This window comes from Myotis yumanensis, unplaced genomic scaffold, assembly GCF_028538775.1.
Source record: "Myotis yumanensis isolate MYYU_CA2020_CCGP unplaced genomic scaffold, mMyoYum1.0.hap1 SCAF_20, whole genome shotgun sequence".
Lineage (NCBI taxonomy): Eukaryota > Metazoa > Chordata > Mammalia > Chiroptera > Vespertilionidae > Myotis > Myotis yumanensis.
Genome location: NW_027223771.1, coordinates 5,481,885 through 5,937,981, shown reverse-complemented (window position 1 = coordinate 5,937,981; position 456,097 = coordinate 5,481,885). Strand labels below are relative to the sequence as shown.

Genomic DNA, 456,097 nt, shown 5'->3' with positions numbered 1-456,097 from the left:
TTATGGTTGGGGCACAACATGAGGAACCATATTGAAAGGGCCAGAAGGTTGAGAACCGCTGGATTAGCGGAAGGCGCGCTCCTAAAAGGCTGCTGGCTGTGCGGGCGCCGTGCTCCTGGCCTGTGAACGTTCCAGAGAGCACGGGGTCGGGAGTCAGAACAGACCTGGGTCTGCATCCTCCCTGGGCCCGTGCTCCTGGCGTGGCGCCCAGCGAGTGATCGGCCTGCTCCGAGCCGTCTGTCAGATGCGCACACCGACCCCTGGGCTACACGGGGTGACAAGCCATCACCGGGTGTTCCTTTCCGATTGGCCCCGTCTCCAACCCCAGGAGCGCAGGGGCCACTGTACCTCGGGCGAGGCCCACAGTGCAACGCATGGCGTCCAGTGGGCGCTCACACACTCTGAATGAATGAATGAATGAATGAGGAACAAGGAGCCGCAGACCCATCAGCCTGTGGGTGGAGTCCCGGCCACTCCCAGTCCTCACCAGGCCTCTCCCCAATCACCTCGCTTCCCCACATCACCAGGTCCCAGGACCCCCCACCTCCTCCTGTGGACAAGCCGGTCAGGGAGACGCCCGGCCCCCACATGCTGGGCAGACCGGAGCCCAGGACTCATGTCTTCTGGGCCTAAGACCTCAGTCGGCCCCTCCTCTTACTGGGCAGCCCTGGCCTCGGGCCCCCTCACTGCCCGGCCCCTCCAGCCTGGACCTGGCTCCCGACAGCCCCGCAACCTTGGCAGCTGAGCTCATCTGAGATCAAAGCGTGTCCAGCGACCATCACGTGAACATGGCACCCGCCAGCCGACATGCCTCTCAGCTCCGGGGCGGGTGGGGTCAGGGGTCAGGGGTCAGCGGTCAGGGAGAGGTGGGCTTGGGCCAGATACCTGTTTTAAGCCCTATTACCTGCCTGTCGGGATCTCGGGGACTTTTTTTTTTCCAGCCTGGCCCTGTTATTTATGTGTTTGTTTACTTTTCTTGCAAAGCAACATGATTTATTCTCTCCGGCGTAACACCCCCAAGAAAACGCAATTTCAACACTTGCCATCCTAATGGGGAAGATGCTGAAGCAGCAGGAAGACCTGGCGGCTCCTGGGGGCGCGGGGGGTGGGGGGGAGCGGGCCTCACTGGCCTGGAGATCCAGGGGGAGGCGGAGGAGGAGGGAGGAAGGGCTGTCGCTTAGGGCGCTGGTGCTTGGGGTCCCCACTGCCCCCCGGCTTCTCATCCACAGTCTCATTTCCTTTCTCTCGCAACCTCTTCCCTCACGAAGGTGGTCCATTTATCAACAACTGACTCCATTTTACCTTCGCTTCGCAAAGACGTGCGCTTTCTTATTTGGAGTCAACAGATTCGTCCTTGGGTATTTAAGCGGGTCCCTGGGAGCCGATCACACAGGCTGTTCGCCCAACGCGGGGGGAGCAGGCTGCTGAGGTTAAACTCCAGACACCCCGTCCCCAACACCCTCTCGGCGGCCACGCCCACAGGCTTGGATCCCGACCTAGACACCCTGCTTGACCCTCTCCTCAGTCTGTGAAGGGGCTGGTCACGCGGCCCCGCATGTGGCTGCACCCCAATACGAACAGCCTGTGTCTGTGGCCGTGGAGGTGAGTGAAACCACCGCCCCTCCCACCTCGCAGGCGCCTGCTGCTTTTTCTCTTCAGCCTCTGCGACCAGGGAGCTGCTGCCAGACGCCGGTTTCTAACCCTCAGAGAAATGCCCGCAGTCAGCTCACATGGCGGAGACGGACTCCCTGTCCAGAGGGCACATCAGGTCCCTTCACCTTTGCGAGTCCCACGGGGCCAGGAACAGAACGCACGAGCCTGTGTCTCCTGGGCCCCCGAGGAGGGCTTCCCGGGTTCCAGGAGTATCTCCATGGCTCCCCGCTTCTTTGGATTAAGGATGAAATAAACCCGCCCATCCACCCGAACACAAAGGCAGGGGCAGAGGCATGGATCTGTGTGACCAGCAATGAAGAGAACAGCCGCGGACACTCGCCATGACAGGACAGAAGCCACGGCCTCTGGAAAAGCACGTTTCCCATGAGGCTCCTCCACGTCCCCTGTCGCTGAGAGCTCGGCCACCGTCTGCAGGTGCGACGACAGGATGGACAGCCCGCCCGCAGGTGTGTACCCGGCTCAGCAGCGGCACCTCATCGCTCCCCACGTGCTCAACTGGCCCCCAAGACGACCCTTCAGGTTCTTTGGGGAGATGTTCTGTCTTGAGGCAACTGTATTTTCAGAGTAAAATCATGCTCATTACAGGTTGGAAAAAAAAAAAAAAAAAGAGCCCCGAGCCCAGCCCACGTGGCTCAGTGGGTGAGCGTCGACCTATGAACCAGGAGGTCACAGTTGGATTCCCGGTCAGGGCACATGCCCAGGTTGTGGGCTTGATCCCCAGTAGGGGACGTGCAGGAGGCAGCCGATCCGTGATTCTCTCTCATCCTTAATGTTTCTATCTCTCGCTCCCTCTCCCTTCTGCTCTGAAGTCAATTAAATTATATCTTTTTAAAAAGCGACAGGAGGATAGTAACAGCGTCCCGGGCACCAGGCCACACTATTGACACATGCAGCTCCTCATTCCAGCCTTGCAGACACCCCGGGAAACAGGAGCCATTTCACACCAGCCTGCTGGCCTGGGGCTGACTCCGGTCCCGGCTGCCCATCTCAACCACCACGCTTCCCACGTCAACAGGGTGAAGGGAAGCACGCCCACTCCCCAGAGAGAGTAAGGACTGGGGTCCCAGAAGCATAAGGCCCAGCAAGCACGTTGCCAGGTCACCCAAAGGAGAACTAAACGTGTCACCGAGCGAACACGCGTGGGCAAGTCATCATCTCTGCCATCGTCTCCCGGGACAAGGAGATGTGCCGTCCCATTTGCACCCCCTGAAAGTACACGCGGGAGAAGCAGTCACCCGTCGGCAGATCACCAGAATTAAGCTGGAAGAATGGCGTCCAATGGCTGATTGGATTCACAGGAGACATTTATTCCCCGGAGCTATTTCAGAAACGCTTCTCCAAGCCGAATCCTATTTTTTAAAAGCTTGTACTCTGAATTCACGTTATATGTTAATTCCCTTAGAAAACCATCATGCGTCCCATCATGCGCCCCAGCCCTCTAGACGCCAGGGACCCCTCTCCGAGAAGCAGCCACGACGGCGGTTTTAGGAAACCACCCAGGGACACAGGCCTCTTGAACTCTGCGTAAGAACAGATCTACTTGGGAAATGTCTCAGCTATGTTTCCTGGTCTGAGAATTTTATTTTAAATAGGAGCAAAGAATGTGATATAATGTGGTCACTTCACAAATTTAAATAACCTAGGAACCAGGAGGTCACGGTTCGATTCCCGGTCAGGGCACATGCCCGGGTTGCAGGCTCGATCCCCAGTGTGGAGCGGCAGCCGATCCATGATTCTCTCTCATCATGGATGTTTCTCTCTCTCTCTCTCTCTCTCTCTCTCTCCCTCCCTCTCTGAAATCAATAAAAATATTTTAAAAAAAAATAAAATAAAACTTGAGTTGACAAACTCTCATTCTCATGAATTCCACACAACTAATAAGGATCCCTGGGGTCTAACTATATGGGCCCTGCGGGATAAAGGATTTTTTTCGTCTTTGGAGGGCGCCCAGTATGCTAACTGTCGTTATACTTATGGATGAGGCTTAAGTCTTCATTTCCAAGCCTTTGCCTGCTGCTTGCCCCTCCCACAGCCTCGGGACACCTGGGGTCTGCGAGTCACACAGCTCTTCACTTGCGAGTGGTGGCCGTCTACCTCGGCGAGCGCAGCGCGTGCGTCGCCTGAAATCCTTCTGTGCGGGAGAGATAAGGGAGGCATAAAACTTCATTCCACCCGCGGAGAAGCCCGAGGACAAGAGGCATCTCTCCCAGTCGTGGCCCCTTCACTCCTGCCTCCGAGGAAGTAAAACCATCTGGTTGGTGAGATCCAAGACGGTTGCCCGACTGAGAGGGAGACAAGCTTGCACCAACCCATCATGGCCACACGTTCACATGCGTGGAGAGAAATCACGCCAAGCTCCTGCGTGAATGCGGAGGCCCAGTGTCGGCGGCACATGTGAAAGGCCCTGAGAGTGTAGACCGAGGTTAACTTTGAGCATTTCCAGCCACATACAGATGGCCCAAGCAAGTTCATCCATCACCTAATCTGTTAAGACTAAAGCTGAAAAGTACAACCAATTAGTACTATGCTCAACTCTTTGGAAGATCATTTTCTGATCTTTCTAAATATTTACCTGAAATGAACTTTGGGTATTAGATTCTTATCTGTATTTTTTTAAATAAATAAATAAGGTGACCAATTCTGCAGACTAGTGTAAACGGCCCATCTTGGTGACTACGCCAGGAGTAGTTGTGTGTACGTATCAACAATGGGTGAGTTGAAACCTTCAATAAAACCTTCACCTCACACCCGTCAGAATGACTGTCAATGAATCAACAAACAAGTGTTGGCAAAGATGTAAAGAAAAGGGAACCATCTGTTCATGGGATTGTACGTTGGCACGGCCACTACGGAAAACAGTATGGAGGATACTCAAAAAATATATGTTAATAGAAGTAACACACGACCCAGCATTCCTCTTCTGGGTATGTAGCTCAAGAAATCCAAAATAATTCAAAAAGATGTACCATCCCTATGTTCACTACAGGATTATTTGCAGTAGCCAAAATATGTAAGCAACCTAAGTGTCCATGGGTAGACCATTGGATTAAGAAGATGTGGTACAGCTATACAATGGAATATCACTTGGCCATAAAAAAAGGAATGAAATCCTACCACTCAGGACAATATGAATGAACCTAGAGGGTACTGTGCTAAGTGAAATAAGTCAGACAGGGAGAGACAAATACCATATGATTTCACTTACAGTTGGAATCTAAAAAACAAAACAGATGGCCCTAGCAAGTTTGGCTCAGTGGATCGAGCGTGGGCCTGCAGACCAAAGGGTCCCAGGTTCCATTCTGTTCAAGGGCACAGACCTCGGTTGCAGGCTCCTCCCTGGCCCGGGCCCTGGTCAGGGCTCCTGCAGGAGGCAACCAACCGATGTGTTTCTCTCACATCGATGTTTCTCTCTGTTGTCTTTCCTTCTCTCTTCCACTCTCTCTCTCTAAAAATCAATGGGAAATATCCTCAGGTGAGGATTAAAAAAATAATACTAATAGTAAATAAAAAAATAAAAAACAAAATTAATGAACAAAACAGAAACTGAGTCACAGATGAGAGAACACAGTGCCAGAGGAAAGGGGCTTTGGGAATTTCAAGCCACATACAAATGTACCCTTGGAATACGGCAAAACTCTGAAACCGTGAAGGGATTAAGAAGCAGAAATTGGTGGTTACAGAACAGCCCCTGGATATAAAGTACAGGATAGGGAACGGAGTCAATAATATCATCATAACCGTGCATGGTGTCAGGTGGGTACTAGACTTAGGACCACTTCCTAAGTTACCCAATGTCTAACCACTCTGCTGTACACCTGAAACTAGTATAATATTGACTGTCAACTGTAAGCAAAACATTTTTAAATGAAAAAAAACAACAACAACACAAACACACTTGTGACACCATCTTCAAAGACAAAGGCAATCACTTGAAAAAGAAAGAGTATAGCCGAAACCGGTTTGGCTCAGTGGATAGAGCGTCAGCTTGCGGACTGAAAGGTCCCAGGTTCGATTCTGGTCAAGGGCATGTACCTGAGTTGCGGGCACATCCCCAATAGGAGATGTGCAGGAGGCAGCTGATCGATGTTTCTCTCTCATCGATGTTTCTAACTCTCTATCCCTCTCCCTTCCTCTCTGTAAAAAAATCAATAGAATATATTAAAAAAAAAAAAAAGAAAGAAAAAGAAAGAGTATTGGCATATTCCAAGACTGGTTGACTAAACGCTTGAAAAATATGATTCTCCCCCAGTGATTTCAATGATCCAAGAAAACATCAGTAGAGCTTTCTATGGAATTTCACAAACTGGTTATAAAATTCAAATGAAAGAGTTTGAGAAAAGCCACGGTGATCCAGAACATGAAAATAAGAACGAATCACGGAGGAGGAGTTCTCCAAGTGACCGCATTGGCGAAGCTCTGGTGTTTGGACCAGAGAGACGGGGGCTCAGAGCAGCACCCGGGGACAGACGCTCACTTGGGAACTTAGAATTTATTCAAGGAAAGCCTTTCAAATCACCGGGAAACACTGGACCGGAAGTTGCGCCAATGCAGTGACGGCGAACCTTTTGAGCTCGGCGTGTCAGCATTTTGAAAAACCCTAACTTAACTCTGGTGCCGTGTCACATAGAGAAATATTTTTGATATTTGCAACCATAGTAAAACAAAGACTTATAGTTTTGATATTTATTTTATATCTTTAAATGACATTTAACAAAGAAAAATCAACCAAAAAAATGAGTTTGCGTGTCACCTCGGACACGCGTGTCATAGGTTTGCCATCACTGGTTTGGAGAGATGAACTGAAAATTACTGGCTCGCTGCCTCTCACCAATGAGAAATACAAATCCCACGTGGTATACGTGGCTAAATGTGTTTAAAAACGATCAAGATTCAGGAAAAACAGAACACATTTGTGGTTTGGGGATTTTTCTACCAAGTTCCAAAATACAGGAATCCCTGAGTCAAAGGATTGATAGATTTGACAACTTCAAAACTGAAATATCAATATAACCTAGAACAGCACACATGCCTGCCTTCTCCCAATTACCCTCAGGGCTCACCCCACAGATCGCCTGGAACGCACCCCTCCAAGCACAGGAGACCACGGCCCCGCCTGCGAACAGCCCCGCACCCACAGGCTCACCGGGCGCAGCTTCCACAAGTGAAGTGGAACCATGTGTCATGCCAGGTGGCGGGAGGGGGCGCCCTGGGGTGCAGGAGCCTCTGTTCTTCCTGTCGCACTGCCCTTCCCTCACAACGCAGAGGCCCCCAGAGGGCAGCGCAGACATCGCAACAGCAGCTGTCACTTCCTGAGGCTCAGTCATGCCACAGCTGCCTTCCTGGGGGTTTCAGATCTAATCCCACAGCCACTCACCTTTTCCAGAAAAGGACAGGCCCTCTCTGTCCCTGGGAAGAAAGGGTGGCGCTGGAGTCCCAGCCTCCACGCTGTGACTTCTGTCTCCACCAGAGGGCGCTGGCCTCCCCTTTTCTGGTCTTAGTTGGGAGAATGGCCTCAGTAGCTGGTTTTAATGATTATAGGTTGTGGTTGTGGGATCGGTAACACCCGTGAGGTTCTTCCCGGATACTGTCCATTCCAGTATGACCAGGACGGCCAGCTCCTGAGAAGGTCCTACAGCGCCGGCCACAGCAGCACCTGTCCCTCCTGCTATGGGCTCTGCTGGGCACAGGTACCTGGTGAGTCCCGGGACGTCCTTGTCACGAAGGGATAAGCTTTCCCAGAGATTGTGGCATCTGGGGGAGCTGCCAGAGGCACAGATAAACCCCCTGGTGGAGGCTTCCTGAGACTGGCTCACACTCGGTGTCAAAGGGTCAGAAATGGTGGTGGCAGCAACAGCAGCGTGGAGAGCAGGAAGTGTCAGCCGGAACACCACTCATTAAATGTCCCGGGTCTAGGGCAATGCCAGCTCAGAGACGGAACTTCAGAGTCTCAGGTTGGATTCCCACTCAAAGCACGTACCTGGGTTGCAGGTTCGATCCCCAGCCCCGGTCGGAGCACATTCAGGGGGCAACCAATATATGTCTCTCACACAGATGTATGTATCTCTCTCTCTCTCTCTCTCTCTCTCTCTCTCTCTCTCTCCCTCCCTCTCTCTCTCTCTCTCTCTCTCTCTCTCTCTCTCTCTCTCTCTCTCTCGTCCCTCCCTCCCTCCCACTCTGTCTAAAAAAACATCAATGGAAAAAAATACCCTCAGGTGAGGATTAACAAACCAAAAGAAAGAATAAAGCACTGATACAAGTTACAACATGGATGAGCCTTGAAAACATTATGTTACATGAAAAAAGGCAGACACAAAAGGCCACATTAATATGATTCCGTTTATGTGAAATATCAAGAAGAGGAAAATCCAGAGACAAGATGCACGTGAGTGGCTGCCAGGGACTGGGAAGCGGGCGAGCACTGGGCAGGTGACAGCTATGGATGTGGAGTTTCTTTTGGGAATGTTTTATGATGTTTGTTATGGATGTACAACTGCAAACATGCCAAGTGTCATCGAACTGCATACTTTAAACGGATGAACTGCAATATGTGGATTAAAGCCATTTAAAAAATTCCGGGATGCAACCTCCATAAATATTTGCTAAATTTATATACATGCACACTGACACACTATGCATTAACATTTTAAATACATTCTTTTTTTAAATTATGATTGATTTTAGAGAGGAAGGGAGAGGGAACGAAAGAGAAAAACATAAATGATGAGAGAATCATGGATCAGCTGCCTCCTGCACGCCCCACACTGGGGATGGGCCCACAACCCGGGCATGTGCCCTTGATCACAATCGAACTCGGGACCCTTCAGTCCGCAGGCCGACGCTCTATCCACTGAGCCACACCAGCTAGGGCCATATGAAGTACATTCTAACAAACACAGACACTAAGTTTTTATGGGCTGAGTTGAAAATAAAGTTTTGATATTTTGTGTCTGTGAGCAGCGGCGGCGCACAAGGCTGTGGAGCCGAGCCAGGCTGTGCACAGCGCCTCTGCTCCTCCCCGCGCAGCAAGCAGATTCCCAGGCTGCGGGGGTGGGGAGAGGCCCACGCGAGCCCCAGGGTTTTCTGACAGTTACCATCTATCGAAAAAAAAAAAAAAAAAAAAAAAGAAATGCCCCAGCCGGTTAAACGATCAAGAACTGTTAGCACTGTTTACCTTTGAAAACTTCAGGCTTTGGACCTAAAAAATAGACTGCAATGTTAACTGCTATTCACAAGATAATTAGAGCAGTTCTAGAAAAATATCAATTTCCCAGCGCAGCGAGGCGTGGAAGGGGGTGCGTGCACTTTGCACGTTTTGCTCAGGGCGGGGAAGGTGTGTGCACAGCCTCGCTGGGCCCGTGGCATTGGGGGTTGAGGCCTTGGGGAGAGCGTGGGGCCCTGGGCGCCTGAAGGGACGGCCCGCGGACGGAGGCCAGAGAGCGGGGAGGGAAGAGGCCTGCGGACCCTCTTTTTGGCCTGGAGGTTCTGCAGGATCGCTGACCCTTCACCAAAGACAGTCACTGGGGAGCAGAGAGCAGAGGAGGAAGGCTGTGGGAGGAGCTACCAGTTCAACTGGGAGCGGGGTTATCAAACCTCTTGGAGGGAAGACAACTCCGTCATCCATAGCTGCCAGGGTCTCTTCTGTCAACGGCTGATTTTTTTAAAAAGCATCTTTCTTTTTAGCAACAACACAAGAGCAGTAAAGAAGTCACAGTCCCTCCTTTATTCCCTCCTTGGCGCCCAGCGTTCCCAAAGGCACGAAAAGCTCTGGGAAAAGGCAGGGTCACCACCTCCCTCAGGTCTCAGGCCTTGGAAATTGAGTCCCTACTTCACTTGGAGCCGCCCACTGGTTGCCATGGTGACACAACATCTGGTACCCAACTCTGCTCCCGCGGTCACTGGGCCTGTGCTTTGCCCGATGCTCGGCCCTGCTCCCCGAGGACGCATCACACCTTGTCGGCAAAGGAGACTCGCTCAGAGGCAGGGTTCCGGGGAGATGGGGGGTTCAGGCTGCGCAAACGGCAGTTCTGAGAAAGCACACGCTCCGGTGTGGGGGCCATTAGCTCTGCCAATCTTTGGATTAATGTCCTGTAACTGCGCATCTCAAATCCTGCTGCAAACCATCCTGCTAGATTTATTGGATTAGCATTTGTTTAGAAGGAGCACGCGTTATTTATTAAAACGCCTATAAACATTTAACACAGATCTAAATTCCATGCTCATCTCCTGAGTTGAATACATTTCAACTTTAATTGCTTGTCTGCTGTTCTTTCCACGCACCAATTATTTTTGTAAACAGCAGTATAGAATATCAATGTCGGTTCCTTGCCTGTGACTTTCTCCTGGCTCTCTAACGCCGTCTCTTTATTCCCACTTCCCCTTGAAAACTCGTGATTGGCCTCGAGTGCTAAATAATTACAACTCTTGCCCGGCCGGCATGGCTCAGTGGATGAGCGTCAACCTATGAACCAGGAGGTCATAGTTCGATTCCCAGTCAGGGCACGTGCCCGGGTTCTGCCAGCTCGATCCCCGGTGTGGGGCGTGCAGGAGGCAGCTGATCAATGAGTCTCTCTCATCATTGATGCTTTTCTTTCCCTCTCCCTTCCTCTCTGAAATCAGTAAGAATATATTTTAAATAATAATAAGAATTACAACTCTTCTGGGGTCTCTAAGAAGCTGAGCCGAGTTGTGGCACAGCAGAAAATACAGATTCTGGAATCCAAGGATTAAAGATAGGCTCCCAGCAGCCGTGACCAGCTCGCCCCATCTGGCCAGGGCCGTGCCTGGGTGTAGCACTGGGTGTCCCCCATCTGGGAAACCCATCAGCCTTGGCCAAGCTGGCCTGACTGCTCGCCCCCTTCCCAGCTCTCTCTCCCTCCCGCTGTGTGTTCTCAGGAAATTTCCTCTGCCTTTCGGACACTCCCTTTTCTCATTTGTCAAACGGGAATGACAACAAGATGTTCCCCGAAAGATCTTGGTGACGATTAAACAAGTTCATGGATGAGATGCTGAATGGTGAGACCGAAATCCATGCCCGTAGCTATTATTGCTAATCGTAGAACTCCCTAAACATCATCTTGAATCGCTCATCCAATTGATAGCTGAGAAACTGGTTTGTTCCGGGCATCTGGCTGTCAAAGGTTGGAAGCAGGGCCGGGACTGGGATGGAGCAGGTCAGACCCAGGACTCAACACTCAAGAAAAAACCCACTTGTCCGGGCCACGCAAACGCAGACTTTACTTAGCGAACAAGCAAGGGACCAGCCGGCCCAGGGCCAGGTAGGTCCTGCTGTCGGGCCAGACTGGACCTCAGGGTTGTCTGATTAAGTATGGACATCACCCTCTCTACTGGACAGATTCTCCGCGTTATCTCTGGTGACAATTCGTATCTAACAGCAACAGTGTTGCTAAACCATCCGGACCCATTATTGCTGCAAAATACTTTCATTCTGAGCATCATTAAAACAACGCAAGACAAAATCCCTCGGTTCTCAAGAGACCCTGAGAAGTGAGTTTTGATAGCCAGGCATTTCCCAAACAGCGTTCAATTTCCCTCTGTTGTTGACAATATTCTATGGAAATCTTTCTAAAGACATCACGCATTCCCATGCCTTTTTCTTTCCTTTATTCTTCCTATTTTGAAATAATCAGAGGCTCACGTTCGGTTGTAAGAAATAATACAGAGAGGTAACATATACTCTTAGTCTCGCCAATAGTGACATCTCATAAAACTCTAGCATAGCCGAAACCGGTTTGGCTCAGTGGATAGAGCGTCGGCCTGCGGACTGAAAGGTCCCAGGTTCGATTCCGGTCAAGGGCATGTACCCAGGTTGCAGGCACATCCCCAGTGGGAGATGTGCAGGAGGCGGCTGGTCGATGTTTCTCTCTCATCGATGTTTCTAACTCTCTATCTCTCTCCCTTCCTCTCTGTAAAAAATTAACAAAATATATTTTAAAAAAAAACCAAAACTCTAGCGTAGAGATTTTCAACCTGTTTCATCTCATGGCACACATAAAGTAATTACTAAAATTCTGCAGCACACCAAAAAGGGACCTTTTTTTTTAATCCTCATCCAAGGATATTTATTCCATTGATTTTTTTGCGGGGGGAGAGTAGAGAGGAAAGAGAGAAAGAGAGATCGAGATCCATTGGCTGCCTCCTGCATTCGCCCCAACTGGGGCTGGGAATTGAACCTGCAACCAAGTATGTGCCCTTGACCGGGAATCAAACCTGTAATCCTTTGGGTCTGTGGGCCGGTGCTCTAACCACTGAACTAAATGGCCAGGGCAAAAAGAGAACTTTTTAACCTGATGAAGCATATTTACAAAATACCTGTAGCAAATATATTTAATAGTGGAAATGTTTGTGCTTTTCTTGTAAGATTGGGAACAAAAAAATGATGTTCACTGTCAGCACTCCTATCTAATGTTTTACTGGAATTTCTCATCAGTGCAGTAAAGCAAGAAAAAGGAATTGAATAAATATAGATAGAAAGGAAGAAGTGTAACACTCTCGTCACAGGTAACATAATTGTCTATATGGAAAATTTTAACAAATCTACAAACAAGCTTCTAGAACTAGCAAGTGAGTTTAGAAAGTCTCAGGATACAGATCAACAAAAATCTATCATAATTCTATATATGACCAACTAGGCAACTGGAAATAAAAAAATTCTGAAGTACTTGCTTACACAAAAATGCATGAAATTCTTAGATGTCATTCTAACAAAACGTGTGTGAGATCTGTATTTTGAAGCTGCACAACGCTGAGGAAAGAAATCTGCGAAGACCTAAATAAGTAGAGATATACCATGTTCGTGGATTAAATAAGCAATATCGTTTAATATGCTCATTCTCCCCAATTGATCATAAATTCAACACATTCCTATCAAAATACAAGCAGAATTTTCATAGATATTTCAAAATAAATCTATTACTTATATGGAAAGGCAAAATTAAAAAAAAAACACACAAACACTAGAATAGCCAAAACACTTTTGCAAAAGAAAAAAAAAATCAGAGAACTCTAAACACCTATGTTAAGGCTACTTTAAAGCTACAATAATCAAAAGTGTAGTATTGGTGAAGGAGAGATGCATAAATTAAAAAAAAAAAACACAAAAACACAGAATAAAGAACCCAGAAATAGACCCACACAAACAGAGTCAATTGATTTCTTAACAAAGACACAAAAGCAACTCAGTGGAGAAAGGATAATGTTTTCAAATGTTTTGGGAACAAGTGGATACTGTGTGCCAAAAAAAAAAAAAAAAAATCTCAAACTATACTTCACACCATACAATAAATTGACTAGAAGCGGATTATGGAGTTAATTGTACAACTTACAACTGTAAAGTTTTTTAGACAAAAAACAAATGAGATCATCACGGCCATGTGTGTTAAAGAATTCTAAGATACAACTCCAAAGGTGTGCTCCATTAAATAAAAACAATACACGATATTCCTCCGACATTAAAAACATCTGCTTGGCAAGACATGCTGTGAGAGAGAATGAAAATGCTTGCCACAAACTGGGGGGAAATATTTGTGTCACATCAAAAAGCAGCTGTACCCAGAATAAATACATTCTCAAAACAACAAGCCAATAACCGAGCCAATAAAAATGGACAAAAGATACCAATACCCTTCAACAAAGACAATGTAGATGGGAAATAAATTCCTATAACAATCCTCAACACCACTCGTCATTAGGGAAATGCACATTAAAACCACAATGAGACACCACTGTGCACCTTTCAGAATGTCCAAAATAATTTTTTTTTTAAATCGCAAACCAGTCAGGATATAAAACAACTGGAACTTTCACACATTGCTGTTAGGAATGCAAAACTGTACAGTCACATTGGAAAACCAAAAATTATGTAAAATCAGAAAGAGGAAAATATATTGCCAAGCACTTCATAAAAAAATGAAGTAAATGGTCCATAAACAAGTGGGTGGAAATGCAGGCCCAGTTTTATAAAAAGTGAAAAGTTAAAATATCAGGGAGATATGACTCTTCACAATTCACCACTGACAAGAATTTAAAAAAAAAAAAAAGACTATTCCACGTTTGTGAGGATTCAGTAGGACATATATTCTCATAAACTATTGGTGGCAATGTAATTTGCTAAAGCCCTCTAGAACATGATTTGCAAATATTTGTCATGAGCTATAAAAAAATGTCATCCTCTTTGTAATAGCAACTTTACTTCTATGAATGGATCCCAAGGAAGTAATCATAAATGAAGACAAAGACATATATAAAGAAGCTCATCATGACATTAGTTTCAACATTGGAGCAACGGAAGCAACCTTAATACACAATGTAGCCGTTAAAAAGAATTATGAAGCATTTATGATGACATCGGCAAGTATACCTAAGGCAGAGATTTAAAAAGGATAGAAAACTCTACATAGTATGATGCTGATAGTGTATACACGAATATGTATATATGTATGACTTTAAGAAGGTTAAGATTATTTTATATGGATATAGATATATATATATATATATATGGAGAGAGAGATATATATAGATATATATCTATATATCTATATATCTATATATCTATATGTCTATATATCTATATGTCTATGTCTATATGTCTATATATCTATATATCTATATATCTATATATCTATATATATATATATATATATATATATATAGAGCCGAAACAGGTTTGGCCCAGTGGATAGAGCGTCGGCCTGCGGACTGAAAGGTCCCAGGTTCGATTCCGGTCAAGGGCATGTACCTGGGTTGTGGGCACATCCCCGGTAGGAGATGTGCAGGAGGCAGCTGATCGATGTCTCTTTCATCGATGTTTCTAACTCTCTATCTCTCTCCCTTCCTCTCTGTAAAAAATCAATACAATATATTTAAAAAATAAAAATAAAAATAAAAAAGATATATATATATATAGATATAGATATAGATATATAAAGAAATGCAACCATTACGACTATCAGGCTAGCCTGGCCAGTGTTGCTCAATGGTTGAACATCATCCCATGAACCAAGAGGTCACTGGTTAGATGCCCAGTCAGGGCACATGCCTGGGTTTCAGGCTCGATCCCCAGTAGGGAGCATGCAGGAGGCAGCCGATCGATGATTCTCTCTCATCACTGGTGATTCTATCTCTCTCTCCCTCTCCCTTCCTCTCTGAAATCAGTAAAAAATAAATATTTTTTAAAAAGACTACCGAAGTAGACTTTGCTATTCTATTTTTAAAAGATGGTTTTCTTAAATCTTCTGGCATTTTCACATTTTAAAAAATTATGCTACTTTTATAATCAGAAAGAGAATGACATTAGTTTAAAGTGATGTTTTCTTTATAGGGCATGATAAAATCTGGTTTTTATGTCCGCTTCAGCCGCAGGCCATTTTCATGACATAATTATGCCTAAAGAGAAAATGTCAAGGCTGTCATTTCCTCAGGGTTATACGACACCAGGGTCCCCACTCCCTAGACAGTAGTGCAAAGATCTGTTCGTAGAATCTCAGATTTTTATTGACCACATGACATCCATCAGTATCACAAGAAGAAGTTGTGTTCCATCCAGCCTGACTCAAAACATTTCACGAATCATTATAGGTTACGATATCTTAGTTTCTTCTAAATATTTCCATCGCCACATAACTCATACCTCAGAAGGAACACATCAATATGAACAGGACCAGGTGTCATTTCATTTTACCGGTGCAATGACGTCATTAAGTCAGTTTTTCCAATAATCCTCGATTTCTTGGTGCCTCAAAGAACAAGCTTTTGTACTTGTCAAGTCCCCTAAATTTTAACCAATCAGACTCCTCTATAGGAAAGTTATAAAATGTTTTAAGTTAGGAAAATGCAAAATTTAGGGACGTTTAAAAAAAAGAAAAAGAAACCTTAACTGGGAAAAAGAATAAAGAGAATAAACAAGTGACTGGATAAAAAGAACACGAGCTAAAATAACATTACGTTCCGTGCATTCAGGCACATTCAGGGGAAGAAATAACGGCGGTTAACTGGTTCCACTTCCTACAAAGGCGGTGGGAGTCCGCTCAGCAAACCTGAACTTGCAGGTGCCGTCTACGTCCTGACAGTATGTGCAATAGATGTAGCTCAGACGGGCCCTAACGTGGAATGGAGGTACCTGGTCGTATGGCTGTTACCCTTTTGCAACGTGCAACCTGGGCGCTTACGTAAGTAGAGCTGGTTCCAGGCTAGCGAGGGGGGTAGGGGTGGGCGCGTTTCCCGTCGTGTTCAGGCAGCAGTAAATCCGAGGGGCCCCCAACAAATCTCAGCACCCATGTGGCTTCAAATAGACATCCCTTGTGTTGGGCGCCTCCAAGGATTCTGCTTAAACTGAGCAAACAGGAAAGATAAAGAAGCTTGATTTTTTTTAAAAATAAAATTTACTTTTATTGATTTCAGAGAGGAAGGGAGAGCGAGAGAGAACTAGAAACATTCACGATGAGAGAGAATCATGGATCGGTTGCCTCCTGCACGCCCCTTACAGGGGAAGGAGCCCACAACCTGGGCATGTGCCCTTGACCGGAATCGAGCCTGGGACCCTTCAGTCCACAGGCCGATGCTCTATCCACTGAGCCAAACCAGCCAGAACAGGAAGCTTGATTTTTTTTGAAATTTCAAGGGAAGATTGAATTATCTTTATAGAAACCAGGAAAAAACTAAAAGAGGTCACACCCAAGAGCCTATCCTACTTTTGGTTTCCCACCTGACAGAGCAGGATCGCATCCCCTAGCGCCCCCTGCTGTCCCGCACAATCAAACCCCAGCCGGGCCAGGCGTGATGTTCAGAGGGTTCCTGCAGGGAGCCTGGTTTTTTTTTTAGGACATGATTCAGAGCTGTGAGAGATTTTACCTAAAAAAAAAAAACACAACCCAACATTTTAAGCTAATGCCTGTTCTGGCTCCTGTGCAGCCAATGTCATTTGCAGGGTCAGGCAGTGGAATAAAAAGGAAAATGACAGGTTTTGAGGCGACACATGGCTGGCATTTAACCACCAAAAAGCACAGAAATGGAGGCATTTTTTTGTAAGAGGCCCAGAGTGCTGACCGTGACGAGAGAAGGAAGAGAAAATGTGTCGTGATTTAGGGGGGAAGCGGGAGGGCCTCGGGGAGCTGGGGTGGCCTGGGAGAGGAGGAGGAACTTACAGGGAGAGAGAAAAGGGCCGGTTTCTTCACGGCTCCGCAAACTTTGTGAAATACCGAGTCTCCACATGGAGACGTGAGAATCGGCTCACACCCGTCAGAATGGCTGCCATCAACAAGTCCACAGACGATAAGTGGGGGTGAGGGTGTGGGGACAGGGGACCCGCACGTGTTGTTGCTGGGACTGCAAACCGGGGCAGCCCCTGTGGAAAACAGCATGAAGATTCCTCCAATCACCAAAATGGAACTATCTGACGACCCAGCGATCCCACTTCCGGCTTCTTATCTGAATAAATCCAAAACACGAATTCAAAGAGAGATGTGGAGTCAGATACATATCATACGATCGCCCTCATGCGTGGGCTATAATGATCAACATAATCTGATGAACAAGAATAGATCCAGAGGCAAATGGCAGGGGACGGGGGTGGTTAGAGAGCAACTAAAGGACTTATATGCATGCAAATCAGCATAACCAATGGACACAGACACTGGGGCGGTGGGGGCTTGCATGGGTGGGAATGGCTGGGGGGGGGCAGTCAATTGGGGAAAAGGGAGACTTATATAAAACTTTAGACAATAAAAAAAGAGATGTGTATCCCTGGGTTCACTGCGGCATTATTTCCAACAGCCAAAATATGGCAACCACCTGAGTGTCCAACGATAGACCACTGGGTGAAGAAGATGCAGGATGTCTATACAAGGGGATATTATTTGGCCATAAAAAGAATGGAATCTTACCATGTGCGACGGGCCTAGACATGGATGGGCCTAGAGCAGTGATGGCGAACCTATGACACCCGTGTCAGAGGTGACACGCGAACTCATTTTTTTGGTTGATTTTTCTTTGTTAAATGGCATTTAAACATATAAAATAAATATCAAAAATGTAAGTCTTTGTTTTACTGTGGTTGCAAATGTCAAAAAATTTCTATAGGTGACACGGCACCGGAATTAAGTTAGGGTTTTTCAAAATGCTGGCACGCCGAGCTCAAAAGGTTCGCCATCACTGGCCTAGAGGGAATTATGCCGAGCGAAATAAGTCAGACCAAAAAAGACGAATACACCAGGATTGCACTCATATGTGGAACCTAAAGAATAGAAGTGAACAAATGGAACAGAAACAGCCTCCTAGGTACAGAGAACACACTGCAGGCTGAGGTGGGGGTGGGCAAAATAGACGATGCCTACCCTAGGGCCCCATAATCCAGTGGAAGCTTCACAAACATAATGGGGAGGGGACAGGCTAAAGCAACAAGGCGACAGTCCTCCAGCTTACCCGGCCGGTGTGGCTCAGTGGCTGAGTATCAAGCCAGGAACCAACAGGCCCCCGGTTCGATTCCCAATCAGGGCACATGCCTGGGTTGGGGGCTCCATCCCCAGTGGGGGGCGTGCAGGAGGCAGCCGATCCATGATTCTCTCTCGTCATTGATGCTTCTATCTCTCCCTCTCCCTTCCTCTTTCTCTCTCAAAAAAAAAAAATCAAGAAAGAAAAGAAACGGTTCTTTAGAGCATGGTTTGCTTATTTAGTTAGAATCTGTGTGCATAACCAGAAGGGTCCAAATTAACGTACAAAGACTAATGGTCTGGCCTTGCTCAGCACACTACAAGCTGGAGTGGCAATTAGGTAGAAAGAAATGCTAGGAGAGCTCATTACCAGCTCTCGGAAAACACACCTTCTCTGCCACAGGAATCCCCAGTGGCTACGTGTCCCCGAGGCCCACGGACCCTGGTCTGTAAGGTACCGACCGGGGATCTGTGCCGCGCATGGCCTGTGGTTATGGATTTGCCTTCACGGGGCAGTAAGCTCCAAGGATCCTCCCTCCCCCTCCCTCCCCCTCCAGACAGCGGCGGGTTATCCATGCAGAGTGCGCCAGGCGGAATTCTCTCTGCACCCCCTGGCTTGATCTTCAAATCGCCTGTGCTGTGAAGCCCCTCATCCATCAGTCTGCACAAATGCGCCGGCCGCCGCGGGCGGGCAAGGCCACCTATTCACGTTCATCACTGAATATTGACCGAGGTGTTGAGGACGGGAAGCAAACGGGCCTCTCTCTCCCTCTCCACGGAGCCATCACCCCCGAGCACCAACACACCCCACCGAGCAGGACGGGGCTGCTGAGACAGGTGCTAAAATCACGTAGTGTTCCATCTCACTCTGGGAGCAATGAGGTCGTTCAATGTGAAATGTGATTTGAAAGTGGAATGGGGCTGTTTGGGGTTTTTTTTTCCTTTCTTTTTCCCTCCCCTCGTAGTAGCTTCAGACTCCATGTGCGGCTGACGGACAGGTCGGTAACAGGTGCGGAATGAAACCCATTCCTTTCATGCCGAACCGGTGTGGCTCAGTGGATAGAGCATCGGCCTTCGGACTGAAGGGTCCCAGGTTCGATTCCGGTCAAGGGCATGTACCTTGGTTGCGGGCACATCCCCAGGAGGGGATGTGCAGGAGGCAGCTGATTAATCTCTCTCATCGATGTTTCTAACTCTCTATCCCTCTCCCTTCTTCTCTGTAAAAAATCAATAAAATATATATTTAAAAAAAAAAGAAGAAACCCATTCCTTTCAGAAAAGGAGTGTCCCCCCCCACCCCCACCCCCGAGAGAGTTGGACAGACGTGGTGATGACGCGGGTCCTGGAAGCCTGTGCCCGCGCCCCAAGCTCATCGCCCTGCAGGCTCGGGGTACACTGCTCCGGGCGCCACAAAAACCACTGCGAGTGGAGACACGCCTCCGAACACACGCACAGGAGGCGAACGGCAAACGCCAAGAACGGCTCAAGCCACACTCCTTCCCTGTTGTCGCTTTACAGAATGACATGCTTTCTTTTTAGGACATAGAAATACAATGGCTAGTCCTGCTCCAAAGATACCAGCCCTAGCCGGTGTGGTTCGATGGATAGAGCATCAGCCTGCAGACCAAAGGGTCCCAGGTTCGATTCCAGTCAAGGGCACGTACCTCGGTTACAGGCTCCTCCCCAGCCCGGGCCCTGGTTAGGGCATGTGCAGGAGACAACCGATCGATGTGTTTCTCTCACATCGATGTTTCTCTCTGTCTTTCCCTCTCTCCCACTCTCTCTAAAAGATCAATGGAAAAATATCCTCAGGTGAAGATTAACCAAAAAACAAACAAACAAAAAGATACCAGCTACATGAACAGTATCAGGTATATTACCCCTCAGAGGGATGTAACACGGAGAATTGACAGGACTGGGTGAGGCTGGGAATGGAACTTACTGGAAAAGTTTCGTATTAAAGATGGAATCAAATCTCATAAGGCAGCCAATAGCCTCAGACCTATGTATTCAAGAAGGAAATGGTAGTTTGTATGGTAAAATATTAGCAAAGCTTAGAACATAGAGCTGGGGCATCTTAGTCTCTGGCAGGAATGACACCGGACACGTGCCGTGCCATAAATGCATCTGGAGACACCAGTGATGACATCCTCTGTGGCGATCATTTAAACATGTGGTCAATATAAAGATTAACCCAGTCCCAAAATAGAGCTAGCGATCCGAACGCTAAGTGGGTTAAGAGAAAGCGATGACCTCCAGGCTGGATTCCGGCAGGCCTCATGATTATTACTCTTGAGGGTGTTGTATTCAACACTCAGAGCTGAAACCGGACAACCCATGGGTCCGGGCTGCCCGTCACTGCCGGAGCCAGTTAAGGGTCGAATCCTAGATGAGCATTGATCAAACATCTGCTCTGCCCCCCACCATAAGCAGGGCCGGCGCAGTGGAGGAACTTAACACCCTAGTCCACTGCAGTGGTTTTCAAACTTGGGGAGTTTGAGAAGTCACCTAAAGGGCTTATTAGACCACAGCCGGCCAGGCACCACCCCCAGAGCTTCTGATTCCATAGATCCGGGTGGGAGCCACGATTGGCATTTCTAACAAGTTCCCAAGCAACAGCGAGGCGGCTCTCCCGGGGACCACGTTTTCAGCATCACTGGTTTCCAGACCTGAGTGACAAATGACCAAAGATGAACTATGACAGGATAAGGGGAAAGCAAGGTGAGAAATGAGCCCAGAACGATTTTTACTTATAAATAATCTACGTGTGCAAGTCCAGAAGGAAATGTACAACAGAAAGTGTCCTGAGGATTTGGGACGACGGGGGCGTTTGGGGGAGCCGTTGCCAAATCTCAGTGACAGCAAAGATCATCCCCGCGTCAAATCATTTCTTCCTTCCTGGCCCCCAGTTCTAGAAGCCACAGCTCTCCCGAGCTCCTGGCCTTTCTCAGCTGCACAAAGAGCCGATTGGCTTTGAGGGAGAAACAGGTTGATTGGGATTGAAAGAGGGAGGAGACTGAGAAGCACAGGAGGCCATGATGAGAAAGGAGCGAAATGGGTGAGCGTGTGGAGGGCTGGGCAGCCTCACAGATCAGCGGTTCTCAACCGGTGGGTCGCGACCCTTTGGCGGTCGAGCAACCCTTTCACAGAGGTCGCCTAAGACCATCCTGCATATCAGATATTGACATGACGATTCATCACAGTAGCAACATGACAGTGATGAAGCAGCCACGAAAATAATTTTATGGTTGGGGGTCACCACATGAGGAACTGTATTTAAAGGGCCAGGAGGTTGAGAACCACTGCTCACAGATGCAGCGCGGTGGACGTGTCCATAGTATTCCTGTTTTTTTGCCGTGTTATGCATGCACCTCTGTGTTCCTGAAAGGTTTTAGGACATTTTGAAAATGCTCCCCGGCTTTATCAACCTCCCCGTGGGGAGTCTGGGAACGTTAGGTTTCCATGGTGAAGGATGCACAGAACCAGAGTCCGGGCACGGCCCTTGATCAGCTATGCAGCCGGGAGCCAGGCGGCTGTCTCCACGGGGCACGGGTTGTGCGGGGCCTGGCAGGACCTGTCCCAGGGGCCCGAGCACTTCAATGCAATCTTCCCCTCAGATGTAAGGCCCTCACACCCCCTGACTTCAACCCAGCGATGTCCAATAAGGGCTGTACTTCCAAGCATAGCTACCCTTTCTCCCGAAAGAAGAGCTGATGCCTGAGAAGTGGGGCATCAGACAAATGCAAATCATCATCATCATTATTTCAATACCTTGTATAGGATATTGGAATCCATCCTACGAAAACAAGCGAGATGCTCATGGTAGTTATACTTAGAAAAGTGACACGTCGTCAACTCAATGCCCAGAATTTAGTCAATAGAATATTATGTAGCTATTTAAAATGATGTTGGTGATAATGAGAGGATTATGGCAGCGAACATTTTCTAGGTTAACTAAAAATAAAAAAAAGAAAGAAAGAAAGAAAAGGCCCAGCTGGTGTAGTTCAAGGGTTGAGCGTCAACCCATGAACCAGGGGGTCACTGGTTTGATTCCCGGTCAGGGCACAGGCCCAGGTTGCAGGCTCGATCCCCAGTGTGGGGCGTGCAGGAGGCAGCCAGTAGTTGATTCTTGCTCATCAATGTTTCTATCTCTCTCTCTTCCTCTCTAATAAAAACATATTAGTATATTTTTAAAAAATTAAGAAAAGGGTAGAGTATTGCATGTAAAATGTAATTACTGCTGTATTTTTAATATTCTGTGCTCAAGAAGGACCTAATAGAAAACACTGCAAAATGTAGGCGTTAGCTGTGTTCGCAGCCCTAGTGCTTTTCCAAATTGTGCCCTTTCCCCTCATTCCTGTTGAATAAGTATGCACTAAATTTGTAATGAAAAAAATGAACCATTTTTAAATTATGACTGAAAATTATTTTAACACTGATAACATTAAGAGTAAAAGGGGAAGATAAAAATTATTACTCTACAATTACAGTTATGCTAACACATCTCCATGCTAAAAGGAGAGCCAATGCCTTAAATGACTGCGTTTCCTGGGACTTAGGGCAGTTGAGGGGGGCGGGGGGCCTCTAATTGCCAAGTTTATTCAGTGTGGTTTTTAATGGAAACAAATGGAAAATATAAGGGGGAAATGAATGCCACCCCAATGCCTGAGCCCCCCACCCCCGTGGGCCGTGCAGGCTGAGGGTTCACTGCTTCTCCCACTCGGATGTGAGCCGAGCGCACATTCCCACTGCTGAGCGTTGGGTGTGGTCACACGCCCTGGAACCAAAGTGCTTCCCCCAACTCAGAGGCCGGGCGGGCTCCCTGGCAACCTCACCCCACAGCCTCTGGCACCCATAGCTTTGTGCCCAATGGCTGTGTCACATCCCAAGTTCACGTGACCATGAGTGAATGTGTTTTGGGGCTCAGATAGGTGTAGGGAGAGAACAGTGGGCATCACTGTGTTTAACCAATTTAGCCATAGTAGGTCCCTTGCCTCTCATCAGGTTCAAAAACGCCACTGCCACACGCCCTAGGGTTGACCCACCCCAGCAACGTGGTCAAACCCAAAAGATCCAGGACACAGGCTTCAGAGCAGGCCCGGGATGACTAACTACAAAAGCGCCTGCACCCCCGGCCTCCACAGGTAGAGTCAGGCGCCAGCACAGAAAAGGAACACCCCTGCCGGCCGGTGTGGCTCAGTGGGCGAGTGTCGACCTATGAATCAGGAGGTCACAGTTCGATTCCCGGGCAGGGCACATGCCCGGGGTCGCGGGCTCGATCCCTGCCAAGCAATGATTCTCTCACCATTGATGTTTCTCTCTCTCTCTCCATCTCTGAAATCAATACAAATATATTTTAAAAAAGGAACACCTCCATATCTGCATCTTTTTAAAAAAATATATTTTATTGATTTTTTACAGAGAGGAAGGGAGAGGAATAGAGAGTTAGAAACATCGATGAGAGAGAAACATCGATCAGCTGCCTCCTGCACACCCCCTACTGGGGATGTGCCCGCAACCAAGGTACATGCCCTTGACCGGAATCGAACCTGGGACCCTTGAGTCCTCAGGCCGATGCTCTATCCACTGAGCCAAACCGGTTAGGGCCATATCTACATTTTTTTATGTGCCCCCCAAGTTCCCACTTCTGCCGAGAAGTGAGCCAAGTATCTCATGGGTTCCTCCCATGAACAAGCCATGTTCCAGATATTGCTTTTCCCAAAGGACCCTGTATTCCACTCAGCAAGTTTCCACGTCTCCATGTTTACTGCGCTCCCTTCCCAACTAGCCCGTAGCCGACAGCCGTAACCTTCATCTATTTAGACAGACCCAGCGTATCCCTGCTTCTCCCCCAACCCCCCAGTCCTGACTGGTGGCCCTTACATCTGCCCTGTCGATCCTATTCCTGTCTGCATTCCATCTGATGAAAGGAACGTCCCCCATCAGGCGCAGTGATCGGTACTGAAAATCAGCATTGTTATTATTTCGTCGCAGCCGATTTAAACTGTGCTCGCGAAAGACGCAACGATTTTTTGAAAGCCCTGATTTCTGGAGAGATTTTCACTTGAAAGTGCATTGTGTAAAAAAAATAAAAATAGAACATTTCCTTTTAGTAGAAACAGTGATGGTTAAGGTCCCAGGCAACTCAATAAAATCCTACTAACCCATAATTACACAAAAGAGCACTTCTGCCCAACAGAGCCACTCGCTGTTCTCAAACACAGACTGCTTCCCCATCCGTCTCCACTGGATGCCCTTCCCTCGTGCCCACCCGCCAAATCCTAACTCATCATCGAGACGCAGGACAGGTACCTCTTCCTCCATGAAGCCTTCCTTGCAACCTCAGGCAAAAGCAAGCTCTCTCCTTCCGCCCCTGGGGTTCTGTTCCTCTTCATTCCTATCACGGTTACCTTGTGGTGTGCTGTGTAATACATATCTCTTGTTCACTCTGTTCAGCTAGCCACTGCTTACTGGGAGGGAGGGTGTCTTAATTGTTTTGCACCCCCTACAGTGGCTATCTTTTTTAATTGATTTAATCTATTTTTATTGATTTCAGAGAGGAAGGGAGAGGGAGAGAGACATATAGAAACATCAATGAGGAGAAAGAATCACCGATCGCTGCCTCCTGCACACCCCCTCTACTGGGGATGGAGCCCGCAACCCAGGCATGTGCCCTGACCAGGAATCGAACCGTTCATGGGTTGACGCTCAACCACTGAGCCACGCCAGCTGGGCATACAGCGGCTATCTTGACGTGTTCTAAGACTAGCTCTTTCATCAAAAACACATGCCCGATGTTGATCCAAACAGAATAACGAAGGATAAATGGAACTTTGAGAACGTTGACTGATAGTGCCGGACCTATAGTCGGGTGCAGGAAAGGCTAATAGAATTTAAACGTGCAAAACGACAAAAAGTAATGTTTTTCTTGGCAGGGCATTCCATTGTATAATCATGCCATACTGTATTTAACCAACCTCTAATTACTGAGCACTTCTGGTGGTTTTATTAATACAGAATCCTACAATGAGCATAAATGTATTATAAGTTTTGTGGATGTGGTTACTTTAGGATTAACTACTGGAAGACAATTTGACCCATAAACAGGCCTCTGTGTCTTTAACACGTGAAGCGCCCAGTCAGTCACTGGTGATTGACACTCTACTTTCCATCCGTAGGACAAAACAGGCTGGGTGCTTACGCAAGTTGGAAATCACATGGGTTTAAAAAGAGCTAATCCAAATAAACGCTCCTCATCAAAGACTTCTAAGAAGGGGGTCCTAATGTAAGGTGACAGGAGACGATCTGACGCTGGGTGGTGGGCACCCGGTGCCATATACGGGTCTTGTAACGTCGAAACCCACACCTGAAACCCATATGTTCATGTTGACCAATGTCACCCAGTCAATTTAATAAAATAAAAAACAAAAGCAAACAATTCTAAATCACCCACTGATGTGAAAATTATATGTGTGTGTGTATATGTGTGTATGTGTGTGTATATGTGTGTGTATATATGTGTGTGTGTGTATATATGTGTGTATATATATGTGTGTATATATGTGTATATGTGTGTGTATATGTGTGTATATATATGTGTGTATATATACGTGTGTATATATGCGTGTGTATATGTGTGTGTGTATATGTGTGTGTATATATGTGTGTATGTGTGTGTATGTGTGTGTATGTGTGTGTATATATGTGTGTGTGTATATTATGTGTGTGTGTATATGTGTGTATATATTATGTATGTGTGTATGTAATGTGTGTGTATATATGTGTGTATATGTATGTGTGTATATGTGTGTGTATGTGTGTATATGTGTGTATATATGTGTGTGTATATGTGTGTGTATATGTGTGTGTATATGTGTGTGTATATTATGTGTGTGTGTGTGTGTGTGTGTGTGTATACACATTTAAAAGCAAGGCAAACAGCAGAGCTACCCAGCCATTTGGAAGTCAGTGGGGATAACAAATTATTTCAGCCATGGCCTCAAGTTGCAGGGAAAAGGGAAGGAGGGCGGGGGGCAAGATGCGAGTCCAAATTGACCTTTATACAGCCTTTGAAGGATGCCGAGGCAAAGCTACGGATGACAGCAGACAGCAAGCGAGGTGCTGCCCTGTGAAGTGAAAGGTGACAAGGAAAACACACACTGATTATGAGGGAAGGAGGGTGTGAAAGGGCACGGCCTGACGGACGGGGCTTTCAGAGCTTTGTGCCCGGGGCCCGGCAGGACTGCATCCCCTTCTGACACCTTCTTAGCCAAAAGATGCAGATAAATTGGAAGATGGGCGAAGGAGAACAAAGCTATCGAATGACTGGGGAATTCAGCCAGTGTACAAGGAGTCATAGGAAAGCCTACTTATCACATCTCTCGCAACCCGCATTGACCACTGCCAGTCAGACCACGGTCCTCTTTTCTAGAACCACAGACAGTAGTATTTGCAGCCCTGACGATGTGCCTGGTACTGTATACACTATGCACGCCATCTGAGCTGCACATAACCTAGCCATTGGCAGTGTTGCTCTTATTTTAAATACTAGAGGCCCAGTGCACGAATCCCTCGGCCTGGCCTGTGCCCTCTCGCAATCCAGGACCCCTCAGGGCATGTCGGACTGCCGTTTTCGGCCTGATCCCTGCAGGCCAGGCCGAGGGACCCTAGTATGTATATAAGATCATCAGTTAATCTCTTCCCACCCTCCCTCCTCCCCCCTTCCCTCTGAGATTCATCAGTCTGTTCCATGTTTCCGTGCCTGTGGGTTGAGTATCTGCCCTCTGGTGGTCAGTGCGCTTCACAGCTACTGGTTGAACGATTGCTTAGGCTTTTATATATATAGATAAGGACCTGAAGGCTCAGAAGGTTAAAGATATTTACTTATTCATCCATTCAACAAATATGTATTGTGGGCTTACTTTGTGCTGGGAGCAGGGTATTAAGTGGGGACCAAGAGAGCAAATGCCTACTCTCAAGGCGCTTATGTTCCAAAGTTCATGGTCATATGGCCAGACAGTCTCTATGGCTCCGATTTGGACCATGTCTGATTCTAAACCCCTACACGTAGCCAGCCTCCTTTAAGCTCTGACCATAATGAAGAGAGCCCACAAATGGTGTTCTTTTTAGACCTGTCTTAACCACATAATACCATGGTTATAAAAACCTTTTGTCTCAACAACACTCATTGAAAAGACCGTTTATCCACAAATTCAAGAAGATTGAAATCATAAAAAGCTTCTTCACAGACCACGATGGCATAATGTTAGAAATAAACTACAATAAAAACAACCCAAAATACTCAAACACTTGGAAGCTGAATAGCATGTTATTAAATATTGATTGGGTTACCGATGACATCAAAGAAGAAATTAAAAACATCCTGGACACTAATGACAATGAAAACACAACAATCCAAAACCTCTGGGACACAATGAAAGCAGTCCTGAGAGGGAAGTTTATAGCTCTACAGGCCTATCTCAAAAAACAAGAAAAAATGGTAGTCAATCATCTAACTCTACAACTCAAAGAATTAGAAAGAGAGCAACAAGAAAACCCCAGAGTGAGCAGAAGGAAGGAGATAATAAAGATTAGAGCAGAAATCAATGAAATAGAGACCAAAAAAACAATACAGAAAATCAATGAAACCAAGAGCTGGTTCTTTGAAAGGATAAACAAGATTGACAAACCCCTAGCCAGGCTCACCAAGAAGCAAAGAGAGAGGTCCCAAATAAACCAAATCAGAAATGATAGAGGCGAAATAACAACAGACCCCACAGAAATACAAATGATTGTTAAACAATACTACGAGCAACTCTACTCCAACAAACTGGACAACCTGGAGGAAATGGACAAATTCCTAGAAAAATACAACATTCCAAAACTCAATCAGGAAGAATCTAAAAACCTCAATAGGCCAATAACTATGGAAGAAATTGAAGCAGTCATCAGAAAGCTTCCAGCAAACAAAAGCCCAGGGCCAGACGGCTTCACAGGGGAGTTCTACCAAACATTCAAGGAAGAACTAAAACCTACCCTCCTCAGACTACTACAAAAAATTCAAGAGGAAGGAACGCTTCCAAGCTCATTCTATGAAGCCAGCATCACCCTAATACCAAAACCAGGTAAAGACATCACAATGAAAGAGAATTACAGGCCAATATCCCTCATGAACATAGATGCCAAAATCCTCAACAAAATCTTAGCAAATCGGATCCAGCAGTACATCAGAAGGATCATACACCATGACCAAGTAGGATTCATCCCAGAGATGCAAGGATGGTACAACATCCGTAAATCAATAAATGTGATACATCACATAAACAAATTGAAAGAAAAAAACCACATGGTCATATCAATTGATGCAGAAAAAGCATTCAACAAAATCCAACACCCATTTTTGATAAAAACTCTCAGAAAGGTGGGAGTAGAAGGATCATACCTCAACATAATAAAAGCCATATATGACAGGCCCACAGCCAACATCATACTCAATGGACAAAAACTAACACCATTTCCCCTAAGAACAGGAACAAGACAGGGATGCCCACTCTCACCACTCCTGTTCAACATAGTACTGGAAGTATTAGCCATTGCAATTAGGCAAGAAGAAGGAATAAAAGGCATCCAAATTGGAAAAGAGGAAGTAAAACTGTCCTTATTTGCAGATGACATGATATTATACATACAAAACCCTAGAGACTCCATCAAAAAGCTACTAGACTTAATACATGAATTTGGCAATGTAGCAGGATACAAAATTAACCCCAAGAAATCTGAGGCATTTCTATACACCAACAGTGAACTTTCAGAAAGGGAGATCAGAAAAACAATCCCATTTACCATCGCGCCAAAAAAATTAAGATACCTAGGAATAAACTTAACTAAAGAGGTTAAAGACCTCTACTCAGAAAACTACAGGACGTTGAAAAAAGAGATAGAGGAAGACATAAACAGATGGAAGAACATACCATGTTCTTGGATTGGTAGAATCAACATCATTAAAATGTCCATACTACCCAAAGCAATCTATACATTCAACGCACTTCCCATTAAAATACCAATGGCCTTCTTCAAAGATCTAGAACGAACTCTCCAAAAATTCATCTGGAATAAAAAAAGACCCCGAATAGCTGCAACGATCCTGAGAAAGAACAAAGTAGGTGGGATCTCAATGCCAGATATCAAGCTGTATTACAAAGCCACTGTTCTCAAAACTGCCTGGTACTGGCACAAGAACAGACATATAGATCAGTGGAATAGAATAGAGAGTCCAGAAATTAGCCCGAACCAATATGCTCAATTAATTTTTGACAAAGGAGGCATGAACATACAATGGAGCCAAGATAGTCTCTTCAATAAATGGTGTTGGGAAAATTGGACAGACATATGCAAGAAAATGAAACTAGACCACCAACTTACACCATACACAAGAATAAACTCAAAATGGATAAAGGACTTAAATGTACGACAGGAAACCATAAAAATTCTAGAAGAATACAAAGGCAACAAAATCTCAGACATATGCCAAAACAATTTCTTCACTGATACAGCTCCCAGGGCAGTTGAAACTAAAGAGAAACTGAACAAATGGGACTACATCAAAATAAAAAGCTTCTGCACAGCAAAAGAAACCATCAACAAAACAACAAGAAAACCCACCTCGTGGGAAAACATATTTGCCAACGTCATATCTGATAAGGGCTTAATCTCCAAAATTTATAGGGAACTCATACAACTTAACAAAAAGAAGATAAACAATCCAATCAAAAAATGGGCAAAGGATCTAAATAGACACCTTTCAAAAGAGGACATTCAGAAAGCCAAGAGACATATGAAAACATGCTCAAAGTCACTAATCATCCGAGAGATGCAAATCAAAACAACAATGAGGTACCATCTCACACCTGTCAGAATGGCCATCATCAACAAATCAACAAACGACAAGTGCTGGAGAGGATGTGGAGAAAAAGGAACACTTGTGCACTGCTGGTGGGAATGCAGACTGGTGCAGCCACTATGGAAGGCAGTATGGAGGTTCCTCAAAAAATTGGAAATGGAACTCCCATTTGACCCTGTGATCCCACTACTAGGAATATATCCCAAGAAACCAGAAACACCTATCAGAAAGGATATATGCACCCAGATGTTCATAGCAGCACAATTCACCATAGCTAAGATCTGGAAACAGCCTAAGTGCCCATCAGTAGATGAATGGATTAGAAAACTGTGGTACATCTACACGATGGAATACTATGCTGCTGTTAAAAAGAAGGAACTCCTACCATTTGCAACATCATGGATGGAACTGGAGAGCATTATGCTAAGTGAAACAAGCCAGTCAATGAAGGAAAAATACCACATGATCTCACTCATTCATGGATAATAAAGACCATTACAAACTTTTGAACAATAATAGATACAGAGGCAGAGCTGCCTCAAACTGATTGTCAAACTGCAGTGGGAAGGCCAGAGAGAGTTGGGGGGCAGGAGGGAGGGGAGTAAGAGATCAACCGAAGGACTTGTATGCATGCATATAAGCATAACTAATGGACATAAGACACTGGGGGGTAAGGGAGGGTAGTGGTTTGTCAAGGGCGGGGGGGGGGAAAAGGATACTTATGTAATACCCTTTGTAATACTTTAAGAGGAAAAAAAAAAAAAAAAAAAAAAAAAAAAAAAAAAAAAAAAAAAAAAGAAATAATCCTGGATAAGCTAATTGCCTTTATACTTATATATTCTCCTAGTATGTAACTTTGAGATACAGAAAGTTTTATTTCTTCTAAAATTTGTGGAGCAGTTGTCACTTGGAAAGAAATTCTTTTTCTCAGAAGATTATTGGTCACAGTGGGTTGTATGTATTATTGGGAGAAATACATGCCCGGGATGCGGGCTTGATCCCCAGTAGGGGGCATGCAGGAGGCAGCCGATCGATGATTCATCATTGATGTTTATCTCTCTCTGAAATCAATAAAAATATTTTTAAAAAGAAAAAAAAAAAAAAAAGAAAAGACCGTTTAAATTATCGCAGGGAATATGAAGTATGTGGACAGATTGGAAGAAAGACTTTTCTTGCCTTTTATTCAAATGACAAAGGCGATGCGCAGAAGGCTTCGAGGACTACGGTAGATTGAAAAGACACAGGGGCTCCCTTTCCATGATAAACACAGATTGTGGGAAAGGGCTATAAAAAAAATGATGAAACTGAGCTTTAAAAGAAAAGACAATTTCAGAAATAAAAAGGGACCTCAGCCCAGCAGGTGTGGCTCAAAACCCACCGGCTGCATCGGCTGGGCGAGCAAGGAGGTAGGAGGTTCTCCCTCCCGCATCCCTATGCAGGTTTAGCAGGGGAGCCCAATCATAGAATGACCTGCATTTTATTTTTGTTTATATAATTGTATTTCCCCACAGTTCATGAAATATTGCTTCACTGTGAAGTATTTGGAGAATACAGACAAGTAGAAAAATCCTGCTGCGAATCAGTCGTAACTCGAAATAGAATAATTATTGCCTAACCCTCCCTTTTCATTTCTTTCTTTCTTTCTTTTTTTTTTTTTTTTACTACATACACATTCACACATGTCTAAAAATCTGAGAGGTAACATTCACCGGATGCTCAGTTGTGTCCAGCACTTCGGTAAGGGTGCAAGTCCATTACTTCATTTAATCCTCACCACAATTCTAGATGGTAAATACTATTTATTATCTCAGGGTGTGATTATAGCTATATGCAATTTTGTGGATTTTTTAAAATGTTTAACATTAAAACATAAGCATTTTTTCACTTTACTAAAATTTTTATCATTTTTAACGATTTCCGATTTTTACTTTAAAATGTCTTTATTAAGAATGTAAGTTGGTTCTACTCGTCTAAATAACATGGCGATGAGCATCTTTATGCCTAAATGTTCCCTATATTTAACATTATTTCTTTAAGAAAGCGGACAAATAGGTATAAATATTTTAAAAGCTTTCTTCAGTTATGTGCAGAACTATTCCTCGTGATTCAGAGAAATTGCGTGTAATTTAAAGAACTGGTGTGTGCTATCAGGATGGGGAGAGGCCAGAGGCTAAAGGAGATGCTCTCAGAAGTGATGTTAAGGTACCAGAAATAGGACTTACCTCCAGAAGGGTAGTAACCGCAGCCTTTGACGGAGGACACATCCATCTTCCTCTCTTTTCTTGCTTCAGTCCTGGGACCCGTGTCAGCCTCCTGCAATCACTGACTTTGCAATTTTCTTAATTGTCTCTTCCTTCCGTGTCAACATTTTGGTAACCAATTTTTCCTTATTAAATCCCCTCTGTTAAAATAAAATAAAAACAAAGAATATAATATCCATTATGATCTAAAGTTACTAGTTATGTTATCCTAAGCAGAATAGCACTTAAGGCCATTTTGGAACGCTGAATAACATTTCAGCCCAAATTTTCAACACACAGCGAAAAATGCTACTTAAGATCAACTATTAAAAATCTGGTCAAAGTGTGTTCATGTAGCACAAAGTTGTTGGTGGGTTGTCTGGCAAACAAAGAAGCAAAGAGCATCTAAAATTCATCCACATTCATTTTAATATTTCACTGGGTTTCATTCCATCCCTTAACAGGGAGATTGGATAGATGAGTGTGCAATCCATTTTGTGTATTTTCCCACTGAATATTATACAATATCAACTTAAAGGGTCTTCTTTATGCTTCTACTCAGGTTTTACTCAGAAGTGGTTTATAAATGAACATCCCGCAGCCACTGGGGAGTGAAACATCCCCCCGCCCCCCCCCCCCCCCCCAAGCTGTCCCAACATCCAGAAAACAGAATGTTCTCGCAGATCTTATTTTCAGGGACTGCCATGAAAGTGTGGTCTCTCTTGCCCGGCTGGCATGGCTCAGTGGTTGAGCATCGACCTATGAACCAGGAGGCCACGGTTCGATTCCCAGTCAGGGCACATGCCTGGGTTGCGGGCTCCATCCCCAGTGTGGGGCGTGCAGGAGGCAGCCGATCCATGATGCTCTCTCCTCACAAATGTTTCTGCCTCTCTCTCCCTCTCTCTTCCTTTCTGAACTCAATAAAAATCTATTTTAAAAAACAAAAGAAAGTGCGGTCTCTCTCTATTAAGGCCCAGATCACAAATAGAGGAGGTTGTGCGGTGGTGTCACGGGTGTTCGTGGCTGGCTGACCCTTCACTCACACTACAGCCAATGCCCATCAGCTCTCTGCTGACTTGGGGCAGGTGACCGATTTCAAGAAGACGTTGCCCAGGGACGGACGCCTCCTGGCTGAGCAGCGGGAACCTGGCTCTGGGGCCTATTAACTTGTCAGGCCACCATGCAGGTGGGGTATGAGCCTCCGAGGTATTTTAAGAAGCCTAATCAGCTGGGGGAGAGCGCAGGGGATTCGAGTTTCGTACTGGGTTCAGCCACACGCAGTTTAACCTCCTGGAATCATCTTGTGACCTCAGCTCCCGGAGAGGACCCCACATCCATCACTGGGCGCTCCCTCCTCCCCTCTCCTCCCCCCCATGAGGGTCTGTCAGGGCCTCACACACGCTACTCCTGCTTCTCCACAGCCTCTGCTCACAGTTCTCAGCTGCCGTCCCCATTTCAGAGTGTGGACACCCTGAACCTCAAGCTGGGCTCTTAAGCTGCCTACTGGGGGCAGGCAAGCCGGACAGACGAGGACCGAGGACCAAAACGAGATGAACTGTGCAACTCGAGAAGAACAGGGATGCCCCGGCCGGCGTGGCTCAGTGGTTGAGCACCAACCCATGAACCAGGAGGTCACAGTTCCATTCCCGGTAAGAGCACATGCCCGGGTTGTGGGCTCAATCCCAGGTGCAGGCCTGCAGGAGGCAGCTAATCCATGATTCTCTCTCATCATTGATGTTTCTCTCTCTCTCTCTCTCCCTCCCTCCCTCACCTCTCTGTCCTCTCTGAAATCAATTAAAAGTATTATTTTTTAAAGAAAGAACAGTGACTACCTGAACTGAGCTCCTCGGGCTTGTCACGGTCACGGTTGCTACAGCCCTCACAGAGACCCACCCCAGTGAACAATTCTTAGAAAGTTAAAGCCGGGAGAGACCGCAAAAATAACGTGGGTCAGAAATTACTAACTGCGGCCCTTCTCAGGCCGAGTGCTGCCAACCGCCACCCTCCCAGACGTGGAGCTAGACCAGCGGTTCTCAACCTGTGGGTCGCGACCCCGTTGGCGGTCGAACGGCCCTTTCCCAGGGGTCGCCTAAGACCATCCTGCATATCAGATGTTTACATGATGATTCATCACAGTAGCAACATTACCGTTAGGAAGTAGCCACGAAAATAATTTTATGGTTGGGTCACAACAGGAGGAACTGTATTTAAAGGGCCGGAAGGTTGAGAACCGCTGAGCTAGAGGAACATTTGAGTGTGTTGCCAAAAATGCAGAAGTCAGGCGACTTCGCACCAAAGTCTGGATTCCTGGCTTCCCTTTGCAAAGTCAGGGCACCTCCCAGGCCCAGGCTCCCTCCTTTGGGGGCGCCCAGTCCCCGGTTTGCCACAGTCTCCCCATTCCCTACCGGGTCACCTGCTTCCTCTCTAGCAAGACCCATGTCTCCGAGGGCCCCTTCTGCAGCCACGGGAACTTCGGAGAGGACCCCACTTACCCATGTCTGACGGCCTGTTTAAGTCCTCGCTCCCCCGGTCATGGCCACGGGCGGGCTGCTGCCCTCCACCACGGACCACTCACTCCCAAGGTCTCCGAGCGGCTTTTATAAGCCGCACGGTTTTCCTCCGTCCCTTTGGAAGCCCAGCTGTTCTCAATCTTCCTTTCTGGATCAGCGTTCCTCCTCTGTTTGCAAAGCGAATAGGGTGCAGGTGGGAGAAGAGAGGACCCCTGCTCATTCCCCTAACACTCAAAAGCATTTGTAGCTTTCTCTCCCTCTCCTTTCCTCTCTGAAATCAATAATATATAATTTTTTTAAAGAAAGAAAACTCTATCACTCTGGTTGGGGGTTCCATTCCCAGTCAGGACATATCCCTAGGTTTCAGGTGTAATCCCTGGTCAGGGCACATATGGGGAGGCAACCGACCGATGTTTCTTATATTGATGTTTCTCTCTCTCTTTCTTTCTCTCCCCCTCCCTCTCTCCCTTCCCCACCTCTAAAATAATTTTTTAAAAAAAATATCACTGGGTGAGAATTAAAAAGAGAGAGAGAGAGAAAGTTGGGCTGTCAGAGTGATTTCAACGGTTTTTTTTCCACTCTGGCGTTCTGTGGTTTGGTGGTAACCCCTGGGAGAAGAAAAAAGACTTTGGAGAAAGTGTAGTGTGAACACCCCGTCCCTAAAAGAATTATATATCCTCCAGGATCCTTTTTGGAGGGGACTTCCAGCCTAGCCCCTGTCTCTGTGGGCTGATCCGATGCCTGGAGGCCAGCACACCTGACAAGAATGGGTCCTTAATCCAGGGACCTGCCCAGGAGGCCTGGGTTACCTTAATGAGCCCAGCAGCTCGTCCCCCCTCCCCCCCCCCCCCCCCCGGGCGAGCCGACAGGGACAAGGGCAGTGCCGTCAGGGCACGCGTCGCCGGTCAGTGACGGGAAAGAAAACATTTTGCTACATGACAGATAAGTGCTCCCTGGCAATCTGTCTCTTCTTTATCTCTTTAAAGTCTTCCTCCTGCTCTCGTCTCACCCAGCTGTTAAAGATTCCGGCCAACACGACCATTTCCCCAGGATGCATTGTCTTCGCCTGAAACAGGGCGGGGAGCAGAGCCTGTGTTCATCAGCCCCGTTCTGCTCTTGGCTGTGTCTCCCGGGGAAAATCCCGCCCCCCCTCCGCCCCCAACGAGTTCCCCTCTCGTCTGTGCAGGCAGATCCGGTGACCATTGCTAGGCAACGCGTCATCATAAATATTTCATGGGTGAAAGAAAGTCTGTCTCGGAGAAGCCTTCCTTTGTTCTAGCACTTCAGCCCTCCTTTCGGAAAACAATGGGAAAAAAATAATAGAAACCCGCTCCCTGTATGTTCCCTGACATCCATGATGAGCAGCTGGTGACAGAGAAGTGGGAAAGTTAAAATCCAGGCGATGCCAATAAGTCAATTAGAAGATATAATGGGGGGAAATATCTCATCCATAACGTTGTCTTAACTTGGGCTGCTCTAACACAGCGCCATAGACGGCATTAACTTCTCATTTATTTCAGGGTCTGAAAACCAAGAAAAGGGCTGGCAGATTCCATTCCTGGCGAGAACCCGGTCTCTGGCTTGGAGGTGACCGTCTTCTGACTGAGCCCTCGTGTGTGGAGGAGACAGGAAGCTCTGTGGTCTCTCCTTCTTATAAGGGCACTGACCCCATCATGGGACCCCCCCCTTCAAGAACTCATCTACACCTAAGCACCTCCCAAAGACCCCGCCTTCCAGTACCATCACATTAGGGTGCTAGGGCTTCAGCATGGGAATTTTTTTTTGGGGGGGGGGTGGGCAGGGGAACACAAGCATTCAGTTTAACAACTGTCAACCAAAAATTTCAGATGATGCTCAGCAACATTGTGCAGTGATACATTGGTGCATTATTTTTTTTAAAACTATATATATAAAAGCCTAAGCGACTGGTCAACCTGCCGGTAGCTATGACATGCACTGACCACCAGGGGGCAGACACTTCAACACAGGAGCCGCCAAGCAACAGCAACTTTGCAGAGTGCCCTCTTGCAATCTGGGACCCCTTGGGGGATGTTGGAAAGCTGGTTTCGGCCCGATCCCCACAGGCCAGGCCGAGGGACCCACCTGCCAGAGGGACCCTGCTCACTCTGCAGACGCCCTTTGAGCACCAGCGCTGCCCAGGTGTGGCCGGCTGGGGAGGGACTGTGGGAGGTTGGCTCCAGGAGGTGTCTGGCCCGTCTCCCCCAGTCCTGCCCTGCCAGCCACCTTCTAATTAATTTCCTTTCAATGTGCATGAATCCATGCACCGGGCCTCTAGTTTATATATATTATTTTTGAAAGTATTACAGGTGTCTCCCATTTCTCCCCTCTTCCCAGCCCCTACCCACCCCCACCCCAGGTCTTCACCCCCTATTGCCCGTGTCCATGGGCTACGCATGTAAGTATATGAGTTCTTTGGTTTATCTCTTCTCGTCCCCCCAAGCCCACATCGAGGTATATCAGTCTGTTCCATGCCTCCATGCTTGTATATAACATGATCTCAATTTGTTTAAAAAAGATAGATGGACATATGGATACAGGTATGGGTCTAGAGAGGGAGACAGATAAAAGGGTATTTAAAAAGATGTACAAGGTGATAAGAGTAGTTACCTGCAGTGGTTATTTTATGATATTTTCCTTTTTTTTCTTTTTCATTTGGACTTCCTAATTTCCCTTCACTGAAAGTAGATTAACTGTGCAATTTTTCAAGTGCAAAGAAAAAAGTTAAGTATTCAATAGATTAAAGACAGAAGACGCACAAGACAGCTCATTACAAGAAAGATTCCTATTTCATAATCAATAGCCTCTTGACTTTCCTCGAGTTTTATAACTGGCGGCAATATTCTTGTTTGTCCTCCTGTTTACAGCCATTTTTACAACGATCGATCCATTCGAAGAGGGGCCTGGCTCCCGCATATGCAGATAAACATGTTTTTCTTCGTTTTAATGGTATATCTCCCAGAGGCCAACGAGAGAGGCCGGTACTCAATAACAGCTTGTTTTTGTTGTACAGAAACACTGAGGGTGCCATTTCCATGACACTACTGATGCTTCCATTACGAAACACCCAGCAGAAGACAGCCCTGCTGAGAAAATGAGCCCTTTCCATCCCCTTCCCTTCACCCGCGGACGTGCAGGTCATAATCTTGCTCTTCAGCTGCAGAGTCCTTCTCCTATGTTCTCTGCCAAGGTCATTACACCCTAGACCTCTGAGATACAACCTCCAGAAAACTTCCCCACGGGACACAGGTCGTGGCAATGTTCCCAGCCGGGGAAGTCGGTTCTCCCTCAAGGACGGAGACAGTGGATCTCAGCCAATGGTTTGGTGCCTACATAGGCCCAACAGCAATGCCCCAACGCACGTCGGAATAAAAACGCCCGCCTGGCTCGGTGCCCCGTGAAAGCTCCTGCTAGAAAGAGCGCTTCGGAGAGCGAACGCATCGAGGGGACTGAAGAAGGGCAGGCACCCAGCAAAGGCCACGGGAACGTGCCAAGAGACGTGGGGCGGGAGCGAGGGAAGACGGGCAGGCAATTAGCAGAGAGACGCCCCAAACATGGTGGCTCTCCATCGGTGCCCAAGAAAACAAGCCGGTGGAGTGAAAATCAATAACTCAATTCCTGATGGTGCAGGGCTGACTCGCAAAACTATCAGAGTCCAGAGAAGAAGCCGGCGTGTCCCAGAATCACACGGGAACCTCTGCCAGCAAATACACTGACAGGTGGCCCAGCGACCAACAACCAGGTTGGTTAAGACAAGGCGGGTGACATTCCTCATTTGTCCCTGAGCTGAGGTGGCTCTAGAACCTGGAGCTGATGGACACAGAGAGTAGAAAGGATAAAAGAACAGATTGGGAGGTGTGACAACTTAAAATGTAACCCTCCTACGTATCAAAAAATCTACAGGAACAAAATTAAAAGGCAAATCCAGACAAGACTTTGGGTGCACAAAGCTGCCTTTCATCATTCTGTTTATTCTCGTGAAAAACTGGCGACAACCTAATCATCCAACGATCGCCTTTGAAAAAAGAGAGTTCTGAGGACCCGTAAATGTGAAAGCGCCCACAGATGCATCCAGCTAAGTAATCAAGACAGAACATGGCATTTTGAAAATATAGGATGATTTTGTCTACGTAGTAAGAAAATGCTATGCCTAAGAAAATCTAAAAAAAATGTTTTAAAGGTTTGTTACTTCTTATTTCCTTGGTTAATATGTTATCAGCCCCAAGCTGAATCTGATGTGGAAATGGTCTGGTTCTGCCAGCCGGTGTGGCTCAATGGTTGAGCGTCGACCTATGAACCAGGAGGTCACGGTTCGATTCCCAGTCAGGGCACATGCCCAGGTTGTGGGCTCCATCCCCAGTAGGGGGCGTGCAGCAGGCAGCTGATCCATGATTCTCTCTCATCATGGATGTTTCTATCTCTTTCTCCTTCTCCCTTCCTCTCTGAAATCAATTTTTTAAAAAAAGAAAAGAGCCCTAACTGGTTTGGCTCAGTGGATAGAGCGTCAGCCTTCGGACTCAAGGGTCCCAGGTTTGATTCTGGTCAAGGGCATGTACCTTGGCTGCAGGCACATCCCCAGTGGGGGGCGTGCAGGAGGCAGCTGATGGATGTTTCTCACTCATCGATGTTTCTAACTATCCCTCTCCCTTCCTCTCTGTAAAAAATCAATAAAATATATTTAAAAAATAAAAAATAAAAAAAGAGAAATTGTCTTGTTCTTGGGTCATTTTATCCCTGGACCACACATGGCCCAGCCCCTCGGAGCAGTTCTGTGCCAAAGCCACTCCCACCCCGTCTAGCGCTGGTGCTTTGGGAGCCTCTATTCCAGAAACGCTAGGGGTTGTCCTATTCTGATAAGGGCCATCGGGGCTGAGTGGCAGCGTCTGTGCCATCCGACGTCAGCCTGATGCACACCAGCCCCAGAGGTGCGCATGCTGCAGGCGTCCTGAGCTCGCTCCCAGGTAATGAGAGGTGGCTGCCCCCCCCCACCAGCTCAGCAGACGAGGGGGGTTCATTCACAGGGAGCGGGAGGGCTGTCATCGCTGGGCTGCTCATGACGAATACGGTTCTGGGGCCGAGAGAGGAGTTAGGTTTGCGGTTAACCTTTCGAAGCAGGAAAAAAAATAGACGGGAACTGAGGTTGAGGTCTCCAGTTAGTGGTTTTTTAAATATCTGTCAGATTTAATTAAATCATCGCAAATGCCTTGAAAGGGCTCTGTGTGGCAGTCCTCCACGGTCGGAGGGACCGGATCCAAGAGGCAGCGGGCTTTGGGGGCATGCCAGCTTCTGTCCTTTCCCAGGAAAGAAAGCACAGGGCAGCCCGGAGCGCGCAGCATCATGTGGGCCCAGGAGGCCAGCAGAGGCAGGGCTGGCGTCGGGTCCTGAGGCTCGGCTGGGGCAGGAACCCTGCCAGCAAGTCCGACGCCATGTCCTTCTGTCCTGAGCTGGCCTGGACTCTGTCCACAGTGTAGCTTCTGCCTGTATGCACTGCATTCCTTTCTCCTCATTCCCCACAGCACCCGAGGCACTAACCAGGGTTTAAGCCCCATTCTCTCCTTCAAGAGGCCCCCATGGAAGGAGAAGCCTCTCTCTCAGTAAGAATATGCGTCATTATATATCAAATAACAGAGTTAAACCCTGGCCGGGGGGCTCAGTGGTTAGAACGTTGCTCACAGACCAAAGGGTCCCGGGTTCGATTCCTGGGTAAAGGGCATGTACCTCGGTTGCAGGTTTGATCCCCGCCCCTGGTCAGGGGCATGTGCTGGAGGCAACCAATCGATGTGTCTCTCTCACATCGATGTTCCTCTCTCTCTCTCTCTCTCTTTCCTCCTCCCCCTCCTCCCTCCTCCCTCCCACTTTCTCTAAAAATCAGAAGGAAAAATATTTCTCGGTGAGTTTGAAAAATAATAATAATTAGGTAAAATGATCATGAGAAAACACTTATTCGTGAGACAGACACTTGACATAGTTACAAAATACAAGTCAAAATTGAAGTGCAAAGCACAGTGCGTGGTACTTAATCGTGTTGTTCACCTGACACTCCTGTTCCCCCACCCCCATTCCAGGCATGTCTGCAGGGGCCTCCCACACCCCACGGCGCCCCACTCTTCCCTCAGAGCCCGGGGGCAGAGAGCAGGAGCAGAGCTCTCTGGCCGGGTGGGGGAGGTCTAAGGGGGCCGGCTTGGAGTGAGCCCGGAAAAGGCGGTGATGGTGCTCGAAGCCTCTCCGCTCGCTGCGTGGAGCTGCCCTGCAGCTGGCTCACTGAAGGGGCCACTTCATGGCCATGGACATGAGCCTGAAGCAGACCGTGTCCTAAAAAAGCTCTGTGATGAGCGAGGCCGTGTACAGCTCTCCTAGCCGGAGCCTGGGGCTGGGTACCAACCACAATGGCCTAAGCCAGTGGTCGGCAAACTCATTAGTCAACAGAGCCAAATATCAACAGCACAACGACTGAAATTTCTTTTGAGAGCCAAATTTTTTTAAACTTAAACTATATAGGTAGGTATATTGTTATTCACTTAATTAGGGTACTTGTAAGGCTTAGGAAGAGCCACACTCAAGGGGCCAAAGAGCTGCATGCGGCTCGCGAGCCGCAGTTTGCCGACCACTGGCCTAACCAAACCGAGCGTTATTTCCACTAACAAGGAGGCCAGGGAGGCGGCCCAGAAGGGGCGCAGCAGCCCAAGGTGGAGTTTCTCCTTTGTTCTTTCTTCCAAGAACTTTCCACTTTTGTTTTCCACTTTGAGATATTTGTGGGGGGTCAGGGAGCTGTTTGGGGGTGTCCCCTCGGTGCCCAGCGCTGATGGGGGCACAGGGACAGGCACAGGTGGGTTCTGGAGCCCTGCCTGCCGGGGCCGGGTGATGCAGAGGGCACATCGCTCATGCCCTGCTCATCGCTCTGTTTCCTTAGGCAGCGGCATTTTTCATAAAAACCCAATTCTGTTTCTACCGTCACCCTCCACCTCCCACCCACACAAGCTGCTTTTTACCGGCAACCATTTCAAAATTGATCTTTGAAATGACTCCTCACTTAAACCAGCTTCGGTTTGAAAGGGTAAGAAAATGTCTCTGACTCACTTAGACGAAAAGGAGGCGCCCATTAACCGTGCCGGAGACGAGCAGCGTCAACTGCCTAGAAACTGCCCCGTAGCCCCGCTGCAGGCGCTTGCACCGGCCAGCCCGCTTCTCAGGTTTCATCTTGGTGTGTCCCTCCTCCCCAAACTCATCTTTTTTTCTTAAATACACTTTTTATTAATTTCAGAGAGGAAGGGAGAGGGAGAGAGAGAAACATCAATGATGAGAGGGAATCATTGATTGCCTGCACGCCCCCTACTGGGGATCGAGTCCACAACCCAGGCATGTGCCCTTGACCAGAATCGAACCTGGGACCCTTCAGTCTGCAGGCCGACGCTCTATCCACTGAGCAAAACCAGCTAGGGCCCCAAACTAATCTTTAGTGGCTCTCCATTGGGTGAAATCTCAAATCTCAAACAGTAATCTAACTTGCTGTGGAAAGACATGTGAACTTTAAGGGTTAAAAAGACAGAGAGAAAAGAGAGCATGTAGAATACAAGTTTGCAGAAACCAGGCATCAGCCAAGTGAGCTGGATAGATCTGCGAGCAACGAGAACATTTCCTAAGTCCAGCTAGACTATCATCCAGCAGAGACGGGAGCACTCACTCAAATCTGGGGGTGCAGCAGGCTCCCCCAAACCTGCTTTCCATTCTTATTTGGGCCCCAGACTTGCGGTTGTGACCTCAGAAGTCCTGGCATTTCTGTGTAGCTGCTCTCCTGTCCAGTGTCTGTGTCCCTCAAACCTACTCAGATTGGCCTCCAAAGGGCCCAGCCTGGGACATCTGGTCGACCCCACAGCCCTCTGCAAGGCTTCCATCACTCCTGAGATCTATGTGGTGTGGTTCTAGGCCTCAGACAGTCTTTTCTTCTTCATGGAATATTCAGTCGGTATATTTGGTCTGTCTGAACCATTTACTGATCTGCTGCCAAACCAGCCTTTTACAAAGCTAGACTTTTTTCATATGTTGATTTTATATGGCCCCTCCCTCCTCGCCATTGCTTCAGACCCCATGGAGAATCACTCCTGATTTCAAAGCCTAGATTTCCCTGAGGTTCACTTAGCAAATCCCTGTGTTGCGTGCAAGAGACATTTCTGACGCACAAATGTGGGGCAAAGCAGGGGATAAAAATAATTTTTAAAAAGGGCTTATCCTTTGCTCACACCGTGATCAAGTCATTCTTTGAAGATTTATCATTCAAGTGGAGGAAGGAATGGAATATTCCAGAGGCCTCTCAATTGCACTCTTATAGACTATGGCATTTTAAACATTCATATTCTGTAATAAAAGAAACTAGAAGAAATTTAGATTAATCAAAGGCAGGAGCTGGAAGAGGGGACACATTATGGAGATTGATGACTTGGGTTAGATAATCACAGAGAGCTATGCATTTGTTCAAGACAGTAATTTTTAAATCTGGCCTTTAAACCCTAGGGTCCTATGGGGATGTTTAGGTCTGCATTGATTTCATACCATTGTGATTCAGAAATTCTATATATTTAACTGTCACTCAAAAGGGCTAAATAAAACTTGCATATTAAAAGGTTATGTTTCCAAAACTTTACTATTATGGGGGACCACTAGGAGTTTAATGTGTGTCCTAACTCACCAACTTTATTTATTTATTTTTTTATCTATTGTTAATCCTCACCCAAGGATATTTTTCCATTGGTTTTTAGGGAGCGTATAAGAGAAAGGGAAAGACAGAGAGAAACATTGATGTGAGAGAAACCCATCAATTGGTTGGCTCCTACACGAGTCCCAACCAGGGCCCGGGCCAGGGAGGAGCCTGTAACCGAGGTCCATGCCCTTGACCGGAATCCAACCCGGGACCCTTTGGTCCACAGGTTGACGCTCTATCCACTGAGCCAAACTGGCTAGGGCCTAACTCACCAGCTTTATAATAAGTATCATAAATGTGAGCAAAAAAACAAATTCACCTGTGTTACACACATACGCACACACACACACAATATGTAGGATGTCAAAATACAGTTGGCCCCTGGATTCCTTCTACATAAGGAACTGTCTTTATTTCCTTTTTTTGTAAGCACTGCCCCATCTTGTTTATATTTATTTGTTTTATTGGCTAGTTCCTCTTGTCCCCAGAGCTCATTAGTCATGTAGCTGCCATTTGTCCCTGAAGATTCACTCCCCCATACACACTTCTTCACTCGTCTTTCTGTCCAAGAGCAGCCCTGGGCGCATGGCATCAATGGCCTCCCTTGCCCTTTGGCTTTCTGTTGGGTAGGCCAATGGCGGCTCTACCTGGGGACTAGACAGGGAGGGGAGGGGGGTCAGCGTCATGTGTCCCTGCTTCTCTCCCTCTGAGTCACCTAGGCCTAGCTGGGTCCCTCGGCAGCGGGAGGCCACTGCTGGTCTCCTGGGAACCCTGTTCTCACAAGACTCCCTTAAGCCCTAGTGACCATTCTCCCCTTCAGGCTGGTTGAAGCAACAGGTCACCTGCCACTAACTGGGTTCTGAACTGTGTTTCTGATGGTTCCTCCACACCCTCCCACCCTCTGTAAACAGGCCTCTCTGGAATTCTCTTAATTTGGGTGAAGAGAATCTGGAATTCTCTTAACAGGCCATCTGCTTCCTGCTGGACTGTACCCCCGACTCCTGGTCCCCTTCCCACAAGGGAAGCCATCCCTGTGCATCCATACGCTTCTGTTTGCGTGTGTCCTTGCAAAACGGTTTTGTTTACACGGATGGATTGAACTTTCTCCTAAACGTAATTGAGTTATATCTTTCATTCTGCTTCTTTCGTCTCTAATTGCAATGTTTTTTAATGTGCCTCCATGTTGCTATGGTTACAGCTAACCTGGTGCCTCTATCTGCTGCTCCCTACTCTGCTCTGTGTGTCCTCCACCTCCACTTACACAGCCTCCACATGACAGACACCCAGGGGGTGGGTGTCCGGCTTCCCGGCACAACCAGGAGTCCTGTCTGTGCCCCTTGGGGAGCTGGGTGAGGATTTCTCTGGGCAGCATCGAGCGGGGCAGAATTGCAGAGTCGCTCAGTGTAGATCTATTCAATTCGACTCAATGAAGAGAAGCACAGAACATCGGCTGTGCCCTCCGGAACATCCACACCATCTGTCTTCCTGGCGGCAGGGCCCGGGGGTGTCTGCCCCCTAACCCCCACCCTCACTTGGCTTTCTCCAGCTTCCTCATTCTGCCAATCCACTAGGTAGAAAGTGGTGTTTGGTTTTGTCCTTTCTCTTTCGTGGATTGTTCATAAGTTTAAGCATCTCCTCAGAAGCACTGGTTTCCTCGTCCATAAATTAGCTGTTCACATGCTTTGACTATTTTTCTATCTGGATTCCTAATTTATTTTTATTTATTTATTTTTTTTATGCACAAGTTTGCATCCAAACAGGTTGCAGGACACCCACTGGTCAGAAGCAGGGCAGGTGTTTCGGGCTGGGGGAATCCACAAGTACCTTACATCTGCCTACACAAGAGCACAGATCCCACAGGGGTGCCCTCCCTAACTTCCAAGGACCCCAGGGTGATTAGCATGTGAACAGGGTCCTAATTAGAGAAGAGTCCCAAAGAGAAGGGAGAGCGAGTCTCTCCTGGGGTCCCTGGGCCTGCTCCCCACCCCTCTCCCACCCATTTGTCTCCAGTGATTAGCACATGAATGAGGCGCTGATTACCAAGCCAAGCTATTGTGTGGCCTTTCAATGGTGTGGCTCCCCGCGGGGACCTATTAGTAATTAAGCCTTGAATAAATGTTTGGCAAATGGGGTCTCCCCTGATGAATAGAAAAGGCTTGGGGAGTAGAGAAACCCTCAATGCTGGGACCATCAAGGCCTGCACTGTGGGCTTTCACCGCCACATAATTGTATGTTTGTCTACTTCAAGGCTGCCCGGGCCCCAGTTGGCACATAACAACCCGTGACAAAGGCAGGTCTGCTGGCTGAGTTGTGTCCTTTCCTGAAAGAAGTGGGCATATTTTCTGCATCGTTTGTCTTGGATGGTGCCAGGCCAGTGCTCCCACGGGGGCATTCCAACCTCATGGGAGCGCATCTCTTTCCAGGGCACCCCGGAGTCATGTCCAAGTTTCGCACAGGGTGTGGTCAGGCCAGCAATTCTCTCGGGGTGATTTATCTTAGCCCCTAGCAGGGTTCTCAGCCTTGTCAACTATTGACATTCAGGGCCTGAAAGTTCCTCACTGTGCGGGGGGTAGGGGGGGTTCCTGTGCATTGGAGACTGTTAAACAGCATCCATGATGCCCACCCACTAGATGCCAATAGTGCAGAGAACAGAAATGTCACTGGACGTCGGTAAATGAATCTGCGGTGGAGAATTATGCTTCTATTGGAAATGGTTTCCAAGTGATTTCAACAACAATACTGAACATGATTGGAAAAAAAAAATATCTGCAGATCAACAAATTTTAAAGTGATGAAAGGGAAGTTTGTTTATGAAACAAACTTAACCATTTTTTAAAGATATATTTTTATTGATTTCAGAGAGTAAGAGAGAGAGAAACATCCATGATGAGAGAGAATCATTGGTAGGCTGCCTCCTGCATGCACCATACTGGGTGGGGATCGAGCCCACAACCCCAGGCATGTGCACTGACTGGGAATCGAACCGTGACCTCCTGGTTCATAGCTCAGTGCTCAACCACTGAGCCACGGCATTGGACTGTCCTTACCCATTTATATCCACTGTTCTTGGACTCAGCCCCCACGCCAGGTGCTGTTCTAGGTGCTGAAGAGTCAGCAGCAAACAAAATGTACGAGGTCCCTGATCCCATGTAGCTAGCCTTCCAAGTGAGAGGGTCAGACTGACAGTAAACACGTCAACCAATGAAGGGAAGAGCTTCAGGTTTAGGTAAGTGCCATGTGGTTGATCTGATCAAGAATAACTGCATAAGTGGCTTACTATTTCAGACAGGAGATCAGGGAGGGCCAGGAAGATGAGATGGGCCAGCCACAAGACCAATGGGCAAGAGCTGTCCAGGCAGAAAGAACAGGAGGGGAAAATAGAGGAAAGGGGGATGTGAGCAGGTTCAAGGATGAGAGGAGGCTGATGTGGCTAAGGACTCAGGTGCAATGTGGGCTGAGAAGGAGTTTGGAGAGAAAATTGGGAGACACGTTACAGCCTGGATTGCATTTTCAATGCCATTACCCATCACAGCCACCACCATTACACCTTCTAGGACTCCAATTCCAACTATTCCTTGGTCCCCTGAGGACCTCCAATCTCCTGAGCCTACCACTCACTACTCCTCAAGTTCTTTTTTTTTTTTTAATAGATTTTTATTGATTTCAGAGAGGAAGGGAGAGGGAGAGAGAGAGAAACATCAATGATGAGAGAGAATCATGGATCAGCTGCCTCCTGCACACCCCCTACTGGAGACCGAGCCTGCAACCCAGGCATGTGCCCTGACCGGGAATTGAACCATGACCTCCTGGTTCATAGGTCGACGCTCAATCACTGGGCCACACCGGCCGGGCCTCCTTCAAGTTCTTACTCTCCTTCTCTCTAAGCTTTACATCCATGGCCCATCACTAGTTAAGCTTTCTTTATACACCCCTCAGCCCCGTTCCCCTCTTTCCACCTCTACACTCGCTGAACAAAACTCCAACCCTGCTGACACATGCCATGTCTGCCTCGGAAGAACTGGATGTAGCTGGCGAGGAGTGCACAGTCTTTTTTGACTTAAAAGTTACACTCACAACCTCAAGGGAGCCTTAGCACTCCCGGCAACTCTAGTCTCTGAGTCAATTTGTCACCTATCCCTCTCTCTGGGGCAACCATTCCATAGCTTCTCTTCCCACCTGCAACCACCCAGACCTTTTCCCGCTGCCTCACTTGGTGCTAATGGCCTTGCTTTTTATAGCTATCCAAGAGAGCACCCTTTTCTTCCCATCATTAAATCGACTGCCCACCTGCTTCCGTGCCCTTCTACTCGCCGGTCACATTTGTTTCTGAGCTTATTATTTGTTCCCCGGGGGCAAGAAACCTTGCTTTCATCATTGCTGCATCCCAGTGTACAGCGGCAGTGCCTTGCACCTAACAAGTGCTCATTACAGTGTGTTCGTGGATCTAGAATTTGGTTTTAAGCGGGAGAATGACGAGATATACTTACTGTTTTAATTTAAAAGTTTGCTCTGGCAGCTCTATTGGTTTGTAGAACAACTGGTGTAAAAGTAGAGTGAGGTGAGAGGTAATTGCATTGGTCCCGGCCTGGATTAGGGTCAGAGTATTGGTACGGTGAGAACTGAATAATGTTGAGACCTATGCGGGAAATAGAACTAATTTACTGACGAACAGATGTGGGGAGTATAGGAAAGAGTCAAGGAAGGACCTTGAGTCTTGGCTTTAACAATTGGGAGGGGGATGGTGCCACATACTGAAATGGACAAAACTGGAAAAGAGCTCACTGGAGGAGGGAGGGTGTGAGAACTTGGTTTGGGACATGTGAGCATGTTAAATTTGGGATGGCCTTTGCAGACGATCAGTTGGAGGAGTGATGTATGCTGTTAAATGTCAGGCTGCTGCCTGGGAAAGTTCGGAGAACTCTCTCTCTTGCTATGTGGCTACATGTCCATTGCAAGTCATTCGGGGATTCTGCTCATCATAGCCACTCAGGCGTCCAGACAGACGAATAGAGGCTTCACCCAACATGTGCCCCCACAACTGTTGGGAAATCAAGGGGAAGAGAGCATTTACACACCCCCACACTTCCATTGTCTCATACAGCTTGTAAAATGGTACCAAGAATTTGTCCATGGATTTTTATCTGTTGGCTGATTAAAGCCCAACAGATAAATGGTTAATTTTGTGTGTCAACTTGACTAACCACTGGAGTGCCCAGACATCTGGTCAAACACTGTTTTAGGTGTGTCTGTCGGTGTTTCTAGATGAGATTGACATTTGAATCAGTGTACCGAGTAAAGCAGATTGCTCTCCTCAATGTGCGTGGGCCGCATGCAATCAGCTGATGACTAAGAGGACAAAAGAGGCCCTAGCCGGTTTGGCTCAGTAGACAGAATCGGCCCTCGGACTGAAGGGTTCCAGGTTCGATTCTGGTGAAGGGCACATGCCCAGGTTGTGGGCTTGATCCCCATTAGGGGGTGTGCAGGAGGTAGCCCATCAATGATGTTTCTCTCTCATCGATGTTTCTATTTCTCTATCTCCCTCCCTACCTCTCTAAAAAAAAAAAAATCAATAAAAACATATTAATGTGACCTGACTGGGTATCGAACCAGTAACCTCTTGGTTTCTGAGTCCATCGGCAGAGCGGCCTCACATTCAGTGTGTTTTGTACAATTGTTTCAATGAGCCCTGGGCTCCACTGTCCAGAGATAGGCCATCATCGGAAGAGGAACATTATCTCAGGTCAAAACTCACATCTCAGAAAACGCGGCGTTATCTCTTGGAGGCAGGAGGTAAGACACATTTTGTCCTCATCCCAGGGACAGGAAAACGTCCTTTCAGAGAAGATGCTGCCAGCAGCCAGTGTGCAGGGAGCGAAGGGCTGACCCTTGTTGATTATGGGGACGGGAGTGAAGACAGGGAGGGCCATTTGAGCAGTAAAGTGTAGCTATTTCCATGGATGGCCATGGGGAATGGTAAATCAGACAGAAGCAAAATGCTTTGTGATGCCCGGCCAAATTATACTTCCGATGTGATCAAATTCAAATCTTGGCATCTGAAAGTCTAGTGCACGCCCCACACTTAGTTAACACTCAGCATTTGAGGACATGGGGTGTGGGAGACATGGTGCCTTTAAGTCACTGTCACTGAGATCATGCCTTGAACTATGCGTCCAGCTTTGATTGACACCACCCTTTCCGAGGGAGGGGACCAAGCCAGAGGGTACGAAACAAGCCAGGCCCATCTGCCGCCCTGGCCTTGGGGATGGAGTCACAGGGGCTCAATTTGGGGCAACTAGAGTTTATCTGAAATGGCCAGAAGCAAAAAGATTTAGACTACGTGCAAAATGCACACAGTTAAGTGAATAAGACGTGAAACAAACCAGGCCTTAAAGAACCAGGCCTTAAGGGTTGGACATGTATATATAGAAAAGCCTAAGCGACTGTTCGACCGGTTGACCGGTCACTATGACACACACTGACCATCAGGGGGTAGACACTCAATGCCGGAGCTTCCCCCTGGTGGTCAATGCACTCCCATAGCGGGAGCGCTGCTCAGCTGACCAACGGACGCCAGACGCACGGCACAGCCCGGAGACTGCAGCGGAGCAGCAGTGAGCCTACTGAGCGGTGGCAGCAGGCGCAGTGGGACCAGGATGAGCAGGAGCAGCAGGCAGGAGCGACAGGTGGTGTTGGACTGCCAGTTTCAGCCCGATCCCCACAGGCCACGCTGAGGGACCCTGCCAGTGCACAAATACATGCACCGGGCCTCTAATATATAAATGAAGAGACATTTGGAAGGCATTTTAAGTTAGAAATTGCTTTCAGTTGTTATAACAGAAACCTAATTTTCACGGCTTCTACGCACAGGGATTTTCCCTTGTCTGTAAAGCTCAGAGGTCACATTCCAGGGCTGCCATGGGACCCTTGCTTTTTCTATTTTTCTGATTGGCTGTGTGTAGCCTCCCTGTCAAGGTCACCCCAAAGGCCCCAGAAGGCTGAGAGCTCCAGCCATTGTATGCACCGTCCAGGCAGCAGTCAGGTGGAAGAGGAAAAAGTGGGAGATGGCCCTAACCTGTGTGGCTCAGTGGATAGAGCGTCGGCCTGTGGACTGAAAGGTCCCAGGTTCGATTCCGGTCAAGGGCATGTACCTTGGTTGTGGGCACATCCCCAGTAGGGGGCGTGCAGGAGGCAGCTGATCAATGTTTCTCTCTCAGCGATGTTTCTAACTCTCTATCCCTCTCTTTCCTCTCTGTAAAAAAATCAATAAAATATTTTAAAAAGGGGGGCTCACCCCAGCTTTGAGTAAGTCCCTCCCTCCTCCCCTCTTAACGTCTACTTAAAAACAATAGCTAGAGCTTAATTATGTGACCACACCTAGATGCACAGGAAATGTGGCCAGCAGGCGCAATGGTGTTGCCATAAACCAAGTCTATTGGGGATGAAGACCGGGGGGGATGGAATATGGGGAGAAAACCAGAGGCTGCTGTTGCCAGTGGGAATAAGAGTAGAGATCAAAAGGATAAACAGCCCCAGACCAAAACCAGGGAGAGAACAGACGAGAACAAAGAGGTTTAGGTTCTCAAACCAGAGGCTCTCAAACTTGAGCAAGAATCAGAAGTACCTGTTCCAACACAGACTGCTGGACCCCACTCCCAGGGTTTCTGGTTCGGTAGGGCTGGAGGGGAGCCCTAAAAGTTTTCATATCTAACAAGTTTCCAGATAATATTGATGATGCTGGTCTGGGGACCACACTTTGAGAAGCACTTTTGCACGAAGCCAGGACTTTATCCTTAAGCATCATGGACCCCCTTAGAGCTTTGCAGTTGGGAAAAAAACGATGCACCAACAGATGTGTGAAGGCTTATCTATAGCAGAAATTTTCAACCATTTTCATCTGAATTCTGCGGCATGCCAGAAAATATATATTTTGCCGATCTGACAAAAATAATTGGTATGATTTTGACTCACTCACACCGGACGGCTATTGTTGTGTTGGCTGTTGTCATTTGTTGTTTGACAACCTAAAGGAAGAGGAGTCGGTGCCCTGACTAAGTAGTCAGATATGGCATGTTTTAAACATTCTCACGGCACAATGGTTGAGGGTGACTGGTCTGAAGGATGGGCTGGAGATGGAGGCAGAGACCAAGGCAGTAGGCAGACAGAAATGGGACCAGCACTTGGGTCATGTTCGGCTAGACTTAACTGTGTTCTTTTATTTTTTTAATATATTTTATTGATCTTTTACAGAGAGGAAGGGAGAGGGATAGAGAGTTAGAAACATCGATGAGAGAGAAACATCGATCAGCTGCCTCCTGCACACTCCCCACTGGGGATGTGCCCGCAACCAAGGTACATGCCCTTGACCGGAATCGAACCTGGGACCCTTGAGTCCGCAGGCCGATGCTCTATCCACTGAGCCAAACCGGTTAGGGCGCATTGATTATTGATAGATAGATAGATAGATAGATAGATGATATACAGATAGTAGTAGATAGATATACAGTGTGTGTGTCCCTGTCTCCCTACCCAACTGCAGCCCAAATAAGTTTATATTGAAAAATAAGCAGCTGAGTGAATAAGATGGAGAGGGTGGTGTCAATCAAACCAGGACATGGTCATGGTTAGAGAAATGAGACGGTAGGAGGCACTAGGTCAGTGGACCCATTCCTTCCAGCACCACCTCTCCCTGCTTCCTGTCTGTTTTGCTATAACCTGAGTCTGGACCGCCTTCAGGTAAGAAGATAAGCCTGGATACCCAGGGAGAAAGGATAACTGATTGAGACCTGCCACCAACCCCAGCTTAACCCTGTGTCCAGCTGCGAAGCAAGATGGTGGCCAGGCTCCAGGAGACTTTTGTCCATCAGTAAAGGCACCTCTGGGCACAGCTGGACAACCACAGTAGCTCGATTTCAGCCCCCATTTGTCCGCCTGGCCAAGGGCCCTGGTGCAGGACACAGCCTGCAGGACGGCAAGAGGTGGTCCCTCCATGAGAAGGGCCTTGTCCTCCGGAGCCAGCGTGTGCCCTCTGTCTGATGGGAGGATGGGCAGAGGCCCAGAATTGTTGGGCAGGTGAAGTGAGATAAACATACAAAGTGCCCAGCGCGGGGTTGGCGCCCACACATCCTAGGCCTCCTTCCAGATCTCCCTTTGAGCCAGCGAGGCTGCCGGATGGGTGAAGCCTCGCGGGCTGCCAGGGCGTCATCTGTTTCTCCTCATCTTGGCACCGTGGTCCCGGCTCGGCGTTTGCGGTTTGCGGCGGCGGAGACATGCCTGCTGCCTCTCTGCCAGCATCTCATTGTCTGGCGTGCGGAAAAGGTGCCCAGCTCCTGCTGCAACGGGGGGTGGCGAAGCAGATAGAGGCCGGCTGAGTGGCCGCGGTCAGCACATTAGCTCCCTGAATGCCACCAGCCTCAGGGTCACAGAGCCCCTGATTGCAGGTCTGAAACCGCAGTCATTTCCCTCCCTCTTCATTTATTTCCTAAGCTCCAACGCCGCTGAGATAATGCCCTGCCAGGTGCAGGGACAACTCTAAACCACTTTGCCCGCCCACCCAACCCCATCGGGGCCTGGGCAGCCTGTTCAGGTGCTGGAGAGGCGGGAGGGGCAGAGGCACATTGCAGCAGCCGTGTAGGTGTGAGGGACGCGGAGAGCTTTCAGCGCTGATGACTCTGTTCCTAAAGGGGCCAGCCAGCACACTGAAGCACCAAAATCCCAATTAAACCGGGAAAGAAGTGGGAGCAGCCTGAGGATGAGTGGGGAGGGGGGAGGGAGGGAGGGAGGAGGGAAGCGGCTGTGGCTGAGTCTCCCTGGGCCACTTACCCTCCTGCCTTGGCTGAGCTAGACTTGCTGGGTGGGGCTTCTCTGTGCTCAGTCCTTGCATGAGGGTAACAAATGCCGAGCAGCAGTTATGCGTGGGGCACAGGCAATCAGAGATGCGTGAGACCGGGTGAGCCCGCTCACATGTTAGCCGGGACCCAGGCCATGGCCAGGCAACACGGCACACGCTCCACTCGAGATCACACGGGGGGGCTGTGGATGCACAAGGCAGGGCCCGTCCGACTCTGGCTCATGGCTTCTGGAGGAAAGGGGCGTTGGAGCTGGTTCCCGAGGATGGGCATCGAGGAGACAGGAATGGCCTTCCTGGGAGAGGAGTAGCACTGGGCAAGCACAGAGTCCTGAACCGTGTGTGGGTGCAGGAGCGCCTAGGGCCGTGAGGACAGGGGCGCTGAGTAAAGCGACTGAGAAGGTCTTGGGTGCTGACTGTCTTTCTGGGGAGTGGGGCCAGGTGGGGGCTAAGGAGGGAGAAGCCTTGCAGACCAACAAGCAAAGAGGAAAACCATTGAACTGCTCTCCCTCTTTCACACACACACACACACACACACACACACACACACTTTTCCCACCCCCATTTTGCGTGGCTAGGGAAGGGCATGCTGGTTGATGATGAAGCCCTAGGCCAGTGATGGCGAACCTATGACACTCGTGTCAGAGGTGACACGCAAACTCATGTTTTTGGTTGATTTTTCTTTGTTAAATGGCATTTAAATATATAAATAAATATCAAAAATATAAGTCTTTGTTTTACTATGGTTGCAAATATCAAAAAATTTCTATATGTGACACGGCACCAGAGTTAAGTTAGGGTTTTTCAAAATGCTGACACGCCGAGCTCAAAAGGTTCGCCATCACGGCTCTAGGCACTGGGTTCTTTATATATATATATATATATATAGAGAGAGAGAGAGAGAGAGAGAGAGAGAGAGAGGAAGGGAGAGAAAGAAATATCAGTGATGAGAGAGAATCATGGATCGGCTGCCTCCTACACACACCCCACTAGAAATTGAGCCTGCAACCCAGGCATGTGCCCTGACCGGGAATCGAACCGTGACCTCCAGGTTCATAGGTTGACACTCAACCACTGAGCCACGCCAGCTGGGCTAGGCACTGGGTTCTTGATAAGCCATCTGGGCTAGCGAGAGGCAAGAAGGTGAATCCTAAACTCGGAGATGAAGGACTACTTTGCCATCTTTCCGGTTGTCTGAACCGCTGGGGAAAGGGGGCTGGTGAATATTCGTCCAGGTCGCCCCAGAACAGTCACTAATTGCTAAATGATTTAAAATGGAATTGTTAAAATATTTCTATTCCAGGTGGGCCGCAGCTCCTGTCCTCTAGCCCCCACGTGCCATCCTCCAATGCCTCCTTCTGATTGGCTGGCACCCACGCCACACTCACTGACAGATATATTTAATGTTCCCGCTAGTCAAGGAAGAAGGGAGCTTCACAGCACTAGGATGGCACAGTATGTATAAATGCTACGTGGAGTTATTGATGGCTCGGTAAAATAGTAGTCATTTTCTGTAACATTAGCGAGATGACTTGGGTGAAAGCACGGCGCATAATGCCTCACGCAGAGCAGGTGTTCGGGAAACATTAGCTGAACTATCATCGAAGCGATGTTACTAAAAGTGTCCCTCGAGGGCCAGCGTGGAGGCCAACAATTCCCTGAGTTGACAGGACTGACATGTATTCTTGTAGGAGGCGACAGTGGAGCGATTTTCATCTAAGTCCCTGAGGTGGAGACGTGCATCGGATACGCTGGGATCGGAGCATCTGGGCAGGTTAACAAGGCAATTGCGGGACCCGAATGGGCACTGGCTGAGAGGCAGGAGCCAAGCAAAACGGAAAACAGATCTCTGCCAACCACGGAAGCCAACTGGACTCACCACCAAGTCCTCCCCCTGGACAGATGTGGCACTAACATTTACTGGGGGCTCTACCCTCTTTGAATCCTCAAACCACGACAGGAAGAGTAGCAACACTTCCATTTGGATGTTTGGAAACTGGAGTTCAGAGAGGGCTGGGAACTTATCTAAGGCCACACAGATATCAAGACATGGAGTCAAGCCTGGCCAGTGTGGCTCAGTGGTTGAGCGTCGACCTATGAGCCAGGAGGTCACCGTGTGATTCCCAGTCAGGGCACATGCCTGGGCTACAGGCTCCATCCCCAGTGTGGGGCGTGCAGGAGGCAACTGATCCATGATTCTCTCTCTTCACTGATGTTTCTCTCTTTCTCCCTCTCCCTTCCTCTCTGAAATCAATAAAAATATATATTTTTTTAAAAGACATGGGGTCGAGAATCCTATCCATTCTGTCTGGCTCTAAGTCAATTAGTCCATCTCCTCCACAGTGTGCCCTACTATGCTGCTGTGCTTGTTTTAACAGAACTTGTACAAGAAAACCACAGAAGTAATGGTTCAAATATTCACATATTTCCAATCTGATGTACTTGCTAGAACCCACCCACAATCCTCACAGCAAGGTCTGTGATGATGGGAAGAGAGTAATGTGTGCAAGCACATCATGCCTAACACATAGTAGGTGCTTCACCAAATGCTAGCTGAACTGTTTTCTGAATTATGTCCCTAAAAGTGTCCCTTGAAGTAAAGTTTGGAGCCCACCAATGCCCCCCTGAGTTGACGCACACACCTCTAACTGCTAAGGTCACAAGAAAAGAAGGTATCGGTTGACAAGACGGGTGACAATCAAAGGCTCCTCAAGTGATGGCATTGTGGGTGGAGGATGGGGAGTGGCCAGGAGACACTTTTCCAATCCCTGGATGAGTGGCCTTGGCCTTGGTCTGAAGGTCCTGGGTGAGCCTGGAACACAGGGGCAGCGGGAACCTCTGCCCCTGGGCTGTGCCCGTGCACAACTGGCATGGACACAAAGGGGGTGGGGCTGGGTGCAGATACAGCTCAGAGCCTGTCTGTCTGCTCACACCGCGTCTCTACCGCCTAGCCTTTGCTAAACTTCGTGTGTGTAGCTCTCCGTGGTTTACAAAATTGCTCTCTCAGATGGGATAGCTTTTTAATTGGATGAGGGTTTTGAAGACACTCTAATCATCTGGGTCACTGGAGCCCAGTGTTTTCATTAAGAGATGGCTGGATAAGGTGGTTTTTTTCCCCCCTCAGTAGAATTAGCTACTTTTAGCTCGTCTCCTTGTCTCCAGGCTTGTCACCACTGTGTCCATCCTTGGACCTACTGCCTGAGACGCCTTCATAAACAGATTGGGCTACGGTTGCAGCACGCTGCTCAGAAATTATCCGAGGGTCTCCGCTGCCGGCTGGAGTCTGTGTACAGCTCGTTGTCTGAGCATGAAAATGCGGCCAGAGGAGTTTGGGAAATGCTGCAAACCAGATCCTCTCCTTGTGTTTTGGGCTACAGAATGGGATTTCCCTGACCCACAGAAACATCTGCTAAAGTCTGAAGGCTGTATCTTGCAGAAAAAGTTTTGGCAAAGGCCTGCCTAGAAGTTAATACCCAGACTCACGAGGTTCAAAACCTTCCAGAGTCTTGGCCTAATATTCTCCTTCAATAGCAGTACCAGTTCAGCTTCGAGAATCAGACAGATCCTGGTTCAAATCCCACTGCCGGCACTGAACCCTTGGGCCACAGTTACTGTTCCATCTGGTGCCACGGGTTCCTTCTCTATAAATGGTGTGGACCTCCCCTACCTTGAAGGGCAATGGAAAGGATTACACAAGATAATAAATATAAAGCCCATAGACCAGGGGTGGGCAACCCTTGGCACACATGCCAAACACAGCACGCTAGTAACTTTTGCTGGCACACGAAACCCTCTCTTATAATCTTCCATTTACAATTTTTTTTCTTAATATCGACTTTTTTATTTTTCAGATAAATTCAGTGTAGGTGCATCTTAGATCAATAAATAATTTTACATAACATGTATACATTAAAAAATAAATATATTTTTCATTATCATATACTGTGTTTTTGTCGCTCGAATGAATTTTATTATTTCTTCAAGGTTCTTCACATACGTACACCTTAAGAGATATCAAGTAGGCGTAACATGTTCTCAAAAAATTAGGGTTGGCACGCAGAAGAATTTTGAGTCAGAGATTTTGCTGGTTTGGGCACTCACTCACAAAAAGGTTGCCCACCCCTGCCATAGGATATCTAGCCTAAAAGGACTCCATAAATGGAATTCCTGTTCTTATGGTTGTCTTTTGAAGTCCCTTTGCCAACCGGCCCACTGAGACTCACTCCAACACACCTGCTTGCTTTCCTCCAAATATGACCCCAACATGTCCACATGTATTTGGGTTTGCCCCGGGCACGCCCCCTCTTCCCCATCTTCTGTATCTATGCGGGCATTTTGTTCTCACCACAGTGTGGCTGTCTGGTCCACGCCCGTGTCCCCTGCTGGAGAGGCGTGAGGAAGCTTTGTGACGTGGCGTGGACTTTGCAGGCAGATGGGTTTGAACCCCGTCTCCCCGAAAGGCTGCCTCTGTGACATTGCTTTCATCCAAAAAAGAACGAGACAATTTCTGAGCATGCAGTATCTGCATTTCTTCTAAAACTCCTTCAGAATCAAAGAATCAAAGACCCCCGATCAAAGCCACAGTAGAATTCCACTCCCCACCTCCCACTGGCTGGGTTGGGCTGTGCCTAGAAACCCAAAAATATGGCCCCGCTGGTGTGACTCAGTGGTTGAGCGTCGACCTATGAACCAGGAGGTCACCGGTTCGATTCCCAGTCAGGGCACGTGCCCAGGTTGTGGGGGTCAAGCCCCAGTAGGGGGCGTGCAGGAGGCAGCCAATTGACGTTTCTCTCATTAATGCTTCTATCTTTCTATCCCTCTCCCTTTCTCTTTCTCTAAAAAATCAATTAAAAAAAACCAAAACATTAAATATGAAGGCAGGAGAGGACGGTGATGGGTCCGGGTCCAGCATACATGCCTGGCTGACTTGGTGGTTTGGGGAAGAAGGCATCTACCCATCAAATCTGGCTTCTTAGCCTCCTGCTAGCAAAGCCTGCCATTCCCTGGCTCAGCGCAGCCTTTCCAGAGGAGTTTTCAAACCTAATTAAGCTTAGCGTTATCATTGTTTTTATCACATTAAGTTCCCGCTTGGCCCTCCGTAGCAGAGACCACAAAATCAGCCCTGCATCTTTAAACAGAAACAACAGATTTTGGTTCAATTAAAAATTCATTAAAATGCAAATTAGTTTGTAAATTTCCCCCCTCCTTCTGATGATCCTCCAGCGTGGCTTTTTAATCATAGCTGGCGCAGAAGGAGAGGTAAACTTGCGGCTTGAAAGCAATAGAGACAAGAGCCAGAGAGCCGGCGCCCCTCCCACTGCTGCGGGCTGAGGGACTCCCTGGGAGCCCACCCCCTCGCATCTCTCCATCAGGCCCTTTCCTCCCGGAGAGGCCGCGTTTCATTCTGATTGTTCCCTAGCGCTTGGCTGATAAACTCAATCCTTTTTCTGATCTCAATCTCCCGGGACCACGTTATCATAAGGCAAACCCCAGGATACAATGAATAGCTAACCGTACCGACCTACCGTTCCTGGCCATCCTGTAATGTTTTGATAATGCTTTCTCTCACCAAGAACAAGACGTGGAAATTTGACTAGGGGTTTCTGAAAGGACTTCCAATGACAATTAACCCCCCAAGTGCTTAGGCAGGTAACCTCTCTGCCCAAATCTTTCAAAAATCATAGAGCCTGCAGAGACACACCGACAAGGTAATAACGATGTCTACTATCTACAGGACCTGTACGGCTTTACCTCACTTTCTTCTAAAATATATATCTACACTAATAAGAGAGAAAGATGCAAGTTGACCATATCTTCATGATGCCCAACAGCCAATCAGGAGTGAGTATGCAAATTAACCCAACAAAGATGTCAGGTTAATTTGCATACACAGGTGCCAAGCGGCCAGGGGTGGGGCAGGACGCTTGTGTCGCCATGGCGACGTGCACTGCCCCAGCCGTTCTGGGCCTCTGTGCAGCGTGGGAAGGCGGAAAGGCAGCTCTGGCCTGAGCGAAGGCGGTGCTGGCAGCCAGGGGAAGGAAGGCCCATTCTTGCATGAATCTTTGTGCCTCGGGCCTCTAGTATATATATATTGATTTCAGAGAGCAAGTGAAAGAGAGAGAGACAGAAACATCAATGATGAGAGAGAATCATTGATCGCCTGCCCCCTGCATGCCCCCTACTGGGGATTGAGACCAAAGGGTCCCGGGTTCTATTCCAGTCAAGGGCACATGCCTGGGTTGCCAGCTTGGTCCCCAGTAGGGGGTGTGCAGGAGGCAGCTGATCCATGATTCTCTCTCATCATGGATGTTTCTCTCTCTCTCTCCCTCTCCCTTCCTCTCTGAAATCAATAAAAATATATTTTTCTGAAAAAAAGGGAAGTAGAAGACAGTGCATGCAGCCTTGGACACAGGAATGCTCTCATCCTTCAGCTTCCTGTGGGAAGCCAGCAGCTACAGCAAGTGCAGTAGGGACCCCTAGTTGCTGAGAATACATCCAGGAAGTATGCTAAATGCAACTTAATTGAGAACTAATTAACTTGTTGTCGTTATCTCGTTACACGCCCATTAAACGTCGAAATATTCTTTTCTTCTCAGATGAAAGAATGAAAAAAAGGAAGAAAATCAATCCTAAAACTGGGTCTCCGGGTGAGAGAATCCAGGTAGGAAGTTCCCACGCAGGGGTCAAGCCCGCAGGGGCAGCAGGGGGGGCCCCGTGGTCCTGAAGACTCAGCCGAGCTCATTAGTGCCATTGTAAAGGAAGATGTTCAAAGGCAGCGGGCCGATCTTGACTTTCGGAAGAATTCTCCACTAAATCTGCTGTGAAATGGGATTTGGCCTCCACGGCGGCCCCGAGAGACAGGATCTGGCAAGGGCGCTTCCTACCACCCGGCTTCTCTCTAGCTATTTACGGTTTGGGTTTTTTATCCCTGTGTTTGCTTTTAATCCGCCCTTTTCCTAGGAAAATCCAACAGACCGTCCACCTCACTGGGAGCTGTTATCAGGAGCGTTTTGCCAGGGCGGGGCTCAGTTCCTGTGTCATCTTTTCCTCTTATTCTGTTACCTAAATTTTTGCTGTTGTTGTTAATCCTCACCCAAGGATATGATATTTTTCCATTGATTTTTAGAGAGAGGGGAAGGGAGAGGGAGAGACAGAGAGAAACATCGATGTGAGAGAGACACATTGATTGGTTGCCTCCTGCATGCACCCTACCAGGGCTGGGGCACCTGTACCCCAGGTACATGCCCTTGACCGGAATAGAATCAGGGACCCTTCCGTCTGCGGGCCGTCGCTCTATCCACTGAGCCAAACCGGCCAGGGCCCCTCTTACTCTGTTTCAACAGCAATGCTGTTTAACCCTCTCCTCTGCCACGTGTCCAGAAGCTCTTCCCAGAAGGGAGTGGAGGCGATGGAAGACACCTCCCGAGAGGACCAGGAAAGAAGGGAAAGCTAAAAGAATCAGACTCTTCACAGCCCTTGACTTTCCGCCCTGATGTTCCTTGCTAAATCATGTCTATTTAAATCGCTGAGAAAAGCAGATGCTGTTTAGAACTGTTCGAAACTCAGATCAGTATCCGGTCCTGGCAGACAAGGCCATTGGATCCTGTTCGCGCTGGCTCGTCACGGGGCAGAACGGATGGGCCAGCGACTGTGGGATGCCTGAGAGGTGGGCTGGCCTTGCGGGAGGCAAGGATGTATCTGGGTTTCCTCCTAATGAAGAGCAGGCGAGGCTGCTCCGACACGAGGCACGTGACTCCCGCAACCTCAGGAGTTTGACAGCTAGTGCCCCTTCCAGATCTTTCTGGCTCCCTGTCTCGCTGAAAAGTGTCCCAACCACCTCATTCCCAGGGCTTTTGCATTCTCCCTTTCTCACAGCCAGTTTATTCTCTATTCTGGGGGCTTCCGTGCTTAGATACCCTGCAGCGTTTGTGGATATTAGATGGCAACAGAGAACTGGAAACTGAGAAATACGAATGCTGAAGGCCCATTCTCTAGGGGCGCTACCTCCCAGGTCTGGCCCTCTCCCCTCCCCACCCCCCGGCTGCATGTTTAAACCCCTCAGTCTGGTTAAGTCTCTAGGAAAAAAACTGGTGGAATTCCTGAGTTCTGGCCTTCACAGAGACAACTAAAGAATCCATTGATGGAGAATATTATGCTGAGTGAAATAAGCCACTCAGAGAAAGGGAAGTATCCCATGATCTCACTCATACGTGGAATCTAATGAACAAAATAACACGATGAACAAAAATAGACCCAGACAGAGACATAGAAGCATGGAACAGACTGTCGAACCTCAGAGGGAAGGCAGGGGAGGGTGGGTGGGAATTGATCAACCAAAGAACTTGTATGCATATATGCATCACCGGTGGACACAGACAATAGGGTGGTGAAGGCCTGTGGTGGACGGGAGGCGGGGGGCCTGAAAGAGGTCAATGGGGGGAAGGGGGAGTTTATGAAATGCTTTCAACAAGAAAGATTTAAAATATGAATTAATATTTGGCGGTCGAACGACCCTTTCACAGGGGTCGCCTAAGACCATCCTGCATATCAGATATTTACATGACGATTCATCACAGTAGCAACATTACAGTTAGGAAGTAGCCACGGAAATAATTTTATGGTTGGGTCACCACATGAGGAACTGTATTTAAAGGGCCAGAAGGTTGAGAACCACTGGTTTAGGTGGTAGTGCATAGAGCAGGCTGTGAATAACACACAAAGAGAATCCGGTACGAACTCCCAATTTCTTCTCACTACGGAACCAGCGGAACCAGCGCACCCCGTCCTTAGCATCACTGGGTGCTTGCCTGCCAGGTGATTCAGCGGGGTGCTGCGAATTTTTCTGGACTGTCTCCGTTCGCCTACTTTATTTCCATGGAGCCCGCAACCCTACTTTTGTTCCACTTCAGTCTGTGCTGGCTTCTGTGTGTGAAGCCCTTGCTCGCTGCTATTTGCAGAAAACACTCTATCTCTGCATCTGCATTTGTTCAAAGTTCACTTTAAGTACAGAGTATTTATCAACCAGATTGTGCTGCAAGCGCCCGCCGGCGGTTACTATTTTTTAAAAAATATATTTTATTGATTTTTTTACAGAGAGGAAAGGAGAGGGATAGAGAGTTAGAAACATCAATGAGAGAGAAACATCGATCAGCTGCCTCCTGCTCACCCCCTACTGGGGATGTGCCCGCAATCAAGGTACATGCCCTTGACCGGAATCGAACCTGGGACCCGCCAGTCCGCAGGCCGACGCTCTATCCACTGAGCCAAACCGGTTAGGGATGGTGGTTACTATTTTGCATGGCTCTGCAGCTCTCGGTCTGTCTCTCCCATTCAAGCTCCATGCTTTCTTCATCCAGCTGCCTCTGTTCTGCGCCTGCGACCCTATGATCAATGGCATATTTCACACTCTTCTCCTTAAGGGTGGGGAAGGTGCCTACCATGTGGGACTGACATTGAAAACACTTTTCTACCCTGGCCAGTTTGGCTCAATGGATAGAGCGTCAACCCGCGGACCGAGGGTTCCAGGTTCAATTTCCGTCAAAGGCACGTACCTTGGTTACAGGCTCGGCCCAGGCCCTGCGTTCCGCCTGCAGCAGCTACGGGTTGAATCATTTCAGACCATTGCTACACACATTATACTAGTAATGACAACTATAATGGTCTAACATCAGACAGTACGCGTGCTGGGAGAAATAATGTAGTCCAACCTCCTCCATTACATCGAAATCAGAACAGTCCGTTTCTCCTCCCCAGACCTCCACAATAAAGACTTAGAAGACTGAAGTCAGATGTTCATAGAGGCAAGAAGAAACGGTTTGAAATTTTAGCGACAATGTTTCAATGAGTGGTGATGGGAAGTGAGAGAGAATCCCTCAACCAGCCCTTCCCAGACTCCAGAGTACTGGAAAGTGTTGGGGGTGGGGATAAAGTCCTGGCCCCACTCCAAAGAGTCAGATCCAGGAGGTGTGGGGTGGGGCCCCAGATAGCTGAATTTTTAAAAATATTTTTATTGACCGTTAGAGAGAGCAGAAGGGAGAGGGAGAGAGAGAGAAACATCGATGCAAGAGCCAAGCATCAGTCAGCTGCCTCCTGCACATCCCTTACCGGGGATGGAGCCTGCAACCCAGGCATGTGTCCTGGCCTGGAATCGAACCCTGACCTCCTGGTTCATAGGTCAATGCTCAACCACTGAGCCACGCCGGCCGGGCTTAAATATTTTACACAGGAAAAATATTAAGCTTAACCAAAATGATATAGTGGTTGCGTTGAGTGATAGATTTTTAAGTAAATTTTAAAATAATTTCCAAATATGTATTACTTTCATACTTTGAAAAAAATCAACGTGTTTACTCAAAGGGGAGGTTGCCAGTACCTTGTTTGCCCGAGATGAAGTAGGAGAGAGTCCTGAAGATCTCATATCTGTAACTTCATTTGGTTCTTCAATAGCTGAAAAGCAAGAGTGAGGGCAAGGAATGGAAAGAGGTCTTTCCATCAAGTTGAAGATGGAGCAGGAAAGCCTGGAGGGGTGGACCATGTCTTGGCTGGCATCGAAATTATGGCGGGGTTTCACCCACAAGGGCTGACCACCCCTGTGGTCAGATGGCCCTGAATTACTGCCCAAGGACAAAGCCACGGACAGGCAAACATGTAGACCAGCGGTTCTCAACCTATGGGTCTCGACCCCTTTGGGGGTCCAACAACCCTTTCACAGGGGTCACCTAAGACCATCGGAAAACACATGTATAATTACATATTGTTTTGTGATTAATCACTATGCTTTAATTATGTTCAATTTGTGACGATGAAATTGGGGGTCACCACAACATGAGGAACTGTATGAAAGGGTCGTGGCATTAGGAAGGTTGAGAACCACTGGCCTAGACTCAGAGCATTCCAGAGGGAAGTTGGAGAAGGAACTTCGTTCTCAGCCCCCTTTCACTTTCAGGGGAAAAAAAGGGGGGGGGAGCAATTTCCCGTTTTTATGGGTGTTTCGGATCTGATGAGTTCCCTGAGAAGCTCTCGATAAGGCTCAGACTTTAAATGTTTTGACAAAACGTATGATCGCCCCTGAACGAGTCTGCTGTGTACGTTCAACCAAGTCTATTTTTCAAAGGCCAGAACTGGAGACTAGTGAAGAAAGACTTCTCTGTGAGGGGAAATTCCACTGTTCAGGATGTTTTATGAACTCCCAAGAAACGGAGTTTTATGGACCCCGGGACCCCGTGTGACAGGCGGACCCCTGCGGATGACAATTATGGATCACGAGCCCCTTCCCGTCAAAGGAAGGGAATGAAAGGTCTTCCTTTGAACAGCAAACTTAGGATGAGTTAGAACACCCAAAACTATGCCGAGAGAAGATTACAGATCTCTCAGGGCAACGTGCATGTGTTTCGTCATGAGTTATTTCACTATTACGGCGGGACACTTCCACAGAACAGCGTAATGGAATCACACCGGGAGAGGTGCGGGGCTCGTGGGAACAGCCACGGCGTGCTGCAGTCAGAGACATGGGTTGAAGCCCAGTGTCTCAGTCACTCAAGTTGCCATAACAAAATGCCCCCTTCCTTCCCCCGCTCCCCCCAAATGCCACAGACCGGGGGCTGAAACAACAGAAAGTCATTTTCTCACAGTTATTGAGGCTGGTAATCTAAGAACAGGATTCCAGCAGCATGACTGGGTGCTGGTGAGAGCTCTCTTCCTGGCTTGCAGATGGCCACCTTCTTACATCCTCACCTGGAGGAGAGAAAGAACAAGCCCTCTGGTGTGTCTTCTTTTTCTTCTTCTTCTTCTTTTTTTTTTTTTTTTTTGTTGTTGTTAATCCTCACCCAAGGATACTTTTCCATTGATTTTTTAGAGAGAGTGGAAAGGAGGGGGAGAGACAGAGAGAAGCATCAATGTGATTGGTTGTCTCCCGTATGCGCCCCAACTGAGGTCGGGGATGGAGCCTGCAACCGAGGCACGTGCCCTTGACCGGAATGGAACTTGGGACCCTTCAGTCTGAAGGTGATGCTCTACCCACTGAACCAAACCAGCTAGGGCTCTGGCGTGTCTTCTTCAAAGGACACTAAGCCCCATTATGAGGACCTAACCATCGTGACTTCATCTAAACCTAATTGCCCCCCAAAGCCCCCATCTCCTAATACCATCACCGGCAGGGTTGGGGCTTCAAAATATGAATGGGGGAGACAATAAGTCCATCTCAGCCTCATCACTCACTAGCTGGGGGGCCTTGGCCAGGCCACCTAGCCTTTCTGAGTCTCAATTTTGTCATCTGTCCCACTGAGAGACTGGTTGACCAGTTGTCCACGTTTAATGAGCTATATTCCATGAAGACTTCGACGTAGTCCATGCACGTAGGAGTGTCCTCAGGAGAACCCCTAGGATGTTACTGACAGCAGAAGGCTTCTCTTCATAGATAGAAGCATGGTCTCTGAAGGCAGCCCTCCCTCTGGCTCTCACTGACGTCTGGGATCACACAGTAGGACCCAAGACTTCACAGATCACTGTTTAAAAACCATTCATCTGGCCCAGCCAGTGTGGCTCAGTGGTTAAGCATGGACCTATGAACCAGGAGGTCACGGTTCAATTCCTGGTCAGGGCACACGCCTGGGATGCAAGCTCGATCCCCAGTGTGGGGTGTGCAGGAGGCAGCTGATCCATGATTTTCTCTCATCATTGATGTTTCTATCTCTCTCTCTCTCCTTCTCCCTTCCTCTCTGAGATCAATAAAAAATATTTTTTAAAAAATTATTCATCTAGCACAACTCCACCCACATGCTGGGTGGTGGTCCTTTCCTAACTTCCAGGCATCCTAAATATAAAACACATATTCACGTGCAGACACTGTCATAGCTAAGGCGAGCCTGGGCTCCTGGGGACACCCCCACACCCTCGGGACCGGTCTCGGCCTCTGCACCAGCACCTTATCCCAACCCCCTGCGTTCCCTCTTGGATGTCAGCACCACGCACTGCTCCCCAAGCATGGGCTTAATGGGCTTAGAGGATTCTGTCTCCTTTCCACAGAACCTATGGATAACCACCCCCTCCTTACACACATACAGAGAGAGAGAGAGAGAGAGAGAGAGAGGAATCCGCAGATTTCTTTCTTTCACACTCTGGGTTAAGAATGTGGAACACCTCAGTGTGTGTATGCACCCAGGGATCTCGGTTTAGATAAACTTACTAGCTTTCAAAGTCTCGGCGTCTGTTAAGGAGCCAGACAGCAGGTTAAAAAGAGTATGATTCATGCGTTGTGCATTCATTAGTATCATTTCCATGCTGCCAAATAGATAATTCTGATTCAGCTCCCACTGAACCTATAAGCCAGAGGATTTATTTCATTGTTTCAATGTATTCACTACTTTCCCTTCCCTTTCAGTGTTTCCCTGGGACTGTCTTGTGGGCAAAATTTCACCTGTGATTAGATATGGGATTACAGGGGTGGGAGCTGGGAATCTGGGTACCGGCCTCCGATTGGCTGGAGCCTGAAGGGGGTGAGGATGTCTTTGAGGGTTGTGGTCCAACCAAAATGTTTCTAGTCAGGACAGGGAAAAGCCTTATTTTCTAGAAAAAAAAAATACCTCTGATACCAGTGCCTAAACCTTAACCCCAAGGTATCAGAAACTCCACCTTCATATTTTATAATTTCGCTCATTGGCTTAGACCAGTGGTCGGCAAACTGCGGCTCGCAAGCCACATGCGGCTCTTTGGCCCCTTGAGTGTGGCTCTTCCACAAAATACCGACTTCTTCGCATGGGCCACGAAGTTTCAATCGCACTGTACGTGCGCGCCCGCACGTGGTATTTTGTGGAAGAGCCACACTCAAGGGGCCAAAGAGCCGCATGTGGCTCGCGAGCCACAGTTTGCGGGCCACTGGAGACAAACAATGTATTTTCCCTTTAACATGACTATTCTAAAATTCTTAAGTAGTCCCCATCATGAATAGGCCCTTCATAGAAAAAGCATAAGAAAAGATGTTCGCGCTCACATATAATGAAATAATTTGCATTTTAAACACCAGAATCCCATTTTCCCCCCCACGTAGCAGATGGCAGAGATCACCAGTCTGACGCACGCTGTAGGAGCAGGTGTGGAGACGCACTTGGAAGGGACAGTACATTTGCTTAGTTCCTTTGGCAATGGCCGCCAATGTGACATGTATATGATCCCTGGTTCAGCAATTCCTCTCCGGGGTCTCGACCCCAGAGCTACAGTGGTTGTGTGACCACTGCTGGAGAAAAAAGCCACGCCTGTGCCCGCCTAACTCACTTTAATTTAACCCCAAATCTCAAACAGGCCCTAAGCCAGCTCAGCAAGTCTACCCCTCTTTCCTATTCAAATGACTGGCTGCTCTTCTCAATGACCATGTCACCCAGGAACCCTCGCTTCTGAAACCCTCCCACGTCTCAGCTAGAGACCCCTCCTCAGTCTTCATGGAGAAAGAGATGCAGATACAAAAAGTTGTCCCAGTTAAAAAAATCGTAGCAGGTCTACACAGAGAGGGAAGACAGCATAGGATTTGACCACAGTCCGCCTCAGAGGTGAGTGGGTTTAAATGCCACATATAGTGGGGCCTTGACTTACGAGTGTCCCGACTAACGAGTTTTTCGAGATACGAGCCGTCTCTCGGCCAATTTTTTGCTTTGAGTTGTGAGCTAAAATTCAGGTTACGAGCCAGCTTCAGATACCCCACCGCTAGGTGGCGCAGCGAACGTCACAGTGAACGCCACAACATCAGCCCAGCATCACGTGTCTCACTCGTTCACTTTTTGATTTGACATACGAGTAATTTGAGTTATGAGCTCCGTCACGGAACGAATTAAACTCGTAAGTCAAGGCCCCACTGTAGTAGCATGAGACTTTGGTCAAGTCATATCAACTCACAGGTTCTTCTTTAAAGTATGTGTTTATTGACTTGAGAGAGGGAGGGAGGGAGAGGGAGAGAGAGAGAAACATTGATGAGAGAGAGAAATATCGCCTGGCCACCTTCTGCACACCCCCTATTGGGGATCGAGCCCAAAACCCTGCATGTGCCCTGACCAGGAAATGAACCAGTGACCTTTGGTGCATAGGGTGATGCCCAACCAACTATGCCACACCGGACAGGGCAACATCCAGGTTCTTCATCTAAATAACTAAGATCCTGGCGATGGCCATGATGGGAAGAGAAGAATAAAAAAGATTGTTAGCTGTCTGGCCTCAGCAACCATGTAGATGGCTGTACCATTAACTGAGAAGGTTGAGATCAGGGGTGGGGAACCTTTTCTCTGCCAAGGGCCATTGGATATTTATAACATCATTCCCTTAATATAATCCACTTAATATAAATTTATGTTGCTATAAAAAAGCTCCTAGATTTATTGAATTTTGAGTCCTACCTGCGGTTGCCTTGGCAGGGCCAGACCAAATGATTTTGCAGGCCTTATGCGGCCTGCGGGATGGACGCTCCCCACTCCTGATTTACATCAATGGTTCTCAAAGTATGGCCCCTGGGCCAGCAGAATGAGCACCACCCCACCCCACCCCACCCCAGACCTACTGGATGTGTGTTGCTACAGAAAATACTAAGAAACTCAAAACTGGTTGATCAGAGGAGGAGGAAGTCGTCAAAAACAAGAGAAGAGCAGCCCCCCCAAGAGAAGCCTGGAGTTGGAAGTCTTTGAAGAGGCAGGAGGGGCTAACCAAGCCAGATGCTGCTGGGAGGTCTGGTAACATGGAGATGGAAAATCAACCTCTTGATTGGCAAGGTTGAAGCCAAGGGCAAGATGGTGAACAGCATCTTCACAGGGATGGTGAGCAAAATGCTGTCTGGAACTGGCAGAGGAGGGAATAAGCAGAAAGGAGACAGAGAATATGGGAAAAAGCACTCCCTGAGCAAAGCCAACCGCCGCATACAGGTAGACCTGAAAGAAATAGTCTTTACTACAAAAAAAAAAGTCATGAAATGGGCCAGCAGGAACCCCAAGATGGAAAGCGTATACAAGAATTACTAAGCTTTCTCTTCTTGGGAAGCGTGGAAATTACATGAACGAACAGATGATGACAGCGTCTGGGTACCACGCTCACCTTCTTCTCGCCACTCTCTCGCTCTCAGAACCCGGGAGTAATGCGAGATGCTTTTATAAATACACCCACACTTGCCGGGAAGCTCAGTAGCGCCAACTCCACGTCCCTGGAGGACTGACGATAGGAATCCATTCGGTGAATTAGGGGCTGGTGCAGCTATTATCTGTGCAACATGTTACAAGCGTCAGGCCATACCTGAATCAGGGGTCATTTGCAAAGCTCTTGCTTCTATTTCTTAAGTGTCCGGGTGCTGGGTGCCATGCTGGGCACACAGAGGAAGATATTTGATATCTTACATGATCTGTGAGGACACAGATGCTGTACTAACATCACCCTCATCCTCTTTCCCTAAGGAAATGGGTTTGTTTTTTTTCCCCCTTAATATATTTTTATTTATTTCAGAAAGAAGAAAGGAGAGGGAGAGAGAGATAGAAACATCAATGATGAGAGAGAATTATTGATCAGCTGCCTCCTGTGCCCCGCCCCCCACTGGGGAAGGAGCCTGCAACCTGGGCATGTGCCCTGACCTGGAATCGAACACTGACCTCCTGGTTCATAGGTTGACCCTCAACCACTGAGCCACACCGGCAGGGCTGGATTTGCTATTTTATTTATCATCTCTGGGGGAGGGGAGGGACTGTCAAGAGAAAGGCTGATTCTTCATCTACTAAATGTTAGGTTAACTGAGGAAAGTGAGGACATTTCACATTTTTTTAAAAATATATTTTATTGATTTTTTACAGAGAGGAAGGAAGAGAGATAGAGAATTAGAAACATCGATGAGAGAGAAACATCGATCAGCTGCCTCCTGCACACCCCCTACTGGGGATGTGCCCGCAACCCAGGTACATGCCCTTGACCGGAATCGAACCTGGGACCTTTCAGTCCGCAGGCCGACGCTCTATCCACTGAGCCAAACCGGTTTCGGCATTTCACATTTTTTAACTTTTGAATTTAAACAGCTGGAAATTCACATCTACTTTGTGTCCAAATCAGGGACAGTGCAAGGTGTCTATTACTGATTTTCATGAATAGTGCAAGGAGTCAATCTATTATTGATTTCCATTATCAGTTATCTGGAGAACTGCTCAAATTTAATGTCTTCACCAAGGCTAGAAGGGGCAATAAGAAAAGGACCCTCGCACTCACTGGTTTTGCTCAGTGTTTTTAGAGCATCGGCCCGAGGACTGAAGGATCCCAGGTTCGACTCCTGTCAAGGGCATGTACCTCGGTTGCAGGCTTGATCCCTGGCCCCAGTCTGGGCACGTGCAAGAGGCAACCAATCGATGTGTCTCTCTCACATCGATGTTTCTCTCTCTCCTCCTCCTCCCTTCCACTATCTAAAAATCAATGGAAAAATATCCTCAGGTGAGGATTAACAAAAAAAATAATAATAAAAAGAAAGAAAGAAGAAAGAAGAAAGAAAGAAAGAAAGAAAGAAAGAAAGAAAGAAAGAAAGAGGATCGTCTGAAGAAGTATCTTGGATTTTCCAACCAGCTTTGGGTGATCCCTATCCATCGCCCCTCGATTTGCTTGCCTTGAACCCTGATTTCCTGAGATACTACATGTACTTGTCATTTCAATTCCAGTTACGTGGTGCCTGAAAGTGGCTTTTGGGAGTCTATGCAGGTTAATAAGCAAAATGCAAGATGACTGCCTTCTGGGCAGTGTGTCCTCCCATGTTCTCATTCTCTCCGTTTCTCTCAGACCCTCCCTGGCCCTGTACTTACCTGGCACTGGCTGAGCCCAGCAATTCCACTATGTATTTCCCGGCCCCTCTCTGGCACAGTGCCACCTGGTGGCTCCCCTCAGCTCTTACAGCAGGACAACAAAAGCATGAAAAAAACCTACCCAGTAAGTGGAAAGGAAAACTTCTGGGATTGACCGCAGAAAAGAAATCAAATGACGGATAGGGAGAAAAAAGTTCCTCCCTTCGTGCAACGGTGCATACATCCACAGGCTGTATAAAAGCGGAATAAGCACTGGTTCCCTGGAGACTATTTTACAAACATCAAAACTATTCCTCTCCACGTCTTCTCGGAAAATACCTCTTATGCTGTATTTTGTCAGTAGGCGAGGATGACTTTTGAGTGGTTAACAACTCCCGGCGGAAGCCTCTCTTGACTGGCTTCCGAAAGCAAAACTGTACAACGGTTTGCTATTCGCTGACAATTGTGATGAACCATCGATATCATTGATACGTAAGAGTTTATCTCTTCGAATGGCTGGAGTGACCGCGGAATGACAACTGCTATTGCGTACGCAGCGTGTGGCTCTCACGATGGCTAGCTGCGTGCTGTAGTGCTGGGTCCTGCCTGGGGCTTTGCCAGGGGAAGAGAGAAAGAACAAAGTGGTAATTATGTGTTTTAGCCATTATCTTTCTTTGGGCTGAAAATGTGGAAAATGACAACAAAAACATTCATTGGATGTGATTTTTAAATTTCTCTATTTTTTAAAAATGAGCGCTGCTTGGTGATTCCCTCCTCCCCTCACTATTTGTGGTCAATTCCTCCCTAGAAACAGAGAAAAATCAGTTCTTTTCCTGCCGGCTTCATCTTTCCCATTGATTTCCTGGCCCGACGCATGCCCCTAATGGAGCTCGAAATGAAAGCGGTTTTGCTTTTGTGTTCGTCCTTTGTTGGCACACCTCTGCCAGAGGCCACTTGTGGTCTGAGCCCTGGGTACTCACCCCTTGGGAAGGGACCTGCCCCTCTTAGCGGCTGCCAAACACAAGATAAGGAAGGGGAGGGGGCGATGCGGTCCCCTTTGCTAGGCCTGGAGCCATAACAGAGCATGATCTTTTGAAATGAGCTGCATCACGGAAATCAAAAACATAGAGTGTCGGCCTGCAGACCAAAGGGTCCCGGGTTCGATTCCGGTCAAGAGCACGTACCTTGGTTGCAGGCTCCTCCCCGGCCCTGGTCAGGGTGGGTGCGGGAGCAACCAATCGATGAGTTTCTCTCACATCAATGGTTCTGTCTTTCCCTCTCTCTTCCACTCTCCCTGAAAACCAATGGAAAAATATCCTCGGGTGAGGATGAACAACAAAAACAAAAACGAAACAAAACAAAAAACTTTATAAAATGCTAGAGGCCCGGTGCATGAAATTGTGCACTAAGGCGGGGGGGGGGGGGGGGGTCCCTCAGCCTGGCCTGAACCCTCTCGCAGTCCAGGTCCCCTTACTTCTTACCACCCTCCTGCTCACTGCTCCTTATGGCTCGACTCGCTGCTGCTCCCCTGGCAGTCAGTGCGCATCATAGCGACAAGTCGTTCTGCCATAATGATCGCTTAGGCTTTTATTATATAGATATGAGAATCAGGAAGTTAGCGATCCAGGTGTTCAAGTAGAACGACAAGGCTGAGAATGAGAGGGGTCCTTATAAAATGCCAGGTGAAGTCCCTTAGACCTTAGAAACTGCACAATAAGTATTCAAAACTCGTCCCAGATGGGCGAAACGGGGGTTATTCACAGAGGAGCCGGGGAAGCAAGGGCCCTGGGAGAAGGTCCCCCGAGTCCTGCGCTGTCACTGGTCTTCCTTCCTTTATAACCTCTCCCTGCAACTCCAGAACCACAAGCCACACCAACAGCCGGGACCATGGACTTGACCCAGTGGGTCCTTCTGGTAAAATTTAGAATTTGGCTGAAGATCTTATGGGCCCTTTAAGGCCTATAATAACCCAGTGAGGGGGCCTTTTCCACATCTGAGAGCCTTGCTTTTTCCCTTTGAAAGAAAACTAAAAATAAAATAAAATAAATTCAAACTAGCCTTCCTAACCTCTCTGGGACCCGTGAGCAGCTAGATTGGGAAAGTCACGTGACATCTGTCTGACTCAGGATGTGAGGAACTTAAGTGCTCACAGGTGTTGCCATTAATGGCCCCGTCTGCCTCCCAGTGATGTCAGGTGGCTGGGAGCCAAGCCCGCTCCCAGGGCCACTCAGGACCAATTTAATGAACTGCTTTCCGACCAAAAGGGTGACCCAGCACTCATTTGTCATCTCGATGAATTTCCAGAAACCTGCGAAATGGACTGTGTTTACTGCACCAGATCACGGTAGTAAGTGGGACTCTGTTACTGACCAGGGACTTGGAAGCTAACAAATCACAGCTATTACCCATAATATGTTGACAAAAGGCAGGTACGCGGCTACAAATCTCTATAATCATTAAGAACTGTCAAAATCATTTCCCTGTTCGTAAACATTGTACTGGCAGCTTCGGTTATTCATGGGATTCTAATGTGCCGTGGAGAATATTTGCGGCACAAAAACACGCAATACTACTGGGTCGTAAACATGGTCTTTCCCAAAAATGCGAATGCTAATGAATGTTAAGGAGTAATAATGCCCTCTTAGAGTTGGGGAGAGATTGAGACAATTTGAATTTTATAAATCTCTAAAAAAAACTGTCTAGGAAAACTTTTTCATCTCTATAAATTTCGAAGGAGGAGGAGGAGGAGGAGGAAGAGCAGGAGGGGTAGAAGGAGGAGGAGGAGGATGAAAAGCAGGAGGGGTAGAAGGAGGAGGAGAAGGAGGAGGAGGAGAAGGAGAAGGAGGAGGAGAAGGAGGAGGACGAGGAGGAGAAGGAGAAGGAGGAGGAGAAGGAGAAGGAGGAGGAGAAGGAGAAGGAGGAGGAGAAGGAGGAGGACGAGGAGGAGAAGGAGAAGGAGGAGGAGAAGGAGAAGGAGGAGGAGGGAGAGGAGGAGGAGGAGGAGGAGGAGGGGGAGGAGGAGGGGTAGAAGGAGGAGGAGAAGGAGGAGGAGAAGGAGGAGGAGAAGGAGAAGAAGGAAAAGGAGGAGGAGGGAGAGGAGGAGGAGGAGGGGGGGGGGAGGAAGGGGAGGAGGAGAAGAAGAAGAAGAAATTTAAGAAAAATGTAGTGCTCATGTACCTGCATACAAGGTGAGGATTATTCTTCTCTAAGAGAGCTGTGTACAGTGGGATGACTTGAAGGCCTGGCCAAAGACTTCCTTTGTGAAGATTTGAAAAAGAAAGGATGCCTTTTCTTCTTCTCCTTCTCCTTCTCCTCCTTCCTCCTTCCTCCTTCCTCCTTCCTCCTTTCTCCTTCTCCTTCTCCTTCCCTCTTCCCTCTTCCCTCTTTTCTTCTTCCTCCTCCTCCTCCTCCTCCTCCTCCTCCTTCTTCTTCTTCTTAGGAAAGGATGTCTTAAGATCCTCAGGTTAATGTTACTCCTTCACCCCTCATTCTATTTTTGTTTTTTTGTTGTTGTTGTTTGTTTGTTTGGTAATCCTCACCTAAGGATATTTTTCCATGGATTTTTTTTTTTAAGCCAGAGTGGAAAGAAAGGGGAGAACCTGAGAGAGAGAAACATCGATGTGAGAGAGACACACTGACTGGGTGCTTCTCACATGTGCCCCAATCAGGGCTGAGGACGGAGCCTGCAACCGAGGTACGTGCCCTGGACCAGAATCGAACCTGGGACCCGTCAGTCCACAGGGCCGACGCTCTATCCACTGAGCCAAACTGGTCAGGGCCACCCCTCGTTTTAATGTATCCTCCGGACTGTTGCCTGCACACGGGCAGTAGAGTTGGAGCAACGGTGAGGCAGAGGGGATGTGGCCAGCAGGGTTGGGGGCGCCAGTGGGTGTAAAACCACTGCCTCCTCTCCCTGCACACGGATCTCTGAATGGCCTCTTTGCTACAGCAGCTGGGGTTTGGCTGTGCCCAGAGCATCAGAAAAGTCCAGGTTAGGTGTCGACCAGGCTCAGGCGAGAAGGCTAGGAGAGGACGCACCCCCAGGAAAACTTCTCACACCAGCAGGACAAAATTGGGTCAATTGTGTTTCTTCATCAGAAACTGCACTATGAATATTAGGCAGATACTTATGAAACATCAAGGAAAGATGGGAAATTGTTTGCAAAACCAATTTTCTACACTAAATATGTGTGTTTATATTGGGTTATTGAGAAAGAATATTAAACTCTGGCAGGAAAAAAAAAATTCAGTGCAGAGAAAACAGGCACAACAAATGTTAATGACTTTTGTTTTTTTCCTGATTTCCAGAGTAATTTATGATCACCGTAGAAAATTTATAAAGCGGAGAAAAGTATGAAGAAAAATAAAGAACCACCCAGGGATAATCACTATTTGCATTTTAGATATGCCCTTTCTACTTGTGCATTCTCTTAAAGACAAACCAAAGTCCATACGTAACGATCACTTACTTTTATGCTCCCATCCTACTCAGTGCTTGAGATATATTCATTCAACTCCCAAAGGGACCTCTGACAGGGAATCCACTTAGGGCTAAGGGTCCCTCTCCTTTGGCATGTTCTGTGCTAATATCCCAGCAGGGGGATGTTCTGGTATGTGTGGCCATGACTTTGGAGTTTATTTTAGAACTCACCAAGTTGGTTGTGACTGTGGTAACTTCCAGTTGCCGCTGGTCACCAGTGTTGTGCTGGAGATGATTCATGCTGATTGTCCAACGGAGCCCTCCTTAAAAATGAAACTGACAGCCCAGCCAGCATGGCTCAGTGGTTGAGTGTTGACCTATGAACCAAGAAGTCACGGTTCGATTCCCACTCAGAGCACATGCCCGGGTTGCGGGCTCGATTCCCAGTAGGGGGCGTGCAGGAGGCAGCCAATCAGTGATCCTCTCTCATCATTGATGTTTCTATCTCTCTCTCCCTCTCTCTTCCTCTCTGAAATCAATAAAAATATATTAAAAAATTAAACGTATGAGTAAATAGAGTTATGAAAAGCAAAGGCCATGCACACTCAGAACTCATCACTGCCTCATTTCATTGTCTGCCTTTTGCTATTATCTATGCTCTTGAGATTATGTCATATATTGTGTGTATGTGATGGGAATACTCTATCTCAGGTGTCAATGCCCTCCTCTTCCCAAGGTTGCCTTCAGTTGTGAGATGGGGTGACTTGAAATTGGCCATGGCAGGAACAGGTAATTGATTGGGTTCCGACCAGACTAGATAACGTGGAACCAGAGGGGAAGAAGGTGTCCCATCCCGTGGGAGTTTACAATCCCACGAAAGTGTCGTGAAAAGGTGTGCGTGCAGGAGAAGCAACACTGCACTCGGCCTGGAGACAGACAGACAGCTCTCAGCTCGGAAACTCCTGTGGGCAAGTCTCTTGGTCCCTGGGCCCCAGGGTTTTCCATCTGTAAAATCCCACAGGGATCTGACCTCTACCAGGGGAGGCATCTCGCCTGTCACTCACATGGCTCCTGGTCCTCTAGTGTAATTCTGGACACAGGACAGGTGAGGCAGCAGGCTTGTTAAATGGCGAACAGACGGGAACACACTATCTCTACCCTCCCCTCCCAACTCTGAGAATGTGCAGGTCCATGATGATCCAAGTGAGACTAGAGTCAGGGGTGACTGACAGGGCCCAGATTCCCCAGATGCCTCACTAGGGGGTGGAGGGGGGGGGGGATCATGCTGGACTGTGGGCAAAGCTGGGCGAGCTGATTCAGAGAAATCTGATTCAGAGGAGAGGTCACGGTGACAGTTACGCGGAAGTCCTGGTGGGCATCATGAGGGGACAATACTTTTTCTTTATCTCTGCCATCTGGTACCTGACTCTGTGCTTGGGTTCAAGACCACCTTGAGTTCCTGGCTGGAGTCTGGAAAAATCCCAGCAAGAAAGCAATTGACCATCTCCCCCTCCCCGTCCTCTGCTATCACCTCCAACTCCAGGCAGAGCTCATGTCCACATCCCTCCCGACATCTCTTGCTGTTAATCCCAGAAACATTTAGAGCGATCGTCCGGGCATATTTCTTTTCTTTCTTTAGCTAATACACAATTTTGCTGTTTACAAAAGCTACAAATGGAATGCAAATGTGTCCATTTACTCTTCCGTGCTGGTGCTGCTAGGATTCTGATCGGAAGGGGAGAGCGCTGCATTTGTGAGAACATTCTAATTTAGTGCCAATTGCAAAAGAGAAGGCGGGTTCTCTCGGTTATGGAGGTGCAGGAACACAATAGCCTGTTAGTCTATTCCAACTATGATATTCTACCTCACCCCCACCCTGGACGGACGTGGAGCTACTCACTGTTCCCCCTTCACAGAGAATGCAAGGGCATTACCACTTTGTAGTCAACCTTCTAAACTGCTTTCTGAGTAAGTTCCAGGGTGTTGGGTACTGGTTCAGAATTTTAGATAAGCAAATTATTATTTAAATATTGAGCTTCCCCCCCCCGAGTTGGATTGACTGAAAATACTAGTCTCTGCGATGTGGAAAGATAAAAATTGAGATTGATGATTACATCTCACCGATATTGAAGGGTGTGCAGTGAGCTAAGATAAACTCATTCCCTGAATCCAGACATTACAGAACGAAGAGGATACAGTCGGAATCTAAGGAGGTTCCCGTTTACAAATCTATTTAAAACTGCCCACCCTGCCGGCATGGCTCAGTGGTTGAGTGTTGACCTACGAACCAGGAGATCAGGGTTCGATTCCTGGTCAGGGCACATGCCTGGGTTGCAGTCTCCATCCCCAGTGGAGGGCATGCAGGAGGCAGCCCATCAATGATTCTCTCTCATCATTGACGTTTCTCTCTCTCTCTCCCTCTCCCTTCCTCTCTGAAATCAACAAAAATACTTTTTTAAAAAAAAACAAAAAACTGCCCCAAGTGCTGCAGGGGATCTTGGCCATCCCGTGTTGTAGAAGTTGCTGAGGTCAGGGGAGGATGACTCAATTAAAATTCCCTCTCTAGCCCAGCTGGTGTGGCTCAGTGGTTGAGCATCGACCTATGAACCAGGAGGTCACAGTTCGATTCCCTGTCAGGGCACATGTGGATCCCCAGTAGAATCCCATCTCAATGACTCTAAAGGACAGCTTCTACATTGCAAAGCGAGCTCTTTCCCAGCAGATGTACTGAGGGCCGTTGCTCTGTGGATCTGCTTACAAGGATTTCTCCCTGAGGAGTGGAAACTTATTCAATACGTTTCCACTTGTCCTGACTACTCTTAAGGACTCTTCACAAGTGGCTCCCAAGGAGGGACGCTCTGAGCCCGGGGTCATAAGAGGGTCACCTCATAAGAAATGCAAATAGGCTCCACTGTAACAGTGTTTGTAGCAATGAGGTTTACCTGGCCTGGGATGAATTTAGGATCCCACAATCACCCCATGATGCTCAGGATAGTAAGAGTGGTATTGGTAGAGAAGCAGAGAGCAGAGGCCAGCCAGCAGAAGCCAGCTTCTTCTTGCTCTTGGGCGATCTTAATAGTCAACTAGAGGCCTGGTGCACAAAATTCATGCACAGGTAGGGTCCCTCAGCCTGGCCGGTGATCAGGTCTGATTGGGGCCTTCCTTCCCCCTGGCTGCCAGCTGCCAGCTGGGGCCTTCCTTTGTTCCATGCCGCCCCTGGTGGTCAGCACATGTCATAGCAAGCGGTCAAACTCCCAGTTGGTCAAACTCCCTAGGGGACAATTTGCATATTAGCCTTTTATTATATAGGAGGATTATAAGCCACTCAGGACACAGCTGGTTTGTAGCTCACATCCCATACCATAATGCACTTACACATCTGTCTTCTTCCTGAACTGTGAGCCACTGGAGGGCAGGAAATGTGTGTCTCTTGTCTTAGTATCTCTAGTCCCTAGCATAGAGCCTGGCAGAAGGTAGGTGCACAATTAATACTGTTGAGTGGTGGAGGGAGTGAATGAATGAATGAATGAATGAATGACTAGAATATCGAGCAGCGTTAACAGTTGCACCCTGTTCTTACCTCTCCCTGTTCAGATATCCCAACCGTTCATCTCAGAAAAAGAAGACAAAATGATAAACACAGCCCCAAAACTCCTAAACCCCACGTCAAGCAAGTCAGAGGGGGAGACTGAGGCACTCAGAAAACTCAGAGACACGATGGTTCGACCATGTGGCCTGAGGAGCTGTTGGAAAACCCTCTTTGGATGCCTGTTGCCGCCTCTAAGGGACAGGACGCGTGACACCCAACAGTCTCCCCCCAAGAAAAATAAGTAGCGATTTAGAGGCGCTCGCTGTCCCCGTGCATGAATTTTGCAAGGGGCTGGGGGAGAGATGAAATGCTAACAAGGGAATGGGTGCGCCCTCCTCTGAGGAAAAGACATCTGCTCCCCACACTCAGAGGGTCCCCGTTTCTCTGTGCTGCCTCCTTCTCCTGCTCTCAGGCAGGGCAATGGGAGCTCCTCCTGCAGGCTGGCCAGCAGCCCCTGGCTGGGAAGCCTCCCTCCTGCCTGTCCTTCTTATACACCAAGAGGCAAAAGGACTATGGGCACAGGCTCTGGTGGGGAAGGCCTTTGTTCCCCTCTTACCTTCCCAGGGTCCCCCTGAAGGGACTGAGCCACTGCCAGCCCCTCTGAGGCCTGGCTTTGTATGGGGGGGGGGGGGGGCAGGGGCCGGGGGAGGGGGACGGCATAGGCAATCTGCCCCACCCATCCATTCAGAAGTCCTGTCCAGGTGGTTAGGACGTTCCACACCCCGTCTACACAGGACTCTTCCCCCCAAATGCAAACCCCAGGGACCCTTTCTGTCATGAGAAACCCCATGATCATTTCTGGGGAGTTACGATTCCTGATTTCAGAATTGTTATAGTTAGCGCAAGGAAAAAAAAAAAGATAACTATTAATTTCAGTAAAACTTAATGGGGCCCTTCCCACCCCAGGCTAAGGGTTGGTGCAAAAATTGAGTTCAACTGGCTAAGACTGGGGACGCATAAATATTAGGTATTGGGGGTTGAGGGTTGGGGGGGTGGTAATGTTACTTCTTGGGGGAGCCATATTTTCTAGCAGGCCCTTCGATCAAGATCGGACTGGAGTGGGAGGAGGGGGCTACTGATTTTCCAAGAGAGGGCTAGGGCTGAAGCAATGCAGCCCAGCCCGGAGTCAGCACTGCAAGGGTTAAGGAGGGCGGGCGCTAAGTCTGACATTGTGGATAGCACGCGCCTAGGGTTCCAGCCAAGGCGGTGTGACCCCAGGCAACTCATGGAACCTCTCTGAACCCGTCTCCATCTACCAATGGAGACCAAGAAGACTGCCGGGGGAGGGGGGGCGGGGGAGGTGCGGAGTGTCTCCGGGCTCAGCACCTACCCACAAACCGCAAAACCGCAGTCAACATCTCCACCGAAGTTGGCCCGTCTTGGATATTTCTTCTCCCCTCCCCTTCCCCCACCTCCCCTCCGAATGTGTCTCTCGCTGAAACATCTGGCGGCAGGAAATCGCCTCCTGGGCGCGCGCTGGGAGCTGTCCCCAGGTGCGGGTCTTTGTGTCGGGAAAACTTTTAGAGAAAGCGGGCAGCGCTGGACAAAGAGCGGGCGGCGGAGGGCGTCTGCCAGCCGACGGGGTACGCGGGGCGGTGCTGGGTACCTGGGCGCACGCGGCTCCCCAGCTCAGCCTCGCTAGGCTGGGAGTGGCCGGCTCCAGCCGCGTCCCAGAGCCGCCCGGGAGCTGGAAGAAGGCAGGCGGGATATGCCACGGCGGGCGGCTGGACATTGGAGTGGACTAGGGTGGGCGGAGGCGAGCAGAGGCGCGGAGCAAAGCTGTCAAACTGCGCGAGGAGCCCCACGCAGGGCGGGGAAAGGGAGGGAAGGGAGGGGAGGGGGAGAGAAGGGGCGGGCGGGAGCCGAGGGGGAGAGCTGGCTCGCCGCGCCTGAGCAACCCCTGTGTGCCGCTGTCGCTGCCGCCGCCGCCGCCGGCCCGGACTCGCCGGGAGCGCAGGGGATCTGCCCGGCTGCGCACTGCGCGGAGGCTCGGGCGCCGGCCGCTGAGCCCTCCAGCCCCGCTCCTCGCTCCAGCCCGCACGGTCCCGTGGGCGCGAAGCCACCATGCAGCTGCAGTTCCGGAGCTGGATGCTGGCTGCGCTCACGCTGCTGGTGGTCTGTCTCATCTTCGCAGACATCTCGGAGATCGAAGAAGAAATCGGGTAAATAGCTGCGCCCGGCCGGGCCGTGCCGTGCGGGTGCCGAGCCCTGGCGGGATCTCTCCCTCCCGGACTCTCCACACACACACACCCCCAATCCGCTTTGTGTGCGCCGCGCCCCCCTATCGCTCAGCTGGAGAGGTGGCGGGCGGTTTGGGCCAGGGTGGCCGCACCTGGGGCCCGGGACGGTTTGATGAGCGGCGGGTGGGGTGTCCCCCGGGCAGGGAGCACGGGCAGCCTCCAGCCGGCCAGCATGTGGGAGCAGACTCGCACCCCTGTCCCCCTCCCTTCTCCGAAGTGTCCACGCGCGATGTCGCCGGGTCGAGGGAGGGCGCTGGGGAGTGTCTAGGGCGGGCGGAGGGGCCGAGAGTGGAGGAGGCAGGAGTTTCTTTGTCTCCGGTTCGGCCGCTTTCTCGCCTTGGCAAAGTGGGCAAGGGGCGCGCAGGGATCTGTGCGCTGGGGGAAGGGATCCCGGGGCCCAGCGGAGGGCGAGGGCTCTGCATGGGCTCCCGGGAAGGGGAGTGTCCCCAGTACAGACGGACACACACATGGACACGCACACGCTCTCCCCGAAGCCCCGAGAGCCTGGCGTTGGGGTGCGCGCTGGAACCGCTAGAGCTGGAGCGCGCGGGGCGGGGCTGAGACCCCCGCCCTCGCTGGGCTTTGGACGCTCAGCGGACCCACGGCGCCCCTGCACCCCCGAGTCCCCGTGCGCTCTCACCGCGGAGACTGAGACCTTTCTGGAAAGTCTATATCGCCTCCCGGTGGTCTTCGGGGCCCCCTGGCGCGCGGTCTCGCCCTAGCGTTTCTCGGGATCTCTCCAGGGGCGGGGCGGGGCGGCGAGCCCCTGCCCGAGCGCAGGACTCCCAGGAGCGCGCACTCGCAGCGCGGGACACACCAGCCCTGGGTCCCGGGGGCTGATACGCGCACCCGGCCTAGCAGCCTCCCGCAAGCACGTGGGGCCCGGCCCCGCTCTGCTCCCGCACCACACAAAGCCTCCAACCCGCAGTGGGCAGGAGGGGAGGCAGCGAGGGTTCTGAGGGGCCCTGAGCAGAGCTTCCTGGCCCTGCCCCACCCCCCTCCCCAGAAGGTGAGTTCTCAGGGTGGGCAGGTCCCTTCCTCCATGGGGCTAGTGCCCATCCAGGCACCCGCGCCTCGTGCGCCCCTCCTTTGTCCCATTTGTCATTTCATCCTATCAGCACGAGTTGAGGGCCCCTGGGTTGACAGTTTCCTCGAAAGGGAAATGCCAGTCCTAGGCCGAGGCTGCCCAGGCCCTAAGGACCCCCTCGTGGGGCAGGCCCCACTTCCTGTTCTCCCCTTTCCCCCTGCCCCTATCCGGCAGTGCCAGCCCAGAGTTCCTCCTGTGAACTCCACCGCCCTTCAACAACCCTCTCTGCCTCTCTCTCCACATCATCCTAGGTTTCCCCCACGAGCTCCGAAAACTTTCACAAATGCTATTGAGTTAATGCACGCGCGCCACCAGCTCCCACACAGAGACAGGGAAGAGCGTTCTGTCGCTGTTTCAACTCCAAAGCGTGGGTGGGAGAGGAAGCGGGCTGGCCAAGTTTGGGGTGATGGAGGTCCCACTGGGGAGGGCCTTCCTCTAGCCGCTCCCCTCTGCTCCTAGATACGGCTCTGCCTGGGCCAGACCACTTGGCAGGTGAGAGGGCGGGACCGCGGCTGCCCATTGTTCTGCTATAAAATTCCAAGAAGATGCTCATTCAGGCATCCCTTGCTCGTCCATTCCGGGAACTTTTGCCAAATGCCTTCTACATGCCGAGGACTTCGGATTTTTTAAACGCCATCAGGACACCACTTTGAGCCCCCACTTCCCAAGTCAGGTTGTTCCAACAGGGTATCCAGCCATCAGCTCCAAGGCCTGAGCTAAGAGGGGCGCTTACACATATATTTAAAACCCGCCAACCCAGCGTGGCTTAGTGGTTGAGCGTCGACCTATGAACCAGGAGGTCACAGTTCAATTTCCAATCAGGGCACATGACCAGGTTGCAGGCTCGATCCCCAGTAGGGGGCGTGCCAGAGGCAGCCGATCCATGAGTCTCTCTCATGATTGATTTTTCTATCTCTCTCTCCCTCTCCCTTCCTCTCTGAAAACAATAAAAATATATTAAAAACAAAATAAAACAAAACCCAGAGCTCTTGTGCTATGAGTGTGCCCCCTGGACCTGTTTCATTGGGGGGTCCCCGTTTCATTGTGGGGGAGGTCCCCTGCCTGGGAAAAATTGTCAAACAAGTCATATGTGTTATATTCCATCCCATTGTCCTTCACTCTGGTGCCCCTGTCCTGAGGCTGACCCCTGGCTTGACCAGTCCCGACCTGAGACACCCACCTCCCCCAGGAACCCCACATCTGCCCCAAACGTGTTGAACTCAGATAAGTGGAGGCATATCTGGGAGTTGCCAGGGCTGGGGAAGGAAGGATATGAGGCGGAGGACGAGAACCCCAGCTGCCCCTTACATCTCCTTGTAAGCCAGGTTTCAAAGGCAGTCACTTGTTTGATCCTGGTAAGCACCCCAACTTCGAGCAGCCAAAGGGCGCTCTGTGCAGTGAGTGTCCTGGCACAGTGACAGGGAGGGGTGCCAGCTCTGTCGCCCTCACCATATGCCTTTCCAGGAGACCTCAGATCCCACTGGAGACCATGGTGCCCTTGTACCAGCCCTGCCCACCCTTCCCCAACCCGCTCTCGACCTGTGCTGCGGAGGATTCCGCATCCTCTGCCCGGGTCAGCACCTGGGACACAGCGCTGATTCTGTGAAAGGCCGGCTGTAGCTGGAAGGCAATGAACAGTGGGACCCCGTGATTTGTTAGAAAAGGAAGAACCTCTTTTCGGAGTAAATGTTCAAGGATTAAGGCATGAGAAGTGAAAGAGGAGTGAAGAATGACACTTGTGTTGTCTGGAGGGACAAAACTGGGGTATCTTTTTCTTAAGCTCTTGATTCTCTTTCTTAGAAAACGAGGCTTTTGATGTCATGGCCTCGGAGGGCCTGCGCCGCCCTGGGAAGCGTGGACGGTACCGTGAGGGGCAGAGCTTTCTTCCAAGGGGCTCTTCTGAGACACACCTCTTACTCCTAAGTGATGATTTTCAAAGTTACATTTCTGCACAGACAACAGCATGGTGATTACCAGAGGGGAAGGGGGTGGGGGAGGTAGAAGAGGGTAAAGAGGGGAGAAGTGGTGATGGAATGAGCCCGGCCAGTGTGGCCCAGTGGTTGAGAGTTGACCTATGAACCAAAAAGTCACGGTTTGATTCCAGGTCAGGGCACATGCCAAGGTTGCGGGCTCAATCCCTTGTGTGGGGTGTGCAGGAGGCAGCCGATCCATGATTCTCTCTCATCACTGATGTTTCCATCTCTCTCTCCCTCTCCCTTCCTCTCTGAAACCAATAAGATAGATAGATAGATAGATAGATTCTTTTTTTAAATGATGACGGAAGGAGACTTGACTTGGGGTGGTGAACACAGAATACAATATACAGATGATGTATTATAGAACTGTACCCCTGAAACCTATATAATTTTATTAACCAATGTCACCCCGTACATTCCATAAAAAAAGAAAAAAAAGTTGCATTTCTAACTCACTTGCTTGTGCAAATACTAGTACCTCCCTGAGGCTGAATGAGAAAGAGGAACTGTAGAAAGATGAGCTCTTTATAAAGGGCCCAAACAAATCAGGGGCCGGGTGGCGCTTTGGGAAAACCACCTCTGATGTACTAATGCACCCCAAATTTTGGAGTCACCGGGATCAAGTTATAAGCTAAAATCTTTTCCTGATTGTCCCTTGGGCTTCAGTTGTGAGAGTAACCTCCAAGGGGGGGGGGGGGGGGCACGACGGCTTGCCTACCGTGGTGTCCCCAGAACCTGGCATTCAGAAGCCACTCAATGAACATCTATGGGATGGCTATCCTTCAGATGGCACACACCATTGCTGGCCAGGGCTGGGACTCTCAGAGTCTTAGGACAGGCAGGGAGTGTGGGTTCCCTCTAAGAAACCTCTCTCTTTTTTAAAAAAATATTTTATTGACTTTTTACAGAGAGGAAGGGAGAGGGCTAGAGAGTTAGAAACATCGATGAGAGAGAAACATCGATCAGCTGCCTCCTGCACACCCCCTACTGGGGATGTGCCCGCAACCCAGGTACATGCCCTTGACCGGAATCGAACCCGGGACCCTTCAGTCCGCAGGCCGACGCTCTATCCACTGAGCCAAACCAGTCAGGGCAGAAACCTCTCTTTTTATACAATTAGGTAAATTGGATCCTGAGAAGCAACACTCTGGTTAAGAACAGGGCACGCCTGCCCAGATCTCCTCCTTTGTCACCCAATGCCCTCGTCCCCAGCTGAGCCCCTCTAATCACAGAGGAGGTACAGAACTCTGGTTAAAGAGGAGGTAACTAGTGATAGTAATTCAGATAGTGGTGAAGATGAAGATGATGACGGTCGTTATCACTGACTGATTCACTGAGTGTTCGCTATGAGCCAAGAGCTAGTCCAAGTGCCTTATAGACATGAGCACCCGCCATCCTCGGGCCGCTGAACGGCCACCTGCCAGTGGCACCGAGAGTCACTCTCTTCTGAGCTCTATGCCAGGTGCTGTGCTGCCTCGTTTATTTATTTATTGTTCGTCCTCAGCCGAGGATATTTTTCCATTGATTTTTAGAGAGACTGGAAGGGAGGGGTAGAGGCAGAGAGAAACATCGATGTGAGAGAGACACATGGGCTGGTTGCCTCCTGCACACGCCCAACCAAGGCTGACCTGCGACCGAGGCACGTGCCCTTGACCGGAATCGAACCCGGGACCTTTCAGTCCACAGACCAACGCTTTATCCACTGAGCCAAACCGGCTAGGGCTGTGCTCACTGGTTTAAAGTACTAGTTCCCTCCGTCCTCACCAACCTCACCGAGTGCAGTTCTGTAGCTACGTTACGTGGAGGAGTGAGGACACGGAGGCTCGAAGAGGTTGTGTAGATTGCTAGTGATAAAGCAAGTAACCTTAGTTCTACAAGAAGTCAAAGGCGTGCTCTTGACCACATGTTAGCCTGTCCTGTCCCCTGAATTCCTTCCCCCCTGGAGCCCTGTGACAGAACAGGTGTCAGAACCAGCCTTCCTCGCTCATTCCCCAGGGTCCTTCCCAAGGCCCGGGTGAAGGAAGAGGCCTGGAGAAGGACTCAGGCCTGTCTCCCTGCAGTGTCCCTCTGGTCCAGTCAAGGTCGGCGTGATGCGACAGGACAGAACGGCACTGTCCCCTGGCTTTCCAGACCAGCTCACCCGCCGTGGGTATGAGCAACTCAGGCTCCCAGGTGTGCCCTTGGGCTGCATGGGGAGGGAACGCTCCCATCCCATTGCACACCAGACTCTGCTGTCAATGGAAGGCACCTTCCCCACTAGACGTGCCACTTGCCTAGGCACCGGGGGGGGGGGGGGGGGGAACCGAGGGTGATAGGAAAGATATTTAACAATGGGTCCCTCCTGGTAGAGTGGACATCCAACCAATCAGAACCAAGGCCGTCCAGTATACTGGGGCCAGCAGACCCGGTGCCCCAGCCAAACCTCAGGCCAATCTAGGGAAGTAGCAGATGCCAAGGGGTGAGCTGTCATCGTCAGCCATGACTAGATCCCTGAGCCGGCAGCAGCCACTGCTGACAGCCAAGTTCGAGGTGAGGGGCACCCTTTAGAGGCCAAGTCCAGTCGATGTGAAAGGAAATGACCTTTTCTTTGAGTCGTGGCAGCCAGGCACTCCCTAAGGAGCATATGTATTTGTTCAAGACGATGCGACGTTTTTCCCCCCTAAAGTTCATTCTTCTCTTCAGTTCTGGATACTTCACTCAGATAGAAACACGATTGGAGAATGAAATAGGAAGGAAAAAGACTCCTGGTTTTTAACTCGCTTGTTCCCAGTCCTTGTTGCCAATGGTTCCTAGCATCAAATTTAAATTGTAAAGAGATGATCAGCTTAGAAACCAAGTCACCGTTCGTGGTCTCTCTCCTGTTACAGAGCAGGGTTGCTGGGTTTTAAAATTGTTTAGGTTTTACTAAATTGCAAATTATAAATCCTTCTCAGAGAGAGTGGAATTTTCTAAGGGCTCCCCTTGCTTCGAGCACAGGTCATACACAACCTAGCCCCTGTCTCCCTCTTCATTCTTCCTGGGCTCCAGCACCACACCGTTCCCAGTTCCCAGAATGCACTGTGGCTTCAAGCTTCGGGGCCTTTGCACATGCCTTCCTCTTTCTGGAACAACCTCCTTGCAAAGCATTCGCAGACCCCACCCCCCACCTCAGAATGTCTGGGGTAGCTGCCCCTCCTGTGTATACCCTGAGCATGCCAGTAGCCTATGGAGATGGGCTCAACAATTACGTTTTAATTTTCCTTATCCCCAGCCCCTGGTGATTAGTATATGGTTTATTAAACGAAGCTCATAAAATATCATTGGGCCTAGGACATGACAAAAATAAGCATTCAGCCTTCTGCCCCCCATAGGGCGATGCTATGCTAATAACAATTAAACACCCTGCACTTGTTCAGAATGCCCACTGCCCCACCCCCACCACCCCACCCCCAACCAGGCGGCACAGCCCAGGGAAGGGCACTGTTCATGGTCAGCACGTGGGTGAACAGCCCGTGGAAATGGAAGGCCCTTTCTGGTGTGTGAAAGAGGACCCAGTGGTACATTCCCCACTGCCAGTTCAGTTATAAGCAGAGGTGGAAGCCCGCCTCCAAGCCTCTGTCCAGCTCTTTATGCTCTGAGAGCCCTTTCTAGCCCGCAGGGCCCTAGCCACCCTCCTCCTGCCTGGAGACAAGGTGCCGCTCTCCAGGGGTGGGCAAACTTTTTGACTCGAGGGCCACAATGGGTTCTTAAACTGGACCGGAGGGCCGGAACAAAAGCATGGATGGAGTGTTTGTGTGAACTAATATAAATTCAAAGTAAACATCATTACATAAAAGGGTACGGTCTTTTTTTTTTTTTTTAGTTTTATTCATTTCAAACGGGCCGGATCTGGCCCGTGGGCCGTAGTTTGCCCACGGCTGGTCTATATCACCTGGCCAGCTCCCATGCTGGCCTTAATAGCAGACTGAACTTGGGGCCGATCGTTTCCCTTGCAAGGGCTGGTCCCCAGAAAGGAGGATGGGAGCCGAGTGTCTGAAATATTGAGGGCGTAAGACAAGTGAGGCCAGGTCTGCGTGTGTCATCGCAAAGATTTTCTTGATTAAAATAGCGCTTGTCAGCTGGGTTTTGGTTTTCAAACGCTGGTCACACCAGGGGGTCGGGGTGGGTAGGTTGAGACTTGTGGCAGCTGTGTGGCCCCGAGACAAGCTCAGGAGCCTCATCTCTCTCAACAGAGTGAATCAGACAGACAGATGGGAACATCAGTGAAAATGCCTGAGGGGGGGCAGGGACCTGAATTGGGGGGGGGGGGGGTGGTGCATCAGGAGACAAGCCCATCTCCCCAAGAGAAGCCCCGGGCAAGATGCTCAGGTGCCATCAGTGCCTGGGGACACCATCCCCTGTGTCTGAGTGACTGCTGGTCCGGGGCTTGTCCTTAAGTGTTGGGATTACTCACTCTCCTGGGTGGCAGCTGGGCTGGTTTTAAATGCTCCCCGGTGGCCTGCAATTCGTCACTCGGCTAGGAAGCTGCCTGGTGTCCTGACGGGACCTGTTTGTCCCAGGGTTTTCTCAGCGTCAGCTGTCTCAGACTTCACGCTGGCGAATGGGACCGCTCCGACTGGGGAGACAGCCGTGGTCCCGACAAGACGTATCTATTAGATCGGCGGGAGGCGGCTCCGCCCGGCCTGGCTAGACTGGGAGTCTTGGTTCACTGCTCTAGGAAATCCAGCTCCCGCCTGGCGTGTGGGTGTGTGTTTGAGTTCTGGAATTGCTCCGAGGAGAACGGCGCTCTCGCCGTCACAGAAAGTTTCCCTGAGCACTTTTTTTGTTACTATTGGACGCACTCGGCTCTGCTTCCTGGTCCCTTTGTAAGGCTCCAAGCTACAATTTCCCGTCCTCACTCAACGGCTGGAGGTTGAGTGACCCTGCGGTCAGTGATTCCCAAATGCTGGTCTGCATACGGAGGGGGGGGGGGGGGCGATCCCAAAGGACAAAGAAAGAAGAAATAAAAAAGCACAGGGCAGCTAAGAGCAATTATGTTAGTTTCAAGCTGCCAACTGGCATCTCCTGAGAACTGCTCTATATTCTGAGATGCTGGTCTTGTTTTCTCATAGGTATTGCTATTCTTTCTTTCCTCAAAGAGGGAGATGGTAGATAAATCTTGCAATTGCCTCGTTAGCTGAAGAGGTTGGTTAACCTCTGACTCCCCAACCCCAATTTTCTGGAAATATTACTGACCCCTGAAATCCAATAGTCTGGCTCTGAGTTAATCATGAAGAGCACCTCACACATCTTTTCCCCGTGGAGGCTGACGTCAACAGGAATGACAGCGGTCATTCTTGTCCTTGCTGCTGTGTAACAAGAGATATCCTAGGCCAGTGATGGCGAACCTATGACCCGCGTGTCAGAGGTGACACGCGAACTCATTTTTTTGGTTGATTTTTCTTTGTTAAATGGCATTTAAATATATAAAATAAATATCAAAAATGTAAGACTTTGTTTTACTATGGTTGCAAAGATCAAAAAATTTCTATATGTGACACGGCACCAGAGTTAAGTTGGGGTTTTTCAAAATGCTGACACGCCGAGCTCAAAAGGTTCGCCATCACTGTCCTAAGCCCTTTCGCTATATATTCACACCTGTCATCTCCCCAGCGAGCCCCTGGGGTCTGAGTTATTGTTATTGTCATTATACAGACGAGGAAGCTAAGGCCCAGAGCAGTTAAGTAACTCAGCCACAGCCACACAGCGAGGAAGTGGCAGTGCTGGGGTTGAAACCTCCAAAGGATGAGACCTCTCCAGAAATGACACCCAGTGGGGAAATACGCATGCTCGGATTTCCAGAGGACGAAGCCTGGAAACACGAAGGCCTGTGGGGGAGAGAACCATGAAGAATAACACCGAGAGGCCGAAGGGGACAGTGCTGCAGCCGAGGCTGTAGTGGAATATGGCAGCCCCAAGAGATGGATGCAAGGCAGGGCTGTCCGCTCGGGATCACCTAGCTGTGGATGGTGTTCCCACCACACACAGACGCTGCCTTCTCTCTTGCCCTCTGCTCCCTGGCCCCAGTGCGTCTCATCAGAATCAGAGGTTCTGGAGCATGGCATTTGTTTGACTATCTCATTGAGAGAGCGAGAGCAAGAGCGAGAGCGAGAGCGAGCGAGAGAGAGAGAGAGACTGGAGGAAGAGAAAAACAACACACATGATCAAGGCCTGGAGGAATTTTCTTGTGGGAAAGAGAAAGGCTAGTGCAGCTGGCTTCCATAGGCCCCGTGGAGCCTGGCGAGGATGGAAGGACGTGGCCAGGAGGGGACAGACTTCTGCAGGGAGACTGCACAGGCACAGGGAGCCCCGTGTCCCAGGGCTGACGCCGTGCCCGCAGTTCTGCTGAGAGCGCCATGGGTCACGTGCCTAGCCCTTGTAACCACCCTGTTTGCCCCCTGGCAGACAAGGGAACAGAGGCTCAGAGAGGTTCCAGGACTTGCTAAGGTCACGCAGCTACAAAACACGGAGCTCAGATGTCACCTGGGTTGGCCTGAGCCATGGCTCACACTACTTACTCTTTGCTACTTTCGTGCACTGAAGTCACCGGGCTTCCTGCTCTTATTCTTCCTGCTGCCCCAGGCCCCCTACACTCTCAGTCTCACCGTCTGTGCCACATGGAGTTTGTAAAGGGAAGCTGGGAGCATTGGAGATGATGGAAAAGACCCATGGCAGGCCCAGCTGGTGTGGCTCAGTGGTTGAGCGTCGATCTATGAACCAGGAGGTCACGGTTCGATTCCCGGTCAGGGCACAGGCCCGGGTTGCGGGCTCAGTCCCTGGAGCAGGGTATGCAGGAGGCAGCTGATCAGAGATGCTCTCTCACCATTGATGTTTCAATCTTTCTCTCCCTCTCCCTTCCTCTTTGAAATCAATAAAAATATATTTTTTAAAAAAAACAGACTCTCGGCAGGTCAGAGGAACCTCCTAATCCCAATCGCCCTCGGGAGTGACATTTCAGCGGATGTTGAAGAAGGGGTGGCCGCACTTGGACTCGACCCAGTGAGGCTTGGGCGCTTGCTATTGGGTTTCCCCGTCTCCGATTTCAAGAACAAGAATATTGGCTGTGCTCGGAGGAGCGGTAGCCAGGATTAATTCACACCTTTCTTGGTAAATGTCAGCGGAGCTTAAATAATGAAGGGAAGAAGCATATGATATCCAGAGAACATGAGTGGGTAAACTGATAGGGCGGTGACTTTCGTGTGCTCTTCTGTACGCCGTAAGCCGCAAGCTCCTTCCACCGCCCCTCTGGTCCCAGAAGTTCGGGAGTTACTTTGCGTGGACTCTGGATATGCCTGAACTATACCCTAATCAACACGAAGAGTGCCTGGCAGGTGCCCAAGGCACATTGATTTAAGAGTGGGATTTTGGTTTCAACAACACAACATCAACGTATTATTTAATTCAAAAAACTGTATAATACCGAGAGGCATGGCGGGGAGGTGAGTGGAGGGAGAAAAAGAGGAAAGGACACACACCTAGAATTAGAGAAATGATCACATTTTTTTGTTATGCGTATACTAGTACTTGAACACACTTTCTGGAAGTGGCCCGAGCAGCCGACACGGGGAAGTTAGAACTGTGGCAAGTATACATGCGTACTGTTTCGTGGATCCTCTATACATGCTTGTTGGCCCGCCTGCCTGTCCGCACTCAGTGGAGGTACCCATCAGTCTCATGAAACCCTAAACTGCATGGAGGGAAGACGCGGACGGTAGGGTAGGGAGGGGAGGGCAAGGAGGCTGGAGGCCAAGGGTGCAGACAGCCCAGAGCACCCCCCCCCCCCAGATCCAGGGTCCTAGCTGTCCCTTCCCTTACCACCTGCCTCCTTTAGTGTTTGGTTCAAGGGTAAATCCGAAAAGAGAAGAGGGTCCCAAAATGCTCTTCCTGAGATGTGGCTCCTGCTCGGCTGGGAACTGCTGAGATACAGCTGTCCCTTCTCTTTTAGGCGCCTGCCACTCAGTTCCTCTAAGACAGTGGTCGGCAAACTGCGGCTCGCGAGCCACATGCGGCTCTTTGGCCCGTTGGGTGTGGCTCTTCCACAAAATACCGACTTCTGCGCATGGGCCATGAAGTTTCAATCGCACTGTACATGCGCGCCCGCACGTGGTATTTTGTGGAAGAGCCACACTCAAGAGGCCAAAGAGCCGCATGTGGCTCGCGAGCCGCAGTTTGCCAACCACTGCCCCAAGAAAACTGGGTGCAGCGTGTGCTGTGGATTCCAGGGGCAGGATGCGCAGAGCTGTGGTTCAGGACTGTCTGAGGTAGAAGGTAGAAGCCGTGCTGGCCCCACCCCAGAGTTTCTGACTGAGCAGGTCTGGGTGGGGTCTGGTACCTTTGGTTCTTCTGGAGGACCACACTGGAGGAGGACCACTGGGCTAGAGCCTGTCACTCAAAGTGAGGCTCACATTGGGAGGACCACAGGGCTAGAGCCTGTCACTCAAAGTGAGGAGCACACTGGGAGGACCACTTTTGTATGCACCCTCCCAGTACTGGTGGGCACAACTGGCTTCCCAGCTTTGTGCAGAGTCCCGGCCCGAGGCAGTGACCTTGGCCACTCAAACCAGGGCAGACTTGTCTGAGGATCCCTGCTGCCCATCACAGAGTTGGTCTACAGTGACCCTCACATGGATGCCATAGAAAGTAATAATTATTACAGGATGCCTACGTGTGCACCTGAAGTTTTCATGTATCATTTCACACCTTTATTATAAAACCCCTGCAAAACCCACTTTATGGACAAGTAAACTGAGATAGTAAATTAAGTGCTTAATAAATAGAGGAGAAAGAGCTGGGTTCTGTCAAGGTCTAGCCACTATTTCCCAGGTGCCGGGATTTAGCCCTGGGCACGAATGCTTCTCTCTCTTTGTCCCTCTCCCGATGAGGCCCAAGACATGAGGTACGGCAAGGAGGAATCCTAGCGAAGGGTGAATTGATTACAGAAGATGCTTAAGGAGGCTGCAGTGTGTCTGGGCGAGAAACCACCTTGACTCAGCTGGAACAGGGATAGAAACCTCCAGAGAAGCTGGTCAGCAAAGCGCTCCTTGGCCTTGGCCTTAAGCCCCTCGTGAGCTTGGCTAAGACGTGACCACTTCCACAGCCAAGGGCCCCACTTCACGGCTGGCACACACAGTAACAGTTCCCTAGAGTTTTGGGGGTTCCTGAGTGGTCTCAGTGGCCTGCCCAGCCTGCAGTCTAATTCCAAACTCCACTCCGAGTTATGAAAAATGGAGGAATTGAGGTTAGCCCCCCATCCTGCAGCCTCTAGGGGTGATGGAAGGTGAGTGTAGGGGGCCTTTTAGAACCAATCTGCTCCTTCGGGTAAAGACAGCCTCTGGGCGGGATGGAAGCCAAGAATGTAATTGTATTATTTTTGCCATTATTTTCGATTTAGGGCAAGGGATCGTGGTATGCTACTTAGGATAGTGATATCAAGATTCCTTTGTGATAAACTCATTGATGTTTTTAAGTGAATCAATTTAAAGCAAAGTATTAAGTCAACAAAGTAAAAGTATGCAAACCCATGAAGGCAGACCGGGAAAATGACTGAGGTCTACGCAGTGCCAATGCGCTGGCCTTCCTTCTTCCACACGGCCGTCACCTGCCCCGTGAGAGCGAAACTGTGACAACTCCTTGCAAAACCTCCAGAGAGAGTAAGCTAATCTTTTCCAGAGAAAGTATCAGATATAATTTCCCAGTGTATCTGGGAAACTGCCCAGTGCACAAACACAGCATCTTCCAATCAAACAATCTTGTGGATGACTTAAAAGACAAGGATGGCTCTGCCGGCGTGGCTCAGTGGTTGAGCGTGGACCTATGAGCCAGGAGGTCACGGTTCGATTCCCAGTCAGGGCACATGCCGGGGTGGTGGGCGCAAACCCCAGTGTGGGCCCTGCAGGAGGCAGCTGATCGATGATTCTCTCTCATCATTGATGTTTCAATCTCTCTCTCCCTCTCCCTTCCTCTCTGAAATCAGTAAAAAAAAATTTCTTTAAAAAAGACAAGGATGGTTTCAGCCCCAAGGCTCCCCACCCAGCAACACGACGAGGTCAGCTCCCCATCCTGCAGCCCCCAGCATTCTCTACTTCTCTTGCACCATTCCTCACACTTCCGAGTTGTTGCGCAGGATCTGTTTGCCCTGCTAGACTGTACCCCTAAGAGGCTGGACCATTTCAGGATCTGGGCTGCGCTGTGCCTCCAGCTCCCTGCACAGCCGAGGTGCCTGGCAGAGAGAGGAAGTGCTGGCTTAGAGAACAAAGAAGGAGGGGAGGGAGGGTAGGAAGTAGGGACTTAATTCCTGGAGGCTCAGAAAGGCCCCTGCCACCTACATTCTGCAATTGTTTATATAGTGTTGACCCCTGGATGATTCAGGGGGGAGGGGCATGACCCCCTGTGCAGTCGAAAAACCACCTATAACTTGACTCCCCAAAACCTAACTACTAATAGCCTACTGTTGACATAAACAGTTGATGAATACAATCAACTGTTATATGTATGTTATATGTATTACATACTATATTCCTATAATAGAGTAAGCGAGAAGAAAGAAAATGTCATTAAAATAATAAGGAAGAAAAAACAGATTTACAGTACTGAAAAAAAAAATCCACATATAAGTGGACCCGCACAGTTCAAACCCAAGTTGCTCAAGGGTCAACTATTTCTCCCCATGGTCCACGGAGAGAAGATGTGGTGGGTTATGCGAGCTCCCGTATAATTGCCAGGTTTGAAATCCATCGAGTTCTATCTTATTTTTAGTTGACACCATTTTTTTCTTTTGCCTCATTCCATAAAGAAAGACCAGTCTGCCTGGCCGGCATGGTTCAGTAGTTGAATGTCGACCTATGAACCAGGAGGTCACAGTTTGATTCCCAGTCATGGCACATGCCCAGGTTTCGGGCTCGGTCCCCAGTGGGGGGGTATGCAGGAGGCAGCCAATCAATGATTCTCATCATTGATGCTTCTGTCTCTTTCTCCCTCTCCCTTCCTCTCTGAAATAAAAATAATTTTTTTTTTAAAAAAAAAGAAAGAAATCCCAGCCCACAGATAAGTAAGCATTGTTAGCAGGGTGATTCATGGTTCTACACAGGCTCCCTGGCCTGGTACACAGAAGCCAGAGGACTGGAGGGATGTGGCCAGAATTGGGAATCAGCCAAGCTGGTGGCTGGCCGGCTGCAATCAAGCTGATAACAAGGAGATTCATCAGGGTCCGCAAGCTCCCCCCTCCCACCGCATCACGGAGGTTTTTTAAATCAATGCTGGTCTCGCTGGCTTAATGGTACCTAATCTTACCTTTTGAAGCTGGAACATTTGGGAGTTGAGATCAATTGAGATAAAATAAAGTAAAATGTATTGACTTTGGGATTTGGGGTCTTCATCAGAGCCCCATTGTGTAGTGTTGTTTTTATTTTCTGTCTTGGAAATAGGTGGAGGTTAGCCACTGAGGAGGAGGGTTCTGCCTGGACCCAGTGCTGGTAGATTGTTCGAGTCTTTCTCATCTTCTACAAGATGGTTTTTCCTAAGGGAAGGACCCTCTCCTGCCCTGTTTATCGCTGTATACCCAGCGCATGGCACCTTCCAAGTGTTCAATGCCTGTTCTTCACGGGCAGCGTTTCCGGGTAGTCAGCACCCGCTGGGAAAGCATGTCTGTTTCCGGTGAGGTGCCCCTGGAGAAAAAAGCCTGGAGACTGCTCCCTGGCGCCTGGCCTCTGTGACAGGTCCGTGGGCTCCCACAGTCATCACAAAGCTGGTTGCGTGACATGCGTCTGCCTCGCCATGCACAGGGGTTTAGAAGCTCTGTGCTAGATGCTGGGGACACGCAAAGATGACTGGAGCACACAGAAGGTGCCCGAGGTGCCTGCGGGCCGGTCGGGGGGAGAGTTCTCGTGTGATGATGGGAAATGAGTCTGGAGTCGGAGATTGGGGCTTTTCATGTGCCCTTAAGGACAAGCTCTAGCTCTCTGGGCCTCAGTGGCCCCATCTCTGAATGAGGGTTAGGTGAATGGGCAGGTCTCTCTGACACAGGGGTTCTCAACCTGTGGGTCGCGATCCCTTTGGGGGTCGAATGACCTTTTCACAGGGGTCGCCTAAGACCATCAGAAAACACATATATAATTACATATTGTTTTTGGGATGAATCACTATGCTTTAATGATGTTCAATTTGTAACAATGAAAATACATCCTGCATATCAGATATTTACATTACGATTCATAACAGGAGCAAAGTGACAGTTATGAAGTAGCAACGAAAATAATTTTATGGTTGGGGGTCACCACAACATGAGGAACTGTATTTAAGGGTCTCAGCATTAGGAAGGTTGAGAACCACTGCTCTAATGCATCACAGTGGGCACCGCCCTCCATGAGTCTCCCTGTTGAGAGGGGAGTGCAGACTCGCTGGAAATAGCGAATCCTTTTGCTTTGCCTCTAACTTCCTTGCGCTGGAATTTTAAAGCAGGGTAGGAAATAGGTGCTGATCTATTTTCCTCCACCACCTGCTCTACATTGAAAAGGGGGTGGGGGAGAGGCCACTAACAGAGGAGGAAGGCAAGCTAACCCACTGAGCGTCTGCTCCAGGCCAGGCCCTGCAATAGAGGCGTTCACACTCGCAAGACAGACTCGATGGCACTGCTATTCCCACCCCTTGGACCACCAGGGGAATGGTGGCCTTACAGTAGGACTGGTGTTCCGGGTAAATTGTGCTCGGTGGACCACATTTTAGAAAAGCACACGAGTGTAATCAAATACAGCAGTGGTTCTCAACCTTCTGGCCCTTTAAATACAGTTCCTCATGTTGTGATCCAACCATAAAATTATTGTTGTTGCTACTTCATAACTGTAATGTTGCTACTGTGATGAATCGTCATGTTAATATCTGATATGCAGGATGGTCTTAGGTGCCCCTGTGAAAGGGTCGTTCGACCGCCAAAGGGGTCGCGACCCACAGGTTGAGAACCGCTGAAATATAGGAAAGCTGTCATCAAACATAGCTAAGTTGGGGGACTTGGGTGGCCTTCTTCCCTCAGTTATCAGAAAGATTTTTTCTCTCCAGAAAATGTCTGGGGTGTCCGGTATATCAGCCCGGTGGCAGGCCCTGTCCTCGGTGTGAGCCCTGCCGTGTAATAAGAACAAAAAATGACAATACTGCGCTAATGATGCTGACGATTCGTACTGTAGGAGCCCCAAGGAGGGCGTCCCCACTGGGACTGGGGACCAGAAAGACATTCTCTAAAAGAGGCAGGATCAGGGTGGACCCTGTGATTCTCTATTCCCTCGGTCTATGAGTCTCTATTCCCACTTCTGTTTTCTCAACGCCAAGGCCTGGGTGGGTGCTCTTGACTCTGCCTTTATTGGGATGTTTGTCTTTCTTGTGAGGGTTTCCTGCCTCCACATTTAGTTTTTAAGCAGCTTCACAGGGGACACTATCTGTCTCCATCCCCGCTTTGTCCCCCCTCTCCCGCCGCCCAGAGCCCAGCTCAGGGCCTGGCACATAGTAGGTGCTCAATAAATGAATCTATGGAGCGGCAGGAATCATAATTCTATCTCAGTTTTCTTCCACCCACTGCTCCTTGTTGCTCCCTCGTGGGCAGCCCTGTTGAAATGCCACTTCCCTGAGGATAACCATTTGGGGGGCCGGGCAGAGTCCACAGGCAGCAGTGGCTTGTTCCTCTCTGAAGGGAGGACAGTCGCCATCGCCTTCACTAACGACTCTGCACTGACAGTCACGTGTGTCCAGTGCGTCCCCCTGTCTCCCCGCAACAGGACCCTGCTTTCCAGGGACGGACATCAAGACCCAGAGAGTCAAGTCTAGGGCAGCACAGCTGGAACCCCTCAGGAGCCAGGACCCCAGGTCCCGCCCTGGTGGCCCCAGCTGTCCTCTTCCCATCGCTGGGACATTTATCCAGGACCCGGTAGGGTGGGGAGGGGGACACATCAAAGACACAGAAGAGAAGCAACTTCAAAGGCCTCCCCTTCCTGGGTGCCCTCTGGGGGTTTTCTCGGGAAAAGGCAGCAGCTGACATTAATGGGGACACGGAGTCTGAACTCAGTCCCTCAAGAAACGAACAAAAGGAAGGGGAGAGGGGCTGGCTGAAGACAGAGGCCTTTCAAGTCCTGGCGAGGCGGGTTCAAGAGCTAAGAGTGGCGTGCGGGAGTGATGGATGGGCGTTCTGCTCCTCTTTATAGACCCCAGGGGTTGTGCCATGTGAATGAAACGAGAAGTTGGCAAGGCTGCCAAGCTCAGGGCAGTGGTATATGTCTAATACAATAAAAGGTTAAATGACATCCAAGGTTAAATAATGGATACTAGCCAGGCTGGTGTTGATTTCTGGTTGAGCATCTATCTATGAACCAGGAGGTCACAGGTTCAATTCCCAGTCGAGCACATGCCCAGGTTGCAGGCTTGATCCCCAGTAGGGGGCGTGCATGAGGCAGCCAATCCATGATTCTCTCTCATCATGGATGTTTCTCTCTCCCTCTCCCTTCCTCTCTGAAATCAATTTTTTAAAAGCAGATACTAAGTAAATGGCCAATGGAGGTGCTATGGTTTGAATGCTTATGTCCCTCTAACGTCATGTTAGAAACCTAACCCCCAATGTGGTGGTGGTAGGAGGTGGGGCCACTGGGAGGTGAGTAGGCCATGTGGGTGGAACCCTTGTGATGGGATTAGACCCCACAGAGCTCCTTCTTCCTGCTGCCAAGTGAGGGAACAAGGGGACATCTATGGCCTGGGAGAGGACCCTCAATTAACATGCTGGTTCTCTGACTCAGGCTCCCAGCTTCCAGAACTGTGAGCAATAAATCTTTGGTGTTGATGAGCCACCCAGGCTATGGCCCGTTGTTCTAGCAGCCCAAATGAACGAAAACAGGAAAATTCAATGCATTTCCACATAAAACCGTTCCCAAGCACAGCTTTTCATGGCTGGATCGCTTTTTTCCCTTCTTGGTGTGGTGGATCTCACATGGATAGTTTCCCAATTAGCTCACCAACTGTCTCACAGCTACCTGTGGAGTGACTTTGCCCCCTCTTAATCCTCAGGTGCCTCCTAGACTGCGTAGTCAGTGCTTAGGCGCAGCAGGTAAAGGGCAGGGTGCGGGGCCCCGCTTTCTGCAGGCGCAGGAGACCTGGCTACACTCAGACAGCAATTTGAATCTTGTTGGGCGTGGATAGAGAGAAAAATGGAGATTTCCCATTGGGGGCACCCTCCGCCAGGGGGACAGGAAGACTCCGAGAGAGACTTGATGTCTTACAAATGGAACCATAAAGTGTTGAGAGGCGATGATTTAAAATAATGGCTTTTCTGAGCCAGAGGAATATTAAAGACGCCCTGAGGACTCTAACCCATGCCTTGGAGTCGTTCATCACGCCTCAACCTAGTATAGGGTGTCCCAAAATTCACGCAAGATTTGCAATTGAATTGAATTGCAAATCTGGCGTGATATATTTCCTCCAGAGGAGAAGCTCTGTCCAGGGCCACCCTGTGGTCAGACCCAGGTGCCTCCGTTTACTCCGAAGGTGCTCTGGTTTGGGTGGCAAATTATTGGGTCCCCCTGGTTACAGGTGACAGCTTCATGGTGAGAAAGGGTCAGGAATAAGCATGGCGGGGAATGTCGGGCATCCAAGTGCCCTGTTCTCTTGCATTTGGATGTGTAGTTGCCTATGAGTACTTTTATAGAAAGACAAGCGCAGTTGGCTGGAGCCTGACCAAAGCCCTAAGTTCTCACGGGTGTTTTCTGAAGTTGAGCGGAGGGGAGAACCTAGAGTGAACCGGCACCTTTTTGTACTATGACGGAAGCTGACTGATAAGCACAAGTTTGCTGAAATGAAAGCAAATGGCTAAATCACATCAAGCTAATATTTAACAGGAAGGAAGCGAGGCTGGCAGAGCAAGGAGCTGAGCAGCCAATAAGGGGTGCGCAGTGGCAGAAGAGAGATGGCCATGAGCTGCTGACCTCACCCTCCCCGTTGGCACCTATGGAAGCATCCATGGAAGCCCGGTTGTCATGGAAACACCATTGTCAAGGCTGCAACCTACACTGGTCTCTTCAGAGCTCTGTGCCCAGCATTGTTTCAATGTCTATGAAGTTCAAGAGCTTTGGTACACCGATAAGACTTGCTCTGTAGGAAATGGTGTCTCGGAGACAGCTGGGCACAGGGATAGAGATACTAGGCCTGACCTGATGAGCAAGAAGTTAGTTGAGTGGGTGGAGCTGGAGGAGATGAACACAGTGGTGAGAGGCAGGGGTGGCGCTGGGACTAAAACTAACTTTGGTGCGAGCACCACGCTAGAAGTTGCACTCGTTGCCTCTAAAGCTACAGCTGCTCTGATGTTCACGGTCACACTGAGTCCCCTCTGGCCCAGGGAGCCCCGGGTCCGACACGAGTGGATTATGATTACGGAGCCAGAACTGGCCAGATAGTCCCAGACCCCAGGTTAGAAGTCAAGAGCTCCATTGTCCCCAGAGGGACCAGGGGGGGACAAAAAAGAAATACTAGGAATTGACTTAAAGTGTGAAGAACCAATGACCCTCTGTGTAATTAAGAACTAGACTTGGGAGTGACAAGTTTGAGACACGAGTCACAGCATCCTTTCTGTTGTCCGGTCATCTGGCTGTGAGATGGGAAAACATTGCCTATTGCCAAATAGTTTAAAAAGACATGTAAGTCTATCAGGAAAAGACAGTATATGTGTTTACACACACACACACACACACACACACACACACGATATCTACAAGTATGTGAAGCCTAAAGAAAGCCGATAGAAAAATCCAAACTTAAGACCACTATAGCTATAGGCATCAACCTCCCCAGAGCGTTCTCATTAAATCACATTATTCCTTAAAATACGCAGCTTTCCCAGTGCCTTCACTTGTTTCTTTGGAATGCACCAACACCTTGACTGAAAGGCTAGATTGAACTTAGAAAAAAAAAAAAATAGTAACAACGAGAAAAGTACAAAGAAATATGTCCTCAAACCACACATTCTAGAATGAGTAAGAAAAAAAACACACGATTTGACGTAAAGTAATTAGCCTCACATACGACTTTTTAAAACCAGTGCACAAGGCACAGAGTGGGCAAGGTACCAGGGTAAGATGGGTTCACCCACCGCCTGGCCCCGCGTGATAGCAAAGCAGCGCGAGACTTCATGGCCTGGGAGCCCAGGTCCGGAGTGGAATCCAACAGAACTGAATGGATGGCTGGGTTGGAAAGGGTTTCGGGGTGCTTTTACTCCAAAAACGTGTCCTCCAGAGGAACGCGCAAAGGACCCCGTTAGTCACCCACCTCCTGCTCCCCATAAAATGACACCACTTAATATTATGTCTCTTGCCACCAAAAAACAAACCGCTACCACATCACATTCGGTTGGAGGCACTACTGAGCCATCTTGCTGCCTCTGTTTGAACTTCTGGTGTCTCGAGTGTGGAGAGAATGTGATAACAACATCTTAACACGTGGGAGCGAAAGCCAGAGACTCCGGGAGCAGATGCTGAGACGCGCTAAGGAGTGGTGGCCTGCGGGGTGACACAGGGGAAATGAATCCCGAAGGACTTCGTCTCAGGGTCCAAGTGGAAGCCTCAAGTGGAAACCGTGGTGTGGATTAAACTATGTTCCAGGGGGAGAGGGGGAGGGCCTGGGAGGCCCACGTCCCTGAGAGATGTTTGGGTTTGTGGCCGGGTCGGGATGTTGCCCGTCTTGGAGAGGCCAGAGGGAGGTCTCGTCCACCCTCTGTGGGTCTCCGAGGCTGGCTGTGGGATCTCCTGAGGACTGAGGAGGGCTGTGCCAAGAAGAGCTGTGTTTATAAATAATGCATTTCCTTTGTCTTGCAGGAATTCTGGAGGCAGAGGTGCAATCAGATCGGCTGTGAACAGCTTACATAGCAAATCTAATAGGTTTGTAAATTAGATTTTGTGTTCATTTGTTTTTGCTGTAAGGCAGCTATTAATCTGCTTCTCCTCTTGGCTGGATGGTGCCCTTCCTACTTGGGTAACAGATCTGTTTTCTTTCACTTTGGCTTTGCACTTTCCTAATCGCTTTGTGTGGTGGGGGGAGGGGGGGCGGGGAGATATCCATATAAATGGCCATGAAATGACCCAAGGTCTAGAGGCTGCAGAGATGGGACGCTCAGATGCTAAGAGTCACTTTCGGGACAAGAGTCCACCCACTTGGAAGCATGTGGGCCACCAACGAGCTTATTCATAACTTGCATTTTTGCTGAGCCACTGAGACTCTGAAGGGAATCAGGACGTTCACCCAATTTCATTGTCGATCTCGCGTCCAGGACATTAAGATGGAAAGTAAAGCGTTCAGAAACTTTTGCTGAGGCCCCTTAAAAAATATCAGGGAGTCAACTGAGTAATGCTAACCGTGATCATTGAATGCACATTCTACATTCTGCGCATGCTTCCTCCCATGACAGGCCTTGGCCAGGGGACAGCTTGGTGCAGGGCAGCGAGCAAATGTGTGGCAAGCCCAATAGATCCAGGCTTGCCTCTGGCTATGGTTGGGCCATGCCTCCGAGTCCCCAATCTCCATCAGTGACGGCTGCATCACAGCTCTGACCGGAGTCTCATAAGCCCAAGCTGACGGAGCAATGGGAGGAGAAAGGGAAGGCCAAGTTATCTGATATCCACGAAGGCCAGTGCTCAATAGGAAGGCCTTGTTTGACTTTCTGAATATGCTATTTTGGTCAGTCTGGGAAGGAGCGGTCCAAGTATTCAGAGTAAGGTCTGTCATTTGCCCTTCCGTAGTTTTTTCAGGTTTCTTGACCATATGACATCTGCCCAGTATGTCTATTCCTGAGCCTAGAGGACTGACTCAGGCCATGGTCCTCTGTGTCCCTGACATCATTGCTTCTAGATCTCGTCCTGACCTCTGAACCACCTGGGAGCTACAGATGACGCTTATGTTGTGCCTGGTGAAATGTAGATAAACTATGTGTCTCTCTCCCACTGTGGAAAGATGCCCTCTTCTTCAAAAAGAAGGTCCTGCCCCTGAAGCAAGACCCCACCCCCATCATGCTCTGTGGTCACGTGGGGTGGGGGTGGAGGCTCTTGGGAGCCAGGCAGACCTCGATGCAGTCCCGGGCTTGTTAGCTGGGACCTTGGACATGTGATTTCACGCCTCTGAGCCTCAGTGTCCTAACTCAGAATAATAACACATCTTTTTCCAGGGGTGTTTCAAGAATGAGGACCTCTAAATAGAAGGTTCTATCCCGGCCTGATGTGTTAAAGGGACTCAGTTGAGACTTATTCCTAACACTGTGTATGCACTCATGGCATCAGAAGACAGAGAAACGTAAGCCTGACATGAGACTCCAGTGTCACTGGGCTGGACAGGGTGCTGAGGACAGGAGGTCACAGCCACTGGAGAGGATTCTCCATTCATTCATCCAGCCGTGTCTGTGCAACACGGGGCATGTACAGCCAGTGAGTGTAGGCGGTCCCTGGGGTTATCTTATCTGTCCCTTGATTTTACAGATAAGAAGACAGAAGCCAGGGACTCAAAGTGACTTCCCCCGGTACCCCAGAGAGATATCGACAGAGCCAGGGTTCAAGTTCAGTAAGACCATGGCTGGTTAGGCAGGACCCCATCCAAGTTTTCGCTAGGAAGTAGAGACAAATGGAATTTTACCGCTGCCCATGCCAACGTTTACCTCTTTCTTTTTCCATCCCCTGGGTCCCTACCTTCATACAAACAAGCCTGGAAGCCCTTTCGGCGGGTTTCCGAGCACGTCTCCTCCACAAGCATCCTTGTCACAACACCCCTGCCGATCCTTCATGGCTGAGAGAGCCCGGAGCACCCAATATGCTCCTTTCTGCGGAGCATCACCCAAGATTGAATCTAAATTAGACTACAAGAGGCCCCGTCCCTGGTTACTGATGAGACTATCAGCAGGCCTCTTAGTGTTTCTATCACATACACCAACTGATGTGAGCTGCGGCGAAGCTTGGGGGCGTGGGGTGGGGAAGCTAAATCAGTGGCCCTGGGGGGTCACTGCTCCCACCTGTGGCCCACACAGAAGTGACAGCGCTACAGAGACGCAGCCACAAGCACCTCCCATTGGAGCCTCGTGAGATGGCAGCCAGTGATGGGTATGGGCCCTGGGTGGTCCTTACAGAATTCCAGAGCCTTAGCGCTGGCGTCTTCCTCTTCTACACCCTCTTCCTATAAATGGGAACTCTGCGGCCCAGAGAGGCAAAGTGATTTTCCCATAGTCACACAGCCTGGGAAATCTTCCCACTGCACCCTCTGCTTACTTTCACGAAAGCAGCAAACATTCCACAGGGTCGAGTCTCCCGTTCCTCTCATAGCCTTCCCTGAAGCCTGGATGCTAGGCCTTGGTCACTAATTCTTGACTCTTTTGTTCTCTGCTAAAGTTACATATATTTGAACCTAAGACGAGCGATACCAGTCAGGAATGCTGAGGAACGGAGCTATCTGGGAAGAAAGCGCACAGACAACATGCACCCCCCCCCCCCCCATGAATGTCTTCTCTCCCTGCAAAAAGCAAAATCGAGCACTGGGTTTAGACCCCCTTTTTTTAACTTGGCTGCTCCACGGTAAACACAAGGGACACAGCTGCTTCGTTTGGATTCTTCAAAGCTCCGGAATCGGGCCTCCCAAATCCAGTCATCATTGTCGCTGGGTGACTCTCCCGCCAGCACAGACAGCTTAGGAGGCGACCCACATGCGTCTGTGTGCGGCCGGCAGAGGCGGGCGGGCTCCTGCCTGTGGATGTAATTGTAACCTAGTTTCTTAGAAACCCACTAGCATAGATTTCAAGCCTCTGAACTGAGGCGGGGCCTGTGATGCCTGAGGTTCCCGAATTTGGTGGAAAGATGGTGTGGGCCCAGAATGGTGATTTGCCCCTGGCGTAAAGAGCCAGCCAGCCAGGCTCCCCCAGGACAAAAAGGCAAATGTGAATCCAGCAAACACTTAGTTACTGAGCACCCGCATTGGGGAATATAGAAATGAGGAGGGGTATTCCCTGGCTTACAGTCTAGTGCAGTGGTTCTCAACCTTCCTAATGCTGTTACCCTTTCATACAGTTCCTCATGTTGTGGTGACCCCCAACCATAAAATTATTTTCGTTGCTACTTCATAACTGTCATTTTGCTACTGTTATGAATCGTAATGTAAATATCTGATATGCAGGATGCATTTAGGCAACCCCTGTGAAAAGGCCGTTCGACCGCCAAAGGGGTCTCGACCCACAGGTTGAGAACCGCTGGTCTAGTGGGAGAGAGACACAGCACTGAGAACTCTGAAGAAGGCATCTCAGTGACAAAGGAGGGGGTGTTACAGATCTGTGGTTTTCTCCTCATTACGTTTGTAAACCATCAGGATACTCGGCTGCTAATGCAGCTGCTATTTGGAGTTTTGCTAAAGCAACTTGGAGAAGTATGATTCTGACCGTGACTGCTAGGTTTCATTGCGAAGAAACACGGGGGTGGGGGGGAGAGAGATAGTTTACCAACCCCTTTCCTGTATGTCGGATACACCACAGGGAGAAGTCTGTGCATTCTAGAAGATAAATAGGCTTTCTTCCCTTCTCAGGTAATAACTGCAATTTTGCTCTTCTGAAGAAGTTTACAGTCAAACCCCAGCAAAAACAAAGCGATGGGACTTGTCGTTGGCATGCTAACAGATCATATTTATCCCTCCCTCCCTTCTCCCTTCCAGAGCTGAAGGTGTAATAAATGGCTCCTCACCACCAGCTGTTGTTGACAGAAGCAACGAGAGCATGAAACACAACATCCAGCCGGCCTCAGCCGTGTGGAGGCACAACCAGACGCTGTCTCTGAGGATCAGGTAGTGGTAATTACCTCTCGGACGAGACCAGGGCTGGGCCTTCTTGGGCACAAGCCGGCAAATTGCCACTCTCCATCATCTAAAGAAGTTGGTTTAGAAGGAAAATGCTTACCTCCCACCGAGGCAGGTTTCGTCTGTAAGCGGTCAATTGGAAATAAAAACCCAAGGCCGGCCCAGCGGCCCGGCATGTGCGTGCAGCCGCTCGGCCCCGGGGTTGGCAGGAGCGGAGGTCCTGGGTGGAAGGAGTGGGCGCTCAGCAGTGGGGCAGCTGTGAGAGCCTGGAGGCGGGGGGGCGGGGGGGGGGGGGGCGCGGCACGGGGCCAGAGGTTGCTTCTCCAAAGGACCAGGGAAGGACTGCTTGCTTGGGGACTGCCTGGCATCAGGGCCTCCCACTTGGAGAGTCTTTGAAGAGCTCCCCCTCTCCCTCCCCCACATACACATACACACAGTCCTATAGCTTGGGTAGGCTGCCTTCTCCAAAACATGAAAATGAAAAGCCATATCGATCAGGTGGCCCAGGAGCTGGCATGACACCTGGTTGCAAAGGCAGAGCTCTGAGTTGCGGCAATGGGAACCTGTAACCTAGGAATTTCAGCTTCAGCACTTGGGCTACTTGCCTTTGATATCGCCGCCACTGACCCAGCAACAATGGGTCAGTATAATCCAACCGTTCGTTTCCAGTCTTTGCACCGGGGGCCCGAGTGCTGCCATGAATCAGGCATGTTAGTGGGGAGACGATCGAAGCAAAGACAGGTAGACAGTAATGCATCTTATAACGAGGTGGAAATAAAAAGATCATCCGAGGAGAGAGTACTTCATTTCGTAAGAGAACCAAGAGGGCTGGCCAGGAAAGGAGCGATGGGTTTTGAAGCATGATTAGGAGTTTGCCAGGCATGCCAAGCTGGGTTCCACTCATATGCAGTCTGAAGAGCAGCAGTGTCCAAACCTAGACGCAGGTGCAGTCGCCTGGGGAGCTTTAGGAAGCGTGCTGAGACCTGGCCAGGCTCAGAGTCGGGGTTTCTCAGGTGTCAGCGGAACCTCTGAGTTCTCTATAGTCCCCAGGTGATGGAACGGGCACCTGCCGGGATGCACCACAGGCTGCGAACATCCCCATCCCACAGGCTCAGGGGGCAGTCAGCCATCTGGGCGACAGGGCAACCATCTTGCAAATCCTCTCATTTGCAAAGCGTGAGAAGATGCTGTCCTTTCGGAGCTCTGAGGAAAAGCAGACATTCGAGCTGAAAGGGCGTCATTGCGTCTGTTTCACTGCAGGAAAGGGAATTCGTTTCCATGGATCTGGGTACCAAACTTCCTTCTCTCTAAGACTTGAGTCAACTCTAAGGATAGTTGGGGTGAATTAGAAAGTTCTTTAAGTAAAACCTCAGGTTCCTGGGGGCCAGGCCGGCAAGGTTTGAGTAAAACTCCCCGGTGATGCATAGAGGACACCTATCCTTTCTGTGGCTACAGGCTATGCTAGAGGATTCTAAAACTTTCCCCCTAAATCAAAGTCAGCCTAGAGCCTAGAGAGCTATCCTTTGATCACCTTCATTTTGAAACAATACAGAGCAACCGCGCTCTGTGGCACCAGAGAGGCATCACTATTTACAAACCTCAGACCAGACAGCAGTTAGGAGGCCGGGAAATCATACTCCACAAAACAGACCAGCTCACTGACTCACTCTCTCAAAGGGAGAGCGATGGACACCCCTCACAGTAGCCACATTCGCATTCACCCCCGGGAGGGCCCTGTGCCCGGAGAAGTCCTCCATGGAGGCATGAGGGACGTGTGTCATCCTGGCTGCCTGTTCCCAGTTCAGGACTCGCTGTCAGATGGTGGCCCTGAGTCCTGCAAAGGAGGCGAGTAGCTGACCACTGTCTGGGCTTTCCCGAGCCTGAGGGGTCTCCTGGGGAGAGCTGAAACCTGGCAGCCCTGGGAAAACCAGAATGTGGGGCACCCTCCCTTCCAGGGCCCTCTGTGATGAGCTCGCTTGTGTCCTAACGGAGTCATTTCCCGGGGCAGTTTGCACACCTCGCAGGAAGTAGGCATAACCATAGCAACCAGGTTGGCCACCGTCATAATCGCCTCTGGGCCATTTCTGACAGTCCCTGCCCGGACCCTCTGCGGGCATCTGAACTCGGCGCTCCCTGGTGCTGGGCGCCAGCAGCCCTGCAAGGCGATGCCGGGCAGGAGAAGCCGGGTTGGCAAAGGGCAGCTGGCACTGGGGAGACTGGTCCTCATGTGTGTTTGGTTTTTGCAGGAAACAAATCTTAAAGTTCTTGGATGCCGAGAAGGACATTTCCGTCCTCAAGGGGACCCTGAAGCCCGGAGACATTATTCATTACATCTTCGACCGAGACAGCACGATGAACGTGTCCCAGAACCTGTACGAGCTCCTGCCCAGGACCTCGCCGCTCAAGAACAAGCACTTCCGGACCTGTGCCATCGTGGGCAACTCGGGGGTCCTGCTGAACAGCGGCTGCGGGCCGGAGATCGACACGCACAGCTTCGTCATAAGGTACCGCAGCGGGGCGCTGGGTCCAGGGCCGCAGGGGCGCTGGGTCCAGGGCCGCAGGCGAACTTGAGTGTTGCCAGTTGTCCCAAGAGGTTGAGCCCAGGACACACTGGTTGGGTTAGTCGCAACCTCATGGGTGGTGTAACAATTGTACAGTGTGAACGGAATGAAATAAATCCATGTAAAGGGTGTCCCAAAATTCACTCAAGAAGTAATTTTGATAGAAAACAGGTTTATAATTAAAAATTGTAAATGTTTTATTGATTCATAAAGTATACAGTATAGGGTTATGGATGGAATAGCACATCGGGTAAATGGCCTCCACGGCTTTGCTGGCACATACGCAAAGTCATGGTCTTCATTGTCCCTGCTCCTGGGCCATAACTGGTACTCGGTAATGCTTATCAAATTGAAGGAATTGAAATCAAAGGGCAACAGATATTAGCATCTGATTCAATAAACCAAGTAAAATTAGGCTTTTATTTTTTGTTGTTGTTGCTGTTAATGCTCACGCAAAATTCAAATCTTGCGTGAATTTTGGGACACCCTTTAAAATGGGGGGGGGGGGAGAACACCTTGATGTCTCTGGTCCCAATGTCCAGACTGCACCCCAAACCAGTTATCAATTTTGGGGTGGGGGGTACGTGGCCCAAGGAGCCAGGTAATTCTGTTGTACAGTTAAGGATGGGAATTGCTGGTCTAGTGCAGAGGTAGGCAATCTATGGCCCATAGCCTATTTTTATCAATAAAGTTTTATTGGCACACAGCCATAGCCATGCATTTTCATATCCTCAATGGACGCTTTCTCACTGCGAAGGGTGTAGTTGGAAGGAGTTGAACTGTTGCAATAGTGTATATAGCCCGCAAAGCATAAAATATTTATGATCTGACCCTTTACAGAACAAGTGTACCGACCCCTGCATAGAGCCTGCTATAAAAGAGTAGTAAGAAAATCTCCTGGTTAGTCCAAGTTTGCAGAAGTCTTCTGAGTGTTGTGGCAGGTCATAGGCTCCTAGTAACTTTATATCCTGGAGTCGAAATCTGGGAAGTGAGAGAGCAATGGAGAAACTCGGGTTTTATGTTTGACCATCATTCTCACTGAAATATCATCTCTCATTTTTCAGTCCCCTGGGACATACCTGGAAGTAGCTACCCTGGGCCCCGACACCTGACCCCCAATCCAGACAGACTCGGAAACAAGGCCTCGCTGTCCCCTGGTCAAAAGCAGGGCACTGGGAGCTTCGAGTTTCATCCCAAACAGTGCCCCAGCCCTGGCAGAACCGCTACCGCGTCTCGCGTTTCTGCCGGGGCAGCCCCTACGCAAAGGGAGCCTTGTCCTGCAGAACGTGGGACTGGGCAGTGTGTCTGCCTCTGTGTCCGCTGGGATGGAAAAGCCACTGCAGCCTGGCGCCCAAACCTGTTTTAGTTTATCTTTTGCCAGTTTCTGCCTGTGCCTGGCCTTTATAATGGCTCAGTCCCTCCTTCTCAAAGCCCTCCAGTCTGAAGACTGGAGGAGGAAGGGGAAAGGGGAAAGAAAACATGCTAAGTCTGTCTGACTGAGAGCCAGAGAAGGGGTGAGGGTGGGATAGGATAGGCGGTAAAGATTTAAAGTTTGGCCCTAGCTGGTTTGGCTCAGTGGATAGAGCGTCAGCCTGCGGACTCAAGGGTCCCAGGTTCCATTCCTGTCAAGGGCATGTACCTTGGTTGCGGGCACATCCCCAGTAGGGGGTGTGCAGGAGGCAGCTGATCGATGTTTCTCTCTCATCGATGTTTCTAGCTCTCTATCCCTCTCCCTTCCTCTCTAAAAAAATCAATAAAATAGATTTTTCAAAAAAGATTTAAAGTTTGGGGCGGAGGAACCAGCGTGAGGAAAGCATGGAAATAAGAAGGTAGAGTCATGCATCTTGGAGGTCACTGCCTGGCCACACATAGGCTGCACACAGGGCTGTTAAGAATTGAGGCCAGACAGGAGGGCTGGTCCCCATAGGGTCCCCATGAGCCTTCAATGCCAGACAGAGGAGACTGCCTATCTTAGGGTCACAGGTGTGTAGAGTCAAGTCCCAGATGTTTGGGGATTACAACAGCATCGTGCGCATGCACACACACACACACACACACAAAACCTTCCATAGGGAGAATCCGATAAACAAATGCCCTTCCACAGGCCACGTGCTAACTTACTTAATTCTCACAACTCTGTCAGGAACATTCTATTTTGTCCTGGCTTTTGCAATGAGGAAACTGAGATACAGAAAGTCAGAGATCACACGGCTCGTTCAGGCCAGTGTCAGGCCTTGGGCATGAGCTGTCTCTCGCACCTGCAGACTTGCCTTCTGATACCCAATTCCATCCCCGCCAATACATAGTACTACTTGGTCTAACTGTTGTCTAACTGCTGCATAAAGTGCGAATCTGTCCATGTCACTCTCGTGCTCAAGAGCCTACAGTGGCTCCCTATTGCTCTCAGAACCAAGCCACTGACACCCAGGCCCTTTGTTATCTCACCCTACTTGCCTCTCCTGCCCCATGTCCTCCATGCAATATGCTCTAGTCCAGTGGTTCCCAACCTTCCTAATGCCGCGACCCTTTAATACAGTTCCTCATGTTGTGGTGACCCCCAATTTCATTGTTACATATTGAACATAATTAAAGCATAGTGATTAATCATAAAAGCAATATGTAATTATATATGTGCTTTCCGATGGTCTTAGGCGACCCCTGTGAAAGGGTCGTTCGACCCCCAAAGGGGTCTCGACCCACAGGTTGAGAACCGCTGCCCTAGTCACACCACATTACTTGCCTTCCCCTAAATACTCACTCTGTTCTCCACCTCTGTGCCTTTGCACACATTTCTTGCACCTAAAATGCCACGGTATGATGTTTCCTAAACTGCCTGGTTATAGGACTTACCTAAAGAGCTTGCAAAAATAAACATCAATTTCTAGGCTCACCTGTTGAATCTGGATCTCCAGGGGATGGGCCTGGGGAATCTGCATATTTAACAGGTGCCTGAGGTGTTTCTTCTGATCTGTCCTATGCGCCTTTTCGACTATTAGGTTTCTGCTCATCCATCCTTCTAGACTTCCCTCAATGGTCACCACCTCCGGGAAGACCGCCTGATGCTCCTCCTTCCCATAATACTGACGACAGTAGCGACATGTACTGAGCCCTTCCTGTGGCCCAGCAGTGTTCTAAGGGCTGGGGGTGGTGGTGACTCCTCTAAGTCCTGGGAGGGGTGCGGCTCCGATCTCACCATCGCTAAAGAAACTGTTGTGGATGCTCCTCAGCCAAGAGAAAGCTCTCGGAAAACACAGAGAGGCTGAGCAGGTTGCCCGGAATCACACAGACAGCATGTCTCAGAGCTGAATTCTGAACCTAGGAGTGTCCCTGCAGTGCCTTCCCTCTGTCACCTAATGTGACCAGGTCACACCTGCCAATGTCATGGTCACCTTGTGGGCTGGGGGCTGGCTTACTTGCTTCCTTCCTCCTCTGCTGGGTACTGAACTCCAGAAGGCAAGCACCTGACATCCCTAGGATGCAGCGAAGTCTACGTATGCGCTGCGAGCCTAGTGAATGTGTGTAGCAGGAGGATGGTTTTGGGGTGAGAAGTAAAGGATGGATCCGGTTAGATATAAGCAGAGGTGTCTTGGCGTTCCCAAAAGGACCACCTTGTCCTTCTCTCTGGCAGGTGCAACCTGGCCCCGGTGCAGGAGTACGCCCGGGACGTGGGGCTCAAGACAGACCTGGTGACCATGAACCCCTCGGTCATCCAGCGTGCCTTCGAGGACCTGGTCAACGCCACGTGGCGGGAGAAGCTGCTCCAGCGGCTGCACAGCCTCAACGGCAGCATCCTGTGGATCCCCGCCTTCATGGCCAGGGGCGGCAAGGAGCGAGTGGAGTGGGTCAACGAGCTCATCCTGAAGCACCGCGTCAACGTGCGGACTGCCTACCCCTCCCTGCGCCTGCTGCACGCCGTCCGCGGGTGAGCGGCCCCTCCCCGGGGCAGGGGGCTGTCGCTGAGTGGGGGAGGTACCTGGTAGGCAATATTGCTTTCCTACATTCGTTTCCATCTCAGCCCTAGACAGTTTTGCTCAGTGGATAGAGCGTCGGCCTGCGGACTGAAGAGTCCCGGGTTCGATTCCGGTCAAGGGCATGTACCTTGGTTGCAGGCTCGATCCCTAGCCCTGGTCCAGAAGCCTGCGGGAGGCAACCAATCAATGTGTCGCTCTCACATCAGAGTTTCTCTCTATCTCTCCCTCTCCCTTCTACTCTCTCTAAAATCAATGGAAAAATATCCTCGAGTGAGGATTAACCAAAAAAAAAATTTAAATTTCCATCTCAGCTGATCACTCACTAGCTGTATGACCCCCACAAGTCACCTGACCGTCCTGAGCCTCCCTTTCCAGGCAATGAGGGGGTTGGCAAGTGGGTTTTTGACCAACTGGCAGTGCCCGCCCAGACAGCGATGCTGAGAATAAACTGTAAGAGGGCAAGAATGGCAGCAGGAATATTAGTTGGGAAGCTGACTCAATAGTTCAGGCAGGAAATACATGTGACTTAGACAAGGACAATGGTGGTAGATATGCAACAGATTTGCTATAAATTTTGGGGCAGAGGCAGCAGGACTGGCTGATGCATTCTCTTTCAGGACCTCATAGGGTGAGAGAAAGAAAACATCAGGATGACCGTCAGGATCAGAGCATGAGCAGATGGGGGATGGGGGTGCCATTCTCTGTGACAGGAGAGCCTGAGGGAAGCCCATGCTTGTTTGGGGGTGTTGAGAAAGGGAGTTCTTTCTTAGGCATGTTAAGTGTGAGATGCCTGTTATAAATGTATACCGCCCGCCCCCCCCACTCCTGACCTCCCAGCTTGGGGCCAGGCCCTGCATCTAACTGCCCATCCAACCACACGGCAGCTCACAGCCCTGCTCCAGGGACACAAGAAAGGCCATGGTTCAGCCTCCCCCAACCCCACCCCACCCCGACCAATAAACCTTAGCATAACACTGTGTGACTCTGGGAAGCCCCCTGAGTCACCCACAAAGGACTCTGGGCCTCTTAGAGGTGACACCCAAGCCTGTGACCAGCACTGGTCACTCTAGGGTGGGTGCACACACAGAAGTCCATTGCCACCAAGGAAGACCTAAAGAGGCAGGCAACCAAAGGCGGCCGCACTCGTGGCTGATGGAGCAGCTGACACTGGTACGGACACAGGCCAAACAGGGGCCACCTCCCTCATCCTGGAGGTTGACCTGTCAGGGGTCCCTTCAGCATCCTTCACTTCATCCCTGGCACGGAGTCGGGCTGCCGCGGTCACCCCCACCTCATGGGTTTAGGATCCATTCTTTAAATCTTGTTTCTTCCCGGAAGGAGGAAACTGACATGGCTTGGGGGTCAGGGGGGAGAGAGAAAGACAAGGACTGCCTTTCGGTAAAGAGAGAAAAGGTCCCGTGGTGGGGAATGGGCAATCAACTGGAAGAAACATATGCAACGAGAGCTATTTCCAGCTATAACCGACTCATTTTCATCTGTCAAAACAGCATTAAGCACCAGTAATAAGTGTTAAGCCTTAGATCCAACGTGTTCCTTCGCAGGGACTCCCAGAGGAAACACTGCAGGAGAGGCAGGTGGGGTGGGTCTCTGATTTGGGGGAGGGGGGGAGGGAGTGGGGAGGGGGCTGGAGGGCCTTGGAATGGGTTTCTGCCAATGGCCTTCTCCCTCTGTGGGGCCACGGGGCACTGTGGGGTGCAGCGTCCAATAGAGCGTCACGGTTGCATCGCAATTATTTTCGACAGGCTGATACAATGAGCTGATCTAAGAGGCAGAAATGTAACAGGGACAAATGCAGCATTCTAAACAACTGTACGGAGAGATGAACAGTGCCAATCATCAGCGGGTGTGTGGCCGCTCAAAAGAATCTATGATCTTGGGTTGCAGCCGCGGACATAGGATGACTTTGAGAGTCGGGGAGGGTGGCCATGGCCTTTTTTGACTCTCCCGGGTCAAACCCCACTCGGAGAATCACATTCCGTGTTGGGTACCCGGCTGGAGAGGGACCACAGAAGCAGAGAAATTCGGAAGTTGAAAGGTTTGGGGAGAGAAGGAGGCCCTGAGGAACATGAAAGCAACCTTTCTTCATTCAGTGAATACTTACAGGCACCTAGCGGGCTCCAGGCTCGTGTGAAAGTCAATAAAACAAGGCGTCTGCCCTTAAAGGGCTCGCCGATTTGGCCTGTGAGGCTCCAGGGGTAAAACTAGGGCGGGGAGAGGATCTACAGGGAGTCAGTGTCATCTGGGCATAGGGAAGAGCCTTCCAACAAGTCAATGGCAATGAGTGTGGCTGCCTCCCAGGGGGCAGTGGATTCAGCCTCCTTGGGGATGTTCAGTGAAGTCAGCAGCGAATGCCCCTATGGGCCCTGGAGCCGGAAATCCACGCCACACAGAATTGCTGTATGAGTTTGCTTGGGCTGCTGTGACAAAATACCACAGGCCGGGTGGCCGACACAACAGTTCTGGAGGCTAGATGGCCAAAATCGAGGTGTCGGCAGGGCTGGTTCCTCCTGGGAGCTCTGAGGGAAGGATCTTCCCAGGCCTCCCTCTACGGCTTGTTGGTGGCCACTCTTCATGTTCACATGGCATCTTCCCTGTGTGCGTGTGTTCTCCAAACGTCCCCTGGTTTTAAGGATGTCAGTCCTATTGGATGAGGGGCCACCTTAATGACCTCATTTTAACTTGATCACCTCTGTAAGGACCCCTTATCTCCAAATAAGGTGACACTCTGACAGTGATGGCGAACCTTTTGAGCTCGGCGTGTCAGCATTTTGAAAAACCCTAACTTAACTCTGGTGCCGTGTCACATATAGAAATTTTTGGATATTTGCAACCATAGTAAAACAAAGATTTATATTTTTGATATTTATTTTATATATTTAAATGCCATTTAACAAAGAAAAATCAACCAAAAAAAAAGTTCGCGTGTCACCTCTGACACGCGTGTCATAGGTTCGCCATCACTGCACTATGAGGTACTGGAGGTTATGGCTTCAACATAACGGACCTTTGGGCTAGCTCGCCCCCTTTCCCACTCAGACTCTTTGATGCAGTGCACCTGTGCTAGGAGAGTCTCTAACCACCGTGTGCTCTCAAGATGCTGGCCCATCTGAGACAGTTCTTGGGTCTGGGCATTGCAGGGGGTGGACAGCATGGCACAGAGACCCTGAGCAGAAGGCCTGCCCTTCGACTCTTACCAGCCCCTGCCCCAGCCCGAGCAGCTCTTCCAAAGGACTTCTGGCTCTGCCGGCCTGGACAGTGGCACAGCGCCTCGCTGGCTGGCTGTTGGCAAGGGAGGTGAGCAACCGAGGGGGAGGACACCAGGCAACTGAGTGTGGCTGCGGGAAGTGGGAAACTGGACAGCAGCTGGTAGCGCGTGGCTCTAATTCAATTACAACAGGGAGGGCTGTGAGCCACAGAGAGGGGGGCCCATGGGCAAGAAAGCAGGCCCATTCAGCCGCCCAGCCACAGTCCCGGTGCAGAGGAGGCCTGTGAAATGGTGCCTAATTAGACACCAGGAGTGCTGAGCCGAGGCACCGGGGTGGCACTTATCCAGCGGGCATCCCTGCCAGGCTGGGAGCAGCGTGTCTGCAAAGCAAACCCGGCTGCCCCTCTGTGGGGAGCAGAGACTGAGGACCAGCCTGCAGGCCCAGCGTTGAGGGGCTAAGCATGGTGCAGAGACTAAGGGGAGGCCAGCGAGGATGGGAGTTGGTCCCCCAGGACATGCCCATTGCAGAACTAAGTCGTGGGCGCTGGGTCCAAGTCTCCTCCAGGGACACGAGTGTGGAAGTGTGTTTCAGGGAGAAGAGAAGGAGGGAGTCTGTGGTATTGAGGCACAGATGGCTGCCAGCGTTGGGTCATTTTTAATGACTGTCTTTATTATTTTATTTATTTATTTATTTTTAATATATTTTACTGGTTTTTTACAGAGAGGAAGGGAACGGGATAGAGAGTTAGAAACATCGATGAGAGAGAAACACCGATCAGCTGCCTCCTGCACACCCCCTACTGGGGATGTGCCCGCAACCAAGGTACATGCCCTTGACCGGAATGGAACCTGGGACCCTTCAGTCCGCAGGCTGACGCTCTATCCACTGAGCCAAACTGGTTAGGGCTCTATTATTTTTTTTAAATAGGAATGCACATAGTGAAAAGAAAATCCCAAATAGTATAAGAAGATTTAAAGTGAAAAGCGAGTCCGCCTTCACAGAGGCAGCCTTGTTAATTAAACTGGTTTTCTGTGTCTCCTTCCAGAAAAATCGTCTTTTACACACAAGGGAGCATGTTTTAAGCACCACACCTTGCTAAATTCTGGAAATTATTCTATACTAGAGGCCCGGTGCATGAAATTCGTGCGAGAGTAGGCCTTCCTTCCCCCACCTGTCGGCACCGGCTTCCCTCCAGCACCCGGGACCCGGGCTTCCCTAGCAGCCACAGCTTCGTCCGGAAGGTCAGAAGGTTGTCCAGAAGGATGTCCGGTCTAATTAGCATATTACGCTTTTATTATTATAGGTTGACAGGTACTGCCTTCTTTTCCTTCACAGCTTCCTGGCCTTCCCCTGAGTCAGGCTCATAGTTTACATAAGCAGAGACCATGTGTGAGGGGATTGGGAGGTGGGCGGACATAGTGGGTTTTTTCATCTTTTGCGGATATAACCAGTACTACAGTGACCATCTTTTACTGACATCTGCACATATATCTATGTGTATAGGCTTGCTTTTTAGAATTGTCATTGCTAAAGAGAGAGACAGATATAGGCATTGTTAATTTTTATAGATATTGCCAAGTTACTCTCCCACCTATGATTAAAAATACCTGCTCTCCCATAACCTTGCAAACGTTCCTTTAATTATGAATGAGGTTGAATATCATTTTTCAGTTGGGAATGGCATTAGTTTAAATTCCAGAATCCAGCCAGAGGTTTAACCGTGCCCCCCCGTCCCCCCGAAGCAATGGTCTGGTTGGGTCCCCGCTGGGCCTGTGTGTGAGCAGCAGCATCTCGACACCCTGGGGGGCTCACCCTGAAGCAGGAGGAACCCCTCAAAGTAACCAGCATGATGGTTTTTTTTCCTTTTGGCAACATGCCCTCTGGACTGCTGTTAGCCTGCCTTTCACATGCACAGACCTGGTGGCTGCCCAGGAGAGGTGAGGGCAAGGCCAGTGCTGTGTGGGTTGGTCTCCCACACAAAGCTACTGTGATCTCCCTCCCCTCCCCTGCCAGCGCCCTCAAAGGGAGCCCCTGGCCTCTGCTTGCTCATTTTCATGCATTGCTTCATGAAGACTTGTGCATGCGAGGATCTGGGGTTATGGAGCAGCTAACCCACTTACTCCCAGAATTTTTTATTGTAAGGGAGGAGAAAGACAAGTAACTAATAGTTATAGCGTAGTATGATGCGTGCTGTAACAGGGAAGAAACAGTTTATGGAACACAAAACCCTCCAGGGCAGTCCGGGAAGGCTTCCTGCAGGAAGTGACATTGAAGCTGAGACCAGGAGAAGGGCTGCAGGTCAGGAGACATGGGAGGTAATGGTGAAGAAACCAAGAAGGTCCTCGTAGCATGTGACTGTGCCTCCCAGGGGGTGGCAGGGATTTCTGGCCCGGATCTCAAGGGCTTTGCGATCCTAGCTGAGGCCTTTGGATGTCATCCTGGGGATTCTTCGGAAGGTTTTCGGTGGCCTGGTCAGACGAGGTTAGCTGACTTATTTGGGTAAACATGGAAGTACAGGGACCAGGAATCAGCTTCGAGCATCCCCAGGCTTGACCAGCTCTGCACTCCAGCCCCAAATTCTGAGACAACATCCCCAGCTCACCATTACCACTGGGCAGCCTTGTGTAGACGTGTCCCCCAGACAGTAGAGGCTTAACCAGTGTTTCCCAGGGAAGGACAGCAATGGGCTGTGGGGCCCCCAAACCAGGGCCAAGGCTGATGATGTGGATGATGCGAGACCAGAGCTCAAAAGGGGACCTTCTTGGTTTCTCACCATCACCTCCCGTGTCTCCTGACCTGCCACCCTTCTCCTGGTCTCAGCTTCAATGTTCCTGGCTTTGCTGCTGATCTTGCACCAAATATCACCAAGTGGCCCTTGCCAACCACCGGGGAGGCATTCCTGCCCCGTATGGATGAAATGAGCTCTAGCCCACAAATTGCTTTGAGCTTCCTGGAGAAAGCCCTTTTGGCCTCTTTTTCCAACACTGGCAGCCACCGTTCTTGCCACGTACCAAACCCAGGCATCCAGGGAAAAGGCCGAATGTGCTTTCGATATGATTGTGGCAATCCTTATTTATTGCTGTCCACGCTCATAAAATACAGTGCTTAATCGTCTTAGCAGTTGAGGTAACCAATTTGAAAAAAATAATTATTGCCTTCTTAGAGACGACTTTGCCTTCTAATTAAAATCTCAAGCCGGGGCTATTAAAGGTGCACTGTCAATATGATGTCCCAGATGCACCCAGCTAACCTCATTTGGGAAGGCAAAATTAATTAGTTCGTGCTTTCACGCCCAGCTGTTATCCCAAGGAAAGGAGCCGTCTACGAGTTGGTCAGGCACAGAGTCGCTAAATTGGCAGAAACGACTGAGGAGACATAAAGGAAGTAGAGACTGTTCTGTCCCTGCAGAACTCAGCCGGCCTCTATTACAAGCTGCTCGTTAGAAGGTGCCCCGTGTCCCTGTCACACATCTCAGGAGTTCTTGTTTAGCTGTGGAGGCAGAACAGGAAATAAGTGGGTCCCTCCAGGCCACGGAGTTCTCACTTCACCCCGGAGCCTCATTTGCTGTTAACACCTTTCCCAGTGAGTGATTCTGGGTGGAAAGCCTGGCACCAGGGACGAGCGGCTGGGCGTTTCTATTCCGTCCTCAGCTGGCCACAGCTACAAAGCTGCGTGCGCTGCTCGCTTCCTCCTTTCTCCTTTCCCACTTCTTCCCGTTTCTCAGTTCTGTTGAAAAATAGAACGTCTGCTGAGCACAATAGAAGCCAGGATCATCAGTTTGGCTGTGCTGTGATAGCTAACCGTGGAACTCGCATGGTTTAGCGCGGCAGAAGTTCACTTCTCATTCTTGCAAAGTACCATATGTTGGCAGGGGCTCTCTTCCAACCAGTGATTCAGGGATCCAGGATTCGTCCATCTTAAGCTTGCACCATCTTTACAGGAGGCTCTGAAGTCCTCTGATGCAGGAGGAGAGAAAGCAGAGGACCTGCTTTTGATCAACATCGGCCCAGAAGGGACACATTTGTGGTCACAGCCTATTGGCCATCACTGGTCACATGACCCCAGCCCAATGACAAGGGATTCTGGGAGATGTACGGGCGCATATGGAGTATTTGCTGAGCGCTGTTCTCTCTGCCATAGAGCCTTGGCTGCACCAGACACTGAGCCAGATGCCCTTGAACCCCCTACACAGGGGCATCAGGCATGGCCCCTGCTCTCGGAGAGATCACAGTAGAGTTTGGTGAGGGAGACCAACCCGCCCAGTAACGGACTGTCAGCTCGGGTTGATAAGCACATTGCGGGAAGTAGAAACAAAGCTCGAGATAATGATGTGGAAGTGATTAAGTCAGTTGGAGCCGGAGAGAAGCCGGTAGAACAAAGGGAACATTCCCAGGAAGACGTGATGCATGTATTTAGTTTGGGGAGAAAAAAAGAGAGAGTTCACTGAGGGGACACGTGAGGGAAAGGCATAGCTACGAGGAGGGCGCATTGCGTGTCTGTGTAACCTCGGACCCACCTGTGAGCTCCTTGAATGTTTCGACACTGATTAAATTCTCCATCCCCCTCTCCCTCCCGACTACCAGGATAGCCTGCGAGGAAATCCATTCTGAAAGGCAGCCCCTGCTAAGGCCTCACTATCAGAAGATAAACAAACCGCAAATCCCTAATATGGCACGTGGCCGCTGTTAGGGCTTGAATTGGCTCAGGAAATGAACAGCCACCGAGACGCACTCACGCGGGGACACTGCGGGTGGCTGGCAGGTCCCTGGGTGGTGACTACAGTGGCTGCAGCCAGCTCACTCCCAGCCCCCACTCTCCCAGAGCCACCACCGGGTGAGAGAGACCCAGCAAGCAGGCAGGGAGAAGCTGCCTGTCATCTGAGCTCTATGAAACCGGCTTCATGAGCTTGACTCTTCCTAGGCAAGTCGCTCTGGCCTCCTACGTGGTCCTCTTCCTGGAAAGGATCATTCCTAAACTCGGGTCTCCTCTTTTGTTTCTTTCATCCCTTGTTTCAGATACTGGCTGACCAACAAGGTCCACATCAAAAGACCCACCACCGGCCTCCTGATGTACACCCTGGCCACGCGCTTCTGCAACCAGATCTACCTCTACGGCTTCTGGCCCTTCCCGCTGGACCAGAACCAGAACCCCGTCAAGTACCACTACTACGACAGCCTCAAGTACGGCTACACCTCCCAGGCCAGCCCCCACACCATGCCCTTGGAGTTCAAGGCCCTCAAGAGCCTGCACGAGCAGGGCGCTTTGAAACTGACTGTCGGCCAGTGCGACGGAGCTACGTAAGGGGGCGCCCGGCGGACTCAATGGCTCACATTTCCTGCCAGCTACACCGCGGGCAGATGGGAGTCGGGGTGGCACAAACTCTAGAACAAGCAGGCTAGTGGTTTTCTTTGTTAAAGTGTAAAACAGTGACCAGAATATATATATCTGTACCTGCATATATATATTGACCTGAGTATTTATAACTGTGTGGTGTTCATCTAGCATTAGGCAGATAAGCCACAGGAAGAAGGTATGGAGAACCCACCAGAATGGAGACCCGGTCCATCTTTGGGGGCCAAAGGATTCGACGTGGAAAGAAGCCAGTCCCATGACTTTGGATGACGAACTGCCTCCCGGGTTGGAGGGGTCTTCGGGCTCATGGATGAGTGGAACGGCCTTGAGCCTCTGAGACATGTGGGTTCTGGGTGAGCCAAGACCCAGAGGGGACAATGTGACCCAAGTCTAAACGGTGCTGTTCACGGGGGAGAGGGAGGTCGGAGCGATCAGCTGGGTCAAAGGAGCACACGGACGCCGAGAAGCAGGGGCCACGGCCCAGCTGAAGGCCTTCCCGCGAACGCAGAGTTTCAGTGCTCGAGGGATGAACCGCAGCTATGGAGAGAAGGCCAGAGAAGACACGACGGACAGTTTATGCTCTGGCTTAGCACGAACCACCACAAACCTGGGACGGAGCAGGCAGAGGACAGTGAAGAGCTAGGGCGTGACAAATTGTGCTTCTGAAAAATTGCAACCTACCGCTAAGGGTCAGCATTCCCGCCCCGGAACAGACAGGAGAGGGTCCAAAATATTGCTGTAGCGGGTGTTCTCTAAAGCACCTTGAGTCCACCCAGGAGGAGGGGACCAGGGATGTCACCCCCAGAGTTAGCCTCCTGCCCGGCCTGTTAGAATGTCACATGAGGGACTGTACTGTCCCCTCCCGCCTCCGGGGAAGCCCCCGCGAGAGCTCGAAAAGGCCCCGCAAAGATAAATGCCAGCCTTTTAAAAATACGTGGTTGCCTTTCTGGGTGCCTCCAGCGCCCCCGACTGGGAGACCTGGAAGGATGTGAAGTATTCGGCTCCGTTTCTCCGCAGACACTCTCTGTTTGCCTCCTACGTTGCGCACACCACGGGCCTCTCTGGCGGACGGTGGTGTCAGCGTCACTTCTGGTCCCTCTCCCATCCTGATGGTCACACCAGCCGGCACTGAGCGCCAACACTGAGGTTCTCTCCTCTGCGGGGAATGGGGCCACCTCCACTCCCTTTCGCCCCAGAGGCAATGATTTTAGAATTTTGCAAAATCCATTTTCCCTCTGTTAAGATAAAGAGTTAAGACTTAAAAACACACACACCAAAAAAAAGAACCCAAAGCCACATGCAGTCTCCAAATACTGGACAGAAACTCCCCGGGGGAAACCTGGGCTCGGTGCCCGTAACTTGGGACTGGAACCACAGGTCACGTAGAGACCAGCGTTAGCCGGCTTGGTTTCTTACATGTGCTTTCTTGTCTGATAAGTGCGTCTTTTACAACATATTCAAAAGATGAGTCAAAAACCATTATCTGGAAGGTGAAGGGAGCTGAGGAAAGTAATCAAGACCTGCTCCCCAGCACAGGAGAGCGGACGTGATGCATCAATGGCAGTTCGGAACAGGCCACTTGCTTCTAATTAATGGCTGACAGGAAGCCGGGGGGGGACAGTCCGATCCATTAACCCCCGACGCGCACGCTCCAGCTCCAAACCGCGACCGATTCTACGACTCTGCGTTCCTTTCCTTGTTGTTCTTGTGGGTGCGCGAAGCCGAGACTTGGGCTTTGCGTTATGAAGTGGATATGTCAGGACGCACCGGCCCTAGCAGCCTCAGTGGGTGTGAACTCGTCAGGAGAAGTGGAAAGAATTAGCGTTGGACTTCACACTTCTGCAAGGCCTTTCATCAGGAGGGTCTCCGAGGCCCTGGGAGACGCTTAACTTCTGAAGCTTGCAGAGCCGTGGGGAATGGGCAGGACTGCCAGCGGGGCCTGCGTGGGTGAGCCGAGGTCTTGGGTTCTAGAACATTCCAGTGGAGAGGCGTGATGTCAGGTCCTGGAGCTGGCTCTGAGCTCTGTCCACCCACCAGCACCCCTCCCTGGGGAGTGTAGGGGCCCGAGCACTTAGAAAAGCCTGGTTTTCTTCCTGTCCCTTCCTGGTTCCTGAAGCTGACATGATGCGAGTTGAAGCGGAAAAGCCCTGACAACCTGCCTCGGGCTCCCTCCAGAGAAAGGCTGCGGGCCCAGGACCACTCACATGTGCCCATCCTCCTCTCCTCGTCCTGCACCTGGGCACTCACTGTCAAGGGCAGCCCTCCCTCCCCTGTCCCTTTAGAGCTCAGCTTGTGTGAGATTCCACTGCAGACTTTGGCATAAGCAGCTAGCAGGAGTCCGGCCTGTCCCCCGATCTACTGTCTTGTGATGGCAGTGGATGCAGCCCCCCGGGCCCTTTCTGTCACCTCCTGTGGACCCCCAGGCAATCCACCCTGAAGCCCCTCAGACCTCCATTTCCCTCAAGTTCCCCGAATGACCCCCCTTGTCTGCCTCCTCCTTCGCTAAAGAAATGGAGCCGCTAGAGTGAAGTCCCCCATGACATGTTCCCTGACACCCTAGCCACTCCTCTGTGGCCTCCATCCTCTCTGTCCACCAACACATGCGCATTCTACCCATCCTGGCTCCCATGGCCTCTTCCCTCACCTTCCCTTCACCCCCCGCCCAGGAAGGGGCCTCCAGGCTTACACTGCCTTTCCTCCCGACCCCCCCTCGGCCTCCATGCCCCTGGCACCGCCCACGATGCCCATCGAAAGGCCCTTTCTTGCCACCGGCTCTCCAGGGACCCCTCCTGGACACTCCCTTTCCTCTAACTTCTGGGACCACGCGTTCTTGTGGTTTTTCTCCTCCCTGCCCAATGCCGCTCTGGCCCTTATTTATGTATTTATTTATTTATGTATTTATGACTTATTTATTGACGCCCTTAACCGAAAAAGGAGCCGAGGTGGACCTGACCATGATTCCCCTCTTCCTCCTTGCCCACAACATAGACTTACCCCGTCTCCTTACCTTCCTGCACCTCCATCAGCAACCTGCTCCCCCCTGTGGGCCCGCCCTCCGCACGTCCCTGCAGCCCAGCCCCTCCTGGGTCCCGGGCCTGGACTGCACATTCCTGTTGGACATTCACCCCATCTGCTCTGGCAGCGCCATGAACTCAACACAGGAAGCCAGGTTGGTTATCTCTGCCTCCCCTTCCTCCACGGCCCCTCCTTTTTTCTGTTCGAAGACCCAAGATCCTCTCAGCCACCCAGCTCGGAGACCCGCCTACAGGCATCTTCGACCCTTCCCCGTCCTTGCCGCTCCTTCCCTCCAGCACTGCCCTGGCCGCCTGGTCGCGTGGGCAGTTTCAGCAGCAGTCTCCCCTCCGAGGGCTCCTGGGCACGCGTGCACCTTCTCCAGTGCGTCCTCAACATGCAGAGCGATCTTTATCTCTAGCCACGCACACGCTTTTAAAAGCGACGGCCAAGTCTTCATGCTGACATGACAGATCGCCCAACGAGGCCCGTTCTTCCTTTGCGCCCGGCACCCGTTGTTGTCATTCCTGGAAGGGGTGCCCGGCTTTCCTGTCTCTGTGCCTTCTGACTTGCTGTTCTCATCTCCCGGAATGTCGGCGCCTCCTGGAACGCTCTCTTCTGTTTCCTTCAAGGCCCATGCAGAAACCACGTCTTCCATGAAGCCCTCCCCGATCTACCAACCGCTGGGGTCGCTCCCTCCGCTGAACCACCGTAGCACTTTATTTGTACCTTTCTCATGGCACTTACCATAGTCTGCCTTGTATTATAGTTCCTGTGCACTTGTCCTTTGACCGTTCCTAGACTGTAAGCTCGCCGAGGGCAGGGCCTGTGTTTTATTCATGTGTCCATCACGGCACCAGGAGTGGTGCATAGCACACAGCAGTTGCTCAATAAATGTTTGTTGGATTAAATCCTTAATGCCTGGTAAGGGCTGTATAATGAATGAAGTCGTTTTGCATCTATTGTGTCACAAGAACCTTCAAAATAATCGTGAGTTGGGGAGATGCAGAAATCATTATCCCCATTGTATAGGTCAGTGATGGCGAACCTATGACACGCGTGTCAGAGGTGACACACGAACTCATTTTTTTGGTTGATTTTTCTTTGTTCAATGGCATTTAAATATATAAAATAAATATCAAAAATATAAGTCTTTGTTTTACTATGGTTGCAAAGATCAAAAGATTCCTCTACGTGACACGGCACCTGAGTTAAGTTAGGGTTTTTCAAAATGCTGACACGCCGAGCTCAAAAGGTTCGCCATCACTGGTCTAGGTCATAAAACTGAGGCAAAAAATGACACTGAAGCCACATAGCTCACCGGCAGAATTTGCACCCAGGTCATCCTATCCCCCACTTCAGGGCTTCTCTGTTAGTCCTTGTGGTTGGGTCACTGTATACAGAAAACTAACCCTAAGCACAGACCTGGGCATCACCTTCACAGTCAGGCGAACCTCCGCGTGAACCCCAGTTCTTGTGCCCATCAACACAGACCAACTCTCACTCCCCCTGGGGGAGGACTGAAGCCATTCAGGTCTCACCAGGCTCAGGGGTGGAGCTGGGGGACCTCATAAATCATTCCCGTTGCTGTGTCACATGGTAGGGGACTGTCTGTGCAGATGGCGGTGCGACCAACCGCTCCTCGGGTTGCTGTTTGATAAATCTCTTCGTGCCTTTGAAGGCTCCCCTTGCAGAACGGATGGAGCAGGAACAGGAATGAACGGTGCCGCTCAGATGGGACTCAGATGAGTGTGCTGCTTCCTGAATGCCCCCATGGCTTCCTGAATGACACGGCAGCCTGCCCCGCCCTCCTCTCTCTCACCAACGCTGCTGATGTCATTATCTTTCTCACTTCCATCCTCTATTTCTGCTTTCCCTCTCCAGGGCTTGTCCCCTTGGCATCCACAAGAGCAGGGGAATCCCAGAGAATTGCAGCTCCTCTTGGGTACCCGAGCTCTGACCTGGGACATGCGGGGAGATGGTAAGGAGGGAGGAGGGTGGGGAGCGCTCTCTGCCATCCTGGCTCCAGGAAGCTAAAAAAACTAGGGGCTTGGTTCTAATGGCAGGCCATGCGGACAATGGGAGGTTACTATGGCTACTGCCCAGAAGCGATGTTTTTTGCCTGCGGGCTTCGTGGGCAGGGTAGGAATTTCATTTCCTGTAGTCCAGGTGGTGGGGCCGTTTCCACATGCAGTGAATGGAGCCATCCAGCCCCCCGTCATCCAGCTTGTCTAGAATTGCTCCAGTTGTGTGTAACCAAAATGAATAGCTCCGACCCACGAGGACACCAAAGGTCCCTGGTGGCATTTTGCTGTCTTCCTCAGTGCTCCCATCTCCCCTAGAAACAGGGTGGGAACTGGGGTTCCCAAGAGGTTCTAAGAACTGTCAAGAAAGACCCAAAGGCTCCAGCTGTGACCACATTCTCCAATATTGAAGAGGCTTCTCCGAAACTGACCCAGCAGCAGCTGTGAGCAGCCAATCCTGGCAACAATGTAGGACATGAGGGATGACAGCCAAGCGGTGGGGAATCTGCCCGTGGCCCACTCAGACGCAGGCAGGCCCAGACGCCAGTGCCAAACACCAAGGGGAGCCGAGGCAAGGGGCTGGCTCTACCAAACACCCCTTCAATTGAATGCACAGAGAGCTTCATTTCTTTTTTTTTTAATATATATTTTATTGATTTTTTACAGAGAGGAAGGGAGAGAGATAGACAGCTAGAAACATCGATGGGAGAGAAACCTCGATCAGCTGCCTCCTGCACACTCCCACTGGGGATGTACCCGCAACCCAGGTACATGCCCTCGACCGGAATCGAACCCGGGACCTTTCAGCCCTCAGGCCGACGGAGAGCTTCATTTCTAAAACGAGTTTGTCACAGTGGAGCTGCCGGACAGGGTCTGAAGGGATGACCGGCTCATCAGAATAGTTAGCGCTTAACGGAAGTGGGATGTTGCAAGGAAGACAGCTGGGCTAAGCCGTGGTGCTCAAGGGAAGCCAAGGTTGTGCTTTTCCATTTCAACGTCCAGGGTCGGCGAGAATGTCACTCGCTGTCATAACCACGGTGGCTGCTTCTCGTCCTCGTGAGCATCTCTGGGCAAGAGCGCTGGGATGGGTACCAGATGATACAGAGCCTGCCATTCAGGAGGCTGGGCGACATGGAAGAGCCACTTCTCAATTGCAAAATGGAGAAAATACTTCCTTACTTCCCTCACGGAGTTATGGTGAAAATGCAAATAAAGGACAGGGTAGAAGCTGGGTAGGGGTAGTCGAAGAGATCAGTTCTAAAGAACAAATGAAATGCATGCGCTGGGAGTTTTCCAGATTCTGCTCAATGCAATTGCCCGGCTTAACTCTCCTGCGCCCTTGGGAGAAAATTCCAAGCATCTTACTTGATTTTACCAGGTCTTGAGCCCTCTAGCTCACTACATTCTAGCCACACAGACCTTTTTGCTCCTCCTAGAACTTTCCAGACTCATTCCAGGCCCAGGGCCTTTGCACTGGCTGTTCCCGCTGCATGGAAAGCTCCTTCCCCAGCTCCTTGCACGCTGCCTCCTCATCTTTCAGGTCTCAGACTGAATGTCACCCCTGGGAGCTGGTCCCAGGTCACCCCCAGCTAATCACGCTCTGTTCCACATCACATTATCCTGCTAGGTGGCCTTCATAAACTACCTGAATTGCCTCGTTTATATTTTGTAGCTCTCAACCCTGAGAAACTTCATCAAAGAGCCCAGTGCCCAGGCCACAATGGGGACACATTGAAGCAAGACCTCTGGAAACTGATCAAGGACATCAGTATTTTTTTTTTTTAAAGCACAGCCAGGATCTCATGGAAAACACTGACCTGGAAGCTCCCTGGTTTCTTGTCTGTCTGCCCTCCTGGGCTGTTCAGTGGGGACCTGCTTTCCACAGCGGTACCCTGTGCCCTGGGTGGCAGGAGTGACCAGCCTCCTGGACGGTGGCTAATGTCTTTGCTTGGGGTGCTGGCCCCAGGCTAGCAATGGGACCACTTCCCTGGCACTCTCAGGAGGCACGGACCAGCTCTGAACTGTCACGGGTCAGACTCTGCCCCTGCAGCCCAGGTGGGTGGCCAGTGTGTTATTCCTTTGGCTGAGCTGGTGGAAGCATATTTTCCAGTGGCCCTTTGACCTACTCAGAGAGCCTCAGGACTCTAGCCCTGGACGGGAGGCTCATCCCTGGCCTGAGCCCCACCCCGAAGACTGCAGGCTACACCGAGCCACTGCGAGAACTTTTTTTATTCAATCACAGTTGACATTCAATATTATTTGGTTTTAATGTCAGGTGTACATCGTAGTGGTCAGACAACCATATACTTTGCAACATGTTCCCTCCCCATAATTCAAGTACTCACCTAGCACCACACACAGTATCTTAGGGAAGTCACGACAGCAATGGGGAACAATGGCCTTGAATGGCACCCGCGAGGCACAGGTGATGAGTGGGAGGGAGATCGGGGACGGCAGGACTTGGCAGAGGCCCATAAAAAAGCTGATAACGTTTCTTGAGCCCCAGCTAAACGCTTCACCTGGGTTAACTCATTTAATCCTCGCAGCCCCCCCACTCACCCCCCGTTTGATGCTATCATTATTCCCACTTCACAGATGAGGAAACCGAGGCAAAGAGGATGCTGAACTTGCCGAATGTTTAAGAACTAGGAAGTGGCTGAGCTAGGATTTGAACCCTAGGCCTCGGGTCTCAACGCGGCCCAGGAAGCCCCAAGCTTCACCTTGATCAGCAGCCCCAAGGCCCTGGGGACTATATTAGCCTTATGGGCAAGTGACCCAGCTGGGTCCCGTGGGTGCTGTTCCCACACCAGCCTCAGCCGACAGCCCCTCCTCACACCCGCAGGCCCATGGAGTGGAAACACTCATTAGTGTGGTGACAGTGACAGGCTCTGGCTCCTCGGCCTCGGGCCCTGTGGATGCAGCTGCTGCCTTTGGAACTTGGTGGGAAATGAGAACGAGACATTTCCCTCTGCGCACGCCGGGCCACTTGGCCCCGTGTCCGGGGATGACATGGGGACAGCCAAACCACAGGCTGCTGGAGAAACGTGGAGTCACCCTCTGGCAGAGGCCACCCTGGAAATGAGAACTGAAACCGACAAAGCACAGAATGAAAGAAGAGCAAGCGCGTAAGAGACACAGGGTGGGAAAGTTCCCAGGGTCAGCGTGCGTTCCTGGGAGCCCGGCAAGATGTCACCAGCTGTCCCGGCCAGAAGCCTGGCTCCAGCAGCCTGCCTGGAAAATCGGCACTCACACCAGGCTGGGCTACAGCAGGGAAGTGGCCTCCAGCCCACCTTTGCAGCACTGGGGGCCCCAGGGACCCCAGATGACCCAGACGCTAACCTTTTCCCCACAGCATCCTGCCTGAGCAGCGCAGGCCCAGCCACGTCACCTCCCGTCTCTGTTTCCCATCAGTTGACTGAGGAGAGAAACCCTGCCTGGCTAGGACACGTGTGATTAAACCGGATAGGCACCCGCCTCGAGTCCTTCGCCCGCAGACGGCATTCGACGCATGGCAGCTCACTGCCCTCTGCTCGGGGCCACTCTGCCAGGCCAAGGGACAAAGGCTAATTCGTGGTGAGTTCTGCCCTGGTTGGTATCTGACAGTCTCCTGCTCTGCAGTCCAGTCTCTCGGGAAACAATACACAGTTGCCCAGGGTTACTGTCAACTGCATAGGCCCGTGGTCGGCAAACCACGGCTCACGAACCACATGCGGCTCTTTGGCCCCTTCAGTGTGGCTCTCCCACAAAATACCACGTGCGGGCGCACACATACAGTGCGATTGAAACTTCGTGGCCCATGCGCAGAAGTTGGTATTTTGTGGAAGAGCCAGTGTTTTGTGGAAGAGCCACACTGAAGGGGCCAAAGAGCCGCATGTGGCTCGAGAGCCGCAGTTTGCTGAGCTGCAGTTTGCCGACCACTGGCATAGGCCATTCAGGGCAGCTCCGCTTTCTCCTGGTCTTTCCCAGGGACAATGGACATTTCTTGCACCTTCTGATGCGACCCAAACTGGACAGAGATGGGGAGCTGAGGAGGAAAGAAGGGACAGCTCCACACATCGCTGGGATGGGTCAGCAGGACCCTGTACTTTTCTGCCCTGGACGGAAAGGACCTTTCCTGTACATGAGGAGCCAGGGCTCAGTACCCAATGGCGCGTCAGTCAGGATCCCACTCAGGTTGCCATAGTCTTCCGGAGACTCTGTTTCCCATCCTGAGCAAGGCATCATCCTTACCCTGTCCAAGGGCAGAAAGAATGTGTAACGAAATCAGAGCGCTCACCCACCCCCACTTGTAAGAGGAAGATGGCAGGAGTAAATGCAACATGGTAAAGAGTGGGGTGCCTCACAATTTCCTTCCTCTGTTAAAAAGAAAGGCAGAAAACTAACAAGAGGACCTACCCTGAACCATCTCTAGAGGTGGGGGTAGAGGACAGAGGAGAAGGCCGTTCTACAAAGTGGTACCTTTTCAAAAATATTTAGCTCTAACCGGTTTGGCTCAGTGGATAGAGCATCAGCCCGCAGTCTGAAGGGTCCTGGGTTCGATTCTGATTAAGGACATGTTCCTTGGTTGTGGGCTTGATCCCCAGTGGTGGGTGTGCAGGAGGCAGCTGATCAATGTTTCTCTCTCATCAATGTTTCTAACTCTCTCCCTCTCCCTTCCTCTCTGTAAAATCAATAAAAAAATATTTAAGATAGCCCTAACCAGTTTGGCTCAGTGGATAGAGCATCGGCCTGCGGACTGAAGGGTCCCAGGTTTGATTCCGGTCAAGGGCGTGTACCTTGGTTGCGGGCACATCCCCAGTAGGGGGTGTGCAGGAGGCAGCTGATCAATGTTTCTCTCTCATCAATGTTTCTAACTCTCTCCCTCTCCCTTCCTCTCTGTAAAATCAATAAAACAATATTTTTAAAAAAATATTTAAGGTAATGAGTTGACATGACAATCATTAAAACTGATGAAAAGACGTTAGAGGAAGCAAGGTGGTATCAAGACATAGTTAAGTGGTAGTGTTTTATGGGGGCTCTAACCTCACCCCAACCACGTGGATGCCAACAGAATTTCTGCCTGAGTCACGCCCGAATGGAGACACAAGCTTCCCTTCTCTACACCAGATGGTGCCTTTGAACTCGGTCTATTAAAAAACAGCATGCACAATGTGGAGTCCAGGCCTTCTCAAGGCTGGAGACAAAGAGGAGCCCTGCCTGCTTTTGATTCAGGCACTGTCCCTGCCAATCCTGAGGGAGAGCTTGAAGAACAATGTGACTTCCATTATAGAATTCAAATGAGGTTTTCCAGGGAAACACGAACGCAGAGGCTAGCTGCAAACCAAGGGTTTCCTCCTGCGTGTGCCAGGGGCAGGAAGCGGGCCTCGATGGCATGGAGGAGACTGTCTGGCTCTGAAACTCTAGCCCATGGCTCCGACGCATGACACCAGGCAGCTGCCACCAGAGCTTAACTCAGAAGGGCCTTAGCTCTGCTCCAGGGGACTGAAGAGTGTCACATGTAAATCTGCCTGTGCTGACTCAGAGGTACCCAGAGTAAATTGAAAAGCAGTGCTGATGAACTGAGCCCCGATAATCTTACAAACACTATCCCAGATGAAAGGCACCCTGATCCCAGGGATCAGAAGCCAAATCCCAAGCACAAAGCATTTGTTTGTCCTCCCTTTGGAAGCACGGACAACGGCCCATTTCTACTGGAAACAAAATAAAGCCGGTACAAGCCTCTTCCAGGCCACAACTTTGACATACTGTCGCCATGCCATGTCCCTCATGCCCTCCCCGCCACGTCTCCTTTATTCTGCCATATTCACCAAGAATAAAATTAAAAAATAAAATAAAAATAAAACAGCTAAATTACACTGTGTTTCTGGATTTCAGGTCTTTTCTGACTCTCTATAAAGAAAACAAAGTGCGCTCTCATCAAGCTTTAAATAAACCATTAAACTCCCAAAACATTACAAGACGCTCTTCCTCTTCCGGGTTGAAAAAGCCCACAGGAAAGCCATCGCATCTAGTCTTTCCCTCTGACGGTTCATGGAAACAGAGTCCCCAGTGCAACAGTTAGGTTTTGAAGACACTGAGTAGAGGAATTGTGTTCGAGATGATGAGAAAGAAAGGCTCCTTCTACAGCAGTGGTTCTCAACCTTCCTAATGCCGCGACCCTTTAATACAGTTCCTCATGTTGTGGCGACCCCCAATTTCATTGTTACAAATTGAACATAATTAAAGCATAGTGATTCATCACAAAAACAATACGTAATTCTATATGTGCCCGGAACCGGTTTGGCTCAGTGGATAGAGCGTCGGCCTGCAGACTGAAAGGTCCCAGGTTCGATTCCGGTCAAGGGCATGTACCTTGGTTGCAGGCACATCCCCAGTAGGAGGTGTGCAGGAGGCAGCTGATCGATGTTTCTCTCTCATCAATGTTTCTAACTCTCTATCTCTCTCCCTTCCTCTCTGTAAAAAATCAAAAATCAATAAAATATATTTTTAAAAATAAATTCTATATGTGTTTTCCGATGGTCTTAGGCGACCCCTGTGAAAGGGTCGTTTGACCCCCAAAGGGGTCGCGACCCACAGGTTGAGAACTGCTGTTCTATAGTCAATGGTCCTACTCCACCGAACTACCTGGAACTAACCATGGTCGGTCATCTACAAAAATGCCCTGAGGCTAAGAAATCTACTTCTCTCCCTCGATACAGAGGAGGAGGAAGGCAAGGTGTGCAAAATACCCTTTTGTGCTTCGTGAACAGCAGTGGGACAGAGCTGCCCCACGTTCCAAGGAGAACAATTTGAAAGGAGAAGATGTGTGTAAGATACCAGCACAGTCAGCCAACAAGCCAAAGCGTTTCTAGAAGTTGTGAGAACAGGTCTCCTGCATAAAGACGGGGGTTAAAAGAGTCCATTTACCTCTACTTCCTTCAGAAACCCTATTAAGGTGATAAAAAGGGATACAAATCCACTGGCACATAAAGAAAGGGGGGAGGGGAAAACAAGAGAAATTTGGAAGATGAAAGGCACGTGGATGCATGGGCGTGACTTGGCTACACTGTAAGCAGCTGCAGGAGAGGTGGCACCGGATGCCCATGAATGAGGGAAGCAAGGTGAGACTAAGCACAGGAAAACTGATGAAAGGACTTGAAAGAAGTGATAAGATCCTCTGATTCCCTCTCGCTTCTGGGACACTAGATGATGGCTCCTCGCCACCTCATCCTGGAGAGGATAAAGCCAAAGAGCTGTGGACACAGGCACAGGGATAAGACAGACGGACAGTCTCCATGCTTCTACCCCTAGCCCTTTGCAGCCTTCTTCCCTCTCCCAGAGCGCTGGCTACTAGGACTCACTCTCTAGGTAAGGGATTAGAAGAGACTTATTTTGGAATCTGACCAGCTCAAGAGAAAAAATCGTAAGGACACTGACACCAAGGGCCAGCCAGATCACTGTTCACCAAAGCCCACAGTCAAAACGCTGTGTCAAAGGCAGCCGTGGTCAACAAGCAGTCCATCTACTCACCATCTACTCTCCGACACTTCCCAACCCCTTGCAGGTCCTAGATCTGGGAAATGGACTGTAGGCAGATGTGTCATGATACCTCTGGAATTAAACACGTAAGAACCAGCACACAATCATCTGGCTGTCTAGTCCCTTACTAAGGTACCCAAAGAGACAAGCATGATCCAGATGAAACAACTACCGCAGCGGTTCTCAACCTGTGGGTCACAACCCCTTTGGCGATCGAACGACCCTTTCACAGGGGTCGCCTAAGCCCATCCTGCATATCAGATATTTACATGATGATTCATAACAGTACCAAAATTACAGTTATGAAGTAGCAACTAAAATAATTTTGTGGTTGGGTCACAACATGAGGAATTGAAAGGTTGAGAACCACTGAACTACCGAGTGATGGAACTGCCATCAATCTGAGTCTCTGAGGATGGAGCAGAGTTCTATAGCAACCTTCATGGCATACACTGTGTGCAAAATCAACCTTTATGGTGTGAAGCCACTGAGCGTTGGGCATTGTTTGTTTCAAAACATTAAGTCCAGCCTGGCCAGTGTTGCTCAGTGGTTGGACATCGACCTATGAACCAGGAGATCATGATCTGATTCCCGGATAGGGCACATACCCATGTTGCAGGCTTGATCCCCAATAGGGGTTGTTCAGGAGGCAGCCAATCAATGATTCTCTCTCATCATTGATGTTTCTCTCTCTCTCTCCTGTCTGCCGCTCTGAAATCAATAAAATATATATTTAAAAAAAAACACATTAAGTCTAGTTTCTTCTAACACAAAGACACACACACAGTTTTCACACGCCATTTTGGGGTACAGTGCTAACATGTGAGCACTCGAGAGTCACCAGAAATCTGGTTCATCACCCTTCCAATTGTACAACTCAGGCAAAATCCCTTGTAAGGAATTCCCCAGGTCAAATCTCCTCCTTATGTCCATCTGACTCATGGAAAATTCTAACACTGCCTCCCAGCAGCCCTGGTATTCCCAGCTCTGGTGCCTTAATTTCTATCTCAGACGTATTTCAGGCCTTAGACCACTGGGTCCCCCAATTCCAGGGAAGACTAGCTTTGCAGGTGGTCCTCCAGATGACTTCTCTCACTTCTTCTGCCTCCCATTCCCTAAGGCATGAGCACTGGGTATGAAGAAGGTCACATCACATACCAACAACTCTCCACCAAAATATCCAGCCTCTCCAGATGCCAGTCTCAATGATTTTATACCTGAGACAGGTGATGCTAAAGGTCAGGACACTTAGCTTGTAGGTCCACCCCCTTGGCAGGTCCTGCATGGATGTCCAGCTCCTGGCTTTGGAATGTGAAGGTGCTTGCCTGCTTTTGTTCTGTTCTTGGCCTTCAATATTTCAGCTAAGAAAGCAGCAGAAAGTCCTGTTTTAAGACGCTGTTACAGGTAATGGTCCGGGCGGCTTGTTTGACAGGCCGTCCTACAGGGGCAGGCAATTTCAGAGCCCTACATTCTTAGAACTCCATCTCTAAGGACCTAGAAAATAGACATGTGGTAACTGAAGGGCCGTGATTGTGGCAAACTGGAACGTAAAGAACGGCAATCTAAAACAAGACGAAATTCCATTATCTGCCCCTTGCTTCTGGTTTACAATCGCATTAAAATCAGAATTCCAGATCAGCTGGATCTGTGTTTCCATGGCATCAAATGGTCTGTTGCTAGAACTGTTCCCTAGCCGGGATGTAAAACTTCCCAGCCATGGCAGATGGACACGGGCGTCTGGACAGCGGCTCTCCTGGTGGAGGATGGTTTCGAAGCTGAAGCGCCCTTCTTCAGTCTCCAACAGGTTTCCAAATGGTGTTCAGGCTTCTTAAGGTCAGTTGTTGAACGGACTGAATCACAGTTACACAATGTTATTGCTGGAAGGAACGGTGGAGACATTCCAGTCTGAATCAAATGAAGTCGTGAGCACATCCTCGCTCGGGTCCTGGGTTCACATGTAATGCATTTCACCGCCCTGCCCGCTAAGCCCAGCCTCAGGCAATGCCTATCAGTGCAAGGTGGCCTGAGCGATGAAACCCACTTTCCAGTCCAAGTTCTACTTAATATCCTTATTTTACAGACGAGGAATATCATCCTCGCATCTGCTCAAGGTCCTTTCAACCACCCCAATCTGGATAGATGGGAAAACGAACCGTTCCCTCTTACTTATCTTTGGTTAATCCCTCCCATCAAGTCTCTCCAAACACTCAAAGCTTCTTCTAGTTTTAAATGTGATCCAGATGCCATACTTACCAATCTCTTCTGAGCTACAGTACTCCTGCTTTTCCATTCTGAGCTCCCCCCAAGAAGCATCAAACTCAATTTAAATGGTTTTTAATGGAGCAGAACCACTTAAGTCATTATTTATAGAGCCTTCTGACCTTAACAAAAAAGCAAATGCTCTGTTTTCAAGTTAAAGGGCCTAACATATTCCTGGAAAAGAGAAAATGGAATATTTCCAAGGGCCATGTTATGGATGCACTAAACTCTTGGAACTGATTGCATTTGAGGTCTTCAGACTGGAAGGGGCCAGAGAAAACAAGCACCATTCCTCCAGAATCTCAGCATCTTTCTGAATCTTTGCCAGATGAACTTGCCTACCTCTGTCCAGAAGGGAAAGTGCTTGAGGGTTAGAGGTGCCCGGAAATGCAGATGTAGAGAAATGGTGTGTTCTATTCTTGGACTGCATATTACTGTTCCATATGGGGGGGTAAGGCAAAACATATGGCGCGCCATCTGCAAGATGGGGTTGGCTGGGTCCCATGAATGGCTTTTAATGCAAGTAGACTCAGCCTGATTTGGTCGGCCTCCAAAGGACACGGAAAGCCAGTGATTCAAATGTTGCGGAAATTAATGGCACAGAACAGGACTCATTTGTATTCCGCCTAATTTAAAAGATGTCTGCTTAGTGTAAAGTAATGAATTCGTTACGGGGGTGTTTGGACTAAGTGTTCAACATTCTTCTTAAAAGAACAAAACTCCTTTCTTCCTTCTCTCAAGCCACTCTCTGTTAACTTATTTTTGTGCCATCCCGCCCCCCCCCCCCTCCCCCCGACACACACACCCCAGGAAATCTCTCGTAAGCATTTTGGCTTCTAGAATGGGCCAGTTCACAACACGAGGCCCAGCTAATCCTACTTCCAACTCCCCAAGATGGGGTTGGGAGGGGCAATTTAAGAAGATGCTGTTTTAAAAGCTGTCTAATGGAGTCATCTTGTTCATGCCCCGCCAGTAAAATCTCCTAGGACCACTTGTCATCAGCAGACCCAGCGGGAGAGAACTTGGAGCTCAGACGTAAATGATTGTACTGCGCTTCTGTGTCACCCGCTCCACTGGAATGTCAATGAACTCACGTTCGGCTCCCGCACTGCTCTGTCCCTGACCTGAGGTCCTTCCGCTTCCAGGGTAACAATGATGAGAGTCCGCTCTGTGCCAGGCATCACGCTGCGCATGACACGTGCGTTATCTCATTCCATTGTGACAATAACTTCATGCGGTAGGTTCTGTCCTCCCCACTTCAGCGCTGTCTTTCGTCACCTGGTTTCAACCCAATTTCAGCAACACAGACCTTTTCTCCCCCAAGTGAAAGTGGCAAATGGAACCCCTCCATCGGAAGGGAAACTGGGAAACTCATGGCTTGCTTTTCTCGAGGCTCGTGTGCTTCCAAAGGGCAAGCCACAAAGACTGAAAGGCATTGAAAGGGTCCACGCATCGCCATTGGAAAGCCTCAGTTTAGAATCATTGTTTACCTTCTACCTGTAGGGGCCCTGGTTGACCTGGTGTCAGGGGCACATCCTGTGAGGATGCAGAATGGTGGTGGGCAGTACCAGGCTTATTGTTAACAAGAGCCATTGGCATAACGGCATGCATTATGTGATCTGTCCCATGACAGAAGATGGGGTTCCAGGGAACCCCCGCCTACGTCATTCCCCAGGGAAAGTGTGACCGGGACCCTTCAGTCACGAGCAGCCTTTCTTGTACAGCAGGCCACGTGGTGCGTGCAAGGCGACTGTGCCTTGTTTGTGGCTTAACTTAAAGAAGGCCGTGGAAGCTGTTGCGTCTGTTGTGGGCATTCTAGTGCTTTTCAGATGGGAGTCAAGGTAGAAAGAAATTAAGAGGAGATGGTTTTCATTCTTCAGTATCCATTCGGAAGGAATTTATTCTAAAAGAATAAAATGTGGACTTCTGCAAAAGGTGGCTCAGGGACTTTCTTTGCCAGGAATCATAAAGGTTCTTTTCCTTGTTTTTTGTTCCGGCACCGTCTTCATTTCGACGCCCAACAGGAGGCTTTGCACAATTTAGCTCAGGTCCCCCTATAGCACAGTGCACCCCACAGAGTTCTCCACCGAGAAGCTGTCAGCGGCTGCCGGTGGAGGTGAGTTTCGTGGGCATCGGTTGTGCAGGTAAAGAGATGGTGAGAAGTAGCGGATGCGCTGAGCTGGACCTCGGGCCCGGGAGGATGGCCTAGCTCCTCAGGCTGGAAGCCATCTCTTGCTTCTAAAAGAACATTCTCTCTGGAGCCCATATCCTGGATAAGTTAGGTTATGCTGAGGGATTGGTCCCTGCCTCCTCACTCCCTTCCCTGGGACAAAGAAATCAAACAGCACCCCTCCTGCCAGGTACTCCCTCCCCATCCCTACTCTGCCCTACCCATATAAGCTTGGGCCTCCCCACTTCCTAATTCAGGACGGGCCCCTCCTGCCTTCCTCTGCATCCAATCTGTAAACAAGCCCGGAGGTCTGCCACCTGAAGAAAGGGCCTTTAGGTCTTGAAACATGTGCTGTAAACAATGATCAGAATCCCCCGTTTGGTGTGCAAGTATTAAAACTTGCTTCATCTAGCCCTGACCTGTTTGGCTCAGTGGGTGGAGAGTCAGCCTGCGGACTGAAGGGTCCCGGGTTCGATTCCGGTCAGGGGCATGTACCTTGGTTGCAGGCGCATCCCCGGTGGCGGGGCGGGGGGGGGGGGGGGGGCGGTGGGTGCAGGAGGCAGCTGATTGATATTCCTCTCTCATCGATGTTTCTAACTCTCTATCCTTCTCCCTTCTTCTCTGTACAAAATCAATAAAATATATTTTTTTAAAAAACTTGCTCCATCTTTCCATAACTCAAGCTTATTTCTATTTTGAGCCATTACTCCTCCATGGAGCTGGGGGAAACTCTAACTCAGTCAGCTCAGATGGTGCCACGGCATGAGGGAAGGGGTGCCACCTGTGCCTTGATGTCAGCTGTCAACTCAGGCATCTGCCAACATCACCTTCATTCCTCTCCTTGATGCCCTGTGTGCTAGCTCTCCCCTCCATTTAGGCCTGTTGGAAGGTCCAGGAAAGATTCTGCCCTTCTGGCCCTCAAGGTGGGGCTGAGGATGGCCACCCTGAGTCCAGGTTCTACCCTTGATGTCTCCATTAACACCACCACTCGCTTAGGGTTCTTGCCTTCTCTGAAGGGCAGTTGCCTGTTAAGACTCCATAGGTTTTGTTTCCTTTGACATTACTTGCTGCCATGGGATGTACAATAATCAAGGTGGAGGAGGGAGGCACGGACTGGAATTATCAAGGGACCAAAACAGTTAACATCTCTTCAAAAATGGCCCTACCCTTCTGGTGACTGCACAGCAGCAGCCTAAGGCGTGGTTCCAGCGGTTCTCAACTTTCTGGCCCTTTAAATACAGTTCCTCATGTAGTGACCCAACCATAAAATTATTTTCGTGGCTACTTCATCACTGTAATGTTGCTACTGTGATGAATCGTCATGTAAATATCTGATATGAAAAAAAAAAAAAATCTGATATGCAGGATGGTCTTAGGCGACCCCTGTGAAAGGGTCGTTCGATCGCCAAAGGGGTCGTGACCCACAGGATGAGAACCGCTGGCCTAGAGGGTCACCTGGGCCCTAGTTGATGGGTAAAGAGATCTACAAAACAAGGATCTCGACACTGAGCCCCAGTGTTTCTGAGACTCGGGTGGCGAGATGCCACCGCCTGGAGCATTCATTTCTAATGGCTTTGGGCCAGAAGCCACAGCCTTTCTTTGCGGCAGGCTCTCCCTGTGCTGGGCAAGACCATGCTGATGGCTTTTACAGGGTACAGACTCAAATCCCCATGCAAGTGTCCTGAACCGGATCATGCTAAACCCAGTGAACAACCCAACTACAACTGCTACGGTGGCCCTACCCAACACAGTGGGGAAGAACTTCTGGAAAGAGGCAAGGACCTCGCAGCAGAGCCCTGCTTCTGCCTGCCCAGCACCTCCCCCCACCCTTTCAGAGCAGACACGGGGCATCTGCTTCTAAAGGCAGAGGGACTCGGGGACTGATGGCCGCACTTGGCCATCACTAGAGCAGCCTTTATCCTCCCTGAAGCCCGATCATCCCTTTTGCCGGACTGACGGTTAGCAGAGGACTGAGCGCCTAATCTACCCTCCTGCAGACTAGACTCTGAGTGTCACTGATTTTTCGCCTTCTCTCCTCTTCTTCTAGCCATGGAGTGGAATACAAAACGACTTCTTGCAAGTCCCCAAGGACAATGGTGCATTCCAGCTCCCCTCCCAGACAAGGAGCGCCGAGCTGGTAGTTTAAGGATTATCTCCTCAGATTGAATGACAGTCACTGTGCAAACAGACTCCCCAGGAAAAGGGGGGACACGCCACAAAAAAAAGAAAACGAAAGCAAGATAAGAAATTGTCTATCCTGGTACTGCCTCCAACAGGGTCTCATTATGCATCTACTTCTGACATCTGCCAGTGGTGCTACATGTGGTTTGAAAAATGTCTTTTAAAAGGCAAACTGACATTTGCCATGACCATCCCCCATCCCTCTGCCCCCTAAAATGTAAGCATTTGCCACGACTGCTGGGATTAGGAAAGGGGAAGGGGGTAGTGACTGAACTCGTGGCAGAGGAAGAGAGACTGACAATCAGGGACGGGGAGGGCAAGAGAACATTAGAGCGACATGTGAATGACCCTCATCTTCTGTGTCTCTGCGTGATTTCCTTTTTGGGAAACATTTAATAAGATACAGAAGCCAGATTTGGTGGAGCTGAAGGCAGGATCGCCATGGCAACCTTCCTTTGGAGGTTATCCAAGTCAGGTAGCGAAGGCAACGCTGAGTTAAAGGTCACCCCAGCTGAGAAAGACGGGCATGGATAACGTGTTTTAACAAGACCCAGAGGAGCTCGTATTTGAAAGCTGCCTACGGAGGATCAACTTATACCCAGAAATGGGAGGCAACCAGCGGCAGCGAGAGGGGGTGCCCTGTGGGGTGTTCCACCCGAGCTACAGGGCCTGGAACTGGAAATATCATCTTAGAGACAGAGAGCTCAGGTCACCACCACAAGCCCAGACTTGACACGATTCGTAGCGGTTCAATGGAAGGGCTCACGGCCCTTTTAACCAGGCACCTGGATGGGAGAGAAACAGGCTGTGCGCTCTGCACTGAGGTCTGTGTTCCTCCGAAGTCCTGGCTGAGCCCCATTTTCCCAAGTGGAACAGCAATGACCTTTCTCACCCCAGAGATGCTTTATTTAATCTCTTTTCTATTAAACAGCACTTGCAAATCTGGGATTTGAGAAGATCTTTCTTTGCCTGATATTGAAGGCAGAACCCTTATGAGGAAACCACATAAATATGAGTGTCTGTGACCTCAAAAAATATGTAAAAATGAATTTTGCACATAAGAAAACATGAAAAAGTAATCCAGCCTGCTTCATAAGTGACAAATTAAAAGATGGACATTAAAATCGTAACATTTTTGCCTATCACATAAGTAAAAATCTGGAAGTGTGGAATTGCTACAGTTGGTGGGATGTGGGTCCCATGTATTGTTAGTAGGAATATAAATTAGTGCCACTCCAGTGGGGGACAACTTGCTAATACTTATCAGAATTTAAAATGGAGCTTCCTTTGAGCTGGAAATTCCACATGTACATGTCTGCTTTCATGCAAAGACACATGGACATAGATGTCCTTTGCAGAAGTTCATTTAAGCCAGTGGTTCTCAACCTTCCTAATGCCGAGACCCTTTAATACAGTTCCTCATGTTGTGGTGACCCCCAATTTCATTGTTACAAATTGAACATAATTAAAGCATAGTGATTCATCACAAAAACAATATGTAATTATATATGTGTTTTCCGATGGTCTTAGGTGACCCCTGTGAAAGGGTCGTTCGACCCCCAAAGGGGTCGAGACCGACAGGTTGAGAACCACTCATACAAGCAAAGATTAGAAACCATTTGCAGGCCCATCCGCAGGAGACTGAGGGAATAAATGAAGAAACATTCACGGAATGGGATAAGATACAGCTTTTACAAAGAAGGAGAGACTTATGGTTGACCTAAAACCATCTCCCTGATATGGTGGGCGAAACAAGCAAGCACAGAATCGTGAGTGAACACATCCTCTGTCACCTATACCTTCCCACAATTAGAAAATTGAACTAGTGCATGTATTAATTTTGCAACTTAAAAAGTTAGGTTTAAAGCAGTGATAGCGAACCTACGACACGCGTGTCAGAGGTGACACTAGAACTCACTTTTTTGGTTGATTTTTCTTTGTTAAATGGCATTTAAATATATAAATAAATATCATAAATATAAGTCTTTGTTTTACTATGGTTGCAAATATCAAAAAATTTCTATATGTGACATGGCACCAGAGTTAAGTTAGGGTTTTTCAAAATGCTGACACGCCGAGCTCAAAAGGTTTGCCATCACTGGTTTAAAGGGTCATCTGGGCTTTGAATGTGTCCCATGTAATGAACACTGTTGGCACCTCCCATTGTCCACTTCTCCCTCCCTCCCTCCCTCCCTCACAGACCTCAGCTTAGCTCAGGAGGCAGCCCCGCCCTCAACCAGCCCTTGCAGTGCCAGGGACTAAACCAGCTCCGTTCCACTGGCGGCTCTGAGCCGGTGGGTCTCAGATGAAAGAGGACATCAGAACCAGCGGGGTTTTATTAAGTCAGAGAGTTTCTGATTCCCTGGATCTACGGTGAATCCTGAGAATTTTCCTTTCAAACAAGGGCTGACGCTGCTGGTCTAGAGACCACACTTTAAGAACCCCTGATTTAAGCTAAGTGCCTGAAACCCCTCCTTTCTGTCAATGATGGCTTCAGAGATAGGGTGCCGACACCTTCTGAGATATGGTGAGATGTTTGATGGGAGCTATTTGGAAGAAAACTTCCTTCTATTAAGAGAGAATCACAAAGCAAACCACACTTTCTATCTCCCCCCACTCCACCCCCCGCCTAAACATAGACAAGAGACAGGGAGGAAAGCCCTGACTGTTATTGGCAGGTGTCCTATAACAAGAGAAATCAACCTTAAGATGTCGCTGATATTCTGAAAGGTGGAGCAGGAAGATGGAAAGATCAGAGTCCTTGATCTGAGGCCCAATCCCCTACAGATTTCCTTCTGTATGAGCCAACACATTTTTTAAATTTTTTAAAATATATGTTTATTGATTTCAGAGAGGAAAGGAGAGAGAGAGAGAGAGAGAGAGAGAAACATCAACGATGGGAGAGAATCATTGATTGGCTGCCTCCTGCACGCCCCCCACTGGGGATCGAGTCCGCAACCGGGCACGTGCCCTGCCCAGGAATTGAACAGTGACCTCCGGGTTCATAGGTCAATGCTCGACCACTGAGTCACACCAACCTGATTGAGCCAACACATTTGATATGCCGCAAGCCCATCTGCACTGTGTCTTCCGTATCCTAGACAAATATATCATCACTGACACAAGCCTAAGAGACTCTATTTTAAAATATTTAAAGTTAAAACAATTTTTTTTTTGTTTTATGACAAAATGCCATAAACAGTACAAAGACTGATACCAGATCAGGAAAATTCTTTGAAAAATGAAGGGACACCTCACATGGTCCTTCTCAGTTAATCCCTGGTCAAATGAGTCTTCTTGCTCACTTTAAATCCAGTGTCACACAGAGGTAAATACTAAAGAAATACAGCTCTGATTCACAGCGCAAAAAAAGAACTGTGCTTCATAAACAGCTCAGAGGGGTGGGGAGTGCGGGAAGCAGAGTCTACAAAGGAAAGATTACAACACCCGGAAAGACTTTCTTTAAAGAAAATGTTTAGCCCATCCGTCTTCCCCACATCCCAGAGTGGAACAGCTGCCCCCAATCCCCGACATCTGTCCCTCAATATGTTGCTGGGTTCTTCTCTTTTTGATCCCTGCCCTCTCGGGATATGCCAGTGTTATGTAAAGACATCCAACTCTCTCGGTGCCACCAATACCACCTCTCCCAGTTGTCCCTACAGGGGTGTAGTTGGGTGTGTGGGGAGAAAGAGTGCTATTTCACACATATGAAATATGAACTAATTTAGAGATGAAGAAGTGACGAGAGAGTTTCAGGGACTTAGTCACAAGTCACATCTGGAAAAGTCAGGCTCTCAACCACTACATTAATCTGCCATCAACAGAGGGTTCAGATTCCCTAAAACAAAAATAACTCTTACAAATCAAAGAAGAGGAAAAAACCACCCTCATGGAAAATTTCGCAAAGAACATGGACAAGCAAATTAAAGAAGAAAAACAAATTGAAGATGTTCAAGCTCACTGGTAATAAAAGGAACGGAAATTAAAACAATATTTCTGCTAGCAGATGAGCGAAGACTTTTTAAGTTAATTATAGCCCGTGTTGGAGGAAAAGGAACTCCCCCACTCTGCTGATGAGAGAGTAACTGAAGAAAAAATAGGTAACACCTCTCCCAATCTAAAATCAGCATACAGTTAACCAGGGATTCCATTCTAATAACTTATTCTAATAAGTTCATCAGAGAAGCAGGATAGGGATATGTACAAGAAGGTTTACAACACCTGTGTTTTAATAATTTAATAGTAAAATATGAAAACAACCTAATGATCACCCACGTATGGAACTTCCTCAAAAAACTAAAAATGGAACTCCCATTTGACCCAGTGATCCCACTTCTAGGAATATATCCCAAGAAACCAGAAACACCAATCAGAAAGGATATATGCACCCCTATGTTCATAGCAGCACAATTCACTATAGCTAAGATTTGGAAACAGCCTAAGTGCCCATCAGCAGATGAGTGGATTAAAAAACTGTGGTACATCTACACAATGGAATACTATGCTGCGGTAAAAAAAAAAAGGAACTCTTGCCTTTTGCAACAGCATGGATGGAACTGGAGAGCATTATGCCAAGTGAAATAAGCCAGTCAGAGAAAGATAAATACCACATGATCTCACTCATTTGTGGATTATAGAGAACAGCATAGACTGATGAACAGGGACAGATCCAAAGACAGAGAAACAGCGATCAGACTATCAATCCCCAGAAGGAAAGTAGGGGAGGGAGGGGGTAAGGGGAAGAGATCAACCAAAGGACTTGTATGCACGCATATAAGCCAAACCAATGGACATGGACAACAGGGGGGTGAGAGCATGAGTGGGCGGGGGGGGGATGGGGGTTAATGGGGAGGATGAGGACACATTTGTAATACCTTAACTAATAAAGAATTTAAAAATATATATGCATACATATATATAAAAGAGAGAGGGAGAAAAAAATACTCACTGTGTGCTTCTCCATACCCCCACAACCAACTGCCTTGCCTACTGGATCACCGGCAGCATCAGACAAACACAGGCTCCCTCAACAGGACCAGATCCTACCCCAATACGTACCTCGGTTTCAGGCTCCTCCCTGGTCTGGGCCCTAGTCAGGCAACCAATCAAGGTGTTTCTCTCACATTGATGTTTCTCTCTGTCTTTCCCTCTCTCTTCCACTCTCCCTAAAAATCAATGGGAAAATATCCTTGGATGAGGATTAACAACAACAACAAAAAAGGATCAGAAAGGAAGAAACAAAGCTATCATTATTTGCAGATTATACTGCTAAGTACATTGAAAACCCAAAAGCATCTACAATTAGAATTAACAAGAGAATTTAAGAAGGTGACCAGATTTGAAATAAGAATATAACAACATATTTCAATTCTGTATACCAGCAAAAATGGCTCAAAATATTATTTAAAAAAGGCACAATTTAGTAAAGCATGGCATAGGGAATATATAGTCAGTAATATTGTAATAATTATGTATGGTGTTAGGTGGGTACTAGACTTATTGGGGTGATCATTTTGTAAGTTATACAAATATCTAATCACTATGTTATACACCTGAAACTAATATGTCAACTGTAATTGAAAAAATTATAAAAGATACAATTTAGAACAGTACATAATTTATGACAACATATGTCAACATATAGACAGTATATCTAAGAACAAATCTAATTAAAATTGTGCAAGACGTATACCGAAAGTTATTAAAGAATACCTAAATAGATGGAAAGGCATACCATATTGATGGATTGAGAGACTTAATGGCATATAATGGTCAATTATTCCAAAAATTAACCTTTAGATTTACTAAAATTGTAATCAAAATTCCAAGTATTTTCCTTTTTGTAGGACTTGCTAAGCTCATTCCTCTATGTTTCTATGTGGAAGAACAAAAGGCCAAGAACAACAAAGACATTAGAGTGAGCAGGAGTAATGTGTCTTTGCAGATACCAAAAAGAACAACAACAGCACTGTTGTGTTGGCACAAAATAGACAAATAGACCAACGAAAGAGAATAGAGAGCCAGAAATAAACCTTCCCGTGCATGGAAAACGGATTTATAACAGAGCTGGCATTTCAGTAGCAGAGAGGACTCGTCAATAACTGGTGCTGGGATAATTGGTTATTTATGTGGAAACAAATGAAATGGGGCCCTTCCCTCACATCATCTGCAAAAAAATACACTTCAGGTAGATAGAACACTTAAATTCGAACATCAAAATTTTACATTAAGAACACAATACAAAAAAAAGATCTTTAAGACTAAGGTAAGAATTTATTTTTTATACAAGACCTAGAAAACACCAACCACAAAGAGAAAGATTAGTAAACACAACGATATCATGTTAAAATTCTTCAAAAGACATCAAAAGGAGAGTGGAAAGTCTAGACAGAAACTAAGATCATACATACATAATCAATAAGGAAAAGACAATAGATTTGATTCTATTGATCTCAAAAAAAATGAGCAAAACAGATAAGCAGGCATTTTATAAAAGAGGAAAACTAAATGACGAATACTATATGAAAAGATATTCAATCTCTTTTGGAAAAGGAGAATTTAAATTAAAACCACAGTAAGAAAGCAATGACACCCACCAGACAAGCTTAAGTTAGAGAGCTCACCATTTGTATAGACCAGTGGTTGGCAAACCGCGGCTCACGAGCCACATGCGGCTCTTTGGCCCCTTGAGTGTGGCTCTTCCACAAAATACCACGTGCAGGCACGCACATACAGTGCGAAGTTGACTTAAAACTTTAAGTAAAGTTTATTAAGTTAATTTTAGGGAACGCTGTGGAGTGAAAGAAGATGTAGTGTCGAGGATGGAGAAAGGTGTGTGGAGATGGTTTCGACATATAGAGAGGTTGAACAAAAGGAGACAGACGAAACAAGTATACAAGATGAGTGTGGATGGGAAAGTTGGAAGGGGTCGACCTCAGCAAACGTACCTCCATCAGATTGAGGACATTTTTAGCAAAGGCCAGCTTAGGAGTACCCTAATTAAGTTAATAGCAATGTACCTACCTATATAGTTTCAGTTTAAAAAATTTGGCTCTCAGAAGAGATTTCAATCGTTGTACTGTTGATATTTGGCTCTGTTGACTAATGAGTTTGCCGACCACTGGTCTAGGATGAGAAGTAACCAGCCAAACACATACAGTACTGATTGGGGTGTGAACGACTTGGCAATAATTACATTCCAAGGTGTATACCCTGTGCTGTTCCCCCTCCCACATATCTGGGTGTACCTCACTTCAGTTCTGACACTAACCAACCAGAGTCAGAGTTGACCCCACAGGTTAAGGACAAAGTCCTTCTCAGGACTGCTCCCAATTCAAATGTCACCCACACTTCAGACTGACTGACTGTAAATGTGAGGGCTTTCAACCGCTCCCCTCAGGCTCAATCATTTGCTGAAAAGACTTACAGAATCCATTGAAAGCACTACACTTGCCATTACAGCGTTATTATAAAGGATGCACATAGGCAAGGTCTGAGAGGGTTCCGGACTCAGAGCTTCTGACACCACTCATGGAGTCAGGGCACAGCCTCCTCCTCACACATCAATGTGTCCCCAACCAGAAAGCTCCACCAAGTTTCACCGTCTGCAGTTTGGGGTTTCATTACGTAGGGACGACCGACTGACTGAATCATTGGATACGTGATTGAAGTCAATCTCCAACCTCTCCCTCCTCCCCAGAGGTACGATTGCGAAGAATCCCAACCCTCCAATGCATGGACTTTCCAGGAATCAGCCTGGGTCCCAGCACAACTTGTCTCCTTTGCATAACAGAACACTCCTATTGTTCTGGAATTGCCAAGGGTTTTTGATGCTTGTGCCGGGGATCCTGGGACAAAGACCAGACAGACTTTATTATACCACAACTCTAGAGAACCTCCCACATATGTGCCAGCATGGCGCCAACGTGGCTCAAGAAAGCCTGCATGTTTGGCCTAGGGAGACCACCATGCAGGGGCAGACCCTATTATCAGGCCCCATTACCTGGATGGGGGTATTCTTCCCCCCTCCCCCACTCCCCAACCCCAGTACAGCATCAGAGACCCAGGACAGAGCCAGCAGCCCACCCCCTCGGACCACGATGTTCCACAGGCCACCTATGAGGCAGAGTGTCAAGGTTCGAACCTTCAATAAACTGACATTCACCCCAATAGATCAAAGGTGAGGCCAGCCATGAGTAAGTGCCTGTGGTGGCAAGTTTACAGGTTTTCTCCCCGTTTAGAAATGAGACTCCTCTTCTAAGATGAGTTTGAAGGTGGTGATGAAAGAAATACACTTTTGTAAACTGAAAAACTGAGTTTTATGAGCTGCCCCACCTCTGCAACCATATATCTAATACATGTATATGTGCATGAGTATGAATATATACACATGCACACATATGTACAAAGCTCTGTTCATATTTCTGCACAGAATATGAGAACACACTAAGCATACCGGTTCCGCAATCGCTTCTTTCACTTGACAGTGTGTCGTGGCTCCTTCCACAGTATTTGACACAGTATTCCACTACATGAATTAAATATAACATTGATTTGAAGACGGTTACCTTGGACCCTCGAGTCTTCTCTTGAGAGCAAACATCTCCGGCTCCTTCGATGGCACACATCCAGACCTGTGCTTGGCTTCCTCTTGAAAACTCCGGCTTGTCACTGTCCCTCTTAATGTGAACTGACCAGGACGTCCTCATCCGGCCTGGGAAGTGAGCAAAGGCAGGTAAGGAGGCTGTCTGTTCATGACACAACACTCAGCAACAGAACTCGGGCAAGGATGTGGCCCTTGCCACAACCCCTTCTGAACCCCGACTGGAAAGTCTCTTTTCAAGATGATACAACGCAAAGATATTGTCGTTTGACCTTGCCTTCTGACCAACCCGTTCTTGCACCCACCCAGAATGGGCGTTCCAGCTAAGAGAGAATCATTGACTGGCTGCTTCCTGCACACCCCACACTGGGGATAAAGCCCACAGCCCGGACATGTGCCCTGACTAGGAATTGAACCATGACCTCCTGGTTCATTGGTGGACACTCAACCACCGAGGCATGCCAGCTGGGCTGTATTCTTTTCTTTTTCTTCCTCCTCTTCTCCCATCCTCCCTCCCTTCGTCTCTCCCCCTTTTCTTCCTTTTTCTATCTTTTTTTTTTTTTGTCAAAAACCAACCATCCATATGGTGGTCCCCCTTATCCTGAGAGGATAAATTCCAAGGCCCCCAGTGGATGCCTGAAACTGCAGATAGTACTAAACCCTACAAATACTGTGTTTTTTCCTATACATGCATAGAGAACTATGATAAAGTTTAATTTATAAATTTGGCTCGGTAAGAGATTAACAATAACTAATAAAATAAAACAATTATAACAGTACACTGTAATAAAAGTTATGTGAACATGGTCTCTGGGGACCTAACATCTGCGTTTAAAGGCTTATGCCCAGGGGGTTACTTCTGCTACATTATAGTGACTCAAATGCTCAGTGAACCAGAGCTAGGAGAGAACTAGGTACAGTGGGGCCTCGACTTACGAGTTTAATTCATTCTGTGACGGAGCTCGTAACTCAAATTACTCGTATGTCAAATCAAAAGTGAACGAGTGAGACACGTGATGTTGGGCTGATGTTGTGGCATTCACTGCGACGTTCGCTGCGCCAACTAGCGGTGGGGTATCTGAAGCTGGCTCGTAACCCACATTTTAGCTCGCAACTCAGAGCAAAAAATCGGCCAAGAGATGGCTCGGATCTCGAAAAACTCATTAGTCGGGACACGCGTAAGTCAAGGCCCCACTGTACTGGGGAATATTAGAAATATCAATGGCAGAAATGGATTCAGTGACCTCTGTGTTTTAAAGAACCTCAGGATGGCCCAGGAGGTCATGGTTCGATTCCCAGTCAGGGCACATGCAGGTTGTGGGCTCGATCCCCAGTGTGGGGTGTGCAGGAAGCAGCTGATCAATGATTCTCATCATTGATGTTTCTCTCTGTCTCCCTCTCTCTTCCTCTCTGAAATCAACAAAAATGTATTTTAAAGAACCTCATTCATTCTTCATACCTCAGTATGAATGGACGATGGATGAAACGATGGCAGGCCTGGGTGTTTTCCATCTAGTGATCACCATCCAAAAGTTGGCCCTGCCCCCGCAATCCCTCATGAGGCAGCTATGGATGATAAGAGGCACCGCAGACGGCTGTTATTTTATTCTCCTCCCTCTGGACAACCACTCACCCCCACCGCCATGATTCGTGGGCGCGCAGGCCTCAAAAGCCTGTTAACCTCAGATGCTCCACGGGGCCCAGTGTAAAGAGCCCGGATCGATGAGATCAAACAAACAGTTTCTCAGAAGTCTGTAACAGAAAGCAGCGGCTGCTGGTCAGCGTGAGCCACCCAGCCTGGTCTTTGTGGGCGGCAGGCAGGGGGCTGGGAAGTGGTTATTTTTCTAACAGGCCTCAGAGGGGAAATGGATTTTTTTCCCCCGCCGAAGGAGCCACCAGTTAGCAAACATTGCTCTTCCAGGAAAACAAATACACAGCTGGGATACTCGTTTTTTCTTCCCTTATTGTATATTGTTAGCGAGGTTAAAAAGGATTTCAAACTCGGAAACTCTTTTAAAATTTCCCTCCCTCCCTTTCTTCCGTCCTTTCTCCTTCACCCCGCCTTTGGATGGTGTTTCGGCGCCCACATGCCGTCCTCACGATATTTCATTTTTGAATTTCTATAGCAGGAAATGTAGGCCACTGATTTTAGAGGTGGCCTAGTTTCCCAGCTCGAAATAGAAATCTTTCCCCAGGTTGAGGCTTTTGTGTCTAATAAAAGTGTCACCTGCTTCGAGAGGCCGAACAGACTGAGCGCTGGCCGCCTCCTCTCCGCCCAGCTGTGGGCCTGGGAGGTGGGGAGGACGGCCCGTGAGGCTTGCAGCCTTAGACGCGTCCGAGGCCACAGCGTTCCCTGAAAGGGACACAAGGGCCAGACATGCCTCTGAGGGTACAGGTGCCAGGGCCGCACAAGGAGATGGTGGCAGCAGCTTCTCAACCAGGTCCAGGAAGGACAGGGCAGCTAAGATCTGTCAGGTGCCCACCTCTGCTCCTCACATCTCCTCCCTCTCCGGTCGGCTGAGAGTTCTTCTGTTCTGTTCCCTTTTCTTTTCCTTTCCTTTCCGTTCTTTTCTTTCCTCCCTCCTTTCCTTCCTTCCTTTCTCTTTCTTCCTTCCTTTCTCCCTCTCTCCCCTTCTTCTTTCCCCATCTCTCTTCTTGCCGTCTTTTCTATTACAGTGGGGCCTTGACTTACGAGTTTAATTCGTTCCGTGACGGAGCTCATAACTCAAATTATTCGTATGTCAAATCAATTTTCACCATTACACTGACACGTGATGCTGGGCTGATGTTGTGGCGTTCACTGTGACGTTCGCTGCGCCAACTAGCGGCAGGGTATCTGAAGCTGGCTCGTAACCCGAATTTTAGCTCACAACTCAAAGCAAAAAATCGGCCGCGAGACGGCTCCTATCTCGAAAAACTCGTTAGTCGGGACACTCGTAAGTCAAGGCCCCACTGTATCTCAGGGAACCCCAGAAGGACCCCAGCAACAATAAGGCCAGTCGATTTCCTGCAAGAACGGATGTGCCCTGCACTCTCCACATGGTGGCCACCGGCCCCGGGTGGCTACTGAGCATTTGTGATGTGGCTGGTGTGACCGAACCCGGATTTTTCATTTTATTTCACTTAAATTCAGTCTTACAAAACTGTACGGGGAGCACGGCTCTAGAGAACCAGTCTGATCATTGTGTCCCAGCATCTCTCGCCTCTCCTTGGGACTCACTGGGAAGACAATAGCCTGTGCTGTCAATGCCCGAGCTCAAATCTCAACTCCTCTGACATGAGTCAGAGGGCCTTGGAGAAACGGCTGTGATGTGAATAAAGCGCCAAGTTCATTCCTGCAATAGCCCCGCTAGTAGATGACAGAGTGTTTATAAATATGCAAAACACACAATTAGTCAATATCACCAAGTCTCTGTGTGATGGGAACATTAAAACATGTCCTAGAGTGAAGGGTGGAGGGAACCAAAATAAATTTAGTTTCGCTTTCAACCCTACAAGCCATGAATACTGAATAATTGACTTCTGAGAGTCGTAGCACAAAAGCAAGTCATTTATTGGTTCCTCTGAGCATGAGCCACACATTCTAACCTAATTCATAGATGTGGAAACCCATTATAAGAAGTAAATGAGTTACCAGTGCACGCAATGGCAGATGGCAGCTGCTTCTGCACTCCTTGATGGACCCTGAATTACTCTAATCATCATTTTATTTAAGCCCAGAAGGCCATAAGAAATACGTTACTGACTCCATTGAAATATGTCTCCCTTAAACATATAAACTCGAACCTGAATAGGTACATTATTCAAGCAATTTCTTTCTGTGACAGGCACCAACCCACAGGCCAAAGGCAGCCAAGAGAATAAGACACTCGAGCCCAGTGGCATGACTGCCTTTTCTAGAATCCTTGTTAGTATATTTGCTGTAAGTCCCTCTCCCAGGAATGTCGCACTGTGTTGGCCCCTGTTGCCCAAAACAGAAATCTGGATATTACATTTTTTGTTTTTCCCCCAGTTTTACGAAGCTATAATTGACATATAACACTGTGTAAGTTTAAGGTGTGCAAAGGGTTGGTTTGATACATTTATATATTGCAAAATGATTACTATCATAGCATTAGCTAACACCTCCATCAGGCCACATAATTACCATTTCTTTTTTGTGCTCAGAACATTTAAGATCCGCTCTCTTAGCAACTTTTAAGCACATAATACAGTATTACTAGTTGTAATCACCATGCTATGCATTAGTTCCCCAGAACTTGTTCTTATAAATGGAACTAGGTATCCTTTGACCAATATCTCCTCATTTTCTCCACTCCCCCAACCCTAACCACCACTCTACTCTCTGGTTCTCTAGGTCCAGCTTTTTAAATTTTCTTTTCTTTTTAATATATTTTTATTGATTGCAGAAAGGGAGAGGGAGAGAAGGAGGGAGATGGGGGGAGAGAGAGAGAGAGACATAAACATAAATGATGAGAATCACTGATGGGCTGCCTCCTGCGTGCCCCCCACCCACACTGGGGACTCAGCCCACAACCTGGACATGTGCCCCCACCGGGAATCGAACGGTGACCTCCTGGTCCATAGGTCAGTGCTCAACCACTGAGCCATGTCGGCCAGGCAGTCCGGCTTTTTTAGATTCCACAGGTAATACCATGCAGTACTGGTATTTCTCTGCCTGACCTATCTCACTTAGCAAAACACTGGCCATTTAGGTTTTACCCTGCTCCCTCCCCAATTGCAATCCAGTTGTTTCTAGAGTGAGAGAGACTTATAACTGGTCTCCCTACCCCCCGCCCTGGCTTCTTGCTCGGATCCATTCTTCACACAGCTGTGTGAAATGGACCTGTGCCAAGAAGTATTTCTAGCTCATTGTAGATCCTCAAACAACACTTATGAAGTGGATGAATGAGGTCTGAGAGGCGGGCAGGCAGGCAAATGATGGGAAAAGTTTGTGACTCAGAGTCATGGGAAGCCACTGAAGCGTTTTTCGTAGGAAAATATTAAGATATTTGTGTGTTTATGAATTGTCAATGGACTCCAGCTCAAGACCACCAGGAACATACTGCTGGTTCAACAACTGGGTTTACTGACTCCTTGCAATGAGGGAACACACACACACACACACACACACACACACACACACACACAGGATGGGAACCATAGAGGCATCTCAGCTAAAGAGGGTTAGAAATGATACCATTTGGGCTTGTGTTGGGTGATTCTGGAGAAGATTCAAGGAAGTGGGGTTTTGTCTGGGTTAGATGATCGCAGAAGCAGGGGAAATCTGTGATTGGCTCTCCTGACTGCGGGAGGAGCAGTGAAGCCGAAGTTGGGATGTGGTACAGTAGCAGCAGCAGCTCGCATCTGCCAGGACGGAAGGCTGTGGTCATTGCTGTGGTCTGGAGATTGTTTGTGCTGTTGTCTCTCTTCAGCGTGGGTCATGTTTTTGTCTTCCATCTGGCCGGGTCACAGAGCGGCCTTGCCTGAGGTTGTGGTCCCAGGACGTGTTTATGTTGGACAGAACAACACCGTGACCCTGCTATGACATCCAGACCCGCTCTCGCCTGCCAGGGGCTGCTTCTCCTCTTCCCGGTACTAAAAACTCAGAGTAGAAGCAGGGAGTCGGGGAGAGGGGTGTTGCAGGGGTCCCAGTGAGAGATGACGGCGGCTTGCATAGGGTTGACGGCAGTGGAGCTGATGGGAAGTGACTGAATTCAGGATACACGTGTGGTCATGGCCCAGGTTCACGCCATACTGAGCTTCCAGCTTCTCAGAACACCAAGCTTTTATGCCTCCGGGTCCTTCCCGGGATGCTTTTTCTCAGCCCCTTTCTCCACCCCCACCACCACCAATGCCCTGTTCCTGCACATCTTCCTGTTTATCCTGCTCAGCTGTTACTTCCACCAAGAAACTTTCCCCAAACCTCCCGGGTCTGGTTACCTGCCCCTCCTTTGTGCTTCCACAATATCTCGTTATTACTGTTTACCTACTTAGATCCCCTACTAAGACTGGAAGCAACATCCAGGAAAAAGTGATGTCATGTTCAATGTGTGTACCCAGATCTCATCACATCATAGATGCTTAATGAATACACGTTAAATGAATCGAAGTTTTACCGGTACATAGAGCTTTCTCCAGTCTGTTTTCAAGCATCATTACCCAACCCAACTACCAAGCCATAACGCCATTCCAAAACGAAGTTGCCTTTTTTTTTTTTTTTAGCACACCCACCAAATCATGGGGTATTCCTGGAACTACTGATATAGTCAGATTTCCTGAAAATCACATCTATAAACCACTGACATAGCAGAAGCTACTATGGGATGCGATCATTAGTAGACAGTAAGTACCTTGGTTGTGAATGGTTTTGATTTTATTTGTTAGTAGAGTGAAGAAATACAAGCTTTTTATCCTTTATGATTTTATAGGCCAGAAATTACAGATATTTTTGTTTTGTCCGCTCATTCAACCACTGGTTTTTAAGAGCCAGTGCCTGACATTATTCCAGAAGCTGGAGCTATACAAGTGGGGGGTGGGGGAGGGGGGACAAACATCTCTGATTCACTGGGGCTTAAATTTTAATGAATAGGAGAGACCATAAAGAAATAGGAAAACAAAAAAGAAATAGGAAAATAAAATATAGCGATTGGTAAATAGCAACATATGCTAATGAGAAAAATGAAAGCAGGGAGAGGAATATAAAATGTTACAGGAATTGGGGGACCTTAAGCAGTGTCTCCAGGAAACACTTTACTGAGAAGGTGGCTTGGAGGAAGAAACTGAAAGAAGTGAAGCTGCCAGGCTCAGCAGAGGTCTGGATGGAAGCTCTGTAGGCCGAGGGAACAGCCAGTGCTAAGGCCCTGGGGCAGGAGAATACCTGGGCTTGATGCAGATCAAGGAGGCTAGGCCCAGGACTGGAGCAAAGGAAAGGTAGGGGGTGGAGAGGAAGATGTCAGAGGTACCATGAAGCAAGGTTATTATCAAGTACTAAATATTATCAAGTACTAAAACACTACTTCACAATATAGGGGTTCTGAGCTATTACTAGTGTGGCCAACTCCTAGAAACCCACAAATAGCCATACATGCAATTAATCCTACCAAAGAGAATTCTGCTCATAAATATCAACAAGTAGCCTTAATAGAGTTACACTGATTTTATGAATGAACACCCAGAACACGGTTGCTACAACCATGCTTATATAATGGCCTTGACTCCACCGACCATATAAAGTGGTCCAGCCCGCTTCTTTACACCTGCTTTCACAGCTGTTCATGGTGATTCCTTAATATTAAAACTTCTGACCAAATTCCCTAATGGGCCAAAAATTACACCGACTTTACCAATAATAGTAATCCTTATGGACCATAAAATTACTGACCCTTCCCTGGTGCGTGACAGAGGGGACACAGCCGACCAGTGATGACAAAGACCAAACAGTAAAAAGAACTAGACAGAAAACCAGACTTCATAAGCAAAATAGGAAACTGGAATCCTACTTCACAACGTGCAAAAATCAACTCAAGGAAGATCGAAGACTTCAAATATCAGGAAGTATATTTTAGGACTCCGAGGAGAAGATTACTTGATAAGCAAGGATTTTGTTTTTAAGAAGGGAGGAAACACTCTATAAATGACTTGTCTATATTGAGAATTTTTTGGCTCAGACAGGACACAGAGCAGCCCTTTCAGCAGGCAGAAAGAGAAGGTGAGTTTGGAGGTTTGATATGTGACACGGAGGGACTTACCATCTTGCGGCTTCTTTCCCCTCTGAGACAGAGTGAGTGCATGCTTGCAATGGGCAGAGGGGTAACTGTGTTGTAGGCAAGAAGAGAGTATGAAGGGGAGACTGAGTCAGAAATCGGAGGGTGTGGGTAGAGTATGCAGGAGTCACTGAGTAGGGCAGGAGAGGGGGTGGAGCAGAAAACCAGAAGGTGGCCAGGCCTTGCTGAGGCCCCAACCAGATCGATGTCCCTGCACAGTGGCTCCATCTACCCGGGGTGTGACTGCTGGCGACACTGGCCTGCAGGAGGCCAGGGCTTTGCGCTCCACTCAGCTCCACTGGCCTCACAACTGGGAACAAGCTCTCCCTGACTCCATTATTGGTGGATCACAGACCCATCCTCCTCCACGTCAATGCATTTGCATCGCTTTCCGCCGCTTTAATAAGGAAAGGCTACCCTGGGGACAGATAGCCAGATGCTATCAAAAACCCTCTCCCTCTAATCTTTAACTAAGTGGCCACGGTTTAATCCTTGTCTTCCATCCAAAACCGATTGGAAAGTGTCTGACAGTGCACAGCTCTCGGGTATCAACCTGCGGTCTGTTTGTCTGTCTGTCCAGCTCAGGTGCCAGCTTCTCTCTGCGGTCTCAAAACAGGCATCACCCGGCTCCTCCTGTCGGTTAGAGACGCAAACATTCCTTTATGGCTGCAAGTTACAGCGCTCTGGTTTCTCTCGTTTTTTTTCCTCCCGAGCTCCCAACTGGAAAGAGAAATTGTCACAGTCACAGTCACATGGATGCTTTAGCCTGAGCACGACACACTCGGAGGGGTTTTCCTAATTTCTTTATAATTGTGGGCTTCACCCACGGTTCTCAGATCTGGAGCAGTCCTCCCGCTGCCGCTATATTGATTGTGCAACAAGTTCCCTCAGGGAACAATTGGCAAACTTGCCCCCGATGCCATCTATCTGCGGCCTGGTATTTAGCACAGGGCATTTTAAAATAACTTAAACAGAAAACAAGGTTTCCCAATAAGGATGCTCAATTGCCTGTATCTCTCCTGCAGAGTCGGATAACAATTCTAGGCCTGATTCTGTCGCTCATTAGTTAACTAGTTAGGTACATGTCTTCCTGCAAGTCGCTTCCTTCTCTGTGGTTCTTCCTTTCCCAATATAAAAAAAAGGATGGTCATGCTGAGCTGCCTCCTTCCTCACAGAAGTGTTGCATGGATTAAATATGATAATAAATGTCAAAATGCTTTGCAAACTGCAAATCTGAGGTATTATTATTCCCTTGGTGAAAGTAAACATGGGCCGTACATCTTCCCTGCAGGAGTATAAAGGTTTGGAGTTTTCATTAAAGGCAAATTCGCAATATTTATTGAATCCCTTGTGTTTGCATGCATTTATTAAGCCCTTTTATGTAAATCATCTCATTTTATCTTCTTAGTAAGCCTGTGGAGCAACTAGTATTAAAGCCCACTTCACAGATAAGGAAGCTAAGACTCAAAAAGATGAAGTAATTCACCCACTATCACACAGCCAGGAAGTGCTCCCAACAGCTCTGGGCTGGAACAGCACCCCTTCTCCACAAAATCCTCCTCCCGCCTCACGACACTGCCTTCCTAGGGGGTGGTCCTTGTCCTCCTCATCCAAGATGGACAGCATGGGAGGGATGGTAACGGAATCCTAGAGAAAGCTAGAACTGCAGCTGCAAGAGAGGCTACCCCAACTGAGCTGCGGCTGTCCAGTAGGTGATCACCCCCTTCTATCTATCTATCTATCTATCTATCTATCTATCTATCTATCTATCTATCCCCTGCAGACAATAAAAGCCCCAACAAAAGCCTGCTCTCTCTAGCCAAAGGACCAGGAGAGGGGCATCCTAATAAGACCAAGAACTTTTCGATAATAACCTAGCCAGGCAACCAAACATGACGGAAAAAAACTGGGGTCCCACCCCAGCCATACCAGCAAAGGCCACAGGACAGCCACCCTCAGAAGGCTGTCATGAGATGCTCCAATCAACCAATGAGTGCATGGGTAGAACATCAAATCAATCTCTCTCTCTTTCTCAAAATTAATCAATCAATAAAAAACTTTTAAAGACATTGTGTTGTATTTATTCAGGGGTTGTATTGGTCTAGTTAGGCTAGGTCAGTGGTCGGCAAACTCATTAGTCAACAGAGCCAAATATCAACAGTACTTCTTCAAAATAGACTCGCCCAGGCCAAAGACTGACTTCTGCGCACAGACCATGAAGTTTCAATCGCACTGTACGTGCGTGCCCGCACGTGGTATTTTGTGGAAGAGCCACACTCAAGGGGCCAAAGAGCCGCATGTGGCTCACGAGCCACAGTTTGCCAACCACGGGGCTAGGTTAATAACAAGCTTAACCCTCCAAGTAAATTTGGCTCGTCCAGCCTCCTGTATCTGTTGGCATTCCTTAAATTGTGGACACATCACTTAAATATCTGTCTCTGTGGTCGAATTGCCTCCTCTTCTGTCTGTTCCTCTGTCTCTCATAAGGACAATTGGCATTGAATTTAGGGCCCATCTAGATAATACTGGATGATCTCCACATCTCAAGGTCTTGATTACATCTGCAAAGACTCCTCTTCCAGATAAAACCACATTCACAGGTTATGGGGATTAGAACCTAGACATATCTTTTGAAGAACCACTGCCCAACCCATTACAGCTGGCATGGTGCTAGACACTGGAAATATAAATGGTAAACAAGACAAACAAAGCATTTGTGGAGCTTACAGTCTTGTTAAAGAGATAGCCATTAATCAGATAATCCCACCTATAAATGTTTAATTCAGGTGCTAGAAACGAAAAATACAGGGTGGTAGGAGGCTAAGTCTGGGAAGACAAGGAAGCCTTACACCAGTAATTCTTGAGCTGAGACCTAGAAGGTGAGTAGACATTAATAAGATAAAGCTGTGGATACAACATTTCATATAGAAGGAAGGTTCCACCCAAGGCCCATTAGAGAGGGGAGTGGGGCTAAAGCTCAGAGAGCAAGAGATGAAAGAAAAGTTTAGGGCTTTGTTCTGTAAACAATGCTTACACAATAAGCAAAGCAGTGATCAGAGCAGATTTCTGTTTTAAAACATCACTCTACCATGTGGGAAAACAAGGGTGGGGGTCAGGAGACCAGTTGGGAAGCCATTGCATGAGGAGATAAATGATGACAACCTGGCCCAGAATGGTGGCAGTAGGGTGGGATGAAAAGAAAACACATTTTAGAGACGCTTTAGAACTAAAGTCAATAGACCTGATGGTGTCACTGAAATGGGTAAGATACTCCAAAGAAACACTTACAAAGCCGGCAAAAACTACTATCAGAATCAACTTTTTCAGAATTCTGGAATCTAGTCAAAAACAACGAGGGGGACATTAAGAAAGAAGCTACTGCCCTAGCTGATTTGGCTCAGAGGATAGAGAGTCGGCCTGCGGACCAAAGGGTCCCGGGGGTTCCATTCCAGTCAAGGGCATGTACCTTGGTTGCAGGCTGCCCCCTAGCCCAGGCCCCAGTCAGGGTGAGTGCAGGAGGCAACCAATCCATGTGTCTCTCTCGTATCAATGTTTCTCTCTGTCTCTCCCTCTCTCTTCTACTCTCTCCAAAAATCAATGGAAACATATCCTTGGTGAGGAAGAAGAAGAAAGAAGAAAGAAGAAAGAAGAAAGAAGAAAGAAGAAAGAAGAAAGAAGAAAGAGAAAGAAGAAAGAAGAGGAAGAAGAAGAAGAAGAGGAGGAGGAGGAGGAGGCGGCGCGGCAGCGGAGGTGGCAGAAGCAGCAGCAACTTAACTTTTGTAAGAGCACAGTGGCATTTTAACTTACCTACTGCTATCGCCCCAGATCAGAAGCAGCCGTGTGGAGGGTGGCTCCCATGCCAGCTGTGGCTTGCTGGTGACAAGGGGACAGTGCTGATCTTGCTCTGCGGGAATGGCGATGTGTGGGTTGAGCTGTCTGGTGGATCTCTGAGTAATTCATTTGGAACTTTCCCAGGGCCAGGGCAGCCTCCTGGGTGGTGGTTGTCAAACACATTCAAAGGTAAATGTTCTAACTGCAGCTGCCTAGGGCAGGGGATGCATAAAAGGCAAACAATGGATGGACTGAGAAGCCTGGGAGGGGGAAGCTCAGGGGGGAGATGCATGGGGAGGATGAGGGCTTTGGGGGCTTCTACAGATGCCAAGGAATCAGCAGGGACATGTGTGTACCCCACGCTTAGAAAACACCTAAAACCATAAGCATGTACCTTTGCCTGACTCGTAGGCTCCACACAAGCTGAAAGTGAGGGCTAAGGCAGAGTTGTAAATGGCCTGGCTGAGCCATGAAGAAGTGCCCCAACACAGAGGTAATCAGCAAAGACTGGGAGAGTTTTGCTTGTTTATCTGTTTGTTTGGCTCCGGGCCTTTAAGGAAATCTAATGATTAGCTGACCACTAAGCAAACAAGAAGAGACTTCAGTGTTCACGCATGACAAAGAATATGATTTTTACAAAAATAGTTTTAAAAAGTCACTAAACAAACAATGACATTCCACAATTAGTGGCAACAACAGATGAGAATCTGATTTGCAGTTACCACATTATAGTTTTCAAGATGTTGAGTTCTCAATAACCACCACACACACACAGAGACGTGTAAAGAAACGAGAGAATATGGCCCATTCATAAGAAATTGAGAGAAACCATCCCTGAAGAAGTCCAAACATCAGATTTACTGCACAAAGACTATAAATACCTGTTAAGTATGTCAAAGAGCTAAAGGAAACCACGTGCAAAGAAAACCAGGAGAACAATGAATAATCAGTTTATGTAATATCCTAAGTCCTTTGTTGTCACTTCAACAATCTTCATAGCATCTTCACCAAGAATAGATTCAATCTCAAGAAACCGATTTCTTTGTTCATCCAGAAGAAGCAACTCTTCACTGATTCAAGTTTTATCATCATAAGATTTCAGTCACATCTTCAGGTTCCACTTCTAATTCTAGTTCTCCTGCTATTTTCACCACATCTGCAGTTATTTATGAAAGGGTTAAAGAGAACAAAACGAGGCAGAGAAAAACTTGTGCTGAGCAGATATCTCGCAGAAAGCTTGCAACTTTGAGCACTGCATAGCCCAGATAACCACTAGCCATCGGACGCTGGGAGGAACCAAGGACAGACCAGACCCTTATGTCAGCAGAGTGGCTTGCAGCCAAAAAAGTTAATAAAAACCTATCTGGCCGAAACCGGTTTGGCTCAGTGGATAGAGCGTCGGCCTGCGGACTGAAAGGTCCCAGGTTCGATTCCGGTCAAGGGCATATACCTGGGTTTCGGGCACATCCCCAGTAGGAGATGTGCAGGAGGCGGCTGATCGATGTTTCTCTCTCATGGATGTTTCCAACTCTATATCTCTCCCTTCCTCTCTGTAAAAAATCAATAAAATATATTTTTTAAAAAAAGAAAGAAAGCTGATCTTATAAAAAAAATAAAATAAAATAAAATAAAATAAAATAAAAACCTATCTGTCCCTGCTCTTCGCTGATGCCTTTCTCGGTCTCAGCCCACCTGCACCCAGATGCCTGGAATAAAATCTCTTTTGATACATTATGGCCTCACCTCTCTTTAGTAGGTGCTCGACTCCAGCCCACTCCGAACCTTTCAACTTCCTCCACTAAAGTCTTGTGCTCCTCAAAGTCATCTATGAAGGTTAGAATCAACTTCTTCCACACTTATCTTAATGTTGACATCCTGACCTCTTGTTAATCACCAATGTTCTTAATGGCATATAGAATGGTGAATCCTTTCCAGAAGTTTTTCAATGTACTCTGCCCAGATCCATCAGAGGAATCACCATTAAAGGAAGCTATAGCCTTGCAAAATGTGGTTCTTAAATAGTAAGATTTCAAAGTCAAGACCCATGGGCTGTAGAATGAATGTCGTATTAGCAGGCATGAAAACAACGTTGATCTCACTGTACATCTCCATCAGAACTTTCGTGTGAACAGGTTTTTGCATTGTCAATGAGCAGTAATATTTAGAAAGGAATCTTTTTCTCTGAGCAGTAGCTCTCAGGGGTGGGCTTAAAACATTCAGTAAACCATGCAGTAAACGGATGTGCTGTCATTCAGGCTTTGTTGTTCCACGTACAGAACACATATAGCATAGGTTTAGCATAATCTTAAGGACCTTAAAATTTTTGAATGGTAAACGAACATTGGCTTCAACTTAAAGTCATTAGAACCTAACAAGAGGGCTTTGGTTGTAATCTGGTATGGTCTGAAGCTGACCACAGGGTTCACTGGCTCTGGGGCCTCCTGGGAGACAAAAATTCAGCTACCACCTGAGCCCTCCCTGGGGCCACCCAGCATGAGCTACAGAGCAATCTGCAGATGGCTGCTACTTGTGTTGGGTGTAGAGGTGTACAGGAGAGACCAAGCTGTAAACCAAGGCAGGCTGCTGCTAGTGCTGGGTCTGGGGCCACTTATTGAGAGCTATGGGCACACTGATGTCAGTTGCTGCTTGTTTGAGAGATTTTAGGAAAGTCTGAAGCCTGAGCCAGGACAGGCCATTCATATGGAGAAGCCACTGCAAATAGCTTGGGTGGGCCGACAAACTGGGTGGGGTGGGGTCTCAAGGAATCACCAGGGCAGGCAAATAGTTTGAGTCAGGTTGATGGAGACTCAGGTAGGGCACCCGTCTGTGGGCTCTGTGACAAGGAGGTCTCAGCAAAGGAACAATGACCTCTGCCAGCACTTTTGTTTGGGAGAAAGCTGCCCCCCAGCTCTTGCCCTGATGCCTGACAATTTAGTTCCTTCCCATATGTCCCTGGATCCTTTCAAGCTTCTGCACCCGCACTTGGAGCTGAGAGGAATGACTCTGAGTAAGTCCATGCATGGGCCCTTTAAGAGGAACTGCCTAGGATTCCAGCAGCCTCATGTCACTCAACCACAATCCCTGCTGGCTTTTACAGCCCAAAGTTGTGGGGACTTCTCTTCCTGTCACTAGAATCCTGGGCAGAGGGGTCTGGAGTGGGGGACCTCTACAGCCAGGACATACCTCCCAATTAAAAAGCACCACACCTGGGTTTCAGACCAGCCCATTTCTGGCCTCTACCCCTCCTACCAGTCTCAATGTAGCTTCCTCTTTAATTCTCTAGTTGTAGGACTTCCACTCAGCCAGATTTCACATGGTTTTGAATGATGGTTTTCTGTAATTTAGTTATAATTTTGTTGTGGTTTTGGGAGGATGTAGTACCGAGTTTACCTATGCTGCCATCTTGAACCTCCTCCCAAAACACATACCCTTTTATCAATTAAGTTCAGTGTCTTTATAGGCACAGTTTGTGGCACCTCAAAAAATTACAATAATAACATCCAAGATCACTGATCACAGATCACCATAACAAATATAATTATGAAAAGGTTTGAAATGTTGCAAGAATTATCAAAATGTGACACAGACACACAAAGTGAGCAAACTCTGTTGGAAAAAATGGCATCATTTTTTAAACTTGCTTAAGATTGTCATAAACCTTCCATTTGTAAAAACAATAACAACAAAAACAGTATCTGCAAAACACAATAAAAAAGGTACACCTGCACTTTAAAATTATTAAAGTAGTGGCCCAGCTGGCATGGCTCAGTGGATAAGCATCAACCTATGAACCAGGAGGTCACGGTTGGATTCCTGGTTGGGGCACATGCCCGGGGTACAGGCTCCATTCCCAGTGGGGGGCGTGCAGAAGGCAGTTGATCAATGATTCTCTCTCATCATTGATGTTTCTCTCTCTCTCTCCCTCTCCCTTCCTCTTTGAAATATATATATATTTATTAAATATATATATTTTTTTAAAAAAAACAACACAGTATCTACACTAATAAAAGAGAAACATGGTAATTGGCGTACGACCGCTACCCTTCCCATTGGCTAATCAGCGTATCCTTATGCAAATTAACTGTCAGCCAAGATAGCGGCCGGCAGCCATGCACTGAAGCCAGCAGGGAGGTTTGCTTCCTCCAGGAACTGCAGACTCCAACGTTCCCCGACTCTCAACTGCAACTCTAAGCAACTATTACTATGTTGCAAATAAGAACCTAAACAAAATCGGCTTTCAGTCAGCCCCGGACCGCAACATTGTATCCATGTTTTCAGCAGTGAGGCCTCAGAGCTAAAGCTGGCCCAGAATAAAAAAAAAAAAAGGAAAACAAGGAGCAGTTGGGAGCTTTTAGTCAACTGCCAGCGGGAAAACAGCCCTCAGCCCCTCAGCCAGCCTGGCCAGGCACCCCAGTGGGGACCCCCACCCTGATCCAGGACACCCTTCAGGGCAAACCAGCCGGCCCCTACCCATGCACCAGGCCTCTATTCTATATAGTAAAAGGGTAATATGCCTCCTGGCACCGGGATCAGCGGAGCAGCGAGGCTCCCGGCACTGGGATCAGCGTGACAGGGGGCAGCGCCCAAACCCCCTGATCAGCCCTGCTCTGTGCCTGATAGGGGGGAGCTCCCCAATCCCCCAATTGCCCTGCAGCTCTGTGTTTGACAGGGTGCAGCACACCAACCCCCTGATCGGCCCTGCTCTGTGCGTGACAGGGGGTGGCGCCGCAACCTCCCCATCGACCCTGCCTTGAGTGTGACAGGGGGCGGTGCCCCAACCCCCCAGTCTACCCTGAAAGTGACTGAGGGTGACATCGCAACCTCCCGATCCGCCCTGCTCTGTGCATGACAGGGGACGGTGCCCCAACTCCCCAATCGGCCCTGCTCTGAGCCCGACCAGGGGCTGCACCTAGGGATTGGGCCTGCCCTCTGCCACCCGGGAGCAGGCCTAAGCCAGCAGGTCGTTACCTCCCAAGGGGTCCCAGACTGTGAGAGGGCACAGGCAGGGCTAGGGGACCCCCCCCACCAGTGCACAAATTTTTGTGCACCGGGCCTCTAGTCTAGAATAATGTCAGTCATATAACTTCCTGATTTGGAGACAGAACAGTGACCACTGCTCCCCAAGGAAGCATGTCTATTAAGTATTTCACTATTAGTTTCTCCGTCACTTCTTTTGTCAGCTTTTACCTTTAGATTTGGCCCTTCAATAACCCTATTATTTACAAATTATATTCACATTGCCTATCCCCTGGTTCCTATGCCTATGATGGTGGCCAGTCCATGGCCACCATGAAGAATACTTATTTAGAGCTCATCCAGGGTCTTGCCTTTGTTCTAGGTTCTGGCCACCGAACACAATGCCCATCAGGCAAACCACTAATGCCTCTGAGCAGGAGACTTTTCACAAAAGACTGTCATAATTACAGAACGCCTCTACATGTGGACTAGTATATAAGCGAGACCTAAGCATTAGCACCTCTGCTGTAGCTCAGATTCAAGAAGAACCAATGACTCAGACCGGGTTCCCCCGAAGCAAAGATTTGTACGCAAATATTATATTAAGAGCTCCCAGGAGAAAGCCATAAGAGAGTGGGACAAGCAGGGCAAAGGCTGGGAAGAAGCCAGGCAGGGGTGCAAATTCAGGCTAAACCCACAGGCTGCTCAGAGTTGGCCCAGTGGCAGGCAAAGGAGCTGTACTCACAGCTGAGGTCCTCCCAGCCCAAGGTCTGGTCTGCCACCAAGTCTTCCTTAGCTATTCCCTGCGTGACACAGGCATACCTTCCTCAATTATCTTCCTCTAGCATCCTGTCAATCTTTCTCATTTTCTTCATTCACCATCTTTGTCGGTATTGGGGGGCTGGCTGAGCTGAAGGGTCAAAAATTCTGCCCTCTGTATTGGCCACTTGGCCTTCTGGTTTGGGCTTATTTATAGTTTTGGATTTTTCTATGCTGGTTGGATTTATAATAAATCCCTGGTTGGTGGGTGTCAGGTAAGTCCCTGGGCTGAGGGGCCATCTGAACTCCCAGGCACACCAAAGGCAGAAGCGGGGTGCACAGCAACAGTCAAAGGGGTCTGAGGGCATAAGGACAGTGCATTGCAAGTGTCCCCTACACTCCATTTGGTTTGTGGGGAGGAAGAATTTAGTGACCTATACGCATCAAGTATATTCCATAGCTCTGGAATTTTGGCGAGGCCTGTGAAGTCTCACACTAGCCTGAATTTTCTAGATACGTGACCAAACACCGGCGCCCAGCCAGTGGGGCGCTGGTCTTGCCATGTCACACCCCCTCCCCTGCTTTCCCAATCATGAAGGAAAACGCAGTCTGTCTTTGGATTCCATCCAGCCTTCTTTAGTCCCCTCTTGCCATCCCCTCAGAAGATGACCACTCAGACATCAGCCACAATCAACCTCGGGTGCCCTTACAGACACCAAGCCTGGGAACTTGAGCTGTCACTTGCCTACTAAGGGGCCAGGTTCATTCAAGCCCAATAATCACTGATAAATAAAAATCTTAGGAAAAGGAAATAAACATTAATAACTTAAATCTAATGCCCAAGCTTCTCTCTTCTAGATGAGGATGGAAAAAGATGTCCAGTTCTCTTAGTCTGTGTTTCTTAATGGTCCATCCTGTCATGTAAATATCATGCCTACATTCTGCAGTTGTATACACCATTGTAGGAGCTGCACTCAGGCTACAATAATAAAAATATGACATTTTTCTCAAAGCATGTGCCAGTAAGAAAATTTTCAGAGAATTAATATTGGAACATAAGACATGTCCCACCAAAACCCAGACTGAGTTCTAAAAAGATGTCTACTTATTGGATGAGGAACTCAAAAAAACACATTTTTCTGAGGAAAAAAAATATAATCAGTTGTGGTAAAGTTCCAAATCCAGCCCACAGAAACCTATTAAACTGATATAACCAACAATGCAGAGTAGGAAACAATACTATGGAAATCAGTAACTAAGTCACAACATAACAGAATTAGGGAAGAAATCGTTAAGTTGAACATCCCTGCTTCAGGAAGGGTGGGTCCAAGCAGAGGGTGCACACTGAGGATTTCTGGGACTTCTGGATCCTTTGAGACATTTTAAGATCACGAAAGAAGTCTGGAGAATTGCTCTTTAAAAAAACAACAACACAATCATTCTATTTACTTTTAAAGAAGCTCTGAAGAATGAGGAAAAAGTCAAGGCACAACAATATTGTCCCTTAAAAGAGAACATCCCTATGAATGCTTTCATTTTAGGGATCAGGCCTTGGTGGAGTAGACAGTCCAGGCAGTGGAACGGAAGGCACTAGCTCTGAGCCCCACCGGTGCCATTCGCCAACTCATGACAGGTGACACCCAAGCTCCCCCGGCATGGCTCAGCTTTGCTGGTCACAGAACGGGCTGCGGCAACTCTTCCATTTAGAGCAGGAAATGCCTGACTCCAGCCACTCATCTGGGGGTGCTGTCCTTCCTCCTCAGCCTATGAGACTTTCTCTGCTGAAGATCTATAGGCAGTAACACAATGGAGGCCGCCAAGGTGCCGCTAAGAAGCACAAACGTGGCCACGTGTAGGTAAGCTCATCAATCCCAAGTGGGCTGACCTTTAGAGGGGCTCCCCACAACACTTCTGCTCTCATCCCGCCACCCCCACCCCCGGAAGATGATCTTGGAGCTGTTCCCGCAGCCTTGTTTCAGGCCCAAAGACCTTGCCTCTTTATTCTCCCTCCATTTCTGCTAGGTTCTCATATTCCAGTCTGTACATTTCAGAAGCTTTCAGGAGCCCCGAGAGAGGATAGGACAACCATCATGGGTGAGCAGAACCCTGAGTTCCTCAAAGAAAACCTTCACTCTCAGCCTTCCTGTCCAGGAATACCTGTCAGGACAGCCCAGGGACCAAGTGTGCCTGGCAGCCGATGCCCAGTCTCTGAGGGAAGAGATTCAGAGGGCACTGGAGCCCCAGGTGGCTACAGGTGAAATCCAGTCCGACTGCTCACCACCCGCTGACCACCTGCCTTCCTTGAGGCCCCCTTTCCACCACTTCTCTTTCCTCAGGGCTCCTTGCTCCAGGCACGTGTGGAAGCCTGTGGAAGGCCCTGGCAGCAAGGAACTGCTGCACTTCTGAACTGACTCTTCCTTGGGAGAGGCAGGTGCCCTGCCTTCTTGTATGCAGCTGGGAGTGTATGTAGCTGTGAGCGCATGCAGTTGGTAGTGCATGCAGCTGTGAGTGCATGAAGCTGGTAGTATTTGCAGCTGGAGTGTATGCAGCTGGGAGTGCATGCAGCCGGAGTGTATGCAGCTGGGAGTGCATGCAGCTGGGAGTGCATGCAGCTGGGAGTGTATGCAGCTGTGAGTGTATGCAGCTGTGTCCCCAAGGCCTGCAGGTTTTTAGCACCATCCTCACTGCCCAGTAAATATCTTGGTCCTCACTTCCCAACTCAGGCTCATTTCCACAAAAGAAACATCCCTCAGGCTGAAGAATACCCCCATCCCATTCTTCCTTGCTGTTGGGGCTCCTCAGGACCCCCCGCCTCCTTCCACCTGCCACACCACAGGAAACACCTCAGCCTCAGCCATTTGAGAATGTTCTGGCCAGAACTGTTCACACTCAGTGCCTTTGCCCTTTGGGGCCTCAAGCTCTGCCTCTCTGAGGACAATGGGTTTGGGAATACTGCGCTGGCGACTTTCTCCTAATAGAAACAGAGCTTGCTCGGTGGTGATCCCAACTCCCCCAGGCCTCAGCCATAGAACTTGACCTCTCATTGGGGTGGCAGACACCTTGTTTCACTGTCCACCCCTGGCGACCAGACTTTTTTCTCCACCTGTCAGGTGAAGAAGATGTCTCTATGTTGCTATGCTGAGGGGACTTTCCCAGGGAGGACCCAGCCGCACCTTGTGACCCCACCTGCTTCACAGAAGTCAACCCTCCGCTGAAGGCGAGGGATGCCTTCTCCGCTGCGATTCTGTCTCCCCACAGTACCTCGTTTTCCTCCCAAGACTGGCTACATCTCAGAGATGGGAGGGATTCACTTTCCAAGAAGGTCCTGGGCCAAAGGCCAGGCTCTCGTTGGTCTCCATCTCTAGGTACAAAGGGCAGGAGAGGGGCTGGCCAGCTACACAGAATAGAGATAGAGATACTTCACAGATAAAACATGACTCCCTGCCCTGGGCATCTGCTCCCCCAAAGCATGCTCTTTGGAAAGAGCAAAGTAAACGTCTCATGTAGTTGTGTCCTCCTGTGTCTTCTCCTCTGACCCTGACCTTGAAGGGAGACCTGTGGTTGTGCCTCCCGCATCATCTGTTGCCTTGGACTCAGATACCAGAATCACCAGCACCTCCTCAGACAACACCCAGCAGCGGACACCCTCTTGTGCCAGGAGCCAGCCCTACTCTAACAGGGTCTCCAGACTGAGAAACCCACAGCAGCTGCCCGGGCAGCTAATGTCACTGGTGGTTTACTCCCCTCCGTGCACCTCCAGGGGAGAAGTTCCAGGGTTTCAGACTCTTGGGGTCCTTGGCACTGAGTTCAGTGCCCCCAGCTGGACAGTTGGCAGCTGTACCTCTCAACGCTAAGACGATATGGTTTTTATGGATGGATCAAATCCATTCTCTAACCTCATGAAATGGCCACTCTCCATTCAGTCTGGACATGGGTTAGGTGTGCCTCCCGGCGCCTGACACGCCCCTGGGGGCAGGGGGGGGGGGCGGGGTGCAGGAAAGCCACAGGCACAGAAGAAAAAACTGGAGGAAGAGGAAGCCAGCAGCCTCCTGCCGAGTCCTGCTTAAGATTCAGGGTACAGATGGTCCAGCCTCTCGCTGGAATTCACAGCAAATCTCTGAGCCCAAGTTCCCTCAAGTGTAGAATAGGGATGGACTCTATGTAATCTCCAAGTGCCCCCTCTATAGTAGACAAAACGCCTCCACCCCCCCGCCCCCCAAAAAAATGTCCTTTGCCCTGCTCCCCAGAACCTGTGAATATGTCACCTGGCAAGGGGGAATTCAAGTTGCAGATGGGATTAAGGTTGCTTCATCGGGTAACCTGGACTACCTGGGTGAGCCCAATGTCATCTCAAGGGTCCTCAGAAGTGAACGGGATGCAGGACTGCCCGTGTGAGAGAGAGACTGCAGATGCTGGCTTAGGAGATGGAGCGAGGGGCCACGAGCCCAAGGGTGCAGGTGGCCTCCAGAAACGGACAAGGCACGGAAAGGATTCTCTTCTGGAGCCTCTCGGAGGCCCAGCGGGACCCGTTTTGAACTTCTGACCCCCAGAACAGTAAGAGAACAGATCTGGAATCTTTCAACCCACTCATCCTGTTGTGATTCCGGGCGGCAGCCACAGGACAGATTCCTGCTCCATCTCTGACATCCACGTGGCACCTTCCCACCAGCCCCACCCTCTTCACCGGCTCCACCCTCTCGGTCGCAGAGCCCCAGGTACCAACACTGCCACGAGTCAGGATCCCAATTCTAGCTCAACCTTATGTCAAATATGCTCTGGAGGAAAACGGGTGCATGATGTCCTACATTCGCAGAGGGTCCCGCAGCTTTAAACCACTGTCAAGAAATGTCTCAGGGTGTTTTTATGTGCCAGTCATGGAGCTGGTTGCTGCAGGCTGCTGTCATCCTCAAGGAATTCATTGTCTAGTTGGAGAGAAAACAAAACACAGAAGCAGCTAACCTAGACTTGGTGATGTTTCAGAAGTTAGGGGGGAGCTGGGGTAACCCAGCCGCCCCCAGTGAAAACAGCCAAGGGCGAGAAAAGCAATATGAATTAGCCGTCTCTGCTCCAACCTCCTCACACTGGACAATGGTGTCTGATTCAGGCGTGAACCCTACCTAGGCCCACTCTTTTTTAAAAATATATATATACCCTAATGACTAATTCTGAGTCTCAGCCGGGACACTGAGCCACTGAAAGATCTTTCTATGTTTCACCTTGTATCAAATATTCTTTGGACCTCTCTTTTGTCAGAGAAGCACGGGGAATTCTAAGCATAGGGCGTGGTAAAGAAAAAATCACTGCTTAAGGACATTTCAAACTCACGTATATTCTTTAGGTAGATGCGTAAGACTAACTCAAGCTTGAGTCATTCCCTTTTGTCTTTTTTACTTTATTTGAACCTGGGCACAGAAGACTTACAAAGGAAATTTGACTAAATCCATCCTCTTGTGTTAAATATTGACACAAGAAATACCCACGTCGGCAATTTATCAGGAGGGAAGCTGGCAAATATTTTAGGTGGAATGTCTAAGAAACTATCATTTTTATTGGAGTTGAGGGCTGCCTGTTTTTACAATAACACAGATCGTTCCTGAATCCAGCCAGGTATGACCATGCAAGGAGTTATTCATCAAGTAGGCAAGGATCAGAGCTACCATTACAAGCTGTCCCTAAACATTCCAGAGGCAGGCATGCACCCTCGGGTGTGTCTTTAGCTCAAGTTTCTAAACCTACAGCCTGAAGGAGACCCAGAAAGAAGGGGCCCCAATGGCTTCAAAGATTTGGACATTGGAAACCTGCCCTGGTCCATCTGTGAGGCAAAATGGCCCGTGCCAGTGGGCTCAGCCTGGAGCCCACAGAATCGCGAACAATGCATCCTTCTCCCAGGTCTTCTCTCCCCTTCCTGATCCTCAGAAGATTTCAGTGTTCTGGGGCATGTGCCCAGAATATTCCTCGTGACTTCATACCTCTAACTCCTCTTCTGGGAGCAGACTGCTTCTTGATCCCCAAGGGCAATTGCCTACAGGGCTTTGTGGTGACCGAGGCATCAGATGAAGAGGTACAGTACAAAAGGCAAGAGCGTTTAGGGGAAACCTGCTTCTAGAAGAACCAAGCTTTTCCTCGTGTCCTCAGGGACACTCAATGCTTTGGAAGAGAGTGAGTGTGAAGAGCCTGTTACCAACGGTCAGTCATTGCCTCTTAGGAGGGGCTAGCGAAAGACACACAAAAATCTTTGAAATAAAAACACCCTTGTTCCCTTCAAGCTTTCATTGCATCAATGGAAGCTAGTAGTGAAAGGTGCTGCCATCTTTCCCATGTGCCTCCGCTGTTTAACCCCCTCCCAGCCCTTACCCCTGCCAGCATGCTGCTCACCAATCCTCTACCAGGGCAGTCGGGGCCGGAGGGTCCCACTGAGCCCCGTGCCCGTCGGCACCCAGCTTTGAGTACTTCCTTTCCCTGCGGTGATTCTGTCCATTCACTCTTCCTTTGAAAGTCCACCGCATCTGCCTCTCAAAGCAGCAACCATTTTCTCCTTTCCCCTCATTTCATCTCAGCACAGGCCTCTTCATCTGCTCGGGGCATCACAGGGCCGTGGGCATGGCGTGAGCCAGTTCGTGCGCTGGAACATGATCGCCCTAAGGGCTGCAGGTGCCAATCAGCCCCCTCGCACACTCACACCAGCAGCAGCATCCGCAATCATTTGCCATGCAGCCACCTGGTTCAACACACCATTTTCAAATCTAAGGGCCCCGAAGAAGCCTAAGACGCAGGCGCATCCTTGGGTAAAAATTCAGTTCCAGCCAAGGAGAGAGTGGCTCCAGGCTGAGGAGCGAGGAGTCAGGTCTGTCTGTGAGCAGAGGCGAGCTGACTGGAAATGTTCTCTTGAGAGAGGAAAGGTATGACATAGGTATTTGAGAAGGACCGCACCTAGGCCAGGGACAGAGGCCCAGGCAGGAGGTGAGAGCTCTTATACCATATTCACCAACGTGGACCCTTTCAAATGAGATCGGAGGGTGTGAGAAGGAGGCTGAGAAATGGAATGTGAAAAAGGTTACTGGGACCAGAGTATGGCGAGTCATCTGAAGCTCAGCTAAAGAGATAGGACTTTATTCTGTTGGCAGGGGGAAGTCGCTGAAGGGTTTGAGAGCGAGGGTGAGGGGTTCTACCCTCACTCAATTTGAGAAAAATGGCCCTGACAAGGTACATGGGATGAATTGGTGGTTTGAAGTCTCTGAGGGCAGAGAAGGCAGGGGTTTGAACGGTGCCTCTCCAAAAATCATGCCCACCCAGGACCTCAGAATATGACCTTATTTAGGGACAGAGTCTTTGAAAATGTAATGAGTTAAGATGAGGTCATCCTGAACTGGGGGGCGGGGGCCCAAATCCAATGACTGGTGTCCTTACAAGAGGAGAAAACATGCAAAGACACACACAGAGAGGAGAACACCACGCGGCGACAACAAACAGCAGAGACTGGAGTGATGCATCTACAAGCCAAGGAACGCCCAGGGTTCCCGGCAAAGAGGAAGGACACATCCTCCCTCAGAAGGAACCAACCCTAGTGACACCTTGATTTCAGACTTCTGACCTCCAGAGCTGGAAGCCAGTAAGGTGGTCGCTTTAGGCCAACCCACTTTAAGCAAGCCCTGGGAAACCAGTATAGTGACCAATGAAGAATCGAGCCGGAGTGCAGGCTCTATCTAGAAATGACACCTGAGACCAAAACAAGGCCTTGGAAGGGGGAGGGGGGAACCATTTTTAAATCAATGACAATAACTGGGGGACAAGCAATCTGTAGCAGCGAAATATGACCCCGAATTCACGGGGCGTGGGGACTCTGTCACTCCCCGGCCAGCTCTCAGGGATGTGAATTTAAAGGAAGCCTACAGTCACTGCAGACGCTCCTGGAGCACAGGGGTTAACTTGGACCTCCGCAACCTGGAGTCAAGACTGGAAGCAATGAATGTCCACCTCCAGCAATCCGAACCCAAAGACAAGCAACCATGTACTGTCCAATTACTTTGTCTTTTTTTTTTTTTTTAAGGAAATAAAGCTCTCAATGGTCTAAAAATAGTCTAGTGTCTACAATGTGCAAATAAGCCCAAGGCAGGAGCTGCCCTTGGAGTCAGCATGGTGGGCGCAGGAACTTTTGAGGGTGAACAGGGAGGGAACTCCTGCCTCTCCAGGTTTGCCCTCCAGGGACCATTTTGCAAGACTTGGGGTTTATAGATGAGGGGGGGACAGATCTCTTTGATGTTCCTCCGCCTCCCCTCTTCGCTGGGTGCATACAAGCAGCCCTTCAGCTCCCTTCCCCAATTGGGAATCATGCAGCCTGACATCAGAGGGCACAAGGACACATGCTCTGTGCGTGGGGCAAAATCAAGGGAGAGGTGGCTTTTGCTCACTCAAGAGCATTCACCCCCCTCCCCCCACTCCACACTGCTCCTGGAACCCAGTGTCTCCAGAAGCCTTCTGTAAAGAACCCACCAGATTACCTCTTCAAAAGGGGAACGGGGAACAAACAAAAATCCGGCCTGTGTACCCACGGTCCCTGTACCTCCCTCCCTTCGGCTGGGGGATTTCTGAAAAGGAAGGGCCTGGTGCCCGGGACTCAGTGACGATGCAGCCGCCTTGCCCACTAGAAGGCTCCATCTTCGTGCTGCAGCCCGGCCAGCCCCTCTCCCGGGTACTCAGAGCTGTGTTGTCCTCTCAACACCTAGTCTCCTACTGTATCCCCAGGTGCCATTCGTTTCTCCTTAGAAGCGATTCCCAGTGTGGGCTAGTGGCATCCGAAGGTATCTTTCACCCACTATATTGGCACAGCTGGAAGAAGCTAGTTTTAATAACAAGAGCCGAGGGCTGGGCGGGAAAGAAACACTCTCAAGCTTTGCTGTGGGAGTGTCAATTGACTTCCATTTCCTTGGAGATAAAATCTGGGATCCAAAAGCTTTTCCCGTCTGGCCTGGGTGGCTCAGTGGATTGAGCATGACTCCATGAAGCAAGAGGTCACTGAGCCGATTCCCAATCAAGCCTGTTCCATGTTTCTCCTTCTCATTGATATTTCCATCTGTCTTTCCCTCTCTCCTTCCCGCTCTCGGAAATCAATTTTTTTAAACATATTTTTTTAAAAAGACTTTAAACATCGGTTCTACCCTCTGACCCAGGAAATGCATTTTTCAGATTTTTACTCTAAGAAAATAAGGAATGTGTGCAAAGATTTAGTGAAACGAATATTCATTCATAGCCTTGGTACAATAGCAAAATAAAACCAAGTAGCATCTAAATGCACAAGATAGGAAGTTATTTAAATTCTGGAACATTCGTGCACTGGAATATTAGCTAACCACCATGTAGACATGGTAAGGCCACCAACTGCCTCCAGAGAGAAGTAAGGAGCTCAGAGGCAGGGGGTAAAAGCCAACTTGTTACTGGGCAGGGGGTAAAAGCCAACTTGCAACTATGCAACTATGCAACAATGTTGCAACCTGCAACATTTCTACCTGTTGCATTTCGAACCACTGGGAACATACCTATGAGCTAGGCAGGGAAATAAACATGTCAAGGATTTTTGGGAAGAATAGTAGCTCAAACGAAGAACGGGATGCAAGAAATATTACGGGGAAGGGGGAGTGCTTCCAGATGGGAACGAGGTGACCCCGGCTGCCACAGCAATCTGTGGCGACAGCAGCCATGGGGGTGCACCTAGCCTGACACCACCTGGGTCATACCTCAGGGGAGCCCCACCTTCCTGCCCACTAGACTATGGCTTCCCTGGGGTGCAAGGAGCGCGAGACGGTGGCCACGCTCCTCATGGAGATGAGCATGAACGATGCACGGCTGGTGTTCCAGCAACGAGGCCCCTGCGCCCACTACCTCATCCGGCTGCTCAAGAGCAAGTGCAACAGGTTCTCCAACTTCCAGGCCTGCCAGCGGGAGCCTCGAGACGGGCACGCCTGTGAGCACCTGGGCTGAGTCACGCGCATGATGCCGTCTGGGGGCAGCGGAAGTCACAGAGGAGACCAACCTGGTCAAGGCCCCCCCCCCCCCCAACTCCAAAGGCCAGTAGAGAAATAAAACCCTCCAGGCCCACAGCACCCTGCCAAAAAGAAATAGTAAGTAAAAATATAAAATGTGTGGCAAAATGTCCTGTGTGATGTCCATTCTACTAAAAAGCAAAACCTGGCAGGAAATTACCCCCCAGGTGGAACGGCATATATTTCTCATGAATAAAGTTACAGGTGATTTTGATTTTCTTCCTCCTTACAGGTATTTCCCCACTTTTATTCAAGGAATATGCAAAAAAAATTTTTTGGGGGGTAGGGGGTGTTGGCTGGGGAAAGGAAGGAACAAAGGAAGTTATTTTTAGGTTTTAAAAATTGGAACATTCATGCACTGGAATATTATCTAACCACCATGTAGACATGGTAAGGCCACCATGAGTGTCGTGCTCTCTCTCCTTATCTTGGTCAAATGTCCAGGAAGAATATAGAGGTGCACTGTTTTGCTATTTCCTTACTCGCTCCCTGCCCCCACCCCCGCACCCTACCCAACTGCACACATAAGACTGCCTGCACCATTCCTTCCCTACGCATCTCCTTAGATAGAGATCAACACCAGCGGCTTCGGTCACTGCCTTCAAGGAACGCCTTCATGAGCTGGTGGGAGGAGTGGGCACGCGGGTGAGAGCCTAGCCCTCCCCACGGTGCTCTCCGGACTCCCAAGTCCTCCTCCCCCGCCCAGCCCCCTCTGCCTGTCGGGTTCCTTCTGCCTGTCCCACATCTGTCCCCCGGGATCCGTCCACCCCGCTGCTCCTCTCCCCCTCCCGGGCTGTGTCTCCTACCTGCTCTCATTGTGAAAGCAGCAGGCACCCCCCCTTCCAGGAGACCTTATCTGCTCCTTCCCAGGGTCTCCGGCCTGCCCCCTCATTCCCTATGTCCCCAAGTGCCGTTTCTGTCTCCTAAAAAGCAATGGTCACCCCCACCTCCCAATTACTATTCCTTTCCTAGGTGGTGGCATCTCCCGGGGCCATCCCTAGCGTATGCCTGCCCTTCTCCCGATTCCCCGAACTTGGGGTTTCATCTCTTGCCTGGGCCACTGCAGTGGTGGTGTGTTCGCACGTATTCTGGGATTATCTCAATCCGGCCCCTGCAGAGTGCAACCAAAGAATTCCATCCAATGAGCACACCATACGGTGCTGTGCAGATATTCAATTATTTACATGTTAGTAACCAATGTTACCTCAACGCATTTCGGGGTTTTTTTTTTTAACTATTTCTCCCCAAATGCCACAGGGCCCCCCTCGTTGCCCTGCTGCTCACTAGTCTCCTGCGTCCCACATTGCATTTGCATGCCCGTCTGCCCCTGGTTTCCTGATACTCAGGTGCCCCAGACCCTTGCTCCATCACTCCTTTGTGCCTGTGCCCAAGCTGGGTGCCCCCACTGCATGGGTTGTCTCATAAGCCGGTCCTGGCCTGGCTCTCCTTTCTTAATCACAACTCAGCTCAGGCTTTCTCTGGCCCAGAACCTTCTCAGGAACTTGAGCCCTGGGAAATGGGGGCCGCGGGGGGGGGGGGGGGGGGGGGTGTCTCCTCTGTGATTCTGTCACAACCCAAGTAGAGATCAGTTCACAACCAGAGAAGAGGTCAGTTCACAACCAGAACACAGTGGTCAGTTCCTTTGGTCCCAGAGGAATGTAGGACTCCGGGCACTAGAGCAGTGACCAGGCACCATGCTTGGCCCGCAAGCCAGCCCCTCTTAGGAGAGCCACTGTGAATCACCTCTGCATGTGCAGCTCTTAGGACAACGCCCGGCCGACGTGGGCATGTCAGGCAGTGGACCAACAGCTGATACTGTCACAGAAGGAACCAGTAGAAATCTGGATGGAACGCAGGTCTGAAGGCCACTCGGGCCGAGGGAAGGCATCTGGAGAAGCTCCTCTGCCTGTATTGACACTAGACCTGAATGGATACCCCAGGGACTAGCCCCAACCGGGAGGAGCAAGGATGCTGTTCATCCCAACCCACATGCAATCCCAACGTTCGCTGCAGGCCAGGCCAGCCCAGGGCTCCGCTTCCTGCCCGTGGGCACAGTTTGGTGCCAGAGGAATGTAGGGCTCCGGACATTATGGCAAGAAGAACCCCCTCCCCCAAAAGGTGCCCGGACCTAACATGGGGATGAAGGGGAGCAGGGTGCCAGGGTGGCCATGGATTTTAAACCTCGTTCACAAAGGGCCTAAAACCATAGGCCGGGAGCCCTCTCCCCACACGAGTGGCTACACCCAGCCACCGTACTTTTATATATTAAAGAGCATTCGTTTATTAAGCATTTAAATAGAATATACCACTTACAATTTCTGTACCGAGTTTTGGCATTTTTCTTTTTCAAAAATGTGTTTTATTTTCTTTTACATTCGCGGTACTCAGAAAATGGATATGACCAGGGCTGCTTTCTATATTGGAAATGCCCTCTCGGTGCCGATAGAGGGTAGATGGTAACACGAAGGAGTTCACCATGTCAAAGGCAGGGGTGACTTCTCCAGCCCCCCACCCCACCCCGGCAGCCCAGCTCAGGCACGTACTTGGTAATAGGAACAACAAACAGAAAACGACAGACAGAGGCTGGGCCCCTGTGGTGGAAGTGGAGATATCGGGTCTCCCCTCCCTGTCGCCACGAGAAGGGAAAAGATTACTAAATCCAGTGCATACATTTACACAGCCCGCCCCATCTCTGGGGACTGTGTACATTGGCCATTTGCCTGGAAGGACAGGCACAAGACCCTAAGGGGGAAGAGAAGGGCTGCACGAGGAAGCCAACATCCCAGTCACAAACACCAAGCTGTCAGCTAAGTCAGGAAGAACCCCTGGAAAACGACCGGGTAGGACAAGAAGACCTCGTGCGTGGCCATGACTGGCCTAGAACCCGTGCTGGGAATTAAGTCACTAAATTGATTCATCCCATGTTCACTGGGCATTGCCGGTGAGTGAGCGAGCTGCTGGGTCTCCAAACACAAGTCTGGACCGAGCCTCTGGAGGCCTGAGAGTCCAACTGGCTCCAGAACCAGCGTCCCAACTGCTGAGAATTTTAGTCAGAGAACATTCCGATGGCAGTTGAAGGCAACGGTCAAGTGAAGGCCCTGGACTGCAGAATCCACTGTCCTGGGAGGGGGGCCCAGAGAGGAACAGGCCGGTTGGGGGCCTGCAGGGGCAAGCTAACTAGAGGGAGGAAGAGGATTAGCAGCGATCATGCTGGCAAGGGTAGCCCGGGCAGGGGCCAGACGGAGGGGGCCTGGCATGCTATCAGATGGCAGGAAGGCAGATTGTGCCAACCTTGGTCTGTCTGTTTGGAGGTCTGAGCAAAATGTCTCTTTCTTAGCCCAAAAGTCAGGAGTCATGGCCGGGCTGTGAAACAAGGTAAAGCTTATGCCACATACGCAACTATTTTATAGGAACAAATCAATGACAAGTTGGAGCAGGGAGACCCAGGAAGGTGTCTGTGAGTGAGCAGGCATTTTGCTGTGTGCCCATCAGAATGGATACATGCCGGTGTCTCACCAAACACACAAAGGGTTGCCGAACCTACTCGGTTCAAGGCTCCCTATTGCCTCAGTAATAGTTTGCAGCGACCCCGAGCCTGGTAGTTCCATTAACAGGCAGCCAGGGGCACACAACTTCAGAGCATGGTGCCTGGCAGAGGTCACTGTGTCCACTCTGAACATTTTCAAATCCTCTGTGTTGATCTTGTGCATTTGCTGAAGTGCCCTAGGCCAGCTCGAGGCAGAATTCGGGGACCACAGACTCAGATAAGCCATTGATTAGAAATCCTGGCTGAGTCCTTCAATAGAGGGTACCCCAGTGAGAGATGGCAGGCATGCTTGTGTCATATTTTTGTAAAATTTAATTCTAAAAAGAGCAAGGAGTTTATTACCACCAAACCAGCATTGCAAGAAATGCTGAAGGGCCTGTTGTAAGAAGAAGAAGAAATAGAGAGGATCATGGGCATAAAGAATAAAAATGGCAATAAATAAGCACGTATCAATAATAACCTTAAATGTGAGTGAATTAAACGCTCTAATCAAAATATATAGGGGTAGCTGAATGGATTAAGAAAACATGACCCACATATATGCTCTCTACAAGTGACCCACCTCAGAACAAAAGACTCAACAGAGGATGAAAGTGAGGGATGGAAAAAAAAAATATTCCATACAAATGGGAACGAAAAAAAACAAACCACCTTGGGGTAGCAATACTCATATCTAACAAAACAGACTTCAAAACAAAGGCCATAATAAGAGACAAAGAAGATCACTACATAATACTCAAGGGATCGCTCCAACATGAGGATATAACCCTGATAGACATATATGCACCCAATATAGGAGCACCTAAATATGCAAAGAACTCCTGGAGGACTTTAAGGGAGATCGACTGCAATACAGTCGTAGGAGGGAACCTTTAACACCCCCTGACTTCACTGAATAGATCTTCCAGACAATAAAATCAACAAGAAAACAGTGACCCTAAACGACACACTGGATCAGATGGATTTAATTGATATTTACAGAACATTTCATCCCAAAGCTGCAGAATATACATTTTTCTCAAGCACGCATGGAACATTCTCAAAGACAGACCACATGTTAGGACACAAAATAAGTCTTCACCAGTTCAAGAAGACTGAAATCATATCAAGCATCTTCTTGGATCACAACGGCATGAAACTAAAAATCAACTACAATTAAAAAAAAAAAAAAAGCCACTGTGTTGCCATGACTGCCACTGAGTTGTATTTCTCCAGCCGCGTAATAACTAGCCTTCTTGAAAATTCCTGCCTGTGAGGAATAGTTCCGCAGACTCCAGTCCACATGGTGAAACTTGAAGCTCCCAAGGGTCTCAAAAAGTTTTTCCCACGATCACAGATGTTGAATCTGCAAAATGCATCCCATTTGAAAGTAACGATAGCAGCGAAATTCCATTTCAAGAGGGGCGCTCTCCATCTCATCCTAGTTGTCACTGCCCTTTATTCTTTGTCTCTGTTCCCATGCTGTGCTCAGCACAACTGGAGCCTTCTAGGGAGCACGCTTCTGGCTGACCTCCTGCTCTCGTGCATCTGTGAGCACCAACCTGGCCGACATGGGGGGCTCAGAAGTGCCACTACTGGTCAGCTCCTACTGCTTCAGGGTGTCACCGGGTTTAGGGGTGATAAACATGACAATAACACAGTAAATACCATGCAGGTCTCCTTTGCTCTCTCATAGGAGCTCAGTAATGAATTTGGAGGCAGGTTGGATTCTTTCTTGCTGTTCCCAAATTGGAGTAAACGGAAGTTACAATTGGTTGAGGACTGGGCCTGAGAAAGGGCCTAGAGGAGACCCAACACCTGAATCCACACCTTCTCTTTGTCCAGTTAATTTTTCTGCCCAATTCACGGGGTATTAAAAGCCAGGGAGGATGGGTAGCCCTGGAAAGGAGGGAAAAGGGAGGAGGGAGGAAAATGAGGGATAGGAAGGGTCTCTTATCGATGGGGAAATAAAAGGGGGTCTTGAAAGAAGCAAAGAATAAGTCTTATCTTGTTGCAGAAGACCAAAGAAAACCAAGCAACGTTTTAAAAGAAAAGGAGGAACACTTTTTATTTACGCCGGCGGACTCAGGGAACAGCTTTCCAAATCTGAGCGAAGAAACATGCAGGGGGCTTCTCTTTATATCTCCCTGTGGTCTTTGTCCCGCAAATATGGATTATGCTTCCGGTGCTTTTCGAGGGCCTTACAAGAAGGCCCCCAGCTGCTGGGGGTCTCCAGGCCATATCTGATGGTTTGGCCTGGCACCAGCGTTAAAAACCCTCCCTCCGGGGCAGTGCACTGTTCACAGTTTTATGGCCTCTGTCACAGGTTCTGCAAGACCAGTATCTGGGAAGGAGGTAGTGACTTAATTATAGGTTATCAAGAAAGCGCACTGAGCTTGCTGGCATGGATTCCAATTGCTAGCCCCCCCAAATATCAGGGTTACATTGGAATTAGCCCTTTTCAACCTTCTCAATCTAAGCTTCGAAAACAGGAGCTTCTACTGAACACTGGAACCCCAATGTGAATGCTCCCACGCCCCGGGCATGAGACTTCTGAATTACTTCCTTCTTGTTTACACAGCAATCACCAAGCACAAGTCATTCTGAAATCTTGGGTGAAATCATTCCAAGTAAATTAAGCATGCAGTATTAGTATATTCAAGGAAGTATTCTAGATGACACTGAATCTTTTTCTTTTTTTCTACAGCAAAATGGGCCAGCCATCCTCTGTGTAGCCTTCCCACAGCCCTAGTTCAGAAATTCAGAACGCCTCACCCAGGGCATGCTCCCAGCCCAGTGCAGCCACCACTGGACACCACACAGGAGCAGCGTGTGCATGTACACACACACACACACACACACACACACACAGACACACACACACACTCCTTCTCTCACAATTCTGGAAGCTATCCTCCCATCCTCGGTAATTTGTGAAGCATTCCTGTAATGAATGATCAAAATCTTTCACTCTTGTTCTCCAATGCAGCTTGCCGCTAGCAGAGGTGCTTGCTCTAAGGAATCTGGCAGGGACCGCCCCCTCCCCAGCCCCTTCGTCTTTCTCGAATGGCCTCCCAACATGGTCCTGGGGCTCTGATCCGCCAGGAAGGTCCCCGTCCCTGGCACCTACACTCTTCCGGACGATCTTGGATTTCACGCTTTTACCGAAGACAAATGCTCGTCCCTGCCCATCCCCTAGGCTCACTTGGCAGCTCCCGTGTCCCAGGAGGCCGCTGACAACTTCCCGACAGATTCCTCATTTCCCGTTCTGCCTCACTAGGTCTACCGAGTGCTGCTGCGCTCTCTTATTCCAGTCTCAGAAGCTAATGTGAGCCCCCACGCGATGGGAAGCCACAGCGTTCAGACGGCTAGAGATACACCTAGAGTCCTCCAGGATGTTTATCGTCATAGCCCTGCCCATTCAGGGGCCCCGGCACGTCCTCTCACAAAGGACAGACAGGGCCCAAGGGGGAGATGGTCACCAGACCACAGGGTTCAAGAAGCCAAACAAGGCCTGGAACCTCTGGCTTGGTCTCTCTCTGCGATTCTCCAGGGCCAGGGGGGCCCAGTAATTCTGGTCGAGGCCACTTGTTGTAGTGGAGTTTTCCAATTGTTGTAGTGGGTTTTTTAGACCCTACACCACAGTAAGAAATAGAAATTTTTATTTCCACCCAGTATAGATATTTAGATATAATATAGGTATAGGTATAGGTATGGGTATAGGTATAGGTATAGGTATAGGTATAGGTATAGGTATGGAGAGATGGAGATGGACATAAAATTGAAAAAAAAAAACACACAATAAAAAGTCCCTTTCTGCAAGTGACACACTGAAACTTTTGTTTTTAAGCTGCTTTAAAATGCTGGCTATAAACCACTAAATTGATTTCGCACCACACTAATGGTTCGCAACCGACAGTGTGAAAAACACTGCTGTGTAGGATTAGTAATGTGTCTTCCTCGGTCCTGCACCCCAGCCTGCGACTCCGAGGAGAGTTGAAATGTGAACTGATCCGAGAGGGCCCTCACCACTCAGCACGTCCCCCTGCTCCGCTGCGTAGGGGGCGTCTGCTCCCAGCATTGTCTCACAGAGGCCAAGCTGGGCGTGGGCAGGGCTGGCCTGCGTCCCTCTTCTTGGCTGTCTTCCTGAACTTTCCTACCCTCGTCTCTCTTTCCAGCACTTATAAAATTATGGGGTGCTTGGCAGCTCCGGCTACGGGGAATGGGCAGGGAGAAGTGGGCACGTGGTGGAGGCAGGAAAGGTCAGAGGCTTGCTCAGGGTGGGTGGGGGCAGTTGGGGCTCCCATCCCCAAGACAAGAACACCGTGGCCAACGTAGGCTCAGCCTGTGCCCACCGTCCCCGTGCTGGGCAGATCACCCTATCTTTCAGATCCCAGGTCCTTTTTTTTTTCCACCCAGAAAACCCTTTTCATAATAGAGACCATCCCTGACCCTAAAAATCTAGTGGAGGGCGGATGGTCACCCACATCTCGAATGGCTGGGGCTTGGGGACGGCTGAGATGATGTTTGTTTCCAACGTAAAGAGGGAGGGACCCTGGGGATCACGTGACAGGGTCTTCGTTTTGACAGAAGTTTGCCGTCTTTGGGGCCTCCCCACACGGCCACTGCCACCGGTCCCCTGGGCAGGCAGGGTGGGTGCAGCCCCAACCCCACATCTTCACTCACATTCTTTTCTTCATTCTGCTCTGAGATGAAGGTCGCTTTGAGATGTTCACTCCCCTTACGCTGCTGCTATGTGTCGTGTTCATGACACTACTTCCGGCCCCACCAGCTTCTCCACTGACCCGCAGCCAGACTGGCCCCTTGGATAGTCTGGGAAGCCTGTTGATGGGTACAGAGTGTCCCCTTTTCCCTCGGGGTCACACAGAGCCTCCTTCAGGCTCTTCTCCCCTCTCTCCATTTCTCCCTGCTCATTTCATCTCAGCCCAGGTGTCTTCCAGTCCAAACTGGACATTAGCATTGAGTCAATGGCTGCATCCCTTCAACTGAATGCTGCAATTCCCTTGGACCTGGTCCTGGGTTGGGGTCACGGAAGAATCTGTAACCCACAAGTCACCAGGGCGAGAAATTACAGTCTTCAGGCCCCTTTGTTCCAGGATAAGCCTTCAGAGATCCATAAAACCCAATCCATGCTCTCAAGGAATTTACAGTGTCTTTGGAGAGAAAGATGGACAAATAGAAGCAACCCAGACAAGGTAGCAGGAGGGAACATACCAGTTCACAAGTTTCCTAAAGAGTAGCTGGCAACTTCAGAGGGGGGTGTAACCTGGAATCTGAGTGAAATTTGAGGCGCTCAACGAGGAAAGGAGCTGGAGGAGAGGAGATGGAGGCGTGCGGAAAGTGAAAAGGAACAACTGAGGAACCATTTGGACAAGAATGCAGGATGCCTCCGGATGAAGAGTAAGAGACAAAGCAAGAGAGGCCAGCGGAGGGCGACGGAGGGAGCGTCTGGTCACCCGCAGCAAGTTAGAGAGTTCGGACTTTAACTTGTAAACAATGGGAAGCTGCTGAAGGTTTTGTGAGCCAGGAAGAAATGGGGTGCCAAGTGGTATCGGGGAAATCACCAATGGTGCATGGAAGGGACTGGGAGGGACTGGACTGGGAGATAAGTGGGAAACCTGTACAGAAGTTCTGGTGACTAGCAGGATCTGGACTTTTTTTGGAGACGGTGGATTCGCCTTTGAAGGGGTCGGGGAGTGGAAACTGACCTGAGTTGTTGATTGTGTTGGGGTCAAAGGTGACATCCAGGCTTCTGGCCTGGGAGAACTGGGTGCCGGACCACCATGGGGGACCGACCCGCCATTATTTGAGATCACAGTCAAAAGCGTTCATTTGCAGGAGGACTGGGCAAGTAGGTTTGCGTGGAAATATTACCTCCTGGATGCAATAACATAGACATCCCACCAGAGGGACGAGTCAGATTACGTACAGTACTTTTTTCTCTCAACCCTCCCCGCCTCTCTCCAGGCATTACAGAATGTTTTCCTTGGACCTGGGGGTCATTCTGTCCTGAGCAATACGGGCATTTCTCTACTGATAGATGAGCAACCAACTTCCCTACCTACCAGGCAGCTGAGCAGAGGTGGACCCATGCCCTGTGGATGACAGGGCCCGGCAGTTCACAGAGGACAGCTGGGGTGCTGCCTGGAGCCGCCCTGGGCCTCTGAACTGACTTGTCCTTGGGGAACAATAGTGCCACTTCTCTTTCTGTTGGCTCGATGGAGTGGCCACGAACCCGACTGGTTTCACTTCTTGTGCTTTGGGCCTTCCTTCTTGACCAGTAGTTGCTGAGAATGAAGGGGATCTCAGCAGAAAAGTGTGTTACAAGCAGGAACAAGGGTATCCACTCTTGTTCCTCTCGATGCCCAACTCCAAGCCCACCTCTGCCCCGATATCAGGGCTCCTCTTCTTGGTGCTCGTGTCTGGCTAATTTCTGTGAAGTGCTATTTCTATTCACACTACGTGGGTACAGGGGATCCCTGTTCACTTCTCCTCTTTGATATTGCCAAACCATGCCAAGGCCCTGGGCCTCTGCTTCTAAGACGTCAGAGGAACCTCGCCAGTAGACAGCTTTCCCAGCATTGTGGTCCCAGCACCACCTGGGGGAGGTGGGGGAGGGAGCAGGCTTTGTAGCAATCAGTAGAGATGGGAGCAGGTAGAGAAGGTGCTCCAGAAGATGATCAGATGGGGATTCCAGTCTGTCCTCTCAGGGCTTTTTCCTCAACCCGGGGCTTGCTCTTTGGAGGGTAAAGTGCTCTGGAGTGAGTCCTCCTGTGTCTTTCCCTCTGTACTGTACTTTGGCCTTCATGCCACCAAACGTGAGCTGCCCCTGCTGCCCCTGGGTCTCAAGTCTCTTACGTCTGTGCCCTCGCAGATAAAACCTTCATTAACCCCACTGAGGGGTGGTCATGCAAAACAGCCCCCCAAGTCACAGGAGCCATGAGAGGCTGAGACCAACTGGTGACAGTGGCTGCCCCTCCAGGCTACATCATGTGTGGAGGCACGCTGGACCCAGCCTCAGAAAGGCTGGCACGAAGCAAAGAAAAGGCACAGGGCCCCCCAGGCCACGGTTACCCCAGATGTAAAATGAGGTCTTTGGACTCGGTGGACGGGAAGTGACCCTCTGGAATGAGCAGCCCGTCATTTTGTGAAAAGCCATGGCTTTATCTTTTTCATCCCCATTCAATTTGTCCTGCCTCCTATCTGTCAAGGATGCAGGTAGGAGGCAGCATGAACATGGCCCAGCTCCATGTCCCTGTGATTCTGTTGTGATCATATTAACATTTGCCTGAATAGAAACCAGGTGACAGCGCCAGCAGGGTTCCCCCTTTGAATGCTTCTGGGAGGGACAGGTTACCAGTCCCAGGGTGGCAAAATGAACAAGACCCCACCTCTGGATGTCCGCGTTTGGGTAGGACAAACAGACCAATTAGCAACAATAGAAAATATTCAGTGTTTCCTGGTGGATCCAAGCCAGGCCCATGTCCCCACCTTCTCCCAAATTAGCATCGGATGATGAGCTTTGCAATCCAGCAGGAGAAGGTAAAGGAGGTCCCTCCTAGCTCAACTCAATAGCACCTTGGCCCTCTTTGCTTTGGTGCTTTCTTTGTTTTGTTTTTTTGTTTACAGGATTTTGGGATGTTCTGATATTAGGAAACTTTTACAAATTCAGCAGAGGTACACTGATTCTTCCTTCCTGGAACCACGTTCAGGGGATTGGCAGCCCGGGCCCATTTCCTTAGGGTACTGGCCTTTGGGAGCCCTGGTTCCAGAACAGGGGAGCACCCTTGTCTAAGTGGCTCTTTCCTAGGACAATCAATGATGGGGCTCGCAGCGCTGGGAAAACGGGGGAACACCGGAGAGATGCTGGCAGAAACTATTCCTCCATTAACACAGCCCTCGGCCCAGAGCCTCCTAAGGGACTGCCAGTTTTTTACTCTTTGGCCTTCTCTTCAGCCAGCTTTCCTCCCAACCAGGTGTCAAACCCATGTGGTTGAGTGACATTTTTAAGACAGGACAACTGCCCCGCACACTCGCTCTAACTTTCCTGGGGCCCAAGAGGCCCCACCTTTCCTCCTCTCCATCCAAACAATCTCCCTGCCCTGTAACCAAGGCACGCGTGTATTACAGTCTAACACTAGTGTGTTGGCCGGGGTCCTTTCCACAGAGAGCTTCGAGGCTGCCACTGAGCGCATGCCCCCTGACTTTGAGCAGCCCCTGACCCCAAACAGTGGCCTCTGACGGCCCCCAGCCTCCACTTACCCACCCTGCACCTGGAGACAGGTGGCTACATCCCCAAACTTGCATGTGGGCACTTCAACCTCCTGTGCCTTCATGAGGAGAAAGTGATGGGCCAACAGACAGGACCTCTGCCCCCGGGAAGTCAGTAGTCTAGGGATGAGATGGACATTAATCCAATAATCACCCAAGTTTGTATTTACAATTCTAAGTGCAAGGAGGAAAAGGCCCAGAGTGATCGCAGAATAGTGAAGGTGAGGGTGGAGAAAGGGCCTTTACAAATTGTTCCCTCTTTTCCCAGCGGAATTTGACTTCTCAACAACATATTTATTGGTTGATGATGGTTTCACATTCTAAAATACGAGATCAAAGGGCTCTCCTGCTGAAAACTTTCATGCTGACTCCAACCAGAAGCAGCCGTTAGGGGTGAATGGCCACTTAACGCTTCTAGCGACGTGAGCAAGTCACCCACGTCCATGGGCCCCAGACTAAACCGGCAGAAACACGACAAGCACCTGACAAGAACCACCCACCACCTTGCCCATGCAGGAAGGTTGGGGTCCCTAAAGTAGGACTGTATTTCTGGCCCTTCTCTGTCCTACATTTCCATCATTTGTTTCCAGAAAGGCCTGACGATTTTGTGCCTTATTCCAGAAACGGAAGGAACCCACACTGTACGTGCTCCTGGTGCCTTCGTCGTGGGCGGGCCCTGTTGCTTGGCTCTTCTTCACGGGCCTTCATCTCCAAGGAGGGGGTGCTCAGAAGCCCCTCCAGGGAGTTATGTCCCCCTTCTCGCTCAATACCCTCCCTCCAGTGAGAGTCCTTGAGAAGCTTGTCACTTGAGGACAGGGAAGCAGGAGGCCAGAAAGTTTGGTTTCCGGGGCACTGATTTAACAAGTGTCACCTTGGTTTACCTTTCTCTAGTTGATTCTCTCTCCCTCTTGGGACCCACTGCCACAGGGTGTCACTACTGAGCACTGAACCTGCACGGTCCCTCAGGCTTGGACTAGTCCACAGTGACAATGCCCTTGCTGGTCCCTGAGCCGGCTGCAGGTTTCTTCAAGGGAAGATGGCCCCACTTTCTTGGTGTTGAATTTGATCTTGGGTGCTCCACCTTCGTGCACGCACACGCACGTGTGCATGCGCATGCGCACACCCAGTGCTATTTCTTTCCAAAGCACGTCTACTGTGCCTGAGCAGCTGGGCCCAGGGTTGCTTCCAGCCCGGTCATACGCTGTGCTAAAATCCCACCCTCTTCTCCAACTCATACTCTCCTTGCATTTGTTTAGATTGAGCCTGGGTCAGCAGGCTTTGTCAGGATAATCTTTTATGCCTGAGTTTGGTCCACCCTTATGTCCATCCCAAAAGACTTCAGGACGCTGGATATCAGGAATTAGAGGCTGGACTCCTTCCCAGAAGCCTTAGTTCTTGGGCAAATAGGTCCACTTCCTCACCTAATTAGCTTTGCATTCAGGAGATTCAGGGCAAGTCACAGAAGGTTCTGTGAGGAAATCTATAAAAATCTATTAAAAATTACTCTGCATCTATTAAGAATGAGTGCTTGCTCTGTTTCTGCGTAACTAATATAGATGCTCAAGTGGGTGTTTTATAGGGAAGAGATTAGCTTCTCTTCATTTAAAAAAAAAATTGAAGTCAGCTATATTTCTATTCCAACTGAGCACTGAACCAATCCACGACTTGAGTCCTGAAGATACTGAGTCGCCCCAGCTACACCGCAGATGCAATCAATATGTGCACAGAGCATCCACACTTTGCTTTAAAGGGGGAATTGTTTGAAAATACTTACAAGACTTTTAAAATGAGATATTTACACCCCCCCCCCCCCTTCAATTACTCCGCATGCCTCTCTGAGTTCATGAAGCAACAGCTGGGAAATGTATCCTAGGACTTTGAAAAGTTTCAAAGGTTTGTGCCTGAGGTTGCTTCTTGTAGGTTGGCTTATTTGGAGGGAAACACCCCTGCCAACCTATGCCTGCTGTCTCAACTCCATGCACTTTCTTTTTCTTTTCTTTTTTTAAATATATTTTTATTTCAGAGAGGAAGGGAGAAGGAGAGAGACAGAAACATCAATGACGAGAATCATTGATTGGCCGCCTCCTGCACATCCCACACTGGGGATCAAGCCCGTGACCCAGGCATGTGCCCTGACCAGGAATCGAACCGGTGACCTCTTGAATAATGGGTCGACACTCAACCATTGAGCTACCAGGCAACTTCATGCATTTTCAACCTATGATCTTGTTGTTCTCAGCTTTCCTGGCAGGTTGCAATCCTACTCCAGCTGTGCTGCCTGTTAAAGTACCTACCCAGCATCACAGAGCACCCACACTCCTGGGATTCATCAGGAACTATATACTCAAGCAGTTTCGAAAAGCATGGGGACCACCCTGAAATACAGGCCATCCTGTTCACTTGGCACTCCAACAGTATTGTTCAAGCTTCTTAATCCCAGTCTTCATTTCAATAAGGCCTAAAATCACGTGCTGTCCTTTAAGGTTATTTAAATTTTCAAAATAAATTCAACCCATCCCTGGGAAATTGAGCCCTTGAGGCAAGAGGACAACATGCCAACTCAAACTCTGCAGTAGCTATATATCTGTTAGAAAGGATGAAACAAAATGTTTAATCTGTAGACTATAATATTATTATGCACCAAGGTAATATCAGAACATCAATTGGAACATTCTTACTATGAATAAGACATTAAGAAAGGGGTAATATACAAGATAAATATATCAAAATTTCCCAAATCAATGCCTTTCCTATATTGCAACAAAAAGCAAAAACCAGGAGGGATGGGGGGGGGGGGGGGCAATGGGGGAGAGGGTAAGGACACATATGTAATACCTTAATCAATAAAGAAAGAAAAAAAAGCAGAAAACATGGGAAAATTTCATAAGAGCATTGGAAATATTTAGAAATAACACTAATGAGACGTGTCCTAGACCTATATCAAAAACATAAACTTTACAGAGATTGAAAAAAGGGAAAAGTGAATGGAAAAGATGTAACACTGGATTGAAATAGTATATATTAATGCTGTTCATCTTTGCCAAAGTAATTTTTAGGTGAAATGCAATCCTAATTATTTGAAAGATTCTACAGCTCAGCTAGAAGAGAGAGAAAAAGGATGATAATAGCTAAGAACTGCTTAAAGAATATGAAGGAGGTGCTTTCCCTAAGAAATAATCCAACTCTATTATTGATACAGTAGTTAAAATAGTGTGGTGCTGATGCAAGACTGTAGACCTATCCATGAAGTAGAATCAGACTGTCCTGAAACCTGTTGGATAGATTTTAAAAAGCTTAAATCTGAGAAAGGAATCACCGAAAAGCAATGGTTGAATTCTCTAAAAATGAAATTGGGAAATGTGGCTATTTGAGATGGGGGAGGAAATTCAATTTGATCGCTCCCTCATACCATACACCAAAATAAAACCCCAGTGTATTAAATGTAAAAAAAAAAAAAAAGAGTACAAAGATATTGCATATTTAACTAAAGCCTACATGAGCAAAAGCTTTCTGAGCATGAAGCAAATGAAAGTGATCCTAAGAGAAGAGTGAGTTATTTAAAACCACATCAAAAATATCCTACATAAAAGAGAAAGGGAAATAATAAATTGGTTACAAAAATATGTGAAGGAAATGAACAAGTATTTGCCTTTAACATAGCAAATACTTTTATGCATCGATAAGAAAAATGATCATGGGCAAACAGAGAAGCCAGACAAACAATTTTCAGAAGAAGCACCGGGCTATAACAAAATTCGTAAGAAATAGTTGATCTCAAGGTTAACGAGAAAAAGGGAAATCAGCACAATGAGACCATTTTTGCGGTAGGTTTTAAATACGCTAGTAGCTGATCTGGTGAAGTGGGGTGACCATGGGTTGGGGTGGGAGAGGGGGTGTGCTGTGTTGAACCTTCTCTGGGAAGCAGAGTTGACTGACAGCTCCAGCTGCCCACCCCCTCCTATCATACCAGCCCATTCCTGCCTGACTGGGAATTCATCCTTCGAGAAATTCTGGTTGGGGGACTTCCCATCCCCTGCCCAAAACTTTCTTAGAATTGAGCAGCAGCCCAAGACGCATATCCAGCGCTTTCACTCTTGCCTTCACAAATGCCTGACGGCTTCACGGACACCAAGTGACACAGGCAGTCTCATACACTGCTAATGGGGGTGTGAATGAACACCTTTTGGAAACGATGAGTAAATGAATTATGATTCTCCTTCATTTAATAGGATAGTAGTATCAGTTTTGGGGAAGATGCCTAGCAGGCAAAATAGTTGCGCTATAACCAGAACTGGGTAAACTGAGAAACTAATTTGACAGCACCATATCAATTTTATAAACCATCACATATGATAGATAGACAGGAAAAGGCAGCAAACCCGCCAAGATGTACAAGGTGGGCATCTCCGACAATAGAAATTATGAATGATTTATTTTCTTTATACTTTTCTGTATTTTTCATGTGTTCTGTAAACATTATGAATGATCATCAGAAGCTGTTGCTTTAATAAGCAAGATTCAAACATAAGACAAAACAAGAGGTAGTGATAGAACCGAGCTCAACGTAAAGTACATGAGCGGCCCTAATGGGCTGGGAAAGGCGAGAGAGACCCCGGCTGGGCTGGGTGAAAAGGCTGATACTCAGATGCCAGGGGTGGGCATGGCCAGAGGGAGGAAATGGATATGAACAGGGCATGACCTGAACCACCAATGGGAAGGAGGGCCTATGGCAAAGGTACTAGGAAATACCAAGAGAAGGGTTCAAGTCAGAACACCCTCCAAGTGTTTCAAGTGAAGAGTCTTCAAAGGCTAAAGGAACCAGCCAAAGGAAACACTGTGACACTGACAGCGGAGTAATGCTGCTCTGTCCCTAGCTTTCCTCTGAATCCCCTGACTAAAGTGTTCACCCAGAGAAAGCACTCACAACCCTGAGTCGCTGGAAATAGTCAGGTGTAGTTCTACCTGACTCAATGGCACACAACTGGGAGACAGCTCGGAAACATGGTGACAGCCCCGTTGCCACCGTCCAACCCAGGGAAGACAGGCTGCCCTTGAAGAAGGCTATTGCGTGGGCTTGGTTTTTCTTCTCTTTTGCTTACTCTGTGTTTCAGTTTTGAAAGGAGGTGGTTGGGAACCATTCTGTTAACGAAGATTGTGTTAGCGGTCACACAGTCCAAGAATGTGACTCTGGGATGTGTAGTCACCCTATGAAATATTTTTAAGGGGTGGGGCGGGTCATGCTGAACAGAGCCCACATAGGGGCATGTTACGCCTGACAATCTCACAGAACGCTCTTTCTCGCACAAGCACACCTCCCTCTCCCTGACATGGACAAGTGGGGCAGGGACCCCTCCCTCCCAGTCAGGTCTCCCCACTGCAACCCAGGTGAAAATCTGAGAAGGTGCCGGCTGAGGACATCTTCCCATCTTTTTGTAAATATTGGGCCTGGAGAGACCACTTGCAGTTAACAGATGAATAAACCAAAAACGAGGGAACAGAAAATTCCCAACCCCAATTTTGAAGACTTGGAAGAAGAAGATACTTCTGGAAATTAGCTTGAGCAATGTCTCTTAGCCAGGTTTTAGCCTGTAGCTTGGGCAAAAATTCTGACAACTGATCTTCTAAAGATGCTTCAGTTTGGAGAAAACAAGGCCCTAGTTCCAGTCGGAATGCCTATGCTGTGAAACCCTCCCTTGTGGGTTAAGCCTCTTTTGACTCTTAAGGAACCCATGGAGCCCTCCTCCCTGAGGACCCACCCCTGTCTACTCTTCTTTGCTTTTTACTTCTGTATACTGCAGCAAAGCCGCACCTGTCCCTCTTAGACGTAAAGTGTGAGCCCCCGTCCTAGCGGACTCCCCTCTGCCCCCATAGGGTCTTCCCAGGCCACTGTGGGTCTGACCTACCACGAAGATGGGCCCCGATGCCCCCGAAGGCTGCCTGTTCCAATCTCCTGCACCCTGCAGGAAGGGGGTGCTCAAGCCCGGAGGCAGGAGCGGGTGCAAGCCAACCTTATCTCCCTCCTTTCTTCCAAGTTCAGCAGGCTCTCTTCTTCCAGTCTGTGCATCTCAGAAATTCACAGGGAATGTTGGGATGAAGAAAAGCCCTGGACATGTCACCCTTGTCCTGCTGCATCCCTTTAAATTCCCAAAGGACAGCTCCTCCCACCTAGGTTCTCGGAAGTTTTGTGTCCCGGAAGTGACGTGGGCCCAAGGCTCACGGTGGTCCCTCCAGGCCCAGGAAGGCTGGATCCAAGGACCTACCTGCATTGAGGTACAACCCATATCCAGGAAGCAGATAAAAAGGCCCACCCCTTTCTCTGGGACCTTCCCTCCCCCCCAACCCACTCTGGGCTTCACTCTCACTCTGCATAACTCCAGGATTAGCTGGGACTCCGGGAGGGTCATTTAGGTATTTCTTAACGGGGACCACAGCAAGAAATACATCTCAGTTGGGCACCCATTATGCTGAAGCATGTATTCAAGGGTGGCATATGTTTCACAAAACAGTACTTACCCTACTATGTGCAGTGCATTGTAATGTTGTCTATTAGTTCAACATCCCTAAATTACTTCACAACTCACAGTTGGGTGCCCTGGGAGATGGTGGTACCCATTGGGGGTCCTGGATCCCCTAGATCCCTCCTCTGAGGTTTAAGAGGGAAACAAATCGAATGAGAATGGACTGGTGACAGGCCTCCCTCCCTTCTGCTTTGCTGGGGGCAGGAGGGGCCCTCCAGGAGGAGAGCTCACAGTTTACGTCTAAGAGTGACAGGTGTGGCTTTGCTACCATATATAGAAATAATAAAATAATAACAGCAAAGACGGGGGTGGGTCCTCCGTGGTATGTCATAGTCAAACAACAGGCACCGCTGACAGCTGCCGGGGAAGGGGAGGCAGACGCTGAAATTCTTCCTAGTGGAATTTGGACCCCAGAAAAGGCCCAGGGTGAATGGTCTCCGCAGAGAGTCCATGCTATGCACGTCATTCCAGAACCTCGCGTTTCTCCAACACTCACCCCTCCATACTTCCTGTCGCTTTTTAGGTTGAGGAGGGGAAATGTCATGATCCCTGGGTGAAGGTAGCTAGAGAGCCAGTGCCTGTAGGAAAGACGCTGGGGAAAGGGGGGGAATTTTCAAGAAACCTGCTTTAAGGTACGCCCCGCATCCAGGCCCCAAGCAGCCTGCACAGCAGAACCACGGGCACCTGCGATGTCTAAGCCTTTTCCTTTTCCTGATGCCTTGCATGCACTCTTCCTCTTCTCTGCTGGTGAAACCCTGTTTACCCTGAGGGACCGTTGCTCAGGGAACCCTGGGCTCCTGCACCCCGAGTCTCAAACAGAGCCAAGCTTGTCATCCAGTTCTAAATGGCTGGAGCTGAGGAGCCGCTGGCGCTCCTTTAAATTCCAGTGTGAAGTGGGTGAGACTGAGCTTATCCGACAGCCCTTCGCTTTGGACACAAGAAAGAAATAATCCCCCACCCCTGGTCTACTCTCTTCTCCCTCAGGGCAAGCAGCAGTGTCTGGAAGACCCTTCGGGGGAGAAAGCCGGAAAGGTGGACGAAGTGACCCGGAGCCGGTCCCCAGCCCTGCCTTCCTGGCTGCAGTTCACGCTCAGCACTTTGGCCGCCCCCTCTCTTCGGGAGGCCGTGGTCCTCTCCATGAAGCTGAGTGTTTCCAGAAACACCCCTAAGACTGGCAGCTCCCTGGCACTGCCCGCGCAGGCCCAAGCCCCAGATGCTAGGCCTCTCGGACCTGACCCTGTGAGAGTCGAGTTCAGGGTTGCTGAGTGAAGTTGGGAGCCTTTGCTTTTTTTTTTTTTGTTTTCTCCTCTGGCCAAGCCTCCTCTTCTGCTCACAATCACCGGGGACTCGCTCAGAAGAGAGACTTTATCACTCCCTGCCCCCCAAGGGTTACTTACATTCGTCTATGTCTCCCGCTCAAGTCACTGCAGTGTCCCAAGTTCTTACCCACCCACCACCATGCACAAGCATGTATGGAATGCTCACTACACCACACTCAAGCCCAAGGAAGCGACAAGAGACAAGGCCTACTCCGCTCAAGGAGTTTACAATGTCGCTTGGAAGGCATGATTAACAATGAAAAAATGTATGCCACAATCCAAGCAACATTGAAGTGGCTAAGAGAGGAGTCTATGGGGTGAGCGTTGGGCAGGACGACTGAGCAATGTGAGCTCAGGGGCACTGGTGGGATATGCAAGTCCAAGAATAATCAAAGATACCACGAGGCCAGAACTGCAGAATCTGTAGGGAAAAAGTTAATGGTACAGTGGATGGGGGTGAGGGAGAGAAGAAACATGACAGAGTCTCATGTTAGATCTAAGACGTTAGACACGTGATGGAAAATGACTCCTCATGAGGTAGGCAACTAGAATGAAAGGAAGCCTTCTAGCATCACCCATGGGTTAATGCTGCCTTTTCTTCAGAATCTTAAAAAAAAAAGAAAGAAAAAAAAGTTCTCCTCCTGGTAACAACCAGAGACAGCTGGAAGCAGCACTTACAATTCGCAGGGGTCCTGGGGCATCATCAGGGATGTGGCATAGCGGGCCCGGGGTGACTGAAGCATGGGGTGACACAATCCCTGGTGCCTGGGGCCACCAAGAACGGGCTCCCCCATGTAAGCAGCTTCTCTGGGTTTATTTTCCCCTTTGTTGTCACTTTTATCAAGCGACTGAGAATGTGTTTGAAGGAGAAGACCCTTCCTGTGTTCTTCCCGTAGACTTGGACTTGGTATTCCTCCCCATCCTAGATGAGCAAATGAGCTCAGATACGTCATGGGGGTATGGGGCACTTGAAGCCAGAAGATTCGTGCTTGGACGGGGTCAGTCGTTGGACAAGCAGCCATCTAAGATCTCTCCCATATCCAAAACCTGTAAGTCTCTCTGCTTCCACCCACATTCGCCCTCGCTTCCATGGTCGCTAGGTGTATGGCTGACCACCAACTTACTACCTGGTTTCCCGCTCATAATGCCAGGTGCATCCATGTGGCTACATTCTTTCCCATGTGAGCAGAAGGGATATGTGCCGCTTCAGGTAGCCCATAAGCCCAAGGAAGTATGTTTCCCATGTTCCAATACCTGGAATGATGATGATAATAGCAACCTTGGACGCCAATTATATATACGTGGTAGAGCCACTATCAGCCTGGGTCCCTGAGGGAATTCATATAGCGGAACTACCTCCCCTCATGTCAACAATCTAGAACATTTGGACTTTTATTTGAGAAAGAAATAAACATATGTTGTGGTTAAGCCATTCTATTTGGGGTCTATTTGTTATAGCAGTTTGGCCTACCTTAACATAATGTCAAATATCTGAGTTTTCCTTTGTCAACTAAGTGACTAGATACTCGGTAACTTAAAATTTTGGGTACTGACAACCTAGGGAAAGAGAAAATTAGATGGTGATTTAAATGAAGGGTTACAGTGCTGGCCAGTGTGATTCCATGCACTGAGAAGTCACCAGTTCGATTCCCAGTCAGGACATGTGCCCAGGTTGTAGGCTTGATCCCTGATAGGAGGAGGCAGCTGATTGATGGTTCTCTCTCACTAATGTTTCTCTCTCCCTCTCTCTCAAAAAAAAAAAATCAATAAAAACATATTTTTTTAAAAAGTAAAATAAAAGTTTATACATTCATAAACTTCCTCTAAAATCTTTTGGTCGTGTGTGTCTGCATTTGAATTTAAAGGCAGACTCAGAAACTGGTTCTAAGGAGGCATCTTATTGAGGATTGTTTTTCGATTGAACAAACAATTCCTGAGTCTCACAGGTAGACCAGCTCCTAAAAACGGAACTGGGTACAAAACGGAGGAAGCAGCTCATCCTTGCTCCAATGAACTTGCCATATAATAGATAAGTATCAACAGTTTATTGTAGGACTCTCCCTTTCTTCCTACTTGAACCAGCTGCTGCTCTTGGCTCTGGGCACAGCTGGCTTGATCCTGACTGAAGCTGTTAACAGAAAGCTGCCGAGCTTGGGGGGTGCAGGGGCTTCAGCAGGCCCAGCCCCACTCTGGTCTTGACTTTGTGGTTACCACTGAACCATGTGTATATTTCAAGTGACCCCCTAGAAATAATGGTACCCTTTATTGGGATCTAAAAAAGCAATCAAATACGGTGTGACCCAACCAGTTCTTCCCTGCCACACGCCTTCTCCAGGCCCTGGAGAATACTGATGGGTGAGAATGTGGCGCAGAAAAGGGAAAAACCAAGGCGTTCTGGAAGGAGGCATGGCACTTTGAATTCACCGGGTAACTCTCCATTGGAGAACTGGGCTCTTAGGAACCAAACTACTGCTGTCAGCACAGCACCTTCCATGAGCAGTGGGAATGCAAGGGGAGAAACACTTCCCCACAGTCAGCTGCTCACGTGCCCCTGTCAACCCTCTAGAATGTTCCCAGAGCTTATGTCTTAAAACAATCATAAGGGGACGTGGGCGACTACGTTGATGACTTAGACGTGTGAAAGGTCCCTAAATACATCCTCATGCAAGAAAACTTTCCAAAGAATGAGAAATCTACACGGGCAGGGCTGTTGTGGTCGGTTTTGTGGGCTTGGTGTATCCCTGGGGTCCGAAACAGGACTTGGCACACAGTAGGTGCTCAGTAAATATTTGTGAAATGAATGAATGAACCGCTCAAGATTGGTTCCTGACAAATTGAAAGCGTACTGGTGAAATGATGATGTTAAAGGGGGATGTCCATGCCAGCTGAGCTGCCCAAGGAAGTTAGCAAAAAGGCCATCTGGCTCACTACCAAAGGGCATGATTCTCTCTAGAGGCCACGGAGGACCAAAGGAGGCATGAGAACCTCCATGCTGTCTTTCCAAACTCAGAAGCCTTGTTCTACTTGGTATCCAAAACTGATAAATTCCAAGGCCAAGGCAATCATTAGAAAAAAAAGAAAGACTTTTGTCCCCGGCACATCAGCATGGCCTATAGGCGTACCTTCCTGCTATCTGTCTCTTCTCTCTGATCCTGAGGTCCGCAGGCCCCTCCAACAGTCCTGATTCCTCTCTCCTCCTGGGCTCTGACCAGGACACGCCTGGGTTTACCGTAGGGCTGCGAAGTGTGGAATCAGGACAAGGCACATTCATAGAGGCCCTTGGCGAGACCCACATGCTCACATGTGGGTTCCCAGAGTGCAAGGTAGTATGAACTCTTGAAAAATCAAACGCAATGTGGTGTATGCCAAAAACTTTTGCCTCTGTGACCCCATTTTTAGGAATCTGTTCTTGGAAATAAGAGAAGGCAATCATAAGACGCCTCTAAAAGGATTTTTTTTTCAAAGCATTAATAGCAGTGAAAACTTGGAAGCTACTTCAACATCCCAGGATCGGAGAATAGTTAGATACATGGGTACGTTCCTCAGGAAAACTAGCCGTGCACTCAGCAACATGGCAGGAACCTCAAATTCCAACCAAGCCCACAAAGGATTTTGTAAACTTGCAGGAAGTGGAGGGGTTTATGGAGACGATGTACATCTCGGCTTGTGTCCTAGTGTGTCCCTGGGCTCATCTACAACCTTCTGGGCACCCACCAAGCAGTCATCTAGACCCCTTTAGCTGTAGCATTCCCCACTGCTTTTCTTTTCATCATTATTAGAGATTTACTTTAAAAAGAGCAAGAAATGCCGAAACCGGTTTGGCTCAGTGGATAGAGCGTCGGCCTGCGGACTGAAGGGTCCCAGGTTCGATTCCGGTCAAGGGCATGTACCTGGGTTGCGGGCACATCCCCAGTGGGAGATGTGCAGGAGGCAGCTGGTCGATGTTTCTCTCTCATCGATGTTTCTAACTCTCTATCTCTCTCCCTTCCTCTCTGTAAAAAATCAATAAAATATATTTAAAAATAAATAAAAACATGTTTCCCTCTGTTAAAAAAAAAAAAAAAAGAGCAAGAGAGAACTAAGTACAATATGTCCCAAGCTAAATAAGGGATCACTGGAACAGAAGCCTGTGAAACACGGCAAAAGCAGGCCACAGACCAGAAGGCACAAGCTGACCTCAATAACATAAATATACCTAAGTATACAGCAAAGAACTGGGGTGAATTTAAGGAATGTGAATGTGATTCCATTTACACTTGGGCCTCTTTTTCTAGAACATTGCCTAAGTTTGGAAGAAACAAAATATCCTATGTACAGGCTTAGGCGAGAGTCCCCTAGAAATATGTCAGCTCTTTCTATCTGCAGGCATATCCCTCCTCGCTAATCATCCAAGCTCTACAGGTTCCACCAGCACTCCGATTCCTCCTTTCTTCTTCTGGGCTCTTTTCCCAAAACCCATTAGAGCAGTGGTTCTCAACCTTCTGGCCCTTTAAATACAGTTCCTCATGTTGTGACCCAACCATAAAATTATTTTCATTGCTACTTCATCACTGTCATGTTGCTACTGTGATGAATGGTCATGTAAATATCTGATACGCAGGATGGTCTTAGGCGACCCCTGTGAAAGGGTCGTTCGACCGCCAAAGGGGTCGCGACCCACAGGTTGAGAACCGCTGGTCTAAGGCATCCTTATAAAGAGTATGTGCATGTGTTTGCAGTACACAAGCCCAGGCTTCCCCAGACCATCCCCACGTTCTCCAGAAAGCCAACAGACTGCCCCCAGATATTCTGTGTGGTTGACTTTTGATTGCATCTTACACCCAGGATGACTCGGTAAACGGAGCAGACGGACAGAGGCAGGAACCAGGGGGACAAGATGACCCAGGGTCATAAGCCTTCAGGCCAGCAAAGAAGCCACACAGAATGGGGTTGCGTCTGAAACTCCCCAGATCTTAAATCTCCACGGGGCCTAGCAACCTCACAGAATAAACATCTCTGGAGACGGTCGCCACACTGAAGTGGAACTTGCAGTGGATCTTGAGCGGAAGGGGTGTGAAGCACCCCCAGAAACAATGGGGGAAATGGGCTGAACACAAATAAAAGGGCTGTGCAAGCAACTAGAGGAGGAAGAGCTAGGAGAAGCCAGGAGCCAGCTACGGAGAGCCTCCTAAGCTAGAGAGTTTGGACTTTTAATCTGTTGGCAATAGGGAGCCACGGAAGGTTTGTTGACCAAAGGAATACCTTGGTCAGAGCTGGAGACAACCGCCCCTGAGACTAGCATCAGAAGCACCTAGAAAATGAGACACTCTGCAGAGGTGCAGGCTCACAGGAGGAGAACCTGGACAGGAGCAAGGGGCGGCGGGTGGAAAGGAAAGACTGAGACTTACAATGGCTGGAGGAGTGACAAGAACCGGTGAGCAGTTGGTTGGAGGCAGGGAGGGGAGAAGAGGAGGACAGACACTGAATCAGAGATGACGTTGGTGCCTGTGAGAAGGGCAGGGAACCCAGGGGGACCTGGACAGAGGCAGGTGGGGCTTGGGGCAGGCCAGCCGGGAAATGCGTCAGAGGAGCTCATTTGGGGGAGGGAATTTTGTGAATTTCACACTGCTTTTCTCAAATGCCAATTTCTTCACTATCTTCTTTATTTTTTAAGAAATAAGTTTTTATTGAGAGGGAGAGACAGAAACATCCGTTAGCTGCCTCCTGCATGCCCCCTACTGGGGGTCAAGCCCAAAACCTGAGCATCGAACCTGAAACACGGGCATGTGCCCTAACTGGGAATCAAATCTCTCAATACATGCAACCACGCTCAATCCACTGAGCCACACCACCGGCTCCCTCTGCCTTCCTAAGTGTCGAGAGGTGCCATGCCATCTTGCCTCACGCTAAGGGAGGTGGCTATGTCTTACTGGACAGAGGCATGGGTCACCCAAAATGCCCACCTGGCAGCCACTCACATAACTCTGGGTGTCCAACTTACAAGTGAGCCTGAGCAAGGCAGCTCTCACGGGCCATGGGTCCTCCTGGCCCGCTGTTCCTGGGAGTCAGGCCAAGGGACTGCCGCCACACTGCTGTCCTACCAACCCCGTTCAGAATCTGCACAGCCGCCCATCTACCCGCGAACTTTTTCCTCTTACACTATCTAGACCCCCGGGTACCAAAAAGGCCCTTAACACATTGGAAGTATCCCATGAGTAAATGTCTGAAATTCCTCAAGACACTTAAAACATCCCACCTACGTGTTTACCATGCTGTTGCGTGAGTTTCGTGATTCTTTCTCTCTCCTGCAAAGTTGGAACCTGCAACTTTTTGTACATTGTAATCAAAGGTTCCAGGGAGCTTTCTCCTTCTCTCCTCTGCATCTATTCCTTCCAACGCTCCTATCGGGCCAGTTGGGCCCTTCCTTGACATCAGGACCATTTCCTGGCACTTACCATCCTGGAAACCCGGACCTTCCACACAGGGTGGTCCCCCTGGGCATGGGAAGGAAACTATCGCCCCACCCAAGTCCCCACTCCCCGATGTCCTCCGGGGCACGAGTGCTATCCTCATCCCAGCCTCTAGCTTCGGCTCTCGGAGGTGGTCTGTGGAGTCGGCACGTGTGCCCCTCGGGCCAGGGCATCCAAGAAGCATCATAGTCTTTGAGACGTGGAGGCGGGTCAGCAGTGATCACGGGGCTGTGGCCTCAGCCTCCAGGGCTAGGGTTCAGAAAGCCAACAGGTGTGACAAAGCAGGATGTAGGAAAAAGCCACCTAAAGTCTTGCTCTTTAAGGCGTGGTTCCCTGCACTAGTAGCACTGGCCTCACTAGGGAACTTGTTGGAAATGCGGAGTCTTAGGCCACAGGCCCTACTGAATCTATCTGGGCTTCTGTGGCAAGTTCTCGTGGGTCTTCACATGCCATGAGGCCTTGTCCTCAGGGGACCTCACAGTGGGCCCCAAGTGGACGTCCAAGAGGGACCTCTGGGCTGGCTGTTGGCACTCCAAGGCCTGGGTGCCACCTCCTCCCGCCAAGCCCCAGCACCCTCTCATACAACAGCCAACCCTGGCCCCTCTTGCTCCAGCCAAGCACCTGGCAGGGCCTCCAGACTGAGAAACATGCAGCCAAAGCCCCTGTAGCAGAACCGAGTTGGCCATGGCCAGCAAGTTGGGGTCACCACTCGTCACAGAGCTTCCTGTCCTCCCCCCGGTGAAGTTTGGGCTTTGCAGACGTGACTCAGTAACCTGAGTCCGTTGGTCACTGAGCTGACTGCTTTGGGCAATACAGTTCTCTCGTTCGGTAGAAACTGACTTTTTTTTATTAAATGGGTCCAAATCCATTCTCTGCCCCACAGGCGGTGGTCACACCCTCTCCAGTCTGGACCTGAGTCAGGTGTGCCCCCAACACACCCCTCAGCATTCTCCCCTGCTCAGGGCAGGAAAGCCATGAGGCACAGGTGTAGGAGGGAGAACTGGAGGAAGAGGAAGCCGGCAGCCTCCTGCTGAGTGTTGCTTGGGGCTCTGGGTACAGATGATCCAGCCTCAGAGGAAATTTACCCCCCAGTGGAAGAAATAGCTGGAATTCCCATAAATTCTGTGGGCACGAATGTCAAGTGCAAAAGGCGGTCACAAAGGGCTCCAAGGTGCCCAGGTGCCCCTCCCGCCTGCTTAGCAGCGCTCAGCCCTCAGACTGTGCGTGGACCTTCTCAGGATTTAAACATTAAACTTTCTGTAGAACTTGGTATAAGACAGAGGGGGCCTCTCAAGTCGGTGATGCTGGGACAACTGGATGGACATCTGAGAACAGATCAGACGAACGCACGCTTCACACGATGGCTGCTTCGGGGACAAGTGCTTGGGGAGACCGGGGTTGAACCCTCTCCACACATCAGGACCACGGAGGGCTCTCGGGGCTGCAATGCCTGCAGGGGTTGGACACAAGCTGGTGGGGCTCTGACGGGGCTGGAAGGGGCGAGGAGCTTCAAGTCCCTCTGCCTGCTGAGCCCTTACGGCACAAGTTCCGCACGGAGCAGCTGCCTCTTAGGGGCTCCACTCAATGACAGGCAGATGGTCATTAAGCTGCTCTGCTTAATGACCAGCAGACGGGCAGAAGGGCACACAGCAGGGCTGGGGCAGCTGGGCCCAGCAGGGAACGGAAGGTCCCTGATCGCACGGAGATCATGATGGATCACGGTGAGCTGCGCTCTGCGCTCAGACAGGCTCATCCTTCTACAGGTTTCAGACTGAAATGCTGAAGAGGGTGTAAAGGGGGGAGGGAGGCGGAGGAAGAAAGGAAACTAATGACTATCTGAATTCTTCTTAGGGGCCAGTTCAGTCCCTGTGGGCCTCACTCCTTGTCCTTTGCCATGGGGCCTCTCCCATCCATAGCTTTTGCCAAAACAGGTTGGAGAGAAGGCCACCCGGCAGTACAATCCCACAAAATACAATTCTAAGGCTCTCTTTAAAAACTTTTTAAAAGTGCCCATCTGCAGGTGAGTGGATTAAAAAACGGTGGTACATCTACACAATGGAATACTACGCTGCGGTAAAAAAGAAGGAACTCTTACCATTTACAACAGCATGGATGGACCTGGAGAGCATTACGCTAAGCGAAATAAGCCAGTCAGAGAAAGCTAAATATCACATGATCTCACTCATTTGTGGATTATAATGAATATAAACTGATGAACAAAAACAGATCCAGAGACAGCATCGATCAGACCGTCAAACCTCAGAAGGAAGGTAGGGGAGGGCGGGGGTAAAAGGGAGAGATCAACCAAAGGACGTGTATGCATGCATATAGGTCTAACCAATGGACACAGACAGCAGGGGGTGAGGGCATGAGTGGGGGAAGGGGGGGCAATGAGGGGATAAGGACACATATGTAATACCTTAATAAAGAAAAAAAATTTTAAAAATTGCTTTTAAATATTATGGACACTGGGAAATGGTCATAATATTAAGTGAAAAAGAACAGGTTATATAGCCCAATTTTGTAAAGAAGAACATGGAAAAGGCACCCACATACAGTCCAGAGCTCACTTGTTGTCCAAACCAAGCTAGTCCCTCCCTCCCTCGTAAGGGCTTCTGAGGTCCCTGGGTCCCTGTCACTGCTTTTTATTCTTCCCCGGAGGTCATGGCTGGCTCTCCCCCAGACTCAACTTCTTGAGCCTTCCAGTGAACAACGCTCCTGGCACAAGTGGGCGTTCAATAAAATATCTGCAAATGATGAGTAGATAAATGACGGAAGTGGGGGGGGAGGAGGAGAAAGAAGGAAGTCAGGAAATTAGTTCAGGGGGGAATCACAGCAAAATTTCAAGGGTTACTATTATCTAGATCAGTGGTTCTCAACCTTCTGGCCCTTTAAATACAGTTCCTCATGTTGTGACCCAACCATAAAATTATTTTCGTTGCTACTTCATCACTGTCATGTTGCTACTGTGATGAATCGTCATGTAAATATCTGATATGCAGGATGGGCTTAGGCGACCCCTGTGAAAGGGTCGTTCGACCGCCACAGGGGTCGCGACCCACAGGTTGAGAACCGCTGCCTTAATCAATAAAGAAATTAAAATGTAAAAAAAATAATAAAAATAATAATAAAAAAATAATAATAATAATAAAATTAAAGCCACAAGGACGTTTCCAGACGCCGGCAGGGCCAGGCCCCAGGTAAGCGCTGGCTCCCACCTGTCTCCCCAGCCCCGTGAGCAGCCTGGGGCGGGGAGGGGGGGGTCTCAGACCCTTGTTCTGCACTGGATGGGGGGGGCCTGCAGCAGACACCTCCAGGTCCCCACTCACCCTCAAAGGATGAAATCATTTGATTACACAAGACAAGACTTAACCACGATGCCTCCAGAGGAGCGAGGCGAGGAAGGCCAGCAGCAGTGGGAGCTGCGAACGCATGGCTCCGCCCCAGGAGGAGGGTGCGGGGCGGGTGGGGGGAGAGAAGGGTGGTTTCGCCGCCTCTGTGGGGTGCAGTGGCGACCCCTCTGCTTTCCTCCCCCCACCCCACCCCCGCCCCCTCTCTCCCATCTCCTCCTCTTCTCTTTCCGACAATGTCCCAACCGCTCGAAATGGCTGCGACCCAAATAAGTAGCAAGTGCGGGGCACGGATACACCCCATGCCCCAACCTCCTGCTACCCTGGGTCATCTTCTCCGGATGCTATTAAAATTCTACCCAAACAAAGGAATCCCACAGAAGGGGGCACACCTCCCTTTGGGGGATAAGGTGCCCATGTCTTTACCAAAAAAAGTCATTTTGCAACAACCCCCCCCGCCCCCAGTCTCTCCCCACCCCCACACGGTGTGAGAATGGCCACATAATCAATACTTTCTGGATAGAAAATGGAGAAGGAGGAAAGCCGGCGGCGGAGGAGGACGCTGAGCCCGTCCCCTGTGGACAGAACCAAGACCCCGCGAGCGCAGGGAGCCGTCACCCCGGAGAGACAACAGCGCCCAGTGACGCTCTGACGACAAACGAGGGAAAGAGACGCAGAGAAGCTGGGCCCAGGGCGCCCGGAGCCGCGGGACCAGGGCCTGAGGAGGCGGCTCCCGTCCCTCCACCTCCGTGGCGGCCGCCCTCCTGGGCCTGGGCCTACCTGCAGGGTCCCCTCAGCGGTCCCGCCACACGGCCCGGAGCCTCAGGCCTCGGAGCACAGGGAGCAGGCGGAGCCGCAGGCGTCACCACAGCCAGGGCCTCGCGGACAGGAGCCCTCCTGTCAGGCTCTTGTCCAGGCGCCCAGAGCGCATGCTCGGCTCCTGTCAGGCTCGTGCCCAGGCGCCCAGAGCGCATGCTTGGCTTCTCCTGTCAGGCTCGTGCCCAGGCGCCCAGAGCGCATGCTCGGCTCCTCCTCCTCCTCTGGCTCATGTCCAGGCGCCCAGAGCGCATGCTCGGCTCCCACAACCATCTGGAATGCAGAGCCACGTGGAAGTCGCTGCTACGTGAGTCACTTTCGATACAACCAACCAGAGTGAGGCTGCACAGAGAAGACTGGGGAGCCAGCGGGCCTCTCCGGGGTTACAGGGGCTGGTGATCTCCATAGTTTACATCCCTTCCACCTCCTTAGGGTGGGCGAGAGCCTGCAAGGTCGCTGCAGTGTGTTTGTTTCTGGACACATCGCTGTAGCCCATCTCAGCTGGGACAGAGAGCCAGCAGGGCCAACAAGGCATTACTAGGTACACCTGGTCTCCCCACCTGGGGCCGCTCCTGATGGGCTTAGGCACCGCTCGGCTCCTACGGGTCTGCCAAAAGCACCCTGCACAGAGCCGGTTTCTATATAAGGCCGCTTTTCCAAGACAGCTATTTTGTCTAATTCATATAAACAAACACAGAAAGTCAAACAAAATGAAAAGACAGAACAATATCTCTAGAAGGAGTAAGAAAAATCCCCGGGGTCGGGGGGAGGTGTACCCTAAGGAAACAAATAATTTGCCTGATAAAATTTTTAAAAATGGTCATAAGGATCTCCACACCAGACTTGGGAGTGGAATAGAGGAACTTAGGGAAAACGTCAACAAAGAATTAGGAAGTATAAGAAAGAACCAAGCAGATTTGAAGAATACACAATAACTGAAATGAAAAACCCAGAAATCAGAAATAGATTAGCTAATACAGATCAGAGCAGTGACCTAGAGACAGACTGGTGGAAATCAACCAATCAGAAAAACAAAAAAAGAATTAAAAACAAGAAAAAACACACATGATAATTTCAAGCACTCTAGTATTTGCATTATAGGGATCCCAGAAGGAGAAGAAAGAAAAACAAAGAAATTTTATTTAAATAATCGCTGAAAACTTTCCTAACCTGGGAAAGGAAACAGACATCCAGGTCCAGGAAGCATAGTTCCAAACAAGATGAACCCGGAGAGACCCACAGCCAGACAAAAGTTAAAGATAGAGGCATTCTTGAAGGGAGCATGCGAAAAATTAGTTACACAAAAAGGAAACCCTGTGATACTGTCAGCTGATTTCTCCAGCAACTTTACAGGCCAGAAGGGAGTGGCAGGGCCTCTTTAAAAAATTCATTTTGTTGAATGGACGCTGCTAACTTCTCCCTTGATACAGACTCCAGAAGAGTCAGGTGTGATAAGTAGAAGAACTCCAACTGCTCCAGGGCTTTTACTAAAGTCTGTTTCCTGATCCTTTGGCCACACTCTGGAAAAGCCTGTGGGAAGTGTCCCTGCATCAGCATCATCTTGCCAAGATGGGAGAGAGCCCAGGACCAGGCAGATTGGGTCAATCATTGGAAAAGGAGAATTACAGCATAGAATCTCTGAGAAGGCGCTGTTTTCATCCAACAACAAAGTTCTTGATCTATTTTTTTTAAAGCATACAAAGTAGCAAGGAAGCTTGCAACCTAGAATAATTTACCCAGCAAGGAATTAAAGGAGAGAGTTTCCCAGATAAGCAAAAACTAAAGGACTTCATCATCGCCATTGAACCAGATTTACAAGAAATATTAAAGGGTCTCCTTTAAGTAGAAAAGGAAAGGCCATAACCAGAAATAAGAAAACATGAGGAAAAAAACCTCACAGAGACAGTCAAATGTTCAATAAATATAGCAAATCACACATTTAAAAAGCTACTACGATGGTTAAAAGAAAAAAGTATCAAGCTCAACTCAAACTACAATAAGTACTTAGGAGATACACAACACAGAAAGATCTAAAATATGACATCAATAACAAAGCATGTATAGGGAAGTAAAAATGTAGTCCTTACAGAATATATTCAAATTTAAACGTCAATCAGCTTCAAATAGAGTGCTATAAAGAATGATATACATAAACCTACAAAGGTACACAAAGAGAAAGCAACCTAAACAAAACACTATAAAAACAGCAAACCACAGGCAAGAGATCAAGAGAAGAAAGGCACAGAGAACAACTGTAAAAACAACTTAAAAACCAGGAGGAGCCCCCTGGACCAGTTTAGAAGGCAGAGAACAGGAGCAGCTAGCTCCTTGTGGGGGAGTAAGGCAGGCCTCACCCACCGGCTTCTCCATAACATCCAAGGACCCCATGTTAGAATGGAGCCAATGAGCTTTTCTTTCTGGAACTTACTCACTTCATATAAACAGTCTGATCTTACCCGGTCCCACTCCTGGAAAGCTCAAGCCTAGCAAGGTAGGAGGCAGTAATTAGCCAGCAGTTTTTGACACAATTGGTTCTTTATTCTTTGGAGGTACCCCAAGATTCTCCAAAAACAATGAGGATTCAATATTTATCAACCAAAGAGGCAGCTCTTGGGAAATAATTTTTTATTTTTTAAATATATATTTTTTATTAATTTCAGAGAGGGAGAGAGAGATAGAAACATCAATGATGAGAGAGAATCATTGATCGGCTGCCTCCTGCATGCCACGAGCCCACAACCCAGGCATGTGCATGTGCCCTTGACGGGAATCGAACCCAGGACCCTTCAGTCCGTAGACCGATGCTCTATCCACTGAGCCAAACCAGCTAGGGCTTGGGAAATAGACCTGAAAATGTATGTGGAATAACAGCTTGTCCCCCCTCTCCAAGGGCCATTTCATTTCTAAGCTTTTCTCTAAACCACCAGGTCCAGGCACATGGCACTGGGCCCCACCCCCTCCTCTTCCAGTCTTGCGCCCTCATCCCTGATCACCAAAAGGCATCTTGCTGGCCTCCATCTCAAAAACATCCAAACCAGCGCACTCATGGTTCATGCCGAAGGTTTTTTGTTGATGTTTTTGTTTTATGTAAGAGCCTGTAGTGTTGAAGCTCCACAATTTGGAAGGTCATTCCCCGCTGCGTTTGCTAGGCCTGGGGGTGAGCACCGGGGAGCCTGAGCCGGTCTTCACGTTCAGGCAGAGGACCCAGCTGTCCCGCAGATCATTCTGCGGCGCTTGTGGAAAAGGCAAGTGTGAGCGGCAGTTCCAGTTCAAAGGGCAGAGGGCGCACAGCTGCCATGTAGTCAACAGTCTGGCCCATGAAGACACTGTGGCGGGGAGAGAGAAAGCAGGCCCATGCCTCTGGTAAACAGGATAGAAAAAAGGAAAAGGAAAGTCAACAAAGGAAATGAAATCAGGGAGGAGCAGGCATGGTGCGTTCCATACAGCATGTGCTCTTCCCATAGTGGTCTCCCCAAGGGTTCCCCCCCCCACACCTCACCCCAACCCCCCACCCCCACCTCCGCCTTTCCTGCAGGGGCCAATGTGCCTTCCATACAGGCCAGGGCTTCAGTTCTGGCAACTGAAAAAGGGCTGAGCTGGGAAAGGCTAGAGTTTTCATCCAAGGCAACGGTGCAGACAATTAACAGACTGATACACAAACCCTGCAGGAAGCCAGAAAAGAGCTTTTTTTTAAAGTACAAAACACCTTTCTGGGGAGAACAGAGTCCCAGGGCCCCAAAGGCACTGCCAGTCGGCTTTAGCAGAAGCATCCACCCTGGGAACAGTGAAACGGGAACCCCGATCAACCTGAGAAGCCAACCCAAGTCCCTGCTTCCAGAAGCCACCCGAACCCCTGACCCACAGCTGGGGTACCCCCTGAGTCAGCGGGTTCTAGTCCAGCCTGGACAGTGTGCTTTTTCCGCCAACCAAACCACCATGCATTGAAATGTCCACAGTGATATTTTGCAATTAAATGTCTAAGACCGACGATATAAGAACTATGACAGGGCACAGAGACACAAAGGCTGCCTCTAGTGCATTCTTTTTCCTTCAGACAAGAAGAAACTACTTTAGAGGTACACACATACACACATATATTTTTTTCCCTGATATTCAAAATCCTTTATGAACTAGCCATGCCCAGTTCTGCTGAACCCTTTAAACAAAAGAAGAAAAAGAAAAGGAGCCACAAACATGTATATACTTCTGCTATGGGCTGACCAGCTCCAACGACTCTCACTCTGAACACAGCCATTCCCAACAGAAGGCCAGAACCTGACCAAACCCAAAAGTCCAAAGGATTAGACATCTCGCACGTCACAGATCCAGGAGAGCAGAATGTCAGAACGCCTCACTGCACAGATGGATATTCTTGAGGTTCTTCATAACTTCTGATCTCTTTTACTTTTGTCAACAGTTGCTTTCAAGTTAATATTTTTTAAGTCGACACGTTTCTACCCTGTGCCCCTTGGCAAAGCAGAAGCCCCTTGAGGAGGAAAAAGGGGCAACATTTTGAAGTGGTGTCCAGAGGAAGGGAGAGGCGATTCTCCTGCGGTGACGTTCTGAGCAGGCGTTCGATGCACACAAATGTGCCAGTTTCATAAATAATGTTTGTTCTGGTTTCAACACCTCGGACAAGACGGCTTCCAGATCCTTCCCGCCCAGGTGCCGCTGACCAACTTTCCACAGGATGCCAACACGCTGGGAAACAGGTTTTACCTAAAAGAAGAGGAAGAGTGAGTCAGGGCCTTCCTGCAGAGTCCCAGACCCATTCTGGCTCCTCTCTAAACAGTCTCCATCCTGTAGTCACACTCCCCAACCACAGGACCTTTGAACGTGCTGCTGTCTGGAAGGTGAGCTCCATTCCTCCAAGTAAGTCCTCCCCTCCCCTCAGATCCCAGCTCGGATCCTTTCTTAGTTCCCCACATAGACCCCCTAGCCCTCAACCTCTTTTCTCTTTGGCTCCCTCCTTCCTCGTACTTCTATAGCTGTTTATGCCAGAGCTCGGCAAAAGATATAAATGCTGGTTTTTCTCTCTTTTTTTTTTTTTACAAATCTAGATTCTTAGGCAGCACTATAAACTGCACGTGTGTGTAGGCAAGAACTGAATAAGTCAGACTCACTTAGTAGTAAATTTCATTGCCACACAGACTTCCTGTTCACATAGGCTCGCTCCTTACAGACATGAAGCTCAAATAGTTTTAAGATGCGTGATACCGTAGCTGAGAACTTCCCCCAAGTGCCAATATTGCTTTTCAAACAAACAAAATCGCCCCGTGAGATGCCCACTTTTGACACATGCGCTCAGCATTCTGCAAGGCGCAGGGCTGGCAGAGCTTTATTCCAACTGGTTTGGGGATGCCCCTGATGCTGTTGCAGGCCCAGGTCGGATGCCCCAGCATCTGCGGGGAGCCTGCAGGTCACCGTGTACCCTCCGACTCCTTCCAGGCCTCAGAAGCCCACGATATCCATCGCCTCTGCAGTCCACATACTAATGTTTTGAAGAGTTTCGCTCCCACCCTCAGAAAATGAGATGGGCACAAGGGCCTTGGAGCCCAACCTCTCAAGCAGTCCCTGCCCTCAGTGTGCTTTGCAACTGAACCTCAGTCAAGAAATAAGCAAGTCAAGTCTGTTTTCTCCTACTCACAGCCTTGTCTCCAGGGTCCCCTTGCTGCCAACAGCCACCAAATGCCCTTTGTTCCAAAGACAAGATGCCAGGCATGGCCTCCAGTGATGCAACGGAAATCTTATCAGTTTCTAATTAAACTCCCACAGGCAGCTCTATCCACAAGAGGTGGGAGGCAGGCAATTTTAGAACACATACCTGCACCCCACAGGCACATTTTTTCCAAACCTAAGGAGCAAAGGAGCAGGGGCCTCCCTCCTGGGGGAAGGCAGGGCTGGCAGGAGCAGCGTGTTCTCCAGGCACCATACCTTTGGGCAGCATTTGTCACACTGCCGATGCCACCTACCAGACAAGCAATGCCACCTACCAGACAAGCGGAAGAACGGCATCTGCCTTGCCTTAGGGGACGCCCAGAGGGTGTCAAAAAAGTCTCCTGTAATAAAGCAGGGATGCAGACAGACCCAAAACATCAGCCACAACTGCATGCGAGGCCAACCAAGCTCAAAACACATGCAACCAGGATTCGGTCATCTTTTGAAATATGGAGCCATTTCAAAACCTCCGGGTTCTCTCTGTACTCTGCATAGCCACCGCTTCCTCTTTTTTAATTGGCCTTTTTTTAAAAAAAAATTTATTTTTATTGATTTCAGAGAGGAAGGGAGAAGGAGAGAGAGAAACATCACTGATGAGAGAGAATCATGGATCTGCTGCCTCCTGCACGCCCCCTACTGGGGATCAAGCCCGCAACCTGGGCATGTGCCCTGACCAGGAATCAAACCGTGACCTCCTGGTTCATAGGTGGACGCTCAACCACTGAGCCACACCAACTGGGCTTAATTAGCCTTTTTAAGTACAGAGTTGGAATCTCATTTCTACAGGTCCCCTCCTCCCCCACCACCAGTACTTCTGGCCCTACACTTGGGAGGTCTTATCTCATGGATTATAACATCGCAGGGATGGGAGCCTAACAAGAAGGCTGCCGCGGCCTCGCCTGCCTGCCTTCTCTCCATTTCCTGCCTGAGGAGCTAAGTCTAGAGATAGTATCAGGACTACACATGTATAACAGTAAGAGCCAGGTGCTGCCTGACTGCCCTGGCACCAAAAACAGGACTTTCCCCTTCGCACTCACTCATGAAATCACCCAAGGTTACAATCCAGCCACATCCGATTTAAATGAACTATTTCCCAGAGAAAAAGACAAAGAGCTGTGAACAGATGATCACGTGCAGACAAGGAAGTTCTCAAAATCACTAAACTGAACATAAAATTGCCCCTGAAATTCGTGTTCTTTTCAAACATATTGACCTGAAAAGTTGTTCGTGATGTGCCTGCTGTTCAGGTGAAAGATGTTCCAAAACAGCATGTATGACATGGTCCTATTTCTGTACAAAAGGAAATTCCACGTATGTACTCACACACACACTCTAGTGGTTGTTGCGAAGCAGTGAGATTACAGGTCATTTTACTTCCCCTTTTTCTTATCTGGAATAAGGATACACCTGTGATAAGGAAGGCCTGTAAGCAGTCTCTCTAAATGATCAGTTGTCTTTGAGCCTGAGCACTAGAGCGGTCTTGTGTCTAAGTGACTCACTTCAAGTTCACTGACAACTTGATGTTACTTCAACCATGAACAGTACAAACTTCTAATGCGAACTATTTGAAGTCCAGTTCTTCCCAACAAACAGGGAGGCAGGCTAGTGCCCAGCCGTGATAAGGAAAGCCTGTGGGAGGCAGCCGAAGTAGATAAAGTTACAGAATAAACATTCCAGGAAAGACGGCTGAAAATGAATGACGAAATATTCAATAGAAGTTAGGGGAAAGAACAGAACACACCCAAAGAAAGCTTAAGGAAGAGAAGCAGAAATCAATTGGAAATGGCAATATAATAGAGAGGATCAAAGAAGCTGAAGTTTGATCTTTGTATAGATGAATAAAATTAAACTTCCAGCAAGCTGGATCAAGAAAAAGGAGAAAAGGCAACTGTAATCAATGTTAAGGATAAAAAGGGACCATGACCACACATGTTACAAAAATTAAGAACATGAGAATAAGAAAATGTTGTGTGCCAGGCTGGTGTGGCTCAGTAGGTGAGCTTCAACCCACACACCAAGAGGTCCCTGGTTCCATTCCCAGTTAGGGCACATGCTAGGATTGTGGGCTCAATTCCTAGTAGGGGATGTGCAGGAGACAGCAGATGGATGTTTCTCTCTCATGGATGTTTCTCTCTCATGGATGTTTCTCTCTCTCTCCCTCCCTCTCCTTCCTCTCATTCTCAAAAATCCAATAAAAAAACTTATTTTTTAAAAAAGAAAAATGTTGTGAACAACTTTAGGACAACACATTTGAAAACTTACATGAAAGAACAAAATACAACCCATCAGAACTGACCCAAGAAAAAATAAAGACTAGATAGTCCTATAACTGTTCAAAGAACTGAACATCAATAATTTTTTTAAATCTTTGCACAAAGAATATATCAGGCTATTCCCGGCAAAGGTAACCAAATAGAGTGGCAGTTTTTATTTATTTCAGAGAGAAGGAGAGAAACATCAATGATGGAGAGAATCACTGATCAGCTGTCTCCTACATGTACCCTACAGGGGATTGAGCCCGCAACCTGAGCATGTGCCCTGACTGGAATCTAACCATGACCTCCTGGTTTATGGGTCAATGCTCAACCACTGAGCCACACCGGCCAGGCCAGACTACCAGCCTTTAGACGACAATACTACTTATATCCATGTACTCAAGAAAGGGCCCCCTTTTCTACCTTACACTCAAGAAAGAGCCTGCATATAGAATTTCTGGACAGACTGATTACTATATTTCTTTGTTGAGGAATTTTTTCTTACTTAGTGAGATCTGAAACTACCACAAAAATGGCTCAGTGTATCACAGAGCCCACAAAGTGATTCTGGTCACCAAATATGGATGAAATTATTTTATACAGTGGCTCAGAATCAAAACAGCACGTTGGTCCACTTAAACCATCAAGTGCTCTTACTGTACCATACCCACTGGCCTGCGGGTGCAGGGGACCCTTTTCATTGTGACTAATGAGGAGGACACAGATTTCTTCACATTATGTGTTATTTCTGTGCATTGAATGTGAGCCAGATAAAATGGCTAAGCAATAAAATCAGTACGATCACTAACTTTCTTATGTGTATATTATTTTGTAGTATGACTATTACTTATTCTTCTCAAAGGGTGCTCTTCACCAAAACTGTAAATTCTAACTCCCAAGCCCAGGAGCCCAGGGCAGCTGCTGTCCCCACCCGCACCTGTATTTGATGTCAAATACTGTGGAGTCTTCATCCTCATCATCCTCTTCATTCAGCGGGGCCATTTCCACGCGCTCAGCTGGGGTGGTGATGATGTCATACTTGCGGGTCTTCTTCAACCTCTTTCCGGACCTGGAAGAGAGGCACAATCCTGAGGACTCCACCATCCCCCGAGGCAAACCACGCACTGTCCCCAGCCTGGGTTCCAGGGCCTGGGGAATACCCCGGCTCCTGCGCTTTCAGCCATGGGACCTCGGGCACGCTCCTGACCTCAGTAACCCTTGTGGTTCTCACCCACAAAACAGAGATGATTAAAGCTGCCCTGAGCACTGGAAAACCCAGGAACCAAGAGAAATAATAGAAAATCCATGATGCACAAAAGACCAAAATGTTCAGAGGGCAGGATCCAGCTCTGCGCTTGCACGGGCATGATGCACCCCGTCCCCTCCCTCCTCGTCCCCTGCCCGGCCCTGTGGCATTGGATGGTCACCGCTCCAAGCACAGGGGGCGCAAGCTGGCTTTAAGAGCACTGCCCTGTGGGCCATCAGGTGGGATCTGGGTCAGAGCCTGGCCACTTCCTACCTGTGTGGGCATGGGCAAGTGAGTTCATCTCCCTAAGCCTCATAAATAAAATGCGATAAAAATAATGTGTGTCCCTCACAGGCGAGGAGGGATGAAGTGAGATGATGCATGTAACAGGCCTACACACAGAAGGCTCTTAGCAAAACGACTGTTAGTGAATATAACCAGCAAATAGAAGTGCTACCGCCTCTCCTGGACGGCCAGGACTTGTAAAAAGGAGTCAGTTTTGTCTCCATCAGGAGGATTTACGAGGCTGCTGGGTTACAGCACTAAGCTTTTACCGCTGAAATAACAGGACCACTGCGGGCCACGGGGGAAGTGCGGAGACAAGACCCGAGTTCTCCAGCGTCAGGCTCTCTGCGTGAAGGAGGCAACGTTTATCGGGGACTAGCTGAGCGCTCACGATGCCACTGGGAACACTGCTGCTGTTATGACGCCTGATGGCCTTTGCATTTATTTCTCAGTCACTATCTGGACTCTCCCAATGCCTTCCTTTCTCTGTGCCCCTCCCTTTGCAAGTAGAGTCGATATGGCCCCTTTGCCACAATTCTTCTCCCCTGGAACAAGGTCTCATTACGCCAGGAGGCCTCAACAAAGTGATGGCGACTGGCGGGTTTCAGTAAGTGTCCTCGCTGCCTTCACGGGAGCAGGCCGGGCCAGCGATGTTCTAGAAGAGACCAAGGGTCCCTCCGCTGGAGCCAAAGCACACATTTCTAACAAGTCAGGGGAGAAGTTCAACATTCTTTTACTCTGAAATGCAATCCTAAAGCCAGGGGGGTTGTTTACTCAAAGGCCCATTCAACAGCTGGTCAGCAGCAGGTTCCCAGGGAGGCTGGCAGGCACCCCAAGCAGACAGAGGCAGGGGGAGCTGCGCTCGGCTGACCAACTGGAGAGAGGCCTTCCTTCCTCGCTTCCCCCCCCCCCCCCCCCCCCCCCAGGGAGAAACAAAACTAAACAAGCCCATCAGGGCTGTGACTGGAAGTTCAATTTGGGGGTATGGTGGTCAGATCCACAGACCGCATGTCTAGGGATCGGGGTTCAGATCTCGGCTCTGCAATTCCTTTGTCTCGGCTCCTCTGAGCAAGTCACTCACCCCGACCTCTATCCAACAGGGCTCCGGCCACGGCTCCCTGAACACAGGAGTCTGTGACCTTCCAGGTGCCCCCAGCAGTGTCACCAGCGTCACCACCCCTCCCCCCTGTCCTGCAGCTGCCCCTCCGCACCATGTTGGGGCCCCTCTGCTCCAACACCAGCACCCAGTCAAGCAAAATGACCCCCACAAACCCCAGAGCCCCGTAAGCACAGAAACCAGTGAAGCGGGCCTGGTGTGCCATAAACATTAGAACAAACACAGTGACGTTGGCCATCTGGCAGCCAACTCTCTGTCTCGGGGGCCAAGAGATACAAAGGGTGGTGCTCACAAGCCCAGCCGCCGCACCTGACTGTCACGTGGGGCAGAGGCCCAGCGTTTCCAGATATTTCCACTTGTCAGGAAAAGCAGGAGGCTCCCAATTTCTAAGTGTTCTCAGCTACCTGCTTAAAATCACTGTGCAGATCAGAACAAAACCATAAACACTTATCTGTGGGCCATCAGTTTGCAGCCTCTGACTCCGTTCCCTGGCCATGGTGTACTGGTCACGCGTGCCAAAGCGTGAGTGACAATGAATAATTCAGCTAAAACCATGAGGCCGTAGAGATGGGCTGGTACACAAGTTCAGCCAAGGTCCCCGCCGCTATTATACAACCTCGGTGCTTCCCTCCCCTCGTGGGCACTGTCTGTCCCCTCGGGATTAATAAAGTGCTACCTCGTTGACTGACCCCAGCACCTGCGTCTAGCACACAACACACAGTGTGTCCAGTAAGGCTCATGCAACACGGGCCAGGCAGCCACACAAAGCTCAATTACAATGCACTGTAGTGCTTTCCTCCATTACACGGCCGCCTCCATCTGCTCCCACCCTGGTTTCTCTTTCCCTCTCTCAGTGCCTGAGGCCAGACCACCTCTCGTTCTTCTAAGGTGAAATGGTCACCCCGGGTTTGACCTGTCTGAGGAGCCCCATGAGATGTGACAACAGCAGTGCCCCGAGACCTGTTCCTCCAGCTCTCAAGTGTGTTTACCCAGGGCTGGCCCACTTGGTTCTACGTGCGCTGCCAGCGGAGGAAAGCCAGGCTTGGAGCGAGGAAGGCAGCCTCTAGGGGCAGCGGCAAGATGACCAGGAGACTCTTTGGTGGACCCCGGGGACCCAACACAGCCTGGAAACTGTGGTGTCACCGTGCTGTGGGGCATACGGCATAAGGAATCTGTTCAGCATCTACTTGTCCCTGGCACAGGTCAGTTCTTGCCACCACTACCCCCACTTCAGGGAGAGTTACTTCTCGGAAGGGGCTCCCAAACTGTCCACCTCAAGCCCAGATGTCCAGCTGCCTGGCTCACTTTCCCCCCCATTCAAATCTTAGTCAAACCACCAAAAACGACCTCCTTAAAAAAAAATGGCCTCCTGATGTCAAACAAACTCCACAGTCCCTCAAAGTCACAGAAAGGGACTGAGTCTTCCAACCATGGCTCTGCCCAACGCTCCAATTTATTAAAATAATACCAATATGCGAATGCGCAATAACGAAAAACACTTCAGAATGGTAACTTTCCCCAAATCCTAACAGTATGAAGCTTTTACATTTTCTCTTGACTTTTCTTATTTTGTTTTAACTTATCTTCACTGTTGAACGTATCACAGGTGTCCCGTTTTGTCCCCCATTGATTCTCTCCACCCCCCACCTGCTCCACCCCCAGGCCTTCACCACACTATTGTCTGTGCCCAGGGGCTATGTGTATGTGCATATATTAAGTCTTATTCTTATTACAAATGTCAGTACACAGACAACTTGGGGAAAGTTTGGGGATTCCAGGCTAAGTAAGAAAGTTTTCGTTCCTTTTCAAAGACCTGGCTGAGTAAAATGACTAGGTTTCCGTGCTTCCAACATCTGCAGGACACGGTGGCGTGCATCTTTGCCACCGACGCATGTGCGACAGCTGGGCAATGTCAGATCAGCTAGAATTTGTGTTCCTCTCCATTCGCCGGGAAGCACCAAAACAAAGCCTCCTTTCGGATCAGAGATTTTACAGAGCTTTTGAAATAAGAGGTGGCTGGGCATGGAGCCAACAGAGATCTGGGAGAAACGTGGCGGGAGCTGGAGAGCTGGGAAGCTCGCCAAGGCGGGGAAGGTTCCCCAGGAGGAAAGGAAAGTTGTGGTTTCAGGTGGTGGTTTCTGACTTGTCTCCACCTTCTTTGTAAGACACCGGAAAGTCGAGTTCCATCCCCGCAGATCTCAAAGGGTAAAGTTAGACCTAAGACGCCAAAGGTACTGAGAACAGCGGCCACTGGCGTAGGTGCTGTTCCTGAATCCATGCTACCCCAGCAGATGCTCTGACATAAAAAAACCCGAGGGATCAGCCCTGGCCAGTGTTGCTCAGTAGTTAGAACGCTGTCCCATGCACTGAAGGGTCTTGGGTTCGATTTCTGGTCAATGGCCCGTACCTGGGTTGCAGGTTTGATCCCCGGCCCCAGTAGAGGATCATGCGGGAGGCAATCAATTGATGTGTCTCTCTCACATCAATGTTTCTCTCTCTCTCCTCTGTCTTTCGTTCCCTCCCTCTCTCCTTTCCACTCTCTTTGAAAATCATTGGAAAAAACATCCTCAGGTGAGGATTAACAACAATAACAATAAAATGGGGGAATGGAAGTTTTCTACTTACTAGACACAGCCTCTTAGTTGCTTCCCTTCCAGCTCTCAGAAGCAAGTCAAGGAACAACATGAGGGGTGGGGGGAACAGCTTCTCTGTGAACTGGGCAGAACTGCACATACAAAACACACATGTGCGCACATACACACACACGTACTCTAGCCAGAGGGCACTCTGCCTTCAAACTGCTGTCCCTCCTTCCAATTTTGTCTCATCTTAACATAGCTTTCCTGAATTGATTAAAATACATGAAAAAGGTATGAATGATTCTGCAGATGGATTAGTAAGTATGGGGAGAGATGAGACAGCTACTGAAACTCAACAGAAAATGCAAAACAAAGCAACGAGATACCAAATCACACTCATTTTGTTGGAAAACCTTAGCAAGTCTGATAATACTAATGTGTTGAACTTGATGGGAGAACCTGAGACCCCACCCACAGGCATTGCAGATGGGAGGGTAAAATAGTATAGACTCAAGCGTATCAAGTATGTGTACCCCCGGACCTGGAAATCCCACTCATAGATGTACACCCCGATGCTCTTATACAAGTCCTCAGGGGGACACGTCCAAGGGAGCTGAGTGTACAGACAGGGGGACAAATAACGAATAGATGTCCATTTTAAGGAAATTCAGGCAATGTAGAAATGTATCATGAATAATAAAGATGTCATAAACAATCTACACATTCACGTGTAGAATGCATACACGTACATAGATTTTTTTGGCACATTCACATAAATTATTTATTTAAATGAGCTCATCCTAAACATGTGGTTTATAACCTGTTCCATTTAACAATATAAAGTATTATAGCAACACCATCATTTTTAACAGCCATATAGTATTCCAGTGTAAGGATTACCATAATTCCTTTAACCAATGCCCAACTGTTGCAAACTTAGATCTATTTAAACCTTTTGCCATCAAACACAACTGCTCTGAATTCCACTGCCCGTGCATCCTTGTGTCCTCTCCTAATAATACATTTAGAAGCAAAGACTCTGTATCACAGTGAAAAATGTGTGCGCCTTAGGAATGGGATTGCTTGGCTAAAGATTTTTTTTCCCACTGCAATACACATTCTTTGCTTCTAATTTTAACAGTTTCCTTGGATCCACATTTTTTCTGTTGTCTGGCAAAGTGACTCCTTCAGGGAAAACAGACAAATAGGCCAGGACTGCCACTTTATAAACAAAAACACTGCACCCTTCCTCCCTTATCTACATCGTTAAGAAAAGGAAGGGCCACCATTCAGACAAATTCCTAACTCACCGGTTTCGGCATCAGCCATGCATTTAGTTAGAGAGGACATTTTGAGAAGCGTCAGCAAGTGTAAACTACTCAGAAGTTCAACATTCACTTGCTAAAAATATCTTTATTAGACTGCAGCTTGTGCCTGGAGCCACAGTAGGTGTTAGAGAGACAAACGATGAAGGCCCAGCCCTGCTCTCGGGAGCCCTCAGCCTCCTGTGGCAAAGAGACATGTTAGTGACACCCTTGACTCACGTGGGAAATTCAAAACTCCAGTGTGCAGCCCTAGCTGGTTTGGCGCTCAGTGGTTAGAGCGTCGGCCTGTGGACTGAAGGGTCCCAGGTTCAATTCCGGTCAAGGGCACATGCCCGGGGTTTGATCCCCAGTGGGGGCGTGCAGGAGACTGCCAGTCCATGATTCTCTCTCATCATTGATGTTTCTCTCTCTTTCTCCCTCTCCCTCCCTCCCTGAAATCAATAAAAATATATTTTTAAAAAAAACTCCAGTGTGCTCTGGGAGCCCTGGTGGGCCCTGGCAGGGGAGGGTTCTCACAGGAGGCGCCGCAGGAGGGCAAACAGCAAGGAGCTGGCAATGTGGTCTTGGTGGCGAAGGGGACTCCAGGCAGAGGGTCGGAGTGGGCAGAACACGCAGGCCTGAGGCCACAGGCCACTCTGGAGAACCCCTACAAGTCCGGAAGGGCGGGAACTGCGGACAGAACCAAGACAGGGACACAGGAGGGTGGCAAGGCCCTGGTCGTGAAGAGCCAGCTTGCCCACGTGCTAAGCAGAGGGGCGATGGCGGGAGCAGAGACAAGGCTGGTGGCAGAAGACGAGGGCTGTGGTTCAGAGACAAAGCAGGGGCTCAGGGCGGGCAGAAACGCTGGCAGGTGGAGAAGTTTCCGTGGGTGGAAGGGCTATGGGCGCAGGTGAGAGAGCCTCAGGGTGACAGGGTGGAATGGCCAGGAGTAGCAACTGCCTGCTAAGACGCTGGGCAGGGGGCAGGTGAGAGGGATGCCCAGCCAGTGCGCAGGCCTTTGGGAACCTGTGGACTGAGCCTGCAGAGAACCAAAGGGGGAAGGTCCCATCCAGACTACCGAGCAATGTGATGGGGCACAGCCCTGCCTTAGCCACAGACGTGTGGAATGTTCTAGAATCGCACAGACGACTCACTCCCTACCCTGAGATACAACTTTCTCTCTGCCAAGGAGCCCATGGGGACTGTGCAGCATCTAGGCCCTTCCCGGCTGCAAATGCCATGAGTTGCTGACTCCATCAGAAACCAGTTCCCGTCCCCATCCTGTCCACCTGGTAGCTCACCCCAAGATCGTGTCCATCCCTGGCTTCTCTGTGAAGCCAGAACCTTCTCCCAACACTCCGCACCCAAGCCAATGAGGACCCATCCCGGCCAGGCCTGGGGCTGCTCTCCCTCCCAAACTCCCGCTCGGGGCCCTCACATCTGGCCGCACACTGCTTGCTTTCCTCTCCCCCTCCTGGATAATAAGGAGCAGGCTGGCAAAATAGTTCAAATGCCTGCTTGGAAAGTCCACCGCCTTCTGGGCTCAGCGGCCTATTTTCTGCTAAACGTTTCAAACCTCCAGGCTCAGAATTGCTCTAGGCATCAACGTTCGCTCCACCTGAACAGTCAGGGAATCAGGCTGATGGAGCGTTGCTGGGTGCCAGGCCAGGAGGGCTATGGAGACACTGGGCTGTCTCTAAGTATGGGACTGGACACTACACCCAGCCACCCAGCACAGCAGGAGAAGGGTTGCATGGAGGCTGCAGGAAGGCTAGGGCTGGGGGAGGCCAGAAAAGGAAGCCAGGGCCTCATGTGGATACCCAGGAACACTTGGAAGATGCACGGGGCCAGGCCTTGGTGGCTGCGGGCAGTCTCGGCAGGTGTGAAGCGGAATGGCCGGCCCAGGAGTGAAAAAGCCCAAGCCAGCGCCGTGGAGTGTAGGGAAAGGAGCAAGTGACAGAGAGAAGGCTCGGGAGGCTGATGGCCGCAAGGTGCGCTGGCTTCAGTTTGTTAAGGGCCCCGGGATGCAATGCCCAGGTAATGGCCGCAGGAAGGTTTGTCAGCAGAGGCATGGGCAGTGGGAAGGCCGGGGTCCAGAGAGGGGCAATTCAATTCCCACATGAGGGGACCAGCACAGCGAGGAACATGGCCAAAGCCAGGGCACAGGATGGTGGGGTGGCCGGGGGGCCACAGTTCCCCCTTCTCCATTTGCTTAGGTCCACTGCCATTTCATCCTACAGACGCACCAGGAAACACCTTGACTCAAAGTCACATCATAACTGCAAACCTATAGATAGCTCCCCCTCCCGGTCTGGTTTCTGTTCCTGCCGCTGAAAATGCTCCCACGGGGAGCGCAAGCCCCGGGCCCCAAACCTCCAACAGCTGATCAAACACCCCAGCACACTGTGTACACTTGGAAGGGGAGGGAATGGCGTGAGTAATGATACACACACATACACACCCACATGACCCAGCAGCCCGCCCAGTAACAGGACACATTCGGTTCCTTTCCTTCAAAGACAGGGTTTCCCAGGCACTGGGGGGAAATATGCCCCTTGCCTCCACTGTCGCCTTCTCCATCTCCCTACTCCAGGTACCTGGACATCCTTCCCAACTTCCCAGATACGTTCTCCTTGAACTTGAGCAACCTACAAAAGCCTCTCCAGGATCCCTTATACCCATGGAACCTAAACCAACTCGGTCAGGTAGGAGCATAGCAGAGTTGTCCGTGTCCCCCACTAACAGGAAGTACTGAGGCCACCAGGAGTCACCAAGCATCCTTGGGGCGCAAAGCGCACCCCCAACAGGCCTCCTGCAGACACCCCCATATGCCGGATACTGCTTCCTTTAGTAACACAGGGAAGGAAAAGAAAAAAGGCAGGTTGGGGCTAGGGAGCCTCCGAGGAAGGAAAGGAGGGAAGACCAAAGTCAGACGGACCTGGTTGCAAATTCTACCTCCACCCCTGAGTTTACTTGGCTAAGCCACCGTGCCTGGCGGGAAGATTTACCCTCATCTGTGAAACGGGTATAAACATAAATCCCGTGTAAGGTTATCAAAAATCAGAGCGCTGTTGTTGGTGCTAAGCATTCACAGAGAGTTCAAGGGAATTCAGCATTTATTTTATATGTATATATAGTTAAAAGAGGAGAAAATTCCTAAAATGTAACCAGGAAAACCAGGCGAGCGCACCACCGAGGGGCGACTTTAGGCCGCCTAGGGGGAGCCGAGCCGCATTCAGAGCATCTGTGCGCGCAGGTGGCGCGGACGCGGTCACGGTCACGGCCGGTAGGCGGTGCAGGTGGACCCGCGGGGGAAGGAGAGGGGAGCCGGGACCCACCTGAAGACGCGCAGCAGCAGGCAGGCGATGAGGAAGGCGGTGAAGGCGCACGCCACGATCACGGCCGCCTTCAGGGTGGGCAGGTCGCGGAGCAGACCGGAGATGCGGGTCACCAGGGCGTCGCCGCTGCTGTTGGAGCTGCCACCGCCGCCCGTCACCGCCGCCGCCCCCGACCCGGTCCGGGTGGTGTTCACTGGCCGGGAGCCGGGCGCCGGGTGCTGGGGCTGCGGCACCGCGACCACCTGGGCACGGATCGCGCGGGCAGCGGGCGCGGCCAGGAGCACGAGCAGCAGCGGCAGGAGCGGCGCGGCGCGCATGGTGCCGGCGGGCGGGGCAGGGCGCGCAGCTGAGCCCGGTCCCGCACCCGCGCCGAGGCCTGCAGCCGAGACTCCCGCTGCCGAGGCGGCTGCGCGGTGTTTGGCAGGAAACTGAGCCCGGAAGAGCCCGCGGCGCCGCCGCCGCCGCCGCCAACACGTTGCACGGAGTCATTCGACGGGGCCGCGGCCCCACGTGGGCGGGGCAGGCCACCAGCCGGGGTGCGGGCTGCGCTCCGCTCGCTCACGCGCGGCCCCAATCACGCTGAGGACCTAGAATCCCTGGAAGAAGTAAGGGCCGGGCTAACATTTAATCCTACAACCCCTTTAGTTGACAAGTATTTCTCTTGTTCTCATTTAATAGTTGATTTAGGACCCAGATTGAGCCAGACTAAGAATCCAGGACTATGCGACCTGGAGGTAAGCCCCCACTCCACAGGAGGCGGAACGCTGAGGCCTGCAGTGAAGTGGGGTGCGCGACGCCCAATGCATTGCATACATTTCAGTATCTCCCCATTTCCCCCCATTTCTGTCAAAAGTTTTTTAACTCCTGGCTTCAGACCTTTTGCGCCTCTCCTTATGAACCGGGCTCGGATGTGCGTTTCGGCATCCGTAACTTCGCTGTGGACAGCAGCTGGGGCAGAACCAGTCTCCCGCCCAGGCTGAAGTTCCAGACACCAGGGAGTAACTGCTTGGCTGACTGATGTGCAAGCTGAATGGTAAGTGAAGGTTCTAATGCAGTGGTTCTCAACCCTCCGAGTGCCGCGACCCTTTAATACAGTTCCTCATGTTGTGGTGACCCCCAATTTCATTGTTAAAAATTGAACATAATGAAAGCATAGTGATTCATCACCAAAACAATATGTAATTATATATGTGTTTTCTGATGGTCTCAGGCGACGCCTGTGAAAGGGTTGTTCGACCCCCAAAAGGGGTCGCGACCCATAGGTTGAGAACCGCTGCTCTAGTGTGAGGCCCACAGGGTGCTTTCCTGGAGCACTTTCTCTGTACACTGTGGGCCACAGGTTCCACCTTTCACCCTAAGGATGGATTCTGATGGGACACTCCAGTGGTGGAATGGGTAAGCAGATAAACACACGTGACAAGGACTCACTGACCTTAAACAGCTCGCTCCCGGACCTGCTAAAGAAAGAGGCAGATAATAAAGATTGTAGAGTGTATTGGTCAGCTATAACTGCCTAACAAATTACCCCAAAACTTCACAGCTTAAAACAGCACACATACATTATCTCACAGATGGTATGGGTCAGGAACCTGATTAGAGCTTAGCTGGGCCCTCTGCTTTGGGGACTCTCACAAGGGTGCAATCAAGGTGCCAGCTGGGGCTGAGGTCTCACCTGAATACTCGAATGGGGAAGGGCCTGCTTGCACGCCCTATCAGTGGCTGTTGGCCAGACTCAGCTGTCCATAGGCTGCTGGCCACAGGTCCTTACCATGTGGGTTTTTCTGACATGGCAGCTTGCCGCATCAAAAAAGGCAAATCTATAAGGCAAAAGAGAGTCTGCTAGCAAGAAAGACATCATTATCTTATGAAACCCAATCACACACATGACCTCCCAACACCTTTGCTGTAGACAGGGTGTGCCTCCAAAAATGTATACACACTTTAACAGCTGATAGCTCAATTGGTGTTTCTTTCTTTTCAGATTTAATCCATTGGAGTTAATAATTATTCCAAGTGTGTATACACTTTTGGGGACACCCTATATATTCTCTTGGTTAGAGACAAGTCACAGATCTTGTCCACACTCAAGGGGAGGGATTTCCCAAAGCTGTGAATATCAGGAAGAGGGGATTCTGCCAGCATCTAAGTAGGTGGTGACCACTATAGGTACTACATTTTTTCTTTCATGAAATGAACAATAATCAGGTTATCAGAAGTCATCACCCAGGAAGTGCTACCTAAAATGCACATTGCAGCCCTTTCTGGTTTTGCTCAATAGATAGAGCGTCGGCCTGCGGACTGAAGGGTCCCAGGTTTGATTCCGGTCAAGGGCACATGCCTGGGTTGCAGCTCGATCCCCAGTAGGGGGCGTGCAAGAGGCAGCCAATCAATGATTCTGTCTCTTCATTGATGTTTCTCTCTCTCCCTCTCCCTTCCTCTCTAAAATCAATAAAATATATTTAAAAACAAACCAACAAACAAATAAAATAAAATAAGAAGCACACTGCTTATGTGAGCATGCGCTGGTGGTGAGAAATTTGGACAAGTCACATGATTCAAGTCTCTTCCAACTCGAAAATACCACTTCCTGGCATGTCAAAAATGTTGCTTTGGTACAGAGCCAGCTTTATCATGTCATCACGATATAATTTACAAAATAAATTCCTAATGAACAATCTCAGACATCCATGATTTTGCAGCACTGGCTTCTAAGGCATAAACCTCACATCACGGGTTCATGTTTTTGTCCTTCTCAGAGATTCTTATGTGGTAGGGCAAAGAGGTACTGGGTTTGAGAGCCTCTCAGTCAAGATGAGAGAGAGGTTTGGCCACCGACTGACTGGCCTTGGCCAAGGACTTAACCACCAAATTCAAGTTGTGTTTTTTTGATGTCTAAAGTGAGGAGAGTCACACTTAGCTCAGAAAGATCATTGGAAGCAGCCATAAGAACAGAGAAAATATGAGTTAGTACTCTAGCCCTTCCTTTACCGCAATTCAAGGATCAGCATAGATTTGTTTGACTATGTAACAATGACTTACCACCACAAATACAGAAAGCATAAAGATTGGCTATTTTTAGAAAAGTGAAATTTTAGAATCTTTCACCCTAGCCGGTTTGGCTCAGTGGATAGAGCATCAGCCCTCAGACTGAAGGGTTGTGGGTTCGATTCTGATATAGAGCACATACCTCAGTTGTAGGCCTGATCCCCAGCCTTAGTCTGAGCCCATGAAGGAGGCAACCAATTGATGTCTGTCTCTCACATCCATGTTTCTCTCTGTGTGTCTCTCCCCCTCCCTTCCACTCTCTTTAAAAATCAATGGGAAAATATCCTTGAATGAGTATTTTTAAAAAATAAAAATAGAATCTTTCATTCTTCCTGATTATCCAATCGGCACATCATCACAACAAAGGACTTACTTACAAAATGCCCTTAAATTAGAGTTCCTTAGACATTTTGATTCAACCAACCATAAACATGACCTTTTTAAACACGGAACAATGATGACAGGCAATGAAACCCACTCTGGCTGATTTCAGAAAAAGGGAGTTTATTGGAAGCATGTTGGGCTGCTCCTAAAATCAACTGTCAGTTCTAAAAATGTGGCCTGTAGACTCCTGGAGTGCCTGAGCCACTTTCCGGAAACCTGCCAACTCAAAACTAGTTCCGGCCCTAACCGGTTTGGCTCAGTGGATAGAGCGTCGGCCTGCGGACTGAAGGGTCCCAGGTTCGATTCCGGTCAAGGGCATGTACCTGGGTTGTGGGCACATCCCCAGTGGGGGGTGTGCAGGAGGCAGCTAATTGACGTTTCTCTCTCATCGATGCTTCTAACTCTCTATCCCTCTCCCTTCCTCTTTGTAAAAAATCAATAAAATATATATATATATTTTTAAAAACTAGTTTCGTAGTAATACTAAGATGTTATTTGGCATTTTCACTGATTTAACATTTGCACTGATGGTGCAAAAGTAGTGGTGATAAAACCGGATGGTACCCTAGCATAAATCAAGATAAGCTATACTCATAGCAATTGGATTCTTCACAACCATGCACTAGAGAAAAAAAGAAAGCCAGTTTTACTTCAGAATGCCATGGATCTATCCATGAAATTACTTAAATCTTGACCCTTGAGAACAGATCATGTTAATATTTTATGTGATGAGATGGTAAGTATGAATAAATCACTTCTGCCGCACACTGAAGTATGATGATTGTCTCAAGAAAAAGCACATGGGAAAACTGAACTTCCCACGTTTTTCAGGAAAACCGTGTTTAATCTGAAGTTTTTCAACTTCAGACCTGGCCTTTGGCAGGCATTTTCTCAAAAATGAACAAGGTGAGCCTGTCGCTTCAAAGATAACAACTAACAGTATTGTAGCAATGATTATAATGCAAACCTGCAAGTGAAATTTTGAATTTTTAGACAACTTGTCAATTCAGATGCTTTCTGATGAGCTTGGTGGTGATACTAAAAAGTGTAGGGTTTGGATATTGTATGATGGATTTGGAAGAACTACATAAATCAGCACACCAATGTCCCCAAATGGCCAATGCACAATTACAAAATCTTGGATGGGTAAAAGATCCATTCAAAATGCAAGAAAAACCAATGGATTTAGATGGAACAGAGTACAAAAGTTCATTGGTATGGTTCCAGATTTCACATTGCAACTAATGTTTAAGAAATGACTACTTTAGCCCTAGCTGGTTTGGCTCAGTGGATAGAGCGTCCACCTGCAAACTGAAGGGTCTGAGGTTCAATTCCGGTCAAGGGCATGTACCTTGGTTGTGCGGGCACATCCCCAGTAGGGGGTGTGCAGGAGGCAGCTGATCGATGTTTCTCTCTCATCGATGTTTCTTGCTCTCTCTCCCTCTCTGTAAAAAATCAGTAAAATATATATTTAAAAAAATGACTACTTTAGCCAAGCCGGTGTGGCTCAGTGGTGGAGTGAGGGAGGGAGAGAGGGAGGGAGGATAAAAGAAGGAAGGAAGGAGGGAAGGTATGAGAGTCAAAGAACATGAGTGAGAGGGGAGACTTGAGCATCCTCCGAGGACAACATCCTGCATCTTAGCATCAGCCCCTTCCAAAGGATGCAGCCCCATCCTCAGCTTGCTCCCATCAGCTCTCCTGGGGAGCTGACAGAGTACCAGCTGCAGCTCATGTTATTCCCCGCTGGAAATGAGGGTATTATCATATGATATTCATGCCCATTTTTATAAATAATTCATCTTTCTTTGCACAGAAGTGAAATAGCCTGAAGCTAGAACATTTAAAAGGAAGGCTGGTGCTGATTCATAAAATAATAACGTGCTGGATTGCCAGGCAATTTGTGAACGTCCCAGAGCTAAAATACATCGAGTTCTAGGTCTATTTTTAGCCTGGAAAGGGCCTCCTAGTGTTGTTCTCAGTTCACACTTGATAAAGGACTGTGTTATGCTTTCTCTGAAACTGGGCTTTCCCTAATCAGTTACAATCACACGGGGAACTCTACAAGATCACTTGGCAAATATGCGTATCTACGAAGTCCAAGCCCCCGGTACACAATGCTTATTTTAACTCTACAAAAATAAATTATAAACAAAAGGATCGTGGGGCCTGATCAGCCACGCTGTGGGAAACGGGGCCACACTGTTGACGTTTCTGTGACTCTTCCCCACGCCTGACAGCGAGATTTCTTTGACAGGAGGACAGCAATTCCGGAGCTGCGAGGGCTTAAAAACAATTGTTAAACAAGAAGATTTGGGCCTCGGTGTTGTTACGGGTCCCCAGTCCCCCCAATATCATGTGCTATTTTTTTTTTGAAATCTTCATTTCCTCACCTGTAATGATGTTTAAGATAGTCTGATTGCTCTTGTCAGTTTATCTGCAAAAGGTGCACAGCAAATTCATAATCTTGGTTCCATATAATACAGGGGAACCAAGCAGTCTGCTAGGGACTGAGGTTCTTCCCAGGACATGGGAAGCTCAGTGCTAAACCAGAAAGTCCCAGGAAAACCAGGACCCATTAGTCATCATACCCATGGGGAGGGACTCTAGGATGGGGCAGGGGCACAAGATAATGACTATACCCTTTCACATATTTGGAATTAAAAAAATATTTTGTTATTAATTTTTGAGAGAGAGAGGAAGGGAGAGGGAGAGAGAGATGGAAACATCAATGAGAACCATTGATCAGCTGCCTCCTGCACGCCCCCTACTGGGAATCAAGCTCGCAACCTGGGCATGTGCCCTGCCTGGCAATCAAACCCGGGACCTCTTGGTTCATGGGTCGACGCTCAACCACTGAGCCACACCGGCTGGGCTTTATTTGGAATACTTTGCCATGTGAGTTTATTACCTTTTCGAAAAATTAGGTTAAAAATGTTCTGCCAATATGAGATGTGAAAACTATTCACATTAGTGGATCTGTAAGAGTGGCAAACAATAGTTTATTCGACCCGAGCAAAAATAACATTACATTTTTTTATTGATTTCAGAAAGGAAAGGAGAGGGAGAGGGAGATAGAGATAGAAATATCAATGAAGAAAAAAAAAAAACAAGAAAAAAATAAAGAAATATCAATGATGAGAGAGAATCATCGATTGGCTGCCTCCTGCACACCCCCCTACTGGGGATCCAGCCCACAACCTGAGCATGTACCCTTGACTGGAATCGAACCCGGGACCCTCCAGTCCGCAGGCCGATGCTCTATCCACTGAGCCAAACCAGCTAGGGCAACATCATTACCTTTAAGTGCTGCTTTGTTTATTACTTCATTCGTTTCTGAAATATATCCTCCAAAGGACTTGACAATTAATCACCGAAAGAACTAAAAATTTTGCCAAGTTCTTTAACACTCATTCTCCCAACACCGGAAGGTAACTGGGGCTGATTTTTGTTCCAGATGAACAATTAGGAAAAAAGAGGCCCCGTGAGGTTATCTGACTTGTCCAGGGTTGGACGTGAGTGTGTGATGGGCCTTCTCTCCCCGGGCAGGCCTCTCCTTTGCTGGCCTACTTCACATCTGGTTAGCATTGTCCAACCATGGAAACAGCGGGCTGTTGCCAAAGAGAAATATTTCTATCAAAGTTTCTCAAGTGTCCCCTAGGAGAGCCCGCCAACAACGAGGGATGACATAATAGTGGCTGATGGAACCCTCCCAGCCAATCACACTGCAGCGAAGGGTGCCACCCACAGAGCACGTATGATGGGCTTTTAATAGGACACAAAGTCCTCAAGTGCATCATGGGAGGAGGGCCCCAACCTCTGAGCGAAGGGTGGCCCATCTGCTGAGCCCCTTTTTGTCTAATACACATCAAAGTCACGTTCATTCTTTTTCTTCTCAAAATGAAGATTTTGAGAGGCAAAGACCAGCTGGGCAGAACTAAAGGGTGTACAGACTTCTTTCTCTGGCAAGGCTGAGGGGCGGATGGGGGCAGCTCACCCTCCCACGGTGTCTGTAAACTGAAGAGCCACTGTGAGGCCGACCCAGCCTGCCCGATGAGAACACACCAGCTGCCGTCCTGAGTGTTTCCATCGGGGCCTGCGTTCCCAGGGGAGCCACCCCACATCCAGAGGCACCTCCTCCATGCCTGTCCCGCTGCGATTCCCACAGTGGGTGTCACCAGCCTCTCAGAGAAGGCCTGTGTTAGGTTTTGCATTTGCCCAAATTCCTGTTTGAATTCCCAGACAGAGCTTTTTGTCTTTTTAAAAAATATATTTTTTTATTGATTTCAGAGAGGAAGAGAGAGGGAGGGAGAGATAGAAACATCCATGATGAGAGGGAATAATCGATTGGCTGCCTCCCATATGCCCCCCGACAGGGATCGAGCCCACACTGGTGACCTCTTGGTTCCTGGGTTGACGCTCAAGCGCTGAGCCACACGTGGCTGGGCCCAGGCACAAGATGAGACACAGGAAGACGTTTTCGGATGGCCCCAGGTGGCACCTTCTCTCCTGCCCCCAGTGTGAGTTCCAAACCTTCCTGCCTCTGTGGCTGCCTCCTAGCCCCACTCCAGACCCTTCAATCCTCTACTGGATACTTCCCATTCTGGTCTCTCATCACTTAACAAAATCCCCTCAACTTTGTATGTCGCCTAGAACTGAAAGCTGCCCAGAATGAGGATGACTTGGACTGCTAAAACCAGAGTCCCGGGCGCCAGGGGCGTGTGGTCACGTAATGGCATTGCTCAGATTGTTCTGGAAGTAACTGTCTTTCTGACCAGACTGGAGAGGAAAAATTTTGCCTTGCCCCTGTTCACATTCCCAACATCTAACCAAAAGTCAGGGACATATATGGTCCATTGTCAAAAACAATTGCTAAATGTGTTCACTGAGATAGCAATTAATTGGGGCAGCGAAAGAGCTAAAGGCCACGGTTCAAATCCTGTTCCCCTTCCTGCTCGACCTTGGGCAACTTATTACTTTCATTTACATATTTATTTGTTTGTCCCTGAATGATTTTAGGCAAATGTCTTGGCCTCGCAGAGCCTGTACTCACTCATTTGTAAAATGGAGATAATAATATCCACTTCATAGAGAAAATTAAATGTGAAAATTAAATGAGGGTAAAGTAGTTAACATAACACCGGCATATAATAAGCTTTCAATAAATGTTAGATGCTAATACTATTTGTTATTATTAAAGAGTTAGCACAGTGCATTCAGTAAGGATTGGTTCCCTTCCCCCATGAAATAAATGAATACAGGTAGCCTCACACCATAGCGAAAGCTTCCCTAAAACAGTGGCTACACATTAGAATCCCCAAGGGAACTTTTAGGAAGACTGATACCCAATCCCCGACCCATTAATTCAAACCCCCAGGGATGGGTCCTGCATCAGCTCCTTAAAGGGCTCCCCTGGTGATTCTAATAGGCAACTGGGGGTGGGAACCTCTGCCTCAGGGCACTGGGCTAGCTGCTCTTCAGCCCTTAATTGCTGCACTGGGTCTTTCCAAACACCCCTAACTGAGCTATTGTCAACATCAATTCCCTTTGTCCCCCTCCCTCCCTCCCCCTCCCTCCCTCGTCTTCAGAGAAACAACTGGAGAACTCCAACCATTCCCGGTTGGTACCATCCTTCCTAAAGCCCTTCCACAGGCCCCTGCTGCTCCCTTCTCTTCAGAACCTTCATAGCCGGATATTCTCTCAGGAATCTGAAGAAATGAAAAAGAGGCCGCTTCAACTGTGTCTTTCCTAAAGGGACAGATGGTTTTATTTTCCAGCCAGTGTTTCTCAAACTGGGCTTCACAGACATCTCCCTGGAGATCCAGGAGTTCTGCAGAATGATTTTGTTTATGTTTGCTGGTCATCTACAATATGACTAGGGTACATTATCTGGTCACACCTTTGTAAGAGACCCGCTGCAAGATGTGAATGCCCAGGTTTGTGTTTCATGACATAAAGGCAGTGCACATATACAGATTTTTGAAGTAGTCCAAATAGAGGGACCACAGCAAGAAACACAGTCCTCCCAGGGCACAAGGCATTGGAAGCAAAACACTCCAAGTGACCAGCAAATAGCCACTCGAGTTCAATTCACGACAGAAATAGATGCAGTTTGTGGGTCCTGTCTTAGCACAGTTGGCAACAGTTTTTTAGCCATAAATTGCAAGAGGAACGACATGAAGATACAAATTATTTTCAACTGCAAATAACACATAAGGTTTCATTTTTCTCATGTCAAGTATCCGGAGGTGGGTGATAGCTGGATAGCTGACACTGGTTCAGCAGCTCAGGGTGTTAGGGACTGAGGAGTCTGGGCATGTGGCTCAGTGGCTGACCATCAACCTATGAACCAGGTGGCCATGGTTCAACTCCTGTTCAGGGCACATGCCCGGGATGTGGGCTCCATGCCCAGTAGGTGTTGTATAGGAGGCAGCCAATCAATGATTCTCTCTCATTGATGTCTCTATCTCTCTCTCCCTCTCCCTTCCTCTCTGAAATCAATAAAGAAAATTTTTATTAAAGAAAAAGAAATAAAAGTGATCTGATAAGTTAATTCACTTCAAGATCCTAAGAACTGATCACTTTAGCCTCCTGTCTCCTCAGCAGAGACGACCCAGAGAGGGCAATTCTTAACAAATGAATCTCTACTGAGTGAAATTTCTGAATTCTGGAAGAACTTTTTACTACCTTAGCACAGAGCCCTAAAGCAATGGGGCCAACAGCGTACATTGCAAGGCTGATTTCTGGAGGGCTCGGATCTGCCGCAAGCCCACACTCTTCAAGGTGGCATTGTGAGTTTGTTCCACCCCTTCTTCTACATTGAACATATCGCCCTAGCCAGTTTGACTCAGTGGATAGAGCGTCGGCCTGTAGACTGAAAGGTCCTGGGTTCGATTCTGGTCAAGAGCACACGCCCAGGTTGCGGGCTCAAGCCCCAATAGGGGGCATGCAAGAGGCAACCAATCAATGATTCTCTCTCATCATTTATGTTTCTATCTCTCTTTCCCTCTATCTTCCTCTCTGAAATCAATAAAAATGTATTTTAAAAAATAATAATAAAAATAAATTGAGCATATCAACATTAAAAAGCATACCACCTGCTAGCTCACCCCCACAATTAAGAGAGCTTCTTGCGGCTTGACCTTAGATGAGCATCAAAGTGAAATATTTATGTTCTGAGCTTTGCTCTCCCACCCAGCTGGAAAGAGTTCCATTTCATGCCCCACCACTACCGCCCCGGGCAGAGGCCAACCTCTACCACTGCCCCCTCTCTGCCTCTACAGCCACAACTGCCATGATCTTTCCAAGCAACACATGAACTTTTCATTCAAAATCCCGTTCTGGGTGACTGGCTCACTGGGAAACATTCAGAGGTTGCCAATGACTCACCCAATAAATCTGAGGCCCAGCAATTGACTCGAAGTCAGTGGCGCCTGACAGCTGCTCGGTGGCTGGAGGTGAAAAGAAGCCAAATTCAACCCTGGTTTATAACAGCTAAGTGCTCTTGGTCCATCTCATGTGAGCTGTTGGAGTGAAAAGCAGTCAATTAGCAGTATTCCTGGCTGCAGCCTGGCTCCAACAGGTCGAAGTGAAGGTCAACTGTGAGCAGAGGGAAGGACATTTCATTGTCTGAATATAAAAGAGCCCAGCCGGCCCTAGCCAGTTTAGCCCAGTGGGTAGAGCATCAGCCTGTGGACTGAAGGGTCCGGCTTCCATTCTGGTCAACAGCATGCACCTAGGTTACAGGAGTGGGGCGTGTGTGGGAGGCAACGAATTGATGTATCTCTCTCACCTCGATGTTTCTCTCTCTGTCTCCCCCCCACCTTCCTCTCTCTCTTAAAAAAAAAAAAAAAAAAAAAAAAAGAGCCCAGCCGATCATGTACACATCTCTATCTAGCATATTCTAACATGCTGGAAGATATTAAAAGTCACTACAAGACTTCTGCCTTAAAAAGAAAAGAAAAAAAAAAGACTTCTGCCTTCAAAATTTTAATAATCTTGTAATATAGAAAATTACACAGAACAACGGGAGACAATACAACTGAGTAGCCATGTTCCTAGCTGGCATTCATCTGTCTGGAATAACTTTTCCCACCATTTTTGATAAGCCTAAATCCTCCATATGCTCAAACACCAACACCCACAAAGAATCCTTCTCTGGCGACTTATCTTGGTGCTCACTTTTCCGCCTGACCCTTCCGAGGACTAACAGCGGCCTCCTGCCCTCCTGCTCTGGGACAGGAGTCAGCCCTACCCTCAGCTGATCCCTCCTGTATGAGATGAAGATGAGACGAGTCAAGGCAGCCTCTGTGGGTGTCTCAATGGGGGCGGGGGGGGAGTGCTGAGTAAAGTCCTCTCCCCAGCTCCTCGCTTCTTGAATCCAGTGTTATTTTGAACAGGTGCCCTGTGTGCATCACCAGGAGCAAGGACCTAACAAAATCATCCAGGATCAAAGGCAAGAAGCTTTGCCTGGTGCCGCCAGACTACATGCCAAGCCATTAATCCCCACTCCAGAAGGTGAGGGTCAGACTGCTCCGTCTGGACCGCTCAGCCTCGTTTCCATTACTGGGAACAATGTCCAAATCTCGCAGCTCAGAGGTCTAGTAACTGCCACAGACCGGTCCTGGGCTCATTCTTCTCTCGCCTGGTTCCAAGCCTTCTGAGCAAGCAAATGAGGGCTTCCAGCCATACGTGACTGAGTTACCTAGCCAAACCGACCAGAAAAGGTGGAAGCAAACAAAATCAAAGCTAAAATGTGAATTTAGCTAAAGGAATTGTACATCAGGGAATGCACAATTTTTTCCGCCTAAGAAAGCCGAAGGTCGATATTAAGAAAATTAACTTAGGCATTTTTCATGCATCATGGGCTCCGTGTTAGCTAAAACAGGGGTGGCATTGCCCAGCCGGTGTGGCTCAGTGGTCGAGAATCTCTCTCCCTTGCCCTTCCTCTCTGAAATCTATAAAAATATATTTTTTTAAAAGGAGGGTGGCATTGTCTTTAGAGACAGTAAATGCTGAGAGAAGTCAGAACAGCCTGGCATGGATGAATGACAAAGACCGTGAGTCTGGCTGCCTCCATGTTCAGCCACCTTGCCTTTGAACACCATGCTGAAATGCAACCCAAGGATAACCATTTCATGTAAAAAAAAACCCAACCGATTACTAAGCATAACCACTGTACCAGTTAAGACCCTTGGTGCAAGCAAACAAAACTACCTCTCTTAAGCAAAATGGAATCTGTTGGAAGGGTACAGGATGACTTGCAGGATGGAATGTAGAGTTGAACCACTGCTCCTAGGGAGGGAAAACCAGACGGGCTCTAGGATCTGGGAAGCTGGGCTGATGAACAAGTCCATCAGGGCCCCACTGCTGAGATAAATATGGCACCAAGATTTCCCCACACAGATCACTCCTACTCGGGATTAAGGAGAGCAAATCCCCTGAGAGGCAAACACCAGCCGTCAACCAAGGGGCCTCCCAGAGGCCCTGCCCTTCAGTGCCCGTCCACGGTACCTCTAAGAACTAAGGAAGAGTGAGAGGATGTGGTTGGGGCCTGCTAGTGCCCAGTGCACCTGGGAGCCAGTGCAGCACGTGGCTGATGTTCCTGCTCCTCTCGGGAGCTTCCCAGCACAAAGCAGCTATCACAGTTGTCTGTCGCGGCTTTGGATTCAACGCTCCCATCCCCACTACTCCCCAACCCCACGGTCCTCAGTCCAACCATGACCATGGCCTTCTCCCGGTCAGCTCCACCATTATCACCTTGAGGGCTCAGTGTAGCCATAGGAAGGGAAGTCAGCCATAGGGTCAACAGGGGAGGAAAATACAGTAACAGCAGAAGAGGCTGTCATGGGCACGTGTGCACGAAGAACCAGGAACACCATCACTGCTCTTTCTGTTAAGAGTCCTGTATATGCACATATGTATAGTTTATATAATTACTTACATAGATGCTTACATATATTCATATATGTTATCTGTATAGAAATATGTAGTGCTGCCCCCTTCCTCCCCTCCTCCTCCTCTCCTTCTTCTTCTTCCTCCTCCTCCTCCTTCTTCTTCTCTATCTCTATCTCTATCTTTCAATCTCACTAGCCTGCCTCTGCCTCTATTTCTTTATAGATCCCAAGTCATTTTATGACTTTTCCTCTACAGTTATATACACAAGCCTTTATATACACAAGCAATCTATCACCAAGTCACCATTGTTAGCAACTCCATTCTCACTGTTTCTTTAGGTTGCCCGTTGAAAATCTTTATGTAAAACCAATGTTTGTAAGTTCTCACGTGTTCTCATTGACTTCCACTCCACCTCAGAGCTATGGTCCAACAGAGGGAAAAACCGCCATATGTAGTAAAAACCACAGTTGGAAACTACTGCATCCTTAAAAGAATATGCTCTCTTTGACTATGATTTATGAGGATACGATTCTCCCACTGGGCATCTGCAAGAAAAGTTGGTCAAGCAGGCAATCAATTAGAAAGAGTGCTTCATGTTAAAGTGTATTTATGTTTTATTAACCACCTTTTTTGATTGATTGGCTTTCGTTTTATTGGGTTTTCTCAGTGACCCAATGTAAACTGACTACGGAATCATTCACACTGGTAACCATTTGACCAGATAGTCAGTGCAAACCGCCTGGAAGCCCTCTGGGCAGCGCCTGCTGGGAAACTCTCACTTCTCCACACCCTCCCCTTGCTCGTGGTCACTGCACTCACTTGTCCTCCACTCCTCCACCCTTTAACTCCCTTGAGTCATGATACAGCCATCCCAGAACTGGCCTTATCCTCCTTCTCGGCTGTTTCACTCCTTGAATTATATCTGCTTCTGCCCTCTTCCTGTCCCAGGTTTCTGCCCAGCACAGGCTCTGCCCCCGTTTGCTCTGAGGTCCATGCATTTATTCGTCAGATGCTCAGAACAGAGTATTCAAATGTCACTCCTTCTTTAAGATCATGTTAGCATGGTGCTAGTAGCTAGTAGCTGCTGATCTTTTTGGTTCTGGCCTTTCTAGGCAGGGATGCCCAGTCTCTCTGTTTGTTTGTTTGTTTGTTTGTTTGTTTGTTTTTTAGTCCAATATTGAAGGCACATTGGCGTGCCTATCATCTGTGAGGTGCATTCCTGCCCCAGACTATCAGATGTGCGAGAGCAACACATCCCAGCAATCTGTCCCTGAAATAACCTCCTTAAAATCCAGGTCAAATAGCACCTGCTGAGGCTTCACAACATCCAAACTCTATATCTTAAGGGATGTGACCCTGTTCCCGACCAAGAAAAGCCAGAGCCTGGAAAACCGTATTAGCAGCACACTCACATTGAAAGTTTTACCAAACAATATTTATCTTTGTATGAGGTATGCTTTGATATGATCTGTTCTATTTCACGTGTAAAAACTGGTTGCCCCCATTAAATTGATTTCACCACTGGGTTGCATCCCATAATTTTTAAAAATACTGCTTCCATCAGTCCTGGCTGAGGAATTAAACTAGATAATACCCCCATGTGACAGGTGGGAAATTGGGTGGGAAAACACTGAAGACCTGGGCTGAGTCCCTGCTCTTTGACCGCCCTGCCGACCAGTACAGGACAAATCACTTGGCCTCGCTGGGCCTCTCTTTGCATTTTATACCGAGGTGCTGTCTGCTCTATCCTACACACGGGTCTCTTAGAGGGACCTAATGAAATGAACACTGTAAGAGCACTTTAAAAATATTCAAGTACCGTTCAACTGTAAGAAGGTAGGGTGTCAGTCATTGAGAAGAAGTGAGAGAATAATCTGCTGTTTCCACATGCTGTTTCCCTACTACTCAGCTGAGCTGCTTGTGGAAGACTGCCAGGACCTAGTGTTTGAAACCAAGAAGAGGAAGGAAATGAGGAAGACTGATAAAGAGATAGGATAGAGCACATCCTGAGATAAGCATCGTTTTATTGGCCAGCAATTTACAACCAGGGCCAGCAACCTGGAGCCAGTGGCTCAGTGCTTTACATCCCAAGAGACGTCAAAAAATTCATACAATACTATATATATACTGTATACATTCATACAATACTTTATATATAAATATATATGTACATACAGACTATATATATATGCTGAAACACATATATAGTATTATATGCAATACATAACATACATATACTAGTAGCTTATATACTAGAATATACTATATGATATATAGTATATGGTTTAATATTATATATGTGCTAGTATATAGCGTATGCTAGTATATACTACTCATATATAGTATATAGTATATTATATATGCTAGTATATAATGTATGCTAGATAGTCTATTAATATGTAGTGTATAGCATATTATATATATATTACAAACACTGAATATGCTAATATGTAGTATATAGTATAATATTAAATATATGCTAGTGTGTAGTATATATGCATTACAAACACCATATATGTAATATACATTCTAATCCTCAGAGGCTTTGTTGCCAAGTTTCCTCACAGTGGTACTGATGTTAAGCTGATAGAGCCCCCTCCCTCACGATTCCGGAGCTCTCAAGAGGCTGTCACTTTGTCAGGGTGAGTGTGCCCAGCATACACAGGAGGGGACTTGGCACATGCTCCATAATATGTGATCTGACTCCTGCCATCAATCAAAGAACACTTCTAACTGGGCCAGATGATTCAGGATCTATAAGCCATTAGCCACCATTGACATAAGCCTCTGAGAAGCGATTCCTATCCCAACAAGACTTCTAGCTGAATTTCCCTTTACTCTGGAGATTTCACTCAAAAGCCTGCCAGGAGCCAGGTATATTCCATAAATGAGGGGAGAGGGGCACGCTCCTCCCTGTGCACGCTGCCCCATCTAAAAGGGCCAGATCCTCTACTGTTCCTAAAGGAGTGAAAAATCTGGATTTTTACGTGAAATTGCCTGAGTCCTCAATGGTTTCTCTATTTAAAAGAAAAAGACAAATAGATCTAAGAAAACTGCAAATTCTACCTGCAACCATCCCATTAATGGCCTCTACTTTTTTTCAAAAAGCATAATTAGCCCTAGCTGGTTTGGCTCAGTGGATAGAGCATCAGCCTATGGACTGAAGGGTCCCAAGTTTGATTCCAGTCAAGGGCACATGTCCGGTTTGTGAGCTGGATCCCCAGTGTGGGATGTGCAGGAGGCAGCCAACCAATGATTCTCTCTCATCATTGATGATTCTATCCCTCTCTCCCTCTCCCTTCCTCTCTGAAATCAATAAAAAAAATATATTTTTTAAAAGCATAATTAATATTTTTCTATTACAATATCTCATTAAAAGGTAAAAATGCAAATGAAAAGTCAAATTCATCTGGTGTCCTGCTGTACACTTCCATGCCATCCTTGCCCAGGTGAAGAACAGAGCCTGAGGCAAGGATTAAGGGCTTACCAGGGGTCCTCAAACTACGGCCCGTGGGCCACATGCAAATACAAATATTGTATCTGTTCCCGTTTTGTTTTTTTACTTCAAAATAAGATATGTGCAGTGTGCATAGGAATTTGTTCATCGTTTTTTTTTAAACTATAGTCTGGCCCTCCAACAGTCTGAGGGACAGGGAACCGGCCCCGTTTAAAAAGTTTGAGGACCCCTGGTTTACACTGTATTTGGGAGACACGGTCCCTGGGTGAAGAAAGAGAAGGGACTGGAGAAAGGAGGGAAGCAGTACGGAGTTCACAACAAGCCACGAAGCGACACACAGGTCAACAGCCAGGTGGACTCGCTCCACACGTGGGACAAATGGCTGCGAGGAGAAACGGGCCCTCGGAGAGCGGTCCATGGGAGAAGGACAGAGCGAGCTTAATATGCCAACTCCGGGCATAGAAAGCATGAGAAAAGCGAAGTGGCTGGAGTACAGGTGGGGCCTGAGTGGGCGACCTATTGCTTTGGGGCATCAATGCCTCCCTCACCTCACGCTAGTCCCGGCCCTGGTCAGCTCACCCCTCCTCCCATTTCCCATTAGTCAGTGCTCGCCCCATAGCGTGAACCTCACCTGAACGTGCAGTTGCCAGATCCCATAACCACAGAGGTGCTTCTGTGTGTTCAGGAAGAACCAGAAGCTCCAGGCATGTGGCCGGGCTGCGTGCCAGGGGGGAAGGAGGGCACAGCATTCTCTGAGCAGCGACTGGTTGGCCCAGTGGTGTCTGCAATATGGTCCCGGATGTGGTTGGTGCCTTAAAAAAAAAAAAGAGGCCATTGAGGAATCTAGGCTGGTACAGTCTGTGTGGCTGCAGGGACATGTCCAAAGAACAGCTATATTAAGAACTAGTTAGATGAAACATTACAAAAGAAAGGAGGCACACATTCCGGTTGTCAAAAATGAGGGAGGGACATGACTACAGAGCCTGCAGACAGTGAAAGATATTTTGTGGAGCAATTCTTTGCCAACAAATACAACTTAGATGAAACAGGCAGATTCCTTGAAAACACTACTGTCACAGCGATCCCTCTGTAAGGTATAAATGTCTAATCACTATGCTGTACACCTGAAACTAACGTAATATTGTGTCAACTTCAGTTAAAATAGAAATTTTTTAAATATTACTAAGCTGACAAAGGCCCAAGGCTATAGTACAAATCTGAAACTTCCATTACGAACTGAGGGAAAAGGCCATAGTTTACACATCTATACACTTTCTCAATACCATTCAAGTCAGAACATTCATAAATTTACAAAGCCTCATAATTTAAAGTCAAATAGCAGAGTTCTTTAAGCCAGGGTCTTGGCAGAGAGACTCAAATGGAAGCTTACCCTCCAGGCTTAATATAAATACAGAAAGAGGGTTATAAAACCAGTCAGAGGAGTTGGGGGGGAGGCAAATCCGGAGAAGAATCTAAGAATAGTAGCACCATACTCCACTGGTCCAGAAAGCTTAATCCAGAAAAACACTGCAAGGACAGATGGCTGCCAGCTATTTCACATCAGATGGCAGACCCAGGCGCCTCCGGGGGTCAGAGACCCACTAAGACAACAGGCAGTGAGATGCTAAGGGCTGACAAGCCCCTTGCAACTCCGTGGCTCCATCTGGTTCTGCAACAGCGTATGCACTCAGCATCCCCAGATTTTCTGGATTACTCTTTGAAATCTCCCATTGTTTAATTGTTGGCTCAAGTTTAAGGGGGAAAAAATACTGTGTGAGCCAAACGAAACACAACAGCAAGCCAGATACAGCCTGCAATCTACCAATTTGTGGCCTTGACTTTGTGTTTTGGTCTTAGGAGGTGGGGTGCAAAGAGAGGAGGCTGTGAGGTGTGTGTGTGTTTTGTTTGTATGTTTGTTTGGTTGGTTTTTTGTTGTTGTTCTTTTTTGGCTTTTTCCTATTTTTGAAAGTTCAAGCTCTGGTTTCTTTCTCATGACCTCTGAGGTATGGGGACTTCAAAACAAAGAGAAACAGTCACCGTCGGACATTCCGGCTCTTTCTCCATCCTGCCCCCAGGATCCAGCAGATAAGAAGCTAAATCCTAAGATCTGAAGAGGTTGGGTGTCTTCTCTCCCCTTCAGGCTGCTGCCAACTCGCTGTCCTGCCTTCGGGTTTGAGACACACTGGTGATTTTGTTTACTGCTGTTTCCATATGGCTGAGCTGCATGGGGTGCGGGGAGCGGGAGGGAACACAGAGGTTTCATTTCACTGTGAGAAGATGTTATTCTGTGTCAGGAAACAAGATGAAAAGCAAACAAGTCTCCAGATTCCTGGAAAGAAAGCAGATTCATTGTGGCCTCTGAGCCTAGGCAGCGGTGTGCGGAGCACCCGAGCTTGTCTGCCATGGCCACCTGGTCAGGTTCAGTGAGCCAACCCAAGGCAGCTGCGCCTTCTCAAGGACACACTTCAAAGGCGCACAGCACGCTGCGGAGGGTGCCTGGCACTAATGAGCCAGCTCCCACCAGCACCCAGGCTCCCAGCGGCAGGAGAACTTCCCAGCATCACCCTGAAGCATGGCGACTGCAATGCCATCCTGGAGATGAAAGCCCTCAGGGGGGCGGGGCAGCGGGCAGTGGCTGCATCCCCAGACCTGCAGAGACCCGCGAGCACTCAGAAACTCAAGGGGCTGCGAACACTGACAGAATGCAGGAGGATGCTGACCAATGTCCTCACAGCCTCTCTCCAGTGCACTCTGAGCAGCTCGGCCAAGGTCCCCATGGACCCAGCCCCACTTCCTAAGGAGCTGTGTGGAGCACGTCAGGCTCCAATTGTCTATCTCCTTTGTGGGTCCCCATCAAGGCCACTCAAGCCACAATTTCCAGGAAGCTTGTAGCAAGTGTCTCTTCACAGAGGCTCACACAGAAAGCAGAGGGTTTCCAAGACGTCCTGCTGCACTCTGGCACTCCCGGGGCGGCTTCCTCTCCCCCAGGTCCACGGAGGGAGAGGCTGAATAGGCTCTAGGGCAGTGATGGCGAACCTATGACACGCGTGTCAGAGGTGACACGCGAACTCATTTTTTTGGTTGATTTTCCTTGGTTAAATGGCATTTAAATATATAAAATAAATATCAAAAATATAAGTCTTTGTTTTACTATGGTTGCAAATATCAAAAAATTTCTGTATGTGACACGGCACCAGAGTTTTTCAAAACCTCTGGGTTTTTCAAAATGCTGACATGCCGAGCTTAAAACGTTCACCATCACTGTTCTAGGGCTTTAACACACCCCAACCACGCTGTACCTTGGGAGAAAGGAGAAGGGCATGGCCTCCCAGGAAAGGCCAGCAGGGAGCTGAGAGATTTCTTTCAGGGACTTGGGGACGTGGAGAAAGGAAAGAAAAAAAGATCCCTGTCTACAACCCCTGCCCAATCACCTGGGAGCCAACTGTCCTCAAAATTAGGAAGCCTTTATTCCTGAGATGTTCTCTAGACAAATAAGACAGACTCTTCAGAGCCACCTTAAAGCTCCAGGAAAGGAAGAATTCAAAGAGCAAACAAGCAAAGACGTATTCCTACTCTTCTAAAGGTCTTCCCAAATTCTGAAAGAAGTTCTGCCAGAGATCAGTGTTTACAATGGGAAAAGTATCAAAGTCACGGCAAGCGACCATACCTCCCATTTACAGTGTCTGGTGAGGTTCTAAGATGCCTGCGCTCTTGGCATCCCTGCAGCAATCCTATGCGGTAGGTACTTCCACAGCTCCCAATTTGCTAATGAGGAAACTGGAGCACAGAGAGGTTGAGTGACTTGCCCACAGTCACACAGCTAATAAGTGGGAGAGCTGAGATTTGAACCTAGACCATCCAAGCCCATATGCACCGCTGCCTCTTGCAATTTGATGCTATAAGTAGTAACAGAGACACAAAGAACATGCTCTAATTAACAAAGTATTCTCAATTTTTTATTTATTCCAAAAATATTTTTTTTAGCACTCACCAAACGCAGGTCCCAGAGGTAGAGTGCTGAGCAAGTGACACCCAGGACCTGACCTCACAGTTCTCTTCTCCAGCAGCAGACAGACCAAGTCAATGCTCCTAAAATTAAATGGTAAGGGCAGTGGTTAAGTGCCACAAACAAATAAACACAGGGGTCATCACTCTCTGAAATAAATATTCTTTTCCTCCTTTTACAAATAAGGAAACTTAGATTTCAGAGTGAAATGCAATATGGCAAAAAGAACCCACAGAATTCCTAATTGTATTTATTTTTGAGCAGCTACTCAATACAGTCATTACATTTGACATTCAAAAGCTACTAAAGGGTATATGGAAAAGGCCTCTTTACCCCCTCAACACCAGCCTCCCAGCTCCCCTCTCCGAGGCAACCGATGTTGAGTCTCCTATTGTCTGGGTCTCCTGCCGGAGACACTCCTAAGTCACCCAATACACACACACTGTCTTTCTCTACACAAGTTACAGCACAATGAACACATTGTCTGCTCCTTGGGTTTTTGTCTCTAACAAATCAATACACGCTGAGCTTCCTCATTTTCTCAAGGCTGCATGGCATCTCATGGCACGGACGTATAATTCTGTCTAACTCCTGTTTTAGCCAGTCTCCTACTGATGGTCACTTAGGCGAGTTCCAAACTAGCACAGTGATGCAGGGACCCGCTAAATGGACAAGCCATTTTCCACACATGTATGCCTGCGTGATAACCTCCTAGAAGTGGGATTACTGGGTACACGGCCTTTCGCATTTAGAATTTTGATAGATAATAACCGTGTTGTCCACCACTGGGATGTCCCCAGTTTGCACTCACCCAGCAGTGGGTGGGCATGCCTGTTTGACCAAACCCCAAACATAGTGAAAACACTTGGAGAATCAAAGGACCCAGTGGCCCCCTCTAACCCTCATCCACTGTGGGCCAACTGCAGGTCTCATGGGAAAACTGGGCTTACTAGTGCTGAAGCATCAGGCCCACAGTCCTTTGGGGACAAGGTGGGAGGTACTAGAGCTCCCCAGGAGAGCAGCTCACAAGAGATGTCCCCCAGGCCAACACCACCTGCACAGAGCCAGGGGTTGCTGGAGGCAAAGCCCAACAGTAGTTAACATATAAATTCGAGAGGTCCGTCAGAAGGCTGATGGACTTTGGTATTCAGCAAGAGCTGATAATCAGCATCGCATTACCTGCTGCTGGCAAAATGGTGGAAGGCAATCCCCTAACCTGATAATCCTTTTATTGTTTTCCAAACCTTACCATTGAAATGACTGTTTGCTTTGCTCAAGGGCAGATGTGCATTCTAGTAAATAAAAAGCTATGGGTCCAGAGATTCGGGGAGCCATTCCACTAGAGAATGCCTCCGCCTGGTTTCCCCAATGCCTTCCAAATTTATATTTCTTGTCTAGTGTATCCAAAAGGTTGCAGCAAGGGGCCACACAGGATATCTCAAAGCAGACACCAGTAAAATGGCTCAGGCTCTGCAGCCAGACAGGCCATGCACAAGCTGTGTGACCTTGGGCAAGTTGCTTACTCTCTCCCAGGGAACACCGAGAAGTCCAGTTCTTAAAGCATCACTGCAACCCGCTCCCAGACTGCATCCTGGTGGGCAGATGGAATGTGCAAGATCCACAGCGTTGCATTCCAGCTCATTTCTGCAAGAAATTTAAAAAACACCAATGTCACAGCCAGGATGTGGTGGCACTTGAGACAAATTAAGGAAGATATTAGTACAGAATCTCAGTTGAGAGCTGGTGGCTGGAAATGCATCAAGTCTGTAAGACAAACTTTAACATCGAGGCAGAATATAAGACAGGAGCGAGAGGGAACGAATAACGCGAATGATGTGGGGGCCACTATCCACATCTTGTCCATACCTATGGCCCGCACTCTGGCTGACTGCCAACCGCCAGTGTCATCTGTGCCTGAGGGCTCTCTCAAAGCTGCAGAAGATCTGCAGGCAGTGGAGGAACCAGCGCCCTCACCCTTCAGGTGGGATCATTCTCCATCCCAGCCCACATCTCCCACAGGATCGAGCCCCAGCTGCCCAGGGTGGGAGCTGGCTTCGCAACACCGCTTCCTGGCTGCCTGCCTGCCTGTGTCTCCTTTCCCCCAGCCCTTTCCTGTGTCTCAGGATCTGCTTCTGGGGGAACCTGTGTGTGCCAGGCACCGCGCTAGAGGCTTCACACATGGTGCAGATCTGGCATAGCATCTATCAAGTAAGGCCTGCCCACGCACACAGGGAACGGCCAGGCCTGTTTCAGCACCAAGGCCCACGATGACCAAGGGAGAGTGCGCCAACGCTGAGGCCAAGCCAGGTGAACAGAGTGGGACTGAGCAGGTCTTTTTCAGGTCACGCTTTCTCCGACACAGAAACAAGGCCAACGGAGGGAGAACCAGGTTTCCAAGCCTGCAAGTGCAGGCCCATTGTCTGGGGCTATGTGCCCTTAAGAGGACACAGTCCCTGGAGAAATCGTGTGCCCGTAGTAGATGGGGTTTAGTCAGCTCCCTTTTTTTATTTTATTTTTTTAAGAGGTGTCCTTTATTTTATTGATTTTTTACAGAGAGGAAGGGAGAGGGGTAGAGAGTTAGAAACATCAATGAGAGAGAAACATCAATCAGCTGCCTCCTGCACACCTCCTACTGAGGATGAGCCCGCAACTAAGGTACATGCCCTTGACTGGAATCGAACCCGGGACCCTTCAGTCCGCAGGCCGACACTCCATCCACTGAGCCAAACCGGTTAGGGCCTTTTTAAAAATTTTTATCTTTATTGTTGAAAGTACTACATATGTCCCCTTTTTCCCCCATTGACCCCTTCTAGCCCGCCCTCCCCCCCACCCAGGCCTTTAGTCTGCTCCACTTTTGCAAATCTACCAGAGTTGGCCTGAATTCACCACCACAGGTCTGAGAGTCCTCTTCACCTCTCTCGGGAAAGGCAGCAGTGAGCGCTCGGTGAGTGTGGGAGCTGGATCTGTAGCGTCGAGAGCACAAAGGCACAGAAAATCGCTGCCTAAGCCATGAGCTCCGATTGCTGCTGTCCTTCTGGGCAGGAGGACACCGGGCCATGTGCTGTGGCTTCTTGCAACACAAGCCCCATTCCTTAATGAGGCTGATTTAATTTAGGGCAGTGGGAAGCTTCTGGGTTATTAGGCTGAAAGTGAAGGCTTATGTTTCATTTAACTGCCCCACTTAACAGAAGACACTTTGCTTTTGTAAATTAAGGAATGATTTGTAAGTGTTAGAGGCCGCTGGGTGACCTTGAGGAAAGCCTCAAACGTGCTGAGGTTTGGGTGTCGACTCTGTAAACAACAGATTTGGGCAAACAACCCCAAAGCCTTTATCTGGCTTAGCAATCTATAGTTTTGTTCACCTCACTCCCTTCCTTCCACAGAGGTTCCTTCAAAACCCATCTCCCAGACGTATTAAGTGGAAAAAGCAAGATACAAAACAATATCCTATATAATAAAGAGCTAATATGCTAATTAGACAGAACAGCCAAACGACCGTCCGGATGACATTCTGGATAACCTTCGGGATGAAGCTGGGGCTGCAAGGGCCGAGCCCCTTGCATGAATTTCGTACATCAGGCCTCTAGTTATAAAATATTATCTTTAGTTTTAAAAACAAAATATTATCTTTAGTTTTAAAAACAAGGTGGGCATAAGAATGTGTCTCTGAATGTAGTATGCACGAGGAACTGTGCAAGTGGGTATAGAAAGCACTTAGCTGTGGGAGGAGGGGACAGGTACTGGTAGGTGGGGTAACTTTTTGTTGTGTATTTGTCCAGACAGTGACTGTGTTATCTATTCAAATAATTAAACTAAAAGGAAATGAAACAAATCCACCTCTTAATCATATCCTTCTCTCTAACCTTCAGGGTCTTCGGGTACTGTTGGGGACCACACATCTGCCTACTGGGGATCCCCCCAAGTTCCCCATAGAGCAGTGGTTCTCAACCTTCTGGCCCTTTAAATACAGTTCCTCATGTTGTGACCCAACCATAAAATTATTTTCGTGGCTACTTCCTCACTGTAATGTTGCTACTGTTATGAATCGTAATGTAAATATCTGATATGCAGGATGGTCTTAGGCGACCCCTGTGAAAGGGTCGTTCGACCGCCAAAGGGGTCGAGACCCACAGCTTGAGAACCGCTGCCACAGAGGATCCCATCTACAAACAAGGAAGTTCAAAAAAGACAGCACAGTCTTCCCTGTGCATCCATGAAAAAATAATCACCTCTACCAGCTCCGTGGGCTAAGGGGCTGTGCGTGCATCATCCAAGGTCCCTGGCTGAGTTAACACCTATCATCACTTCGGGAGGAAGCTCATGGACACCACAGAGGGGCAGCCCGGCATCCTGAAGGCTTTACAACTCATGCTCGTAAAACGTGATGGGAAAATTCATCTTGGAGGTTTACGGCCCACAAAATCCTCGATGTCTCTTTTATGGCTGCTTTTCAAGTTCTCTGCTGAGTGCTGAGTGGCTGACCTGCGCAAAAGCGGGGCTGAGCATCTTCCTGAATGGACAGAAGAGGGGACGCTGCCTCCCCAGAAGGGGTCTCCCAGGCCCCACTCCTCAGCCCCTCCAAATGGTTGAGGGACTATCTACTGCAGCTCTCATCCCCCGTGAAGAATTTCTTAGCAGCATCACCTCTGGCAGCTCCTGGTACCATGTGAGACAGCATCCTCAGCCCTGGTCGCTGCCCCTCCTTCTGGGCCAGGCTGTCCCTTCCTCTCTGCGCTCCTGCCCCATCAGCCGGCCTTCCCCAGCTCAAGCCTCCTCGGGGAGCCGGCCTGTTTCTGCTGCTCTCCGAATGCCCTGCGCAGATACTATCTCTTCCTTGAGGGACTGTTCCTGCACAGTAAACACGTCTCGTGGCAAAGATCCAAAAGCAATCATCCTGCAACGTTACCACCGGATCCTCGAAAGGAAAACGCCCGTGTTCTGCCCTGACCTCTCTCTCCTCCCAAACTTCCTGGCTCCTCCGTGAACCTATAGCACTATTGCAAAATACTTCTTGCTCTTCCAAATCGCAAAGGAAGAACACATTTATTTTTTTAGTTATTTTTATTATATTTGTTGTTGACAGTATTACAGATGCCCCTTATTTCCCCTTCTTTGCCCTCCTCCACCCAGCCCCAAGGATGAGCACATTTCATGAAGTTCAAGATGACCCACTTCCTCCAAGCATTGCTCCATGTTTTCAGGAACAATGACACTTTGCCTCTTTAGGAAGCCCACAGGCTTCGAGGTTTCAAAGAGGAGGCTGAGCCCTGGCTGGGTAGCTCAGCTGGTTAGAGCATTGTCCCGATGCGCCAAGGTTGCGGGTTTGACGCCTGGTCAGGAGACATACAAGAATCACCCAATGAGTGCATAAGTGAGTGGAACAGCAAATCAATCTCTCTCCCTCTCTCTCTCTAAAAATCAATCAATAAAATGTTTTTTTTTAAATAAAAATTAAGAAGAAGCTGAGCTGGGCAGGTGTGACAGTCTGGGTATCATCCATGTGTCCTGATTAGGGTTCCCTAACAGGCAGGAACCCTGGCATGGCTGTCAGCCTCTGGAAGAATGAATGTGGGCCAAGAGCCTTGAATGGCTCCCAAGGACCCAGGGTGATGGTGGTGACACCAGTCTGTTCCGACTGACACTTGGGGAATTAACCGGCTTAGTGAACCCCTGTGACAGTCTTAGACTCCAGCACTGAGGGGGACCCTAGAAACCACTGAGGGAAGGGCTCAAACTGGGCTCCTCTTTACTAAAGATGTGGGGACAGGATGTCTGCCATTTGGGTAGAAGAGGGTGTTGAGGATTCATCCTTGACTGAATCCCTCTATGGCCACATCTACTTAAGAGCCTCCCTGGTCGCCGAAACCGGTTTGGCTCAGTGGATAGAGCGTCAGCCTGAGGACTGGGGGGTCCCAGGTTCGATTCCGGTCAGGGGCATGTACCTGGGTTGCGGGCACATCCCCAGTGGGAGATGTGCAGGAGGCAGCTGATCGATGTTTCTCTCCCATCGATGTTTCTAACTATCTATCTCTCTCCCTTCCTCTCTGTAAAAAATCAATAAAATATTTAAAAATAAAAAAAAAAGAGCCTCCCTGGTCAACTGCTCTAAGCATTGGGCTTCTCTTTACGTGGCTACTGGTTTTGAGCACATGCATGACCCCAGCCCCTAACCACCAGGCCATGCAGCACAAGCTGTCAACAGAATCCTCTACGGCTTAAAAAATAAGTAAAAACCAATTGCTCAAGGAAACACAAATCAAAACCACAGTAAGAGACCACTCAGCTATTTTTTTAAAAGAAAACAAAGTGTTGTGAAGATGTGGAGAAAGTGGGACCCTCCTGCACGAATTCAGAGAATGTAAAAGGCCACCCTTTCCCACTCAGATCTTTCTCCTGCCTAGAAGCAAATCCATCTCCACTTTGGCTCTCTGGCGCCATCTCGTGTTATTTTTCAAGCAGCCACAAAGTGTTTTTTTGGGGGTGGGGGGGATGTCTTTTTTTGCCTCTGATAACATTTTTAAGAACTTTTTTTTTTTTTTTTTTTTTTTTAGAGAGAGAGGGGAAGGGAGAGAGAGAGCGTATTCGAGAGAAACATCGGCTTGCTATTCCACTCATTCATGTGCCCTGACCAGGTATCGAACCCGCAACCCTGGTGCATTGGGAATGGCACTCCAACCAACTGAGCTACTCGGCCAGTGCCTGATAACATTACTTTTTAAAGGATAAAACAGTTTTCAAAGTTCTACTGTAGAAGAATTTCTACGAAACTCTATACTGATATATTATTATATTGATAATAATATTCTTGAAGAAAAGCAACCTAACCCATTGTTCTAGCAGCGAGGGGCCTAGGCTTTTTCCTGAGCATGTTCATAAATATTGCAAAAATAACCTTAAGTGTAGAAGTTGGTTTCATTCACCTTGCCTTTAGCATTGCCTTTGACAGCAAAACTATCTGTGAGATAAAAAAAGAAAAATGCTTTTTGTGTTTAAAGTTTTATCAGACCTAGAAAAGAAGCAGTGGAAGTAAAATACATTATAAACCAGTCTTTACCGGCTGTCTTAACACACAGCAAGTGGGCGCCACATAAACAGCTGCAAATAGAATTGTCTTGTTAATATAAATGCAAATGTAGTCCAGCGACACCCCATGTTGCTAATGACTGAATCTGTGCCTATGGTTCTACTACTGGTCTAAGGGGTGGGTTATGTTGCTGAAGCCCAAACTGTTATCTCAAGGGGGAAGAAGAGGGAATACAGTACATGTAACTGTGAAGAGCAATCAATTCTTTAGTAATCTAGTGCAGTGGTCGGCAAACTGCAGCTGGCAAGCCACATGCGGCTCTTTGGCCCCTTGACTGTGGCTCTTCCACAAAATACCACGTGCGGGCGCGCACGTACAGTGCAATTGAAACTTCATGGCCCATGCGCAGAAGTCAGTATTTTGTGGAAGAGCCACACTCAAGGGGCCAAAGAGCCGCATGTGGCTCACGAGCTGCAGTTTGCCAACCACTGGTCTAGTGAATCTAGTATCAGGATTTTAAGCACCAGCACCTCAGAAGTTTTCATCAAACCTTTCTTTCTTTCTTTTTTTTTTTTCCAAACCTTTCTTGTTCGTGTGGAATCACAAATCTTTCTTCACTCCACACAAAAATAAAGAAATGGAAGGTGCTTCTGGGAAATTATAGCTCAGGTTATGCACGTATCGAAAGGGCAGTAAAGTATCTGCTCTACTCACAGGAGGTCTTGAGCTGCAGGGAGACTTGCAGGACTCGCAGACGCATTGTTCTGGAAACCTAGTCCCTTTTCCACTGACCGACTCCACACAGAGCCTGCGGGGGTACAAACAAAACAGAAGTCACAGGACCCTGGGGAAGGAAAGGAGACGGGCCTTTCACATCTGCAGCCGATCTCTAGCCAAAGGATTAATTTATAAAAGCCAGTCCCTACAACTTGAAGTAGAGAAAGTTCCAGAAGGAAAACATAACACTTCCCCAATGAGAAGCAAAGCAGGTGGAGGCCTCATTTAAACACATTTTTTTTCTTTTCTTTAAATACGTATCACGCCGAAACCGGTTTGGCTCAGTGGATAGAGCGTCGGCCTGCGGACTGAAGGGTCCCAGGTTCGATTCCGGTCAAGGGCATGTACCTGGGTTGCGGGCACATCTCCAGTAGGGGGTGTGCAGGAGGCAGCTGGTCGATGTTTCTCTCTCATCGATGTTTCTGACTCTCTATCTCTCTCCCTTCCTCTCTGTAAAAAAATAAATAAATAAAAATAAATAAATAAATAAATAAATACGTATCACGTTTCCCCAAAATACACTTGGTGTCGTTTCTGAAGCAAAGGTCAGAGAGCCCAGAGTTTAAAGCCTGCCCACGGCACTGCTTGTGTCATCTTGTGCAGCTTCAGCAGCAGCCCGGGGTCCTGGGTCCTCATGGAGGTGACTAATACCTGCCTCAGGGGATTGAAATGAGGACACGTGATGCACCCCAGGACAGAGCCGGGCCCAATCAGGTGGTCAGTAAATGGCGGGTGCCATCTTCATGACGATGATGACAATGACAATCCTACTGTTACACTCCTCCTAAACCACTATCCTCCCAGACACCAATCTGCCCCCTCTTCTAACTGGCAGTCACACTCACTAATAACAACAGCTGACGTCCATGAGCACTTACTATGTGCCAAGTATGTACGTTAAATTATCTTACTTAAGTCACTTTACACTGTGAATTAAGTAAGGTAATTTCCTCACCTTCACAGGTAAGGAAACAGGTTCAGAGAGATTGGGGAATGCACTAGTCAGGGTAAGTTAACTGCTATCACAAACAACACTAAAACCTCAGTGACTCAACATGATAAAGGCCTACCTGTCTTCCATGTCCTGTTGTCAGAGGGCATGAGAGAAAGGACTCAGTCCAGCAATCGTTCAGGGACCCAGGCTCCTTTCACAGGGGTCACCTAAGACCATCAGAAAACACATATATAATTACATATTGTTTTTGTGATTCATCACTGTGCTTTAATTATGTTCAATTTGTAACAATGAAATTGGGGGTCACCACAACATGAGGAACTGTGTTAAAGGATCGCGGCATTAGGAAGGTTGAGAACCACTGGGTTAGTGGGTGCATTGGATGCGAACTTGAAGATCAGTCATCTGGTCATAAATTCACAAATGGGGAAGTGACCGAAGAGATCGGAGACCAGCCTCCCCTTACGCAGGCAAGATGACCATGGCCTGCACAGGTCTGACACGCTGGCGATGGGAATGGAAGTGCATCGAGCCGTGTCATCCAAGAGTTCTCAACACACCGCTGAGTGGTCTGCATGCTTCTCCCTACGTCAGTGAAGGATTCGAGAGGACACTACTAGCCACAGCACAGAACAGGAGAATTCCTTTTAAGGATGCCTCCACCAGGGGCTCCCTGCAGTGGAACCAAAGACCCACTGATGATCAGCAATAAACTCAGTATTGCAAATGCGTTCCCAAGCCTGGCTGTTTGACTATGCGTGCATGAAACCCAGAGTGTATAAAATAAACATGGTTCCCTGTTGTATATTTTTTAATGAAAACATATAGGTGTTCAATTCAATTTCACCATAGGCTAGTTATTTGGGGTTAAGCCCAACTATTGAAGGGTTTTATATGAGGAGATACTGCCCAAATCTTAAGATCGGATGGTATAAATGAACAATCACTTTCTTAGGTTTCATATGCTTACACTCTAGTAAACATAGCTTGTGAACCTTTATTTTTGAAGCTCTAAAATAACTATATTACCAAGGAAGAGGTTAGCAGTGTCCCAAATTGAAGAAAATATGTGACAGTGCGGCTTCTGTGGCTGAAGGTGATGAGGCCAGAGACCAGCCTACTCAGCGTCCTCCTCCTTCCTTTCAGATTTCCTGGGATTCTCAGGGGACTCAGGGCCCCAATGCCATGCGCAAAATTAATCTACAGTTCCAAGATCCAACACTAGAGGGCCCAAGGCTGAGCCTTGGCTGAATGCTAGATTCATTTTTCCTTTTGTGCCCAGCATGACAAAGATTCCTGTTGCAAACGACTTTTTTAAAGAGCCCATTTTCAGACCAAATGTTTAACTCTTGAAAATGTAGGCCTCCACTGAAGCAAAAGCTGCAATGTGTCCTGGAAAATTACACAATTTAGGAACACCATACTTCAGTCAGATCAGGCTTCTGCAAACCTCACACCAGAAAACAGCTAAATAGTCAATAAGAAGGCCATACATTTGGGCCTTAATGAGACACGAAGCAGAAATATGCTTACAAAGCAATAAGAAACATAATAAAATAATTATATTACATCTTTAAACATAATGAAACCATCTCATTAAGCCTAAATTAATTTAAAGGTCAACAATGCAAAATTTACATAGGCTCATAAAACTGCATTATGTAAATGATAATTAAATCAATTCCCCTTCTCTTTTTTTTTATCTCTACCTATTAACTCTATAAATACTAGAACACTGGTTTATTTTATGGCATAGTAACAAGTTGAAAAGATACCATGTTCTCCTGAGGCTATATCTCTGATAAAAAATAACCCAAACCCCACAGACACCTAATTCGCCAACATTTTATCAAACTCCACAGTGTTGTGTCCCAGGAAATTAGCACTGCAAGGGAGGAAAGATGGAAAAGACTCTACAGGAGTAACAAGAAAGAGCCCAAGAGAAATACGCCAGTTTCCGAGTATGGCTGGGAACTGCGCTGGACATATATGTTCAGTACTAGGGAGCTGAGCCAGATGAGTTCCTGGGGAGAAAGAGACCCTGATTCATTAAGCATCATCTATATTTGTTGGAATATAGATGTGAAAAAAAACACATAAAAATGCCTGTCTTTGGCCCAGCCGGTTTGGCTCAGTGGATAGAGCATCGGTCTGTGGACTCAAGGGTCCTGGGTTCGATTCCAGTCAAGGGCACATGCCCGGGTTGCGGGCTCAGTCCCCAGGAGGGGGCCTGCAGGAGACAGCCAATCAATGATTCTCTCTCATCACTGATGTTTCTCTCTCTCCCTTCCTCTCTGAAATTAATAAAAAATATATATTTTTTTTAAATGCCTGTCTTCATGAAACTTACTTCCCTTACTTCTGATTACATAAAATAAACATTGTTTCCTGTTGTATATTTTTTAATAAAAATATATAGACGTTCAATTCAATTTCACCATAAGTTAGTTATTTGGGGCGAGCCCAAGTATTGATATGTTTTATATGAGGAAATAGTGCCCAAATCCTAAAACCTGATGGCGTAAATCAGTGGTTCCCAAACTTATTTGGCCTACCGCCCTCTTTCCAGAAAAAAATATTACTCAGCCCCTGGAAATTAATTTTTTTTAATTTTTAATAGCAGTTACTCATCGCCCCCAAATGCACCTGTGGCCATCACTGCCCCCCTGGATCGCCGCAGCGCCCACCGGGGGGCGGTAGCGCCCACTTTGGGAATCACTGGCGTAAATGAACAGTCACTTTCTTAGGTTTCACATGCCTACTCTCTAGTGCGAGGGAAGACAGTCAATTAACAAGTTGGTGGTGAGCAGGAAGGAGATCAAGTCCACCAGCAGAGATGGAAAAAGACTGTAAGAGGAGGGAGGGGTGTATTAGTAAGAATTTATAATTTTAAATAGGCTGGGGAAGCCTACTTCAGGCAGAGAGTATAGAAAGGTGAAAGGCCCTGAGACAGATGCAAATAGGAAGAGGGTCATTGTGGCAAGAACACAGTGATTAAAATGGAACATAGCCTTAACCGGTTTGGCTCAGTGGATAGAGCGTTGGCCTGCGGACTGAAGGGTCCAGGGTTCGATTCCGGTCAAGGGCATGTACCTGGGTTGCGGGCACATGCCCAGTAGGAGGTGTGCAGGAGGCAGCTGATCGATGTTTCTCTCTCATCGATGTTTCTAACTCTCTATCTCTCTACCTTCCTCTCTGTAAAAAATCAATAAAATATATTTTTAAAAATAATTAAAAAATAAAATGGAACATAACTGGACACCAAGTCAGAGGGAAAAGATAGAATAGGGGTGGGCACATTGGTGGACAACAGAGCAGACTGCAAGGATCTGGGTTTTCATTCTGAGGGAGACAGGTTGCCAGTGGCTTGTAAGGAAAGAAAGAGCATCATCAGACTTAATATTCTAATAGGATTGCTCCAGCTAAGAAAAAGGCCAACAACCCAATTGAAAAATAGGCAAAGCGTATGAATAGCCAGTTCACTACAATTAAATACGTACAAGAAAAATGCAGTTTGAACCCCATTGAGATGCCATTTCTCACCTACCAGATTGGCAAAACCCCAAAAGCTTGATAAACACTCTTTGTTTGTTTGTGGGAAAATGGCCTCACATACTTGCTGGGGGGCATGGGAATCAATAGGAGATCTTTGAATGGCAATCTCAAATGACAAGTCCACATGCCCAGCCATTCTACTGCTACAAACTGTCCTACCCGATAACTCACACGTGCGAAATGGCACTAACGTAAGGCTAGTTGACGCCTCTGTTGTGACAGCAAAGTCCTGAAAACAACTCTACAGGCCATCAATCGGGAATGGCTGAACACAATGGCACATCCATAAAATAGAATGCCTTGCACTTTAAAAAGATTGAGAAAGTGTTTTATGGGTTGACATAAGACAATTTCAAGATATATTAAGGAAAAGTGAAGGGTGCATAACAATGTGTATGATGTACTTTTGTGTGAACATCATATATTCTTTTGTGTAAAAATAAATTAAAGGAGTCCTGGACAGCGTTGCTCAATGGTTAGAGAGTGTCAGCCTGTGGACCGAGGTGTGTCTGGTTTGCTTCCCGATCAAGGGCATGTATCTGGGTTGCAGGTTCATTCCTTGGCCCCAATCAGGGAAGAGAGAGAGACGGGGGGAGGGAGGTGAGAGAGAGAGAGAGAGAGAGAAAATAAGTGGGGGCAAGGATAGGAAGGAGAACTTCCTCATAGAGCTTTTGCATTTTTCAGGCTTGAACCTTATATTTCTATTACTTATTTTTAAATCTTAAATAATTTTTTTAAAAGAAAGGCCTTTTAGAGGAAGGGTTATTTTAGGACTCTCAGGCTCCAAGGTGACAACTGTAATGAGATAGACTCTTCATGAACCCATCAGGGCTGAAAAAAAAAAAAAAAGGAATGTCAGAGATTCCCATGGGCGCTAGGAGATTCTTTCATTCAGACCCACTCATACAGGTCCCATTGCCTTTCCCCATTATGCTCCAGAGGCTCATTCAGAGCTAAGACTCAAGCGCCACTGACATCTGGTAACATAGGTAACCGTGGGCAACCGGGCTTCTCACATGGTTGTCATAGCAACCGTGATGTTCCTACAGTTGGGTTTTCATCCTGAAGTAATTATCAGGCCTTGTGGTGGGCTCCTCCGCATTTGCAGTTACTTACATCAGTGACAATTATGAATGAGCCTAAATTAGATGCAATTTCAACCGAACTGTTAAAGAGACGCTGTGAATTGAGTCAGATTTACATATCCTTCCATCAAGACTGGCAAATCTTTTGAGCTGTATGCCTGGTGCAGTTCCGGGACGGGGTGACACCTGCACTGCAGCCATCAAAAGCCCCTGGACGGCCAACGACCTGCCATGTTTCAACCCAAGATGGGCAGTCCCTTCTCCACCCACCCTTCATCCCACTCCCACTACAAGTAGTAGAGGCAGACCCAAAGGCTCTTGGTTTCAACCAGAGGTCCTTGAATAAGGTCATTTCATTCAGCATCATTTCATTATATCATTGATGAGATGCTGTAAGAACTTAACTCTTGTTTACAGCAATTAGCCTGTGGGAATATTGATTTCACTATTGTACATTATTTTGCTTGAAGCCGCAGAAGCTACAGACAATGTTAAGTAAGGACTTAGATATATACAACAAAACTTTCTGGTTTATCAGCCCGTATAAAACCCACAGTCCTTCCCTAACTGGTTTGGCTCAGTGGATAGAACAGTGATGGCCAACCTATGACACCCGTGTCAGAGGTGACACGCGAACTCATTTTTTTGGTTGATTTTTCTTTGTTAAATGGCATTTAAATATATAAAATAAATATAAAAATATAAGTCTTTGTTTTACTATGGTTGCAAATATCAAAAAATTTCTGTATGTGACACGGCACCAAAGTTAGGGTTTTTCAAAATGCTGACACGCCCAGTGTCGGAGACCACCTATCGTCTTCACTAGCAGAGAAGAGTAGAGACCCCCAAAAGCTAGTAACCTTTGAAGCCGTAGCCAAGGTCGGAGCTGTGCACCACCCAGTTAATCTAGATACCACCCAGTTAATCTAGATAATGATAGCTGAAACATCATCCCCACCTTAATTCACTTAATTCTTTAGATACTCATGTAAATCCTTGTTGATTATTGTTGATTAGATATTCTGCCTATTTCTGGAAATTCCCTACTGATGAGCTAATCTGTGTGTCATTGAAACCTCCTTACCCTAGGGCTACCCCAGATCAAATAAAAGGTTGGAGCGGTCTGCGCATCAGTGGAAGTCCCTCTCCTTGAGTTGGACTTGCCCGCCCGGTCCCCCAATATTTCCAAATTATCTCGCGTCATTTCTCTTTCATTTGTGTGCGGCTCCTCTTTCAGATCCCGAACCCTAAACCACACAGGACGTGGAAGGAAACACACTCAACAGCCGAGCTCAAAAGGTTCGCCATCACTGGGATAGAGTGTAGGCCTGTGGACTGAAGGGTCCCAGGTTCGATTCCGGTCAAGGGCATGTACCTTGGTTGCGGGCACATCCCCAGTAGGGGGTGTGCAGGAGGCAGCTGATTGATGTTTCTCTCTCATCGATGTTTCTAACTCTATCCCTCTCCCTTCCACTCTGTAAAAAATCAATAAAATATATTTTTAAAAACCCACAGTCCTATACAATTAGTCCCCCTTTACACTGGAGAATCCTCAAGCTACCCAGCGTCCCTCCACTGGGAAGTGATGGCACCAGGATTCATAACCACATCTCAGAGCTGCTCCCACTTCTGCCACCTCACTCAAGGGCAAAGGATGAACATGTTTTGTTTTTTGGAAAGTGACACTGAGCTTCATGAAGTCCATATCCTTTACCGCCAGGACATTAGAGCATCTCGGCGCTAGGACATTAGAAAGAACTTATGGGATTTGGGCTTGTGTTGGGCGCTTTCAGGGAGAAATCAAGGAAGTAGGGCTTTGGTCTGGATTCAATGCTGTCGGGAAGCCTGCACGTGAACAGCCTCTGAGAAGAACACTGTATAAAGTCCAGGCTTTGCCCTGAAACTCTTGTGAGTGGGGCTTTTTCAGGTCACGCTCTGAGTACTGCGTCGATCTGATAACTATACTGTGGGTAAGACTCAATTATTTAAAAAATCCCTGGGGTGGTCAAAGAATCAGACCCTTGGTTAATGTTTACTGAGAGTCAAGAGAATTAACCAACTGCATTTAATTTAATTTAGTTCAGGGCTTCCTTACTCGTGTATTGATTCCCTCTGTGCCAGGAGTGCAGGGAGAGAGCTCACTAAGGACCCGCACTGAGAATGGGCCCAGGGGTATAATAGCATCTGTCACCACTAGATGGCGACCACGGTGCTAAGTAATTGGCTATTAAGACGGGTCCTCAGAACTGAGCGCCATTTCCGTTACTCGGTATTTACTCAGGCATTCATTCAACAAATATTTACTCAATGCCTGCTATGTGCCTGGCACCACAGTTAGGACACAAGGAAGAGACAGTCCCTTTCCATGGACCTTATGGTCCAGGTGCTGAAATCGACAAAGAACCATGCCCATAAAATACCATGCCTTAAAGTAAATTCTGGGGGAGTGCAAAAATGAAGGAGCTACGGTCCAAGAAGAACAGGAGTTGGGAGGTGATGGGTGGGAAAGGACAGCTCGGGCAAAGGGAAGAGCCTGTTGAAGGCTCCCAGGCCAGTGGGAGGCCAGTGTCTGGAGCCCAAAGAGTAGGGACCAGCGGCCTCAGGAGCCACGTTCATTGGCGATTTGGGCGAACGTGCAGCAGGAGGTCGCTGAGGGTTTCTAACCCCTCCAGGAGAGAGAGCTGGTGGCTAGATTTGATTTGCATTTGAGAAGGTCAGCTTTGCATTTTGACAGGGAGCCAAGTGGAGGCAGGGAGATCAGTTAGGGAACTACCACTGGAATCAAGGGAGGGAGAGTGTGTCTTGGGTCAGGGTAGGGGCAATGGAGATGAAGGGGAAAGACTGAGCAGCAGGGGAAAGTACCGGAACTCACGGGCGGGGGGGGGGGGGGGGGGGCAGGAAAGGGGAGTGCCCAAGCTGGCTCCCCAGTGTCTGCTCAGACAGGACAACAGATGGGAGGGACACTGAAGGGGCGCAGGGACCTCCCATGGTGAGTGGGTAGCTGAGCCAGCCCAGCTCACTTTGAAGGGTTTTGAGATATCCAGGTGGAAATGCCCAGAAGGTAAAGGAACCTCTGAGTCTACAGTTCAAACGCAGAAGCACGTCTGTCAGCTGGGCAGGAATGAGACCACCAGCCGGTGAGAGAGAAGCCAGGCCACCTGGAGAAGACCAAACGCTGGGGCCCTGGGATCCAGCATCAGATCACCTAAGGCAGGGGTCCTCAAACTACGGCCCGCGGGCCACATGCAAATACAAATATTGTATTTGTTCCCGTTTTGTTTTTTTACTTCAAAATAAGATATGTGCAGTGCGCATAGGAATTTGTTCATCGTTTTTTTTTTAAACTATAGTCCGGCCCTCCAACTGTCTGAGGGACAGTGAACTGGCCCCCTGTTTAAAAAGTTTGCGGACCCCTGACCTAAGGGATGTGCCAACGGGGGTCAATCATACTCTAACCAGGGACAGAGGTCAGGGGAGAGACTAGGGAAGGTTTCAAGAAAATCAAAGCAGCCCTGACCGGTTTGGCTCAGTGGATAGAGCATCGGCCTGGGGACTGAAGGGTCCCAGGTTCGATCCCGGTCAAGGGCATGTACCTTAGTTGCGGGCACATCCCCAGTAGGGGGTGTGCAGGAGGCAGCTGATCCGATGTTTCTAACTCTCTATCCCTCTCCCCTCCTCTCTGTAAAAAAAAAAATCAATGATATATTTTTAAAAAAGAAAATCAAAGCATTAAAAAAAAACCCAAACTGGAATATAATAGGATTAAAAGAAACATAGAATTTAGTTCCCTTCCTGGCAAATTGCTCACTTTTCCCCGGGCTCTCTCTAATGGCCCCCAACCCTTCAGGGCTCTGTACACACTTTGGCCCCAAAACCCGAGCGCTAGCTCCCCCGGCACCTGTCACACAGTAGCCTTTGGCTTCAATATTTTGCAAAGGGAGGGACTTAGCCTGGTAGGTCAGCTGCTCCGAAGGAGGATTTTTGACATTTCACACATTTCCCTTGTCCTTCCCTGTTTCAGCAGTTCTCAACCTTCCTAAGGCCTCGACCCTTTAATACAGTTCCTCATGTTGTGGTGACCCCCAACCATAAAATTATTTTTGTTGCTACTTCATCACTGTCATGTTGCTACTGTTATGAATCGTCATGTAAGTATCTGATCTGCAGGATGTACTTAAAGGGGTCGCGACCCACAGGTTGAGAACCGCTGGTTAGGCAACCTCAACTTGACTATTCACCCCCCCCCCTTTCTTTTAATGGAGGTAATAGAGACACACAGACCACGGTCCTGGGTTCAAATCCCAGCTCCCTCCTTTATAAACTGAGAGCCTTGGGTAATTATTTACCTCTCTAAACTCTGACTTTAAAATAAGGTTGCTCTGCAGCTGATATAAATAGAGAAAAATGATAACGCGCACGTGGCCAAATGTTAACTGGTGCGTATGAGCTCAGGGTGGTGCGCCCCGGGGTTCGCATTTCCGAGGAGCCCCCTCCCCTGGTGGATGCTGCAGATGTGCAGGGTCATCTGAGGGCCTCGGGGCCTGGTGGGAACTTGGATGCCCTGAGATTCCATGCAAGTTCTGCCACGGGAGCAGATGGCTCTCTCTGGGTGTAAGTTTTCTTCTAATAAACGCAACAACTTCCATCGCAAAGGCTGTTGTGCTGGCCGAATAGGAGAGGCCATGTGCATGGGGCTTTGTCACATGCGAGGACACGTGGGAGGGGGGGAGAGGACGAGGGAGGGGAGAGGGAGGACGTAGGGGAGGGCCCTGGGCCGCGTCCCCAGCCCCACCCGGGGACGGCGCTGGGGGGCAGGGGCAGGCCGCCAAGGCCGGGGGCTCCTGGTTGAAACACCTGAAACTCCTGTCACCACGTCCCAGAATCCCCACCGTGCACGTGGGAGGCGGTTAAGGTTTACATCGCCCGTAAAGACTCACGGTGAACGCGACAGAAAACGTGGGCGCGCAGGCCGGGGCGGGCCGCGCTACGGCGCAGACGTGCTGCAGGGCGCTGACGTGCGGCCGCCGGGGAGGGAAATGGCGGCAGGCCGGGCGGGGCCGGAAGTGACCGGCCGCTAGGGGGCAGCTGCGCGTCTGCAGGCAGGGGCCGGCTGGAACCGGTCTGGCCGGAAGTTGGGGCGGTGGGGGAGCCTGGGCTTCCGCAGAGACGCGTCACGTGGCCCGGCGGGAAGAAAACAACAAGATGGCGGCGGCGAAGGGTGCGGCTCGCCCTGCGACCTTGGGGTGGGGGATCAAGGCGCGTTGGGGACGTAACTAGGCTGTCATCTTTGGCCAACCTTGGAGGCCACGCGGCCGCTCCCGGGCTGAGGAGCGAGCAGACGCCGCACGTGCCAGGCGGATCGGGCCCTGGGTATCCCCGAGGGTCCCCGCGGCGCGTTGCCGGAAGCCGCCGGCCTGTTTCTCGGCGCCCGTTACATGTTGTCGCCACGTTTGCTGCGCCTTGCCCACCAGAACCAGAACGGCGGGAACGCCTTTCTCTGGGCGCTTCCTTTTAAGGGAGATCTTGCCTGGCGAGCCCTAGTTTGATTGAAAGGCATTCGCTTCTTGCAGCAGTTTGCTTACCATTTCCGGCCTTTGTTCAAGGGTTAGGGCAGCCTCGCTGCAGACGGAGGGGGAGGGGAACACACCCTGCATGACGCAGCCTTAAAGCAGCTCCCCGCCCCGCCCAAGTGTCGCTGGAATTGGTTTGATTTACACACAGGAGCTGCTCTGGGACAAAGGAGGTGTGACACAGCCCCAGGTTCTGTTATTTTATATCACCACCTTAGTTGTTTCTCAGAAAGGAAAATGTGGGTGATGGTGAAATGCTGGAAATAAGAAAGAATTGTGTTCTTTATGTTCCAAAGATCCAGCACAAGATTACACACACACACACGTTTTTTTAAAAAAAGAATGAATTGGAAACGTCTATCACAGTCTCGCCCACCACTGCCTGACCCTATTCTGCTCGCCCACAGGGGAGTCCGAGCTCAGTAGATGCCTCTTTCTAATCTGGCCCCACCCTGTCCTGTCAGCCGCCTCCAAATCCCTGCATAGTTCCTGCTACGCCTGACTTTTCACTGTTTTTGTAGTTGTTGGTTTGCCCTATTTTGTTGGCTCTTTTAAAAATCCACAATGCCCTCATGCTCCTTGCCTTTGTATATGTCCCCCCCACACACCTCCCCACCTCCCCACCTCCCGTTATTGTTCTTTTCCTATTTCACCAGCTCAGTCTCCTTCATTCAAAGCCACTTCCTCTATGAAGCCTTCCTGTTTTTCCCCTGCCCTAGTCAGATAAACTTAACTTGATGTTCCCATGGCTCTCTGATCAAATTTAGGATCTGTCATTTACTACAATTTTACATGTTAGCCCACCTGACAAAAATAAGTACTCTCCATAGAAGGGGATTTTTACCTTCCCAGAATTTTTACTCTTCCCAGAAGTTATGCCTGGCACATAGCAGGCATTCAATAAATAACTGTTGCATGAATGGATGAATGACCAAGTTAAGAGTAGGCGCTCATGATACTATTTTGATGGGCTGCACACAGTGGTCATCTGTTACTTATTTGGGGCAACATATTTGTATGCTGTGTGTGTCAGTCACGTTCCTATCTCGGCCTGGCACCTTGAACTGGAAGCTTTTCATGTTTACCACTCTCATGCAGGCAAAGAAACCTAATTACATGTGTCCTCCTTAAGGCCTTAAAAGTACAATTACCATGCTTAAAGATAAAAAATAGTTAAATTTCTGATAAATAATATTTTAGTGCAACTATGTCCCAAATATCACTTATACTAAAAAAAAATTATTCATCCTTTATCAGAAATTCTAATTTGTCCAGATGTCCTGTATCTTATCTGACACCCCTACCTCAAAGGCTGAATTCCCAAACCCTGTCTTCCCGCACTGAGTCCAAGACAGAAAATATTATGAACTATGTATTTTTATCACGTTTACTAAATAAACAGGCAACCAAAATCTCCTAGCTCTGCTTACTAATACTTTTACACGTATTTACACACTTTGGTTTCTTCCACAACTCTTATATTTTAGCCATCAGCGTGAGGTTCTAACTTACAGTAATGTGGTCTCTTAGCCACTTAACAGTCGAATTTGCTCTGAGCGGGGAAATTCAGGTGAGTAACTCCATCTGCATTCTCTATAATAATGCTGTGTGAGTCTCGATTGCATACACTATTTTCTTTCCATCTCTATTCTGCAGAGATTAATCCCAGGAACAGTAGGGCTCCTCTCAGCCACTGAAACCGAGAGTTATTTGGGCTGTAAAATGCCACTTCCCTATGGAGGAAAGGGGATCGCCACAGTACCCAGCACTGGCACCTGCACTAGTCTAGCTAGCAGCCGTCATGTGTTATTACAAACTAGAGGCCCGATGCACAAAATTCGTGCAAGAATAGGCCTTCTTTCCCCAGGCTGCTGGCACTGGCTTCCCTCGCAGCCCCAGCTTCGTCCAGAAGGTCGTCCAGAAGGATGTCCGGTCTAATTAGCATATTACGCTTTTATTATTATAAATGAGGCTTTCCACAAGACTTTTATTTTTTATTAATCCTCACCTGAGGATATTTTCCCACTGACATTTATAGAGAATGGAAGGGAGGGGGAGAGACAAAAGAGAGAGAAACCTCAATGTGAGAGAGACACACCGATCGGTTGCTTCCTGCACAGCCCAGGCCAGGGCCAGGGATCCAGCCTGCAACTTACATGCCCCTGGATGGGAATCACACCCGGGACCCTTCAGTCCACGGTCCAGCGCTCTACTCACTGAGCCAAACCGGCTAGGGCTCCACAGGACTTAACTGATCTGAAAGGGGGCATTTTCAGATCTCAGTTTCTTAGCTCTGGTAAATGACCTCAGAGGCCAAAAACGCAGGCACCAACTGCAAATATTTTTGTTTCAAAGGCACAGTTCTCATGACATTAAATCTGCAGCTTCAAAGTAGATGACAACTCTACATAACTTTGTGCTTTGTTACTTGTAATTAGTTTTCCCTGGGGTTCTAGAAAGTAAGATATATCACCAATGTCATCCCATCCTTGACATCCAATCTTGAAAATTACAGGCTAAATGCTGTCCTAGCTGTCTAGATTCCTGCAAAACACGTGCTTAGTTCTCAGATATCACAGCTTTGCGTTCTCAAAAGCAGAAACAACACCAGAAATTACTAAGGGGTGATTGGAATACGAGATAATTTACATGGGGGCAGCTGTGGGAGGGAGGAGAGGAAGAGATGTACAAAGAGGATTGAAGTGGAGATGTAATGTGGCTTAAATATAGCCAAGAAGCAGGGTGAAAATGGCTCAGTAGGAAAGTGGGAAGTCAATCAATTCGCCTGGGCCCTGATAGGACTGGAACATTGCCTCCACATTTCATGACAATTCCCTTCTGACACCCACGGTAGTGTCTGCACTCAGAGCCTGAGCACAGCAGGAGGGGATGGGTGTGCCTGACTGCAGTTTACAAAAAAAGGAAAAGAAACTGCAACGGAGCAAACCATGAGAGGGAGAACAGAGAGGAGGATGATCTTTTATCTTTTGAAATGGACTGAAGAGACATTTAATGTTCAAGAGCTTGATTTCGGGACAAGCAGTATTCCCTTTTCATCCAGCTGTTTGCAGGATGGCTTCTAGTGAACATTGCTTGGTAAGGGGAATAACTGCGGAGCCACGGACTGAAGTAGAATATAGCCTAAGTGTTTATGTTGCAAAAACCAGGAGGATTTTGTTATTTCTTCCTTCAGAAAAGTAAGAGAGCAACAAACAATGGCTTAACTTGTAAATCATAAAAGCTTCTAACATGAAGAAAGGTTCTTTGACAAGTAAGAAACAGGAAGAATGCATAGATTATTCTACTGTATAAACTGACCTATAAAGTAGGAGACAAACCTGATGCATCCTGAACCCGTTCTGTGGCCCCTTAAACTGGTTAATAATGTGGATTGACACTCAACTGGTTAAAAATGCGGATTTTGTAACCAAAGAAAACATGATAATTTCAAGAGAAACATCAAAAGTGCTTTATTCAAACCAATGTCCGTCACTAGCTACACATTTCCCCCATCTTTCAGGTAAGTTGTGGATACCGTCCCAATAGAACTTTTATTGTTTTGAGGCAGACCATTCAGAGACCCAATTTTCCACGTCTTCCTACGTTTTGAAGTGCTGCTCAGAAAGTGCGTGTGCCATCGATCGGAACAAGTGGTCATCTGAAGGAGCAATACAACAAAATAGCACATATATCAACATGTGTAATTCCACCTACTGAAAAAATCCGCATTATTCACCGGTACACCTAGTATTTGCCTAATTATAGACGAGGCCTGCCTTGGGAATTGACTTCGAATTTAATTTTATTTCCTCTCCGATGGTAAAATGGAGACCGCAGCTTCACATTTCTATAGTGGTTCTCAACCTTCTGGCCCTTTAAATACATTTCCTCATGTTGTGACCCAACCATAAAATTATTTTCGTGGCTACTTCATCACTGTCATGTTGCTACTGTGATGAATCGTCATGTAAATATCTGATATGCAGGATGGTCTTAGGCGACCCCTGTGAAAGGGTCGTTCCACCGCCAAAGGGGTCGCGACCCACAGGTTGAGAACCGCTGCTGGGTGACCAGAGCAGGAGCTTTGGGCAGAAAATGCGCGGGTGCCTTTAAGAGGAGCCTCTGTAATTTTCCGGGGCCTCCTCGCCAGCCCTGTGCACGGGGTTGACTGACGCTGAGCGCAGGGGAGTGCGGCTGCGCAGTGGGCTTGCGCATCCCGTTGCCTGGTTACCGCCGCCTCAACCTCCCGTGCACACAGGCCTTTTGTTCCCAAGATGGCTTCCCAGTCCTGTGTTAATGTGTCAGGAACAAAGCCCTTTGAACACCCTGGAGCTTCGCAGAAAGCAAGAGTTGTCTGGCTGGCTTTAAGCGCGTCAATGTCGATAGGCACTTACTTTTATAACTTTACAAAAGTCCTTTTGGTTAGGGTGCCCGGATGGGAGAAACCTCAGAGAGGGCTTCGGGGTGTGTAAGCCATGGTCTCTTAAGAGCCTTTCCGTGGCAGAGCTTTTGGCTTAGAAGTCGATGCTACATTCATTTCTTTGGATAAGCATTCTGGGTTTTCCTGTTAAAATAGCTCAGAAAGCAGTCCTGAGATTTTAACTGGACTATAAACCATGTAATTATGGGGAACACAATTAGGTAATAGCACCCGGAAGTCCTCTCTCCTTTAGAAGTACCCGATTCTCCTATTTACCCACGTTAATCTTATGGTATCATTATACTTATTATAAGATTGTAAATTCCTCTGGGCAGAGGCACTATATTTTATTCAACTTTGTATCCCAGAAGCGGTTCTGCCTACAACGAGCATTTTTAAAATGTCACTGTATAGTACACATGTACTGTTGAGGCTTTTTACTCTGCCAAGCACTGTGCTATGAGGTTCATAACACCCCCCCTTCTATCATCCATTTTACAGGCAGGGAAACTGAGGCACCAGGCGGTTCCGTAAGTGCCAGAAGCCCCTCTAGTAGATGGAGCTCAGATTCAAACTCGGTCAGGACAGCCTGTGCCGGGCTGCCGCTGCGCTCTCCTGCGTCTGTAAATACCGCAGAGAACGCGATGTCTTCTCATTGCAGCACTGGGGGCGGGGGGGGCTGGACGTCTCTTTCCCAGAAGTAGTTCCGCTTTGTTATGAATAGACTTCCCACATTTGCATCCGTCTACTCTAGGCGCAGATTAGATGCTTACCCTACTCTGAGCTGAAAACCCTACACTGAGCCAACCTTCATGGCAGGTGTTGGGGGAAAAGAATTAAAAACCAAAAACGCCTGCCAACCTAAAAAAAACCTCTCCACAAAAGTGGAAGAGAAAGAAAACACTTTTGTTATTGAATAGGCATTAAGCCAAGATATGATGGGCAAAGATATTTGGTCCTTAGAGCCAAGCAGACACACACCACCTTGTTCCATACCTGCTCTCGGGATAAATAACTGGTCCGCAGTTAAGAGGACTTGGCATCGCCATTTATCACCGCAGTTCATTCTAAATTCGCCTTGGTGATTGGTAGCTGGTTATCTGTTAGCTGAATAGTTTATCCGAAGAAAAACTAAACTGGTATTTTTATAACAGGAAGAAGGTTTATAATTTGGAACCAAAGTTCGAGTCCCACTCTCCCACAGAAACTGAGAAACAGGGATGTTACCTTCCTTGGTGATTACATTTCAAAGAGGTGGCTCCCAGGTCATTGAGAAAGAAATCCCTGGGTGGTTAAGCTGGTAAGAAGCTTATTTAGCTTTAGAAAAGCTTGCTCCAAGGGGCAGAGAAAAAAATTTACATCACAAATTTTCTAAAGTAAATGCTAGCAGAAAGGGATGGGGTGTGTCTCTTTCCCTTTCTGAACTGCGGGTACTTGTTTATTTATTTAGATTTGTATTCACTGGAGGCAGGATACGCACACAACTCGGGCCAGCTCTTTCCTCAGAGTCTGCTTGCATTCAAACTTGTACCTCACTGGCCCACCCTGCCCACAGCCACGGAGTACGAAGCCAGAATGGTATTACCAAGAGTGGAGGGTTCCATGTTCTATTCTGATTCAAATTCTTATTCGTGGTTTCTTTGAAATGACACCTAATTCCTAGCAGATGCTGAGTGAATTTTCATCCCGCACCAGACCAAGAGAATGCATCTCAAATCTGCCAAAGGGTTGACTGGCTTTTATATATATATATATATATATATATATATATATATATATATATATATATATATTTATTTATTTTATTTCTTGAAGTATTACAAAGAGTATTACATATGTCTCCTTTTCTCCCCCCCTTGACATTCCCCCAGCCCCTACCCCCTAGTGTCTTGTGTCCATTGGTTAATCTTATATGCATGCATATAAGTCCTTCGGTTGATCTCTTAATCCCCCCCCCCAAACCCTCCCCAGACTTCCCACTGTAGTTTGACAGTCTGTTCAATGTTGCTCTGCCTTTGCATCTACCCCTGTTCATCAGTCTATACTGGTCCCCATTATCTGTCCCAAGCTCACTGGAGCAGTCCCAACCTCACCGGGCCGTCTCGGCCTCACCGGGGCTATTTCAACCTCACCGGGCCTGGACGACTGGCTTTGATGATCTTTTCAGTTCAGTCTGCAGTCTTCTCTCCTCCCTTTTCATTGCACAGCCTTAGAGTTAGTTGCCTGACAGGGAGAACCACTTCGCTCTACTGTCCTTAGCTTCTTTGACAAAAGGCTTGGCCTGCTGGTGGCCTTCGTGATTCATTCAGCCTGGACCACCTTCCTCCAGTTTGTGCTTGCTTGGCTCAACTCGCAGGAAAGCTCAGCTATACTTTCCTTCTGGATCCTTCTCTGACCCTCCTCCCTGATCACTCACCTCTTTCTAATTTGGTCTCCCCTGCGCTCCCAGGCCACGTGGTCATTTCCCCCTATGATGACACACACGGCTCATCATGTTTAAGGTACTAGTTCATAAATTTCTTGCGGGCCAAGATTTTTTTTTAAGAAAAATCTTTGTATTCCTAGCGTCTTACATCAGGGTGCCTCGGTGAGTAGATCTGAGATCTCAAACCGGTGATCTACAGGCCTCATCCAGCTCACCAAACTATTTTGGTTGGCTCTCTTTAAATATTTGTTTTAAATTTCAGGTCACATTTTAAAATCTGGATTTACATAAAATCAGGGTCATTGACTTCTCTTGAAGAATAAGAGATGTCCTCCCTCCCCCACCCCAACCTCAGCCTGGTTCCCCATGGCATCAGGTGCCTGGTGCGGAGATGTGCCACTTAGCTGGGACACCAGCTCTCCACTTTACCGCAGTCTCTGCCACTCCCTATTGCTTCCCCATTGAGGCTACGTATGTATGAGGTGTCATTTAGATTGAGTGTGCGCTGATATTTATCTTGGAGTAAAATAGTTCTCAATATCAAAAGAGAGAAAGCAAGACTTTGTAAAGAAACCTCTTTCAATCCCTGATCGGTTTGGCTCAGTGGATAGAGCGTCGGCCTGGGGACTGAAGGGTCCCAGGTTCGATTCCAGTCAAGGGCATGTACCTTGGTTGCGGGCATATCCCCAGTAGGGGGTGTGCAGGAGGCAGCTGATCGATGTTTCTGACTTTCTATCCCTCTCCCTTCCTCTCTGTAAAAAATCAATAAAATATATTTTTTTTAAAAAGAAAGAAACCTCTTTCGAGAATAATGGGAGAGCCCATTTCTTGGTGGGAATGAAAAGTTGTCTCTGTTTATTAGGCACATATAATGTGTTTATCTCCATTTTTCTTAAATCCACTAGCTTTGCTTATTAGGCTATCTTACTGGCCCCTTGGATATTTGAGGTTTTGACCCTTAGGATAGATACTCAAAAGCTGTTTGAGGAAAGGAGGAAGGAAAGAAAAACAAGTGCAGCTAAAGATTAAGATTCCAAAGTTTTAAAGCCAGCTACTTAAAGAGACTTCACAAATTATCACCTTTAGCCAATCCTCAGTTTTATCCTGAACAGCTAACATTCACTAAGGGAACTCATTGGCAAACAGGCTGTGTATGATGTAAAACGGGCTCATTCAGAGCACGACCATTTATTTGTGGTTAGCTGTGAGGAATCAAAGCTTCGATTATTGCCATTTCCCTACGCATGCTGCAATAATTGTGCCCGGTCTAACAAACCAGAGAAATACTTAATCTTTGCTGGTTTTCAGTAGCTTCAAAGGGGCTAATGCAAATATTTTGATACCTGATTTGGTTTTAAGGATACTAACCAGCAAAGAAAGACAGCCACTCTGCTAAATGACAGCATAGGTTTGAAGGAAAGAGACAAGCCCTTTGTAACTTTGATTCTTTCTAATTCAGACTCTACATCACGCGGTTCTCAACCTGTGGGTCGCGACCCCTTTGGCGGTCGAACGACCCTTTCACAGGGGTCGCCTGAGACCATCCTGCATATCAGATATTTACATGATGATTCATCACAGTAGCAACATTACAGTTATGAAGCAGCCACGAAAATAATTTTATGGTTGGGTCACAACATGAGGAACTGTATTTAAAGGGCCAGAAGGTTGGGAACCACTGCTCTACATGAATTTCCATCCATGGGATAGAGTCACCCCCAGTATATCTCCAGAAATCAGCCGAAGCCATACCAGTCTCATCTTTCTGAAGAAATTGAAAGGCCATTGAACTGACTGATACCCATTAAAATAAAGGCATTTACTGCCATTTTATTAAGCACCCCACTTAATCTCCATATTCTGTGCATATTCCCTCTTCTTTCAGGATCAAGTGTCCTTGTCTTTATTCCAAGTCACAGTGACTTGGAATCTATTCAGGGCTGTCACTTAATGTGACGAGAAGAACTCTCCACTGTGTGTTCTTCGTTTGAGTTCTAACTCCCACCCACCCCCCCACACACACATTGGAGTTAGATCCTGAATCTACACAGGCCTTTGATCCTTTCCTTCCCATATTTATTTATATTCCCACATCCTCCTTTTCAACATTTTCCTTGAAACACCTAAACATGTGAGTAAATAGGAGGCAGTCAGAGAAACCTGAGTTGAAAATATGTTGTCTATAAATCATGTGCAGACAGGTAGGGAAACATGTGGCCTGCCTCTCAAGCTATTGGACTGAGATATATTTATGATAAGCAAAAGCTCCCACAGTCCAGGCAAATCTCCCAGTCCCGTTTCCCAGGAAGTTGAAAAATCGCTGAAATCAAGGAAAGGCACCACACAGGAACATTTAAGGTGTGGGGGGGTGGTTATTATTAATACGCTGCTTTAGAAATCAGAGTGCGAAAGACATATACGGACTGAAAGGCACACACGTCTATATTTAGCTCTGGGAAATGATCCTTCAAAATGTCCCTTTCTACAAGACGTGAGTAAAATAGAATCTAGGATGGTACCCAGTCCGACCGCAGGTTTGGGCAGACGGGAGGTTTCAGCTAAGTGTTATAGGCCAGGCACACAGCTGCAAGGAAAAGGCCCCCTCCCCTGGCTTTAGGCCTCTTTCTGGGTGTAGACAGTACATTTAAATCCTTTGTCCCCACAGACCAACTCAAAGCGGTCACTGTGGCTACAGTTGCCGTGGGAGAAACACCCTCCCCAGATTTCCAGTCCTACAACTTTCTCAGCTTCTCAAAAATTGGTTCTGTTGAAAGGGAAAAGGCGATTTTCCTTCGCCTCTGTTATTGACACCAAGAAGCGCTCCTCAGACCGTTCAGAGGGGAAACAATGAGTCATTCATGCTGTCGGCCCAGGTGGTGCATGGATTCCAGACGGAGGCGGCCGAGTTAACCCCTGAGGCCTCCTCTCCCCACAGAGGCTCAGGCAGCCTCTGGGGGAAGCGGGCAGCCACCGCACAGGCCTGAGCTGGAGGGGAAGGTGAAATGGTAACCAAGGCAGTGCCTCCCAAGGCCCAGTCCCGAGGGGCCTCTGAGCTGTTTGTCACCGTGTGATTGGCTCCAGGAGAGGGTGGAGGAGTGGAAACGCTGTGCCCAGGATATATTTAGTTGAAGTGCAGCTGGGCAAGCCCTTAAACAAGGGAGCTTTTGTCCTTGGGGCTGAAGTGTTTTTCCAAACTCCACCGGGCGAGAAACCTAAGCCACGTATGGTACGGATTTCCCCACCCCCACCCCCCACTCCGTGTCTCTTCTTGGGGGAAAGTTTAGAATTTTCTGGGATTTGTTCGATAAGAACAAACCGAGCAACGTGGCCGTAGAGCTGACAAAAATGTAAAGCGCACATCCGTGCAAGAGACACCGTTAAGAAATCCAGATCATTTCTTTTTTTTTTTTTTCAGATCATTTCTTAACACCTTGCATTCTAATCATTCATTTTCTGTTGGTTCAAGCAGGAAGTGGGGTATTTTCAAGCATCTTTAGTTGGACCCATTTATGGAGTTAAAAAACGTAATTAAGCTTTATAGGCGGCCAGGACTCTGCTTCACTTGAGTTGATTCGCATTTTCCGGTCATGAAAGATTTACTTCTGCTCTGATGGGCGCAGCTTCTTTGCAACGGATTACTGATGAGCCGTGTAATGGCTCCTGGTCACGTCTCCTCAGGAAACCACAGAGAACTTCCACCTTGTTGCAAGGCCTTCCAGCCCTCGTTATGCTATATATTAGGGGCACATTGTCTACTATTAGGAAGTAGCTCAGGAAAAATCTTGCATGAAAATCTCATTTGAAGTTACGAACCAAGGGCAAAAAGTCCTGGACAGGAAGTCCATGGCTTTGGTAAGACTAGAAAGCCAGGCTATATGAGTCAAGGTTCGAACAAAGAAACCGACAGGACGGATGGATGCATAGATGGATGGATAGATACAATTATTTTAAGGAGTTGGCTCATGTACTTATGGAGGCTGTCATGCCCCGAATCTGCCAAGTGAAATGACAGATCGAAGCATGAATTCTGAAGGTTATGTGTGGCGTAATTCCCTTTTGCTCAGGGGACCTCAATCTTTGTACTATTCCGCCCTTCACCTGATTGGACGAGGCCCAGCCAAACTAGGGAGGACAATCTGCTCTATTCAAAGTTCAGTGATTGAAATGTCAATCTCGTCCAAACACACCCTCACAGAAACATTCAGAACAATGCTTGGCCACCTATCTGTGCACTGCGGCCCCGCCAAGTTGCCACATAAAGTTAACCATCACACGGGTTAACACATCCATTTGGGAAAATTCCCTTATTAAATGACAAGGTTGCTGCCCGGCTGGTGTGGCTCAGTGGCTGAGCATCGACCTATAAACCAGGAGGTCACGGTTCCATTCCCGGTCAGGGCACATGCATGGGTTGTGGGCTCCATCCCCAGTAGGGGGCGTGCAGGAGGCCGCCGATCCATGATTCTCTCTCATCACTGATGTTTCTCTCTCTCTCTCCCTCTCTGAAATCCATTAAATATATTTTTAAAAAATAAATGACAAGGTTGCTTACCAGGCTGAAGCTGTTGTGAGGGCATAAAAATGGCTATGATCCCTGCTTTCAGGGATCCCTCTATCTCTCTCTTCCTATCTTCTTACCCTTTCTCCCTCTCCTCTCTTGGGAGGCGTGCCCCGGGAACCCAGGCACAGTATTGTGAGGAAGCCTGGCCAGACAAAGCCTCCAGCGAACACCAACATCATCTACTAGACCTGTGAGTGAACCAGCCCTCGGGAACTGTCACCCCGGCTTCCGCCTTCCAGCTGTGCCCCGATGAGGTAGAGCAAAATGCACCCTGTCTCAGTTTCTGACCCATAGAAACCATTAGAGGTTAAGATTAATGCTATTTTGAGCCACTGAATTTGGGGGTCATTTGTCCCACAGCAACAGACAACTAGCATGGTAAGATTATAGGTAATTTTTAAAGAAACTACCAAACTAGTTTCCAAAGGGATCTAACCATTCTGCACTCTGGCTAGCAGTGCATGGGGGTTCCAGATGCCTCATCCCTACTCACCCTTGCTATCTGTCATCAAGTCTTTCAAATCTTAGCCCTTCAAGTGGGCGTGGAGTTGTTTCTCATTGTGGTGTTAATCTGCATTTTCCGGATGAGGCCATGCCTCCTTTTGATCAGAAATATTACTACTAAACTGAGAAAACCATCTTATTTACTGTGGTATTTCATAGGCACATGTCATAACACCATCTTGTCCCTGCCTCTGACATTTGAGAACTTATGCTGACATTTCCAATTTGTTTTTAAAATAATTGCTACCGAAATGAGTCTGTATGGTTAGTAAGTATCCACACTGGGAATTATCAAGTCAGTTTGCAAGCCCTGGAAGATCAAGAAATAAAAAAAAGCCATCTATCTGTAGATGTGGGATCCTACTATCCCATCACCTATTATTAATTGGTATTAATATTACCATTTACTGAGAAACACTACATGCCTGGTATCTTACACGTGCAATAGCACTTACCACATCACCACTACCAGGTACATATTATTATCCTCAACTTAGTCCCAAGGAAGAGGAGGTTTCAAGAATTGAAGAAACTTGGCTGTGGCCACACAACTGAACTTGAACCCAGTATCATTTTCTTTGATTCCCAACAGGTTTTTGCTCACTTCTTTCTCATTTTATTACCAGAATGGAAGAACACATTTTGGTCTAAAGTAAACAATGGAAAACATTTTACAATGGGAGTTGGGAGACTGGGTTTTAATTCCTGACTCTGTCACTAAGGAATAGTCCCCCTTGGGCAAGTCCCTTTCTCGACCACAGTTCTTTGTTATTAGAAATAAAAAAGTGCGGTGAAGACCTTATCCAGCTCAAAAAATTGCTCTACACAAGGTACCATTCTAAGTATATTATACGTGTTAACTGATTTATAGATTATAAAAGCCCTATGATTTAGGTACTATTATTATGCCCATTTAACAGGTGAATAGACTGAGTCACAAAACTAGTGAATGGTATAGCTATAATTTACACCCAGGCTGTCTGACTCCAGAATCTATGCTTTTACTAAGCTAGCCAACATTTATTGAAAGCCTAATTTTAGCAACAACCTTCTGACATCATTAGTAGCAGTATTCTCTCCCCCATCCCACCCTCCCTCCTACTGTTTGAATGGAAAAAAAAAACTGAGGCTTAGAAAATTTGTCATGTCCCAAGTCCCACAGCCAGTCGATGGTGGAAGCAGGATGGGAAGCCCAGGTGGCTTGTCATCAAAATTTAAGGTCAAGTGCCCCCAGGTGTCAGACTCCTAGTGAGTGTGAGGTAATAGCTTGCTACCCCCTTGCCAGAGGTGCCCCTGGAAACACCCACATGGCCCTGACATGGCCACGCTTTCCCCTGCAAACTGCAACCTGGCTGCGTTTCCCCCTTTCTTTTCCTCCCCTCTTACTAAACCAGGAGCCTGGAAAGCTGAAATTAGGGCTGTCAATGCCCAAGGGAACCTGCTTTGGGGGACTGGTGGTGGGGCTTCCAGAACAGACCCTGTGGGAGGCTGGTGGGGTCTCCCCAGCAGGCCCTCAATATCTGCTATAAGCTGGTCTCCAACCCTCAACATTCAGGCCCAATGTTAAGTTAATTATCTGGACTCTCATGTCAGTCAGAAAAAGGAGCTTTGGCCCTGCTGGTGTGGTTCAGTAGTTGAGCATCAACCTATGAACCAGGAGGTCAGGACTCAATCCCTGGTCAGGGCACATGCCCAGGTTTCGGGCTCCATCCCCAGTTAGGGGCGTGCAGGAGGCAGCCGATCCATGATTCTCTCTCATCAGTCATGTTTCTATCTCTCTCCCTTTCTTCCTTCCTCTCTGAAATCAATGAAAATATATTTTTTAAAAAGGAGCTTGGGCAGCCTGAAGACTATAGTTCTGATGCTGTTGCTTTAAGAGTGTGGTTTTGTTTCTACTTTTTCTAGGTAAAAGTAATTTGTTTAAATAGAAAAATATACCCATGTTAACAAGTCAACTAACACAAAAAGCGTATTTTATCCAGTGATTATGATTCATCTTAACCCCTGCCCCTGTCTCTATCCCCTGACACAGTTTTTTTTTCTGTACACACAGCCAGAGATATTCTGCATGCATGACCATAGAGGTATATATAGGGTGTCTCAAAAAATGTAAACACACTTTGAAAAATTACTCATTCCAATGGGTTAAATCTGAAAAGAAAGAAACATCAACTGAGCTATCAACTCAAATGTATATTATACATTTTGGGGCGACACCCTATATTTTTAACCACACGATGGGCTCCACACTGTTTTTCTATTTATTTTCATTCCTAATTGACAACGTAGCTTGGAAATTACTCATCAGTACCTGAAGCACGCTCATGCTTTTTAAAGGAACTGCGTGCATTTCTGTTGAAGGGCTGTGTCATAATGTATCTCGCCAGTCCCCTATGATGCCGGATTAGGCTGTTTGTGACAAGCTGGCGGAATGAATCTGTGCGTGTGTTTGTTGCAAAGCTCTGTAGGCCCCTCTGAGATCCCTTATGTCATGGGTATGGGGGAGGGAGGGAGCCGAGTTTATGGCAGCCCCCCCCCCGCCCCCCGCCTTTCCCCTTTCCAGGCCAGCACTGCATAGATTACTGCTAGAGTTCCCTCCATAGAATAGCTGCAGTCAGAAGAGAATCCTATGGCTACGTGGAGAACAGCTCAAAAAAAAAAAAAAAAAAAGCATTCGCAAGGCAGCAGCAGCAATAAAAACACACCGCGAGCTTTTCCAACTATGCCCCTGTCATCTTTTCCAGAAGGACCTGCAGTGCCAGGCGCTGGGCTGGTTCTGGGACTCATGCAGCTGGAGGCACTGCTTCTACTTCAGGGCCATGTGGGCCAACAGAGAAAACGAATGCAATGGGGCTCTCCAAGGCTCCCTACCATGGCTGTTTCTCTTGCGAGAAGACCTGGGCCACTTCATTCAGCTCAGTTCTCAATTTCTCTGCCCCGAGATCACAGCTTTTAGGGCAGCTAGTGGTTCCTGGTAGAAAAAGCCCACAGATGGACGTCTGCCTCTGCCCGGCTTTGTCTGCCAGCCCTGGCTGGGCCCCTGATGAAATCCCTCCCAGAAGAGATGCCAACACTGACCAACACTGAGCCCCAGTCCCTCTCTCCTCGCCCCCCGCCCCCACCCCGCTTCCCCCAATGCACTCTGCCAGGATGGATGAGAAACCTTTTTTATATTGAGGCCATTGTCCCAGCCTTCCTCTTAACCAAAATTGGTTGACAGTGGCAAATATCAAGTCATTGATTTCCCCCCACATTTTATGGTGAAAATTCCCAAACATACAGAACAGCTTGAAAGAACTATGCAGCGAACAGTCACCTATATTCCACTGAGATTCTATAATGAACATTTTCCTAGATTTCCTTTCCTTATAGTATTTCATCTCTCCAAGCCACTGCTGTTTGAGGCTTTTTATTTATTTTTTAAAATATTTTTATTGATTTCAGAGAGGAAGGGAGAGGGAGAGAGAGATAGAAACATTAATGATGAGAGAGAATCACTGATTGGCTGCCTCCTGCATGCCCCCCCCACCCCCCACTGGGGATGAAGCCCATATGGGGCATGTGCCCTTGACTGGGAATCGAACCCGGGACCCCCCAGCCCGCAGGCTGACGCTCTATCCACTGAGCCAAACCAGCCAGGGCTGTTTGAGGCTTTTTAAAAGCCTGGCTTACCCAGGCTCAGTGGTTGAGCGTCAACCTATGAACTAGGAGGTCAGGGCACAAGCCCGGGTTGTGGGCTCAATCCCCTGTGTGGGATAGGGAGAAACATTGATCAGAGCTGCCTCCCGTACCGGGGATCGAACCCACAACCTGGGTATACGCCCTGACTGGGAATCGAACCAGCAACCTTTTGGTACACAGGAAGACGCTCAACCAACTGAGCCACACTGGCCAGAAAATATATATATTTTAAAACCATGGAACATTATTCCTCTTTTCAGGTTTTCATTTGCAGGATAAACTAATCCAATTGTTTTTCTTAAGGCATATCATTATCATTATCATTATGACTGGTTGTAAATTCCATTCCCACGTATTCAGGATTGATGTAAAGGCATTTAAAGCTTCTCCATGCCCTTCATGACCTCTTTCCAAAGGTGAAATTTAACTTAACATTACAGCGACAATTTTGCAAGTAATGCTGATTTCCCTTAACACACTTTTCCCAATTGGCCAAATCATAGTTCACAAAAGTCCTCTTGGCTGACTTGAAAGTTTTCCTATAGAAAGGAGGGGGAATTCGTATAGTCAGGTTCGAGTCCAGCGCTATTCCTTCACAGCTGTGGGACTTATCCCTCCTTCATCTGTAAAATGGTGATAAAATACCACTGTGGGGTTGTACAGAGGAGGAGAGGAGATGACATCTATAAATGTTAACTTCCACCTCTTCCTCTTTCTCATTCTCATTCTTTTTTTATGCTCGGTGAAGTGAGAATTTCTTCATCTTTTGTCTTTTTCCTTGTTTTCTTTTCTCTTCCTCCTTTTTCTTCCTCTTAACGCCCCTTTTTTTCTTTCTTATTCCTCTTATTGAAGGAAACACTGCTGAAGCCCCAATAAATACAACAGTGTGTCCTCTATCCCTTACTGACAAGGCATACCCTCCAGACCTTACTGGGCCGCCCATTCAGGCTGGTAATCGGCAATGGGCAATTTGTCAACTGTTGTACTGGGATCTTACTCTATATTTTTTAGTTTAATAAAATCTCCAATTTTCCACCATGCATTCCAGCAGGTTTGTGGGTTTCCTTTCTTTTCTTCTTCTTTTTTTAAAAATTACTTTTAGTGATTTTAGAGAGAAAGGGAAGGGAGAGAGAGAAGGAAACATCAATGATGAGAGAGAATCATTGACTGGCTGCCTTCTGCATGCCCCATACTGGGGACCAAGCCTCCAACCCAGGCAACCATGACTTCCTGGTTCATAGGTGCACACTCAACCATTAAGCCATGCCAGCTGGGTTGTGGGTTTCCTTTCTTTATGGAATTTTGTAGCAAAGTCCCCTTCAACTAGCTGGGAGAACTTTATTTTGTTTTTAAATATATTTTTATTGATTTCAGAGAGAGAGGGAGAGAGAGAGAGAGAAACATCAATGATGAGAGAGAATCATTGATTGGCTGCCTCCTGCAAGCCCCCCCGCCCCCTACCACCACCACTGGGAATCCAGCTCCCAACCCGGGCATGTGCCCTGACTGGGAATTGAACTTGGGACCCTTCAGTCCACAGGCCGAAGCTCTATCCACTGAGCCAAACTCGCAAGGGCCAGCTGGGAGAACTTTGCTCACTGAGCCTGGTCCTTCTCAGGACTTTATTTACACCTCTATCTCCAAGTCTGTTTTCGCACTGGACCAGCCTTTTCACCAACAGCATTCAACATCAAACTAATTCTACCTGGGAATTTCAGAAGCAAAAATCAGGTCCTTTGTTCAATAGTTCCTTCTCGTCCTCAAGCTTGTACTTTGTACCGAATGGTGTCTGTACCTTCTGGAACAGTCCTGACCTGTCTAATGTTGTGCAATGCAGAGTATGTGCTATCTCATAATCGGAAGTTGCTGGCAAAAAGAAACGAAAAAAAAAAAAAAAGAGCTGCATTTCAGGAACTTCACTTAGTGACATATACTCCCTTTGGTAGTTTGCCAGTTAATTTCTTCAGCAGGTAATGAAAATAAATGGCTATGGGTGTGTGTGTGTGTGTGTGTGTGTGTGTGTGTAGTTGGTGAAAACAATCAATATACCAAATGAGGTTCCAGTTTCAACTGATGTTGTCATTCATTCGTGAAACTGCAGAAAATGAAAAAAAATTCACTGGTGAACACAACTTATTACCATAACAACTTTGTCCCCTGTTTCTCATATAGAGGAGAATAAAGCAAAATAAAACCGTGTTTCGTGATAAAGGAATTGTTGTAGGTTACAGACTCCTAACATATAGGAAAACAAACCTAGTCTCTTACAAATGAACAATCCCTATATTACAATTTTTAATTTTTGCAATAATTAAAACCTTGAGACTGTCTATATATTTCCTTACTTGCTGTTGAGGTCTTTAAGTCAATTTAACTATTAAGATTACACGTGGATACACAGGAATTAAAAGGGAATTTTGCATTTCTCTATATAAAGTTTCAGTAAAGAATGTCATTAATTTTCTTGTTTTTCCCCTATTGGCAGAGTAGCAAACTATGATATGAAATATAAGTAATATGCTTTAAAATACACCAGTCAGCATTAAAGCAGTATCCAGAGTCATTGATTTTAACTTTTACTCTCAGGGTATTTGAGCACCAAATTACATTATTTTCTATTCACATATTTTTGAATACCTATTATGTGCCAAAATTGTGCTAAGCACTATGGGGAAATACAAAGAAATATGAAACAGTCCCTTCTCTCTTGAAGAGCTTTCTACATTCAGGAAGATGAGACACCCATGAAATCACCTGAAAACAACTCAAGACATGCCTATGACAAATAAGATCAGATACACACTGTGCACTATCACAATGCTAACAAAATCCATGCGCATGCTTAAACATTCAAGATGGTACAAAAGAGAATAGTGAGTAATTTTCCTTCTACACCTCACCCAGCTCCTTTACCAAAGGCAATCTCTGATATGAATTCCTTATGTAGCCTTCCAGTTGTGGTATAAACATTCATGATCTATATATATAAAAGCCTAAATGACCCAATCCAACCCGACCTTTATGACTGGTCACTGTGACGACGCACTGACCATCAGGGGGCAGATGCTCAACGTAGAGGTTGCCCCCTGGTGGTCAGTGCACCCCCCCCCCCCCCAGCGGGCCACGGTCTCTGCCCCCATCCTCCCCCAGCCAGACAGTCCTGATTGGCCCCAATCAGGATTGGGTGAGACGGCCCCAATTGGCCCCAATCGCCAGCCAGGCCGAGGGACGCCCCCACCTGTGCACAAATTCATGCACTGGGCCTCTAGTCATATATAGGCTTACAAATCATATACATCTATTTTTTTATACAAATTCTACCCACATTCCCACATTTTATTTTTTAAATATATTTTTATTGATTTCAGAGAGGAAGGGAGAGGGAGATGGAAACATCAATGATGAGAGAGAATAATCAATTGGTGGCCTCCTGCACATCCCCCACTGGGGATCAAGCCCACAACCCAGGCATGTGCCCTGACCAGAAACTGAACTGTGACCTCCTGGTTCATAGGTCAACACTCAACCACTGAGTCGTGCGGCCTGGCCACATTCCCACATTGTAAAAGAAGATACGCCTAAAACAACTAGTCATTGTTTAGCAGTCTTAAGAAATGATCACATAGCAGGGACTCAACAAGTATAGTACTTGAATAACTAAATGAATGAACCAGTCCCCTCCTTTTGTCCAGATACTTCAGTTTCTTGCTATTTTAAATAATGCTGCGTGAAACATTTTTGTCATTCAGCCTTCCTTAGGCGGATTGCCAGAAGAGGAATTACTAAGTCAAGGTTTTAGGTACTGCCAAATTGCTTTCCAACAGGCTACTTACTCCTGTCAGCACCATCATGGGTAGCTTTATTTTTTTCTATTTTTGCCAATTTGTTAGGTGGAAAATGCAGTCTCATTGTGTTCATGCTTCAGTTTGCATTCTTTGAATTGCATTGTACATTTTTTCAAATGTTTGCCAGCCATTCATATAATCTGTTTTTGAGAATTGTCTGGTAGAGTCCTTGTGCATTTAAATTTAACTATTTGGGGTTTTCTTACAAATGTTATGACCTCTTTAAATTATAAGACTATAACTTCTATTCCATATTATTAATAAACAGTTCCCCTTATTAGTGTTTGCCTTTTGAGTTTTGATTTAATTCGCTTATTTATGGCCCAGAAGATGTAAAAAGATGTACTTTTTTTGTCTGCATAGTTCTATCCACTGAGTCATTCATAATTCTTTTCATTGCCTTTGAGGCTAGAATAACCTACTTACTAGTATTGCATCTTTTTAAGAACTGTGTAGATATAGAAGTCCACCTTATGCTTATAGCCTGTCAACAGGAAATTTTTCTAAGCATTTTTTAATTGTTTAAATATGTTTTTATTGATTTCAGAGAGGAAGGGAGAGGGAGAGAGAGAGAGAAACATCAATGATGAGAGAGAATAACTGATCGGCTGCCTCCTGTACATCCCCTACTGGGGATTTAGTCCACAACCCAGGCATGTGCCCTGACCAGGACTTGAACCTTGACCTTCTGGTTCATAGCTCAGTGCTTAACTACTGAGCCACACTGGCTGGGCCTAAGCATTTACTTATGTAGGTAGGCTGAGAACTCATCCCATCTTTGGACGTGAGGTATGTGGATTTAGGAAAACCTCCTGGAAGGACTTTTATTTTGAACTTCCAAGTGGGAAGCAAATTATCTGAAGTTGTCAAATGCCATTTTCTTTCTCCTTCTTTCCTTCCCTACTATGCAGAGTGGAAAATTGCTAAAGATTTTGTTCCTAGCCTCTCAATTAGTTCATTTCAAATCCTTTATTCACACAATTCATCAAGAATGAGTCCAATCATATCAGTTAGGATTCTTCAGAGAAACAGAACCAATGGGAAACATCCTTTCTGTTTTTCTTTCTCTTTCTTCCTTCCTTCCTTCCTTCCTTCCTTCCTTCCTTCCTTTCTTTCTTTCTTTCTCTATCTATCTCTCAGAATTCCTTCTTTTCTTAGAAACCTCCATTTATACTCTTAAGAGCTTTCCCTGACTTGGTGAGGCATTATTGAGAATAATCTTCTTTATTTAAAGTTGACTGTAAATGTTTATCACATGTACAAAATACCTTCACAGCAACATCTAGACTAGTGTTTGACCACAGCCTAGCCAAGTTGACACATGAAATTAACCTTCACATTGATCTTTTCATGGGATTGAGTTTCTTTCCTATATCACATATCCAGGGAGGCACCTGGGCTTCTTTTTATTTAAAGGTCCCTTTCAGCCCATCCTTCCATGACCTTGAAAGCTTGTCTGAGCATGGAGTCTAAGGATGGCAGCCTCAGGCTGGCTATGTTGACTCTTATCTGCGCATGCCCTCAAGTATTGATATACAAATTTGAGAAAAAAAAAAACTTAGAAGACCTACAAGAATCCATTTTGTTTTTCTTTTCTATACCATTTGCTTTGCTAAGGATTCTGAGTTAGACCAATGTGAGTCCTTGTGACTACTGTTAAGACTGCTAGATCTGTTGGGTAAATCTTTAGCAAATTTCCGCATACTTTATTTTTTTTTAAATATTTTTATTGATTTCAGAGAGGAAGGAAGAGGGAGAGATAGAAACATCAATGATGAAAGAGATTCACTGATTGGTTGCCCCCTACATGCCCCCCACTGGGGATTGAGCCCACAACCCAGGCATGTGCCCTTGACCGGAATCGAATCTGGGACCCTTCAGTCCGCAGGCCAATGCTCTATCCACCAAGCCAAAACGGCTAGGGCAAATTTCCACATACTTTAGAGTACAAAGGGCCGGTGCTCCATCTTTTTAGATTCCCCCCCAAAGGGATTATGCCATTTTGCATTTCCATTAGCATTGCATGAAGGCGCCTGTTTGTACGTAGCCATGCCAACGGTGTATACATTGTCAGCCTTTAAGGATTCTGACAACCTGTCATGACAAAGATCTTACAGTTTTACTTTTCATCTTATTTGTTGAGTTACTTTGAGCATCTTTTCGTATACGTAAGGGCCATTTATATCCTCCCTCTCCCCCTGAATTAAATATATGTCCTTTCAGGGGATAGCTGGGGGCATAACACTTGGAACAGAAACATGACAAGGGGCATTCAAGAGAACCTGGAGCACAACCTGGTCAGCACAAAGTTACTCCGATGTCAGTCCGAGCCTTCCTGGAGTTAGCACAACAATCTTCTCCTGACCCTCCTAAGTCAGCTTACCCAGCGGGAGGCCCTTTCTGCCTACTCAGGAGCTCCCACACCCACCCCTCCCCTCTGGACTTTGTGCATCTCTAGCTGCAGATCCAAAGGAAAAACCTCCCAGCATGCCCCATCACAACAGCACCAGCAGGACACCCACGCCTGCATCCGGCTCTCAAGTTGGCGCAGGGCCAGCATCACACACACCTCCTCCGGCATAGATAGAAATCACTTCTAACCTGGTTTGGTTTGGTTTTGACTCCACCCTCTTGTGTGGACTTGGCCCCATCTCTCTTGAGCCTGAATTGCTGAAACATCCCCTTCGTTCCACCTCCCACCTCTCTTCTTCTCTCTCTTCCCTCCAATAATAATAATGGCTCTTTCATGGCACTTAAGACCTATCAGCTACCCTCCTAAGGCTTTTTACATATTTACTCATGATGAATGCTCATAGCAACCCAATGCGGGAGCCACTGTTACCTTCGTTTTAAACAAGAGGAAACACAGACACAGAAGGTTAAGCAGCTCCTCAAGGTGGTGCAGCTAGTAAGTGACACAGCCTCAGTTTGGAGCCCTGCAGTCTGGCTCCAGACCCACGTTCTCAACTCCTCTATGATCCTGCTTCTCAGATAACTTGCCCTGAGCTGTACATAGTCAGGCTGCCAGGGCCCAACACCGGGCTAATAACAGCCCCTACCAGACCAGGGAAAAACAGCAACATGAGGATCACAGCCAGTCACTGGCTAACTAGAACTTCTCCAACGACAGGCATTTCCCAACCTCCTGAACAGCCTTAATTAATGTTCTCAAATAACGACCAGATGCACCACAAAATCCTGGAGGGCTTCGTGAACTCTTAAAAAGCAGACACATGAGAGCACAACAATGTGAATGTACTTATTGTCACTGAACTGTACATTTCAAAATGATTCGGGTGGCATCCCTGCTGGTGTGGCTCAGTGTTTGAGTGTCCACCGATGAACCAGGAGGTCATGGTTCGATTCCCATTCAGGGCACATGCCCGGTTGTAGGCTCCATACCCAGTAGGGGGTGAGTGGGCAGGAGGCAGCCAATCAAGGATTCTCTCTCTCATCAGTGATGTTTTTATCTCTATCTCCTTCTCCCTTTCTCTCTGAAATCAATAAAAAATCTTTTTAAAGAAGGATTCAGGTGGTAGACTTTGTTCTGTGCATTTTGTCACAATTTTTATAAAGCAGGTACAATTTCATAGGCAGCATTTCTGGCATATATGTATTTTAGTGTGTCACAGATGCACCTTCCCCATCACCATCACCTACATAACCTTTGGCGGGGGGACCTGTTCTATCTTTCTTTTTTAAAAAATATAGTTTATTGATTTTTTACAGAGAAGAAGGGAAAGGGATAGAGTTAGAAACATACATGAGAGAGAAACATCGATCAGCTGCCTCCGCACACCTCCCACTGGGGATGTGCTTGCAACCAAGGTACATGCCCCTGACCGGAATCGAACCTGGGACCCTTCAGTCTGCAGGCTGACACTCTATCCACTGAGCCAAATCGGCTAGGGCTGTTCTATCTTTCTTTACCCTCCATGCCGATCCTGGGAAAATGCTCTATCTCAAGCATCCAGTTACCACATGAAGCATGATTCTGTAGATCAGGCCTCCCTCTGTGTAATCTGGTTCAGAGACAGCCTCCATGCTCACAAATAGCACCACGAATGTTCAATTGCCCCATTACACGCGGGAGCCAGTTTCTCCTTCATTGGAGCCTTTGTAATGATCCGAGGTTCTTCCCAGCCATGGCAGCATATTCTCCTTGCGGAGTCCGAGCGACCCCCTTCCACCCTCAGCCTTGTTGTCAGTCCCACCGGCTTGGTACGTGTGCCCTTTTGACTCTTCACAGTAGCCTGGTTCTTCCCAAGATTCCTTTCTTTCTTCCGCTGCTGGTTCTCAGCACCACACTTTCAGTCCCACAGGGAAACTGCTCGCTCTCCCCGCCCCCAACTTCTTCTATTCTACTTCCTCCTCAGGTATTTCAATCCCTACCCTCTGCTCTCAGCAACCAACACCAAACAGGTCTTTCTTGTCTCCAAGGCTCTCTTCTATTTCCTCTTTGGAAATAAATGTGGCTGCAGATCATGTTCATGGGTGCTGCACTCATAGTCTGTATCTGTAGTATTTGCAACTAAAATATCTGAACAAAAAGAACGGGAGAGTTCTTCAATTGTCCTACAGTGAGATTGAGGAAAAAGAAGGGTTAAAGGGCTCTTTTAAGTAGCTTTCTTCTCGAAGTTTTATTTTATACTAGAGGCCTGGTGCACAAATTCGTGCATGGGTGCGGTTCCTCGGCCTGGCTGGCGATCAGGGCCAATTGGGGCAGTCTTGCCCAGTCCCCATCGGGGCCTCAAGAGGTTGGCTGGCCCATGAGGTTGGCCAGCGGGGGAGGGAGTGGCCATGGGAGGTTGATGGCTGGCCTCCTGATTGGGGCCACAGGGGGGGCCGGCTGGCCAAGAGGGGGGACCGCAGGAGGTTGGCTGGCCACAGGAGGTTGGCTGTGGGAGTTCACTGATCACCAGGGGGCGGCTCCTGCATTGAGCGTCTGCTCCCTGGTGCTCAGTGCACGTCATAGCTACTGGTCGACTGGTTGTTCCGGTTGTTTGGTCATTCGGTCGCTTAGGCATATATATATATATATATATATATATATATATATAATAGTGGGGTAGAAAGTTAACTGTGTGCTAAAGCAACCCCCTGCCCTGGCTGGTTGCTCAGTGGTTAGAGCATCAGGCCAGCAGATGGAAGGGTCCTGGGTTCGATTCCTGGTCAAGGGCACACACACTGGTGTGATTCCGGCCCCGACATAAGTGGGAAGCAACTAATCGATATCTCTCTCACATCGATGTTTCTCTCTCTCTCCTCCTCCTCTTCCCTCTCTTCCACTCTCTCTAAAAAACCAATGGAAAAAATATCCTCAAGTGAGGACACAAAAAATAAAATAAATAAAGCAAACCCCTTTCCTATTCTTATTAATTTAAATGAACAAAATGAACTGGGTACTTCTAGCAAAGAAAGGGTTAACATTGCAGCCCTGTAGCATTTCAGAACAGCTGTAAAACCTTGCCTGCTCAGTTTAATTCTTGCCCAACCTTGCAGTTTTTCCTTCTAACTTTCAGGCTTCCCCTCTTGCATTTTCTTCCTGAGCAACAATCTTCCTTGTAGCCCTGCCCATATTTCCTGGACTTGACTTATCTTCCCATTCTGAGCACACTGGGAAATGTTAGCTCCTAGAATTCGGCCCTTCTCTCTTCTTTTCATACTTTTAAACCATGTCCGAAGGAGAAGCTGGCTAATGCCGTCGACTACACCCTTAAATGTGGTCGTGTCACACATGCTTTCTGACCTTCAAGCCTGAGGCAATCGGTGATGGAAAGCGGTTTCCCTACTTGATCAGTTGTGTTCATTTTTTAAAATGCTGCATACTGCACTCAATATGAAGTACAGCTTGTCCCATAGCTTTCGAGCAAAACTGATTACCTGTCATATCGTTTGCTGGTTTTATCTTCCTGTCTCAGGCTAGCTTTACATTGATGCCTCTTCTTTTTATTCCCGTTTGAATAGCTGCTATGCCAACATATCACTTTAAAAAGTATGACTTTTCAAAAGCATGGTGTAGTGGGACTGAGAATAAACAGCCCTGCTACTCCCCTACCGCCGCTTATTCATGTCCTCCCAGCTCAGGGTAAGCTCTCGTCTCCAAGAAACTCCTTCAGGATAAGTATTGGTGATGGTTGTAAAAACAATGTGAATGTGCTTAATACCACTGAACTGTACCTTTAATATGATTTAATAGCAAAGTTTTTATGTGTATTTTACAGCAATTAAAAAGAACTGAGGAAAAGGAGAAAAAAAAAAAAAAGAAACTCCTCCAGGCAATTCCCCGGCCCACTCTGATCTTTTCCATTTCTGGACTTCAGAGTCTTTAACATTTAGCCCAGTGGTCAGCAAACTCATTAGTCAACAGAGCCAAATATCAACAGTACAATGATTGAAATTTCTTTTGAGAGCCACATTTTTTAAACTTAAACTATATAGGTAGGTACATTGTTATTAACTTAATTAGGGTGCTCCTAAGCTGGCCTTTGCTAAAAACGTCCTCAATCTGATTGAGGTACTTTCGCTGAGGTCGACCCCTTCCAACTCTCCCATCCACATTCGTCTTGTATACTTGTTTCGTCTGTCTCCTTTTATTCAATCGCACTGTATGTGCGCGCCCACACGTGGTATTTTGTGGAAGAGCCACACTCAAGGGGCCAAAGAGCCGCATGTGGCTCGAGAGCCGCGGTTTGCCGACCACTGATTTAGCCCCAATGAGATCCTTGATCGTATTCTGCTTTGGATCAACCACGATCGTTTCATAAATGCCAATCCTGCACCCAACTTCGAGGCAGATTCTCAAGGTCAAGGTTGTTAGTGCCTATTTGTGTTGTATTCTCAGTGCTCCCCCATGGTAGGGGGCTGCCTTGGTGGCCAGAAAAGGAAGCAGAAAGGCTGAGGGGCGCTGGGAGATCAAGGTAAAAGGACAGAACACTTGCTCTCAACGTGTCCAAAGTCTAACTGGGCAGATGAGCATGATAGCATCATCTTTAGTTGTAACCCACACGAACCTGCTCTGGTTAGAACTCAGAAAAGGGACCTATTGAAAGAATCTGAGGGAGCACATGTGATCAAAGGGAAGTCTCAAGGGCCAGATTCCAAAAAGACAAGAACGTGGAGGCTTGGGGAGTTGGGTGAACTACCTCCTGAGAACATTATTTCTGCAACAAATCAGTCACAGCTCTTCCCAGTTTTTTTTTTTTAATAACATAGTCTTAGAAGCATCTTTTATGTATTATGCTTTAGTTTACATAATATAATAAGCTCCATGATCATACTCTTTTTTTGTTGTTGTTGTTAATCCTGACCCAAGGATATTTTTCCATTGATTTTTAGAGAGAGTAGAAGGGAGGGGGAGAGACATACAGGGAGAAACATGGTTGTGAGAAAGACACATAGATCGGCTGCCTCCCGCACGCAACCCGACCAGGACAGGGGATGGAGCCTGCAACCAAGGTACGTGTCCTTGACTGGAATCGAACCTGGAACCTTTCAGTCTGTGGGGTCCACGCTGTATCCACTGAGCAAAACTGGCCAGGACTTCCCAGGCTTTTTAATTCTCTGCTCAAGATTCAACTGAGAGAGAGAGTTCCACTTCCACTATAGCAGAGTAAGTGCCAAACAGACTGGCCCCACCACAGACAACTGCTAATGATATACACAACGCAAAAGACAACACACCATGTTTATGGGGAAGGAACAAAAGTAGGCACATTTTGAAAGGGAGTCAAAATGTGGAGAAAGAAACTAACTCAAGGTGAGTTTCCTTTGGGGGAAGGTTGGCCTGAGTAAAGGCTGTCGCCATTGTGTGGTATAGGGTGTCTTCAAGTCTAGGAGAACGCCTGCCATCTTTTTTTTTGATCTAAGCAACCAAGGCAACTATGGTCATCAGGAATAAAGGAGGACTCTCAGAGCAGAGAAAACCAGAAAAGGTGAGAGTCATGATTTTTTACTGTAGAGGAGGTTCAGAAACTGACTGGGATCAGATAACCAGGGAATGGCCAAGTGCAGGTTGGGACCCAAAGCTGATGATGCCATGGCTGGTGGGCTTTGGTTGTGATTGTACTGCTGCTACCCACCATCTTCCTAGTGTCTACGCCTAGTGTCATAGTTGCAAACCTATGACACACGTGTCAGAGGTGACACGCGAACTCATTTTTTTGGTTGATTTTTCTTTGTTAAATGGCATTTAAATATATAAAATAAATATCAAAAATATAAGTCTTTGTTTTACTATGATTGCAAATATCAAAAAATTTCTATATGTGACACGGCACCGGAGTTAAGTTAGGGTTTTTCAAAATGCTGACACGCCAAGCTCAAAACGTTCGCCATCACTGGTCTACGCCAAGTAAGGAGAAAAAAACACATAAAGGAATCATTCTACTGCTCACTAAGACGATAAGAACTCAATTAAAATACCAAAGAGTTCTCAGGATGGCGACACTTCTGGTTGGCTGGTTAGGGACTATTGCGTAACATGCCAGCATGCCAGAGACGCCATCGGAGTGCCAGGGGCAAGATCTATTTTTGACCACCAACATTCAGGGTGTGTCCTACTTTTAAGGAGCTCTAATAAATAAACAGAAACCTGTATTTATATTAAAGTACATTCAGTGGTGATGAGTTACTTTGGCTAAATCATGTGGAAGCTCATTCCATAGCAAGTTCTTCTCATTTATTCAATGGGATTCAATTTACAGTTGCAGGGGATTTTGATGGCCTGTTGGGTAGTTTTAATGCAGCAAATCTTTAACCAGCTGTTATTTGAGCCTCCATAGCTGCGCAGTGGGGAACAAAGTCTAAGGCCAAGTCTCCACCTCCAGTCAAGCCACATGGAGTCTACTTAGGGACATGTGATCCATATACCAACAGACAAATATTAACTTATGATAAGAGCCAACTGAACACTGAATAGCATAGCCATTAAGTCATAGAAATTCCAAGGAGGGGAAGCAATCAGATTGAAGGAGAGAAAACAACAGTTTGTATGAAATGCTTCTACCCACTTGGAGATCTTAGGTACCAAGAGCCATAAGAGGTGAGCAGTCAGTGTGAGAGAAACAGGAGATGGATGGTCAGATTTTTAGGGGAGCGGGTGTCCTGATGACATAGCTCTGGAAGGACTGGACCCGTCTGTCTGATAACGAACATGCCCTGATTCTGCAATCTTTCAGCCAACAGATAAAATAGAAGCACACTCTAACTCCATCTTGGTACTGTGTGTTTCTTGTAATAAAACCTGGAATGTCTTTGGAAGTGCACTTAGAAAACTTAGTTATATTAACTGCTTTCAGAGAGGCGTGCTGGAGGGATGTGAGAGGTTTTTCACTATATACCCTTTGAATTTTGAATCATATTCATGATTACATTTTTTTATTTTTATTTATTTATTTTTTAAAATGTATTTTATTGATTTTTTACAGAGAGGAAGGGAGAGGGATAGAGAGTTAGAAACATCGATCAGCTGCCTCCTGCATCCCCCCGCCCCCACTGGGGATGTGCCCACAACCAGGTACTTACCCTTGACCGGAATGGAACCTGGGACCCTTCAGTCCGCAGGCCGACGCTCTATCCACTGAGCCAAACTGGTTAGGGCACAATTACATTTTTTAAAATGTGAGGATAAAATACAAGTGTGCTGAACAAAATAAATGAGTTAGGAACAAATGGTTTAAGAGCACTACCATCATCACAGGATGCTCCATCACAAAATAAGCAAATAAGCAAACTCATGCAATTTTTAAAGAAACAGGCTTATTAGGCATGACATGCTAAGCTTTATATACGTAGAGTGCAGTATACAATTTGATAAGTTTTGACATACATTTGCATCTGTGAAACCATAGAACAATAAAGATAATGGACATATTTATTACTTTTTAAAGTTTCCTCAGGCCCTTTGAAATCACTACCACCTCTCCCTACCCTCTCTCCCATTCCCAGGTCACCAAAGCATTAGTCATTTTTCTATTAGTTTGCATTTACTAGAATTTCATATAAATGGAATAATAAATTATGTACTCTTTTGTCTGGCTTTTTTCACTCCGGCAAAATTATTTTTGAGATTAATGATATTGAGTCTCTTTTCATGTCCTTATTTGCCGTCTGAATATTTTCCTTGGTCAACTAACTGCCTCTGAAATTTTTGCCCATTAAAAAAATTGGGTTGTTCATTTATTATTATTGAGTGTTCAGCATTCATTACATATCCTGGTACAAGTCCTGTGTCAGATGTGTGATTTACAAATACTCTGTCCCAATTTGTGGCTTTTTTCATTTTCCTAACAATTTCAAAGAAGAGACTTGTTAATATTTATGAAGTCAAGCCCCTGACCGGTTTGGCTCAGTGGATAGAGCGTCAGCCTGTGGACTGAAGGGTCCCAGGTTCGATTCCGGTCAAGGGCATGTACCTTGGTTGTGGGCACATCCCCAGGAGGGGGTGTGCAGGAGGCAGCTGATTGATGTTTCTCTCTCATCGATATTTTGAACTCTCTATCTCTCTCCCTTCCTCTCTGTAAAAAAAATCAATAAAATATATTAAAAAAATATTTATGAAGTCAAGATCTTCACTTTCTTCGCTCCTACGGCTCATGTTCTCTTCCCCCTGGTACTCTGTCCTGCTATCTCCAGTCACCTCGCCTTCTCTGGACTCCCAGGTCCATCTCCTCCATTCAGGGAGTTTGCCAGGCTTTGCCCGAGTTACCCCTCTGCCCCCTCCCTGCAGAACTGAAGCCTGAAAACACAATCCAGGAAGTCAGCTGGGCAACAGCAGTGCTTGCCTCATGCTTCCTGTGCTCAAGCATCATGGTCCTTTATCTCCTGACATCTAATGTCTTAAAATCCCTTGTTTCTTGTATTTGGTCTGTTTTGCTTTGTTTTGTGTGGACGTGTAAATCCAGCTCCTGATAGGATATCTTGGCTGGGAAGCACAAGTTCCCTTATATTTCCTTGTGAAATTTAATAAAGTTAGAGTTTCTGAGTAGAAGGGGAAGAGCATTTCCAACGAAAGGTAGGTTAGTGGGCAACAGAATGGCTTCAAAGGGAAATCTGAGTTTAGATGCTAAGGCCAAACATGAGAAAATATGCACTCCTACCTTAAATGGGGTCTGTGGATCTATATGTGGGATGTGCATTTTTCTGCAATGCCTAAAGATTACATTAGAACTCAACGGCTTTGCCTGGCCAGCATAGCTCAGTGGTTGAGCATCAACCTATGAACCAGGTCACAGTTCGATTCCTGGTCAGGGCACATGCCTGGGTTGTGGACTCATTCCCCAATGTGGGGCATGCAGGAGGCAGCGGATGGATGATTCTCTTTCATCATTGATGTTTCTCTCTCTCTCTCTCTCCCCCTCTCCCTTCCTCTCTAAAATCAATTGAAAAAATTATTTTTTTAAAAAGAAAGAACTCAAAGTCTTGGATAATGCAAAAATGTTATTCACCACCACTCTAAGAAAATCAAATTTCAAATTATAGAGGGATTTAAGTTAACATTTCTTTCTGAGTTTATGACATAAAAAAAAGAAGGAAAATCTATGTTTAGTGCATTTGGGAACGGAGCAAAATGAGTTGCATGCATGCCATCTGCCATCTTCTCTTGGAACCTGTGTGTGGATATACACATAGCTGCCTCCTTTTTGTCCTTCCTGCTTCTACTTAAATATCATCTCCTCAAAGAGGCCTTCTCTGCCCATTCAACTGAAATTAGGCTCCCATCATCATGACAGTTGTCACTACCTGGTATTTCCTGATTTGTGGATTCCTGCCCCATTAGAATGTAAGCTCCAGGCAGCCAGTCAATGATTCTCTCATTGATGTTTCTCTCTCTCTCCCTCTCCCTTCCTCTCTGAAATCAATTATATATATATATATATATATATATATATATATATATATATATATATATTTGTTTGTTTTTTTAAATGTAAGCTCCATAAGAATAGATACCCCAGTCCATGCATTATCTCCAGTTTCTAGAACAGTACCTGGTACATGGAAGAAGCCCCATAACTGTGCCTGGAGATCATATTTTGAGTATCCAATGAGCTTCAATCTTGTTTGCAGTGCACCCTGGGAAAAAGAAAGAGAGATTGGCACTCGTGAAGGAGCAGGGTGCAGGCAGAAATAAGGCAGTCTGTGTGTAAGTCACTCAGAGTCTGAGCAGCAAGAGAAGCTGCAAAGAGCAGGAGGAGAGCTGCAGGAATCTGCAAAGGCCTGTATTTGAAAACTGCATCTCGGGGACTCAGAGTCAAGGTCATCACTGAGCCTGTATGATGAGCGGGGTTGACTCTCTAAAGGAGCCACCACAGGCAAAGGTGGATACAAAGGAAGGGAACCGGGGAGAAAGGCAGACCCGCTGGCATCTCTCTCTGCAACCTTTAATTACTACCAGAGGAGAGGAGGGCAGAAACGCGGGGAACAGGCCTGGGGAGCTGCGGGGAAGCAGGGAGAACCGCAGGAAGCCCTGGTCTGCAGTGTGTGAAGCCATGTCACAATGGGAGTGCAAGCTGCTCCCCCATTTTATTTTTGGCCCCCCCCATTTTATGTACCAGGAATCCTCATCAACCAGGGACATTTCAGGTCCCCGTTACATCCCTGGAGGTACTGAGTGTTGTGTGGCTTTTATTTCATCAATAAAAAAAGAAGTTAAAAGGGGACAAATGCAGCTGACACGGATGATTACAAAGTGGTCTGTGTGTGTATGGGGGGTTTATTTTCCTTTCCAATAGTGTCAGCTTTCAGTTCAGCAGGTTGTTTGTGTGTTTTTTTTAAAAAAATATATTTTATTGAATTTTTACAGAGAGGGAGAGAGATAGAGAGTTAGAAACATCGATGAGAGAGAAACATCGATCAGCTGCCTCCTGCACACCTCCTACTGGGGATGTGCCCGCAACCCAGGTACATGCCCTTGACCAGAATCGAACCTGGGACCCTTCGGTCCACAGGCTGACGCTCTATCCACTGAGCCAAACCGGCTTCGGCCAGCAGATTATTTGAGTTTACTTCTTTTCTATTCTCTTTCATTAAAAAAAAAAAAAAAGGTAATATATTCACATAGTTCAGTGGTTCTCAACCTTCTGGCCCTTTAAATACAGTTCCTCATGTTGTGACCCAACCATAAAATTATTTTCGTGGCTACTTCATAACTGTCATGTTGCTACTGTTGTGAATCGTCATGTAAATATCTGATATGCAGGATGGTCTTAGGCGACCCCTGTGAAAGGGTCTTTCGACCGCCAAAGGGGTCGAGACCCACAGGTTGAGAACCGCTGACATAGTTCGAAAAAGTCCCCAAGGGGTGTAGAGTGAAAAGTGCTCTTAGACCCATGGCTATTCTCCACCTCCCTCGGAGGTCTCCTTGGAGATGATCAGTGTCAACAGATCCTTGAATCCGCCCAGAAATATTCTCTTGGACACAATGACACGGGGCCAGAAGTACTGAGAGCACATGCAGCGGCTTTTCCACTAAGTGAGCCAAGGCTGAGGGCCCTGCTCTGCATTTTTCACCAGGAAAGATGCAGCAGTAATAGGAACCAGCAGGACTGGGGGAGGGAGGGATCTCCTCTCGGTTCATTGGCAGATCACTTAGCCGAAAAGGAACTGTGGAGGGCATAGCATGTGGTCTGCCAGGTGTCAGGTGCTTTTAATCTAGGACAAAGCTAGTCTAGCTTTAAAGAGTGATGGCTAGCCCGGCCGGTGTTGCTCAATGGTTGAGTGTCGACCTATGAACCAGGAGGTCACGGTTCGATTCCCAGTCAGGGCACATGCCCGGGTTGCGGCTCCACCCTCAATGGGAGGCGTGCAGGAGGCAGCCCACCAATGATTCTTTCTCATCTTTGATGTCTCTCTCTCCCTCTCCCTTCCTCTCTGAAATCAATAAAAATGTATTTTTTTTTTTTAAAGAGTGATGGCTAAAGACGCGGAATAGATATGGCAAAAGAAGTCATGGCTGTCATGTGCGATAGAGAATAAAGTTTCAATAAAGCAGATAAGGGCCTTCTCTGAAGGGAAGGGGTGTGGGGGTGTAAGCTTTGGAGAAGGAAGATGTCTTATGGAAGCCGACCAAGGTGTATGTTTATTAAGGGGGTGTCGCCCCACAGCTGAACCGTTGGAGTGATGGTTGACAATCAAAGAAGGAACAAAACAAGAGAGCTAGATGGTTCTCGGTTGGCATGCCGGGAGACTGACAACCACAGGATGGGGCCCAGGGCTGGGAATTAAGTTAGAAAGGGTCTGACACTGTCCAGTGGAGGGAGGCCCAACGCTGAAGGTGGAAGACCTCAAAGAAGTAGGCGAGGAAGGAGCTGGCAAATCAGGCAGCACCACTCACCAGAAGGTCCAACTGAATCTATTTGGCACCGGGGACCGCCTTCAAAAAAAGAAACTGGGCCCTCGCCGGTTTGGCTCAGTGGATAGAGCATCAGCCTATGGACTAAAGCCGTGGTCCGCAAACTGTGGCTTGCGAGCCACATGTGGCTCTTTGGGCCCTTGAGTGTGGCTCTTCCTAAGCCTCAGGAGTACCCTAATTAAGTTAATCACAATGTACCTACCTATATAGTTTAAGTTTAAAAAATGTGGCTCTCAAAAGAAATTTCAATCGTTGTACTGTTGATATTTGGCTCTGTTGACTAATGAGTTTGCCGACCACTGGACTAAAGGGTTCGATTTGGGCCAAGGGCACATGCCCAGGTTGCACGGGCTTGATCCCCTTCCCCCGAGTAGGGGGCGTGCAGGAGGCAGCCGGTCAATGATTCTCTCATCACTAATGTGTCTCTCTCTCTCTCCTTTCCTCTCTGAAATCAATGAAAAAAAGTATATTTCAAAAAAAAAACACATCCCAACACAAACAAAGAGAAAAAGAATATGGTTCCTTAAATGTTAAAAAAATGAAAAGAACCTGGTAGGGCAGAAGGGAATGGGTCTGACCCTGACTACCTGGGCTCAATCCTGGTTCCAATACTTGTCAGCAGTGTGAACCTGGGCCAATTAGACTCCCGTGTGTCCGTTTCCTGGTAGAGATAATACACAGAAATAATAATAGTCCCCCATCGGGGTGTTGTGTGCTCAACCGAGTTCTCTACCACGAAGGCTTTAGAACATTGCGGACGGATGACGAGAATTCCATATTACACAGTGTTTTACCCAATATCCTACTTTCAAAAGATATTAGCTTGTAAGAACATGTCATAAATAACTTCAAAATGCAATGGGTATTTAATTTCAAGGCGTGCCTTTAACATTTATGATAAAACGTGTGTGTTTGTTTTTTGTACTCGTTCAATAGGAACTTATCTGGCCACTGGGATAAGCTAGCCATGAAACGACTGGTCGGTCCGCAATGAAGAAAAGGCCTGTCCAGGCCTGTTTTGCTGACACGGAAGTTCTTGGGAGGTAAATCCTGAAAGGGCAGAATCACAGACGGACTTCAGGTAGCAGTGGGATGGGGGGTGGGGGGTAAGGGGGTGGAATGGAGGGGTGAAGAATAGCACAGCGATCGCACACCGGGAAGAACGAGGCAAGAAGGGCTCCGGGTGGGGTTGTTGCAGAGAATAGCCTCTTGGCTGGGTCTGCCTGGTCCCTAGGGTGTCAGCGGGGAACGACTCGTGGACATTAAATGGAGAAAGTTCCATTTCAGCGAAAGCAGCATCCTTTTGTGCGCCCACGGCGGGCACCCGTTATATTGCTAAGGAGGGCGGCCAGGGGACACAGAAGGAACCTCAGATCTATGGCAGGAGCGGTAGGTCCCAGTCCTCGCTCTGCCCTGAGCAGCCGATGCCCTATGGAGCCGAGTCAATGAACAATGGTGTCCTTTTAAAAAGGGGCTAAAAATAATAATAATAAATAATAAATAAATAAATAAAAAGAAGGGGTCAGGCCCCGGCTGCTGTGGCTCAGTGGACAGAGCGTCGGCCTGCGGACTGATGGGTCCCAGGTTCGAATCCCATCAAGGGCATCTGCCGGGGTTGCGGCCTGGTCCCCACTAGGGAGCGTGCAAGAGGCGGCCGATCCATGATTCTCTCCCCCCCCCCCCCCCCCCCCCCCCCCGCTTCATCTCTGACATCAATAAAGTAAATAAATAAAAAGAAGGGGCCAGAACTAGTTCCTAGGCCCCGGGAGCATCCCACCTCCTCCGATTTTCACCCAGGTCTAGGGTCTGGGGAGAACTGAAGAAGCCACGCCCCTAGCCTCAAGACCCCGCCCCCCCAAATCTGTCAAAAGCTGGGGTGCCTTTCCTTTTCTCCAGGTCCCTTGCCCGAAGGAGCAAGATTTCTGAAAATGCTAACAGTGGGTGTGAGAGAGAGAGAGAGAGAGAGAGAACCCCCTCTTTTTCTTTTCCCATTGAATTCAGAGGAAAGTTTAGGTTTTCAGTTATTCCAGTGGTTTGCCTAGAGCAGTGGTTCTCAACCTTCTGGCCCTTTAAATACAGTTCCTCATGTTGTGACCCCAACCATAAAATTATTTTCGTGGCTGCTTCATCACTGTCATGTTGCTACTGTGATGAATCGTCATGTAAATATCTGATATGCAGGATGGTCTCAGGCGACCCCTGTGAAAGGGTCGTTCGACCGCCAAAGGGGTCGCTGACCCACAGGTTGAGAACCGCTGGCCTAGAGGCACTTCCAGGTCCAAGAACTGATGAAAAAAGGGGAGATATGCTTAAAGGAAACAAACTCTGGGGCAGACAAGACCGCGAACATTGAGGCCCTCACCGCCCAGGTAACAAATACCGCCCTGGACTCTCCGGGGCGGCCTCGGGCCCAGCAGGACGATGGGGGGCCCAGGACACACCAGCTGGCGGGCTCCCCTGAATGGGCCACCGGAAGCGCGCGCAGCCTCAGGTTCCGGCATCTCCAGTCAGACGGGACCCGGAGGGACGACGGCCTGGCTGTTTCGGAGAAAAATCTCGAGGCCTCTCTATCGCCGAGGAGATATGGCTGCTCGCCTGAGGGCTAGGAACCTGCGTCGTCGTGTTTGCTCGTCAAACTGTCAGTCATTTTTCCATTTCATAAAAAAAAAAAAATGCAAAAACCTGAATTTAGAAGCACCGACTCCTGAGCTTTTTCCAGAGGCGAAGGCCTTATCTCCAGGTCACTGTACCAGTAATTCTGGCCTGGACAGCGCGCTAGGAAGCCCCCCGCAAGTCAGCCCTGAGGGGTCCGCACTGCGGGGCGCAGGGCAACTGTTTCCAACCAAAGGTTTCCTCACCCGCCAATCGCGGGCCCCGGCCGCTTCAGAAAATCATAAACCCCTATGGGAGGTGAATGACACGAAGGCCAGCCTATCGGCGTGGAGAAAGTGGAAGGGGGCGTGGTCATACCTCACCAATAGTATCGAGGCAGTTGTTGTTGAGGGGAAGAGAGACGCCTGCGAGCGTGCGTGAGGACGCTCGGGGGAGAAGGGAGGCGTGCCAGGAAGCGGGCTGAGCCAATGGCCGCGGTGGGCGGGCGGCGGCGCGCGTGCGCGCTGGGATCTGGGGCTGCGGGCGGGAGGGTGGAGGAGGGGAGCGGGCAGCGACGCCGCGGAGCTGCTGCCGCCGCCGCAGCCGCCGCCGCAGCAAAGAGGCCATGTTGTGTGGTGTGTGGGGCGGGGGGGAGGAGGAGGAGGGAGTAAAGCCGAGAGAGGAGACGGGAGAGAGACACCACACACACACGGCACAAGATGGCCGGAGAGGCAGCAGCACCCCGAGCTGTCAGGCGTTCCGCCGCGGCCGCGGGACCCGCCGGCTGGCGGGGAGCTGCGCCCGGGCGGCCCGCAGGCCCCGCGGGGGGCGAAGCGGCCGCGGCCGAGACGAGATCGGCCGCGCGCCGGGGGTCGGATCCCCGCGGCAGAGGCGCCCGGAACGGCCGGGGCCCGCGACGCCCTAAGTGCCGCTGCGGCAGCGGCCGCGGAGGCTCCCCGGGGTCCTGGCGGCTCGACGCGGCGCGGGCGCCAGGCCCTGCGCGGGCATCGCGTGCGGGCGACCTCGAGGTGCCGGCGGCTGCGCTCGGACCGGGTAAGTAGCTCCCCGGCCCCCTTTATTGTCCTTTGTCCTTGGGAGGAAAAGCGAAATGTCCTTGAACGTGCGAGCAGGAGGGGAGGGGGGTGGCGGGCCGGGCCTCGCGGCCGGCTCCCTGCAAGCCCTGCTGGCGTCGTAGGCTGGCCCCCGAGCGGGCAGCGCCGCCGGGCCCGGGGGTGCGGGGGTGCGGGGGACCCCGCTGCAGACCCTGCGGTGGGCGGGGGGCGGCCTCGCTGCCCGGACCGGGCCCCGCCGGGAAAGGGGCGGCGGCGGCGGGTCCCCGCAGGCGGGAGCCCCGAGGGGACCGAGCGAGGACAGCGGAACCCCTTTCCGTTCCGGTGGGTGAGTTCTTTTGATGTTTGGGGTAAAAGGACCCCTTTTTCGGGTTCTCCTACGGGGGAGCTTTTTTTTTTTTCACCTCTTTCCGGTAAGGTGGGAACTCATCTTGGGCGATCGAGTTTAAAAGAACAATGGAAGCCTGGCTACGTTGAAAGAAAAAAAAAAATAAAACTTGTTTTTTTTTCTCTTATTTTTTTTCTTTTCCCCTTTTGGGTGTTGGCTCTTAACTCTTTCAAAGCCGATGTTGAAAACGGCTGCGGGGATCACCGGGGAGAAGGGACTTGCCGCCCCTGGAAAACCTTGATGACGTGAAGGTTGTCTTTTTAAAAAATGCAAGTTGGAGGAGGAGGAGGAGTGCGTCTGGCATTTCAAAAAATAAAAAAATAAAAAAAAAGGGAAAGACAAGTTTACTGTCATGTCAGGGCGGTTTAATGGGAATAGATTTGAATGCTGGGGCCAGGGCGATGACGTCTGGTTCATAATAACTGGCATTTGCCGAGTTGCTCCGGCTTTCGGATATTTGGATGGTGATTAAATACACCCGTTTCGGTACTTTTTTTTTTTAAAAAAAAGGTCATCAGGAGCCGTTATCTGCAAACTGATCGCACCTGCATGTTGGAACGCACTTGAGCCTGCTCCTAGACTTTTAAAAGTTTCAGTTCGTCATTTTACGGTTTTTTAAAAAAAAAAAATCATCATCATCCGTATCGTCCCAAGCCGTGGTCGACAAAACTTTTTTACAAAGGGCTATTCGGCCCCCCAGATGTCCTTTTGGAGTTACTTTCTCGCAGTGTAAATATTAAAGTAGGCTTGCTCTCTGGAAATGGACGGAGCAGAGGAGCCATATTTGTTGCATTTGTTGCATGCACGAACATCTAGATGTTCTTACCCCGGAACAGTATTTTAATAGGTGTCGGTTTCAGAAATTCTGCAGTCCTCCGCCTATGCATCTGGGAATAATAACGTTGGGGAGGGAATTTCAGTTTTCGGTTTGCACAGGCCGCAAGTGCAGAAAACCTTTGTGTGATTTTGGGAATATATTTGTCTTCATTCTGCGGTGTGGGTGTTGTAAAGTGCAGATTTTGCCTAAAAAGGCTGTTGGTAAATTCCTCAAGTTTACCCAGTCCTTCTAAGATCACAGGTAACTGCTGTAATCGACCGCATTTCGGAAGGTATTTTTGTCGGCAAAATGGTTTTATTTCCGAAGAGCATGCATCTCGTGCTAGATGTTACATCAGTTGCGCATTATCTTGATTTTACAGGCTCTGTTGTTTAGGTACCAGTTTTGTTTGGTTTGTTTTTTCAAACGGACGTTTTTGTAATTTTTGGATGCTGAAAGTAGTCTTAAATGAATATTCTGAATCTGGTATCTCAGAATCCTTTTTTGAAGAGTGAAATGCAAAATAATTGCTGGCATTTGCTCCCTCATCAGATCTTTTTACAAGAGTAATGGGGGAAGGGAGAGACTGAAAGTGTTAAAGACCCTGGTTTGAAATGGAATAAATGTCCTAGTTACTACATGTTTGAAAGTTGCTTACAAGACAAAGCTAGTATCCCACCTGGTGAGATCAAATAACTTGTAATTTAAAATTTAAAGTAACCAGTGGCCATTTTAAACTTCACTAATTTCTCCTAGAAGAGTACATTTTCAATTACTCATAATTTTAAAAGGCATTCTTTGATGGGAAGGGAAATGTTAATATTTGAGTCTTTGAAAATGGTAAACTTTTCCTTTTTTTTTTGGTATTGCCTGTCATCAGAAGAAGAAAGATAAAAACAAGGTCATAGTCTTAAATCTGTCCAAAGATGTAAATCTTCTGTATTTTTTTGTTTCAATGCCTTAGTCACAAGTATTAGTCTATGCAACCAAAATGTGAGGAAAACAAAGACTGATAGCTGTTCAGAAAAGAAATAATTGCAACCTAAAATGTACAGGTAGTGTGTGATGAGCTGTCTCTTACATTTATCCATAGATTATTGAGTGTTTTGTTCTCACTGTTTCATCATACTGAAACTTAGGCCAAGAAATGTTTAAAAATCAAAACATTGATATCATTTTCCTTTTTTTTTTTAAGGTAACTTACAAGATTAAAATAAAATTTGGTTGATGATGGTTCTGAACAGATACAGCTCTTTTATTTGAGGTAAGACCGGGTAAATTTTTATTACTTTGACATAAAAATAAGCTTACTAGGTTTTGTTTTTGTTCTTTGAGAATTTATTTTCCCAGCAAGTAGTGATTATGAATATGAGTAAATATCGGAAATAATTTTACCAAGCTTTTAAATCTTTTCATGGGATAGAAAGTATATATGCATAGCTGTTGTAACTCAACGGTATATAGTTTGAAACACTGAAAGGTCCTTTATGGCTTTGTTTAATTTTGGGAACAAAAAAAGACTAATTATATTTTGAGGAAAACCATGAACCAAAGATAGACTTTTTCTTTTTTAGGTCTCTAATACACTGTGCAAACAGTTTTAATCTTTTAGACATGTAAATAAATAAATTTATTGGAAAATTTGAGCTAGTTATTATTTCTACTAATAGGTTTTAGGGAAGAACATTTTAAAAATCAATTTTTGTGAGCATAGATTTTAGTTTTTGTTCCTTTTATATAATAAAAAGTTTTAAAACACTTCTCCCTACTTGCTGTTGGTTGTTACATCAATACATTGCTTAGAATATTTCTTTTTCCCCCAAAAGAAACCATTTTGAAGACTGAGACCATGGAGTTTTATATCTGAGGATAAAGGAAATCTTTGCAGAAGTCTGTATTTTATATAGCAAGTAAGTAAATGTTTTTACCCACCATCTGAAATTTAGTGCCTACCACAATTTGAGTAGGAAAATATTAGTAAATTTTGTCAATGAAACAAACGACAGACTGTTTATCTTGAAAAGATGAGAAAAAGCCCCTCAAATGCCATTTCTTTATATCAAAGCTTTTTTGTATTAACATTGAGATAGTTGACACATGTAGTTTCTATCAGAACAGAAAGACATTAAGTACTTTCCAATAAAATGGTGCTCCAGGATAAATCAGGAGTTGAGCCATCAAAATTATCTTTACGATCTTAAGTGTACATTCCTTTTGATGATACTGATCACGTTTTAGAAATGGCCTAGAATTTTGCATTTGCAGATCTTGGGATTCTTAAAAGAACTATATTTCCAAAACGAAATAGAGAGTTCCATATTCTAGTTGCTACTTAATGGATTTTCAATAGTCGCTTTACCCATTTTCCTGAGTTTTCAAACATACAAAAATGACTTATTTTACAGAAACCTAGAATAAAGCATCTAAAGAGACCTCCGTAACTTAATAATGATCTTTAAGTCGTAAAAGGAAGAAGAAATTTTCAATAAGCATACAGTAATTTTACATCTTAAAACTAGATGCGTGAGTGAAAAAACGTGTCCACTGATAATTTTCAAAAAATATTCTTTATTCATAAGTTAATACTGCATGTGAAAATTAATCTCAAGTTGAGATTAGTAAGGATTTGACAGAGAAAATATAGTAATATCTTGGGGAATGTTAAGAATACCCAAATAACCATTAGTTAATATAAGGACAAATTTACCTTTGTCCTTGAAATTTATGTGGAAAATCTTTTTATCTTTTGGTGTTTGCTTATTCTTAGTTAATATAAGGGCAAATTTACCTTTGTCCTTGAAATTTATGTGGAAAATCTTTTTATCTTTTGGTGTTTGCTTATTCTATTGATTCAAATAGGTAATAAAGATATTATTTTTATTGCCTTTGCTTTAGTTTAATTTTTCCTCTCCAGTCCTTTGCAATTTGATCAAATTTGTGTTTATCATATGTGAAAGAAAATGGAATGTTACACCTTTAACTATTTTTTGAAAGACAAAACACGCCACGCAAAATAATCAAAACATCTTTTACCCCAAGCGTCTTCTTTTTTTTTTTTTAGCAACATATTTTGCTCAACAGCTTTTATTTATTTTTATTAATTTCAGAGAGGAAGGGAGAGGGAGAAAGAGATAGAAACATCAATGATGAAAGAGAATCATTGATGGTCTGCCTCCTGCACGCCCCCTACTGGGGATTGAGCCTGCAACCCAGGCATGTGCCCTTGACTGGAATCGAACCCCGGGACCCTTCAGTCCACAGGCCTACACTCCATCCACTGAGCCCAACCAGCTAGGGCTACCCCAAGCTTCTTTAACACAAATGCCGATGTTAGTTTCCTCTATGCAAATTATTGTAATTCAGATGTGGTTGGCACTTATAAAATTTGAGAATTGGGCCTCTTAAGACACAAACGTATGTGAAGTGTGACGTAGGTTAAGTATAACATGGCAGTAAATTTATAGTGGCCTACCAAAGGTGTAATTTAACCCATAAAATAAATGAACGGTTTAAGGTTAGAAATGTTAAATGAAGATTTTTATTTTTTTAGTATTTATAGAAAAATCTAAACGATGTAGTAATTTCTACTCGTCTAATGGAATACAATGCTTCCTTTACCACCAACAAGATACAGGATTATAATCGATCACATTTTAAGGTTTTCATGTACTTCAGCTGAACTTCATGATAGTGCTTATATTCATTGTTTCGTTACTTGGGGTTTGAACCAAGCTTGTATAATGGGCAATAATAAGTTTGATGGACAAGAATAATGGACACATGAAGACAAATATAAATGTAGGTACTATTATTTTAAATTACTATATTTCATTAGGAAAGTAAATTACTTAGTTAAATGCTATTTTCTGCTTAGCGGATCAAAGTAGTAAATGTTAAATATTTACTTTTCATTGAGCATTTTTACCAGTTCTTGAATACAAAATCACCCGATCAAGTTGGTGGTTAGGTTGGATTTGCGTTTGCTATCATGGTAATAGCTGTTTAAAAAATTATCTGAAGTTCCACAGAAATGAGAGAAGCCATGCTCATAGTTAATTATACATTTTTTTTAAACCATGGCATAACACGTAGAGGCTAGATTATGTGAAATAGATAATAATTGTTTTAATATAAACATTTTTTCAAGGTTAATTTACTGTTTCTCACTTTCTTAATTATTAAGATACCGGGACTGGGACAACCAATGAATTTACTCTTTCTCCTGTCTGTTTTAATTCTTTGTTGAGAGGCATAGCATAAGCGGCAAAAGATAATTTGAGGACATCTCTATCTTCTGCATTAATGAAAGGTAGAGAGTCTCCTAGTTTTAGTACAAAGTATTTGGAGTTTCCAATCTCTTAAGATACCATTTAGCTCTTAAATTCTGCTATAAAAATAATAGGAGTGTCTATTTCTCTTACAAAAAGTGGAGAATAGTTTTGATAATTTTTGCATCGCAAATCATGTAGTTCTGTGGTGATACTGTTTGAATAAGACGAGACCCGTGCAATCGTGTAACGGGCATTCTTAATTTTAGGAATTTCCAGATATTAATAAACAGTATATATATGAAGACATTGGAAAATTGGTCTTAATTTGTTTTTAAACAATTAAGATTTAGAATGCTGTAGTAAAAAGCATTATTTGGAGTTTTGAAAATAATTATTCGATTAAATATATTTAAACTTTAGGCCCCGGTCGGGTAGCTCAGTTGATTAGAGCACCGTTCCAATAGCCAGTTTCAGGTTCGATCTCCCCACAGGGCACATACAAAAAGCAATCAACAAATGCATAAATAAGTGGGACGACAAATCGATATTTCTCTCTCTCTCTCTCTCTTTCTCTCTCTCTCTCTCTCTCTCTCTCTCTCTCCCCCCCCCCTCCCTCCCTCCCTCTCTCCCCCCCCCTCCCTCCCCGCTCCTTCCTTCCCTCTTTACATTAAAAAAAGTTTATCATATCCAATGAAACATTTGCAGCTGACCATTGGGATTATCAATGATAATACCTGGCATAATTAACTTAAGAAATTTCTATATTTAGATATCATTGTTTTACCACCTACCTTCCCTTTACAGATTGAGTGGCTTAATTCAAACTTGATTTTCATTTTGGCTGTTACTTCTGAGTGTAAATTAACCATTACAATTTAAATGATTATTTTTACATAGCATTTAAGTAGCATGTTTTCTTATAATAATTTGATAGTTGATTTAAACATAGCGTAAAGCTAGATAGTCTTGTTTTTTGAAAAACAATCCTATGCTGTTGAAGCTAAGTCATTTATATGAAATGAAATATTTACCAAACAATGAATTATGTATGTGTACTATATAGTAATCATAATAATTTTAATTTAGATTATTATGTTAGATATTTTGCTTAACTTTAATGGTTTGTGAATTGTCTTGTGGCAATTTTCTAATGACTATCACTACCTTATTTTTGTGGAAGACATTTTATATTTATAGTGTTCTCTGATCTTATTCTCAGTTTAAATGTTAAAAATTGTTTGAAGGGTTTTAAAAGGTGACAAATATAAGAAAAGCACAAATGGACTAATGATGATAATGTAAGACTTGACTAAAACTGTCTTGGCCTTTTATTATAAAAGGCCCAGCTAGCAAAATGTTTATTTACATGGCACCTATAATTTCATATTCAATGAGAATCTATAATACTGCAAAATACTAAAGATAGGTAGGAACGTGAGCAAAATTATCAACTTGTATAGTCTGCTTAAGCAGACCTTGGCTTCTTCCCTTTCAAAGGACTACGCAAAGCACTACTTCGTAAATTTTGGGAAGGAGCCAGTATGATAGATTATATTTGTGTCAGCACAAAGTGAGATCCCAGTCCTTTTCTATATTTGGTGGAGGCTAAACCCAGAGGTACATTCTTACATTGGTAGGTAGCTTTTTGTACAAGCACATTATCAGACCAATGGGACATTTCTTTCACCAGTATTCCTTAAATCAGTTACACCCTTCTCTTAGGGGTTATATATAAGTTTATTTTACTTGGATGATTCAAATTTTGTCTTTATTCAGAAAATCCTCTCTTCCTTATAAAGTCTGACTCAATTGGAAGCTTAAAAATAAATAATTCCATTTCTTATAAATTGCTTTGTTACCCGGTGGGAGGATATTTTTTGGCACCTTACTTTTAGAGGTAATTTTGAAGCCAATTTTTGCTGTATTGATTGATTAGTCAAAATGACTAAAGGAATTTAGACTTGGTAAGAAAACCAGGAGCTTGCTTTAGAATTTGAAAATTTGAAATCATAGCCTGGAAAAACATTTGGGTAGCTAAGCTTAACCTAAATCCTAAACAGTGCTTTGGCTTTCTAAAAATTTTTAAATTGCTATACTTTGATGCTGAACTTCTAAACAGCTTTTTTGGGTAGGTCAACATATTGGGATTATTATAATCATGCTTTGGAGCAAGAGTGACTTAAAATAGTATTTAACCTATATTCAGAAGATATTTGAGATATAGGAAACAACTCTTCCATGTTTACTTTATGATAATCTTAACTAGTGAAAAGTATGGATATGATATTTTTGTTATCAAATATATATTTTAGAAAGGATTTGAGTTGAGTAGATCAGTACATTTAGTAAAAATAGTTTGAAATTGTGCCTAAGGATTCCTTTCCAACACTTTACCTTAGAATAGTGTACATGATAATTTAAAATAATATCCTATATAATAAAAGCCCAACGACCAAATAGTGGAATGACCGGTCAACCGCTCATTATGACACGCACTGACCACCAGGGGGCAGACGCTCAACGCAGGACCTGCCCCCTGGTGGTCAGTGCGCTCCTGCAATGGAAGCGCTGCTCAGCTGACAGGGATGAGCAGTGTTCCCACAGTGTGCCAATTCCCGCAAGCCACACCACCCACCAGTGCATGAATCCTATGCACCGGGCCTCTAGTGACAATATATAAAGTGAGAAAACAAGACCTTGTAGGTAGGTAATGCCAGTTTTCCTTTAGAACTTTTTAATGTAGACAAATGAGAGACCAGAAGATAAAATAATTTTGTACTATTAAGTAGTTGGCTCTGCTAAACAGCTGGGTCTCAACTCTTGCTATCCATTCGGTCTACCTGGGGGAGCCCAAATTTTTCCCTTTTATCTTCTGCTTGTTTATATACATACACGTATCTTGGGCTTCTGGCGAGTGATCCTTATAAGATGTTTCTGAATAAATCATGGCATATTAATACTATTTTTATTTTTTTCTACGCATAAAATTATATTCTTTTTGTTTTCTGCAGAAATGTGAATCCTGAGACTGAATCTCTAAAGGGCCTGTACAACGTAATAGATGTTGGTGGAAGCATTTAGTAAGTTTACTCAATTTACATATTTTTCCTGTTTTAATTTTAGATATGACTTTGGAAATTTTGAGTACCTGAGTCAGAATTGTAAAAATACATAGGGATTTAGTGAAGCTCAAAGCAACACAAAAAAATAAAACCAGCATGGTTAGATGTGTGTGAAGTTTATTATTTAAATTTTGCTTACTTATTATTTCCTACTTTCTTCAGTTAAACTGAGGCAAGAGGTACAATGCACAGAAACCCATAGTTGAACATGCTTCTAACCACCTTAGATCTGGGTGTTGGTAAACTCCCCCAATTTTTTAAAAATAAAGTTTTATTGGAACATAGCTCTGCTCTTTCATTTATACATTATCTGTGTCTGCTGCAGAGTTGAGAATAGTTGTAGTTAATGGTCACAAACCCTAAAATACTGTCTTGTCCTAGATCCATCTCGATTGTCAACTTGACCCTACGTATGTAGAAATCAGAAGCCCTTGGGTTCCCTATTGGTAATAGAACATAGTTTTTAATGGATGTTAGTATAGTCATGCTAATAAATTAATTAATTCTGAACTTCCCTTTTTTGAAAGCCTAATAGTAATTTCTTCTGACAGTGGGGTTATGCTCTGATATTAGAAGACTTGGTAACAATTACTATGGAGTAGTTTTTCAAATTCCCAACCTGAGAAATAGTGGGAAAGAATTAGTGGTAAGACTGTGTAAAGGAATTTGGATGAATTCTCAAAGGAATTTATTTATTACTGGCAAAATTTTACATATGATAATTACATACTAGCTGTTTGTTAAAGACACTTATTTTTGAATCACATTTGAAAATTAGATTCTAGATAATTTTTTATTCTAATTACTATTTCAACTTCCATTGTATAAGTGGCCATTAAGGCCTGCAAAATAATAAGTTGTTTGTTTTTTTTTTTGATGGGAGTTGTAAGGGCAGAGATGAAAACTTTCCTAATATAGTACAATTATTGACCTTGTCTTATCAAATATTTTGAAGAGATATTGCCTGGCATATAGTGGATGCTCAATAAATACTTGTTGATTTATTATTATATATAGTGTCTATTAAATATTTATCAAGTAGTGTTTTGGGTCTAATAAAAAACCAAACTGAAATTCATTATTAAAACATTAGTTTTAATACTTTATTAATTTTTTCAGTGTGCCTGAAAGCTAAAACCTTGGACTCAGTAACAATTAAAATTGACAAGAAACTACAACTCAATCTCTTAAGCAGGTGTAGTCGACTATTAAACTTATAGGGGCAATGGGGAAGATTTCATTTGATTACAAAACCTTTAAGATGATTAAGTTATCATAATTAACAGTTGGCTGGTCTTTCTCAGATCATTTTGTAGTTAGTTTATTAAGACCCTGACTTTTTATTTTTTAATTTCTTTAATTTTATTGATTTCAGAGTGGAAGGGAGAGGGAGAGAGAGAGAAACATCTATGATGAGAGGATCATTGATCGGCTGCCTCCTGCACGCCCCCTACTGGGGATGGAGCCCGAAACCCAGACATGGGTCCTTGACTAGAACCGAACCCAGGACCCTTCTTGATAGGGTGTCAGTCCCCATGCTGATGCTCTATCCACTGAGCCAAACCTGCTAGGGCAAGACCCGGACTTGTTAATATACTGTAATCCTATAAAGGATTTGAGCTCTTACTGGGTAGTGAGACAAAATATGTGAGTTTTCTATTAAATGTTTTCAAATTAAAGACCAAAGAATATTGAAATCAAGCCATAAGCACCAAGAACAATACCTTAATTATTTACATGATGGGAAATACCAGTTTTGTTCTGGATTATAATTTTATATCTACCTATTCCTTTGGTTTTGCAATAAGTGTTCCAGTTTTAAGATGATTTAGTAAATTGTGGGATTATTATAGTCCCCTGTTTTTAAAATTAAGAACCATTAATTACTTCTTTGTCTTTGTATTTCTCCCTGTACCCCACATTTCTGTTGCGATTAAAAATTGGGGTTTGTTGGGAAGTAGAGATAAGGAGATTACTTCTTTGGGGGGAACATCTCATAAACTCAGTTCTGTAATGAACCATTTACTTGCAGTTGAGTTAACAATGCTTTATTTTACAATGTCTCTGTTTTTGGAACAAATATACTGGATCAGAATTGAAACAGAAGATCTTAATTTATGGTTTGTTTGTTTTTTTGATGTACAGGATTGGCGAATTTTAAGAGGTAGCAATTACTTCCTACTCTCTTAACATAGTAGCCTTTACCTTTGCTTGTGGGATTTAATTTAGAACAAGCAATTTTCCATAAAAAGAAGACATAAACTAGTGAACATCATAGTGGAAACGTTTAACTTTCCATAGTATGAGCTTGAAGCTTACCTTTTATGTGAAATAAACAAAAGATCTGGGTCTCTTTGATAATGTTATTTTAGATCAAACCATTGTCTCTCTAGTATGTCTACAGCCATTTGCACGTTATTGGAGAGACATAGAGTAGTAAGGCTTTGATATCAAAACTCTACTCAGTTTTTTTGTACTGATGTTATTTCAGTGCAACACTAAATAGTCTTTTTAAAGCAGAAAGTGTTTTAAGTAATTGACTCCATGATTCTATGGATTCTTCAGAGATTTCATTACTGTTGGATTATAAGTTATATGAATTTAGTAAGGTTAGTTTGTAGGTCCCCAAGTACTGTGATTATCATGGTATATCAGAGTAAAAGCTAACATTTATTGAGGTCTTTATATATGCCAGGTAATATAAATGCTTTAAAGATACTATCTCATTTAAGCCTTACTATTGCTACAGGAGGTAGGTACTGCTGTTACTCTTTCACAAATGAACTGGATTTTGTTACCAAGAATATTTCTAGGCTCAAAGAACTCATGCCTGCTTTCTTTTTAATTTTTAATGTAACTTTGCTTACTAGAAATTTTAGGTTTTGTAAGAATTTGGAATTCCATGAAAATGAATGGCTTACTCCTAAATTCCCTACTTTTAGGTGCTTTGATGCTTGACTGAGCAGTTTTACTTATTATATTAATAAGATTCTTACTTTTGGCTTTTGATTGACTTTAAGGAGTACAGATTGATCCTGGTTTTTAATGTTATGGAAGTATCTGCTTTCTCTTTTAGCACTTTTTTTTTCAATTCCCAGCCCCCCCCTTTTTTTTACTATATTAAATATATGACATCATATGTGACAGAATGACCAATATATTAAGTTTTTTCTATTTTATTTTTATTACACAAGCTATTGATTTTGAGTAATTTTGGAATGCTTTTAATCTCATTAGGTTTGTTTTTTTTTAATTTAAAGAATAATGGGCTTTAAAAGGAAATTTTATATAAAGTCCTGGATAAATTTACCTCTTACTCTCTGGCAGAAGAATATAGAGCATTGATTTATCATTTCATGTACTAAATTGAATAAATTGCACCTATAGACATCGAAATGATTGTAACTTGATATCAATGCTTTAGTTTCATTGTTCATCATAGTAGTATTTACTTCCCCAACTTCATTTAGAGCTTGATTTTGCATCAAAACAATAGAGATTGGGGGAAAATTGGTTTGTAATGAACTCTGCAAGAAGAATGAAGGTATTTTTATTTCTATAGTTCTATATAGAAATGTATATCCCTTAACTTAAAGGAATGAACAATTCACATGGAAGATATTTTACTGATGTGGGGAATGAATGAGTTTCAGGCTGGAGAGAAGTCGGCAGAATAATTAAGGAGAAATACTTTTGTTTATTACTGATTTTATGACACTCATTTTTAGTAGTTTTTAAAAAAATATGGATGGTAGTGTTTCTTGGTTAATCAAATAGTTTACTAAGTAGATTTTTTTATTGTATACTAGAGGCCCGATGCACAAAATTTGTGCAAGGGCCTTGGGTTCATCCACCTGGAAGGACATCTGGTCTAATTAGCATATTACACTTTTATTGTAGATTATTATAGATAGTAGACAACAAATTTTAATTATAGTTTAGGATACAAGGTATTAACTACCTAATGAGCAAAAATGCTATTATACTTAATAACGTCTTAGTCAGTCACCCAGACTTTATAAATTTAGTTTGAGAGCTGCATAATTTACAGAGAAGACCAGGGCTAAAACTTATATTTGCAATTATGTGGATCCTGATTCATCAGGATTATTTATTTAATGTTAAAATCACTTGGCTTCCCACGTATCCCTTTAATTCAAAGTAGTTAAGTAATGTATTTGTCATTCTCTGAGAAACATTTGATATTTTGGCAGTGGGAGTATTTTATTTGTATATAATTTGCAATCTTATAGCATTTAATGGCAAATATCAAATAAGCCAAGTTGACACTTTGCCTTTTTTATCTTTTTTCCCCCTAGTGGCTACATATTTCCAGCATTCTCAGATATGTAGCTAAAGATAGTGGCATTTTTGTTGTCTGTTTGCGATATTCTAAGCAAAATTAACATCTGTTAACTGGAAAACTATGCTATGATTGATCCACTGCTTTAGTTTCTTTTATTCCTTAGGATTCTTTTACATAATCAGTGTGTGTGTGTGTGTGTGTGTGTGTGTGTTTGAAGAATATTGGAAAGTTCTTCACTGAGATTTAAAATCCATAGTGTTGCTGTAATTTAGCTTTCCAGGATTTTTGAATTTGGATTTTTGTCTTGTACAAACACGAAAACAGTATCACATTTAACTAGTAAAAATTTATCTCTTTACTGCTACTTTTTGAAAAAAAAATATATTTTTATTGATTTCAGAGAGGAAGGGAGAGGGGAAGAGAGAAATAGAAACATCAATGATGAGAGAGAATCATTGGCTGCCTTCTGCACGCCCCCCCAATGGGGTTGAGGCCGCAACCTGGGCATGTGCCCTGACTTGGAATCGAACCATGACCTGGTTCATGCTTAACCACTGAGCAAGCTGGCCAGGCTACTGCTGCTTTTTTTATGGCTACATGTGTATCTGTGATAGTAAAAGAACCTTGTTACCTGTGTACAGTCTTTGATACTCTCCTTGACAAGTTGTGTGTAGTACATACAACTTTAAATAAGACAGTTTCATAGTTTAAAGCTGTTACAAAATTAAAGCTTGGTGTATGGTAAGAGTGTCTTCAAGGTGGGTGGATGTTCTCTGTTTGAAGGGACTAAGATGATTGGTATTCCAACAGCGTTTTTTCTTTTAATGTTTTCATCAAGCACCCACAGCTTGAAGAGTCTCAAATGGACCCTACCGCTGAGAAATCAAGATGGCAGTCCACTGTGGGGAATAGAGGAAAATGGATTAATACAAGAGAGCTGTGCTAATACAACCAAGACAGGGTTCTTTTAACATGGATTTCATGAAATGAATGAAGACAGTAGGTTTCTTACCCAACACAGATGGACAGTGGATTTGACTTGCTAAAGACTTTTTGTACCATTAAACAAGCCCATTTTTGACATTTGGAGATGAAAGATGACACGTTAACAGATCATAGTTTGTATGTCTGGAATTTTTTTCAATTTGATTTGTATGAATATGACCTTGTGAAATGTTAACTTTAATAAAATTTCGAACACTTTAAAATTTCTCAGTTTGGGCTTTTTTTTTGAAGCTGAAGAGTCATTACATTAAATGTGCACCGTAAATAACAATTTGGCCTTAACAGTTGTCCAGCAGTGAAGTGTACTGAATAAAGCTGGTAAAATGGCAATGGTGTGCTGGAAAATATTTTACGTCGTTGATTAAGATTTATTTCCACCAGTTGTGGAAATTTATTTGTGCTTTAAGAAATAGGCGTTTGGTTAAATGCCGTTTTATGCTTTCTTGAATATCTTGCAAAGTAACCAGTCAATAGGTAATAATAGAATCTTTAACTTGCCACATGATTTTAATGAACGTTTAAAACAAAATGCATTTTGTCTCAAAATTCAGGATGAGTGATAACTATTTTTCTGAGTTTTGTGTTGGTAAAAAGGTCTTTTTTATCTGCACTTCTTAATATTGAAAATAAAACATCTTGAGATAGAATAGTCATCTGAACAAAACAGATGCCTCTTATTGTCTAGTTAATGTTAGGGGAAGAAATGTTGGACTTATTAGGGAATGTCCTTTAAGATATTCATAAAAGGCCTTAAAATTTTGGTGGCAATATTGTCTATAATATATGTTATGTAAATATAAAATAGGAATATTCTCTATTTTCCTTATTCTCTACATTTAGGAATTCAGAATAAATGAATCACACCATGTCACAGATGACATATTTGATTTCCAGGTGAATACTGGCATTTTATTGATAATCAACTGACACTAAGCTTGTAAATGTGTGATAGGCTTTATTTGGATAAACCAAATCAATTGTTGATATTTTCCCATTATACATGGAATGTTCGGCTTGATGTGTTTTTGTGTGTGTGTGAGAAAAAATAGTTAATCATACTGTGATTTGTGATTAATGTCAAATACTATATAGCACACATATTCATTTTCAGTACATGTGCAGTATGTGTTCTCATTGACTGGTTCGAAGTGGTTGGTTTGTATATATCAAAAGTGGAATTTTGGATTCGGATTTTGGTACAAAATCACCTTTTGTAGAAAGTGTGGAATTGAAACTGGGTTTTGATTATGGCTTTTACATTGACCTAGATGCAACTTGTTGCTTTTGTTGGGTATAAAGCGAAAGTGGATATCAACATTGAGGAAAGGACATGGTTCTGGAAGATTATAATGTCGAGTAGGGAAAGTTTATTTGATTTCTTTTTTTGATGTGTGAATATTTTCTTGGGTGCTTTTTGAGAGAAAAAGTGTTGAACAATTTGGTTCTGGCATTAGTATTAATTTTGTTTTCCATAGATGTTATGGTTTTGATATTTAGGAGAATTTGACCTGTGACATTACTTTGATAACTTGTTGTCAGATGTGACCTATTAACTATTGTCAAGAATCTGAACATACTTAGAAATTGATTTGAAATACAAGGGAAGAGTTGGGGATATATGTGCTGTGTTGGTTTTGGAGGCCCAGTTTCTTGGATTTGTTATTTGAAAGGACAATGGTGGTTCCATATTCTCGAGTTTAATAACTTTGTTTTGCCTGAATCAATGTGGGAAGTAAATATATTGTGATCTTGAGATTTGGGGAGGGGGTGTAAAGTTGGCAGGGTTATAGAATGGGTTAAAGAATTTTGTGAAAGTACAAAGAAAAATTGAAATTCTCAAATAAAAACGAGTTGCGTTAATTTTTGCGCTAATGCAACTGAACACTAGGGAGGCGCTCTTGAGTTGTACCCCTTTCTTCCAGTTGGGATGGAAAATGCCCCCTAATTTGGTCTTTAGATAATTTTAGGCTTCCTAAAGAAGTCAAACTGGAATTTAATCTATGAAATTGAGATTTTGCTTTTATTTAGAAACCATTTTACCCTGGGTGGGGTTAATTTTTAAAAACGACTAATATTAAAATGAGCTTAACATTTTCTCAGAATTATCCCTTTTTCAAAATGGCTCTATAAAACACCACTTCCTGCCCAGAAAGGAAGTTATTTTAGCCCAAGGACTGAAATATTTAGCAGATCTTTAGACAAAAGGAACAAATTACATTTCTGTCTGGCTTAAAAAGGGTGCTTGAGCCAGAGGGGGTTAAGAAACCCTCCCCCCTTCCCCTGATGGGGTGGTCTGGAGGGGCAGGAGGTGTGGGGGTGTGGGGTCCTCTGGCTCCCTGGGATGGAAGATCTTTTTTTTTTCTTTCTTTCTTTTTTTTTTTTTTTTTTTGGTGGAGATGAAGGGGTGGGTCTATGGTACATCACCTGAGTTGTGGGGTAAATGTAGAGAGTGTCAATCAAAGGCAGAGCTCTCAGAGCTGGGAAGGAGGCTCTAGATGGCGGCTGTGCCTTAGAGAGAGCGCGCTCAGCTCCCTGCCTTCGCCTCACTTTACGCAACTTTCCCCAACTTTCGGGCCGCCCCAGGGGGCCCCCGCAGCCCCCTGCCTCTCCTAGAGACGGACTGGGGTCGATTGGAACCCCTTTGAGGGGGAAAAGCAGCTTTTTGGGGCTTTCTTTTCGTGCCTTGTTGGAAAGAAGCAGCCGTACTGGGAGCGCAGGTCGTTGTTTTTTCCAGCTCAGAAGCCATGGCGCACCTCCATTTTTGTGCGCTCTCCTAATGAGGCTTTTTCCCTCCCGTTCCCGTCTCGGTATTAATTGTTGCTTTATTTTTTTTGGACCCGTGAACAGATCGGAGGATTGTTTTATTTATTTTTCGGGTTTTTTTTTTTTTTTCACGGAGGATTTCGGTGTTTTATTTTTCATGGTTTGGGACCCGATCTATTTCTACCACTAGCTAGGACTCTCTGGCTTTGGACCTACTACATGGATCAGGTAAGTTCGTGATCATTAGTGATCATTTAAAGGATTTATAGCTGAAAGTTGGCTTTATTTTCGGTAAAGAAGAGAAATTCCTGGATGACGCAATAAGATAAAGAGCTTGTTATTTGTATCCAGTGTGTTACTTTGAGAAACTTTCCGTATTGATAAGGGATGATTCCCCCTGTTCCCTGGGTCCTGCCTTTTTTTTTTTTTAAAGGTAAAACTAGAAATAATTTTGTTTTTCGGTGCTTCACCGCTGTTGTATTATAACAATATCGTGACATGGTCAGGACTTTGTTCCTGGTCATAAAACCATCGATAGAAGCCGGGACCTTACCTCTCTTTCAACTTTTGACAGTAAATACCTGGGCACAGGACTTCAAAGCAAACACAGATTTCCCCTCCCCCTTAATATTTAAGAATTAAAAGATGATGAGAAATAAGGACAAAAGCCAAGAGGAGGACAGTTCGCCACACAGCAATGCATCGAGGTATGGAGCTATCAACTTTCTTTCTTTTTTCTTTTTTTTTTTCGGGGGGAAACCTCAGCTTACATTGTTTACCTTGACAGGCCAGGGTAGCTGTCTGTGTGATTTTAAGTATTTTACTAATTTGGGTTCGTTTTTTTAAAGCGTGACCTTGAGATTGCTAATATGCCACACCCTAATTTTTTGGTAGCAATTTATGAAAGTTGAGTTGACTTAAGGCCTCTTACAGCAGTCGAAAGGTAAGGTACCTTTATTCGAGGGGGACTTTTCGGTGAACTGCAGTGTTTCTGACAATAAATTTCAGGTTTTAGGTTTTCGGGCTGTAGAAAAATGACCTTGTCGGTTTAGCCATTGCTGCATTGCACCATTTTACATACAAGGCGAATTTTTTTCTTTGAAGAAACTAGGATACCCCAACTTGTAACCGAAGGCCATAGAGGAGCCTTGTGGTAGTAAATTATAGTAAATAGACATTTGAGAAAGTTATATGAATGAAAAAATGTACATTTTAAAGTGAAATTGCAAAAAGGACCCTTTGACTGATGCCTCTCAGTTTACATTTTTACTTCATTCTCTATTTCTTTTGATACCTTGGCCATTTTAAGACATTTTGATAGGATTTATCAAAACCTTGAGTTCGATGGTTACAGTTCCTGCATTTATGAAATTAAATCCGATCCCAGAAATCCAGGAGTACTCTTTTAATATCCTTCTTTTCTGCTTTGTGATTGTTACTGAGATTAAAATTGTATATTTTACTTGTGAAATATTTAAGGCTCACATTTGCATGCTTATATTCAGACAATGCTCTTTCTGGTGGTAGATTGAGTAATATATGATCCTGGCACTTTAGTTATAGCTGCTTTACATTTATTGATTTATTTCAACAGTGTCTCCTGGAATGCTTTATCCTCGGAAGCTTACACATGTACTGTTCCCATCATGATTTGTTTCACATTTGCTGGAGTGCCTTGTTAGTGACTAAGGAATAAAGCTGCTGAGATGTTTTGTATGATCTGTATATTAATTTTAAAAGCACATGCATGCATTTCTGGATGTGTGTGCTTGTAAATTGTCACGTTACGAATTTGAAATCTTGGAGTTAATAAGGATGTGATTGATTATATGATTTTTCTTTCTAATTTGGTTTTACTTTTGTAATCTTATATAATATGCTTTTTTACTATCAGGATGGTGAATATGAAAGTTTTTAATGTAGTTTATTACAAATGATGAATTTTATTTGTTTCGTTAGACCTCAGGTATTTTGACCTTTGCTTTCACAAATACCTTTCCACATTCTTTTGCAAATTGAGTTGTCACCTAGTTTGGACTGTGTCTTTTGAACTGAAATGCCCTTGTAATCACCTACCTTAGATTTAGGGCAGAAAATTGCTCTATTAACCCCACAATGATTTTTTTTTTTCTGAAAAGTAATAGTGACTTGAAGAAACAGGAATCCTGACAAATACTTGACAAATTACTAAAGATTCAGTACCTACAATGGATACTCCCTTGGGTGTGATTTTGCATAGTCTCACCTGGGGTTTGGCTTTCTTATGCAAGGTTTGTGGTTAACCTTGATCAAACTCTGCTTTCTAATTTAAAACAGTCAAGCAGTGTTGTTATTCTTTTAATGATTTACTTCACCTGGAAATCTACTTTGAAGCTGGCCTGCACTTGCCTACTGTCAGTGGGGGGCTTCAGAAGCCTGCGCTGTGTTTTTAAATGCACTTTGTCAAGTGCATTTTGACTCGTGTACCTGATGAGTGTCCAAAAACGTTTGCAAGACTCCTTGATGAGACCATGGAGACTGACATTTACTTGAGTGACAGATACCCTACATTGAATACCTTGACACATGTACATAATTATGACATCACTTCCTTTTCAAATTGTAAAGCTCCAGGACTCCCTGGTGTTCTATTGGAGGAGTTTATTTTTTATTTTCGGTGGGTTAAGGTAGAGGAGGCCGTCCCTAACTCTTCCTTGGTTCCTGAATCCACCAGAATTTCCCCCACGAAGGACCTGTTTCCGTGTCCCAGAGTCTGCTGCAAAACCCACGTTTGCAGGCCAGGCAGGTGGAAGTTTGCAGGGTCAAGGCAACTTGGAGAATGGCTTGAGGACCTGAAGGGACTGAGTGCACGTGTCCTCCTTTTGGAAATAATGCAGTGCTTGCCAGTCATTATGTAACTTATTCTTTCCAAGTTAATATTTAAGCATAACATTATATATACTTTGTATAGCGTAACTTTAGAAGAGTCAGAAGTCCCCTTGCAGAAGTAAGATCTTAACAGTATTGGCTGCCTGTAAAGTTTCTACATATTTAAAACAAAGTTGCCGTGGTGGACCTGCACAGAAATGCACACCCCACACGTGTGTAAATCAGAGACATTTTGGGGTAACGGTAATATCTCAGGATGGAAGCGGGAGCGAGGGGAACCAGAATGGAAGTGTGTGTGCACACGGAGTTCTGTGTTCCAGGGCTCCTCCGCCCTCGCAGTTTATCTTTAAGAACTGAGACCGTTTATTAAGTTTATCTCCAAATCGTCTGCCTTTGAACCAGATTTATTCTGATAAGCCGGGGTGTGGTGAAAATCACCTGCTTTCCAACCAGCTTCTAAGCAGCGAGTCTGAAACCCCGGGGCTGTTGAGAAATGCTAACTGCAATTGCTTGTGGACTGTAAAAGTCAGTTTTTTCGGTGGCAGCCATTTTATGACACTGATAATTCTTAGGGATCGGGAGTTTGGAGGAGATGGCAAATAAAGCGATTTGGAACCTGAAATACCAAAACCCCTCTTTCTCCTCCCCTCTCCTCCTTTTGGTTCTCTGGTGCCGAAATAAAAAGCATCTCGGTACTTAGCGCGGACAGCAGCCCCGAGAGCCCCTGGCATCTTGGTGCAGGTCCAGCTCAGTCACAAAATGGCTGTTCCTTTGTGCCGCAGCGCTGACAGACATACTGCATTGCAACTGTGTACTCGCCAAACAGCAGGAAGTTGCCGTGCCGAGTTCAAAGGCCGGCCGGCGCCGGCGCCGAGAGCTGATTGGCTGAGCGCACGCCTGGTAACAGCAGGTCAACAGCGTCGGCCCCGCCTCCTGACGTCAGGCGTGCCGACGCCGATTTGCGTGGACGTCGCGACGCCGGCCGCGTGCGCAGCCCGGGCGCTTCTCCGCCGGGCGTGCGGAGGCCGGGAGGGGGTGGGGAAAGGGAGCGGCGCTCTGGCCGGGACTTTCCGGTGGGCGGCCACTTCCGTGAAGGGTCTTGCTGCGGGCGGTTTTCCGCCCTCCTTCCGGCGGCCCGCGCCCTGCAGCTGGGATTCCCGTGCCCTTCCCCGCGAATGGTTTTCCTCCTTTAGAAAAACAGCTTTTGCTTTGGAGAAAGTGAAAAGGCGCTCGTAGGAAGCCTTCCGAGCGCGTTGAACAGTTTTCGCTTTCCCCTCCCCCATCCTCCCCCACTTTTCTGTTCAGTGTGATTAATTTTGTTACCATTTCGCTGCCAGAGGAGACATTTTTATTTCAATGGAAACGTGTTAGCGGGCGTCGGTGCTGTTTGAACAAGCACATGGCCCTTAAACAAAGGGACGATTATTTGAACTTGTCCCCGTGTATTTTTTCTCGGTCCCCTGCCTTCCCTGCATTGGCATTTGATGGAAAAAAGCGCAGGTCAGTATGTGCAGAGGGATTTGCTTTCAAGATAGAGTGAAGTAGAAAAATATCGGGAGTTTACACGGAACTGTAAATAGTGGGTTTAACTTAAGAAGAGGGAATGCTGGTGCAGCCCGGCCCGCGTGGCTCAGTGGGTAGAGCGGCGGCCCGCGGACTGAAGGGTCCAGGGTTCGAATCCGCAAGGACACGTGCCTCCTAGGTTGCAGGCTCCTGGGGTGAAGATTATTTTAAAAAAACACAAAACAAAGAAGAGAGAATCCAGCATTAGGCATCCATTATTATGCAAACAGGTGTTAGGAAACAAAGTGATGAACACGTGCTAAAGAAAAGTGACTCCCGAGTTTAGCTTATATTGCAATCACTTGGCAAAAGCTTGCAAAACATCTCAAGGAAATTTTAATTCCGTCCCCATTCAGGGAATTTTTATTCGGTCCCGAGAAATGTGAAAACACTCCGGTGATAATCGTGTTCTGCCTTGTTTGGAAAGATTTCTGGTTAAAAATAAATCTCAGTTCACCAAATGACGACATACAGGCACGAGTAATGAATTTAAGCATGAAGGCAAGAGTCAATGTTTTTCTGTTGTACCGGGCGACACGATTTTTCCTATGTCACTGGAAAAATCCCATATTTTTTTTTCTTTTTTTGAGCGTGACAGGAGTGAAATTTCATGTAGTTGGCCATAGGTCAGCAATTTTTTTCAGTAAAATATCTTCAAAAGAGATGTGGCCCTTCTGAGTGTAGGTAGAATGTTTAGCTGGGCATATATTAAGTTTCTGAGTGAAGTTTACAAAAGGTAAAATTCATTCTGGTAGGTTTTGTAGGTTCTCATCATTGTGGTATGTAGGCGGAATTCTTTGGATTTTTTATGGAAAATGTAGGTGGATCTGGGTTTTCAGACTTGCTCATCAAAGGTTCTGTAAGTGATTTTTAAAACCTTATGGTCAAGTAAATTATAACACACTTGGTAGCCTCAGTGACGAATTCTGCAGAACGTGATCATTCACTGGTGTTTCCAACCTTTTAAAAAGTGCATGTGCAGCAACAAGAACAAAGGTTTTTTAAAAGGTTTATTGAGGTTTGTTGTCACATTTTCACGTTCGCTAAATTCCTTTTCGTATTTCCTTACGCTCCTAAACGCGGGATAGAATTAAGTAGCGTTGCAGTCCTGTTCCAGGATCAAAACTATTCTGCTGAAGATGTTTTGCCCCATAGAATAGATGTCACTACTCCCTGAGTTAAAATACAGCTGATAACATAGCAATTCATCTAGGAACTGTATGCATTTAATTATCTTTTTAAAGAACCAGCATATTATTGGGTCTGGTTCTGGAACCTCCTCTGTGTTTTCCTCCCCTGTTCGCCCTGGAAAAGTGTCGGTAAAGCTTTCCTCTCTCGCTCGTTTGGACTCTTGCTTTGAAAACCTACCGCTTCCTAAATTGCCATGTGACTCTCTGGAGAGGAACACCTTTTGCAAAGATTACGTCGCCACAGGAGGGTGGGCAAACGAAGGGTTTTAGTTGTAAGTGTGTTAGCAGGCTATTGCATTTCACCTGACAGTATCTGAATCTCACAATTTAACAATTAGTGCCGCCCGCCCCCAACCCCCTGTCCCCCCATCCCCCTGTCCCCCCACCCCCTCTGCCCCCCCACCCATACAGCAATCCCCTCACATTTGAGATTCATCTTGAGGCCACCTGAGATTTCCAAACTCCTCTCATTTCTCCCATAAAACGTAGCACAATAAACTTGTTCCTGATATTAAAAAATTGAGTGAGTGCTCTGGGAGACATCCAGTAAAATTTTTCTTTTTTTAATCCTTAGAATTCAATTGGCTTTCTTGAAAGCAGGGGGTGGGGGGTTACTTTAGCAAAGAAACTGTTGTTGTTTTTTGGTTGTTTCATCTCTTGTTTTTATCATTAACACAGACCACCCAGGTGCGTGTGTTATTTTGTTAAACACCCACGTTATTTTGTATGCAAATACAAAGAGCTAGGTTGGCTTACTTCTGCTGGGTGCTTGCCGCTGAGCCATTTCCTCCTGCATCCCAGCCGGAGGGGGCTTTGAAGTCAAGTTTATACCAGGGCACAACTGACTCATCGAATGCCAGGGCTGGAGCACATTGTTTATATGTCTGTTGGGACTTTTCTGCCTCTTCAGTCTAAACTTGGATTGGTAGGGCAAGTGAAAAAGCTCCTATGCTGTCTACCTGTGTATTTTATCTTTGCGGGACAGGGCGTTGCTTTATGAAATAAATACCGGAGAACAGAATTGTATGGAAGCCATCCATGCTACATTTCTTTCTTTTTAAAGGTATTTTTACTGATTTGAGAGAGAGAGAGAGAGAGAAGGAAACATTAATGATAAGAGAGAATCGGCTGCACGCCCCACACTGGGGATCAAGCCTGCAACCTGGGCCTGTGCCCGACCGGGAATTGAACCGTGACCTCCTGGTCCAAGCTCAACCACGGAGCCATGCCGGCCGGGCCATGCTACACTTCTTTTTTTTTTTTTTTTAAATATATTTTATTGATTTTTTACAGAGAGGAAGGGAGAGAGATAGAGAGTTAGAAACATCGATGAGAGAGAAACACCGATCAGCTGCCTCCTGCACACCCCCCACTGGGGATGTGCCCGCAACCCAGGTACATGCCCTTGACCGGAATCAAACCCTGGACCCTTCAGTCCGCAGGCCGACACTCTATCCACTGAGCCAAACCGGTTTCAGCCATGCTACACTTCTTAAACAGTTCCAATGTAGCATGTTACCGTGAACACATTCGGTTAGGAGAGACCAGTTTTGGTATTTCATCGACATCTTCTGGACTGGATTTCATACTGAAAGGGTTTAAAGTCTCTTTTCTGGAGAGTCCCCATGGTTGGGGGGTGGTGTGGTCGCCCGGGTCTTCGTGGGTGAGTGTTGTAGAAAGGTCCGGGGAGAGGCATCGTGCTAAGGATAGCCCCGATTTTATACTTTGGTTCCAGTTCTCGTGAGTTGTCCTGTCATTTGTGATGCGTTTAACTGCTCCCTCGGAGTCTGGCAGGAGCTGTGTACATCATGGGCACCAGTGCAGTGTGTACATCAGAACGGAAAACTTTCTCCCCAATGTAGGCCAGTGAAGTACTCGTTGCTGGACTTGGAATTTGCTCTTTTCTAACATATGGATGATGATCTTCATTAGGTTATTCTGATTAAATAATATGCCTATAAAGCCCTGGCCGGTTTGGCTCAGTGGATAGAGCGTCAGCCTGGGAACTGAAAGGTCCCGGGTTCGATTCCCGTCAGGGGCACATGCCTGGGTTGTGGGCTCGATCCCCAGTGGGGGACTTGCAGGAGGCAGCTGATCCATGATTCTCTCTCATCATGGATGTTTCTATTTCTCTTTCCCTCTTCCTTCCTCTCTGAAATCAATAAAAATATATTTTTAAAAAATATGCCGATAAAGTGCTTAAACAAAGAGCCCAGCCCGGTCCATAGAAAGTGCTCCATAATTGCAAGCGATTAGCAATGTTAATTTATTCCCTATGCTTCATCTCCATTCTTAGCCTTTTGCACTTTTTAAAAAAATCCTCACCTGAGCATATGCTTATTCTATTTTATTTTTTAAATTGATTTCAGAGAGGAAGGGAGAGGGAGAGAGAGAGAGAGAAACATCAGTGATGAGGGAGAATCATGGATCGGCTGCCTCCTTCACGCCCCCTACTGGGGATCGAGCCCACAACCCTGACATGTGCCCCGACTGGGAATCGAACCCAGGACCCTTCAGCCCACAGGCCGACGCTCAGTCCACTGAGCCAAACCAGCTAGGGCACCTTGACACCTTCTCAGCACCTTGATGAGAGCCAGGCTGTCCCTGAGGGCGGTGACTGGTGTCCTGGTCTCCCACAGGGGTCTGGTTAGGCCGGTTAAGATGCTTTTAGGGGCCAACTCCGCTTTTAGTTCATTGAAACTTTGCATGTCTTTTACAGTCAGTCCTCTCCTAGGATTATTTTTTTTTGGTGCCGTGACTTGGATACGATCCTAGAATTAATTTTTATTTTTTTTCTGGAGGGAGCCTATGATTCTGTTTGGACAGCATCTTGTTTGAAGTCAGTCTCATTCTAAACAAATCCCTTTCCCCCTCTGGAGCTAGTAATGACTGTCCTGGGGGTGGTGGTGCCCCATTTCCCTGCAGGCTGTGCAAGGCTGAGTAACGAATACCAAGGTGCAGTGCTATTTGGGAATAAATAACAGCAATACTACATATTTACCGCCCGTGTTGATGTTGGCTGCAGCTTGCTTTTAGTAAGCAGTCTTCCCCTGAGCCCTGTCCATTTGATATCGCATAATGCCTCAAGTCCTGTTGATCACGTTAGAAAATACATATACATCGTCTCAATATTTGTGTTTTTGGATTCCTCTACTTCCTTCATGTGCTTTATGGTTAATGAGTCAGTTGTGTTAGAGAGAGACACACAACAGGCCCAGAATAGAGCCGTTCCTGTGAAAGCCCCACACCAGCAAGCCAGGCCCTAATGCCTAACCAATTACACGTCCAACTTTCCCCAGGAATGTGACTTGGCCAGCCCGCCTGGAATTTCCTGGTTCCCACAGGAGGCAGTGCGCTGATGGGCCCTCCGTGTCCCCCTGGGAGGAGGGGATCCTTGTCTGAAACAACGGATTTCCGGCTGATAATTTTTTTTCTTGCCCCGCTTTCCGCCTCTGAAACAGCGGTTCTCAACCTGTGGGTCGCGACCCCTTTCACAGGGGTCGCCTAAGACCTTAGGAAAACACATATATAATTACATATTGTTTTTGTGATCAATCACTATGCTTTAATTATGTTCAATTTGTAACAATGAAAATACACCCTGCATATCAGAGACTTACGTGACGATTCATAACGGGAGCAACATTACAGTTATGAAGTAGCCACGAAAATAATTTTATGGTTGGGGGTCACCACAACATGAGGAACTGTATTAAAGGGCCGCGGCATTAGGAAGGTTGAGAACCACTGCTCTAAAGCTTTCTATCATCCAACCCTGTAGAGCTCCTCTCCACTTGCTATATGGGAAGCTGCCTGATTCCTGAATTGTTCAGTAAAGCCAACAAATCTTTAATTTGTTTCGTTCATACTCACCGGAGGCTGTTTTTTTCCATTGACTTTTATTTTTTAATTTTTTTAGAAAGAGTGGAAGAGAGGGAGGCAAGGAGACAGACACATTGATTGGTTGCCTCCCACACGTGGTTGCCTCTAAGGGGTGGGGATCAAGCCTGCAACCCAGATAGGTGCCCTTGACCAGGAATCGAACCCACTACCCTTAGGTGTGGGGGCCAACACTAACCCTGGAGCTACCCGGGCCGGGGCTAGATGCTTAGATTTTACTTGGTTGAATTTTCATTTGACAACGGAATTATTTTTCTTTCTGGTTTTAACATCAGACCTTGAAGAGTTTGTAAAAATACCAATGGCCGGGGGGTTGAGTTAGGTAAGAACTCACCCTGTGTTTCACATTTGCATGTGTGTCCATGGGTTTGAATCTTCTGATGCAGCATTACTTGTTCATATATTGTTTCCTAACTCTTGGTCTTTCTTTTGCTTTGTCCTATCTTCTCAGTTCCCTTGTTAGGGCACTTTAAACAGCAGCTTGGGCTTGGAGGTCTGTATGGGGCTGCAGCCGTGGGTGTGGCTACGCTGTGGAGCCCTTAGCGTGGTGCTTTGTGAACTGTAACCAGCATTTAAAAAAAGCAAGAGAATAGGATATGAAAACGAACCTCAGGGTTTTGCATCTTGTTGGGTGGCTAAGCCCAGCCAGCAACCTTTCGTTTTGGAGGGACAATAGCACTTGGTGAACAGTTTATAGGAAAACACCAGAGTAGATTTACATTTTTATTGAGTGCTGACTGGATCAGACACGTTTGAAGAGATTTTTAAAATGTAGATTTTATTGAATGGGGGTTAGTGTAGCCGAGTTGTTTAGTGACCTGCTTAGCGGTAACCAGTTCTCCACTTTTACTGTCAGGGAGCAGTCTTCCTTTGCAGGCCTGTGGGTGGCCCTGCTCCCCACTGAGCTCCTTTGTATACTCCCTGCAGTAGACTTGTATACTCAACAAGCATTTGTAGCCACTTCTCACCTTTGTTGGTTCTAATTGTGCTTGTATTCCTGCATTTCAAGTAAATACCAAACCAACAGCAGAAACCCATGAAAATGAAGTTGATTTGCTTTGGAAAGATTCCATAATAGCTGTCATTAAAGTGCCTACTATGCGAGAGCCTGGGACGTGAGTCCTTTATTTTTGCTCGTTAGAGGAATCCTCACAGGTCTGTGAGGTATGATTATCATTCTTATTTAGTAGGTGAGAAAACCGAGGCACAAGGTAGAATAAATGGTAGAATCTGAGTCAAACAACATCTTATCAAAAGTTGCAGTCAAATGGAAGAGGGATTAGAGCAGTGACGGCGAACCTTTTGAGCTCGGCGTGACAGCATTTTGAAAAACCCTAACTTAACTCTGGTGCCGTGTCACATATAGAAATTTTTTGATATTTGCAACCATAGTAAAACAAAGACTTATATTTTTGATATTTACTTTATATATTTAAATGCCATTTAACAAAGAAAAATCAACCAAAAAAATGAGTTCGCGTGTCAGAGGTGTCATAGGTTCGCCATCACTGGCTTAGAGGAAACTAAATAGGAGATTGGAACAGAGTAAAAATCAACAATACTAAGAATTATCTTTTTTAAAAAAATATATATTTTATTGATTTCTTACAGAGAGGAAGGGAGAGGGATAGAGAGTTAGAAACATCAATCAGCTGCCTCCTGCACATCTCCCACTGGGGATGTGTCTGCAACCCAGGTACATGCCCTTGACCGGAATCGAACCTGGGACCTTTCAGTCCGCAGGCTGACTGAGCCAAACCGGTTTCGGCCAGAATTATCTTTTTTGTTTGTTGTTTTTTTAATCCTCTCCCAAGGATATTTTTCCCCCCAGCAACCCAGGTACCTGCCCTTGACCGGGAATCTAACCCGGAACTGTTTGTTGCTCGGGCAGACTCTGAGTCAGTCACTCCAGGCAGGGCTGTCCTCTGCTTATCTTAACCTTCATTTTCAAGAAACCAGAAACTCAAAATCACCTCCTTGTGAGTGTGATTGATGCCAGAACACAGGGCTGTTCAAAAGGCTGTGATTTGACATCAGACGTGGTTCCCACGGGGCGGTTTGGGAGACCGCGTGGGGGTGGTTTGCGCAGAGGCGGGGCGGGCAGGAGAGGGTGTCCCAGCGACCTGAGAAGAACTCTGCCCTGGTGCCCTGTGACTCCCCTCGGCCAAGATCGGACTTTGCCTCCGATTTGTTTTGTTCGAAACTTAGTTTGCAAATAGGCGTCGCGTGACAGTCACTTAAAAAAAAAACCCAAACCCACAAAACGAGCACGTACCTGATTGGATTTTAGGGCTTCAGCAGTACGTGTGTCCAGGTGGGTCCTTTGGGGGAAATGGCTCTTGAATGTGTGGTGTGTCTCTTGGGGGGAAGTTAGAATTAACCCTTTGAGTGCCAACCAATCTCCTAGGAACTAGGCTAAAATTGCCAAGGCATTTTTTGCTGATTTTTACAGCAGTTTAGGAAAAAAATTATGATAGCGCTTCCGGCACTTTTGGCACAAGACGGGAGGAGCGTGATCGCGCTCCCCGGCACTCCAGGGGTTAAATAAAATAATACCTCTGAAGCAATGATTTTTCAACTAAGGACGCCCCTTGCCCTCCTGCTCCCCCGCCAACCCCCATAACTTTTGGCTGGAGATCTTTTTGGTTGGGGCTGGGATGCAACTGGCATCAAGTGGGTAGAGGCTAGGGATGCTGGGAGCACCCTACAATCCTACAGCACATAGCACAGCCCCCACAGCAAAGGATTGTCTAGCCCAGTGGTTCTCAACCTTCCTAACGCCGCGACCCTTTCATACAGTTCCTCATGTTGTGGTGACCCCCAATTTCATTGTTACAAATTGCACATAATGAAAGCATCGTGATGAATCACAAAAACAATATGTAATTCTATATGTGTTTTCCGATGGTCTTAGGCGACCCCTGTGAAAGGGTCGTTCGACCCCCCAAAGGGGTCGCGACCCACAGGTTGAGAACCGCTGCCCTTGAGACACTGGGCCAGAGCTTTCAGCCCGTCGCTTGCCACAGTGAGTGAGTGTTGGTTGTTCCTGAGAAAGTTGTGAGCCCTCGCCTTCTCCTTTTTCTTTTCTGCGGCGTGATCCGGGGACCCCACTTCCTTCCTGCGACACTGCGGGCGCAAGTGCTCTTTACTGCTATTGAGGTTAGCGGCCTCGCCTTTTCAATCTCCTTTGACCTCTGGAGTTGCTGTGTTACAAAGTCTAAAGATGACAGCTTATTGGGCTGAAAGGAATTCTTGGTCCAACTGGTCAAATCTCTCCCCAGGGCTCCAAAGGGATGGGATCAAAGGGAGAGGGTTCCCTTCAGTGGGTTGCAACGTTTTTTACGTTCTTACCTGGTAGAAAGCTTGCCTTGTGTTCTATATCATCCTTAGTCCATTGCCAGACCTGATTGGGTAGGTATTTGTGAAATGATTGTCCAGTTGTTCCTTATCCGGGCTTCTTGCTAGAATTCATTTTCCCCTAATGACATCGACGCCTGGGTGCCCTGTTTGATGCGCCCTAAGTAGCATGATAAGATAAGCTGACTGCTGTCTAGCACCGGTTGGGAATTTTACAAACGTACTTCATTAAAGGTAGGTTTTTTCCCCACTGGGTTTTCTTTCCCACTGGATTTCTCAATCTGATGGCACATGGCCTTTATCAAACCCCGAAACTGTAAGCAGCATTTCATACATGTGCCTTTTTCTGGAAAGAGTGTCGGAATAACTTCCAGTTAACAGTGTCGGAATAACTTCGAGAATTGTGGAATCCTAGGAAGGTCTGCTCCTGAATGCTGATCATTCTGTAATGTTAAAAACAGCTCTTTTCTGCCCGGCTGGCGTGGCTCAGTGGTTGAGCATCAACCTATGAACCAGGAGGTCAAGGTTTGATTCCCTGTCAGGGCACATGTTTCGTTGTGGGCTAGGTCCCCAGTAGGGGGCGTGCAGGAGGCAGCTGCTCAATAATTCTCATCATTGATGTTTCCCTCTCTCTGAAATCAATTAAAAAAAGATACCCCCCAAAACATAATAGTTTTGAAATTGTCATTTATAGGTCTAATTCACTCTTAGTCTGTCATTGTTCATTGCATAGTATGAATATTTCACTTTTTTTTTATTTTCACACATAAACGTTTAGAGTTGTGTTTTTTTTGTGTGTGTGTGTGTGTTTTATCTTAGGATTTCAGAACTCTGAACAATTTTATATAGCCTGCCCCTTGCACAAGTTTGGTAATTTATCTAGATTACATACCATAGTTTATTTTTTTTTCTTTCTTTTTTTTAATCCTTGAGAGAGGGAAAGACAGACGGAAACATGGATATGAGAGAAACATATTGATTGGTTGCCTCCTGCAGGAGCCCTGAACAGGGCTGGGCCGAGGAGGAGCCTGCAACCGAGGTATGTACCCTTGACCAGACTTGAACCCAGGACACTTTGGTTCGCAGACCACTGCTCTATCCCCTGGGCCAGACCAGCTAGGGCTGTACCCACAGTTTCGATTGCATGATTCATAGGGATATTTTGAGGTTTACTGGATAACATCAAGGTGCTTTCCAAAGCTTCTAGTGATTATTTTTTCAATAGTGGTATATGAGTACCATTTTCCTTACTTTCTTACCATCATTTAATATTAATCAGACCCTTAAAATTCCTGCAAAGCAAATGAGTGTCAAATATTGTTGTAATATACAGATCCCAAATTACCTGGGAGGTTTAATTACCTTTTCATAAATTTATTGGCCATTTCATTTCTGTAGTTGCATGCCCATTTCCTTTGCCCAATTATTGTTTAATTCTTTGATATATAATTCTCCTTATGTTGTATGTACACATTTCTTGTGTGTACATTGAAATTTCTTTTCTCTGTCCTTGTCTTTTGACCTCATTTATATGGTTTGGTCTTCAGAATCATAGGCCTTGAGCCAGAGGTGGGGGAGATAAAGATCTTTGACACAGATGTGATTAGAAGGAATTGTTCTGCATCACCCTTGGGCGCTTCAATAATCTGTTGAACTGAAGAATGTGTGAATGCCTCAGTGGGACAGCAGTACCACTTAGAGGTTGACTAGTGTGGATTCATTCAGACTGGGGGTGGGGACGAGGACATCACACACACACACACACACACACACACACACACACACGGGCTACGCCTCCGCTGTAAGATGAGGGTAATTATGTCGTCTTTGTTGTAAGGATTAAAGGGGAGGTTTGCATGGATCTGATTCATAAGTGCTCCAAAAAATATTAGCTGTTCTACCGTCGATAGAGCTTTAGTCTGGAAATAGGTTTTATGCAATCCCAGTGTAGATGGCTTTGTGTTTTTACCTGATGTTGCTTCCACCAGCAACAAAACACTTGCCCTGCCAAGCTCTTCAGCCATTTTGTTAAGTTTAGGGAAAAAAACACCCTCCCAAGCGCTGAAATGGCAGCTCTGGGGTGGGGAACCCACAGGCCTGCTCCGTAAGTGAAGTGTTGCCGTGCTGCCCTCTTGTGGCCATTCGGGAAATGGCGATTAAAATGTAATGGAACAATAGCTATGAACGAATGCTGGTCGCGTTCAAAGTCTGTTTGTAAGAAATACTTAATCACCCCGTTTTGCCAGCTTCAAAAAGGATTTCGAAATGATACCAACCTGTTTTTATTCACAAATGAACACAGTGCTCAACTTTTTCCACAAGCGTTCATTTTTCTGTCAGAACCTAAAATCCTAGTTTTGACTTGAGTTCCTTTCATTTGTTTTTGCGTTATATTTCCCTTGTATTGATCGTTCAATAAAAAATTATGAAACTTGTTTTCAATTCAGATTTTAAGTAATTTTCAGATACTTATTTTCCTTTTAAAAATTTTTAGTTTTCAATTACAGTTTACATTCAATATTATTTTGTGTTAGTTTTCAGACACTTATTTTTCATGAGGATTCTGTATGTATGGTGGATAATTCCTGAAAATTCCAGTTTTTAAATTGCCTTATAACTATTCATGCCATGGGAAATTGGGGAATTTTCTTACTTTATTGTTTAGGTGAAAGCTTAGTTAAAGGATTTCTCACCAGCTAACTTGATTTGACCCTTTTTGTGATTCTTGGGACTTTTTACATCTTCTCCTCTAACTCAGTAATGCAAACACCATTTAGCATTTCTAGTACTTGGTATTGTAATTAGGTATTAAAAGCAGATCTGCATAATATTTTAAGAACTATCCTGTCCTTTGAGGGACCAATTAGACCTCAGTGCCTTAAATGTGGAGGTATTTGTAGTGTTTTTTAAAAAAAATTGTTTTCTGTTCCAAGATGTGCTAGAAAGAGGGATAGAGAGTTAGAAACATCGATGAGAGAGAAACATCCATCAGCTGCCTCCTGCATGCCCTCTACTGGGGATCTAGCCCAAAACCTGGGTGTGTGCCCTGACTGGGAATTGAACAATGACCTTCTGGCTCGTAGGTCAACGCTCCACCACTGAGCCACACCAGCCTAAATTTTTTACGAGGACATTTCCGGAGCTGCCTCTGTACCTTTCTGTGGGCACACGGTGGAGGCACACCTATTAATAAATTCTAACTAGCCCTAACCGGTTTGGCTCAGTGGATAGAGCATCGGCCTGCGGACTGAAAGGTCCCAGGTTCGATTCCGGTCAAGGGCATGTACCTTGGTTGCGGACACATCCCCAGTAGGAGGTGTGCAGGAGGCAGCTGATCGATATTTCTCTCTCATCGATGTTTCTAACTCTCTATCCCTCTCTCTTCCTCTCTGTAAAAAATCAATAAAATATATTAAAAAATAAATAAATTCTGACTAGTGTCACAAATTGTGTGGCACTGACTCACCAATGGGCACTAGCCGGGAAGAACTTGTTATTAGGAGAGGAATCGAGCTGGGATGTGAAATTGTTAACTTTCTGAAGTGTGGGTGGTGAGGCTTTGGCATTTACGGGGTGCTGCTTTCACGGGGTGCTCTCATGACCCATAGATAGAGTTCGACGCAGGTTACAAGATGGCACAGGCCCGAGACGGGCTAGGCTGAGACCCAAGCCGTGGATGCCGCCCAGCCTTCCTCTTCCCTCTTGCCTGGTGCCCACCTTCTCCTTGGTCACAGGTGCTTTCACTGTGTAGAGGACCAAGGACTCAGTAGGTAAATATTAAGGAAGCCTTGGCAATACTGAGTCACTGTTCTGGCCAAGCCTGACGGGGCGTAACAGGGATACGGTTTATTTGCCGAGTCTCTGAGGTTCTGCGCCCCGGTTGTAAAATAGAATATGCTCTTTAGAGCCGGACTGGGGGTGGAATCCCTGCCTCCTGGGGAATAACCACAATCTTATCTGTAAAGCACTTAGAGAAATGCCTGGTACCTGTTAGATCAGCGGTTCTCAACCTGTGGGTCGCGGCACCTTTGGCGGTCGAAAGACCCTTTCACGGGGGTCGCCTAAGACCATCCTGCATATCAGATATTTACATGAAGATTCATCACAGTAGCAACATTACAGTTATGAAGTAGCCACGAAAATAATTTTATGGTTGGGTCACAACATGAGGAACTGTATTTAAAGGGCCAGAAGGTTGAGAACCACTGTATTAGATGATCATGCAGTTCATAAATGGCTTTTCATTTCTCCCTTTTGCAAAATAGAGACTTCCCCCTCCCCCTTTATCGTCGTGGCTTCCTCCTCTTAGCAGAATGGCCCCTGTACTGTATGCTGCTTCCTATGGCTCCCACCGGATTTTGCGATCAATCCTAGTTAGCCTCCCGCCTTGACTTTTTTGGGGCTTCATGCTGTCTGTGTTTTATCTCCTGGTTGCTAGACGCAGGGAGCTGTCTGTTAAGTTAACGTTTTTCTAGGTTCTGCCTCCCTTTCCGTTTCCTAAATGAAAAGATCGTTTTTAAGCAGCCGAGTTGGGTGACCTGTCTACCCCCATTTCTTTCTCTGCCAAGTCTTTCACCTTTATTTCTCTTTCAAGTGTCTTCGCTCCTCCCCTCATGTTCCTGAATGGCCTTCTCGAGCTTTCTCGCTGTGGGAGAACCCGGAGCGTGCATTGCCTTCCAGGCCCCGCGGTTGATAATCTTCCCACAGCCTTCCCTTCCGGTTTTGTGGCTTCTGCTGCCCCCTGCCTTAGGTTGCCTCCCTAAGCAGTGTTTATTTTGTTGTTGTCGTTGGCGGTGGTTAATCCTCACCCAAGGATATTTTCCCATTGATTTTTAGGGAGAGTGGAAGAGAGAGGGGAAGACAGAGACACATCGAAGTGAGAGAAACACATCGATTGGTTGCCTCCTACACGCACCTCAGTCAGGGCCAAGGCCGGGGAGGTGCCCGCAACCAAGGTACGTGCCCTTGATCAGAATCGAACCCGGGACCCTTCGGACCGCAGGCCAACGCTCTATCCACTGAGCCAAACTGGGTGGGGCCCTGAGGAGTGAGGAAGGGCAGGGATGCGGGTGGCCAGTAGCAGTCTGCATTGCATTAGGCCTTCCCCTTAGCATCAGTATGTTCTCTGTGTTCATTTTCTTCTATGAGGTCTCCCAGGTCTGGGACGCCCTGCGGGCGGTCCCCAGGCGGGGCCTCTGGTGTGGGGTGAATGTGTATGTTTTTAGGGAGCTGCCATGCAGTCTGATAAGCACCGATTGTTAGGACATTGATCGGAAAATGACAGCCACATTGCAGTCTTACTTCTTGGGTAACCCTGCCTGGGTTTGGTTTTTTCTCTGTTGCATTTTGCTTTGTTTTTGTCTTGAGGAGGGAGGGATGATACTAAATAAAAAAAAACTTACTGGATTCAGATAGATCGACCTGTTTCACTTGGGAGAGTTACTGAAGTACTTCTGAGCTTCAGATTTTTTTTTTATCTGAATGAAGGAGAAAATAATATTCTGCGTTTTTGTCAGAGAAACTAATTTATTTTATTTTATTTTATTTTTTTTTTCGCTTAAAGTATTACAAAGGGTATTACATAAGTGTCCTTTGAGAAACTAATTTATATAAAATAGCTGGAATATGGCATCAGATAAGCACTCAGGAAATGGTAGCCAATAAGGATGTTGAGAATGATAGTAATATCATTTGCAATGTAAGATATAGAAGTAAAATTGGAAATCTTGATTTTTGTATTACCAGAATTAGCCGCTTTCCAATCATTTTACTTTGAGGATTTTTTAAAAACAGATTTATGCGACAGTTCTTAAATCTTTTTCAATCTATGTGCATTTTTTTCCTTATTAAGTAATTCAGCATCTGAAGAAGCCTCGGGGTCCGACTCAGGCAGCCAGTCGGAGAGCGAGCAGGGCAGCGACCCAGGAAGTGGACATGGCAGCGAGTCCAACAGCAGCTCTGAGTCTTCGGAGAGTCAGTCGGAATCTGAGAGCGAATCGGCGGGGTCCAAATCCCAGCCGGTCCTTCCGGAAGCCAAAGAGAAGCCAGCCTCTAAGAAGGAACGGATAGCCGATGTGAAGAAGGTATCTTTTTTGCTGTACTGTACAAATTGCCTGCAGCTGGGACCAGCTAGCAGACCTTTCTTTCCCAAGGAAACCCATTGGGTATCTTGATAAGGAAACCACAGCCCCCTTTTCTATTAATACTAGAGGCCCGGTGCACAAAATTCGTGCACTCAGTTGGGGGGAAGGGGGTCCTTCAGCCCGGCCTGCACCCTCTCACAGTCCGGGAGCCCTCAGGGGATATCGGACTGGATCAGGCCTAAGCCGGCAGTCGGACATCCATAATGCTGCCGTGGAGGCAGGAGAGGCTCCCACCACCGCCGCTGTACTCGCCAGTCGTGAGCCTGGCTCAGGGCTTCTGGCTGAGCGGCGCTCCCCCTGTGGGAACGCACTGACCACCAGGGGGCAGCTCCTGCATTGAACCCCCTGGTGGTCAGTGTGCATTATAGCGCCGTTTGGTCGATTTGCATATTAGCCTTTTATTATATAGGATAGTGCCCCTGGATATAAATGAGGACTGCTTTCTGCTCTGGTTGTTGATTATAGGCTACAAAGAAAATAATTACATAAGCCATCAAATTATAGGACAAAAGGACAAATTTCTATAATTTTGGTTTTTAACATCTTAAAAATGTGGTTAAGCCCGGCCGGTGTGGCTCAAAGGTTGAGCGTCGACCTGTGAACCAGGAGGTCACGGTTCGATTCCCAGTGAGGGTGTTTAGGAGGCAGCCTACTAATGATTCTCTCTCATCATTGATGTTTCTTTCTCTCCCCCTCTCCCTTCTTCTGTGAAATCAATAAAAATATACTTTTTAAAAAAATTAAAAGGTGGTTAAAATTTTCTTTTTTTATGTACAATAATGCACAGCGGAGAGTTCTTTATTTGCGGAGATGAAAGGAAACCATAGCAGCTGTGCATGGCTTGTGTAGTGTGTCTAAAACTTCGCTGAAATAGTGTTACTGTCTGGCGTTCACACCTGTTCACTTACAAGACTTCGTATATTTAAATTCATTTAAAAAGGCGAAGGGGGAACTCAGAAAGAAGGGGAGTCATTGCTAAGACGGACTGAATTTCAAGGCAGAAGTACTTCAGGCAGAGATACTAAAATATACTTGTAAAATTTAGGTGATCAGTTCTAAAACGTTCATCAAGTTAACGCGTGGACAGCACAGCCAGTTAGGAAGATTGCATTGTGACTGAAATGATGATGATTCTAAAAGGAGAGCTTTTAAAGAAGGTTCTTTGTTTTCTGTATACACATCCCTTTTACACGGTAGCTTTTCATTGATACCATTAACCCTTAAAAGAACTGGGGTGATTTTAGGATATACGCATTCCAATATATATATTGTAATAAAGTCCCAATAGTTGAGCCTGAATGCCTAATATTTTTAAATGATAAAACTGGTTGGTATAGGGGCACAAAATAGTTTAGCTTCCACCCCCGTTACTAAAAGCTTCGTAAATACCCGTGTTGAAGAATTTCACGGCTCTAGCAGAGGCTCCAAAGGGTGGGGGCAGGTTGGGCAGACAGGACCAAGCGTAAGGCTCTCTGCCTCCTTCCTCTCTCGGCCAGGCTTGCTCAGTGTCCGCCCTTTGTTGGGCCCAGAGTTCCTGCCACGTGGTTGTCCTAACGCCGTGGTTCTCAACCTTCTGGCCCTTTAAATACAGTTCCTCATGTTGTGACCCAACCATAACATTATTTTCATGGCTACTTCCTAACTGTCATGTTGCTACTGTGATGAATCGTCATGTAAATATCTGATATGCAGGATGGTCTTAGGCGACCCCTGTGGAAGGGTTGTTCGACCGCCCAAGGGGTCGCGACCCACAGGTTGAGAACCGCTGTCCTAACGCCTCTCGTTGGACCTTCTGTCTTCTGCCTCTCAGATCATTCCAAGGCCATTATGGGCTTTCCACCTTCGTAAGCGGAAGACGCGGGGTCACAGGATTACATCGGAGTCTAGTTCTGGAGTGCCTGTTCCTGGCCATCTCCCTTGTTCTCTTGGGAGGCCTCGTTTTCGGTAGCTGACTCGGCGTTTTTAATGTATTTTATTGATTTTTTACAGAGAGGAAGGGAGAGGGATAGAGAGTTAGAAACATCATCGATGAGAGAGAAACACCGATCAGCCGCCTCCTGCACACCTCCCACTGGGGATGTGCCCGCAACCAAGGTACATGCCCTGGACCGGAATCGAACCCGGGACCCTTCAGTCCGCAGGCCGACGCTCCATCCACTGAGCCAAACCGGCCACGGCCAGACTCGGCGTTTTTAAAGGCACTGTTGATCACGCCCTCCCTTGGCTTGGTGACACAGTTTTTTTCTGGGTCGTCTCGCGTCAAGTTTGTCTCGTTTGAGGTCCACTTTACACGTACGTCCCGAGTCTCGGCCCGTGGCATTCTCCTCTTGCCTCAGTTTCCAAATATTTTCTTGCCAGTAACTGTCACCCAGGTGTTGATGACAAAGCCCCGTTGCTGATCTGGGCTGTCACGCATCTCTTCTGCGTGTTTGTAACCTTTTCCCTGCGGCCTTCCACAGTTCGCTCCAATTCATTCCGCCCCGGGACTGGCTTTACCGAAAGAGCACAGTGTGCATGGCCGCGGTGATCTGTTGGGTGGAGAGTGAGATCGGGGCCCAGACTCTAATCCAGGGTCCTCCAACTACGGCCCGCGGGCCACATGCAAATACAAATATTGTATTTGTTCCCGTTTTGTTTTTTTACTTCAAAATAAGATCTGTGCAGTGTGCATAGGAATTTGTTCATCGTTTTTTTTTAAACTATAGTCCGGCCCTCCAACGGTCTGAGGGACAGTGAACTGGCCCCCTGTTTAAAAAGTTTGAGGACCCCTGGTCTAATCCCTAGAGGCCGAGGAAGGAGGGGCCTGTGTATTTTCTCTGCACGTTTGTTGGCTTGAGTCTTTGTAGAAGAGGTGCTAAAATACACCGTTAAAAAATGTCCTCTTCAACCAATCCCTCCTTTGATCTTTATTTTTTTCATCGCTGGTAAGGATTGTTAATAGAAATAGTTCTTAGTAATAGTTAGAAAAAGAGTTACAAACTATTAATACTCAATAATAGTAAAAATAGTTACTGCTCAGAGTAAAATTAGGTGCCCTAGAGAAAGGGTAGCAGTGATTCTCCTTCTGAAAATTTCTAACTAAATGTTAGACGTACCTACTATTTATATGTATCTGGCGTCACCTACGTCCTGCGGAATTCAAAGAAATATACACATGCCCAGATTCCGATTTAATTAGACTTGGTGGGACCCTGCTGGGTTTTTTTTTAGTTTCTCAGGTGGGTCAGTAACCAGTCAAAGCTGAATGGAAAACGTTAGGGGCTTAAAATTCATCAGTAAATAAATCTGCCCTTAGTGGAAGCCAGTGTTCTCTTGCCACGTTATTCAGTTGTAAGTGTATGTTTTAATGATGGGTAAGCAGCGTACCAAATAAGTTTAATAGCCATTAGTAATGAAGAGACATTGTTATACTTTATTTATTTTTATTTTTTTGATATATTTCTTTTTTTAAAATATATTTCTTTATTGATTTCAGAGAGGAAGACACAGGGAGAGAGAGAGAGATAGAAACATCAATGATGAGAGAGAAACCTGGATCAGCTGCCTCCCGCACTCCCCGCCCCCGCCCCCCGCCCTGGGGATGGAGCCCCGCAACTCAGGCATGTGCCCTTGGCCGGAATCGAACATGGGACCCTTCAGTCCCCAGGCCGACGCTCTATCCACTGAGCCAAGCCAGCTAGGGCCATTGTTACACTTCAATGTGTTCTAGGATATTGTGCCTTATTCTTTTTAAAGATGGGAGTTGATTTGTCTCATAAACAAAACTAACCAAACAACCCTTTTGATATTTAGTTACTTGAATGCTCTTAAATTAAAATACGTGTTGCAGTAGTAGTGAAAATAGTAAATGGGGGTGGGGATCAAGAGAAAAAAGATTCATGCATGGTCTGTTAATGTTACAGATGTGGGAAGAATATCCGGATGTTTATGGGGTTAGGCGGTCAAACCGAAGCAGACAAGAACCATCACGATTTAATATTAAGGAGGAGGTAAGAAAAAGAAATGTTTTAAGGGGGTATATTGAAGCTCCTTACCTTACCTCATCCTTTCCGACTCCAGTATGTATTGCCATGAACAAAGACTCAACGTCAGGGTGGAAATTAAATGACTAATGAGAACTTTCTCTACCTAGCACAGCAAGGAAAGCCACATGGGGCTTTAGAAAAAGAAACTTACCAGGAAGAACATGTAATAGTGAATGTTTTCAGTAAAGGGTTAAGATTATTACACAGAACTGGCCTTAAATTTTTAATTTTTTTGACGTTTCTCATAGTGAAATTGATTGTAGTAAGATATTTACTTTTTTTAAATATATAGGTTGTAAATCTCCTATTTTTTTGTTCAATGAGTAACTTGCCTGGTAAACAAATACAAAACAATGGAACGAGTTTCAGGTGTATTTCTGAGAAAAGAGTTTACTTCACATACGTAATGTATTTTAACATTACGTACAATATGCCGTATAAAATGTTTCACATGGATTTACTCGGGTCAATTGTGAAGATGGGTGGTTTCTAAAATGAGTACTGTTTACTGGGTTATGTGATTTCTATAGAATCAGACTTTTCTCCGTTTGTGATAATTTTGTGGATTCTTACCTCTGTGTTAGGCTTATAGATTCCATTCTGAAGAGATACTTTTTTTGTCTCAGGGAAGTGACCCCTGTCTTTGCCATTCTTAACAATATATCATCCTTCTGCTAAAAGTTAAATATTGATAGCCAAAGGTTAGTGAGTTGGGGTGGATTTTAGTTAATCGGTTTTAAAAATCTAATTGGCCATAACATTGGCATTGCCTTTACGGTGTTTTATTTTGACCTCAGAGCTGGTTTGCCTTAGCTTTTTTTCCCCATAGCGTGTAGGACTGGGTCACTGAGCTGTCTTTGCCACAGCCAATCACCTAGATGTATGAACCTTTTGAATATAAGTTAACACATTCTCTGTAGGGCACCAGAACAAGAGCAGTAGGGGAGGTTGGCCATTTTGCTTAACTTTGGCGGCAAAGAGCTGTTCAAAGACGTCTCTGATGGTGAACTTCCCTCGGACACGTGCTGTTAGCAGATCACTGTTGCTGATCATGCTTGTGAATCAGTCTCAAATGAAACTGATCAGTAGCCACCACCGCTAATGACACATTCAATGTTGTGGCGTTTTTCTTTCTTTTTTAATATATTTTATTGATTTTTCACAGAGAAAAAGGGAGAGGGATAGAGAGTCAGAAACATCGATGAGAGAGAAACATCGATCAGCCGCCTCCTGCACACCCCCTCCCGGGAATGTGCCCGCAACCAAGGCACATGCCCTTGACTGGAATCGAACCCGGGACCCTTCAGTCCGCAGGCCGACGCTCTATCCACTGAACCAAACCGGTTAGGGCAGTGGCGTTTTCATGTGACATTCTAGATCTGCACGGTCGCCCCTAGACATGGGACATTTAAAATTTATACCCATTGAAACGGAGTGAAATGAAACATTCCACTCCCGAGTCCCTCTAGCCCCACTTCAGGGTCCCGGTGGCCACACGCGACTGCTGGCCATGATATCTGACAGGGCCTGTGCAGGTGCAGAGCGATGCCATCATTCCAGAAACTCCTACCGTCGTCCCGTAAGATTGTCGGAGTCAAGCTGAGAAATACCTCCTGGCATTAGAGACAACTCAGTAGTGACACACGAATTAATTTTCAAAGCAAAAGGAGAGAGGGCGCCCCCACACAAATGCTGAGGTTTCTTTTTTTTTTTTTTTTTTAATATATTTTATTGATTTTTTACAGAGAGGAAGGGATAGGGATAGAGAGTTAGAAACATCGATGAGGGAGAAACATCCATCAGCTGCCTTCTGCACACTCCCTACTGGGGATGTGCCCGCAACCAAGGTACATGCCCTTGACCGGAATCAAACCTGGGACCCTTCAGTCCACAGGCCGACGCTCTATCCGCTGAGCCAAACCGGTCAGGGCTGCTGAGGTTTCTTTCTGCCGGGAAGCTCACGTCGAATGATGTTACATTGAGTAGACTTGTTAATCGGGCTTATGTGGACCCTGATGACTGTGAATTAAAGTCTGTGCTCATTTCTCCCCCTCGCACACTGAAGGCCAGTAGCGGGTCTGAGAGTGGGAGCCCAAAACGAAGAGGCCAGAGGCAGCTGAAAAAACAGTAAGTCTCTTCCGGGGGCGATTCCTTCACGTGGTCGATGGTAACGTGTCAGCGTGTCAGCGTGTCTGGGACTGCCTTCGTTGCGTCTCCAGCCTCCCCCAGGTCCCAGAGCCCGCTTCTCTAGCTCAGTATCTTGGGTCCCTGTCCAGCCTGACCTGCTGCAGCAGCAGCATTCAGAGCCCAAGATTCTCAGTGTTCGACTCCGAAGTAAGTATTTCCCACCAGCCTGCGCTCCTGGGGGGCGGGACCCCACCTTATTCCATCTGTGTCGCCCCATTAAGTCCAATTACTATTATTTTTTTAAATAATACCAGATATGTAGGCATTTGTGTTCTATTCTAGTCGAGCAAAGGGCAGGTTTAGATTTGCCTTCATTTCCATTTGTTCTTTGTGTCGGCACGGCAATATTATATTATTTGGACACCCGTTGTAATACGAGATTTCACATGGTCATTTTCATATAATTTTAACATCACAGTTCATAAGCCAGACCACTTTAAATCTTGGCCTTCATGTGAAATTTCTTTGTAACATGAATTATATGCTCATCCTTTTAACATTGATTTTAATTCTACTTACGATGCAACTACGTTTGCTTTCTTTTCTTTCTTTTTGAGAAGTAATTTTAAAAATCTGTTTTTGGGGGTGTGTGGATCCCTTGGAAAGTATGGATTGTATAGCTCATCTTCTTAGAAAAAAGTATAGCAGCATTTAAAAAAAAAGAAGAAGAAAAATGTAGATAGTCAAAACTTTGCACACAGATCTAGGGGTTTCTCATGGTACACAGTTGTCCGTGGCCCTTATTAAGAGCCCCAGTTAGGTATTCTCTGTTCTAAAACATTAGTAGTGGTAAGTATTAGGCCTAAGGCACAGTGATTTGAGTTTTTAAAATCCATCTCCTCATTTCCAAAATCGAGGAATGCTTATTCTGCCGACCTAGCGGAAGTTATTAGAAAGTTTGCCAAGTCGGGAGTTCAATATGGGCCTTATCAAGAGCACATGCAATTTTCATCTGTGTTCTAGATTCCGAGTTAGAGTTGGAGAAGTGATCACGGTAGGCAAGCCCGCACTTGGTGTCCTGGAAGGCTGTGGTCCTACCTCAGGCCCGTGGCCTGCTGGGGAGATTGTTCTCAGCGCCCCCCTCCGCCCCCCCCCCGGTCTCAGGGGCCCTTCGGGGGCCTTGGAGAAGCCCCTGATGGTTCTCGAACCTCCACCACCTGCTACTCTGCTGGTCTCTTGACTGGGATCGAGATGCTGCTGCTGTGCTTGAAGACCCCGACGACTGCCCATCTTAATGGCCTGGTCCCAGTGTGCAGAAGCCCGCATTTTTCAGCCATGGTGCAACTCCTCAGTCTTCCCCTGTACTTACTCTCCCTCTCCTACCCTCAGAGCACTCAAGGTCGGCAACTTCCGGAAGCCTTTAAGGACCTTTCTTTCCCAGAGTAGAAGCGCTTAGTTCTGCGGGGGAGATGTCTCTGTCATGCCATCTCCCTGCCTTGGCTTTCCCCAGGAACTTGTGTGGCTTCACTTCCTACCAGGCTTTGGGAGCCTGGCTTGGGAGCTCTTCTCCTGAGTGAGTGTCAACAGAAAGGCACAGTGCTGGGGGCGCCCTCCGTGAGCTGAGCTAGTGGGCAAACCCAGCTGGGGGGGGGGGGGGGGGGGCGGGGGTACAGGCTTCAGACTTGAGCGAGACTCAGGGGGAATTTGGAAAAATCAGCACAGGGAAATGCTATTCTGAAACGCTCAGATTTTCAAGACTTTAAAAAAGGAGCTATTTTGCCCTAGCCGGTTTGGCTCAGTGGTTGGAGTGTCGGCCCGTGGACTAAAGGGTCAGGGTTCGATTCCAATCAAGGGCACGTACCTCGGTTGCAGGCTGCATCCCTGGCCTAGTCTGTCTCCCCGCCCTTCCACTCTCTCAAAGAATCAGTAGGAAAAATATCCTCGGGTGAGCATTAACAACAACAACAAAAAAGGAAACTATTTTTAAAAACTTTTTTGAGGAATTAATTTCAAACTTTGTGTCAATAAAAGCACAAAGACTAGACTGCCTGTGTATTTTACCATTGGTTACCATTCTTGTTATTTCCATTATTGTCGTGTTCTTTTTACATATACTAGTACATGTCATGTATTTCTGAATCGTTTAAGATGCACATCATGGCCTTTTACTCTTAAAATACCTAAGAGTGTATTTCCTAAGAATTAAGGATCTTCTCTTTCATAAGCGCAGTACAGTTTTCACATAAATAGATTTAGCATTGCTGAAATACTTGGGTCCAATTCATATTCCTATTTTTGCTAATTGACCCAATAATGTCTTTTCTAACATTTTCCTTCCTTCACTAGGAGATCCAGTCAGTGATTAGATATTGTCAGGTTCCCTTTATCTAGAGCAGTGGTCTGCAAACTGCGGCTCGCGAGCCACATGCGGCTCTTTGGCTCCTTGAGTGTGGCTCTTCCATAAAATACTGACTTCTGCGCATGGGCCACGAAGTTTCAGTCGCACTGTACGTGCGCGCCCGCACGTGGTATTTTGTGGAAGAGCCACACTCAAGGGGCCAAAGAGCCGCATGTGGCTCGCGAGCCGCAGTTTGCCAACCACGGATCTAGAGCATTTCACAGGCTTTCCATTGCTTTTATGACATTGACATTTTTGAAGAATAAGGCCTTACAAGGGACTGGCTCCCCAGAGTCATGGTGGGAATTAGCATTTAAAAGCTTAAAAGCTCCAGAGTATCATGTCTCCGCAGAGCCCATCTACAGGGTTGAGAAGTCATCTTATAACTATCTGACCACTCTTCACTGCACATTCCAAGTGACTTCATATCGCTGATCCTAACTTAACTTTTTTCTCCCTGTTCTTGAAAATTTAATCCATTATTCAGTGTCGGATACACTTCCACACAGAATCAGTCAGGCCTCCGATTATTCAGATCTTCCCAGAATGCGTAAGCCTGGCTGGACTTTTTCCTGATTTTTTTGGTTTTCAGGGTTATGGTTGAGAGTCCCAGGGCTGGGGCTGTGATGGAGCCAAACCACTTGTTTTCACGGGGCTTCAGTTTCCGTCTCTAGGAGGAGTCCTGTGGACCAGTTGACGTGCTAATTTATAAAAAAATACATTTTAATTGTTTTTTTTTTACAGAGAGGAAGGGAGAGGGATAGAGAGTTAGAAACATCGATGAGAGAGAAACATCGATCAGCTGCCTCCTCCACACCCCCTACTGGGGATGTGCCCGCAACCAAGGTACATGCCCTTGACCGGAATTGAACCTGGGACCCTTGAGTCCGCAGGCCGACGCTCTATCCACTGAGCCAAACCTGTCAGGGCGACGTGCTAAGTTTTTGTACATTCTTGTATTGGCAGATTCTAAGTCCTCCTGGTTGTCCATACCCTACAGATCTGCCCTTTAACTAGAAAACTCGCCTCAGCACCCACTGCCATTATAGTCTCCTGAAGTGCATACATAGGTAGGCCCTCATTTAGCTTCGCAGTACCTGGTGGGGCGTGGAAATTACAACGCACACGTGACTGAGGATTTTTCTCATCTGATCTGCTGTCCCTTAGGTCTTCGTTGTTCTTGTTCTTTCATTGTGTTTCCTGCAAAGCCACTTCTCTGCCCTTTGACAGTGAGCCCCTTGGGAGCGCCAGCTGCTCTGGACTTGGCCCTGGGGGGCTGCAGCCTCATGTGCCAGTCTCCCAGTCGCTGGAGACATCTTCCTGTCTCCCTTGCTGCCATCACTTCTATTCCCGCGAGGCTTTAGCAGTCAGAGATTTTCTAGTCTCCGGGGGAAGAGAATAAGATAGGCGCCCAGAATATAGGCATAAGGAGGTCTCGGATTTAAAGAGCGACTGCAGGGTTAGGCAGCGCTAACAGGCCTTGGTGTCTTAGCTCGAGTGCTTCCAAAAGCCCCCTACCTGCCTGACCCCTACACTGATGTGGCTCATTCTTTCATTGACTATCGCTTTACTTAACAAAGCAGTGTCTTTGGTTGCCTGCGTTTTCGCTGAGCTCGGGTACAAAGATGAGCATAGATGGCCCTGCCCACAGGGACTCAGCTGTTAGGGAAATAGATGCAAAACAGTGTCACTAGAACCTGAGTCATGGACATAGAAGGCTCCACTGCCTTGTCCTGAAGGCTTGAAAAAACCTTTTTTCCCCTAAAGTTTACACACACTCAGGTATGGGTGGCTCTGCCACCCTTTTTTTTAAAAAAAAAAAAATTTTACTGATTTCAGAGAAGAAGAGAGAGGGAGAGAGAGAGAAACATCAATGATGAGAGAGAATCACGGATCGGCTGCCTCCTGCTCGCCCCACACTGGGGATGGAGCCCACAACCCAGGCGTGTGCCCTTGACCGGAATCGAACCCGGGACCCTTCAGTCCGCAGGCCGACGCTCTATCCACTGAGCCAATCCAGCCAGGGCGCCCTGGCACCTTCTAGGAAGGTTCTTAGGAACCCACGGATCAATCACCTTCTCACAGTGAGCTTCTCTATGACTGTGACTTGTCCTCCCCTGAGAATATCGATTTGACTGTGCAGTTGTGCCACACTTGTCTTCAGCAAAACCTCATTTCCTATACAGAGACCAAGAGGCACAGTGGTAATTGTTTTATTTGCAGAGCAAGTACTTGTACTTGCTTATAAATTTTCTTCCCCCCTCTCCCCCCGAGACATTTCATGCCCAGGGTGTTCCTTCTTCCCCGCAGGTGAGAAATGAGCTAAGTCTCTGTGGTATCTTGTTTGGTCTCCAAGTCAACTTCAGAAACTGGGGGAGTAGGATACGTATTGGGGTCTGGCTCTTCCCGGCCTTCTAAAATCTCAAGGAGCAAAGGAACACCTTCCATGTCTAATAATTCCGTCTTTGAACAGACAATTTAGTAGGCGGTAGGTTTATCATTGAAACATAATTTTAGGGACTGTTTCCTCAAGTGTATTCTGACGATGTGAAAATATCCAGTATGAGTTCTCAGAGAAATCCCTTAACTGTAGCAGCAGCATCCACACGAATTTGTTAAAACTATAATCTTAGGCCTCACATTAAACCTCCTGAATCAAAACACTGGCTGCAGCCCAGAAATCTGAATTAACAAGCCTTTCAGTGACGCTGTCGATGCCGACGTTGGAGAAATACCGATAGAATATATATTATGGCTTCACTCTGGCTAGTGTTAATAGTCAAATCAAAATTGAATATGAGAGATTTAACAGCATTTTTTAAATCCAGAACCAATGGTTTTAAAAATACAGCCTTAGTTTCCATTTTCATTTCTTTTGCCACAAGAGATAAAACCAGGAGTCGATATTGCACAGCCAAAATGTCAATGGAGCTAGAAGAAATCTCTTGAGCGCAAGAGCTAAGATACACATGGTCTGCCTTTTGGGTAATTTAGGCCAGAATTGGTGTTGTCGGAATCTTCAAGCTAAACGATCCGGAAGCATCTTTGAGAGAAAAATCACTGTGCTTTGCTTTTGATCACAGAGAAAAGTGGAAGCGGGCGCCCTCAGAAGATGAACAGGAGCCAGGCAGCGATGCAGACAGTGAACCAGAGCAAAACACAGTGAGAGCCCGGAGGCCTTTCCCCAGAAGGTGCAGTGTTTGCCCGGACAACTCCGCCTCTGGGGGAGCGTTGTCTGCGTTAGATCGAGAGGGCGCGGTGCTAGGAAGAGATGGGACACAGTGTGCGGTGCCTCTGGGTTTCCAGTTCTGTGGTTCACTTCTTGCCAACCTGCATCGTTAGCCAGTGACAGCATGGCGGGGCGTTTACATGATCTGTAGCTCAGAGTGACTTACTGGTTCCTCCTCCACGGTGGGTTAGTGATGTGGGAAGAACGTGTCTTCTCTTTTAAAAAAGCTCCCTGTGGCCCAGGCCCGTGGTCGGCAAACCGTGGCTCGTGAGCCACGTGCGGCTCTTTGGCCCCTTGAGTGTGGCTCTTCCACAAAATACCACGTGCGGGCGCGCACGTACAGTGCGATTGAAACTTTGTGGCCCATGCGCAGAAGTCGGTATTTTGTGGAAGAGCCACACTCAAGGGGCCAAAGAGCCGCATGTGGCTCGAGAGCCGCGGTTTGCCGACCACTGACCCAGATGGACTGACTCATTGGTTGAGCGTCGACCGCGAGGTCACGGTTCCCTTCGCAGTCAAGGCACGTGCCTGGGTTTTGGGCTCGATCCCCAGTAGGGGGCATGCAGGAGGCAGCCCATCAGTAATTCTTTCTTACCATTGATGTTTTTCTCGCTCTCCTCTTCTCTCTCCCTTTCTCTCTAAAATCAATAAAAGCATGTTTTATAATAATGTACCACTTTTTAATTTTTTTAAATGGTACAGCCACTGTATTTTTATTTATTTATTTTAAATTCTCACGCGAGGATATTTTTTCGTTGATTTTCGAGAGAGTAGAAGAGAGAGGGAAAGACAGAGAGAAAGATCAATGTGAGAGAAACACATCGATTGGTTGCCTCCTGCACGCACCCCGACCAGGGCCAGGGCCAGGGAGGAGCCTGCACCCGAGGCATGTGCCCTTGATTGGAATCGAACCCGGTGCCCTATAGTCCGCAGGCCGATTATCCACTGAGCCAAACTGGCTAGGGCTAAAAACATATTTTTAGTAAGTTTAAAAACCTCCTTTTTGAGGGAACTAATTCTTAAGTTTCTAACACTGACTGGTTGAAAGCATTCTTCACTGTTTATTACCTTGATCATATAATCTATGAAACATTAAGCAGAGAATCTAATTGTCGGAGAAGGAAGTAGGCCGAGTGGCGGGAAAATGGTCCTTCTTGATCAGATGGATGGCATCATACGATACTGGCTTGGGTGAAGGAAGGCGGGAGGCAGAGGGGCCCCGGGGAACCTGACGCCCTTGCGCTGTGGTGTAGGATGGGGTTGGCAGGCCATTGCTTTGGGGCCAGATCCCACTCCCCACCTCATTTTGTACGGCCCGCCGGCTCAGTATAGATTTATAGATGAACATTGGTAGTTTGACAATAGGGAACACTAAGTTTGAATTTCAATTCAGTGACATGTTATCCCTTAAAAAAATAGTGCTGTTCTTCTCCTTAGTCAATATGTGTCGCAAAAAATATACTCGATGATTACTTTATTTTCAGTTTTGTCACTCAAAAATCCATGAAAATTTATTTTCTCTCGCTATGTAAGTACCTACGTGGTGGCCTCAGTTTTGTCTCTTGTCTGGGAAAACCCCAAATCTTCACACCCTCTGGCTGTTTACAGCAGAATGTTTGCCTACCCCTGGCTCAGGACACGGCACTTGTCCCCCACCCACACCCCCACCCCCACCCCCACCCCCTCAGCAGAATTCATCAACTGAGATGTGTCTCCTTTCGTCCGAGTTAAGCGCAGTGTTGGGATGGCACTCCAGTTCCATCTTCAAGATTTTATCCATCATTTATTGAATCCTGGGTCTTGAATCCTCTGTGTAGCATTGGTTATGGCAGGCCAGAGAGAAAGAGATAGATGTGATTACGAGTTTTCATCCTCCATTTTCTCCTTTCACCTTTTTACCACCGATAGAGCGGTATTTTGGGGATTTCCTTGTGTGAGCTCCCGGGTGATGGCGCTAGTCTCCTGGCCGTGGGTGGGAGTCGGCACAGGGCATATCCTCAGTCTGTTCCATTGGTCTGTGCAGGTCAGTCTCCCAGGTGGCCTTCCAGTACATTCTGTGCACCTATAAGAAAAATAAATGCGTAGTTACTTCTTACTCTTTTTCCATTTATACAGATAATACATTCCATGCTTCTTTTATATATTTTTTTCATGATCTTGGCAATCTTTCTGTATCATCCAGTACATGGAACCCCCACCCCCTTTTCTTAATGGCTCCATAGTATCTTATTTATTGAACTAGTTCCCGGTTGATGGACACTAAGAGTGTTTCTAATCTTTTGTAATTGCAAATAATACTCCGGTGAATACCTTAATATGCCTGGGCCGGTGTCTATATCTGTAAGATCAATTCCCAGAAGTAAAATTGTTATATTAGTCAGTTTGGGAGATATTTCCAAATGGCCCACCAAAGAGATGCCACCAGCAACGCGCTGTGTGTGTATTTTTATATCAGGTGATCCTGAGGGTCAGTGGCGGACCTTTGCCTCAGAACCCGCTGTGTCTCCTGTAAATGCTGGTGGACTGTTAGCATTAGCATCATGTCCATGTGGGAGATGCAGATTTCCAGTGAATTAGACTCTCAGAGAAAAGGGGACCCAGGAACATACATTTCTAACATTCCCCTGGTTAAGCCTACGTATGTCCCCCTGCCCTGGGAAAAAGAATGATCCAGATTTGAAGTAAACACCAAATGCTAGAGTAAAACTGCCATTTTTTTTTTTAATCTTCTCATTCCAGAACAGTGCCCAAACCTCGTGTTAAAAAGCAGCCGAAAGCTCAGCGTGGAAAGAAAAAAAAGCAAGAGTCGTCTGATGACGATGATGAAGACGATGAAGCTCCCAAAAGGCAGACTCGTCGCAGAGCGGCCAAAAATGTGAGGTAGGTCATGCCCCGGAAGCTTTTCCTTAGTGTGAGGGCGATCGTTGGATTGGCTTGCCCTTGGTTCTCAGCCCCTGGTTATGCATCTGGTGGGCAGAGATACTGACCTGTGTCCCGTGGAGGTATTTGAAAATCTGGTCTCTGTGGGTGCAAAAAGAATGGCGTTGGTCAGCGGGAATATGGAATAAGTAGCAGTAGCTCATTTCAAGCCTTCGTTCCTATCAAGACAGCTGCCTCAAGTTCACGGCCTGTCGAGGTCGCTAGTGATGTGACCTTCATTTCATAACATCCCTTTTTAGGAACGATGTTTGGGTGTGTGCTAGAGCCTGTCACTTACTCCGCCTTGTGCCTCTGCAGCTATAAAGAAGATGATGACTTCGAGACTGACTCAGATGACCTCATTGAGATGACTGGGGAAGGAGTGGATGACCAGCAGGACAGTAGCGAAACCATCGAAAAGGCCTTAGACTCACGGCTGGGCAAGAAAGGAGGTATGTGCCTTTGGCAAGCAAATTCCTTTTTTTATCTGCTCAGTCAGACCCAAATTTTACCTATTTCAACTCTGAAATGATGCATGTCAGCCCATGCCCATATTTGTCCCGAAATAGGGAATTTTTTCTGACCCCCACCTTCATTATGTCAGAGCTGAGAATGGAGGGGCGTATTTCACGTGTTTTTGAGATTTTAAAATGAAGCTAATAAAGGTGTGTTACTGTCTTGAAAAGCAGTGATGTAGCAGAGGTTCTTGCTCATTGACATTGAGCTAATATGCTTTTTAGTTCCTGAATCTCCTTGTGAAAAATAGGAAACTGGTTAAATGCATATTTGGATGATAATGAAGATTGTTTTATATTTAAATTGAGATAGAACTCAATTTCTTTAAAGTAATCTTGCTATAAAGGAGATGTCAAGGTAACACCTAAAGTATTTTTTTTCTGTCTTCTTTGTTCATCCAACCTCATTTGAGGTTATGAGTTAACAGTTAACTTTGGGTAGATGGTAACTGGTGGAGATACATTTAGTTTCTTACCTTTTCCATCATATTCCTGGGTGGATGGATTTGTTTTCTGAGTTAGTAGGGACCAGAATAAAAGGGTATTGTTATTTTATTTTTACTGTATTTGGACACAAGGATTTCTTTGATTTCACTGGCAAGTTTTGGGATATGTTTTAAAGTATAAAAATTGAGTTTGTATTTTGAAAACGTTTGAAATTATTGATCTCATTTATCCTGTATTGCTTATGAATTTCTGCTTCTTTCAAGTCAGAGGATTTTGGTGCTTCATCTGAAAATAGACTCTTTAGACAATTGTGTACTTGGGAAACTTTTCAGTGTCTGGTTTCATGTACTTTATCTAAAATGTGCTAAAACTGAATCCTTTTGCAGCCACTGGAGCGTCTACTACAGTGTATGCGGTTGAAGCTAACGGAGACCCAAGCGGTGACTTTGACCCGGAGAATGATGAAGGCGAAGTCCAGTACCTCATCAAGTGGAAGGGTTGGTCTTATATCCATAGCACGTGGGAGAGTGAAGAGTCCTTGCAGCAACAGAAAGTGAAGGGCCTGAAAAAACTCGAGAACTTCAAGAAGAAAGAGGATGAAATCAAGCAATGGTACATTTTCCATCCTGGGTTAAAGAAATACGTTTGCAGCCCGAGGGACAGGAAGGTTCAATATACCTGGACATCAGACCTGTCCGTGTAATGTGGTCAGGTTACTTTGTGTTAGGAATAGGGACAGATGAGTCCTATCTTTGTTTGTTTTTTAAATTTTTAAGAAAACATTTTTATTGACTTCAGAGAGGAAGGAAGAGAGAGAGAGAGAGAAACATCAATGATGACAGAGAATCATTGATCTGCTGCCTCCTGCACGCCCCCTACAGGGGATCGAGCCCGCAACGTGGGCATGTGCCCTGACCAGGAATCGAACCTATAACCTCCTGGTTCATAGGTTGACACTCAACTGCTGAGCCACACCGGCTGGGCCAGATGAGTTATAATTTCTGTTTTACTACAGTGCAAAATACGCTACTTCACTAAATCACATATTTTTCCTTTGAGTCAAAGGCAATAATCTGTGTCATTAAGATAGAAGTGGCTTATATATTTAAAATTTAAAATTCTCAGAAGTATGGTGAGATCTAATTGTAGGTGGCCGCTGTTGTCCTTTTAATGAGCTTTGGTGCTAAGAATAACTCGTTTTCAAAAAAGTCACATTGAATCACTCCTGAAGCCCATTATATGTTAAAAAGGGCATGTCATCTTTTAGTGTGTGTGTTTTGTAAAGTCTCTGGCCTCGTTACTAGATACTAAAGGGGCAGATGGAAGTGAAAACAGATTTCTTCCCTCCCTTGGACTTTGCTTTGAGAGGTGTGTATGGATCCCCCAGATTTAACGAGCGGGTACTTTTTCTGTCCGTCTTCTGTCCAGGCTGGGGAAGGTTTCTCCCGAAGATGTGGAATACTTCAACTGCCAACAGGAGCTGGCCTCTGAGCTGAACAAACAGTATCAGATAGTAGAAAGAGTGATAGGTAAGAGCATGGAAACTTACTTTATGTATCTATGTATGTATGTATGTATGCATGTGTGCATGTATGTATTTATCTAGTGCTGATTATAGTGATAACTTCTCTCTCTTACTGTCCATTGTTTAGCTATGAAGACAAGCAAATCTACACTGGGTCAAACCGATTTTCCAGGTAAGCAATTGCTCCTGTTTGTTAATGTTCAGCATTTATGAGCAGTTGACGTTTCGCAGTGTTCTCAGTTCTGCCACATGATGTGTCCTTGGTTATAATGTCAGTCCCCTCCTGGAAGGGACAGTGGCTTACCGTACCTTTTTACACGTGAAACAGCTCACAGTCGGAAGCCGGCACCTTCGAATGAACCCGAGTATCTGTGCAAATGGATGGGCCTGCCCTACTCAGAGTGCAGCTGGGAAGACGAAGCCCTGATCGGAAAGAAATTCCAGGGCTGCATCGACAGCTTCCACAGCCGGAACAACTCCAAAACCATCCCGACGAGAGAGTGCAAGGTGCGGTGCTGGCCGGCTTCGGTGTTGTAGGGGAAAGATGTGTCGATACAAACGCCAAAACCGGTTTGGCTCAGTGGATAGAGCGTCGGCCTGCGGACTCAAGGGTCCCAGGTTCGATTCTGGTCAAGGGCATGTGCCTTGGTTGCGGACACATCCCCGGTGGGAGATGTGCAGGAGGCAGCTGATCGATGTTTCTCTCTCATCGATGTTTCTAACTCACTATCGCCCTCCCTTCCTCTCTGTAAAAAATCAATAAAATATATTAAAAAAAAAAAAAAAAAAGATGTGTCGATACAAAGGACTGGGCACGGAGCTATTGGGAAGATAAACTGTTAAAAAAATAAAGGATCATTTCCACTTTGGAAATGAAAGAAGATGAATTAACCTTCACACCAAAGGAAAATAAGAGGAGAGGATGAGTTGAAGAAGGCTTTGCTGACTTGTTGAATCTTATAATTTATAGAATGAGATACATCTAATTAGAGATATTGTAGAGAATACTTGAAATACTTTTTATTGATTGTAGAGAGAAAAGAAGGGGGGAGGGGGAGAGAGAGAAACATTGATGGGCTGCCTCCTGCACGCCCCCCACTGGGCATCAAGCCTGCAACCTGGACATGTGTCCTGGACCAGGTATCGAACCATTGACCTTTTGGTGCATGGGACTACACTCAGCCAACTGAGCCACACAGGCCAGAGTGAAATCATTTGAACACTTTATTTTTTATATATATTTTATTGATTTTTTTTTTTACAGAGAGGAAGGGAGAGGGATAGAGAGTTAGAAACATCGATTAGCTGCCTCCTGCACACCCCCTACTGGGGATGTGCCCGCAACCAAGGTTCATGCCCTTGACCGGAATCGAACCTGGGACCCTTCAGTCCACAGGCTGACGCTTTATCCACTGAGCCAAACCGGTTAGGGCTAATTTGAACACTTTAAAGAGGAGTGATGGAAAGGGGGACATCTCTCAATTTTAAGTTAGATACTAAGTATATCAGCTTTTCTATTGGCTAGATTGGTTGTATATAATCTTTTCCCTCATTGGAATTCATTCTAAAGTGGTGTCCTTGGCTCTTTAGTAATAAAAGTATATGTAAGACATGGGCTCTGTCTCTGAGAGGTTGATATTCAGGTTTATGGCACCCGGGAGGCTGTATGGTTCTGGGAATACGGACCACAATGAAAGAAGTGGCGCTGGGTTGCTGATTCCGATGTGAAGTTTGAATTTTTATGCTTTGGTGCCGAACACGTAACTCATGGCCAGTAGCGTTTTAGCATCGGAACAGGAAGGAAGTTTTTCCTGACCCGGGGCTTGGTTCCTTTTCTTTTGCAGGCCCTGAAGCAGAGGCCACGGTTTGTGGCCTTAAAGAAACAGCCGGCATATTTAGGAGGGGAGAACCTGGAGCTCCGCGACTACCAGCTCGAAGGGCTCAACTGGCTGGCTCATTCCTGGTGCAAGTAGGTAGACAAAGATGTCCGAACTTCTCTTTGCTGTGTTTGGCTTCTTTATTGCTAGAGGCAGAGAATTACTTCTTGGTACTGTGCAGTGTAGACATTTTAAAATTATGTGATTGAGAGGAGTCTACCGTGTTCATCTGAAGTCAAGAGTACAGCCAGCCTTTCAGATCCACGCAGCCAACCAATGCTGGATGGAAGATATTCCGGGGGAAGGAGTTTGGTGAAAATTAAACCTGTTTCCTCCCAGTAGGAAACATGAGGAATATGAGGGAAATGACATAGGAATAGTCTGTATCTGAAGCGTATGTTACATAGGTGTATCCTAGGTTTATAGAGGTGTGGCCACCTCCTTCTCCCTTCCTCAAGTATATTCTGCTTTGTTCTTTTGTGTACTTTCCCCCTAAATTAAAATTGTAATCTCTTCTTGGTGAATCAAGTGTCTTACTTTTCTTTGATTAATCCTCACCTGAAGATACACTTAATTTTTTTTTTTTTTTTTTACAGAGAGGAAGGGAGAGGGGATAGAGAGTTAGAAACATCGATAAGAGAGAAACATCGATCAGCTGCCTCCTGCACACTCCCCACTGGGGATGTGCCCACAACTAAGGTACATGCCCTTGACCGGAATCGAACCTGGGACCCTTGAGTCTGCAGGCCGACGCTCTATCCACTGAGCCAAACCGGCCAGGGCTAATTTTTAAAATTGATTTTGGAGAGAGAGGACAAGGGGGCGGGGGGAGAGAAACATTGATGTGATAGAGAAACATCCTGTTGAAATCCAGCCCATCTGTTAAAGCAGCGTTTCTCAAAGTGTGGTCCCAGGAAGACACCTGCATCAGAATGTACAGAAGTGTTGGTTATAATGCAGGTTCCTGAGCCCTTTCCCAGGTACTGATTCAGGTGTAGAGTAGATTCAGAAATGGCCCTAGCCAGTTTGGCTCAGTGGATAGAGCGTTGGCCTGTGGACTGAAGGGTCCTGGGTTCAGTTGTGGTCAAGGGCACATGCCCAGGTTGTGGGCTCGATCCCCAGTATGGGGCAGGCAGAAGGCAGCCTGTCAATGATTCTCTCTCATCGTTGATGTTTCGATCTCTCCCTTCCTCTCTGAAATCAATGAAATATATTTTAAAAAAAGAAACCACAAAACCCAAAAAAAAAAAAAAAAAAAATCTATAGCTTACCCCAGCTGTAGACTGTAGTGTCTTTAAATCAAGCTGTACGCACAGCAGCAGGCAGGTCTGGTGAGTAGTGTGTATAGCGCTGAACAACCTGGTGGCGTGCAGTGGCCTGGGTGGGTGATTCGAGCAAAGGCACATGACTCTCAGGCTCCAGGTTCTCCAGTGGGGGTAGCCAGTCTGCCCTGCTTTCTGTGTTGGAAGCCAAGGTCATGTGCTTGTGTCCACCTGCTTCCTCTGTTACAGGGGATAGAGGTACAAAGCCAACTGCAAGGTCAAGAATATAGTCTGACTAGGCTCTTGTAGTAATCCAAGTCCTTTTTTTTTCTAAATCCTCACCTGAGGATATTTTCCCATTGATTTTTAGAGAGAGAGTGGAAGGGAGGGGGAGAGACAGAGAGAGAGAGAACATCTATGTGAGAGAACACACATCGATTGGTTGCCTCCTGCACGCTTCCTGACCAGGGCCAGGGATTGAGCCTGCAACTGAGCTACATGCCCTTGACCGGAAATTGAACCCAGGATCCTTCAGTCCTCAGGTCGACGCTCTGTCCACTGAGCCAAACCGGCTAGGCCTAATCCAAGTCTTGATCATGCTTAGATCGCTCGTTATTCTGTTTGTAGCTTCCACTTACTTATGTAGGAGACTTAATTGCAGGTGAGAGGAAATACAGTTGAGATTCACACTGAAGTGTTTTTGCTGGGTGACATGGGGTGTTGGCATCCTTGCTCTGTGTTTCTTTGTGAACTAAGGATTTTTTCTTTTCTTCTTCTTCCTGCAGAAGCAACAGTGTAATCCTTGCTGATGAAATGGGCCTGGGAAAGACCATCCAGACCATATCATTCCTCTCCTACCTGTTCCACCAACACCAGCTGTATGGCCCCTTTCTTATAGTCGTCCCTTTATCCACCCTCACCTCATGGCAGAGGGAGTTTGAAATCTGGGCACCAGAGATTAACGTAGTGGTTTACATAGGTGACCTGATGAGCAGAAATACGGTGTGTAAACAAAAGAATTGGGGTAGAATCTGTATTATAAATGTATTTGGGGAATTGACCTAAAGCCATGATAGTTTTGGGTAAAGTTATGATTCTGTGCTGTGCCCCTGATATTGGGGGATATATTGTATCACAAAAATGCAACCCAGATATTCTGCAAAACATGCGTATATTTAGGGAAAGTACGTGAAGGGGAATCTCTTAGTTGGATTGTATTATTAATTATATTTTTCTTCTCTCTGTGCTCTGGACTTGTACGACCACCTTATTTATGAAGGGTTATAGGGAGTTAATACCTTGTAGAATGTCAATATTATTTTAGCTATTTGAGCAGAGAGTTATTACTGAACATGATAGAGTTCTTAGAATGTGTTTCCCAATCTTTTAACATGGTGAGATTGCAACTGACCTTGAAAAAAAAATTGAAAATTAAAAAAAAAAGTCATTGAAAACGCATGACTTCTAAGAAAGGAATAAGGGGAAAGGACAATGGACCAGTCCAAGTCAGTAGAAGTGAGCTTTGTCTGTTATCAGACTTAAGCATCAGAAACTTAAATCTTTCCTTGGTGATTAACTGTTTTTACAAGCACCTGGCAGGTGCCAGGCCCTGTGCCGGGTGCTCTGTGCACACAGCCTGTAATCCTCATCGTAGTCTCCACAGTAGAAAGTAGAAAATGCTCATGAAAGTCTCCACGTTCTTTCCAACCGATGAAGGTGGAGACTCAGAGAGGCGAACCCCTGGCCCCATGCCAACTAGAATGGGGGAGTTGGGACAGATGTGTCTGGCCCCATACCTTTGCTCTTCCACCCCTGTATGGTAACTGTTTCTGGGGGGTTGCTTACCATAAGAGCAAGCCATCAGGAACCCACAACCCTTGGAGAGATGTTACATATTGTCATGCTAAGTCCAATTTATTTTTATCACCTATTGTCATTGTCTAACCGAAACTCTGGCAGATTGCATTGCCCTCATTCCGAGTTTCTAAAGTATATAGTAGTTTCTAGCTTTGTGAATTTATTTTATTTTTTTAAAAAAATATATATTTTATTGATCTTTCTCAGAGAGGAAGGGAGAGGGATAGAGAGTTAGAAACATCGATCAGCCGCCTCCTGCACACTCCCTACTGGGTATGTGCCCGCAGCCAAGGTACATGCCCTTGACCGGAATCGAACCTGGGACCCTTGAGTCCGCAGGCCGACTCTATTCACTGAGCCAAACCGGTTAGGGCTGAATTTATTTTTTTTAACCATCACAAAAGGAAAAACAACTTCCGGGATTATGCAAAATGGCTTTAAGCACTGCAGTCCCTAGTGAAGACAAGGAGGACTCTGAAAAATTGTGTCCGCTGGGAAGTCTTCAGTACTCCTTTAGCTTTGTTGTCTTTCTTCCCACCTGGTGGTACTCACCTGCGTGTACTCCTTGCCCCGTTGTCATGACAACCAACTGCAGAAGCTTTGTCATGGGCATTGTCTGCCTGGCATCCAGTCACACCTCAGTGTGAACGTGTTAGTGTCTGTGTTCCTTCACATTGACGTTATTTTCATTTTCATTCAGGTTAAATTACATGTTCACAGTGAGCCTCCCTTTCCTTTTTCTTGGGGCCCACATCTGTCTGCTCTGTGATTAATGAAATTTCTGACCTCATTAATGGTTGGAATTCGTTTTACTTGCTAATGAAAGTATTGCCCTGCCCAAGAAAATAATCAGATTATATTTCCTTAAGAAAATTCTCACTTAGGGGGTTAAATTGCTGATGAAATGCATTTTTTTTGATCAGTTGTGTTGGGGCTGCAGGGGCAAAGGGAAATGACAATTTATTTGAATTCTGACAGTGAAGTTTTGGCTGCTCAGTGATAGATCTTTTAATTCTAACTCTTAACTGCTTTATACGTCTATCGATGAGGTCATTTTAGAATGTATAAGGTATTTATTAAATTCTACAAGTTTTTTTTTTATTGGGCATGTTTCTGTTGCATCTGTCATAAGATTGGCTGTTAAAAGTAGAAATTGTTTCTGAATTACCCTTTTCTTTTATAGATACGGGAATATGAATGGATTCATTCTCAGACCAAAAGGCTCAAATTCAATGCACTTATAACAACATACGAGATCCTCTTAAAAGATAAGGTGTGTAGTTGGTAACTAAAAGGCTGAATTTTGTAGTGTAACTTGTCCAGATGTTATCACACTTCAGCACCAGGGTGTGTACTTCCCACTCGCCATGTTCTTTTTCTCTCTATTTCTTTAAAAAAGCAAACAAATGAACCAGTAAATCCACAATGAATATTAAGGTTATTAAAAAAACAACAAAAACAAACAAACTCACAGTTGAAGGGGACCTTAGGTCGCCTAGTCCAATGGAATTAAACAGGACAAAGGGGTATTGAGGCCCGTAGCTCCCCTGTGATCTAGGCAATTATGGGCATCTGAACCTGGGAGCCATCCTCATGGCGCAGGCATTTCTCCAGAACAGGAGATGCGGGTGGTCTCCCAGGGGGACGGCAAAAGGAAGCTCTTTAAATGACCTTCTTTCCACAGTTTAGTGGGAAATGTATGAGGCAGGTGATCCCATTGGTGACAGTGTAAATAAATACGTTCAGTTTGGTGGCTCTTGATGTTTCTGTGCTTGAGGGTTGGGCTGGAGAACAGGGAGAGAAGAACCTTAGTGAAAGAGAGACAGCAAAATCCCCCGTTTTGTTATGTTTTTTTGCCCAGCATGCCAATTTTTGGGTTCTTGCTTCTGGGCCTGCAGCAGTACCTGGCCTAAGAGATCCCCTTATGGGTTTTAGGGGGAGAATGTGATCTTTTGAATAGACATCCGTCTGGCAACCGGCAGAATAAACAGAAGAGTCCTCATATCCCTTAAGTCTGAAGAATCAATGTTTCCTTGTGTACCAGTGATGGCGAACCTTTGGAGCTCGGCGTGTCAGCATTTTGAAAACCCTAACTTAACTCTGGTGCCGTGTCACATATAGAAGTGTTTTGATATTTGCAACCATAGTAAAACAAAGACTTCTATTTTTGATATTGATTTTATATATTTAAATGCCATTTAACAAAGAAAAATCAACCAAAAAAATGAGTTCGCGTGTCACCTCTGACACGCGTGTCATAGGTTCGCCATCACTGGTGTGTCTACCTTCGTGACGGTATTTTGTACAAGATCATTAACACTTGCAAGTCCTTGTGGGTTTCCTTCTGACCTGGTGGCTCGTTCTGTTTTGTTTTTGCTTTAGACTGTGCTGGGCAGTATTAACTGGGCCTTCCTGGGAGTGGATGAAGCCCATCGGTTGAAGAACGATGACTCTTTATTGTATAAAACCCTGATTGACTTCAAGTCCAACCATAGGCTCCTGATTACGGGGACCCCTCTTCAGAACTCCCTCAAAGAGCTCTGGTCCTTGCTGCACTTTATTATGCCGGAGAAGTAAGCTCCTTCCTGTGTATTTCCCAGCACGCTGGGATGTCTGAAATGCCAATGCTTCTTAACTCTCTTGAGTAGACAGACCTTAGGGAACATGGATGGCATGCATGGTTTGGGGGAAGCAAAGCATTAACTGAGGCAGGAGCAGACGTATTAACATGTTCCATCATACATGAGCGAAGGCACAGAAATCAGCCTGTTGAGAAAGCCCGTTGTTTACCAAACATGTGAATCAGTTACTTGCTTTGGAGAAGTAATTAGTAGATAGGAAACATGAGAACTTCTCACTATTGTTACCAGGTTATCAGTAAAATTGAAATGGCGTCTACAAGGTCCACAACCTGTCAGATATTAAAAATACCTTAAGTCCAAAGATCTGCTAACAGAAGCATCACTTTTAGGCTTTCTTCAGGTCTTTAACTTACTAAAAAATTCGTGGAATGTCTCTTTTAAAGAAGGTTTTTATGGGAGAGATGGTGTGTGCATTTTATAAAAGTTAAATTTATCCAGAGATGTTGGTGATACTTAAAGTGAAATCTAAACTCGGCCTGATTTGAAGGACCCTTCTCAGTACCTTGACTTTACTCTAACTCATCACGCACCACTTTCTCCATCACTCGCTCTCCTCCAGCCATTCCAGCCATCTTTTTATTGCTTCCTCATGCCATGCCATTTCCAGTCCTTGGGTCTGGGATGTTTTCCCTCCTCCTCTTCAATACTATTCTTGCCTCGGTTTATGTGACCACTTCTTTTTAGAGGTCTTCTCAGACCACCTGACCTAGAGTAGTAGCCTGTTAGACATGCTTAGCATCCCTACCCGGTTTTGTTTTCTATACGGCACCTCTTTTTTCCCTATTTATTTGTCATTCTCTCATGTCATTCAAATTCAGGGAAGATGTGAGTGTCTACTATGTACCTGTCATAAACTGATCAAGGCATTTTTGGATAGCCTAATGTCCAACATAGAAAATGGTCCCTTCCCCCATTTGTTGTTATAGCTCTGAAAACTTCTTGAGATACAATGTACATACCATAAAGTGTACCATTGTAAATATACGATTTCTTATTTTTTAGTGAATTTGTAGAGTTGTGCAACTATCAGGATAATCTCGTTTTAGAATATTTTTTTTCATCCAGAAAAGTTCCCTCTTGCTTGTTCATACAAACTCTCTGCTTCACTAATCAGCTTTCACCTCTAGTGATTTACCTTTTCTAGAAATTCCATATGAATGGGAGCTAAATACGGCCCTTCTATTTTGGCTCCTTTCACGTAGCATAATAGTTTTGAGATTCACCTTTGTCTTAGTTTATCAGGAGCTATTCTCTTTTTATGCATTGTCTTACTATGGCTTGTCTTTTCATTTTCTTAATGCTGTCTTTTGAAGAGCAAGCGTTTTTAAATTTGATGAAGTGTAATTTATCATTTTTAAATGGATTGTCAAAATGAGACATTTGCCTAACCCAAGGTTACAAAGACTTGTTTTTTTATTTCTTCTAGAAGTTCTTACATTTAGGCCTGTTTCATTTTGAGTGACTTTTTGTTTTAAGTGTTAAGTGCGAGGGCCCAAGTTCATTTATTTTTGCAGAGGGATTTTTGGAAATTGTTCTGGTGCCATTTGCTGAAAAGATTATCCTTTCTTCATTAAATTGTCCTGGTCCCAAATTTGGGTGACAAGTTATTTGGGTGACAAATTTGTTGCCAATTAGTTGAGGCCATAAATACATAATGGTCTGTTTCTGGGTCCTCAGTTCTGTCCTTATGCTGATACACTCTGCATTCATTACTAGCTGTATACCACTTGGTAAAATGGGGAAGATTATAAGTTCCAACTTCTTTCTTTTCCAGAATGATTTTGGCTATTCTAGATTGTTTATACTTCCATATATGTTGTAGGATCAGCTTATTAATTTCTGAAAAGAAAAAAAAAAAAGCTGAACTATTGACAGGCATTGTGTTGAATTTATTTATCAATTTAGGGAGAATTATCATCTAAACAATATTGAGCCTCCTAAGCCAGTGATGGCGAACCTTTTGAGCTCGGCGTGTCAGCATTTTGAAAAACTCTAACTTAACTCTGGTGCCGTGTCACATAGAGAAATTTTTTGATTTTGCAACCATAGTAAAACAAAGACTTATGTTTTTGATATTTATTTTATATATTTAAATGCCATTTACCAAAGAAAAATCAACCAAAAAAATGAGTTCGAGTGTCACCTCTGACCTGTGTGTCATAGGTTCGCCATCACTGTCCTAAGCCATAGTCATGGCAAGTTTCTTCCATTCCTTTAGACCTGTAATTTTTCTCTGCAGTGTTTAGTAGTTTCAGTGTATAAGTCTTTATACTTTTGCTACTTTATTCCTCATCTTTTAATTTTGAGTGGAATTGTGTTTTTTAATCTAATTTTGAAAGTGTACCAGAGAATTGAGTTTTACAGAGCGATCTTGTACCCTGTGAACTTGTAAAGATTATTCCCACTGTTTTGTTGTTGCTGACTTCTCTGCACTCTGGGTACAAGGTCTCATCTTCTTCAAGAAAAGGTAGCTAGTTATACTTCCTTTCCTCAGTGTGCATGGCTCTCTCTCTCTTTTTTATTTTTTAATATATTTTACTGATTTTTTACAGAGAGGAAGGGAGAGGGATAGAGAGTTAGAAACATCGATGAGAGAGAAACATCGATCAGCTGCCTCCTGCACACTCCCCACTGGGGATGTGCCTGCAACCAAGGTACATGCCCTTGGCCGCAATCGAATCTGGGACCTTTCAGTCCACAGGCCGATGCTCTATCCACTGAGTCAAACCGGTTAAGGCCACATGGCTGTCTTTAATTCTTGCCTTTGTTGCACTAGCTAGACCAGCCGTGGGCAAACTACGGCCCTCGGGCGGATCCGGCCAGTTTGAAATGAATAAAACTAAAAAAAAAAAAAAAAAAAGACCGTACCCTTTTATGTAATGATGTTTACTTTGAATTTATATTAGTTCACACAAACACTCCATCCATGCTTTTGTTCCGGCCCTCCGGTCCAGTTTAAGAACCCATTGTGGCCCTCGAGTCAAAAAGTTTGCCCACCCCTGGGCTAGAGCCTCCATGGGGAGTAGAATTGGTAGGAGTAGAATGTGAGCTACAGAATTTTTGCAGCTCCCCTGGATCAGGCTGAGGAAGTTTTCTTCTCGTTCTAGTTTTCGGGAGTTCTTACAGTGGATGAGTGTCGGACTTTGTCACATGCTATTTTTCTGTGTATGTTGAGATGATCGTGTGGTTTTTGTTCTTTATTCTGTCAGTATGTGGTATATTTTGTTAGTTACATTTTAGATGTTAAGCCAGCCTTTCATTCCTGGGGTTCATCTGTCTCGATCCAGGCAGAACAATTTTGGGTGACAAGTGCTTAAATTCCTTAATGAAGTTTATGTGCCCAAGTTTCCCTAATATTAAATTTATATCATTTGGATTGTTCCTGTCAGAGGGCTGTAGTCTTGTTTATTGTTGTTACAATCATTAACTTTTTAAGTAGGGACAGTGAAGATTATTGATGGAAATGATATAACTTTTACCCTTGAGCAGTGACAGCTCTCACACTGCCACTAATTAATTTATTACCTATGAACTTTATTTTCCCAAGAAATTGCAGCCTATTAAAAAATTGATTGCGTTTTCTGCGTATTTCGCACAATAACTGACTCTGTTTGTGTATGTACTGATTGCATGATACACTAAAATTTTGAGAACTCTGGAAGCCGTCTCAGAGTTGGAAACCTTTATGCAGAGTAGACTGATGAAGTGATCCATTGGTTTTCCTCTCTCTTATACTCAAGAGCTAATACCGATAAAGTTTATCTGTCCTTATAGGGAAGATTTTTGTTTTTCCATTTTATCTTAAAAGAAATTTTTGTTGCAAAAACGCTTTTTTCTTTGTGTGTAACCAAGTAACACTGGACTGTTTCGCCCCCAGGTTTGAGTTCTGGGAAGATTTCGAGGAGGACCACGGGAAGGGGCGGGAGAACGGCTACCAGAGCCTCCACAAGGTGCTGGAGCCGTTCCTCCTGCGGAGGGTCAAGAAGGACGTGGAGAAGTCCCTGCCCGCCAAAGTGGAGCAGATCCTCAGGGTGGAGATGTCGGCCCTTCAGAAACAGTATTACAAGTGCGTTCCCGCTGACGGGGGCGGCGGGGGCCGGAGTGGGAGTAAGACAGTGCCCTGAAGCCGGGAGACGGGCAGTAGACAAATCCACTGTGTCTCTCAGGCCCCAGCACAGATTTAAGTAGCAGTTTGTTTATGGTCAGAGGAACTTTTATTATCCTCGCTTTTTTAAAAAGACATTTTTATTGATTTCAGAGAGGAAGGGAGAGGGAGAGAGGTAGAAACATTAAGATTGAGGATCATGGATCAGCTGCCTCTTGCACGCCCCACAATGGGGATCGAGCCCAGAACCCCGGCATGTGTCCTGACCGGGAATTGAACTTCATTAGTTACCAACTCATGGCCAGTCTTAGTTCAGCCAGATCTTCTTTTGTATCCCCATTCTCACCTGTGTATCATTGGAAGCATATCCCAGGTACATAGCATACGTGTTTCTACATGTCTAAAAGCAAAAATAAAACCCCAAAATAAAATTTTAAAAAATCACCTCAAGCTCATAGGTACAGAGAACACGTGTGTGGGGTGGACAAAGGGTTCAAAAGGTACAGACTTTCACTTATAAAATAAGTAAGTCATGGGGATGTAGTATACAGCATGGTGACTATAGTTACTAAGAGAGTATATTAAAAGGGGAAAAATGGTAACTATATGGTGATGGATGTTCATTAGACGTATTGTGATTATTTCACAATATACACAATACTGAATCATAATGGATACACTTGAAACTAATATAATGTTATATGTCAGTTATACCTCAATTAAAAAAAGAGTTAAGCATAACATCAATACTGTTATGCCTAACAAATGAATAATTCCTTAATATTTTTATAATGTCTAATGAGTGTTTACAGTTTCTTGGATGTAACAAATATGCGTGTGCGCGTGCGCGCACACACACACACACTCTCTCACACTTTGCTATTTTGCATTGGGATCTAAGTAAGCTCCATACAGTGTGACTAGTTGGCATGTCCCTTAAGTTTATTTTAATCCATCCCCTCTCCCCCCAACTCCTTCCTTGTAAATTCTTTGAGTGAAGAAGCTGAGTCTGTTGTATAGATTTTCCTCGCGGCCTGGATTTTTGCTGATCCCAGCTCTATGGCATCATTTAATATTTTGCTCCGGATGCTTTGTTTCCTGTGCATTCACAGACGAGTGTAGAGGGTTCGTTAGACTCAGACTGAATGTCAGTATTTCATCGAAGACCCCAGCTCTTTAGGTAACAACAACATCGTCTATAATTTGCAGGTGGATCCTGACCAGGAATTACAAGGCTCTCGCCAAAGGCACAAGGGGCAGCACGTCCGGCTTCCTGAACATTGTGATGGAACTGAAGAAATGCTGCAACCACTGCTACCTGATTAAGCCCCCTGAGGAGAACGAGAGGGAGAACGGGCAGGAGATCCTTCTGGTGCGTGCTTGCCTTGTTCGTCATGACTTTCTCAGGGACAGTTTAGTTTCTGTAGGTGCTATCAGAAGAAGCTTTAAGCCCCAGCAGGTTTGGCTCAGTGGATAGAGCGTCAGTCCGCAGACTGAAGGGTCCCGGGTTCGATTCCGGTCAAGAGCACGTACCTTGGTTGCAGGCTTCATCCCCACCCTGGTTGCGGTGCTTGTGGGAGGCAGCCAATGGATGTGTCTCTCTCACATCGATGTTTCTCTCCCTCTCCCCCTCCCTTCCACACTCTCTAAAAATTGATGGAAAAATATCCTTGGGTGCGAATTAACAACAACAAAAGCTAGGAAAAAATCTGAAAGTATTGTTATCGATAACAGATAAAGAGCATTTCAGGAATTGCTCGTCAACCAGGTGGCAGAAGGCTTCAGAAAGCCGAACTGTGATTTTAAACGTTTGAACTCGTAGAGCCTGAGGGCAGATGGACGTGTCTTGAACGTTGGGATGTCTTCTCCATTTCCAGTCCCTGATCAGGAGCAGCGGGAAGCTGATCCTGTTGGATAAGCTGTTGACCAGACTGCGAGAAAGGGGCAACCGCGTCCTCATCTTCTCCCAGATGGTGCGGATGCTGGACATCCTGGCGGAGTACCTGACCATCAAGCACTACCCTTTCCAGGTGAGGGTGCTCGGTGACTGGCCTCTCTCCCTCCCCCCTCCCTTCCTCTGGCTTCTGCGCTTTGTTTGCTAAATTATCCTAAGGTTGAGGTTCCAGGGCGGCCTTAATTTTTACTTCCATGCCTTCAGGCTAACCCTCTAATGAAGATGGTCAAGGTGGGGTCATTCTTTTCCAGGGACCAAGGGGTAGGGATTAGAGAAAGGAAAACTGGGCAAGAGAAAAGTCTCTTGTTTATCTCAAGTGGTGATTGTGAGGGAAGAAATACGAAAAACAATTTAAAGGAGTGAGAAGTGCTTTAGTTAGCAGGTAATTAGCCTTCGCTTTTTATTTCACATATGTGGCTTCTCCGTGGTGACATTTTTTGATGTAGAGCTGACATACATGCTAGCAAAAGCATTGGCTGTTTTATTTTATTTTTTATTTTTTATTTTTTTTATATATTTTATTGATTTTCCACAGAGAGGAAGGGAGAGAGATAGAGAGTTAGAAACATTGATGAGAGAGCAACATCGATCAGCTGCCTCCTGCACATCCCCCACTGGGGACGTGCCTGCAACCCAGGTACATGCCCTCGACCGGAATCGAACCTGGGACCTTTCAATCCGCAGGCCGACGCTCTATCCACTGAGCCAAACCGGCCTCGGCATTGGCTGTTTTAGTAAAGGCTTGAAGACCCACTGTGGCTGCTTGAACTTGGCTCTGAGTGTAGAGTGCAATTTTTGGAAAAGCTGGGATATATGACCAGCTTCATTTTTAACATTATCAATGTTACGGCAGAACGTTTTCCAAACAAAATGATGAAAATCATTTTGTGACTTGTGTAGCACTTAATGACTGGGCAGTTTGCCCTGGCCAGTTTGCTCAGTGGTTGGAGCATTGGCCCGAGGACTGAAGGGTCCCAGGTTCAATTCTGGTCAAGGGCGCACACCTCAGTTGCAGGCTCGATCCCGGCCCTGGTCGGGTCACGTGCGGGAGGCAGCCAATCGATGTGCCTCTCTTGCATTGATATTTCTCTCTCTGTCTCTCCCTCTCCCTTCCACTCTCTCTAAGAAATCAATCTAAAAAAAAATCCTCAGATGAGGATTAACCAAAAAAGAAAGGAAAATAACTGGGCAGCTTTATTTATATTAGTCAAGAAGCATCATTTTCCGGCAGGAGCTGATTATTAGGTGTGACCAGGGGTAGTATTTCCCTGTCTCCTCAGGACCCAGATGTGGAAGCAGACAAAGCCTCGAAGCCCAGCGTGGGTTGCCTTTTCCTTGTAGGTCCTGGCAGCCAGGCTGATCCTGGGATAAACCCAGATAGCCCTTTGATTCAGAACCTTCTGACCTTGAGTTTGTAACCAGAGAGCGTGGGGCCAGTGGAGTGTGCCGCTTAGGGCAGCCCCGCCAGCACATCGCCAGCGCATTCCAGCTATTTTTACCCGGCGGGTGTCGCGCCCATAAAGGCTGCGAGTCTGGTGTCTGCTCCCATTGCGGCTGATCTTCCTGCCTTATGACTTCCTTGTGGCTTGTCTTTCCAGCGTCTGGATGGTTCCATCAAGGGAGAGATCCGGAAGCAGGCGCTGGACCACTTCAACGCCGATGGTTCTGAGGTACACGGGGCACGGCTTTGTGATCGGGCCAGCTTGGGCTGGGGATCCAGGGCAGAGCCTTTCTGGGTGAACATGTTCTGTTTCAGGAACTGTTCCCGGTGCTGCCCTCGTGGGAGGGCAGTGAGAACTCCCTTAAGTGAAAGGTGTCTTTGCGTCTCATGATCAGTCCACCTTTTGCATTCTCTCTATCCCCCCTGGTGTGGACTAATGACAGGCGTCCTGATGTCACCGGAGTTTTCTCTGGTGACTTGCAGATACCAAGTTTCTGGGCCTAGGAGAGCAGCCAGGCAAAGTGGGCAGGGCTGGCCAGTAGGGTCATATTGGGATACTAGGGCTCGATGCACAAAATTCACGCAAGAGCAGGCCTGCCTTTTCCCGGCTGCGGGCACCCGCTTCCCTCTGGCACCCGGGACCTGGGCTTCCCTGCGGCCACTGGCAGGCACCTGGGACCTGGGATCCAGGTTTCCCTTGCAGCCCCGACTTCATCCGGAAGGATGTCCGGTCTAATTAGCATATTACACTTTATTATTGGGATATATGTTAATATCATAAGATTCTGATCTGCACTTTCTTGGTGACTCCAGTCTTGAAAAGTACATTTGCCGTGTCTCAAATTGGTTGGACCCTGCTGCAGTGTGGCTTACTGTTTTTTGTTTATTTAAAATATATTTTTATTGATTTCAGAGAGGAAGGGAGAGGGAGAGACAGAAACATCAATGATGAGAGAGAATCATTGATCGGCTGCCTCCTGCACGCCCCCTCCTGGGGATTGAGCCTGCAACCCACACAGGTGCCCTTGACCGGAATCAAACCCGGGACCCTTCAGTCCACAGGCCAGCGCTCTATCCACTGAGCCAAACCGGCTAGGGCTGAATTACTGTTTTTACTTTGGCTGACAGCAGCGTTTAGTTAAGTGTCCAGCTAGAAGGTGGCATTATAGAGTATTGCTCTTTTCACACATGCAGAAGAGCCACCTAAGACAGTTCATATTATCTTTAGTAAAGCCTGACGTGGAAAATGGCTTAATGATCAATCAGACCCCAGACTTTACATTGCAGGTTTCTCCTCCTGAAGTGTCCTGTCTGCCTAGATCAGTGGTTCTCAACCTGTGGGTCACGACCCCTTTGGTGGTCGAACAACCCTTTCACAGGGGTCGCCTAAGACCATCCTGCATATCAGATATTTACAACGATTCATCACAGTAGCAACATTACAGTTAGGAAGTAGCCACGAAAAAAATTTTATGGTTGGGTCACAACATGAGGAACTGTATTTAAAGGGCCAGAAGGTTGAGAACCACTGCCTTCCTGCCTGTGCTTTTCTGAGCCCTGGGACGCAGGCAGGTGTCTCGGTGGTCAGTGCTGTGGAAGCTCGAGGGTCAGGGCCACACACGCTCCAGCCACACCTGCTCTGGTTTTCTCGTGGAGGTCAAGGCTACTACTGTGCCTCTCCAGCTCCAGGTCCCTCACGGGCTCTGCGTGAGAGTGTATTTTCCTCACCTGCCTAACAAATGGAGGGGCACGTGCAGAACACAGTTTCCCTGTTCATCCCGACTGCCTTACTTGCATCATCTGCCTTCCCCCGGAAAACCAGTAGCTGGGCCACTTGCTGGAACGGTCCCCTTGATAATAAATTGTGCGTGGGTTTCGCTATTGCTTGTCTGCGAGGCTCAGCCAGGTGGGAGCCCGAACTCTCTTGCTGCTGTTGCTCCTTAGTTCCTTGCCCCGACTCCTCCCTCGTGAGCGAATGAAAATCCACTCTGTCACCAAGCCCCTGACATTCGTTAGCCTCCATGAAGTTCGTCCGTCGTGTCTCACTTTCCTTCGCACCTGCAGGGGTGTCGGGGTGTCGGGGTGTCGGGCTTGTTGGACGGGAAACGGTCTGACAAGGCCCCTGCCTAAAGGCGTGTGTTGCGTTGTGTACAGGACTTCTGTTTCCTGCTCTCCACAAGGGCTGGTGGCCTGGGAATCAACTTGGCTTCCGCGGACACAGTGGTCATCTTCGACTCCGACTGGAACCCCCAGAACGACTTGCAGGCACAGGCCCGAGCCCATAGGATTGGGCAGAAGAAGCAGGTCAGTGGGAGGGGCTTCGGGGTCTGGCGTGGGGGAGCGGGGGAGGGGTTTGCGGGTTTTGGATGTTTTGTAAAAGGCTTTTTCCTCTTTAGCTTCATTTCCCAAGGGGAGGTGTCTGTTAATTAGTGCAGAGAAGCTGAGATGAGCCTATAATGGAGCTGCTCTCTTTCTCTGCTTAAAAAGTGCATCACCAGCGACTTTCTAGTTTATCCTAAAAAAGATATATGATACAAAGACCTAGAACGGAACATTTTCTCCTATGTTACTATGGAAAAGTTGGTGGTAACTATTCTAACATTGTTCGAGATGGTCTATTTTAACACTTTGCGGACCAGTAGTTTCATTGCTAGTTTTACCCAGTGGCCAGATAAGTTTCTATGGAGCGAGTACAAAAAAAGTTTTACATAAATGTTAAAGGCACGCTTTAACATTAAATACCCATTGCATTTTGAAGTTATTTATTACATGTTCTTACAAGCTAATTTCTTTTTTAAAAAAATACGTATTATTGATTTTTTACAGAGAGGAAGGGAGAGGGATAGAGAGTTAGAAACATCAATGAAAGAGAGAAACATTGATCAGCTGCCTCCTACACACCCCCTACTGGGGATGTGCCCGCAACCAAGGTACATGCCCTCGACCAGAATCGAACCTGGGACCCTTCAGTCCGCAGGCCGACGCTCTATCCACTGAGCCAAACTGGTTAGGGCGCTAATATCTTTTTAAAGTATGATACTTTGTGAAACACTGTGGAATATGAAGCGAGAATTCTCCTGATCCGTCCATAATGTGTTAATTACACATGACCAATCTTCCCTTTCTTGTGGGGAAATACACACTTATTTCCTTTGTATGGGAATCTCAGAGTCGGTTCTAATAGAGGGTAACTCATAAGTTTCATACTCAGCCAAAGACCCAGTTTTGGTGAAATGGATTATTCTTTAGTAAAATTTTTTTTATTATTAGAACAAGGCCGTGTACAAAGTCCTTAACGGCAGTTACATTTAAGAATGCAGCCTGCTGCAGGTGGTAAAAACACGGCATCTGCTTAGGTCTGTGTGGATAGAGGGCTTATAGCTTATGGTCCTTTATGGTGCTAGAGACCAGGTATTTTTCATTTCCCCTCCTGGTTTTAGACGGAGGTGACCTTTTATTGTGTGTGTGATCGGGCGTAAGCACAACGTTTCCTTTTCCCACAGGTAAATATTTACCGCTTGGTGACAAAGGGGACCGTGGAGGAGGAGATCATAGAACGGGCCAAAAAGAAGATGGTATTGGACCACCTGGTGATCCAGCGCATGGACACCACTGGCCGGACGGTCCTGGAGAACAACTCGGGGCGGTCCAAGTGAGTGCCCGGGCTGGGAGAGGCCAGCTGGCCCAATCCACACTCGGTGGGATCCACCCTTCCGGGGGGATTTTGTACAACAGACATTAGGCCTTTTATTGCTGGGAAACAGGCCTCGCTAAGGCTGCAAGAAGATAGCGTTTCCTTTTCTTTATTTTTTTTCCTATTTTTTCTTTCGCTTTACTTATTAGCCCTCTGCTCATGAGCACGTTCTCTTCCCCTCCCCATTCTCTCTCTCTCTCTCTCTCTCTCTCTCTATCTCTATCTCTATCTCCTGTCCCTCCTTTTCTTTCATTTAAAAAATGTTCATTGTTGAGAGTATTGCAGGCCTGTCCCCTTTTATTCTGTTGTCCTGCCCCTCCCTTGCCTGTGGGTTTGGCTCTCCGTGCGACATATGACACTTAGGCGTCCACCCTAACAGTGTTGCCTTGAACTCTTCCTGGTGAGAATCCACCGATCGAATGGGCTGCTCTTCTCTTACTGTTGGTAGAAATGTTTGTGTGGGGATTTGTGATTTTTCCTGTTGAAACAAAGGAAGGCAGTTACGTTTTGATGGGATTGATTGGGAAGCACAGCTATTTCTCTGAAAGAATGGACATTTTGACCAAATGGTCCAGTGTGTTCTGTGGCGGGCGGTCTTGTAGCTTTGTGACAGGTGGGATGAGCCGAGCCCTTCCCAGATAGGGTGTTCTCAGATAATTTTCCGTTAGAGAGCAGCCTGGGTAGAAGCAGCGTGGTTCTTGCATATTGGACCACAGGCGAATGGTAACTTTCTGAGTCAAAGGACAGAGAGAGAACTGTCTTCTTTCGTGTTGCTAATTACCCGTCTCGCCCAACCACGTGGTAAATGAGCCAACAGGAAGAGGATTGATGTCCCAGTCTTCTGCTGGCTTAGGTTTGCCACCGCGGTCCCATCCTGTGGATAAAAACATGAAATGTTTGAGAGATCATTTTTCTTGGGGCAGAATTTACATTTTCACCGGTAATTGGGCCCCTGAATGAAGGGTAGATCTGTAACAGAGCTTACTTGACATTCCTGAGAGATTACAACCGCTTTTTACTTTTACAGCTCAAATCCTTTTAATAAAGAAGAGCTGACAGCTATTTTGAAATTCGGAGCAGAGGATCTTTTCAAAGAGCTCGAAGGCGAGGAGTCAGAGCCCCAGGTAATTAACAAGGAGGGAAGGCCTTTCTGACAAGTGTCATTTGTGAGATACATTGTTTGGGAAGCAGATTCTGAGCCTGTTACAGGCTTCTATTAAGCAGCAGTAATTACTTAAAGGATGTAGGGTTTTTTGTCTTTGTTTTTTTCTAATAAAGTTCAAAGCTCTTACTGAATAGGAAAGAATGAGAAAAAAAGCATTTGAGGATTCTGTCTTTTGTCTTTCTTATTCCTATTTCATTTCTTGTAATTTCTGAAGTTTCACCTTCTTTGTATAAGTAATAGTTTGAATCGTTTAAATGTAAACCATATGAAGTTGAGACTGCAAAAGAAAATTAAAAATGGGATACCAGAAAAGAGAGCTGGTTTGTTGGCACCAAACATTGTCAGCGCGTGCAGACCTTGCTGTTGCCTGCTTACCATACTTGTGTTGCTGTTCTTCTCCTAGGAAATGGATATTGATGAAATTCTGCGCTTGGCTGAGACCAGAGAGAACGAAGTGTCAACAAGTGCGACAGATGAGCTCCTGTCACAATTTAAGGTATAAACATCCTCGGGGGAGAAAGCCCTTAGCGTTGATTCACGATCCGGGAATAACTAATGCCTGATAGTGCTTTCTGGGTACCAGGAGCTCTGCTTAGCCCTCTGAGTAAGTTGACTCATGGCCTCAGTGTCATTCTCTAGAGTTTTCCAAAGATGTTCTGAGTGCAGAATCTATAGATCGTCCTCCCACGGACTATAGGTAGCCACGGACGTGGCCCATCCTGCCCTGAGTCAGTGGGTGGAGGAAGGAAGTCTGCTAGGAGGACTGAGGATATGATGTCAGCCTGATAGGTGGTGACCCGGTTGGCTCTGGGGGGTGTTGGAGGACTTGTGGGAGAGACATTAACATAATAGAATCAGATGACAAAGCGGTCAGAGGTGTAAAAACAGAAGGTGACAGGAAGCTCTTGATGACTTAGCCGGATTTTTTTTTTTTAAGGGTGATTACAGGGTGGTCAGTGGTATCCGATACAATACAAAATTAAGTGAGATCAGGACTAAATGCAGGAGCTGGGCACCAGCATTGAGTTACTAAAAAGCTAGTGAATTATAGAGAGAAGGTACACGGCCAGCATGGCTCAGTGGTTGAGTGTGGACTTATGAACCAGGAGGTCACGGTTCTATTCCCGGTCAGGGCACATGCCCGGGTTACAGGCTCAACCCCCAGTAGGGGGCGTGCAGGAGGCAGCTGATCGATGGTTCTTTCTCATCATTGATGTTTCTCTCTCTCCCTCTCCCTTCCTCTCAGAAATCGGTAAAAATACATTTTTTTAAGAGTAGAGAGAAGGTAATTTATGTGACAAAAGAGTCTCTAGCAAGGCCACGTATTTTATTTGTTTTGTTTTTTAAGATGTTACCATGTTCTGGGTTTCAGAAGGTATTTGAGAATAGGGAGCTGTTGCAGGTTCAGAGGAATGAAGGAACGTTTGAGGGCCTATCTATTGCCTTGCCTCAGGGGAGACTGGAAGGGACATCACCAGAAGCACAGCTGGAGGAGCTGCTTTTGAAGGAGAAGGGAAAGCACACTTTAGGGAGAGATGTGGAGTTCCAACTGGTGACCTTCATGACCAGTGAAATAAATGAGGTGTTTGCTGAGAAGTGGAAAAGATTCGCTACAGCCCTGGCTGGGGCCGGGGCTTGCTGGGAGGAACTTGATAGGGAGTAGAGCTGAATTTAGAAAATACGGCTTCGGCTTCGCTTTGGAGCCAGTCAGCAGGGTCATATGAGACTCTCCTGCACTCCGTGAGGTCAGAGAAACGGGATCAGCTGGTAATCCCAAGGTGAGACTGGCTCTCGAGGCGTGGGAGGGTCAGAGAGACAAAGGCTTCCCAGTTGCAAATGAGGCCCGGCCGCTGTCGCTCAGTGGTGGAGCGTCGACCTATGAACCAGGAGGTCAGGGTTTGGTTCCCAGGCAGGGCACATGCCCGGGTTGTGGGCTCGATCCCCAGTGGGGGGCGTGCAGGAGGCAGCCGATCAGTGATTCTTTCTCATCCTTGATGTTTCTATCTCTCTCTCCCTCCCTCTCTGAAAAATCAATTAAAAAAAAAAAAGAGAGGGTCTGGTTGAAAGGATTGATCATGGGTTGGTTTGATGCAGGTTAGAGAAGCAGGTTACAGCGGTGGTTAAGTGTGGTAGAGTCTACCGTTAGGGTGGAGGGTGAACTGAGTGAAGCGTTTGGAAGGAAGCAGGATGGAATGAGGTCAAGGTTGGCCACAGGTAGAGCTGTCTCGGTGGGAGAGCAGGGAAGGAGCTGAGGATGGGTCAGAGAGCTCTCGTGCCAGGTGTCATGTGTCTGAGGGTGGAGGGGAGTTATTAGTGTGTCCCCCGGGTCCCACCTCTGCAACTGCTGCTCCATTCTTAAGCAGAAGTCATCTTCATGACTGTCCTGGTCAGAATATTATGAGCATTAAGTCACATTACTGGTGACTCTGGCCTTTCTAAGGCCCTTTTTTAAAAAACTGAATTTATTGGGGTGACGACATTGGTTAATAAAGTTATGTAAGTTCCAGGTGTATAGTTCTATAATATATTTCATATATATATATATATATATATATATATATATATATAAAAACACATTGTGGATGGATCACGAGAATTCTCATTTCATATTACACAGTATTTTACAAACTATCATACTTTAAAAAGATATTAGCTTGTAAGAACATGTAATAAATAACTTCAAAATGCATTGGGTATTTAATGTTAAAGTGTGCCTTTAACATTTATGTAAAACATTTTTTTGTACTCGTTCAATAGAAACTTATCTGGCCACTGGGTAAAGCTAGCAATAAAACTACTGGTCCGCAATGTGTCAACATATATTTCAGTTAAACTTGTAAGACACTTTATATCTTTATATCTGCTTCCCTCCTTTTCAGTAAAATTTCTGATGAACTTGAGGATGTGGCAAATTGATTTCTGGGGGGGAAGGGAGAGATAAGAGAAAATCGATTCTTTGATTATATAATATCACAGGACTTCCTTATTAGTCATAGCATCGTACTTAGATTAAAAACACTGTGAGTTGAGGTTTTAATGGATGTTCTTTGGGAAATAGAGGAATTTCAGTGGTCTGTCTGTTGACATTTCAGGTTGCCAATTTCGCCACCATGGAAGACGAGGAAGAGCTGGAAGAGCGTCCCCACAGGGACTGGGACGAGATCATTCCCGAGGATCAAAGGAAGCGCGTGGAGGAGGAGGAGCGGCAGAAGGAGCTGGAAGAAATCTACATGCTGCCTCGAATTCGGAGTTCCACGAAAAAGGTAACCAAGGGAGACGGGAGAGAGGAGCCTCCTTCTCAGGCTCTGATGCTGCAGGGGTGCCCGGTGTTCAAGGAAGGAGCCTTGCATTGCTGCCCGACCTGCGGGCTCCAGGGCAGAGTCTCGGGAAACCCAGCAGGGGAACAGGGAAGTGCCTGGGGCTCCTGGCTCACCTGGGAGGCACTTGGCCTCTGCTCATGGGCTGTGTGAGATGGCTGAGCAGGAATGGAGTGTGTTAGAGACTGTAGAACCGTTCTAGCCACAGGCACTATCATATTTGACTTTTGCAAAACATTACCACCCAGTTTGTTGGAGATAATAGACTGGAGTTTGTCCAAGATCTTAGTAAATCATACATCAGTAGCAGCTAATGGTAGCTACTATTTGCTGAATTCTCACAGGCATCAGCTAGTGCATTTAAACGTATTGACTCATTTAATCCTTTGAGACCCCTGATGAAAGGAGCTGATATCCCCATTTTACAAATAGCACACAGAGTCCAAGGAAGTGAACATAAACTTACCATTCCAACACTTGCATTGCATTTTCCTTCTTAGAATCCACACTTCTCTGGAGGTGTGACTGTCCCTGTCGGGTCTCCCTTCGTTACCTGACACCTGCCTCCTTATTTCCCAAAGAAAAACGGACTTGTCTGATGGGACGGCCAGTTCCGAGTCCCACAGAACGGGGCCGGGCTGGCCTTGGTCCTTGGGCCTCTGGCACCTGGCCCTGGTCACAGTGTGCCTTTGCCGTTCCAGGCGCAGACCAATGACAGCGACTCCGACACCGAGTCCAAGAGGCAGGCCCAGAGGTCCTCTGCCTCGGAGAGCGAGACCGATGACTCCGACGACGACAAGAAGCCGAAGCGCCGAGGGCGCCCCCGGAGCGTGCGGAAGGACCTTGTGGAGGGGTTCACGGACGCGGAGATCCGCAGGTGGGTGGGCCCTGCTCCCTGGGCCTTGTGGGGAAGGGATACCGTCAGTTCCGGCAGGGAGCGTGAGAGAGACTGAGTCACACACCCGTCGGAAATGCTCCTCCATCCCGGTGTTGTTATTTTTTTATATGTAGAGTTTTTGTGCCTTTTAAAAATATATTTTTTTGCCCTGACCTGTTTGGCTCTGTGGATAGAGCGATGGCCTGCAGACTGAAGGGTCCCGGGTTCGATTCCAGTCAAGGGCATGTACCTTGGTTGCGGGCACATCCCCAGTGGGGGGTGTGCAGGAGGCAGCTGGTCTATGTTTCTTTCTCATTGATGTTTCTAACTCTATCCTTCTCCCTTCCTCTCTGTAAAAAATCAATAAAAAATAAAAAAAAGTAAAAATATATTTTTTTTGATTTCAGAGAGGAAGGGAGAGGGGAGAGAGAGATGGAAGCATCAATGATGAGAGAGAATCATTGATCAGCGGCCTCCTGCACACCCCCCACTGGGGATGTGCCCGCAACCAAGGTACATGCCCTTGACTGGGGATCGAGCCCACAACTCGGGCATGTGCCCTTGACCGGAATCGAACCCGGGACCCTGCAGTCTGCAGGCTGACACTCTATCCACTGAGCCTCACCAGCTAGGGCGTCCGGATATTATTTTGAGGTAAAACCCTAGTGTCTTACTATTTCAGGTGTGAAATGTCTCCGTGTATATCAAGGAGACATGGAGAGCTGAGGAAGAACCCCAGGTTCACGTTCACATGTAGCACTCCCCTACCCTTGTATCCAGGCTGTTCCTTCCCTAGAGTTTCTCAGCTGTTGTCACGTTCATTCCCCTTCTCTTCAGTCACCATGCCCTCCACCCAGTTTTTTCTCCCATAGGATCTCTCCCAGTGGTTCTCAACCTTCCTAATGCCGCGGCCCTTCAATACAGTTCCTCATGTTGTGGTGACCCCCAACCATAAAATTATTTTCATTTCTACTTCATAACTGTCATTTTGCTACTGTTATGAATCGTCATGTAAATAACTGATATGCAGGATGTATGTTCAGGGGTCGCGACCCACAGGTTGAGAACCGCTGCCTTAGACTCTTACCTAAGCAGGTTATTTTAGTGACTGGCATGTCCCAGTGAGGCCCTGGGTGTGTTGTGACGTCTTGCTTTCCATGGGCAGTGCTAGTGGTTGGCGCAGGGACGGGGAGCAGGTGACGCACGGATTGGCGGGCAGCGTGGTTTAGGGTGGAGACTGGTAGACGGTTAGGTTGGATTTTTGGTTGGAGATAAGGTTGGGCGGGAGTCAACACACTTTCCAAAATGGTTTTGCCCAAGAAGCTTGAAATCATAGGTTTATTTTGCTTTGTCGCATTCCCCCAAAATACTCGCTGCAGTCTCAGAAATCGTACAGTTGTGTTATCGGCCAGAAAATGAGGGAAAATCTGGAATTGAAGGTAACAGTAGTGGACTGAACAGACCTGTGAACTGTTTGGGGGTTTTTATGTCCAGAGTTTTTGTGGTGATGGGATCACAGGTTACACAGACTTGCACATTTAAAAACGGATAACATCGGAGTTACATCGCTGTTCTTCATTACGTCCCTTAGCAGCTTCGTGAGAATAAAGTTGGTCTTTTCGTTGGAATAGATTTCCGGCACTCAGTCGGAAGTGCGCTGTTGGCAGTGGCATGCAGCATGCAAAGACCTGTTACAAGGATCGGGTCCCGTCTATTTTTGACAGTTTTTATGCAGCTCGTACTTAACACAGATACGTTTTTGCGTTCACAGAGCTGAAGTCTCTGTCTTTTTAACGTGTGCTCTTGCTCATCTCCGTAGGTTCATCAAGGCGTATAAGAAGTTTGGTCTCCCTCTTGAACGGTAAGCTTAGCAAAAGTTCCTAAGTCGCCTCTTTTATTACGTGGCAGTTTCTTTTTTTGCTACTCTTTCCATGGAAGGTCTGGCGCCTTTTGACAGCCTGACTTGTAGACATGAATGTATTCACATGCTCCGTATGACTTAGGATCAGGAGAACATATTGTAGAATTAACTGTGCTTTGCTGCGGGGAGCATTGTGACGAGGGAAAGTAGCTGGAGAAAGGAGAGTGGACACCAAAGAAGTGGACGAGGGCCGTACTGTTTTAATATATTTTTATTGATGTCAGAGAGAGAGTTAGAAGCATCACTGATGAGAGAGAATCACTGATCGGCTGCGTCCTGCACGCCCCACACTGAGGATCGAGCCCACCACCCGGGCCTGTGCCCTGACCTTGATCTTCTGGGCTTAGTTTGATGCTCAACCAACCACAGAGCCACACCGGCTGGGCCACCCTTGTCTTTGAAATCACTTTATGGACGATGCCAAGGCACAGTTCTTTCTGACGGGAAACGAGGAACGTGGCCCTCAGTCAGCGTGGCAGGGCTCTTGTCAGTGAAGGAATGTAGGGAAACGTGTCCTTGCAGGGGCAGGCCTCCCCGAGACCAGCGGTGTTTCATGTGACGGTAGGAAGGTGGGCGCAGGGCCCTGAAGTGTCCCGCGCTGGTCTGTCCCCAGGCTGGAGTGCATAGCGCGCGACGCGGAGCTGGTGGATAAGTCGGTGGCCGACCTGAAGCGCCTGGGCGAGCTGATTCACAACAGCTGTGTGTCGGCCATGCAGGAGTACGAGGAGCAGCTCAAAGAGAACGCCAGCGAGGGTAAGTCCCCGGGCGGCCCCAGCGGTCCTCCCGGGCCCGGCGCCTGCCGCCCGCACCGGGGTTCCTGCTGCTCCAGGGCTTGGCTTAGAAGAGGACTCGGGGTCAGATGATGACTCGAGTCATAACGCACACGTGAAGCGCTTAGCTGCGTGTCTGGCCTGCGGTGTTCGCTACTATCGTTAATAAAGAAGTATTTGTGCTCTGGGATTTCCTTTTCAGGATATTACTGAAGTAATAAAATTTTAAAAATATCTTAAATAGAGTTAAGTGTTTCCGGATGTGATTTCTTTTGTGTGTGTGTGTGTGTGTGTGTGTGTGTAACTTCAGTACCGTGAGTGATTTGGACATTGATCCAAATGTGTCCTGCCATAGCACCCAGAATACATCTCGAGGTAAACCTTAAACCCAGCGTTTCTCTCTACTCCCAGAATATAAAGGGGACTCACTAACCCCCCTCCCCGCCCCCGTACCTATGTGCTTTCATAGGTGTTTTATATTTGTGATACAGTTGGAGGTTTGTTTGTTTTTTTTTAATATTTTTGATACACGTGGAGTTTTTCCTAGTCTACCCAGTCTTATTTTTCCTGTGTGGCTACTTTATGTCTCAGCACCATTCATTAACATGGTTCGTCTTTTCTCCACTGCCTGATTTTCTTTTTTTTTTTTTTAAGAACTTCATAATGTGATGGATATAGTAGTATTAGTGTCCTGTAAGTGGACATTCGCTTTCCAGTCTGTTGCTCTACAGCGTTGTGGTAAATGATCCTGTGTATGTACCCCAGGGGTCCTCAAACTATGGCCCGCGGGCCACATGCGGCCCGCCGAAAACATTTGTTTTTTTACTTCAAAATAAGATATGTGCAGTGTGCATAGGAATTTGTTCATAGTTTTTTTTTTTTTAAACTGTAGTCCGGCCCTCCAACGGTCTGAGGGACAGTGAACTGGCCCCCTGTTTAAAAAGTTTGAGGACCCCTGATGTACCCCATTTCGCACCATCCCGTCCAACCAGCATTGAATGAGCATCTCTGTTTTCTCTGAGTCTCATCAACATAATATTTTCAATTTTTTCTTTTTCCCTGACCTGATAGGGTAAAAGTGGCATGTGTTTAATTTGCATTTCTATTATCGCGAGTGAGGTTGAGTATTTTATGTACGTTTAGGAGCCTCTTGAATTTCCTTGTTTGCAAATTGCCTTGATCCAGAGAGGTTCATAGCTAAAAGCGAGAGGGGAGAAGGCGTAGTTGGTGCAGGTTTCTGGTGTTCAGAGCAGGGCCTTTCCATTGACCACCTCTGTTCCAATTCCCATCAGTATTGTCCGGAAGAGAATTTGCAAATGAAATTCTAGTGGATTCCAAGAGAATCCCCATGCAATCGTCTGTAATCGTAGTGCCATTTCATCGACTTACACGTCTAGAAAAGTGAGATCTTTCCTAACACTCTGAGCCATCTTTTCTCCGACAAACCAGTGTCATTCTCATGGGTTTATTTTAGCTATGGTTAGAGTTGGCTGGATTTTATTCTTCCAGGATTGCTTTAATTTGAAACGAGGGATAGGGCAGCCTTTCCATGACATCTTTTATTCGTTTGAAATGTGTTAGGTATAAACTTGATCTCATATTTTTTTATAGAGACCATCTTTAAAGCACTTAAATAACTTAGTTAATGGAATAGTTAAAAGAAAAAAAGAAAATTCTTTAGTGCTAATTCCTTCAGAATCTCCTTTTGTTAATTTTATTAATTTTGGAACCAAAGCATAAAACAAATAGGAAGATTAAAGTACAATTGTAGACACTATTGTAATTGAGACAGTCTTTTTGCCTTATAGGTTGTATCTTCGATTAACAATAAGACAGAGAGAGATTGAGGGAGTCGGCGTTCAGGGATGGACTCATGTTTCCTGTGGAACTTGAGCAAATTCTCATTTAACTTTCCCTTTAGGGAAAGGACCAGGAAAAAAGAGAGGCCCAACAATCAAGATCTCTGGGGTGCAGGTGAACGTGAAATCCATTATCCAACATGAGGAGGAGTTTGAGATGCTGCATAAATCCATCCCGGTGGACCCTGAAGAAAAAAAAAAGTGAGTGTGTTATGTGCGCATGCTCGGGTGGTTGTGCTGTAGGACGGTAGACTGGAAGTTAGTTATGTGTAGTTATGTAGTGTTTTCGTTGTCTTCTCTTTCTTTTTTAATTTTTTATTTTATTTATTTATTTTTTATATTTTATTGATTTTTTACAGAGAGGAAGGGAGAGGGAGAGAGAGAAACATCGATGAGAGAAAAGCATCGATCAGCTGCCTCCTGCACACCTCCTACTGGGGATGTGCCTGCAACCAAGGTACATGCCCTTGACCAGAATCGAACCTGGGACCTTTCAGTCTGCAGGCCGATGCTCCATCCACTGACCCAAACCTGTTAGGGCTCTTTTTTTACTTTTATTGATTTCAGAGAGGAAGGAAGAAGGGAGAGAGAGAGAAACATTAGTGATGAGAGAGAGTCATTGATGGGCTGCCCCCTGCACGCCCCCTACTGGGGATGGAGCCTGCAACCTGGGCATGTGCCCTGAATCGAACCTTGACCTCCTGGTTCATAGGTCAATGCCCAACCACTGAGCCACACCGGCTGGGCTCGTTGTTTCTTTATCGTAGCAGAATACTTTGTGTTCCTTTCCAAATCAGAGAGGCCTCGCCTCTGACGCCCTCCTCTTTTTGAAACCCCTGTAGGTACTGCTTAACCTGCCGTGTCAAAGCTGCGCATTTCGATGTGGAGTGGGGAGTGGAGGATGACTCCCGCCTTCTGCTGGGCATCTACGAACACGGCTATGGGAACTGGGAGCTAATTAAAACGGACCCGGAGCTGAAGCTAACGGACAAAGTAAGTAACTCTGTGACGCCGGAGATTTCTAGAAGATTTCTTGCGTAATACTTCTATATTCATTACTTATTTTTAACTATTTTCCGGAGGGGTGGGGCGGGGATCAACTGGGAAATTAGCACAACAGCAAATTCCTGGGATTTCTTTATCCTTGGACATGGTACCATCTTTAGTGGACTGTGACACTGTGTCATGGACGAAGGTGATAGCCAGGTAAAAATTTTGGGGGAACTATAAGAGAAATCTTAAAAGTTTTGATTTTTATCGTAGGTCAGTCTCATTGCAACAAAATACCAGGGTAAGGTTCTTAATAATTAAAGCATCACTCCGCCTTAGTTGCTGGCCCTTTGTTTGCCGTTGTATTGGAAACAACCGTATTTCTATTCCATACACAAGGAGTGAGCCACCTTGGTGTTTTTTGTAATGGAATTCAACATTGGCCGTACTTCTCCCACAAAATCGAGCCTCCCACCCTGTCCGTCGCTAAGCGGGCTCCCAGGCAGTCAGGCCGTGCTCAGTTGTAAGCAGGGGGAGCCGACTGGCTCCATTTCGGGAGGCTGTGCCCCAGGTGGTGCTCCCGGCACGTCGAACAATGCTCATCCCACACGCGGGGCCCTGAGCGGGTGACAGCACCCTGCCGTTCGCGCAGACCAAATCCACCGTGGCCTGAGAGGTCCGACCGTGGTCGCAGGGCCAGCTCCTGCCCGGGCACAGCTCCGTGCTCTCCGGCCATGCTCTAAGAAGCATTTTCAATCTAAAACGAAGCTTTAACCTAGCTCCAGGGATTCCCTGCTCCTGGAAGGAGGAAACCCGCGACGGCTGGGATGTTCTAGCAGATGAAGCCAACAAGCCCCTCCTACCTGAGTTGTTCTACCCTGTTAACAGCACAGGTAGGAGCCAGTGGGAGAGCTGGATTTCTCATCCCATTTTGTAAAACGAGAACGGCTCATGAGGGATTGGCAGTGACTGGGAGCCATGGACATGAGATAGGAGCTGAGGCTGTGTCTGTATTCCGGGCGGGCGGGGCGGGAAAGGACTGCTCAGTTCTCGGCTGTCTCCGTTGACCCTGATCCACTAACCGGGACACGGGTGGTGGCGGGTGCTTCTCTCCCTTTGCTGTTGAAGATCCTGCCCGTGGAGACTGATAAGAAGCCTCAGGGGAAGCAGCTGCAGACCCGAGCCGACTACCTGCTGAAGCTGCTCAGGAAGAGTCTGGAGAAGAAGGGGGCCGTGGCGGGTGGGGAAGAGGTGAGTGTGGCTGCCGCTGGGCGCCTTCGGGGCTCTGAGGCTCCGGCCCTGCAGGTTAGGGGGGGCAGGTGCCCCCTGCGGCCGCCGCCCAGACGGAACCTCTCCAGTCAGGTGCTGCTTTTTTTCTTTTTTCAAATAAGTTCTTACTGATTTCAGAGAGAGGAGAGGAGAGAGAGATAGAAACATCAACGATGAGAGAGAATCATGGATCAGCTGCCTCTTGCATGCCCCCTATGCGGGATGGAGCCTGCATCCAGGCATGTGCCCTGACTGGGAATTGAACCATGACCTCCTGGCTCATAGGTCGACGCTCAAACACTGAGCCACACCGGCTGCTTTTGAGGTCCGAGTAGTGATGGTTGGTTGGTCACACTGGGCTTGTTCATTTAATTACTCACCTAAGCATCTTGGCAGCTTTCTTATAATATGGCCTCAAAAGAGTCCTCGCTCTCAGAGCCACCTGGTTCAGACCTACTGCTGTTTCTTTACGCCGCTGCCTGTAACTGTCTGAATACCACCGGGTTTGCCTGTAGTTACTCCTAACTCTGGGCTGCTTGTCATACTGGCCCAGGGATAACATGGGTCATTGGAATCCACAGTTAATCCAACAGTGGGACTTCCGTTAGGATTGCCTTACCTGCTCAGCGAAAAAGACCAAGTGAGTTACTAGTGACTCATCTGCGCCGTGTCTTCTTTCATTTTCCCAATTTTTCGTTTCAATGCAGACCTAGAAAGATGGCAGGCACAGTTGGAAGATAAGTTACATCCGGTTCTAGCAGCCTATGTGTGTGCTCCTTCGGTTCTCCTAGAGCTACGTCATTGGTGTTAACGTCCCTGTCTTACAAACAAAATGAATTTTAGGGGAAAAAGTTATCCCAACCCCATGCCTTGTCCTTTTTCATGTAATAGTATCACATAAGTAGTGTCATTCTCCACGTAGTATGTTGAGTGTATACTGTCAGTCTCTCCTAGAGAGAGAGAGAGATTAAGAACATGTTTATACTCGAGTTAGATTTGATTGAGTAGATAAACACCCTTTCCTTATTTTTAGATACCGTGTGCTTCTGGGTGTGTTTTTATTTATTTATTTATTTATTTACTTATTTACTTATTTTTATCGATTTCAGAGAGGAAAAGGTGAAAGAGGGAGAGATAGAAACATCATTGATGAGAGAGAATCATTGATTGGTCGCCTCCTGCACGCCCCCTACTGGGGATCGAGCCTGCAACCGTGGCATATGCTCCGACTGGGAATCTAACTGAACCGTGACCTCCAGGCTCATAGGTCAACGACCCCCAACCACTGAACCGGCTGACCGGGTCCTGGTTTTTTCTTTTAACATTATATTATTGTCTTTTGCGAATTATCTTTATACATAAGGTGTTTTTCCTTCATTCGAATTATATCTTTAGGATGAATTCCAAAAAATGGACTCCGTAGGCTCAAGGCGGTGGGTGTTTTTCTGTGGCGTAGGCCGTGGGAGGCCTCCAGCAATGCTGGTTGCGCCCCTTTGAATTTCTCCTTTGACTTATGCGGCTGCTGCTGTTTCAAAGACTCATCCGTGGGACTTGGCCGTGCTGGTGAGGGACTGGGTTTGCCGTGTTGTCATCCTTCCTCTCCGTCTCCAGGCCAAGTTAAAGAAGCGGAAGCCTCGAGTCAAGAAGGAGAACAAAGCGCCCAGGCTGAAAGACGAGCGGGGGCTCGACTTCTCGTCCCCCAGGCACTCGGACAACCCATCCGAGGAGGGGGAAGTGAAGGTGAGGCTGCCTCTCCGCGAGGGGCTGGCTCTCAGGCTGCACTTGCTGTGCGGGTGGCACAGAACCATTCGGATAACGTAGAATGTGTCTGTCTTTTCCTAACCAGAGAGGGAATGTCACTGTTCCTTTAAGTCGGCGACTGCACCTTCACAGATAATGGATGTGACTGGCGAGAGCCAAGGGGGTCTCAATGCTCAGTGGCAGCTGACACGCAGACTCCCTGTTGGGGCGATAGGCAGTGGTGGGGACATACCGGGAGCTCCCGGCAGGGGGCCCCCGCTGCACCGCTCAGTGTGTCGCTGGGCCAAACGAAACTCACCTGTGGGTCTGGATTGGCCCAAGGCGGCCAGTTTGTACCCTCTGGTCTAAGCCAAGTGGAACGTCAATCAGCTTCCTGGAGGGAGTGGCAGCGTTCCGGGATTTTATTTTGTTCCTCTCGAAAATTCTGCTTTGCGATGAGCTCTAAGGCGGTGAGCAGTGGGTCCGGGACTAGATGGATTTGAGTCACGCAAACACGAATTCAAGTACAGGACTCTCACAGGTCACTCACTAGCTGACAGCTTTCTAACCGCGGGTCCTCGGTGTTGTCTGTCTGTGAAATGGGAATGATCATGCCTGGGTTGAAGGTTGCTGTGAGAATTAAAGAGACCAAGATGGAAGCCCCTGCTGGCTCACCTGGGCGTCCCCAGAGTTTAGGGCTGTGTGCGTGCTTGCAGGCTGTGTGCTGGAGAACACGCATGTAGGTGCCGTGGGGAGCCACAGGGGGCAGTGCTGCCTTCCCCAGGAAGCAAATGAGTCCATGGAAAGCGAGCGGCCTTACCCATAGCCCTGCTTGTCTTCTAGGATGATGGCTTAGAAAAAAGTCCCATGAAAAAGAAACAGAAGAAGAAGGAGAACAAGGAGAACAAGGAGAAACAGATGGGTTCCAGGAAAGACAAAGACGGGGACAAGGAAAGGAAGAAGTCGAAAGACAAGAAGGAGAAGGTACCTGTGTCATTCTACTTCCTGAGCTACCCGTAGCCTCTGACGTTCCGTCTAGGATTTAGAAATAGAACAGGGCTGAGGGCCCTGAAATCACCATCTCTTCAAGGCTACATCCGAGAAGGAAGGGGCGGGGCTGTCAGCGTGAGGCCTGCATCTCTGCCTGCAGAGAGGAGGGAGCCTGAGGTTTGGGCTGTTCTCTCAGACAGAAGGCCTTGCTTGCAGTGTTTTTACATGTTTCAGAGGGGAAGTGTGAGTGAGATAGGACAGGTGAGAGAAATGTGCATTTACAGGGAACTGCTTAAGGCAGTTTTCACATTCATGATAGGAGAGCACAATCCACAGATGAATTTGAAGGGTTCAAGATTCAACCCAAATACCATCAAGAGTTAAGCTTTTGGAATAGAATTGGGTGAAAAGCCCTGCTATTATATAACCTCCCTTTGGGGGTTTTATGAAACTCATTCCAAGCCACAGAGTTCTGGTACAGGGTTGCATGTATGCTTGCTGACTTCTAATGAAGTTACTATGCAGTTAGTCCCTAGTCATCGTTAAAACAGACGAGTAAATGCTATAATTCTACCATGTAGTCATAGCCCTAGTAGATTTCTTGTGAGCACCTTTGGGACTTTTGTGCATGTAAGAACAATGATAAAATACACATCAGACCAGACGGAGAGGTCTTTCTCACTTAGCAATATGTCGCACACAACTTTCCAAGTGAATAAATAACATTTTTCGTAGATAAGATCCTGTCTGGTTATAACAGCTTGGAAACAGTTTACATCTCCCCAATCAAAATTGCTTCCAAATTTCTACTACTATAAACCATCCTGTGACGGATGCCTTTGTATTTATGCTTCCCAGAGGTATACCTTATTTTAAAAAGTGAAATATTTCAAAAATAAAAGAATAAAGGACGATGTAAAAAACATCCATATATCTACTACCCAGATATTATAGCTTCTTTTGCTACATATTATGTAATCACAAAAAAGCATAGTATTGTTTAATGTTTTTAAATGTCCAAACATCATGCCATTTTATATGTATTTATATATATATATATATATATATATATATATATATATATATATATATATATCTCCACTCTTTGGCAGCCTTTCATGGACAAATGAGATTGATCCATTTGGATTTGTGCAGATTCAATCATTCACAATACATTCATTAATAAAAATGTCTAGATCAAAGGGTATATTCATTTATAAGCTATTAATAAGCATTGCTATATGTTACTGTACCAGATCTCTGCCACGTTACACTTTTAGTCCCTTGATGACATTTTTGTGCATGTTATGGACGAGGGAACAGAAGCCAAAATAGCACTGATGAATCTGAAGTTCAGATGGGGTATGTTTGGGGGCAGAAAGGGAATGATACGTGATGAAGCTATCAATCATGATTTCCCGGACGACTTTATTTTACTTTTTTAAAGAAAACATGTTTTTACAGAGAGGAAAGGAGAGAGAGCATCAGTGATGAGAGAGAATCATGGATCGGCTGCCTCCCGCACGCCCCACACCAGACTGAACCTGCAACCCGGGCATGTGCCCTGACCAGGAATCGAACCGTGACCTCCTGGTTCCTAGGTCGACGCTCAACCACTGAGCCACGCCGGCCGGGCTGTTGTACCTTTTTTATAGACCGAGTCCATCCCAGTTCCCTGCTCTAGTGCTGAGACCTAAGTAGGAAGTCCAAACTGCAAGGCACGACTGCACACGTGACAGTGACTCCTTGTAACTCTTCTTTAAAAGCCTAAAAGTGGTGATGCCAAATCTTCGAATAAATCCAAGCGATCTCAGGGCCCCGTGCACATCACCGCAGGAAGTGAGCCTATTCCCATCGGCGAGGACGAAGACGATGACCTGGACCAGGAGACGTTCAGCATTGTAAGTCCTCACACGGATCCGGTGCCATGGAGCTCTGTCCCATCTGCAGGTTTTATTTTTATTTATTTACTTATTTATTTTTAAAATATATTTTTACTGATCTCAGAGAGGAAGGGAGAGGAGAGAGAGAGAGAGAGAAACATCAATGATGAGAGAGAATCATGGATCGGCTGCCTCCTGCACGCCCCACACTGGGGATCGAGCCCACAACCCGGACAAGTGCCGTGACCAGGAATTGAACTGTGACCTCCTGGTTCATAGGTTGACGCTCAACCACTGAGCCACATTGGCCAGGCTGATCTGCAGGTTTTAAAGCTCAGAATATAAAGTCGAAGGCCCTGCTGTCCCTCACCCTAAAGCAGCGATTCTCAACCTGTGGGTCTCGACTCCTTTGGGGGTCCAATGACCCTTTCACAGGGGTCGCCTAAGACCATCGGAAAACACATATATAATTACATACTGTTTTTGTGATTAATCACTATGCTTTAATGATGTTCAATTTGTAACAATGAAAATACATCCTGCATATCAGATATTTACATGACGATTCATAACAGTAGCAAAATGACAGTGATGAAGTAGCAACGAAAATAATTTAATGGTTGGGGGTCACCACAACATGAGGAACTGTATTAAAGGATTGCGTCATTAGGAAGGTTGAGAACCACTGCCCTAAACCCATGCCTTTCCTTTGGTCCCTCCCCAGAAGTGACCACGATTCTAGATTCGACGATCATCCTCGCGGGGGATTTTAGACTTTTACGACGTATGTCTCTAAAGACAGGAATAGTTCCCATAACAGCCAGGCGGTCTCTCTCTGCTTTCTGTGTATTTTTACTACAATAATTATATGACGTAGGCAATTGCCTCCATTTTACATGTTAAAGAATAAGGTGGAGAGAGTTAAGGGGCTAGTCCTGGGTCACCGAGCTACGATGTGTAGCAGAGACTTGACCCAGGCAGTTTGACGAGAGAGTGTGGGTCCTGGCCCATCCTCCCACACAGCCTCCATGTGTCCATAACAGCATAGAAGATTGCTCTCCACCTTGGGAAGTTTCATGTCAAGGCCACACTGCATGCGTTCTGTAACTGCTTCTCCCTTCGCTCTGAGTTCCGATTTCCACAATTTTATTTTTTCTCCTCTTGACGGACACGGGGGTTCTCACAGATGTTTACCGCTACACATAGGCTGCGGTGAAATTGTAAACGTTTTCTTGTGCCCCGTGTGAGAGCTGCTCTAGAGCGCGCGGCTTGAGCAGGAGCTGGGAGTGGCATTGGGCATACGCGCCCGGCACTTGGTTAGATGTCGCAGAACTACTCCTCGAGGCCATTGTAGATGTTTGCACTCCTGGCGGGAGTGTGAGTTCAGGTCGCTTTCTCAGTCTCAGAAACACTTGGTAGTTTCTGACTTCTTAGTTTTGCTCCTCTTCGAAGGGTATGAAATACTGCCTGGTGTTGTAATTGATGATTTATTTTCATATTGATTGGGCATTTGTGTTTGTAACGAATTGCCTGTTTGGGGTAATTTTTCTTTCCTTACCTTTTCTGTAGGAATCCTTTTTTTTTTTTATTTTAATATATTTTACTGATTTTTTACAGAGAGGAAGGGAGAGGGAGAGTTAGAAACATCGATGAGAGAGAAACATCGAAAAAAAAAAACATCGATCAGCTGCCTCCTGCACACTCCCCACTGGGGATGTGGCCCAGGTACATGTCCTTGACCGGAATCGTACCTGGGACCCCTCAGTCCGCAGGCCGATGCTCTACCCACTGAGCCAAACCAGTTAGGGCTGTAGGAATTCTTTGTACATTCATGATGCTAACCTTTTATCTGTCAGTCCTTACAAGTATCTTCCAGTTTTTGGTATATTTCAAATGCAGTCCTTTTTTGTAAATCGACGGACAACACTGACAAATAAAGAGGCTGTAAGTGTATACACGGCTGTGGAAATTGCCACGATGTTGATGGAAGTGGGTAGGAGGGTCATGATCCTGTCATCTGCCTTATTGGCTCATTGGACCAGATGCTCAGGGGCTGACAACCATGTCCGACACGTTTTGTGATCATTTCCTCCTGAAGCTCTTAGTTTTGTTTTTACGAAGCTCCTTGTTCTTGGATATTGGACTCTGGAAGTGGTCCCTAAGGTTATCTGATGGCTTGGTAAGCCTCAGGGTCTCACCTCTCTAATTTGTTTTCTGTTGTTCCCGTTAGATACTTCCTCGGAGGCTCTGCAGCCCTAGTTGTCTGCTCACATTTAAAAGTGGAGACTAACCCTCCCATTGGGGGTGCTGGGCATGTGGGCGGGGCTTGATGGACTCCGAGCATGTTCATTGGTTGGTGATGTGGTGGGGCTGCTTCCTGGGAAACTCACCTGGGTGTCTGTCACTGTCTGGGTATCTCTTTTTGTTGTTGCTGTCAATCCTCACCCGGGGATACTTTTCCATTGATTTTTAGAGAGAGTGGAAGGAGGGGAAGAGACCGAGAGAGAAATATCGATTGGTTGCCTCCCTCATGCACTCCATTGGGAGTTTGGGGGCATGGATTGAACCTGCAATCCAGCTATGGGCCCTGGACCGGAATCGAACCCGGGACCTTCAGTCCTCGGGCCAACGCTCTATCCACTGAGGCGAACCGGCTAGGGTAGTCTGGGTATCTCGTATTCTTCGGCAGTCTTTAAAGAACCAGTTTTATCCTTAGCCCTCGCCCCTACTTCTAAAGACACAGAGCAGGCCTCGGGCATTTTGGGATGTAAATGATGTGGTCCTCAGCTCTCTCCGGGGGGCATGAAATACTGACTGGTATTGTAATTGATCATTTATTTCCCTGTTTATTGGGCATTCGTGTTTCCAGTGAATTGCCTGTTCCTGTTCTTGGCCTGTTTGTCTTTCACTGTTTTGTTGCTATTTACACCGTCTTTGAGGGCTTACCTCTTTTGTAAGGCGATCAATCCCTTTGCTGTCATTGTAGCAGGCGTGGGGATAGGGAGAAAAAGATCCTTGTGTTCAGTTTGCCGTCTTGATCTGGAAGCAACAACCTCCCTTCATGTCTTACAAGCCTAAAGGACTCTGAATATTTCACCCTGCACTTCCAGCTAGTTTGTGACGGGCGGCTTTTAGACCTGTAATTTTGCTTCTCATTTGATCTTCATAAAGGCCTTATGGGATTCTCAGGCCCCTCTGGCAGATGCGGAAACAGAGCAGCATTTTCTGAGACCAAGTAAGGAGTCCGAGTCCTGGCTCCAGGCCAAGCATGTCAAACTCGCAGCCGGCGGGCCGCACGCCTCGTTTAAACAAACGGCGGGCCGCGAGCTGGGCGTGCTTGCTCTGGGCGGTGGTGCTGGGACGTGCACCTCTGGTGTTTCCGACCTGGCATCGTGCCACTGGCCTCACCCTCCTCTCTCTTGATCACGGGGCACGGGGTGGGCTGTGCGCGCTCTGGGAACTCGGGGCACAGAGAGCAAAAAGGGGGCCGAGTCCCTGCTGCAGGTGTTCCATGTCCCCGCCCTCCTGACTGTTGCAGTGTAAGGAGAGGATGAGGCCGGTGAAGAAGGCACTGAAGCAGCTGGACAAACCCGACAAGGGGCTGAGCGTGCAGGAGCAGCTGGAGCACACCCGGAACTGCCTGCTGAAAATTGGGGACCGCATCGCCGAGTGCCTTAAAGCCTACTCCGACCAGGAGCACATCAAGCTGTGGAGGAGGTAGCCCTCGGGCCTCCGCTGCCCCGTTTGATTTGATAGAATGTGTGAGCGTGTGCGTGTGCGCCTGCGTGTGCGTGTGTGTATGCGTGCACACGCACATTGCTTTGTTTTGGTCTTGTCAAGGTGACATCTCCACCCCATGAAACATTTTTTCCCAACAAAAGACATCTTTTGGCAACATGGCTATAACCTTCAGTTTTACTTGCCTGAAATAGTCCGCTCCACAGGGACCCATCTTTTGAATTGGTTGGATGACATCATTCATTAATTTTCAAAAATAGATTTTTTTCACATGTTTATTGATTTCAGAGAGGGAGAGAGAGATAGAAACATTAACGATGAGACAGAATCATGGATCGGCTGGCTGCCTCCTGCTGGCCCCCTCCTGGGGATTGTGCCCATCACCCGGGCATGTGCCACGCACAGATACCTGGCTGCATGTGGGTCCTGAGCTGGGACATGGCAGGGCCCAGAGTGCGGAAGGTGGAGGAAGACGGGGCCCGAGTGCTGGGTGCCAGCGAGATCCTTAGAACCCTGGCTGCCGACTCCCTGCAACTGAGAGTAGCGGGTAAAGCTGTAGTATTGAGGCCAAGACCTGAAGAATTTCTTTCTGTCACTTGAGTTCTACACTTGGGCAGTATTCCACGGCCCAAGTTCAGTCGCTTGCCATCAGTCAAAAGAGAAGAAGTTATTCTGTGAATTCTATAATTGACCAGAACTGTTGTTGTTGTCTTTTTAGGAACCTATGGATTTTCGTTTCCAAGTTTACAGAATTTGATGCTCGAAAGTTGCATAAGTTGTACAAGATGGCCCATAAGAAAAGGTCCCAAGAAGAGGAGGTAAGAGACAAATGTAATCCCAGTTCATTCAAACAGACAACACCAGTCCCACAGGAAAAGCCCTTCCTGCGGTTTTCCCAGGGAGGTGATGGTGGAATCACGGTTGTGGGTGTTAGAGGGGCCACTGGGTCCCTGCTCTCACTGTGCGGAGGGAGGCGCAGGTCAGGCTGGGTCAGGAGCCCCCGAGGCTGTCCTGCCTTGTCCTGCACCCCCTTCCCCCTGGGAGCGGTGCAGTTTCTCAGCACACTCCGCTAGGATCGATCTAAAGCCCCGGCCAGGAAATGCCAGGATGTTTACTGGCCTTTCAAGCAGTGCTGAGTGCTTCTGTCCTGAGCTCATGTATTCACCAGGTTCGCTCGCTCGCTCGCTCGCTCTTTCTCTTTCTTTAAAAATACGTTTTTATTGATTGCAGAGAGGAAGGGAGAGGGAGAGAGAGAGAAACGTCAATGATGAGAGAAAATCACTGATCAGCTGCCTCCTGCACGCCCCACACTGGGGATGGAGCCCTCAACCCGGGCATGTGCCCCGACCGGGAATTGAACCAATTGGAATTGAACCATGACCTCCTGGTTCATAGGTCAACGCTCAACCACTGAGCCACGCTGGCCTGGTTGGGCCTTTTCCTTCATGTGTCCTTGTCTGGTGGTAGCTTACAAATGTCCTGAGGGGTGACGGGACTGTGGCAGGAAACGCCTTTCCTGTGCTTTTCTGGGCCATGGGAACTTGGTGTCCTTCCAGCTTTTGTACGTGGTGTCCCAACATGAGAAGGTGCCCACAAGTCGCCCCCCTTTGGTGAGGGGGCGGGCACAGCAGTGACTTGGCCCATGTGCAGGGCAGTGTCCTTGTGCAGACACGTCCACGTGCAGGTCTGCTAACGGGCCAGCCTGGGAGGTCGCTGCCTCCTCTGTTAACACGCCAGCCCCTGGAAGGTTCCTTGTCCCTTGTCCTCTGTCGTGACCTCAGCACCCGGTCGAGGCCGGCACAGGGCAGGTGCTCAGCAGCACTGGTTGCATGAGCCTGTTCTCCGCCCAGCACTGTGTGGGGCTGGGGAGCAGCACCCTGAAGTAGCTGCTCATTTAATTGTCACGGAAGAAGGTGATGTGTGATGTAGCAGTAAACACCGCAGCGACGCACGGACGTTGCTGAGCATTAGTGTGAATGTTAGTGTGAGTGTTAGCAGTATAGGAAGTCTGGCAGAAAGGGCGGGAAGGAATGGCATCGTTGGGAAAGAGTGGAAGTCGGGTGGAGCATTGGAAGCTGGACATGGGATGTGGGTATCGGAAGCTAGTGTACGCTGAGGAACAGAAGCAGTGACCCTGTGAGCGGGGTAACCATGGCCACAGCCTTTCTGCGGAAGACGCAGTAGGGTTTATCAGAGACTAAAACATGCAGGTCTCCCGGTCAGAATTTAGTTTAAGGAGATAATGAAGGATGACTTCAATGCTCAACAGTAAGAAATAAATAATGATACAGCCATACTGGGGAGTATTACTCAGCCATAATCATAATACTGTGGAAATAAGTATTCACGTGAGATTTTCATGATACATTAACTGAAAAATAATACCAAGCAATATTTTATTTGATATACATATATATATGTATATATATATTATAAATATATTTTTATTGATTTCAGAGAGGAAGAGAGAAACATCAAAGACGAGAGAGTCATTGATCAGCTGCCTCCTGCACACACCCCACTGGGGATCGAGCCTACAACCCGGGCCTGTGCCCTTAACCGGAATTGAACATGGGACCCTTCAGTCCGAAGGCCAATGCTCTATCCACTGAGCCAAACCAGCCAGGGCTACATATATATTAAAAACCCAAAATGGCTTAGACATGGAGCAAATTATTATTATTATTATTATTTTAAAAATATATTTTATTGATTTTTTACAGAGAGGAAGGGAGAGAGATAGAGAGTTAGAAACATCGATGAGAGAGATACATCGACCAGCCGCCTCCTGCACATCCCCCACTGGGGATGTGCCCGCAACCCAGGTACATGCCCTTGACCGGAATCGAACCCGGGACCTTTCAGTCCGCAGGCCGACGCTCTATCCACCGAGCCAAACCGGTTTTGGCTGGAGCAAATTATTTATATAATTTTTTTTGTTGGTGAGACTTTAAGTCGCATTTTTTCTTTCTTCCTGCATTTTCTGATGTTTTGATGGCAAAGATTTTGCGTGTTTGGTGAAGTGGTGGAATGCAGACATTGAGATATTTAGCTTGATGCCTTTGTAATGGGAGCTAGTTTCTCCTGGACTAGTCGGGGGCTGATGCTTAGTTCGTCTAAGACAGTCAGTGGTTTCCATGGAAGAGGAGTGTCTGAGGACGCTGACAGCCCGGGCGCCCGTCCATGGCCCGTGCCATGACATGTAGCAGCCCCCACACGTGTTCTTGCAGGTTCTCGTCAGTGCGGTTGGCCTAGACCAGGGGTGGGGAACGTGTGGCCCGCGGGCCGTATAAGGCCCATAAAATCATTTGGTCTGGCCCTGCCAAGGCATCAGGGGCGAGTGAATGAAATGTTTGACCAAACAGAGCAGGCTGATTTTTAAGCTGCTAATTTCGTATGGCCCGAGAGTGACGTTATAAATATCCACATGGCCCTTGGCAGAGGAAAGATTCCCCACCCCTGGCCTAGTCGGTCAGAGCATCAGAGCAGCAGGTGCGCTCCGAGCTGCCCTCTGTGGAAGCTCAGTGGAAGGGTGAGCTAGTTGTGGGAAGAAGGTAGTAGATGGCAGGTCAGAAGCCAGCAGGGGCCAGAGGGGGACCCTGAAGGTGGGGCCCTCGATGCCGTTCTTGGGCAGCCAGCCTGGGACCCTGAGAGTCTCTGGTGTCCTTTTTTCCTCCAGGAGCAAAAGAAGAAAGATGATGTGATGAGTGGTAAGAAGCCATTTCGACCAGAGGCCTCGGGCTCAAGCCGGGACTCTCTGCTGTCCCAGCCCCACACCCCGCACAGCCTTCACCCTCAGAAGTCTCACCTGCCCTCCCACGGCCCGCAGACGCACGGGCACCCGAGAGACAGCTACAACCACCCCAACAAGAGACACTTCAGTAACGCAGGTAGGTCATGGGCGGGACTTGTTAGAGGCGACGAGAGCAGTTATTTATGTTCAGAGACAGTAGGTAGGCTTTTGTGCTGTCTTTTTTTAAAAAAAATGCTTTTACTGATATTTAGAGAGAGAAGAAGGGAGAAGGGAGAGAGAGAGAAACATCAGCGATGAGAGAGAACTACCGATCGGCTGCCTGCTGCACGCCCCGCTACCGGGGTTTGAGCCCACAACCCAGAAACGTGCCCTTGACCGGGAATCTAACTGACCTCCTGGTTTCTGGGTGGACATTGAACCACTGAGCCATGCCGGCTGGACTGGGCTGAGCTGGGCTGTAGTTTGACCATCATTTTATTGTTCTCTTTGTTTTCTGAATGAGATCATGAAATAAAGATCCGAAAGGATGTTCTTTCTGTTTTAATTTGTGTGCGTGGGGCTGGCCACGTGCAATGAAAGGATGTTCTTTCAGCTTTGACGAGAACATAGTCCCCAGAGTACCAAAGGACAAATGATAGGCTGAGGGGGACAATTTACATTCTACATGACAGTTAGATGACTAAAACGCTGTTGCTATGGAAAGAGCCCTAGTCAATTGACAAAAAGGGGGTGACCTGATAGAAAAATGGAGCCTTGTTCATTTTTTCCGGTACTCAATAGTGATAGATCTTAGTGCATCAGTGGGAACACATTTCAGGTTTCATATAAATTGAGGATGTTCTCTAGCTGTGCATGAATGCTGGCAGCTGAGCGAGTTTTGACAATTATTTGAATCTGGAATGTTTAAGTGTAGGTTTAAAGAGTAAAGCTGGATCGATCTTTGTTATTTGCTTTAAAAAAAGAAAAGAAAAAGAAAAATGGGACAAGGGTAGGAATATGGAATTCATACGGAAGAGGAAATTCAGATGGCCAATAGGGCAAGAGGACCAACGTTGCTACTAGGGAGTGTAAATTAAAGCAACACTAAGCTAACCCTTTTTTTTTTTCACCCATTCAGATAAGCAAAAATTGAAATGTGATATATACACAAGTCGCTGTGTGTAAATTGCTATAGTCTTTCCAGAAAATAATCCGAAATACTTAAAGCTGTTTCTGGGAGTCTGTCCTGTGGTGATAAAAGCATAACATGTACGAGTTCAGCAAAAATCTGGAAATAACTTGAATGTTCGTTAACAGGAGAAAGGCCAGATGAGTAATAGGACGTCTCTACTCTTACTATCAGTTAAAAAGAACGAGCTGGCTTTACAGAATTAAAAATGAGGGGAAAAAGCAACGCACACAACATGAACTTAACCATTTTAAGTGACCAGTTTAGTGGCATTTAGTGCATTCATCGCATTGTGCAACCAGTACTTTTATCTAGTTCCAGAACATTCCCATGATCCCCAAGTGGAAGTCCCATACCTATTAAGTTTCTCCCATCTCCCCGTCTCAGCCCCGGTAGACACCAGTCTGTCTCCTGTCTCCCAGGATTTATGTATTCTGGATCCTTCTATGTGGAAACATACAATATGTGTCTGAATTCTCTCACTTGGCAAAATATTTTCAAGGTTCATCCACGTTGTAACGTGTCAACGTTCGATTCCTCTTTGTGGCTGAATACTGTTCCGTTGGGTGGATGCACCACAATTTATCAGCTGGTGGGCACTTGGTTTTGTTTTTATTTTTGGCTGTTTGTGAAAAGCACTGCTGTGGAAATTGGTGTGCAAGTAGGTGAAGGCCGATTTTCAATTCCTTTAGGTGCATATCTGGGAGTGGAGTTGCTGGGCCATGTGGTAATTCGGTGTTAAACTTTCTAAGGAAGCGCCCACCCCTGTTTTTCGTCGGGAATTTTTGAATCCTGTGCTGTGCACGCATGGAGAGAGACGTGGAAGCTTGCACACCACAGCCGTTGCTCTGCCGCTGTCTGTTCTCCAGCCGTGTCCTCAGCCTGAGCTCAGAGTCACACGGCTCCCCGGTGGCTGCAGAAGTCAGCCCTCCCCTCTCTGAGGCCTTCTGCTCTTCGGAATCTTATTCCTTCTAGTCCTGATTTTTGCTTTGGCGGCTCTTTGATGTCATTAAACAGGTTCTTTTTTTGTTTTTCTGGCCTTTTTTTTAATAGTATATTTTTATTGATTTTGGAGAAGAATGGAGAGGGAAAGAGAGAGATAGAAACATCAATGATGATAGAGAATCACTGATCGCCTGCCTCCTGCACGCCCCCCACTGGGGATCGAGCCCACAACCCGGGCATGTGCCCGGACCAGGCATCGAATCGTGACCTCCTGGTTCATAGGTCAGTGTTCAATTACTGAGCCACGCTGGCCGGGCTAACGTTTGCTTTTTGAGTGACATCTCATTTTAATGCTCGGACCCAGGTTGGAAGGTGAGCAGGCGGACAAAAAGAAGCAGTGGTTCTTAAGATTTCAGAAGGAGAAAGGCGGGGAATTTTCTTGTGCCTTAAAATTTGGGGGAAGCATGGTAGGACTCATTACTGGTGTGTGAGCAGCAGCAACAAGGAGGAAATTCGATGTCTGTTTATAACACGTGTCAGCCTCTCAGTTTTGTTTTTTTTTTTAAACATATTTTATTGATTTTTTTACGGAGAGGAAGGGAGAGAGATAGAGAGCTAGAAACATCGATGAGAGAGAAACATCGATCAGCTGCCTCCTGCACACCCCCAATGGGATGTGCCTGCAACCCAGGTACATGCCCTTGACCGGAATCGAACCCGGGACCCCCCAGTCCGCAGGCCGACGCTCTATCCACTGAGCCAAACCAGTCTCGGCCAGCCTCTCAGTTTAAACTGCAGTGGAAGTGGAACTTGGTCACCCCTCGCAGTCATGAGACACCCTTGCTCTCCCGCAGATCGAGGAGACTGGCAGCGGGAAAGGAAGTTCAACTACGGCGGTGGCAACAGCAACCCGCCCTGGGGGAGTGACCGGCACCACCAGTACGAGCAGCACTGGTACAAGGACCACCACTACGGGGACCGGCGGCACATGGACAGCCACCGTTCCGGCTACCGACCCAACAACCTGTCCCGAAAGAGGCCCTACGACCAGTACAGCGACCGGGACCACCGGGGACACAGAGACTATTACGACAGGTACGCAGAGGGACACTGAGCTGGCCGCCGCCAGGAGCTGCACCGTGTGTAAGGGGGAGAGACGGGCGGCACATGCACGGATGTGTTTATCTCGTCACGTGCCCAGGCGTGGTCCCAACATGGGGCAAACGTTCGTGCCACTGTGGCATCTCGCAGTGTTGGGAGGGATCAGGGTGTAGGCAGCTGACGCCGTGCTGGCTGGACGGTTGATAGATAGCAGGGACTTCTGAGTTTCTCTTGGGGCTGAGGAAGAGGTGGGTGGGGCTGTGATGCTTGATTTGGGCCCTGAATCGTCAGCTAAGCAGAGCGATGGGGTAGGCCTCACGGGCCCAGGCCCAGGATGGGCACCCAGACCAACAGAGTGGAAGTTGGGAGGCCTCCAGTGCCAGGTGTGCGTTTCAGTCTCTGGCTCGTAAGGAGCCCTGTGGTCCTCTAGGTTCCTCACGTCTGCACTCTGAGCAGTGTTCACTGAGGACTCAAGCGAGGCCCCCTGCAGAGCCCTGAGCTGCTGCGTGCAGAACTGTGGTTTGCCTCCGTCCTGCGAGCTCCAGCGGCCGCGGTTCTGCTCACACCCAGGCTCTCGGCTCAGGACCTCTGCTGGGCTTCGGTCTCCCCTTCCCTGCGCGGAGGCCTGGGAACGGCTGCAGCAGCGAGCGGGGCGGTGACAGGCTCATCGCATGAGCTCCCCCTCCTCAGGAACCACTAGTGTTCGCTGCCTTCCATCTGACGTGGTGTCTTGAAAACCTGTGCTGCCTACGTTTTGTCTCTCTCTGGTTGTTTCCGGCAGGAGGGTCCGTCTAGACCAGTGATGGCGAACCTTTTGAGCTCGGCGTGTCAGCATTTTGAAAAACCCTAACTTAACTCTGGTGCCGTGTCACATAGAGAAATGTTTTGCTATTTGCAACCATAGTAAAAGAAAGACTTAAATTTTTGATATTTATTTTATATATTTAAATGCCATTTAACAAAGAAAAATCAACCAAAAAAATGAGTTCGCGTGTCACCTCTGACACGCGTGTCATAGGTTCGCCATCACTGGTATAGAGGCTCATCCACATATATCTACATATATCAGACTTCATTCCTTTTTATGCTGAATCGCATTCCGTTGTACTTCGGTGCCGCCTTTTGCTTATCCACCCGCCCACTGGGGGGCGTCTGAGTCGCTCCCACCTTTCGGCCGTTGTGAATAGCGCTGCTGTGAACCTGGGAGTGGACTCGTTAGTCATGCGGTGCTTCTATGTTTAACTTTTTAGGAACCACCTAACCCCTTTTCCATAGAGGCCGAGCCACTTTGCATTCCTACCAGCAGTGTGTGAGAATTCCAATTTCCCCCCTCCTTTGCCAATACTGGTTTTCTGGGTTTTTAAAAAACCCAGCTATCCTAGTGGGTGGGAGCAGTATCTCATTGGGGTCTTGGTTTGCATTTCTCTAATGATTCACGTTCATTAAGGATGGTGAGCATCTCTTCATGTGTCTGAGACAGATGTTTGCCAAAGTCTCTCACCCATACAGTGGGGCCTTGACTTACGAGTTTAATTCGTTCCGAGACCGAGGTCCTTAACTCAAATTACTCTTATCAACTCAGTGCAAAAAATCAGCCGAGAGACAGCTGGCATCTCAAAAAACTCGTTAGTCGGGACACTCGTAAGTCAAGGCCCCACTGTGTTTGAATTGGATTGTCTTTTTGCTGTTGATTTGTAACAATTCTCTTTTACTAGGATAACAAGCAGTTTACCACAGTCCTACGTAAAACACTTACTATTTTTTGCATTGAGCCAAATTAAAAAACAAACATGTTTATTGATTTTTAGAGAGAGAGCAAGGGAGAGAGAAAGAGAAACATCGATATGAGACTGGCTGCCTCCCACGCTCCCCCTTACGGGGGATCAAGCCCGCAACCCGGGCATGTGTCCTGAGTAGGAATTGGACCGGCAGCCTATTGGTGCCCGGCGCTTAACCACGGAGCCACACGGCTGAGGGCCCAGTTTACTGTAAAGTAATTAGCCCTTCACCTATGGCTGAATATTTAGGTTGATCGTAGCTTTTGCTGTTGCTCAGAAGTTCCAGAATCAGTCCTGCGGCTCTTTTTCTCCCGGGCTGGGCCACGGAACATGGCAATGCGTGGGGATCTTGCCAGTTTTCCGCAGGGAGAACACGTGTCCAGAGCCACCAGTGGTTCACGTGCTGCTGGTTTCATGGCCGCTTCATGAGGCTGTGTCGCTTTGCCAATGAGTACAAAATAGCCCTTTGTGGTTACTTTAATATATATATATTGCTTTCAGAGAGGAAAGGAGAGAGGGGGAGAGAGAGAAATATCAGTGATGGGAGACAATCATTGATGGGCTGCCTCCTGCTGGGAATCGAGCCCGCATGTGCCCTGACCGGGAATCGAACCGTGACCTCCTGGTTCAGAGGTCGACGCTCAACCCCTGAGCCAGGCTGGCGGGCGGCCACTTTTGTTTTTGGTTCCTGGTGGTGTGAGGCCTGAGGAAGAGCCCTGGGCAAGGAAGGGGGGCGCGTGGCCGTGCTCCCAGCTGATCCTTGTGTCTCTGTTGCAGGCACCACCACGACTCCAAGCGGAGGCGATCGGATGAGTTCAGGCCCCAGAACTACCACCAGCAGGATTTCCGACGGATGTCTGACCACCGCCCCCCGATGGGCTACCACGGCCAGGGACCCTCAGACCACTACCGCTCTTTCCACACAGACAAATTGGGGGACTACAAGCAGCCCCTGCCCCCCCTGCACCCCGCCGTCTCCGATCCTCGCTCGCCCCCTTCGCAGAAATCTCCTCACGACCCCAAGTCCCCCCTGGATCACAGGTCTCCTCTGGAGAGATCCCTAGAACAGAAAAACAACCCGGATTATAACTGGAATGTTCGGAAAACATAGAGGGCGGCCCGGGAGGAAGGGGCGAGCGAGGGTCCTCGCGCACCTGGCTGATTGTGGTCTGATCCAACGGGAGCCCGTTACCTAGACCAGTAAGTGGAGATTCTGGACACGCTGCTGCCGCCAGCTCGCCGGCTGAGGGGCGCCTGCCTCCGGGAGTGAGGGCTCGGTCTGGTCGCCCCCTCCTGCTCGAGGCACCCCATCCGTTCCAGTCTGCTCTGGCCTCCCACTGAGGGGTGCTCGGAGGAAGAGTGACTTTTGTGTCCCAGCCCCGCGGCTGTGTCTCCCCAGGGAGGGAGGAAGGGATCTTAGGCGCGAATGTTTCATGGTCAGGGTCCCTGCCCAGGCCTTGGGCGCAGGGTCCGGGGAGGAAGGTGTGCGTGAGGGCCGCCGGGCCTGCTGGACCGTGCGTGGCGTGGGTCACGGTGACAGACGATGCTGCTGATGGGAGGGGGGCGGGGGGTCGAGTGGGTGGGGTCTCGCGTCATAGGATGTGAAGGGGGGGAGCAGGTGCACCCCCCTGAGTGTTCTGGGGACAAGTGATCCCCTGGGCCTCTTGATGTGACACCTGCTAACGTTGCAGGGGGTGGGGGGCAGAGAGGGGAGCAGCTCACCGCGGCCCCTTCCCCACAGACACTAATTTTCCCACGCTGTCTGTACATTTCAAAGCTGCGGCCTCCCGGGCCTGCCGGGCCGGGGAGCGAGGTCGGTGCGGCCGCCTTGAGGGCTGAGTCTGGAGAAGGCGTGGGTCCGGCTGGGTTGGGAGTGGGCAGGGTGGGGGACGTGTGGCCAGAAATGAGTCTCTGAGGATTTCCAATTCCTGGAACAGGAAGTAAAACTCCAGGGCCCGGTGGTGGGGGTGGGGGGGCAGAGACAGGCCTGCTGGTGGGAGGGGGTTCCCCCAGGGGGGTGGCAGTGCCAGCAGGTGGGGGAGCTCTCCATGTTGTGCTAGGTCAGCATTTGCCGATTGCATTTTAGTTCCCTTTGCAGAGTTGAAGGAAGCAATGACAGAGTCACATCTCCTGAGAGCATGGGGGGGAGGGGCACCGAGAAGCCGGTTGTTACCTGTGTTGTCATTGGAACTGAATCAGTTTCTTTTAGAACGAGCTCAGCTGAGTTATAGGCCGAGTCCTTTCTTCCCACGACAGGTGTCCGAGGACTGAGCTGCAGGCAGTGCGCGCGGAGGCTGGGAGGCAGGTGTCCTGTCAGTTACGCAGGCTCCTGTCATGTTCCCGAGCCGGGCCGGCTGTCCCCTTCGCTGTCCACAGCTTGTCAGTATTGTGAGCGCAGCCCAGGCCTTCGTGGACGGAGGCAGGAAACCGCCTGGAACGTGTCCCGGCTGGAGCTGGTGAACCCCTCCAGGGGGCGTGCGCAGCATTAGCCTCCCGGGACTAGCCTGTGGGCGCTTCCTAAAGTCACTCCCCCTTCCTCGCCTGGGCCCTGGGCCGCACCACTGATGCCTTTGCTAACGAACCCCGAGTTGCATCCTGAGGGAAGCAGGCGTGGCTTCGGTGGCCGCGTGGCTTTGGTGGCCGTGGCTCCCTGCTGCACAGAGCACCCCAGGCCTGGCCAGAGGAGAGTCCGGGTCCTCGCAGCTGGTGCTGGGGTCAGTGGCCCACCACCTCCTCACTACCGCCTCCTGGTACTTAGTTGGGGTTCTTCACGCCAGGCGTGTGCCAGATATGCCCTGAGGCGGAGCCTGAGGACGGCCCGGGAGGCCCTGGCTGCAGCCATCCTCCGGGAGGCGCTGTGACCGCTCAGTGGGGGGCGGTGGACCAGGTCTCGGCTTTGGCCACCACCCTCAGCTCCTTGCTGACGATTCTAACCCTGCCCCATGTTTGAGTTGCCCCGGACACAGAGGAAGGTGGGGTTGGCCTGCCAGGGCCCGGAGGGATGGGGGTGGGTGGGCAGGGATGAGCCCCAGCGCCTTGCCCTGCGGGACGGGGGTCACGTCACATCCTCGGGAGGCACAACCGTTCCTTTTACTACGAAGAGGCCCGTCGGAGGCCCTGCCTGTCAGTCAGGGACTTTTGTTGTCGATGGGAGATGTGAGTTATTCCCAAAGATGTCGCATCATGAGGATAAAGGGACCCCCTCTTGTTTGCAGCGAGGACTCCGAGTGCCATATGATGTAGCAAAAGGCAGTATCGGCCAGATCAGTGTTAGCTCGATTATCGAATTGCAGTATCCCCATGCGAGCATCTACTGGAGGTGCGCGAAGTGTGTCTGCAGGGCGTGCGGGAGGCGGGAGGCCCTCCTCAGGGGCCCGAGTCGGGGTGAATGCTGTGCACTCAGATTAAACCCGAGATTGGCACAGGGGGGACCTCTCTCCCCGAGGGTGGGGGAGGCTGCCCGGGAACCTGTGAGGATGGTTCCCACGGCGCCCGGCTCGGACAGATTGCAGAATTGGAAAGAAAGAGCAGGATCGAGGCGGAGGGAGGTAGCCTCACCTGAAACCCGAAATAAACAAAGATCAACACCGTCTCCTGTCGCCCTGGAAACGGACCCACGAACCCAAAGTCCCCTGGAGAGACCCGGCCAGGCTCCGAGGGGCCCTCCTGAGGGCCCAGCTCCCCCTCCTGTCCTGCCCTGAGCCCCCCCCCCCGGGAAGCCAGACCCTTCCCACATGGGCCTGGTGTCTGATCGCCGCATCGGGACGTGCGGTGCAGACGCGGTAATTTTCACGGGATGGCGACGGCGACGCTGAGATCTCACAGACCAAAAGCCCGGCCCAGGCCTCCCGCTTGTCTGGGGGCCGCCTCGGGCGAGGAGCGCCAGGCCGCAGGCCCAGGCTCCTTAGTCCCATCTGCGCCCCCCGCGTTCGGGGACAGGTGGTTTTTTTTTTTTTTTTTCTTTCTTTCTTGTAAAATTGTGGACTTTTCAAACCTGTTGACTAAACAGTAATTAATTTATATTTGTGAGAAATGCCACAGTCCTGGTGATTTCTGATGTAAATACTGTTGTTTATAGAGTATGTATTAAATTTTCCTACATTGTAAAACTGCTGCACGTTTGAGTCTTGGATACTGAAAGGGTTTCCTGGGGTTTTGAGAATCGGGCGACGGTGACCAGTGCATGGGGGTGAGCTGGGACCGGCCGCACCTTTTATTACGTGTGTTTTTCCCTGCACAGCCCCCCCTGCTGTTGGGACCGGGACCTCACACCACGGGTTCTAAGGCTTCCCTGAGTGGCCATGGCTGAGGTTGTCTCTGAGCCACTCTAGCCGGTCGCCTGCATCCCGCGCTCGGTGAGATGGCCTGGGGGAGCCGCCCGGTGACCGGGGGTGCCTCTGCCGACCCGAGCCCGTCCACACGGGTCCCCCAGCCCCTCTCTCCATAGGAAACAAAAACACCGCGTCTGCCAGCCCGCGGCCCGGCCCCGACGGCGAGTTAACAGTCGGGCTATATATTCTTGAAGGGAGGGAGCGAGCATTTTATAATGGAAACACTGACACGAATGTTAGCTCTAGCAATTTGGCACAGGGCAGGCCCAGCGCCGGCCGGCCTGCGAGGCCCAGACAGAGGAAGGGAGGCCCTGGCGAGCGGGCGGGGATCCCGGCCGAGCAGGGGCTAGAAGCCGGCCAGACCCAGGGGGGGTTTCTGATACTTGAGTGACTGGGACACCAAACTCCTCATCTCTGTGGCTCTTCATTCCTGGGACGTCCGGGAGGCCTGGCTGCGGGGCCTCGCAGGAGAGCCCGGGGTTCACTGCACGTAGTTCTTAGCGAAAGACTCAAAGAAGCCCTGGCCGGTGTTGCTCAGTGGATAGCGCGTCAGCCTGTCGATTCCGGTCAAGGGCACGTACCTCGGTGGCAGGCTCCTCCCCGGCCCGGGCCCTGGCCGGGGCGCCTGCAGGAGGCAGCCAATCGATGTGTCTCTCTCACATCGATGTTTCTCTCTGTCTCTCCCTCTCTCTTCCACGCTCCCCAAAAATCAATGGAAAAAGATCCTCGGGTGAGGATTGAAAAAAAGAGGGAAAAAGAAAGACTCAGAGAAGAGTTGAGGTCCATCGGCCGTGTTGCAATTTGCACTCGGCTGGGCCGACCTGGGGAGACGAAGCAAGTGCTGCAATCGTCGGCTTGTTATGATTTGCAACAGCAACGGAGCTGCCCAGCTTCTCGCGGCCTCCGGCCAACGCCTGCCTTTTACTGGAAGAAGGAGGCTCCACACACGCCTCCCTCCCTTCATCCCCCCCATCAACTCCGGGCCGGGCCTCGCACGTCTGGCATGGACGCAAGCCCTCCATGAGTGCCAGCAGAAAGGTCACCGAATGAAACGCAAGGCCCTGCCGTGTGCCAGGCCAGCCTGGGCTGCGATTCCGACCTGCGGCTCTTAAAGGAGCAGGGCCCGGCCGGTCCTAACTGAGGCCCTGGACCAGCCCTCTCCCCTGCAGAACCCTGGGCCCTGGCGGCCCCTGCCCTCCGTGGCCGTGTGGCCTGGCTTTGTGTGGGAGCATGGACCAGTCCGTGACCTGGGCTTCTCACCTCCGAGACAGAAGAAGAATCAGCTACTCAGGGCCAGCGGCCCATGGAGGGTTCACACATGGTCTCTTTTGTTTGTTGGTTTTTAATCACTTTTTTAAAAAATAAATCTTTATTGTTGGGGTATTCCAGAGGTGTTCCTTCCCCCCCTTTTTGTTTCTTTTGTGAATGAAGAGCGAACGGTTGTTAATGATGCTTGGTTCTCGCTGACCACACGCGCCCTGGTGGCCCGTGAGGTGGGGATGCTGGGAGGGCCGAGTACGGGGTCCAGGTTGCCCCAATCGGTCCTTTCCTGCGTGTGGCTGGACAGGTGGCCTTGTCATCATTTGCACACACAGAGGAGGCAGCTTCTAGGGTTCATGATGTTTTTTGTTTTTTAATATTTTAAATTCTTGATTGTTTAAAATACTACATAAGTCTCCTTTTTCCCCCATTAACCTCTCCCCAGCTGTCTCCCCCCACGCCCCCTCCCCCTCGGTCTGTGTCCATGGGTCCCGCTCATAAGCTTGCATACAAGTCCTCTGGCTGATCTCTTACCCCCTCAGCCCCGCCTTCCCTCATAGGCTGGACAGTCTGTCCGATGCTCCTATGACTCCGGTTCTGTGGTTCGTGAGGTTTTTCAGTGAGAGCGGAAGCATGCGAGGAGCAGGTTTCTACACCCTGAGGGCCACCGGGAGGGTGACATGTTCCTCAGTCCTGGCTGGGAGTGGTGGGGTCAGGGAGGGGAGGTCTGGGAAGGGGGGAACGGAACTTGCTGGCCTGCAGGGCGGGCCCCCCTGGCAGGGTGCCCCAGGAGCCTTCACCCCGGAGCCATCCCACTAAGCCCAGCTCCCCGAGGCCCAGGGAAGAGGCCTGCTCTAGGCGACATGGAACCCCAGGTCCAGCCTGAACCTTCAAGGAGCTCAGGACGGGGGCCGTACAGCTGGGCCCAAACGAAGTATTTCCCGGGACCCGGACCCTGAGCCTCTCCTGTGGGCCCAGCCGTGTTCTCAGAGGAGCTGAGGTCACAGGCCGAACAGACCAGGAGGCGGCCCTGCCCTCTGAGCGGAGGATTGTGGAGGCAGACCCACGACGAAAGGACAGATGTCAGGTGAGAAGAGATCCAGGGAGAAGAGGTGGGTGGGGGGCCAGGGTGCTGGCGCTGCAGGTGGACTGTGGGAGGGAGGGGCTGGCCTGGGAGCTGGCAGCCCTGGGTGTGAACCAGTGCTCTGTCCCTGGAGTTACAGAGAAGGCAGGCTGTGGCGGGGTGAGCGAGGCTGTGTTTGGGGATCGGCTCCATCCCCCGAGTGCATGTGGTTCTAGAACAACTCCAGCAGAGGGCGGCAGGCGCCTGCAGACGGCCTGCCCGGCCAGCAGGCTCAGCCCTCATCCCCTTGCCTGGCGGGCGCTCCCCTGGGCTGCAGAGCCTGTGGAGAGAGCTTGTCTCTGCAGAAATGGCACAGGACAGGGCAGGGACCAGGAGAGGGGCAGAGGCTGCGAGGTGAGGCCAGCACGCAGTGTGACAGCCGTGTCCCAGCCCCCTTCGGGCCTCACCCTCACCTCCAGCCAGGGGTGCACAGGCTTTTGCCCCCTCTGGCCCAGCCTCTCCCCTCCCACGTGTGAGGCAGCCCGAGGACCCTCCGGTGCTGCAAGGCCCACCAGGCATCCCTGCCGCCCCCCACGGCCCTCAACTCATAAAGATTCCTGGCCAAGTGCTCCTGCGACGTCAGGTGCCAGAGCCAGACCTCGGCCCCAGGCCTCTGCCCCTTTCCTCCTCCCCTGTCACCTCTGATGCATCTGCTGAGTCTTGTTCATGGTCACGATCCAGTTCAAGCTTAGTTCCCTCGGAGCCGCCGCCCTGAGACCTGCTGTTCTGGTTCCCACTCCTGTCTGTTCCTTCCCTGAGGCCATGGGAGCCCCTGGAACTCTGATGCCCGCCCCCCCCCCCCCTCCTTGTCACAGCTGTCTCCCCAGCAGGCCGGGGTGCCCTCTATTGTCATTTTTATTTTTCGTATTGATTTCAGAGAGGAAGGGAGAGGGAGAGACAGAAACATCCGTGATGATGAGAGGGAATCATGGATCGGCTGCCTCCTGCACGCCCCCTACTGGGGATGGAGCCCACAACCCGGGCATGTGCCCTTGACCGGGAATCAAACCGTGACCTCCTGGTTCATAGGTCGACACTCAATCACTGAGCCACACGGGCCAGGCTCCCTCCCAAACTCTGACCTGCTTCTTTGTCGCGATGGGGCAATTCCATGACACAACCATGTGTTTATGGACTTGTCCCTGCAAAGAGAATGGGAGGTAGCCTGCTCCGCTCCCCCGGCACGAGTGGTCGGGAGAGGGTTGTGGGCAGGGGGGTGGGGGGGGACCGCCGTTTCTGGGGACCTCCCCGGGCCGCACCAGCGCCAGGTGCCAGGCGGGTTAGCAGCGTGAGCTCATCGGGTTTCTAGAATGACCTGGGGAGGTAGGTCCTCATAATTCCATTTTACAAATAAGGCAGCTAAGCCTCCAAAAATCCAAGGCGGACCACACAGCAAGCGGCGGGCAGAGCCAGTTGGAGCGCCAAGTCCTCCTGCCGCCCGAGACCACCCCCTGCGCCCCGCTGCTCCCTGCCTGGCACCCCTCCGATGAGCCCCACTCCTCCACTCACCCTCCCACCCCCACCCCCCCATTCTAACTCTCTTCACCCCAAGGTGGGCCCCCTTGCTTATAAATGCCCCTCATTTAATAGCTTTCTCTCCTGTCTTCTCCTTATAAATTCGCCCACCAGGGGCTCCAAGATCCTGGGGACAGAGAGGGGCCCGGGCCTCCGTCTGCAGATGGGTTTGCCGCGGGCGGGCGGCCACGGGGACCCTGCTCCCACCCAGCCCAGCCCGCCGTGGGCCCCATGTGGCCCCAGACTGTGTTCCACACGCACATGACAGGCACATGTCCATGCTCACCAGGGCAACTGGTAGCAAGGTGCTGGGGAGAGAACCCCGGCCTAAGTGGAGGGTCCTGACCGAACGCCAAGCCGGGAATATTCCTGGCAGGGAACGTAGCGTTTTCATCTGATGGTGAACAAGGTTGTTTTAAAAATCCCGTGTGCCCGGCTTCTCAATCATCTGTTCTGTGCTGGCCAGGTGCCCCGGGCTGTGCCCCCTCCGTGGTTACTTCATCCCAGTTATTGCTGGGGGGTTGGGGGGGCAGGGCCACGGGTACCGACAGTTTGGGTGACCGGGTAGGACGCGTGGGTATGTTCTGGCCTTGCTCTGTCCGTTCCAAAGCCCAGACCACCAGGTTTTCTATGGAAATAGAAGAGTGGGGTTCTGGAAAGGTCCCCCGACTTTCAGCCTTTCTCTTGAGGTTGGGACCGGTGCGCATGCTCATTCGGGATCCCTCCCCTCGCTGGCCGTTGGGTTCACGTCCCTCCCGAGCACCCAGGCCCTGTATGGCCCTCTCCCTCCTCCTCCCACCCACGGCCTCACTCCCCGACTCCTGCCCCGGAGCTGCCAGGCCCTGGCCCCAGCACTGAGCAGGGACAAACTCACTGAGTCGCCACCAGCCCTGGGGGACAGGCACGTCTCACCTGACAGAGGTGGGCACGGAGGCTCAGAGGGTGAGAGACCCGCCCCGGACCACACAGGTAGGAACGTGGACGGACGTGGTCTGGCTTCACCGGGCTGCTCCTCAGACTCGTGGACTTTAGTGCCGAGAGCAGGAACGGACCGAAGCTGGACACCTTGGCCCCGCCCTGGCTAAGTATCTTGGGCAAGTCAACTCACAGCGGGCCTCCATTTCTTCATCTGTGAAATGGGCGCGAATGTGTCTCTGGCTCAGTGGGTTACACTGCAGTGGTTCTCAACCTTCTGGCCCTTTAAATACAGTTCCTCATGTTGTGACCCAACCATGAAATTATTTTCGTGGCTACTTCATAACTGTCATGTTGCTCCTGTGATGAATGGTCATGTCAATATCTGATATGCAGGATGGTCTCAGGCGACCCCTGTGAAAGGGTCTTTCGACCGCCAAAGGGGTCGCGACCCACAGGTTGAGAACCGCTGTTTTACAGGATGACATGGAATGACCGCCAGCAGGGAAGCTGGCCCCGAGCAAGCCTTGGCCCTCCTCACACTGGTGGGTGGTGCCCCCCGTAGGTCGCATGTGATCGGGGGACGCAGGGTGGGGGTGGGGGCGGCGACAGGCCCAGGCCTGAGCTTCCAGACTGACCGCTGAGATGGAGGCACCCGGGGTCTCAGGCCAGCCCACCCGAGGCCCCGGGGGCGTGTGGTCCTTCCGCAGTTGTGCCCGCCCATGTGTCCTTGAGACGGTCCCAGCCCCAGGGCCAGGGGACCGGACCCTCCCGCCCCCATGCAGCTCGTCGTGAGGATAAAGAGTGGTGAAGTTGCTACATCCTCTGCACACATTTACAACACAGGCACACACGCGTGCACACACATGCACACACGCTAACTGCCCCCCACACACTGTCAGGGGACACACGCCACCAAAGTCAACTCTCCACCCCGCGAAGGCACCGGCCGTCCAGAAAACAAACTCCAACACGCAAGTCCAAAGGAAAGTAACAAAACAAAACCCAAACTTTACTTGCATGGAGCCGTTAATAAATAATTTACAGTATGTACACGCGGGGACCCTCCACACAGGTCGCAGACACGAGGACGCAGTGGGGGGGGGGGAGGTCCCCACTTCCAAGCAGACGCGAGAGCAAACACAACCAAAATAAAGTGCTTCACTTTTTCCTTCCAGCGCAGGGGCTGTCTGAAGGCCAGCGGGGCGGGCCGCCCGCCCGCCCGCCCGCCCGCCCGCCAGCCCGCCCACCAGGGGGGTTGGCAGAGAGGGGACCTCTTGGAGGGGGAGGCGGGACAGGTCCGCAGCCTCCTGGGCCAGTGTATGCGAGGTCCCTGGGGACGGCAGGGGGTGGGTGGGGCCGGCGGGCCGGGCGGGGAGGGCTGCGGGGCTTCTGGGAGGATGGCCCCCTGGGGCCTGGCAGCACCTTGGGGAGAGGAGCCCAGCTGGCGAGGGTCCCTGGAGCAGCAGTAGAGGCGGGACTGGCCTGGGCTCCTTGGAGTGGCCGCTGGGGCTCCCAGCGGGAGGTCTCCCCGGGCCGTGTGGCCCGGGGGCTCATGGGAAGGGACCCGACGATGGGGGAGACCCTGCCAAGGCTGCTCGGGGCCACGAGGCCTGCTGAAGCCCGCTCCCCTCCCGGACGCAGTCCTGGGTGGACGGGAAGCGCGGGTTTGGGGAGCGAGCAGAGGATCAGGGCAGGCCAGCTGGCCCCATCCACCAGCACCCCCCCATCCCCCTGCGGCCCCAGCCCCCTGCCCGGGCTCTGGCCACTTGCTGGGCAGGAAGGGTCATAAGTCAAAGGGTAGTTCTGTGTGTAGACATTTAGAAACTCAACTCAACTTCCTAAGCACAGTGGGGGGGAGGGGGGGGGTGGGAGAAGGGGCCGGACAAGGGGATCCAAGCCCACGAGTGGCATCGCTCAGAGCACGTGCCAACACGCACGGTCCCGGGCAGGGGCCTGGGGTGCCCTGAGACCCCGGGGACAGGAGGCCCTGCCTGGGGGGGGGTCCAGCCGCGAGGGTGCCCCGGCCCCGCAGGCTCAGTGTGTGCGAGTGTGCTCGTGTAAGTGTGCGCGGACGGCGGGCGTGCAGCAGTCGCCGGGCGTTCAGTGCATGGCGGGGCGGGAGGCGCTGGCGTGACCTTCCCAGTGTCAGTGGCGGGGCTCCAGCCTGGGGCTCGGATGTGCACAGTCACACGGCGGGGCTGGGGGCGGTGGGGCGGCTCTCCCGTCACTCAGCTGCACAGTCGGCAGCAGGCACAGCACCAGTGGGTCACCACAGCCTGTCGGGGGGCTCCCGGGAGGGCGAGGGGCCGCCCCAGCCCCAGCCCTGGCAGCAGCAGCAGCCGAGTCAGCGCCGAGGGAACCGCCCCAAGCTCACCAGCCAGCGCTGCCTCGCTTCTGGCCCCTCCGAGGCCGGGGCCGCCGGGAAGCCTGGCCCCTCCGCAGTTGCCTCGCTCTCCATCCTATGCGGCCAGGGCCTCTGGGAACAGGGGGAGCAGGGCGAGGAGCAGGAGGCTGCCCAGGAGGAGCCGGGGGGCCGGGGCCAGCCCCGCGGTGGCTGCCCGGCCGGGGGGCTCCCGCGTCCTCTCGTACAGGTGCAGCTTGTCCTTGTCCGAGTGGAGCGTCTTGACGTCCTCCAGGGCGTAGTACGCGGCCAGCGTGAAGTTCACGTCGCCCGTGGTGAGCAGGTCGAAGACGCAGGCCTGGTAGTACAGGTCCTCCACGGGCAGCCGCTCCTTGCACTTGGCCACGGCCGTCTCGTAGGGGAAGGTGTCAGGGGCGGCGGGCGCCGGGCCCTCGGGGCCGCGGGCGGCCTGGAAGTCGATCTGCTGGTTGAGGGGGCAGCCCCGCAGGCAGAGGTAGAGGCCCTGGCTGTCGCGGTCCTCGACGGCGTGCACCACCTCCTCGGGCATGCGGACGGCGAAGGTCAGGTAGCGGCCCACCTGGCGCACCACGATGGTGGTGCCGATGTACTTGGCGTGGATCTCCACGTGCTGGCCCGACACCTTCTCCGTGATCCGCAGGCTGTTGGCCCCGTGCTTGTCCCCGCCATTCTTGGAGCCGTCGGCGAAGGCGGCCGGCAGCTCGTCCATCTCGGCCTGGTACACTTTCTGGTCCACGCACTCCTGGAAGTTCTTGAAGATGATGGTGAGCTGCGGGGGAGCGGGCAGAGAGAGGGGTCAGGCGGGGCCGGGGCTGGGGGGGGGGGGGAGAAGGCCTAGCCCCGTGCTCGCGATGCCCACGATGCTCTAAGCTGGGGCGCGAGGAGCCCCGAGAACGCCCAGACCGTCCCTTCCGCATTTTGGCCCCTAGTTCAGCACCACCTGCACGATGAACATTTTCCTTTAAAACAGCGGTTCTCAACCTTCTGGCCCTTTAAATACAGTTCCTCATGTTGTGACCCAACCATAAAATTATTTTCATTGCTACTTCGTAACTGTCATGTTGCTACTGTGATGAATCGTCATGTAAATATCTGATATGCAGGATGGTCTTAGGCGACCCCTGTGAAAGGGTCGTTCGACCGCCAAAGGTTGAGAACCAATGCACTAGAGCCTGCCTCGGGGGGCAGAGCTGGGCTGAGCCCCCGACGGGCTGTGTCAGTCACCGTCCTCCTGAGAACCAGGCACACGGGCACACTGGCCGCATCAGTGTCCCGCGTGGCACGGCAGGGGAGGGTGACGTGACCTCCGATTTACAGACCAGGCAACGTGGGCTCAGAGAGGTAAAGCGATCTCCCCAAGGTCACACAGCCAGCAAGCAGCACCACTGGGACTGGACTCCTGGTTCCCAGTCCCTGTGCTTCTTGGGCCACAAGCCTACAGGGTGGGGGGCCTGGGAGAAGGATGGGAGACAAACAGCCAGGGGAGTGAGTGTGAGTCCCCTGCCTCCCTCCCCCCATCCTGGCAGCGATGTCTGGCTGCTCTTTCCTCTATACTCCTAACTAGGAGGATTGTGTGGGCTGGAGACAGCCTCTCTCGTCCCTGCTCCCAGGGTCAGCTGGTGCCTCTAAGGCCGCTGTCCCCCCTGACCCAGGGCACCTGGACCGCTGCATCTCTGGGCACACGAGGGCGAGCTGGTGCTCTGTGGGTGCTGCGGGACAATACAGGGGGCCCCAGCCTCTCCATCCTGCTTCGAGCCCTCCTCATCGAACCGTACGCAGCTACTGCTGCTCTATACCCCGGGCCTGCAAAGCCGGCGACTTCATAAGGTTCCACCTCCTGCAGCTTCCTTCTCTCCGTCCAGGGCTCCTGCAGGGCCCGGAGGTGGGCCAGCCAGGGTGGTCTGGGCGGTGGGTGGTCCTGCCATTGGGGGACGGGGCTCGGGTGAGGGACTTTGGGGTCCCTGCCTCGTGCGCAGGGCCACACAGACACTGGGGGGCGGGGCCGCCTTCCCAGGGCCACCGTCTCCCTGAACAGGAAAGGCTGGTTCTGCTCTAACCGCCATCTCTCGCGGAGACAGTCTCCTGGAAGGCTGACAGGCCGCCTGACTCTCTCCTTGGCACCGGTGCCAGGGCCTCAACCACAAGTAACAGCATGAAGGGGGCCTGTTGAAAGCCGGGCGGCGTGCTGCCAACAGGGCCCGGGCAGGGCTGCCGCTCCTGCCTTTGCTGCCCCCCTCCCCTTCCCCGAGGGGCCTGGGCCCACCCCATCGCGCTGGGGACGGGGCAGGGCTGGGCTGCACCCACCACTGTGTATGTAGCGCCAGCGACATGCCAGGCCTGGTACCAGGGCCGTGTCCACACAGGGAGCGAGACGGCCCAGGGCCCGTCCTCATGGAGCTCACGTTTGGGGGGTCACAGACCAGGCAGATGAATTATGCAGGGAGAGTGGTAAGTGTGACTGGGGACCAGCGAGGGGGAGAGGGGATGGGAGGCAGAGACCCAAGATCCTCTGCTCCGTAAACCTCAGTTTGCTCACCTGTACAATGGGTGCTGCTAGCACAGCTGGAAAGAGAGGCCCGGGAGGCTCTCCCATGGGGTGAGAAGTTGGCTCAAACAGCCCAGATTCTGATTATTCACGAGCACAGGACGGCGCGGGCTGGATCACGCCGTCATCATGGGAATGAGCCAGGGCCCCTGGGCCGAGGCATCACGCTGAGGGCAGGCAGGAGGGGAGTGGGGTCACGGGAACAGGAGAGTCAGGCCGAGGGCTCCTGCTGGCCTAAAAGGCCCCCGGTGCCCCTCAGCTTGGCGAGGAAAGCCCCCTGGCTTCGCTTCCTCCCTGAGGCTCCAGGCCCGCACCCACCTCGGCCTGGCTCTGCCGCTGCCCCCTCCCGTCCTGGGGGGCGCGCTCAGGCCCTCCCCGGGGCCCTGCTCAGAGCCCTCGGCATCCTGCTGCCCCAGCTCTGTCTCCGTTATCAGCCGGGAAGCTGGGGGAGGCGGGCCACCTCCAGCACAGAGGCCGGCACAAAAGATGGTGCAGTTGACGTCTGCTGAGTCAGTGAGCGAACCAACACCTCCGTCAGGGAGCGATGGGAGGCCTCCGAGAAGAGGCAGGGGCAGGCCACAGGCGCTGGGCCCAGCCACGATGCCCCTACCTGTGACCACAGGCCCCGTCTCCCTGACACCCGAGACTGTGGCCCCAACGCCGACCCTGTCCCTGCTGGGCCTCTAGCAGGGCCTGTGCGCCTCCTGCTGAGGGGGACACAGCGAAAGCCGCCGAGCTCCCAGCCGGCTGCAAAGATCAAGGTGGCCCCCATCACAGCAGAGGGGGGCTGGGCGGGCCAGCTCTGCGCCAGGCCCCATGTCCTTCTGGAAACTGCTATGGGAAGGGAGGCACTCCCAGCCTGTGCCCTGCAGCAAGCCTGCACCACAGCTGCCATTGGGAAAAGGCCGCCATGTCACTGAAGGGGCGCAAGAATGAACGAGGAGCCCACTTGGGTTGGGACAGCATGGCTGGGGTCAGGGCCCCAGAGAGCCAGCAGAGAGCGGAGGGCGGCAGCCGGGGCCCCTGCACACACCCCGCCTGCGGACTCCCGTTGTTTGTGGCCTAAGGGCTCTTGCTCCACCGTGTCACCCCCGTCACTGGGGGCAGCTGACCACTTGGCTGGTCATGAACCACAGTTCCTCCTGGGCTCTGTGATCATGTTCGGTGCTTCTACCCCCTGGGTTAGGAGGGGCAGCTCCCTCCTCTGTGCTCCTGCCAGGATGGGGCCCGGAGGCAGGGCCCCTCCCGGAGCGGGCTTGCTGCTGGATTTAGAAGCTGCAGCCGCAGGCTCCCAGCATTCCTTCATCTTGGCTCTCGGTCAGGTGGGAGGTGTGTAGGTAAAGGGGCTGCAGAGAAGGCAGGGGGGGTCTTGACTTGGCCCCCTTCGGCCCACAGAGGGCTGGGAGGGGGACAGGGCAGAGAGCGCCGGCCACAACTCGGCCGCCACTTCAAGGCCTGGCGCCGAGGGCCTGCGAGGGCCTCCGCGGGCCGAGACCCGCTCGTTTCCTATCCAGCGGTTGGTCTCAGAAACAGGCCCCCTGCGGGCACGCGAAGGCTGTTGGCACAGAGGGAAGTGGCAGGAATTTTGCCGGCTGCCGGTCACCTCACTGTCCTCTGGGACAGAGGGACAGGAAGGGACGGGGGGCAGGGGCAGCCTGGCGCCCTTGTGGGTCAGCCTGGCGCCCTTGCCACGTGTTTTTCCGAGGAAAACAGACCCACTGCCGATCTGGGAACCCCAGGGGCCCTGGTGGACCCGGCCCTGAGGGGGCAGGCGTGTCCCCATCACCTGGACCCCGAGTCCGCCAGCCTCCCTCTGGCTGCATCTGGAAGGGAGGCCACGGGACCTGGGCCCCGTGTGTGCCCAGGGCACGGGTGTGCACACGTGAGCACACATGCACATGCTCGTGCGCACACGCACACAACAGACACCAGGTCCCCTCCAGCATCTCCCCTTCCCACGAACAGCGCCTTCGCAGGCTGACTGCCCTTTGTGCCGCCAGGTTACGCCCAGTGAAACAAATCATCTACATCAGCGGTTCTCAACCTGTGGGTCACGACCCCTTTGGGGGTCGAACGGCCCTTTCACAGGGGTCGCCTAAGACCACCGGAAAACACAATAGAATTACATACTGTTTTAGGGATTAATCACTAAGCTTTCATTATGTTCCATTTGTAACAATGAAATTGGGGGTCACCACAACATGAGGAACTGTATGAAAGGGTCGCGGCATTAGGAAGGTTGAGAACCACTGATCTACATCTATTCACGTTTGATGGTTTCTGACCCCAGAAAACTGATTTCACAAACCCCGAGGGGAGGTGGCCGGCAGTTTGAGAAACCCCGCACTCTAGGCAACATTAAGAATCTCTAGAACATTCCTGTCTAAATCATCTGCTCGTTTACTAAAAATAACGAGAACACGGTGGGTGCAGGAGGCGTCTGGGTGGGCAGGGGGCTGAGTCTGGGCCATCCTGACAGCAGGGCCTGGGCGGTGGGGTCCCATAGGCCGCAGCCGCAGCCCCAGTCTTAGCCGCAGCGCCAGCCCCAGCCCCAGCACCAGCCCCAGCCGCAGCCGCAGCCCCAGCCCCAGCCGCAGCCTTACCTTGCTGGTGGCCGTGGCGGCCGAGCCGGGGAGCACGGGGGTGTTGGTGACCTGGACATTCAGGTAGTTATTGTCGATGAGCGGCCAGGCCCCCTGCACCTTGCAGGTCTGGAAGCGGTCCGTGAAGGTCCTGAGGTGCGGGTCCCCGAAGAGGCCGCAGTGCGTGTAGTTGGGGGCGGCCGCGTGCTTGTGGAAGCTGCGCTCGTAGTGGCAGATCTCGGGGCTGTCGGAGCGCTCCTGGCTGTCCCCGGGGGGCGGCAGCGTGCGCAGGCGCGGCTGCGAGGTGGGGCCATCCTTGGAGCAGTTGTGCTGGCTCATGAGGTCCTCGATGCCATGGACCGCCGAGTGGTAGGCCAGGTCGCCCCGGCAGGTGCGCGCCGTGCGCCGCGTGCACAGGGCGTAGGTGCGCAGGGCCGCGCAGAACTCGGGCGCGTCGTCCGAGGCCGGGGAGTGGCCGCCCGCCGTGGCGCTCCAGAACTCAGAGTTGCACTTGAGGATCTTGCACGGGGAGGCGGCTGTGGGGGAAGCGAGGGACACGCCGTCAGGGTGGGCGCACGCACACACCCGGGACGCCCCGTCGGAGCCGGCACCACCCACCCTGCAAACGCGAGCCCACCCCGATGTCCAAATCCTTCCGCGCGGCTCCAAATAACCCCAAGCGGCTGGGCTCGCAGCTCCGCCAGCTGCAAGGCCGGTGGCAGCCCCTCCCGCAGCCCCCAGCCCTGGAGAGGAATGAATGGTCAGTGTTTCGGGGCAGCAGGATTATAGGCGCAGGCAGGCCACCCTTGGGCCTTTGGCATCTGTTTACATCTTCACATCCATCTCCCAGGAATCTGGCAAAAGCGGCTGACATTTGTCGGGGAAGTAAGCCCCACTGTTCAGTACGTGCCCCAAGCTTAGCTGCTGTGTGACCTTCTGCAAATTACTTAACCTCTCTGTGCCTTGTTAGACTCATCTGGGGAGGGGTAACAGTATCTATCCTGGGAGGTGGCTAAAAGGGTTCAAGGGCTTAGAAAGGCACCAGCATTTCGCTGGAGGTCAGTGGATGTTGGCTAGTCGGCCCTGGGCACGGAGGGCCTGGTTCTGGCCACCTCGTGGGCGTAGCTCCATCCCTCTCTGGAGAGCAGACTAGGAAGCAACTGGGAGGGATCGCTGGGTTTGCCTCAATGTGTGGCCTGTTTGCTTGTTTAAGCTTTGAGTGACAGCTAGCTACAAACGGCGGCGCCTTAGGACCAGGGCTTTAACACACCAAACTGCCCGGGTGTCCCCAGCGGCTTAAAACCTTCTGCTCTTGCCCATCCTCCTGGGAGTTTAAGAGGAAGCCCCAGAACCTTTCTAGATGGCAACGCTGTAGGTCAGGGTGGGGGGATGGCTCGCAAGAGGCCACCGAGAGTGAAATCGGGCTGGAATTGACGGCTCCCGTTCCCCTCTGCCACCTCTTTGGGTGATGACACAGCTCTTCAGGCCTGGAGTGGACATGCACGGGGCTGTCGCTTCCTGGAGGCCTGGGGGAAGGGCATCAGGGATGTCAGGGCTGGACAGTCCCCGTGGTGGTGAGGTGAGGGGCCCCCAGGGAGTCGTCCTGCCGCTCCGTGCCCACGGCACTAAATCACGGGCCAGGGGCCTGCCCAGGTCAGGGCCCGGAATGTAACCTGGCCCGGCATCAAAAGGAAACGCTCTCAGCGGTGGCGTCACCTGCCAGAGAGACCCAGAGGCGCTGATTTTTATGTTCAGTATCTTTAATAAAAAAGCAGGAGACCCGGATTCCAGGCAGTAAAACCCTGGCCTTTGCTGATGCGGGTGTCCAAGGAGAGGAAAGTCTGAGCGTTTGAAAGAGATCCGATTGCAACGGGTGCGAGTGGGAGGAAAGGGAGCTACCCTGGTGCCTGGTGACAGAAGGCGGCCAGCTGTCTCCCTCCTGCCTGGTTCCTGCAGGCGGCAGAGGGGCCCCGTTCTGGCTTTTCTGCCACCTCTCAATGGGCCCGAGACAGCCAATAGGAGAAAAGCCAGGAAGGAGAAAAGTGATGGAAAATAAGACGTTTTCCTGAACTTAATTTCTTTAAAAAAAAAAAAATAATTTTACTGATTTCAGAGAGGAAGGGAGAGGGATACAGAGATAGAAACATCAATGATGAGAATCACGGATTGCCTGCCTCCTGCACGCCCCACACTGGGGATGGAGCCCACAACCTGGGCATGTGCCCTGACCGGGATTCGAACTGTGACCTCCTGGTTCGTAGGGCGACGCTCAACCACTGAGCCACGCTGGCTGGGCCATTTCTTTTTACCTATTTATCTTTACTACTGAAAGTATTACAGATGTTCCGCCTTCTTCGTCCCCCCACTGACCCCTCCGCCATCTTGGCCACTGTGTCCTGGGGCAGGGACCCTCTTGGCGCCTCTGCTCACCCTTATACCCAGGGCTGCACCCCAGACGCCCGGGAAAATGCGCAGTCGCCGCACAGAAACGTACGCTCCGTTGACGCCCACGATGCATGTTTGTTTGGACCCAGGCCCCCTGAGACAGGACTTTCGGGATTAGCTGCCGGGGGACAAACAGAGGGGAATCCAGAGGCCGCAGCGACCAAGGGTGGGGTGCAGGCAATGCCTACTCTCAGGGCTCCCAGACTTGCTGGGCGTGGAGGGAACCCCTGGCATGCGTCAGACCCGTTTGCTCTTGACTCCTGCAGCGAAGGCCACAGCCCCCTCCTCCGTGCAACCGACTTCAAGAGCCTTAACCATCGCTCTGGGACCAACCTCCACGGAGTTTTAGAACCTGGGGCCAGAGGGACGCCAGAGGTCACTGCTTTCCACCCGCAGACAGCCTCCTGGGCAGGAGACCCCCCTGTGGCACCCCTGCCCGGCGGACACCGGACCTCCCTGCACTGAACTGGGCCAGCGCAGGGCTGGCCCCTCCTGCCCCGGAATGTCCAGCTGTGGACCCACATCTGTCTCCCAAGGACTTTCATGGGGCCTCCATCCTTCTGTGTATACTGAAGACAGCCCTCAGTTTCCCTGGCCATCTTCTTGGCCGCCCCTAGCGGCTCTGTGGGCCTGCCCGACCGGTCTCATCCAGGACACCCCTGCCCCGGGTCCCCCCATTTTTGTCCTGGAATCCTTGGCTCCCACAGGCCACACATGTAACGTTTCTCATCTGGGGGAGGTGGGCACAGCAGACAGAGCAACCACAGCCACACAGCCTGCCTGCCTGGCTTCATTCTTGTCCTTTAAATAGCAACCCAGCGCCTCTCAAGCAGAAAGAGGGAGGCAGGGAGCTGGGAGTCCCAGCTGCACGGAGCCCGGCGGGAGGAAAATATTTACGCGCCCGGACGGCATTAGCGGCTTTCAGAGGCCTCCTTTGAACTGTTAATCAAGGCCAATCTGGGAGAATAATAGCCTGATTATTACCGCCTCGTTTGCATGACAAAGAAGCCCAATAAAACTGATTTTGCTGCGCGCGGAGGGGGTGTGAGGGCCGGGCCCTGAGAAAGGAGTCTTAGGAATGTGGTAAGCCGCTCCGAAGCCTGAACCCAGGAATAAAGACAATGCAATTTGCCACCAAGAAAAGCCCAATAGACCAATAAATTACCCGCGTGCAAAGGGATTAGATCGGGTTTCAGATGCCGAGTGGGAGGGGTGGGGTGAGCCAGGGAACAGAAAAAACCTGCCTCTTCTTAAAGGGGCAAAGCTCGGCTTGAAGGCAAGCCCCGTGGCCGGGCGGGCGGCTTCCGACGCCGGGGCCTGCATGGCAACGTGCATGACTTGCTGAAGGTTCCGGAAGCAGCTCTGTGCCAGGCACCGTGCTTCATGCTGTTCCTGGAACAAGCCCCAGTGAGCTCCTGTGCAGAGGTAGAGCGAGCCACGGAAGCTTCCAGAATGCAGAGCAAACGCGTCTTATCTGAGCACTAAAAGGCAACAAAGGTGGAAGAACGGAGGCTTGAGAGGGCATCGGGGAAGCGGCATTTCAATGAGGCCTGGAAGGGCAGCGGGATTTGACGGGTCCCAGAAACGCAAGGGGCCAGGCACAGCTGCGGTTGGCCAGATGCTAACTGCTGGTTGGTGAGCGTGCAGCCAGGAGTTTGGGGCCAGGCACAAGGGCCTTGCGTGCCAGCTGTGCCCCTGATAAAGCCAACGGCGGGCAGCTTCCCTCTGCTTCCCTCTGTTGAGTGGGGCTGGGGATCTGCAAAGCCCTTTCCCCTGGTCACCGGGCTCCCTGTTGGATTCCGCCACTAGGGGGCACTAGACGGAAGAGGGAAGGCTGGAGGCGCACACTGGTTCACCTTCTCTTTTAAATATATTGATTGATTTCAGAGAGGGAGAGAGAGAAACATCAATGATGAGAGAGAATCATCGACTGGCTGCCTCCCGCACGCCCCACACTAGGGATCGAGCCCACAACCTGGGTGTGTGCCCTGACCGAGAATTGAACCATGACCTCCTGGTTCCTAGGGCAACACTCAACCACTGAGCCATCTGGACGGAGCCAGTGGTGGACAGTGGCCCTTGTCTCCCCTCCCCTGTCACCTCCCCGCCCCCCCCAAGCATCACTGGTGCCACTCAGAAGTACTGAGACCAGCCAGGCACGGGGCCCTCCTCATGGACTGGGCCCCCCAAACCTCTTCCCTTTGTCCCCCAGCCTCAGGGCTGGGAACCACTTCCTGCCACTGTGTGCCTCAGCGACCCCTCCTGCTTTCTCACTCCCCCACACCCATCTGCCATCCCCCATGTTAAGATCCCTCTGTGGACAGAGCCGTGTGGTTTTTATTCTCCTGACGGACCCTGAGGCACCAGCCTGAGGACTTCCGACTAGATCCAGTTGATCTCGGGGCCCCGACAATGGCCCGCAAGGACGCGGCACACTCGAAACACTATTTTGGGGCGCAGTGTAACTTAAGAGGCAATGGCTCCGATTGGGATGGAAGCGATTGGGTGGAGCTTAGAGAACGCGCTGCACAGCCTCTGGGATGGCCGTGCTGAAGCGGTTGTTCACTGCCCACCCCCTGGGGCAGCTCCTCTCTCTCCAGCAACAGGCCGGTGCGGGTCCGGAGGGTGGTTATGGGAACGGAGTACCAGCCAGGAGGGCCCACCTGCCGCCAGCAGCAGCAGGAGCAACGGGCCATCCTGCACCCTCTCCTGTCCCTCAGCTCTGAAGCTGGGAGGGGGCAGCCACCCGAGCCAGGGTCGGTATTTGGTAAGCTCAGCCCTGGGCACCGTTCTGGGGGCTCCTGGCTGGACAGATGCCCGAGGCTGCCTGTCTGTCCCGCTTGTAGGAATCTCACCCCATTGCCTGACGTCAACATGCAGGTGTTTGGCATCGGACACCGAGAGGACCACACCCAGGTGACGGCTTGGCTTTTTCGCCGGCGACAGCCGACGCCACCTTACTTAACCGGCAAGCAGACAGAACTGGCCACCTTTCGAAAGGCCTTTCTCCCTGGTCCAGCCTAGGAGGGTCCCAGGGACTGACGGAGCCTGAGACTCCCCGCCCCAGAAGGCACTGGGGACCTTCTGGGCCTTTCTGCAGGCACTGGCCTAAGGGAGAAAGAGCGAAGAGCAAGGCCGGAGGAATTTTCTGGGTGAGTTAGGAAGGGGGGGTGGGGGGCTGGGGAGCTGGGGGTTAACTCCCTCCACACATGCCAAGTGTGGGCAGGGGTGGCTGCACGCTGCTCAGCGAGCTGAAGCAGTAGGCACTGCCCCCCAGCCGCGCCCAGCCAGGGCTGCTCTGCCCCAGCCCCCACACAGGCCAAGTTGTTGCAAGAAACCACGCCGCCTGCCAAGGCAGAGGGCACACCTCCGCTTACAGAGTGGACACCCTCCCCCAGCTCCCACTGCGGCCACTGGGAGCCAGGCCCACGGCGAACAGGGCTGCCGGCCAGGCAGCTGAGGGCTCCTCCGGGCAGGAGGGCCTCGTGGTGGGCCAGGGCCAACTTAAGGCGGACAGCTAAGCTAAGCTACCCGGGTTCCACAGGAGGGTGGGGATGGGCAAAGAAAGACACCCCTTTTCAGATCTAATTGCAGCTTGCAGGTGAGCAAGTTGGTCTTTCTGCTTTGAGGCGAGGCATCACCCTTTCCCCCCGAGTCTAGGGCTAGCCCTAGAGACGCTAATTTTCCATCCTTGCTCTGCCTCCAGCAACCCTGGGCTCCTCTGCTTGGCCACTCCAGGTCAACATTCATTTGAAGTGGCTTTTCTCCCTCACCACCGTCCGCGGGCAGGCCTTCCTCCTCCACCTTCCTCCTGCCCGGGGAGGGCAAACGCAGGCCAGCTGGGCACGTGCCCAGGGTGCGTGCACCCCCCCCCTTCCCCACACACACACCCACACCCGGGTGTGAGCCTGTGATCCGGGACGTTCCGTAGCAGGGGGAGCAATCATGGGCTCCTTTCTGCAGGGACCTGGGCGCAGAGGGATGGATGCATGGCTTTCCCAGGTGCCTGGGTATGCTGCCTGCCCCGGGCGAAATGGTGTGTGAAATGAATACATAAGCAAAACCCAAAGGACAGAGTCGGACTCGGGGAATGTGCACGGTGACAGCCCTGTCAACTGGTTTTCCCGGCCTGTGGCCGGGTGGCATGTTCTGTGGAACGCTGAGCCAGGGATGGAGAGGGAGCCCCGAGGAGCCCTGGGAGGAGGCAAGAATGCCAGACCCATGGGAAATGTGCTGAGAGAGAGAGAGAGAGAGAGAGAGAGAGAGTGAGTCTCATCTCTCTGACCACACAGACACCCTTGCACACTGCAGAGGGCTGGGTCTCCCGAGCCTTAATTTCCCCACTGAGGATTAACATTCAAAAATATATATATATTTGTATTAATTTCAGAGAGAAAGGGAGAAGGAGAGAGAGAAACATCAATGACGAAAGAGAATCATGGATCGGCTGCCTCCTGCACGCCCCACACTGGGGATGGAGCCCGCAACCCAGGCATGTGCCCTGACAGGGAATCGAACCGTGACCTCCTGGTTCATAGGTGGACGCTCAACCACTGAGCCCCACCAGCCAGGCGAGGACTAACGTTTTAAAAGCAGCTGCCGTTTAAGAGTAAAGGGGAGAATTCTCAGAGCAGCGATCTCCCTGTGCATGAGAGCGGCCTGGAGGGCCTGGGTAGAGACCACTGGGTCCCAGCCAGGACTTGGATGTCTAAGAACTTCCCAGGGGAGGCAGATGGGGCTGGTCCAGGGACCACACTTTGAGAACCGCCATGCTGGAGCCCAGCATCCATATGTCGTTGTAGGAAACGCGCCAACGTATCGACAACATATGCCACGGGTGGGCTTCCCTTAGAAATCTGGTTTAAGAAGTCCCAATGGCTTCAGAGTCTTAACCGCATCTATTAATTGTGTTTTGAAGAGGCTGCTGTTTGTGGAAGACTGTACTAAGCAGTCTCTTCTGCCCTCGTCCCCCCTACCCCAGCTACACGTGTCTGCTCTGCCACCCATTAAAGGCACAGCCTCGGCCAAGCAGACACCCTCGCAGCCCACGGGACACGACAGAGCCCCCTTCCCTTTACCTGACGGCAGACGCCAGCCTTGCATCTGGCGAGGGCCCCCCTCCACCCCCATGTCACTCAAGCCAGGGGCACAGTAGGTGTGCCATAAACGCGGAACGGGGACATGTAAACATTCTGAAATGACACAAACCCGCTCAGTGTAGCAGCCGTCAAGGCATCTTTCTCCGCACAACTCCGTCCAATTTAATTTGCACTCCCCTGGGCTCTCTCCTGGCAGCCATTCAAGCTGACGTGCACCGAACAAACCCAGGCTTTCAGTCCAGCCCACCTGTTTTCAGCGGGAGCGGCCGTGGAGCCCGGGGTCCCCGCGTGTCCCCAGGCCTCACCTTTTGCCGGAGCTTTCTTGGCCCTTCTGTCCTCCATCCTGCTCTCCCTCAGGCCTGCAGCCCCTCTGCCAGCGCCTCACAGCCCGCGACAGGCCATCTCTGCTGTGGACACGGCTCATTCTGTCTCTTCCTTGAGAAACTGTCTTTTGACCCAGGTTTCTGGAGCACACAACTTTTCGGAACTCCCCCTCTCTCCCCGGCCTATTGAGTTTGGGGCTCTTGAAAGCTCAGGTTTCAGTAAGGTGGGCAATTTTGACTAAATGCAGCTGTTAAGGCCTCAAATTAGAAGAAACATTAGCCAGTTGGCGTGACAGTGCGGCGGCTATCTGTTCCATCGGCCAGGTTTGAGTTACGGGCCTGGGAGCCAAGAAGAAATGGGCTTCTTGGAAAACAGAAGTGATGGAATTTGGGGGTGGCGGATTACATAACCGACCCACCAGCTTTCCCCAGACTACGGGGGACACTTTAAAGTCTGAAACAAGGAGAAAGGAAATAAAACAACGACAAAAACAACACAACAAAACCGCCACCAGTAGCCCTCGCAGCTCCCTCCTGCCTGCGAGTTCCCCTGTCAGCCCGTCCTTTCTCCCCATCCGGCCCAAGAAGCTAACCAGCGCTGCCACTTTAAGAGCAGGAAGGTGTTGTTTTAAGGGCCCCTAAGCCCCCCTTCTCCATTTCAGCTCGGAGCTGAGATCACATCCCCCCACCGCAGGGCTGCCCGGGGACAAAAGCCATCTATCAACCCATCTGATAAAACGTCCGATGGGGATGGGCCGGATCGTTATCTGGGACCAAACGAGGGTGCACACGCTGCAAACTCCAACGCTCCGAAAGGGGAACTTCGTTTTCCAGGAGAGGGTCATTTTTAAAAATTAATTTTTTTTTTTTTTAGTTCTTGGGAAGGAACCAGATCAGCCTTTCAGCCAGACTGCTTTGTAGATGGAGAAACTGGCTTTTAAAAAAAAGGGGTTGGGGGGGGGGAAATGGGACTCCCTGCTGTGGATGGGCTGCGGAGGTTTTAGTATCCCTGGGGGGGGCCAGGGCGCAGGAGGTCCAAAGCTCTTGGGGGCACTGACACCCCAACTCCCCCTGTCCTAGGCCTGGGCCTCCCCAGTGGAATCCAGGGCTGGGAGCAGGTTAGGGCTCCCCGGGGCACCCTGGTGGGGGGGGGGGGCGTGCAGCTGCCGAGTGTGAACTGGGCGCACTGCACCTGGAGGCCGCCCGGGACACCCAAAGCAGGGCCGGGGCGGGAAGGTAAACTGATCCCAGGTCCTTTCCGCCCCCTGGGCCGCCTGCCTGCCTGCCTGCCTGAGCGGTCCCCCTGCCCGAGCGGCAGCCTGCAGCCTGGATGGCCCAGTTCTGCCAGTTCCTGAAACCCAGTTGGCGGAGGAGCAAAACAAAACAACGCCATCCCGGTCGAACTCAAGTCCTTTCTTGCAAAGCCCCGCGGTGCGCGGGGGCCGCGCGCATCCGCCGCGTCGGGCTGCGGAGCGAGACACAGAAACACACTCGCATTTTCGCTAGAAGACGCCTCGGAGCCTCGCCGCACAATGACACCAGCCGGGGAGATCCCGCCTCGCCACGGGGGACCCTTGGGCCCCAACACTGGGCTGATGTGTATTTTTTTTTTTTTTTTTTTTTTAGCGAGAAGAGAAAAACGGGTATAAAGGGTTTCACTGGCGTTTCCCAGCTGTGAGCAGCATATGGCAAAAATGAAATAAAGTTTTATGAAACATTAGAAAGAAAACAGAGCAGGGATTTAAGTTTCGGGGCCTTCCCCCTCCCCCCCACGAAAGGGGAGGGAGGGAAGAAAAAAAAAAAGTCAAGAAACTGGAGCGTTTGGGAACGAACAAATGCTTCTCTGTGGGGCTGGTCTCCCTTCCCCCAACAAAAACAAGAGGTCCGGGCTCGGAGGAATTTGAAGGCAGCGATCTGCCAAAAAACATTGTGAAAAACTATGGGGGATTCATTGGAAACAGATGGGCTTTTTCAGCTTTAATTCTGAAATTCTCTCCCTTTCTGACACAATAAAAACAAACAGGGGGCGACGCGGGATGTTATCGAACAGGAATCCGGGCTGCTCGGAGCCCAGTCCGAGGGCTCCCGGCGTGGGGCCGGCCGGTCCCGCAGGCGAGGGCGGCGGGGACTTGGCTAGCTAGGACCTCGGGGGCGCCCCCGGGGCCACCCCTGGGCACCGGGCAGGTCTGCAAGGCGGTGGGTGAGGAGCCCGGGAAAGCGCCCCCTGCTCGGAGCCCGTGCCTCCCCTGCGCCCCTTCCTTCAGGGCCTCCCAGGGGCGCGTCCCTGGTCCCCCCTCTTTCTGGGAAGTTCGGAGGCACCTCCGGCCCAAGAGACCCTGTCGACCGGCTTCTTTGCACTGCAGCCCGAGTAGGGTCCCCCCTGGAGTTCCCCGGGCATCCATCGCGCCTTCCGCGGGGAGCGGGAGAAACAAAGACCAGTGGAGATGGGAGGCCAGGTCCCCCAGGGGGGCGCCGCCGACCCGCTCGGGGGACGTGGCCAGAGCTGCGAGGCGGCCCGGCAGCCGGCGGTCCCCGCGCCCGGGGCCATCCATGCCTTACCTGCGGGGAAGCTGCAGAGCAGGAAGGCGAGGGTCGGCCAGAATCCCAGGGCTGATCGTCCTGCCCCTCTCCCCATACCCATCCATCCAGCTCGGCCTGTTCCCACTAGCCTCTCCCTGGAAGAAGAGTTTAGAAGAAAAGCAGAAAATCAATCACGCTGCGCGGCAAAGGCAGCCCTCGCTCCGCCGGCGGGAGCAGCGAGCCGGGCGGCTCGGTCCCCCTCGGCCGCGGGCGCCCGGCGCGCCCCCTCCCCGCGGGCCCCGCCCTCGCCATCCATCACCGGGTCCCCTCCAATGTCGGCCCGGCCCCGCCGCCCCCGCCGCCGCGCCGCCCGCCCCCTCGCGCTCGGGTTTCAGCGCCGCCCGCGACGGGTGGGGGAGCTGGGCGGGGACCGCGGCGCCCGGCTGCGGCGCTGGCCACCGGGACCTCGGGGATCCGGGGACCCCGGGACGCGCCGCGGCTCCCCCCACGCGGAAAGGGCCCAGCCCCCGGGCCGCCTAGACCTGCAGCGCGCTCCCAAATTCCCCCCTGAAATCTCCAACCCAAGTGGAAAGAAACTGTTTGGAGACCAACCCCAGGTCCCCTTTCCAACTAGTCCGCCGGCCCGAAGCCGCTCATTTCTCTCACTCAGGGGGGTTCCCGGGTGCAAGCGGCCGCAGATCCGCTCCCCAAATTGTCCGGGGGTTGGGCGGGGTGGCCCTTGGGACCTCGGCCAGGAGCGCACCTGGAGGCCCGCCCGCCTGGCCCCGGCCACCCACCCCGCCTGGCTGGGCTGCCTCCTGCACCCCCTCCCAGCCCCGCGCTGCCTCCCTCGCACTTGCCCTGGCTGCGCCCCGGAGCTGGGGGCCTGCGGGCCCGGCAGAGGCAGGAGGGCTGCCCCCCCAGGGGAGGCCTGGGGACAGCGGTCCCCGCGCTGCTCGGGGCCCTGCCACCCAGGCGGCGCTCGGCAGGGCATCGGGGTGATGACTTCCTTCTCTCGGTCGCCTGTTTTTCTGGGAGCAAAGTGCCTCCTCCCCAGGGTTCCCTGAGCCCCGCAGCGCGCCTGCCCCTGCTCCCGGGCTATTTAAGGGGCTGGCAGCTCCCCCCTGAGCATCCTCTGGATGCAGCACAAATACGCCGCTGGAGCAAGTGTTTTCAGTCAAACCAATTCCTCCCCTTGGCCCCCTCACCTCGCTTCCAAGCCTACTCATCTGGTTCTTTGGAAGAGAATCCCGCTTTTTTGTCCAATTGCGATGTTTCCCTTAAGCACTATCGCAGTCCTCGCTCGCCGGAGGCCACACAGGCTGCGGGGCGCTCTGCCTGCCAGGAGGGGAGTCCAGCTATGGAGGAGCGAGCTCCGGGCGAGGGAAAAAGGCCCAAGACGGCAGGCACAGCCCAAAGCAGTCACACTTCTGATCCCGGCTTTACAACGGGCAAGAAAGGGCATAAGACCTCCGCCAGCGGCTGTTCCCTTAGGACTCAAGGCCACAGGGCCTCTGCTCGCCTGCCTTTACAGCTGGGGTGCCACCATCTTTCTGCCTCTCATAGTGAGGTCTCAGTCTAGCAGGTTCTGTCCAATTATCGCCCCCCTACACCGAGTTTCACCAGAAGCCCTGGTTTGCAGACTGCTACAGGCTTGCCCACTGCAATCCAGGTCGCACATGGCATTCCCCTTAAGGTTGGGCCCATCCTTGGGCCAAACCCACCAATGTATTCGCCAGAAGCCCGGGAGAGCCCTGGCACACCGAGGCGGGCACAGAGCCAGCCTGCACAGGGGCACCTTCCAGGGCCACCCGTTCACACCATCTGGATTCCGTCTTTCCAAGTCGGCCTGAGCCTCCGGCTAATGAGAGAAGGGACCCATTCGTATTCCCACCAGCAAATGCACCACCACCACTGCCACCACCACCACCTCTGGGGCACCTCCAGGCCAGGAACACAGCACAGACCTGCAAGCGCTGGACCAGCATGGCTCAGTGGCTGAGCATCGACCTAGGAACCAGGAGGTCAGGGTTCGATTCTCGGTCAGGGCACATGCCTGGGTTGCAGGCTCTATCCTCAGTGTGGGGCTTGCAGGAGCAGCCAATCAATGATTCTCTCTCATCATTGATGTTTCTCTCTCACTCCCTCTCCCTTGCTCTCTAAAACAAAACAAAACCCTCCAAGCAGCCCCTTTCAGCCCTGCTCTGGACCAAGACTGAACCTTTGGCAACCAGACTTCTGGTCTCTACACCCCAGTTTCCTCATCTGTAAGGGGCTGGCTGATCAGACAATTTGGAAGGGGCACGGGGCCACGCGAACTCCGCAGCACTCCTGCTAGGGGATTGATTGGCGTTCATCTGGGCGGCAGAAACAATTCTTATGGCAGAAGCAAATAATTTGGGAAAGGTAATGCCAAGGGTTTTTTTTTTTTTCTCATGAGAAAAAGTGTGTGGCTGAATGTGGATATCATGAAAGTGGAGATTTGGCCTTTGCAGGGTGTAGAGTAGACTATCAGAACTCCGGCCCCATCAGAGCGGCATAGGGTCATGTTGACCTAGAGCAGCGGTTCTCAGCCTGTGGGCCGCGACCCCTTTGGGGGTCGAACGACCCTTTCACAGGGGTCGCCTAAGACCATCGGAAAACACATATTGAATATATAATTACATATTGTTTTTGTGATGAATCACTATGCTTTCATTATGTTCAATTTGTAACCATGAAAATACATCCTGCCTATCAGATATTTACATGATTCATAACAGTAGCAACATGACAGTTAAGAAGTAGCAACGAAAATGATTTTATGGTTGGGGGTCACCACAACATGAGGAGCTGTATGAAAGGGTCGCGGCATTAGGAAGGTTGAGAACCACTGACCTAGAGGAACCTGTCTCTACCGGCCAAACGGCCCGGCTTGTTGACAACTCCCCAACTCTTTGCAAAAGAGTAAGAAATTCTTGAAACCTTGGGTTTTGGAACTCGGTGCTTCATTTGCCAGAGAAACTCAAAGTGTAGTTGACTTTAGACAAACGGCTCCTGTTAACAGTCTGACCACTTACGCGTTCTCCCTGAGGCTGTGGCCTGGGCCTCACGGTAGGCACCTCCTGAACACTTGGTCCCGCACGGCCTTTAGCAAACAAACATTTTGCAAAGATCCCCTCCAGGATCCATTTTTCTTGTAATTTGGGTTATGTTCTCCTAAACGCATTAACTGAGGCTGGCCCCCTCCCTGCAGGAGCTTAGTATGCGTTTGCTCGCTACCGCCTCGGCCCGCCCTGCGGTTCATCACCATTTGTTTGCCATCCATTCCATCTGCAGGCCTGGACCTAGCCGAGCACTCTCTCCTCCAGATGAAATATGAACATTTAAACTAAGCCTGGAGCACCATGGTCCCTGGGGATCCCCACTGTTTATAATTCCTCATCCAGAAAAGTACCTGTTTATCCTATTTTCTTTTTTGTTTCCTGTCTCTAAGGACAATTCCGATCCGTGGCGATCCCCCCCCCCCCCCCCCCCCCCCCGCCCCGCCAACACCCCCTTCCCATACACACGCTCTGCTATCGTAAGTGACCCTGGGGGTGGAACTCTGTCAGGAGGAATTCTGGAAGTCTAAACAGAATTCACCCTTGGGTTTCTCCCTCGTCTCCGGGCCTGTCTCTGCCCCCTCAGAAAAGGCTTAGCCAATGGGTCTGGTTTCATGGTCTCGTCTCACAAAGTGCATTTGGCTTTGTCCAGTTAACGGGGACTTGACTTTTGAGTCTATATCCCACCAAAGTGGCTATTAAAAACGGCTCTTCCTAGATGGCCGGGCTCCCCTTGTGGGTAGGGGGCCCAGTGTGTCCGTCCTGGGGCGCAGGCCTGGATGGAAGGACGGTTGCTCATTTTGGCCACTAGGCACCACACCCATCTTCCATGACCACCGGCCTCTTCCCCCCAGGTAGTCCCAGGGCAGATAAGAGCACACATAAAGCCAACCGGTCAATCCATCATGCTATCTAGCTACCTGCCATTTTACCAAAACCCACCAGCAACCTGCTGCCTGCTCCCTTTCCAGTACTTCCTACTTTGTTTTCTTCCTCAGCTGAACTGTCCGATGCCCCCTCCCATCCTGGCAGGAGCCAAGCAGTCGGGGAAGAACCGAGTTCACCAGCCTCAGGGGCCGCACAGATGTGTGTACAGATGGGATCACATCTAGAAGAGTCCACACGAGGAATGCCAAGTGTCTAACAGCTACGGCGTCTCTGGGACTTCGGTTCCCACTGAAAGACGCGAACGATGTCCCTTCTCACTGGGAAGTCACATGACTCGCTCTTGTTTCAAATCCCGCTGCAGAAGGCAAGGAACCTGCCAGAAGCCACCCTGCTGACTTCTGGGTGACTTGGCTGTCACACCACCGCCAAGGGGCTCACCAACTCCTCCCCAGGCACCGGAGCATCTGGGGTAAGATTCTCCTCCTCTGTTAACCCTACTCCATCCACCTGCTTATCCTTTCGCTCTGAACAGAAGTAAGGACCCCCCCAGACTCCGCCCAGCTGAGTGGAGCCCTCTTGGTGGCCTGTGACAGTTTCTAGGGTTGCATTTCCCTGATATGTGGGTTTCAGCCTCCCCCCTCCACCTTTTCACACCTTTCCTTCTTGACCTTGGAGTTTCTCAGTAAGCTCCTGGGGCAGCCACATTTTTCTCTCTCTCTTTTTAAAAAAATATATTTTTACTGATTTTAGAGAGGAAGGGAGAGGGAGAGAGAGAGAGAAACATCAATGATGAGAGAGAATCACTGATCGGCTGCCTCCTCCATGTCCCACACTGGGGACGGAGCCCACAACCCAGGCGTGTGCCCTGACGGGGAATTGAACCGTGACCTCCTGGTACACAGGTCAACGCTTAACCACTGAGCCACGCCAACAGGACATATTTTCTCTTTTGATCCTTCTCCCACTTCTCCCTCCCGGGGTTCTAAACTCCTGTTTAACTGGAGTTTCATATTTAAATAAAAGTCTCCCCTTCTTACTTTCCCCTTGAGCCTCTGGCCTGAGACTCCAGAGCACACCTACTATCTGGTCTACATACTGCTAACTTGTCATCAGCGTTGAGATGGAAACTTCTACAGTGGTTCTCAACCTTCTGGGCCCTTTAAAAACAGTTCCTCATGTTGTGACCCAACCATATAATTATTTTCGTGGCTACTTCATCACTGTCATGTTGCTACTGTGATTAATCGTCATGTAAATATCTGATATGCAGGATGGTCTTAGGCGACTCCTGTTAAAGGGTCGTTCGACTGCTAAAGGGGTTGCGACCCACAGGTTGAGAACCGCTGCAAAAATCTAGACATTGCAGTGGATATGGAGAAAGAGACATGGGATATACAGTGATTCCACCCCTGGCTCTGTAGCCCCTGGGTGCCCTGTCCCATTGCGACACCCTCAGCTTCTCTATTTAAACATTTTTAAAAATATATTATATTATTGATTTTAGAGAGGAAGGGAGAGGGAGAGAGAGATAGAAGCATCAATGATGAAAGAGAATCGTAGATCAGCTGCCTCCTGGACGCCCCCTACTTGGGATGGAGCCCGAAACCCGGGCATGTGTCCTGACCGGGAATCGAACCGCCACCTCCTGTTGCCTAGGTCAACGCTCAACCACTGAGCCACACCAGCCGGGCTGGGCTATACCCTCAGCTTCTCAACCTGCGGAATCATGGCCTGGCTGCCTGGGGGTGATCTTCGGGCTCCAGGGATCCCAAATCTCTAGGGAGCCAGTGAATGGGTGTTGGCTGTGCACCTAACTGGCCTTGCCCACCCCCAGCCAAGTGAACGTGTCGCTGAACAAGTGGGAAATGTCACGGGAAGAGTGACATTCTGTGCTTTCGTGTCGGCCTGAAATTCTTTAGCAATAAGCCCCGGCAACACTCTACATACCTGAAACCACACCTTGAGAAAACACTCAGCAACCTCTTGTTCTACAGCGGCTTTGGGGCCCCGGCGTCAAGACGCACCAGGTTCCCGTCATGGACAACAGACGGCCCAGTGTTTACCTCTCCCCCTTCCAGCATGTTCTCGGGAGAAGAACCAGCTTGGAACCGTTTACGCAGCGAGAGGCGAGCGTCTGAGCGGACAGGGAGCCTGTGTGTCTCTCTCCACCGGCAGAAGGCTGGAGTCTTTGGATTAATGAACCGTTTGGTGCCAAGCGCAAACAGCACAGACACTTAGCCATGGGGAGCAGATAACCAAGTTATTCATCAAGTTCAAAGTTGTTTAGAGTTTGGCTGATGCGAAGCCGACGGAAAGAAGATCCCGGCTGATGGGAGGTGGGGTAGGGTGCCGATCCAGAAAGAACAAATGTGTCAAATGTACGTGGCTCTCCCCTCCACGGCTTTCCTTATTTTTTTAAAAAATATATTTTATTGATTTTTTACAGAGAGGGAAGGGAGAGGGACAGAGCGTTAGAAACATCGATGAGAGAGAAACGTTGATCAGCTGCCTCCTGCACACCTCCTACTGGGGATGTGCCCGCAACCAAGGTACATGCCCTTGGCCGGAATCGAACCTGGGACCCTTCAGTCTGCAGGCCGATGCTCTATCCACTGAGCCAAACCGGTCAGGGCCATGGCTTTCCTTTTAAAATTGGTTGGAACCCCGAAGTCACCAAGAATAGAAATGGCAGAGAGAGAGGCTTAAGCCTCGGCCCTGCGATGCCAACTTCAGTGGTTTTCCCACCAAACCACAGCTGCTTCTCATCGTTGCCCGGGGCTTTTTATTGTTGTTGCTAGTCAAATAATACGCCTGGTGCGTGTTCTGATGGACCGTGAATTAGAAATGGGAGTATGTTTAGGGTTATATTGTTTCCAGAAACAAATAAAAACATACGAACAGTTTAAGAAAAGTTTCCCTGAACCATCTCCCTCGTCCCCCTAAAAACCTTACTTAGTTAAGTGGAAATAATTACAGAATTCTTTTTCTTTCTTTTGGATGCTAAATGGCATTTTTAGGTCAAGTTTTATTTAAAAAAAATATTTTTATTGACTTCAGAGAGGAAGGGAGAGGGGGAGAGAGAGAGAAACATCCATGATGAGAGAGAAGCATAGATTGGCACACCTCCTACCGGGGATGGAGCCTGCAACCCGGGCATGTGCCCTGACCAGGAATCGAACTGTGACCTCCTGGTTCATAGGTCGATGCTCAAGCACTGAGCCACAGGTGAGTACTGCACACCAAGATGTTTAGGGAAACCTGTCCATAGTATCAATTCACAACAGCCCCTTCAGACCACAGGCCATTCAAATTCAAAGCTAGGGGGGCTTCTGCCCCTGGAGCCTGGCCCTTGACCCTGAAAGGAAGGGCCTGGGTATCACCACGGCTTGGGCTGGCTTTGTCCTCACTAACTCTTGCTTCGGGGTTAAGCCTCCCCCCTCCATCTTTTCACACCTTCCCTTCTTGACCTTGGAGTTTCTCAGTAAGCTCCTGGGGCAGCCACAGAATGGCCATATATTCCCTATCAGGCCCGCAGTTAGTATAGACTCTGATAGCATCCATATCCTCATGGAAAACCAGACACGTGGAGTTTAGGGATCTCCTTCCTCAAAGTGCTCTCGACAGAGAAACACGAAAGCAACGTCAAAACCCTGCAGCATGGAAAAGACCGGCATCCGGCTTTTTCTGACCACAGGATCCCGAGATGCCCAAGATACAAAGCCGGTGTGCTTCAGCATAGTAAGGGAAGCATTGGGAAAGCAGGATGTTGAAAACGAAGTAGTAACAGACTATGTGAGCTACACTGGCTGATGTCAAAACAACATGAACTTCCATGTGTCCCGTTTCAGGGCACAATGACCCGCCAAACCCAGCCATGAGGGCTGATGAGCAGGTCCGGACCTGTGAGGGGGTGCCCCGGGGAACCCCATCATGCCTACAGGTGAGTCTGACCTCGTATGTTGCTGGGGTCCAGCCCCGGGGGTCCAGGGGTTCCCAAAGGCGTGGACGGAGTCGGCGAAGAATGTTTTACACGGAGACAGCGTTCAGAACTCTCTAGCTCTCTCTCTAGTCTCCGTGGATCTTCCTGTGCCTGGCTGAGGCCACAGACAAAGATCCCGAGGCAAGCTGAGCCTTTATTTTATAGTCAGAGGTAAACAGAGTAGTGGTTTCCATAGTTACACTGTTCTTGTGAGTTTCACTTGTTTTTGTTCTTGCTGCGCTTCCCTCAGTCCATTAGCTTCCCAGGTAAGATCTAGGGAGCTCATAAGGTCCAGCCTAATTATGCTAAGAGGACTGTGCCCTCTAAGCTGGGACTTGTTTGTGACTTTGCCAACCAACAGGTCAGTCCGAGGCTTAACCCTATAGAGGCTCCCCATAGTATGTACCCTTGAGTGTGAGGTAGTCCTCGCTTTTTTTCCACTGCCCTGTTCACGCTGCTCCTTCCTAGCACTGTAGCTAAGGGAAGGGAGGGTCAAATAAAAAAAATAAATAAATGCCTGTCATTGGAATGGGGCTGGATACCAGACAGATGGGGAAGTCCGGCCCTCCCTTCCTCAGGTTCAAGTTCTGTTCAGTTTGTTGAGCGAATAAACAATGGTGTTGTTTGAAAAGCAAAGCCTTCTCCTACAGAGCCTCGGCAACACCGCAGACACCTGTGCTATCTGACCTTCCCTGTGGGATTGTAAGTCAAGTTCTGGGACGACGCTCTTCAAGGGGGACTGCCTTCTCAGTGCACAGACATAGCAGATCCCAAAGAGCCTTCGCTGGTTACTGATAAGACGTTTGTTTACGCGCAGTTTCGCTTGGGAATATAATATCCCTTCCCTTTCCCTGGAGGGCAGACTGCTGGAGAGATGGCTGATCACACCTCCGGAGGCGTGACCAAATTTGGGGACCACGCATGGTAAAAGCAAGCGCTTGAGTTTAATGCACTGGGTAGCGAGCCTGTAGGGGGAAAAGCACTTCAGTTCTGCAGACCCCGGGCTGTACCCCTGCACCTCTCTGGGCCTGTTTCTTCTTCTGAGAAATGGAAATGCCAGCACATGCAGGGACCCTGGGAGTGTGGCTCAAAAAACTCCCCGTCCCACTGTGGGGAGTGCTCAGTACGTCTTCATTGTATTTTGCATTTCCTCTAAGAATGCCTGCGTTGGATCCACGCTGGGGGGATGGAGTGCCATATGAAAGGGTCGTGCTAACAGGAGCTCCTCACGCCTCCATTCTGTATTGCTACGCACACGGGGGAGGCAGTGAGGTGGGCCTTGGGAGGCTGGGAAGAAGAGAAGGCAGACAGGTTTCTCAGCAAAGGCCAGGAAGCCCTCCTTGAAAAAAGTGCCATGTTACTGCAAGACCCCTTTTTTTAGGGGTCACAAATCTGGTTATTGAATAAACACCTGCAAATGGAGAGACAGGGCTGTTGGGAGGCCAGCTACCCACCTTTCTACATGTCCATTCAGACAGGAGGCACCTGTCCATCATGGAGAGGGGAATGATGGGAACAGAGCTGGTGAGAAAAGAAGGCTGTGACCTCCCTTACCACCATCCCTGCACAGCGGGTCTCACCACCAGCAGAGCAGGACACTAACCTACAAGGAACCAACGTCCCTGTCAGGACAGGGGGCACCCAGCTCACTGCTAACACCAGCTGGCCTGGAAGGTGGCAGCGACACCCAGCCCCAGAGAACGCAGAGCTCCCTGGCTGTGGGGTGCCCCACCCAGGGCCTTCCTCTGCTCTCCTCCATACCCAGCCAAGTCTGCCCCATTGTTACTGGAGACCATGTCCCTTAGACAGGGGGCTTGCCTGTCGCCTGCTGTGGCGGTGGGACTGCAGGAAACCTCTCCTTGGTAGATGCACAGGTGGCACAGTTCCTGCACAGATTGGTAAGAGACCCTTCCAAGTTCTCCTTCAGCTGCCCTTCCCAGCACAGCCAACCTCCTTTCCAGGGATCGTGGCTCAAGATTCCCCGGAAAATCACTCGGGAGAAGAGCAAGGTCCAAACGGGTACCAACAGGTACCATTTTATCTTTCTGCTGGAGGATCCTAAAGCCAGAGGGACAAGGTGATGGATCTTGAAGTGATAGCCTGCCACTCAGCACGACCTGCAATTCTGTCCCTTGAACTCGGAAGCGCGGGACTGTAGACACACGGGGACTCCTCTTCCTTGGAGGCGAGTCCCGGCCTCCCCACCTGCCACAGGAGATACCTTTCCTAGAGAACACTGCAGCCGTGCAGCCTCAAGGAGCTGGGAGCTCACCATTTCCTCTAGATGGCGCGATTTCCCCTAATTCGTCCGCAAGACACCCTATTTGTAAAAGCCACACAACCCCACGCCTTCGGAAACCACAGGGCGTAATAGCAGCTCGAAGGCCCCATTGAAAATCACAATTTGGGGGAACTGACTCTACCTCCGAGCAAATGCAAGGTAAACACATTAACAGGATGCGTCCCCACTTCGACCCTCCCCCTAAATAAACCTGTCGCCCTGTGCGCCACGGCGGGAGCTAGGCGCGGAGTCACCACCCTGCATGGCCCGAACCGAAGGGCCCAACCACCACGGAGGGACGGACGCAGGGACACTCGGGAACCCGATCCCTTAGCACTCAAGGCGAGTTCCGCATTTCCCCGCGCACCTGCGCTCCCAGCACCAAGGACCGCTGGGACCCGGGCCCAGACCTAGACCTGCCCCCAAAGCCCCCGGGCACAGGCGCTCCTCCCCAGCACTGCAGCCGGCTTAGGAAGTCTGGCGCGGGGCAGGGGGAGGGAGCCCGGCGAGCTGGGTCAGTTGGGGGGACAGCCCGGTGGCCAGCTCCATCCTCGGCTCCCGGGAGGGGATGGTCCAGCAGGAGCAAGGGAGATCCCGGCCCGCACACAGTGGAGACTGTACGCTGGGCTGTCCAACCACGCGCGCTGCCGGCTGCCTGGGGAGAGCCTTTTAGGAAAAAAAGAGCGGATACCAAACCGCAAGAACTTTGCTGCCAAGAGCCAAAGCCATCGAGGCGCGGCGAAGCTCCCAATCTGGGCAAGACGAGACGTGGGGCTGGGAAGGACCCAGCCCGTGCGGGGGGCCCCTGCAAGTGTCCGCGGCGCCCGGGGGAGCCGGAGCCGGCCGGGTCCACTCCGCTGCCGGCCCCGCGCTTACCTTGGTGGCTGCATGGGCGAAGCGTGGGGGCCGGGGCGCTGCTCGTCCGCCCCGGGGCGAGGAGGGAGGGGCTCGGCAGGCGCGGGTCCCCGCCGCCCCGGCCGGCTCAGCAGCGGACCGGGGTGCGCCGCCTGCTCCCGGGCTGCATGCTGGCGAGCGCCTGGAAGAGCCGGCCCGGGAGCGAACGGCGAGCGGGTCCCCAGCCCAGCGGCTCGGGCGGCGCAGCCCGCGCTCCGGAGACAACTGCAGAGTCGGATGGCTCGGGCCACCCCCTCCCTCGCCCGGCCCCCGCCTGCCGCCTCCAGTGCGGCGTCGCGAGGTTCCTTTGCGCGCGGAGGGGAGGGGGCGGGCCAGCGCCCCGGGCGCCGGCGGGGGGGCGAGCGCAGGCGGAGGAGGAGGTGGGGTGCGGGATCGGATCGCCCCGCCCCACCGCAGCCGCACCCTCCCGCATCAGCAGGGGTTGAGTGGCTGCGTGGGGGTGGGGGGTGCGCACAGTTTGGGGGTGCGTGGCCCAGTGCAGCGATCCCCGAGATACCCCCAACTTTCCAAACCTCCCGCGGGAGTGGCGTGGAGAGCACGTTTTGCACCCGCAATTCCACGATGGTCGGGGGGGGGGGGCGGGGGTGGTGGTTACTGTGAGGTCTCCGCGGTGGACAGTCTGAGCCCTTAGAAGTGCTGCTCTGCGGAGACGCACCTTTGTTCTATGGAGATGTGTGTGTGTTTTTTTTTAAAAAGATTCTGATTTTTAAAAAGTATATAATATGTTCGAAATGTGTAACACACGATGCGTTTCCTCGTGCGGATTCACAGAACTCCACAACTCAGTCTTATCTAGAGTAAAAAGGCGACCACAGCGCGCCCCTCCCCACGGCAGCCGCGCCCCAGAGGTAACCCCGGGTCAGGGTGTGCCCCATTGCGGTTCTTCCCACACGTACAGATTGCAAGGGGATTCGCACGGGCTTTTCCAAAGGATGTTTTCCCGTGCAGCGCATGCACACACCCACCCTCGAGAACACAGCCTCTCGACTTCAGCAGCGGTAAATCCCAGAGTCCGGGGAAAGAGCGAAGAACCACCCAAAAGCCATGTGCAAATGTGAAGAAACCCTGCCTGGGCGTGAAGTCAGCCTGAACCTGCAACTCACGCCCAAATGATCATTGCATCGCAGGGGTAGAGAGGTGGGCATTTCAGATAGGATTATAACCTTCCCTTCTCACAGGAAGCGAAGTGCCCTGGATTTTGATACGATAGGGGAATCTCTGGATTTGCAAAATGAAAAGACAGCATCCGCTTTAAAGCTCGATCGTTATTGATGCCTGTGGTCTTGAGGGATGTGGTTTGAACACAACAGCCTGCATCTTCTGGGCCAAGGGTACGGAGAGAATCTATAGCTGGGATATAAATAAAATCCTGGGATTTAGCAGGAAGGGGCTGGGTATTGGGATGGCTGGTTTCTATAATTAGTTCTGACCTTGGGCAAGATATTGGGCAAAGTGGGACACTAGAGGAGTTGTACTGGATGCTGGGTGAGCGTGCGTGCGTGCGTGCGTGCGTGCGTGCGCGCTCCAGCCCTAATATCTGGTGAATAGCTGATTTTTCACCTTTCAGCTAAGCTTTATTGTCAGTGCCTTTCTTTTTTTTTTTTTTGTTAAATCCTCACCCGAGGATATTTTTCCATTGATTTTTAGAGAGAGTGGAAGGGAGGGGAGAGACACACAGAGAGAAACATCAATGTGAGAGAGACACATGGACTGGTTGCTTCCTGCACACTCCCTGAGCAGAGCTGATCATCGAGCCTGCAACCGAGGTACATGCCTTTGACCGGAATCGAACCTGGGACCCTTCAGTCCCTGGGCCGATGCTCTATCCACGGAGCCACACCAGCCAGGGCTCAACTAAGCTTTATTATCTCCTTGGGGAATGGCTCTCCTAACACCTCATGCTCTGCTTCCTAACACTGACCTCACTTTGCAGTTACCCACTCAGGAGGGTGATCCCTCCGTAATATAAGCAGCCAGGAGGGCAGGACCGGGGCTGCCTGGGGTCCTCAGTGCCTCCCCAGCACTCAGTACAGTGCCTGCCGGCACATAATAGGCAGGCTACAAGATTTTGGGATGCCTATCACCCAGATAATAGATTTCCCAGTGCTCTTCCAATGTCACCTGACATTTTCGAAAGATCTGTAAGTGGAAACATCTCATTTTAAAATGAAGCCTATGGGAAGTACCCAGGAGGGTTTCCCCATCTTGGGGGACAAACAGTCCACTGTCTAGATGAGAACAGGCACTTCTCAGCTCAGCCTCCGGCTGCACAGGCGGCGGGCCAGCAGCTATTTACCTTGATGAGCCTGCGCTCCCGTGGAGAAGACAATGAATATTAATGCAACTCATTAAGTCCTTGATTAAGTTGGAACCAGGCATCCTCCCGTTGCAATACACAGATGAGCACTCAGGGTTGAATGAGGCCGTGGGGTGTGTTTAGGGTGCAAATTAACAAATGTATGGGCTTTCAACTGACAAGCTAGAAACAACCCTAATACAAAGTGCCAGGGAATGCATGCCTTCTTTACGGCAAAGGGCCTGAATTCCTTAGAAATGTGGACCGGAAACAGGCTAACCTGGGTTGGAGGGTTAAGAAAGTAAGGTCACCAAGACACAAGTGGTGAGGGGTGGATCAACTCAGTGCAAGGTCAATGTCTCTATTCGTTTTTCTCTTGTCCAATTAAGTATTGTTGCTAAGGGAGAGGTTAAAACCTGGCCTCATATTGCCCTGGTTTGAATGGCTCAATGGTTAGTGTAGGCCCTCCCTCTGAAGGGTCTCGGGTTCGATTCCTAAGTTGCAGGCTCCATCCCTGGCCCTTCCCCTCCCTTCCACTCTCTGAAAATCAATGGAAAAAAAATATCCTAGGGTGATACGATTAAGTCAAGTGACTTTAAGCAAAGTAGGTCATCTTCTGTAATGTGGTGGGCCACATCTAATCAGTTGAAAGCCTTAAGAGCAAAGACTGATGTTTTTGAAGAAGGAATGTTGCCTCAATATCGAAACACAGAAACCCCGTCTGACTTTCCAGACGGCTGTCCTGCTCCACAATTCTTTTTTTTTTTTTTTTTTGTCAGCCCCTACAAGCATATGAGCCAATTTCGTAAATCTCTCCATACACATACTGCTTCCGGTTCTCTGGAGAACCCCGAATAATACTCCATTCAAACAGGTCCACTCGAGATGTATGAGAAGTATGCATTCCTTCATTCACTCCTTCATCTAGTCGGTAATTAACTTACTGAGATAAACACGTATATAGCACTGTGGAGGGCATTGTAAAATATCGCAGGAAGTGCGATGGACTCATATTGTGTTTCCCTGAAAATGCCTGGGAGATCTTATGAAGCAACCAGGTAGTAAGCATCAATGCAATTCAGAGATAAGGGGTCATTTGTCTAAGAGTAGGTTTGGTTAAACAGTGGCCCCTTTCCTGGGAATTCCAGTCTTAAACGCTAATGCCCAGGAGATGGGAAGTTTAGCAGAGTGTGCCATAACAATGAGAACCTTCTTTTTCTCCTGGACACTTTTTCTCCAGGGCACCAATCCTGAAGTGCCGTGATTTTAAATCTTTTTCATCTGTGAAATGTTTTAATGGGGCAAAATGACCTTGGCTTGCTCTGGAGATGGAAGGTGGGGAAGGAGGAGGGAGAAAGCAAAGAGCGAGGAGCAGAGGACACACAACTTGCCAGGTCAGAAGGATCTGGTTTTAAACCTTGGCTCTGGCATTAGCTGAGTGACCAGGGGGCCAATCACACCACATCGTTAACTCTTCGTTTTCATGTTTATAAAGTAGAAAGACCTTTCCTTGAAGGGCTGGTGAGGACTCAAAAAGCGAAATCATATAAAATACCCAGAACGGGATCTTGAATGGGGCGGTGGGAACGCAGCAAAAGGCAGCCGGCCTTTCCAGGTCTCCGTTCATCTTCTCTGCATTAAAGCCGGCAAGAAGCTGACCTACTGTCTTAAAGCCAAACACAAGCCGTACTCACTGTTTCCAAGCTGTGGGTGACACCTTTCCAGAAACGAAGGAACAGCTACCACCAACACACGCTGCATCGCACACTCCTGCGGCAGCCCCTGCGAGCCTCAGAGCTTTTCTCTCCTTTTACTCGTATCCCTCGGCATTGATGTCGCCCTGTGTCACCCGGGAGGGCCGCCACAGGCTTGGGGGGACAGCGCAGTACAGGCCGCGAGCCGGATAGCACGGTCTTTCGAGTCAGAGGGATGAGCTTCAAGTCCTGGTCCTTGGGTTGTGTCTCGATCTCAGTTGCCCTGTTGTTAAACAGGAAAGTCAGACGGTGTTCAGACAGCCGGGAGCTGACATTTACAAAGTGAAAGCTGTTTCTACTGCCATCACTAGGGATTACAAAGGAACTCATCTGATTACAAAGGAGCAAACAAAGAGGACTCCCTGGGATTAGAACAATTTGTTCAGGCATCTCGTTTCTTGTTTCTCAAACTCGGTCCGGCTTTAGAAGGAACCGGGGTTCCTGTTAAAAGTGCAAGTTCCCAGCACTCACTCCAGGGCTAGTGAAATAAAAACCTCACAAATTAAGGCTTGGGCATTAAGTATTTTTTTTTTAAAAAAGCCAAATGGTTTGAACACATATTGGCACACCCATGTTCATAGCAGCATTATTCACAACAGCCAAAAGGTGGAAGTAACCCAGCCGTTCATGGGTGAGTGAATGGAAAAGCAGAATGGTGGTACGTACATATAATGGAATATTATTCAGCCTTGAAAAAGCAGGCGATTCCTACACGTGCTACGACATAGATGGACCTTGAGGACAGTATGCTAAGTGAAATAAGCAGATACACACTGTATGATTCCACTTAGACGAGGTACCCAGAGGAGTCAAGTTCACAGAGACAGAAAGTAGACTTGGTGGTTGCCAGCGGCTGGGGGGGAGGAAGAATGGGGCCTTGATGTTTAATGGGAACAGACGCTCTGTTCTGGATGACAAAGTAGTTCTAGAGATAGATGATGGTTGCGCAAAGGTGTGAATGCATTGAATGCCACTGAACTGTACTATACTTTAAAACGACAAAAAAATGGTAAATCGACATGTAGTTTACTACACACACAAATCTCACCGGCTTTTCTAGCACAGCGGGTGTGGGAACTTAAAGCGAGACTCCTGCGCCATTCCAAATGCTTCTTTTCTGTTCTTTTACCTTATCCTGCACCCTTTCCACCACCTCAGGGCATCCATTTAGACAGGGATGTGGCTAACATGCCCTGAAGGACAAGGGAGCAAGACTGGGAGGTGGAAGGATGTCCTCCCAAGCCATAAGACTCCTCTCTCCTCTCTCACTGTATCCGTCAGTGTCACAACTTGGAGGGTAAGGACAGTAGCGCTGTGCTCCGCTCTGGGGGACGTGATCCCATTAGTAGTGACATGGCCCAGCTTTCTCTCCTCTGACATTAAGCTGCCCGGACAACCAGCCTCCTGGGCATATCAGTTCTCACCTCCTTGGCGTGTGAGGGGAAACTGGGACCTGCAGCCTTCCTCCTGGGGGGCGAAGTATAGTGACCAGGGAGTTCAAAGGTCAAGATGGGAAGGAGGACAGATTCCCGAGGACCCGGTGCTGTTGCACAGCCATCTGCTGCTGCCTGGGGTCCGAGCCACACTTCTCCCTTCTCCCGACTAGAAATGTCACCCTTGAATTAAGACAGGGGTTAAATACGTCTAAATAATTCATCATTTCTGTAACTTGCTGCCCCTCTGCCTGCTTATGCTTTTCTGGTTGCTTTTGCTTGTCTATTTTCTCTTTTTAATTAAAAAGCGGTATTAACAATTTATGAGCACCTACGTGGTCACATATACCCGTGCTCACACGCCTAGGGAGAGGTAGGCCGCCCCCCCCCCCCCCCCCCCCCGCTCCCTTCACCCTTCAAGTCAAAATCAATACCAGAGAAGTTAGAGGTTCCAACATCACCCTGTCTCTTTCCTGCTCCGTTTGGAATAGAAACGAGGGCCAAATCTATGTATAGAGGTTTGGCCTGAATGAAGCTCCAGAGCTTTTTACTCCGTTCAACAACTCTGACAGGCGCTGGGTCCCAGCAGATTTTAAATAGAGCAAGAATACATTTCTGTGACAAAGAGAAAGTAGGAAATGGAAAATGGAACGCTACGTTTATTCTGCCGTGACTTCAAAAGACGGGAAACAGGAGGAGGAGCTGGCGTGGAAGGGAAAGCCCTGGAACATTTGGAGTCCTGCTGAGGAAAGTAGCTCACCCTGGAAAAGCGCGAAGGCAGGCAGGGCTGGGCCAGGCACAGGGGGTCACGGGTGAATCTTTGAGGTGGGCAGATAAAAGGCATTCTAAAGAAAATAGGATAGCCCTAACCGGTGTGGCTCAGTGGATAGAGCGTTGGCCTGCCAACTGAAGGGTCCCAGGTTCGATTCTGGTCAAGGGCATGTACCTTGGTTGCAGGCACATCCCCAGTAGGGAGTGTGCAGGAGGCAGCTGATTGATGTTTTTCTCTCATCAATGTTCCTTGCTCTCTATCCCTCTCCCTTCCTCTCTGTAAAAAATCAATAAAATATATTAAAAAAAGAAAATACAATATATATACATGTGTTAATATTAATCCTCACCCGAGGATATTTTTTTTTTAGAGAGTAGAGGGGAGGGGAGCGAGAAACATCCATGTAAGACACATCAATTGGTTGCCTCTCCCACAGGGGGCCGGAGGTTGATTCTGCAACAAAGGTACATGCCCTTAACCTGCAGGTGACCCTCCAGTCTGAGGGCTGACGCTTTAACCACTGAGCAATACCGGCCAGGGATAACTGCCCGTATAGAACGCCCCTTCTGCAGAATGTGTGAGGAGGGAAAATGATCAGCGGGATTATCCCGAGAAGAGGAACAGGGATGAAGGACAGGTTAGGTGGGAGATTAATTTTTCTGAGTATGTTTCAGAATCTTAAAAAATTTCTGCTATTTGCATGTATTACTTTTTTCAGAAAAAATAATGGTAAACAAATAAATACATGGGTACACAAAGTGGGGACTGGATTTTAAAAAGTTTTTTAAAAAAATTGATTTCAGAGAGGAAGGGAGACAGAGAGAGATGGAAACATCAATGATGAGAATCATGGATTGGCTACCTCCTGCAAAATCATTGATCGGCTGCCTCCTGCACGCCCCACGCTGGGGATCGAGCCTGCCACCCTAGCATGAGCCCTGGAATTGGGAATCGACCTGTGACCTCCTGGTTCCTAGGTGGACACTCAGCCACTGAGCCACACAGGCTGGGCAAGTGGGGGGCAACTTTAAAGAGGCTTATTTGTTGTGACCCAGTCATAAAATTATTTTCGATGCTACTTCATAACTGTAATGTTGCTACTGTTATGAATGGTCATGTAAATATCTGATATGCAGGATGGTCTTAGGCGACCCCTGTGAAAGGGTCGTTTGACCCCGAGGTTGAGAACCGCTGGCCTAGATGCTTGATAGAGGACATGTTCCTGCTTCGTAAATATTTTTATGTCTTACACGCATGTAAAAACCTGGTTCGATTACGCTGCACCATACAAAATGACTTTATGTGTGTAGATAAAAAAAAAAAAAGGTAGAATGTGGACTATTTTACATGGTTTAACCTCGGGTTTTTAACTTGGGCACCACAGTAGTCCCTCATTCTGGGGGATCCGTTCCAAGACCCCCAGTGGGTGCCTGACACCCCAGATAGGACTGAACCCTATATATACACGCCGTGCTTTTCCTATACATACCTTTTCACTAAAGGAAGCACGTGCGGCTTCTCTTGGGCGTTTCCGAATGGCCAGCCGCGTCCCTTTTGCACTCGGAGGCCATTAGGAAGTAAAAGAGGGATTACGCAAACGCCAGCACCGAGATCCCGCCACAGTCACGTGACCGCCCAGCCGCCACCGCGCGCTGAGCGTGGGAATCGTCTGCCACGCGCAGCTGCGCGAAGGGAGCGTCAATAAGTCCCAGCGGACAGAACAAATCGCGCGGGACGAAGCAGGTCGCGCGGGACGGAGCAGATCACGCGAGACTTCGCCAGGCTTCTCAGAATGGCGGCGTTTAAAACTCGTGCATTGCTTGTTTGTGGAATTTTTCATTTGATTTTTTCAGACCGCGGCTGTCAGCGGGTAAGTGAAACTGTGGATGGGGTTGGGGTGTGGGGGCGCAGAATGTACCGACATTTTGATAATTGTGTTGTCTTGCGCGGCTGTCCTGTGAGTTGTGGGCTGTTGAACAGCAAACTAGGCCTCCTCTGCCCGGTAAGGCCAAACCCGAACGGCACCTCCCCAGTCGTCACGTCTGACAATGTAATTGGTGGGGCCCAGTGCAAAATAAAAATGGGGCGGGGGGGGGGGGGGGCTTGCACAAAAATTGTTAAGAATTTCAAGACAGTGATGGAAGAGTATTTATTAAATCAAATGTGGGGCTGGGGCCCTTCTGAGTGTGGTACCCATTCCGCCGTGCACCTTACACACCTGTGAAGCCGACCGTTGTCTCCAGACACTGCCAAATGGGAGCACCACTGGTTTAATTTGAATGTATGCAGGTCTGCATATGAACATGCTCAGAGGCCTAGAGCCCATCTTTTTTTTTTTTTTTTTTACTTAATATATCTTTATTGATTTCAGAAAGGGAGAGAGAAACATGATGAGAGAGTCATTGATCGGCTGCCTCTCGCACGCGCCCTACTGGGGATTGAGCCGCAACCCGGGCATGTGCCCTGACCGGGAATCGAACCTGGGACCTTCAGTCCGCAGGCCCACGCTCTATCCACTGAACCAAACCGGCCAGGGCTGCTTTATTATTATTATTATTTTTTTTTTTTTGAGTAAAGTTGCATGCAGTCTTAAACAATGAGGTGGTCGATCACTAAGGCCTGCCACCTGCTTTTGTAAATGGAATTCTATTGGAAAACAGCCATGCTCATTTTGGTTGACATACTGTCTGTGGCTGCTTTCCACTGTGGCCGCAGAATTACGAAGTTGCAACAGAGACTGTATGGTCTGCAAAGCCTCACGTGTTTGTTACCTGGTGTCTTCCAGACGAAGTTTGCTGACCTTACTGTGGATGATTGAATTTTCAACCTGTGGTGCTTGAGGAACAGAGATAATTAGCTAGAGCAGTGGTTCTCAACCTTGGCTGCACATTAGAATCACCTGGGAATCTTTCTAACATCCTGATTTCTGGGCCTCATCCCCCCGGAAATTCTGTTTCTTTGTTATGGGGTGGGGCCACAACATTAGTAACAAAGAAACAGAATTTCCGGAGGATGAGGCCCAGAAATCAGGATTTTAGAAAGATTCCCAGGTGCTTCTAATGTGCAGCCAAGGTTGAGAACCACTGAGCTAGAGTGTCTGGGGTGTAATCCTTGAGCCCTTATCATCAGTACAATCTAGAACAGTTGTGGTTTTTGTTGGGAGGCAATAGACGACTCTGGCTTGTTTCAGCAGAGGAGAATTTATAGATAGCATATTGAGGTACTCAGAATCAATGGGCGGCTTAATTAATGTGTTAAGTGTGTGTGTGGAATGCACAAGAAATAATACGTTGTCTTCTTTTGGGGCTTCCGCGCTCCGTTGGTACTCAGAGAAAATGATCTGAGAGATAATTTGCATGTGAGAGAAAATGATCAGGATGGAAGCTATTTGAGTGTTCAAAAGAATCGCAGGCTAAACAAAGGTAGTGTCTAGGTTAGTTGTTTTTATCCAAACGTGTTCCTTTTTATTTCTAATATTCTTTTACATTTGTTACTTTCTTTTTCTTCATTTTAAAAAGATTGCATTTTTGGGGAGAAGTGTTTGGTGAAAGCATTTGAAAGGAAGGAGGTCTGATGGAAACTCAAGTAGTTTTGCGTGAGTAATAATAATTATGATGATGATAGGTTTTCTGCCTAAGCCTTCTGGGTGGGTAGTATTTGCAAATTAAACACACTATAAAATATTCAACCCTTTGCCACATCTCGGTTGCTTTGCTTAATCCCCCTGCACGGGCTCCCAGGCGAGCGATTCCCTAATTAATTATTAAATTCCCATTTGCACAGTGTGCACAGGATAATGAGATTCCAGCAGGCCCCGAGAAAAGCTAAGCATCGCCTTCTGGAGAAGGCTCCTGGCTTTCCCGGGCTTGGGTCCTTCTCATAGCCAAGGGTCCCTTCCCCTGCGTCTCCCTCAAGGACTCACTGAGGATTTGGCCAGTGACTGAAGCCGTTCCGACCTTCTGTAACCCAGGATTCCACGGTTCTGGTCCCAGCCCCATCCCACCCACAGTGTGGCCACTGAGGAACCATATGGCTTTATAAGGAAGTTCTCAAACCCATCCTAGGCTTGCTTTATGGACGGCCCCTAAGGTTCATTGTTATTCCCCTATTACTTCATTTTTGGGTGCGTTTTTTCCATGTAGCAAAAGATCAGTTTTTCTCCAGTCGTTCAGCAAGGTGTTGTTTGAAAGCCATGCCACCCTCCCTGTATCTCTGAAAAACAGACCCAGGGCACACGAAGAAGGGAAGGTGGGCATCTTGGGTGAAGAGGCAGAGTTGCTGTGGCAGACAACACTGATGGCTGGGTACAGGGGGGAGCTGGTGACCCTGGTGTAATTTGGGGCTCCTCAAAGTGGACTCACTAATGTGCAAACTGAGGTTTCTGAGACATTTCATTGTGGTCTCCTCAGGCTGCTCTTGTTGGGAGCTGTGTCTTTGGGTAGAGTTTTTGTATTTAAAAACCAGCATTTAGCCTGGTCGCTGTAGCTCAGTGATTGAGTGTTAACTTATGAACCAGGAGGTCATGGTCCAATTCCCCGTCAGGGCACATGCCTGTGTTTCGGGCTCGATTACCAGTAGGGGGTGTGCAGGAGGCAGCCGATCAATGACTCATTATTGATATTTCTATCTTTCTCTCCCTCCGTCTCTGAAATCAATAAAAATATATTTAAAAAAACACACACCCAAAACCAGCACTCACTGGCCAATGTTTTCTTGAGATACACAGAAGAGAATTATTCATAAAATGGCTGATAGTTGAGATTTCTTGGGGTCATGTCAGCGCATCTCAAAGTTTTCTGTCCATAGGAATCATCGGGTGGTTTTGTTAACATGCAGATTCTGACTCCGGGAGCCTGAGATCCCACATTCCTGGGGAAACTCCCAGATGTTGCTGATGCTGCTGATCCATGGACCACACATTGAGTAATGAGTGGTTGGGAGACAAGAGCAAACGTGTAAACAGAGGAGAAATCAGACTTACAAATGAAGGGGAAGAGCCAACATGCTAAGCTCATGTGTAGTTTTGTTTTTTTTTTTTATTTTTATTTTTTATTTTTTAATTAAATCTTTATTGTTCAGATTATTACATTTGTTCCTCTTTTTTCCCCCCATAACTCCCCTCCTTCCAGCTCCCACCCCGCCCTCCACCCTCACTCCCCACCCACTGAGTTCATCCATAGGTGCATGATTTTTGTCCAGTCACTTCCCGCATCTCCCACACCCCTTTTTCCCCCAAGAATAGTCAGTCTATTCCCTTTCTATGTCCCTGATTCTATTATAATCACCAGTTCATTCTGTACATCAGGTTATTTATTCACTTGATTCTTAGATTCATTTGTTGATAGATGCATGTTTGTTGTTCATAATTTGTATCTTTACCTTTTTCTTCTTCTTCCTCTTCTTAAAGGATACCTTTCAGCATTTCATATAGTACTGGTTTGGCGGTGATGAACTCCTTTAGTTTTTCCTTATCTGTGAAGCTCTTTATCTGACCTTCAATTCTGAATGATAGCTTTGCTGGATAAAGTAATCTTGGTTGTAGGTTCTTGGTATTCAGCACTTTGAATATTTCTTGCCATTCCCTTCTGGCCTGCAAAGTTTCTGTTGAGAAATCAGCTGACAGTCGTATGGGTATTCCCTTGTAGGTAATTGAGCCTCTTTCTCTTGCTGCTTTTAAGATTTTCTCTTTGTCTTTTGCTCTTGGCATTTTAATGATGATGTGTCTTGGTGTGGTCCTCTTTGGATTCCTTTTGTTTGGGGTTCTCTGCGTTTCTTGGACCTGTAAGTCCATTTCTTTCACCAGGTGGGGGAAGTTTTCTGCCATTATTTCTTGAAATAGGTTTTCAATATCTTGCTGTCTCTCATCTTCTGGCACTCCAATGACTCTGATATTAGACCGCTTAAAGCTGTCCCTGAGGCTCCTTACACTATCTTCACACTTTCGGATTCTTTTTTCATTTTGCTTTTCCAATTGGGTGTTTTTTGTCGAATCTTTGGTTTGATTATTGTACTCCTCTGGTCTGCTATTGGGTATAATATTCTTTATTTCAGTCCGTGTATGCTTACTTTCTAATTTCTTTATCGTAGCATCGAGGGTCTCATTAGTTTTCGTGAGGCTCTGCACAAATTTATGGCAAGCCCTCAAAATTGCGATTCTTAGCTCCATATCCTCCATTTCTGTCATGTTTTTTTGTCTCCGCATCTTTTATGCTTTCTTGGTGCACCCCCTTGTGGTCTCTGTGCGCAGTCTTGTTCTAGCCAAGCCTTAATTGTTGTAGTTAACACTAGAGGGATTTGACCCCCAGGCCGACTGGCTATAGGAATCAGCTGAATGGAAAACGTCTGCCTTCTGGGGAGGTGCTAATCCAGCCTTTGCCTGAGGCGATCGGCAAATGGCTGTGCGCAGAGTTTGGGCAGGGCGGGATCAACAGGGCGGGTGGAGGGAGCAGTTATGGCCACGCTCAGTCCCGTTCCCAGAGGCTCTGCTTCTCAGAACCCCGGCAGCCGCTGCAAACCTCGGAGAGAAAGCTGCCCTCAGGTTCCAACTGATGCCGGATAATCCCGCTTCTCCCGTTTGAGTCTGGGTCCCTAGAGACTCGCCTGGATCTGGAGCTCAGAGTCTGAGACTCCCTCTTTATTGAAAACGACAACCGCGCCCTCAGCCACCAGCCCGCTTTGCGCGCGCACCTCGGTACCTTTGTATTTTCCACACTGCGCCGCCTCTGAGCCTCGATTTGCTGTTCTCTTTCCTTCTAGTTGTAGAGTCTCTCTTCAGCCAGCCTTCCTGTGGTTCTGGGTGATGTCCGTTCAGTCTTTTAGTTGTATTTTTGAAATGGTTGTTTGCGGCAGCGGTCTCCGGTGTTTACCTACGCCGCCATCTTGGTCTCCCTCCAAAATCTATCTAGTTTTGTTTTTTTTAATTAAAGGCATGATTAGCAGGGACTAGCACAAAGCCAGTGATAAACTTTTTTCTTAAGCACATTATTATCATTTTTACATTTCAACTGAATGTGAAAATTTAGAAGTGGATTTAGAGCTGAGTCTGTTGTTGACCTGATGTAATTGTGAATCTGCTTTTTCCGCAGCTGGGTGAGACTTTTAGGATGTTTTCCGATCTCTCTGACCTCTTTCTCATCTGTCCAGTGGGGTTTTAATAGGACCCATGGAGGTTATATAGCTGTTATCACTGGGTGTGGACTTTGGGATTGCTGTGATTTGGGTTCAAATCCTACCTTAGCTACTTGATTGTTGTTGTTTTTTTGTTGTTGTTATTTTGTTTTAATGCTTCTCTGGGCCTTGTCCTCCTCGTCTGTAGTACAGGAGCACACTAGGACCTGTCTTAGAGGAATCAGTGGGGCCTGGTGCATGGCAGGTGCTCATCATGGTAGGAACGCTGAGGTCTGTCAGCCGGTGGAAACCCTGCCTTTCAGCTAGTCTGTGATGAAAATGCCTGCAAAGGGGCAGGGAGGAGAGGGTGGGTTGAAGGTTTGGAGTCTGTTCTTCTATTTCACATTTGTGGAGTGTTCACTATCGTACAACCATCATGTGAGGCTCTGTGGGGCACTTGGATAGCAATCTTAAAGGGATCCTATAAGAAGGTAGTTGAACGCCTGATGGAAACAAAATAAATGTCAAACCTGACACAAGTTTTAAAAGATAGTCTCTTTCTGTGAGGCTGAGTGATCTGAATGGCCCATTGGTTAATCAGAATCACGAGGTTATTCGACTGTGGGTTGTGAGAATAAAGGTATCATGGAGGAGCAAAGAGTTAAGTCGCAGTGGCAGCCTTATTGCTGACGGCCACCATTTCGGTGTTGGAATCACCAGTTCTCCACCTGAAGTAGCAATCAAAGCAGTGCAGGCAGCACACCAGGAAATGTGATATTCCACCCCATTTTCTACATGGCAAGACGGTGCCATGAGAGTGGGCAGGGGTGTTAGAGCTGAGTTAGATTAATTTGCATGCGTCGATTGGATGTTCAGGGAGTGGGCCTGCACTAGAGTTTGCAAACTGGCGGCCTGTAGGCCATGTTCAGCTGGCAGACGTATTTGTTTGCCCTTAAGCGTTTTTTTTAAAACTTTGGATTAGCCACCAACATTAAAAATATTGGCGATTTTAGCACTAGCTGGTTTGGCTCCGTGGATAGAGCATGCCTGTGGACTGAAGGGTCCTGGGTTTGATTCTGGTCAAGGGCCTGGTCAAGGGTACATACCTCAGTTGCAGGCTCAATCTCCAGTCCTGGTCAAGGCACGTGTGGGAGGCAACCAATTGATGTGTCTCTCTCACATCGATGTTTCTCTCTCTGTGTCTCTCCCCCTCCCTTCCACTCTCTCTAAAAATCAATGGAAAAATATCCTCGGGTGAGCATTAACAAAAAGAAATTTGGAGATTTCATATTAAAGTCTAGATTACCAACTACAAAAATCAAATTAGTAATTCTGGGCTGTGTTCTTGTGTGGTAGCAATCTCTTGGCTCTGAATAAAAGATGAGCCCATTAGTAAACAGACCTCCAGCAGGTTAGAATCTCCGCCCAGATTGCTTCCCCATTCACAGTCTCTGCTTAGCCTCTGTAGGCATTTTAATTTGTGAATGTGTTGTATTTTTGTCAGCTCTTTAACTTATCATCTAACTTCTACTTGAGGGCAGATAAGCTGTGTTCTGGGTTTTTTCCCTTCCATTATCTCCATTCCCTTAAAGCAGTGGTTCTCAACCTTCTGGCCCTTTAAATACAGTTCCTCATGTTGTGACCCAACCATAAAATTATTCTCGTTGCTACTTCATAACTGTAATGTTGCTACTGTTATGAATTGTAATGTAAATATGTGATATGCAGGACCCCTGTGAAAGGGTCGTTCGACTGCCAAAGGGGTTTCGACCCACAAG

At 48.4% G+C, this 456,097-nt stretch overlaps 4 protein-coding genes and 2 long non-coding RNA genes across 14 annotated transcripts; 3 read left to right on the top strand and 3 right to left on the bottom strand.

The window, feature by feature from the left end:
- Positions 1-81,169: 81,169 nt before the first annotated feature.
- Positions 81,170-121,598, top strand: ST8SIA2 (ST8 alpha-N-acetyl-neuraminide alpha-2,8-sialyltransferase 2). Of its 2 annotated transcripts, XM_070400494.1 has the most exons (6): positions 81,170-81,267; positions 102,258-102,320; positions 106,114-106,242; positions 108,501-108,758; positions 112,444-112,737; positions 121,029-121,598. In XM_070400494.1, the coding sequence occupies exons 1-6, from the start codon at positions 81,170-81,172 to the stop codon at positions 121,312-121,314; spliced, it is 1,128 nt and encodes a 375-aa protein (XP_070256595.1). In that variant the 3' UTR covers positions 121,315-121,598. The 2 variants fall into 2 exon arrangements, with proteins under 2 accessions (XP_070256595.1, XP_070256596.1); XM_070400495.1 differs by lacking the exon at positions 102,258-102,320.
- An 88,815-nt stretch (positions 121,599-210,413) lies between these two features.
- Positions 210,414-225,954, bottom strand: FAM174B (family with sequence similarity 174 member B). The gene is made up of 3 exons (XM_070400586.1): positions 224,593-225,954; positions 215,661-215,792; positions 210,414-211,469 (listed from the first exon to the last, which is right to left on the bottom strand). The coding sequence occupies exons 1-3, from the start codon at positions 224,907-224,909 to the stop codon at positions 211,466-211,468; spliced, it is 453 nt and encodes a 150-aa protein (XP_070256687.1). The 5' UTR covers positions 224,910-225,954; the 3' UTR covers positions 210,414-211,465.
- Positions 225,955-225,977: 23 nt separating this feature from the next.
- On the bottom strand, positions 225,978-300,981 carry LOC138998467 (uncharacterized). Its single transcript, XR_011469174.1, has 11 exons — positions 300,575-300,981; positions 295,771-295,855; positions 254,250-254,340; positions 253,117-253,210; positions 246,902-247,022; positions 245,364-245,461; positions 243,410-243,592; positions 242,004-242,184; positions 235,408-235,541; positions 226,265-226,409; positions 225,978-226,049 (listed from the first exon to the last, which is right to left on the bottom strand). It is a non-coding gene; the product is annotated as an uncharacterized lncRNA (long non-coding RNA).
- On the top strand, positions 299,196-315,917 carry LOC138998466 (uncharacterized). 5 transcript variants are annotated; one of them, XR_011469173.1, is made up of 5 exons: positions 299,196-299,214; positions 304,196-304,264; positions 304,827-304,910; positions 310,283-310,351; positions 315,538-315,917. It is a non-coding gene; the product is annotated as an uncharacterized lncRNA (long non-coding RNA). The 5 variants fall into 5 exon arrangements; XR_011469169.1 differs by lacking the exon at positions 299,196-299,214 and adding an exon at positions 301,400-301,778; XR_011469170.1 differs by lacking the exon at positions 299,196-299,214 and adding an exon at positions 302,025-302,119.
- Positions 315,918-318,191: 2,274 nt separating this feature from the next.
- On the top strand, positions 318,192-404,323 carry CHD2 (chromodomain helicase DNA binding protein 2). Of its 2 annotated transcripts, XM_070400662.1 has the most exons (39): positions 318,192-318,695; positions 319,042-319,174; positions 337,197-337,428; positions 341,391-341,477; positions 343,579-343,640; positions 349,122-349,229; positions 352,007-352,147; positions 352,505-352,638; positions 353,535-353,760; positions 354,577-354,677; positions 354,801-354,845; positions 355,002-355,180; positions 356,518-356,642; positions 358,598-358,814; positions 360,853-360,942; positions 362,052-362,242; positions 366,189-366,377; positions 367,626-367,788; positions 368,294-368,446; positions 369,969-370,040; positions 371,966-372,115; positions 373,315-373,463; positions 374,533-374,629; positions 375,074-375,166; positions 377,763-377,933; positions 378,689-378,864; positions 380,684-380,725; positions 381,399-381,538; positions 383,477-383,615; positions 384,257-384,407; positions 385,533-385,655; positions 387,285-387,413; positions 388,257-388,397; positions 390,170-390,304; positions 393,825-394,003; positions 394,743-394,842; positions 397,704-397,914; positions 400,746-400,986; positions 403,548-404,323. In XM_070400662.1, the coding sequence occupies exons 2-39, from the start codon at positions 319,113-319,115 to the stop codon at positions 403,879-403,881; spliced, it is 5,478 nt and encodes a 1,825-aa protein (XP_070256763.1). In that variant the 5' UTR covers positions 318,192-318,695; positions 319,042-319,112; the 3' UTR covers positions 403,882-404,323. The 2 variants fall into 2 exon arrangements, with proteins under 2 accessions (XP_070256763.1, XP_070256764.1); XM_070400663.1 differs by lacking the exon at positions 349,122-349,229.
- Positions 404,324-412,893: 8,570 nt separating this feature from the next.
- RGMA (repulsive guidance molecule BMP co-receptor a) lies at positions 412,894-444,965 on the bottom strand. 3 transcript variants are annotated; one of them, XM_070400667.1, is made up of 4 exons: positions 444,948-444,965; positions 429,851-429,966; positions 419,446-419,960; positions 412,894-415,066 (listed from the first exon to the last, which is right to left on the bottom strand). In XM_070400667.1, the coding sequence occupies exons 2-4, from the start codon at positions 429,930-429,932 to the stop codon at positions 414,377-414,379; spliced, it is 1,287 nt and encodes a 428-aa protein (XP_070256768.1). In that variant the 5' UTR covers positions 429,933-429,966; positions 444,948-444,965; the 3' UTR covers positions 412,894-414,376. The 3 variants fall into 3 exon arrangements, with proteins under 3 accessions (XP_070256768.1, XP_070256766.1, XP_070256767.1); XM_070400665.1 differs by lacking the exon at positions 444,948-444,965 and adding an exon at positions 440,919-441,198; XM_070400666.1 differs by lacking the exon at positions 444,948-444,965 and adding an exon at positions 431,020-431,037.
- Positions 444,966-456,097: the final 11,132 nt, after the last annotated feature.

Coding starts and splice junctions, on each gene's coding strand:
- FAM174B (XM_070400586.1), bottom strand. CDS start 224,909: ATGCGCGCCGCGCCGCTCCTGCCGCTGCTGCTCGTGCTCCTGGCCGCG. Junction 215,793..224,592: donor CTGCTGCTGCGCGTCTTCAG/GTGGGTCCCGGC, acceptor CCTCTCTTCCAG/GTCCGGAAAGAGGTTGAAGA.
- ST8SIA2 (XM_070400494.1), top strand. CDS start 81,170: ATGCAGCTGCAGTTCCGGAGCTGGATGCTGGCTGCGCTCACGCTGCTG. Junction 108,759..112,443: donor ACGCACAGCTTCGTCATAAG/GTACCGCAGCGG, acceptor TCTCTCTGGCAG/GTGCAACCTGGCCCCGGTGC. Junction 112,738..121,028: donor CTGCTGCACGCCGTCCGCGG/GTGAGCGGCCCC, acceptor CCCTTGTTTCAG/ATACTGGCTGACCAACAAGG.
- RGMA (XM_070400665.1), bottom strand. Junction 419,961..429,850: donor GCTCTGCAGCTTCCCCGCAG/GTAAGGCATGGA, acceptor CTTCCCCCACAG/CCGCCTCCCCGTGCAAGATC. Junction 415,067..419,445: donor CCGCCACGGCCACCAGCAAG/GTAAGGCTGCGG, acceptor GCTCCCCCGCAG/CTCACCATCATCTTCAAGAA.
- CHD2 (XM_070400662.1), top strand. CDS start 319,113: ATGATGAGAAATAAGGACAAAAGCCAAGAGGAGGACAGTTCGCCACAC. Junction 375,167..377,762: donor AGCTCCTGTCACAATTTAAG/GTATAAACATCC, acceptor TTGACATTTCAG/GTTGCCAATTTCGCCACCAT. Junction 394,004..394,742: donor CACATCAAGCTGTGGAGGAG/GTAGCCCTCGGG, acceptor TTGTCTTTTTAG/GAACCTATGGATTTTCGTTT.